This window comes from Podarcis vaucheri, assembly GCF_965113315.1.
Source record: "Podarcis vaucheri genome assembly, chromosome: 10".
Taxonomy (NCBI): Eukaryota; Metazoa; Chordata; class Lepidosauria; order Squamata; family Lacertidae; genus Podarcis; species Podarcis vaucheri.
Window position 1 is genome coordinate 42596017 of NC_138748.1, and position 552864 is coordinate 43148880.

The following is a 552864-nucleotide window of genomic DNA, read 5'->3' on the forward strand; positions in this document are numbered from 1 at the left end:
AGTCTAGTCACAGCTCAAAAAATTATTTATTGCTGAAGATGTGATTGGCTGAATATATTTGGTACTCCACATGTAAATGTGTACATGGCCTTCATTTGTGTTTACAAATAAACAGTTGGAGTTGGAGTTTGAACTGGCACTGTTTCCATTAGATTGAGAGAAGCTATATAATTCAATACCATCTGTTAACTGTTGAGAAGCTGCTTTTCTTCAGAGCTAAGAGAGTATAATAATGAGGTTTCTCGATTTGATTTGATTTTTGTTTCAGTCCCCTTGCATCAGCAAAGTCGAGCATGAAACTATTGTTTATATTTTTTTAACTAGTTTGTTTTTATTACTTTTTATTTTATAGTGATGTTTCCCCAATAATTTTTATTGTTTTTCATTTAAATACAAGAACATATAACTACAGTAACTTGTCCATTGCTATATTTTTACTAAGTTTCATATGCAGTGAGCACATAGTACACAAGCAATACATTTACTTATGTATTGTCTATTGAAGTAATCTCTTCGGAGAGAGTCTTGTGTTGAGAGTGGAATAAAAGTATATTCTGTCTCATTTATAGAGGGAAAGAAAGGAAGTCAAGTCTCACCAAAAGTGTCCATTCTTGAAGTGCTTTTAATTACCCTTCTGTGATGAGTAAGACATTCCGATAAAGCCACACTCCAAATATTTAACCAGAAGTCTGTGGCAATTTCCGTAGAATGTTTCCAAATACCTAATCTCTGCATTTAAGGCTATTTGAATTTGGGTCTAATAATACATTGAGAGCTGAATTGGGTGAGGTGTGTAATTTTAGAAATAATGTGAAACATCATTTCCCAAAAGAAGTCTATGAACATGCAGCTCCACCTTGCATGAAAATGTGAGCCTCTCTCTGCAGCCTTTCCAGCATAAGGGAGAGATACTGATCTATGTTTTGGTGATAGAGTCCAGTGCCAGCAAAAGGTAATTTTGAGAGAAGCCACCTACAGATGAGCAGAGATTACTCATAGGGATGGGTTGTGCCAAATTGATTGCCATTTATGATCTGCCACTATAATCCCTAAATTTTCCCCATACTGTCTGCAGGCCTCCTGTATCTCCTGTGTATTGTTCTAAAAGAATGCAATATTTTATGTCATATTTTGATTTGTTACAGAGAGACTCAAATAATGTAAGGGAACAAAGCCCCCCCCCCGTTTCAAAATACCTTGCAAAGGTGCAGAATTGATTAGATTGAAACTGGGCATCATCTGGCTTCTCTATTAGATGTTGCTTTACCTCTAGCAAGATCTCTCATCTGATAAATGCCTCTCTCCAGATTTTTTTAATTGTCCATAGCTACCGTATCTTCCTGTCCAAAAGACAGGTGATTTAACAGTGGAGTAAAAACAATGAATACACAGTATGTATAAGGCTCATGTATAATTTACCCTTCAACATTTTGTATAAATCTTATGCAATGGCTCCCAAGTACTCTCCCTCTTTCACAATTCTGTCCCAGTAAGATACTTTAAAATAGGAATGTGTACCTCTTAAACAGTTCTAAAGGCACGAAGAGTATGTTTGAACAACTTGCATAATGTCTTCAGCAGCTATTTGTACCTGTGGGCACCTCAACCCAACATCCATTGATATAAAATGCAGCAGCTATATCCTAAACTTACTGCTTCAAATGAAAGCTGCACAGAATACAACATCATTTACGTTTTGTATGGCGTGTATATGAGTTACCACCGATGAAACCAAACTAAAATAGTGAAAGAAAGTAACTTTTTTTTAACCACTTAAGTTGGGAAGGGTCGGGCAGATCAAAGCACCCAGGCATCCCGCTAAGTAGGCGGGTCACCATAGGGACGACCTGTACCCGTTCAAAAATTCCTCTCACATTAGCAGTGAGGACCCGGGCGTCACCCCGGATCATTATTTTCCTTACTCATAAGTTTAAGGCATAACCTTCCACGCTGCAGCGAAGGCACGTAGTTGAAGGCAGCAGCTTTATAAGTGAGGATGAGCAAAACACAGCGAAGCCCCGGGACCACACCAGTCGCGAAGCGCAGCCTGACCTTCCCTTATCCGGGGTGCAATTCGTGAAACAAAGACGAAATCCCCCCTAGCGGGTGCAAAAACAACCCTTCGCGCGGCCACCGGAGCGCATGCAAATGAACACTCGGGCTGCGAGGGATTATGGGAATCTAAGCCCTCGCGAAGTCCTTCGCCAGCGTCACGAGAAGATCCACTTCCAGGGCGAAGGAGAGGTGGGAGGTTGTGGAGGGGGAGGGCGCGGCGACACCGGAAGTAGTTGGCTCTCACGTCCGGTCTTCGGTCGCAGCGACTTGTCTCGGGGCCTAGCGACAACATGGCGGACTTGTCTCTGGACGAGCTGATCCGGAAACGCGGCGTCAGTGTGAACACGAAGGGGAGGTGAGCCGTGGAAGGAGCCTTGCGGGCGGAGGGCGGAGAGGCCCCCCCTTACCCGCGAGGGTTCCCTTCCCCCCACGTCGCTGCCCGGAGGCGGGATCCGTGCTCTGCTCCGGCAGGATCCGGCTGGGGATGTGCACTCGGTGCTCCGATTGGCGCGCTCTCCTGTCAGTCATCGCCCACTGGAGCGTTCGGTTCTGCTTGGCCGTTCTCGGCAGTGAGGTGTCCGAGGCTGAGTGTGTGTGTTTCGCCCCATAGACGTGGGTCTGCGTGGAGAGGGGGCAGCACCCTCCTTCCGCAGGTCTCTCGGCGCCTTCATTGTGCTGATTCTGGCGCTTTGTCCCTAAGGGCAGCCCAAAACATTTTGTGCATTCCAAGTGGGGCATCTTGTGTGCTGAGATGGGACAGTATTTGTTTCGGGGTGACAAACTGTGCACTATGGCATACAACCAGTAACTGATTGTAGAGGCTTTTGGGGTAGCTTTGTGCATTGGGCCGGCCCTGCTTCATCACCTTGTGCATCATACAAAATTAATGGCCTTTGCTTTTCATACTGCCAATGTTTCTGTTCCTGAACTCTCCTCTTTTTTTGCTACTTTTACACTTCCTTTGACATGCAAGGCGATCTACAGCCTCCATAAACAATTGTTCTATTGTAAGATTGAGCCGTTTCTGAAGAGGATGGTCTGTTGTGCCTTCAGTTGAATTCACTACTGGATAATGCAAGTTAAATCCACAAAATAGAGGGAATGCTTTAGCAGAGAAAATGTTGCTTAAGTAAGATCACAGAGAAATATGTCTCACTAGAGAGCATTTAGATAAATAACTTAACATCTTTGCTTATCTGCAGTGAAGAGGTCACATCTTTACAATGTTGCTGCCAAAGGCCACCATTAGATTTTTAGCTAGCTCTGCTAAGGCTAAAAAGAAAAAAAAGATCTCAAATCAGGCGTCCACACTCCCAAGGGAACAGGCGGCACTCACCTTTCATTCTGATTCCTAGACAGTGTCCACCAGTTTGAGTGAAATGTGTTAAACAGAGAAGCAAAAAACCAGCCAACATGTTCTTTGAAATATAGTTAAGAATTAATTCTGATTTGCCCCTTTCCCCTCCTATAAAAGCATGTTTTCCATTTAATATCAGGATGTTCTGTTGTAATTGAAACGTTGCTTGGTAAGCTGACTAGATCTCTTAAATTCCCTGTTTATATATATATATATATATATATCCCATTTCAACCCATTTTAACAGTATCCCAAAATTTTGGTGTAGTACATGCATTCTTCACAAACACAGATCTATGATTGAAATATGAATTTCAAATTTTGAAAGCTATGAGGGGCAAGCAATTCTATCTCTGTTAAATATTAATTATTTTCCAAAGGAATGTATGTATATTGGATTATCCTTGTCAGTCAACTTGTATAATAACACTGGATTCCATTGTTGGCCTTTTCGCAGGTATTAGTGTCTTCTCTTTTCTTTCACCAGCTCCAGCCTTCTCTTGCAGTTCAGATTTTAAAATCTCTGAACCTTCAATTTGGCCTCTTCTGTCACTTGGTGGAACTGTTGTGTTAGATCATAGAATCGTAGAACTATGAAGTTGGAAGGGACCTCAAGGGTCATCTTGTCCAACCCCCTGCAATGCAGGAAGCTCAGCTAGATCATAAATTACAGGTGGCCATCCAACCTCTGCTTAAAAACCTCCAAGGAAGGAGAGTCCACCATCTCTCATGGGAGTCTGTTCCACTATTGAATATCTCTTACTGTCAGAAAGTTCTTCCTGATGTTTAGTCAGAATCCATGTTTACTCGGAATGTGAATCCATTGGTTTGGGTGCTAGCCTCCAGAGCAGGAGAAAACTGCTCCAGCCTTTAAATATTGGAATATGGCTATCATATCTCCTCTCAGTCCCCTCTTTACCAGGCTAAACATACTCAATACCCTCAATCATTCCTCATAAGACTTGGTTTCTGGACCCTTTATCATCTTGGTCACCCTCCTCTGCACACATTGCAGCTTAACTTCTTAAAATGCAACAGTTTGTTTGTTTTTAACACATGACATTTCTGTTCCAGGCTGAACACAAGGCCATTATTTGGTGGTAGACCTCGAATTGGAGTTCAACAAACTTTTCTAAGCAGATCAGCACCAAGTGTTGGTTTCCAGAGGACATTTGATGCACGACAGAAGATTGGCCTTACTGACGCCCGACACAAAATTGGCGTGAAAGATGCCCGGGAGAAACTGCTTCAGAAAGATGCCAGGTTTAAAATCCAAGGAAAAGTGCAAGACGCCCGGGAAATGCTGAATTCCCGAAAGCAGCAAGTGACCAAAGTTGTTGATGCCAGAGAGAAGATCAGTCTGAAAAGAAGCACTCCTAGTGCAGCCATTGTGAAAGCTGCTGTGGAAACGGTGGCCCCTGCCATGAAGATCACAAAAACAATTCAGGTAGGGTATAGTCAATATCTCTGCAGTCTATTGTTGTCTCTCCAGCACTATCCTATGTGTTGGCAGCTCCTGGAGCACTAGTTGCATGTATTTCAAGGGAAACAGTTGGGGAAAGCATTAATGTGGCATTATATCGCATGTGTAATACAGAAAACGAAATCCATGAATCTGAGTTCTGAAAGTCTGCTTTGTTTCATAATCTGATAATTAAAATTAGAGATCTGAGTTCTTCCTTTAAGCTTTGAGTATGCCATCATGATGAAACAAGGGATTTCACTGAAATCTTTAGGTGTTAATGATGTGTCTTTCTCTCCCCATCACAGCAGAAGGCTGCAACTCCATTGCACACTCATCCTGCATGCATGAAGGTCAACATTGTGAACAATCACACAAACAAACAGGTGTGTGCCATTCAGTAACAGAGTGGAGTTGTCAATTGTTGTAAAATCTAGTAATCTTTGAATATGTGTTTAATATTTATTTCATTTATTTCACTTGCTTCCAGTGAAACACCCTGAAATGATTTTATGTTTGATTTTGGAGACTGGCATTATAAATTAATTTAAAAGTTTTACTTGCCTTATGTAATATGTTCACAGCCTACAGGCTGAGAGTGTTATCTGCATCCATTTCATTCATGCAACTCACAGTTTCCCATATGTGTAGTATCTTGCAGTGACAATTCACAAAGTAGATTTGTGGTGCCTTTGGCTCTTACCCCTACATTCTTGTACTCGCTTACTACAATACTTTCAGTACTTAGGCAATATCATTTTTAACTTCTGGCCTCTATGTCTACCTATTTTGATGTTATTGGACAATCTTGTATTATCACAGTACACTTGCACAGGAAAGAAATCCTATTTGCTCTGTCTGCCGTTGGCTAATCCTTCATGTTACAAAATTGATGGGCAGATTAATGCTTGGCATTAGTGCTGCGAGGGATTGAAGAGACTCTGGGCCAAACTGAAATTTATGGCAAATGTGTGCCTGCATGTAATGTACTTTAAAAAAATGCTAATTGCCACTAATTGGGAGGGATGCAGTAATAGATTGTGATGGGTGGGGTATTTAACCCATCCCACACTGTGATCTTGAGGAAATTCCCACTTTTCAAGCTGCTGTTTACATCAGGAGTAGGGTCCCACTGACTCCTGTGGGAACTTTCTGCACAAGGCAAATTGTAGCAGGGAAGAAAAGGTTACATTCCCCCTCATGCCACAATCCTGATCCTCACCCACATCTGCACATGGATATTTGCATTTTAGAAATTGCGCATGTTAAATGCAAAGGTGCATTTAATATCATGTTTAGATTGAGTCTTCAAATTTGAGTTGAATTGAACAGCCTGAGGTTCCTGTATTGCAGGGGGTTGGACTAGATTACCCTGATGATGCCTTCTAACTTTACAGTTCTATGAATGCTACTTAAAAGTCCTTTTTATTTTCATGTCCTGGTATTAAGATGCAGCAAATCAGAGTGGCTACATACATGTATTTGCTGAGGCATATATTCAGAAAAACCTATTAGTAAACATGTATAGAACTGTTTAAGTGCATTAGTCTAGACTCTTTAGAATATCTGTATTACATCAGCAACCAGAAACATCAAATCAACCACTTGCATTTATATGTGTGGTTTTTTTGTTTCTTTTTAGTCTCCGTATGATGTAGAAGATGATGAAGAAACTGTATCTCCCCTTCCTAATAAGCAAATGAAGATCACTACCACAAACAGCTTTCTGCACAGTGCGGTAAGGGTCTGTCTCGTTAGCTTCTCCACTCCCTCTACTTCCCAGTGGACATGTACTTTGGTTTTTTTTGCATGTGCTCTGCGCTTGCATTGGCTGGACTTAATGGTTCCAGGTTTATGGTATTCTTGCATTCTTTTACCCTAAAACGGGGCAGCAGATTGCTGGCCCATGGGCCAAATGTGGCTTTTAACAGATTGCCATCCAGCCCATGCCCCATAAAGTGAGCTGTTGTGGAGGAATAGATCTCTGTTTCCATCCCAGCAGTCTACTCTGTTTCTGTGCAAGGTGCGGAGAAAGAAAAGAGATGGGAAGTTAGGGAGAAAAAGGGTTTCTTTCTCCACTGCCAATAGGTGGCCCATGTCCACTTTCCCCCATGGGAATGGGGCTCTGTAGAGCTCCACCGGCCCCCGAGCGGCTGCTTTCACCTGTACCAAACAGAGTGGCAATAGCCTGCACTACTGGCAAAAACAAACTTGCTCGTTCTCCTGCTCTTGAGTCTGCAGTTAGTCTGTTCTCTTTGCTCAGGCAAACCAGTAACTGAAACTGTGTTGCGTCATTTGACTTTTTCTGATCAGAAAGACTCATTCATACTAATCATTTTCAAAGCATTTCATGGCAGAGAGTTCTGTAGGCTAAATGCATTGCCTGTCTTACATAGGGACTTTATTTTATGAAAGAAAGATAAAGAATATTTTATTTACACTATCTGTAGTCGGGCTGATCATGTGCCCTTACTCTTGTCCTAAGCTAAACCTCCAAAACACCCTAGACATTGGAACTGTGTCACTGGGATTAATAGGATTATTCTGGTGGAAACAGAACCTGGATTGCAGCCTAAATTTGATATTCTGGATAATCTTTGTCCATTTAGGTATTTGGTGTTGTTGTTTTTTTTAAAAAAAACACCTTTGAAATGGACAACTAAAATTGTTTGCATCAATCCAGAATGAATTTATGCTGTGATGTTAAGGGGTATGGTATTCTGATTTTCTTTATGAGTAAAGTACCAAATAAAGATGATACTTTCAGCACATTATCTCACATTTTCCCAAGAGTAGTAACTACCTTAAAACTCTGGGTGGTTTGTGCCATTTTTAGACCCTAGGGACCTAGTTTTTGAAATATTCTTCCAAAGTTCTTTAGATTATGTCCACTTACTTGAAGTAAAATCCATTGAATGCAGTGAGACTTCTTTCCAGATAAACATGCATAAATACTCTGTTAGTTTATCCTTCTCGTCTTAAACTCTTCTTGCATACGTTATGATTTTACTATATCACAATTTCTCTTCTTTTCCAGACAACTAATAAAAGCTTCGCTAAGGGTCTCAGTACAGATCCTTATTTTCCCAAACTAACAACCTAATTAGTTTGACCTGATTGATCAAAAGTAGTTGTGCAAGGATAAGGTGGGATGGGGGGAGTTTTCCTAACTTGTAAAATAGTTAAAAGTTAATAATGGAATGTACTGTCTTTACACAAAATGTGAAATCTGTTTTCAATACTTGATAATTCAAGCATTTCTAACCCGCAACAATTAACCAGCAAATACTAAAAGGAATTTTTGAACGCATTAGCTGACTTCAGGGACTGAATAGTCTTCTCTATGTCACGTTGGCTTTATTTCTAAGGTTAAATCTTTATGGAATGGGAAATCTTGCTGGGTAGCTGCTGCTTAGAGAAGGAGGAATTAGTTCTGCTTGTTGCACTTGCAGTATTCAGGGATTTGTGTTCTCCATTTACGTAGGCGGGACTCAGTGGCAACAAGTTCTCTCTGTCAAAGACAGTCCCCCTCACGAAAGTTGTGCAGAATGATGCCTATACGGCCCCCGCAGCTCCACCGTCCCCCATCCGGACAAAGGCCCTGACAAACATGTCCCGAACCTTGGTGACCAAGGAAGAACCCCCCAAAGAGCCACCACCAGTTGAGGTGAGTCAAGGACACAAATATCTTTTTGTGGCCGCTACAGCTTCCTATTCTGGATTTTCATAACAAGAAGAAGAACAAAGCCTGTTCAATTGCAGCTGAATGGGGGGAAATTATTTCCTTCTTCCAGAGAAAACGGTGGCATTGGACATGGTAACTTGAAGAACTGGTAGAATCTGAAACCCATTTGCTTCTCATGCTTGCTGTGCAGATATTTGTCATATATAATTTCTTGTTGAAATATTCTCAGAGATTAACAGAATCTACCAAAAACAGTAGAAATTAAATTTTGAAGGCTGGATTTTGCTGAATCTTACCCTTGTTTTCCCCCCACTTCCTCAAAGCCCTGTTTACTTTGATCTATCTCCCCGGCCCCCAATCCCAGACTATATGCACGTGACACATTTGTCTGTTTCTTGGCAGCCGGCCTTCAGTCCATTAGAAGGCACTAAAATGACTGTGAATAATCTGCACCCTCGAGTCACTGAAGAGGATATTGTTGTGAGTACTGTATATTGTTGAAATCAGGGATTTGCTTGTGTCTTGTATCTGTGTTCTACCCAATGTTTATAAAGTAAAATGGAATGTGTGCTTTCTTGGGAGAGCCTGGAGAATCTTAGGTGGTAGCATTAAGGAGCTAGGTAGATGTCTGCAAAAGCTCCAAGACGCCTAAATATCTTCAGAAAAATTAATTGACTTGAGAGCAATCTAACGACTTTGAGGAGAGCCACCCCTGTGTGTTCCAGAATTACTCTCCTGAATGAAGTCCTGGCAGGCTCCATTGTGTTCTTCACACAGTAGGAAAGTTTCCAAAGTTTGTGAAATCCAGAACAGTTTGCAGGCAGCGCTCTGACGCCAGGTTTACTGTCACATTCCCTCCGACTTTTGGTGTGGGGGAAATGATCCCAGTGTAGCTTTAGATAAACTGGATGTTCTGTTGCTCTACATCAGGCATGTCCAACTCCCAAGAGACTGCAATCCCAGTATAAAAAAACTGGCAGTGATCTACCCATTGTCATTGGAGGGAGGAGGAGCGTGTGTGGGGTAGGAGGATTGCCCACAGTTGTTGAGCTTTCCCCCTGTAACTTTCGGTACACAATAAGGATCCCGCAATCTGCTAGGGATCTACCAGTCTACTGGTTGGACATCCTTGCTCTACATGTAGTTTTCTGAGGATATATGGGGCGTTAGGAATGCAAGGACTTCTTCGTGTAATGCATGAGAAACTTTAGGCATTCACTCTCACAAGATGTGATTATTAGATCATGCGGCTTTTAAAAAGGAGCAGACATAGTTGTGGAACGTGGCTCTAATTGTGGATAGCTACATTGAACCTCAATTTATACTATCTGTTGGGTAATAAAGTACCTTCATACACTGATTCCGAGTTTATTACCTAAAACATGGGTTTTGGGGTGGGGGTGAGGGAGGGGCCTCTGGCCCGCAGACTTAACTAGGTCCACTCAGCCTCCCAATTTGGTCTGCTCTGCTCTTCTTCCCCAGCCACAACCATATGTCACTCAGCTGATATCATACAAACAAAGCACCCGCTGCAAAGGAATAATCAGGAGCCTTGGAGTGTGCTCCCAATGTTCCTTTGCAAGTGCTGTTTGTGTTCAATACTGTTCAGATTGGGTGCTGCATGCAAACCACACTGCTTTCACCAGCGTCAGAGCCACCTGACAAATGACATCAGATGATTGACAAGAGAGAAGCCTGGGTTATTGGTCAATTGTAGCAGATGGAGGGTCAGCCACAATTTGAACTGGTCCTGTGGCCAAAAAGTGGTTTCCCATCCCTGACCTAAATATATTTATCTGACTGTTGTTGGAAACAGAAGGCTGGACTAAGTGTTCCTCTGTGTGCTGCAGCAAGGCAACCTCTATGTTCTTAATCTGTGAGTGTTCAAATATCAGAGGCGGCAGCTGTGGCCTTGACTTCCACACTAAATTCCACACTAGCAAGAAATGCTTACAATCACTGATGCAGTAGCAAAGATGAGCTGAGTTAAATAAAACTATACTGTACTTTGCTCTTTCCTCAGGAGTTGTTCTGTGTGTGTGGTGCCCTAAAGCGAGCCCGTTTAGTGCACCCTGGAATGGCTGAGGTGGTGTTTGTGAAAAAGGAAGATGCCATTACTGCGTATAAGAAATACAACAACAGATGCTTGGATGGTGAGTGTGAGCCTCGTGTAGAACGCAGAAACATTTTACTTCTCTGAAGATCTCAGATGGTACTTCTTCTGTGTGTAAGAAGTCAGGAAATTATTAATTAATTGTTAATGACTGCCATGAGGGCCTGAGCAGTTCTTAGACTACAGCGGTGCCTCGCAAGAGTTTTTGCGTCTAGCGAATTTTTCGTCTTGCGAAGCACGAAATCCCATAGGAATGCATTGAAATTCAATTAATGCATTCCTATGGTCAAAAAAAGTCCAAACAAAGCCAAATTTGGTACAACAAGAGTTTATTAAGTGCTCTTTAAAGTCACACATACTGTAAAGAGCATTTCAAAAATTGAAGGAACAATTAATTAACTTTCTAAACATGACAGAAAAACATTTAAAAATCAACAAAGTGTACAGTACATTTTCTAAGACTCTGGGGGACAACTTGAAGAAGGTTCCTCTTCCACTCTTTGCTTCTTGCTGAAGAACCTGTCCACGGTTTGCTGCTTCATCCGCCTTTCCATCACCTCCCTGAAAGGCGACATGACCCTCGTATCAAAAGTGTTCACAAGGTCATGTGCCATGTGTCAGGGTGGTGCCGCTGTGCAAAAGCCTGCACATCCTTCCACTTCAGGCAAATGTCCCTCAGTTCTTTGGAGGACAGCCGTTCCTCGGTTGCTTCCTCCTCTTCCAGCGAGGCCTGCTCCTGCGCAGCCTCTGCCTGCAGTTCGACCAGCTCCTGGGTGGTCAGCTCGTGGTCGTGCTCCTCCACCAGCTCGCTGATGTCCTCCTCTGTGACCTCCAGGCTCATGGTCCTCCCCAAGGCAACAATGTCCTGCACCACTGTTGACTCTGGTGCATCAGAGTCACTTGGTGCCACACAGTCCGGCCTCAGGCTGCGCCAAGCGCAATTCAAATTTCTCTGGCTGATCCCATTCCAGGCCATGGTGATCATCTTCAAGCAGGTGACGATGCCGAAGTGGTCCTTCTAGAATTCCCGCAGGGTGATGGTGGTGCAATCAGTCACCTCGAAGCATCGCCTGAAAAGCTCCTTGGTGTAGAGTTTTTTGAAATTGGCGATGACCTGCTGATCCATCGGCTGGAGCAGTGGCGTGGTGTTAGGCGGTAGGAACATAATTCTGATGAAGCTGAACTCCTCCAACAAGTCCAACTCAAGGCCTTTAGGATGAGCAGGAGCATTGTCCATCAGAAGCAAAGCCTTCAGCGGCAGGTCATTGTCCAGCAGGTACTGTTTGACAGCAGGGCCAAAAGCAAAATTGACCCAGTCCACAAACAGCACACGTGTGACCCAAGCCTTACTGTTGGATCGCCCGTGGGTTCTCCGAGTGGTACACCAGCAGGGGCTTGATCTTCAGGTCGCCGCTTGCGTTGGCACAGAAGAGCAGGGTCAGACGGTCCTTCATGGGCTTGTGGCCAGGCAACTTGGCCTCCTCCTGTGTGATGAAAGTCCTTTTGGGCATCCTCTTCCAAAACAGCCCGGTCTCGTCGCAGTTGAAGACCTGCTGTGGAACGTAGCCCTCCGTCTTCACAGCCTCCAGGAACTCCGCTGCAAAGTCTTCAGCCGCAGGAACATCAGAACTGGCAGCCTCTCCATGCCTGACCACGCTGTGGATTCCAGATCTTGCCTTGAACCGGTCAAACCAACCTCTGCTTGCCTTGAAGACTTCTGGCTCGCCTGAGGTTCCTGGCTGTTCCCAGACGAGGTCTGCGTGCAAGGCCTTGGCCTTCTCACAAATGACGGCCTCAGTCACTGTGTCCCCTGCACGCTGCTTCTCTTCTAACCAGATGAGCAGCAACTTCTCGACCTCCTCCAGAACAGCTGGGCGGTTCTTCACGATCCTGGTGACTCCCTTGGCTGCATCAGTTGCAAGGATCTTCTCCCTCATCTTCAGGATGGTCCCGATGGTCGATGGATTCCTCCCGTACTCCCTGGCGAGGTCTGTCACACGCATTCCACTGTCGTGCTTCTGGATGATCTCCTTCTTCATTTCCAGCGTCACCTTCTCCTTCTTCCTCTCGCCGGCCTCTGCAGCAGTCTTCTTGGGTCCCATGGCAGCACAGCTCCTACCTTCGCAAACTCAAAAAAAAAAAAAAAAAAGAAAAGAATCAGTGCTTCACATCCAAAAAATTCAAAAGCACCCAGCCACCCACTACACAGAAATTCAAACCCAGAACCAAGTCCTTGAATTCCAAACACCCAACCCAAAATCCAAAAACCCCCAAAAAGGTTTTAAAAGTTTAACTTACCAAATGGCTGCAAAAGAAGTTTTGGAAAAGCTTCAAAAATCACCAAAGTCTTCAAAAACCTCAACTGTTCCCCCAGCCACCCACCCACCACACAGAAATTGCAAACCCCTCCCCAACTGTTGCAAACCCCTCCCCAACTGTTCCCCCAGCCACCCACCGCACAGAAATTCAAACCCAGAATTTAAAAAAAAAAAAAAACATGGCCCAATGGTCACAGAAAATCATAAAAATGCAGAAAAAAACACACAAGCTCCCAGATTCTTGCAAACCCCTCCCCAACTGTTCCCCCAGCCAGCCACCACACAGAAATTCAAACCCAGAATTTTTTTTTAAAAAAACAACAACATGGCCCAATGGTCACAGAAAATCATAAAAATTCAAAAAAAACCACACAAGCTCCCAGATTCTTGCAAACCCTCCTCAACTGTTACCCCAGCCACCCACCATACAGAAATTCAAACCCAGAATTTTTTTAAAAAAAAAACAGCAGAGTGGCCCAATGGTCACAAAATATCATAAAAATGCAGAAAAAACCACACAAGCCTCCAGATTCTTGCAAACCCCTCCCCAACACCAAGTCCTTGAATTCCATCACCCCAACCCAAAATCCAAAAACCCCCCAAAAAGTTTTAAAAGTTTAATGGCTGCAAAAGAAGTTTTGGAAAAGCTTCAAAAATCAACAAAGTCTTCAAAAACCTCAAAAAAGGCTACCACACCGCGTGCTATGAGTTGCTCCTCAAAGTCAAGTCGCAACTGCACCTCTTCAAGCAATGCACCCTGGATATTAATGGTTTTAAGGAAAAGGAAACAAACTTGCAAGACGTTTTCGTCTTGCGAAGCAAGCCCATAGGGAAATTCGTCTTGTGAAGCAGCTCAAAAACCGCAAAACCCTTTCGTCTAGCGAGTTTTTCGTCTTGCGAGGCATTCATCTTGTGGGGCACCACTGTATTATTGTATCAGGCGTTTAGAAGACACCAAATTTGCTCATATTGGAGTGAGAGTGATATTGCAGGCACATAGATGATAACTTGCCCCTACACCAACTGGATATACAGTGATACCAAGTTTGTGAGAATTAATGCTCTTGAGAGACTGCAGAAACTTTGCTATTTCAGAGTTTGGATAAGTAGTTAGGGTATTCACATGAGGAGGTATATTGGTTCATTTTGTCCTTGTTTTTATTATGTATTTTGTGTTTTTATCTTGTATTTTTATGCTGTGACTGCCCTGAGTTCTGCAGATGCAGGGCAGTATAGAAATTTAATTAATAATAATAATGTATCTCAGAATAGAGAAGCTTAGACTCAAACTGTGTATAATGGTGGCAAATCTGTGCATTCAAATCCAGGGATCTTGTTTAATGAGCAGAATGGATGCACAGTGAAGAAACCTATACCACTTTCCTAAGGTTTAATACTTGGTTTTCTTTGTTCTTCTCCATCAGGCCAGCCGATGAAATGCAACCTTCATATGAATGGGAATATCATCACATCAGACCAACCTATCTTGCTGTATGTGCATATGGGTTTGTGTTCATAAAACTATGGTGTAACATTTTTGCTCCTTCACAAGGTGCCATATAATTTTTGTACCCAAGCAAAATACCAAACAAGAGTTTGTTGATATTTAGATTAAAGCTTTTTTACTAATTTTCCTATATATCCAGCAGTGCTGTTCAGATTATCATCTGTATGAACAGGTGTCCTTCCATCTAAATATGGCAGTAGGGTTCTCCCAGCCTGAAATTGCTTGCTTAATAATCAGAACAACAGTTTTGGTTCAGCAGTGTAAATTGATCTGCATTTCACCATTCGACAACTATTGATGGTGGAGCTCCCTGGGGTTCTCTGTGTTCTTCTTTTCCCTTTCCATAACTTTTTATACCTTAATCTGAAATTCTCAAAAGTACACTTGGCTTAAGCTAGCTATGCAGGCAATGGATGGTAATTGCTGAAAAGAGTTAGCTCTGCTGCTTGACTTGACACTTGTTCTGTTGTCAGGCTAAATAGTGTATCTCTTCTTGTTCTCTCTAGTCGATTGAGTGACACCCCCTCAGTGAAGAAGGAAGGGGAACCACGTCGGACAAGTGTAGGAACCGCCTCAAATCCACCAGCTGAAGTGGATCCTGATACCATCTTAAAAGCACTCTTCAAATCCTCAGGGACCTCCGCCTCTGTGCAACCTACAGAGTTCAAAATCAAACTTTGAGGAGTGGCAGGCAAGGAGTGGACTGGAAAGCTTGTTGAGCGTGGGAAATAGGGAGACAAGTGTGGGAATGCAACTGATGTTGTGTTTGACCATGCTGAAACCTTTGTTTTTCTACAATTGCTACCTTCCTGTACAGTAGTGTTCTCCCTAATGTATGTGTTCTGTTTTCATAGTTGGAGTTTTTGTCCACATATTTCTAATGGAATAATCTTCCCTTCCTCCAGTGATATATCACCAAGCTTAGAACATTTAACTCTTTTTTCCTTTGTTTCAACCACCCTACCTGTATCCAGCCAGTGAAAAGTGCAGCTAGCAAAGGATGTGAGTAGCATCTGTTTGGCACTTGCACCCTTTGAATGAGAGATGAGAGTCCTTTTTCCTTTTTACTGATGATGGACTGCATTTCCTTTTCAATTCAGCTCTGCCTGTAGCAGAGGCCAGGATTTGGTAGCGGTTTTAGCTGTTCTGAAATTGTAAAATTAGTGAAGGAGAAGCAGCAGCAAATGTTCTCTTTGTTCAGCAGCTAATGGAAGGGACTGTGAAGGCAATGCAAATAGGTATAGGCACAGGAACATAGCACATCTTACACTTCATCATCTTCTTTTGTCGTAATAATCTGCTAGTGCACTGAGAGAAAGAAGCATGTGCCCTGGTGTTGGTGTACTCTTCAGTCCAGGAAGTCTCACAGATGCTCTCTTTGTGAGAATGCATGGGCTTTCTTTCACTTTGTATCATTTACAATGTGTTTTTACTATGAAATTACGTATTGGGCAAGAAGAAAGTGTTTCTGGCTTCAGCAATCACTTCTCATGCCTGGTGTCTTAGAAGCACTGCAGTGAATAGAGGTCCTCATTTGTTCAGTCCTGACAGATTCTGATGCACCACTATGTTTTGTAGCACCTACACCTTTCTTGGAGGCTAATGACACCCAAATAAACTCCAGTGATAACCCCCTAGGAACTATTTCTACAGGGCATCTGTTTTTACCCTACACTACCTTATCCCCGAGTGTAATAGTCGGGGGGGGGGAATCCAGCCTTCTCTCATGGAATTGTCAATTGTAAGAGTTGCATCTTTCAGTACTCTGGGCATGACTGCTGCTACTGTACAGCACTGTTGCTTATTTTTCTGTACTGGGAAATGGTGGGTGTCTATTGAGGTTCGTATAGAGGAGAATCTATGTATCGGTTTGGCATAGAACAGGGATAGCAGGAAAATGAGTTGCCTATAGCAAATGAGGATGATTTGTTTTTGGGCCATGCTGAATTTCCTCTGACATGCCAGTCTTTGCTAAGACTTCCTTTTTCTAGCAACCCATTTAGTCCAGTGAAAATGGAAAACTGACAAGGGTTAAGAATAATTGCATTGGTTTTATACTAAATAAACATGCAGATACTTGTATGGGGGCTTGCATTTTTATACTTCCAGCTACAAGACGAGAGCATTGCTGTTTATCTGTGCTAAAACCCTGCAGTGTAATATACCTGCTTTCTTCCATTGTAGAACCTGGTGCTCAGTGGATTCTACATTCCTTTTGCTCTTTGTTCTGTACAGTTTCTTAGTTTCATTTAGCAGGTACACATGTTATGTCACACAGTAAACCTTCACAACATGGAAGGCATTTGCCTCCCAATGGGTTTTTTAAATCTGAATTACTAATTTGGACCGGTCATAATTTCACCCTTCCTGGGGAGATGTGCTTATGAACGACAATTGATATTTTGTGCAGAACTGCTGTTCCCTGTACCTGTGTTTCATTAGCAGTTGGTTACAGGGGAAGGGAAGGTTGGGGCTGGAGGACATTATGTATTGTTTCTGAATAAACGTTTGTTATACAGAACCTGTATTTTGCCCTGCCTTCTTGGATTGCAAGGAAATCAACTGATTAGTCAATAGAGTCCTGTTGGTTTTTCACTTTTGGGGGTGCCTGTCAGCAGAATCAAATAATAAAGATTTCTGTGGATTGTGTCTTTTAAGGCTGCTGCTGGGGGCTGCCATGTTTGAATGCTCTCCCATGGAGATGGGAGGGAAGAAGACCCGGTTCCCTGACATGCTGTTCTTTATGTGCAGGAATATTTTTTTTGTAGGGAATGTTTGAGAGGTCATGAGAGAATATTGCATAGTCTGAAGAAAATAGGATTATGTGGCATAAAAACAAAATGCTATTTCATCTTCTATGGAGCTGTTTTGTTTGACTATGGACTTCTAGGGCATTTTGACAGGTTTGCCACATCCTCACTCATATCTGTTAAAAGAAGAAATGAAATAGAAAAGCATTAAAAAAACAGACATGTTACAAGGCTGTTTTGATCTAATAAAAATACTTGTGAAGGTTTAAACATGTAATGGTTCTGAGGCATAGCAAAGGGGCAAACTGAATGACAATATGATTTTTCATCTATATTTTTAGCTGGTAAGACTACTCATTAACATAGCTGTAGAAATTTCACCACCACCACTTCATATCTTTTGAGTTCAGCTGTACTACTTGGGAGAGTATGTGAGGAAGCCAAGGTTTACTTCAGAGGTTCCCAAACTGGTCTGTAGACCAGCAGTGGTCTTTGATCTTCGTTCAGGTGGCCTTTGGCATGTCCACATTAAGTATTGAGTTTTAATTGTATGCTATTGCTTATATTGCACTCCAGTTTGGATGCAAAGTGCGATGCAATAAAATACAAAAACAAAAAACGAAAACAATTTAAAAGTATATAGCATCTAGCAAAACACACTTAACACCAGGAAGAAAAAAATCATTAAATTGCCAAGACCCTCAGCGATTTTCATGGCGGGGAGGGGAGAGCCACTGGCTTAATTTGAATCTGAGCTGGGCCTTGGCGCCTGTTCCCTGGGCGCAGCTGTGACCACCCAGCAAAACGAGAAGATGCGCGTGAATCGAACTCTGCTCCATCATACCGCTGGAGCTCCTGCGCACGCGCACTTGGGAGTAAGCCCCGCTGAACCCAGGATGCTTTGGATTAGGATTGCGCTGGAGCTGGAAGGGCCGCGCTAAATCCGAGGACGACAGCTGGAGAGTTGAGGTGGCGGCTATTTTTCATAGCACCCAGACCCGTCCCCCGGGAATAGGACTATCTCCTTCACGCCGCCCATCCTGGGCACCCTGAAGAACTTCTATTCCCAGAAACCTTTGCGGCAGTCCGTCTTGGGCTGCCGGGTGACGTCACTTCCTCCCGGTCCGCTAAGATGGCGCCGTCCGAAAGGGCGCGTGGGGAAGGCGTCGAACCGGCTGCGCCCCTCGGCTATGCGGGTGAGCAGACGGAGGGAAGCGGGGTCGCCGGCACAGCGGTTCCTCCGGGGCCGCGGGAGGGTCACGAGGGGGGTGGGTGGGCTCGTCACCTTTCAAGGTGCCTGCAAGGCTCTTCTCTGGATCTGCAGGGCACCTTCCCAGCTTGCCTGGGCTCGCTCTCGGTGCTGCCGCGGCTCCCCGGGCTGCAGCCGCCCTGCCTTCCGCAAGGAAAACCGCACTCGCCATAGCTCAGGTGTTTCTGCAAGATTCTTGCCACTAAGGCACGAATCTCGGTGAGGCGGCGACGCAGAATTATATCTTCGAAAAGCGTTATTGGTGTGTGTTTGTTCCTCCTATGGGGAGCTCCGGATAGAGAAATTCGGATAAATTATGGAGAGAAATTCGACACTTTATTCATTGGATCTGTGACTAGGCAACAGGTTCTCACACCACTCTCACCTATCCCCCCCCCAAAAAAAAAGTAGCGTTAAACAAAAGTGTTTGTTCTTTCTAACTCGCTTCACGTGAAGGTGTGTTTTTAATAGTTTTTGAAGGTTTTAAAGCACAACCATGCTGCATGCAAGTTGAGCGGCCTGGACGTTTCTGCACATGTAGCTTGCCTTTGGATTTGATTTGGGGGGGGGTAGGGTCAGGACCTGAAGGAGAAATCTTAACAAATGGCCTTTTGCTGCAAAATGAGTGGTGCTTTGTATGGGATTTTGGGTTGGGCAACCAAACTATCCTCTGCCCCATCTCTGGTCTCCCAGGCCCTAGTCCAACACTCCACACCATGCATGCTTTTTACTACGAAAGATGTATTTGGGTGAGGGGAGCTGAATCCTCTTTCTGGACTGTGCTCCATTGCTTCAGGCACTTTTGTGCCAGCCCAGCTCCAATGTCTGGAGTGAACAAATTTGAAGAGAAAAATGACTGAAGTGATGCACCACAGTGACATAAGGTGAAGGAAAAGGGCTTAGCTCCAGTCACCCACACTCACTGTAACTTTGCCCCGTTCACTTGTAGACATACCAATAAACAGACATTTCTAAAAGACATTGGCTGGGTAACATGATTAGTGTCTGCAGGCTGTTGTCTTTGATGTATCGAAGTGTCCTCCAGGTTATAGTTATTTGCTCCACAATTTTTCTTTCAGCTATTCCAGTAAAGTTCTCTGAAGAGCATCATTTCCCTCACTACCTCTATGTAAAGGAGCACAAAGTCAGGGAGGACACGGATGTGAAGAGGCCTCAAAACCGCACACTTTTTGTCTTGAATGTTCCCCCATATTGTACAAAGGTGAGTTTATTGGGGGGGGAGGGAAGGGGATTATATGAGGGCCCCAGCGACCTGTAAACGAGGGACAGCCAAGAAGAGAGCAAATATTGATACAGTGGTACCTCTACTTAGGGACGCGATCTGTTCCGGGGTGCCGTTTGCACCCCCAAAAGTCCGTAAGTAGAGCACCGCTTCTGTGTGTGTGTGTGTGTGTGTGTGTGTGTGTGTGATGTGATAGAGTTCTCCTGTGCATGCAAGAAGCTTGCAGATCGCTCATGCGCGAAGTGGCGAACCCAAAAGTAAACACTTCTGGGTTTGCCGTGTTTGTAACCAGAAAAAACACAAGGTGAAGCAAACGCAACTTGAGGTATGGCTGTATTTAATTTGGAGAGCTGTGGAGAAAATGTAGAAGAGAGAGAATGGTGAATCTGTGTGTTCTTCTGGCTTTTAGAACATGTTTGCTATTTTTAAAAAGTGTATCTCAAAAATAGTAGACATACACAGCTCATAAGTTATGGGAAGACACTAATCACTGCCTACTGGATTGCATTTGAGTTTCCTGGTCATCCAATCAGTGAACTTCACTATCAGTTCGCTAAATTACAAGGGACAGCTGCAATATCCTAGTTGTCGGGTGTTCTTAAAATATAGGCTATATGAGTATCTGCATAAGAGATTGTAGCTACTGGCCTGGTTGTTAGATGTAAATGACTAAGTAGGGTATGATTGAAGAAGCTGCCTCATACCTAGTCAGACCGTTTGTTCTATCTAGCTCAGAAATTGTCTGCTGTGTAGCTCTCAAGAGTTTCAGATGGGACATTCCCAGCCATACCTGGAGATGGCAATAGCTAGAGATCAATGGGATGAAAAAGAGGGAGAATATACGTTGAGATATACTAACTATAAGCCACCCAAACACAGATTTAACTATCTTTGTTAGTATATCTCACCCATCATATCTTGTGTGGGTTTGCTCAGTTAAGCATGCAGAGGTGACTTGGGGAACCTTTGGCTCTCCTGATATTGTTGGCCTACAACTGCCCTCATCCCATTCTGGTGGGGATTGATGGGAAGTCTGTACACTGCAGACTAACTGTGAGTGAATTACCAAGTGACCTCCAGGAACCAGTGCCTTGTAGAGGAACCCTGAAATGTAAATTAATGTTTAATTAATATGTGAATCAACAAGATTGGTAACTCCTCTTAGTTTCCTGTTCCTCAATTATTATTATTATTACTTTTGCCCTGAGGAAATGCCTAGGGTAAGAAATGGTAACAAGCCCAAGTCCTGAAAGGAAAGGGGCAGAGCAGGACATGCTGACAAGGGCATTAAAAGGTGGGGGGCGGTTTTCAGCCATGAAGTGCCAAAGGATCAAGTACAGATATTAGAGAGGTAACTAATAATAATACAAGTATTAGAGAGGTGAGATGATGAGGGGGAATAATGGGGGATGATTTCAGGTTTCAGGAAATGTCCCTCTTATAGCCATGAATTGTCCTGAATTTCATTTTGTTTCTTGAAGGAATGTTTGTCCAGGCTGTTCTCGAGCTGCGGTTCTGTACGCTCTGTGGAGATGTGTGACAAGCCAAGTCTTGGAGAAAAGAAAGAAATGCCCAAGACGAAGTTTTTCAACACAGAAGCACTCCAGGTAAATCTTGAACCCTTGAGCAAGGGTGGAATTTGGAGAGGTGGGTGGGAATGTAGCATTTTAGGGGGTGGGTGGAAGCACTCTTAAGAAAAGGACCAGAGCTAAGGCTTGACTCCCTGTTGCAGCAGCTTGGACTTCATTCCCTGCAAGTTCAGCCAGCCTTGCAATTTGACGTCTGCCTGTGTGCCGGGCAAAAAGACTGCTACTTTAACAGTACCAAACTGCACTGCGGAGTTTGAACATACCCTCTCCCCTTTCCCAAGCAATATAGTGCGGAAAAGGCTTTCATCAAGGGGTGGAGGAAAGCAGGCAGTGCACACGGCATGTTTCGTGGGTGAGCGTTCAGCTCTGGAGGCTGTGCACATCCCTCTTCGCCTCTTCCATGTTTAAAAACCCAGCAGCACACATGCAGGTGGACCCAGAGCTGAACCTCAGAGGCCGCATGTATGGCTGGCTCTCTTTTTTCATGTAAAAAGAGAGGAGGGAAGGGAGGGGAAGCATGACGAAGCCAGGGGAGAGAGCAACAGGGATGTGTTTTCCCCCTTGAGTGGGTGTTTCAGTGGCTGGCTAAACCTCTCATTCTTTGGTTTGTGTGTGAGTGAAAATAGACCCAGTCCATAATCATGAACTTCTTGCTTTATAGGGGTTCAAGGTCGCTTATGTTGTGTTCAAGAATCCTGCTGGGGTGCAGGCTGCCAAGTCCTTATCAACGAAAGACCCCCTGGTGATATCTTCCAAAAGGCACCCTGTGCAAACGGGCATTCACAGTAAGTCAACCACAAACGCCTAGAAATTCCCTCTTTCTTCCTGGGCTGGCCTTCAGGTGTGTAAGGATTTAGTCTGTGGCTGGTGGAGAAATCTTGAGTGTTGTACAGGCTGGGCAGACCAGGCTTCAACTCCCCACATGGCCATGATGCTCACTTGGCAAGTCTCTCTCTCAGCCTAACAATCCTCATAAGAGCTGCAGTGCCGTAACATTTGGGATGAGAGTAAGGCGGGGAAGAGCTGCCCTGAGCTCCTTCGTGAAAGAATGGGACAGAAATAGAATACTGGTATACCAGCCAGTGTACACCACCCAGAGGGGGCTGTGAATAAGTATACAGATTCTTTAATTTAACAAAATTAGGTGTTCGCCTCTTAACGAGATTACATTTACCCATCCCTTATTACTTTTGCATTCCCCAGGCACCTCATTCACCTTGACTAGGCAGGGCAGCTTGTCTCACTCAAATGCAAGGCTGCTACCCACGCCTTCCATTTCCATCTACAACCATTATCAAAACTGGTAGAACATAGGCTTTCCCCAGCCTCTGTGCTGTATAGTCAGACTGCCTTTGATTTGTTAAACGAGCAAGGAAGGGAATGCAGAGCCACTCCCTGCTCCATCTCCTGTCCTGTGACATTGTCTTATACTAGGGGTGTCCAGCCTTTTTGGGCCACCTTCAGGGTTCACCACCGCCCTAAGGGCTACATACTGGCTGTGAGTTTCAACCATGCATGTGCATGTGTGTTTGCACACTCTAGTCATACAACACTCATGCAGGCCACACACACTCACCCCATTAGACATTCAGTCACTCAGCACTTAAGACAGAGTAAGAGAGAGAAGAAAGCAGCATTTCCAGTCCTCTCCAATCCATAGCTGGAGTGACGTTGGGGGAAATGCTGCCTGTTACTCTTAAAGGGCAGGCAGAGGGTTTTATCCATGATCTCAGCACAGTGCTGCTTGGCTCTACGCTCAGAGATAAACGATCCCTCTGCCTGTTCTTTAGAGAGGATTGTCTCTCTCCATCTCAGATTGCTCTCTAAGGATCAGGCAGAGGGCTTTATCTGTCAACCAGATCAGTAGACAAAGAGCAGGGGCTGGTGGATCACTTCCTGCAGCTTGCCAGGCTAGATCTGGGCTGCAGGTTAGCCCCCGTTTTATAGCAGTCAAGGACAGCACTTCCTGTGAAGCACACATTAAGGTAGCAGCAGCATGTCCCAACTTAAATGTACTGTGGCATGGAAGGAATCTCCTTTTCCAGAGTACAGGGGCAACCTCAGAGTATAGGGGAAACTGGGCCTTGTTATAACAATAGGATTGATTTCAATAGGCCTTTGGCCAATTAATATCCTACAGCCTTTTAAATGTATCTGTGGGAAGAGGGGTATTGTTTTGTTGTTTTGGTTTATTCTATGAACTGCCGTGGGATCTCTTGATGAAGGGTGGTATATAAATTAAGCAAACAAATAGCCAAGCAGCAAGTGGTTTGTGCAGTGGTGTTTGGTATTTCTTAACCGTAGGTGCCTCTAGTAGGAACTGTCAGTCACCTGCCAGCAAATGACTGCTCATTGACCTGAGAGAACAGGGTTTGCCATCACAGATAGGCATTCAAGTCCAGCATGCTGTCATTCTTAGAAGTGGCAGTAATTGAAATTTGATCTTGTTGTCCCCCACTGTTGAGTCCCTGGTTTCAATTGTATTAAGGGGGCCTCTAAAGTTTCCAAAATTGTGTTTTGTTCTTCTGTTGTCTTGAACATTTTTTGCACTGCAAACTGATTTATTATTTGTTTGTTTTTATCTCAGAATGGATTGCTAGATATGCAGCTTCAGTTGTGGATCCTGCTGAGCTGAAGACAGAAGTGGATGCTTTCATGCAGGCCTATGACAAGAAGGTTGCAAAGGTATGCATTGCTGAAAATATAATGGTATTAGCCAAGCATGCCCTTCCCTTGAAGGGTCCTTTGGATTCAGCATCACCTGTCTGGGTTATGATCAGCATTGACTGGGTAGAGACCCAGTGTGATGTAGTGATTAGAGAAGACTAGAGTTTACATACTCAGCCATGAAGTTCACCTGGTGTCTTGGGCCACTCATCAGCTGATGAGCAGGGATTAAATCCTGCTGCCTTGGCTGCATGATCCTGTTCCATGTTGGGAACAGGGTGTGCAGCCAATGCAGGAGTCAACCCTGTTCTCCACCAGTGATGTCAGCTGATGGGTGGGCATGCTTTGAAGGAAATGACCTTGTGAGACAAATTGGACCCCCTGGTGGGCCAAGATTTGTCTGTTGGCTGGAGGTTCCTCACCTCTGGGGTGAATCTAGAATTGAATGTTGAATGGAACACATTGTCTATATTTCTGGGTTGCTGATAACACAATCCTGCTTTCTTCAGAAAGCCCTTTTCATATGGCAAAAGGCTTTGCACTGGGCTCTTTTGCTCAAGGGCTGTGAAGTTGGGCAGGGCACCTTCTGAAATTATAAACAGTATTTCTGAGCTCGGGTAGGGCTGGGTGATGTATCAATATATTGTCCAAAACTGGTTTGAAGACCACATTGTGATACTGGTTTCATAGTTTTTGACCTGGCAATATATTGCGAGTGGGTGAGTGAATGTGTAAAAATCACAATGAGGGGAAAACAGTGAAGCTAGCCAATGCCTTAATAGCCATCCTTATTTCAGACATTGTGATATATTGGTATATGGTGGTGTTTAGCTGGTGATATATTGCCCAGCCTTACTCAGGGGGAAACTGTGAGCTTAAAGCAGCCTCTCCTGACCAGGCTTGAGATTGCTCTTTTTATTGACGCAGGAAGAAGCCAAAGCTGAGAAGGAAGATGGCATCCCGGATGAGGAAGGGTGGGTGAAGGTGACAAGGAAAGGTCGAAGGCCTGGGCTCCCTCGGACAGAAGCAGCCAACTTGCGGGCGCTGGAGAGGGAGAAGCGCAAAAGGGCACGCAAGGAGCTGCTCAATTTCTATGCTTGGCAGCATCGTGAGACCAAGAGGGAACGTGAGTCATTTCCTCTTCATCTGCTCTCTCAGTTCTGTGGAATATTTGATGCAAGAGAATGTCATCTAATTTGAATAGCATACCGTATTTACGGGAATCTAATGCGCACCTCAATTTTCAAAATCTTGAAACCAAAAAAGTATTTGCTGGCATCATTGTATCTAATATGTACCCTAATTTTTGCAATGTAAGGAAAAGGTAAAGGGACCCCTGACCGTTAGGTCCAGTCGCAGACGACTCGGGGGTTGCAGCGCTCATCTTGCTTTACTGGCCGAAGGAGCCAGCATACAGCTTCCGGGCCATGTGGCCAGCATGACTAAGCCGCTTCTGGCGAACCAGAGCAGCGCACGGAAACGCCGTTTACCTTCCCGCTGGAAGTATTTATCTACTTGCACTTTGATGTGCTTTTGAACTGCTAGGTTGGCAGGAGCAGGGACCAAGCAACAGGAGCTGACCCCGTCGCGGGGATTTGAACCGCCCACCTTCTGATCAGCAAGCCCTAGGCTCTGTAGTTTAACCCACAGTGCCACCTGCGTCCTTAATTTTTGCAATGTACTTTGCCCAAAAAGTGTGCATTACATTTGAGTAAATATGGTATTCTTTGCCAGCCTGAATTTTGGTGAAAATGTAGGAACATCTGAAGGAGCTTAGTTACTGTTTTCTGACCAGTTAAGATTGTCAGGTGTTTTGTGGAAGGGCAGATTTTTAGCTTCCAGCATCTTCTGAGTGTTTTTATTTCAACAGTAGCATGTTCTCATTACTATGCTTGCTCAGGGGATGTCTGCAAACTTTGCCACCTTTAGACATCAAACCATCCCAGAACTTGGACAGTGTGGAAAGTTAACTCAAATATGCTAGAGGAGCTTTTTCCTGCTGTGACACTGGTTCTTTCTCTGCTTTATCCAATCTCTCCTTTGTGTGTTTTTCAGACATAGCTCAACTGAGGAGGAAGTTTGAGGAGGACAAGCAGAAAATTGCTCTCCTGCGGGCGCAGCGGAAGTTTCGGCCCTACTGAGTTGCAGATCTACAGCTATTCTGAAAAGAACGGCAGCCACAGTAAGAAGTTCATTGCTGGGATAATTTTGACTTTTTCTCCTTTCCCCTCTAATATCTCCTGGAGTGTGATGGATGCAGCAGACGATGAGGGTTTGGAAATGAAATCATCTTGTTTGCTCTGACACTGTAACACTGACAGTTCATCAGCTGCCTTCTTCCCCTGTGGGGAATTCGAAGGCTGCTGTTCAAATGAAGCAGACATGTAAATATATGTTTTTATATTTGTGATATACTGCATTTTTCACTCTACAAGACACACCAGACCATAAGATGCACCTAGTTTTTGGAAGAGGAAAACAAGGGGAAAAAATCTGAATCTCAGAAGTAGCCAGCGGGATCGCACCGCAGCAATTCCTGCTGGCTATCCTAGTTTATGGGATAGCCACGCGCAGCCTCTCCTGGGCAAGGGGAGCCTTCATCCTCTGCCCGGGAGAGGCTGCATGCAGCTAAGGGTCCCCCAAGAGCCGTGCTCCCTTTAAAGAGCGCGCGGCTCTTGGGGGCTTTTCCCTGAGAAGGGCAGCCCTTCTCGGGGAAAAGCCCCCAAGAGCCGCACACACGCTCCATGCGGCTCTTTAAAGGGAGCGCTGAGCAGAGCCTCCCGTCTGCATTCGCTCCATAAGACGCGTACACACTTCCCCTTACTTTTTAGGAGGGGAAAAGTGCGTCGTACAGAGCAAAGAATACGGTACATCAGGTTTCTAGTTCTCATCGTCTTCACCAATACACGACTTCTATGTAGGAATTTTTACTGGACAATTTGTGGTCCACACAACCTGTCAAAGAACAGCTGCTTCTCTAGCTTGTACAACCCCATAAGAAACTTGCATCTCTTCTGTAAATACCTATGCCATGGATGCAAGCGGCACCTTGGAAAAGCAGACCTGTCAGAGGCTTATTTTGTGAAGCCAAAAAGAACATCCCTGTAAAATTTCTCCTCCTCCATTAGTCTCCTCAATCTGTATCACCAAACAATAAATTATTTTGAGAGATTGAAACTGTTTTGAGCATGGGTTGGTAAACGAAGACCCGCAAGCCGGACCAGGCTCAATTGCCTTCTAAAGCCAGCCCGCAGACGATCCGGGAATCGCTGCAGCCCTCATCGTCCCTTGTTCATTTTTTTTCTTTCCAAAATATAGTCCGGCCCCCCACAAGGTCTGAGGGACAGTGGACCAGCCTCCTGCTGAAAACGTTTGAGTCCCCTGGTTCAGAAGTATTTTAAATTGTATGAGGAAAGAAGTACTCCTACAAGTGCAAGCTGCAACAAACTTAGTTTTAATACCTAAACTAGCATGAGTGGCTAAAATGTTTCCTTCACTGAACTAACAGTTGTTACCTAGATAGAACACCTGGCTTTGGCCCAGAAAATCATAATCCAGTACATGAATTAACATTTTAAGACAAATCCACTCACCCACCGTATGTGTAACTGGACTAAGGCACTCGTGAAGAACTGAATTCTGACTGAGCTGTTCAGTAGAAACAGAACCAAGAATTGTTCGTGCTAAATGTCTGTGCAAGCTGTCCCCACTGCGCCACAAGGTAGTTGTGCAAGATACCCTGCAGGTCCCACAGCAGCCTCCTCACTTAAAGCAGGACTGAATCTTTCTAAGGCATCCATCTGTTCTCTAGGAAGGGTTAGTCATGATGATGTAGGTAGGCACTGCTTATAGGCTGGCTCTGGGTTTCTGGTCTTTATTTAAGAAGGTGGTGATGATCCCGGCCACAACTTGGGGCTCATTCAGGTGGACAAAATGATTGCCAGCAACTTCCACAAATTGGTAACGCTAAGAATAAGGGAGAATACAGTGAGAGATGGACCAGACGAAAGAAAACTCAGAACTATGGAACAATGAAACTTAACATTAAATGCTAGGAGTAAGGAGTTCTAATAGGTAGGCTGGATTAGCCCATCCAGAAGCATCTACAACTGCCAGCGAAAGGGTCAAAAGCAATTCAGTAGTTTTACTGAACACTTAACCACACCTGTGTTCAGTGTGGGCTTAAAGACAAACTCACATTCTGTACATTGGGTGCAAGCTCATTTTGCATAATTCTGCTTCAACTCCAGGGGAGAGACAGAGAGGTAGGAAAGTGACCCTCTGCACACTGGAAATGCTACTCAAGCTGCGCTGTTTTTTTCTCTTTCACTGACCCCTTCCCCTCCGTTTTAGTCCACCTATCCGAGCAGGAGGCTAAATCCTGATCAGCCATCAGCCAAGGCAAGGAAAAAAATGGTGCATTTGGGGAGCATCGGCAGAGCACAGGAAATATCCCTTCCATTGCCTATGCCAGGCACCCCCCCAACCTGCAGCCCTCTAGATGTTTTGGCCTACAACTCCCATGATCCCTAGCTAACAGGACCAGTGGTCAGAGATGATGGGAATTGTAGTCCAAAACTTCTGGGGGGCTGAAGTTTGGGGATGCCTGGCCTATGCGCCTTTCTTTCTCCCTTTCCTGTCATTTTTACAATCTCCACACGAGGGATTTTGACAGTTGGGTGGGGCAACCTGCCTGTCAATCATGTGGCATCAAGGTTGGCCAGCAGGAAGAGGCCAGAGGTTCCCGAGGCATCCTACAGCCCCTTAAGCCTATCTCATAACTGGGGGGGGTCTATCCAGCTGTACTCCTATTGCCTCCTTTGCCACCTCCCCCCCCCCACTGAATACATGGAAACCCCAAGCGAGAAAAGCAACTGCCCAGCAAAGCCAATGCAAAACGGCTCAGAGCAAGTTTGTGTTCCCCTCAGGACTTGCACTCACCTCTTTTAGGCTGGTCCTGAATGCTTCCTCAAGTGGCTCTACAAAATATGGGACGCTACCTTTAGGAGGATTGGTAAAAATCCCATTTTCTGCTCTAGAATAAAACAATCAGCTCTTAGTTCTGGTTGCACATAACACAAAGTTTAAATCATCTGCATGATAGCATTTCCCAAGAAATAGAAGAGGGTGCTGGATATTGCATTAGCTTTGTGGATAACCTGAAGTGATCCTTCTCACTTGTGCCACTGAAAAAAGGGTAGATTAGATTTGAGGTGTATAGGGTGTTACGGTAGGGAAAGCACTTCTGGGGTAGTTTGTTCACCTTTGGTCCCCACCCTGCACTCACCTCTCATCTGGGCCACCTAGACGCTATCAGCATGCAACAGTGGCCGCAGTCCAGAAACAGGCTGGCTAAATCAGGTGAGTGCAGCTGCTGGGTCTCAAAACCTCAGCGAGTCAGGGACTTCGCCTGCATGTGGACAGGCTCTGGCAGATTGAGCGGATGAGACCAATAGTGGGTCCACCAGCGAGAAGTGAGACAACCTTGGAAAGGGAGCCATCTGGGAGAGGGGAAAAACTGATCCTAAACCTCCATTGCCTTGCAGAATATCTTCTGGAGAAGAACAGGCAAACAAGGAGTAAACCCTGCACAAATCCAGAATGGAGTCCTTAAGACAGCTGCTGGATGGTGCCCTGTACGCCTCCTTCCGGCAACTACTGCAGCCAAACTGGTGGACCACATCAGAGAGGCCGAGAAGAGGGACATCATCTGGGCAGCCCAGAACCTCCATACACTGCCCAGAGTTGTGCCACGGGAAGGTCACTTAAGTGCTGCTAACGCAGTCGTTTGACTTCACCCCGGAGGTGCACTCCATTGTCCCTCAAGACAGACGGATGCCAACAACAAACTAGATTGGCTAAGCATGTGGCTAAGCTGGTATAATATATTTTCATGATTTTTAAAGCAGCGATGCTCCGCGGACCCAGATGGAAGTAGGCCTACTGAAAATAGTAGGACTTCATTGGAAGTAAACATTCGTGAGACTGCACTGCACTTGGAATACTACTCTGCAACTACTCTTAGGCACTACAGGAGTTCTCTAAGGAGGACTGATTCAGTCTTATGCTTGGGGCTGATCAGTGAAGCAATCCGTTTTTCTTCATTCTCTGCCGCTGCCTCTCTTTTTCTCTCAGGCAGATCTACTAGGCACTGGTTACATCTGCGTGTCACTTACCTGATCATCAGTATATCAGCCTCTATTTTCTTCAGGATGTGGCAACATTGATCCAGAGACACAAAACTGTGGTTCTGCTACGTATGATATAAAATGAGAAATAAGGAACATAACTCATCTAGTCTGTTTGACTGGCTTAGCACACAAGGGGTTTCTTCTAGAACCTGCTGGTTTTCATGCATTCCTGAAAATCAACCCAATACTACGCTGCCCCTTTATTCTGTATTGGGGGAGAGAAAGTGGAGCAGGTCACCCCACTTTACCCTCTGTTGCCAATCAGTGGGCAGGGGGGCAATAGGAGGTGCTCCACAAACGGCATTGTTCTTGCCAATACCTGGCCACAGGTCAACAGTCTTTTGGTCCTAAGGCGATTCACAGGAGACCCATTGTAATTGAAATACCAGTTGTCTACAAAAATCCTTTCCATCAGAAAAGCCCTACGGAGTTAGCCAGAAATAGGTGGAAATTAAATATTCCCATGTTCTGCAATCTAGCCAACAAAGGCTCTCACTGCAATTTTTGTGACACATGAGGAAACTAAGGTTAGAGAACCAACATTAACAAAGCTAGCCCATGCCTGAGCAGGACTTTGAGCAAGGACTAATTTGTGTACCTCCAAAACCCTTTGGGTGGATGAAAAATACAGGGGGAAACATTCAACAAAACTACATCAGAACTTACCACAAGGACCCTTAAATCTCTGTTATAAACCAAACCTAGAGAAAGAGAAGAATCACATCTCACATTTTGTACAACTCTTTTTTCTGCAAACTTTCCCCCAGCTTCTTTCTCTTAACACAGCTGAGGGGGAAGGAAGTTATTCTATAAATGGTAAGTTTAACTGGCTGTCAGAATTAAAATTTAAATACCTGGAAAGAGGACTGTGGAGTGTTCTGTAATAGGATGCACAACTCCTAAAAGACCAGGTTTATATTGGCGGGGGCAGGGGGGTGTCTCCTGGACACTATCTGTGGAAGCCTCACAGGTGGTGGTGGTGACTAAGAGTGCCTTTTAGCAGCTTAGGTTGTTTCATCATCTGTGACCCATTCTGCAGAAAGTGGACCTTGCCTCAGTGGCACATGCCCTGGTTACAGCCAGACTGGACTGTATGGGGCTGCCTTTAAACATGGTCTGGAAACTTCAGCTGGTACAGAACACAGCACTAGGGTGTTTGTGGACAACAGGCACTCAGAGCATATAGCACATAATCCATTTCAGTTGCATTAGCTGCCTGGTTGTTTCCAGGCTCAGTGTAAATTGCTGGTGGTAAAAAGTAAAGCTCTAAACTGTTTGGACAAGGTCATTTGAAGATGGGCCTTAAGAATGGCCTTGCAAGGACCCTCTCAGAGATTGTGGCCAAAATCCATCAGTCTGGCGAACCCTCGAGACTGACCTTTTCAGCGCCTAAGAACTCCCTCCCATAAGTAGCACCTCTGGACTGAAATGGGTTTTAACTTAGATCTTAGTAAACTTCTTAATTTCAAACTGCTGCTGTTTTTAATAGCTTTTAAGGTTTCAACAATCCCTTCATAAATTGCCTTGGAAGGCAGCATGTCAGTACTATCATACAAACAAGGTCAGTTCTGAATATTTAGCCACAGAATGCGCCACCGATTGTGCTAGATCATTTTAGATCTTCAGGCAGAGTCAGACCAATGGGCAGCAGGTCTCTAGTGTCTCACACAAGACTGCAACAGTCCCCTGGAACCAAAGATGCCAGCTATTAAACCTGAGACTTCCCATGTGCTCTGCCACCAAGCTCTGCTCCCCTAATTGCAGGTCCGGTGAAACACAACAGGGATCTCTTTGCATCTTAGCCTCTTACCTCCTGCCACCTCAGAAGCCCCTCGCTCCAGCAGTACCTTAGCACTCTCTTCTGTTAGCTGGCTGTTTGCTTCCATTAACCTAGGCAAGTCAAGCAGAAACATGTACAATTTTGTCAGTAAGATGCAGGCAAGAACTGCCTTCTTAGTAATGCCACCACTCACTAATCCCTCATCTTATCAAATGTTACCCAGCCACATTTGTCCATCCTGAATCTACGTTCAGCTCTTGTACAACACTGATGCCTTGTACACTTCAGAAAGCATTCAATGGTGATGCCATCAAACAGGACCCTGGACCTGACAAATCACTGATATGAACCAGGGACACCAGTTACGTTCCTTTTTTGGGGGGTGACAAAAACGTGGGTGGTATTCAACCAAGTTTTACTCAAGAGTGGAACCACTGAAATAAACATACACGACTAAGTTAGGTTTGGGAAGGCATTTTAGCTAAGTACCTAAGTTTTGAGCACCATTTCCTTGGTTGTCTCCCCCCCCCCCATTCTAGTATCTTGGTTTTGATTCTGCAAGGGAGCCAGTATGATGCAGTGGTCAGAATGTTGGAGACAAGGGTTCAAAATCCTCACTCAGCTGTGAAGCTCACTGGGTGACCTTAGGCCAGTCTCTGCCTCTCAGCAATAACCTACCCTCACAGGGTTGTGGGCATTAAATGAGAAGGAGGGAAATCATGCACGCCATCTCGAGCTCTTTGGAGAGAAAGGTGGGATATAAATGCAATAAATAAAATAAAAGAACATTTCCTTTTTCAGAATAATGGATTTGGAAAGAGGCGGCTATGTTTGGCAGGACAGACCTTGCTGTACCCCCAGGGACGAAACACCCAACAGTTGCCAGAGACCAAAGAAGGGAACTCACCTCTGAAGGGCTGCTTCAGGACTGCGTACTTTGGGGGAATGGTACTTGCTGGTCTCAAAATTCAGCAGTTCCTCAATTACCTCCCGCTGGGACTTGCAGATCTTCTCCAATTCCTATAAATCAGACGTAGTCATCTGCTTTCAGAAGTCTGTTACACCCAAAGCCCCTCACAAGGTATACAAAACAACAACATTAGTATTAGCTTCTTGGGAAGGTAAGACAAAAGTAAAGGAATTAAAAGGGTTAGCTCTTTCTATGCACTCTGACACCACTAGGCCTGACTTCCAATGCCATGCTGCCTTCCAACCTCACCTCTAAACGTGAGAAAGCATCTCTAGGGGTGAACAGCAACCTCGGCTTCTTTTCTGTATGTAATCCCGGGCCCCTTTGATAACCCTGCCAACAAGAGAGCCAACAAACAATAACAGAGCCTGGGCAGCGGCTTTTGTGGGAGGAAATCCTCCTAGGAACGAGAGCCAGTTGAATTCCCTGAAAGTCACACACACAAACGTGTCCTGATTAAGCTCATGTCATTCTGTGCAACCAGTAAACATTGGACAGGACTAGGGCTGGGCGGTATATCAATATATCATCCCAAATCAGTTTGAAGTCCATATTGTGATATTGCGTTTCATAATTTTTGACCTGGCAATATATCGCAAATCATGATGTGTGTGCAAAAGTCACCTTGGAAAAACTGAAGCCAGTCAATGCCTCTACATAGTTCAACCCTTATTTAGCTCATGACATATCCTGATGTTGAAAACCAGATATCGCCCAGCCTTAGAACAATGCTGTATTAGTATAATAGACCTCTTAGAGATCCCTGAGTTATAGATCAAATTCTTTGTATCCCATCACTGGCACATGCAGTTGCTAATTTTGGGAGAGAAAAGCTTTTTGTCTACACATTTTGACTGACTCCAAGATTGCCATGAGAGCTGGGTTAAATCACATCCCAGAAACTTAAGCATGCAAGGGAGGGAAGTTTGCCTTTCACCCACTGCCTCTACAATTGCAAGAAATACTTTCCAGCTGGGAAAAAAATCACTTAAATTTTAATTAAATGTTTATTTTATATATTGCCCTGCCTCTCTCCCAGTGCAGGAGCCAAGATGGTTCACAGGATATATGAAAACAGATTTACTTATCTATTTTCTGATTAAAGCCAGCACTTAAAAGACGTAAAAGTGGCAGTGGTAGAAAAGTCTCGTCATGTGGGGAGGAGCAATCACCTTTCCTGTACCTTGCTCCTTCTCAGTAATTAACACACCTCTGGGAATGGCTCTTTTCAAAATTAATATATCCACTGACTGGTCCTAAATCTACACGTGATGCTAAGCCTGAACTGTCGGCTCCTCCCAATAGAATCATAGAGTTGGAATGAATCCAAAGGGTCGTCTAGTCTAAACTCCTGCAAAGCAGGAATCACAGTAACCACAGACTTCCGGTTTCTTTGACAACATATTCAGACCGTTGTGCCTCTCTTCCTTGCAAATCTGCCTCATAACTCTGGAAATCTACTGCACTAAAGGAAAGGGGTGTGAGTTCCCTAACAAATGGGATAATCCACTTGACTACCATACTTTTCCGTGTATTAGATGAGGTCTTTCCCCCTCAAAACAAACATCAAAAAATGGGAGGGCGTCTTATCCACAGTGCATTTTGGTGTCGTGGGATTCGTTGCTTCCGCTAGCCTGAGATAGTCAGTGGTGTTATTAGTGGCTGCAACAAGGGCTGGTGTGGGTTGGCTGTTGCTGCGGCTTCTGGCTCCAGTGGAATAGCTGATAGGTGGGTTTTGCGCATGCGTGGCAGTGCAGGGCTGATGTGTGAGCAATCTCCAGAAACAGCGCGTCCCACATCACCAGCGCCGCCGCCAGAGACCGGCGGTCTCTGCACAGCAAGGGCTCGTCACTTCCCGCAGCCCCGGCATGAGCCATTCCCTCTGTGGGGAGCCAAAGGATAATATAACAACGAAAAGGAGATGACTGCATTCGCTGCCCTCTTCGTCCTCTGCCTTCGCCACTTCACCTCAGCTGTTGCTGCTGCTGCCACCACGGCTGCCCGTTGCCTGCCGCCTTCATGTTCTTCTCCCCGCACCCTTACCCCCGCTTCCCTCAATAAATAAGAAAGCGTGTGAGCCGCCCCTGTCGCCAGCAAGGAAGGCAGGCAGGCAGGCAGGCAGCAGCAGCGCCACCACAGAGCAAGTCACTCCGTGGTTGGAGGAGGAGGAGGAGAGTACAGAGGGCGGGAGTCACCTCATAGCAAGGCAATGGCATCCCTCCCCCTCCTCCTCGCCTCAGGCTCTGCCTGCAGGAAACAAGGACAGCAAGAAGAGGGGGAATGAACCAGGGGGAGCCATTTTCTTTAGTTTGCACCCCCAAAAATGGGGGTCGTCTTATAGATGAGGGCGTGTTATACACGGAAAAATACAGTAAGTTGTTGAGGCAAATAGGCATGAGTCCGTGTAGCCAGCAATTTGCACTTGCCCAAATGGCACGGGTGGCTGCTCAACTCACATCAGGGTTCCAACCCACATCTGTGATTTTAAAAATTGCTAATTACATAAATTGTGTTTAGCGTCTAGCCTAGGCCTGAGTAAAGCGAATAGTTGTGGTGCTGCATCTACAGCAGCAGCCCTGGGCACTGTCAAAAAGGCACAAGTCTTTTGTCCAACCTACTTGCCATGTACCCACTAGCCTTCCACCTTATAAAGGAGGGCAGAGGTGGGGCTGCCTCCCATATGCCCCACACCAGGCTCAACACTACCTCAAAAATAACCACCTTCTATTAGCAAAGAAACTTATATGGCTTCTTCAGTTCATGCCACTTCTCTCAACTATACTGCAAGGGTAGCAAAAATAATAATAATAGAATTTAACCTGAGGTGCAGGATAAAACCCATACGATTCCACCAGGATCAGCTTGTCCACCAGTTCAGGGAAAATACTAGAGAACTAGGAAGACAGAGGGGAAAAAGAAAGGAAGTTTAGCTCTTTTACCGCAGGAACAAAAAGTAATTCCTATCACTTCTGTCCAGATAGCATTTCTTATTCTCTTGTGTGTTTGTCACACGAAAAAACTGTTTTGAGAAGAGGCATTTCTATATAGATAAGTGAGTTCTGCAACAAAATGTTGCAATGTAGAATACGCCTCTGGAGGATGGTCTAGTCTTTGTCCACTTCCTTTGGTTTTCTATTAAATTTCCAACAGCCAGACAGCATTCCACGCCTACTGAGCATGCTCAGTCTTCACTGGGCTATTTCTAATTTTAAAAATCCCTCTCTTATTAAGAGTTTGTTTCCTAAATATGTTTTTGTACTTCTGAAAAGCTGAGGGTCTTGAGCCTGCCAACCCGTCCCTCTTGGGGATGGATGGTGAAGGTTTGGCAACATAAAGATCAGCACCCAGAGAAAGGAGATTGCTATTACTGTAGATAACTGGGAGCCACAGCACAGTGTTGCAAGTCTATGGTGCTGCTGTTCAAGATCCCAGCCCTTCTATTCCTCCTTCCCCCACCCCAAAACTTTATCCTCCACCCCAGCTGAGTCAGCATTGTGTGGTCACTCAGTTCTCATTGGGCTGTTGGGGGGTGTTTCTTGTTGTTTTTCCTTTTTCTAACACACTTCTGCACAGAATTCTTCCATGCCTTCCGATATGTTCCTCTTGTGTATGGATGGTGTTGTTCTTGCTACATAATCAGTGGCACTCAAACCCTGAACACTGGAAATAGAGGGAATAATGAAAATGCCCGGATAAGAATATACTCACCATGCCTGCAATACTCCCACCTGTAGGAAAGAAAAAAGAAGTCAGGTTTATATGAACACAGTGACCACCCATATAGTCCAAAGGGTATAAACTGACCAGCAATGAGAGAACAGGACCATAATTTGATAAGTGAACAAACAAAGGGGGGGAGGTGCAGTGATTTGCCAAAGAGAAAGAGAAATGGCAGGAAGTTGAGGTTTCACTTGTGTGTGAGAAACACCAGCTTCCTCGGGGAACAAGTCACTTACCCAAACTGTGGCCCATAAGGGTAAACCGATCCCATTTCATGGCTAAAAAAAGAGAGCAAATGAGAGGATGAGTTAAGACCAGATAGCCCAGGTTTCACAAGCCCCCAGGCAATCGGCAGCATCACAATACAAACATTAGCCACATCACGGCTCAAGGGCTAGCCGGCGAAAAGAGGGCGAGCCCCCTCTGTGCTAGCCCTAAATAGGACAGGCCACGCCCCCCCAGCCAGCTGGTTGGCTGGCTGGGGAGGGCAGGCCCGGCCGGGATTTCCCTGCTCTCGCGGGGGCTGCGACCAGCCCCCGCTCACGTGGGGTGGGCGTGAAGCCCGCAACCCCACCTCCTGGGCAAGCCGGAAGTGGCTCTCCCAACAGCCACAGCTAGCACGGCTGGAAATCATAGTGCAAAACATCAGGAAGTCACCAGGTTGGAGAAAGCTAGTGCAGGCTGTCCCAGGCAAGAGACAGGTAGGTAGCCATGTTGGTCTGAAGCAGTCGAAATAAATTAAAAAATTGTCCAGTAGCACCTTAGAGACCAACTAAGTTTGTTCTGGGCATAAGCTTTCGTGTGCATGCACACTTCTTTAGATACTTCTTGAATCTGAAGTCCCTCTAAAAGGGAATGCCTGATTGAGTTTTTTGATAAACAGGCAGCTAACAAGCTGCACAGGAAGAAAAGGATGTTGGGAAATTGGGAAATGGTTAATGCTGCAATAGGAGCTAATCCCCTAAATTGCACAGGGAATGTTCATAGAGGCTCAGCTCCCACAATGTACATTTCCTACAACAAGACTATGCCCTATGCAATGTGGCTGGGCTTTAGGATCTGAGACGGGCATTCACAATTATTAACTCGGTAACAATTTGCCTTCCACAACTAAAAAACAGGAATGATGTCAAAGCTCAATGCCTACTAACCGGTTTTACCAAACTAGATTAAGGTGAAAGGTTTACACCTACTCTTGAGAACTGCTACACTGAGAATTTACAACCTGTAAAACTGTAACTGTATGTATGTGCCAGTTGTGACTAGTGTTTTATTTTAGAGGCTTTGGAGCCTGTCTAATTAAAGCAAGGGCTGCAAAGTTTTATGTCTGGCCTTGAAAGTGGGTTGGGGAGAACTTGCTGGCTTCGGCTGATCAGGAAGTGTGAGAGAAACTGTCTTGACTGCAGCCAGGAGAAATATAGAGCCAGGCCACTGAGAAATTCAAATTGCCTACAGGCTACAAACAAATCCAACAGGCTCACCTGCTGCTACCCTGCGCACATCACCCACATAATCCATGAAGTGATAGATTGCCCCAGGTGGGCGGTGGGATGACAGGCCGTGTCCTGCAAGATCAATGGCCATGTAGTAACAATCTGAAAGAGAACAAAGGGAAGGGAAACAAGTCAGGTGCCAAACCACACTCCTGTATAAAGTACAGTGGTACCTCGGGTTACATACGCTTCAGGCTATACACGCTTCAGGTTACAGACGCTTCAGGTTACAGACTCCGCTAACCCAGAAATATTACCTCAGGTTAAGAACTTTGCTTCAGGATGGGAACAGAAATGGTGCTCCAGCGGCGCGGCAGCAGCAGGCCCCATTAGCTAAAGTGGTGCTTCATGTTAAGAACAGTTTCAGGTTAAGAACAGACCTCCAGAATGAATTAAGTACTTAACCTGAGATACCACTGTACTACAATTTCATTGTATTAAGTTACTTGTGCACCACAACTAACTATTGTTAGCCAGCTGTTCAAATAAAAGAATAAACAACACAGGACCCAACGAGGAATCCTACCTTTGGGGAGTAAGGGGATGAGCCTGTTGAAAGTGTTTGCATTGTCCAGCCACCCGTGCAAACAGAGGACCGGGCGGCCTTGTGGAGATCCCCATGCCTTGGCTGCGATGTGGCCCCAGGGGACCATTAACTTCATCTCTGAGATCATGTCTGAAATGAAACAACAGAAGCGTCTCCTGGTGATGATAGTGTTACCAGAGAAGGCAGTCTCACCTATGTCTCATAACCACTGGACACCAACGCTGATCAGTGTGGCATAACGGTTAGAGTGTTGGACTATGACCTGGGAGACCAGGGTTTGAATCCCCAATCACCGGGTGACCTTGGGCCAGTCACACCATCTCTCAGCCTAACCTACACTGCAGGATTGTTGTGATAATAAATTGGGGAGAACTATCTGACCACCTTGAGAGAAAAGGAGGCATATAAATGTAATAAATAAACAAACAAAAAGTCAATAAACAGATTCTGGCCCCGTGCATCCAGTCACTGAAACAAATATATCAGGCAGCGCTGGTTTGTCTGGCTGGCTGCCTCTTTCCACCCCCTTCAGAAAGATGCAGGAATGAGGGACCCATTGGGATGGTCTGCCCCTAGGGATATTTGGAACCTGACAATGATTAAATGCTTCTTGACTCACTGAGTTTCTGCTGCTCTTCCCCTAAGTTCCAGAAGCTTCTCAGCTCATTGCCAGGCAAGGAAACATACAGAAGATGATGGGCTTCCAGGATTAGCTTAAGGTCAAAGGCTGACCCACCACACCCCAACAAAATGTCTCTTGAGCATGTCAGAGGTGATCAAGCCTCTGCCTCAGCCAACATGAGCCACATTCTATTACACTCACCCACTGATGGGGACTGCCAAGTCCAATAATAATGATGATTGTAATAATGATGATGATGATAATAATTTTATTATTTATACCCCGCCCATCTGGCTGGGTTTTCCCAGTCACTCTGGGTGGCTTACAGCACATACAAAAACACAGCAAAATGTTGCTAGTGACATCTACATTTATGGGATGCTGATTGAACAGTGATGACATTTCTCAATATTCAAGTCTCAAGTCTCAATATTCAGGGTCTTATTCTCAATTTGCAATGCACCCTTTGCCCACCACTGGCGCACGCACACACTACAAACGCCATTAGAAAGCAAAATTTACTGCACAATCAACCATTTGGAAGGCTCTTCAAGGTTGCCTCAAACCAAAGCCTGGCACTGAGGTGGAACCTTTAGGTGTCTGTTTTGCCCAGGCTCACCACTCCCTTCCCACAAGAACCAACATAGGTGGGAAACAGGACCCCTGCTTCAAACACCCAGTACATTTACAAGCACAATTCAAAGTGTTGGTGCTGGCCTTTAAAGCCCTAAATGGTCTTAGCCCAGTATACCTGAAGGAGCGTCTCCACCCCCATCGTTCTGCCTGGACACCGAGGTCCAGCTCTGAGGGCCTTCTGGCGGTTCCCTCCCTGCGAGAAGTGAGGTCACAGAGAACCAGGGAGAGGGCCTTCTCGGTGGTGGCGCCTGCCTTGTGGAATGCCCTCCCATCAGATGTCAAGGAAATAAATATCTGACTTTTAGAAGACATCTGAGGACAGCCCTGTTTAGCAAAGTTTTTAATGTTTGATGTTTTATTGTGCTTTTAATTCTTTTGGGAGCCACCCAGAGTGGCTGGGGAAACCCAGCCACATGGGCGGGGTATAAATAACAAATTATTATTATTATAAAAAGCAGTCTAAGTGGAAATGGTATTTTTAAGTTAAGGGCAGTATGCACTCCCTCCATAGAGCACAGCTGACATCAAAACTGAGAAACAAGTTTAACTGCGGGTGCCTAAAGTTACCAATAAATATTTGAATCAATGCTATTGCATCAGTACTTATAGGGTTATTGTGTAAGAGAGGAGGAAAATGAAAAGATAAAGCAGCCGCAGTTTACCTGTTTACTCGTTGACCTCTCACACCCTTATGCAATGCTGGACACAACATCGGAGGACTACTGACTAACCTACTTTTACTGCACGCATCTGTGCCCGTATATCCCATTAATTTTCTTAATTAAGCTTAATTTCTAAAAGAAGCCCACTGGGGTCAGGACTATCTATAAAGCACGATAAAGTTGTGAATCTGTACCGGTGAATGGCTCCGGTGGCGAAGGGCAGGGCTGGCCGTCGCTGCACATGCTCAGAGGCCCCCTCTTCTCCATTGCGTCTCACACAGAGACCCAGCAGAGAATTGTCGAGTCAGACGCGGTGGACTTTGCAACAAGTTGTGCCGCCCGCGACCTGCCTTGTCGCCCCCTAACAATCCTGAACACTCAATAATGCGCGTGAAGGGCTCGAAAAGAGTCTGTCGGCGTTTTCCTACTAGAAATACAGAGCTGGACAGGCCCACGGAGGGGACTTTCTCCCGTCTCCAAAGCTGCTGACCCAGCGCCAACTCTGTCGAGCATTAACGAAGTGGAAGGCTGAAAACTTTGCTTAATAATTAAGAGGGGGGAAAGTAACGGCGTGAAAGTACAAGGCACCGGACCCGAAGGGACCGCTGCAATGATCCGGCCGAGTCACTCACCGCGGGACGCAGATCTCTGGCTTTCAAGCTGTGCGAAGAAAAGCAACTCTCTCCCCCATCTGCAGCTGCCGGAACCAGAGAGAAAGACTTCCCTCTGTGCGGCGAGATGCAAAGAGCAAGCTTGCAGCTCTTAAAGGGACCGGACGCTCGTTCCTTCTGCCTTTTCCTTGCTCTGGAATTCAGAGCGTCCTATGCAACCCTATGCAAGAATTGAATCCTATTGTCACAGCGCGAGCTTGTGCATGTTTACTTGAAAGGAAGCCCCATTATGCTCCACGGGGCTTACTTCCAGGTAAGTTTGCACAGGCTAAGACCGCATGGAGGAAATCTCATTGAACATTGCCAAACTTGCTTTCCAGTAAATATGATTGCATGGGGTTGCCCTGTAAAATGTAAGTTGTAACTGGGATGTTCGATCTTGACCAGGGGCCTGAAAGGAAGCTGGCGTATGAAATGGTGCAGCAAGGAACATCATGGGTTGAAATCAGCATTCGTCACTGGTATAGCTTGAAATGTGCAAAATATTTTACCATCTTCGTTTATACATTTCCACTGTTTTGCGCTGTCTGTCACATGTACAACTATCTGCCTGTTGGACAGAAGCTGTGTGTGTCCAAGGTGCAATGGGTCCCTGGCTCTCTACGAATAATTTTGTTCCCTTGAGCCTACAGTGGCTGACCTGGAAAATCTGAGAGGATGGAGAATGAGGCCTTTGGGGACGTTATAGCTATGTCCCACTCCAGGGTTGATAGTTTCCCTGCTGTAGGAAAAATAAGGACCCCATGCACCTTTTTAGCTCCCCTGACTGAACTAAACTGCTGCAGTTTGGATACTATCTGTTTCCATCCCTGATACTGGGTAGCCTAGCCTTCACACACCTGGGTGTGTGCCTATGCATACACATTGTTATCCCTATAAGCGCTGCATCCAAAGCCTCAGTTTACTGGGTATATTCAAGCCTTCTTGTCATAATGAGAGACATTTTGCTCCTAACAAAATACATAAATTGAAGCTAACAGCTCCAATGGTCCAATGTAGCCTCCCCTGGTGGCCACTACAGGTGAGTTCAGCCTTGAAAGTTTAATAGAATAATTGCTGTCCCGTTATAATTAGCAAGCAAAAAATGATGGGGAACAGCAGAAGTCACTATGGATTCATACCAGCTTCCAATCCACAGTGGTACAGTAAAAGGCTCCATTCTCTTGTTTGCAGCAAAAACCTGTGAAACATTTTCATTTCTGAGCTGGAGTTGTAGCTGCCAGCTTTCTTGTAGCAGTGCCCTGGCCTGCTGCCTTTAATTGTTGTGTCATCAGAAGCAGATGAAATGTCCTCTGCTTCTTGTGCATGCCAGGAAAAGCTTTACCTTCTGAATTCCTGTTGGCACAGAATTTATGGTAAGGCACATCAGCCTGGCCAGAACGAAGGCTGCAGACCAGTGTGGAAAGTAGTTATTGTTTCTCCTATTCGCATTTGTTTAACACAAATACACGGTTCCCCACAATATTTGAGAGGAAATTGTGACAAGCAAGGCTCTGGAACAAACACAACTCTAGCTTAATAGTCCATAGAAACATCACCTATCAGGCTTAGCCGGCAAATAATTCAGAGGTTGCCTGACATTGAATCAACACTTTAAAAACTAGATCAATCCTAGTAAAATTCATTTGCAAAGATTATTTTGAATGGATCAGGTGTGTGTGCGGTATTTAGCAGCTTTCCCATGAGATCCAAGTTCCACTAAGTCAATCAGCTCTTAGTGGAACTCGGACCTTACTGGAAAGGAATGAATACCACACACCTCTTCATTCAAAATAATCCTAGTAAATGATTTTTACTGGACAAGCTGAATGATCTAAGCATCACATCATCAACGAGGGAATCAATGTTCATTTAAGGGAACAGGCTCGGAAAAGTGAATGTAATATGCTTAACAGAATGTAATATACTTAACAGATGGAGCATCAGATTAAGCATCAACAGGAAATCTCATGTGAAGCAACATCTCCTGCATTCAGAGCCAGCCTTACCCTTAGCCAGAGTGAGTCTCCTTAGTCAGATTGTCTCCTGTGAATAGAGCTATTCAGTGCAGGTTGCCCTGAGGCAATACCTGGTCTGGGCTTTAGACTTAAAAGAGTGTGGAAAGTTTGGTGATGTGTTTCCATGGTAACTTAATTATTAAAGCATTTTCTGAATGGCTAACAGAGGTGCTGCTAGCTTTGAGGGGGCCTTCAGCAAGGTGCTTGCTTGGGGGGAGGGGGGCCACATCCCTCTTCTCCTCCCCTCCACTGCTTGTGCCCCACTTTTTGTTTTTACCTGGGGTAGTCACCTTTCTCCTTCCCTGGCTAGATGGCTATTCAAGGGGGCAAGGCTACCTGGCAGCACTATACTGGGAGCCTCCCAAAGTGGCTGGGGAAACTCAGCCAGATGGGTGGGGTATAAATAATAAATTATTATTAAATTATTATTATAATGAAAGCACTATCAATGTGCATGGTGCTTTAAGTACCGGTAACTATCAATCTGAAACACAACAGAAGGGAGATAAAACAGGGAAGGACATGAAGACAGAGGTTTCCAAGTCTGTTGAAGGTGGTCCTGAATTCATGCCTTGGTCAAACCAACAGTGGGCATTCAGAAACACATAATCTGCTGCTAGAGAACACTAGCTCAGCTCCATTGTGTTTTTGCTTTCCTATATTGTCTCTCACTCTACAACTTGCCCACAGCTGACTATCAAGACATTGCAAGGCCAGTTTCTCTTCTGCATCCATTCAGACAAAATAATACTCACTGGTTAATAGAGAACACCAAGGGCCTGACCTCTTCTATGTGATCTTCTACCTAGCACCAGACTTGCACCTACCCAGTGCCTAGAACCTCTCTACAGTATTGAGAGTGAGGAACAGAGCCCTTGGACCACTCCCTCTCCAAATGCAGCACGATTTCAAAAGCACTTCTATTGACAGATGTGTTATTGGACTGGCCTTTTCAAATACTGGCTTAGTGCAACTCTGGAATTCATGAACCTTTGGACTTTCATACATTTTTGGACAAACTGGTCCATAGACACTTTGCCTAACTTACTCCTGGAAGCCACTGTTTGGTGATGACTTTGCACCACTGTGCTCCATGGTGTTTTCTTGCTACAATTTGGGAACATGAGCTTCATTTGCCCTTGGATTTACCCCCTCATGGAGGATCCCCGTTCTCTCTTCTGCTGAAGTGCTTTTGACAAATTGCAAGGAAGGAAAGTTTAAAAATCAACCAGCACCCTCTTCCCCTCTCCCTCTCTCAATTTCTCCCTCTTGTCAGTGCTGCCAGCTCTCACCCCTTTCTCTCCATATACGTACACTATACTGCATTTGGCTCACTGCTGCTTCCCCCTCCCATCTGGGATAGTTTTCGGTAATTGATCTTGCAGTTGCTCCATGAATAAAATCCCTTTTCTGGAAAAACGCTGATTTCCTCTTTCCCTCCCAGGAATTGTTTAGGATACTCTATATTACTGAAACTACAGAGTTCCTCATGTGCTCCTACTGATCTGGTTAAACATACTAGTTTTGGGGTGCCAGCTGCACTGGACTGACAGGAGTCTGTTCTCCAGCACAAATAAAATATTAAGAGGATTTGGAGGATTGGAGGATGGATGGCGGCTAACAGATTGAGGTTGAATCCTGACAAGACTGAAGTACTGTTTTGGGGGGACAGGAGGCGGGCAGGTGTGGAGGATTCCCTGGTCCTGAATGGGGTAACTGTGCCCCTGAAGGACCAGGTGCGCAGCCTGGGAGTCATTTTGGACTCACAGCTGTCCATGGAGGCACAGGTCAATTCTGTATCCAGGGCAGCTGTCTACCAGCTCCATCTGGTACGCAGGCTGAGACCCCATCTGCCTGTGGACTGCCTCACCAGAGTGGTGCATGCTCTGGTTATCTCCCGCTTGGACTACAGCAATGCGCTCTACGTGGGGCTACCTTTGAAGGTGACCCGGAAACTGCAATTAATCCAGAATGCGGCAGCCAGACTGGTGACTGGGAGTGGCCGCTGGGACCACATAACACCGGTCCTGAGAGATCTGCATTGGCTCCCAGTACGTTTCTGAGCACAATTCAAAGTGTTGGTGTTGACCTTTAAAGCCCTAAACGGCCTCGGTCCTGTATACCTGAAGGAGTGTCTCCACCCCCATCATTCAGCCCAGACATTGAGATCCAGCACCGAGGGCCTTCTGGCGGTTCCCTCATCGCGAGAAGTGAGGTTACAGGGAACCAGACAGAGGGCCTTCTTGATAGTGGCGCCCGCCCTGTGGAACGCCCTCCCTTCAGATGTCAAAGAGATAAACAACTACCTGACATTTAGAAGACATCAGGGAAGTTTTTAATGTGTGACATTTTAGTGTATTTTTGGTCTCTGTGGAAGCCGCCCAGAGTGGCTGGGGAAACCCAGCCAGATGGGCGGGGTACAAATAATAAATTATTATTATTATTATTATTATTATTATTATTATTATTATTATTAGAGTAGCAAAAAGCAAAGGTTTCCATAACAATCATCTGGCATCACAATGACATCAGGTGGCCCATTTTTGCCCATGTGGTCTACAATTAAACCGGCAAAGGCACAGCCCTGTGTTTTGCAAGCACTGATGATCAGCTGATTGTTGGGGCTTACAAAGCACCATATAGGGGCTTTACTTGGGGTTTTGCAAGCCCTCTTTCTGCTCAGTTTCTCTTTACCTGCCCTATACCCAGTGCTTTTCTTCGGGGGGTGGGGAGGAAATGTGCCGATACTCACCATGACGTTGTTACAGTAAGTGCCACGATTCTGACAAGTGTGGGGGGAAGGTGCCAGTACTGTGTATCCCTGAGTACCCCCAGAAATACGTGACCACTCTGGCACCACAGCAAAATCCCACCAGCCATCTGGGTTCCAGATGGGCGTCCTATCTGAAAAGAAAAGTAGGTTTCAGACCTGTATAGGAACATAGGGATCAAACAAGCATGGTAACCCATTTGGACAGGGAGAAATGTGTGTCATGGGCTTTGGTTCTTTCTCCACCAGCATCAAAAGGGAATCACTTTCCTGGAAAGCCTTTGTCACAGTTCCTTAATGAACTGGTTTTGTCCTAGAGAAGAAGGGGAGGAGCTTCTGTGAAAAGACCCACTAATCTGCTTCCTGGCAGGAGGAAAATTGGCTCAATCTTTCACTTACCAAAATATAAGGATTCTTAAAGGAAGCTGTAAAGAGAAAGATGTAGTGTAAATCTACTTATTAAAAAGAGCTACAGCCCTCTTTTCTTTTTTAAACAATCCCAGGTATATAGCAGTGTGAATATGTTTATGAATATATTCCAAATAATATTTGTTTGGGAAATGTTACAAGCAGTGGGGGGTTTTTTCTGGAGGTACTCCAGGGTATACAGTACTCGCAGCTCCCCCCCCCCAAATGTTAAAAGTGTGGCATTTATTATAACAACCTCATGGTGAGTACCAACACCATATACACTGGTAACAAGCATATTTCAGGCGCATTGTGTTTCAGTATTATTTTGAGATTTCTAGCTTTTGGTAATTTATCCAGAGACTCGAAATCCTAGGCAGCACACTGTCTCCCTTCTTATTTATCCTGGCTCTGGAACCCCTAGCAATCCGCATCCGAGCAGCCACAGACATCAAGGGAGTGGAAATAAAAGGCAGAACCTATTAATTAGGGCTCTTTGCAGATGACCTAATGGTCACAACACCAGACCCCATAAGCACAGCAACCTCCCTAATCAGAGAACTCAACACATTTGCAATGGTGTCGGGCCTACAGGTAAATTTTACAAAGTCAGAAGCTATGTGCTTCAACACCCCTCCTCACACCCAAAAAGAACTCACGAAGGTCACCAAAATAAAACTTTGCCACACCAAGTTCAGATACCTAGGGGTACAAATAACCAGAAACCTCAATAAATTGTACCTCCACAACTACAAGCCCCTGTGGCGACAAATTAACAAAGACCTAAAGAGATGGAATAACATGAACTTCACTCTCTCAAACAAAATAGCCATGATCAAAATGATCACACTCCCAAAACTAACCTACCTATTCCAAACCCTCCCAATCTGGATCCCCTCATCCCAACTTTGCAGTTGGCAGAGAAAACTACACTCTTTCATCTTCTCACATAAAAAACCAAGAATAAGCCCCAAATACCTCCACCTCCCCACCTCAGAAGGAGGATGGGGAATCCCCAACATAGAAGCATATTACAATGCCAACCAAATACGCCATATAATCCCATATATACTAGAAGATGAGACAAAACAATGGGTACACCTAGAGAGGGACACAATTGAAAACACCTGCACCACAACATACCCACTCCTCCCAAACAAACTAAAGAAAATTCCCACAACACTTAACAGGTACACACAGACCATGCTCAAAGCATGGAAAACACAAATAGGCAAACTATCCCCAACCCCATCCCCACTAATCCCCCTGGCGTACCACCCATTATTCCACCATGCAGCACAAAACCTCAAGATAAAAACCTGGCGAACCAAAGGCTTATATCGCCTAATAGACTTTTATAAAAATAACAAACCCTTGTCAACACAAGAAATACAAGACAAACTAGAAGACACCCAAATGCCCTGGTTAACACAACACCAACTACATGCCCTCTTAAACAACCCAACAGTAAAATCAGCAGCAACTAGGCCCCTGACAACCTTCAAAAACCTCCTCCTAACAACAAAGGGAAACGGTAAAGGGACGGTATCCGCAATATACAAAATCCCCTAGACGCAATCAAAAAACAATGGGAGAATGACATAGGCTATGAGATTAACCCCACTCAATGGACCAGAATGTGGTCTAAACCCCCCTTTAAATCCATATCAACGAAAAGAAAAGAACTCACACTGAAACTCACCTACAGGTGGTACCTAACACCAAGGAAACTAGCGCTAATACACCCAGGAACCTCACCAAAATGCTGGAGAGGGTGCACCTCCACAGGCACATACCTCCACATGTGGTGGGAGTGTCCCAAAATCCAACTATTCTGGACAACAGCCATACAAGAAATATGTAAAATAACTAAGCAAGTAATAGACATCACCCCAGAATTGGCCCTACTAAACATCTTCCAAGACAACAATGCCCATTTACACCACAAAGAACTCATAACCCACCTGCTCTCAGCAGCCAGAAACACCATAACCAGACACTGGAGAGACCTGTCAGGAGTAAGCATGGACCAATGGTACCAAATAGTATGGGAAACAGCCCTACTAGAAAAATTAACTACAGTGGTGCCTCGCAAGACGAAATTAATTCGTTCCGCAAGTTTTTTCATCTAGCGAATTTTTCGTCTTGCAAAGCACGGTGTCGGAAAAGTTTTGGAAAAGCTTCAAAAATCACCAAAGTCTTCAAAAACCTCAAAAAAGGCTACCACACCGCGTTCTATGAGTTGCTCCTCAAAGTCAAGTCGCAACTGTATTAATGGTGTTAAGAAAAAGGAAACAAACTTGCAAGACGTTTTCGTCTTGCGAAGCAAGCCCATAGGGAAATTCGTCTTGCGAAGCAGCTCAAAACCCGCAAAACCCTTTCGTCTAGCGAGTTTTTCGTCTTGCGAGGCATTCGTCTTGCGGAGCACCACTGTAATAAACTGAAACTGACACGGGGACAAACAGAAGAAGACGCCTTCACCCCGGTATGGCTCCCCTTTATCACATACACAGCCCAAAAGGACAGTGACAATAATCCACCAACAGCATACAAATCAATATGGCTAACCTGATCCAAAACACCCACCCACCTCACCCACACACGAAAACAAAGATCACCACAGCCAATCACAAGCAAACAATCACACCCCAGGCCAACCCCAATCTCTCTCACCACCAAAGGAACACAAGTGAACAACACAAGCAACGCTGACACCAAACTCTACATGCATTAAACATAATAGAAACACCGCCACCCGACCCCACCCCTATCCATCTTCCCCCTCTCCACCCCCCTTTCTTTTTCTTTTTTCTCTTCTTCTCCCCCTAATGCCTCAACAAATGAAACGGATTTGTAAAAATGTTACATAAAAAAAAAATACGAGGCACTACACTTCTGTAAAACAAGAAAATCCTGAATAAAATATATATTAAAAAAAAAGAAATCCTAGGCAGCAATTGCATAAGTAGGGTAGAAACATATGGAAACCCAGAAACCATCTGATGACTCAGGAGGATTGTTTTGTCTCCTTGGCAGGTGCTTGATCTCTGGAATCAAGAAATGGCCTGGGTGGTTGACGGAACACCAGGCAGAACTTGGGGTGATGAAATGGTAGGTATGATGGAGACTAGAGATGGAGAAAACCTCATTATGAATCCAAGGAGGCTTAGACTAGAGTTTATGTTAGGACCTCTTACGGTAATGAATTCTAGTTTGACTATGCTCTGTGTACAGTAATACTTCCTTTTGCCTGTTCAGAATCTTCTAACATTCAGCTTCACTGGATGGTTGTGGGTTGTAATACTGAGAGGGAGAAAAGTTTATCTCTGCCCATTCCCCCCCACACACACTTCCTGAGTCCCTGTACAATTTGGTGCAACTTGGACGCCACAGTTAGAGCAAATCCAGTGGATAGAACTTCAGCAACTGCATGTCATGAATACTTCTCAGTTTGTGAAGTCCGATGAGGTGGAAAGGATACAGAGGAGGTACAAAGTCAACCACCCGCAAACCTCAATTCTTTCCTGCTCTTGATTGCTGCCAAGAGTGCTTTTGGTCACTCTGGACTGGTGTTCCAGCTGCATCTGTTCCTAGAGAAGTCAGATCTATCTAGTGCCAATTTTCTAGAAAAAGAGGTGCCAGAACTCTCCATGAACACCTCCCTTGTTTTCTTAGAATCACAATGGCACCCACCTGAGAGTTCTGGCTGAAAAAGAAGCCCTGGAGCTATCCATTGTGACACCCCCTTCTGTTCTATCAAGACCAGATTACTGCAATGAGCTCTACATGGACCACTTCTGAAAAACACCCAGGCATGGGTCACTGGCCCAGAATCTGATACAGTAGTACCTCAGGTTAGGTACTTAATTCGTTCCGGAGGTTCGTTCTTAACCTGAAACTGTTCTTAACCTGAAGCACCACTTTAGCTAATGGAGCCTCCTGCTGCCGCCGTACCGCAGGAGAACGATTTCTGTTCTAATCCTGAAGCAAAGTTCTTAACCAGAGGTACTATTTCTGGGTTAGCGGAGTCTGTAACCTGAAGCGTATGTAACCCGAGGTACCACTGTAGTATGTTACCAGGAGCTAGTTCTTGGGGAGGGGGCACATTACACCTCTGTTAGAATAGTTGCATCAGCTTCTGGATTGTTTCCAGGCACAATTCAAAGTGCTGATTTTTTAACCCTTTAAAGCTGAAAACAACTTGGGTCCATTATATTATTCTATTTATTTTTCCTTTTGCTGCTGATTTTATTTTTGATTGCTACTAATATTGTGGTAATTGTGCTTTTAATGTTAGTGTCTGCTGCCTTGGGACTGGAGTGAAAAGCAGGCTACAAATACTTAAAATGCTGCCTTCTCCCTTATCAGCCTCCCTGCTCTTTAAGACCAGCAGGGCAGCCTCTTCACTTGGTCCTGACCCTGGCTGAGCGAGCACATCCAGCAGGTACATAGGATAAGGTGCTCTTTGTGGCAGTAGCGACAGTACAGAACTCTCTGCCTAGTAAGGCTTGACTTTGCTCTGGCTCGGATGACCTGTCATATGGTTAAGAAGATAGGACCTTCCCTGTCCTGCCGCTGCCCCGCTGCCCAGATTCGTTTTTTTAAGGATGTTGTTGGAAGCCCCCCCCCCCCCGTTGATCATTTAAATAAAAACCATTGAAAGGTGGGCTAAAAATATGTGGGCTAAAAATACAGAGTAGTTAATAAATGTATTTAAACTGAATTAATTTATCGATTGACTCATTAAAAAGCAAACGAGTAAACAGCTACCGGTTTCTAATCCTTGGCATTAAATTTGCTTTTGTAGCTTGTAGGATTTTGCTTGCCACGCTCTGAAGCAGCCTCAAGTGAACAGAGCATCAGGCACTAGGACAGGTGGCCTTGGGCCAATTGCTCTCTTCACTTAACACAGGATTGTTGTGAAGATGATAAAGAGTGTGTGTGTGTGTGTGTGTGTGTGAGAGAGAGAGAGAGAGAGAGAGACCCTGTATGTTGCCTTGAGCTCCTGGGAGGAATGGCCGAACAAGAGAACTCTGCATTGTACAAAATGAATGGCAGTTTCTCAGATGGGGCTGGAACTCTTGGCGGGCCCTGCTTCAGCGCCGAAATCCGTGCAGTGGAAATGCTAATTATCAACTGGCGGTCATTAATGCAAGCATTCCCCCTCATTTCGAACATGTCCTTTTGATTTTGCATTAATGGGCACCTTCTGTTGCGTCACACGGGCGGGGAGAAGAAGCGGAGCAGGGAAGAAGAAGCCCCCTCCTCTGCGTTTCTGAGTAAGGGGGGCAATTGCGAGTTGTCCCTTAAGTGCCCATTCCTGGAACGAGGAACTTGGGAGGCCGGTTCCTTGGGCAGCGCGCAAGCTTCCCGCACGCGACGCGCTGCAAAACTGCTGCGCCCCCGCACCCCCCCCTCCGCCGGGAAGCCCGCGTGCCCGGAGCTGGGGCTGCGCGTTGCTCTGGCTCGGAAGAGCTCCGCACTTCCCAAATCTTACTCTTCATTTGGTTCCTTGTCTTATTTTTTTAATTACTCGATTTTTTTTGGGGGGGGGACTTTTTTCTCCCACTCTTCGCTGCAAAAAGAAATCGAGAGGTTTGGTGGGGGTTTACCCTCATTCAACAGCCAAAGAGAGGCATTCACAGCTTTGCAAACTGAGTACATTTCTTTCTCCTTGCTCAAACCTTTCAGGGTTCTCCAGCAAGAAAAGACTCGCCTGCTTTGTAGCAAAGTGCAATGAAGTAAGTACGCAAAGTTCCTTTTGTTTTTTGAGCTGCTTCAGGGAAGACGGGTGGGGGGGGGCGACTGGAAGCGGAGATTTGGGGGGGGGGCTATAGGGAATATCTGGTTCCCCTACCAGTTAAGCCACCGACGTCATGAAGGTAAGAGCCAGACTGAAGCTGCAAACTTAACCCCACATACCTGGGAGGAATCCCCATTGAATTCATAAGACTTACTAGAGAGTAGCCGTGCTTAGGATCCGGGTGCAAGCAAGCTAAGTTTGGGTCTCCTTGAAATCGAAGGTGCTGGTGTTAAATCCTGACTGGGACCTAAGTTCAATGGACTTAGTCTGAATCCAGCCCTATATCTGACAAAACTGGCCGTTCTCCTAAGTGTTGCTGCTGTTTTCCCGCGCAAGGCTTTCGGATCGCTGCCGAAGCACGCAAACGGTGCACCCGGCTCCCCTTCTGCCCTGGAAGGCGGCCTGAAGCCCGCGGAGTCAGCCGCCAGCCCCGCAGACAAAGCGCTCGGCTGCCCGGGCGCCGCCAAGGCAGGCAGGAATGCCGCGGAAGGATCCGCAGCTGGGACCAATTAGTGGGGGGGGGGGGGAGTGTTCCTGCGAGCTGATCTGGCGACGGGAAAGAGACCTGGTTCCCCCCTCTTCTGTCTTCCCCCCCCCTCCGATGGAAAGCTGTGCAGTTAGTTACCCCTGCCTGCTTCAAACGGGTTGTTTGAGTCACATCTCGGGAAGGAAGCGGTGGCTAACCTCAAAGCCTTTTTTAATAGCTCCTGGAGATGAAGAGAGACTGCAGAAGTAGTTAAACAAGAACAGATGTTGGTGTTGCAAACACCGTGCCCTTGATTTAGAAGTCCGGACTTGATTTAGAGCAGCTAACCCTAGAAAGCTCTAGAAATCTGGTGGCAATCGCCGAATCAAGAAGAGCCCCTGCAGGATCAGGCCCAAGAGCAGTCTGGTCCAGTCTCCTGTTCTCAGTAGACAACCAGATGCTTATGGGAAGCTCACAACAAGTAGGGCCTGAGTGCAAGAGATACTCCCCACTTGTGCTTCCTAGTCATTGGGACCATGCCTTTGGTATTGGGCATGGGTAGGCAAACTAAGGCCTGGGGACCGGATCCAGCCCAGTCACCTTCTAAATCCAGCCTGTGGATGGTCTGGGAATCAGCATGTTTTTTACATGAATAGAATTGTGTCCTTTTATTTAAAATGCACCTCTGGGTTATTTGTGGGGCATAGGAATTCGTTCATTTATTTCCCCCCCCCCAAAATATAGTCCAGCCCCCCACAAACTCTGAGGGACAGTGGACTGGCCCCCTGCTGAAAAAGTTTGCTGACCCTGGGAATTGGAGATAATAGCCATTGTATCTTCCATGGAGTTGCCTAACTCTCTTTTAAAGTTGGTGGTTATTGCTGCATCTTTTTAGAAGCCAATTCCAACATTCAGCTTCATTGGATGGCTGTGGGTTCTAATATTACAAAGAGGGTGAGAGAGAGATGCTCTGTGTCCACTTTCTTCATCCTCTGAATGGTCTTCTTTCTGGTCTTCTTACCCCAGATGTTTACTGGGAAGAAGGGTCCTCTTTCTTCACTGATACATATTCCACTTAAGTAAGTATGCATCTGATTGTTGCTTTAGAGTCTTTGCAATGTGACTTAGAACAGTTGGTGTTGCTTCTGTGCATTGTGCTACCACTTCAGGGGCTCCCACTTGGAATAGGCTTGCTAAACCCAGGCTAGTTCACTGTGAGCCCCTTGAAGTTCTTCAAAGCTTAGAAAAGCATAAAATTGGAGCTGGATGGGGTACTGGAGATCTTTTAATCCAGTCCTGTGCTCGGTGCTGGATCTTGTAACAAACGCATCCCTGAGAAATGACCGCCTAGTATTATTTTGCCATGTCCTGTTTTAAACACATAATCTGCTATGAAAGCAAGTGTTCGTTTGTTGGTCACTTGGAAGACTGCTCTTCAATTGCCAAGTAATCGGAAAATAATTGTAAAATGCAGGTGCTGTAACTAGTGTTTTTATTCTAAATATAATTATATTTTGAAATCTAGGAATTTCTATGTATGGTCATACTGGATTTGTTAGCAGGCTCTTGGCTGTAAGCTGGTACTACTGAATGCGTAATATTTATGTTGCTTGTGTCACTCCTGAGTAATTGCATTATATGACACAAAGGATGGGATCGTTTGGAGCAAGAGGTCAGTTACCTAATATTGCTGCTTAGCGCTTGGAATACTGTCTACTGGATGGTACATCTCAAAAGGGGTTTTGTGGAGCTGGAGAAAGTTCAGAAAAGGGCAACAAAAACAGTCCCCTGTGAGAAGTTAAAATGTTTGCGGATTTTTGGTTTCGAAAATTGATTTGATTGGGGAAAGTGTTTTCTTCCTCTCTCGTGAAATTAGAGCTGAATCTTGGGAGATATAGGACAAAAGGAAATACTTCACAGCGCAATTCACTACTACAAGGTGACAGTAATGGCTGCCTCCTTGGATGGCTGTAAAGGCTCCTCCTGGTCAGGATAGCTCTATTACTTCCACGTGCCTCTGAATACCAATTTATTGGGGAACACAAAAAGTGCCATTGCAGTCATTGTTCAAAACATCCTTTGCCTTCCTTAAAATGTGCTGTATTGTCAGTATTTTTGTCATTTTATCTGCATTCCTAAAATAGCGTTCTAGTCAGAGATGCTCTATGTTCTCCAAAGTGCTTCCGTTCCATTAATGCGGGGGCAAGATGCTAGGAAGGGTTAGGGGAAGGGTGAGATTTCTTGGGCATGAATTTTGAGTCAGTTCTCCCTTAGTAAAAGATATAATTTGGAGCTACTATGTTCTGTGTTCCTGTGTGGAAAAAGTGGGGTCATATGGATTTGCGAAGTTCGGACTATATCCATTTGGTATAATATTGGTATTTTGAGAGCAGGTGACTAATGAATATGAACATATCTATGTTCTCAAGAGCAGCTGGAAGGTTGCCATATTTCAAAAAGTAAAATTGTTGAGCTTTTTTAAAGAAAATAAGCTTTTGGGGGGAAACCTATCCCAAAAATAGTGATATTTTGAGCTGTTTACGCTGCTTTTTCCATTGCATTGCCATACATCTGGATTTTCTCTGACATTTTGACTGTTCGGCAAAATTCCCCCGGCACCATTTTTACACCCAAAAACCAGGACATGTCAGGAATTTTCCTGACGTATGGCAAGACAAGAGTAGCACCACTTACCACTTTGTATTAGTTTGTAACAAAATCTGGTCAGTCACAATATGAGTGTGGGGTGTAATTTGGTACACTATTGTTGGTATTAAATAGTTGTCCAACATAGTCCGATGAGGAGTGTTGCATTGTAACCAAAATGGAAGATCCAGATGCTTTACTCGAATGTTAAGACTCGCAAAACTTAACATTTTGATGAATAAACCATCTGCCATTTTGTTCGGATTGAGAAATAAAAGAAATGAACCTCCTTTGGCTGCATTGGCAACACATTCCTATAATGTTCCTGTTCGGTCACAGAACTGATGCATAACCCCGAGATTCCTGCATTCCTACCTTGTGCATTGATGCCAGTGGCATAAATTAAAAAGTCAAAGGTAGCATCTTTCCTTAAGTGTGGAGCCCATGCTTATCTTTCTGTAAGGACAGCTGACCCCATTCTGAGATTGAAGTGGTTGTATAGAACAGATTACTGCCTCAAATAACCATGATTAGATCCTCATTGCTGTTTTATACTTATAATCAAATGTCTCATAACATTGCAAGATGTGATTATTTCAATCTCATAATTCATTTATAATAATTACTGTTAAACTAACTAACTAAAAAAAGGTAACATGCATTTGGAGGTGCTATCGTTTTCTCTCTCTGCCTTTTTAATCAGTGTGAAGATATCACAGGCTTTCTCTGGCAGTTTAATTATAGACTGGCAGCCGCTCTTCATGGCTATACTTCGTTGGGGAGCTGACAGTCTGTTAGCAGGAAGAACCTCTGATACGAATTTGAGTCAGCACGCTTCCAAGAACTGCTTTCAAGGTACTTGATAATGCATGTTCTCTCCTGTTCTGCTGTGCTGCTTTCTCCCCTAGTACCTCCTGTGCTTTTCAATGTTTGCAGCTTCTGTATTTTAGGCCCTCTTATCATTTTTGCTATTTGTTTATTTTTTAAAGTATTTATGTACCGCCCTCTCATAGAATATCAGGATGGTGCACAGCAGCATAAAAACTCAACACACACGCAACAGTGCAGAACAGTGCAGAATTTGCTAGCTAAGATTCTTCACCTTCAGAGTTTGGACTTTCAGTATCATCTTTGTGTGATAAGATGCCTTCATTTCTGCTCCAGTCTAGAGTCAGACTTTGGGAGTTACTTTTTTGTTTGTAGTATCAGGTTCTCTCCCTGCCCCTGCCGCCCCAATCAGGAGAGCAAATGGGGAGTACAAAAGTCCCAGTTCATATATAACTGTTCTTTGTGCCAGTCATACTGTGCGACAGGAACTGATTTTGCAGCGCAGCCCACGTCTACTCGGTATTTGCAGCTTGGTCAGAGCATGGCCCCCCTCTCTCTTTGCTCTTGAATTCCATAATTTCAGCAACTTTTTTCACATCCCCAAGAATTAATGCACTTCTGGGTCAGTTCCCTTATAAGGAGAGAATACTGGAGAAATTGTGTTTTTTTATTGCCGTGTGTGAAAAGGAACATTTTCTCAGAATCACAATCCTTATGTAGGCAAAATGGGAGATAGCAGGAGGCTTGGGGGGAAACCCAAGTTTTGCAAAAGTACAAAGAAACTTTTTGGGGTGGGGAGAATGGCTCCATTCATGTCAGCAGGCTAGGGGAAACCCATGCTTTGCAAACATGCAAAGCAACTTCAGGGGAAAAACTAAAAGAGAAAAAAATCTTCAACAACCCAGTGAAGATGGAGCGTGTTCAGTGGTCACAGGATGGTGAGTATGTGCGCATGGAGTGGAGGAGGGGAAGGAGGGTGGTGGTAATAGAATGGAGTATCCTAGAAAAAAACTGTGGCTGGAAGGAATCCTGAATACAAACTTTTCACACTGCAACATTTTGTTTTAGGATCTACTTCTATCTGTTCATTTACAAATATGCAAGGTGGGGCGAGTCTTAAGTTGAATCTGGGTTGATTTTGCAACTCCTCATCACCACTCTAGTTTGCTTTTTGCCTACCAGCTGCAAAACTTGGAACTCTTTCTCTTACTCCTAAAATTCAAACTGTTCTCCATCCTTTGGTGTGTGCACACATAGACCACTGATTTCAGACTCTGCCCTGAGCAATAGTTGTGACCTTTGCAGTGCCCTTGAGTAGGCATGAACCATCAAAAGCCATAAAAGAAGCTGTCTGTCTGTCTGTCTGTCTGTCTGTCTGTCTGTCTATCTGTCTATCTATCTAATCTTCTTTTGATGCCCCACAAAAGCATTCCCCTAACACCAGGATGTGAATATGTTTGCTTTAGATTCCTCTCCAGAGATTCTCTTTTAATTTTACATCAGTATTGCTAATGGGCTCACATTGTTTCCTTTTTAATCCATCTCCCATGCTAAGAATATCTCAAAAATATAATCCCTTGTAGTATACTATAGGCCAAGACAAATGGTGTAAGAAGCCCTTTTTTCTTTTCCTTTCTCTGAAGCTTATATCCTACCTTCCTTCAAGGAGCTCAGGGTGTTATATACATGCACAATTTATCACATTTTTCCATGTATAAGACGACCTTTTTCTGACTTTTTTGTGATAAATTGAGGGTCGTCTTATACACGGGTTAATACGCTAAGTAAGCGAGGGCTGGTGCTGCGGCAGTAGCAGGGAAATGTTGGAGAGGAGGCTGCTTACCTGTTCTTCCCAGCTTAGGAAGAGTATTTGGTGAGTGCCAGTATGTGGTGGTATTACGGCACCAGTTCCGTCAGCCAGAGTGAAGGATCACCGAAAAGCTGCTCAACAGCTCAGCGAACTTACAAAAGAAGCTCAGCAACTGTTGAGGGCTCCAAAAAATAGGGGCCGTCTTATACATGGGGTCGTGTTATACACAGAAAAATACGGTATCTTCAAAACAACCCTGTGAGGTAGATTAGGTTGAGAGACAGTAATACACTGAGGTTCCTGAGTGGATATTTGAACCTTGGTCTGCCAAATCCCAGCCTAAGGGCTCACCCACATGGAAGTTTAATGTGGATTGAAGCAACTTGTGTGTGTGTGTGTGTGTGTGTGTGTGTGTGTGTGTGTGTGTGTGTATCTCTGATTTTTTGTGGCGGCCACACAGCATCCTCATCCTAGTGACAGCTACTACTTCTCCCCACTAAATTTGGATTTTCCCAAACCACAGATAAATCTCAATAAAGGAAGAAAACCCAGTGTAAGACCACATGCTACTTGCCCATGAACACACTGTGCATTGCGGGGGGTATTTAAATGTGTGGTGGTGTTTTTCTATTGCCACACCCCTTACTTCCATAGTGTTTCCATCAACCCAAAGGGAAGGATGTGGCCTTCTCTTTTTCACCGGTTGTTACGGAAGGCACATTCAAGGTATTTTTATTTTTAAAATGTTACTGTTGCACAGAAGTGCTGTTGCACAAAACAGCTGTATTAAATAATAATAAAGCTGCTCCAGATCCTTTCCTGGTTTGAAGCAACATACACTTAAAAAAAAAAGTTTTAACAAAATAATTTATTGTTTATTTATTTACACCATGATATGAGACGTTAAGAAAAGAGTTTGATGGTTCTTGGAAATGTGGAGAAATTATTCTGAAATGTGTGTTAAAATTCCAAAGGACAGTGGAAACTTCAAGTTCTGCCAGAAGCTGGGAGTGGGGCAGTTATGAGCTATTTTGGTACAATTCATAACTATCGTTAGTCATGCCAGAACACTGCAGGCAACCATGTTGAAATAATCATTATTTGCTGCCATTTGCTGCAAGAGACTAACATGGCTGCTTTGACTAGCTTGGTACCCTTCAGATGTTGAATATTTATCATATTTTTTGCCCTATGGGACGCACTTTTCCCCCTCCAAAAATGAAGGGGAAATGTGTGTGCGTCCTATGGGGCGAATGCAGGCACCGACCCCTCTCGCTCTCCAGGCTTCAGGAAGCTCTGCGCAACCCTCGGGAGACCGGCTCTGAGGGTTGCGCAGAGCAGCCTGCAGTTCCGGGCTCAGCGCAGCTCTGCGCGGCCACGGGAGCCGGGCACGAAGTCCCGCCCGGCTCCCGATGGCTGCGCAGAGCTGCCTGCAGTCCCGGGCTCAGCGCACTTCTCCCCATCGCCAGCCCCACAAGCTCAGGGAACAGCGGGGAGGCGGAGCGCGCCTTCCCGCTGTTCCCTGACCTAGTTCTTCCAGCCCCGCACCTGGGGGGGAAATAATTTTTTTTTCTTTATTCCCCCCCCAAAAAAAAAACCTAGGTGCACCCTATGGGCCGGTGCATCCTATGGGGCGCAAAATACGGTAAACTCCAATTGTTTCCCCAGTGCAAAGCAAGTGTGGACTTCTGGGGTAGGGAAATAAACTACATAATTTTCTATTTGTTTGGTTTTTACAGTGGTATTTAGATACAGCTGCTTCTGTCTTTGATATGCCATTGCTTACCTTCAATTCATCCCTTCCTTTTGCCCAAGTAAGGGCCCAGAACTTACCCTCTCATTTGTGTGTGTGTATATTCGCAGGACTGAATATAAAGACAGTGGTGGCATCTTCCTGTGATTTGCAGGCTTTCTGAGAGATGATCGGAGAGAAGGCAGATGAACAAACTCGGCAGCTTTTCCGCTTCACAGAGGCAACCCCAAGAGTCTCCTTTTAGCCCAGCATCAACCAGATTGCTGTCTCACTACCGTGCATTTCGTGATCGTGAATGGGAAGTGGTGGAACGGTCGCTTGGCCTCCTGCAGGCCAGTGGATTTTACTGGGGCCCTTTGTCTGTTCATGAGGCCCATGCTAGGTTACTGCAAGAGCCGGTGGGGACCTACTTGCTGCGAGACAGCTCTCAGGGAAACTGCCTTTTCAGCCTCAGCGTCCGCATGCCGTCTGGACCCGTCAGCCTCCGGATCTCTTTCCGCAAAGGCTACTTTTGGCTGAAGGACTGGTTTTCGGACTGCGTACTGAGGTTGCTTGAACTAGTGGTGGCAGGAACCAGGACTAAACCCCTCCACTGTGATGCACTGGGAGAAGCTCCTGTGGTATTTTCCGAGCCCCTCTGCAAGGAGCATAGGGCTGTGTCCACGCTGCAGGAACTCTGCCAACGCGCCTTACCTGCTTCCAGCAGGACTGGGCGGGGCAGTTGTTGGACTCTACCTCTTCGCTGGCAACAGAAATGCCAAAATGTGTGTGGCGGGCAAAAATATGCAAATATTGATGACGCCAATGCGCTAACAGAATGAGTCATTGCTTTTCCTGAATTCTTAGGGTCTGTTTCAATTTCCTTTTATAGGCTAGAGGTAAACATTGCCTTTCATCCGCAACTTGGTATTCCAGCTGCCTAAGCCAGTCTTTCCTGATGGAACATTGAAACTTGGTTTCAGAGATCTGATGCTGAGATAGGGCGTAGAGGTTGAATGCTGATCTCTAGAACCAGAGAGGCACTGCTCTGTGTATATGGGAGATTATTGGAAAACTTAAGCTGCTACCACTTACCTGCGAGTAAGCTTCATTGAACTCAACAAAACTCACTTTGAGTTGACATGTAGAAGATAGCACTGTTATACTTGCAACCAAGCCGCCTTCTCAGTGGGGCAGGTTCAGCAGTGTCTAGCCTTTCTCCTCCACGCATCTCCCTAAATTCTCCTTCCCACTGGGTACTGTCCTCATTGTGTCAGGGTAGGAAGAAGAAGGCTTTTATTTTAGCACTTCCCAGCAACTCCATTATTTGGCTTAATATTAGCATTATTTTATAAGAAAAATGTGAGTCTTTAATACAATACTCAAGATTATTGTATTTGGTATTCACACTTGTGGAAAAATGGAGGAATTTAATGAAAATTACAAAGAATCTACAGTGGTACCTCAGGTTACATACACTTCAGGTTACATACGCTTCAGGTTACAGACTCCGCTAACCTAGAAATAGTACCTTGGGTTAAGAACTTTGCTTCAGGATGAGAACAGAAATCATGCTCCAGAGGCAGCAGCAGCAGGAGGCCCCATTAGCTAAAGTGGTGCTTCAAGTTAAGAACAGTTTCAGTTTAAGAACGGACCTCCAGAACGAATTAAGTACTTAACCCGAGGTACCACTGTATATCAGATTAAAGTAAAACCAACCAACCCCCCACTACCTAAAACAAGTGGTAGCCAGTGTACAAGGGATTCAGTTGAGAATAAGAAATGAAAAAGGTGCATATTCAGAGTAATAATAATAATAATAAATTTTATTTATATCCCGCCCTCCCCAACTGAAGCCAGGCTCAGGGCGGCTAACAACAATAAAACAATACAAAAGTACAGCATAAACAACACTCTAATATCATTCATTATAAAATTAATTAATTTAAGCCACTGGCAACCATTGGGCCAGAGCTCCGCGAAGATTGCCGAGGGAGGGAGTCAGGCTGTGCCCTGGCCAAAGGCCTGGTGGAACAGCTCTGTCTTGCAGGCCCTGCAGAAAGATGTCAGGTCCTGCAGGGCCCTAGTCTCTTGTGACAGAGTGTTCCACCAGATCGGAGCCACAGCCGAAAAAGCCCTGGCTCTAGTTGAGTAAAAGGGTAAGTAGAGTTTTTCACTTGCTCAGACTATAATCCTAGACCTTCTTACCTGGGGACAAGCCCCACGGAACTCAGATTGAACATCCAAATGGACATACTATATAGGACCGCAGTATAATAATATTTTAGTAATTGTCTTAATCTGCAGTAATTAAAAAGGTGCCTGAAAAGCATTTAATTGTATTTATTTAGTGAGTCTTGTAAAAAAGTGTGCTGCTGTCATTCAGTGGGGGAGAAATGGGGAAAACTCTTCTTTAAATGTATTCATCCTTTTTGTACAGCGGTGTTTTCATAAAAGTGAACTCAATTACTGTCAATGTATTGACTTCTGCAGTTTTGTTATATGTAGACTGCAGCATCTGGATATCTAAGTGTGTTAGTGGTGAGTCTGGATTTTGGAATCTATACCATGGTTTTTTTGCTCATGATTTATGCAGCTTGATTAAAATTAACACAGTTGTTTGGGGCATTTTCATGGCTCCTGCTACAAACAAAGGAGTACAGCAGGAGGCTTGGAGAAGCATATCGAGAAGAGCCATCTGAGCAGCATCTTCAAAATTCAGGGCAACACTGGGACTAGCCAAGGATGGAATTTCTTACTTCGGTGGACCAGAGGCCTGCTATTCCACCACCCTGTTCTCAGTGGCCAAACAGATGCCTACATGATCCACAGACCCCTTCAAATCTCTGGGGTTGTTCTAGACTTAGTCATACAGTACTTCGAATAGGCCCATTGGGATCAATGGGATTAAAGTTAGTCATGACCTGCTTAAGTGTCATTGATATCAGTAGGTCTACTTTAAGCATGGCTAATTCTAAAACCAACTTTTGTCACCCATACACTTACCTGGACGCAAACCTCACTGAACTCAGTTGGAGTTGCATCCGAGTAAACATGCATAGGACTTCACTGTTGTACCATTCAAATCAAGGACAGATACCAACCGGAAGAAATGTATCCTTTTAGAACGCTGATTGAAAGATGACCATCTTTAGCAGCAGCCAAAAAAGCAATGGAGAAGGCAACTGTCTGATATGCAGTGGGAAGGAGTTCCAAAGGGCACATTATGCGGAACAGGCCTCCGGATCAGATGGTATCTGCAGAACTCAGTGGTTGGTTGGGGATGAAACAATCTTTTAGGTATCCTGGCCTCAAACTGCATAAGGCTTTTTACACCAGCACCTTGAACCTAGGCCTAATCAACGACTGAATTTTTAGATCCTTTACTGCAGCAATGGGGAACCTGAAGCCCACCAAATATGGTTGGTTTACAACTCCCATCATCCCAGGCTGGCTGGGGCTAATGGGATTTAGAGTCCAACAAAAACTAGAAGGCCACAGATTCCACAGCCAATGAATGCCTTCCCATCAGATGTCAAATAAACAACTACAGTATCTGACTTTTAGAAGACATCTGAAGGCAGCCCTGTTTAGTGAAGTTTTTAATGGTTGATGTTTTATAATGTTTTTAATACGCTGTTAGGAACCGTCCAGAGTGGCTGGAGAAGTGTGTAGGCTTGTTATAACTTCACTCTTCTGTATCCTGGCAGCTAATTTACAAAGAGAAATAGAAAACTGTTATGCAGTGCCCCCTTGTGAGTGCATATGCCACACAGTCTTATCTATCTACATCTATCTTCTGCCTCTGTTACATTTGAATGGAAACTTCTCCTCCTGATGGCTTTAATTACAATTTATTAGCAACAGCAAACTTTTGATACAGATCAGGGTAGGAAATAATAGCTGAAAAAGGAGGGCATTGAGTTGTGAGGATATTGCGGGTGTATCTTTATTTCTAGCAGTTCATTGTGTTAAGCGAATGTGACAACTTGAGCTTCGGTTCTTGGAGCATACTGAATTTGATTTTAAGGTGCCATCGCTGTAATCTGATGTTGAAAGATCTTGACAGGCTGCAATAAATAGTTGCCTCTGCAAAATGACATCAGCTGCCTTTGCATTTAATTGGAAAATAGACATTCTTAGTGGCTGCATGTTTACCCGAGCATGAGCATCATCCAGAGCTAGTAGTCATTGGCTGTGATATCATTTGGTGGACAGGGTTCAGCAAGCGGAGATTGTCTTGTGGCAGGCCACCGTAATCCCTGTGCGGTGCTTACCCAGGATTTGACTTCCCTGGAAGGAGAGACCGGGGTGTCTTTATGAAATATTGTTTTATTTACACCTATATACAACCTGAGCCTATAGTGGAGGAGCCACAGCATTAACACCCAGAAAGTCTTGCTTCTCCCATTGTCACAGCCTTGGATCCAAGCAGATATCCAGCAGGGCTCTCCCTCTCAGGCATCTGCCTGCAGCCTGCTTGTAGCCCAGTTCAAACATACAGGGGACTCCCCACTTACACAGGGGTTACGTTCCAGCCCCCCCTTGCAGAAGTGAAATTGTGTAAAGTGGGGAGCATCCTCTAAACACCTTTTAATTGCCCTCTTTTCCCATAGAATGTGCTCGTTACTTTAATGGATTGTGCTAGTCAATTTCTCTGCCTCGTTTCATTTGCCAGCCCTGGTCCTTCAAAATAGGAGATAGCTGAATTGTAATCTGATTTTATAGTTTTAACTCATTTTTAGTTTCATTGTATTAAGTCTCCTGCACACTGCTTAGAGACAACCATGGTAAGTGGTAAACAAACTGTTAAAGTAATTTTTAAAATGCACAGAGGCCCCAAAGCAGAAAGCACTGAATACACCAGAAAGGGCGGAACAAGGAACAAACGACCAGTAACATATTGTTTTGTTCCTCCTAAAGCCACCCTCCCCACCCCAAGAAAAGGGAAGAGACAGAAAGACATTTCTGAGTAAGAGTACCTCTTAGCTCAGCCTATACCTCTTTATGCTGCCATGGCCTCCAGTCTATATACTGTTATCACACTTCTCTGGACTCTTCAGGATGGTGGTAAGAACATCTCTCCCCCCCCCCCCCGCTTTTTCTGTCTAATCTCTCATTTGTTCCGTCTGGGAAAGCCTTTTCACTAGTCTCTTAAAGCAGTAGTATTTTCAACCATTTCTGCTGTATATGATCACTTCTCCCTTTCTCTATCCTCCTCTCTCCTGTTCTCCATCCACTTCACACCTTTATCTTTTAAACAAGAAAAATAAGAATGAAGCTGGTGCCATTGGGCTGATCTATCTTAGATTAGATAGAGTGTGGCTTGTCTGTGGGTCCAAATTAGTGGGTGTAAAATTGAATAATAGTTTGTTTTTATTCTCCTTCTCCCCATTAACTGATAAATGCAAGCTTGCCCTGAGTGTTCTGAGTTGAAAGTGGGAAGGGGAAATATTAACGTTTTGTAAATAATGAAATAATAAAACCCACCGACTGATGGTCAGTGCCTTAAGACAAGCAGTCTTTTAACACTTTCCAGAACTGACAAAGCAATCAAGCATTAATGGGTGTAGTGTGTGAACGTGTTACGTGAATATAGTGGTGCGTAGGGTTGCAGAAAGTATTCCAGCACTTTCCCCCCTCCCCCTCTCATTAAACTTGATGGGACTTTAGCTAACAATCAGTGATATTCCATGTATATATTGCTTATGTGCTCCAGATGTTTCACATACATTATCAGTTTTAATAATTCTTATAGCGTAGGGGTGGGAAAACTTTTTTTTTAAGTCCTGAGGGCCAGAGAGAGAACACTAAAGGGTTGCATTTGGCTCCTGGGCCTTAGGTTTGCCATAACTATTGTCTCTGGGCCAGAAGAGTTGATTGTTACCACACTGTCAGTAACAAGCAGTTTTCAATGAAAAAAACACATCTTAATTATGTTTAAAATAGCCAGAAATATGTAATATCCAGTTTGGGGCAATAGGGTTCACACTTTTAACCCGAATTGCACTTGGGGGATCAATACATCCGAAGTGTATTAAAATAGCTTTGGCCAGAGAATGTACAAAAATCAGTCAAGATATGCACGTTCCCCAAAACATGTTGGGGCTATGCATAAGGACTAGATAATGTACAAAATTCAGTCAATATTTGCACATTTCCCAAAGTCCGTTGGAGCATTTATATATTGATTGGGAAACAGGAACAATTTCCTCTTCATGGATGATGTGCACATTCTCTATGAGGCCTGGTGAATGTGCACAATGGCTGGTTGTTATACACATTAACCAGTAATCTAGCATTCCCCATAACACACACACACACTACAAGGTTGACTATGTGTTTGGGCTCATGGGGAGATCTTGCTTTTAAGAGGGAGTGGGGATCCTATGGGCAGGCTCTTGGATTCCTGTTGGGTCCTGCTTATGGGGTCATCAACAGAAATTAATAAGCAAGCCATACACAGCTATTTAATGTGTTTACACTGGTGAGATATCTTAAAAAATAAATCAAAATCACAAAGGTTCATGTGAACCCCATCACCATACAGCCTCACAGAGCAGTAGCAAAGACAGACATTGAGCACCCATCCACTACTTTCAGCTTTCTGGAGCATGAGACGAAAATCGACAATATGCTTGACGAAAGAGCCAGTTTTGAAACACACTCGCCCTGCTCCCATTATGTCTTTGCCATTAAACTGTAATGCAGAATTGCTGCAAACTGAGTAAACCGGCCACTTCCTCCCATCGCTTTCCACATACCAGAATTTCACATGAACAGTAGTAAGTGGGGGTGGGGGAAGAAGAGGAAGTCAGCGGCAGCAAAGATGATAAATTCCCACAGCATTCTGCTAATGGACTCTGCGTATCATTTGAAACTTGCTATTTCCAGTCCAGACAGCAGTTTTTAGAGTCAGCACAATCCTCTTTCTGTACTCCAGCACTTCGCTGGGCATCTCCCAGGTTGGGAATACCCAGAATTCCATTGGTGATATCTCAATTAATGGAACAGAGACAGCTGGCTCCCAGTTTGCCCTTGTGTGTAGCTTCTACATATGGCAGTAAGGCATGGGGGGGCAGATCTTCAGCTCCTTGTCTAAAACTTTGTGTAGAATATTTAATGTCAGCATTCAGATATTTAATTAGAGGTAAACATTTCTACAGATATAGGCTTTGGTTCATGCTTACCAGTCTACACACTGTGGGGGAGAGTGAGTGTGCTCTGCTGAATGTAAAGCTAGGTGCACTGTGAACTGTCTTAGTCAAAAAAGCAACTAGATTGTGGACTTGAGGTTAAGTCCACTATCTTGTGGTGTTGATCAATGGTAGATGCACACCTGGAGTATTGTGTCCAGTTCAGGAAGCCACAATTTAAGAAAGTTGAAAAGTTGGAACATGTGCAGAGGAGGGCAACCGAGATGATCAAGGGCCTGGAAACCAAGCCTGTTGAGGAATGGTTGAGGGAAATGGGTATGTTTAGCCTAGAAAAAAGGAGACTGAGATATGACAGCCATCTTCCAATATCTAAAGGGCTGTCACATGGAGGACGGAGCAAGCTTGTTTTCTCCTGCTCCAGAGGCTGGGACCCAAACCAATGGCTTCAAGTTACAGGAAATTAGATTCCGACTAAACATACAGAAGAGCTTTCTGACAATATGAGCTGTTCGGCAGTAGAATAGACTCCCTTGGAAGATGGTGGACTCTCCTTCCTTGGAGGTTTTTAAGCAGAGGTTGGATGGTCACCTGTCATGTATGATCTAGTTGAGATTCCTGCATTGCAGGGGGCTGGACTAGAATGACCTTTCCAGCTCTATGACTCTATGATCTAGCGGCAGATTCCAGAGTCATTTGCAGTAGATTGGCCAGAATTTCTGACTTCCAATAGTTTAACAAGAGCAACAGCAGGATGACTTTTCCAATCTAAATTAGACTGCTTTACTGAAGTTTCCATGAAAGGACTGAGCACTCATAGAATCAGAACTGTAGAGATCCTAGCTGCCAGAGGATCATTTTGTCCAGCCTCCTGCAACGCAAGAATCTCAACTAAAGCATCTGTGACAGGTGGTCATCCAACCTCTGCTTAAAAACCTCCAAGGAAGGAGAGTTCACCACCTCCTGAGGGAGTTCGAGTTCAGATCCTGAAAACAAATTGCTAGACACACAGTGTGTTCACCCTGTTCTTTAATTCTAACTCTGTCTTTTGTACCTGTCTCCAGCTGGTGGAGCTTTGGATTCTTGTAAAACGCTAAGTAGATCTGACAACCTGAAGTCCATCCACCCATGGTGTACACTCCTCTATTGTCAGACTACTCAATCTGTTGTCACCTCACTCCAATTCAGATATGGTAATATTTGCATCCTTCTTAAAGGCTGCTCTAGGCTATGGGCAGATGTTGCCAAAATATAGATGACTGAGCAACTTTTCTCAGTCTTGATAACTGTAAAAAAATAAAATTTTCCTCATCTTACAGGGACTCTCCACGTGTATAATGACAATCTAATCAAGATTGCTTTTGCCAATGAAGAAATCAATGCAATCTGCAAAACAAAAGTAATGTATAAACCAGATTATACAAAATTCATCCTTAGCTATTATCGGATTGACTCGGAAAGCAAGGAGATCACAGTCATGCAATCTCTAAAGTCTGTGGAAATTCCTCCCGGTCGTGAGAACAAGTCAGAGACATTAAATTATCCATTTAAAATAAAGCCCTTTATGCATTCCTCTGTTTCTGGTACCTACTACTGCAAAGCTCTTTGGATACTTAAAAACCAAGTAAGAAGGGGAAATGGGACATTTATCCTTTTCAGAGGTAAGTTCTTGAAGGCAAGTGAGCGGTGGTGGGTTGAACAACAACCGGGGGTGGGGCAGGGGTGGTCAATCTTGTGTAAAGGCATTTAAAACTTTTGCTACCTTTATTTGAATGTATACTATAAGCAGACAAATTACAATGTCTAATTGCAAACAAATCACAACCCCTTAAAGACCAACTCATTTATTCTGATGTAAGCTTTCATGGACTAGCAATTAGGTATAAGACCTTGAGTTCCTTGAAGGAAAAATGGGATAGAGATTTAAAACAATGAGCCTTGGCTCCCAGTTACCACTTATCTGCATGCTTGGTTTTCCTCATTTTCTTGCAGAAAAAGGATATACAGAGCCCCCTCTTACCATGTGGGTGTGCCTTATCACCATCACCATTATTTTGACTGTTGCAAGCATCATGGGAACTGTCCTGCTGTTCTGGAAGAGAGAGGCAAGTAATTCTTACTTAACATTGTGTTGCATTTGCTGCAAAATGCAAAAAGTTTTGCAACATCAACCATTCAGTAGTGCTGAATATTAAAGTCAGTTACAAAATGCTTGGAATGAGGGCTTCTACTGATTAAAAAAAAAATCTTACTTGATTAATCAAATTTTAATTTATTAAGATTGAGTTGATTAATCAGTTAAATCTGCATATGTTTGCATGTGGCCAACGTAATAGTTCTGGAGAAAAATGCATTATTTCTTTGTCTGTAGAAAGTGAGTATACAGGCATCATCTTATCATCTTCAAGAGGGACCCTCGCCTCCTGTGGGAAACGGATGTTCCCTACCATCTGCAGTTTTATATATGTACACACACACACACACACACACACACACACACAACTCATGTGAAAAAACATTTATTTAATTATTGAAGTGTTGCCTAATCAGGAATGCCTTTTTAGTTGATGAAAAAATGGTGTATAATAAAATAAAATGAACTTTTACTTAATTGAAGATTGCAGCCCTATTTGGAGCAGAAATTGATTATGTGTTGTATACCAAGAGAGTTCATATCATAGCACTGTTATGAGTATCCGTATGAGTATCATAGTACCAGTTTGTGGGCTTCTGGTCGGCCATTGTGAGAACAGGATGTTGGACTAGATGGGACTAGACGGGCCATTGGCCTGACCCAGCTGGCTCTTATCTTATCCTCATACTTCCCTTATCCTGACTAGTGGGAAGTCCTGGACAGCCTTTACAAGGTCAGTGTGTTCTTTGGAAGAGAAAACATTGCAGGCTTAGACTTGTGGTGACTTTGTGACAAAATGTCTACAGATTTGAAGGTTGATACTTATATTGTATTATTTATTAAATTTTGAACCTGCTCTTCTTTCCAAAGGAACCCAGGGTGGCAAACATCATACAACACAACACAATAAAATTATAATAAAAACATATTCAAATCATTTAAAAACAATTGGAAACATCAAAAACCACTAAGAACATTAAAAAAAGTAAAATGACCACATGCCTCACAGTTAATTTCAAGGTTATCAGGAGCAGTATATTTCGGCTATTTAAATGCTTGTGTGAACAGTAATGTTTTAAAATTCTTTTTTTAAGATAATAAGGAGGGCGATGAAGGTATCTCACCAGGCAGAACATTCCAGAAATGGGGAACAAGCACCAAGAAAGCCTTATCATGTGTGAGCTCCAACTGGGCAGCACCCAGCACCACCAACAGAGCCTGCCAATCATATGGCCTGAGTTGGTTGATATTGGGCAGACCCTCTCTTAGTTACTTGGGTCCAAAGCCATTTAGGGCTTTATATGCTAGAATTTACACCTCAATTTGGGCCTGGTAGCTCAACAATAATTCAAAAGCAAGCATGCACACCCAGTGCTAATCCCATTGACAACCTGAAAGGTGGAGATGACTGACTCACACTTCCATTGCTTTGAATGGGATATTAGATTTCCCATTGACCTCCATCAATATGCCTACCGTAGGGAAGTTTTAGCTGCAACCGACAGCCAGATGCCCTTGTGCTTCTGTAATAGTTCTGGGGCATTGCCTCTGAACTCCAAAGTTCATTATGTGGACAGTTCCTAAGCTTTGGTTTATTATTCACACCACAAAGGGGTAGCTGTATTCAAAATCCTTTGAAAGGTAAAGAATTAGGAAGACGAACCAAAGCTTGTACATGTTGAATTTATGCTTTGCCATTTATTCCCATTCATCGTATCCTCACAAATTTGTGGTGTGGCCTCAGTGGAGACAGATCAAGAAGTGCCCTGCTCAGAGGCCAGCCCCTCCACACACTTCAGGCAGCTCAGAACCTCCAGAGCCCTCATATGTTGTGAGTATTACTGTATATCAAGAATGACTTTTTGTAGCAGCCCTATTCAGAAGCCATTAAGTGTAACATGGTGGAGGCTCAAGGGGATGAATCCACTGCAAAGTTCTGCAGAGAGGGAGGTTTACCATGTCTAGCTGTACATGTGAAGGTTCCCTCTCTGTAGACCAGGGTTTCTCAAAGTGGTCAATATTGAACCCACCCCCTGCAGGGGTTGAAGGGACTATCCAGGCATTGGGAAAAGACCTAGGGGTCAAAAGGGGCCTGGAGTGGGAAAGAAATGTATGAGGTACAGTGTGAAAAATTTAATTAAGAACTATGAGCCTCAGAAATAAATGACATGAGCATGTACAGAGTGTACCTCCCTTGCTCTTCTGAACAACACTGAAAAAGGTTGATCACCAAAGAACATGGTTACTTACAGTAGGACTCTAATTCATAAACCTGCAGCCCAATATTCACATGTTTGCTAAAGCCCATCAGGTTTCTCACTGGAGAGTATGCTATATATATATTATTTTCACAGAATCATAGAATTGTAGAGTTGGGACCCCAAGAGTCATCTAGTCCAGCCCCCTGCAATGCAGGAATCTCAGCTAAAGCCTCCATGTTTAGCTAGTAGATAATCATAATGCTGCTAGATAATTCTGCAATGAATAACGCATCAACTCTGTCATTGAAAAGGAACTTCATGTTCACTTTCTATTACCAGGTCTTTTCTGTCAATTCCATCCCTTAAAAGAGGGATATATGCTATATTATTTAGTAAGCAACGGAGATGAAGAAAAGCATCTTGGACATCTTCAAATTTGTTACGTATTGTTGAAAGCTGAAGTGCTCTGAGCCACTGAAGATAAAACAGTAGAAAGCCATGCAGCTGTGCAGGAGGAAAATTGCTCTTGTGACCTGAGTGGGAAAGAGGGTTGAGCCGAGATTTGGATTAGATGCTTCTGGAAGTTGCATTCTATCCTTGACTATTAGATGCATGAGCAGTAGGTTTTAATTACGGTTTATGGTTACCAGTCAATTCAAGGGGTGGTTGTTACAGGTATCATTTCATCTTTCCTCTTGCTGTGAGAAAAGATGCACAGGGCATACTGTCATTTGATATCATGCTTTAAAATAACAGCTGAGACTCAAAGAACAGAGAAGGGAACTTTTATCTAGTTTTGTCAGGCCTGGGGTGTTGGCAACTGCCAGGAAAAAGGCAAGAGCTGTAAATCACAAGTTAGGAACTGGACACAGTGAATACTGTCATGCCTCATGAAAAGTCCCAGCTAGAACAGGAAGCTTGTACAGGCCTTTCTAGTCAGGGGCCATCCGTGGGCAGCCTGGGTGAAAGGAGCAATTTCAGGGCAAAAGCAGCTTTAGCTTCCCAGCAGGTGGGACATGGGGGGGGGGGAGGCTGAGGGGAGGTGGGCACAGTGCAAACATAGCAGTGAGAACACCCAAATGGCTGTTCTTACAATACTAAAAAGGCCTTGGGTTGTTCCTCAATGCACCTCTTTTCACTCTTGGGGTTCACATCATATTTTTGCTATTCTTTGCCTTCCCTACTTCTGTAATATCCCCCAGTCATGTTGCTACCTACTGCAGTGGTGAGATCATCTTTAATTTAGTTAATTCACATCCTCTGTCAGCTTAGGGTAGTGTATTCATGGTGTATTCATGGCTGCAGTCCCACCTAATAAAAAAACTTCCCATGAAGCCTAAATCTATTTGGGGGTCCTTTCATCTATGTCCCATTTTTCTCTCTTCCTGCCCTTTCCCATTGCAGTCACAGAAGGAGAATTGATTCTTGGACAATGCTGTGCGTTATCAGTTTGTTTTGAAGTGAGTGGTGGGAAACAGAGTTTGACAATTTGTTCTTTTCCTCTTGCTGCGTCACTGAGCCTTGCAAATCCTGCACGTTCCCCGTTCTTCTGTTAATGCCACCTGTCTTCCCTGCATGCTGAAGCTCCTCCCACCATCCTGTTGCTAGGGGAACTGCCACCATGACCATGGCAACCTGCCGTTACCATAAACACACATAAGTGCTGTTTTGGGTGCCTTTTTTAGATAAGAGACTTAACATCAATACATCTGACATACATATTTAGTGGCAAGATGTTTCATCTCTTTGCTTGTGCTTATTTGCAGACTCGGTTTCTCAGTTCTGGGTATTCTGAGCCTCTGCCTGGGGGGTGTAAAGAGCAGACCCCCCCCCCTTCTTCTCCAGCCTTTCTTAGTGATAACTAGGAGGAGCCTAAGCATGGCTATTGCGTTCTTAAGGCAATTGTTGGGGTTAAGCGTAGGGTGGAGTATTCTGCTGTATTTCCAAAAGATAAAAAAACTGGATCAGCTAATCCATTTTTCTTTTAATCACCTAAGCTGCAACCTTAAACACATTTACCAGGGAGTAAAGCACTGCTAGGCAATGTGATATGCACTTCCAGTGTAGAATAGTGGTTAGAGAATTGGACCTAGGACCTGGAAGACCAGGGTTCAAACCACCATTTGGGCATGAAGCTCACTGGGTGACTTTGGACCAGCCAGCGCCTCTCAGCCTATCATACCTCACAAGGTTGTTGTGGGGATTAAATGAGGATGGGGAGAACCATGTATGCCACCTCGAGCAAAAGGTGGGATAGAAATTATATAAATAAAGTATTTCCTTGTAAATATGCACAGGATTTTGTTGTTATATAGCTCTGTCTCAGTGTCAGGGAATGAGTCATTTTAGATTTGAATATATTTACATGAATCCCTTATGTAGCATAGTTATTACACACATTGAGTTTATAGTCAATGTCTCACACCAAAATATGCTGACAATTCATGACACTCCTATGAGGCAGGGAAAAAGCAGCTTACGAGATACATGAGGTCTCTGGCTAAACAGAGTTTCAAACCCAAGTCTAACACTCTTAACTGTTAGGCTGCAAACAGCTAATACGTATATAGGAATGATCTAGGCGTTATTTCCCCTTCCGCGAGAAATGACAATTCAAGTTAAAACAAATTAAATAAATCCCAATATAACTTAAACCCTGTGCAGAAAAGACTCTTGTCAGTTTTCTTTTCCCTCAGACTTTAATTCAAGGCTTGTAATATTATAAATGTTTGAAGCCTTGGTTTCTAGCGTTGGGCCAAGGTGTAGGGCATCAACAATGTTTGCTTGGTGCCCAAACTGGTTAATAATGCAGAGCCATTCTCATGAAGATTATTCCATTCTCAATTTCCCCTATCCTCACTTGGGAACCTTGGGGATGTACATAATTTAGGGCAAACCCCTGTGCACATTTACCTGGGATGAGAACAGTCTATTATTGAGATCCCAACATAGAAATATAAAACCATTGGTAGAAATTATAAGTTAATTTGTATGTATAGGATATTATGATTAACACGTGTCCTTCCCCTTCCTTCCTGCTTCAGGATTTAGGACCCCGGGAACCCGATGTCTATTTTGCGATTAATAAAAGTACAGATAGTCCATTGCACAAAAAGATGCCAGCAGTCAAGGTAAGTCTAATACTTTTATCCCCGTTCACTTCTGGGTTGGCTGCTGTTACGGAAGCCATATGTGTGATGGGAATGCTAGCAAGAACAAACACATTATAATCTGCAGATCCTGGCTCACCCAACTCAGCCAAATTACTTGTCACCATCAGTGGTATCTCCTGTCTGAATCCTCGACTGACAGGGCATGTGAGGTATGCTTCCTGGTGTTCTGAACACTGCATAGATAACTTCTACATGCTCAAGATTAAGACAAGCCACTTCTAATAATACATTTTATCTGGGTCATGTGTATCCACTACTAAGGCAGAAGCAGCTCTTCAGGGTCAATAAAGGATAAAATCTACAGGTCTGGGGCTGCTTCTCACCATTGCACTTTAAAAGTTCCTTGTGCTTCCAGATCAGCTTGTCAGGAAGGCACTGTTGATCCAGTTTTTCTGGAATGGTTCAACAGTAGCTTCTTCCCAGCAGGGCAACCAGAGGACAACTTTTAATCTAATTAAAATAGCCTGTGACCAGGTCAACCTGATATAACTCTTTCAAAACTTGGGTTGCATGTATATGTAACTATCTTGAACCGAAGGCATAACATAATGGTATGACCAGACTGAGGGCAAGTCTGAAAATGTATCCAGAAGTGGTCAGATTTTAGGTTTGCAGGATCTGCTTTGTTTTTCTCAGATTCACTAACCAGAAACAGGTGCAGAATAGTGGCTAAGGAAGGTGGATATTGATTTGATGGGGAAATTGCCTCCGAGGGCATGTTCCGTACTGTACCAGAAATGGAGTTCACAGACATTATTGATCACACACAAATTTTGGGTATCTCTCCCTCCCCCCAACATATTTCCCAATTTCAGCAGCCTAATTTAGAAGGGGGAGAAATGGTTTTGTTGCCACTATGCTTAACCCATTGGGAATTTTGCTGATCTGTAAATCATCTGGAGATCTATCTGTAAATCCCAGTCTGGCTTCTGGCTGGCTGTGCTCTACTCTATGGTGTTTCAGATTTTTTAAAAGAAAAATCTTGCCTCTCCATTGTTGCATATGCAATAAATAAAAACCATTGAAAAATGGAGTCACAGAAATCTCAATGTCCAACGGGCGCATACTTTGCCAAAACAGAACTCATTGAAAGAAGCAGGGAGCAAGTGCTGAAGAATTCACATCATCAAGGCTACAAAAAATCCAGTTAACCAACCACTACTGGTGCCTTTGAAATGAGATAGAATGGAAAAAATGAAAAGAGGGAGAGTACCTACATTTGCACATGCACAGTGCCCGGATAGTGCAGTCAAATTAATTCTGCTAAAGGTAAAGCAAAATTGCACTGTTAGCAACCTGCACATGAAGAGATTCTGGGTTATTATGTGTACTGTCATGTATGCTATGTATGTTGCCAGAAAATCAAAAGAGAATATGGCAATATCTCCAGTGTGGTGTAGTGGTTAAGAGCAGTAGTTTTGTAATCTGGGGAACCAGGTTCGCGTCTCCGCTCCTCTACATGCAGCTGCTGGGTGACCTTGGGCCAGTCACACTTCTCTGAAGTCTCTCAGCCCCACTCACCTCACAGAGTGTTTGTTGTGGGGGAGGAAGGGAAAGGAGTACGTTAGCCGCTTTGAGACTCCTGAAGGGGAATGAAAGGCGGGATATCAAATCCAAACTCCTTTTCTTCTTCTTCCTAGATCAGCCAATCCTGAAAAGGTTTTCAATCTTTCGGGTTTCACAGAACTCTTCATCAGGCAAATTGAGGGTTCAGACAATTAAACAACAATATAATTTAGACCCTTATACTTTGAATTAGCAATGTGCTTTCTGTGTATTAGAACACTATGTAGTAAGAATCTCCTGTACCTCTTCCAAAATAGAGGATATTTCATTATGAGCTAATTCTTCTAACTCAAGTTAGAAAGGGAACATTTGTACTTGACTGTCATTTATCTGGTGTCTTGTTTCTATGCTTGGCTCTGAAAACATATAAAGGTTGCCAGCGCATCTCTCTCTAGACAAGTCCAATTGGAATGCCAGCTGCTTAATTTCCAGATTATGCCTATATTGCTCTTGGGGCCAATTTGGATGTTGGTTGTTCTCTGGAAATAGCAGATGTGGAGTCAAATGCAACTCAGCATACCCACAGAAATATAATGTGTGAATTAGAATCGTGTGGATTTCATCCATGCACTAAAATGTGTTTCGGAGTACACACATCAGAGTACAAGTGAGACCCATTGTTGCTGGGTATTATGTCACTTTTTTGGTGGATATGCAGAAACATGAGTGATTCCCATATCTGCCAGAAGAAAGTAACCTCTGAATTGCCACTTGCCAATGTTACGGTAAACACATGAAGCCAAACTGATGACTTTGACAGGTTAGACCTTCAATGTTTTTTTAAACTGAAGAAGGGAATAGAAAAAATGAACAACAAAAACAACAACAGTATGGTAAATACAGAACCTCCATTATTCTGTATGAACGTCTACACACACTTCACTTCACTGGACTCATAGCATTCAGTATTACATGCCACCCCCTTACCCAGGGCCTGTGTTTCCTGTGTTTAGAGCTCATTATCTCTAAATCAGAACAAATGGCAATTCACTGAAAACCCAAATTGCTGTTTGCTCCAAATGAGTGCTAAAGAGTGGGTTTCCTTGGGGGAAAGCAGTAGGACAAGAGGAATGTGGATAAGCCCTAACTACCTGAGGGTTTCTTTTTCACATGTCTATACCTTGTGAAGATATCCTGAACTGGTAATGTTAGGGGTTTGTAACATCCATATGAAAGTTCCCTTCTTGGATGTCATCCAGGTCTTCATGGCCTCCCTAACAGACCTGCAGCTATCCCATGTATGAGGTCCTGCTCCATTGCTACATAAACCTGGGTTGAAAAGTAAGAGGTGCAAGTTCTCACAGGAACATAGAAAACTTCCTTATAGCAGGTCAGACTATTTCCCCATCAAGGTCAGTATTATCCGCTCGGATTAGCAGTATCTCCTCAGGATCTCTGGAGGAGATTTTCCCCATCACCCACTACCTGATTTTAAACTGGAGTTGCTGGGGCCTAAACTTGGGACCTTGTAGATGCAAAACACATTCTCTGCTGCTGAGCTATGGCCCTTTATTACTTCTTGTGGAACGCATACCACAACGCACATCACAATCAAGCTTGCTCTATGTTCCGCTTTAGAAAATTGGTGAAGACTTTATTCTAGCAAGCTTATGGGGGCACTGGTTAAAACATTTAAACTGTAAATGTTTAAGTGAAGTATTAGCTATTTTTTAATCTGCACATTTTAATATTTTAAGGTTCTTTTAAAAATTTTGTTTTATTTCATTTCAATACCACTATATATATATATATATATATAGGTTTTGGTGTCTTCGGGTGTCTTCCCGTGTAAGAGTCGGGGTGTCTGGGCGACGTTTCGACGAGGTCTCACTCGTCATCTTCAGGCTGGTGCTTTCGGCTTCTTGTTACTGGAACAGAGCAGAATCTGGTGTTTGAGTTCCTATAAATACTGTTGAGGGGTGTGGTGTATAGCCTCCAACGTTCTAGGCTCTAGAACGTTGGAGGCTATACACCACACCCCTCAACAGTATTTATAGGAACTCAAACACCAGATTCTGCTCTGTTCCAGTAACAAGAAGCCGAAAGCACCAGCCTGAAGATGACGAGTGAGACCTCGTCGAAACGTCGCCCAGACACCCCGACTCTTACACGGGAAGACACCCGAAGACACCAAAACCTGCATTCCTGTACCCGTGAAAATCTACAAAAGCATATATATATATATATATATATATATATATATAATCTCAAAGCAGTTTACAGCCTACATAAAAACATCAAATAAAACATTCCAGGATCAAACACTCCAAAAGAAGCTCAAATACAAAATGTACAAAGCAACATAATTAATAGGAAGCTAAAATATTATCTTAAATATTTCAAAATAAGACCTTACTAAAGGAGGTCAAATATAGAATACACATTCAAAACAGGATAATTAGCAAGAGAATAAAATATTATTTTTCAATATAGAACCTACCTGCTGCCGCCGGTGGTGATTCATGGTGGCCGATGGCTGTAGGAATGCAGTCTCGATGGCCTGGGTCGACTCTACACTAAGCGACTTGGGTGCCAGCAGAACAAGCAAGGGGGTCTTCAAGTCTCCATGTGCAACACTAAGTGCACACTTTGCAGCACGCTTGGTACATCACCCAGGTGCTGCCTAGGCAGCTTTTCACTCTGCAGACGATTGCAGAGTCTCAGTCTGATGGCAGTCACCTGGAACAGAGTGCAGCCACACCTCCTTTCCAACAAGTCCAAGCCCAGTTTTAACTGCTATCTTGTTTTTATGGGATGGATCCCTCTGCCAATTGAAAGGGCTCTTTATATTTGTGGACAGGGTTCTGCTTCACTAACTGGATGTTCCTGCACATGAGGGGGAGCACTGAAACATTCTGCACTGCTCTTTTGAAGCAGTAACGGTTGTAGCAAATAAATATTTACTTCCTATTAGGGCTGCATCCATGGCATGTCCTACAGTTCATCTATTCCAGAGACTGATTGTACCATTATATATGGGGTCCTCTTTTCCAGAACATAATGGTTTTTTACCCCTCCCCTTCCAATTTACAGGTGTCTAGACAGAAAACGCAAGAAATCACGGATGTGTATGAGAACAATACAGAAGATTTGTATGAGAACATCTAAGGAGAGAGAGCTACACTGCACAGTCCTGCCTTTCTCCAGAGCTCAAAAGAAGGTTCTGAATTCCCAACATGGAACAAGCCGTACATGCAAAATGTTCTACTGATGTAGATACAGGTAATACTGATACACATCAACACATGGAGCAGCCCAATATTGTTCCTAGAAAATCCAGCTCTTTAAGACATGCTTTCTACTGAAGAGAATGGGCTAAGAAAGTGGGAATGGGAGCATCATGCAAGAAGAGAGAGATTTGGGAGAAGAAAATGGGAATCTCCTGAGTTAGCTATGATTTTTTTAAAAATTATTTATGATTTTCAATTATATACATTTCACTAGTTTTACAATCATTCTAACTCTACTTCCTCCTCTTTCTGTGGTTCCTTCAATTTATTTTTTTACATTTCCTACATATTATAAATTAACTTAACTTACTCATTTATTCATCTACTTTAAATCTTATAAAATTGCATGTTATTACAATAATCCTGCCACTGTTCTTATCTGTTTACAGTTTGTTTGTAGATATTCAATAAACCATTTCCATTCTTTTATTTAAAAATTGTCATCTTGATTTCTTATTTTTCTGGTAAGTTTCGCCATTTCTGCATATTCCATAACTTTTTGTATCCATTCTTCTTTTGTCGGGACTTCTTCTTTCCATTTTTGGGCAAATAACATTCTTGCCACTGTGGTCGCATACCTGAATAAACTTCTATACTGTTTAGGTAGTTCTAAACAATTAATAAAAAAGGGCAGATGGCCATGCATTAGATTTTTGTAATGAAGTCAGATACTTAGACCTGTGCAATTATGATAAAATTCAAACTGACCTGGAGGTTTCTCTCAGTTTTAGACAATATTTTGTGTTTGAGAGAAGAGGGGCACACTAATATTGCAGCCCCAAGAGGCCTTGTTTAAGCCACAGCCAAAAAGACTATTATAAGTGTTCTCAATATATACAAATATTCTGCCCATGAATCAAGGACATTTTGTTTGTTTGTTAATCTTCAGAAATGCATTGACATAAGAAACAGCAAAACTTTTTACTTTTTTCTATAGCTTAGAAGTCTGCGGGCTGGAACCATCTTATTTGCTAACTTTATGTTGGCTGTTCTTTGAGCCTTTTGGGCTGAAGAGCAGGGAAAAAATGCTTTGTATAATAAATATAGGTTATTAAATGTTACATGTTTCCTAGAACACCCACTTAACAGCAAATCCAAAGAATCCATTTTGGCATTGTTAACGGAGAAATCTGAGGGCTCCATTGGACAAAACAAAACAAAAAAACAAAACAAGGACACCAGCCAGGAATACCAGAGCAAAACAGCAGTCAGTAGGCTTGGTCTTTATTGAAGACTGTTGCGACAGGACTCCCACCTGCCACAAGGTGAAACAAGATGGAAGTCCCGAACAAAAGAGAAACCAAACTTTTATTAGCTGCTAATCCCCATGTTACACCCCCCCCAAACTACATCACTAATACATCATGGTTACATCATGAAAGGGGAGGTCTGGTGGCAGTACAGTGGTGCCTCACAAGACGAAAATAATCCGTTCCGCGAGTCTCTTCGTCTAGCGGTTTTTTCATCTTGCGAAGCAACCCTATTAGCGGATTAGCGCTATTAGTGGTTTAGTGGCTATTAAAGGCTTAGCGGCTTAGCGGCTAAAAGGCTATTAGCGGCTTAGCGGCTTAGAAAAAAGGGGGGAAGCAAAAAAAATCGCAAGACTCGCAAGATGTTTTCGTCTTGCAAAGCAAGCCCATAGGGAAATTCGTCTTGCGAAGCGCATCGAAAAACGGAAAACCCTTTCGTCTAGCGGGTTTTTCGTCTTGCGAGGCATTCGTCTTGCGGGGCACCACTATAATCTGAGCATCCTGGACCCTGCCTCATGGTTCCCCTTGCCAAACACCTATCAAGTGTAACAAAAGAGATATTTACATTTCCCTGTTTCCCAGCCAAGTTAATCACAACCTTTTGTCTTCATCTGGGTTTGTTATTTCTGGAATGGCTACCTGTCTGGCACTCAGGTATCAGGATGCTCAGGCAGAGGGGCTGCTGAGTAGCTGAGCTCACATGTCTATATGAATTTCTGAAGTTTTCCCAGTGAGCCAGTACATAGATACATTTATCAGTGAATTGTTACATTTGGTATTGTTCAGCAGAGGCCCTTTGAATAGATAGGAAGAAACTGTGATGAAGTGTTTTGTGGGGACAAATCACAAAAGTCACAAAAGTGATTGTGCTGATTTTGGTAGTGGGCTGCATGTGCATGATATCTGCTGGAGGGACAACCCCCCCCCCAACCCATACATAAATTCCTGCAACACTGTCCCTCAGGAAGAAACTACAGATTCCAATGAGGAGCTATATTAGTTTCTTGCAATGAAAAACTTAGTCCTATAGCAGGCTACTATTAACAGATTTTAAATACTATTGCTTTAACAGATATATTAATACCTGTCCTTGTGAAAATAAAACTTATTTTATCAGATGCATAACATGGGCAGGAAAAGTATATAACGTGATTTTGTATGTCATAAAATGTAATCAGATATTCAGATTTTGAACAGGGGGGCTGAAAGACAAAGGAAAGCTTGCTGATAGCAGACATAAACTACAGGAATCTGATCCAATCAGTCAACTGAAGTTAATTTGTGACTGACATCAATATGAGCTTGCCATGCTCATCTGATAACACGCAGTAGGGATATAGTGAAGCTTTAGTGGAGAGCATTATGAATATGAATCAGCAACGGTGTTACCATTGGGAGGAAAATATACTGAGTTGCATTAACAGAAATGTCACACACCAGAAATAAAAATAATATGATTCTACCTGGTACAAACTTGGTTGGCCTCAGCTGAAGTGCATTCAGTTAAACATACCATAAGAAGTCTACAAACTAGTCAGGATCCAGAGTTCTACAGTTGCGGTTTTAAGAGTGGGATGCAGACATTAGGCCTTCACAGTATAGAGGCAGAAATAGTGAAGACTTGACAGCAATCTGAAATATCTTCAGAGCTGCCACAAAAAAGGGTTGAGGGGAAGGAATGTTTATCAGAAACCCAAAGGAAAGGACAAGAAGCAGTCAAGAAATGTACAGTTGGATGGAACAAGAGATGACGTAAGTTCTCCAGCACTGGCTTTGAAAGAATTTGTATATTTCACGAATGGATTACAACTAGCAAACTCTGCCATTGTGTCGTGTTTTGTTGCCAGAGGATACTCATCCCTTCCAGGTATTTTAGATGGGTTTTCTTCACCCCCTCCACCAGTAATACAGCCTGTACAGAAGGGAGAGGGAGGATGGATTTAAGAAAAGCTGTCCCTTAAGCCACCAGATGGTGCCCTTGATTCTCATTGGCTGTCTTCTCTGTAAGTCGTTACCTCTGCCAAGATCTTGTGCTGCTCCTTCCACTAGTGGAATCGTATACATTTAGCCCACAGCAAATGCAGTCAGCTTGTTTATCTGTAATATTACTGCTTCCCATAATAGTTGTGATTATGCCTGTTTGGACACAGGTGTTTCACCAAGTATCACGCTACAACATGAAATAGTAAGTTCAGGGTACAGGCTGAATGTCAGCAATAACATCTTCACTATTCCATACCATTCTAATATTAAGCTTTCAGATGGCATGTTTATATACTTTCATGGTGGCATGGACTGAGACAGGTCTACCTACTTATCACAGAAACATAGACACTAAAATGGTTTGGCCTAAGGGTTAGACCAACAGAGGCTACTGACCTTACTCAAAGCACTGAACAAAGTCTTCTGAAGTAAAAAGGACTGTTCTTCCACAACTCTTGAGGATTAAGCTCCAAAGTAACAAGGCTTAGGTCCAAGCTATCTGAAAGACTGCATTCCCTGATGTGCACCTGCCTGGGTTTTGAGATCTTCAGGGGAGGCGCTTCTTTTGGCCCTGCTCCTCTCACAGGCATGCTTGATGGGGATGCAGGAGAGGGCCTTCTTGGTGGCTGCTCCCAGACTTTGGAATTCCCTCCCTAGAGAAGTTAAGCTGGCTTCCTCCTTGCTGTCCTTCTGCCAACAGGTGAAGACTTTCTTTTGACTGCTTTTAATTAAAGGGCTGGTGCTGTGCTGTTTCTATTGTAATTATTGGTATGTTTTAAACAGATTTTATATATGATTTTAATTCTATCAATGTTTAATTGTATTTTAATGATTTAGCCTTCTAAGTTTTTAGTGGTTCTTGCTTTTATCTGTAAACTGCCTTGAGTCCCATTAGGGAGAAAAAGCGAGGTATAAATAAATATATAATGAGGATGAAGAAGAAGAAGATAATTTTGTCCTACTTTGTCTATGGCATCTCATTCACCAACCACATGTTCGTAAAGATCTTGATGCGGCATTCTATCAGCTACCATAGAGATGGAAAATAAAGAGATAAGATGCAAAATTCCTGTCTAACAGCATAGTGCAATTGTTGGGAGAGTACAAATATTTTCGTCTATTAATAATAAAATGTATATTATTAGCAAGAGTAAATTCCCGCAACCATTAAGAGTAGACCTGCCATAAAGATGTCTGTGGACCACATCTGGAGGTTCTCAAAACCTTCTTCAAAGGCATCTCTAATTTATGAGGAAGTTACTGTTTATTATAAATTTCTTTCAAAAATCAATCACATTTTTCATCTAACCATATAATGCATTAAGTAAAGCATTCTACACATCAGTCCTGAGAAACATACCACAAATGTTAAAATATATAATATATATAATAACAATCCCTGTTAGGATATGTTTACGTTACTGCTCACTTCGTATCCAGTTTTATAATCAGATTGAAACTGCTTTAAGAAAACACAAGCCAAAGAGCAATATTTGTCAAGAAACCACAAAATCAATATGGATCATGGCCAATGTTGTATGAAGGTGGCTTCAAAAAGGGGCAGACTGGATGAGAAAAGTAAGCAGTTATATGAAAAGAATATAAATCTGCTCCAGCAGAGCAATCTTCTGCCCACAACAGAGCGACCCCTTGGGAAACCTGATTACTTTATATAAATTAATATTGTTTTTCGTGAATTTTAAAATATAGTGTCATGCTTCCTTGTTAGCTGCCTTTGATTTGTATCCTGAAAGACTATAAAAATAACCACTGGTAGTAATAATTAAGAATGATAATATTTACGTGTCCCAAAGGTTAGTTTGTGGTGCAAAAGTAGCTAAATATAAAATTATTTGATTTGTTCTCTATTGAATTGTATGTTTATTATCGCATGTAAGCATGTTATCTGTATAATGCAGAGGTAAAATGTGTCTCTTCTCATATGTTTTTGGACACCAGACTCCCATCAGCCCCAGCCAGCATGTCCAATGGTTAGGGGAGGTGGGTGTTGCAGTCTGCCAACATCTGGAGGGTCACAGGTTCCCCCGCCTGTTTTGAGGTATGTTTTATTCTTGGCCATGGGACATGATGGAAAGGCACCTTGTTGATGACAATCTTTTGGTGGTGTGGATGCTATAACATGGTGTGGCCCAAATCTAGCATTCTTTCAATCTATTTCTGATTGATTCCTGATAAGATTTCTGGGGTCCCATACTGGATAATTTCATACTAGGACAAATATTTTGCTAAGGTACCTCACAGAAGGCAGGTTCCCTGATAGCATGGACATATGATTTTGAATAACCTTAAGCGTAAACATTACTTTGCTTTAAATCCCCGTTTGTTTTATTCTGACTGCGGAAGGATCTCTGAAGTAGAGAGTGAATTCAGATCTGCAGAAAGGAAAATGGGCCAATTTCCAGGAACTAGTTTTTAAAATTTCTTTGTTAATTTTCATAAAATCTATATACTGCTCCATCAAACAAACAAAAAACCTCGAAGTGTTTTTTTTTTTAAATCAAGAATTAAAATCAGTGCTTTTTTTCTTAAAAAAAATATTTAGGGATATTACTCTCATTTTCCTACTTGTACTGAAATACTGCCCCTCAATGAGGCCAAACCTAGATTCACAAAATGTTAGGGGTATGCGTACCCTTGCATCCCCCCAGGAAAAAAAAAAGAGATTAAAATTATCACAAAAATATTACAAACTTATTTAAAAACATACAAAAAGTTTAAACCACACTAGAATAGACTAAAACTAATTAAACCTCCTACAAATGTTCTAAACGTGCGGGTAAGCTTATCTACCCGCCGAAAATAATATTGTGAAATCGCCTGCCTGACATCAATAAGCAGGGAGTTCAGTTAGCACGGTCAGGAAAAATCAGAGCAAGGTTTTTTGTGTGTGTGTTTTGGACACGTGCTGCACTGAGGCAGAAGCGACCCGGCTTTTTCTGCTGCCTTCCCAGACTCGGTTCGAGGTCCTCTCTGCAAAGACTTGGGAAGCGGGGACGGGAGAGGGCAAAGGAAAAGGAAGAGCATATAATATAGATTTGCACGTCTGTACATCTGTGTGTGCGTGTGGTGGGGAGAGAATTGCCCTCCTACTCTTCAAGGCATCACTGTGAGATGCCAGACCCTAATCAACAGCACCGGTACCTCCAGGCTCGATCCTCATCTTCAGCCCCGGCTGCCGCGAAGAGAGCCAAGCCCTGGCAGCAGCGGCAGCCGCGCTCCTCCTCTCTGTCATCAGCCAGTTTGGCCTGACACATTGAGTAAAGGCAGCCGAGTATTGTCCTAAAAGCAGAGGGGGGGGGGATAGAAAAAAAGAGAGAGAAAAGGAGGGGTGGGAATAATTCAATCAATCACATGACTTGACAGGATTTCTAACCATTTCCTTTTTGTGTGTGTGCAACAAAATCATATATATATATATATAAAACCACACACACAGCCCCCCTCCCTCCCCCCCACAGACGCACACACAAAGGAGCTAAGATGGGACAATAAGGAAGCATCTCAAGGTAAGAATGTCCTCCTGGAGGAAAGTGATCTTTACAGGCTCCAAAGATCATTCGTCCTCAGGCTACATCGCTTGGGGGCTGGGGAGCGGGGCTGGCTCGGTCTTCCTGCGGCTGATGTGCCCAAGGTCCTCAGCAGAGGGGAAGGAGTCGTGACAGGGGAGAAAAAGCTGCTCCTACCATGATTGCTCCGTTTCCCACGTTTCCTTTTTGTGTGTGTGTGGCTGGGGGGGTGGGTGGAAGAGAGATGTAGGCGGAAGGGGCGCGGGCAAGACTGCTAAGCTCTTGGAGGTGTGATAGAAAAACTTCCCTTCCCGAACTACTCAGGTTTTAATGGCTCGATAGCAGGAAATGTGGAAGGAGAGGTATCCAGAGCGAATTCCCATGGGGGAACTCCTGGGATCGGGGGGGGGGAGGAGAGGAAGAACCCCAGAAAGTGGAAACAGTTTTTTAAAAAACACGACCTCTCTCTTAAAGTGCGTCAAATAGGATGAATATAACATACACATATGAAATGGATTTCTTCTCGTCTCCTTCCCCCATCCCGGAATTTTGGCAGGTTAAGAAAAACAAAACAAACTCTTTCATTTGACTGCGCGGGAAATGAAGCAAAAATGAAAAGACTCATCATCTCGGTGGTGATGAGTCTTGAAGGAAAAAGACACCACCACCCCTTTCAGTGTAACCTGAGCCCTTCCCCCTTTTGGAAGGGATTTGAAGAGCAGGCTGTTGTTGAAATGTATTATTGAAGGCAGAGGGAGGGAAGCGGTTAGTGGGGATCTGTCGAGCTCACGTTTCACATTCTTTAGCAACCTTCCTTCAGTTAAGTGTGAGGGACGCACGCGCGCGGGCTTTCAACAATCCCAGCGTTTAACCCCTGGGAACAGATCTTTGCCTTTCTCTGCTTTGAACCAAAGACTTCTCAGACCCGTGTAAACAATGCGCGGGCGCGCGAGTATGCAGGCGGTGGGGAATGCGGGGAGGAGGGCGAGTCCCCCCCCCCACGCAGCTATGGAGGAGGTTGAGGGTGGAGTGACTGTTGAAAGCTCTTCAAAGATCCGAATGGAATATATTTTTCTTCGGTGATATTTTCCATCTGCCGCAATTTATCCTTGCTTGACTCGTTGCCAGTTGTGAAACGACTAGGTATCTCTTTTGCTCTTGTCCAGCCATCGTTATCGACTTGAAATTCTATAACATTTTAACTGCCTTATACTCAGACCATGGGTCCATGTAGCGCGTTGTCTCCAGTGGATCTGTGCCAGCCTTAACTGGAGATATTTGGGATGGAAATTGGGATCTTTTTAATGTAAAGCATGTGCTGCCCCATGGCCCTCTCCTACTGAGGACTCAAACATTGCTGTTTAAAGAAACCCTTTTAACTCTGCCCCCTGCAACCTTAGGTCACATTCTTATTTACGTGGTGAATTGTTATTCCCAAAGGAGGAATATTTGGGGAGCTATTCCCAATATATATTTCAGTTACATGTCAAAGTCCCTTGACTTTTCTAATACTTCAGCTGCACTTGTTCAGATAAGTGTGTATCGAAAGGAATATTGAATTATCCAGTTCAAAAATCCATGGGGTTGAGTTGCTCAGGGACACTTTGTAAGCTATGGAAAGGCTGCAGGCTGAAAAGATAACCATAGTGTGTTGATGGATTGGTGCCCAATGGGGATGTGGTTGGTTGTGATGATAGCAGAGTTGGTTGTAACAGTTAAGCAGAGGGGTGTAGGGTTGTCCTTACACCAAAACATCACTGCTTCGTGTTGTGTAAAATCATGCCTCTTGATTTCAGAAAGCTACAGCTCAGTAGAAGTCACTGCAGGTTTGAAGGAACCCTTTCCTCTCAAAAATTTCTCACCCAAATTTAGTGTTGAGGGCCTGGGCTGGGGAGAAAATTACTATGACTAAGGGCCTGACTTCTTTCTATACAGGGCTGCTAACCTAAAGGTGTTCACAAGAAATAAAATAAAAGCCCCCCCACCCCACCAAAGAATACATGTTGTAATGCATTTTGACCCATTTCATTCTTCCTACCCAAGTCATTGACCTGGAAGTGAGAGTTTTATGTATGATGAAAAGTTGAGAAGAGATGTAAATACTTCCTGAAACTGTGAAAATGGGAAATCCTGGGTTTATTAGACAAGTCAGGAGCAGAACTTTGTTGGCATCCATCTATCTTGAGACACAATGCAGTGTGCCTCCAGGGGTGAAGTAAAACCACCTTGTTTTTGCTGTATTAGCAGCACCAAAGTGACCTCTCAGGGGCACAAGCCCGGGCAGTGTATGTGGAGGTTCTGGGCTGCTCCAGGTTGACGATCCCAATGTGCCTCTCACGTCCCTCTACAGCACAGCTTTCTAAACTGTGTGTTGCGAGTGCGACACATTAGTGTGTCGGCTGCAGCGTGTAGGTGTGTTGCACAAACGCTCCCCATTCTCCTCCTGGGGCTGGAAAGGGGTTAGTTTAACCTCCCGTTTGCTAGCAAAACTGAATTATCGTGTCACAAAATAATGCATGTCTAAAAAATGTGTCACCAACATGAAAAGTTTGGAAAGCTCTGCTCTACAGCATGTGCAGAAACTGCCTTCTTGACCGTTGGACCCACTCTTGGTCTCATCCACTGGAGCCTGTCTTTGCATGCAGGAGAAGTTCCTAACTCACTGAGAGTTTGAGACCCATCAGCTTCCCTCACCTAGTTTAGCTCACCAGTCAAAGCTCTTTCCCAGGATGTGGCCATTATTGCATGCTGACAGCTTCTAGGAGCCACAGGTGAGAGCTGAGTGCAGGGTGGGGACCAAAGGTGGACAAAGTACCTCAGGATGAGCACGGCCTGTTTGCTACCAGATGTACTACCCCTCCCCTAACATAATATTGCCTCTATCTCTTACCTCTTCATTGGCCCCTAAGAATAGCCCTACCTGCATACTGTGTTCACAAAGTGGTCAGCCAGATGCCTGCAGGAGCCCCACAAGCAGAAACTTAATGCATCTAAGATAAATACACAAGCAACACATCATGGAAAGCTCGGAGGACCGTCTTTTGTAAAGAAGAACAGAATAGCTATATGAAATTCCTGGTTTCATTCAGATAATACCAAGTTCAGGACCACCTAAGGATAGCCCTATTTAGAAGTTAGCCTAAAGACCAATACATGAATGAAAAATGGGTCCTCACCAGCCAGATGGGTGGTGGGGTATAAATGATAAGTGATAAATTATTATTATTATTATTATTATTATTATTATTATTATTATTATTACTGATTTCGTGTTCTGAAACTAGTCACACTCCAAGGGATCCTCCTTAGTCATTCACACTGCACAAGCAAATACTGGGGTCTAGGCCTAGTTGAAATTAAGGGGGATAAATTACTTGGAAGTAGGCACTGATTGGAGGGATCTGGTAGGGAAACAAGTGTTTTGGTTCATATTCCACCTCCGCCTTGCAGCCTTTGACAAATCACTTGTGCCTGATCCTCACTAGTTTGCCTTTTGCAAAATGAATATTATTTGGAAAATGTTGTGTCAAAGGAATGGTTTGGTGTTAAAGGTTCAGATGCCACTTCAGCATTGTACTGAGTTTGTGTTTTTAGGCCAATTTAGAAAAAAATATATTTGGGGGGCCCAAGTAAGCCCCACCCCACATAATGTATCACATGACATGGTGCATGCACATCATTTAAATGGCAAAGCCCATGAAATTTGGGGGGGGGCCTTGCCCCCTCAAATATTTTATTATTGGACCAAATACCCCATGGCTCCTAGGAGTTTGTCTCCATCTAGCCCAGCACTCTCATTTCCATCAATGGCCAGCCAAATGTCTTGGGAAAACTTAGAAGGAGAGCATGTCCCGAGTGCCCGCAACATAAGATGAGCCCTGCTGGAACAAGCCAAAGACCCATTTAATCTAGAATGGAAAGGTTTTCTTCAGTACAATTCAAGCAAGATGTAAGAGTGGTTATGGAGAGGGCTCTTGCTGTGGAGAGCCTTTTCGTCACTGCCGTGGTGGTGCAACTCTCAGAGCCTATCCCCGCGACAGGGTGAGCTCCTGTTGCTGAGTCCCAGCTCCTGCCAACCTAGCAGTTCAAAAGCACACCAAAAAGTACAAGTAGATAAAATACAGCAGGAAGGTAAATGGTGTTTCCGTGCGCTGCTCTGGTTCACAAGAAGCAGCTTAGTCATGCTGGCCACATGACCCAGAAGCTTTACGCCGGCTCCCTCGGCCAATAAAGTGAGATGAGCGCTGCAACCCCAGAGTTGTCCGTGACTAGACCTAACAGTCAGGGGTCCCTTTACTTTTACCTAATTCTGTGCAGCTAGAACAGCCAAGGGGAAAGAAGAGTTTTGCTGTGTAACTTTGGGCAAACTTGACAGAAGATGCTGGTGGAAGGTAGTGCTGAGAAAGGATGAAGAGAAAGAAATGATGAATATGTGACTGAAGCAATCAATCATATTGAAGTCTTAGGCTGCAGAGTAGATAGAAACTTTGCAAAGGGAGATGGGAAAGTATCTTGCACAGTTCTCATTTGCAGCATTGCTTAGTTAGCCTAGCCACAGGTGTGTTGCTTTGAGTGTGGGACTTGGTCTAAGGAAATAGCCAGTTCTTCAGATCTCCCTTCTCAGCCATGAGTTTAACGGGTGACCTTAGACCAGCCACTTGGTCTGAGCTGAAGCTACCTCACAGGATTGTTGTTGAGTATAAAATGAGGACAGCAGCATTTGCTCTGTCCTGAGTTCTGTGAAGTTACATGGAGGTATGGAAATTGAATAAATAAATGTGAATATATGGTGTATGACCATTTAAGATCTGCAGCCATTTGCCTTTCGTGGCTTCCTGGAAGGTGCACTGAAGAATCTGGCTCACATATGATTTTAATAGGTGAAAATGCACAAGCCTTTAGCACTGCTGACATGGGCAAGATTATTTGGCACACAGGTTTAGAGCCCTTAAGTAGGGCTGGCGTCAGGATCAGCATTGCTGGGCAGCTGCCAAGGCCTATGACCTAGTAGTGAGTCGGGGGCACTGCCAATTCCTAGAGCCTCCTGGCTCTGGTACTTTTATTTACAGTGGTACCTCAGGTTAAGTACTTAATTCGTTCTGGAGGTCCGTACTTAACCTGAAACTGTTCTTAACCTGAAGCACCACTTTAGCTAATGGGGCCTCCCGCTGCTGCTGCGCCGCCACTGCACGATTTCTGTTCTCATCCTGAAGCAAAGTTCTTAACCTGAAGTACTATTTCTGGGTTAGTGGAGTCTGTAACCTGAAGCGTATGTAACCTGAGGTACTACTGTATTTATTTTCTGTTGCTGCCTGTTCACCAGTGCTCTCTGAGCAAGCAAACAAGCATGAGGGGGGAGGTGAGGAGAAGGAACAGTAACCTTCATATGCCTTATGGAAGATGGTGCAGATTGGGCCAGAAGGAGAGTCAAGAAATTGGGCAGCGGCCATAGTGGTGATGAAGAGGGGGACATCTTGCCATTCCAGCAGGCTTCACTGTGAAATGGCAAAATATCTGAAAACGTGTCAGTGAAATCAAGAAATGTAAAACAACAACGTTTACTGTATTTCTATCTCTCCCTTCCTCCCAAAAGAGCTCAGGGCTTATACACACATGAGAAACTGTTGCTTCAAAATAAAAGCTAAACAGTCATGAAAGTCAAGTTGTGTCATTGTAAACACAGTTGTTGTTTTTGCTGTTGTTTTAAGAAAAAATTGTTCTGAAAGCAAGGTCCATTAATAATGTGGATCTTTAAAAGATTATTATTTTATAGTATTTGAAACAGCTTTGCCATTTACCTTTTACAACCACTCCCCTCCAAATGTCATAATGATTTTTTCCCTGCACCAAATTTCTTGCTAATTATCAAACCCATTTGCCTTAAAATAGATGTTTACAATTCCACATCCTCCACTGTGCTTTCTTGCCTGATTCTGTTCTGAAATCGAGATGCTGGAGCCTGTGACATCACATTAATTCACCATGGCAACAGGCTCTGATTCACTTATTTCAATTTAATTAAAATGCATTTATCAAATTTTAGATGACTTAAATATCTAAATAAATAAATAAATCACTGGAGAGTAGAGAGGAGAATTTCATACTGCATTCAGCTCACCCTCTCTGAAAAACCTTGGCAACAAAGAGAACCTTAAAAATGTGCACAGAAATTAATCCAATCTGGATTTGTGAGCTGGAATGCCAGGAAGTAATTCTACAGCCCTAGGAGCTTTGATACCAGGGAACTCCTGGGTTACTCTTTGTACGTAGTTGTTATTTCAAGTAGCCGAGGTGTTCTCTTCGGTAGCTGCTAGAGCTCCATTCGGCACCCACACTTGACTCTTCAACCCTGCTGTAATGGCATGAAATGCCTGGTCACAGATATTGGAGGATGCACCAAAAAGATTTCGGACTTGGTCCACCCTCTGCCACCAGTGCTCCTGGTCAGTAGTAACCAAACAATAATCAAACATGGCAGCGCACAGCTTCTGAGACATAATGGTTCTAGTCAGTGTAGTTTTGCCTACTGCTGCATTTTAATTAGTTCCAGGTGTTTGCAGTCTTCAGACAGTTAAAGAAGACTCCAGAGTGATAAAAACCTGAGTGCATAACTGCAAAGGGGAAGTTTTAATTCTGACATAAATTGCAGTTGTTGTCATGGAAATTTAGGGTTGGTGGGCTAGAATTTTGGTTTGTCCTTCTGATATATGATCTTGTACCAGATAAATATTCTTATACAAAAAAGACATCTGTTTAAGGAAAAGTTTGCTTTCATTGTTTGCTTCATGCTTGGAAAAGTAAACCCAAGAAGAATGGATTGTCTTCCCTCTGTTGGTACAGAAACTAGCGCCCCGGGCTATGACTATGGCTATGGTAAAAATAATAATCTTTGTGATAGCCAGGGAACTTAGCTATAGAGATGATGGAGAGAGGAGGGCTGTTGCTTAGAGAGATAACAGAGGCAAGCCATATAACACAGGCGTAGCCAATGTGGTGCCTCCCAGATGTTTTGGATTCCAGCTTCCATTAACCCTATCCATGATGAAAGTTGTAATCCACAACATTTGGCATTTGGAGGATTCTGTATTGGATACCCCTGACAGATAATTTTGAGGTAATTTATTCAATATTATTTTATCAGGAAAGGGAGCACCCACAAAACACAGCTTGATCCAGTTTTGTACAATTCCTAATACCAAACAGCTTCTCCCAACCTGCTGCTCTAGAGATGGACCACATCTTCATCAGCCTCCGCTAGCATGATGGGCTGAGGCTAATGGGAGGTGTAGCCTAAAATATCTGAGTTTAGGGATATATGGCAAGGTTTTGCTTTTGTTTCAATAGGAACTGTATATTTAAAAACGAAAGGGGCCAAAATCTCAAAGTTCATAAGTATAAAAATAATTTCACTTTTAATGTGTCAAATTCTAAGGATCTAACGGCCTAAAAGGTCTCTTAAAATTGTTTTATCCCTTAGCTATATCTGTAGCTGTGGGCTTAAAAAACATAGAAGGGGTTCTAAGAGAAAATTACAGCTACGGTATCTTTCCTCAGCAGAGGAGGATCCAAAACAAACCTTTTATCTGACTCTCAATTCCTTTCAGAGGGTGAGGTGACTCTTCAGTTATGGCAAACATGAAAACTGAAAGTAACTATTCCAGCCAGCCTATGGTGATACCATACCTTCTAGTTTTCAAAATATTGTTGCTTAGTACTCTGACACCTATTGTTTAATACTTCAATTATATACAGTATCAACTATATTGTTGTGTTCTGGGGTACCTATGCAACAACCCGTGAAACAAGATAGCCTTCTGGACATTTCTGGAATGGGAATGAGCAAAAGCTTATTCAGTTTTTAATCCTACAGTGATAAAATCTCAGTTGTCCTCAGTGTTCGGATTGATACCCACTTACCTGGGAGTAAGTGCCATTGAACTCTCTGGCATTTGCTTTGAGTATACACATATAGGAGTCTGCTGTAAGAGTACCTGTGCATACATTTTACTAAAACATTTTCTCCAGTTATATAGACCAACCTAGATATACAGAAGATCCGCACGCCACAAGTTTAAAAGAGACAGATTAGAGATTTAGGAATGAACATGGAAATGGAACTGATGTGCTGCATACTTCATTGACTAATGTGATCATTATATCTGCTGCTCCATCTTCTATAATCTGAGCGCAAGATGTAACATGGAATTTTAAGGCAGGCAGACTGGCACAAATGGGCAGATGAGTGAGAAAAACTTAAGCTTGTATACCGTATATTCTAAGCATCACAGTTTGCCATGACTTGCATCCTCAATTGGTTGGTTATTGGAGGCACCTGGTTTCTCTTTCCGTGAGCCACTCCCTAAAACACAGGAGTGTGACCCAGTAACTAGAGAACTAAGCTGGGAGATCGGGGTCCAAATCCCAGCAAAATCCACTATTTACTGGGTGGTCTAGTCATAAGCAAGTCTTGTGATTATTACTCAACATCAACTTCCTTTCTGTAAATTAGGAACATTCATGACCTTGTTTGGAGGATGAATTAAGTCTGTAAACAACTTCATATTCTGAAAGTTGTATATAAATCACAAGCAGCAATAAGAGATGCAATGTATACCCACTTCATTCATTTTTGTTCCTGAATCCACCAGTTCTCAATGCATAACATCCTCCAAATGAAGTCACAATCCTTTTTTGCACCACACATCACCATGAACATTCCTTTTGGAGCTCAGCAATGTAAGAGGGGTAAAGTAAAGGAAAATGTCTGCATGCGTCTTGTTCTACCAGCCTCATCCACTGACCATGTCACTGTCAAAGCTCATCACCATTCTTCCTGCCAGAATAGTTATCCACGGGATTCTGTTTCTCTCCATAGTGCTTTTCATTGTTTTTTCATGCTGGTACTTTTGAGTTGCTGGGTGGCACTACTATTCACGTTGCTCCTTATTGCTGGGCAATTCTCCACATTATGCATTCTAACCACCCGAGGGCAATGTGAAAGCAAACTGGGCACCAGCCAGGGAAGTTAACATAATTTGGGGATTGAACCCCACATACAATACAACATTTCACACTAACACACAGCTGGCTTTCTCTTAAGCGATTTAGCCACATTTGTGATTTGTACATTGAGGAGATTTTTGGAATAATGGATTGCTGTGGCCTTGTGGTAGGGTGATGCTCTGGAATGATTTAAGCTTTCATGAAAGCCTCTATAGATGGGGGATCTGATGCAGTATTATATATAAAAAAGTGTCACAGACTGGATAAAGACTAAGAGCCTTCTTCTGAGGGATAGAATTCCAGTTTTTCAATGTGAGTGCATCCTTCCCCACTTTGTTCTTTGTACGAGTTGCTTGGGCTGCCACACTTCCTCCTTCCCTCATTTTGAAGTCCTGTCTCCCACGACTTCCCCACTCACCACCTGCACATGCCATTTGTTCTATGACTACAAGTATTAGAAATTTTCAAAAATTCAGCTAGGGACCACGTCTGCCAGTGGTGCACTTGCATCCCCACCCCCCTGCAATTTCGCTTAGACAGGCATATTGTTGTGCCCAACTACGTGGAAAACAAGGAGGAAGAGAGAAAACAGCCTCGCTGTGAGGAAGAGGTTGAAACTTAAAATATGAGATGGCTAAACTTGGAGGTGGGCAGCTGGGCTCTGCAAAGTTCAACCTTTCCAAGCCCTACTAACATCTCATCCATTCCCCAGTATATGATGTTGTCTTGGAACAGGTGACACTTTAAAAAAAAGAAAAGAAAAGAAAAGAAAAGATATACAGAAGGAGGGAAAAGAAGACCCAGGTAACTACCGACCGGTGAGCTTGAGATCAATACCACGGAAGTTCAAAGAACAGATCATTCAACAGTTGGTCTGTGAGCACTTAGAAAAGGATGCTGTGTTTACTGAGACCCAGCATGGGCTTCTCAAAAATAAGTCATGCCAGACAAATCTCATTTCTTTTTTTGACAGAGTTACAAGCTTGGACCCCCTGATCCACCAAGCCTGATGGTGTTTCACACGTTACATGTTTTCAGCAGGAAAAGCACTTCCATGCTGGAAAGTTTGAAAACTGCAAATAAAAAATTGGATATGACAACCATGTGTGGCTGTCAGCCATTTAGAGTTTGATAGGTCAAAAACAGACCGGCTGTCAGTCATGGTCAGTATAGACTTCTCCCGAAAGGCTTCTGTACCCCACTTAGCGCTCTCCTTGAGACCAGCCTTCCAGCCCACCACCCTGCCTCATGCATAGAAGTCTAGGGACCTGTCTCCTCAGAAGCTTTTATGCCTGAATAGTAAAATGAACATATTTCTTTTTTTATGTTCAGCAAGTGTTGTCCCAGTTAGTGAGGATAGACCCATGTTTATAATGGAGGTTACAAAGTCCTTATCAAGCACTGAAAATCTGGCATCGGTTTATTTTGCAATAATCCCTCAACCAGCGTGGTGAGTTCAGTTGGAGTCTCTTCAATATGGTGGTAGTAAATCTCCCGTTGATCTCAGGCCTCTAATAAACTGGTAGAGATGCATTTTTGCAGCTTTTGTGTGCGCAAGAAGCAGCGGTGGGGTGGGGGTGAGAAGAGACAACTTGAAGGCCTTCTAGGAATAAAAAATCTGAAGTATACTTGCTAGCCAGCTCAGGAACCTTGACTCGGAATCAGGATATAAATGGAATCAATAAATTAAAAAGAAAAATAGCCTAAAGTGGAAAAATATAGCTTATTCACTGTGTTAAAATGCTGAGCCCGAGATTACTGTCAGACAGGCCAGGATTATGTTAGGGAGGTAGTTGTGGAGACTGTTCTGCACTTCTCATAAGAAACTCCTATGGAATGAATCCCAACCTGCTTCTGGAGCGCCTCCACTTTCTGTATTTAGTGTTATTCTGTTCGGGTCTACTGACACCTGACAAATCTAATTTAGAGAAATTTCTGTGTCCTCAATTATTTTTATGTATTAGATGATGGGGACATGCGGACATCAGGTGATGTGTCAAAAGCTGCTTTTTATTCTGTATCTTTTAAATGAACTAGATCCCTCCCTATATCCATGCCCTATGTGTGTTTCCTTCCTCTCCTTAAATTATCCTTATTTTTCTTTTGTCCTGCCTTTTACTATTTCATATTCCTAAAATGGCAACATTTGGTACCAATTCCTATTTTTGCTCCCGTGTCTTACTGTGATTTCCTAAGATCTTTTTGTTTTGCTTTTCCATGAACCTGACTGCTGTGGTTCCAGGATGTTATCTTGGAACTACCATGCAGCAGGAATGCATTGCTAAATTGGCAGTCTAAAAAGATAATTCCCCATCTGTCCTATAGCCTATTGGTTCAATTAGCAATTTGTGCTCTTTTTCTTTTTGGCATTTCCAGTGTCTATTTAACTGGCTTTTACTCTGGTTTTAAAAATGTCAATGCACTGTTATTAGATTCTGCACAAACATACATGAATTAAATATGAAACAGGAAGACCTTGATGCAGATCTTGACATTGGCATGAACACTCTTACAGGTTCAACTTAGTGGGGAGGTTGCTGCAGGTGCAAAATTGTTAGGGGCACAAAATTTCAACACCTGGTGCTGCCTCAAAAGAGCTGCACCCTTCCATTGCTGGGTTATGTTGAAAACAGCTTCTCCAACTTCCGGCGCTCCCGCCATGGCGAACAGCGGATCCCACCCGTACAGTTAATTAAGGATAATCTGGGGGTAATTATCCTTGCAAGCCCCCCCCATCTTCCGATAACTGCCTCTCACTCCAATGGAATGAAAGGGCAGGGACGCAGAGTGCATAGCACTGTACATATTGGAAACTCCCCAAGGCAGTCGCCATGAGCGGAGGTACTTCTGTTTCTTTTAAAATTGATCTGAATTTGGACTTAAGAAACAGGTGTGTACTGGATGAAGGAGAAAGATAACCTGCTAAATTAATCAGCCACTGAGTGTCAGTGTTTTGATCTGGAGAGGACTCTCGCTATCGTAACTGGAATGCTATGTAAGTGAAGGGGAGCCTTTGTTCTCGTTTTACATTATATTTACATTATATTTGTTGTGCTATGATTCAGCAAGACTTCACTGAATGGATTACAACTATATATGAAATGCAAGAGGGATTCAACAAAAACCTATAATTTTCTTTATGGAGTACTTGAAAGAATAGACTATATGAAATACTTTGATGATTTGTGACATTGCCTACTAAAGAAAACTCTAATTTTGATTTATTATGATTTTGGCAAGACACCCACTTGTTAGAAGGTTGGAAAGAAGTAAAGGAGATAAGTGCTGGAAGTAAGCCAAGAGTCATGGCCGGATGCTGGAGTGCTTTCGGTTTTGGAGAGGCAAAATGGAGTTGTGGCGTACTTAGAAATGAGTTTTTGGAGAAGGGACAATGTTGAAAAAAACTGATTGATTACAACATGAAGGAAAAGAAGAAGGTAAACAAATATTTCACACAGAAACTACAGGATATAAATTCCCTCTGTAAGTTAATGGATATGGATTTATTAAATAGGAACGAAAGCACACCAGTGGCTGATAAAACAAAGGAATAAGATCGGAATTGTAGAATTTGGACTAATTAAGAGAATTGGAGCAGGACCAAGGATTAACATCAACTGCAGATAACCGGAACACAGGAAGTCATCCAAAAACAGTGAATTCTGAACTGATTAATTGGCTTTTTTATTGTATTGTGATTTGGCATGATTTGGTATTGTATTAATGTGGCCTCCATTGGATTGTTATTAATGGAAAATTAATAAAAATTAATTAAATAATAATAATAATAATAAAAGAAAACAGTTTTTCCATTCAAACCAGGAAGTGACCTCTCCAGACAACAGAATGACTCTTCTTTACTTACTGCAGATGTGATTTCCTGGGTGACACGGATGCCATTAGGCATTTGAATGCACATGTGTACTCCATCCATTTCTGTCCCCCCACTGTGTGGCCCCAGGCGCTGGCAGCTCACGCTACACCACTGCTTGGCTCTCTTTGGGCTACTTTGATTTTATAAAAACCCCTTTAGCATCTGAGTCTCCTACTAGTCCATGATCATACATGACTGATGCTAATGGGAGTTGGGTTCCCAACAATATCTGGAAGGCCACAGGTTAGCCACTGTTGTGACTTACACAATTATGTGTGGAGAGATAGAGGGTTTCCCCCCCCCTTTCCCTCTGTTTTAATACAAGAGCTTGGGGTCACCCAATTAAATTTAGTGATGGTAGATTCAGCACAGACATAGTCCTTCACACAATGCATGTATTATGCATAGCATTCACTGCCACATACAAGGTGTTATGACCAGAATGGGATTAGGCAAATTTATGAGTGACAGTTCTATCAGTGGGAATTAATCATGTTAGCTAAAGGGAACCTCCAGGTCTGGAGGTGCTAGTTTTCTGGGTTCCAGATTGTGGGTGGGGGCGGGAAGGGGAAGGGGCCAAAAACAAGGAAGGTCAGTTGTCTTCATATCCTGCTGCAAGCTTCCAGTAGCATAATTTGACCAATATTCTAATTGGGATTCTGGACAACAAAAGTCTTGGCCTGATCCCGCAAGGCTCTTCTTATATTCATATGCTGTAAATTCCAAAGTTCCCTGTAAATGTTTGAGAGCCATTGCAGTGTAGCAGTGAGATTAATGCACTAGAACCCGGGAGAGATCAGGGTTCAACCTTCCACTCAGCCATGAAGCTCTCTGGCTGACCTTGGGCCAGTCACTGCCTCTTAGCATAACCTGCCAGCGCAAGGTAGTTGTGCAGGTGTGAAGGTGAGGGAGAGAACCTGTATCCCACCTTGAGCTCTTTGGAGGAAATGTGGGTCACACAGAATCAACTAAAATATTAGTATTATTCTACATTTGTAGGAATTGGATGGTTTGGGTTTGAGGGCATCCTGTGAGATGGAGCAGGACATTTTGTGGCAACTGGAAGCGGTTATAGTTTGCGTGGAGAAACAAGACAGAGGGAAATATCCTCTTCCTCCCCCTCAGTTGCAGGGGGTCGCGGCAGAGGGTGTGAGATCAGAGGAAAGCCTGAGGAATCTGAAGGATGGTTATTTGTTCGGATGATCCTGGCGGACTAAATCTGTGAATGGGTCTGTGTGTCTCAGTGCTGATGACAGCAGGGAAATTCAAAGTCTCCAGAAACCTTGACTGCAAACCTCAAACACTTGCTCTCTGAAAAGCTTTTGTGGCTAATTGGGGTGTGTGTGTAGGAATAAAGGCAAAACCTAACAGGCAGCTCTGCCAGATCGTCACTTTTGCGCCAATATACTGGTGGCGTGCGTTAGTCATGCATCAATTTTTATTTCCAAACGTGCTTTATGTTGCCTGAAAGGCATTAAATGGAGAGGCAGAATAAATCTGAATTAGTGCAGCTTTTCATGCATTAATCTAAATGAGAGAGACTGAAAAGTGATTTCAAGATAAAAGAGGCATGTTACTGAGGAGCCACAGTTGAGGGCTGATAGACAGAATATATCACAAATACGCTGGCTGGTGAAATGAGTGCACTTTTTAATTTCTTGTTACAATAAAAAAGCTGCTTTCGACATTGTGGTTTCTTTGACATCTTTTCTTTTCTTGTCAGCCATTTTGATTCTGTGAAACATGGCTTTACCAATAATGAAAGTGCAGAACATTTTGGGGGCGCTGACTTGAAACAATTGCAATTTCTTTATCCTGACTTTTAACACTTGAGATGTATAGTTTAAGTCCTATCTTTGTGGTCTTAAGTCCTTTTAAAGTGTTTTTAACATTGTGTTTTAATTGTTGTAACCTGCCCTGGGACCTTAGAGCGAATAGTGGGCTAATAATAGTGGTGATAACAACAACAACAATACACTTAACACTCCTGTCAACAGAAAGCATGCAATGGACATGTGATACCAAAATCTGCAAATAGGAAACTACTGCATGGGTTTATGTCTGATGCATGTCATTCGGAAGAGTGAAGATAGAAGAGTCCCCACCAAACTTGTCCCCATCGCTTGGCAACAAATATTTGAATCCTCTAATATGGCAGGTATAATCACTCCAGACCCCTTAATTTTCTTCAGAAAGAAGGGAGTGTTACCTTATTGCACAATCAACTCAGGATGAAAGCTCATTGCCGTATAACTAGCTGGTCTCGATGCTCAATAAAGACCGGACATAGTCTAGTCGCCACATAAGCTTTGTGCAAGCAATAAACAGACCATCTGAAGGAGCTCTAGGAAACAGCAACAGACACTTCTGCTGTTCCATCTGCCAATTTCCTGTTTCACTTCTCTACCAGTACTTAAAAGGACTTTGGGGCAGCTAGACCCAAACTTCTTCTAATAGCACATTGTTAAACTATGAAATTAACTTCTACAAGGTGTGGCAATAGCCACCAACTTAAATGTCATGACTAGGTAATTTTTTCAGATTCATGGGGGAAGGTTGTCACTGACTATTGCCATGGTGACTATATGTTACCTTCAGGATCAAAGGAGCCTGGGAAGAAACAGCAGGAGAGATTGGCGAGACTGGATCCAAATCCCTAATAAATCTCATTGAGTGCCTTCCTTCACATAATACGTTATGAGGCAAAAATAACAGGGGAACTATCTATGCCACCTTGAGTTCCTTGGAGAAAGCATAGAATAAACTGTAGTCACTAGATTACATTTTATTTGGTAAACTAGACATAATTTATTTTGACTTCTGGACTGTTGTCTTCCCAAAACATGTTTATCCAGTACCATCAGGTTAATTCAAGTAGTGTTGATAAATATTGTGACTAAGACCAATAGGGAACAATCTAAATTCAGAAGTTTTAGTTACCATTGAAGGAGCCAGCTCTTCTCCCTCTGCCTTCTCCTTCTTTCTCCCCTCTTCAGCAACCCTATTCTGGATTTCTGATCCCTAGATTTTTTCACCCCTGACCTTAAAGATACCATGAGTGCTGTTTGTGCTCTTCTGGTGGTTAACAGCCACTGGTGCCTCTGATGTGCCTGAATCTTTGTCCCATTTTAAAAGAAAAATACAGTGCTAGTGAGGTTGTGCTGTGCTTGTGAAGGCTATAGGTCAGTAGTGTACCATTGTAATCCGATGCAGGCCCCAGTGAACCAGATAGGACAACTTCTGAGTAATCTTGATTAGAGCTGGAATGGAAGAGTACTATTATTACTAGTTTAATCCAGCATGTTGCGCACTCTAGCAGTATGCTACTCATTAAAGGCTTTGACTATACTGCATGTGCTGCTTTTTTTGTTGCCATGGAGTGTTGAAAGGGATCCTTTTCTCCTACTTCAGTAGGAGCATGGCAGGCTACAGGGAGTTTGATGGGCTCAGGGGCAATGCCTCTTCCATTCTTGGCTCACTTTGTTCCCTGGAGTCTGAAAGGGGGAACAAGTGGGATGGGTGATGTTGCCAGTGTGCATGTAGCAGTCAGCTGTGGGTGGGAGAATGGGATGAGGGAGATAGAGATGGGGATGACGATGGAGATGTCAAGGGGTCCTGCTGGGATGTCACCCAGCAGGGCTGGGCTATCCAGCAAAATAGCAGAAGTGGGGTGGATTGGTCACAGGGATTAGGGTGGGCCAAAAGGGTTGGCTTACCCCAAAGGACCAGATTGTTTCCCAGCTGGAGCCTATGCAGCATTTGCCCTGTTTGGCTCCAGTTTGCATGCCTGGCCCATTCTATTGAGCAGTAGTACTGTACTCTGGAGGGACACGGGTGGCACTGTGGGTTAAACCACAGAGCCTAGGACTTGCCGATCAGAAGGTCGGCGGTTTGAATCCCCGTCACGGGGTGAGCTCCCGTTGCTCGGTCCCTGCTCCTGCCAACCTAGCAGTTCAAAAGCATGTCAAAGTGCAAGTAGATAAATAGGTACCACTCCGGCGGGAAGGTAAACGGCGTTTCCGTGCGCTGCTCTGGTTCGCCAGAAGCGGCTTAGTCATGCTGGCCACATGACCCGGAAGCTGTACGCTGGCTCCCTCGGCCAATAAAGTGAGATGAGCGCTGCAACCCCAGAGTCGGCCACGACTGGACCTAATGGTCAGGGGTCCCTTTACCTTTACCTTACTGTACTCTAGATTTAAACCAGGGAGCTCCAGCACATAAAATGTTAGCTGTTCCACTTGGATGGGACTCCTTCTGCATCCCCTGTGCTCCTGACATCTATGGGTGAGTGTTGGGGCTTCAGGCAGTGGGGAATTGAACTTTCTGGGTCTGGTTGCTGTCTGCTGCTGTGACTGAGTGTCTCAGAAAACACTGCTCAGTTTGAGTGTGGGTTCAAGGCTTGTTACCTCCCCCTTTTTTTGACCCAGGCTTGACTTTTCTCTGTGCATGCAAATGGTGAGTGGAGGCATGTTTTCTTTCTTCCACCTAGTTGGGCTTGAACTCCCACCCCCCATTTCCCAGCTCCATGCCCTTTGGAATGACTCACTGGAGGCTACTGTTATTGGGGTGCCTGTCTGTGTCTGCCTCTGTTGCATGTCCTTAACATCTCCTTGGGTTGCTTGGCGACACCATCTTTCACAACCTGAGTTGTGGATAGTATGTTTTGTAGGTACTATTCCTCTGTTTTTTGTGCAATGCTCCAAAATGGTGGCTGTGAGAAGCATAAGGGGATTCAAACGCCTGTCTGTAAGAATGCCTGGGAACTTTCAGTTTCAGGGTTGTTGCTGTCTCTGCCACTGGTGCTACTGCTGTAGCATTATTGTGCATGTTCAGTGTATGTGGCGCTGCGGAGGCATGTGCTGTGCTTTCCCCCCATCATCAGGAGTTCATGCGCTTTCCCAGTGCATGGCTGGCTTGTGGGCACAGGAGGACTTTCTAGGGCTGCAGGGCATATGTTTTTATGCCATTGTTGTATTTTCTGTTTGTATGTTTTCCCTCTCCACTCCTGGGCTGATCATACATTGGATACAATTCAAAAGCACACCAGTGCAAGTAGATAAACAGGTACTGCTGCGACAGGAAGGTAAGCAGTGTTTCCATGTGCTCTGGCTTCCATCACAGTGTTCCATTGCGCCAGAAGCGGTTTAGTCATGCTGGCCACTTGACCCAGAAAGCTGTCTGTGCCAGCTCTCTCAGCCTGAAGCAAGATGACAAGCGCCGCACCCTATAGTTGCCTTTGACTGGACTTAACCATCCAGGGATCCTTTACCTTTTTAACCTTACATTGGATATAGTAGCCAGTCCACTGGAATAGTGGTGATATTAGCTTTGATCCTCACATAATGTGAGCATAAGATTGCTGTGCCAAAGGCAAGTACAGTAGTACCTTGGAAGTCGAACGCCTTGCGACTCAAATGTTTTGGCTTCGGAACGCTGCAAACCCAGAAGTGAATGTTCGGTTTTCAAACGTGTTTTGGAACCTGAACATCCGACGTGGGTTCCAATTGGCTGCAGGAGCTTTCTGCAGCCAATCGGAAGCCACACCTTGCTTTCCAAATGTTTTGGAAGTCAAATAGAGTTCCGAAACAGATTCCATTCAACTTCCAAAGTATGACTGTAATTGTTTTTAGCCACACACACAAACACACATTCTCTACACCATATAGTTTCTAAAATGGTAATCCCTAGCTCGAATATTCTAAAACTTGCTCCTTTGTTCATTTTCTAATACTACAGTATTTGATTTGACCTAGGGTGATAGAAACAGAACAAAGTCCTCAAGGTCCAGCTAGACACACAATGATTTTTAGATGTGCCCTAACCATTTCCATTGCCTTTATAACTATCTGTAACATTCGTTGCCTTAGTAATGGCTGCTGTATGCTGAAGTGGTGTTTTCAATGGTCTATATACAATGCCTTCAAAATCCCTTTCCCAAGTTATTCAAAAATCCAACCACAGAGAGCAGATTATTTCCCTCCCCAACATGCACTATTTTTCACTTATCAACATTAAATTTCATGTGCTCATTGTGTTGTTCAGTAATCCAATTATGCGAGATCTTTCTGCAACTCTTTCAGAGACTGCTTTGGACTCTACTGTAATGAACAGCTTTGTGTTATCAGCATATTTTGGACTTCATTGTTCACCCTTTGCTTTAGATTGTTAATTAAGATGTATGCCAGCGCAGGTCTTAGTGGAATTTCTAAATGTTTCTGCTAAAGCAGTGAGGAAAGACATGTGGGTATGCCTGTCACCTGGCAGGTTATATTTAGTTATTACATTTCTATTCCATCTCATCCATTAAGCTTACGCAGTGCTCAAATTACAGGTGGGCCTTTTCCTTTGTGACTGTCCCCTTAGGAAAAGGGCCACAATTCAAACACTAGACTCAAGGAGGACAACAATTTCACCAATAGAAATATACTTATGCAGGAGGTTATGTTCTGGGGCCCCTCATGCATAAGTGAAATCATGTAAAGCAGGGAGAACCCTCTAAAAAACCTCTAGATGCCTATTTCCCCCTTCTCTCCAGCTTTCTCTCTAAATATCCAGATGTGAAGTTCTGGGGCTGGCAGGAGCATACAGGACATGTAGGAAAGCAAGTGCTGTTGGTGTGCTACCCTACCTGTGGGGAGGTTGAGCAGCCTAAACAAAGCCCCACTTAGATTTGGGGCTTCCTCCACCCACACTGACGCCCTCTTCGGGCTCTGGGAAGAGTCTGCTTGTGAGCCACAAGAACTCTCCAGCTCTCTCCCGCCATTTCTGGTTATGATTCTAATTCTTTCTTTCTTTCCCGGTGCTGTGCATGTACATGGCCATGTGCAAGTTGATTGCACGTAAATGGGGAGGAGCCTATACAGTGGTACCTTGGTTCTCAAATGCCTTGGTACTCAAACAACTTGGAACCCAAACACTGCAAACCCGGAAGTAAGTGTTCCAGTTTGCAAACTTTTTTCAGAAGCCGAATGTGCTCCGTTTTGAGTGTTATGCTTCCGATTTGAGTGTTATGGTTCCAATTTGAGTGTTACGCTGAAGCCCGTCTGTTTTTGCTATTTATTTATTATTATTATTTGCCTTTTTGTATTTGCAGCTCTCTTTTTTTGTTTTTGTGACTGTGCGGAACCCAGTTCAGCTACTGATTGATAGATTGTGTGAATGCAGTACATTGTTTATCACTTTCATTTTATGGATCAGTGGTCTCATTAGATAGCAAAATTCATGTTAAGTTGCTTTTTATGGGGGTTGTTTTTAAAAGTCTGGAACGGACTAATCCATTTTCCATTACTTTCTATGGGAAAGCGCACCTTGGTTTTGGAACGCTTTGGTTTTGGAACGGACTTCCGGAATGGATTAAGTTTGAGAACCAAGGTACCACTGTATTAACAATTGCATATCTGTATACCTGATGTATCAGCCCAAAAAATGTTGTTCAGTTAAAAGAACTATTACTTTTGAAGCCTGCTTGTTGCTAAACCAGATCGTCGTTTAGCTTAGTACAGTCTTCCGTGAGTGACAGTAGGTCTCAAAAGTCCTACACAGAGGTCTTTTGTGGGCCCTCCGCCCAAGCTCCTTTTAACTGGAGATAATGATGAATTGAACTTGGGGCCCTCCTGCATGCAAGACGTGTGCTCTGCCTCTGGGCTATGGTCCCAAGAGTGGTGGTTTTGTACAAGACGGATGACTGGCATTTCAAGTAGAATGTATTGTGCCATTCCTGTAAATTCACATATTTTATTAACAGTTAAAAGGTAATTTCAAATACAGTGGACCCTCCAGATATGAATTAAATTTGTTCCGGGGATCCATCCGCAACCCAAAAAGCCCGTAGGCAGAGGTGTATACTCTTCCGGGTTTGCCACGATCATAACCCATAAGTTACGTATCCAGAGCAGTACATAACTAGAGGGTCCACTGTAAAGGGGGTGGAAATGGGGTTCTGCTTGTGGTCCAGAGCTGGAATGGGTTTTGTGAATCCCTTGTCTTGGAACTTGGACAATATATTCTGTAGCATGCATTTGCCCAACAGAGGCGTATGGAGAAAGGATTGCATGGAGCGTCTATTTTCACTGCCTTGCATCTGTTCTTGAGGAGGCTTTCAGGAACTTCTAGTCTGGAACTTTCACCTTTGATAAACTCACACAAATAATTCCAGAGTTTCTCATATATTTGCTTTACTTTAGGGACTAAAGTGGGCAGCTACTTTGGAATTCTGTTTTTGAAAAGACTATGAAGAAACTGGGTTATTGTAAATCCCAGTGGCAAATAATTTAGATGTATATAATTAGTGCCAAATGCCCCTGCAATACTGTGGTTTGAGTTGTACGCCATCTCTTCTCAGTCCCCACCCTCTACTCAGTTCTCCCTCCTGTTCCAGTGAAGTGACTTGAGAGTTGGGGGGGGGGTGTTTGGATTTTTTTTAACTGCTCCTATATTTCCCCCTACCCTTTAGCATTTGACAATGGGACGTAGGTGGGCACATTTTTTTTTTACTTTAAGCAGACAGTGTACAAGCTAAATGAGCCTGACACTTTATGAAGATGAGGGGCATGACTCATGAGTATTTTTTATTAAAACTACTTTCAAATTTTCAGAATGTACATGTTCATGTTTAGGTGTCATAAATACTAAAGTGTTGATATTCATATATCTCTCCCTCTTCAAATAGATATGAGAGTTTCCTTTCAGTGCCAAAAGGTTGCTCTAGTCAATTTATAGCTAACTTTAAAGCAATACGAAAAATGGATTAAGAACAAGAGGAAAAAAATCTTGCATTAAAAAACAGAGTGGAGTTAATGACATTTATAGCCAGCCAAAAGCTGTGCAGAACAAAAATGTTTTAATGGTCCACCTAAAATTAGGCAGTGGCGGGGGTGGGGGGTGGAATGAACCAAGTATAACTTCCCAGTCTAAGCAGACTTTCAAAATAATTCATTGCATACTAGCTTAGCTACAGCTGTGACTATTTGTTAAGGGGTAGACAAAGTGAAGCCATTCAGATGGTATTGGACTACGACTCCCTTAATGCCTTGCGATTGGTGATGCTGGCAGGGTCTGATGGGAACTGGAGTCCAATAACATCAGAAGGCACCGTGCTGGCTGCACCACACCTTGTATTGTAGGTGGGCGTTATAATTTGCTCCTGTGTTTTGGCTTTTGAAGGTTTATTTCTCTGCAACGTGGAAGTGGAACAAGTGTACTGCAGAGCCACATTTCCACAATGCCTTGCTCTGAGGAGGCGTCCCTTCTCAGAGCAAGGAAGGCCCCAGCACAGGGGAGGTGAAGGAGAGACGGAGGTGGTGATGGCAGGGGGAGTCTGTGGCTTCGGCTACCTGGCATATAGCATCTGGCACTAGAAGCAACTGTATAGGTTAAAACATAAAACTGAGGAGAGTTTCAGTAACAGTTTCTAACCTGGTTTTCTGTGATTTGCTAGACAGTAGAGGAGCTATTGAAAAGCGCAGCTCCAAAGCCCTACTGAGCGAACAAAATTAGCTACACGGTTCTTTGGATCCTAGCCACAGTATTAGGCAGAAATACATTAAACCAAGCTGATATTTGATGGATTGTCATTCCCAGCCTGGTGTCCCCATCTGCCCCAGCCAGCACACAGGGCAAGAGGCTGAGGAAAGCTGGGGTGGGGGATAGAGCCCACAGGGTCCCAGGCACTATCTCCCACAGCCACAGGCCCATTACACTTAGCTGTTCTGTTGTGATTATTGTGAATTATTGGACCCAAAGTACAACAAGCAGGTTGTGGGAGTTTTTGCAGTGAAACCTAACAATGCACATGCAGTATACAGTGGTACCTTGGGTGACATGCGCTTCAGGTTACACACGCTTCAGGTTACAGACTCCGCTAACCCAGAAATAGTGCCTCGGGTTAAGAACTTTGCTTCAGGATGAGAACAGAAATCGTGCTCCGGCGGCGCGGCAGCAGCAGGAGGCCCCATTAGCTAAAGTGGTGCTTCAGGTTAAGAACAGTTTCAGGTTAAGAACGGATCTCCGGAACGAATTAAGTACTTAGCCCAAGGTACCACTGTATGTTAGTTAATGCCTGAAGAGGCTAAGACCATAGACCTGAATTTGCTAGAGAAGGCTCCACTAGGTCATGCTCCCTCACCTTTGGGGAGGGTGGAGGTGAAGGTTTTCCTGTTTCCATTTCTCTCTCTCTTCTTCACACCATGTGAGCAGACAGATATACCTAGGCTCTACTCCGAGCCCAGACTCCCATTTGGAACTGACTTTGTATTTTGTACTCAAAAAGTTTTTACCTGTGCTAACTTTGCTGTTGCGTTGGCTGATGCATTAATGAAACTTCGAATTATGTGAGTAAAACATTTAAACTTACTAAAGTGTGTGGTCTATTCACTGTGAAAGGGGTTAAGACAGGGGAAAGATAAAGCAGCACATTTTAAGTGTCTAAAATGAGTTATTTAAAGGTCTAATAACCTGTTTTTTCTGTGCTAGACAAACGTTATACATGCTTGTGTTTCTAAACTCTGCTGGGGGCTCTTTTGATTAAAGAGTGAGCCAAGCCCCATGCTTTTTAAATTCAGGCAGCCAGCTGTTTCTTTTGTAGTTTTCCCAATACATAGGACTTCAGGATTAAAAACACAATCCCATCACAGGTCTCTTCCACTCACCTGGAACCTCTGGCAATGAAGATATAGGAATCCCCCCCTTCCCGCATACATCCAGTGCATAGCCCAACAGCTCAGACCAGACAGCACTTACTCATAGCCATTGTGTATCCCACTTTGTGCAGTGGGTCTGGATTGCAGCCACTATTCTCTTCAGCTTCTTTGAGGATTATTCTCTCTTGTATTTATATTTCTTAGCAACTACTTGAGGACATATTGTCTCATTGAATTGTACCTAATGAAAAGCCTTGTTGATGGCTTTGTAGTCATGACCACCCACTGGTGCTGAGGGCCTAGCAGCACCTTCCTGGGTTTTCGTGGGTTATGATCCTGTGAAACTATGATGATAGCCATTAGCTAACTTGCTGGAACAAGTGGTCCATCCATGGTACACTGCCACCACCTCTCTTTGTGTGGATGAGGCCAAGCTCCAACCTTGGCAGCCGAGGAGACTCAACCAGCTGTGTGGACACATCTTGAGCGCAGATGGCTTTGTGTAAACTGTTATGGGCTTGCTCTGCATTCACATTAGCATTGCTTGACTTAAAAGTAATTTTAGACTCTGTTCAGAGCCTTTCTGGGCACCTGTCCCAGAGTTCCCTGCAGAGATTCCCAAAACAGTACACCGTGGGTGGGACATTTCAAACAGGCAGCATCCACATTAGGATGGAAGCAGCTGAGAGAGAAACAGTTCCGAGTTAAGTAAGCGTTTGGCCCTGCTGAAATGTGATTTGCTCAGAACCGTGTGACGTAAGAATGTAAATAATTTGGAACGGTGGTGTGGACAAATAGCACCACATTCCTAGGGAGAAAAAGAGACATGTTGCATAGAAATTCTATTTTGCAGGCCCACATGATTAAATGGAATTGCAAGCAGAGAGTAGCTCAGAAAACTGCCGGTTTTTAATCTGCTTTTTATAAATCCTTGCTTTTAATTATAAAATTGCTGTTGGGAGAAATTGTAATGACTACTCAAAACAGTCAAACTGGAAGGGGGAGGCGGGGCTAAGCTAGAAGGGCTCCCAAGTGCCCCTTTGTACCCCTGCCTAAATGGGCTGCAACCCACATAGCACCTCATGGCCATGGATACCAAGCCTACTGCCCCCATTAGCACACCTGGCTAAATGCTGAGCCAGGACTACTGTACAGAGAGAGCATCAGAAAGTGACTAAAAACAACTGGGCCATTTCCAATAGCTACACCTCTCCCCATCCTATGTCATTCAAAGCTTTATCTTTTAGGCGGGGGTGGGGCTTAGACATGGGGAGGAATTGTCCCTGCTACCCTGATATTCTCATTGGAGAAAAATGGTTAGGCGTGGCGGGTGTAGGTGTACTTTTAGAGAGTTTTAATTTGTCTTTTGCCACTCTTTGATGTTATATACCTTCTATCTGTATTCCTGCTGGGCTAGGACTGTTTGTTGGTAGATCGCTTTGCATTCATGGCCATGAGAAGAAGAAGGTTTTCTGGATTTTGGGGGTTTTTTTGTGGGGGAGAATAATTACGTTTCCTGGATTTTTGCATTTCCAATGCCTTAAATGGATTGGGATCTGATTTAACATGTTTATTTGACCTGTATTTAGTAAGCAAAACTAAAAATAGTATTAATGACATGTTAATATTTGTTTTTCCAATGACCTGAGCATTTAAATTGAAATATTTTATTAGGAAACAATACAAATCACACACTAACCACAGCTGCGGGCAGTGACGGAGTACCAGAGATACACTCCTCATGAATAGACCCCTTACTTACAAATAGACCAATGACTATGGGTGTGTACATGCATACTGCGCTGTTGCTCTTCAGCCTGGACCCAAAGCTTTTGGTGACATTGCTCTCACTGGTGAGCTGCTTCACCTCCTTCTCTGAAAGTTCCAGGGGTTCTTCACAGTGTTCGAAACTCCCATTTTTCTAGGCGCATTTTTTGTGACAGGGAATTTCATTAGCACAAGCAGTTTCTGAGCTCTGGGTGCAGTACTGTGCCTAAGATTTCAGATTAAAACTGCAGAGTGGAAGGAAAGGAGGACCCTTTTCTGCCTCCCCACTTCCAGCTACTCTCTGAAGACTGGAGAAGAGACCCTCTGAAAAATATTAGGAGGGTTGGCAGGGGAAGGAGTAGAGCACGTGAAAAATGAACATAATATTTTAGCTGCAGTTCATTCATTTTCAGCTTTGTACGTTTGTTATTTAAAAAGTGTGCCTAAACATTCCGTTGTTGCGCCCATAACCTAGGTTTAAGGTGCCATTTAGCTCCTAACTTTCATATCTCAGTTTCTAACACTGGTTCTTCATCAAGTACAGACCCTCCAAGTGTCCCTATTTTCCAGGGACAGTGCCTGATTTCGAGAAGATTTCTGATTTGATCCCGGAATGTCCCACTTTTCTTTAGGATGTCCATTTATCATTGGAGAAATGTAAGGAGTGTATGGAGTTATCCGATCCCTGAGCCGTCTGAAGGCAGCCCTGTATAGGAAAGTGTTTTAATGTTCAATGTTTTATTGTGTTTTTATATGTGTTGGAAGCTGCCCAGAGTGGCTGGGGCAACCCAGTCAGATGGGTGGGGTATAAATATTAAAATTATTATTATGGAATGGAATGGAATGTCCCTATTTCAGATAAATGTTGTAGGGTATTCAGGTAGCAACCCAGAGGGCCCCTCTAGGAGATCCTCAGAGTTGGAGGCACTGCCTGCTCCTCACGGTCTTCATGCTGTGGGCGTGTCCAGTCCATCCTCCAAGAACTCCATGCCTGCTTCTGAGTCAGGCACAGCCATGACATTATGCAAACTAGCCTATGCAAGCCAAGGTCTTGTGTGCTTCCCCTCTCTTCCAGGGCAGCCACAAGAAAGATTGAAAGCTTTTGCTTCCATTTCCAACTGTCCACATTTTAGCATTAAGTTTCAATCAAAAGTTGGTAAAACCTGAGCATGTTTCATTGAAACAAGCTGGTTTTGTGAACCGCAGTTTGGCTTATTTCAATAAAGAACAATTGACTAACATAGTTTGTTTGGGTTTGGACATATAAACTGTGGTTAGTCAAAACAGAAGTGAAAGTTTCCAATCATGGACGTGCTTAAGAACGAGAGGGAAGTGAGGCTTGTCTAGGCTTGTTCTCATGATGATTAACCATAGTTTATAATAAACAATAATTTATAGTGATGTCCAAACACAGTCATAGTTTTCTATGCATAAAGTTGTGTTGGGGCCAGGAGTGATCCCAAACCTGGCATGAGGGAAAATATGCTGACAAACTTGGCAGTTCCCCACTGTACCACAATCCCATTTTTCACTCATTTTTGTCTTTGCTTCAGAGTGGCTTCTGTTTGATTCTGCTGTCATTAAGTGATGAACATGCACGTGTGAATCTATATTTAATGTTAGGGCTAAGTATGTTACAGAAACTCAAAACCTTCTGTCTTTAATATTGTGCACTGATGACCAGTGAACTAAGAATGGAGGCAAACACTTACCCTCTCTTCAACAGATGGACACTAGCAAATTATAAATAATTTTGGCACATGTCTTTGATCACTTCTCAGATTATAGACAATAAAAGCTACTCACTACCTCCTTCATCTTGGACTTGCCATGCTTTTAAAAATTAGTATGGATACAGACCACAGCCTGCTAACTGAAATCTGAGCAGATAGGCACTGTCCATTTCGCTCTTTGCTTAGTATCCTGCACTGCGATTTTTACTGCTCACTTCCTCTCTTCAACTGAGCAGAGAGATGGGGTTTCCACTGTATCCCTTGGGAGCCTATGCATCAATCTAATAGACTTCACTGTCGGGAAACATTTCCTAGAGATTTGCTTTAATCATTGGTGTCAGATTCCTGTCCTCTGGCATGGCATCTCTCCTTTTGCCTACATCAGTTCAGGTTCCTGTGTTTATAATAGTAGCTGCTCAGCTGACCATTTCTCTTTACCTGCTGAACAAGCTCTTGTCAGCTGTAGGCTCTTGTGGTTTTACTCTGGAGGCATTTCCATGTATGCAGGGAAATGCATAATCAGAGGGACATTGGTTTTGTGAGACGAGCTCTCTGAACCCACTGCAACAGGCAAATTGCAATAAAGACAGAATTGCATGACTACAACCTGTTGCAACAGTTAAAATTTGTGTCATTAGCCAGACCCAACATGTCTCCGGAATTGGGATATAGCTAAGCTCTTAATGCCTGTTAAATTACTGGTGCTATGTGCTATTACTAATGATAAAAACAAGCCTTCAGTCCACATATCCCCCTGACAAAGAAACAAGTACAACATCCCATCATTTTCCTCTGATAGTATCTATTTACCGTCAACCAGAATTCTTCAGACATTGGCCTTTTTCTGGCGGTAGTACTGTATTAGTTTACTACCAAACACGTTTCTGCCTTTGCATGAATTCCTGGATGGCATTCCTGGACTGCCCTGTCTTGGGATTTGGCATGGTGCCTTGTAGTTAATAAGGTGTTCTGAGAAGAGATTGGAAGCAGCTTCTCATCTCTCTGATTGCTCGGAAGACCAAAAAAGACAAAGGGGGGGGGGGGAGGAAACTTTTTCCTATGTAACTGTAGGCTCCTAAAGACTGCAGCAAGGATGAAAATGAAAAGTTGCATAAGTTTGTAGACCCCAAGTTTTCCATTTCTCCCATACAGCAACTACTGCTTGTCATGGGGCTGTTATTTATTAATATAAAGTAACCATAAAAACAGAAATACAAAATGAACTTGCAGATACAACCATAAAATTATCAAACACTTTGCAGCTGCAGCAGGTTAAAAATCCTACAGACTGTATTTTAACATAAGGATACTTTATTGTTTATCAAGAATGGCAAAAGTATTGTTCATGAGTGTGTGCTTGCTGAGAGTTGTAAAAACCACACATGCTTTAGGGTATCTCTTGCTTGTTGTTGTTTCATGTTTGCATCTTGCTTTTCCTCTTAGGAACTAAGGGCTGTGTACATTGTTTTCTTCTTCTCCTCTTTTTATTTTCACAATAACCCTGTGATGTAAGCTAGGCTGAGAGTTGGTAGTTCAGAGTTATTAAACTGCACATACTTAGAGTATTGTTTTGCTTGTTGTCATTGATCAGGGTTGGCAAACCTTTTTGTTTTGTTTTGGTATTTCGCTGAAGACACACATCTTTACCCTGCACTTGAAGTGTATATTTTTAGGACCCACCTTGTTTGTGTGTAAGTTGTTTTACACTGTTTTTAATATATGTTTTAATGTTGTAATCCACCCTGTTGTAATCCACTTTAGGGTGAAGGGCGGGTAATTAATAATAATAATAATAATAATCAGGAATATGACCCATTGCAGTTGAAGTGGTGGTGGGGCTACTTTTCTGGCATGCTTATTTTTCTTTACAGGATCTGTGAATGACTATCTATGAATATTTGCATTTTCCTTTTCCTCCAGGAGCTCAAGATTGTGTACAGTGGCCTTCCTTCCCCCTTTTGTGAGGTAGACTATGCTAATATACGTACTTACATAAGCAACAGTTATTGTCAATAGATTACCAGGGGGTGTATGGGTGGGTGTTTGTGTGCAGGGCCCCCAAACCACATACAATATACTAGGCCCAGTAAATGCTGTTGGCATACCGAGATGTGAGTGAATGAAGCATTGCAGTTTCTCACTAAATGCCTGGTATGGAAGCACCCTGGGGGGTTAAAGAAATGTTATTCCTTTTATACTGTCTCTCCTGCAAAGCTTTTCAAGTTCAAGGCCCCTTTGAAGAGAAACTTCATATAAGAACTGCACAAAAGTCTGTAGCTAGGTTTCCTTTGGAGGAGTACCTTTTGTTTTTAATTTGTTCAGCTTGAAATTAGAGGTGGGCGAGAGTGAAGAGTACTGAGTTCTAATCTGCAGGTCCAAGGTCAGTATCCATGGGTGTAGCTCTACTCCCCATGGGGGTCACATGGCTTAAGAAGTGGAAATATCCCTCCCATGAATTTTTAGGTATGCAAGATTAAGCTGAGAGATTTGGGATGGTCACCCAATGGGGTATAGGTCTGTCAAAACAACTAAGTGAATTAAAGCCAGTAGCTGGTGGTGATCTCTGGAGGATTAAAAGAAAAACACAGGGCCTTGCAGAACCTTCAGATCTCTTAATTCCTGGGAAGCCAAGAACTGCAAATTGACTCCTTAAATGCCAAAATCTAGGCACACAGTGACCCCCGCTGTTCCCCTCTATCATCGGTAGAGAGAGTTGTATTTGGAAAGGAAAGAGAAACAATGTTTGTACTTCTGGGCTTGGCAAGGGCCTATGCAGTGCAAGAATCAGGCTAGGAAACACAGATATCAAAAGCCAGGCCACAGAGCAAGGCTATGGACCAGGGGTCAGCAACCTTTTTCAGCCGTGGGCCGGTCCACCGTCCCTCAAACCATGTGGTGGGCTGGACTATATTTTGGTGGGGGAAATGAACAAATTCCTATGCTCCACAAATAACCCAGAGGTGTATTTTAAATAAAAGGACACATTCTACTCATGTAAAAACATGCTGATTCCCAGACCGCCCACGAGCCAGATTTTGAAGGCGAATGAGCCACATCCGGTCCCTGGGCCTTAGGTTGCCCACCCCTGCTATGGACCTATTAAGGGAGGCACAGATTTCTCCCTGACCCTTCCAAAAAGCCCCCACCAGCAGGTTATTTAACGTTGTGTATTTACTATGGATAATTCGGGGGTGAGGGGAACCTTTCTTTCCACTTTCACCCTCTCTCTATTTGTATATTTCTACCAGCATGCTTCTCTGGGCTTAATTCTTGTTTAATATCTTAGTGCCTTTTAATGACAGCGGGAGCTGCAGGTTGCTCTCTGTGGGAGGCAGTGGGAGGCTGTGCTTGAGGTAAAGAGACTTGATTAAATACTGCTTTTCTGTGCCATGATTCTTTTCCTCCTTGTTAGGGGGGAAATAGTAGATATTCTTGCTATATTAATGTATATACCGGTAGCTTCATTTGTTTATCCATCTAATATAAGGGGCACATCAGAGTTCTTAGTATGGCACATACATTTAGTTTTCTTAGCCAAGCGAGAATTGCTAACAGGAACTTGCTTTTGAAAATCTTGGTGGGAGAAAATGGGCACCATGTTAGGAAGCCAAATAAGTGATATTTCGGAAGTTCCTATACCCACTTCCATAGCTCTCTTCTAGAATGTTCCATAGGCTAAGAAAATCAGGGGAGAGTCTGCCTCAGACTACAATGTTTGTGCCAGGAGAAAATATATCCGTTTTCTAGAATAATTCCTGCATATTTTAGGAAGAAAATAATCCCCCACTTCATAATTGAGTGGTAGAAAGGAGACAGAGATGACACATTTAATATAGTCTAGGCAGGGGGTTACATTTATTTGTGTAAACAGTGGTTTAGAATGCACTGTACAGTCCTTGCCTCTTCAGCTAAAACGCTGTTTAGGTGGGAAATGAAATTAGCCTGGTGGTCGGAATTTTTCCCGTGAGGACACTCTTTGAAACAAATCTTGCGATGCAGACCTTATTACTCCAGGGGGAGGAAGTTGACCGAACTTGGGAGAGAATCGAGAACAGGGCATTGCAATCTTGCAGTCATGCCTGAGAGTGTATTGATAGAACTGTGGAATCCAGGGGAGCAGCATGGCAGGAGACGTGCCAGGCTGAGCGAGAGATACACTGAAAGAGTTATGTGGGAAGATTTGCGGGTCAGAGCTGAAATGCCCTGACAGAGCGACGCCGTGGAGAAATTTGCACAGTGAGAATCAGATTGGCTTTTGTAGAATGAAATGCTGCGTAACTCATGTCAGGGAAAGAGAAGGGAGACAGAGAGAAAGTGCAAACAACGGCAGGCTCTGTCTGTCTGTCTGTCTGTCTGTCTGTCTGTCTGTCTCTTTCTCGCTCCCTCTCAGGGTCTGATTAAATAGAGCTGCCAGAAGAGGTCAGCCCTTGTTGACTTGCTGACAGCTTGGGTGGAAGGCGATATGATTTGGAAGGGAAGTGATATTGATCACATATTAAAACAAAACAATCCTCTTCCAAGCCGGGTGATAATGAAGTGAGGGTAGCTGGTTTTTAAGTGTTTCCTAAACATCCATGGAAGGAGGAGGGGAGGAACCCAGGCATAATGCGAATGTCAGGAGCTGGCAAGGAGGAATCCAGTTGCTTCTCTTTCCCAGCAGCTGATGTTCAAGGTGGGTATTTATTTGCCAGAATGTTTTTGTTCTCTCAGGTTTAGCTGGTAAATCAATGGCTATTAGCTGCCAGAGATAAATGCAACATCCATATTCAGTGTACCTCAGATGCTGGGAGCAAGCCACAAGGGACAGCTACCCCCATCTTGCTCTATTGGTGAGCTGCCCTAAGGCAAGGATGGGAGACAGTGTGGGACTGTGAGACTCTTCGTCTGATCTGGCATAAGCAGCTCTTATGCAGCTGCCTATGCCTTCACCATATAATGAAGGGGCTCTTGATTCAAGTTACGCTGGGCTTAATCAAGGTGACACGCTCCATATCTCAGGGAAGGGACCTTCTTTTATGTTGGCTGAGTGACAGCTCTTTTTCATGACTACTGTATATATTTTGCATAAGGAGGAAGATATCGGATACGATTTGGTTTGGATTTCATGACATACTTCTATTTGCATTTCCTGCAACACTCTTTAAATGTACAATATGCTTTATAATTTTTCATCAGTTCTCAAATCTGGTAGTAGCGATAGTGACTTGCCTAAGGCCATCTAGTGAGCTGTGGTCTGAGCTTGGATCTGCTTGTCATTGTTTTTCATTCTCCAACCCCATCTTTCCTTTAAGATGCTCAGAGTGCATGGGAGTGCCTCCATTTTATCCTCGGAATAACCCAGTGAAGGGGGCTAGGGGAGAGAGTGACTGGCCTGAGGCTGCACAGTGAACTGCATGGCTAGTAGATTAAAATATATGAAATAATACAAATATGTAACCTCTGCTGGTGCTTAGGTATTTTTAACCTGATAGACACATCTTAACAATTTGCATTAACATTCTTATAAAAGTTCTTTCTTATTTTGTTTTAGTGACTTCTCTGCCTCTGTTTTGACAATGATCCTCAAAGGACTTTTCCCTTCTTCACAGAGGATAAGGTATGAAATAGACATTTTTTGTTGGGGATATTTATAATGCAAAGTGTATATAAGACTTATCCTTTCCTAGTATTTATTTAGACTGCTGGAGGGATGGATTGATATTTATTGTGAGCTTCAGGGATCACTTCACAGAGTGCAGAGGTGAGGAACCTTAGGTATAGAGAACCTTCAGATGTTCCCATCTAGTGCTTGGGTCTTTGCTGACACCACACCTCCTGCAAGGCTTCCTCTCCCAAGCCAAGCTGCTCATTGGCCATGTTTTTCACCCCCCTTTAGTAGTTTACCTAGGTGGAGTGTGTCATTGAACAGTGATAGTAACTCTTGTCTGAATGGAGGACAGAGAGGGGATGTCCATGTGTGTTGAAACAAGCCTACCATGTTGTTGTTTAGTCATTTAGTCGTGTCTGACTCTTCGTGACCCCATGGACCAGAGCACGCCAGGCACTTCTGTCTTGCACTGCCTCCCGCAGTTTGGTCAGACTCATGTTTGTAGCTTTGAGAACACTGTCCAACCATCCCGTCCTCTGTCATCCCCTTCTCCTTGTGCCCTCCATCTTTCCCAACATCAGGGTCTTTTCCAGGGAGTCTTCTCATGAGGTGGCCAAAGTATTGGAGCCTCAGCTTCACGATCTGTCCTTCCAGTGAGCACTCAGGGCTGATTTCCTTAAGAATGGATAGGTTTGATCTTCTTGCAGTCCATGGGACTCTCAAGTCTCCTCCAGCACCATAATTCAAAAGCATCAATTCTTCGGCGATCAGCCTTCTTTATGGTCCAGCTCTCACTTCCATACATCACTACTGGGAAAACCATGGCTTTAACTATACGGACCTTTGTTGGCAAGGTGATGTCTCTGCTTTTTAAGATGCTGTCAAGGTTTGCCATTGCCTTTCTCCCAAGGAGCAGGCGTCTTTTAATTTCATGACTGCTGTCACCATCTGCAGTGATCATGGAGCCCAAGAAAGTAAAATCTCTCACTGCCTCCATTTCTTCCCCTTCTATTTGCCAGGAGGTGATGGGCCCAGTGGCCATGATCTTCGTAAGCCTACCATAGAGAGATAAAATGGACATTAGTTGCTCTACATGTGTTTTTATTGCTATTTCTGTTGTCTGGTCTTGGGCTGTAATAAAGATTGATGATCATTAGTTGCTCTGCCCACTCTTGCCTCTGTCTTCACCCACCACTGGTGTATGTCCCCCAGAAGGTTGCCTTGAAAGGAATGCAGTTCTCAGGCTCAAAAGGTTATAACCCAATATAGCGCACACATACCAAAAGGTAATGCGTGTGCATGGCATACACATTATTACAGGTGCCTATATACCAGGGCACTGAAACTAGAAGCAGAGGCCTGCTGTACTTATATGAATTGGCTAACATGCACTTGTTGCAGTATGGTGTTTGAGGTGGCTGTTCACTGATTACTGAGGACACAGAAATCTTATGGCTTCTTCATTAAAATATTTATGTCGGTCATATTTAAACTAGAGAAATACGGAAGCAGAAGCTTTTAAAATCAGACGCAATTAAAATTCTTCTCCTCTTCCAATCTTCCCTGAAGTTGCCACTTTACTCTTCAGTTACATTCTGTTAACATGGATGAGACCTGAATTTCAAATGGAATGAAGTATAAACCAAAATGTTTTGAAACAGACTTTCAGCCCCTCGAAGACCTACTTTTTACAGTTATACACTAAGGCACAAATGCAGCAAAGCCTCGTCTCTTGCCACCTTGCAGATCAACATTTCAAAGTCTCATGCTTCGCAGCTGCTATAGCAACTCCTTTGGGTTCTGGAAAAACATACACACTAAAATACATCAAGCTCTTCTACACGTATCATAACTCAGTTCCTTCTTTTGGGTTGCCTGTCAAATCTGAGCTGCTGGTTCTGGCTCAGTTTAATAGAAAAGGCACTGGATTGATTCCTGTGTGTCTATATAAGGATTCACATAGCAAAGAGTTTAAAGCTGATCCATTGGTAGGGTCTCCTGGCCTTGCTTATGTAACTCCTGTTTTAAAAAGGGAAGTGCAGGTCAGTAGAAAATGACTGGTGACATGTGTCTCCTGGAAGTCTGGAGATAAAAAGAGGCAGAAGTATGGCTCATTTGCTAATCTAATAACTCCCCATCCAGATTTTCCCTGTATCTCCATCTCCTCACTTGTAGATTTCCCTCCGACCCTATTTTGCTGTCCCTTAAGTGGCATCGAGGGGTGTAGGGAACTGCAGTCAGTAAATCGCATCCAACAATTCACAGTGGCTGCTGCTAAATCAGCTAGCTGAGCACCTGCTGTCTGAAAGCTAATGGAACTGAATAGCTGGGTTTTCAATCTTAAAGCAACAGAGACAAGTAAAAGAAACAAACATCATAGAATGTTATACAGTCTGCCCTAATTTGGCTTACGAAAACATCAGAAATGTTTCTTTCTTTTTAGTGCAACAGAAAGTGCAAACCCAAACTTCTAAGCATGAGATGTACTTTTAGTAATTGTATGCTTGATCAGGTAACCTTAGATAACAGCCCCGTTCATCACTCTGTTTCTATGATCAAGTGGGTATTCTGAAGCTGAAAACAGCTAAATGTGAGCAATAGGGCCAGGCAATAACCTTTTCAACATTGTGATATATAACCAGCTAAATATTGCAATATATTGATATATCACGATTTCTGAAATAAGGAAGGAACTATGCAGAGGCGAACAGGACAATGTCCTGGCAACTGCTACCACTTAAGGGTCTAAAACTGATCAATCACCTCATGGTCACTTTCAGCAGCAGGCAAGCCAAAATGCATCCAAATGAGACTTTTGGGTTTGGGCTTGGCTACCAAATGGTGGTATTCAGGCCAAAGGATGCTAATGAGTCATAGTGAATACAAATAATCTGGGACTGCCACACTGCCAGCAGGCTTGCTAGGCGGTGGGGCAGTAGCAGCAACAGCAGCATGGCTGCGGCAGAATGAACAATGGCGGGGGAGGGGGGAGCCTGGCAACAGTGCCGCAATAATCAGCAGCCTGCGAAGCCTTATCATGGTGGCAGCAGCAGTAGTGGCCTGCAAGGCCTTGTGGCAGTGGCAAAAGGGGCAACGGCCTGCAAGGCCTTGTCATGGTGGTGGCAGTAGCGGTGGCCTGTGAGGCCTTGTGGTGGCAGCAGGAGATGGTGGCAGAAGCAGACATGGCCTGTGAGACCTTGCGGAGGCAGGCTGCCACAGCTTCTCCCACCACCTCCCACTACCTCCAAGAGGCCTCGCAGGCCGCTGCCACTTCTTGCCACCATGACGAGGCCTCGCAAGCCCCATTGCTTGTGTTGCCACGAGGCCTTGCAGGCTGCCACTACTATTGCTGCCATCTCCCATTGCCATTGCAAGGTCTCACAGGATGCTGCTACTGCCGTCACCTGCTGTCACTGCCACGAATCCCCGCAGGCACTACTGCTTCTGCTGCCAAATCCTGTCGCCACTGCGAGGCCTCGCAGGCCAATGCCATTACTGTTGTCACTTGTCATCACCTCTGCAAGGCCTTGCAGGCTGCTGCCAACACTCGTCACTGCTGTGAGGCCTTGCTGCCGCCTCCAGTTGTGTAACTGAGTGTGTGATTATTGATAATATTGTCATTTATCTGTTTTAGACCCCTAAGTAGTAGCAGTTGCCTGGACGTTGTTCTGTCTGCCTCTGTGTAGTTCCATCCTTATTTCAGACATTGTGGTAGCTTGCAGTGTTTAGCTGCTGATAACATTGCAGTTTTTAGCTGGAGATATTGTGAGGTTTAGGTGGTGATAATGTTGCAGTGTTTAGCTGGTAAGGTATTGTGATGTTGAAAACCAGATATCGCCTAGCCCTTACACACATTGTGAGTCACAATATATTGCCAGCTCAAATATTATGAAACAATTATGATGTGAACTTCAAACCAGTTTTGGATGATATATCAATATATCACCCAGCCCTAGTGAGCAAACAAGCTAGGTAATTAGGGGAATCTTAATTTACCTCCTTTAACCTGGGATAGATAAGTATACAGTTGAGTTGCAACCTTGCATGTGGTCTTTTGTCTTTTCATTTCCTTAAAATCATCTTACCATTTCAGTTTAAAGCCAATTTCAAAGTTGTTAGTGATTTTTCATCAATTTTTCCACTGTGTCGACCTTTGGAAACACTTTCCTGTTTTGGTGACCATGACAGGATATCCCATGGTAGCCTGCTTTACTCTCCGCTGCACAGTGTCTTATTACCTGCATCGAACCACTGGGGTTTTTCGGATGTGTGGAGTATGTAATGCCTTAATAACACCAGTTTATTTGCAGCATGGCAGTGGATTAACTGTATGCATATGATCTTATTTGCAAAAGCTGCTGTAAACTATGGGATAGAAGTATTGTGCAAAATGTCTCCAGTTTTGAAATTAATATCTTTTTCTTCTTCTTGGTAAATGGGACACCTTATTGAGAGAGAAATTCTGTCTCTTTACAAGCCAATATCTCAAAGGTAAAAAAAAACACCCTGGATTTTTGGCAAAGTAAACAGTAGCGCTGAAATAAATGGCAGCACAATCGTGATATTGAGCATTCTGAAGTGGGTGGAATTTACAATTCACTGCACATACATACACAGAGTAGCGTGAGAGAGAATAATGCAATGCGGCATGACTAAATCCTACCAGAATTCCATGCCAATGTAAACAAGGTTTTTTGGATCAGGATAACACCACCAAATAAGCTCTCAGGTGCCCCAGGCCATTGAACAAGCCCTTGCTGAGGGTGGCTCATGGCTATTCAGTGGTAAACTTGGTCTGTAATGCTCAATTGCTGAAATGTTTCTGATTCAATAATGTTTCCTTGAAATTAACCAGTCTTCTTGTATTGTTGGGCTTTGTGCATTGTGAAGATTGGGGGGGGGGGGGCGGAGAGAACCAGGAGAAGGGTAGCTTAGCTTAGGAGTTTAAAAAGTCAATTGCACTTGATATCTTGTATAGATCTTGAAACCTATTATTTGCAAAACTACTGTTCAGGCCTACCTTTTGAGGGGCGGCTTTGCCTCTAGATGAATCTTGTGCATAGAAATTAATTTTGCTAAAACAATCCCTCTCTCTTCTGTTGCCATGGTAATGTGTCCCTCCTCCACTGCTGCATCGTCTTCTTGTTGCTTCCCTCAACATCCTTAAGTCCTTACATACAGTATATGTATATATAATTCTGACTTGTTTCTGGCCAGTCTCTTATAAAAGAAAAGAAAAAAATCAAACTGACATGAGTTCTGTGCACCCTATTTTTGTTAAATAATGGAGTTCCACTCCTTCACTGTCTAATTCACTAAAGGATAATACTAAGAACTGTACTAGACTGGTGGCTGGCCAGAACTTGTGAACAGCACAGCAAAATGGATAACTTTAAGCAAAGGAAAATGTTTATTTTGGGTGCGGTGGGGAAGGTAGAGAACAAAAAAAAAAGAAAAAAAGGCATGTTTGAAACCTCCCCTACCCCACAAAATAACATGGCAACTTGTCCAACTTGGACAGATCTAATGACATGGGGTGGGGAGATATACCATTGCTATTCCTTTGAAATGGCTGTTGTATCCCTGGTGAGGAAGAACACAGAAAACCCCCAAATGTCATAAAGAGGGAAGACACGCCCCCCAGCATCCCTCCAAAGCCCACCAATCAGGGACTGTGCTGATGTGACACCCACATGCTGTCCACACATGGAGGGAGCCAGTTAACTCAGCCCCAACACACACACTGCATCACAACACACATAACATGCAAAATGATGCTGCAATGCCCCCAATCTGTTAATCTAGTGAGTACCTATATTTTCCCCCTTGGAGGTTGCATGGGAGATACTGCTCATAACTGTTGAGGGGGGAAAGCTCGATTCACGTCAGACAAGAAATAGAGTATTCACAAATGGCAAACTTGAAGGCAGTTGCAGCAGTCGTCCTCTGTGTTATACAGCTCTGTCTGGGCACCCATAATTGTAATAGTGACTTGAGGGGTCCTGTGAAGTGTTTGAGGGGTGTTTGTGTCTCAATATCAAGACATGGTGCCTGTAAGGGTTCCAGGAAGTGAAGCATTGGCAATATGTTCAGATTTCTAGAAATGTTCTGGAAAGAGGTTGTTTGTGCCAAGTTTCCCATTGTGTGAAAAGTGCCCTTTGCCCATAGTTCTTTTCACCAAACTTGTGAGTTATTTGTGTGCACAGAGCTAGAGACATATAGTTATGTGCCCAGTGACCTTCATTTATATACTGGTTGTGGGAAGCAGTGGAGTTGGCGTTGAGATCAATGACTTTATTCTTGAAAGCAAAATGCAAAACTAGCACATCTGTAGTGATAGTATCTAGAATCTAAACAGGTTATCACCCCGGATCTAAAACCTTCTTTTATATGAGCAAAACTATTTCTTGTGTAGCTAGTGATCTTGTAAGCCAGGAGTATTAGAAAAATCAATCAAAAAACATTTGAATTACATTTCGAATCAGAATAATCAATTTTAATGTTTAGATTTGATGTCTAAAGTATGAACTAGGAAAAGGGGGTACGGGTGCAATTCCCAAGACTCCCACAGTACCATGTGTGTCAGGAAACTGCAAACTGAAATAGAATAATGATCAAAGAGCTGGTTGTGAATGGCTCCCCATACGTATTTCAGAGCAACAATGTTCTCTCTCTGAAAGCTTAACCTTTTGGCTCTAGCAGGAGTGACAATACAAAAATGCCTGTACTTTGGTGAAGAGAAATGCTAAGAATAATAGACAGAATAAGATAAGACCGTTTCCCTCACAGTCACATTGCACCCTGCAAACTGACTTTGTTTCTGTTGAGGTGGAATGAAAAAGCTGCAGCAGAAGTCTGGTAGGAATAAAGCTTGTATTTTGTGCTCCCCTGTCGCTCTGCAGAAACTGTTTATTTACTGACCCAGTTAGCAGAGTGGTTTTTGTTATCATGGGTGATTCAGGTACATGAACATAGAAGCACCCAGAGCAACAGGAAGCAGCATTTTCCATGTGTCAAAGGAGGAGTGACCTGCAATCTTAGTCTCAAAGGATTTCTCATACGGTATACAACTTATAAAAACATAAATTCATTTTATACGGGGCACTTTTTCACATAGTGCACAGTTAAACTATGGAAATAGCTCCCAGGAGATGTAGTAATGGCAAGCAACTTGGATGGATTTGAAAGAGGATTAGGCAAATTCATGGAAGATGCTGCTAGCCATGATGTCTGTGTACTCCTTCCACTCTCAGAGACAGTAATAAGCCTTGGAATACCAGTTGTGGGAAGCACAAGTGGAGAGAGCACTATTGTCCAAGTCTTGGCTTGCAGCCGTATCATAGGCATGCGCCTGGTCACTGTGAGAACAGGATCCTGGGCTAGGCTGGTCTTTGGTCATCTCCAACAAGGGTGCACCTTACGTTTTTCCACTAATGCCGTCATCGGTCTTTTTGCTGGTGTAGAAACAGCAAATGCAAAAATTCCTACTGCATACAAAGCAGATGTCAATCCTACTATTGTTTGCGACTCTGTACAGGGCAGAAGCAAAACAACTTCTTTATTTCTACTTTTAAATGTTATCCGTACAGGCAATTCAAAAAGGTTGGAGGTCATGGCTTTTCGGTATGCATCGCTGTCTTTTACTATGGGGCCCTTAGCTTGATGGGAAGCAAAAGACAAAGATGTTAGTCATTAGACAGTCTGTTGATATTTTCCCAAGAATAGGGAAAGCCTTCAGGACTGCAAGGTCAAATTCACCAATCTGTCCCCTCCTCTTCCGTTCTTCTGTTGTCGTAGTGCTGGCTGATGGCAGTGACACAGGGAGAGAAGTAGCAACTGAACAGTGTGGAGCATGAGCATAGCCAGGATTTTTGTTGGGGAAGGGACAGGACTTTTTTGGGGGGCAAACCCGACATAATTGGATTTCTTTTGTTTTACTTGATGAGGGGGGGCTGCCCCCTGCCCCTGGCTACACCCATGGCATGGAGGCAGGTGGTGCAGAACAGCAAGAAGGAGAGAGGAAGAAGGCAGCTGTGGGAGTGGCAGGTTAGTGGGGAAGACATGCTGTGTGTTGTGTAGGGGACTTGGCTAATTGTCCTAATATGGAAGGACAGCTGCTGATAGCCATGTGTAGATCTAGCTGCCAGAGAAGGGAAGCTACTACGAGCTCTGTGGAAATTACCAGCTGCCACTGTTGCTAATACAGTGGTACCTCGGGTTAAGAACTTAATACATGCTGGAGGTCTGTTCGTAACCTGAAACTGTTCTTAACCTGAAGCACCACTTTAGCTAATGGGGCCTCCTGATGCTGCCGCGCCGCGACTGTGTGATTTCTGTTCTCATCCTGAAGCAAAGTTCTTAACCTGAGGTAATATTTCTGGGTTAGCAGAGTCTGTAACCAGAAGCGTATGTAACTTGAAGCGTATGTAACTCGAGGTACCAGTGTACTGCAATCAGTTATGCTAAGTCTCTTGAGTGCTTATCTTTATGTGGACAAAAAGACACCAACTCAGAATCTTGGGCCATGTTACGTTGAAACAAGAGTGCATCTGGGCATGTGCAAAGTGTCTTTACTTCTAACGAAGCCTTTGCTTTACTTGTAACAAAGCCTGCACATATTGGGAAGAGAGAGCATGCTTCTATAACAGGTGCTATAACTTAAGTGGCAGTGCAATTGTGTGTGTTTTTTTTCAACAACTGGGAGTGGGGGAGTAATTCTCATCTTACTCCTCCAACAAAATGTGTCATTATCCTTTGCATATATGCTCAGAACTAGGTCCCATTATGTTTTCAGTGTGATTTAACTCTCAGGTAGGTGAAGTTTGATATTCTTTTCTATTGTGGGTGGGAGGCGGGGAGGAAGTTTGCATCTGCAAAGCAGAAAACAAAACAAAACACCCCCCCCCTAAAGTAGATACTCTGTCTGGCAAGCAAGCATGAAACAAAACAGAAGGAGAGTGTATGTTTTAAATTGTTTTATATTTTTTGTGGTGGCGATGAGGGTGGTTTGCAGTCACCAGTGGATGCAGGAGGGGGGAATAGTATGGCCTCTTGACAAGAGAAGAGGCTTGGAGAAGTTTGTGTGTTTTTTTCTGCCCTGGAGCAGGCGAAGGAGTTTATATCTTCCAATCACATCCAATATCTTTCTTCAAGTTTCTCTCCGTTTGCTATTAATACTTGCTCAGCAGCCAGGCAAAAAGCTGAAAAAAAGATCCCCCTCCACCAGAAATGATAAGACATTAGCTACCTCAGTCTCCTTGTCTGCAACAAACAAACAAACAAACAAACAAACAAACAAACAAACAAGAAGTCTTTTACTCTCCACTGTTGCTGCAATGAAGCTAGAGACACTGTTTCTTCCTCTGTTGCCCTTCCCTCTGCCTTCAGACTTCCCTGCTCATTAGCTGCAGCTGCTGCTGCAAACCAAAATGGCATCAATTCTGAGAGTCTCTTGTTTTAAGGTGGGGGGGATGGGACCAAAGCAGGCATGTGTCACTTAAAAACAAAAACACCAGCTGGATTCCACTGCATAAGCCTACATGGTTTGTGTCCAGGATGATAGTCAGGGTCTGTCTCCTCCCATAACAGCCGGCCCTGCTCCATCTTCCCCATGTCTTGCCCATGGCCAAGGGACAAAAGGTTGAGTCCTGAGAAAGGGCCCTCCACCTCACTGTACCAAGATTATGGATCATTTTACCTTCTGAGCATTCTCATCCTGCCCTCTCTAATTTGTTTTGCCACCTCGTCAATACTTTTTGATTTCAAAAGGCACTTGACCTTCTGGGTGGATAATTTTTTATGTGGCAACCCCTCATTTTTACATGATTTTTTATATGCTCTGCCGGTCTGTATTTTATTGGTTTGTACTGTTTTTATTGTTTTCGTTTGATTTTATTTTTATTGTTTTCACCAGTTATAAAACAACCAGGAGCAATAAGATGCATAGGAAGGACAGCATACAAGTACTACTGCTGCTGCTGCTGCTACTGCTGCTGCTACCACTACTACTACTACTACTACTAATTTATTTGTACCCCTCCCCCTCCATCCAGCTGGATTTCCTCAGCTACTCTGGGGTGGCTTGCAACAGAACACTAAAAACAGAATAAAACTTCAAACATTAAAAACTTTCCTAAATAGGGCTGCCGATAGTTGTTTATTTCTTTGACATCTGATGGGAGGGCGTTCCACAGGGCGAGCGCCACTACTGAGAAGGCCATTTGCCTTGTTCTCTGTAACTTCACTTCTTGTAGTGAGGGAACTGCCAGAAGGCCCTTGGCGCTGGACCTCAGTGTCCAGGCAGAATGATGGGGGTGGAGACGCTCCTTCAGGTATACTGGGCCAAGGCCGTTTAGCAGCAACACTTTAAATTGTGCTCAGAAACGTACTGGGAGCCAATGTAGGTCTTTCAAGACCGGTGTTATGTGGTCTCGGTGGCCACTCCCAGTCACCAGTCTAGCTGCCGCATTCTGGATTAGTTTTAGTTTCCGGGTCACCTTCAAAGGTAGCCCCATGTAGAGCACATTGAAGTAGTCCAAGCGGGAGATAACCAGAGCATGTACCACTCTGGCAAGACACTCCACGGGCAGGTATGGTCTCAGCCGGCATACCAGATGGAGTTGGTAGACAGCTGCCCTGGACACAGAATTGATTTAGAATCATAGAATCATAGAGTTGGAAGAGACCACAAGGGCCATCGAGTCCAACCCCCTGCCAAGCAGGAAACACCATCAGAGCACTCCTGACATATGGTTGTCAAGCCTCTGCTTAAAGACCTCCAAAGAAGGAGACTCCACCACACTCCTTGGCAGCAAATTCCACTGTCGAACAGCTCTTACTGTCAGGAAGTTCTTCCTAATGTTTAGGTGGAATCTTCTTTCTTGTAGTTTGGATCCATTGCTCCGTGTCCGCTTCTCTGGAGCAGCAGAAAACAACCTTTCTCCCTCCTCTATGTGACATCCTTTTATATATTTGAACATGGCTATCATATCACCCCTTAACCTCCTCTTCTCCAGGCTTGTGCCTCCATGGACAGCTGTGAGTCCAAAATGACTCCCAGGCTGCGCACCTGGTCCTTCAGGGGCACAGTTACCCCATTCAGGACCAGGGAGTCCTCCACACCCACCCGCCCCCTGTCCCCCGGAAACAGTACTTCTGTCTTGTCATGATTCAGTGTCAACCTCCATCAGTGTCAACATCCATCCTCCAACTGCCTCCAGGCACTCACACAGGACCTTCACTGCCTTCACTGGTTCCAATTTAAAAGAGAAGTAGAACTGGGTATCATCTGCATACTGATGAACACCCAGCCCAAACTCCCAATGATCTCTCCCAGCAGCTTCATGTAGATGTTAAAAAGCATGGTGGAGAGGATGGAACCCTGAGGCACCCCACAAGTGAGAGCCCAGAGGTCTGAACACTCATCCCCCAACACCACTTTCTGAACATGGCCCAGGAGGAAGGAGCAGAACCACTGTATAACAGTGCCCCCAGCTCCCAGCCCCTCTAGACGGTCCAGAAGGATGTCATGGTGGATGATGTCAAAGACCGCTGAGAGAGCCAGCAGAACTAGGAAACAGCTTTCACCTTTGTCCCTAGCCCACCAGAGATCATCGACCAGCGTGACCAAGGCAGTTTCAGTCCCATGATGAGGCCTGAATCCTTACTGGAAGGGGCCCAAATGGTCCGCATCCTCCAGGCATGCCTGGAGTTGTTCAGCAATCACCCACTCAATCACCTTGCCCAAGAATGGTAGATTTGAGACTGGGCGATAGTTGACCATATTGGCCGGGTCTAAAGATGTCTTTTTACGAAGTGGTTTAATAACTGCCTCTTTCAGTGGGTCTGGGAGGGCGACCATAGGTTATGTACAGAAACTGGATTTGGAATGGCTATGATTAATAGCACCCAACTGTGGCTTTCCCGGCTAATTTGGGACAGTTGGAGTGTATGTTTCTAGGCCTCAATAGTAGCACTTCTCCTACCTTAACAAGCTCTGGATTTGTATTCACAAACAAATGTAATTAACTATAAAGTACAGTAATCTGAAAAACATAGTAGTTTGAAATCATTCATACACATTTTTGAATATGTACAAAACAAGCAAGGGAAAAAACCAGGAACAAAAATTACAGTAAACCCACATCCCCAATAAGTATAGAAAATTGTTGGATATAATACCATTTATGCTACCATTTATGCACCTTACAGCTTATTTTACGCTCTTCCATACATTCAAAGGCAGGTAAGCAATGGTATTGATTAGAGAACCTGGGGGCTTTCTTTCAAAGGTGTATTGAAAAAGAATGATTCCCACTCTCCTATCAAGACAGGAAAATATTTTAATGAAAACATGACATATAATTGGACACTAATGCAAACAAAATGTTATCTGTGTACGTTAACTTTTAACAGAGGGAAAACAGAATGAACTACCTACGTAAAGAACCATGAAATAGTGAGAAAATACTGCAGCAATGCATGGAGGGATAAGTAGAACTAACATCTTCACTCCATAGCAACAGAAAAAATCAGTAACTAGGGGTGGAGCAACAACAACCAAAGAACAAGTACAAAACCAGCCATGGGCTTCTGTATTATAGCACTATATATGGGCAAATTTTCTCACATTTTCTATATGGTAAACTGGTCATCAGTGTCCACACAGAGCTAAAAGGTATCTAACGATGTAACATAGTCAAAATTTTAAGCTGAAGTAGTGATATGTTATATTTCATAGGTGCCCAACCTACAGTCATACCTCATGTTACATTTGCTTCAGGTTGAGCGTTTTCAGGTTGCGTCCCATGGCGACCCGGAAGTACCGGAAAGGGTTACTTCCGGGTTTAGCCGCTCACGCATGTGCAGACGCTCAAAATGACGTCATGCGCAGAAGCGGCGAATCACGACCCATGCACGCATAGACGCTGGTTGCATTCTGCTCATGTTGTGAACGGGCCTCCGGAACGGATCCCGTTTGCAACCAGAGGTACCACTGTAGAGCAGTTTGGTATCACAAGCAGCATAGGCAGCAGGAATTTGTGGCACAGTATGGGATCCTGTGGGCCTAATTCTGGCTTGAATTCAGGTCTGCATTCAGGCCTGTGTCCCTTATACTGACTCATGCCTTTCTCACTTATGCTTCCTGGTCCCTGGTATAGTAGATCAGAGGCAAAGCAAGACCAATTCATGGCAAATGCGCTGTAGCAGGCACTAGAATCGTATTACCTCAAAATTAAGAGGTGCTCCATATTGGCAAAAAAGGTTGACCACCCTTGTGATCGTTAAATTATAAATAAACAAAGTGTATGCTGATTCAACAAATACATTATCTGTAATCAATAATACAACAGTTTCAGAACAATAACCAATAGGAACAATTTTATCTCTCTATATACATACACATCATAATCCATGATCAAAGTACAGTGGTGCCTCGCAAGACAAAAATAATCCGTTCTGTGATTCTCTTCGTCTAGCGGTTTTTTCGTCTTGCGAAACAAGCCCATTGATGGATTAGCGGATTAGCGCTATTAGCGGCTTTTAGCGGCTTATCGGCTTATCGGATCAGCTGATAAGCGGCTTAGGGGCTTAGAAAAAGGGGGGGAAAGGGGAAAAAAACAGCAGGAACTCGCAAGACATTGTCGTCTTGCGAAGCAAGCCCATAGGAAATTCGTTTTGCGAAGCACCTCCAAAACGGAAAACTCTTTCGTCTAGCGAGTTTTCTGTCTTGCGAGGCATTCGTCTTGCGGGGCACCACTGTAGAAAATATTTATTTTAACCATAACCAATAATTACTACAGAATTTCCCCCCTAATATTCAGTTTATCATAATTATCACTAAATACCTATAATAATAGCCTTCGTAAGAATGGGAGAATTTGTTCTGTACCTGTAAAGCAAATGCTGTATTTGCGTTAATGTCTGTTTTATAGTTCTGCTTCATATAAAGAATAAAAGGTAGCCAAAGCTGTTCAGAATTTTGCTTCTTTGGTTTAACTTCCCATAAATATACTGTTTTGATTAATTAATCAGTTTTTTAAAAAAAATTAAATTCATACTTTAGCCCACCCTTAATTGTCTGTTACCAGGAGAGGATGAGAGGTTAAACAGCCCTGTCAAATCTTGGGAGAAGGGGAAAATTGGGGTTGGGAGAGAGTCAGTGTCCACTGCTAAGAGGAGCTCTGGCTGAGGGTGGTGAGTTTTGCCTCAGACTTACATTTCATCCTTTCTCCTCCTTCCCCCATAAATCAGGTAAAATGCTTCCAGTTTTGCCACCTACAAATGGAGTGGTATGACAGAACAGTATTTTGGGATGACTTTTCTTACAGCCCTGTCCTCACAATTACTTGGAAATAAAGGCCTTTTAGTGTATTACCTGAGTTTGCCATCGCTGTGCGCCGGCTCCCTCAGCCAATAAAGCGAGATGAGCGCTGCAACCCCATAGTCGGCCACGACTGGACCTAATGGTCAGGGGTCCCTTTACCTTTTTAATTTAGCTGGGAGCTTCAGTCAATTGTGGCTTTGTGATTAGCATGTCTATATAATAATACAGTACACACATTTTCAAACATGTGTTTGTCCTGCCCACACATCACATTTTTAGGTGTACACTTAAAATTTCTTTGTGTACACCTAAAGAACATATTGTGTGAAGCAGCCTTAAATCGTGGTGATTTCGGTGATCCTTAAACCCACGTTGCTGTTTATTAAGGTTATAAATGTGTTAATCTTCTTTCTGTAGGTTACACATACTAGATCTTTGAGCCTTGAAACATTTGTCTTCTGGACTCTTTGAAGCTCCCCTGCATTATTTCCAACCTGTCAAAATGAAAGGGGGGGGGAATGAACCCTTTTACTTCAGAGTAGTCAATCTAGAATAATTAGAAACCCTTGACTCTGTTCTCAAGAATCACATACTGTATCAGCATTAAGCCCACGAATTGGAAACGTGAAAAGCGCCTGTCCTCTGCCACTCCTCATTTTATGTGCAAAAGATGGGGAAAGTCCCCCGAAGGGAACCTCGTCAGGATTAACAGGTGATCTTGAGCATGCAGCTTGAGACTACAATGCACTGAAGCCCTTTGTCTTGGCTGGGTTCCAGTTTGGAAGAGTACTTCTCTCTCCCTGTCTGAATTTCCCGTTTTTTATTCCAGCCCTTGATAATCTCCAGCCCTCCCAGCTTTGTATGTGTAATGCGGGTGGCAGGCGGAGAGCCGCTGTCTCCTTGTAGCCCCCCAGATCTCTGCAAAGCTCTTTGGGGATAAAAGGGGCTGTTTAGAAATGTAAAGGTGCTACTCAACACCTCTCTGGCTTTGTAATGTCCCCTTTAGGCGTTTTCCGAAATCTACTGTCTCAATGTGCATTTGGAAGTGTGTGTGTGTGTGTGTGTGTGTGTGTGTGTGTGTGTGAGAGAGAGAGAGAGAGAGAGAGAGAGAACACGTCTTTCCCCATCTCTCTCTCTCTCTGAATAAGAAGAATGTGCTGAGCCCTCTGGCTGGGAGCCAGGACTCTCTGTGGAAGTATAAATCGACCCATCAGGGGAAAGGGGGGAGAGAGATTAACGTTGGCCGTCTTCATTAGTGGGTCCCTTGAGGAAACCGGGGCTGCCAGGAGCTGTGAATGAGACCAGCTGGGGAAGGGAAGGGAAGATTCGCGGTTTTTATCACTCCCTTTAGAGTCTCCTGAGGAGAGGAGAGAATGATAGCGGCGGAAGGACATAAAATGAAGGAAGGAGCCGAAGCGTTGAAGCAGAGCGCTTGCTGCCTTCTGATTGGACGAAGGGGTATTTGGCTGCTAGTCCACTTCTCCAATCAGTGCCCAGTGAGCTGTTTGGACTACTTGGCATGCTAATTGGGAGAAGAAGAGAGGAAATTGGCCCCGTGGCAGCGCGATGCCCTGCCATGCCAAACAAGCCAGAGTAATTACACTCGCAGCACCTTCATTATATGGGTTTTCAGGGTAACCAGAAAGGAATAATTCTCCTTTTCTTTTTCCCCCCTTGGCGCTTTCATCCAGGTAATTTCACCCCAGCCCTTCCATGCTCTTCGCATACTTAACCCCTTCCTACGAAATCTCCTGTCTCCCTCAGGCCCGAGTCTTTTGTGCATGCAGGGGCCTGTTTTCACTTGCATGCAAGTTTTGCCTTTAGCCCAGGTTGCTCAGTATGGGAGCGATTGCAATTTCTGGGTTGGGAAGCGTTTCTCTCCCCCCCCCTCTCTCTCCCCCCCCCCTTTCTCTTTTGTCTAAATCTTGAAGAAACACATTTCTTGGTACAGTCCTTGACAGATTGAATTGTGATGGAGCTGCTGCCGGTACAATCCAGTTAAAGCTAGTCGCTCCTCCCCCTCCCCTTTCCTCCTCCCCTGTTTCTACATGCAGAGGAAGGATGCAGATATGACAGCTCTGGCTCTTGGAGTTCTTTATTCATAAATACAGGTATGATGACACTCTCACTGCCTGTCTGAACTCTTGATCTCTAGGGAATCACAGACGGGGAAGTTTGTAGTCCCTTCCCCCTTTTGGTCCCTTACAGGCTCACCGTTTGTCCGGAAGGGGATTTGTGAGTGTGTGGCAAATGTGCCGCTGCTTTTTAGCGATGGGACAGAGAACTGGTTAAGATATAAACAAAGGCTGGATACACAGGGACCTGGCTTTGGCAGCCTTTCCTGAGACTAAAAGGTCCACAGATAGGTGGATTCCAAGAAAAGATTAGATTCCACATTGCTAACACAATGCAGGAATTTGGGCAGAGTTCAGGCTATTCCCTGTCTTTTCACAACCGCCTGGCACTCTCTGAAAACAGGCACTTGGAACAGGTGCTGTTCCTTCCTTGGCTGAAATGAGTATCTAGTCAGCCAGGAAAATTGTAGCTCTAGCTTTGAATGCCTGCCTTTCCCCTGTGGAATGAGGCCTGAGTGATTCCCTTCCAGACAGCTGATCTGACAGGGCTTCCATTCCTGTTCTTTTTCTTCTTTTCAGTCCTGTTTCTCTGTGGATAATTGAAGTCAAAATGAGCATAGAATGGTTAAACAACTTCCAGGGTTTGTCTTTTATTTTTCCCAGATCCTGGGTCAGAGGTTTATGTTTGTGAATGGAAGAGAGATTCTAACTAGAAATTATGCCAGAAATACATGTGTATGTGTGTACCTAGACTTGTCTGCTATTCTCCTGTGTGTTCTGCAGATAGTGACAAGGTGGATCATTATTTTCACAAGATCTTTCATTTCACTAATTTCCTCTCAGTAACCAGCATCTTACATTTCTAGGGTGCTTAGAATCCATGATCTCTCCTACAGGGTTATTGGATCACAGAAATTGCACCATTATTCTGCCTCAGAAAGGTGAAGATCAAAATAACTGTGGTTTAGATTATAATTTGTTTTGTTCATAATTTGGTATTGTCAGTTAATATGGATTGTTGTTCCTGTTTTATATTTGTAACTGCCATGGCCTTTGGTCAGTTCAATTCAATAAATTACTTTCCAAGACAAATGTAATTTGTCTGTATCGTGAAAATAATACCTAGTGAATCCTGTATAATCTATAATATTATATGCTCATACTGCCTCACATACGTTTAGAATCATTACAGCAAACTTACGAGGTAAGCCACTATTAATACTGTTGACCACTTCTCATTGGACTTGGTGGGGTGGAGGGAGAGGCAGTGAATGGTAGGTGGAGCCAGGGGTCACAATAAAAGTGAAGCCAATGGTAGATACCGTATTTTTTGCTCTATAAGACTCACTTTTTCCCTCCTAAAAAGTAAGGGGAAATGTGTGTGCATCTTATGGAGCGAATGCAGGCTGCGCAGCTATCCCAGAATCCAGAACAGGAGAGGGATTGCTGCTTTCACTGTGCAGCGAACCCTCTTGCTGTTCTGGCTTCTGAGATTCAGAATATTTTTTTTTCTTGTTTTCCTCCTCCCAAAACTAGGTGCGTCTTGTGGTCTGGTGCGTTTTATAGAGCGAAAAATACGGGTATATCGATTCCCCTTCCATTTTCTCCTATACATTTAACAGCAGTCTGATATACAAAAAGTAAACAGGTGAAGCTTTGCCAGTGGTGCAAAAAACATCCAGCCTGAGCTTCTGTGTTTATCAGCTGGCATCCATCTAAGTAAGTCCCACTGTGGTCAAGGGGATTTACTCCTTAAAGCACAGGTTGCAGCATCTATCAGTTTATTCAGAGTCCCTTTACAAGGGGGGAACACTCAAAATATTTGGCATATTTTCATTTGTAACAAAGCTTTACTTTTCAGTGTGTGGATGCTGAAAATGAAGTTCATCAATTTGCCAGGATGCCATGAAGCTATAGATTAAAGCAAGTTTATTTTTTGCACAGCAGGTTGCTCTTAAACTCACATGAGCAGAGCCAGTAAAAATAAGTTGACAATCCTGCTGTTGCTATGTAGTCTAACAATATGTTTTGAGTTGTGCATTTGCAGGGTACAAGTAGGGTTACCATTTTTTTCTCCTTTTTCTTCTTGATTAATCCCCAGGACCACCACTTATGAGATAATTTTATTTCTGTTCCTAGTCCCAAGTACAAGATAGATGCTCGTGACATCCATTTTGAAGTAACTGAGTTTTTATACATGAGTACAGTACAACATTATCTCCTAAATGGCCCTGGGATTCTAAATACAGTGGTACCTCAGGTTAAGTACTTAATTCGTTCCAGAGGTCGGTACTTAACCTGAAACTGTTCTTAACCTGAAGCACCACTTTAGCTAATGGGGCCTCCTGCTGCCGCTGCGCTGTCGGAGCACGATTTCTGTTCTCATCCTGAAGCAAAATTCTTAACCTGAAGCACTATTTCTGGGTTAGCGGAGTCTGTAATCTGAAGCGTATGTAACCTGAGGTACCACTGTAATTTGTCCCCATATAAAGAAGAACCTTGGAAATGCCAAGTGTTCTGCTTCATTTCTTTGCTGTGAGAAGTTTTGGAAACTCTGCAACTGGCTTCCTTTTAGAGTGGTTTGCTGGGCTGATCAGTGCACAGGATCCAGCACAAAACTCAATTGTCTACCTAAAGACAACTGAGAAATCATACAGACAGATGCCCTCAAAATACTTGGTCAACTGGAGTGTCTGGTTCCTCAATAATAGGCATCACTTCTCTAAAGAGCTAAGGCAAACCTACCTGTTCAACTGCCCTTTATTTCACCAGCTTCCATTGCTCTTACTGCTTATATTCTAATTCTAACATATTAATATATTCTTCTTTTTAAAACATTAAAGTGGGGAAAAATTCTGGTGGTTTCTGTTGTGGTAGTTTTACTCAGCAACAGGCGGCAATATCTTTCTTTTAGAATTTTACACATAAAAGTCTTATTAAAATCAAGACTGCAGTTCTCTTCTGTCTTACTTGGGAGTATGCCTCATTGAACTCATTGGGACTTACTTATGAGTAGACATTTATAGGTTTCCATTGTACACTTATGGTTTGTTGACAATTTTCTTGTTTATTTTTTGTAAACGACTTAGAAGTTCTATTTACAATTGAGTGGTATATAAATGTTGCTAAATACAGTGGTACCTCGGGTTACATACGCTTCAGGTTACATATGCTTCAGGTTACAGCCCCCGCTAACCCAGAAATATTACCTCGGGTTAAGAACTTTGCTTCAGGATGAGAACAGAAATCGTGCTCCGGCGGTGCAGTGGCAACAGGAGGCCCCATTAGTTAAAGTGGTACTTCAGATTAAGAACAGTTTCAGGTTAAGAACGGAATTAAGTACTTAACCCGAGGTACCACTGTTGAATAAATTAATTAACCCGTGCCTGACTGTGTGTGGGAAAAGGTTAGATAAAACAAACAGATTAAAAGAAGAAATAGGTGTATTAGCTGGGAGTTGAGAGACCTGTGGTATGTAGAAAGAAATATTATCAAAGTTGCATTGGCACACTTGACTTGAGATTGTTGTTAAGACAATTGATGATGACGATTTGAGTTGTACATATTCCCACCCCGCCTTCTTGTTGAGAAGTTAGGGCACAGAAAGAGAGACAAAAACTTTAAATGGCTTGTTCAAGCAAATTACCAGAAGAGAACCTTCACCTTCTGTCAAAAAATGTGACTTTGTGTACCAGAGACAGAAAGGCTGTTTACTATTTGGGTTGCTGTATTATTGTTGTTGTTAGTTTGCTGCGGCAAAAACAACAAGGAGTTTTGTGGCATCTTAAAGTCTAACAAATATATTGTGGTAAAAGATTTAATAGATGCACAAAGTGTTTTCCTGAGTTGCACACAGACACACAGACACACACACACACACGGTTGGGAAGAGTAACTGTAAAATTTCCACTTGGGCCAGTCAGTGGAAGGTGGTTTGGGAGAGAGAGTACTATATTTTTGCTGTGCCAGCTACAGCTGCTGTGACAGAGAAACACATATCGGACTTATTGCTGGTCAGTGGGCCAGTTTAGGTCTAACACAGGCATCTTATAGGGCTTTTATGAAAACCTACGAGATGGTGGTGAAGGCTGCTAAGAAGTCATACTTCTCGGCCTCCATTGCATCCGCTAGCTCTCGCCCAGCGCAATTATTTAGCATAATCAGGTCTTTAACGTCCCTTGAGGGACAGCCAAATTTAAATAATAAATTGACACACGGCTGTGAGGCATTTGCGAGCTTTTTTGCGGAGAAGGTCTTGTCGCTCCGCCATGACCTCCCTGCCAATTTGGATACAATAAAGGAACTGGAGGCCCCTCGACTGTCCTCGGGTCCAGTATTGGACCACTTCGACCAGATATCCCCAGCCGATGTGGACAGACTCCTCCGAGCTGGAAAGCCCACCACTTGTCCTCTCGACCCGTGCCCGTCTTGGCTGATTAGAGCGTGTCCAGACGAGGTGCGGGCCCTCCTGGGGGATATCATCAATTTGTCCCTTGGCACGGGGACATTCCCAGGGGAACTGAAGGAGGCAGTGGTGCGCCCGCTCTTAAAGAAAACATCATTAGATCCTTTAGATCTATCCAATTACCGCCCGGTTTCGAATCTTCCGTTCCTGGGTAAGGTGATTGAGAGAGCGGTTGCTGAACAGCTTGGTGGGTTTCTGGATGAAACATTGGCTCTGGATCCATTCCAGTCCGGCTTCCGCGCTGGTCATGGGACCGAGACGGCTCTGGTCGCCCTAACAGATGACCTTCGTAGACAGCTGGATCGAGGCGGGTCGGGGCTGCTGATTCTTCTAGATCTATCAGCAGCTTTCGACATGGTCGATCACGAACTTTTGGACCACCGCCTTACCGACGTGGGGATCCAGGGCACAGTCCTTCAATGGCTGCGCTCGTTTCTCTCTGGTCGGGGACAGAGGGTGGCGCTTGGGGGGGAATTGTCATCGCGCCACTCCTTGGTGTGTGGAGTACCTCAGGGCGCGATACTCTCCCCGATGCTTTTCAACATCTTTATGCGCCCCCTCGCCCAGCTTGTTCGGAGTTTTGGGCTGGGTTGTCATCAGTATGCCGATGACACCCAACTCTATCTGTTGATGGATGGCCATCCTGACTCGGCCCCAGACACACTGACCAGATGTTTGGAAGCTGTGGCTGGATGGTTACGTGGGAGCCGGTTGAAGCTAAATCCTTCGAAGACAGAGGTCCTGTGGCTGGGACGGGGCAATATGGGATTGGGGGGGCAACTCCCATCTCTTGCGGGGGTGCAATTAGTGCCAGCACCGTCCGTTAAGAGTTTGGGTGTAATCTTCGACACCTCCCTTTCCATGGAGGCGCAGATTGCAGCTATAACAAAGGCGGCATTTTTCCATCTCCGCCAAGCTAAGCAGTTGGCTCCTTACCTCTCTCGCCCTGACCTAGCCACTGTGATCCACGCGACGGTCACCTCCAGACTGGATTATTGTAACTCGCTCTACGTGGGGCTGCCCTTGAGACTGACCCAGAAACTCCAGCGGGTGCAGAATGCTGCAGCGAGACTCCTTACGAGGTCTTCGCTGCGAGATCACATTCACCCGGTGCTATACCAGCTGCACTGGCTCCCGGTGGAGTACAGGATCAGGTTTAAGGTGCTGGTTTTAACCTTTAAAGCCCTATATGGCCTAGGACCCTCGTACCTACGGGACCGCCTCTCCTGGTATGCCCCACAGAGAAACCTACGGTCTTCAAATAAAAACATCTTGAAGGTCCCAGGCCACAGAGAAGTTAGGCTGGCCTCAACTAGAGCCAGGACTTTTTCGGCTGTGGCTCCGATCTGGTGGAACACTCTGTCACAAGAGACCAGGGCCCTGCGGGACTTGACATCCTTCCGCAGGGCCTGCAAGACAGAGCTGTTCCACCAGGCCTTTGGCCAGGGCACAGCCTGACTCCCTCCCTCGGCAATCTTCGCAGAGCTCTGGCCCAATGGTTGCTAGTGGCTTGAATTAATTAATTTTTATAATGAATGATTTTAGAATGTTGTTTATGTTGTACTTTTGTACTGTTTTATTGTTGTTAGCCGCCCTGAGCCCGGCTTCGGCTGGGGAGGGCGGGATATAAATAAAAATTTATTTATTTATTTATTTATCCCCAAATTTGCCCTCCAGCAATGGTGACATAATAGGGAGGAGGCCATATTGCACCGCCATCTTCCAGATATTACTTGGGTTCCAAGCTTTCTACTCAGTAGCTGGCTAGTACATCATTTGGTTAAGTTTTTATCCCAGGGATGGGAAAACTGTGTCCCTCCAGATGATGTTGGACTACAGCTCCCATCATCCCTGACCACTGGTCCTGTTAGCTAGGGATGATGGGAGTTGTAGTCCCAAAACAGCTGGAGGGCCGAGTTTGGGGATGCCGGGTTTAACAGGTACTTTTAAGGGCCACTGAGAGAAGAGCAAGAAAGAATGGTTTCGAGATTTTAAAGAAACATGGGAAAATCTTCACAACTATAACATGTGCAATGGAATAAAGAAGCTCTGTCATTTCATTAAACCCCCTTCCCCCAGCAGAGAGATTTTTGATTACCTGTTGTGAACAGTTGGAGGAATCCTGTCATTACTTAGATGATGAACAAAATATCTTCTGATTAAGTGATTCGCTGTTACATTTGAGTTCCATATTACAATCCCCAAATATTTTTAGTCTCTTAAAAAAAATACACGCGTGCGTGGTGATTGGGATTGGGAACACGGAGGAGGAAGTCTTAACTCTTTCTGTTCACACTGTGTGAACCCAATCCAGATCAGCCCCTGTGGAGCACTACTATTAGCCCCAGAGGATAATCAGTGCAGGGGCAAAGAGAAATCCCTCCCCACCCCTCCATACCATGAGCCCAATCCAAATTACTTTTTCTCCAATGACTGCTTGTTGAAGAAGGAATTTATGTTGGTAGGGATAATGTGCATTTTGATGACTGGTAGGCACATGGCTCAAAGAAATCTGCCAGAAGACTGTGTAAGAATTTTGGCTACCTCAGGAAGGTGTATTTTGTGAGAACAATTTGATAGCCAAGATGGGCACTCACCCTTAGGGCACCAGACAGCGTTCAGGGACTGAGGACTCATCCACACTGCGCTTGTCACATGCATGGGTCTGAGAGTTTTCTGTTTGTTCTGTGCATTCTAATCTTGGGTTTGAGCAGTTTTTCGTTTATCCCACGGCTATTTACAACTGAATCAGAACAAACATCAATCTGCAAAAAGAAAGAGTGGTGTTGGTTCTGATTCAGCTGTAAACAGCAGGCTTTGGGGGGGGGGGAAGGTGGCACCAGTGTGAATGAGCCCTCAGTGTTTGTTGACTGTACCGTCTGCAGTGAGCTAGGGCAAAATTAGTGAGACATAGCTCTGGATTCTTTTCATGGCCATTGCTGGGAAAGCCTGGGAGCAGTAGGAGAATCCAGCACAAGCCACACAACTTGGCAATACGACTCACAGCATGGAAGGGGGCTTTAATTGTGCCCCTTGACCCATACACTGTTTATCATGTTGATAATCCTGGGTCGAGCAGAAAAGTAGTTATAGTTTGGAAAAGCTATGAACAGCCACTATTGCTGATAGTCTAAGTCAGCTTACCCTTTTAAAAATAAATAAATAAATAAATAAATAAATAAATAAATAAATAAATAAATAAATAAATAAATAAATAAAATAAATGTTATTGGGGGCTTGTTTTCAGAGTTGCCTTTCAACCGCATACTAATGGTTGTGGATAGGAATTAATATTTTGCTACCGCGCAGTTGTACTACTCTCATTCTCTTCAGTGCATCTCTAATGCTACAATTTGGTTCATGTTTATTCAGAAGCAAGTCCCAGCCTGAGGTTGCAATCCTATACAAACTTACTTAGGGTTAAGGCCTATTTGACTCAATGGGACTTATTTCTGAGTATATATGCATAGGATTGGGCTGCGAATGATGGATTAAGTCAGGGGCATGTGGAAATGTGGGCTCTGAGGGTGGGTGGGAATCAGAAAGGTGGGGAGCCTCCTCCCTACTTTCTTTATCTCCAATCCATGTATTCTTTTCACCCAGTATGGGAGGGAACAGTTTTTACTCCCTTTGGCTCAGTCTTTTGGGCTTTTGTCAATAACAAATGATTTTGCTGTGCCTTATTTGCATATTGTTTTTAAAGCCTCTGCATCATCCTGTTCTTTCTCCCATCCCCTCCTTTCTTCCCCCCACCGCAATAATTCTCTAGACGTTTATTTCTTCCAGCCCCCTCATAATACGTCTTTCATTTTGTTCTGATTTCCAATGCCCAGGAGCAAAGAAATGAAGAGAAATTGAGAAATAGTCTCATTCTTTTTTTTCTTATCCGGGAAAGGGAATTGCAGGCAGGCAAAACTGTCAGCTTGGCAGCATGAGAGAGAGAGAGAGACTCCATCTCTGAAATGTGCAGAACATTGCTGTCAATCCCGCATGATCTCCTTACAGTACCACACATCACAGTTCCTTTCTTGTCAACTGTGGATGGAACTTCCCTTCAAAATATTGCTGTCATCTTCTTCTGCTTTTACAGGGTCAGAAACCAGGATTAGATGCAAGTCATAGAGCTGTCCTTTACGACAACCTCCCCACCCTCCCACACCTTTGCATTAGTGATATATCGGTACTTCCACTAGCGGCATTGAGTTCTGTGCAACGGCAGGGAGGTAGCTTTGCTGTAGGAGTGTAGCTTGTTTTGATTTGAAAAATGAAAACGAACACCCCCAAAAATGTCAGGGGTGCTATGCAGCCTTCAAATAAAAGAGTTAAGGATCCAGCCACCTCCAAAGGACATGTTTTTCAAAAGAAAAGAAAAAGAAAAGGCTCATAAAAGAATGTGGAATTGTTGAACAGAGGGGTATCCGTGTTGGTGTTTGCTAGTTTTTTAAAAGCCTATGTAAGTGATTTCACACTGGATTTTCACATTTTGGAGCATTTGGGTTCTAAAGAAGTAAAAATAAGAAGCATTTATAAAGAATTCCTTAGAATGGTGCAATGATAGGTAGAGGACAAGGAGAAGATAATTTTGTTGCCCATTATCAAAAACAACAAAAAGCAGGACTGTTTGTTTAGACATCTGGTAACTGCTTGCCAGCTTGTTAGAGATACCATTCAGTTGTACAGCCTTAAAAGTGGACATAATTCTTGGAGGATGAAGCTGGCAAGCTGTGTGCTTCCATCTTGTCCATTGATTTAGGCAGCCAGATGTGGGCTGGCTTGAGGATGACAAATGTCTCTCGGACAGGTGGAGCAATAGTTAAACTGCTGAGAAAACCTTATTGGAATCTACCATATTGGGTAAGTTCTAGCCCATTTCCAGTATTCACTGTTGGGGCACGGTCCTTAAAGATGTGGTTCTAACCCATGTTAAGTTTTTCCAGATGCTAGATTTTCTAAATCCATCTTAATCCAAGTTATTGCCCGGATTGGAGACTGAGATGGCCTGGTAGCACCCTAGTAGTTAATTGATTTCAGGAACTGGACAGAGGTAGTTATATCCCTGTAGGTTTTGAGGGACCTCTCAGCAGCTTGCATAACCATCTATTGTACTATGCTTCTGGACCACTTGGCTGTGGGCATCATTTTATGGTGTCTCTGATCCTTCCAGAGAGTAGCTGTAAGTAGCTGGTGCTGGGGGACTTCTGCTTACCATCTTGACCATTGGCTTACAGTGTCATGAGGGACTCTTGTCCTCCATGCAGTCTCTGGGATGCAGTCTCTCCATGCAGTGTCTGTCCCCCCATGAAGTCTCTGGGAGGGATTGCCCAGGAATGACTCAACTTACTTCTCTTTCCATGTCATTGTAGAGAGACTGTGGCATTCTGAGATCATTAAGGGACTGCAAAACAAATGGAAGCTTAATCCAAACAATGTATAAGTACTCTTAGACAGTAGAGCTGCCAACTCAGTGGTCGTAATATAGCCTGTTTTGGATGGATTTGCAAACCGGGAACAAAGAAAGCTGCACAGATTGGTAGCATTGCTCAGTCTGTTCCAGCTAGCTGCAGCACGAATGTTTTTGCAAGTAATGTTTATTGAGCATGAATCCCCCTCCCCCATTGCTAAACAAAAAAATCAAGCAGGAACGCTATCAGTCTGTGCAGCTGTCTTTGTTCTTGGTGCCTTCCATAGCTGATTCCTCCCACACACAAAAATCCATGTTGTTGTGCATGGGATTGTTCTCTGCCTTGAAAAACCAGATTTGCATTGGGGAAAGATGACCAGAGAAGCTAACCTGTAACCCTCCAGATGTTGTTGGACTATAGCGATTGGGGATGGTGTGAGTTGTGGCCCAACAACATCTGGAAGACCGAAGGTTAGCCACACTGCCATAGACTATTGTCTTAATTGTTTTCTTTTATGCACTACTGCTGCGACCTGCCCCCTTACATCTTGCTCGTTAAAATGGTTCTCCTGGTTTGTTGATCTTTGTCTAACTTTTTCAAAACCCTCAATTTTAAAAAGAAGAAGTTTGCAGCTTGGTTGTGCTTCTGCTCCAAGCTTTCCTTCCAGTTCCCTAGGCTGAAGCAGTGGCCAGGAACTTAGGCTGGTATACTGACTGTGCAGATTTCTGGAGGAAGCAGACCTGGGCATAGTTAGGCACAAACTTATTTTTAAAGCACATATGCTGCTATTCAGTCATGTTTCCAGGGTGATTTAAATACAAATACAACAGAAGAAAAGAAGAAGATGCAATAAAAAATGAAAACCACAGCAGAAGCTAAAACTATATAAACTTAGGAAAGCTGGGAGAATAGAAATGATTTTGACTGTCATCAAAAGGATAACAGTGATGCTGGCAGATTGACCTCCCTGGGGAGGGAGGAGATTCCATAAACAGGACATGGCCACTGAGAAGGCTCACTCTGTAGTTGACACTGGCCTTACCTCATATGCCTTGGTTACATGAAGATCAGATTAGTGTAATGTACTCCATATGGAACTTCCTTTGAAGAGATTTTGGCAACTTCAGCTGCTATGAAATCCAGCTGCGAAAGTGCTGACTGGAGCTATATTTTTTTCCAAGGATGTTACTCCATTTTTATATTGACTTCATTGGCTGTCAGTCTGTTCTGAAGGACCGTCAGAAGGCAGTCCTCTCTTTGAAGGTGTATTCTCTTGGAGGGCTTTCCAGCTTGAGTCTGCTTTAAAGGTAAGGAAGCATGAAAAAGGAGAGCAGGAACCTTGAAGCTGCCCATCCACAGTTAGCACCACCTGGTCAGCAGGTGGAGCAGATGCACCAAGTCACCTGATGCCTTAAGAACACAGGAAGAGCCAGCTGGATCAGTCCAGTGGTCCATCTCGTCCAGCGGCCTGTTCTCACCATGGCCAACCGATGCCTGTGGGAAACCTGCAAACAGGACCTGAGCACAAGAAAGAACATTTCTACCTGGCAGTTTGCAGCAACTCTAGTCACTTCCCCAATGTGGTAAATTATATTACATATATTTTTATTTAAATTTTGGTAATTATTTCTTGTGTCTATAAATATAAATCATGTGCAAATTGCTGTTTTCTTTTGTCCTCTTTATCTGATGATGCAAACCCTCCTTTTTGACACTGCACAACTGACCATCCTAATTCAAAGTGTTGAATCGAGGCACAATTCACCTTTAAAACCCTAAAGAAGTTGGGACCTGTATACTTAAAGGACTCTCTCATCTCATGCAATCCTTCGATCCCTTAGTGGGATAAGCTATTTTGTGTAACTTCCTCTCTCTTTTGTACACAGAATCACAAAGTTGGAAGGAACGCTGAGGATCATTTAGTCCCCCATTTCATGTTTGTGGAAAAGAGTGTGCTCAGAAGTGGTGCCAAGGATGTAGAACTCCTCTCCCTAGTGGTCTGCTTAGCCTCGCTCCTTTGGTCTTGAGTTGTTGACTGAAGAACTTTTAAGTTTTGTTAGCCTTTGGCTTCCCTTTAGTGCAGTGGTGGGGAACCTGTGACTCTGCATATGTTGTTGGATTATTGGAGAAGGTAACCGGGGCTGATGAGAGTTGGATTCAAGCAACATCTGGAGGACTATGGGTTCCCTACCACTTGATTTAATATGGCCTTTTTGCTTCCTTTGGTGTATGTTTTTGTTGATTATAACTTCTTTATTGTTTTGAGGTTGTTGTTTTTAAGTAAGTATTTTTAATTTGCTATGAGCCACCTTGAGCATGTTGTTCAGAGTGGAAAAGTGGGGATTTAAAAATTTCCTAAACAAACAGGTAAATAAAAATAAATACCGTAAATAGATCCTTTAATCATACAGAGGGGGCAATCATGGCGTGTTGTTGCTCCTTAGTTCTTTGTGTAAGGTGAAGATTTGTTGGGTGGATAATGCTTTTGCAGATTCTGAGACTGGATGAAATATTCCTGTATATCAAAGCCACAAGGAATTCAGTTGCTCAGTAACTGGTGGGGAATTTATGCTAATAAAAAATACTGTTTGATAATATGAGAGTCATTACTATGCTATAAGAGGACAGCTGCTGGAGGCCTTAGCAGTCAGTAATGCCCTTGGGGCTTGGAGGCAATCCAGCCATCTGGGAGCAGCAATATTTGGGTGATCTAGTGCTGTGCTGGAACAGTGTGTGTGTGTGTGTGTGTGTGCGCGCGCGCACGCATGCGCGCATATACCATCTTCTATCTGGAAGAAAGTTATTTAAGTCAAATGCTGTTTTACTACAAACTGTTGGAAGGTTTTGAACAGGAAAACGAGTGAAATAATTGCACAGCACTATTCTCATATATATGTAGAAGAGAAGAAGAGGAGTTTGGATTTGATATCCTGCTTTATCACTCCCCTTCAGGAGTCTCAAAGCGGCTAACAATCTCCTTTCCCTTCCTCTCCCACAACAAACATTCTGTGAAGTAAGGCTGAGAGACCTCAGAGAAGTGTGACTAGCCCAAGATCACCCAGCAGCTGCATGTGGAGGAGCGGAGACGCGAACTCTGTTCACCAGATTATGAGTCCACCGCTCTTAACCACTGCACCACACTGGTGTATGGGAATGTAGTGTGTGTGTTCGGACACAGAATTCTGAATAGTTTGGGGAACTTTGGAACATGTAGATGAACAGAAATCACACAGCCGATAGTTTACTATGTAAATTTGGATAGTAGGCTTTCTGTTCCCACAACTAGATATTTAAAAACCATAACCTTTATGATTTAATCTTCCGATCTTTATTGGAAGGTACCGTATAAGCCTATTGAAGGTAGAAGTACTTATTTTAAACCTAGACTTTTGTTTCTGAAATTTCTAACATTACCACCATGCTGATTAGTTGTTGTTTCCAGCCATTGCAATACTTTCAGGAGACTCCCAGTTTTCCGGAGATTTGCTTGTCTCCTGAGAGTCATGTCACGAGCAAAATAAATAGTCTCATATATGAATACATCAAAACTAGATTGTGATGCTATTATCTTCTTGGTTTTTGTGGATATTGATAAAAAGGCAGTGGTCCAATGAGTGCCACTCAACACTGAAGTATAATGGGAATTAGTAGATCTCTGAAGTTTGAATGTTGGCAAATTTCTATCACCCATGATGTCCTCTCACTTTGATTGATCAGTTAAATGTCATTTTTTCTTTGGTTGTACAACCAAGACATGGCAAGTCAGAGACCTCCATAGGCAAAACAGAAATACTTCTTCATTCATCTCACTTTTTTAAAAAATAAAATAAAAAGGGAAATGCACACTATAGCTCTTTTGAAAATTCTTCTGTGTCATATCCAGAAGGGATGATAAGGTCTTCACTTCTGGGAGGGTTCACTTCTACCAATTCCCTGCTCTCTGTAATGGGATAGAATTTGCTCATATTCACACCAGTAAGCCGCAATAAAAGGTGACCCAGAGATCCTGAAGCAGAGATATAGAGGTGGCTTATCATTTGGCCCGAGATGACATCACAGCTTCCTAGTTGATGATGGTCGAATGTTGAACTTGGTAGATGCCACTTCAGATTCCAGCTCAGCCGCGATCTTACAGAGTGGCCTTGAAAAAGATGTACTTGAACAAACAAACCCTGGTTACCTGAAAAACTGAAATCCATCTTGCATGTTTGCTGTGAGGATTAATAAGTAGGACTGTAAGCCACAATCAAATGCTAAGGTGATGGTGATATTACAGTTCAGTGCTTTTGAAAAGGGGCAGAATTATGCAGCATAAACCTATACATGTTTACTTAGTTTCAGTAAATGAGATTTACTCTCATGTGAGTGAGTTTAGGATGGTAGTTGTCACACATTTCTTGATTGTCAGTCGTTTATTGTGCAGGAACACTGAGCACTGCAGCCTCCATATCATGTTGGGACTTCAGCCAGGAGTATGTGTGTGTGGATCAGATCCTTCCAAGTTGTTTTCTCACAGGTTGATTGTCCTTCCTGGGTTATATAGAGGCCCAGTTTGCACACAGCAGGAAGCTGAACAATAGCAAAGATTGTGGCTGCTTTGCATCCCCGCCCTCCTGCCCTGTCCTCCTGCTACCCAAAGCCCAAGCCATGGACTGGCTTAGGTCTGAACCTGACTTGTGGTTTCCATATTAAACCACAAAGCTGAGTTTGGACAGAACTTTAAGCCCAGCCATGGTTTGGCTCTGGGTAGCACATGAGGAGGATGGGGTGGGGAAAGAGCACAGCATTCATTTTTTATTTGCCTCCCCAAATCTGATTTGGAGGGCGGGGGAACCTGCAGAATAAATTTAGGGAGTGCATGAGGGAGGAGGGGCAGAAGTCACACTGGGCAAGTGTGAATCCTTGTGCTGACTAGATTCTTACTTAGCGCTAGCCCCTTACTTCAAGACTTAACCAGTGCAAGATCCTGAATTGCTGCAAAAATTATAAAATAACACGACATGGTACTGCTGGCATTCTCTTTCCTCTCTCATCACCCCTAATATTTTTACACTGAGTGCTGTTCTGGGTGGGGGTCTATTTTGTGGCCTGTCCAGCTGTCCATTTCAATATCATGTTTCTTACAGGGGCTGTTGGCAGATGATAAGGAGGAATTGACAGGACAGTACCTTAGAAGAAATCCTGTATAACTGGACCACAAGAGGAATGTGGTATTAGCAATCATCAATTAGTTCCAGAGTTATAACCTAAGACATGAAGGTTTGTGCCCCCCATAAATCATTATTGCAGATGTGATATGATTGCATCTGCAACATTTGGCAGTGGGGAGGGATTGGTGTGTGCAATGCAGTGTCATGTTATGTCTGTCAACACTATTTCATTAGCAGCTCTTTCATAGTACCTGTCCTTTTGTGGGCAGATACACACTTCAAGAGGCAGATGAGTTTCCTGCATGCCTCCTTATGGATTAGCAGCAAACTCTGCTGTGTAAAATGTCAGTCAGCCCTGACATCAGCCAGTTCATACATGCACATCAATTACTTTTTTATTACTAGATTATTCTGGGTTTGATGACTGGCAACAGTTATCTAACTGACTCAGTTAGAAGTTTTCTATTTGAGGTCATATGGGATGATACGGAAATTCTATGCTGTTCTTTCTCTGATGGCTCATTCACACAAACCTTATAGGCGGAGCTTCCCTATCACCTCAGATGTGAAACTTTGAAAGGAGTCAATTCACATATTCAATTGCCATTCATTGAGTGAGAGGAAAGTGATTAGTGATAAAGCAATGATACTTCGCTTGTCCATTATTGTGCATTTGTGAACCAGACCTAAAGTAAGGCTGTGTTTATGCTTCCCTTTACTGTGCACTAACTGCATTTCCAGTCTTGGGTTTTTCATCCATGTTCACATGACACTATCCAAAATGCTTATGTATCCTGTACTTCATTATAAACTACACCTGTTTGATGTTATTTCTCAAATCAGCTTCACACCAACTGGAATCCTTAAGACTCCTCTCCAGCCTACATGTGCACACCTTTGCTTAGGGTAAATGCATCCCCCTTCCCTTATAGAATCATAGAGTTGGAAGGGACCAAAGGGTCATCTAGTCTAACCCCCTGCAATGCCCCTTGGTGTGTACACAAACGGAAACAAATCCGGCATTAATTTGACACAAAAGTACAGTATAGCATTTACCAAAAAGCCCATTTGTGCTGGAAATTCTGTCTCTTACAGAACATGAACTTTCATATACTCTGGAGAGAAGCAGTAGTAACACATCCAAAGGGGTGTTATGCCTTGTCTGTAAAGAAGAGGGAGGGAGGGAGGATCTGTTAGAATCTTAATCTGAAAGCAGCTACAAACAAAATGCTAAGATTTTTATTTGATTAAAGAATAAGTGAATAAGTAAAAAGTAATTTCAAGTTTTATTTTACTCAGTACTAATTCTTTCTGAAGTATGCAGTCACAAACTAAAAATAACCTAATCTCTTTGTGTTTAAAAGTAAGTATAATTTTCCTGCATAACTAGCTACTTTTTCTTGTACTTGTGCCTAGGTTGACCTTTGAATAATATTACCAACAGAGGACAGCGCCAGTCTTGCCTTTCCAGGGTCTTCAAAAGCTATGTAAATTATGAATAATGCGTTAAATTAGCATACCTGCTTTGTGTAACATCTAACTGCTCTCTCCCCCCCCCCCCGCTGTATTTTAGAAGGTGTGATTTTTGTGTATCTAGCTTCCATTTCATACCATCCCAGGCAGAAAAGAGGGATGGAGTGAAAGGAAGATTAACTAGATGCTAAAGAAAAAGAAAGGGACAAGAAGAAAAAGAGCCTAGTTTTGTATGATATATAGTCAACCTAGCAGTTCGAAAGCACCCTCGGGTGCAAGTAGATAAATAGGTACCGCTTACCAGCGGGAAGGTAAACGGCGTTCCGTGTGCTGTGCTGGCTCGCCAGATGCAGCTTTGTCACGCTGGCCACGTGACCCGGAAGTGTCTTCGGACAGCGCTGGCCCCCGGCCTATAGATGTGAGATGGGCGCACAAACCCCAGAGTCTGTCAAGACTGGCCCGTTCGGGCAGGGGTACCTTTACCTTTACCTTATAGTTAATGTAAGTTCAAAGAAGACCTGCTCCTATTGTAAGACAAGAGGTGTGGAACATCTTTACACTCCCTTATGCCTGAAGCATGTCTTCCTTCACTTGCTTTTAGTTGCAGTAACAGAGCAATTCTGGTGTTCATGTCTGCCAGGAAGCCACACCTGCTGACTTAGAAGTTCTGTTCCAATTTCAGATACAGTACTTGGGAAAAGATTGTCGTTACATAAGGAGGAAGAAGAAGGAAGAATTTGGCACTTGCTCAAGTATAATCTTTGTTCCCTTAAGAAATGTCCCAAAGATGAACTGTAACATTCAGAACAGGCTCTACAGCAGATATGGGAAACTTGTGGCCTCCTAGATGGTCTTAGATTCCAACTCACGTTAGTTCTAAGCAGCAAGGTCGGGGATGGCAGGAACTGTGGTCCTGCAACATCTAGAAGGCCACAGATTCCCCATCCCTGCTAAGTGTAACTCAGATTTAGGTCTGCTCCCACAACACTCTTCATAATTCTAACTAAATTGCTAGTTGTTGGATCTAGTGCCATCCTCAGTATTGTATTTCAACCTCAACTCATACACTTGCTGTTGCATGTTCTGTGTTTCTTTAAAAAAAATCCACAAGGGCTAGAAAGACGGTTGAAAATGAAAAGTTAGAATAGGAATGGGAAGCTTGTGGCCTTCCAGATGTTTTTGGAGTCCAGCTTCTGTCATCGCCAGCCCACTTGGCCAATGGTCATAGATGATGGGAATTGTAGTCCAACATCATCTGGAGGGACACAGTTTTCCCATTTCTGGGCTACAAACTTAACCAAATGATGTACTAGCCAGCTACTGAGTAGAATGCTTGGAACCCAATAATATCTGGAAGAGGGTGGTGCAATATGGCCTCCTCCCTATTTTGCCAGCATTGTAGGAGTAGTGATGGGAGAAAATATTTTTTTCTGTTTTTTATATTCCCTCTCTTTTTCTTCTCCCCAGAGAGTATTCCTCTTAGTAGGCTAGCGTGAAGAAGAGAGCCTAAAAGGGGAGAAAATGGAATTAACTATCTACCAATAAACATGTCCAAGTTTATTTCATTATTATGGCTTTCATGTATGTTTGGGACCTTGGGATGGTTCACACAATTATAACCCCATAAGGATAATGGCGCACCAAGGGAATTATTAAGTATTAAAGCTCATGTTAAAATATCTGACACAGCCTAATCTTATACATGTTTATTTGGAAGTAAATCCCAGTTTCCATTAGGTTTTGTTTTCAAGCAAATCTGCAGAGTATTGTGGTCTCAGGCTGCAGTTCTATGCACATTTGCTCTCAAATAAATCCCATTAAACTTCACAGTAAATATGCATAAGATTAGGTTGCACATCTTATTAGATTGTTTTACGGAGATTCATAGCATTGCAGAGTTGGGTCATTTGGTCCAACCCCCTGCAATACTGGAATATCAACACGCGGTCCCCATCCAAATTGAAACCATCCCAGACCCTGCTTAGCTTTACAAATGTGCTAGCTGTTTTATTGCTGCACCACAGAATACATCACCATAGGCAAGGGTTTCTAGAGAAAAGACTATCAACCACTTCTGAATTTTCAGAGATGGGCCAGTATGGCTTCATAGATCTTGGGCTCTGCATGCTGCATACACCCCTTAGCCTCTGCCAATGCCTGTATTCAACCATGTTTAGGTACAATCCTTGAGAAGTTCCAGAAGGTGTTTAATTATGCTTGAGGAGGCAAACACCCTTTTGCTCCTTGTGTCTCTTTATTTGGAAGGATTTCATTAAAAAATCAACCTCAAAGCAGAGTTCTTCAGGTGGGCTTATAAAGGTTCCTTTCTCAACTGTGGTGTGCATGCGCTTGCATGCATGAACACATGCACATGTACACACATGCTTGGTTTTAGCAATAATTGAATTTTAGCTCAGGTTATTGTTATCTGAATACAGATAAAGCATCTGAAAAATGTTAATTAAAATGCCTGTCACCACTTCATCTCTGTACTATACAGATATTTGCCACACTTCACTTGGTTTGTGCACAGTCTCCCACACTTAAACGATAATAAGCATTCTTTTTTCTAAGGTAAAAAAACACCCTGAAATTTAGGAAAGATTTCAGCCGCAAACAATCGTATTTGCTACCTTCCTCTGCTTGAAGATGACATTTCAAGGGCCTTTTATTGTTTCAGTGCTTTGTTTTAATGTTAAAGCAGCAGTCCTATACTTGAAACATATACATAACCCTGTATATATGTAGAACTGCAGCCCAATTGCTCAAATTTTACCCTTCTTTTTGCATTCATGAAAGCTCTGTGAGATATCTTTGGGAATCTCATGTGTCATAACATGCCTCCCTGAGATAGGGTTGAAGAAAGCAGAGTAGCAATTCTGTCCTTTGAAAACTGGGAGAGTTAGCAACAAGGCATGGAAAGTATAGAGCATGAATACTTTATACAGCACAGAGACATCTTCCTGGATTCATGGTGATGAAAGCTCTCGTAAGCAGACCTAGTGGCTGGCTTTTTAAAGGATTGAAACACATTCTGGTAAATAACAGCATACTGAATAAGACTAGGAATGGGCATATCTGACAATTTTGATTTCTCTCAGTTTTTCATTTTTCCAGTCCTCAATTCTCCGCATTTTCCCATATGTTTGTGATTTTTTGAAGTCCTCATGATAATTCACTAGCATTTTACTGCAAATTTCTCCCAATATACACCTTTTGCATGCACTTTCCCCCAACATCACAGAATCACAGACTTGGTAGAGCTGGAAGAGACCACAAAGGTCATCTCGTCCAACCCCCTGCAATGCAGGAATCTTTCACCCAACATGCAAATTTCACAAATACATGCCTCTTTGTGCCCATTTACCCTAGCATATGAATTACACTGCAAATATGTGCAGCTTTTGAAGGATAGCTATGTTTTGGTTTGCATACTGCTTTGGAAAGTGAAAATTAGGTAGGTTCACCTTTAACAAAATCAAATTTCTCCTCCATCTCTAAGCAAGACCAATAGACTTGGGTTGTTAGGTCCAGATTTGGAGAAGCTCCTGTGTCTTTAACTGTTACATTGAAGGAAGAAAATTCACCATGCAACTTCTTTTATCATTGTAGTACTGTGGTGGGAAGAATCGCATCTTGTGAATTTGCACAACTCCTAAAAGCAAGCAAGCAAACAAACAAACAAAAACACTTTGGGATTTCATTGTCTTAAAGGACCCCTGACCATTAGGTCCAGTCGTGACTACATCTGGGGTTGCGGCGCTCATCTCGCTTTTTTGGCCGAGGGAGCCAGCGTACAGCTTCCGGGTCATGTGGCCAGCATGACTAAGCCGCTTCTGGCAAACCAGAGCAGCGCACGGAAACGCCATTTATTGTCTTAGGTGTACTTAAAATTGCATAGTCAACTGATGCAGGTTTCCTCAGATTGGTGAGGCAATGGTGGGATAAGAGTTTCTGCCTATCAGGCTGCTGTGAAAGACTCTCATATGTCATGACAAAAAACTACAAAGGGGTGGATAAACTGTATCAGCAAAATAGTTCATTCCCCTACCCTAGTTTCCTCTTCACCATTTGACCATGGGTATTAAGCTTGCTGGTTGCAGCAAGGCAATCTGTACCACATAACAAGATGAAGTACTTGCTTTGAGCAGGAGACTGCCACATAATACCATTTTTTTGGCCAGCCATCTCCACCTCTGTACAACTTTTAAAATAATGAACTCCAGTCAATTTAACATTGTGACAATATATGCAGTAGCTACAGGGTTATGTGGACTCAGGGACGCGGACTTATAAAAAATATTGGGGGGCCCCCGGGAAAGCTCATGAATAATAAATAAGCTCATGAATATGCAAATAAAGTGGCACCGCCTCCTCGTGAGCAAATAGGGGAGAGCGTGCTGCGCCTATTAATCAGCTCCAAAGGAAATTGGGTGGAGCTTTTGCTCAGGAGGGAGGGCAGGAGGCATGCAGGCAGCCCGACCCTGTGCATTTTGGGCTGGGGGAGGGGCGGCGATGGCGCTCTGCTGGAGGGGCGCCGGAGATTATTGGGGGGGCGGAGCCCCCCCAAACGAATTTTTGAGGGGGCTCGGGCCCCCTTAAGCCCCATGGAGTCGGCGCCTATGTGTGGACTTCACTTCTACTAGGGCTTTCTTAAAGCACCCTCCTAATAATACTGGAAACTACGGTAGCTTGTTAAGGGTCCTGGGAATTGTAGTTCTTTGAGGGTTCCCAGGGTTTCTTTTTTGGGGTGGTGGTGCTTAAATGAATGTAGTGTACACAATCTCCTATTAACACCGTGGCGAGAGGGGATTCTGGAATGCTGTGTTTTATGTTTCTGTCTGCTCCTATGATCTATGTTGGAATTTCTGTTTAGTATCTAGTACTGCCTCTCTCGTTTCTTAAAATGGTGAGATTTTATGCATCGCACACCCTAAATTTTAGTGCCCCTTTCTTTGAGGTTCTGTTCCTAATATTTCTTCAAAGGACTAGATTTACTATTGAATTGTTCTTATCAAACAATTACATATATAAAGGATAGGTTTGTGTGCGTGTGTAGTTGCTGTATATGAGCCTCAGTTAGTTAGGTGGAAAAAAATTGAGTAAATTATATATTGAACTGCTAACTGGTGTGGAGGCCTTGCGGTTTCCATGGTAACTGGGCTGGAAATAGCTCCATGTGACATCAGAATGGCACAGGTATAGTCAGATCCAGCTTTTTCTACCACCCCCAGCTAGTGAGCGCAGTAGGTACAGATATCACACGTGATTAGCAAATAGTAATATGCTAAGAATTTCAATTAAAGTATATAAATATTCAAACAACCTGGGGTGACTTCTTATCTCTTGTTAGTAAATTAGAAGAGTTCATCATATGCCTGAAAAATATATGAATTCTCTTGCAGGTAAGAATTAGAAAATATTCCCCTCCCAAACTCTCCATTCAAGCACCTGCATTTCCTATATATATCCATGTTTTTTAAGTTGCTGTAAAAGATCCTCCAGCTTCTATAGGCAAAAATAAAATTGAGATTGGGACAATAAACTGCACATTTAATTGTGTGATCTCCTTCGCATAGTGAAAAGTGACACACATTTTTTTAAAAATGGGGGGGGGGGGTTAATACTATTTCTCCACCATATGCTGTAGATAAAGATGAGTTCTCTGTAAACTTATAATGTTTTTTGCTGGAAAATAATAATAATGAAATTCATCCTGGTTTTTCAGTTATTATATGAGTGTAAGCTCTGCTGTACTGTACTGAGGAAGTGGCAGTGAAAGGCTTGAAGCACTGAATTGATTGGTAAAAGATTAGTGATAAATGAATTTATTAATGTGAGCATTTTTACACTTTAATAGAAAGAGACAGGGTGTTGAATTTTTAACAGAGGTGTCTTTTAATCAAAATGTTAATTAGTCATTGACTTTAAATAGTTTTACAGAAACAAGCAGATCTATTTAAATAGTCTGACTGAAGTATAATAATAACAAAATTGCAAAGATTTTATTTGTATCCTGTCCTGGACCATGTTTTGAAGGGTACACATCCTGAAAACTAGCCCTTTTAACTGCATATGGGCAAGAAAGACTCAGAAGTATGTAAGTATATTTCCATAGAGATAAGAAGGAGTGGGGTGATTAATTTTGAAACCCAGCTCCCCCATTTCGTCTTTCCAGCCTTTTGTAGTTCAGTTCTTTCCAACCATCTATTTGTGGGTGAGAATATAGATATTCTGTATGCATCCTGCTAGATCAGTGGAAAAAGATTAAGGATTGTTTTCAAGAATTATTTTAGCTGGAATACCCAGGGCCTGTCCAAGGTCTTTTGCTGCCTGAGCCAGAACAGTCAATAGTGCACCTTATCGTCAAGGTGCGCAGTACCCTGAGCTGAACAAGTTATTTTGGTACCTGAGGCAGAAAATCATGCAAGAGCCTCTCTCTCGGAGTGAAAATGCAACAATAATAAATCAAATACCGTATTTTTCCATGTATAACATGCCCCCATGTATAAGACGATCCCTATTTTTTTGGACCACAACAAAAAAATTGGGGGGGGGAATTGCCCAAAGTTGTTGGGCCTCTTTTGGAGGGCATCGCCGCGGCCACCAATCATTGTCTACACACACAATTGCCACCAAAAGCCCACCTGCACACTCGATTGAATGCACGCCTCACTGCTGCTGTAAATAGCCCGCCCAATTTCTGCAGCCACAGCCAATCGTCAGCAGGTCTTGCCGCAGCAACCATTCACACACCCAATCACCGCTGCCAATCTCCTGCCGGCTGCTGCCACCAATCACCCCCCCCCTGCTATCCGTGTATAAGGCAACCCACAGTTTTTGCCTAGTACTTCTAATGAAAAAATATCATCTTATACACAGAAAAATACAGTAGCTAAGTTTGTTGCTCTTTCATGATATACAAAACCACCTGCCTCACTCCTGGAGATGCCTCACTCCTGTCTAATGGTTGGGCCAGCCATGGGAACACTTCTCCCTTTGTCTCGTGTGCCCTAGCTACAGAGTAGAAAGGAGGGAGGGAATGACGCTTGCTGGCCCTACTGTAGAGAATTGGTTAATGTCACCAGCTTCTCCAGAGGCCTAATGGTCTGGAAAAAGCTGAAAGTGAGCTTTATGCAACTGAGAGGGACAGGAGATGATGAAAAGGATTATTACATGCCTTGACTGTGACAGGAAATGAGAAGCTCCTTCTCCCAGACTCAGCTTTTCAACTTTCCTCTCAAGAGTCTTCACCTCCCATTTGGGTGAGAGATGTGGAGAGGCTGCACACACACCAGACACCTAAAGCACATCTCTTCCCTCAAAGAATCCTGGGAACTGTAGTTTACAGCTTCACAGGGCTACAGTTCCTGGTGCTCTAAGCAAACTGCAGTTCCCAGGATTCTTTGGGGGAAGTCTATCCTCAGAAAGTAAAAGAGAGTGAGAGCTGTCCCCAGGAGTAGTCAGTTCATAGCTACCACTTCTTTTTTGCAGTGATGGTCATGGGTTACTCATAGCAAGCACCTTTTACTCCAGAGGGTACTGGCAGACTTTGGGCTCTCAAATTTCAGTAGCACACTGTGTGACGCTAAAATTTGGTGCCCCCTGCCTCTCATGCTCCATTCCACAACACTGTTGTGGTGTGCCCCCCCCCTGCAGTACAGCACCCAGTGCAGCCAAAGCCATTGCAGTTATTCTAAAACCATCTCTGCTCAGGGACACCCTTCTATCAAGAACTAGAAACATATTCCCCCCCCCCACACACACACCTCTTAAGTGAAAGCTGGGAATCTGGGGGTTGTGGTTCATATGGGGAGAAGGCAAGTACCCATCCCAGACCACAAATGTCCGGTTTTGCCAATATTTTGCTCTTTTCTTTTCCTTTTATTTTGAAATAGGCAGCCTGGAGCAGGTCAGAGGGGAAGGGAGCACAGCAGGCAGCTGATCAAATGCCTTCAACAGGGCAAGTGCTTATGGAAAATGCCTTATTTACCAAATTGTTTATAGCATTTCATACTTCACACTTATCACTGACTTGTTCTTGGAAATGCTAACACCTTCCAGCTCCCATTATTCTTATCATCTGCCTCCTGGCTGGCAGGGGTTTTGCAGTTGGGCAGCTAAAGGGGCAAAATGATAGGGAAAGGCAAAATGGGAGGTAACCATGAAGTACCAACTTGGAATGTAAATCAGATCAATCAGAGAGGCTTTCTTCCTATTCTTTGTGTCAGTCTTTTTGTTTTAAGCTGTGCTAGTCTGGAGACATTCCCTGTAAGGTTTCCCTGAGAATGTTTCCCAGAGAATGAGAATAACAGAAAAGCAGTTAGACACACATAAATGAGGAATATGTTAAGGGTAGACAAGGATCAGAAAATGGTTTTGGAGAAATTGATTAATTGGAGCGTGTGTGTGTGTGTGTGAGAGAGAGAGAGAGAGAGAGAGAGAGAGAGAGGAATTCTAGGATCAGATGACTCCCCTGGGGAAACCGCTCAGTAGGCCCTGGCCAAAATCCTTTGGAGGTTTCTTGCTCTCAACTGCTGCCGTTGCGGTTGTTTTTAAAGCCAGAGGGGGAGCAGCAGGCATGTCTCAGAAGTAATTAATCATGTATAGCGAAGAAGAGATTCTTCAGAGAGAGCACACCAGATTAGTTCTGCCTTTCCCCCTTTTGCAACTTTCCTTTCCCTCTCCCTCCTGCCCTGTTTTGATTGACTTGCTAGCTTTCCTGCTCCTTATTTTTGAATACTGGGTGGGGTGGGGTTAAGTATAGTAATTCATCCACTCAGGTGTTTCTCTTTTCTTACACAGATTTAAGCAGTATTTCTAGACTTTGGTGTTGAATACATGTGAGAAAAGCAGCTTGTGGAAGACGGCCGATAGAATGGTGGAGGGTTAGTGCAGCGTAGAGGTGAAGAGCATGAGCTGTGGTTTGGGTGTGCCCCTGATTCAAGTCTCAGCTTGCTATGATCTCTCTGGCAGAGAAGCCGCAATCTCTCTCAGCCTATAATCTATATGCCAGCGTGTGGTTCTGCTGGGAGTTTGCTGCAGAAAGAGCTGACTGCAAGGCTGCTTCCCTGAGAGTGAATTGGGACCCTTGAGTGTACCAATTTGAATGCCCAGCGTCCCCACCCCAACCCCTTTTGAAGGACATGGTGGTGGAGTGTTCAAGCATTTGAAAGAAAACCCAAAAGGTTGTAATGAATAGGGGTTCTCTTACCAGAACCACTGCAGGTGCTCTGCTGCAGGTAAGTTCCCACCATGTAACAGTGAAGGCAAGAGGGAAGAGAGCTGCTTTGGTTGGTGAATACCAGGTGCTCTGTATCACCTGTTGTCACTGTTGGCCAAACACTCATGATTCTTTCTTTACTTTTGCACAGGGCAGCATAGTGGGCTCTATATTGGGTGAGTCAGTATTGTGTCCATGACTGCTAAGGGGAGAATGTGGAGCTAGGCTGGAGCACGGAAAATGGAACGGTACTTAGGTGATACCACAGTTACTCAACATTTCCTGCTGAGCACCAGTTGCAGCTGCTACACATTGCTGCCCCTTCAATACCCCTCATCTCTCCACAGGCGACAAGGCAGTTATTTGACATTCACAGAGGCAAAGATGATTCCTCAGTGCCATGCAGATTACAACTCAGGCCCACAGCAACTGTAGCGACCAGTAGGAAGCTAGCCGTTCTGTGTGGGGTTGCCAACTTTGTGTTCGCTAGGGCTTTCAGAGTGCATGATGGGCAGTATTGTAAGTAACAGAGGAAGCTGTACCAAGTTGGAGGTGCTACCATGTAGACAGCGGGTTCTGTTGATCTTCTATTTCCATTTACAGATAGGTAGCCGTGTTGGTCTGCCATAGTCAAAAATAAAAAATAAAAAATAAAAAATTCCTTCCAGTAGCACCTTAAAGACCAACTAAGTTAGTTCTTGGTATGAGCTTTCGTGTGCATGCACACTTCTTCAGATACACTGAAACAGAAGTTGCCAGATCCTTCTATATAGTGAGAAGGTGGGGAGGGGTATTACTCAGAAGGGTGGTGGGAATGGGAGTTGGGAGTGAGAAGGTGGGGGGGGGTATTACTCAGAAGGGTGGTGGGAATGTCTCCCAGGACATTCTATACAAGATCTCAAAGTAGCTGTTTTACTACAAAGGAATTTCAGAAATAGACTGGAAAGAGAAGCTGCTGAATTGCAACTCATTACCAAACTTAAATGGGACGCGGGTGGCGCTGTGGGTTAAAGCCTCAGCGCCTAGGGCTTGCCGATCGAAAGGTCGGCAGTTCGAATCCCCGCGGCGGGGTGCGCTCCTGTCGTTCGGTCCCAGCGCCTGCCAACCTAGCAGTTCGAAAGCACCCCCGGGTGCAAGTAGATAAATAGGTACCGCTTACCAGCGGGAAGGTAAACGGCGTTCCGTGTGCTGCACTGGCTCGCCAGATGCAGCTTTGTCACGCTGGCCACGTGACCCGGAAGTGTCTCCGGACAGCGCTGGCCCCCGGCCAATAGATGTGAGATGGGCGCACAAACCCCAGAGTCTGTCAAGACTGGCCCGTTCGGGCAGGGGTACCTTTACCTTTACCTTACCAAACTTAAAACCATGGAGAGACCTGGTCTGAACAGAGACATTGGATTCTTATCTCATTATACATGACTAAGCCATTTCTCACCTTCTCACCCCTTGCCTTTTCCTGTAAGACCTATTAACAGTCGTTAAGAGTCGTCAACAGGCTCATCTCAGCTATCTGCCAATACTCCCATTCCCACCACCCTTCTGAGTAATACCCCTCCCCACCTTCTCACTATATAGAAGGATCTGGCAACTTCTGTTTCAGTGTATCTGAAGAAGTGTGCATGCACACGAAAGCTCATACCAAGAACTAACTTAGTTGGTCTTAAGGTGCTACTGGAAGGAATTTTTTTATTTCTATTTCCATATAAGTGTTAAAGCCTCAGGTCAAGTTGAGCATTCATCCTGCTTTGGACCTGGGGGTGTGTGTCAAGTGATGGATATCTTGAGCTATCCCAGTACTTTGCAAAAAACTTTCTCTCCTCACATATACACTAGTACTGGTGTGTTAACTGCAGTGTGGTTTGCATTGTCTTCTCCTGGAAAGCTTCTCAATTCTATATTCTACTCTACTTGGTCATGGGGAATCTGAGCAGGGCAATACCTTCTAGTTTTGTGACATGCTTGTGCCTTGTATGCATACCCCCCAACATTTCTCCAATGAAAATAGGGACAGCCTATTCTAATAATAATAATAATAATAATAATAATAATAATAATAATAATAATAATAACAACAACAACAACATCATAAACATAATAAAACATTAAACATTAAAAGTTCCTATACAAGACTGCCTTCACATGTCTTCTAATGGTTGCATACCTGGGGGGCAGCCTCCGCCTCTGCCGCTCCGCCTCCACGGGGATCCCCGGGCTCCATCCTGCCGCCCGATCTCCGCGGGGGCGCAGGCAGGCTGCGCGGGGTCTGCGCGGAAGAGCCCCTGCCCGCCCGGCCGCCGCCGCTGTGCTCATTCCATGGCCGGGAGAAGAGCGCTTCAAACAAAACGCCCGGCCCGCCAGGCCACGCTGGGAAACGTAGTTTGCGCACCCCGCGCGGGCACAGAGCCCAAGGGCGAGGGGACTACGGATCCTGGCAGCCCCTGCGCCGGGGACGGAGGGGGAGAGGCCGGGTGCAGGGATGGAGGGACGGGTGGGCGAGCGAGTGAGTGAGTGGCAGCCGCCAAGCCTTGGCCGAGAGCCAGGAAGGGCCTCCCCGGAGGAGGAGGAGGAAGAGGGAGGCGCAGAGCGGGAGGGAGGGAGGGAACCCCAGGGGTCATCTAGTGACGGCGCCCCAATCGAAAATTTGACTTAAAAAAAAAATCTTTCAATTTTTTTAATTTTTCCCGCGGCACACCAGGCAACATCTCGCAGCACACTAGTGTGCCGCGGAACAGTGGTTGGGAAACACTGCTCTAGTAGTGTGAATTCCTTACGTTATTAGCTGAGAGTATCAGCCAAACCAAAAGATACTGTGTTTTTAAAGTGGATAGTGTAATTTGTGAGTTTGGATCATGTTAGTTGGTAAATGTTTGACTGAACACTCAAAAGACCAATTTATAAATCTAGTAGGCTTCCAAACCTTGATATGTCTAAGGCCACGGAAAGATTCAAGGCCACTTTTTATAACCACTTCAGAAGTGGAAAAGCATTCAGGATGCCACTGCCCACCCTTTCATTTTTCATTTGGTACAGTGGTCTTGTGAGAGTGCATCCATGTAACAATTGCATGTTACCACATCCTTCACTACATTTGAAAATGAGCATATGTCAGGAAGTGGCAACGTTTAATCTTACCACATGGAATATGTTCACTGTAAAAAAGACCCCCCCCAATTACCTCAGTTGGTCCTTTAAGCAACTTCCTTATTTTGGCCTATTATGGTTGTGATTGGCAACACTATTGGTCACCCACGAATGCCTGGAATACTTGGCTACTGAGATTACTCTTTTACATTTCCCAACATATGTGGAACTGTTTCCCAAATATGAATTTCCATGAAGGTATCACAAAGGTGTGGCATTCCCACAAGCAGTATATTCGGGCATACAACTGTATGTGCACATAAAATATGTAAATAATTGACTTTTGGCTGTAGTATATGTTTCTGTGGAAGCCTTCGGTGCTTATAAAGTTGTCATGCTTTTTAGCCCTTTCTTTCCTTGATTTATCGGAGCATTTGGTTTTAAAAAATGATATAAGCATTTGCATTTTATTGGTTAATCATAAGATTTTGATTCTTCCTTTTTGATGCTGACCTTTTTCATTTTTGATATAGTCATGTTTGGGGATGACTTCTAAGGCTGTGGCAAAGTGAATTTTCTGCGTTGCCTGAAGGCAACCTATGTCTGCTTGGAGTGGGAGGAGATGAGCAGGAGAGTACAGGTTTTGTTTTTATAAAAACCCTCTGTCCCCAAGAACTGCCACACAACCAGAGGCCATTTTAACTCTGCATTCTTCGCAGTAAAATAAAATAAACAATAAAATAAAAAGTGGCATTTGCATTTCTTTTTTAGTATAAAGACAAATTCACAGTGCATTGTGACATTGGACTTAGAGCATGATATATTTGGTTGGGTTACAAAAAAACACTTGTTGGGCAAATAAGGAATAAAATATATAAATGCAGTTCTACTTTTCCTGGGGCCTCCTGTATTTCTTGAATATGTCTCAGGTTGGGGTTGTTGTTTTTTTGTGTTTTTTTGGCCTTAGATATTTTCACATGTGAGGTGAAAAGTCAAAATATCGTCTCTTTCTCACACCACTCCTGGCCCTTCTCCATCCATGCTTTGGATTACTTTTCATTTAAAAACAAACAAACCCAAATATATGGAGTTGGAAGGGGGGGGGGAATGCCTCGAGGTAATGCTGGTCTTAGCCAGACTGTTCCTATGCTGCCTCTGTGCAAGGCATGTGTTTATTATGAGACAAGAGCTGACCAGAAGCTATATACCTTTGCTGTTTAAGGTGCAGAGGAATAAAGGGATGTTTTGGCAGATACCAGCCCACCAGAAGCAGGACAGAAAGCAGTTCAATTTAAGGTGTGCTGTCCTTCTGGGAATGCTTAGTTTTGCTTAGGCAAAACTGAGCAGCAGTGTAATTTGAGCTTTTGACATAACACAGAATGTGGTAAGTATAACTACCAGTCTTCCTTTAATCTCGCCAGCTGACAAGTAGGAGACCTGCCTTAGTTGCTGAGGTAATAGAAGGGAGCAAAGCCCCTTTTATTCAAGCCCTGCCTTTACCTGTCCCACACCTGTCCTATATGTCAGGTACAGTGGTGCCCCGCAGGACGAATGCCTTGCAAGACAGAAAACTCGCTAGACGAAAGAGTTTTCCGTTTTGGAGATGCTTCGCAAAACAAATCTCCTATGGGCTTGCTTCGCAAGACGAAAATGTCTTGCGAGTTCCTGCAGGTCCCCCCCTTTTTCTAAGCCGCTAAGCCGCTTATCAGCTGATCCCATAAGCCGCTAAAAGCCGCTAATAGCGCTAATCGCGCTAATTCGTCAACGGGCTTGCTTCGCAAGACGAAAAAACCGCTAGACAAAGAGAACCACAGAACGGATTCTTTTCGTCTTGCGAGGCACCACTGTATGGGGAAGAGTGTGTGTGGCTTGGTTGAAACAACAACAACAATTTATTATTTATACCCCATCCATCTGGCTGGGTTTCCATGGGCCGATATGAGAGGCCTCATGGGACTAATTAGTCCTGGGGCCTGGAAATTCCCCACCATTGCCCTACATGATCCTACTGCAATGTTTTGGACATGGATAGAAGCCTTTATTAAGGGTGCTTCCACAGAGGGGAGATGTTTTTAAAATGGCTTGTTCATATTTGGTTTTGTATGCGTGCACCACTGGCACACAACTGTAGTTTCATGCTAATGGTTTTTAAAAACCAATATAGCTCTGTTTTCCATCCACACCAGGGGCTAGTCTTTAATGGGGTGTTTCTGTGCTATACATTCTTCCCCCCACCTCAAAACCTGCCACTTCTCTCCACTACCTTTGTAACTCTGGGCAAGTGTGCGGTTTTCTGTTTCTGTGTATGCATATCTTTTTTTTCTGTCCAGAGTAAGTGCACAAGAGCTAATGTTTCCAGCCTTTAGCCATCATGTTTCACAAGAGACACCACGGTAGCTTGCACTTTCTGTTGGGCGCGGGGAGGGGCAAACATTCCACCTTTTCTTTTAATGCAGAGGTCTTGCACAAGTCTGATCTTTAGTTAAAGGTCTAAAATTCTGGTTGAAGTGGTGTTACATAAGACCTCGCTATTAAAAATCATTAAAAAGTCCTGATGTATGTACTGTGATTACAGTTTCGAAGATAACACCCCCCCACCCGAGATCTTAATAGAATAGCTCTTCTGAATGGCATTGTTGAAATTCCAGTGTTCCTTCAGCATGCAGCAACTGGTCGAAATAGGCACACTCGATTAATTTGGGCCCCCAGAAACAAAATGGCTAGGTCATGTTTAGGCAAGGACGAAATAGAAGTCAGGGTGTGGCAGTAGAGACCCACCACTAAAATGTCACTACATGTGACAAACCACTCACTCTCCTGCCACTCCCTCCCCCCCCCCCCCCGACTTCAGTAAAATCCACTAAACGGGTAGTTTTTGCATAATGGATATCCCATAATAAGATGAAACCTGACTTTAATGTAAAAGAAAAAAGTATGGGCTGGCAGCATCGATCCAACAATAAACCTCCATATGGAAGCACCCTATAGTGACTAGTTTTAGTTGTGTCCTCCTCTCCCCAGAGGATGCATCCCTGTTATACCCCTTTTTCCTATTAAAAACTGTTTTCTCAGATTAGTTAAGTATGTGCGTGCTTGTCTGTGGATGTGAAAGAGCAACAGTGCCAGTGTGATGCAGTGAAGAGTGTTGAACCTTTGGTACAGGGAAAGTGTTGAGTTCAAATCCTTTCTCATCAATTAAGCTCACTGGAAGGCCTCATGACAAGTTGCTTCAGCCTAACTTGGCACAGAGAGATAAGAGGATAAAATGAGAACCCCTTGTATGCTACCCAGAATTCCTTGAAATATCAATATGATACGTCATACCAATAGGATTCATAGCCAGAATATGATGTATCTGTGATTTTTTTCTAAAAGGTAGCTTATATATGTAAACTAAATGTGGGAGGAATGCTTCTAGAAGACAGTTGAGAGTTACACCAGGTTTTGTATACAAACCCTGAACTCTAAAGTAGTCATTTTTGATACATCATTTGGCCTTGTGTGTGTTTGGGACTTAGAGGATAATATCTACTGCATAGCTGTGGAGCTTTTAATATAGGAAAATTGCCTGCATTCATTTGAGCTGCTCTAGTGAAAAAGAAGATTCCATCTTACTGCAGCTTGAATGAACCAGAAATTCTTCCCACCTCGGCAATAAGTTTGCTGCATAACCTTGATCAAGTCACTTCATCTTTTGCACCTCTGCTGTTTTCCCTCCATTTCATTTCCTGATTTGGGCAGCCTGAAATCCTTTAAGAGCCACCTGATGTCGATCTGTGTATAACCAACATCTAATCTTAAGCCTTTAAATATGGTTTCAACTAATATGAGTTATTTAGCATTTGCAGCTTTGACTAATCAGTCAGACTGTTAATTCAGTAAAACATGTTTCCTATAGAATCTTATTATTAATGGAATATTCTTTGTGCAGAACTTTATTCCCTTTTATTTGGGAGTTTGCCCATCAGATCCTGGAGAGGCACTTGTATCTTAGGAATTGCTGCCATACAGTAGCAAGTTTCCTTTACACAGAGCTGTCTTTCCCATAGGGCCTCTCAGGGGCGCCCCAGCAAGTGGGGGAACTGTGTGGCTTTGCCGGCAGCCTCCCCTTTCCCTGCACGCCTGCCAGCTGCGCCCCGCCAACCATAAGGCTGGCAGGCGGGCAACTTCCCTCCCAAGCCTTCTCAGGAGGAGAGCTATCCCTGCAGAGGCTTAGGATGGAAGCTGCGCCCCGCCAACCATATGGCTTGGAGGAGGCTTGGGAGGGGCGCAACTTCACTCCCAAGCCTCTGCAGGGATCGCTCTCCCGCAGTGGCATGGGGGAGAGTTGCACGCCCGCCCCCCATGGTCGGCAGTGCACAGCTATGGCCACCCCAACACTATTCGTTGTAATTTGGGGGCACTGGGTGGATATTTGCACCCTGACGCCATATCTGCTAAAGACAGCCCTGCCTTTACACTCTTGGGGAGCTCCTGTCATGAACTCCAGGGTTTCCTTTCTTTATGCTTTATTGAGAAGAAAAGCATGGCAGGCAGGGAGATCATTCAGCAGGTGGCTTCCCCCCTGACTTCCATCTCTAGTACTTCAGCTCTCAGTGCCAGACCTAGACAGTTTGCTCTCTGAAGTGGAGCCATGGCACACACCCATCCTACTAGGGCCAAACTTTATTTGAAATGTTACTCTGTCAATACATGCCTTCACCTGTCTCCTTGATGTGCAAGTGGCTCATGTGACCCTGCTGCCTGGCAGGCTTAGGCCACTCTAGCCAAATGGGGGGAAAGCAGCCATGATCTATCCATGCGTCCTACACTCGCAGTCTCTTGAAAGGTTCCTCCAGACTAGGGATGTAAGGAGGCAGAGATTTCTGTCCTGTCGTGTGTTTACTGCAATCACCGCTGTTTCTGTAGTGTTACACTTTGGCTTCTGCTGAAACCTACATTACTCATCTCACTATCTGCTGTGGCCAAAACAAATGTAATTAATTACATAATTAATGTCAGTGCATTTCAGCGGAATGGAAACATCAAGAACAATGTAGAAAAAAAGCATTTCTGTAACATTTGTGGATTGAGGGGAAAAAAACCTGTCACGAATGCTGCTCATATTTCTTGCGTGATTTCTGTTCTTGACCTCAAACAGGCATGCGAGGTGCAGGAATTTCTGCTCCCGTTTCCATTTCCGATGGATTTCTCCAAAAAGCACCAGATTGCAGCAGATTGACTGGATATAGTTAAAGCATAGAGAGGCAGATTTCCCATGCTTTTCCAGTGATGTTTAATGTTTGGCAAGCAAATGTTCTCCTTTCTTGGATTAGGAAAGCATGTCTGCCCTGTATGTTAGATTGCTGGATTATCCCCGTGTCATGTGAAGAGCGTGCAGAAACCTTTAGCTTACAATAGCAGCACACCCATTCAGAGTTTGCCAAAAATCCATTGTGAAGAGTCAGCAAAAAGGCTGCATGGCAGGCTTACTGTAAATCAAATTATAAAAGTATCTCTCTCTGCATTAGTCCAAGCAGACCACAACTCCTGACAGACTTTCTCAGTTCTCTCCCCCATACATACATTTTATCACCAACTTGTAATTAAACTCTTTTTGAGAGGGTATAAGACAAGGAATCAAGTTTGCATTACTTTTTTGTTGAGCTAGAGGGAAATGTACTAATGGTGTAGAGAAATTGATTGCAGGAGGGGGAGGAAGAAACAGGGTGAGATTGGCAGGTGACTGCAAGCTTCAAAGAAATGACAGCGACGGCAGCTTCTCCCATCCCAATTGTATACTGCACTGCAGGTACTAAGCTAAGATGTGGGACATGGAAAAGGCTGATCAAGGTTGGTGCAAGGATGTGGGCAAAGGAAGGGTGCTGACTGAGGGCTGTTGCATGCTCCTGAAAAAGGTCCTAATGCTTTTGTGATGTAATGTTTGTTTGGATTTTCCAAAATATTGTTCATTCCTATAAACAATGAAGGACTGCTTTCCAAAACGTTATGATATACTACAATCACTGCAGCACCTTAAATGCTCTGCACAAAATTATTCTGTAGTTAATTGCCCAAGGTTGCATTCTAATGCATGTTTACCTGGAAGTAAAATTCACTGAAATATAGATTGAGTACACAGATTTAGGTATCAATTGTGATTCTTCTTCCATTGTTTGTATTTTTGAGGAGGGGCTTGAAAAGGGCCCTTCTCATTCCCCTTTTATTGTTATAAGGTTCCTTGACTGAAAATGCAGTTACTGTTGCAAATGAGATTGCACCATTTTTCTTCGCTTTCACAGACAATCCTTTAATACAATATATTAGTGTTCCTTCCTGCCCACCCCTTCTGTATATTTTATATTGTGTGGAGTTGGGAAAGAGGGATTTTGCAGTCTTAATATGAATCTTCACTTGATGTATACCTAATGAGTCTTTGTCACTATTACTAACTCATGCTTTGGAAATGAAGAATTGAGGATGAGAACTGCAGAGTGGTAGTTATCTTTTTTTTAAAGGAAAAAAAATCTACTGATTGTGTTTGTTTACTTGATGGGTGGGGAATATCAGAAGATGCTTTATTTAGCCTAGTATTCCTTACTCGGACTGACAGCAGCTCGCCAGGATCTCAGGCATGAGTCTTCTGTATAATCTACTACTTGACCCTTTTAGTGGGAGAGGCCTGGAACCAAATGCATGCATGGCACGTACTCTGTTATTGAGGGATGGTCCATCCCTTGAATATTTTGAAAGGAGAGAAATTTGAATCATAGAATTGTAGAATTGGAAGGGTCATCTAGCTAAACCACCTGCAGTGCAGGAATCTTTTGCCCAATGTGGGCTCAAACGCATGACCCTGAGATTAAGAGTCCCGTGCTCTACCAACTGAGCTACCAGTAACACAGCTACTCAGTCGCTTGCTAAATAATAACACTCTTTAAGGGCCCGTCTAGACAAGATGCAGGAGGTCCATTATGGCATCTCATAAGGGGATTTTTTAAAAAAGTTAAAAGCAGTCGTGTGGGGAAGCCCAGCAGTGGCAGACCTTGAGGGCTCAAATTTTTGCGACATCCCTTCCACTCTACATCATAGTTGTGGCACCCCTGCAGTGCCCTCGAGGCACTGTGCCCAATGTGACCAAACCAGTCATGCTCGCTTAAATCTGCCTCTGAGCCCAAATTAGATTGGGGCCACAGCACTTTGAGAGAGCAATAAATGGCCTCTCACTGTTGATGTTTTACACGTTCTGCAGATGCCCATGCATTGTTGCAGGCAGGGAAAGGGTTAAGGCCTCTCCCTCCGCGCTGCAGTCCTGATGTGGTTCCCCCTTTTAATTTAACATCTAGTTGGACCCTAACTAGCACAATTCTAGTCATGGGATATGAGTTTCCTTGACTGAAAATTGGATATGGTCAGTTGCAATATGGCTGCAGAGTTGATGGAAGAGAGACACCGTCCCCACACACTGATGAGAGAAAGGAGGATTGCCTGGAGGTCACCCTCTCACCTCCAATAAAGAAAAACAGAAAGAGGAAGAATATCCTGGCTCCAGTCATTGGCCAGAGGATCAAGGTAAAAGTAAAGGACCCCTGGACTGCTTAGTCCAGTCGATTCGATTATGGGGTGCTGCTCTCATCTCCGCTTTCAGGCCAAGGGAGTCAGTGTTTTCCCGCAGACAGTTTTCCAGGTCATGTGGCCAGCATGTCTAAACTGCTTCTGGTACAACGGGACACCGTGACAAGTGCCAGAGCACACGGGAAACCACACGCCAACGCCATATACCTTCCTGCCACAATGGTACCTATTTATCTACTTGTGCTGGTATGCTTTCGAACTGCTAGGTTGGCAGAAGCTGGGACAGAGCAATGGGAGCTCACCCCATCAAGCAGATTCAAACTGCCAACCTTATGATTGGCAAGCCCAAGAGGCTCAGTGGTTTAGACCACAACATTCCCTGCGTCCCCTTGGTCAGAAGATCAACAGCTGCTGGAAGGCTGCTTCCCTCTCCCTTCCAAACAAATAAACGAGATACACTGTTGCTGCAGAGGTGAGGGAGAGATCATCTGGTCCCAGTCGTTGGCTAGAGGAAGAAAAAAACTTCTGGGAGGCTTCCCCATCTTCCTCTAGCAAGAATGCCAGTGAGTGGAAGACCTTCAGCTTTTGTTTGTTTTTCTTTCTTTTAAAAGTGAAACTGTAAACATCTGTGATTACTTAAGTGCAGTTAAGAGTATTTCACAGAGAGCCAATCATGTTGCTTTCACTGGGGGTGGGGGAGGATATGTGTTGTATGATTCTTAGTTTAAACTTTCACATGTGTAAAACTTGGCACTAGGAAGTGGAGGACATTTAAACTGTAGATATTGGCAGACTTGAACTTACTCAGTTGAGAAGAAAGGAACATGATTCCACTACCCTCTCTTTGCTTTCTCATTCCCTCCTGCATACCTTATTGGGGGAGCAGGTGCTCCTGTAGTCCCTGAATCTGATATTGATTTGCTGTCAGGCCTTGGGAAAGATCCTGAAGTTTAATTTTGCCTTGTATCTTTCCCTGTGACAAGTCTGGTGCTAGAGAGGCACTAGGAAGGAAAACTTGCTTTACTTTACAGTGAAAGGAATTATTTGCTCTGGTGCCCTGAGACAAACCATGGTTAACCACTATGCTTTGTATTTTCACTGCTGCTAATTCTTCCTCAAGGACTCCTCTCCACTCCTCTTCTTGTTAATAATCTCCCAATGCCCAGAAGCAAGCCTTTAGAAAATACATGTGTAAGAAAGGGAAGCTAGGGAATGCAATTAATATTCCTGTAATGTAACATCAGCAGCATGCACACACTGAGTAGAATATTAGAACTATTAGTGATGAGAGTGCATGCAATATCTAGGTGGAGAATACAGTATGATTAATATGCCTCTAAGCAGCAGCCTCTCAGCTTGGGGAATTCTGTAGCATGGCCAAAACATTTCTTTCCTTTTCTTTTTCTTCTTAAATTACCTTTCTATACCAACAAAACCACTATATGTAAAAAGACATTCATTTGCTTTTGTGCTGTCTTGTGGAATTTGTGCTAGACCTATAATGAGCATTCCAACTCCTTTAACATCTTGCATAAGAATAACAAAGTTATTTTGTTAGCCTGGATAGATTCCGGGTGGGTTAACTTTGCAAGCCTAACACCCAGCCTGGAGATGGTTTGGATGGAGCGGAAGTGCCCCTCTGTACCAGTCCTCCTTGTATGTTCGCAGATAGCTCCATGGGCACAAATTTTCCACCAGCAATATTTCTGCTACTGGTAGGCTGTGAAATGGGACAGAGGTGACCTAGGATCTGCTGCATCGAAAGCTCTTCCATTTTCCCCTAAGAGGCCCAGGATTTGGCCCATCAACTACGCCATTGTTTCTTCCTTGAAAACCAATGGGGGATTAACCTCCTACCCCAGAATGGAGAAAAAGAAAAACTGACATCAACCCCCATCCTAGCTGGCGCAAGCAGGGCTTAGTGTTACAAAAGTTGGACGCCACCCCCAATCTCTGCCGAGCTGTGGCAAGATACCAAGGAGTTCCAGGTGCTCACCTAGGGTCCGTGTTCCTTTGAGAATCAAAATGCCATTTAGACTGCCCTAGCTTTAAGAAATATGATTTAGTCACATATTTACACCTGGATTTTCACAGTCTGGGTGATTCGTCATGAAGTGACAATGGCTGTCTATTGTTTCATAATGACTTACATCCAACTAGCCCAGGCTAGTTTGCCTAGGCTAAACCCAGGAGAACTGCTGCAACCTGTATTTCCCCCTTAAATATCCCAAATATTAGCTAGATTCTACATTCATTACTTTCTTTGGTTTAGGAGGGCTCCCCCCCAAAAAAAAACCTTGTTAACATCGCTTCCTCTGCTCTGCCACCTCATCTTCACCTTCACTCTCACCCCCACCCTGCTTAGGATTGCTCCCTAATTGTGTTTTGGGTCAATTGGTATTGCATCCATGCTTTAGGATTATAGAATTGTAGAATTGGAAGCGAACCTGAGGATCATCTAGCCCAACCCCCGGCAGTGCAGAAATCTCAGCTAGATCATACATGACAGATGGCCGTCCAACATCTGCTTAAAAACATCCAAGGAGGTTCAATCATAAGGAGGAATGGAGGCTACAACAGCAAGTTCAGAGCAGGCATCACTGGGAACTGCCTGGTTGCTCAATGGAGAACAATTCAATGGGAAAAGGGAGGGAAGGAGTTGAAATGGCGAAATGTTGCTGGAATCTCCAGCAATGTCCATCTTTTGCTTTGTACCATGTCTTCGTGGCTCCAGCAGCAGAAGTTGAGTTGAGCTTCCCAGTGAACTTGTTTGTAGAATCCTGAGCTGGACTCTTAAGGATTCCTGGAAGATCAGTGCTGGCTATATGCACTTCCTTTAGCCCTGGTGGATTGTTGTGTGTGCAAAGTGCCCTTTCAACAGAGTTCCCATCACCAATTCAAACTCTTATGCTCTAAAATCTCTACATATGACAACAAGAATATGTAGTCCCATGCTGCACACTGATACATAAGATGTGTATTCCAAACATGATTCTAAACATGGAATGTGTTCTTTTTATTTAAAAAAAGGTTTACCTTTAGTTAAATAATGTAACCCACTACTTTCCAATGCAAGCAATATTGTGTGTTTGTGTGCATGTTTACACTTTTAAGGCACATTATTTCTTTCCCTTTCAAACTTTAATGCTCAGGGTATAGTCCAACTGAAGCTGAACTTCTCAAATTAGGTTTTCATTGGATTGACCAATTTTAAAACAAACACAAAGCTGAAGAAGTTGGGAATATATATCTAAAGAATGATATTTCATTTTATTAACAACCTGTTTGAAAGATAGCATCTGCCCTTGAACAAGAAAACATTTCTGCTGATCCTTGTCTCCAGCTTTGATCCACATCTGTTTTAAGTTTGGCTGTTCTCCAGGAATTTCTTCACAATACCCCTAGGCCCAACGTTTTTTAAGTCTGCTCCATACCTATGGGATGGCGGATACTCATTAGACTTCTTACACTCTGCTGTAGATAATCACGGCCGAAGATAATATAAATGATGCATGTGCTGTGGTGGGTTACACAATATTCAACCCTAAAAGTGAGGAAGAATTTGGACAGTAGGTTATCCAGGTGATAAGCAAGTGTCAAACAGGGCGAGCTGCTGGTTTTTGTGTGCTCATGGGCACAGAGTGTCCATGCCCCTGCTGTAAACACAGCTCACTTCTTCTGTAGCTGGTGTCTCAGTAGGAAAGCATGCATACATTTGAAATGTGATGTGAGATAAATCACATGGTTTAGATACAGTCCTTTATGTAGGGAAATACACTGCACCATACATTTGAGAGGTCTAATGCAGGGGTGGCAAACTGGGCCTGGCCAGTGGGCCAAAGCTGGCCTGCTCTCTGTGGGCCACATCTGATAGGTGGGTGCAGCCTGTCAATCACCTGAAGCCATATGACATCAGGTGATCCAACTTCAAAGGAAGTATCTGAAATGCTACCGATTCCATGTGGAGAGTCAGTGAAAAAGGCACAGCTGTGGAGTTGCAATACAGTGGTACCTTGGGTTAAGTACTTAATTCGTTCTGGAGGTCCGTTCTTAACCTGAAACTGTTCTTAACCTGAAGCACCACTTTAGCTAATGGGGCCTCCTGCTGCTTCCGCGCCGCCGGAACCCGGTTTCTGTTCTCATCCTGAAGCAAAGTTCTTAACCTGAAGCACTATTTCTGGGTTAGCAGAGTCTGTAACCTGAAGCGTATGTAACCTGAAGCGTATGTAACCTGAGGTACCACTGTACATGGGTGTCGGGAAGAGGGCAACTGGAGAGCATTTGGGGAGAAGTCTGGCCTGTACAAAAGAGAAGGGCTCAGTTTTATCCAGGATGGAACTGGACTGTTGGGACAGGATAAACAGGAAGCTGGTACCACATTAATGAGAAATAGGGCCAAGATGGTTAGGCAAAGGCAAATGAGTTAAGCAAAACAGAAGAGAATAAAGATTTGGCGAGAGGAGCAAAAGAGACTGCTTAAGGACCTAGGTGGGGTTATGATATTTGAAAGAAGATTACCGTGGTACCTCGGGTTAAGTACTTAATTCGTTCTGGAGGTCCGTTCTTAACCTGATACTGTTCTTAACCTGAAGCACCACTTTAGCAAAGGGGCCTCCTGCTGCTGCCATGCCGCCGGAGTACGATTTCTGTTCTCATCCTAAAGCAAAGTTTTTAACCCGAGGTAATATTTATGGGTTAGCGGAGTCTGTAACCTGAAGCGTATGTAACCTGAAGCATATGTAACCCGAGGTACCACTGTATACAAAAGTTTATTTGCAGGTAGGGCTTATCTGGATGGGCTCCATTCAGAATTCATGTCTCCACAAACCCAGCCAGTGCACCAGTGATGGTATTTAAACTTTTTCTAATGCATCAGTTTTTCTAAAGATTCCATCTACTGTTTGTTTAGACAGAAGACATGGGATGTGTAAAAGTTCCCACAGTGAGGGAGGTTCAGTCTCTGTTGTGGCCGAGTATTATGCCAATATTGTTATTACGCATAGTTGAGGTTTCATTATGTGGAGGAAGCTCAGGTTGCCTGGAAACATATGTCTCAGCTCCTAGCAAGTCTGGATTGGTTGACCAGTTAGCTAGGCTTTCATTAAAGGAATTTGTAGCAAAACATCCTACTTGGGATAAGGCATCACGAGCCCCATTACTTGCACACTCGCCACGTAGCTGCCCATGTAATACATATTAATTACATCTTGACACAATTTATTTCCAGTTACCTCTGCCTCCCTTGCTGAGTCACAATAGTCCAGCATACATTTCTGGAGTAAATTTGGCAGTGGAGTTCTGTACACTTTGTCTGAAGCAATGTGGGTCTGGTCTCATGTAATAACCATGTTAAAACTGCAGAGTATCCTTTGGCTGAGACGGTCTTCTAAGCCTTTCTTATCAGTTAAAAATGCAGAGCCAACACAGCTGCTCTCCCAGTGCCTGTCTTCCAATTAAAATATATGGCTTTTAAGTCCACATAGAAGTAAAACAAATATGCTCGTTGCCTGTATGTAGCAATTAACATTAACTGCTTAGCCAATTGACTTTAAAACTTTGAAACAATTCATAACAAATTAAAAACAAATTAAAGCAGACTGCTTAGTTCAAGGACAAGCAGTCTTACTCATTGCCACATTCACCTGGAAGTCCCCATAATCATAATTCTCATAATTTGGTTACAAGATCATAAAAGGTGTCCAAATGCATATCAAATAGACAGTTTTCCAAAATATATAGAAAATAGCACCAGTGCTATGTTAAACAGTGTGCTAATTGCAAAATGGGGTGTAAAGTGTGACAGTAAATGAGAAGAAATGATGGGGCTCATGAAATATTGGCATGTAGCCTGAAAGAAAGGAAATTGGGACTGTTCACTCAAATGGCTGTTTAGAAATCTCTTTCAAGCATCAATTCAGAATTATTTAGAGACAGTAGGATGTGCACTAAGACTCTTGGGCAGTGAGCACTGAGAAGCCCGGGGGACTGATTGTTTATTCTCTGTGCAGTGCTATTTTTCTAGAAAAAGAGGTGCTGAAACTCAGCATGAACACCTCTCTTGTTCTCTTAGAATGGCAATGGTGTCCACCTGAGAGGTGCTGGAACTGAGTTCTAGAGCGTTCTGGCTGGAAAAAAAGCCTTATATATATATATTCTACACACACACATGTCCTATTAGAGAAGCCAAAAAATAGCATTCAACCCAGATTTTGATGTTTTGTTGGGTTCTTCCCCTTCTAGATAAAGAGCTTTTACACTGGCTGCTGTAGTTTCTAGTATCTGCGTACTGCTCAGTTTTGTTCTTCATTGGGTTAGTGTGACTCCCAGAGTGCAGAAATCACATGAGTCACATTGCTTCAAGCAGAACCTTAAGACGGGACCACAATTTTATGTTCAATTTATATACAGTATAAGCAAGTCCAAGGATGATATGTAGTTTTCTTTTTTCTTATAACACTTGTATGCTGTGATATCAAGTTGCAATTTTTGCAGATGAGGCTTGCAATCAACAATTTCCCCCGTAGAGTTACAATGCAGCATTAAGAAAATGAAGTTTTACAAGAACATCTTTGTTTACTTGCTAATTATTAACATTATTGAAATGACGGGTAACCTGTGTCCTTTTCAGTTAACATTATCGCATCTTCATCTTCACAACTGTCAGTGTGCTTCTTGTGTATTTCATGGTCTACTGTCACATCAGGTTGTTGCACAACTCGATGCCCTGTCACATCGGTGTTGTTGGCCCATTCCCTCCCCTGCCTCGTTTCCTTGAACATGGAAACTGTATGAGGACATGTGTATTTCCTTTTTCCAGGTAACAATTGCTGCAAGAGATTTACAGCAAGATGGGGGATGGGAGAGAATTATGCAGGTATGGGTTCTTTCATCATTTTGTGATCATTTTCCATTTTCCATAATGTGATGATGCATATGAGCCAATGTAATACTCATAGCTCTCAGCTACGGATGAGGAAGGACAGATTGGCAATTGCTCCTGAGCTAGATCAATGTGAACAGTGTTTATTTTATAGATTAAACATACATTAATACTATCAATTATTTTACAGTAACTTATCAGTTGAATAAACAAGCCAAAAACCCCACAAAAATGTAATCAGTCCACTGTTGATTAAATGTCAACTGTCTCAGTTGTCTGTCCCTAGTTGGATAGCCAAAGCCAGATTAAGATACTGTAGTTGGGAGTCCTGGTGCAGTTCTCAACAATAAAGCCCCATTCTCCCAAAAATGGAATACATGAAGTAAAATACCAAAAATGAACTCAAGTGGCATCTGAAAGACTTAACAAATTTATTGTGGCATAAGCTTCTGTTGACTACAAAAAATACTTTGAGCATGTAGTGTTTCACAACTTGCAGCAAAATGCAAACAGATAGCATTTTGCTAACCTTCATAAACAAAAATGAAAATATTCTGAGCATGTGCAGTTTCACATTCTAACTCACTTTCACTTCTTATTGTTTTTGCTTACTCCCTTGGGCTAGTCAACAACTCTCAGCCTAGCCTACCGCACATGGCTGTTGTGAAGATATCTAAAGACATATAAAATGGTGGCAAAGTGGGACTTGGTGCTTGTAGATGTCAGATTTTGTTTCCATTTACCCTAGTGCTACATCTTAGTGCTATGAAGAGCCATCTTTTTCTGCCCCCTCATAAATTAGTATCGCTCCAAGGCTTCAACCAATCTTAATCTGGTTAGACTGTAGCATTCTCTAGATGCAGATGTCCCACTTAGATATAAAATTACAAAATATGCAGCAAACTTAAACATTAAAATATAGTCTGTAAAACTTTAAAATGTGCCCTTTAAAGCTAGTTCCAAAATATCCCCTTAAAATGTGCCTTTCCAGAGTTTCCTACTTCCCCCAGCATAGAAAAAAGACCATATGTTTGGTATGTTAAAAATGGTTTGCTTGCAAACTCTCCAATGGTCAGATTCATGTGCTTCAGAACATAGGAAGTAAAACTTAGTTACAAAATGGTGAAAGTTCCTAAATTACTGGTATATGAACTCAAGCATGGCTTGTGAGAGCCATGCAAACTGAGCTACAGCTACCAGCTCAAACCTCTTCACATGTTGAGCTTCTCAGGGAGGAGAGAACAGTAGGGCTGAATACTTAGTCCCTCCCAAGGTGAACTACACCTGGCAATACAGCTGACTCTATGGTCTTAACCCCTTTATGCATTTATTAGACTTAAGCTCATTAGTTATATGAAGCTGGTTATCCCACCAGTGGCGTAGCATGGGGGTGCAGGGGGGGCCGGCCGCACCAGGCGCAACATCTGGGGGTTAGGGGGCGCAAATTACTTGCCTTGCCCCGGGTGCTGACAACCCACGCTACGCCACTGTATCCCACACATTTTTCTTAGCCAGTCTAAATAAAAAGAAAACTTTACAGGGCAAAGTACTTGTTGGGCCCGTATTTACTGCAACGGGAGATAATACATACTAACCCCACAGTCTTTTCTCCATGGTCACTAAATGTACAGTACGCAATAGGCACTAAATGAAGTCGACACTAAGGTATTATTTCTCTTTGCCCCCCAACATTCAGCATTTGAGGAGGAATCTGCACTATCCATCTTTTTCTAGAATATCACTCAAGGCTGATTCTTAGATTCATTTTTAACACAATATACTCTTGGGGCAGGAGAGCTGTACCTTTTCAATTTTCAACTATTTGTGTGCAATATTTTAATCCCCCCCACCTGATAACAGTGTTTAAAAAATGTGTTTGTTCTAAGGTCTAATGAATCCAAGAGCACAAGTTTGAATTGGGTGTTACTTCCAACAAATGTCTCCCCTTCTATGTGAAATAAGATGAGGCACCATTACATGAGATAACAATATAGTGGTACCTCAGGTTAAGAACTTAATTTGTTCTGGAGGTCTGTTCTTAACCTGAAACTGTTCTTAACCTGAAGCACCACTTTAGCTAATGGGGCCTCCTGCTGCCGCTGCGCCACCACTGCATGATTTCTGTTCACATCCTGAAGCAAAGTTCTTAACCCGAGGCATCATTTCTGGGTTAGCGGAGTCTGTAACCTGAAGTGTATGTAACCCGAGGTACCACTGTACCATTTCAATGGGACAATGAATTGCCCCTCAATGGTGGGCTTGTAAATCTCTTTTATATCTCATCAGTTCATTACTCACACTTGATGGCTTTTACCTGAATGTGTGAATTACCTTCATTAGAAAGTGATAAGAAACCTCTGTTTAAAAAAACAACAACCCCTGTGACGCCTCTTTCACATGTATGACTAATCTATCATTTGATATTGCAGGTGTGAAGCTATGAACATGCATGTGTGAACAGGACCTCTGACATGGTAACTTTTTGTTTTTTTCTTGTGGGGAATATAATATTTGACACCAATTGCTCCACATGTGAAACTGAGGCAACATATGAGGACCCAATCACATCAAAAACTCATGCATCCCTTTACTGCAGTAACTTAGCAGGAAGATACATTTCCCTAGAATTTGTTCCAGAAAAGCATCTGGGGAAAGTGTTAGGGAAACATAACAAATGTTTGCTACCACCTGCCAGGGAATTAACAGTGTACAAATATCCCTAAACAGAAAAATGCATGGTAGAATCTCAGAGAGCATGCTTAGGGTCTTCTGGAAAAGGTCTTCTTGATATGCAGAAGTAATTTTAAAATATTGTCTCTCTCATCTTGGCAATACTTGCCACAGGCAAAGCCAAGTTGAACATATGATGCAGAATTGAAAATTGAAAAGAAGACCATCTTAAAATAGTCACATGTGTTTCTACCATAGGGAATGGGCCATTGAAACTGACCTTAAAAAAAAATCATTCTCTTGGTTTAGATTTTTGATTTGTACTAGTAAGCAGCCTTTAATTCAGTGATGAGCTAGCTACCTGTGGTACTCCAGGGGTTGTTGGACTCCATCTCAGTCCTAGCCAGCATGACCAATGGTCAGGGATGATGGCACCTGCAACATCTGGAGAGACCTACAGATTTTCCATCCTTGCTTTAATTGTACTGTGCATATCTACCAGGCCTGAAAGGTTCTTAGGATGTAAAGGAGGCTGCCAGATCTGTTCACAAACCAGTAAACCTGAAGATACTTGGTCATAATTTTAAACCCTAGTGTTTTCATTGAGACTAAATAAGCTTAAACCTTTGCATTTTGGCTTAACTGATTTGTAAAGTGAAGCTCCACTCCCATCCACTAGAAACTGTGTGTTGCCTTGGGGCATTTAGATGAAAACTGGACTACATATACCTCAAACAAACAAACAGCTTTTTTGGCTACCTTTCTGACTAGTTGGCAGTCATTGCTCACAGGCTTTCAGTCATATCTTGAACTATAAAGTTGGGGGGGGGAATCTTCTTTTAAAACAACTGAGTTCTTCAGGAAAATATAGTTCTATTTCATCTGTGATCTCTCTGAAATCCCACATTTAGCTTCTGTACCATATGAATGAATATAAAGATGAGCACCAGAAGAACAACAGTTTCAGGTCTGCAATGTTTCTCTTCAGAATTAGATTCACCTCCCTGCATCCCAACATGTGCATATACATACTTTATTACATAAAAATGAGACAAAATGGGGGGGACACTTAGGAGAAAGAAAGAAAATGATCTCTAGTACCTGCTACTGAGAGAAGATTCTGGATGCCATGTTCTTCCATAGAACATAAACTGTGGTCACAGAACAGTAATACACATTTCTGACATTATTTATTTATTGCATTTGTCTACCATCTGTCCAGCCAAATTCTCTGGTCAGTTCATGTGAACGATAAAATACAAATTGCTTACAATGGAAAATGAATTACCGTATAATGACCATAATGAAATAGCTACGACTAAAATTCAAATTCAAATAGTACTTTCCTGAGTTGTGTATAGCATTTGTATTCACAGATCCAGTCTTTCTAGTGCCATTGTAAAAATGTACTTAGGTGAGAGGCATGTTTGGTTTCTTCAAGTCTTTGGAGGGGCTTGAATGCCACAGTGGCATCCCAGAGAAAATATGCACCTTAAAACATGCAAACCAACCTCAGATGATATTCAACATAATCTGATAAAGAGACAGTAAAAACGACAAGATTTCGGGGGAAATTAACAGAGATTGGGTTGTCTTCAATGTGGGCTAAAGGGATCATTCTGTCAGTGCAAACATTCCTGCTCATCCAGCGGAACAATCTTTCTTCTCCTCTCCCCACATGCTGTTCTGGGGGTTCTCCTGACCCACCAGAGCAGATTTGGGGAGGGTGTGAGGTGCACAAGGGAGGAAGAGAAGGGGGAAATCCCATTGTGCTAGTAGGAATCCTTGTGCTGGCTTGGTCCAGGGCAATGAGTTAGTTGAAAATAGCCCACTGTAAATGACTTAGGTAATGTTGAATATTATCCTTCGCTTTAACTCTGCAATAATACTACAAAATAAAAATAGTACATCCTGTGCCTGTGTTTTTTCTTGTGACACACACTTTCCATTTTACCAGTGGGTGGTGCCAGGGTTGCCACATGAAATGAGATTTCTATTCTTTACTGGTTATTGACCGAAATATATATTACTGTATTTTTTGCCCTATAGGACGCACTTTTTCCCCTCCAAAAATGAAGGGGAAATGTGTGTGCGTCCTATGGGGTGAATGTAGGCTTCAGGAAGCTATCCCCCCAGCCCCTCAAGCTCCGAGAGCGATGGCAAAGCTGCGCACAACTTCGCCATCGCTCTGGGACCTGTTCTGGGGGCTGAGGTCAGGGGAAGCTCCGGCTTCCCCCGCCCTCAGCCCCGCAAGCTCCGAGAGCGATGGCGAAGCTGCACGCATCTTCACCATCACTCTCGGACCTGTTCTGGGGGCTGAGGTCGGGGGAAGCTCCGGCTTCCCCCGCCCCCAGCCCTGCAAGCTCCGAGAGCGATGGCGAAGCTGCGTGCAACTTCGCCATCTCTCTCGGACTGTCCAGGCTTCACGCAGCTCTCCGCAAGCTGTGGGAGCCCGGCGCTGGGCTCCCACGGCTTGCGGAGAGTTGCCTGCATGCCGAAGCCTGGGCGTGCTGAACTCGGCGCGCCCATGCTTCAAGCTTCGTGTAGCTCTCCGCAAGCGGTGGGAGCCCGGCGCTGGGCTCCCACCGCTTGCAGAGAGCTGCCTGTTCTGGGGGTTGGGGTCCGGGGAAGCTCGGGCTTCCCCTGCCCCAGCCCTGCGCCTGGGGAAAAAAATAAATCCCCCCTTTATTTCCCCCCCAAAAAACTAGGTGCACCTTATGGGCCGGTGCATCCTATGGGGCGAAAAATACGGTATATATAGATTTCTGTTTAATATAGCCAGTGTCTTTTGGAGTAGGCAAGCTTTTATATATGCAACATCTTGAGATGTTAGCAGGCACTCTGCATGTATCTGTGGCCCAGGGAATTTCCTGGTATAGAGGTAAGAATAAAAGGTAGATTCTGAACAGCTGTAATACTGAACCAACAGCTTTGTTTTGTTTTAAGAGGCCACTTCTTAATATTATTTCAAAGACAGAAATTTACTCCTCCCCCCTTTTTATGACTAAAAGCCAGCACTCTGGTAACTGTGCATTAGTTATTCCTTGCTGCCAAATGTACCTTATACTACAGCGGTACCTCGGGTTACATACGCTTCAGGTTACATATGTTTTAGGTTACAGACTCCGCTAACCCATAAATAGTACCTCGGGTTAAGAACTTTGCTTCAGGATGAGAACAGAAATTGTGCTCCGGCGGCATGGCAGCAGCAGGAGGCCCCATTATCTAAAGTGGTGCTTCAGGTTAAGAACAGTTTCAGGTTAAGGATGGACCTCCGGAATGCATTAAGTACTTAACCCAAGGTACCACTGTACTGCATATACATAGGCAGGCACACAGGGATTGTGGCAAGGAGGGCAGACTACAGAGTGGCACCACCCCACTGCTGCTTCCAGAGACAGTTGCAGGGAGAATCTGCAGATCCGTCCCAGTCTTTTCTTCTGCCTGCATCCATCTCTGCCTCATGGCTCTATCCAAGCTCCACTCACTGCCTTCCATGGGGAAATATCTGTGGGGGTAAGGGGCTGCTTTTGTGGTGTGCAAGCAAGGAGAAGGAGAATCCATCCTACCATTGGCTCTCCAGATGTGTTCTGCCTCTGGTCGGTTTGATATTTTTCTCTGCAGGAAAAATGTCCTGTTTGGGCTTCTTGTTTACTCTTGTTACAGTTGTTTTGTTAGGGTGTTGTTGTTTTTTGTCCGTCCCCCCCCCACCCTTTGCCACTTCCTTGTCCTTATTTGTTAGTCTTGTTGTTTCCCTCCCTACCTTCTTCTTTCATGAAATAAATAAGTATCCCTGGTGGCCTCTTAATTATTGGAAGTTTGGTTTTGATGTTGGTTTAATGTCTGAAAAGGAGAGAGGAGGAACCTGATTTGGACCACTCTTGAACAAGCATTGAGTCTGCAGATCTGACTCTTGCCTTGAAAAGGATAACTGTAACACTCCTCTTTTTTCTCCTAAAAATTCAAAAGATGCTAATTATTCTTCCTAAACATACCCTGTCCCCTAGTCTGGGTGGTTATAACCCTTTTCTGTACAGAATCATTAAACATCCCTGGAAGATGTTCCTGCCTCTGTTTTCCTGCTAATATCATTGCCCATTTAGTTGCTGGCCAAATTGAGAATGTCACTTAGTAGTAAATAGTGTAGTATACTGAAGCTGCTTGCTCTTTTCTATCCTTGGCTCAGCCCCTCTGCCTCCTGTTGAGTTAGGTAGACATGAGGACAAGTGCCCCTCGTGGCCTTTCTAGTCCTAGGCCCTCTCACAGCGAGAGATAGGCAGCAATTCCAGTGCGTGGTTGCGAATTTCTGTCTGTGGGTCCTTCAAGGGAAATAAGCAGATTGACTTTATTGCATCTTTGACCTTCATATAATCAAATTTGGTATTGGCTGAATTCTATTCAGGTTACCTCTTCTGAGCTCTGCCAGTGCAACTGATTCTAAACTGCTAAGCATGTTCTGCTGTTTTTATTTCTTGCAGTGACAACCCCCCCCCCAAGCTTCCCTGTCCTCAGTCCTTCCTATCCACAATGCACACTTGATCTTGACCACCAAACTGATCTTGGGATGGTTGTGTCCACACTCTTTGAAGGGGAAGTGCTTATGCGCAGAAAATAATATTTTACTTACTTATGGCAGGGAAGAGGGGCTGCTTCTTCCCCATTATTTTCTCAATCCATCTTGATTATTTTATTAGACACAAAATAGTGTGTGTATTTATTTATTTATGTGTGTGTATGTATATATATATGTATATGGTATTCCCTCTGGTAGTCTTTCTCACTGTGATCCCTTTGTTACTCTTGCAGATATGTGTTTGAATAAGAGCCTTTCCCCCCTCCCCTCCCCCTTTTTATTTTTTTTTAATCCTCCGCGCTCCATCCTGCAGTGAAGTCACAATCCAGTGTTTGTAGACTCCATGTGATGTCACAGAGTCAGCCTTGTGACTTCACTTGCAGGCTCAAACAGAAGGTGCAGACGGGGCTTGAAGAAGAGGGGAGGGGGGGGAATGAAAGCCCCCACCTCTTCCCATCCCTCTCCCCCTCCCCGTTATAAAACCAGTAGCTGAGATAAATCGGAAGGGGGTGGGGAGAAGCAGCAGGAGGAAAAAAAAGAGCCGAGAATGATGCCTGAAAGCAGGTACAGTAGCTTTGGCTCCATGTCTGCGTTCTTCTTCTTGAAAGTTCCCATTGGCCCGGAGAGGCCAGATCTTGCAGACCACACGCGCTGGGCTGTGTGTGTGTGTGTGTGTGTGTGTGTGGCGTGGGGCTGTGTGTTCTGTGCGAGCCACCCAGTGACGCTTCGGCTGTGCGGTGCATTCGGCGGCGGCGGTGTCTGGGTCTGTGCATGCGGGGAGGGAGGCGGGGAGCGATGGCAAGCGAGGGGCAGGCGAGCAGCTTCAGCCCATTTCTCAGAGGCGCGCAGCTGCCGTCCTAGTGGGCTGGCCGCCGCGAGCCTCCGGCTTGGCCGCTCGCAAAGGCCCTGGCTGCTCGCTGCAGCAGTCTGTCTTGCGGCGCTGCAGAGGTGACAGAAATGGGTTATTGGGTTCGCGCGTCTCTTAGGTGGCGGCGGCGGCGACCGTGCGCCCCCCTCCTCCCTCTTTTTTCGCAGGTTCCCGGGGGCGGGCGCGGGGGCCTTTGATCCGAAGCAGCCCGGGAGCAAAATGTGGCGCAGGCACCCGGGAACGGAGCGAGGTGCCGGGCCTCGGGGTCACATTCGCCCAGGCGCCTGCGTGCGTGTGGGCGAGAAGAAATCTCTCCATCTTTCCCACTGACGACATCACAATAGCAATGCGGATGCAGCCGCCACGCAGTGCCCCACGATCGGGAGTGGGGGTGGGGGAGGTTTGCTGGAGCCGCCCCTCCCTCCCTCGTCTCTCTAGCGACGTTTTCTATGCCGTTTGTCTTAAAGGGGGGGGGGATTTTTGGGTGGGGTGGGGGTTTAGGGAAATAGGATCGGTCACAGGGCGGCTTGCCCTGCGCCCTGCGCTCCCACCGAGTTCGGGGGAGAGAATGCTTTGCTGGCTCCGGCTGCCGAGGAAGCCGTCATTTTGTGTTAGCGCGTGTGCGTCTGGCAGAGGAAGGATGGGGGGGGGGGAGCGGGGAGGAGAGCACGACACTGGAAGGATGTGTGTGACATTGTGTCCTCGCTCCCTGCTTGTTAAATGCACACTCCAGGGGAGGGGGAGGACTTCAAAGGCCCTCTGCAGAGAAAGGGGGTCCTTTTGGAGAGGACCTTGCGCTCTCAATCACGTCCGCCGAGAGGCTTGCTGACAAAAGATTGCGGGCGGCGGAGGGTGGGTGGGTGGGGGAGATCTGTCTTTAAAATGAACGGCTGGAGGCAGGCGGCTACCTTGCCTCACACAGATCTGCCACGATGCTTTGCCTATCCTGATGTGTAGGTCAGGAGTCATTCACTCTGCCGCTTTTATTCTTGCGCCCCACTGGAGGGGGCGGGAGGTGGGGGTGCCTGTGGGGAGAGGTGCACGAATCTTTACGGGACAAATGGCAGAACCTCCAGGATGCCCGTTTCTCAGTCCAGATCACCAGCTGCTTTAATCCTTCGGCACCTCTGCAGTCTACTTGAACAGAGTCTGATGCAGAAAGACACCTCTGCCATTACTGGCCTGATTTCTGAGGGCAAATGTGTGTCATTCATCCTGCAACCTATTTGCCTAGATAGAAATGTTCCAAATCTGGTGCCTTGCCGGCTCCCAGACCTGCCTGGATGCAGCCTCCGAAGCCTGCGCCTGGCTTTGGTGCCCAGCATGGAAACGCTGGGAAGAACCATCGTGAGCAATGAAAAGAACAGAGACATTTGGGGCACCTGTCAAGGCTAACAAATGCGTTGTGGTTTTTTATGGGCCGGTGCCTGCATTGTCAGGTGTATGTGGAGCATTGGTTAAAAGTGATTGCTGCTCAAGTTCAGATCCTGGCTCAGCTGAGAAGCTAGGTATTGCCATTCAAATGATGTGTGTGCACTGCCTCTTGTGATGGACTATGCAGGGTGGGGCTTACCTGGGCACCCCTGAGTGCAACCCCTGTTGCAAGGTTATTGTGAGGCTGCAACACATATCTGCAGCAGAGGCCAGTGCTCTTCTGGACTGGTAGGCCAGAAGGCATGGAGGCTGACAGTAGGTAGCGCCAGAGCCATTCTAGTTTTGCCCCGTCCTCTTCCCTGCTGAGTTGTACAGGGGCAAAACTGAGACTAAGGAGGAGGAAGCTGTCAGCCAGGGCCACTTCCTGGACTGATTGTAAGTAGGAAGCCAGGTTCGTGGGGGCTGCCTGAGGACGGCTGATGAGGCTGTGCCCCATTAGCCCTAATGGGACCAGTCACGACTCATAAAAATGTAACCAATGGAAGCCCTATCTATCTGATCAGATGTACTTTATTCTTGCATTACAGATTTCAAGGCTGAGGCCTGCCATTCAGAACAGATTCTCAGGACTCATCCCTAGTGACCCTGGGCTTGACTGAAAATGAATTTCCAGTGGTTGTTAAGCTGAGATTTGAGATCAGGTGTCTGAAGGGGAGAAGAGCTCAAGCTCTTTAATGTCCACTTGCCTGGTGATATAAGGGGGTGAATGCAGTTTTGTCAAATCATTGTATAATAATCCTCCCTTTTGCACACAAGTTGTAAATATGCCTCTTTGTCTCTTCTTCGCTGCTCCCTCTTCAAATTTATTAATCTTCTTCCATGACAATTGCAGAGTTCACTGTTCCTACATACAAGCAACTTGACGTTTGTGCGGGGATTGCGTTTTTGGTCCCTATGCGTGTCAGCAGAGCATGCTTAAACCCGTTCTGCCTCCACTCCATTTCCATCAGTGGTGATGAGCATGTGCGCGGTCACACGTCAACTGGACATGCGTAAATATGGTCACTGCCTGTACTACATTTCTACATACCACAACCTAAAAATTCTAAACTTGATATGTTTGTTTGTTTGCTTGTTTGTTTATTGGATTCCTTATCCACTCTTCACTGCATGGTCCAAGGGCAGGTCCCAACCAAAAAATGCACAATTATAAAACAAATAAAACAATTACAACTGCAAAACAAAAATAGTGTAAACACAATTAAAAACAGTCCCATATTTAAAACACCTCCTATTATAAAAAGTTACAAATATTTAAAAACAATTCCTTATGATAAAAATAGTTCCAATACAGATGTGGACTAGGCTAAAGATCACCACTGAAAAGGCTTGTTGGAAGAGGAAGGTATTCAGTAGTTGCTGAAAAGACAACAGAGATGGTGCCTGTCTGATATGTAACAGGAGAGGATTCCAAAGGGTAGCTGCCACCATACTGAAGTCCCGATGCCTCCTGATAAGATGGTTTCTGCAGCAGGCCTCTCTTGCAGAGCACAGTGACTTTTCGGGTATATATAAGGAGTGAACAGTTTTATTGGGCATAAGTTGCAAGAGGGCAGATATTGGTTGCACTCTAGAAGAAACCTGCTTTGCAAACAGAACAGTTGGACAGTGGAATTACTTATTACTTCGAGGAGTCTTAGGCTCTCCATTGCTTGAGGTCTTTTTACAGAGTAGCAACTTGACCAATCATCTGCTGGTGATGTCCTAGCACTGGACTTCCTGCACTGAGCAGAAAGTTGGACTAGAAGATTGCCTACTACACCCCCTCAAACTCTGTGGTGAACTACATGGACCTGTGGCTTGGACCGTTCCTTGTGTGACTTAAGTGAAAATAACAAGTTAATGTTTCTTGAAAGGACATAGGAAGCATAGTCTCACAAATTCACTTTGATGTTTGATTGTCAGTTAGCTAAAAGTTGGCTGAATTACAGGGTGAGCCTATATTCCTACAATACTGGTGGCAACTATATCAGAGCTAATAATGACATAGGGTGATATTCAGTGCTGTCTCTGCTGACAGAAGGCATCAATTAGTGGAAAGGGGAGGGAGGCGATTTTCAGTGATTTCCCTCTCTCGCCTCCATCCCACTGTGTTTCCTCATATTTTGGACTAGAGACAAGGATGCCTTCTATCAGTAAAGGGGACAGCTTCGGATCCTAATCATGTAGTTGCAATCATCTGCATGTGCAGGAACAAAGAAACACTGCGGAAGATAGCTGCAGATATAACAACACCAACAGACACTTCTACAATGCTCCATGGATTCTATTGTTCACCAATCATGAGATGGCAGGCTGATGGCACTGTCACAATTGCCATGCAGGAAAGGCATCAATGTACATTCATACCTTGGATCCCAGACGCCTTGGTACTCAGACGTTTTGACTCCTGAATGCCGCAAACCCGGAAGTGTGTGTTGCAGTTTGCGAATGTTCTTTGGAACCTGAATGTCCGACGGGGCTCCCACGGCTTCCGATTGGCTACAGGAACTTCCTGCAGCCAATCAAAAGTCATGCTTTGATTTCCGAATGTTTTGGAAGTCAAACGGACTTCCGGAACAGATTCCGTTCGACTTCCAAAGTACGACTGTATCGTTACTACTGAATGACTTCACGTCATCACCTGTCTAGAGAAGAGGAGATATGATAGCTATCTTCAAGTATCTTAAGGGCTGTCACATGGAAGAGGGAACATGCTTGTTTTCTCCTGCTATTGAGGGTAGGACTCAAGGCAATGCCTTCAAGTTACAAGAAGGAGATTCCAACTAAACTAAGGTTACCAAAAAATTTTCAATGAATCCGGGGACACTATAAATACATACATACATACTACACATTTGGGACGTTGATGCTGCAGCGATGGCGGTGGCAGAGGGGCTGCCGCCTTGACCTCAACCGCCACATTTCCCCTTCCTCCAAGGCTTCTACTTTTTCTATGAGCCTGGGCAGCCCCTGAGTTGTTGGTTCTTTGTGGTGGTGGTGGTAGGGAAGTGGTGTGTGGTGGGTCAGGCATGGAAGGCAGAGAAGGAGGGCCGAGAGCAGCTCAGGCAGTGTGATGCCTTCCTTCCCATTGGAGCAGCCCCAATCCCATTCCTACTTGCGTGCAAGCAGGAGGGGGCGGGGATCCCTCAGCTTGGAAGGGAGGCTTCCCGTTGCCTAACTTGAGAGATCCCTGCCTCCTCCTGCTTGCACACAAGCTCCGATAGGCAGCGTGAAGCCTCCCTTCACAGCTTAGTTGCTGGGGTCAGGGAAGGCGGAGGCAGCCCAGAAGCTGCATCTTCGAGCCCCTGCACTACCATCATATGGGGGCTTCTGAGCAGCTCCTGAAGCCATCCAGAGCCAACTGCTCCGGGCTGCTGAGACCGTCGCTACTGCGTTTCCCAGGGACATTAGATGAAATCCGGGGACATTTCGGGGATGGAATTTATCCAGGGACTTATTCGCAAATACGGGGACTGTCCCCGGGAAACGGGGACATCTGGTAACCCTAGACTAAACAGTCGGAAAAACTTTCTAACAGCAGTGGAACAGACTCCCACGAGAGGTGGTGGACTCTCCTTCCTTGGAAGTTTTTAAGCAGTGGTTGGATGGCCATCTGTCATGGAGGCTTTAGTTGAGATTCCTGCATTGCCGGGGGCTGGACTAGATGACCCTTGGGTCTTCCAACTCGTAAGATTCTATGAACTTGTAATGCACATGCCCCCAACACACAAAAGTGCCCAGGAAAAGACCATAGCACATTCCTCAGTACACCAGACACTGAAATGCTTTTCTGCCAAGTAAACAGAGTTAGAGAAGGAAGTCAGGACTGTTGTTACAATTACAACACTCAGCCCATTGGAGGAAAGACCATAGTTTGGGTAGAACCATGGCTTTTTTCAGCCAGAACTCACTGGAACTCAGTTCTGGTACCTCTCAGGTGGGAATCATTGCCATTCTGAGGGAGGTGTTCATGGTGAGTTCCAGCACCTCTTTTTCTAGAAAAATAGCACTGAGTAGAATGTCTGCTTTGCATTCAGAAGTTTCCAGGTTTAATCTCCAAGGAGGACTTTCAAATTCCAAAAATGAGGGGTGCTAAAAAGTTGTAACATACTTTGGTTAAATTAATATAATTTTGCTTTGCTAGGTAAGTAAAATATGTGTAACATTGCATAGAAATCATTAAATATGATTGTCAAGTACTTGCATTTATATTTTATTATTATTATTATTAAGCATTACCTGACATTTTCAGAAGGTAAAATTAAATTTCCTTGGTTTTCTGAGAGCAGTTTATTTGTTTTTTGATCAAATGTAGATTTTACAAGCTAAATGTTACAAATAATAGCAGATTTGAATTATTTACCCTAAAAAACATATTTTTAACACCCCTCACTGAAGAAAGTTTCATGCCCTAAAATGACATGTGCTCCTGGGATAATAATGTCCCATTTCTGAACCCCTGCAGAGCCTCTATGTTTCAGTGTAGACAATACTGGTTAGATAAACCAGTTGTCTGATTTGGTAGAAGATAGATTCCTACGTTCCAGTGTCTGGGGGAAGCATACACGAAGACCTCTTGGGTTTTCCAGGAGAAGTGCTCAAGCACTGTTGTAGGAATAATGTGCTATCCCTGGAACGCTCTTCTCAACACAGTTGTATTTTTGTCTGTATGAGAGGAACAAAATACTTTTTCATTAGGAAACAGCACATAGGTGGTGTTGGTTCATGCCCAGCTACAGGGAGATACAAGTCAAAGTTTTCTTTTGGGTGTTCTTTCAGTAACAATGTTTTTAGATGCAAAGGAGAAGGGGCAGAATTAGAACCCAGATCTCCCACTCCACAAAGCCAACTTCCTAACTACAGACCAGAAAAGGGGCAACCAAAATTGGATTGGAGCAACTCCCCTATCAGAAAAGGTCACAACACTTTTTAGTTTAGAAAAAAAGGCGAGTAAGGAAAGATGTATTACAGGTGGATATACAAAAGGAAGGACTTGTCTAATGTGGATTTGAAGGTGCTTGTGTCCACACAACATCCTCATCCAAGTGGCAGCTTGCACTTTCCCCCTGCTAAACTCAGATTTTCCTGATCCGTGGTTAATCCAATAAGGGAAGAAAATATAAAATAAAATTACATGTTACCTGACTAGACATAATGAAGTGCATTCTGTGTGTGGCTGCTGATTTTTCAACAACAACAAAAAGGGAATAAAAGCATATTTGGTGATCTTACACAGGGTGCTTTCCATTGCCATCCCCTCTACTTCCTTTTTTCCCTGAAGAAAGGGATGCTGCCTGCCTTTTTCCAGTGAATGTTGCTGAAAGTATTGTTCTCAGTATTTTTGTTTTTAAAGCAGCTCTTTTGCACAGAACTGCCCTTGAATAAAACAGCTGTATTAAAATAACAGGGTTTTTATATTGGCAACATTTTATCCAAGCAATTCCAAATCCTTGTCCGGCATCAAGTGATGCAAATATATATTTAATTTTTAAAAAACTGTTCTTTTATGCAAATCTGGAGAATCAAAAAACTTGTGGTTTTTTTTTAAAGAAATGTGTGTGCACAGGTAAACAAATACCTGCCTGCATGCCTACAATGGTCCTCAGGTTTCCTGGAATGGAGCAACACAAAAATTTTATAAAAATAAATAAATTGATTGCTCTTTTGTGCAAATTTGATAGATCAAAAAACTTGTATTTCAAAACTAGAAAAACTAAAATGGAAAGTGTGCACGGGTAAACAAATACAGTGGTACCTCGGGTTAAGAACTTAATTAGTTCTGGAGACTTCCGGGTTAGCGCCATCGCCGAATGGCAGACTCCCTCCGAGCTCCGGAGGGAGTCGGCTCGGCAGGGGTTGGGTCCTACCGCGCCGGCGACGCGGGGACCCTCAAAAACCACGGGAACGGATCCCGTGGACATGGTGACTCGGCTGGCACCGCTATCGCCCTCCCGGCTTGTGAAGGAGCCTTTTTAAAGGCTACGGATCGGGCGCCGGGGAGTGGCGTGGTGCTTTGAGTCCTCCGCTTCCCCTGCCGGGCGCAGCCGCATGCCATCCGGCGGAGAGCGCTGGCTTCTTCCAAAGAAAATTCGGACATTTAACAACAACCCGTGAGTAATTGGGTAACCGGGCATAAAAGGAGGAAAAAAGAAAATTTTTTCCGGATTTGGCACGAGCGGGAGGGGATCCAAAAAGGAAGTCAGTCCCCTCCCTGATTGTAAACATGCTAAAACAAGGACTGAGAAACCAAGATCGATTCAGAAGTTTATTGATGACAAAAATTATTAACTCCACGATGTGAACTATAAGAACTGTGCTGGAGGAGAAGAGTCGAGGGTGAGAGGAAAAAGACAACCCCCCCCTGGGAACCGGGGCGATTCGGAGAGTCTGGCGAAGAGAGATGGAGAATTTGACAGCTGCCAAAGGAGCTGTCAAAGCTGGAAAATATAAAGAGGACTTTGCTACAAGTTTTTCTTTGCTGGTTAATTTTGCTACAATTTGACATAAATATGGATATAAACTGTCGGGGAAAAAGAAACAACAAATTGACTTTTGGATTAGAGGATACAAAGTTATTGCAATCCCCCTAGAGGGGTTTCGGGACATTACAAGTGTCGTATGTGGAAAACTACTCTGGGATGTGCATAGGTCTTATCTCTTGGGAAAGCTGCAGAACTGAAATATTATTTTGTCTACAGAGGTGATCATAATACAATAGAATCTTCTATTGAAGCAAGAAAGGAACTGGACGTAAGTCTTTGTCCCTGAATAACAAACCTCTGTAGAGTCACTAAGTTTTGAAACAAGAATGTTTTGACAGCTGAACAAGACAGAAACCGGAGAAAACAAGAAGCAAAAGAGTAAATGACTAAATACGACACGGAAAGAACAACGGGAGGAGCAACAAAAGATTAAGGAAAATTAAAGGCCTCTATTAGACTGGATTTATGAAGTTAAATATTATTAAAACAACCAAATCTGAAGATGGACTGAGAAAATTCGGCTGTGGACTTAAGATCTCCAGGCCGACAACATACAGACAAATGGACATGGGGAATCAAAACCGGGGAAGGGAGGGGGAACCTTAGAATCCAAAGGCTTTGTAACCAATTTTTTGAACTTTTCTATATATTCTATCTTATATTCTTTATAACTTTGATCTTATATGTTTTCGTTTTTTTTTTCTTTTTTAGAAAGGGGGAACTCGTGGAAGGAATGAGAGCTGATCTTGGGGGAAAATTTTGTTTTATTATAAGACGAGGAGTGATGTTAAGATTGTGTAAATTTAAATTGGTTTATGAGTAAAATATATTAGGCTTAAATTTGGGGATGAGAACTTGTGGAACCAACTTAGGGAAAGGGGAATACAGTCGGGACGGGAAGGAGGAAGTCCCAGAAAGAAGGTTATGAAAAGAAGGGTCTAAGCTAGTCTCTCTTTTTCTTTCTTTTCTTTATCCTTTTTATCTTTTCTATTCTGTTATTATTGGAAACTTTAATAAATATGATTATATAAAAAAAAGAACTTAATTAGTTCTGGAGGTCTGTTCTTAATCTGAAACTGTTCTTAACCTGAAGCACCACTTTAGCTAATAGGGCCTCCTACTGCTGCCACGCCGCCGCAGCACGATTTCTACTCTCATCCTGAAGCAAAGTTCTTAACCTGAGGTACTATTTCTGGGTTAACCGAGTCTGTAACCTGAAGCGTATGTAACCCGAGGTACCACTGTAGTCATGCATATGCCCACAGTTGTTCTCATGTTTCTGGCAAAAAGTACGATCAACTGCTGCCCACAGGTGTGGATGGAAGACATTGATAAAGGTTTTGGAAGCATAACATTGGAAGTGCTCATGGAAACACCACCCAGGCACACTTAATGACCCAGTGTGGACACAGCCAAAGTAGTTGTTTGAATAGTTGAGCTATGGAATTCACTACCACAAGACTCTGGAAGGTTTTAAAAGGGCATCAGCCTTGTCCGCCATCATTTTTTCTGCCAATTATTATGTATTACCTCCGATGTCAAAATGCTATGCCTCCGAATACCCGTTGCTGGGAAACATGAACAGGAGAGTGCTATTGCACTCATGTCTTGATTGTGGGCTTCCCAGAGGTGTCTGGTTTGCTACTATTGAAACAAAAGCTGGTCTGGATGATTTTCTGGTTTGATATAGCAGAATTCTTTTGAGCCTCAGGAACAGATAGGTGTCTGGTGAATGATGGGGCCATTTTGTTTATTTATTAATTTCATTTAATTGCCAACAGTTTGTTCTTCCTATTGTTCAATAGGATGAAGAGATAAACATGTGAAAACCAGTCAAACCCCCCCCCCAAGTGTTGGCGATCTCACAGGAAGAAATTGCTGCTTCCAGGGTCATTTTAAAATTAATAAATGGCATTCCTACAGGATCCCGTTTCAAAAACATTGGATTTTAATACTTTCCTTTTCTGCATAATTACAATTGCACTCCCACAGGAAGCTTTCTTTATCATAGCAGAGGGTGAATGTGCATGATCTGTTACTGGCATTTCGAAATCTGGAATTCCTACTGGAAGACAAGCAAAGCAGAACCCAAGGGATATCAGATTGGCACAGCAATAACACAGGGGAAGTGAGAAATCTGCTCATCTCTACCCGAAACTTGTCTGGAAGAATGGGCCATGAGGGTTTAGCGGCAGTATTGATAATTGGAGTGCAGTATATAGTGTTTGCCAGCAAAGCTGATTGTGCTTTCTGTTGCTTTCAGCAATGCAACATGGGAGCTTATCTGCATTTTAGGGAGTTGTGATGAACAGTATCCTCCCTTTGTGCAACCCACATTCTTTATTCTGTTTTGTCTGTGGGAGACGCTCCTATCGCCTGTGGAGTAAAATAGGTTTATTTGGTCAGTGTATTTTTTCCAGATTAATGTGGAAGAGATACCACGTGGCCTTGGGTGTCTGAGCATTCATAATGGGGTGGAGGGTTTTTTTGGGAAATTCCCTCCCTCCCATAACACTGTGTGATGTCTTGTTTTTATAGCCTCAGTCACAGCAGTGGAGTTCAGATTCTGGATGAGTGTATCTGGAGTCTTAAAGGAGAGCTTCTGCAAGGATTCTGGAAAGATGCATTATGTCCTTCCTCAGGGCATTTTTTACCCACCACCAAGTTTCCATTTTAGTGTTTTAAATTCTGTGGACATGATGGCAAATTGATGTAACTACATACCTTGATATATGACAGGGGTGGGGAACCAGAGGCCCAGAGGCAAACTGTGACTTCTCTGTCCAGCTCTTGGGACTCTCCAGACATGTTTCCTCCCTAGGCTTCAAGTGCTGTTTTATTTGGTATGGTTGCAGTAATGCCTCTTGCTTGTCTTGGTGGAGGATGGGGTGTGTGAGAGTGTGCAGAAACCTGGGACTTTTGATTGGCTAGAATGTCACTGACTGTACAAAGGGAACAGTCACATCTCTTTCTCCATCAGCTGTTATTTCTGGCCCCCACCAGCCACTAGCATGCTGCCCCCAGAAGGTTGCCCATGAGATCATGCAGTCCTTCAGCTGAAAAGGGTTAACCATCCCTAATATATGAGTTCAGAGTTCCAGGTTTGGAGCAAATACTCTCTTGGTGAGAGAGCATCATCGGCAGAGATTTAAAAATCACAAAACGTGCAGTAAGGTAAAGCAGGGAAATATAGGCTATTATACCTTTGAAATACCCTTTTCTAAGTTTCTCCCAAAGTACCCCTTTACTTCCCCTTTAGCATAGAAATAGGCCACACACTTGCAAAATTAAAAATGGTTTACTTAATGAACTCATTAAAAAATCAGATTCATGTGCTTTTCCATAAAGTAGCAAGAAACGACAGGCAGCAATACTTCATTTCAAAATTGGTACATGTTTCTAAATTATTTGTAGAGAAACATAAAGTTGGCTTGCTCTGGGCTCGGTGCAATCAGCAATCAGCCCCGATGTTCTTTCTGGTTGGATTCACATGGTGGAAGTAAGCAAAGGCCTCGTTAACACTTCCTCTCAAGGTGAGGGGATATGGCCTAGTTAAGTCTGGCAGAACAGCTTACTCTATGGTCTTAACCCCTTCACACATCAACTAGAGCTAAGCTTACTGGTTATATGAGGCTGATATTTATCCCACAGTATGCACTCTGGGTCAAATGAAAGAGTTAAAACTTGCTCCAAGATGGTCCCCAGCTGTTTTCATTCACTCACAGAGATTGCAATGGAAGAATGATATGAGATCCAGCTGAGTGTGATGCCTCATCAAGAAGATAAAAGCATTTGAGCTGAAGGACCAAGCCACCTTCCTTACTTATAAAAGGAGTAATGACTGACATCCAATGTTCTTTCAGTGCATCTAAAGGGCTGGGACTGTCATGGCTGTCTCTGGTCTAAAACTAGGATTTGTGGTTTTTTCCTTTTTTTACTAAGCTTCTACTAACATTTTTTTTTACAAATATTAACTTTGCTATTGTTTCATAGCTGTGATAAGCTTTTATAGTAATATAATCTATCATTTATTTATCATGGGAATATAGTAATACTCTAAGTAGGATTGTCCTTAATATCAGGTTAACTTCAATGAGTTATTGTAGGTGTTGTTGGACTGTGGGTACAAAATAGATTGTACAAAACTAATATAGCTGAGGATGATCTTGTCCTTCAAATATGGGTCATTTGGATATTGCATTTGTGATGTTCAGTTCTGGCATGATTTAAGATACTCACTGCTCACCTGGTATAAGTCTCTAAAGAATAATAGCTCTTAAAATAAGGGGTTACCATTCTGTAAAAATGGCATAAATCTGAAATTTAGAAGCTTATTATGTAGCATGTTCTAAAAGTAGGGTGCAAGGTTTATTGGAGTAATACTGTATATATTAAGGCTAAGTTATTTGCAAGAATTTAAATTCTCTGGATTCCGCTATTTGGTGATGTTCTAGGATTTGATGAAACTGCGTGTCATAAACCAGCCATTCAGTCACATGAATTACAGAAGGCAACTTAGCCTTCTGGAATCCATCCTACCAGGAATAATGACAGAGGTTCTGTTGTTAATTTCCTTTTAGGTAGTTATTTAAGCATATCAGTGCTCTAATAGAAAATCAGTAAAAGGTAGCTTAAAGTTGTTTTTCTTCTCTAAAATGATATTCTCTCCCTGCTCCCTCCCAAATGGAGTTACCCTAAAACTAAAATAGTATTCAGAATAACCATTATCACTTATACTTTGGGTAGTTAACATCGTTTTAAATTGTACAAAATAACACGTGTGCATAAGTCAAGCTGTAAACCTTGTTCTGTGTACTTTTTTTTTTATAAAAAGAGACAAGGTGAAAAAATGGGATATCCTCAGTTGCATTTTTGTATATTACCAACCAGGGATGCTTCTAATGATTCAGATAATGGAGATTTATTGACTTTCTGGCCTCTTCTGCTGTGCTGGGGACAGTCCTTGCCAGCAAGCTATAAATTTTGGGTGAAAAAATTCTCACTGTTCTTGCATCTGTTGGAAGAAGGGAATGCTTCTCCATTCAACTCCTCCTGCGGATTTTCCTTTTGTTCAAGCTGACATTATGTGACATCTCTACCACTTAAACATAATTGTTTGAGGAGTCTGGAGTTGTACTGCTATGCAGGGTGAGAATAAGTCCAATTGAATTTGGCATGAGACTGGGCTGCAACTATTACAAGGGGAATGAATTGGTAAATGAAAGGTAAAAAGATTTTTCCACTAGTTGATGGACAATAATTTGTAGAAGTGAATACTGAAATGAAATCTATGTTTGTAGGCAAAGTATTTTGGGTGTATTGGCAATGTTGTAGCAACTTGTAGGAATTGGAACCCTATGCAACAAAGGTGTAACATAGAATTCTCATACTGATGTTGAATTAAGTAGATTGGACAAGGCGGTTAGTGGATATGGGAGCAAACTAGTTTCAAAGAATAGGTTGAATCATTACTTTTTGGTTACTGCTTTTAACAGTGCAATCTTACACATACTTACTTTGAGGTAACTCCTGAGTTCAATGGTGCTTACTCCCAGGTAGTAGGTTGGTATAGGCAGCCTAAGTGAATCCAGTGGTTAGTAAGCTCATGAGGGTGGAACCTGTTCAAGTGACTCTGCAAAACATCTATAGATAACCATCTATACATGCTGTGCTTCACTGTTGGGCCTTCCGCAAACTGGATACGACTCCTGAACTGCTGTATTGAAATCATGTTAGACTTGAAGAAATGTACAGTGGTACCTCGGGTTAAGTACTTAATTTGTTCCGGAGGTCCGTTCTTAACCTGAGGTACCACTTTAGCTAATGGTGCCTCCTGCTGCCGCCGGAGCACGATTTCTGTTCTCATCCTGAAGCAAAGGTACTATTTCTGGGTTAGCGGAGTCTGTAACCTGAAGCGTATGTAACCCGACCCGAGGTACCACTGTACTAGTACTGTACTAGAAAATGTTAATCAACGCAGAAGTGTGTTGTCTTACCAGGAGAATTTGTGCAGTTTCCTAAAGCTGAATTTACTATTGCTCATGTGGTAATTTATCTTGAGTTCCGTGAGTCCCAAGGCATTGCTGGGCTCAGGAGTGGAGTGGGCGGCAGAGACCTAGGAGCGTGAACAGGAAAATGACATGGGGCTGGGGAACAGAGGCTGGAGGCAGCATCTACTTCTCCCTCTCAGGATATGACTGCCCTTGCTGAGGAAACAGGGTTCTCATCTCCCCTCTTTCTTCCTGAGGAAAAGAGTGCAGTAATCGAATCCAAGGTGGAGTGCAGGAGCCAGCTGGGGTTGGGGGAGGAACTGGAGGCTGAAAGGGAGGCACAACCTGGTCTCCCAGGACCTGGTGATGAAACTATTCTCCTGCCCCCCACTGGCTTGCAGATCACAAAAGTCTCTGGAATGAGCTCTCCTTGCCCCATCTTTAAAAGTAGGGCAGGAGGGGGGGGGCTTAAATTCTTCCATGTGGTTCTCAGCTCATTGCCTTGGTCTTGGGACTCCTTAAACATGGACCACAGCTTCTAGGCTGGCTGGCTGGCTTCACCTTTCCTGTCATCTAGTCTGTGCGCAGCAGCTTCTAGGACTCATTACCTGTTGCTGAGCCTGAATCTCTTTTCTGCCTTAGAGATTTATTCCTTAGGACTCAGCTATACAGCTGCAAATAAAACGTTTTAAGTGCAATATACAGTGTGGCATGAGAGGGCAATGGTGAGCCTTATGGAAAATTCCATGTATTTTTAAAAACGCTTTATTAAAAAATAATTTTTGGATCGGTTTTTATATGTGTGTAGATTCCACCTTAGTCTGAAGTAAGAGCCTCTGTCATTGTGAGCTGGACAGGAGCCTGGATAATGAGATATATTGTATTATCTATAGTTTGGTATGAAGTACTGTAAGCTGTGTGTTTAAAGGTAAAGGCACTCCTGACCGTTATGTCCAGTCGTGGACGACTCTGGGGTTGTGGCGCTCATCTTGCTTTATTGGCCGAGGGAGCCGGCATACAGCTTCCGGGTCATGTGGCCAGCATGACTAAGCCGCTTCTGGCGAACCAGAGCAGCACATGGAAATGCCGTTTACCATCCCGTCGGAGCGGTACCTATTTATCTACTTGCACTTCTAGCTTTCGAACTGCTAGAAGCTGGGACCGAGCAATGGGAGCTCACCCCGTCGTGGGGATTGGAACTGCTGACCTTCTGATCGGCAAGCCCTAGGCTCTGTGGTTTAGACCACAGCACCACCTACGTCCCAAGCTGTTTGTTTACTTACCTCAAAAAAAGCTCCCTAAACGCATTCTTGAAAGTAGGTAAGCTTGAAGTCATGTCTCTGGATTGGCTCTTTTGGACATTTCCTCTCAGTTTAGTATCTATACTCCAGTCTTAGCTAATGTTTGCCTGAAAATGTGTTGTACACTGCAGTTATGCAAGATAAGCACCTGAGAGAGGCTTGTAGAAAAATCATAGCATTTCATACCTGATCAACCCAAGGTATCTATTTTATCTCCTGATCTCTGCTGAATCATTCAAACTAAAGGCAAGTATACGGATACTGGGGCTTTCAAGATCTGCATTGTAGTGATCTAAAGATTTGAAAACCTGGGATTAAAACAACTAAACATAGTGATAATGATTTGATTCACTAAGGATGCTTTCAGACATTGACAGTTTAGCAGCACCCAGTCTTTGCTCTGCTTTTAAGATGAAAGTGAAATAACAACTCTGCTTCCAGAATACTCCCTTTTTGTCCCCCTCTCTGCAATTTGGAAATGCAGAGGGAAGATATGGAAATTAAGGCAATTCTATTTGGAAAAGGATGGGTTAAAATGAAGAGCTGATTCCTAGAGGGGAGAGACAGACCATAGAGAAGAAAACAGAACCTTTAGAGCAGTGGTTTTCAACCAGTGTGCTGCTGCACCTTGGGGTGCCTTGAATGATGATCAGGGGTGCTGCAGGCAACACTGGCCTCTGTCCCTCTTTCCTTCCTTTCCTCCTCTAATATTGTCTTGCGTCTCTGCCTCCCAAAATCCTCCACAACTATTAGTTGCAGCAGCCCTGGCTACAAGCTCTCTGTGTGAATGGTGCCTTTGGGGCTGGCTAGGGGGTGCTTCCCAGGCCCCTGTGGGGCAGTGTCAGGAGGCACCTCTCTTTGGAGGGGGCAGCTCAGAGACCAGGGTGGCAGCTATGGCTGCCCAGAGGACCCCCAAAGAGAGGGGAGTGGAGAGGAGGCTAAGGGAACACTCCACAAGGGAAGGTATTCAAAAAAGGGTGAGAGGCTGCCAGCTCTGCAGGCAAGGGGTGCCATAGCTGGGCTCCTGAGCCCCACAGGGGTGCCACAGAAAGAATGTAGTTGCTCAAGGGAACCGTGGGCTCAAAAAGGTTGAAAACCTCTGCTTTAGGGCACTATATACAGGCCATAACCAGCCACAATAGCAATGTGGTAGGCAATACCACAGCTATTTCATAGAGTTTAAAAACATGGATTTTCTGAGCTTTGGAAAAAAGAAAAGTGCACAGGAAAGCAAAAAAAAAAAAAAGTGGTTGGTTTGTGATGCCGCAGTATATGCCTACTGTGGAAGCAGAATAATGACAAATTTTGAATAGATTCATGGGGTGGGAGAAAAATGGTTGGTTTATGGTCCAAGGAGCTTCCATTACAGTACTTGCTATAGTACTCTGCTGTAGTGCAGGACTGAAGAGTTTGGTTTAAAGTAGCCCTTTTTCTAGCAGAAAAACTATCTGCTTGCAGAATTAATTTCTTCGCTGCCTGGGAGTAAGGGGGGTGGGAATCAGTGAATGGCAGGGACTTGGTTAAGTAGATCAAGTATGTGGTATCCAGGGGGGAGGTTGAAAAGCTGGATTAATAATGAGCCTGCATTGAGGATTTGTCTTACCTTTTTTATGGCTTCATAGCAGGGTGTTGCTTATCACAGTGTTGTTTTAATAGGAGACACATTGCCCTGGGATCTTGCCACTGCTATACAGCTAGGAACTTGATATTATTGGTAAGGGCCTCTGTTTGCTTAGGCATTTTAATACTTTTTTAAAAAACGAGTAAACATTCGTGTTTCAGCAGCAGCTGGTGAGGCAGGAGACGAGAAATTTAAACAGAGTGGGTTCTAGGCAGTGCCCCCCCTTCACCTGGAAAAGGCAGGAAGAACTCTTTTGGGCTGCCTCCAAATTCTAATTTTCTTGAGTGCCACCTATAGGAGAACCATGAGTGGGTTAGGATGGCGGGCCAGACCTCGCCACCCTTTGGTGCCAGCCGTGATCTGGACAACTCAAGCCGTTGCCTCTGACTGAACCCGTTATGATTCTGCTCACAACCCCCCATCCCTTGGCGGGCCAGCGGGGTGGGGGGTGGGAAGGGGAGATAATATAGTGAAAGGGAAGCAATAGGGGCTGGAAACTGTGGTAGCAGCATTTCCGGCTGAAGCGCGAGATAGAAAATGTTGCCAATTGCTTCTTCTTGTACAACTGCAGCCAGATCCTACCCGCATTTACTCTGGAGTAAGCCCTAGTTTGTTCACGGGGTTTTGCTCCCGCGTAAGTGTGCACGAGGGATGGCAGCCTTAACTATCGGGGAGACGCAGGAGTCGCCTGCGCTGCTGTAATTCCCCCTCCTTTTGGGGAGGGAGGCGCTGGGCTACTTGTGTTTACTTGGAAGTCCCACAGAAGTTAATGCATTCTTAGGCTACTCCTGGCTTAAGCCGGTGCCCGCCTTCATCCCTAGGCGAGAGGCGCAGGGTTCTGTTCCGCCCGGGCGCTGCCTCTTTAAACGAGCGCGTGGTTGAAGAAGGCGCTTGCCCAGCTCCCCTCTGCGCCTCGGAGGGCGGGTTTGAGCACGCGCAATGCGCCGCCCTCCCGCCCTGCGCCGCCGCCGTCTCGCGCTCCTCCCTTTTGCGCGCGCTGCCCCGCCGCCGCCCCATTGGCCGGGTCCTGTCAGCTGATCCTGTGTTATTTCCTGTGTGTGTGTGTGTGTGTGTGCGAGGGGAGAATGGAGAGAGAAACCTCGGCACCACCACCGCGGAGCCGCCCCCGGCTCGACGCGGATCCCCGCCGCCCCACGCGCCGCTGAGAAGCGCCGCCCGCTCCGCGCTCCCCCCCCTTAGGGGGGGTGGGGGAGGACAGCGACGCTGAGGTAACGGCTTCGGTGCGTGTGAAGCCCTGTCGCGGGCCTCGGTGGAAGGGGCGGGGCGGGAGAAGGAGACGGGGCGGGAGAAGGAGACGGGGAGACGGGTGCCCGGGCGGCCCGTGGGCCGCAGCATCCGCGCCCCTCCCCCAGCCGGGCTCCTGCGATGGATGCTTGGAGGAGGAATGCCCGCGGGGGGGGGTCGGAGTTGGGGAGATCCTCAGGAAATCCTGCGATCTACCTTTGCTCCTTCTGCCCGGCACTTCCCTCCCTGCCTTCTTGCTGCGTACATTGCATCTGAAAAAAAGGAGAGGGGTGTCGGAGGGGAAGTGTAATGTGGAGGGAGGGAAGGTGATTAAAGCGGGGCAGGGGGAATGGCTCCCTTTTGAATACCTGCTGGGATTTCAATCCCCTGGTGGGACGATGCCTTTTCCAAGTCGAAGGAATCGTAGAGAAGGCATCTTGGCTTCTTTCCTCAGTCAGTGCGAAGCAGACCGAAGGAGATTCAGCTAGGCCCACTGAATTGGTGGCTTCTCTCTTACACAGATTGTGTGTGCGTGCGTGCGTGCACGCGCATTTGTTTTTAAAAAAATCAGTAGACTAGGAAGGACTTTCAAAAAATGGAAGTATGAATGAAAAAATAAATAAATTTGTGACCTTCATGGTGTTTTTTTAGGATGTAAGCTCCTCTCCGGTTCAGCTGGCCCCTTGCTTTCTTTCAGTTCATCTCTTAGGCAAGCTGATGGAATTGACCACCTCATGTCACTCTGAACAAACTTAAAGGCCTAGGTAGGGACTCAAAACATTAAGTATCTTAAATGAGTTGGGAATAATATTTCCTGATGTTGTTCATTAATATGAGCCAAATTGAATTGCATTAAATATTTCTTAATGGCTCTGTAGCAGTAATTGCTTCACGCTCTCTTCCCTACTAACACACCATCCACCTTTTTTCTTCACAAGAGTCAACTGAGGTCGTTAGAGGGTATGCTGTCACTTCTGGTAAAACCTAACTGGTGTAGCCACTTATTGGAAGTAAGTGTCATGAGTTATTGCCTAGAAGAGTGATAGCAATGCTATATATGGTGACCAGTGTTAAAGTTAGGAAGACTTAGATACTTCAAATTAGTGTTGCCTTTACCTGATATACTAGTTTTTTAAAAAACAAAAGTATAAATGTTCATATGTCCCCTGTATCTATGCTATCTAGTACAATCATAATTGTGAATGACAACAAGGTAGTGTTTGGGCAGCAGACTTGTATTTGCCCTCAGTAATTAAAACAATGCTTTTTTGTACAGTACATTCTATTTTTTTTAAAAAGAAAGTAACAAACTTAGTTGCCTGGCTTCTGTATTAGGTGGCAAGTAGTTCCAAAAAGGAATCCAGAGCATATTTAACAAGCATAGTATATTGTTTTGAAATGGATTGGGGACACCTGACTTTAAATGCTCTGCCATGAAACTCATTGTGGCAGTTGGTTCATGGTTACCATCTTTCAGCCTAATCTGTGCCTGCAGAATGGCTGTTGAGGAAAAATTGAATAATCCTGTTCATTGACATCCTGAGCTTCTTGATGAAAGGGGGAGGTGAAGTCACATTTATTTGTACCTTGTCCGGCTGCATGTCCTCAATTCAGTTTGCCATGAAGAATGTTTTCATGGAATTGGTCTATGTTAGTCTCATATTAGAACAATATTTAGGTTTCTGTGAGATATAAAATTAACCATTTCATTTTTGTGGGTGTGAGTGCTCTGTTATTTTTAGTTTGTTGTCAGGGTAGTAATAACTATTTTAGTGCCTATTGTTTTACTTGTAAATAAATGAACCCTAGTTCTTATTTTCTGAATATATTTTGTTTGTCAAAATGGATAACAGTTTACTATAATATAGCACAGCTAGATCTATATGGAATCAGCTGTACACACTGCTGTACTTAGTGGTCTCTATATCGGGCTATTCTGACATATGCAGATAGCAAGTCAGGGAACTGAGTGTTCCGGTGCATTCTGAGCACCTCATGAGCATACTTAGTTTGAAGCTCTAAGGAAGTTGACCACACTTGACAGTAAAGGTTCCACCAGCCTAAGGTACAGTTGTGCTTATATTCTGGGTTAAAAATCCTCGGGCAACAAATTGGTGCTCCTTTTCCTTTTGGTGTATACATAGAAGAGAAATACAGTAAGCCTGCAACTTATGCTCATGTGGAGTGTGAACGGAGCCCACCTCCAACAGGCTCCTCGCACTCTCCCTCCATCGACTTGGCTGCTAGACCAACCCGCCTGCTGCTGTCCCTCAACTGCCAGGGCTCCATACCTTCCGTGGGGGTGCCTCATTGTGCCCCCTCAAAAATGTGACCTGAGGCCACTGCCCCCCCACTATGCCTTCATCTTGCATAGTATGGTCTGCTCTGGTTGGCAGTGGTTCTAGGGTATGAGGCAGAGATGTCTGTGAGCACCTGATCCTCTTACCTGCAGATACCAGATACTGAACCTGGACCCTTCTGCATGTGAAGCATGTACTCTACTGCTGAGCTATAGTCTCCTAAATACCATTTCTGAGTATGTGAGCTTTCATATTTAAATAGTTATGTCCTGTCACTACTGTATCAGACTAGTTAGAGAAGTGTTCTAATCTCCTTATGGGTTGTTGGGAGTTTTTTTGTCATGGAGAGCATTCAGACCTGTGATCCTGCTGACACCTAGAACTGGTTCAGTTACAAGAAGGCTGTATTATGCATTTAAACTTTGAGACATGCTGTTTAATATGGTTTTTTTATTTTCCAAGGGAGTATCATTGCCTGTGTCTTGATAGTCCTCTGTGTAACACATGTAGAGTTCTACTACAGCCATGGCTGTAATCCTGTGCACACATAACTAGGAATAAGCTCCACTGAACATAGCAAGATTTCCTTCCGAGTAAAATATATACTGATTGTATGGGGATAGGTGTAATGCAAATAGTGGCCTGTTTCATACAATCATATTTCAGCTTAGTAAGCAGATACATAAACAAGCCTTTTTTCTACACATAATGCCCTTTTGTAGCATTAGCAATCGAATGAGGAAGCCTTTGATAAACCATGATTAACCATTTTGTCCACATGGACAGAATCACTGTAGTTACTGGCTTTGGAACAGGCCAGGATGTAAAACTGCAGTTTGAAGTTGGTTTGATATCCTGGCTTGTTCTAAAACTGATAACCATAGCTGCCCAGTTTGCATGAAAAATGAAATAATGGCTAGTGGGAGACTTCCTGGCTTGATGCATGTATTGCAAAGGGCTGTGTGGGGGAGCAAAAGTCTTGTTTATGGTTTAGCGAAGGTATGGTTGTCTGGACATGGCCAATAGTGGAAAGTGTTTTATGTTCTTAAGATGTTTGGGCTATTTACTCACAACAGCATGAACAGTGTAAACACTTCCTGATAAGAACAAGTAGAAGCAAGAAAGCTCAGGCCAGGGAGCTTATGCCATCAGCTCCGAGTTGGCCTAAGGCTAAGCGGATTGTTACTACTTCTTATCATGTTTATTTGTTTTAGTATTTCAAAATGGTAAACCATCTTGAGTATTTTGGCAGAAAGGTGCCATATACATACAGCAAAAGAATTTTTTAAAAAATGAATCTCCCTGAGATCTTTTCATATCAGTGGACAGCTGTACAAAACAGCAAGTGGTGAAATGACAGCTGTGGTGAAAAGTGAAAGCTTTACCTTTCGGTTTTAACTAAACCACAATTTCTTGATATGTCTGATCTCTAGCAACTCTGATTTATTCTAACTAATTAGTTAAAGCAAACCAGGATCAAACAGAGGTTTCATATCCTTGTTAACTAAGTAGAGGTAATATGTAGCTCTTAGTAGAGGTAATATGCAACTCAGCTCTGAGTTCATATGCAGCTGGAAGCTCTTGCATATGGTGGAAGCAGAAGCATTTACTCTTCTTTTGCATGCAGAGGACCATAAGAGGAGAGGGTGAGAACACAATACTAAGTCTTGCTGGATCTTGTTCATGATTATCATATTCTAAAGAACACTTTAGATAATCTGAACTGGGCCTTGGTGTTTCGCCTTCTTATTTCTGATTCTTTAGCTTCATCAAAAGTGTCTCGGTTGGCTTTTACACTAAGAGGGCTGATTGACATTATCTCTGTCACCATGGGTATAAAGAGGCTCAATATACCATTCAGACAACCATTCTCCTGCTTACCATACTGCAAATTATCTTCTGAATGTTTGTGTAGTCATGTGCAAGAATTGAAACTGGACTTATGGTGATGCACTTGGACATTGTTATATTGCCTTTTCATCTATAGGGACATTACTACAGTGGTGCCCCGCAAGACGAATGCCTCGCAAGACAGAAAACCCGCTAGACGAAAGGGTTTTCCGTTTTTGAGCTGCTTCGCAAGACGAATTTCCCTATGGGCTTGCTTCGCAAGACGAAAACGTCTTGCAAGTGTTCCGATTTTTCCCCGCTCCCCCTTTTTCTAAGCCGCTAAGCCGCTAATAGCCTTTTAGCCGCTAAGCCTTTAATAGCCGCTAATCTACTAAACCGCTAATAGCGCTAAGCCGCTAATAGGGTTGCTTCGCAAGACGAAAAAACCGCTAGACGAAGAGACTCGCAGAACGGATTATTTTCGTCTTGCGAGGCACCACTGTACATGCAGCTTCCCAAGGTGGTCATGTAACTGTAGGCCTCAGTAAGTGACATTTGATGAACCATTGATCTAATCCATTTACTGCACTTCCTTCCTGGAAAGCTACTCATGTAAACAAGATCTGCTTTGCTGTCTTTTCCTGCATTGTGTGGATATTGTCACAAATTCTGAATAAGGAAGGGTATGGCTTTCCTCACAATGCCTTTCATTCATTTCACAATTCTTTTCATTCTTTAAGGATATGGAACATCTTTGAGCATTTATAGTGTAGTGGTCAGAGTGTTGGACTGGGACCAGAAGACCTGGGTTCAAATTCAAACTTGGCCATCAAGCTCATTGGAATACTGTGAGCCAGTAACCCTTCATCTTTTGCAACGTTACAGGGGAGTTGTGTGAGGATAAAATGGAAGGGGAGATGATACTATGTATGCTGCTGCAAACACCTTAACAGAAACACAGGATTGAAAGTAGTAAATTAATAAACCATTGAAGAGTGACATATACATTCTGTTGGGTCTAGGGGAGAGAAAAAGATTGTTGCACCAACCCAAATTAATTTGATCAGCACTTAGGAAGTAATTTGATTATACTATAGAAGTATGCATGAAATATGCACCTAATGATGAACACATCTTTTTTAAACAATAAATTATATATCCACCCTCGTCCCTTGAAGTAGGAATTAACAATGTTGGAATCCTTCAACAGGCAAAAGATAAACTTGCCATTTTATGTGAATGGCTTGCCCATATCATGAGATGAGGTGCAATACAAAGCATAGTTGCTAAAAAGTAAGTCACATTCAGCTCCACAATTCTTACTACCTAGTAAGTATGACTTGATTCCTGCAAGGCTTTTGATGAAGTCTCTCATGATATTTGTCTTAATGACATTTTACCAGATGGTCTGTTAGGTGGATTTGAAGCTGGCCCAAAGAGTGTTCAGCAGTGGCTCTTTGTCATCCTATGTATTTCTATGTTGAGTACAGGGGAGTGGCCTTCCATCCTCTGGCAACCCACTTTTGGGCACAAAAGAGTTGGAGTGTTCTGATCCTCCTCACCCAGCCTGTTTGTTTTGCCTGCATATCCCCTGTCAGTGCAACTTCATAGCAACCTCTTCAACTTCTCTAGCCTATGGATATGTTTTCACACCTGCATGCTGTGCTGTTATTCTTGTGATACCTCACAAAGAATGTAATTGTTAAGCAGATAAAGTAATTGGTCTGCTTTAATTGTGCATGTTGACTGCTAGTTGGAATTAATTAGTTTCATTAGCAGCCAGCGACGTACTCTTTTAATGTTCCATACCTTATTGCAACAACTAAGAAATGATGGTTCTTGGAGGATTGACTTCTTTAGTACTGATACTTACATACTGATGACTTTTACTAACTAATGAATTGTTCTTATAACACACTTAACTCCTGCTTTCTTAAACTGCAAATAAAGGGAATAAAAAAGCAGGAAAGCCCAGTTGATTTCATTTTTCATAATACTTAATAGGAATTTGGGGGGAGGAATTTTAGGCCTCTCCCTGTGTCACCCCCAAACCATTCCCCTTAAAGGAACACCACACAGTTGCAACTTATCTGCCTCATCTACTGACACCTTGCAATAAATACTGTTTCTGTGCCATGACTATACAAATGAAACCACATTTATAGCCTTTGTACACAAATATAATCTGGAACCTGAATTAAACACTTACCAAATAACAAGGAAACAAATTGAAATGCATTGCATACAAACACCATGTGGAGTCACCTGTCTTACAGTTATGGCATTTGGTAATTTAAATTGGCAAATTCACCTAATTACAGACGAATTCATATCTTCTCCTTTTACTTTGGTAGGCGCATTGTTGTGACAAAGAGTGATGTGTTTACCTGTGCTCGTTACTCAAATTATGAGAGGAAAATATAGAAGAGGAAGTCCTTCATGAAATCCAGAACCCCCAATTCCTCCCCCCACTCAATTTTAGCAAAATTATGCCCTCTCTGAATATAGCCTTTTAAAAACAGTCCCCTCACTTGTAATTTTAGTACTGTCTGATCTCTTCATTATCTTAATTGACATTTACATGTGTGTTCTTTGTGTCTTTTGTTTTTCCTGCTGTAAGTGTTTACACTCATCTGTATATGCCTGTTAGAAACGAAATCTATGTATTTTAAATATCTGCAGTTTCATCAATCCAAGCCTCTTGATTTGAGATGCCGTTGTGAACAGTACAGCATTGCTGGTTTGGGAAAGGGTATTTCTATCATCTCTCATAACAATTTCTCCAAACAAGATGTTGAAAAGTTAGCTAGTAAAATCTTCTTAAGTACTCTTGTAACATACAATCAAGCTGACATTCTGCTCTAGTTTCCTAGATAGCAGGCCAAACTGCTGATAATAGGACAAGAAACCAAGAGGGCATTTTGAGTTTGAAATTACTACAAGTGATTTTAAATATACATTAAAAACTACTTACTTTACTGGGAAATAGGAATTATTTTGCTAATTTATTTTTCTCTTTTTCTCTTCTAGGCGGGTTGCTGAGCTGTCAGTCTGCAGCTGAACAGCATGCAGTCCTTTCGAGAGCAAAGCAGTTACCACGGAAACCAGCAGAACTACCCACAGGAAGTGCATGGTGCATCCCGTCTAGAAGAATTTAGCACCCGCCAGCAGGCTCAGATGTTCCAGAGCTTTGGAGGAGGTGGCAGCAGCAGTGGGCGCCGTGGAGCAGCAGGCAGTTCTGCCTCAATGGCTGGTGAGAGCTCTGGACATCAGAGCTATCAAAGTTTCAGAAAGGAAGCAGGAGAATTCTACTATATGGCCTCAAGTAAGGATCCTGTGGCAGCTGGAGGGCAGCAGCTTCCTCAGCGCAGGCCTTCTGGGCCAGTACAGAGCTATGGACCACCCCAAGGGAGCAGCTTTGGGAGTCAGTATGGGAGTGAAGGTCATGTGAGCCAGTTTCAAACGCAACACTCATCCCTTAGTGGTGTGACCCATTATCAACAGGATTATACTGGTCCTTTCTCCCCTGGAAGTGCTCAGTACCAGCAGCAAAGTTCGAGCCAGCAGCAGCAACAGGTTCAGCAGATGAGACAACAGCTCTACCAGTCTCATCAGCCTTTGCCACAAGCCTCCAGCCAGTCTGCCTCCAGCACATCTCATATGCAGCCAATGCAGCGTCCTTCAACTCTGCCTTCCTCTGCTTCTGGCTATCAGTTGCGAGTGGGTCAGTATAGCCAACACTATCAGCCTCCTGCTTCTTCCTCTTCTTCTTTTCCTTCTCCTCAGCGTTTTAGCCAATCTGGGCAGAACTATGATGGCAGTTACAGTGTGAATGCCGGTTCACAGTATGAAGGACATGCTGTTGGGTCGAGTTCGCAAACTTATGGAACTCAGTCAAACTACACCTTTCAGGCACAGCCAATGAAGAACTTTGAACAGTCAAAGTTACCCCAAGGCAGTCAGCAGGCACAGGGACAGGCGCAGCAGTCACAGCAGCAGCAGCAGCAGCAGCAGCAACAACAGCAGCAGCAGCAGCAGCAGCAGCAGCAGCCTCCTTCACAGCATATAATGCAGTACTCAAATACTGCCACCAAACTGTCTCTTCAGAGTCAAGTAGGTCAGTACAACCAGGCTGAGGTTCCTGTGAGATCACCCATGCAGTTCCACCAGAATTTTAGTCCTATATCTAACCCCTCACCAGCTGCCTCAGTGGTTCAGTCCCCAAGCTGCAGCTCCACACCATCTCCTCTCATGGCAGGTGGTGAGAACCTTCAGTGTGGACAAAGCAACATGCCTGTAGCCTCTAGAAACCGCATTTTACAAATGATGCCTCAGCTTAGTCCAACACCATCCATGATGCCAAGTCCCAATGCTCAGGGTGGAGGATTCAAGGCATTTGGGCTTGAAGGACTGCAGGAAAAGAGGCTTACGGATCCAGGACTAAGCAGCCTAAGTGCTTTAAGTAGTCAAGTGGCAAATCTTCCCAATACGGTCCAGCACATGCTACTTTCAGATGCTTTGGCACCTCAGAAGAAAAACTCCAAAAGATCTTCACTATCTAAAAAGGCTGATAGCTGCACAAACTCAGAAGGCTCTTCCCAAGCAGAGGAACAGCTCAAGTCTCCTCTGGCAGAATCAATTGATGGTGGCTGCTCCAGTAGTTCAGAGGACCAAGGCGAGAGGGTGAGACAACTGAGCGGTCAGAGTACCAGTTCTGATACTACCTACAAGGGGGGTAATTTAGAGAGATCCCACCCATCACCAACACAAGCATCTCAAAATGAGCCTCCAAAGCTCAGCACCAGGCCTGCAGATGAGGAAGAAGTGGCCTCTCCTCCTGATGAAAAGGAGGCCTTAGTTGCTGTGGAGACACCCCCGAAGGTCAATGAAAAGGCAGTTGGTGTGATAGTTTCCCGAGAAGCTATGACGGGCAGAGTGGAAAAGTCAGGTGGGCAGGATAAGCAACAACAAGATGATGTTTCCACAGGTGCTCAAGCACCATCTTCTGCCAGTGTGATGAAAGACACTGGGCTTCTGGGACCACAGCAAGAGCCACAAGGAGGGAGTAAGGGGAGCAAAAGTGGGGACAGCAGCACTAACCACAACGGAGATGGGAACGGACAGCTTGGTCATGCTGTTGTTGGCTCCAGTTTTCCGGGCAGAACCGAGCCTTCAAAATCCCCTGGTAGTTTGAGGTATAGCTACAAAGACAATATTGGAGTTAGTATGCAGAGAAATGCTGGCAACTTCCCTCAGTATCCTTCAGGTCAGGATAAAGGGGATTTTCCAGGGCATAGTGAGCGAAAGGGTAGGAATGAGAAATTTCCTAGTCTGTTGCAGGAAGTTTTGCAAGGCTATCACCATCACCCTGACAGAAGATATTCTAGAAATGCACAAGATCATCATGGGATGACTGGAACTCTCGAGGGTACCATGAGACCCAATGTCCTGATCAATCAAGCCAATGAATTAAGTAATAGAGGTCTTTTAAACAAAAGCATAGGCTCTCTCTTGGAAAATCCACACTGGAGCCACTGGGATAGAAAGTCTAGTGGCACAACTTCTGAGATGAAACAGATAAATCTAGCAGACTATCCCATGCCTCGAAAGTTTGAGATAGAGTCCCAATCCTCTGCTCATGAAGGTGGAGGACTCTCTGAGAGGAGATCAGTTATTTGTGATATATCACCCTTGAGGCAGATTGCTAGAGAACCTGGGCCTCACTCTGTGGGACACATGGGTCCTGATGGCAGGAGTGGAAGGAGTGACCGTCTAACTCCTGGTCAGTCAGTCATCCTTCCTGGTGGTCTAGTGACCATGGAACCAAAGCTAAAGTCTCACAGTGGGCAAATCAAGGAAGAAGATTTTGAACAGTCTAAGACCTCTGCCAACATCAACAATAAAAAATCTGGAGACCATTGTCATCTTGCAAGTTTTAAGCATGAGTCTTACCGAGGGAATGCTAGCCCAGGAGCTGCAGCTCTTGATTCTGCAGCAGAGTACCTTTTGCAACAAGATAGCCGATCACAGCTCAGGCGAGGACCTGGCAGAATGGGAAGCAGCCGAGAGGGAATGAGAGGTAAATCTCCCTCTCAGTTTCATGATCTGGCAGACAAATTGAAGATGTCACCAGGTAGAAGCAGAGGTCCAGGCACAGATCTTCACCACATGAATCCACATATGGTGCTTTCTGACAGGGTGAACCGGGGTTCCTTACACTCTCCTTTCCCTCCAAATTCCGAAAGCTCATCGTTGGCTTCTGTTTATCACACTAATGCTCGATCTCATGCTTTTGGTGATCCTAACCAGGGGCTGAATTCCCAATACCACTACAAAAGGCAGCTGTACCAACAACAACAGGAAGAATACAAAGATTGGAGTAGCAGCTCTGCCCAGGGAGTGATTGCAGCTGCTCAACATAGACAGGAGACAGCAAGAAAGAGCCCAAGGCAACAGCAGTTCTTGGACAGAGTAAGGAGTCCTTTGAAAAATGACAAGGATGGAATGATGTATCTCCATTCTGGTTCTTACCATGATGCTGTCAGCCAAGACACAAGCCGTTGCTTGTTAGGGAGTGATGGGTCTCTTCAAAATAAGTGTGCCGAAATTAAACATTTGAATCAAAAGATTCAGCAACAAGAATCTGGTTGGGATCTTTCCCGACAGGTGACTACTGGGAAAAACAGTGGCTCTCTAGGAGGAACTAGTCAGAAGAGATTTGCATCTCAAGATAGTGATACACACAAGCGTGAAGATGCTGGAGATGTACTTAAATCTGGCAATGCCATGGTAAGGATTCCTGGCCAAGAAGAGCAGTCTTCTCAAAATCCTTTAATCATGAGAAGGAGAGTCCGCTCTTTTATCTCTCCTATTCCCAGCAAGAGGCAGTTGCAGGAAATGAAGAATAGTGGCACTGAAGACAAAGGACGCCTGCTCACTTCATCAAAGGATGGAGCTGATAAAACACTCAACTCCTATGCCCATTCTTCCCAAAGCCAAGATGTTAGTAAGTCACTCTCAAAAGGAGAATCTCCTAGGAATCTTCCAAGTCCTGACAATAGAAATTGCTCTGCTGTTTCCCTCACAAGCCCAGCTAAAACAAAAATTCTGCCTCCACGGAAGGGCCGTGGGTTAAAATTGGAAGCTATTGTTCAAAAAATCACATCCCCTAATGTTCGGAGGAGTGCTTCTTCAAATTGTGCTGAAGCTGGCCCAGATGCAGTCACCCTTGATGACATTCTGTCACTAAAGAGTGGCCCACCAGAAGGTGGGAATGTGTCCAATCATGGAATGGAAGCAGAAAATATAAAAGAAGAAATTGTGCTGGATCAAGAGAGCCAAGAATTGACTAGTGAAATTTCTCTGACAATATCTTCTGAAGAATGGCATGCGGATAGAGATGAGGTAGTAAAAAAAGAGACACCTGAACTTGCAAGTGTTGTCAAGGAGGCCCCAGTGCCTACTGTGATCCCAGCACCTTCACAAAAATCTGTTTGTCAGGGAAGAACAGATGGCTCACTAACTGGGGCAGGATCTATAAGCTTTTCCGAATTAAAAACAGTCTCTCCATCCAAAGTCTTGACTCCTGAACCAAATCTAAAGTCTGAAGAGAAGGGTGGAGATGCAGTCATTGCGACACCCAAGCCAGATCCTTTTCCTCCAAAGGGTTATTTTCCTTCTGGTAAGAAGAAGGGGCGGCCTATTGGTAGTGTTAACAAACAGAAGAAGCAGCAGCAACAACAGCAGCAGCAGCCGCCGCCGCCGCCACCTCCGCCTCAACAACAGTTGCTGCTTCCGCCACTTCCACCAGTACCAGAAGCGCTGCAGCCATCAGAGGAGGCAGGAGGTGGAGAACCTAAACCCAAGAGACAGCGAAGGGAGAGGAGGAAACCTACAGCACAGCCACGGAAGCGGAAGCCAAGACGAGCTGCTCCAATTGTGGAGCCCCAGGAACCAGAGATCAAACTGAAATATGCCACACAGTCTCTTGATAAAACTGATAACAAGAACAAGTCTTTTTTCCCTTATATTCATGTAGTGAACAAGTGTGAGATAGGTGCTGTATGCACAATAATTAATGCAGAGGAAGAGGAGCAGAATAAGCTGGTGAGGGGCCGAAAAGGGCAGAGGTCATCAACACCACCTCCCAGCAATGTTGAGAGCAAAGTACTGCCTATTTCCTCTTTCATGCTACAGGGCCCTGTAGTAACAGAGTCCTCTGTCATGGGCCACCTGGTTTGTTGCCTGTGCGGCAAGTGGGCCAGCTATCGCAACATGGGTGATCTCTTTGGACCTTTCTATCCCCAGGATTATGCGGCCACATTGCCCAAGAATCCCCCTCCCAAGAGGGCCACAGAAATGCAGAATAAGGTCAAAGTACGACATAAAAGTGCGTCTAATGGTTCCAAGACAGATACGGAGGAGGAGGAAGAGCAGCAGCAGCAACAAAAGGAGCAGAGAAGCCTCACTGCCCACCCTCGCTTTAAGAGACGGCATCGCTCAGAGGACTGTGCTGGGGCCTCTCGTTCCCTTTCGAGAGGCGCTGCTTGTAAAAAGGCAACCACTGAGGGTAGCAATGTTGGTGAAAAAGCTCCTTTGGACTCTAAACCCCCCATGTCCACTTCGGAAGGTGGTCCTGAGTTGGAGTTACAAATTCCTGAACTACCTCTTGACAGCAATGAATTTTGGGTCCACGAGGGCTGTATTCTCTGGGCCAATGGGATTTACCTGGTCTGTGGCAGGCTTTATGGGCTGCAGGAAGCTGTGGAAATAGCTAAAGAGATGGTGAGTACCATAAATGAATAATGTTGTAATGTTTCTTTTTCAGACAGCTTGGTGTTTCCTGGGTTCCCGGTTTTATTTCCTTCACTTATGCCTTGGCAATGGTGGTGCCATTGTAATTGTGTGGATTAGGTATGGCGTCACGGGTGGCGCTGTGGTCTAAACCAGAGAGCCTAGGGCTTGCCGATCAGAAGGTCGGCGGTTCGAATCCCCGCAGCGGGGTGAGCTCCCGTTACTCGGTCCCTGCTCCTGCCATCCTAGCAGTTCGAAAGCACATCAGAGTGTAAGTAGATAAATAGGTACCACTCTGGTGAGAAGGTAAATGGCGTTTCTGTGCGTTGCTCTGGTTCGCCAGAAGCAGCTTAGTCATGCTGGCCACATGACCAGGAAGCTGCGGACAAACGCCAGCTCCCTCGGCCAGTAAAGCGAGATGAACGCCGCAACCCCAGAGTCGTCCGCGACTGGACTTAATGGTGAGGGGTCTCTTTACCTTTATATATGTAAGCTGGAATTTGCTCTCAACATTACTTGTAGTATAATTTTAGACTGGCATTTACAGAATTGCCTTGTGCATTGACGTCTGGTCCCTATTAGGAATATTAGTGACTTTGTGTGGCTGGGGGGGGGGGGGGTTGGGAGCCAAGGTACTAACTATGGTTTTTAACCGATAGGGATAGCTAGCTGCCAAAATATGATTAATTGCAAGAACACAATTCTGTTACCATTTCTGTCTTTTAACAACTTTATGCTTCTTGGACCCTAGTATTTTCTTCTTTCCATCACAGTGAAACTAGTCAGTTATATATTTGTAGGGAAAGACTTGTATCTGATACAGAAAATGGAATGAGAGTACACATGCCGAAAGACATCCTGAGGCAATAGAAAGGCTTAGTTGAACTAGTTTCTATTTTGTGTTGCCACCTGAGGTTTTCGATGCCCCATACACTAATATTTATATATTATAGTGCTATATTTAAAAAATTCTCTCCCCTGTTCCAATAATAGGCTTTTATTTGTATCATCGCTTCATTATTTTCAGATTATACAAAAAAAGAAACATAAATAATATAAGCAATTGAGGATAGTGAATATGATGGCTCATAAAGGAAATCAAATGTTTCTAAGACTGTTAGGATGCTATTCATTTATAATTTGGTTCTTGCTTTGAATTCAACATCAGCTTTGTTTTGATCACCAGAAAGTTCTGCTACTTTATTTTTAAACACAGACTAAATAGTCTCACATGTAAGTCAGACATTCAGTAGCCTACAAACTGTTTTACTAGCGTGCCTTCTTCTACACATTATTGCTCAGGTTGTAACTGCATTCTAGTTCTGAGCTCAGCCATATGCTAACGAGTGTAGGAGGGAATGGGACTATGATATGATATGGGACTAGTGCAAGTGAGGGCTCTCCAGGCTAACAGCCTGGGATCGTGGAGAGAAGCGTGCAGGAACCCTTGGTACTCTCTTAGATGCAATTACCATGGAAGGTGAGTGGGAGATTACAGGGCAGGTTGTTGGATCTGTTTCTGATCTGTTGGATCTGTTTTCTAGATAGTTATCTGCCTAAGAGCAGTGTTAGAAACTCATATAAAAGGTAAAGGTCACGGACGACTCTGGGGTTGCACGCTCATCTCGCTCTATAGGCCGAGGGAGCCAGCGTTTGTCTGCAGAGGTCATGTGGGTCATGTGGCCAGCATGACAAAGCTGCTTCTGGTGAACCAGAGCAGCGCATGGAAACGCCATTTATCTTCCTGCTGGGGAGGTACCTATTTATCTACTTGCACTTGATGTGCTTTTGAACTGCTAGGTGGGCAGGAGCAGGAACTGAGCAACGAGAGCTCACCCCGTTGTGGGGATTCAAACTGCTGACCTTCCGATAGGCAAGCCCTAGGCTCTGTGGTTTAGACCACAGCGCCACCCATGTAGAAACTCACATATATAAGCTAATTGACAAACGGCACCTTAATCTAGGTTACAGTCATCACCACGGAATGTCTGCTTGTGATTTTTTCAATGAAATTATTATTGTTGTTGTTTTATTATTGTTGTTATACTTTTATTTTCTATACTGCTTTATATTTTAAACACATGAAAACATCCAATAAAACAATCCAGAATAAAACTGTGAATGTAACACTAAGTGTAAGGTGGATGCAGGTCTGGAGCCTTGAAATGTATGCAGTTTTACATCCTTCTTTCTAACTGGTGCTTCTTTAATGGCCTCATTCTATTGAGCCTAAAGCATTCAACCTGAACTCCCTGCCTTTGGCAGAGAAGTGATCATGGCTCAGTGATGCTAGCGAAGTGCTGGATACGCTTTACTCTTAAAATAAATCATCCACTGGAAAGGAATGAGATCTTCCAGGGCATTCTTTTCTCTCGGGACAGTAATCTCTCATTAATTTGAATGGGACCAACAGATAAAATCATATTCTTTATCCCATTGAATCCAACTTACATACTGATAGGTAACCCAGCCTAGGTTTCAGCTGAACTGCACTACCAAATATTTTGTGCTTAGCAGAATCAACAGGCGCCTGAACCATAACTTCGCTAGCAATTTAAAATGAATCATGGTGTGTGAAATTCAGTCATGCCACCTCTGCTGCTTCTTAGTCTTTGTGCCCCTATCCTACTAATTGCCAGGCTCACAGTGCTGCAGCAACAGCGGAAACCACAACTGGTAGAATGTCTTTGGTGGGACATAGCAACCCTATGCCCTCTTGGCTGCTCCCTTCCTTTCTGTGTAAAGTACCTAGACCCTCCTGTCTCTAACCCTCGATTTCCAACTCCACGTCCTGACCACCCACTGCTTCCTCAGGCCACAGCTTGTCAGGTCACTGCCTACTCTGTTCCCCTTCCTTTCTCTAGCATGTGTCTAGATCAGGGGTTCCCAAACTGCAGTCCACAGACCATACATTCTTCATTCAGGTGATCCATGCTGTAAATTGTGGCTGAAGACAATAGATGGCACATCTATAGCATTAAATATTCATATTGATTTTAATTGTATTTCTATTGCTTATTTTGTTTCTTATATATTGTTTTTTATTGTATTACAGCTTGAATTCCATAAAATTGTAAGGCACAGTGCATTACAGTTGCTAAACAACAGGCAGAAAAATCATTAAGTCCACCAAGATGCTTAGCCGTTTTCAAGTGGACTGTGGGCGGGAAGGTTGGAAACCATGGTTTTAGATCATTCTCCCTTGTTCTCCTTCCACCTCCCACATAAAATTCTGCTCATCTTAAGCCCTGTGACATTCCTCCAGGGGTTAAATTTCTCATTGTTGCCCTTTCATGCCTCAATTCTCCCTCTTCTGCCTTACCTTTAGGTGGTTCCTCCTCCTTATTTATTAAATGTACTAGTTACTTTTTTCTATGGGAACTCAAAGCGACTTACAACCCTTTAATTCCAAAACAAATCAAACACATACATTAAAATCAGCATTAAAAAAGACAATTATTAAAGTTTGTTCCCCACTGTGAACCTCATACAGCTTTCTTGCTTTGGGACTCACTTTTGCTTCTCTACCTGGAATCAACAATTGGGGCCAATTCACATGCCACTGTGGAGGAGGGATTGCACAGCCTCTTGGCTTTGTGAAGATTTTTGGAGTGTTTTTATTTGAGGAATTGTGGTTCTTTTTGTTTATAGGTATTGCGGGAATGCTTACAGGATCGTTCTGATTCAGTTATATGAATAGTTGCAAGATTAAGTGCCTCCACAGTCACAAAGGTTATGTTCACATTGGCAGTTTAGTTCTGGAGCTCCTGTTTGACATACTCCTACTATTGTAGGGTTCACACTTGCCTGGTACAGTAGTTACTTAGCTTTTAATTAAAAGCTATAGTTGGCTGTTTTCCCTGGGATAAAGGCAATTATGTAAACTAGTTGGGTGGCAGTTAACAAAGTTTTACTCAAAGTATACGTAATTCCATTGAAATTAACGAACATGACCAAGTTAGGTCAATTAATTTCAGTGGCTCTACTCTGAATATAATTTACTTGAATACAAGACTTTGGGAAGAGAATGTAACTACTTTTTCTATCTGACCCTAAATAGTTCATGTCCTTCGCAAAATTAGCATCATTTTTATTTAGTGCAAGGGCATCTGGGGTAGACACTGTTCTTCTCGGTGTGTGGGGGCTGAGCAAAGAGGAGCAGTAGTAGGTTACTCCTGTTTGAAGTGGTAATATGAACAGTACACATGCTGTAGTTACTCCTGGAGTCAAATGTTACCATTTTTAAAAGATCGGTGTAACTCTCCTTGAGGCTGATTTTTGCTGTTATTCATACCAAATAAAGAAAACTTCTCTAGGTGCTGTCATTGAATCTCCAGTCCTTTTAATGCACAGATTGCATAGATATATTACGGCAAATGTCCAAAATTTGGAGAAGGATAATATTCAGCAGTAAATACACATAATCCCAGATGAATTCGGCAAATGCCCCCAAACAAATGCTTCTTCAGTTTTCAGGCCTATATTGGTGAACAACGCCAACTAAATTTAAGTTACTGTCAGCTTCTATTGGTGCATCCCTGAGTTTTTCAACATGTAGCTAGACTGGGCAGCTCCTTCCCATTCCCCCCCCCCATTCCCCCCATTGTTGATGCAAGGGCTGGTGTAGATTGGGTGGCTGTTTGGGGGCTTAGAAGTAGAACAAGAGACATAGGAACCTACAGATCCCAATAATGTTCCATAGTTCTTTCCCCTGCTGATCCCTCTGAATGTCCCATATTGCCCCACCTCCCACGTCTGGTGGAATGCCACCAGTGGGACATACATGCCTGCAGAGCTTTCTGGGGGTGTACCGAAATGCTTTAGTGGCATAAGTGCTGTTGTGTTGGCAGGCTGCCCACTCTGCCAGCCGATCAGCACTTACGTTGCTTCCTATAGCCCTTTAGCTGGCCTAATGCCAGCTTGTAGGATTGTAGCCTTAAACTTGTTGTGTGGAGGAATTTAACACTTAATGACATCCAGGAGTGTGCCAACTGCAGTGTGTGATCCCATTTGTACTATATATAAATTATTTAAGGTATTTTTGTGTGAAAATATCCTATCAAAGGAGAACTTAGTCATGACATCTGGGGTACAGGCAAATTTAAAACCAGACTATTCCAAGATCTATTGCTAAATAAAACATCATCTTCCTTATATAGCACCCCTCCATAAGAAGAAAAGATTCCTGAAATCCGGTTTTATCACTGCATGATATGGAACATAGGAAAAATGGGTTTAAAGGACTTGAGGCATAGTACAACATGGGTGTTAGTGTTGAGATACCAGTCAACTGAGCAGTCAAATATTTCATGAAGCCATGAATTCTGTATGTGGGTAGTGTGGCTTAACTTTATTGGGTAATGTTTTTCAGCCTGAAGGCTATATTCCCTTGTGGATTACCTTCTGTGGCTACTTGCCGACTGTGGGCTGAACCAAAGCCAGAAGTCAACAGGACAACATCCATCCTTCCAGATATACACATACAGGATTTCCCCACCAACTTACTGTGCTTGTGTTCTTAAAATACATGTTGGGGAATGTTGCTATTGTGCAGATGTCAGATTTTGATCTGAGGCATGTAGAATGCCAAATATGCAGCTCACACATATATCTGACAGATACAAAGATGACCCCTTTTCTATTCACTTACTGTGTTTGATTGGTTACACCCCCACACCCACCGAATGTCAGGGGAAATGATGTAGGAAGGATTCATGTTTTTTCCTCCTTTGTTTTCATTTGTACTGGAACGGGCAGGTACAAGGAATGGTCACTAGACCACATGTGGGTAACCTGTGCCACCATTTTTACCCCTGCTACTAGATTTGGTGCCAATTCTTCTGCAAAAGCTGTGGCTGTGCCAATATTGTCACTGAAACCTGTCACTAGTCTTGCTTCCAAAAGTATTGCTGAAAAGTATTTCTGATTGCCCTCCAGTTGGCACAACAGAATGATTCCCTTGCCTTGTGCCCTGCCAGCCTCTGAATGGTCTATCCAGCTCTCTAATCCAGCACCAGTTCCTGCTTCCAGCCACAGCTCACAGTGGTAGAGTGTTTGCTTGATGCTCCACCAAGGTGTATTAGGTATGACATTTCAAAAAGCCCATTCCATCTCCTTTCCCAGCAAGCATGCCTGACATCTGCTCTGGTTGAATGGGAGCTTCTGTTAGCCAGCACACAAGGAGGGCAGTGGTGAGGCCTAGCTGAGGGTGGGAGATCTCCAGGACCAAGCCTGGCCTTCCTCCCCAGGGCTGGGGGCTACTCTGGATTGAAGCAATAAAGCAATAAAGCAAGATCCATAGAACATTTACTATTTTGTGTGTAAGAATCATATTGTTCCTCAGTTTGATCTCCTCCAAGCCATTTCTCCTCTATTTGCCCCTGCCATGTGTGGCAGAAACAGGTCACTGAATGAGTGAAGGGGTGATGGATTGATATGTGTGTGTGTGTGTGTGTGAGAGAGAGAGAGAGAGAGAGAGAGAGAGAATGAATTAATGAATTAATAGTTGATTGAAGGGGAGAGGGAGAGACTCACCCATACATTTGGCTTTTGTGCCAGTATGTGACCCTCACCATTTTTCTGCAAGGGAGTGCCTGAAAAGGTTACCCAGCCTTCATGAGAAAGATATGAGGCTAAGTGGAATATTTATTACAGCTGGAACCTAAGTATGCATATTTGGAAATGGGTCCCATTGGGTTTAGTGGGATTTGCTTCTTAATACAGTGGTGCCTCACAAGACGAAATTAATTCGTTCCGCAAGTCTCTTCATCTTGCGAGTTTTTCGTCTTGCGATGCACGGTTTCCCATAGGAATGCATTAAAAATCAATTAATGCGTTCCTAGGGAAACCGCCTTCAGACCAGGTCTGGGGACAGTCTGTCCCTGGACCTCTTCTGAAGGCTGGGGGGGGACACAAGGGCTTTTCTTCCCACCCCCCAGCATTTTAAAAAACCCCGGGACAGCGGAGGACTTCTCCGCTGTCCGGGGCGATTTAAAAGCCCCTGGGAAGGCAGGCAGGGGGGACAAAGACTTTCGCCCCCCGCCCGCCTTCAGAAGGTGTTCCCGCCCCCCTGCCCGGCTTCGGAGCAGCGTTCCGAAGCCGGTTGGCGGGGGCAGGTGTTCCCGCCCCCCCGCCCGGCTTCGGAGCAGCGTTCCGAAACCGGTTGGCGGGGGCAGGTGTTCTGGGCTTTTTTGTCCTTTTTAAATAGTGTCATCCCAGTTTGCGTTGCTTTAGTCTAGTCGGTTGTCATTAACTAGAGCAGAACCTTTCAGACATTTCATGTTAGAGACACACTTTTTAGACATTCATCATTTTGCAACATAGTAATTCAGTTTTACTAGCAAACCAGAGGTTAAACTAACCCCTTTCCAGCCCCAGGAGGCGCATGGGGAGCATTTACGCAACACCTACACACTGCAGCAGACACACTAATGTGTCGCGACACATAGTTTGGAAAGCTCTGACCTAGGGACTGGTCTAGTTGAGCCTGTAATACGTGTTAAGTTCTGGCTCACTAATGAGGGAACACACAAGAATAGGTGTAGGTAACTAGCTTTCCACATTGGCACCTAAACTCAGGGCAGCAGTCACTACTTTTGTTACGGATTTAGGTGCAAGGAGATAAGGCATACCTAACAAACTTAAATACTTGGGAACGATATGAATTCAAGGCACTTGTTTCCTGTTTAACACTGGACAGCTTTATAAAGAAGTAGCCTAGGAGCATAAATGGGTTGAGATTTATGTAATACTGTATAGGGTAGAGCTTCCAACGTCCTAAAGGAAAACTCAAGCATATTAAAGGAAAATTCTTATTTAAGAGACAAGTTAATATAAAATTAGTCATATAAGAAAATAGAACAAAGAAAAATGTTAGCTAATATGCTGTCATGGCTCTTAGATATTCACAATTTAGACTGTACTCTGATATACATGGTTGAAAACAATACAATTTATTTCTTAATGTCCCATAATTTCCTCATACATTGTAAATATTAATGATTACAGCAGGAGAACATGGCATTATTTATTAGAACATGCAGTCTCCCTTACACAGAATCCAGTGAAAAGCAAATTTAGTCTCACAGGGTCAGGGAATTTTCAGATAGAATGACATCATTAACATGTGCTAATTAAAGGGTATTACATTACAGTGGTGTAAGTGATGGGAGTAAATTTCTGTTACCTTTGGGCACTTCTCTGTGGGAATGTCTAGGCTGGCCTCCCAATGGAAGACACAGCTACTGAATCAGATTTGCACACATTAAGAATTCCATCTCTCTATTCCCTGCATTTAACTTAAGGAGACGAAGTGGGCAGGCTTCCCAGTGGAAGGTACTGACTGGTAATTACATTTGTGTTTGTAAAAATAAAGAGTTCCATATATTTATTTCCTGTGTCTTATCTTAATGGAAAGGACAATGCAGAAATGTTCGAACCAGCTGGATAAAGTTGGGTTAGTGAAATATAAATCAAGGCTATTCATTAGATCAGCATTCCCCAATTTGGTGCCTTCCAGATGTTGTTGGACTACTACAATTCCCATCAGCCCTGACCATTGGCCATGCTGGCTGGGACAGATGAGATTTGTAGGCAGTGAGCTGGGGAAAGTTGAATGAGACCTTTCAGCTGATTGGGATCTGCAGGTGTCATTCAAAAAATCATCAGTCTTAGGTGGAAGAATTAAATTTAACAAGATAATTATGGGTGTAGGAATTCATACTCTAATAAGTGAGGCCTTGTCAAAAAAAAGTTGCAGTGTGTATACTCAGGATCCCAGCCATGTTTCAATTTCCCTCAGTCAAATTTTTTCAGTCAAAATTTTGTGTTTGCTGAGCATGCTCAGTCATTTATTTTGTTTGTGGGTGTGGGGTAACCTCACTGGTGCTCATTCTCAGCTATCATGGACATGACATATAAAAATAGGTCCTCAGTGAGACCAGGAAATTACCTGTTCAAAGAATAAGCCAAACCATAAAGGTAAGGTAAAGGTACCTCTGCCCGTACGGGCCAGTTGTGTCCGACTCTAGGGTTGTGCGCCCATCTCACTTAAGAGGCCGGGGGCCAGCGCTGTCCGGAGACGCTTCCGGGTCACGTGGCCAGCGTGACGAAGCTGCTCTGGCGAGCCAGCGTTAGCGCAGCACACAGAAACGCCATTTACCTTCCCGCTATAAAGCGGTCCCTATTTATCTACTTGCACCCGGGGGTGCTTTCGAACTGCTAGGTTGGCAGGCGCTGGGACCAAGCGACGGGAGCACACCCCGCTGCGGGGATTCGAACCACCGACCTTTCGATCAGCAAGTCCTAGGCACTGAGGCTTTTACCCACAGCGCCACCCGTGTCCCTAAGCCAAACCATGGTTTAATGCAAATATGTAGGCTCCGAAGAGAGGATTGTGGCTGCTTTACTCCTCCCTGGCCATTTTGCTGTTTTGCTTCCCTGTCATCCAGAGAATTCATAGTTTAGCCCTCCTGGACAAATCATAAGCCACAGAATATAGGAAAACCTTGGTTACAGCTTTAAGCTGCAGGGAGGTAAACCATAAGCCCAAATTCCAATGACACACTGAGCCAGACCATGCACGCACATTTGCCCTAAACCATAGTTTTGCTTAGAATGCCATGTGACCCAGGCCAGTAATATGGTGCCCCCCTGTCCTTTTCCAGCCATTTGATTCCATCCCCTGCCCCGCCCCCCATTATTTCACACACACCCCGAGTCTGCATGCATTCTGTGAACACTGAGCTAGCTCAACCCTCATTGGGCCTCTTTCTTGGGGTTTTGTTCTTTTACACTTTTTTCCTAAATATGTTTCCGTACTTATGCAAATATTAATTAGATTACTGCAACCCTCTGTGTGGGTGGTGTGCTTTTGGCTACATAAGCAGCAGCACTAGGGGAGTGGAATTGGAAGTAGCATATAGTGTACATGTGGGGCCTTGCAAACAAAATTGTGTATGTGTGTGTGTGTGTGAGAGAGAGAGAGCTTTCAAAGCAAGAGAGTAAGTGTTGTGTGTCTATATCTCTATATATCTTTGTCATTCCCATCCACTCTGTTCTCCACACCACCCCAGTTTTTCATTTCACACACCCCTCAACTGCCAACCAGCATTCTGTGGCTATTAAGTATGCATAGTCCTTATTAGGTTGGTGGGTTTTTAAGGTTTTTTTGTGCCTGGCTGTTGCCATTTTAGCTACATAAGCAGGGAATTGTATAGGAATTAGGCATGATGATGCCTAAAATGGCACCTTGAGCAATCAGTTAGTTACCTGAGACAAGGCAGGCTAATTCCTCTATTCTATCAGAGTAGCAAGGTCAGTGGCAGCCAGGATACCATAACTCCCTGCCAGCACAGATAAGGGAGGTGTAATAACTGTGGTGAGTGCAGAGGAACAGAAAGCAAAAGTAAGAAGAGAAGGGAAATCTAGGAGAGTATTTCAAGTAAATGATTAGATCATTAGATGAAGGGAGAAGCTAATAACCAATTAGGAGCGATATTTACTGCTTGTAACACATTGTACTAGTGAGTGTTTAGATAGTTTTTGTATATCAACATACTTTCTTACCACACTAGCTAAAAATAAATATAGAAAAGTTACAGCCTATGGTTTATATTTTGGGTCAGTGGACCGCAAAAGGTGTGGGTGTGGTTTTATTACTAATCTTATGAAGGCATGTGTGTGTTCATCTATGCCTCTGTTTTCTCCTTTTCTAGAAAATGGAGGTCTCTCTTGCAGAGTTAGAAAGATCTTACATTCAGACATCTTCTAATGTATTTGGTATCTTTTCCTTGCAATGAGGGATGATTTTATTTGGGGTAGAATACCAGCAGTCAAGTACCAACAATAACAGGCCCTGAGTTTCTTTAATTTCCTGCATTGTGCTTCTGTTTGCCAAATCCAAGGTTTATTGTTACTGAATCTTGATGGAGTTATCAGTTATCAATCTCAGAACACAGAAAATGCATGGTCTCTAAGTAGCCAGTTGACTTTTCTTTGGCTTTTTCTTCTTGGCTTAATACTGAGTTATTTCACTAACAGACAATCAGCTTTTTGGAAATGGGTGAGTGTAGTACTGCTTTTATATATACTGTAAACTTCCTGTTTCCTTAAGGGATTAATTTGGCAACATGTACTCTGATTTTCAGAGAAATTAAAATAGATTTTAGGCATATGAGGCAAGGATCTTGGATGGTAAGTCATGTGATAATTGATGACAGCAATTTCACACATTCAGGTCAACCAGTGATAACTGTAATTATCACATGAATAACATACTATGCAAACTCATGCTATGAAGAAGAATTTCTAGCTCTCAAGGCTTTAGCATTCAGACCTTCCCCTGCAGAAATAAAAGTTTAATTTAATGTATTTTCAGTAGTGCCTTCCAAAACTGCCTTCAGGGAGAATGTGCTGGAACCATCAAGAGGTAAATGTTTCTTCCTGCCTTGCCCCATCCCCTTGCCTGAGACCCTTGAAGGAGGACCTGTTGCTTAAATATTTACTATAGATCTCTCTCATATCTTTCTGGGGACTGCTCTTTGCCTTTTTGGCAGGAACAGGAATGCATTTTGTTTTTAACATTTTTGAAACATTCAGATTTTGTTCTAAATTTTGTAAACTCCCCCTTTCTGGTGCTTCAAAGTGTTGTTGCCAGGGGGTGGGGGTTTTTTGGCTGGAAGGTGGCATATAAATAGTTACAGTAACAATAACATTAAAGATGGGGCAGCAAAGGTATCGACTAATATTCTGTATTTGGGGGACAGCGAATGAAAGATGGAATACTTCCTTCAAGTAATTTCTCTGTTGATGGAAGGAGTAAGAGCAATAGACTGTAGGTCTGGGATATCTGAGACCTGTTGTTCTTTGTCCTGCTCACAATCCTTGATTAACTTTTAATATTCCAAATCCCAAATGTTACACTCTAAATTTCTGATGCAGAAATAGTTGCCTGGACAACTCTGTTTCCTTATCACTTCAGGAATGTTATGTGCATATCAGTCTATAATTCTGCCATATAGAACCTCTTCATGCTATCTGTATCTTGTGAATGAACTCAGCACCCCCTCTTTTTTGAAATAAATTCTGCTTTCATGGCCCTTTCCAGATGACATTTAATGCAACAGTGTTTCAGCTTGGGGAAAATAGCATTTTAGCAGCAGGAGTTAATTTTAGTGGACAAGTCAATAGATGTATGTATGTATGTATGTATGTATGTGCTTCAAATTACAGTTATGTATTGTGTTCTGTAATGCATTCCTGTTAAATGTATAGCATATGAAGCACTCTAGCTGACTTGCATATTTTGCTACTGGAATGTATTATAAGGAAGAGGCCTGTTAACCAATTATCTATTATCTTAATTTTGCCCCCCTTTATGGAGTTCTTGCCAAAGCACTTTCAGCACTTTTAGAGCAGAAAGGCTAAGTCTGATCACAGTGTGAAGTTTCTTTGTAGAATCTGTGGCTGTAATACTGTATGCTGTAAGGAGATTCCTAAACCAAAGAAGGGAAAATCCTTGGCTTAATTCAGTGTTTTGCATTTCAAGAAGGTTGCTGCCATCTGCTGTCACTTTAGATGTAGGACAGTTTGTAAAATTAAACATGGATAGATAGGGGGTAGGTGTAATATTATAGGTTATAGGTATTGTATTACAGTTGACTCGCATCTTACATAGGGGTTTTGTTCCAGGGATATTGTGTAAAGTTGAAGTCACATATAGTCAAAACAACCCTTAAAAACCAGAAAGTGGCCCATAAAAACATAGTGATGTTGTTATCTGCCTGACTTGTGGGCTTTAGCAGGCTCTTTTGAGGTTGTCTGATCTTGCGAGAGCCTCCCAGAGCCCAGTAAGCACTCTGTCTTCTGTGCATTTAATTTGTGCAGTTTCAACTGGCCGGTCTTCAACAGCATAAGGTTGAAACTGAACATGTTAAACACATGTAAGCTCCAAGTCAACTATATTTATTTGTAAAACTTCCATCCCACTTTTCTTTCCTAAAATCAAATCAAATCAAAGACAGGTAACAATTCAAGTAATTAAAAGCAATCCAGAAGCACAGTAAAACAACAATAACGATTAGCAATAAACCCAAACCTAAACCAGCAGACAGTAATAACAGCAATACCAGTAATCAAAAGCATAGCAAGGAGTTAGAAATTACAGTACCCACTATCAAAAGCTTCCTGTAATAGCCATGTTTTCACCAGGTGGTAATGGGAAAGGCAATCTGACGTTTGCTGTAATGAGTCCCAAAATGTGAATCAATAAGAAACACATCCAGATTACCAGCCTCCTTCCTCACATTTTAAAAAGGACTCAAACACACCCTCCAAGAACTCTACTGTTGGTTCCCTAGGTTATCTATTTTGCTCCTCTGCTTTGATTAAGATACTTCAATTGTATTGGGTTTTTTTTGTAATAAATCTCAATTGTTAATTGCCTGGGGCCTGCAGGTGAAAGTTCACATCTAGCTCAGTTATTGAAATATTGTTTCTGGGAATAATAGGCACTTCCCCTCAGAAACCATTACTTTGAAAGATACCCTACAAGCTGAGTAGATTTTTAAAAGTTTTCTAGGAAACATTTGGTTGAAGCATAGGATGGATGAAGGATTGAGCCTATGCAAGAAGAGATTTGAAAATGTTGAGGCTCCTTAGCAAACTCAGAAAAATGGCCTATTACCTCTAAATAAAAATCTTTGAGAGCCTGTTCACACTTGTTGACTATACTACTCCATCAGGTGATGATTTTAATATGTGAATAAACCACCACAGATAGGGCACTCATATAAACTCAGGTGCTATTATTTCCAGTAGTGTCAGATCGCATACTGAGCAGCAAGTTATTGTGTGCAGTATGACCAGTGAGGGCTTGGCTCATCATTAATTTTTGTGCCCCTTATTGTGTTGAGCATCACAACTCTTTTTTTTTTTTATAAACTTTATTACAAACACATAAACTTACACATACAAAACAAAGGTTATATGATAAAAAAACACAAAACAAACAACAAGATAAAACACATACACTTAAAAAGGAAAAAAAGAAAAAAACGCAACAAAAAAGAAAATTCCAATCAAACCCTTACACACATTTGACTTCCATTAGCCTCAGCTTCGGATTAAATATTCTACATAAATCTTCTGCAGTTATTTTCATTTATCTTTACATGTCGTAGGAGTTAAACATCGTCTACTGTTAAATTATTGATTCCCAAGTTGGACTCAAGGTAACTTAAGAATTTGGACCAGTCCTCTATCTTTTTGCTGGGGTTATCCCGCCTAATATATTGTGTAAGTCTCGCCAATTCCAAGTATTGGTACAATTTCACGTGCCACTCTCTCATTGTTGGTATTTCGGGGGATTTCCATTTCTTTGCTATTAGAATCCTCGCAGCAGTGGTGGCATACTGGAAGAAGGTCTGATCCATCTTTTTTATTTCCTCCCCAATCATCCCTAAGAGGAACGCTTCCGGTTTCTTGGGGAAATTATACTTCAAGATTTTCTTTAACTCCTCGTAAATTTGTCCCCAGAAACCCTTCACCTTCTCACAGGTCCACCAAACATGGAGGAAAGTCCCCACCTTTTCTTTGCACCTCCAGCAAGTATTATCTGCTGTACTATACATTCTCCCTAGTCTGACCGGGGTCAGGTACCAACGGTACATCATCTTATACAGATTCTCACGTAAGTCAGCACACGCAGTAAATCTCATACCTTTCTTCCATAAAGTTTGCCATTTATCATAGCCTAACTCATATCCTAGATCTTTGTTCCACTTAATCATTACCTCTTTGATCAACTCTTCCTTATTTTCACTTTCCAGCAGTTGCCTATACATTTTAGACAGTAGTTTGTTATTACTCTCCATAATCTCCACTTGAAATCTAGATTTATTTTCTCCCATACCTATTCTCTTATGTTCCCTCCATAATGCATTAACTTGGTGCAGGTGAAACCAATCCTTAATTTTCTCTTTCAGTTCATCCTGCGGTCTTAGTTTCCACCCTTCTTCTGATTTAATTAAAAGATCCTCATACGTCCACCTTTTACCTATCATATTTAGTTTCTTTATTTTAATGATATCCACAGGTGAGAGCCACCAAGGGGTACTTTGTTCAATCACATTTTTCTTCCTATTCCAAACTTCTAAGAGTGATCCTCTAACTATATGATTACAAAACCCTCTATGGACTTTATCTTTTTCCTGCCAGAGGTAGGCATGCCACCCAAATCTTAGATCAAATCCTTCTAAGTCTAATAAATCAGTATCTTTCAGGGTGGCCCAATCTTTTATCCAAAGCAGGCATGCCGCCTCATAGTAAAGTCTTAGATTTGGTACACCAAAGCCCCCTCTTTCCCTGGCGTCCATCAAATATTTGAGTTTCACCCTAGGTTTCTTCTCCTGCCAAATATATTTAGTCAAAGTCCTTTGCCAATTTTTAAAACATGTGGTACCTTTTATAACTGGTAGGTTCTGGAACAGGAATAGCAGTCTCGGTAGGATACACATCTTAATCGATGCCATCCTCCCGGTCCAAGATAAATTCAGTCTACGCCAAGTGTCCATATCCTTCTTAATTTCCTTCCACAATTTATTATAATTATCCTCTACCAAGTTAATATTCTTTGGAGATAACCAAATTCCCAAGTATTTCACTTTGTTTACTACTTTAATATCCACCTGTTGCTCCAGCTGTAGTCTCTCCTGTGCTGTCAAATTCTTTGTTAATATTTTGGTTTTCCCCCTATTTAGCTTGAATCCGGATAATTTACCGAACTCTTCCAGGAGTTCTGTCGCTCTGCTAATGCTTTCAATTGGGTTCTCAAAAAAGAAAACCAAATCGTCAGCGTAAGCTTTTAATTTGTATTCTTTCTCTCCTATTCTTAGTCCCCTGATGTTCGGGTTCGCTCTTATTTTATTAGCAGCTGTTTCTAACACCAAAATAAACAATAAAGGTGACAGGGGACAACCCTGCCTTGTGCCTTTCATAATCGGAAAGTATTTAGTCAAATTATTATTAATAATCAGCCTAGCCTGCTGCTCTGTATAGATCGCCCTGATACCCTTCAAATAGGGGCCTCTTATTCCCACCTTGTCAAGATTTTGTAGCAGAAATTCCCAGGAAACACGGTCGAAAGCTTTTTCTGCATCAACAAAAATAAGGGCCGCTGGCACATCTGGTCTTGCCTCCAAATACTCCATAATATCTAATACATGCCGGACATTATCCCTCAATTGCCTACCTGGAAGGAATCCCACTTGGTCTCTATGTATATATCTATTTAATAATTTTTTAAGTCTGCTTGCCATAATATCTGCAAAAATCTTATAGTCACAATTTAAGAGTGAAATTGGCCTATAATTTTTTAAATCTGTCTTTTCATTTTCGGTCTTGGGGACTAACGTAATGTACGCCTCCTTCCAGGAGCTGGGTATCCTCCCTTCTTGAAGAGTATTATTTATTACTTCCGTTAAAGCCGGCGCTAACAAATCAGCCAATTTTTTATAGTATTTTGCAGGCAGACCGTCCGGACCTGGGGACTTCCCGTTCTTCATCTTATTAATAGCGTCTCTGACCTCTTTTACAGACACCACATTATTTAATTGTATACAGTCCTCTTCTGTAAAAAATTTTTTTTCCTCTTTGTCTAAATAGTTCTCTATTTCTGCACTGCTCTCTTCTCCTTTTTCATACAGCTTTTCAAAAAAAGTAACAAACCTGTTTTCAATTTCCTCTGGGTCTTCTATCACCCTCTCGTCTACAATAAGTTTATTAATCATGTTTTGTTTCTTTCTTTTCCTAAGCTGCCATGCAAGTAACTTCCCCATTTTATTGGCCGACTCGAAATATCTCTGTCTTGTAAATTTAATTTTCTGTTCTACCTCTTGATTCAAAATAGCTGAATATTGGGACTGCAGCACCCTCACCGCTTGATTAGTCGTTTCATCTGTCGGGTTAAGAGCCAGTTTCCTTTCATGGTTTCTCAATTGGGCCAAAATGCCTTCCTTCTTTTTCTCCCTCAACTTCTTTCTGTAGCTATTTTGCTGTATTAGAAAGCCCCTTAGGACTGCCTTACCGGCATCCCATACCGACTCTATTGGGGTGTCTCTATTCAAATTTATCTCCAGATACTCTCTCAAGGTTTTTTTGGCCATATCCAATACTTCCTCATTCTCAAATAAATATTCATTCATCCTCCACCTGGGCTGCCCTTTCAATTCATTTTTAATTTCCAGGGTCAGGGGGCAGTGATCTGACAGGGTCCTGGGTAGTATCTCACATCTCTTGACTCTCCAAACCATAGCCCTAGTCACCCATATCTGGTCGATCCTGCCCCAACTCTGATGGGGCTCTGAATAGTGAGTGAACTGTTTAGTGGTGGGATTTCGGTACCTCCAGATATCAATTAGATCTAAATTTTCCACTAACTCATTGAATGAGTTAGGGAGCTTCCCCCTGTTTACATTCCTCTGGTTCTCACTTCTATCCAGGCTCGGTGTTGGAACCCCGTTCCAGTCTCCCAATAAGATTAGCTTATAAGGTTCCAATTCCAGCAGCATGTTTTCAAGTTTTTCAAAGAACTCTGTTCTTTTTGTATTTGGGGCATATACCGACACTACATTAATTCTTTCCCCTCGAAAATTTAATTGAATACCTAGTATTCTACCTTCCTCGTCTTTACAAATTTGTGTTGGTTCCCACCTTTCCTTGGCGTATATTACCACTCCTTTTTTTTTATTTACATCCGAGTTTACAAATTCTACTCCCAGTTTTTTATTCACCAAAATATGTCTATGTCTCTTTGCGATATGGGTTTCCTGAAAACAAATTACATCACATTTCTTATTTCTCAAAGCTTTTTGAATTTTATTCCTTTTAACTTTCTCATTCAACCCATTCACGTTCCATGATAAAAATTTTAAAGTGTCCAGTGTTGTCTTAGTTCTCCAACTACTTTACCTCAAATCAAACCTCGAGTTAAAATCTGGCGCCTTTGTTTCCTAGGAGCCCCTCCTCTTCAACCGCCCCTTCTCCCACTGCGGCTTCTTCATCTTCGTCTCCTGAGTTTAACCCCCTCTCTCCTTGGTCTTTCACGCTCCCCTCCCTCTCCTCTTCCCTTTCCCGACCATTCCCTTTCAGCTCTTCTTTATTTCGTACTCTATATTCTGTCCTTCCCAGTTCTTTTTCATATCTTCTCAAAAACTTCTCTGTTTCCTGTATGTCCGTTAGTTTAAATTTCTTATCTTTATAGAAGAAAGTAATCCCCTCAGGGAACTCCCACCTAAATTGTATTCCGTTTCTCTTTAAGACAGCAACCACTTGTCTGTAGCCCTCTCTTTTTCTTAATAATCTAATTGGAATCTCTTTATAGATGATAATGGGCCTGCCTTCGATTCTAAGTTTGTTACGGTAACTCGTCCTTAGAATTAGATTTCTCATTTCTAATGAGTTGAATATCACCAGACAGTCTCCCAAAAATTTATTAATTTTTAGGTGCTGTGGTCTAGACATTCTAAATGCGTTATCTATCGTTAAAGCTATCTCCTCTTCTTCCAAACCCAGCCATTTAGAGAGCTCCTTAATCATTTTCTTTCTAACATCCTCATTTCTTTCTTCTGCCACACCTCTAAATTTTAAGTGAAGCTGCTTTTGTCGCATGTCGGCCATGGCGAGGTTGTCCCAGATCTTATCCTGTGCTTTATTTAATTCACCCAACTCTTCCCTCATCCTCCCTGTTTCCTTTTTCTGTTCTCTCATTTCTTTCTGTAGTTTCTTATTGGACTCCTCAATTATCTTAGATTTTACTGACAAGTCTTGGATTTTGGAAGAGAGCTCTCCTACTGCTTCCTCTATTTTTTTGTCAATCAGGTCTTGCATATCCCCTAGCTTATTTTCCATGTATGTTTCATTTTGTTTGAATTCTTCCTTTATTTTAATCCATAAGCTATCTAGATCTTTAATCTCCTCTTGACGCGATGTCTTTCTTTCCCCTGGAGTCCCGCCCACTTTCTTTAAATCCTTCCCCTCCTTCCCCATCATTATTTGTATCCCTCCCCCTTTCTTCACCGTTAATTTCTTCTTATAGTCCTATACACCTACAAACACATATAAACCCCGGGAGGGCAGCAGTTCCACAGTATGCTCTTTGAAGAAACCCTGGGGAAGGTACCAGTTCAACAGCATCAATTAGCCCACTCCGGGCCTTGACCTTTTCTTTTACTTCTCTCAGTCCTCTCCAAATCCTTTACCTACCCTCGCCTGTGTCCGCACCCAGCACCCAGCACCCAGGAGGAGGGTGGAGGGGGAGGAAGGGTGGAGGGGGCGGAAGGGTGGAGGGCAAAGGGAGTATAGGATGGCTCTTAACCACGTGGTTGTCCTACACCACCTTTTGTCCAGTACATTCAAATTTAGTCCTAATTAGCTTACACTCGGCACTTCAGGAACTTCAAGAAATTCCAACACTTCAGGAACATCAGGCACTTTAAGCTCTTTACACACTATAATCTCCTCTCACCAAGAGGTTGCAGTTCCGGTGGCGGTCACGGTTGCAGTTTAGGCTCCCACTCAGGGTTATGTTCCCCCTCTACACCCCCTCACAGCTCAGGCCCAATCGTAAAAAGGGGCTCTATACAGTTGGTTAACTCCGTGTCCAGTTTCCTCTGCCAAAAGCCAGCTGCTTAAAATAGCGCCCTGGCCAGCTGTTAGCGTCACTGCATGGGGCGTCTTTAATGTACCTCAGGCCGCGAACCAGATATTTGAGCATCACAACTCAAATATTACAAAGGTCCTTCGTGGAAATGCATCTGTATGTCTCTGTACTTTCTCAGTGGTATTGTGTAATGTTGAAAAATTGTTGAAAAAAATGACTTCACCAAGTCATTTTTAGTAGACGTGTAGTTCAGCATAGTGTTAAAGACATAAACAATGTAACAACACATTAGACTGGTTTGGGATCATCAAACCCTTCCTTACCCGTGAAGCTGAGCTTAGATAAGCTGTTACATTGCACTTCAGTGTTTCTGATTCTTGCTGTATTGTGGGGTCATGAAGCTAGGTACACAGTGAAAAATGGTTCAGATAGTCTGTTGCCTGGGCAAGCAACAGTCTGTTCAGTGTGTAGTTCGTCTACCACTTCTTCTGCTGACCTCTTCCTGTCAACTTGTATGCCCTTTAATCTGTTTCACATCTCTAGATGTATCACATTAGAATGACAGCTGATTGTGATGTCATAGTGTTTTTCTTTCTTTATCCACATTAGTATTTAGAAGTACCCCTTAGTAACCTGTGCTGAGCATACTAAGGCAATATTTTTATTTAGTGTAAAGTGGTTCTGTGGTCTTTATAGTTTATGTACATCCTGTCTGCATATTTTTAAAAATTCTGCTACATATGCCGTATTAATAATATTAATAATAATAATAATAATAATAATAATAATAATAATAGTAATAATAATTTATTTATACCCTGCCCATCTGGCTGGGCTTCCCCAGCCACTCTGGGCGGCTTCCAAAAGAATATTAAAATACATCAAACATTAAAAGCTTCCCTAAACAGGGCTGCCTTCAGATGTCTTCTAAAAGCCTGGTAGTTGTTGTTCTCTTTGACATCTGGTGGGAGGGTGTTCCACAGGGAGGGCGTCACTACCGAGAAGGCCTTCTGCCTGGTTCCCTGTAACTTGGCTTCTCACAGTGAGGGAACCGCCAGAAGGCCCTCGGTGCTGGACCTCAGTGTCCGGGTAGAACGATGGGGGTGGAGACGCTCCTTCAGATATACTGGACCAAGGCCGTTTAGGGCTTTAAAGGTCAGCACCAACACTTTGAATTGTGCTCGGAAACGTACTGGGAGCCAATGTAGGTCTTTCAAGACCGGTGTTATGTGGTCTCTGCGGCCGTTCCCAGTCACCAGTCTAGCTGCCGCGTTCTGGATTAGTTGTAGTTTCCGGGTCACCTTCAAAGGTAGCCCCACGTAGAGCGCATTGCAGTAATCCAAGCGGGAGATAACCAGAGCATGCACCACTCTGGCAAGGCAGTCCACAGGCAGATAGGGTCTCAGCCTGCGTACCAGATGGAGCTGGTAAACAGCTGCCCTGGACACAGATTTGACCTGTGCCTCCATGGACAGCTGTGAGTCCAAAATGACTCCCAGGCTGCGCACCTGGTCCTTCAGGGGCACAGTTACCCCATTCAGGACCAGGGAATCCTCCACACCTGCCCGCCTCCTGTCCCCCAAAAACAGTACTTCTGTCTTGTCAGAATTCAACCTCAATCTGTTAGCCGCCATCCAACCTCCAACCGCCTCCAGGCACTCACAGAGGACCTTCACCGCCTTCACTGGTTCTGATTTGATGAACACCCAGCCCAAATCCCCTGATGATCTCTCCCAGCGGCTTCATGTAGATGTTGAAAAGCATGGGGGAGAGGACAGAACCCTGAGGCACCCCACAAGTGAGAGCCCAGGGGTCTGAACACTCATCCCCCCCACCACTTTCTGAACACGGCCCAGGAGGAAGGAGCGGAACCACTGTATAACAGTGCCCCCAGCTCCCAGCCCCTCTAGACGGTCCAGAAGGATGTTATGGTTGATGGTATCAAACGCCGCTGAGAGATCCAGCAGAATTAGGAAACAACATAATTTACTGCTTACTATAGCAAAAGGACGGGACGCGGGTGGTGCTGTGGGTAAAAGCCTCAGCGCCTAGGGCTTGCCGATCGAAAGGTTGGCGGTTCGAATCCCCGCGGCGGGGTGCGCTCCCGTTGTTCGGTCCCAGCGCCTGCCAACCTAGCAGTTCGAAAGCACCCTCGGGTGCAAGTAGATAAATAGGGACCGCTTACTAGCGGGAAGGTAAACGGCGTTTCCGTGTGCGGCTCTGGCTCGCCAGAGCAGCGATGTCACGCTGGCCACGTGACCCGGAAGTGTCTCCGGACAGTGCTGGCCCCCGGCCTCTTGAGTGAGATGGGCGCACAACCCCAGAGTCTGTCAAGACTGGCCCGTTTGGGCAGGGGTACCTTTACCTTTTTATAGCAAAAGGACAGGTATCGTGTAAAAGGGAGAATTACATTTTTAGCCTGTCAATTCTTTTAGACTTATGGGCTCAGTTTAAAATGCTGGGTTTGATATGTAAGGCCTTTTGTATCTCCGGACCTCCATACCTATTCCTATATGAACCTAATCAGACCTGGATCTGTGTGCCTTCTCTGAGGGATGTGTGGAGGGTGGCAGGATGAGAACAGGCCATCTCAGTGGTGGCTTCTCATTTGTAGAATGCTCTTCCCAGGGAAGCATGCCTGACACCATCATTGCTTGCTTGTTGGTGCCAAGCTAGATCTATTTACTCAGACCTTTGATTTTTACTTGGGAGGTTAGTGAGTTATGGGTTGTTGCTTTACTTTTTAGTGCTCATCTTTAGGGGAAGGTTACGATTTGCCCTTTTATAAACACAATATTAATGTTTTTTATGCTGTGTTGCTTTATGATACTTATCTCTGGATAAATATAATAAATAAAATACAACACACACATACAGTATATATTTAACTTGTTTGGATCAACAATGTCCTGGGTTCCTTCAGGAGGAAGGATGGGATAAATATTGAATGAATAAATGGGTATCTGCCTAATTTTTTGTTTCTGTCGCTGCTCCCTAATATGATGGTGTCTAGGTATCTGCTATCAACCCATTGTGATCCCTTACTCCATATTTTGGTTTTTGGATCAGATGTAGGTACAGTGGTGCCCCGCAAGACAGAAAACCCGCTAGACGAAAGGGTTTCCCGTTTTTCGATGTGCTTTGCAAGACAAATTTCCCTATGGGCTTGCTTCGCAAGACGAAAACATCTTGCGAATCTTGCGATTTTTTTTGCTCCCCCCTTTTTCTAAGCTGCTAAGCCGCTAATAGCCTTTTAGCTGCTAAGCCTTTAATAGCCGCTAAACCGCTAATAGCGCTAAGCCGCTAATAGGGTTGCTTCGCAAGACGAAAAAACCGCTAGGCAAAGAGACTCGCAGAACGGATTATTTTCGTCTTGCGAGGCACCACTGTAGTTTGAAGAGGAAGAACTTTCCTCAAGTTACTTGTCAGGATGTATTGAAAGTTGGTACCTGTTGTGCTTGCTGTTCATAGTCAGCCTTGTGAGACTCTCTTTGTACCACATAATGCTGTTTGATTATGGCTCATTTAGGGCAGAACATTTTAGAGCCATGAAACTGTAGCTCACCTGTTGCTGTCATACATTCTGATTGTGGCACAATGTTTCTTGCTTTGCAAAACTTTGAATAGGGCTGGCAGGCTACAGTGTTTGCTACAGTTGTTGTATAGGGATCAAAACCTTTGGCCCCTAGACTATTGGCCATGCTGGTTGGGATTAATAGGAGTTTGAGACCAACAATTTCTGGAAGGTTCCTCACCCCCAGTTTAGTAGTTTCCAAATAATAATAATAATAATAATAATAATAATAATAATAATAATAAAAAATCCAGTTTCCTCACATTTAATTTCAAAAAAAGATTTAAAATAAAAACCATTGCACTGATGGAGAGACTGCAGACAGTCATGTACCTGTTTTCATATGCAGGGGCCAACTATACAAATTAAGCAGATAAATAAATATGGGGAAAGCAAAATGTTACTTAGAGAAGGATCTGAAATACTTTCCTTGAAACTTGAATTTGTTTTATTCTGGGTTGTTTTATTTCATGTTTTGATGTGTTGTAAACAACTTCAAGATTTTTTTTCTTTAAAACATAAAGTGGCATAGAAATGAATAATGATAACGCTGAATTTAATAATAACGAATTCCACCACAAAAAAGACTCCTAGACATTCCGTTGCGATGACTGTAACCTAGGTTAAAGGTGCCATTTGGCGATTCACGTAAATATCTGAGTTTCTAATACTGCATGTTGTTGTCGGCATCTATCTGTCTCAGGAGTGCCTTTTGGGGTGAAGTCAAACTGTTGGAAGGTTATAGCGCCTGCTGTAGCTGTAGAGACCAATACGGGATAAAAGGTAACTGGCAACTACTGGCCATACACACTGTGGATGACTGTAAACAAAAAAAGAGATAATTCCAGTCATAAGGGAAGAACAAGTGTTTTAGAGAATAACATAGATACAACCAGTGCATTTTACTATACATTAGTTATTTGTTTATGTTTTACATATTGTTTTGTTTTTGTTACGAAAGCAAATACTTTAAAAAAAAGTCTATCCCGGTTGCCAGGATTGATGAAAGAAGTTAGTGCAATGCACAAGCTACCAGGTGGGAGGAAGTCGAAGATAGTTGTCACTCTTAAGTTGTGGTGCTTGGAAATTAAATGTCAAAATCTCTGATATAAGGCAAGGGTTAGGTCGCTTCATTTCTGGAAATGTTTCTTTTCTTTTTGCCAAGATTGTGGAGCTTTGTGCCCTATTCATTCTTGAAAGAAGCAGATGGCTTCAGGTCCCGGGAGGTGGAGAAGCTGGAGCTATTATGGTGCTCGTAGACTGGAAAGCAGCAGCATCTGTCAGATTGGAGACTTGTTTGACAGCAGGGAAGCTGGCAGCAGTAGCAGATGAGTTCTGCCGGGCACAGTCGGTGGAGCTATAGTTCAGTAGAAAGTACATTTGTGTAGGTGGTTGAGGGTAATCCTAGTAATCACGCAAATGGGACTTTTATTCCTGAGGCTAATTGCTGCACTGGGGGAGTGATTTTTGGAAGTGACAGCTGGGGAGAGAAGGGTTAGCCTTCCCCAAGTGTCAGCACCCCTGAAAATTGTAAACACCCTCTGTGGCAAACAGGCTCAGAAAAAAGCTCCTATCCATATGAACGGGATCTTTTTTCAAAACCAGAAATTGGGTTGCGGGGGGGGGGGGGAGAGAAGTAGAGGCAATGTTTAAATAACTGTGTATTGAGAGTGGAGGGCCCTCAGGCTGAAAAAGCTTTCCCACTCCTGTTCTAATTGACTTTTTTATAATGAATTTTTATTAATTTTCCAATATTTACCCAATATTACCACAGTTTTGCCAGTTATACAGATTTCAATTAATATCAAGATAATTCCAATTATTTCCAAATTTTTCCAATTTAATCCAAGTGGTTTCCCACGCTCCTTGATCAGTGTTTTTTATCCAGTTCTTGTATTGCTGCAGTTCATATTTTTATTAACATCTAATTACATTTCAGTTGGTATATTAATCCTTAAGATAACAGCTGCATTTTTAGAGATTACTATTCATGTTAATACCTTATCTAACTTTCCATAGGATTTCAAACGAGGTGATCTTATTATTTTCCTTTTCTCTGCATGTGTCAGTCTGAATATGTCCAATTATAAAGTCCTTAGCCTTTATCTGCTGTCCCATTCTTGAAATTCCTCCAATTGCTGTTGTCTCTCAGCATAACTGGGATGGGGCTATTCCTGGGGAATTCTCAAAATATCTCATTAGTTCCCTCCCATCGTGCTTTCATCTTGCTTGGTGTTTCCGGACAATAACATACTCCAACAGTCCACTCTTTCTCACTACTCAATCAACGTCTAGAAATTTTCACAGCCCAAGAAAGAGGGATCCAGCTTCCGCTGCAGGGGATCTTGGAGTACTTTCATTTCAATTAATGACCATCAGAGTCTCCATGCCTCCCTCGTCCATGGCTCTAAATTCCTTTCCTCTTTACGACTGTATATTGGCCAAAGTCCACTTAAGTTGTATCTCTTCTCTGTTGTTTTTAAGGCGGGGGGGGGGGGTTAGAGATGGTATCCACTCTAATTTTCCAAGATAATCAATTCCAGTATTAGAGCTGTCCCCATCTCTTTAAACCACACACAGCTAACTGTTCTTTTAATCACTAGTTTTATTTCATACTGCAATCCAACTTCATTTTGTATCTTTAAAATTTTATGTCTGGAGAGGGTTGCCGAATCATTAATAAAGAAACTCAAAGTAAACAGGAAACTGGAGGCTCCCCTCTCCGCTATCTACCGCCCACACCGAATAAAATCTCTTTCTCAGTTCCAAATCTCAGATCAATGCAGCTGGATAATTCTGCAGTTCTGATGAAACATCTTCTCTCAGAGCGTGCCTGACTTCAAAGCCAATTAAAAATCCAATTAGCAGAAGAACCTCTGCTTCTTAATGGGGACGTGGGAGGGTTTTCACCAGATGAAGTGCTTTCACACTCAGTGCCTTCCTGCCCTCTGCTTTCCATGCTGGAGTGAGAGCCAGGTACCGAGACGGACTGCGAGTGAAGCCTGTTCCTCCCTTTCCTGGGAGGAATTTCCAAGAATGATTTACCCTCTACCACTCTTGTTTTTCCCCACCTTCAATCCCTGCAATGTTGTGGGGGCTGCCTCCTTTAAGGCAGATCGGAACCGGAAACCCGCTAATGGGCGTAGAGATGTAGTTGTTCTTACAATAATGTGAGCAAGGGATGAGGACAAGGACACCAAATACTAGGAGCCCAGGTCACTCCCGCTCCCCCAATAAAACATTTGAGGGGGCAAGTTAATGGGCATTGAACCTTCATTGTGAAAGTGCATCAGAGGAACACAGCTGCTGCCTGGCACTGGCTCACACGTTCCCCAGCTACACTCCCTCTCCTGCCTACCGCCACTCTGTTGCCAGGCTTGGGGGCAGGGACTGATGCCAAAGGAGGTAAATGGACTGTGTGTGCTGTGTCTTGTGATTAGAGAGGCTGCCAAGCCTAAGGTGCATAGGATCGGGGCGGGGCCTTACCTACCCCCCCCCCCCCAATATTTTATGCAAGTTGGTGCCCCTGGATGAGGCAAATAAAGTGCTAGGTAAACAAGCACATAAACAGTATTGTGAGAAGATAGTGTGTCAGAATAAATAATCATCCATGTGTTTGCAGTATTTACAAATATTATTAAATAATGCCCAGTTGAAAACTTTTAGGCATAGAGGGTGTTAGGCTATAGGGCTTGGGAATAGGAGAAGCTGTGAGCTGTGGACAACTGAGTAAGGTTGACACAGTTTCTGATATTGCTCTTGTTCATTTTATACCAGTAGTTGGAAAAGTGTGGTGTCAATTTTATTAAATAATCCTAGACAAAAGAATTAAGCAAATGAAGCCTTTTGTAGCTGTGTGTTTGGGTGTCTGTAAAGCAGTGGCACAAGATTCACTTACATAATTTATTTTTGTATACAGCTGTTAGAAGTACAGAAGCAGATTAATTTTTATGTGATGGAAACAAAGGGACGGGGTAAAATCAAAAGTTTGTATACAAGTTAGTGTTCTATCTTTCCATTTCTTTCAGAAATGTTCTCATTGCCAGGAGCCAGGAGCCACCCTAGGCTGCTACAACAAAGGCTGCTCTTTCCGATATCATTATCCGTGTGCCATTGATGCAGGTAAGAACAAGGAAATGATTTTGGAATGACTGTTCACTGGTTTGATCTAGAACACTTTATAGGAGAGGCATCGTGAAAATCACTTACCACTTAAAAGTAACCTGTGAGAACTGAATGCGGCACCATTATATAATAAATCACAACAAATTATGGAAAAAGAATTTGCTTCAAATACCAGAATTTATGTTTACAAGTGTCAACCACAAGACAAATATTTACTAATGCAGAGTTTAAAACCTGTTTCCTCTTGGAAAATAATTAGGACTTCTGCCAAAGTATGCTAAAAGTAGAACAGAAAGGATCATGATTTGTGTGGTTTCTGCCTTTCCTCATTTGAAGGAGTGAATTGAATTATAGTACCTGCTTCCTCTATTAGTATAATTAGATGTAATCATAAGACATTTGGAGTGCCAGAGATTGGCAAGAGACTAAAATGGCAGACCAGTGAATGGAGTTGGAACCAGAGAGGATAGCTATTGTTGAGCTGCAAAGCACTTCAGAGCATTTGCTGTAACAACATGCTTGTGTGTTACATTCTTATTACTGTCATATAAAAATCTTACTTGAAGAATCTTTTGTGTTAGCATATCCTTGTATAGTGTGCCTCTCATATGAGTCAGCTGTAATTCTAGATACTTTTGGATATGCATGCGTTGGAGCTTTTTCTTTGGATTTTGTGGAGCATATGAGACTGGTGCCTGCTTCCCATACTGGTATTTCAACAACATGGAGTTGCTACTGTCTATAATCCCGACATGACTAAATAAAACTACCTTCCAAGAAAGACATTGAAATCTGCTGAGTCAGCCTTATCTTTTTGACCTCTCTTAACTTTCCGTAACATAGACAGGAATAGTCTTACTACTGTCGACTGCCTCTGACATAAGAGTGGGAAAATTAAAGAAGAGTACAGATATTAGTAGTTGCTGGTTAGTATGGTCAAACGTACAGTATGTAACTTATCCAGATCCACAGGATGCTGTGGATCTGCGTAATTAAAAACTGAGATGAAACATTGTGAATGAGATTTGTATGTCTTCCTGCAGTATAAATGCTGTACTTGGTTCTTTAAAAAACAAAACAAAATTTTGAAGATGAATTAATTCTGTGCAAGGATGTAAGAATGGTACCCCTCCCACCACTAACTGCTGGAAAATTTACCAAGCCCCTCTCCTTCCTGTTTTTCTTCTCCACCCCCCTGAAGGTTGTTTTGTTTTGTTTTTATTTTTTAAACTTGCTTGGTTCCTGTCACAATGAGTCAAAATTAGTCAGTAGCAACAAAGTATGAAGAAAATGTGTGGGATCTTTGCTTCTTGACAACACACACTTATTTATTTATTTATTTATTTATTTATTTATTTATTTATTTATGTATGTATGTATGTATGTTTTCCTTTGTTGTCTGGAGTTTAGAATATTAATGGAGTTTGGAATATTGAGGTCTACCTGCCTTGCAGGAAGAGAAGCAGCAGCCGAGAGTGAGGCTCTGTCAGTTCCACATGCTTCTGCTCTCACCAGCCAAACTGGGCCTAGCCTCCCACTCCAACAGTGGTCATCCATTTTATATGCCCTGTGAAATAGAGAAGCAGCAGCACCTCCTCTCACCATTGTTTTCACCAGCTAGGTTGCCCCCACCCTCAACAAAAATAACTTTTGGAACCAACTCTCTATGAGGAAGAGCAGCAGAATCTATGGATGATGGTATCAGCTGGGACCCTGTGATTCTTGCCAAAGGCAGAGTAACAAGAAACCAGCAAATTCCAGCTACATCCCAGAAAGCCAAAACTCCACCCTCAACAGCCTCTACCTACATTAAAGCCACTTCTAGGAAAGTCTGGTTACCAGACTGTTTCTCAGTGACCAAAGAGCTGACCCTTATAATAACTTTGTAATAGAAAAAAATGGTACCTAAATTTGCTTATTTTATCTTCCATCACCATTACTTTTTCCTTTTATATCACGTCTTCTTAGATTGTAAACTTGTAGATAGAGACCATATTGTTTTTACTGATCTGTAAGCAATTATGTGACCCTTCTTGACTGAAGAGCAGGGTATAAATACGTTGAAATAAATGAATGAATGATAACAATGAAGTGGACATTAAAGCATCGTATAGTAATATCTTTGCTAAAAGCTGATGAATTATTTTTATACTAATATACTTTCTTAAGAATTGAATTATAGTTTATTTTGTAAACAGAAAAATGAATTATATGCTGAATAGAAAGCAATTTGGAATGCTTCTGATTACTGTACAACTATTTTGTGAATATACTATTTTAGAAATTTTATTTGAGAAATTGGCATATGCAAGTCTATTACTCAGTTAGTGTGACTTTGTTTTCTGCTTCTATCCTGAAATTTTTCAAAACAAATATTTTTGCTGTTAGAAAGTAGATATTGCTCTTGTTCTCAGTAAGGAATTCATTATCTTGAGTCAAGAACAGTTTAAACTTTTTTTCCAGGGAGGTGGCTACTAAACATGCTGATATCTATTCACTGCTTGTTTGTTATTGGGTGAATCAGTTTGACTTGTGTGGAGAGCCAGACATGCTTACTTCAAACCAACATTTGCTTCTAATTGGACCTTCATGGCAATCACAAAAAGCCTGTAAAATTTTTTTTTGAGGAAGAGATGGCGTCAGTAAGATTGATCTGGTGAGAGGAGAGATTGCTTAACAAAACATTTGGCATCATTTTTTGATGCCGTCCTTATAAGAACAATTCTCTTCAGACTGAAGTGTAAACAACATTACCCTGGAATATACAGTAACAAGCCAACTTCATGAGAAACTCATGAGCAGAGCTTTCCAAACTGTATGTCGCGACACGTTAGTTTGTCGGCTGCAGTGTGTCGGTGTGTTGCACAAACACTCCCTGCCCTCTTCCTGGGGCTGGGAGGGGTTAGTTTAACCTTTGGTTAAACTGAATTACTGTGTCGCAAAATGATGCATTTCTAAAAAGTGTGTCACCAACTTGAAAACTTTGGAAAGCTCTCCACTAGAGTATATTATAAACCGCAGTCCCTGTTCCTGAGAATACCACCAGCCCAAGATTCATTGAAAGCAAAAGCGAATGTCTTCATGCCGTGTAGGAAGAGGAGTGGGGGGAACATGAGACCAGGGCTTGCTTGGGATTTTACCAGTGTGTACATGCCATCGTAAACCAGCCTTCCCTGCTGTTTGGAACTGAATTGGGAATTGGGAGTCTAAAACATTTGGAGGGCTGCAATAAACAGTGTTTTCATGTTATGTATGAATGTGGCCCATATGCTTTGAATTGCAGCTGGGATAAATGCTTGTCTTAGAGAACTACACAGAATTGTTTTAGCCTTCTTTAAGCTTCTTTTTACGCGGCTCAGAGCTTGCAATGTGGAACACTGACATACCCCTTGCAGCAAAGGAAACTGAGCCAGAATCAGAGAGAGAAGAGTTTTGTCCTTGTTAGTCTCATGCTGACTGTTACAACTTTTCCTGCAGATTGCAGCAGGAGGAGGATATGGTTATAGCACATATTTAAGATTATTTCAAATTAGCATGCTTTTATTTACCACCATGGGAGTCACTTGGAGGTTGTAAGGAATTGTGGGGACTGGATCCATTAATGGTTTTCTGAAAACATACTATCTTGACGAAGCAGCTGAAATTTGACACCCTCCCCCTAAAAAAAGATAGTTAAAAGAATGTAAGGTGCAGCAGGATTACATGTCTGAAGCTTGAACTGAAAGTACACCCCGAGGAAGAATGCCCCTAAACAAGTAGTTATTTAATCAAAATTTATTGGTGAGCATGGAATCAATCTGTTAAAGAGCCTCTGTATTGACTTAAGAATTTTGAAAAAAGTGTTTGTAGCACGTTCTTTAGCTGAACAACTTCATGTTACAAGGGGAGATAAGTAGGCATACAGTGGTACCTTGGGTTACAGATGCTTCAGGTTACGCATTTTCGGGTTGTGCACCGTGCCGCACCTGGAAGTACTGGAATGGGTTACTTCCAGGTTTCGTTGCTCGCGCATGCGCAGAAGCGCTAAATCATGCTTTCCGCAGAAGCGCCGAATCGCAGACGCGGCGCTGCGGGTTGCGAATGTGCCTCCTGCATGGATCACGTTCGCAACCCGAGGTTCCACTGTATCCCTAGGAATGTGAGTTTGCTAAGGCTTTTGAGTACATGATTACAGTGTGCTTGCAGGCACCCATCTCTCCTTCAGACATTAGTGGTTACTACACTGTGAGCACCTTTTTCATATTTCGAAAAAATGATCTATAATTGGAGATAAAGAAGCAGACATACACTTTTGTTAGCAGTATGGTTTAAAATCACTTCATGCTGGGTTTGGAGTTGGTGGCTATTTGCAGAATATTTTTTACCTTTTGTTTTCTTCTCTTTTAGATTGTTTACTAAACGAAGAGAATTTCTCAGTGAGGTGCCCCAAGCACAAGGTAATAAAGTTGTTATCAGTTTGCTGCCATTTGCTACATAGGTCTCATCATAGTTTATTTTTAGACATTTTGTGTCTGGGCAATGCTTTCTAAATATACTCTTTGGCATCTCTATAGTGTGTGTGTGTGTGTGTGTGTGTGTGTGTGTGTGTGTGTGTGTGTGTTTCCATTTCCTGTGGGATGGCATGGTCAGAAAATATGAGTCTTCATATTTTCTTTATTCTGTGGAATTAGTTAATTTTAATCTGGATTCTGTTCATTCTATGAAAGATACCTTCAGTGCATAGCTTTTGTACTGAGTGTTTTTCTTTGGCTGTAGCTATTCTGCGAATGTTCTGTTAAAAGTGGTTGTCTGCAAATAGTCTGAGAAAATGAAGTTTTGAAATGGATGGAAAGCTGATTGGAAAATTCCTTTCATCAATTGATCTCTTGGAGATGGGTCGGCATTATTTGCTGTGCTGGACACAGCTGGCCAGCTAATTCTTGTCTACTTGTTCAACCTCTGGGTATATTGTTAAAGCACCAATTTGTAAAATAACCATAATGTACTTTTCTGTATATAAGTAGACAATATAAAGTTGGATGATAATTTATAACATGCAGACATGGTTGAGCCTCTGCTTGTTGAATGATGCTTTATGGTGTGTAAAGGTGTATTTGAGATACCCCCCCCCCCTTGTTCTCTATTCATAAACAGTACAGAACAAGGAATGTGGAGCTATCTGAAGATCAGCCATCTGTCTCTGTGAAAGAAAGCTATAAAATTCTTTGAGCGTAAACTTAATTTGCCAAAGTAGAAGGCTGCTTTGTTAAATAGTTATATTAGAAATACAGATATTTTCAAGTTCACAGGTCATGTTGGATTAAGACTTCTGGAAATAGCCAAACCTCAGATAACTGAATAAAAACTGCACATCATATTATGTCTTCACAGATATTTAGGTTATATTGGATAGTGTTGACCGCTTGCCAAAAAACCCCCATGTTTTTGCTGACTAAATGTACCAAATTGATTATTATAGAACAAGATTAGTCTTTAAGGAGCAAAAATTACCAGAGTTCAGGAGAGAATACCAACATAAACAAACAGAGGCATCATTGCTAATTTATGTGAGAAATGAGCATTCAGCCACCAAATTGTTGATTTTAGTAATTAAAGCCTTTTGTTGTTGTTGCATATATGTGTTCTAATATTTATACTCTGCCTTTTGATTCATGAATCCATGAGCAGCTTATAAAACTGGTAAGAACCACAATGCAGGTTAAGAACAATACAGTATCACAATACCATAAAATAGGAATACCAAACAAACAACAGGATATGGCTCTTCCCTTTATAAATATGTCACTGACAGTCACTCCTCTGATCCAAATGTTCTTTTGCGTATCAGAAGTTGGGCATATGCTGTGTAGAATTGCATTGAGCTTTCTGTGAACCATGTTTGCCTTGTCTATATGGTACTGATAAATGGGTCCAGGAACCATTTTGGAATGAATAAATATTATTTCCTCATTTCTAAATTTTTCAGATAAGTTTAAAAGCAAAAGTGTGCCATGAGAAACCAAATTCTGCAACCTGTATGTATTTTTTATGTGCTGGGCAAATTGCAGAATTGTAGAGTTGGAAGGGACCACAAGAGTCATCTAGTCCAACATCCTGCAGTGCAGAAATCATTTGCCTAGTATGGGGCTCTAACCCAATTATTCAGGGTCCTGAAACCTCATCCCCCAATCTCCTGTATAGTCTTTTTAACATTGGAGAATCCACCAGGCATTGTGGGTGCACACACTGTTCAAGTTGATCTGCATAACCATAAAGCCTAGGAGATGTTTTACTAAAAATAAAATTAAGTATGTGACTCTCAAGGTACTGACCACAGTATATCTATTTTTGCTATTTTTCTGCGATTCTGGAATATGTGCAACATTGTTTAGAAACTGTGTTGTGTTTCAATGGAAGACAAAGACTTCTGCTCTCTATGGAGTGACCCCTGTATTAAAAAGTGGTTGTTTTAGAATTAATTGAGATATAGCAAGAAGTAACGCTTTTAATTTGGAAAGGAGAGTACTTCTAGATATGTTACTTGTTTTGTAGTATTAACACCTCTTTTCTGTTGTAAGTTGATTCTTTTAGTTAAGATAATGAAAACCAGATATAATCTGTTTCAACATCCACAAGGTGAAAAAAAAGGTTAAGGCTGACATTTCTGATCAATGGTTAAAAACACCTGACACCAGGGAGCAAAAATCTTTCACAAAATGTCCTTTCAGAACACTTAAGGAAGAAGCTGTAAAAACCTTGTTGCTCAGCTGGAAAGCTTTGTGATTATGGAGCACAGCTCAACTTTCTTGCTAAACTGCTTATTTCTTTCCTCCCAATTCCTCCCCTTCTGCTGTCATGCAGAAATCCTGTCTGAAAGATCTGTGTTTGGTTCTCGTACTGATGCTCCTTTCTCTTTCATTCTCCACATGTTCCATCTTCCTTCTCATCTGCCTCACCCCTTTTATCTTCTCTTTCCCCCACACCTTCTTCTTGGCATACTGGACATTAGCCCCTCCTCCCTTGCTCTCTTCCCTCCTTGCAGAACAAGATGGTGAAAGGCAGCCTCAGCACAGAGCAGTCGGAGCGGGGGTGAGGGGGGAAGTGTGTTCGTGGGAATGAAAATAAAAGCAAGCACAGGTGAGTTGAGGGAAGTTGCCACTTTCTCTCCAGCCCGAGGGAGAAATAGGTGGTGATATTGCTATGCAGAGATTTTAACTTTGACTCCTGTTTACTTGTATTTTGATACTAAGCTCGCCACTTCACCAATGAAGGGCAGAACTGGGGAGAAGCCCTTTTCTGCTGTATCCTAATGGACTTCCCATGTGTCACCTGTTTGTCTATTTATGTAAACACAGAAGCTTGGGTGTTTTATATATCATCATTTGATGGGTAACTCTCATATTTCACTTAGATTCCCATTTTCTGAGCTCCAGTAAGTCAAGATCAGTTGCCTGCCTGACAGCCTAGAAGAAAAGGCAGTGATTAGCTCTGCATAGGATCATAAGCATAACATACTTTCAGTGTTCTAGAAAAAGCCGAGAGAGAGAGAGAGAGAGAGAGAGAGAGGAGAGCTGTCTTTCTGAGCTCAGCAGAAGCAATCAGAACACTGAGGAACACAGACTCAGATAGTCTAATGATGGTTTTTCTTTGCCCTCCCAGTCCATGCCAGATATACACTGGGATGAAGTTCCAGGGCTGATCCTTCTATCCTTTTGGCTGAGAAATCCACAGGAAGCCTGGAACAGACTTACATGTGACTATTGTGTGTGTGAGAGGGAGAGAGTGCATCTGCCTGGCTTCCTTGCTTTTTTCAACTGTGTTACTCTGTTTCTTTCCCCCTCTGCCATGTTGTTACCACTATCTCCCCCACCTCTTCATGCTGTGAGGGTATTGCAAATACCTGTCCAAGCCCAGGACAAGGCCTCTACTATAATGCTGCTTCGTTTGTCATAATGAAGCCAGTAAGCCAGTCGCTCTTTAAAGCTAGAACGAGGGTGTATGTATGCATATGCATATGCAGTTACTATAACAGTCCATCTCTGCTCAGCTCTGCCCCCATGGCAGTGGGAATGCACCTCTCTCCTGGAGACCATTGTTATTCCCCACAGACAACCAGCTTGAATGCTGAGTTGCAAGGCTCATCCACATAGAATGAGTTTTTCATCTCAAGATAGTTTTTTTACCGGTATCATATTGAAATCACTCCTACCATAATATTGTTATATTTTCATATCTTGGTATGTTTTTAGTTCTTGTGGATGTGGGTGTTTAGATAATGCTAGCCTGTTGTCCACATTTTGTAGACAGTGAAACCAAGATGCTAACACTCAATGAGTTCTTCCAAAAGACACACAAAAAATGGTAATCTAAATCTAAAAATAGGGCAGAGGTTTTCCTCATAGAGTTTTAAAAAGCAATTTACACCACAGGGAGCTTGTTGAAAATTAGCATTGAACATTCATTCTCTGATTACTATTTCATTGTGTCTTGTCATGTTTGAATTGGGGCATGAACATTTATTTAGCTGTAAGTGCATGCAATAGACAATCCTATATGAACAAATTTAGCTTTATGAATTGAGATTTTCCTTAATAGGTGGCTCAGTTAGGATGGCTTTCACAGGGATTGTTCACAGAATAATGGAGATATCTTCAGTGTACTGGAACTATGCCATCATTAGTATCTTTATCATTACAGAATGGGAATGCACACTTTATAAAATACTGATGAGTTAGGTGGTTTGCTGAAGTCCCTGTCTCTTATTGGTATTTATTGGTCTTTCTTTCTCCCTTACCTATTCACGAATATTTTGTGAGTTTGAACAAGTTCTGCCCACCTTATTTTGCTTACATGCAAGACGGTACATGTATAAGTTGGAACTGTGACCTTGTTTCATCCATGCCACTTCTTTCTCACCATTTAGAAATTATTTGCGCACATCATTGTTTGTTTTTTCCTTTGTTTTTAAGCATTGCTTGAAATCCTTGTGTTTGCTTCTAGCCAGGTGACTGTGAATGGGCTTTGTTGATACTTTATGAAGTGAATGTTTTAACAGAGCAGATTTTATTCATTTATAAGATTTGTTATTACTGCAGGCAATCCAGGGCAAGGCACAAAACAATACTATAATATCAACCCCTTTGAACTATCAGGAGAACTGCCTGGAGAACTGCCTAATACCTGAAGGGTAGTGCACAAAATGCTGTGTCATTTAGAATGGTTTGGCTATGTGCCTTCTTCCTGTTGCAGTGAAGGCCCCTGAAAGCAATACATAAAGGCTATCCTGGTCACACAGAGATGGAATGTCTCCACCTGTTTCTTTCTGAGCTGGTTGCTCCAGTAGTTCTGCAACATTTCTGAGGCAAGAAGATGAACTGTGAATGAATCTAGTGATCTGCATTGTCTCCAGGAATTAGAAGAGAGCAGAGCACAAAGGAGCAGTGTTGTGTGTCTTGTTGCCTGTCTCTGAGTTTCTGGTTTAGTGCTCTGGCTTGTTTCCAGGTAAGGGCAGGCCTCCAATATACGAAAGCCTGAGGCAGGAGTCTCCCAGCTCTTTCTAAAGAAACCTATAATGGATTATGAATGCCAATCATTTGCTTTTAATATTTTTAGGAATATCTCTTTTCAGTTAATTGTCTCATGTCCATTTACACTTTACCTAGGTCTTTTTTGATATCAGAAAAATATGCCTACTTTGTAAATAAGTTGGGGGAGGTAGCTTCTTTTAAGTTATAGGTGTCCTAGATCTGTGACTGGCAGTAGAGAATGGGTTAAAAGGTAAAGGACCCCTGACAGTTAACGACTCTGGGGTTGCGATGCTCATCTCGCTTTACTGGCCGAGGGAGCTGACGTTTGTCCGTAGACAGTTTTTCCGGGTCATGTGGCCAGCATGACTAAGCCACTTCTGGCAAAACCAGAGCAGCGCACAGAAATGCCATTTACCTTCCCGCCGGAGCAGAATCTATTTATCTACTTGCACTTTGATGTGCTTTCGAACTGCTAGGTTGGCAGGAGCAGGGACCGAGCAATGGGAGCTCACCCCATTGTGGGGATTCGAACCGCTGACCTTCCGATCGGCAAACCCTAGGCTCAGTGGTTTAGACCACAGTGCCACCCATGTACATTGGTTATTTTCTTCTGTTGATTCATCAAAATAGTGAAATTAGTTTTGATGTGCTTCCATAAGCAGTGGAGGGTAGTTCCACTGTCAGTTAACTTGTAACAGGGCAGTATATGCAAGAGCAGCTATGTTTCTAATTATGAGACTTCAACTTATACATTTTGGAATTCTCTGGCTTCCCACTTCTAGGAATTTAAATCATTGGATCCTAGTTTCATATCCTGGTTAGTAAACAAATTAAGCCAGTTTTCTGACTTATGTCTAATGGAAAAACTTGGATTTAAAAATCCACCATAGAAGTGTTGAAGCCAGCATGTAAGGGGATGGGAGAAGTACGTGAGTATCATACGTCTTCTTGGCTAAGATTGTTACTTTCAAAAGAGCCGTTTACCTACAACTCTGCTTCAACATATTTTATAATTTTTTAAAGGATTTCTATGCCGTCCAAATAAATTCAGGGCATTGTGCATCATATGCCAGTTATAATACAGTATGTCATATGGGCTGATGCTGGTTTCTATTTTTACTTAACTATTTGTATGTAGTATATTTCCAGCTTGATTTTCTTGGTAAAAGAGAAATAGTGCATAAAATTGAAAATAAAATGGCTGGTATATTTGGGGAGGATGGTTGGAAGGGTGGGTGCTGTTACTTTTTGAATGCATGTGAAGGTTGGGATGGGGATTCTTACATGCTTTAGCAATATAGATTCAAAGGTTAAATTCATCTAGAACAGAAGGGTGTGAGTTTGTGTATTTGGCATTACTAAGTCTAGAGTTTATTTGTCTGCAGGCTAGGGCAAATTAAGGGGTTACCATACCTTCAGTGCCACAGCACTTGTGGCCTGTTACACCCAGAAGCATTTGTCTGACTGCAAAGCTTATCAGTGATGATACAGCATTGAGAATATGCTTGTCGGTAATACTTGCTAGACCAAACCTCCAGACTCTGCATGCCTTCATCTGCACTAAAGGTTGTGCCCTTCTGGAACTCATTCCCGGTCCTGCTTCCTTCTGGAAGAAGAGTAGGTTCAAGAGCCAAAAGAACAATAAATGCTGCTGGACTCAGTACTGGGGAATTGTGTTTGCTTCTCTTCCTGTCCACATGATAGCAGAGGCAGATTTTGCAGTGGCAGGGCTATGTGTTCTCAGGGATCAGCCAGATGTGTTCTCGTTAGTTCCCAATTTTTCAGATTTCCCAGCTCTTTCAAGGAGAGCGCGAATATGTATCTGTCATGAAAATTTGTAACACACAGGATTTTCTCCCAATTCTATTCGCCTTGTTCCAGCCATTCATTTCTGCCTCTCCAAGGATCAGTAAACAGTAATAATGCTTTTTACAGCAACAAGACTTCATGCCATTAAAAAGAAAAAAGAAAAAGACCCCACCCCAAATATCAAGATTGGACAACAGAACCAAAGTGGATGCCTAAGGGCAAGCAGAGAGTTAAAAACTAAGGCAGAGTTTTACGACTGGGGAAAAAAAGATTCCTTTAAAGGAATTAAAATGCATTTAATGTTGAAGAAATGTATTCATTTATTAAATTTCTACACTGCTTTATATTTTTAAGAAAAATTTCAAAGCCGTTTACAGCATATTAAATCAGTAAAACAAAAATAAAACAATCTGAAGAAAATCAAATATAGAGTTTACAGTCAAAGCAACATAACAGAAAACTAAAATATTATCTTAAATGTTTCAAAATAAAACATTACAAAGGAGGTCAACTACAGAATACATATTTAACATAGTAGGGCTGGGTGAGTCTGGGCCCCACCTCCTAGGCCAGGTGGAATGGGCCTTGCAGGGAGCGGTCTTCACGCTTCACAGTTAAGTTTTTAAGTTAGTTTTAAAAATCTACCTAAAAGTCCTCTTTCTTTGCTTAAGCTGTTCAAATGCAAGATGCATGTATACCTCCTGTAGAAGTAAAAGTCAGTGGTCCAAAATAGTTTACAGTATCTGAAAGATATATGGTTGGTAGCCAGTGTGCTCAGGAATAAGACCAACAATTAAGAAGCAAGGAGATATAAGGGGATATGATTCAACCTGAAAATTCAGTTGAATTTCCCAGTTCCCACTCATAATAGAGAAAAGTGGTCTGATAGATAGAAAGGCTAACCAGCCCCTCCCCCTCTTTTTGGGAATAGGGCTCATTCATATCTGATATATCCATACAACAGCAAGCATGGAAGAGTCAATTTGAAAAGTCAGTATCACTCTTAAGATCCCCACTGCTCGTGCAAAGGACTCACACTTTAGCTAAGCCCCTTTTAGGTGTTGGTTGGTTTAGGCTGCAACCCTGTGCACAGTTACTTGGATGTATCACTGAATCTTATGGTGCTTACTTAAGGACAAACATTCATAGGAAGGGCTCCAGATTTAAGATGCAGGAAAGATATAATAATAGTTCACATTCTGTGGACAATCTGAAAGGAACTTCACCTAAAGCATTTGCAGAATGTTTAAGGCTGAGTATAACACTCTTAACTAGCAGAATGGAGTGAGTCTGAAACTTCTTGTCATAGAGTGACTAATAATGGTCTACAAAGGAAATTAAATACATACACATGCCATTGCACAAGCTGCTTAAAGTGACATTTGTGCCTCCAGTAAAATAGAACCAATAAATTTCAGCTGATCTTACCTCTAAATCCAGACAATACTGGCTACTGTAGTTAAAGCATCTCCTTAGTGTGTACTCATGGTTGCCAATCTATCATTAGATAGTAATTCTGAGTTGGTTTTTTAATGGTTGCTATCTGGTGGTTGTGCAGGGCCATACAAGTATGGTGAGATGAAGCCCCTTTCATTGGCTGCCCTGTTATCAGGCTACAGCAGAGATTCACCCTCTGATTAAATTAGCCACACATTGTATCTTCCAACAGCCATATATCCCAGCACTAAATGTAATGAATTCTGACATGGACACTTAAACAGAAAGGAATGGGCTATAATTTTTCATTTCATATAATCGCTGAAGAATTGCTTGCTTTTCACGACCTTAAAAGGGTTTTTGGTTTAAGAATAAAAGAATTATAAATGCTACACTTTCATAAACAGTTCTACCAAGTTTTAAAGTTCTTGGAGTATTGCTGCTACAACATTTCCTTGGGCTATGGACTTAAATTTTGCCAACAGGTTAATAAAAAATGTTTAGCACGTGCACATTTTTCTAATGGCAGTGCTTTTCTCCTGTTACAGGTTAAGCTGTTGAGATAAGAAAGCGGTGGACATTCATGATTGGATGGATTCTTTCCCACTGTGCAGTCATGCCCCTCTCTTGATGTGCCTGCCAATGCCAGCACTTCCTTCATCAACTCTTTCATCACACTTGACCGACAACATCACAGAATATGATCAAGGAGTCTGAACCAGCTGTTTTCATGGACACAATCTCCATAGTGACTATGGGATGGGGAGGGAAAAGAAAAGAAAGTGGGGGAATTAAAGAGGGAGGGATAAAATATATATATAGATTATATATATAAAGATCTATTTTTAGTCTTGATAGACTTGTTTTAAATGAAAGGTGCGCTATCCCTTTTTATGCATTAAATTGAATTTTTAGGACCCATATATGTTCCAAGTTGCTTATGAACAAGTATAAGTAAAATTCAAACAAGGCCTTTGCAAATGGAACTCAGCTTGTTTCAAAAGGAGTTATGAGCTTGCTTAATCAAACTTGTCTCTTTACTCCAACTTCCACAACAGATAACCCAGGTTTTAAAGAATATGAACCCCCCCCCCCCTGTATGTTGGTGAAATTGTCCGTAGGGGTGGGAGGTGGGAATGAATGGTTGCAGGGAATGGGATGTTTGTATTTGTGTATGTGTGAAAAGGGGATTTTTTTTCTTTTTAAGAAACGCTATTTATTTTTATTAAGAAAGGAAGCACCAGAAGACTCCTATGTCATGTGACTTGTGAAATAAGAGTGGCTTCTATTAGCTTCATATACAGATATTCTGACCTTATTATACGTTACTCTGTACCAAAAGGTGGGGGATTTGTGCCAATATTGGCATTGACAAATACTCCCAAGTCATTCCAAGGAGCTGCTGCCTTTTGGGGGCTAGTCTGGAGGAGGATGTGGGCTTGCCTGCTAGAAAGGGGCATTCAACAGGAAGTCTGAATGTTGACATAATCAGTGTGTGTTAAGCTGACCAGGAAAATCCAATTAACCCTTCTCTTCTCTGTCTTTTGTTTCCCAAAGGAAGGAAGGGAGAATGTCTATTTAGCAGCCTGCACCACATGGTTACTTTTAGTTTGTTTGTACATTGTGTAATTTTTAAACATTTGAGTTTTTTAAAAAACAAAACTTTTTCTCTTGTTAAGGCCTTAAGAAGGGGTTAGTGCATCTTTCAGTGGTCACTCTGCCATGGGAATAAAATAGCTGTTTCACAAACAGTTTTATATAAAAAACTAAAACAAAACAAAAAAACCCCACAAAAAAACCTAATAAACTTCATTTTAACCTTGTTTCTTCTGTGGAATGTAATGTATTTTGCTCTTTCTGTCACAGTTTTCTGTGATTGCTGTTTGGGTCATTTGCACACCAACTTAGCTCTCTTAGATTTAAGATAAGTATGTCTCCCTAGCCACCTTGAATGGTTCAGAGAAACTATTCACACTCATATACAGCAAGCTTTCTGAGGGTGTTTTATCTAGCAGAAGCCACTACCAACATTGTTCCTGTATTTTTACAACATTCACAGCCCTGGAATTACTCATTTCATCAGGCTTTGGATAGTCCATTGGGGTTGATATTAAAGGTACATGAGCTCACAAATGCCATCTGATTCCTCTGAGACATGCTGTTTAACTTAGAGGACATCCTGTTGCTGACCACTGGGATATTTGCAATTGTTATAAGTACTCGTGAGCTCTGCACTTAGATTCCACAATGAAAACTTAGCAATTCGGAGTCTACAAGAAAAATCTTCCTCTGTATTCTGACTATCACCACTACTGCATCTGCTCCCTTTGCTTCTTCTCACCAATTTCATCACCTATTTACTACCATAGTATTGTGTTGGGTTGAAATAAGCGACAGACGAGTAGCAGGTGTCATCTGGGAGGCATTTCTCGAGCAAGCCTCAAGGAGTCCCTTTTATTGAATATTACAACATTGCCACACGTGTGCTTGTTGCTGATTGGTTAACACAAGTACAAAGTAAAGGTGCGCTTGTTGCTGATTGGTTAACACAAGTACAAAGTAAAGGTTTCATATAGGCATTAATCACCAATAGATTAAAGGCTGGGAAAGGGAGCACAGAACTAGACAGGCATGAAAACCTCCTAATTAAATTATAACTAGTGATTGATATAGCAAACATCATCAACATCATCATGGTTGATGATGTTGATATAGCAAAGCTTAAACAATTACATTCTGATAGATGTGGTCAACTATGCATTAAGAACAGGTCAGAGTGTAATGTTTTCATGATCTCAATATGAACTGAACATTCTGGGATGATGAGGGAATGTCTTGGTATTAGAACAGTTTGTGTAGCATCATGTGCAGAAGCAAAGCTTCCCATCATGCCACAGTCATGTGCAGAAGCAAAGCTTACCTTCAGTATTGGTCCCTGTTCTAGTTACGACAGTGATGGCCAAACTTGGCGCTCCAGCTGTTTTGGGACTACAACTCCCATCATCCCTAGCTGCCAGGACCAGTGGACAGGGATGATGGGAATTGTAGTCCCAAATCAGCTGGAGGGCCAAGTTTGGCCATCACTGAGTTACAGCATCTGTGGCTCCATTTTCAGTGGTGACTTTTGCAAGTGGTATTTTACATACTGTTTAGATTCCCAACACTTACTCCTACCATGATGCCCCTTAATCTAAGAAAGTTCACTACCATTCATTCCTGCCTGGGTTATTTCCAGTTCCTGCTCTGGCACTGCAGTTGTGAGGTAGGTAAAGTCAACTCATTCACTATTACATTTGTTTATCCAATATGAGCTGTTAATGTGTTTACCATTCATACACTGGAATTCCCACAATGCTACTGCTGTTCTGCGAGCTGGGATTTTCTGATGCTGGGGAACAAAGATAGAATGTCTGAAATCATAGCGTAATAATCCTGAGCCAAGTTCTCAACAGAAAACCTTTGTAAACGATACCAAGCGTAGTGCAGCATAGTTAAATCTGTCATGCCCAAGGTTCAACAAGCCCCTCCTCTTATAAATGATTCTGTATTCAGAGATGGCTCCAGTCTTACACTTAAGCAAGTCTTCAAGGATTCCTAGGATAAACCACTCTATAATTGGCATCCTGCAAACTGGAAAATATCCACAAGATCTAGAAGGATGTGATTGGTGGTAAAGCATATGCACCATGAAAGGAGCAGCCTCACTCAGCTCTTGACAAATGGCAGAAAACTCAATATGGCAGAAAAAGGTTACACTTCAGTTGTTCTTGTCCATCCGTCTTCTAATTGCCAGGTGTATTTGCATTGCATTAGTACCTTCCATGAGATAAAGCTTCCTGCATCTTTGATCTGTTACACTTTGCAGGCAGGGCTGGCTACGATTCTTTTATCTTCCCAAGAGCAGGCTTCGCATTTCTTCCTTTAGCATTCCAAATCCGCTATGATTGTGCAATCTGAATTTCCTGGTGTGCCACTGAAACCCAACTGCAAAATACAGAGTCTGCAAACACCTGAAGTGTCCCTAGTCTCAAGTGCAAACCTCCACTCTTCTGCCTCTAGAGTTCTGTGGACTTCTGTGTGTAGCCTGGAAGACCATAACAGTCCTGCTAGATGAGACCAAAAGTATTCTGTTCTCCACGAGATGGGAGAAGACTTTGGACAGGTGCTCTCATTGCTTTGCTTCAGGGTTGAGCTTCTGAGCTTGTGCATCTGCCTGCATGCTTCCCCATCATTCTCATTGCTGGGTACTCATCTTGTGGGAGTGCAAGCTAGGTGGTGAAGGGAAGCAATGGCAGGTGCAGGGCAGGCCCAGTACATTTTAGTATCTGATGAAGATCCCAAAATGCCATGGCCCTCCAAGCCAGGGAAGATCTACATCAGGAACGGGGGGGGGATTCAACATCAGGAACTGCTGCCCCAGTGGACCATGCCGCCTGAGGCGGTTTCCTCACCTTGCCTCATGGTTGAGCCAGCCCTGGGCAGATGCTTTGGAGGCTGCAAACAGACCACAAGAACGAATAACAATTTGGAAGGAGGAGGAAGAGAAGGCAGGGAGTGCTTGATGGGGGAGTGAGGAGGAAACGGGTGCATCTGTGTTTGTAAAATGGGCTGGGGTTCCTGTGTGCATGATAGAATAAAACAGAAAGAAGAGGGCAGGAGAGAAAACGGGGGTCCCTGCCTACCACCTGACTTGAAAACGGTCTTTGTCTAACCTTATCCTCAAAGTTGTTGAAAAGCTTGTGTGGGATCTTGAACTTCACAGAACAGTGGAATAAAAATTGAAAAAATAAATGCCACTGCCTTTATTGCAGCAACGATACTGAGGAGGTTGAATAATATGGTGGTAGAATAAAAATGAGCAAACAGGTGCGACCTCATGGGACAGATTAGGTTTGTACTCGGTTGTAAACTTGATTTGAGAAGTTATGAGAATGCTGAACAGGTGGGGAGTGTAGCAAAATGCTTGGCCAGAAATTTGATTGTGAAAGAGTCCCATCTGCTGCAGATAACTTGGTTACAAAATTAATTGAGGGTGTTCTTCAGAATTTTGGGAGACACAGGCTGCAATCCCATATATATTTACTAGGGGGTAATTTCCATTGAACTCACCAGAAATTTTTGCTGAGTAAACAATCCAGAATGTGAACACAAAAGAAAAACCCAGTATAATCTATTTGGGGCTTACCTTTTGAGGTAATCATGGTTTATGGATTGTTTTGTACAGAAGACTGATGCCAACCATACACTTCTATAATGGGATTTCCTCCCAGGTAAATGGGATTAGGATTGCAACTTTAGCAAAGGGAGCAAAAGCCAGCTAGAATAATGATCCTCCTCCTCCTCCTCCTCCTCTCAACTTCCCAATGTTTCTCATGGGCAAACAAGCCTAAAGGAGAGGAGAGCAGCCACAACTCCCACCCCCCCTTTCAGTTTCTGAAAGACCCTGTGGAGTCCTGGCAGGACTACAGGAGATCATAAACGACATCCTCCTCAAAATGCCTCCATGAGCAAATAATCTTGCAGAAGGGGACGTCTTAACTGGGCATGTCAGCCCTTTGCAGTGGGATCCTTGCCATGCTTACTTAGCACTAACTCCAGCTGAGTTGGGGTGGGGGTGGGGCGCTTACTTCCATGTAAATTAGGTTGAGATTGCAGCTTTAGCAAGAGGAGCAAACACAGGATTAGAGCAGTGATCCACCACCACCCCATTGGCTGACAGCAACAGAACAGAAAGGCTGGCTTGCTATAACCACCTGTTCCCAACTTTGCAAAAGTCTTTTGGATCAAACACCTATTTAACCACCACCACACAGAGAGAGACTGTGCAAGTAGATAAATAGGTACCGAACCAGTGGGGGGGGGGTAAACGGCATTTCCGTGCACTGCTCTGGTTCGCCAGAAGCGACTTAGTCATGCTGGCCACACATAGGCGCCGACTCCATGGGGCCTGAGGGGGCCCGAGCCCCCTCAAAAATTCGTTTGGGGGGGCTCTGCCCCCCAATAATCTCGGGTGCCCCTCCAGCAGAGCGCCACCGCGCCCCTCCCCCAGCCCAAAATGCACAGGGTCGGGCTGCATGCCTCCTGCCCTCCCTCCCGAGCAAAAGCTCCACCCAATTTCCTTCGGAGCTGATTAAAAGGCGCAGCACGCTCTCCCCTATTCGCTCACGAGAAGGCGGCGCCACTTTATCTGCATATTCATGAGCTTATTTATTATTCATGAGCTTTCGCGGGCTCCCCCAATATTTTTTATGAGTCGGCGCCCCTGTGGCCACATGACCCAGAAGCCGTATGCCGGCTCTCTCTGTCAATAAAGCGAGATGAGCGCTGCAACCCCAGAGTCGGTCATGACTGGACCTATTGGTCAGGGGTCCCTTTACCTTTACCTTTTTACACAGAGAGAGGTTCTGTCCTCAACTTAGAAGGAAAAAGAGTGGCCAGTTCTGCCATAGGCTGGGTTCAACCTAGAAGAGACAGCAGAGATAGCCCAAACAGCCCCAAAATACAGCAATAGTGTCTAACTTTCATTCCAGGAACACCAGAGATTTAGTTAATGTTTCTTAATGAAAGTTCATATTCTGGGCCTCCTTGCAGGCACGAACCTGTTGCATCAATGGTAATCCTGCCTTGAATGGACTGGGAGGGGCAGCCTTGGCACAGACAGGAGATTCCCCACCCCATCTCATTGTTTTTGCTCCCAGCATTCTTCCTTGGTTTATCCACATCTTCAAATCTTTCTCCACAAGGTATTCCCCCACCCTTCTATCTTTAAATGTGTTCCTATTACTCCATGTTTTGAAAAATCTACATGGGAGATGGGAGAGAGGGGAATAAACCAGGTGAGAACTCAGGACTGAACACTATTCCCTGTAAATCCTGTCAAACCCGAGAGTAACACTAGAGGGCATACACTGACTATTTGTGTGCGTGTTTTGAAATTTTATTGTTTCTACAAAAAGTGCAAATGTTGCTTATGATTGCTTTGTTATATATTTCGCTCTGATCAGTACTTCATACGGCTTCATATTTTGCATATTTTGAGATTTCTTCTCTGACCCACAAGAGGAGAGTGCTTACTAGTCTGAAGCCAGTGATAAACAGGCATTTTGGGAACCAGTCTCCTGTTTGGTTTTATTGCATTCTTCCTGTATCAAAATACAATAAAAAGAGAGAGAGAGCAATAATTAAAGATATACAGGACATCAGAAACTTCCTGGATTTCATTTGTTGTTGTTGTTATTGTTTGCAAATTCTGAAGTTGTTTTTTTATTATCATTATCATTATCATTATTATTATCATTATTATCATTATTATCTATATAAATATAGACATAGTAACGTCTTCAGATTAATCAGTTTCACATCTCATGCATGTCTTCTCTGTGCTGCCTAAATGTTTCTCCATATCATCCAGCCTTCAAAAAGAGGAGAAAACTGCAGCTGGGTATTCTTCCACCAGCTCCAATGGATATTATGTTACCTTCTGAAGTCAATATTTGAAAGTCTGTCCTGTGAAAGGGACTAGAAGAGGTCACAGTTTCTGGTCTAACCAATGTAACTCTGAATACTTTATTAACACATATATGGCTAGTACTGTATTATATATTAAATCATTCAGTAGTGCTTGAATGTGCTATTCATCACGGACAATCTTCATTATGTATCAACAGCAGTCATACGAACTGTACAGCAATCTGTTTTGCAGCACCGCTGGTCAATTTTATGGGGAGGCTAATGCTTCCTTTTCTACTATCTGAACTTTTGAAGCGCTTTGAAAACATGGAAACCTGACTAGATCAGATATTATAGCTGGACAAGCATAAATGAATGTATGGGCAAATCTATAGTTGCTGTGCTTGTGCAGCTGAAATGAGGTAGGAACAGATTTTTTAACTGTCTAGATACGTCCACAGAAAGAATTGATCATTATGTTAGTGGTGATCCCCAGGCGAGGGGAATTGTGACTGTCGTTCAGCACCCAGAGCTGCAGAGGGAGAAACAAGCTGGATGGAACTGTCTGAACATTTTAAATCAGTTTATTAAAACTATTCATTAAAAAAAAAAAAAGACAATTGCATGTGGGCACTCTCCAAAGTTATTTATGGACACTTAACATGCAAGGACAAGTATTGTTTACTGACAGCAAGAAGGCAGGCTTGTTGCCTGCAGGCGGGGCTATTGTCCGATGCAACTCCCACAAGATTTTCATTTGTTGCTGTGATAGATTAGTTGTTGCGAAACTTGAGCAGCGAGCTTTTTTTCTTGGAAGAGAGCACAACTATGTGGATAGGGAGGAGCAGCAGCTAGAACAACACGTACAAGTTGAAAAATAAACAGAAAGGGGCTGACAGAGGAGAGAGGAAGGCGAAGGAAAGCAGAAGGGGATTTATCCAGAGAAGAACAAAATCATGGATCGCTTGCTGCCATTGCGCTCCCTCTTCACAGCTGTATGGAACAACCCCATGCTGTTGGGGATTTTTCTCGTTATTTTCATCTTGGCCTTTGATTACATGAAGCGTCGGAAACGCTGGAGCCACTACCCTCCAGGGCCAGTCTCCCTGCCCTTCATTGGCACTATATTGCAGATTGACTTCCACAACCCTCATGTTTCTTTTACCCAGGTAAGTGCCTCCTGGGGGCTGGGAAACAGAAATGAAGCAAGCCTATACACACCCAAGCACTCCATAGTGTTAATAAAGGGCATGTCTGGCCAGTATTACCCACACCCTCAGGTTTCATTTGCTGTGCCAAACTTGGAAGGTGTCAAAGCAAAGTTGGGCTACTTGGGCCTTGTGGAGATCATGCACCACTCTGGCCTCTGTCTGCAGTAGGGTTGGGCAGGAAGAGCAGAGGTCCGTGGGGAAATGCAGGCAGTGGACTGCAGGGGGAAGAAATAACTACTATCTGGAACCACACCCTAGCAGTATGAGAAAGGAAGGTGACCACAAACATGCTTCAGTTAGGCTTGGAAACACATGTTGCTTTCCATAACTGCTCTAGAGCCCATAAAATGTGGCACACCAAAGAACTCCTGAACTCCTAAGAACTCCTGATTGAGATTTTGTTTTCTTTTTAGTAGAGGTGACCTCATTTGTGCATGATCAGCACACACATGACCGCTGATGCTTGCACCATTTTTTGGCACTGCATGGGGGCTGTGTGGGCTGGGTTACTCATCCTAGTGGATCTAGCTTATGATGGAACCCTAAGTAAGTTGGGACTAACTTGTTTTATGGATTTCAGCAGGCTTTAAGCCCTGGTAACTTGGGTTTAATCTGGCCCTGGTACTGCAAGTACGCCTTCCATAACTAGGCATGCAGTAAACTGGCAATTTACGTGAGGGTTATGTTCTTGGAATAAAGCCAAAATCGGGGATCGTCAAAAGCCATTGGCTTCAGTGGTGGGTGGGATAGCCAAAGTCATTTTTTCCTGGAACCGCGCCCAATTTCCACCCCTTTTTAATTTTTTTGCAGCTGAATGCACACAAGTAAAATGTGTGCAAGTTGCAGGTTTACTGCATTCTGTGGAATTTGAGGGCTGAAAGAGGAGCAACAATAATTTCCATTAATGGTTATTTTTGTGATCCTGCATTTGCAGTGGATAATCTACCCAGAATGCATATTTCAAATCTCATTATTTGGTGAACAAAACTAGAATCTTCAGTTAAGCTGCTTGAGGGCAGAAGAGAACATTCAGTGGTTGCAACCTTTCATTCTGGAGACTTATTTAGATCGCAAAATAATGCTTTTAAGATTTGAAAATGCAAATGCCTGCAAGGAAAGATTCTTGTTGGTTTGTTAACTCTTTGGGCTCATCCCCATTTACCTTTTGCCAGTGTTTTTAAAAAAAAAAGAAAAAGAAAAAAGGTTCCAACACTCACCTTGAAGTCGTTACAGTAAGTGCCACACTTTTAACACTTGGGGGGAAACGGTGCTATTACTGCGTTCCCTTGAGTACCCCCAGAAAAAAGCACTGTCTTTTACCACTCATTTTCTAGGCGCAGGTTGGTGCTTTCCTGGTGCATATCAAACTTTGTTTTTTTAGCCCCTCACTCTCCACTGGAAAACTCTATCATTACCACTTAATCAGAGAAGATAGAAAGAAAGAAGTTGGATCTGGACCTGGAAAGCCTGGACTTGTGCCTAGAAATGTTGAACAAAGGAAAGTGTGAATGAGTCATTTGTGGAAGTGAAATGAAAGGCTTCTTTGCTGTGTGTTTTTGTGGCACACATTGATTTGCATTCTAGTCACATACTCTCTCTTTTTAAATGCTTTATTATTCTAGCATAATTATTACAAAGTCAAAACAAAACATTGTAAATATACACAAAATTTTAAATAATTAAATAAACAAAAGAAGAAGAAGAAAGGAAAAGGAAAAAAGACATAGAAAGAAGAAAAAAGAAAAGAAAAAAGATTAATGGACTATGCAGAATTAGATAAACTAACAGGAAGAATTCGAAATCTGCGGGACGAGAAATTCACAGAAGACTGGCGTAAATTTACAGACTATTTGAAAAGTAATTGTGATGATCAGACCACGTTTGTAGGTTTGCAAGAAGTTTTGTGAGGAGAATTATTGGAACTATTGCAAAAATGGATATAGGGGAGGATGATTAGTTGTTATAGTTAAAGGCAATATGAACTTAAGAAATGCATAAGAAGTGGTTAAAATGGTGGATCCTCAGAGGTGCTGATGGAAGTCCAAAAAAAGATTGTATAGGTGGCGAAATTTTGTGGTTTGTACTATAATTTATATGTTAAAATTAATAAAAATTACTTATATAAAAAAAGAAGAAAAAAGAAAAGAAAGAGAAAGAGAATAAGTGTGAGAAAAGAAAAGGAAAGTTAGGAAAGGAAAAGAAAAGAAGAAAATAGGAAGTCTCATACTCACTTTTTAATATTTTGCTGGAAACCCAGCCAGATGGGTGGGGTATAAATAAATTACTACTACTACTACTACTACTACTACTACTACTCTTAGAGCTATAGGAGTTTTCACTTGCATCCCCAGTCTTTTTGCTTGGGACAAGAACAGTGCAACTGACTGGTCCTGCCCCACTCTTTAAAAGGAGAGGGTCAACTGTTGGGCCAGTAATGCCTCGCCATGTAGCAGGTGAATATATTTCCCATAAACATGGCAAGGAGATTTTGTGCTTGCATTTTTCACAATGCAGAAGGAAACCCAACCCTATAGTAGAGTGTCATTGGCATATTGCTGACAATGTACTCCAAACCTCCAAAGTCTTTGCGCTACTTCTACCAAATCTTAACGTGAATCCTAAAATGAATAACTGAATCCTATGATGATAGTAAGATAACAAAAAAGTGTTATGATCCAGGGTAAAAGCTCGACTATGTGGTTCTAATGAGTGTAATTCTTGATGTGAGGTTATTGTGGCTGCCTTGTGTCTTGGTCGCTTGGAGGAATGAGTGAGGCTGTGCTGGGCATGGGCAAGATGCTTCTGTGCTTCCTGTGGTCATCCATGGAATGGGTCTGTTACTGGCAGCATAATTGAATATAGCTTTATTCAGGAATACTTTGCTTTATACAGGAATAATTTGCTCTGCTGGATGTTATGAAACAGTTGCTGGTGTTTATTTTAGCAGAGTACCAAGGTTTAAATTCTGTCCTCTCCAAAATATCAACAGTAGCTTTTTTATTTATTTGTTGGGTAAACACTGTTATCCTTGCTAGGCCTTTTATCTGGCTCCAATAGCAGTTTTCCTTCTCCACATATGTAATTAAGTGTCAGGGGTTCAGGAGCAGAGACGCAGGAAGGGGAGGAAACAGAGAGCGAGGGGGAGGAATCCGAAGGAAGGATGAGTGATGATGACGACCCGAGATCTCCGAGTCTTTCCAGTGAATCGGAAGATTCACAGAAAGGAGCGCCAGTGGTCAGAGCAAGGGGGGACCCAGGGGGACACCCCAGGAAGAAGGGACCAGAGGGGACTCAGAGAGCAGCAGTTGGAAATCGGGGCCAGCGTCCCCAGCTGAGCGCAGCGGGGAGGAAGGGGGCCAGGTATCGGGTTCCGGAGGCTTTCAGCAGGAGGGAGGGCATGAGTCAGGAGTGGTCACGCCCTCATCAGGGAGCGAGGAAACGGTCAAGAGGAAGGTAGAGAGTTGGGCGCGCGCGCCAAGTTCAAATGCAGCGGAAGGTGGCGCAGTAAGCAGCCCGGAGAGGGAGCCAGGTCCTAAAGCCCGCCGCAAGGAGGCGGAAGGGTCAGGGGGGTCTGCTTCAGAGGAATCCCGGAAGGAAGAGGCCCTAGGGGGCAGAGGGACCCAGAGAAGGAAGGAAAGACGTAAGAGGTGGAGCAAGGCTAGGGTATTAAGTTGGTGTACAGGAGGCGGGGAATCAGACGGAGCTTCGTCGGTCTAGCTTCTAAGACGTAGAGCTGCACGCTGCAGTTTGGAAATGGAATCTGTAACTCAATAAAGACTTTTATAAAGTGACCGCTGGCTAGCGTGATCCTATGTGAGCTGGGATCTGGAAGCAGCTCTGACATTAAGCAATACCGCTGCAAGCAATTCTGCTCCAGGGATTCTGGAACATTGGGCAGAATACATTCTCATGGACTGGGTTTTATCAATTTAGTCCTCAATTATATATGCTACAACTGTTCACCTCTAGATTGGTCTACTGCACTGCACTGCACTTTGCATGGGGTTGCCCTTGAAGACATTTTGAAAATGTCAGCTGGTCCAAAATGCAGCATGCAATGTTAAGCTCAGCAGAGACGTCTCTCTTGGTAGTTCTGTCACCCTCAGGAGCAGGGAATGGCAGCCTAGTAGTGAGCTTTTTCTGTGGCAGCCCCACTGAGGTGCATCATCTGCAAAGCTTTGTCCCTATGCTGAAGATGTATCCCTTTATTCTCACCTTTTATAGTTGAAGTATTTTGTTTTATCAGTCCCACCTCTTCCGTCAAATGTGTACTGCTCTGTTTTCACTGGCATGATTTGGCTTGCTTTTGCAATGCTAACTTTTTCTCTATTTTTTATTTTATTTTATTATTATGCTGTAACTGGCCCTGGGACTTGACAGAGTAGGAATGGTAAGAAATCTTAAAATGTCCCCCATTTCTTGTCTTTATAGCTAAGTAAGAAATATGGGAATATTTATAGCCTGCAGAACTTCTGGACAAATGTGGTGGTGCTGAATGGTTACAAGGCTGTGAAAGAAGCTTTAGTCCATAAATCAGAAGATTTTGCTGATCGCCCCTTCTTTCCTATCTACAAACATCTGGGATACGGAGAAGTCAATCAAGGTATGTCTGGAGCCCCAAGTTCCTGGAGAAGATGAAAGGGGTTGGGAGTCCCCAGCCACCGCTTGTTACGCTAGCATTGCAAATGTGACACCAAGTCCCGTTCTCTTAATGCAAAGTTGCACTTGGAGGCTGTGGGGTATTCAGCATTTTCCCTAGAGACCTGTTCAGAATCTACTTATGCCCATTTCAGTGCATAAATCAAGCTTTTGAAAGGGGCTGTCATGACCCCGGACTCCTATTAGAAGAAACCTGAAAACTGTGAGGACAGAGATATAGGATCCTTGAAGCTCCCCAATCAGCAGTCGTTCAGGAGAAGCTTTCTCCACCTTCTTGCTAAGCCCAGGTTCCACAGGAAACCTATCCATGCCAGAACACTCATCTGTGTAATAGATTACAGATCCATTCCAAGCAGGGACTTCTTATATACATCTGCCCTGTATGACAAAACCATCCATGTTGGAGCAACTCTTCCAATTCCCTACTTCTCAGTGAAACTGGCAATCAGTTTATACTGATTTGGGCTTCAGAGGGAGGGAGTTCTCTGTGCTTCTAACTCTCTCCTTCCTGATCAGCCCTTTGCCAAAGTCAGTCAGAATGGCCCCACATGCTTGCGGGGAAGGGGCCCTGTGTAGTTAAATTGTGTATTTAATGATAATTTTTTTTATATACTTTATAGTCCCTTTAGGTACTTGTACAACACAACTGTATATTTTTATAATTTTAAATGAAATCATTTTAAAATATTGTTATTGTGATCTGCTGAAATGCTTGTACACATAACACACATAATTTTGAAATTAAAAAAGATATTGAAAAGGAAAAAATGAGGTCATGGCTTCAGTATATATTCATATAGTTCAGGTGTTCTTTGCCATAAAACTATGGCATAACTGGTATAAGCAGATATCAGAGCTACTTAGGTTCCTTCTTGTGGTAATTTATCTTATCAATGCCAATATTATGGGATAAAGTATTTGTTTATATCTATGTACCTCAAGAACCGTCCCGAACTTTTTGTTCATAATCTGAGGCCCTTCTTCATGTGCCTCCTCCACGTGAGATCTGGAGGGTGGCAACAGGGGAACAGGCCTTCTCTGTAGTGGCTCCCCATTTGTGAAATCCTCTCTCCAGGGAGGTGCATTTGACACCTTCAATATATATTTTTAGACACCAGGCGAAAACATTCCTTTTCAACCAGGCCCTGGGCTGATTAATATTCTACAGCCTTTTAAATGTGACTGCAAGAAGTGAGGGTTATTGTTTTGCTGTTTTCTTTTATTTTTTTAAAAAAACAACATAATTTTTATTAACAGGCCAATCATATCACATTATTTCAAATCACATTAATTCCAAATTATACAGCCAAATTTTTCAATTTTGTTGGGGGTACCCATACATCAAGCTCCGAACGAGGATCCAAACATCACTTCTATTACTGCTTTAATTAAACAGTTCTATCCAGTTCTATCCAGATAGTCTCTTTATTACTTTCTTCATCTTCTTCTTGTTGTTGTTGTCATATATTCCTTTCTTTGCGATCTCTGATAATCTTCACAGGCAGGTTGGAAGCAAACATTGTTTGTGTGGGTTTTACACACTCCACAAGTCATATCTCATAGGGACAGCCGCCATTCCCCTCCTCCTTCAAAAGTTTATCTTCGGTCTGCCCTTTAGTTTTCCAAGGCTTGTAAAATATCTCATAGAGGGCTCTGCCAGGTTAAGATCAAATTCCAATCATCATTCACATTCCAATAGTTCTGGTTCACCTCCCCCCGTCTTTCTTAGACAAGCCTGTCTTGCGAGACGCCATTTTAAAACTGTGTCATAGAATTTTTCCATTCTCAGATATTTACCAATCCTCTCTTCATTCATCATTAATTCATCCCACACCGTTTTTAAATTCCTGCTTGTGATTAATAAAATACGGCGATTCCACTTTCTTTGGGGTGGAGGATTATTAATACTCACATAAGTCAAAGAAAAGTTTTTTCCTCCACCCCCTTCTTCACTCCAGACATACCAATCTCTTAATGGCGCTTCGTCGCTTGATTTATTTGTCCTCGCCCGCCGCTCCGATCCCAGAGATCCATTAATCAGCAGTCTTATCTCCCGACCTTTGCTTGATGTATGTGCTTTAGCTTCTTCCAATTATATATTTCCAATTGTATTTTCAAGCTAAAGCGAACCAGCACACGCAGATTGGAGACAGCGTCCGGGAAGAGCCGACTTCACCGAGGGCTGGTGCCAAGTTCATTATCTCTCGAATCCGGGGGTGCATTATGGCCACCGCTGGCCAGGCAGTCCCCCCCCATCTCCTTGGGGGGTCGGGAAGACTGCATACTTCCCATAGCAGCCTCTTAATTACCTCATGTGGGTCGGAGAGATGTTATTGTCGGCCATCTTCCAACCTGGTGGCCCCCCATTTTCTTTTAATTATTTATTTGTTTTTATTATGTATTCTGTGAACTGCCCTGAGATATTATGATGAAGGGTGGTATACTATTGTTATACACCATTCATATATTTTATATGAATAAGCAGTTCAAGCTGAGGCCTTGCTGTTTGGTTAGCCCCAACAGAAGCAATATGGCTTATTAGGCTGAAGATGGACTCCAAATCCAGCTTTCTATTGGTGGTTTTAAAACAGGGCTTAGCAGCTGAAGGCCGCAGAGCCAAGGTTCTCACAACTGCTAATGAAGAGGCAAGAGAATAGGTCGTAGGAGCTGCTTCGTGGGTGTCAGGGAGCTGGCCGTCCATGTGTCTTCCATTTCTCACGGTGGCCCTGCCATGAAATTTGTTGCTGACCAAGGGTTATCCAGCAAGGTCTTTAAAATATAATGTACAAGCAAAACACTTTTTTCCCCTCTTCACTTTTTCAGGACTGGTGATGGCACAGTACAGTCAAGCCTGGAAGGATCAGAGGAGATTTACCCTCTCCATACTGAGAGACTTTGGAATGGGAAAGAAATCTCTGGAGCAGCTGGTGGTTGAGGAAGCTGGACATTTGTGCTCAGTGTTTAGTTCTAAGGAAGGTGTGTTAAAACTAGGAAAACTGGGAAGGGTGAAGGGTGATACCTTTAAAAAGCAAGTGGAAGATGTAGGCAGATGGTTATCTCCATCATAAAAATGGGTGGGGCATTTCCTATACCGTGAATATTTCCTCCCTCACTACTTTCATTGAGTCTTCGGAGCATTTGCATCTTCCTGGGATCAGGATCAGTCCTTCCTCCAGTTCTGGCATACTGACAAAGTCTTGCTTCTTCTGATGACCTAAGTAATGTACTTTAAGAAAGGATAATACTGTACATCTGAGTGTAGGACAGTGATGTGTGTTTCTCTTACTTCTATAAGATTTTCTTTCCAGAAAGAAAATTTGTGCAATTGGTTGACTTTTCATAAAGAAATTAATTATCTACCGCCATAGGGATATAGTAGGCACCCACGGCAAGAGTTCAGATTAAGAATCAGGCTGATTAAGACAGAGGGTGGGTGAATCTGTCAATATCAGTTTGTCTTAGTTTCTCATTCTTCGAATCTTAAGTTCAGTTGACATTTCTGCATCTGCTTTACCACGCCAAAAGCAACAACAACTGACCTATTTTTATTATTTATCATTTAAAAAGCAGCTAACATTTTCTAGGCATTACAAAAGTTTAGAAAATTAGAATTTTAAAAGATAAGAAAACAAGACAGCAACTGTCTGCAGGCTTATAATCTGATAGACAGAGCCCAAGTGGAAAAGGGAATCTTGAGGAAAGAAAAAAAAACATGCAAACTCAGACACCAATTCGTAAAGTTAAACCATTTGATCAAGAAGCAAGGGAAACAAATGGTAGCAGGTTTCTCAGCCTCCCTGAGCATGGGCATAGCCATGATTTTTGTTAGGAGGGGGCAGAACCTCAGATTTGTATTGGTTTGTATTGATTGGGGGGGGACAGCTGCCCCTCCTGCCCCCCCCCGGTTACACACACCTGAGAGAAAAATATTAAGACTGTGTATGCTAGATAGGCTTTTGGATGACTTCTCTCTTAGGAATTTCTGTGGATTTAGGAGGGATTGTTCAACACATGCTAAAACAATTGATGAGTATTGGTTGTGGAGGATAGAATTATTGAATTTGTCATTGGAAGGGACCGTAAGGGTCATCTAGTCCAACCCACTGCAAGGTATGAATATTTTGCCCAACATGGGGCTCAAACCAGCAACCCTAAGATTGAGAGTCTCATGCTCTACCAACTGAGCTATACCAGTTGGATGTGTCCTAATATCATTTTTGGGCTATTCTGTCCTTTTCAGGTCAATCATTTAATCCTCACTATCTCATAAACAATGCAATTAGCAATGTGATCTGCTTCCTCACTTTTGGCAATCGTTTTGACTACAAGGATAAGAAATTCCAGAGTTTACTTCATTACCTTGAACTGTCCATGAAGGAAGAAGCTGGACTTTTGCCACAGGTAAGATAAGTTGTTTTGGGGGCAGGGTGATCATGCTTATGTGACTGTTAGATCCTGGGTCTGATTAGTATTTACTACTACTACTACTACTATTATTTTTATTTTATTTTGGCATCAGGTTCTTAATTCACTGCCCTTTTTGACACACATCCCTGGATTGATGCAGAAAGCCTTTTGTCATCAAAAGAAATTAATGGACTATTTAGGTGAGCTTGTGAATGAACACAAAGAAACTTGGGATCCCTCCTCCAAGCGAGACATCACTGAGGCATTTTTGGAAGAAGTTGAGAAGGTGAGGTGCATTTCATTTATGTAACAAATCTTTATAAACTACTACATTTTTAGGGGGGGAAATCAAAGAGGTGTACAGAATATATAACCCAATAAAACAAAACATAATACCATTTCAAAAACTGTTTTGACAAAAAAAAAAACTGTACATGGCTGAGATTGCCATTCTGGAAAGACTTGTAAACAATTTATGCAAAATTTGCAATTCATTAGTAGACATCTAAAATAAGGAGGAAGTGAGTGCCACCATGCTAGATGCCCTGCTCCTAGCGATGGTGGAGTGGACCTCAGAAGCATGTGGCACCACCGGGAAGGCCTCTTCAGATGACCTCAGTGACTGAGCCGGTCGATAAGGTCAAAGGCCATCTCTCTAGTAATCAGGTATCAATGTGTTTATGGCTTTATTTACCAATAACAGAACCTTCAACGTGACCCAGTAGCAGGTAGGCAGCCAAGGCAGATAGTACCATTGTTTTAACAAGCATGTTTATATGCTTACGGTAGGCTGCACCACTTAGCAATCTAGCTGCAGCATTCATAGAATTGGGTGGGGTTTTTTAAAATAAATATTTTTATTTTCTAAAGGAAATAATAATAGAGCTGTTGAATTTGAAGGGGTCCCAAGGGTCATCTGGTCCAATCCCCTGCAATGCAGGAATCACAGCTAAAGAATCCCTGGTAGCAGTTGCAGTTTTGGGATCCCCCTCATGTACTGCCTCTCATAAAGCACACTGCAGTAATCCAGTCTAGAAGCTACCAGTACCTGGCCCCCCATGGCCAAGCTACCTCTGCCCAAGAATAGTTACAGCTGACATAGCACCTGAAGCTGGTAAAGGTTGCTCCAAGCTACTGAGGCTCCAGCAACAACAGTGGATCCAGGAACCTCTCCAGGCTGTTTACTTCCTGAATGAAACCCCATGCAACTGACATATAAATGAAACACCATGCAATTGACATATAGATATGCCAATTGACATATCTCTCAGCTTTGGGAACTGTTCAGCTACAAAGCTTCCATATTTCCAGGTTTCCATCTCAGTAGGTGATCTAGGTATTCCAGAGTTTGCCTTAGACCTATTGGAGATGAAATGCAACCTGTTAGTTTGTCTTGTATTAGAATGTGCCAAGCAATAGGATTAAGCTGGAAATTGCCATGTTACATTTGTGGAAAGAACTGTAGCATGGATGCTCTGCTGGCATGATCAGCAATGGCTGTGTCGCAGTGGGAAACTCACTCATGTATATCACAGCACTATTGCGTGGAATTCTCCAACTGTTCCTTAAAACAGCTCCTCCCCGTGCAGCGCCCTCTCTTATCCCCTGTAATCTTTGTGCTGTAAGTCCCTACCTGCTGCTACACAGTCCACACCATTTGGCTAGGTGAAAGTGAGAAATGTATAAAATGATGCTGCCACAGTATGAGCAGTGTTCCTACATGCCTCGGAGGAGAGGGAGAGAACTAGTAGTAGTGTTTTTGGCAGCAACGCTATGGAAGGTTTAATGTGTACTTCAGGCCTCAGGAAATTCCTGGCAAGCGTCTCTTACATTCTACCTGTATACTGTCTCCTCAGAGAAAGGGCGAAAACAGTAGTTTCAATTACCAAAACCTCCCTCTGATGATTGGTGACCTGTTTTCTGCTGGCACGGAGACCACCACCACTACCTTGCGCTGGGGCCTGCTCTACATGATCCTCCATCCTGACATCCAGAGTAAGAGCCACTGCTGAGTATTGTTTTAGGGACCACCTCTTTGTGCATGAAGGTCTTGGGAGGAAGCCCTGCTTCTACCTGCTGAGTCAGATGGATCAAGGCACAGAGTAGAGTTTTCTCTATAATCGCCCTATTTCTATAGAATCCTCTCCATTAGGAAGCCTACCAGAGCATGACAAGGTGAGCTTTTAGAATGTACTGTAAATCCTTCCTTTTCGCGAAAGTTTTCCGGGGCTGGGGGAGAATATATCCCATCTTTGGACTATAAAACGGTCTGCAAGGCAATTCAAAAACATAAAATAACTACAGATAAGTACAATAACAATATAAAAAGTACAGTAAGCACAATAGCAATATAAACAAGTAGAAAAAAAGAAAAGCATCAAAGGAGGAAGTAGAATCTATTCAAACAGCAGAGAGGGAATCAGATTAGTATTGATAAGACTGAATATATTGCAGCATTATAAAGCTCAACCAGACTTCCTTTTGTGCTGTGTTTCTAGGCACAGGTTTGTGCCTTGTGTCCACATGCTTTTCTTGCCTCAGCACTTTCCCCATTGTATCATTGCAAACAGAAATCACCAGAAAACTAAATTTTTCATGTGTTTTGATTCAGCATTTTAAAAGTGAGTTTTCGCAGGGAGAGCAGTGGGGGGACAGGGGGATGGGTCAAAGCACTCAGAAACTGTGCTTTAAATTGCAGACCTGTGCCTTCAAAGTGTGGGGCAAAAGCTATCTTCTGTCAAAGCTCTCCAGCTTTCACTGAACTCTACAATTTAAAGTGAACATAAATTTCACATGACACACAGAACGGCATAGGCTAATACCTGTGTTATTAATTTTGTGTGTGGGTCATCTTAAAATTATTGATTTTTGTAATGCTATATCTCCATTATTATTGCAATTCTTTTGTTCTAACTGGCAAAGGTTGGATAATAAATGTTCACAAATAAAATATATTTCCAAATAAACACACATACATAAACATGCATTGATATATAAATAAAAGAACGCACATTGTACAGTACATAGTAGAGTCCAATTCTAGAACTGTGTTGGAGCTGATTTAGATGTTTCCTCCATCCCTGGAAAAACAGTGTTGAAAGATCTGCAGTGAGACAACTCATGCATTCTTCTTGGTGTAAAGAACGTTTAGATCTCCCTGTTTCTCCGTTGTAAGTTACATCCTTCTCTTATTTTCCATTGTAAGTTACATCCTTCTCTTATTTTCCAGGTAAAGTCCAAGAAGAAATTGATGCAGTGATTGGTAGGAACAGATCTGTCAGATTAGAGGACCAGGCAAATATGCCTTACACTCGTGCTGTGATCCATGAAACTCAACGTTTTGGGGATATTGTTCCTGCTGGCATACTCCATAGAGCATACCGTGATACAGAGGTGGAAGGCTTCTTCATCCCAAAGGTATGATGGGTTAGAGAGAAGATAGAGTGAAAGAGAGCAAAGAGTTATGTAAATAGATAATCACAAACAGCAAAAACAAAGCTTTTTTGCAATTAGTATTGAATATACCCAATGTCAGGCCTTTGAAGCTTAATGAGAATGTGGACTCTTCTCCATTGGAGATTTTAAAGCAGATGTTGGATGGCCATCAGTCATGGATGCTTTAGTTGAGATTCCTGCCTTGGACTAGATGGCCCTTGCAGTCCCTTCTAACTCTACAATTCTGTGATTCTATGAATATCCTCTGACCTGACAAAAGTATGACCCTAGTACAATTTTACCTTGGAAATCAGATTTGTAAGAGTCAGCCAATTTATAACATTCCATGCATCTGCTTGAAAGTAGTAGAATAGTTGGGAAATATTTAGAATAGAATAGGTAAATATTTAGGAGAATGTCCATGATCATTGTCAGGGTTACTTCCAAATCCGAGCTCACAGAGGATCACGCTAGCCAGCGATCGTTAAATAAAAGTCTTTATTGAGTTACAGTCTCCATTCTCGAGCTGCTGCGTGCAACCCTACGTCTTATGCTTAGATCGGCGAAGCTCCGTCTGAGTCTCCGCCCCTTGCGCACCAACTTAATATCCTAGCCCTGCTCCACCTTTTCCGCCTGACAGTTCTCCTCTGGGTCCCTCTGCCCCCCTGGGTCTCTTCCTTCCGGGATTCTTCTGACGCTGACCCCCCGGACCCTTCTGTCTCCTTGCGCCGGGCTTTAGGACCTGGCTCCCTTTCCGGGCTGCCTACTGCGCCACCTTCCTGTGCATTTGAACTTGGCGCGCGCGCCCAACCTTCCACTTTCCGTCTAACCATCACTTTGCTCCCCGATGAAGGTGTGGCCACTCCTGACTCGTGCCCTCCCTCCTGTTGCGAGCTGCCAGCGCTTGCTCCCTGGCGCTCTTCCTCTTTCCTACTCTCTGGCGGTGACGTTGGTCCCGATCTCCAACTGCTCCCCTCTGAGTCCCCTCTGGCTCTTTCTTCCTGGGGTGTCCCCCTAGTCTCCCCCCTTGCCCTGGCCACTGGTGCTCCTTTTTGTGAATCTTCTGATTCACTGGAAAGGCTCGGAGATCTCGGGTCGTCGTCATCACTCATCCTTTCTTCTGCCTCCTCCCCCTCGCTCTCTGTTTCCTCTCTTGCCCTCTCCTCTGCTCCTGAACCCCTGACAATCATATAAGAGCTTTTTGATCAGGTTGCTTAATATGACAGAAGAAGAGTTTGGATTTGATATCCCGCTTTATCACTCCCCTTCAGGAGTCTCAAAGCGGCTAGCATTCTCCTTTCCCTTCCTCCCCCACAACAAACACTCTGTGAGGTGAGTGGGGCTGAGAGACTTCAGAGAAGTGTGACTGGCCCAAGGTCACCCAGCAGCTGCATGTAGAGGAGCGGAGACGCGAACCCGGTTCCCCAGATTACGAGACTACCGCTCTTAACCACTACACCACACCACAGTACAGTCATGCCTTGGTTCTCTAACGCATTGTGACTCAAACATTTTGGCTCCCAAATGCCGCAAACATGGAAGTGAGTGTTCTGGTTTTTGAACATTTTTTGGAAGCTGAACGTCCAACGTGGCTTCTGCGGCTTCTGATTGAGTGCAGGAAGCTTCTGCAGCCAATCGGAAGTTGCGCCATTTTGTTTTCAAACGATTTTGGAAGTCAAATGGACTTCTGGAACGGATTCCATTTGGGAACCAAGGTACGCCTGTAATGGTTTTGGAGGTAATACACTGTTATTTGGGGTAATGCACGGTTATAAATATATTTAAATTTGATAGTAACTTTATCTTACCCAAGGCAACCTAAAGAGACAAACAACGAAAGAAAACCCCACACACAGATACGTTAAAAACAAGAGGGTGAAATAAAAAAATAGATTAATTACATCCTACCCACTTGTAAAAGGCCACAGTTAGTTAGAGACCAAAGACATGGTTATAGAGGAAAGTTTTTGCCTACTGCCTAAATATAATGATGGCACCACCCCCAACTCAAACAGCCACTTCATGATACTATGGCTGATTGTATTCTTACTGTCCACCATAGTAACAAGCTGGGGAAGCCACAGTACATCAACTATCTGGAGGCCAACACATTCTGATGTTTCACAAGCAAACATGACAATGGGCAGTCTTCAGTTATGACAACCAGTTTTTGAAAGTTAAGATTTGGTTAGCTGTTGGGAATCAATTGGTACACTTTTATGTTTGTTTGTTTGTTTGTTTGTTTGCTTGTTCAGTGTGTGTGTGTGTGTGTTTCAGCTCACATTTATGTGTTGGAAATGGATGAAAAATGCTGATGAAAAAGATGTATTAATATAATTTAACATTTAAATAATTTCTAATTGAGTTGTTAGCATCCAAGCCTAGGTAGTCCAACATTTCGGGAAATATATTGAGGTGTATTGGATCTAGATGCAGATTTTCTGTTCGGCTCTGTCCAAAAGAAATGGGAGATAGGATGTGAGGGCGATCTGGCTGCGACATCTGTCACCCCATTGATCGCCAGGGTTGATTCGGCTGATCTGGCTGGCTAGGCGGCTGTCCCCTTCCTCCCTCCCCGCTCCATGTGCGTCCCTCTCGAAGCTGCGCGCTCGGTGGAAGAGGACGACCCCCCCCATGAGAGATATTAAACAAAAAGAGATAATGAATCTGCTTTATTCGTCCATTATTCTAAATCACATTTATTTCTGGGGGGATGTTCTCAGGGTACCACAATCGTGACCAACCTGTCATCCGTGCTGAAAGATGAAACCATGTGGGAGAACCCGCATCAGTTTTGGCCGGAGCACTTTCTGGATGCCAATGGGCAGTTTGTCAAGCGAGAAGCTTTCATACCTTTCTCAGCAGGTAAATTGAAAGGGAAGAAGAGTTTGTGAGGAACAAACTTTCCTGCCTTCACCAGAAAAAGGGTATTCTCTATGGGTTCAAGTCAGCCTGTTCCATTATTATGATCGGATGATCAGTTTTATCAGCGTCAGAAATCAGATTAGGCTCTGCACAGACCAAAACTTTGCAGAGAGCTGGGGTTGGTTTTGTAGAATTGTCATCAGGCATTATGGATGGGAAATCTTCTGGGAACCTCATGAGCTCTTCCAAGCCCAAACCATTTTTCTTTTTCTTGTTTTGCAGCCAAAGCAGATTGATATCAAATATCTTACAGTGCCAGCCCTGCCAATAGGCCAATTGACCAGGTCATCATAGGAAACTGGTTTGGGGTATCATGAAAGGGCAAGGAATTGCTTTTTTATTATTTGTATTGTATTTTTACTCTTAGGGAGAGGTCCTTGTGGTACTCTGCCTCAGGCACCAAGTATAGGTATTATGAACTTGACTGTGTGGGGCTCTGTTTGGTTTTGTACCTTAGGCAGCAATAGTTCAGAAGGAAAATGAGTTGGCCAGGCTTGTTGTTGTAATTTTACATATCTTTATCAAGCTATTACATAAGCGTCACAAAGCTGTCAGGTTAAGGGGCAGGGTGGAGATAGGAAGGGCCTTCTTGCAACTGATTTGAACGAGCCAGGATTGACATTTTGGTGTTGTCATTGTTCTTTCCCCTCAGGTCGTCGTATCTGTCTTGGAGAACAACTGGCTAGAATGGAGCTTTTCTTCTTTTTCACCAGCCTCCTACAGCGTTTCACCTTCCATATTGCAGAAGATCACCCAAGACCAAGAGAAGATGGGTGTTTCGCTTTTACACTCGTCCCACAGCCTTATTGTATCAAGGTTGTTTCAAGATGAGTGCAGGCACCTGCACAAACATACTTCTACATTTTGAGTTTGTCATTCACAGTGCAGATTACCTTAAAGATATAGGTCTGCTGAATCCATAAAGTAATAGATCACAGTAGCTCATTTACTGATTCTTCCTTTAGCAAGAATCACATTTATGGTTTTTTTCAGTTTCTCCCTTTCTCTTCTTTTTTCTTTTTTGTTTTAAATACATACAGTTTTAATAGAATCATAGAATCTTATAGTTGGAAGGGACCCAGGGGCCATCTAGTCCAACCCCTGCAATTCAGGAATCTCAGCTAAAGCATCCATGGCAGATGGCCACCCAACCTCTGCTTAGAAACCTCCAAGGAAGGAGAGTCCACCACCTCCCAAGGGAGTCCCTTCCACTGTCAAGAAGCTCTTACTATCAGAAATTTCAGGAATGCCACCATCCTCCTGAAGGTGCGAGAGTGAAAGAGCAGCTCTTACTGTCAGAAAGTTTTTCTGTGTGTTTAGTCGGAATCTCCTTTCTTGTAACTTGAATCCATTGATTTGAGTCCTACCCTCCTGAGCAGGAGAAAACTTCCATCTTCCATGTGATAGCCCATTAGATATTTGAAGATGGCTATCATATCTCCTCTCAATCTCCTCTTTTCCAGGCTAAACATACGCAATATATATTATATAACAATATACAACAAAAACATATAACAAAAATATATAAAAGGTATATAAAATATATAAAAAAGAATAAAAAGGTACAAAACCAAAATCCCAACTTGCCTCCCTCCACATTCTAGGACAGATCAATCTAGTTCAGCTTGCCCAAGTCCAATCTGTGATTTCAGTGGCTGCAGTTCTTCAGGGTTATCAATAAAGTATTTGTTAAAAGGATGCCACATTTCAACAAAATCATCTACATAATTTGCGTTATTAAATGCATGCCCTGATACAGCAATAGACCATACATTCTGTTTCCAATGAGAGATACACAGACTTTCCAATCCTTTCCAATTCTGTGCCATTTGGAAAATGTGGTGCTTCTAAAAGAAAAGTATTTGGTTCTTCATAAGAAAGGTCAGGTTGCCCTTCTTTAAAAATAGTTAACAGTCTCAAACTTGGGGTACATTCCACATGTTGACCTGTAATACAGTATAGTTTATTGCTAAAAACTGAGTTGATACTCATTTTAGTGGTTTTTTAGCCCACAAATTATTCCAATCCACCTCCCTAATGTCTATCCCTAGATCAGATTCCCATTGCTGTTTCACAGAGTTACATCCTCCAATTGTTAATTGTTAACTCATTAATTATATGATACAGAATAGATAAAGGGGTTTTTTGTATATTCATTTGTATGTAAAATCAAATTTTCAGATGATGTTAAATGTCTTGTGGCATGTGCTTAAACTTCAGAATTTGATATAAAGCACACTATTTGATGAACATAAAGACAATTTACACACTGCATTCCAATTTCTATTGTTATTTGTTCAGCAGATAAAGGTTAAACATATTCAAATAAACCAATTAGTACATGAATATCTTTCTCCATTTCTGAATAGCATGTTCTTTTCCTGTCATATGAAAAAGTGGATGCAGTACAAAAGGTATCAACGGTGAGATTGAAGAAGCTAATTTAGGTGCCCACATCTTCCATGCTTTCAGATCCACCTTTGTAAATGGAGTTATTATCGAATCAAACATATTTTTATTGTGTATTAAAAATGATAGACTCAGTAGTCTATATATTTCTATCAAACTCCATTTGCCGCCATGTTTTATCATTTGCATTTTGTATTGTTCCAATTATATTTTGAATATTGTTAGTATAATAATAATAACAATTTATTCTTTATACCCTGCCCATCTGGCTGAGTAAATGAGATGAAGCAAGACTCTCCACCACCAAGACTGCTGATAGATTTCAGCTAATTGTAATCTGGGTTTTTTACCCTGGTATACAAAGTTTACTATCATCCTTTGCCATTTTTAAAAAATCTCAGTCAAAATACAGATGAGAATAGTCTGAAACAAAAACAAAAATTTTGGTAGAACCATCCTTTTCACTGAGGACACTCTTCCCATCCATGATAACTTCAACCTGGACCAGTGTTTGAAATCTTTATTAATATTTCTTATTAATGCCAGAAAAACATTTGTGATTTTTTTTTTTTGGCCAAACATATGTTTGCCTATCATTATGTTCAGTGGGTTAGTGGGTTGGGGACGTGCCAGAAGAGGACCAGTGATGGAGTTCCTGGGGTGTCACTATAGGCTAGCTAGGTAAGGGGAGATATGGCGTGGGGCAAGAGCCAGGTTGGTTGAGGAGAAGGGATAACAGGTGGTTAAAGGTGGTTGCCCCTTCCAGGCTGCCCCGCACCTGACAGGACTTTGATAACTAAGCCATCGTGCCTTCCTGCTTGGTGGTGCTGTTGCTAAATGCCAGGTCATTTCACAAGAAAATATGTATCATCCATGATTTGATTGTGGATGATGTGGTTGACCTGGTATGAATTACCGAGACCTGGGTGGAGGTGTTGTGTGGGCCAAACTTGAACCAGCTATGGCCACCCTGGTACTCGGTGCAATATCAGTATAGCTGGAGATTTGAGAGGTTGGATCCTTGCCATTCATGGAGATTCCACTGATCTCATCAGAAAACCACTTTACGTGGGAGCTGGATATCAGGGCTTTTACTTGGGGTTCAGCCAGCAAAAGAACACAGAATCTTAGTATACCACCCACTCCACTGACCAACAACCTCCCTGACTGAGCTAGAGGAGGCTGTCCTTAATGTGGCTTTGAAAACAATAGTCTTGGGCTACAAAGCTCAATTCTCCAAGCAGTGAGAATTCCAGGGGTAGACTGGAAGCTGAAGTACTGCTATCTGAGGATAGCTTAATCCCATGAGAGCCGGGGAGATCACCCCACAGGAGAATGCAATATTCTTGCCCAGGCTTTACGGCAGTTTGGGAAAGATACGAAGCTCAGTGAAATCATATGAGTGAAGTATCCTTAACATTGCAGCCACATGACTGAATCTGAAGGAGGGCAGGGAAGGAGTTGTATCCCAACCCCCATGTGTTATTAGTTGGGCTCAAAGGTGAAAGGGCCCTATTTCTCCCTTGTGCCATATCTGTGGGGAGTGTCTATTGAACCCTGAGTGGCATTGTGCTTTTAAATATATATGTAGAAATCTGATAAAACTCCAGGTTCTTATCTCTTTTGTCCCTGTTTAAATGAAATGCTTTTTTTATTTATTTACCTTGCAGCTCATGCTTATCCTGGAAATGGCCCTATCTGGAGAGGAGTGATTTTTGAGTGGGAAAATGACTGGCAGAGAAAGGGCAAAGCATCTCTACCTGGCTCAGTTTTAAAATGGCTTGGTGTTTGTTTATTTTGTTTGGGTGGGGGGAACTGGAGGGCTTTAAACAGGAGGGCTTTAAACTGACTAATGTGGGGGGGGGAGACAGTGCTCCTGAAGGTAGGAGTCTATCAATTAATGAAGATGATCATCCAAATGTCATAGACCAAATGGAGCAAACAGCACGCGGACCTAGTGGAGGGAGGAAAAAATCCTTAAATAAGAGACACGGGGGAATGATTAATGGACTTCAATGTCTGTACACTAATGCGCAAAGCATGGGAAATAAACAAGATGAGCTTGAGCTCTTGGTACAGCAAACTAAATATGACATAATAGGCATCACTGAAACCTGGTGGGATAAGTCCCACGATTGGAATGTAATAATGGAGGGATACAATTTATTTCAGAGAAACAGACCAGACAAGAAAGGAGGAGGAGTGGCGTTATATGTCAGGGGTGTGTATACCTGTGAAGAGATCCAAGATTTAGAACCTCAAAGCCAAAGTGAGAGCATTTGGGTCAAAATTAAGGGAGAGAAGAATAACAGAGACCTCATTGTGGGGGTTTACTATAGATCCCCAAGCCAAACGGAGGACATAGATGATGCCTTCCTGGAACAGATGGCCAAGCATGCAAAAGGAAGGGAGATAGTAGTAATGGGGGACTTCAATTACCCGGATATTTGTTGGACGTCAAACTCAGCCAAGAGCATAAGGTCAAACAGATTCCTCACTGGCCTTGCAGACAACTTCATTGTCCAGAAAGTGGGAGAAGCAACAAGAGGAACAGCCATTTTAGACCTGGTCCTAACCAATGTTGATGACCTGGTTAGTGGGGTAGATGTGGAAGGATCATTAGGCGCGAGTGATCATGCTCTTCTGAAGTTTACTATACAGCGGACAGTAGCAGCCAAGCATACTAGGACTCAATTTCTTGACTTTAAGAAAGCCGACTTCATAAAACTTAGGGAAGTGCTGGGTGAGATCCCATGGACAGCAATACTAAAAGGAAAGGGAGTTCATGATGGCTGGGAGTTTGTTAAGACGGAGATAGTAAAAGCACAACGTCAGGAAATACCAATGAGACGAAAACATGGAAGGTGCCTAAAGAAACCAGGGTGGCTATCTAAAGAACTTTTAACTGAATTAAGATTAAAAAAGGATGTGTACAAAAAATGGAAAAGGGGGGAAACCACCAAAGAGGAATTCAAACAAATAGCCAGCACGTGTAGACACCAAGTCAGAAAAGCTAAAGCACAGAATGAACTCAGGCTTGCTAGAGAGGTTAAAAGCAACAAAAAAGGCTTTTATGGGTATGTTCGTAGCAAAAGGAAGAACAAAGAAACAGTGGGGTCACTCAGAGGAGAAGATGGTGAAATGCAAACAGGGGACACAGAAAGGGCTGAACTCCTCAATGCCTTCTTTGCCTCAGTCTTCTCCGATAAAGAAAACAATGCCCGACCTGAAGAATTTGGAGCAAATGATTCAGCAAAGGAAACACAGCCCAGAATAACTAAGGAGATAGTACAAGAATATTTGGCTAGTTTAGATGTATTCAAGTCTCCAGGGCCAGATGAACTGCATCCAAGAGTATTAAAAGAACTGGCAGATGTGATCTCAGAACCACTGGCAGTCATCTTTGAGAATTCCTGGAGAACAGGCGAAGTCCCGGCAGACTGGAGGAGGGCAAATATTGTTCCTATTTTCAAAAAGGGGAAAAGAGAGGACCCAAATAATTACCGCCCAGTCAGTCTGACATCAATAGCAGGGAAGATTCTGGAGCAGATCATTAAGCAAACAGTCTGTGAGCACCTAGAAAGGAATGCTGTGATCACCAATAGTCAGCATGGATTTCTGAAAAATAAGTCATGTCAGACTAACCTGATCTCGTTTTTTGACAGAATTACAAGCCTGGTAGATGAAGGGAACGCAGTGGATGTAGCCTACCTTGATTTCAGCAAAGCATTTGACAAGGTGCCCCATGATATTCTTGTAAAGAAGCTGGTAAAATGCGGTCTTGACTATGCTACCACTCAGTGGATTTGTAACTGGCTGACTGACCGAACCCAAAGGGTGCTCATCAATGGTTCCTCTTCATCCTGGAGAAGAGTGACTAGTGGGGTGCCACAGGGTTCTGTCTTGGGCCCGGTCTTATTCAACATCTTTATCAACGACTTGGATGATGGACTCAAGGGCATCCTGATCAAATTTGCAGATGACACCAAACTGGGAGGGGTGGCTAACACCCCAGAGGACAGGATCACACTTCAAAACGACCTTGACAGATTAGAGAACTGGGCAAAAACAAACAAGATGAATTTTAACAGGGAGAAATGTAAAGTATTGCACTTGGGCAAAAAAAATGAGAGGCACAAATACAAGATGGGTGACACCTGGCTTGAGAGCAGTACATGTGAAAAGGATCTAGGAGTCTTGGTTGACCACAAACTTGACATGAGCCAACAGTGTGACGCGGCAGCTAAAAAAGCCAATGCAATTCTGGGCTGCATCAATAGGAGTATAGCATCTAGATCAAGGGAAGTAATAGTGCCACTGTATTCTGCTCTGGTCAGACCACACCTGGAGTACTGTGTCCAGTTCTGGGCACCACAATTCAAGAAGGACACTGACAAACTGGAACGTGTCCAGAAGAGGGCAACCAAAATGGTCAAAGGCCTGGAAACGATGCCTTATGAGGAACGGCTAAGGGAGCTGGGCATGTTTAGCCTGGAGAAGAGGAGGTTAAGGGGTGATATGATAGCCATGTTCAAATATATAAAAGGATGTCACATAGAGGAGGGAGAAAGGTTGTTTTCTGCTGCTCCAGAGAAGCGGACACGGAGCAATGGATCCAAACTACAAGAAAGAAGATTCCACCTAAACATTAGGAAGAACTTCCTGACAGTAAGAGCTGTTCGACAGTGGAATTTGCTGCCAAGGAGTGTGGTGGAGTCTCCTACTTTGGAGGTCTTTAAGCAGAGGCTTGACAACCATATGTCAGGAGTGCTCTGATGGTGTTTCCTGCTTGGCAGGGGGTTGGACTCGATGGCCCTTGTGGTCTCTTCCAACTCTATGATTCTATGATTCTATGAATATAGACCACTTTATCAGAAAGCTCTTAAATGCTGTACAGTAGAAAATCAACAGAACTTTTAAGAACAAATCTACGTAACTAAATGATAAGTATTAAATAATAATAGGCTTTCTGAAATGAAAAAGTTTTCAGCAAGCATCTAAATCACCTGCCTAATGTCAAGGGAGGCCTACAGGGAGGTCTTTTGAGCTTTCTTGTCCAGTATTCAGAAAAAGCTGCTCCCCCCCTTTTTTTTCTTTTTTGGCCTTGTCTCCCACTTCCAAATGATGGTTCATGTATGTTGACAATGCTGCGTTCATATGCATTATTGCATTGTTCACCTCAGTTTCACCCACCCACTTCACAGAGCCAACCATAACGTAGAGCTGCTGGAAATTCAACAGCCCCCCATCCCTAGAGGCACACCCAGGGAGGACAAGAGGCTTTAGATATGAGCAGGAGACAGCAACCACATGAAATATTGGAAAGAAACAAGAATATGACCCAAATGGAAAGGATATTCACCAAATGAAAGACTGAGTGGATGGCTGGCAGGGATGTAGGGGTGTTCCAGTGAGAACAGAAACAGGAGTGGAAATTGCAGGTGTTTGCACCTTTGCCCCATGTCCCATCCAGTGAACAGAATCAGCACATATCATTCACCTCTTACATGGGGGGGGGGGTCATATTCCAGGGATAGAGGGCAAAGCTGAAATTGCTTCCTTGGAACCACCTCCAAATGGGTGCCTTCTGGAGCTGGTGCACTGAGCAGGTATTACCCCCCCAAGCAAAGCAGAAAGCTTTTGGAAGCAGCCTGAAATTTAGGGCCCTTCCCACCAGCATACCTTACTGGTTTTGGTGACAGCTTATGCCAAAGCTGAGAAAGGCCTAGCTGACCTTGCTACAGTGGAACCTCGGTTTTCGAACATAATCCGTTCTGGAAGACCGTTCGACTTCTGAAACATTCGAAAACCAAGGCGCAAAGGGCTGTTGGCAAATTCAATTAAGAAAATCGAAAAATACGCAGCGGAAGTTGTTTGACTTCCAAGGCATGTTTGAAAATGGAAGCAATTACTTCCGGGTTTTTGGCATTCGGGTTCCGAAACGTTTGTGAACGGAGACATTCGAGAACCGAGGTTCCACTGTCCCACTAAAATAAGCAGTTCAATTTCATGTTTGTTGATAATGCTGCAATATTTTTAGTTGATTCTAATAAAGGTTTTATCCTGCTGTGGATTCTGGGTTTCTTTTAATGGGCCAACACAGGGAGCTATAGAGTTAACAGGCATTTTGATGAGAAATTAGTAATTTCCTGGGAAGGCTGCCTTTGGGTGGCACCAGACCACGACACAAGGTGATAAAACAGATGGAATGAGTGTTAAGAATGGGCGGTGGCATTCCATATACAGTGAAGGAATTCATAAGATGAAGAATTTCATGGGAAAAAGCAGTCTAGTTTAGAAGGGCAGATTTCAAATTAACTCCACATTTTCCATAAAAACAAACTGAGTATGTTTTGCTTAGTATGGAGAAAGCAGGGCTAAACACATTTTTTCCAATATTTTACGAACAGTCCTGCTGCATCAAGCAGCGGCGTAGCGTGAGTTGTCAGCACCCGGGGCAACGCAAGTAATTTGCGCCCCCTAACCCGGGGCAAGGCAAGTAATTTGCGCCCCCCTAACCCCTAACCTGCGAGTTGCCGCTGGCGCTGCCGCCCAAACGACGCCGCTTGCCCGGAGGAGGAGGGGGGCAGAGAGGCGAGGAAAATGCAACGGCCCAGCAGCTGCAGCAGCAGCAGCGGCGGAGGCGGGGCTGTGAGGAGGGGCTGCCTGGCGCGTCCTCCGCGGCCAGCGCTGAGAGCCGCTGCCTGCCGGGCGCCTTCAGCCCGGACGCGCGCACAGCTCGTCGGTTCCGCGAGACCTGCGGCTCCGCTACAGCCTGCGCCCGAGGCTCTTCGGCGACTCCGGAGGCAGCGAGCGCGCCCCCCCCCGATGTTGCGCCCGGTGCGGCCGGCACCCCTGGCACCCCCACGCTACGCCACTGGCATCAAGTCAAAGGCCCATTTAGTTCTGCGTCTGCTTGCCCTGACAGTGGCCAGCCAGATGCCTATGAAGAGCCCAAACCCCACAACAGCATTTCCCCCACTTGTGGACAGGGCTGCTGAGTAGTAAGAATGGGGTGCTGATGTACCAGGGTCCGGGGGGGGGGGGGAGAGAGAGAGAGAGAGAGAGAGAGAGAGAGAGAGAGAGAGAGAGATGTAAGTATCCTACAATGTCATGATGCAAAATGTGCAGGGCCCCTTCTAAGCAATTTTTGTGAGATGAGCCAGTCTGACTGTTCCCACCTCCCAATGTTCATAGGAATCGAGTGATTGGCGAGTGAGCTATTTGGGGTGCCAGGTGCCAGGAATCTCTGGGGTGCTAAAGAGTTCTGTTTTCTCCTCCCCTTTAATGCATTTTACCTGCTTCTGACTCATTTTCTATAGTCTTTGGAATCTCCATACTTTGCCCTTTCCTTTTTTCTGAGCAACCATAATACAGCTTTCTTGTGGTGGGTTTGTCTGGGATCAGTTGCTCCTTAGAAATGTCCGATGAGCCTCTCCGCACACAGTGTTGCACAACCAGTGTGCCCCCAGCAAAGAAGATCCTCTTCTCACTCTTTCCCTCCTGCTTTCCCTCGGAAAGTGGGGCAACTGCTGTAAGATTTTTCATTGTGATAGTCTTGTCCGCAATGTATTTCAATGACCATTCTGCGTCATACATTTCATGTTGTCTCTTGAAAGTGATTAGTCTTCAGACAAAGTGTGGCAAACTTGTAAGTTTCAAAATCGCTTCCCACCCCTGCAGCCAGATTTTAGGCTTCACTTTCTGGAAGTGGGGCTGAACTCCCAAGACCAGATAAGCCCCACCACTTGCAGTTTTTAGATGAGTAATGTAGATTTACCTTTTTACCATGGCCAGGGGGTGGGGTGGGGGTGAAATCATGATTTTGTGATTTTTATTGCTAGTCTGGACATGACAGAGCTACAGTTCCCAGAATGCTTGACAAACTATAGTTCCCAGGATTATTTGGGTGAAGTCAAGTGCTTTAAGTGTGTGCTTAAGGTAAAGGTAAAGGACCACTGGACAGTTAAGTCCAGTCAAAGGCGACTATGGGGTTGCGAAGTTCATCTTGCTTTCAGGCCAAGTGAGCCGGCGTTTGTCCACAGACAGCTTTCCAGGTCATGTGGCCAGCATGACTAAACCGCTTCTGGCACAACGGAACACTGTGATGGAAACCAGAGTGCATGGAAACGCCGTTTACCTTCCTGCCACAGTGGTACCTATCTACTTGCACTTTGATGTGCTTTCGAACTGCTAGGTTGGCAGGTGCTAGGACAGAGCAACGGGAGCTCACACCACATCATGGGGATTCAAACCACCAACCTTCTGATCAGCAAGCCCAAGAGGCTCAGTGGTTTAGACCACAGCACCACCCGCATCCCTATGCTTAATGTATGATGTGGACATCACCCCAATCAATCCTTCAAAAACTCCTAAGAGGAGGCAGATGCATGTTTTCAGCTATTCTCTGGAGTAGCTCAACATGATTCTTAAATTATTTTTATAGTGCTTCTAACATAGGTGAAATTGGTCAGTTCCTAGTGGTCTGACTGGAAAAATGAGCCAGAAAGAACTTATCAGTTCATATCCAATACTCCTCCTACGTATATTTCAGTTGGCAATAAAAAAGTCAAGCACAATACTACAGATTGTAGCATCAGAGCTTTATCAGAAAGTTCTTAAGTGCTGTACAGTAGAAACTCAGCAGAACTTTTAAGAACAAACCTATGTAACTAAATTATATGTATTAAAAAATAATAAGCTTTCTGAAATGAAAAAGTTTTCAGCAAGCATCTAAATCATGATAGCGAGAGCACCTGCCTAATGTCTAGAATATCCCGGGGGGGGGTAACTGCTTAGGATACGGTTCTCAAATGCTTACTTCTATTTCTAAAAAGCTATTTGCCCAGCAAATCTGGTTGAAGACGTGCCACATTACCGAGATGTATGAGATGTCAAGATGTATGAGATGAAACTGGGGAGTGAAAGATGAACAGTTTTGCAGATATCAGCCACAGTGATGACTCCGCTTTTAACTTTTGCCGTGCTTGAATGATTTAGGAACATAGGAAGCCATCTTCTACTGAGCCAGACCAGTGGTATCTAGTACAGTATTGTCCACACTGACTGACAGCAAAACTTTAGGACTGCAGGCAGGATTCAATCCATGAAATCCAACAGTGTGCAAATGTTTCTCCAGTGACGCTGCACCACATGACATACAGGGACACTGTGCTGCAAGACTTCTTCATCCCCAAGGTATCTAGAGCTGGTTGAGACTTGAGGGCATTCTGAACAGAAGCAGGCAGACAGCTTCTCTATTTTGTAGAGTGTTTAATCAAATCAGAATGGATAAACTATTCCAGAGGGTTTTTCTTCTTCAATGAACCTGATCCTCAGATCTCTCAGTTGCCTTGAACCTGAGGAGTTAAAAGCAATAATAATAATAATTACAGGTTCAAAGCAAATGGTTTAAATTATCAGTGAAAATGACTCTGTCCTTCACCCCTACGGAGGGAGGCAAGAGGTAAAGGAGTAGAGAGAACAGAAGAGAGGTTTCTGGGATTGGAAGCTTCCTACATTTCTTTTGGCAGTGATGTTCTACCTCTCTAAGATAAAGGTATCAAAGACAGCGGGGCTAACTGATCAATAGAAACTGTAGAAAAGTGGGATTAGATAGAGGTGATGCTGTTGACACTGTGTACTGAGACTTTGACAAAGCTTTTGACAAAGTATCTCACTAGGAACTCTTCAGTAAGCTTAGTAGCTGGAAAATAAGAGAAGAGGTCCACTTGTGGATTAGTATCTGGTTAAGAAACAGGAAGCAGGAATAAATAGACAATTCGCCCAATGCACGGATGTTAGGGGTGAGCAATTAAGGTATTTAAGTTAGCTGAAGGTGCCAAATCATTCAGGGTGGTTAAAATGGAAGAAGATTGTGAAGGATATCTCCAAACAAGGTAAAAGGGCAGTTAGATGGCAAATGAAATTCTATGTAAACAAGTGCAAAGCGATTAACCTTGGGACACCCCCCTTTCACATATACACTTGTGGCATCTGAACTAGTGGAGGCTGATCAAGAACAAGACCTCTGCTAGAGGATAGCTCCATGTGATGGATAGCTTGCATTGACACAGTGTGCAACAGCTGTAAAAACAGAGAATTCCAAGCTAGGGATCACTAGGAAAGGCATCAAAAATAAAACTTCCACTATCAGAATGCTGTCACATGTCTATTTTGTGAATAAACTTTGAATATTGTGTATATTTCTGGGCACCTTACCTCAAAAGGGATATTACAGAGTTGGAAAAGGTTCAGAAAAATGATCAAGGGGATGGAGCAACTTTCCCATAAGAAAAGGTTACAGTATTCTAAGCCTTTTCATTTAGAGAAAAAGCAAGTAATTTATACTGTTATGAGAGAGGGAGAAAAGCTTTTACCTATCCACTTCCTGAATGCCATGCATAATTTTATGACATTGTCTCTTGTTACCTCTTCCTCACCTTTCCTCTAAACTAAAAAAATCCCACTTGCTGAAACCTTTCCTCTTCGAGGAAGTGAAGATGTACTGCTGGTATGGTGGCATTCCTGTGAGCACTTTGCTTTTTGGAGTTGGAACTGGCCCGACCACTTTATTTCATATTTGAGAAAACCCAAGGTCTAATAATATTGCATTTTTCAAGGAGTGAATCTGACGAGACAATAAACAATTCACATTAAGATTCTGTAAAACATAAACTGCTTTGCTTTTGCCTTCATACATATTCATTAGTGCTATTTTTTTATCTTATTTCTTTTAGAATTAGGTACAGAATAAAAAGGCATAGTATGTTTTCTTCCGGGGGAGTTTTATCACCCCCCAACTTTCTCTTCTCCATGGTTGTATCCTGTCAACAGCAAGATTCTCACAGGAGCCAACCTTTCTCATGATGTTTCATTGTTGCTGCATTGTGTGATTATGCCTTTTAGTTCTTTGCTCTATTTGTGATCTCATGGTCTTCTTGAATAATTTGCTGTTAACAAGTGCAAACTTACTGATGATTTAAAAGTGAGGGAAACCCAATCTTTCTTTCCTCCACTTTCCTCCATTTTGAAGATTATCTGTTCCCCACACTGCCCAGAAGAGGATTTATGCCTCTGTCTCATGGGTTGTGTGTTTGTTTGTTTGTTTGTTTGTTTGTGTGTGTGTATGTGTATGTGTATGTGTGTGTAATCTCCCTACTTCATTTGTGAAGTCAAAGAGCCAGAAAATTGACTTCCAGTTTTCAACTCTCTTAAATTGTTGTCTCCTATAAGACTGATAGCTTTGTTTAAATTCCTCCTCTGGGAACAAGAGATTGGATAGAGAGGGAATATGATGCTAGTATATTTAGCAATTTTTTCTAAATTTGATGCTTGGGGTACCACAGTCATTTTCAATCTGACGGTACTGAAGGACGAAACCATGTGGAAGAAACCACACAACTTTTACCCAGAACATTTCCTAGATGGAAAAGGGCGGTTTGTGAAACATGAGGCCTTCCTGCCTTTTTCAGCAGGTAAATCCAAAGGGAAGTATAACTGGGTGAGGTATTATTTCAGCATATTTCAGCATATCAATAATATTGTAAATGTTTGCATATTTATTCACATGGCTTATACATCTGTACACAGTTTTTGTTTTGCTTTGGGTGTTTTAAAACATAGACACTCCCTGTTGGTAATACTTGAGAGGTCTGAGAATATGTAATAAATAATAATAATAATAATAATAATAATAATAATAATAATAATATGTACCCTGGTCATCTGATTGGGTCTAGTCCTTCCCCTCAGGGAAATAATCTGGGTTGCCCTGCCTAGTCAACACCCAGCTAATCTCCCTCATCCCTATTCAGGCTCTAACCAAGTCTTATCTGACAGTTTAACTGTCGTTCCAACTTTTAACTCGCTACCCCCTCCTGATTGGTTGACACTCCTCCCAGCCCTGATTGGCTTCTGGGTCTCCGGGAGGATGACCCAAGGTCCATTAGTCACAAAAGGCTGTGTACCGAAATACATTTCTGGAGTGGCGCACCTGCTGTGGATCTGCATTCACTCTTTCCAAGCTGAATCAAGTTAAGAGGAAAACAAATATCCCCATTTCCAGCAACTGCCAGCTGAATGGCTGGCTGGTGTGGCAATCATGAAGTCTGCCTACTTTTCCACTCCCATTCTCCAGCTATCTGTGCAGAATGCTGACTGGGCCTTGTGGCAATCATGAATTCACTTCTATCTCATCTCCTCTTCAAGCAGTCTTCCAAGTTTAAAGAAAAACTAACTGGCCTTTAAATAAAAAAAAGTTCCTGTACAAACATCTAACTGAATCAACAAATGTTTTTTAAAGGATGATAAGCTGGCCAAAACATGACAGAAGACATGAACATCTGCACAGGAACTGGAAGAAGATACAAGCATCAGTTGAGGAGCAAAGGCAATGTGGAAGTCCTGTCCAGGGCCTAGACGAGGGTCACCATCAACTGCTCCAAGTCCAATTTGAGCCCAGTCACTCTGCCAGCTCCAGACTGACACAACAACCTGCCCACTCCCCCAACTCCTACCCAGGCTGGCATGCTTGGTAGGGCTGCAGCTGTGGTATTGGTGCCTATGCTCCATTAAGTCCTAACAGGCCACAGCCAAAATTAGGACTGCATGGAATGGGGCAATTTGGGCTACAGTCAAGCAAGATTCTAGTTATGTGAACCCTGTAATTAAATATCTGATTTTTATCACAGATTCAGATCTGGCCTTAGGCCAACTTGTAATCTCTCTCAATATTTCTTGTTGAGCCTGCTTTTCACAATCTGCTCTACGTTTTCCCAGAAATGATCAATATAAGATAAACCTCTCCTGACATTGCTTATGCAGTCTCAGCAACCCCTCCTCCCGGGAGCCAGACCACAACAAACATTTTGAGAATAAAATTGGGCACAACTTTATTTATTTATTTCAGCCGTAGGTAAACCTTGGCATAGGCATTGGGAGTGTATCCCTCTCAGCCCCCTGCTGGCTTCTCTTCAGGGGTCTGAGGCATGACAGGGTCAGCTGAGGCCATTGCAAAACATGGCGGCTTACACAGATGTTTCCTCCACCCAAGGCACTGAGGCAGCACTAGGGACCAAGTTGTTGGGCCTGACCTGCATCTACAGCCAGAATAGCGCAAGGTGCCAAGTCAAATGGGAGCCAGCAGTAGCACAAAGTCAATGGTGGATTTACTCACAGGAAAAAATGAACAGAAGGAATAATACTATTGACAGTATCAAGGCATCATATACTATTCCATCAACAGTTACAGATAGGTAGCCGTGTTGGTCTGGCATAGTCAAAATAAAAAAATTCCTTCCAGTAGCACCTTAAAGACCAACTAAGTTAGTTCTTGGTATGAGCTTTCGTGTGCATGCACACGAAAGCTCATACCAAGAACTAACTTAGTTGGTCTTTAAGGTGCTACTGGAAGGAATTTTTTTATTTATTCCATCAACAGTTTTAACTGTTAATGTGCAAACTCTGGAATATTCATACAGAAGAATATGACAACCTCCCCTTCTGCATTGTGTTTTGCTATAGGCATTGAAGCATCTGCAATTATGATTTAGTCTAATGAACAAATGTAGAAGTAGGTCCTTCTATTTCCAAAATAAGTCTTTATGCTGATGGAATAATAACTTTATCAAGTCCTCTAATGCCAGCTCAATATATTCTCCAAAAGCATCAGAGATTTTGAAGAAGGATGAAGGTACAGTATGAATATGATAAATATGTATCCTAATATTTTGTAACTGATTTGTCTGAAAAAATATTACATGCACAGGTGAATGTAATATGAAAAAAGTATTTTAGATCTGTATCGGCACAGTATACAGGGTGGCCCAAAAGTAGGTATACAGCTGAATCAATGAAATTAATCACAACTGATTATATGGATACACATAGTTGGCACACAACAAAGTGGCAGTAAATTTCAGGCTGGCAGTTGGAAAGAATAGTGGAGTAGATAAAAGGGTTATTTTTCTTTACTGATATTGTGAATGATGACAGTGAACTTGAGTCAAGAACAAAGGAAGTGGATTCTAAAGCAGTATATCTACTTTTGGGCCAACCCGTAAGCAGTGCTTTTTCTTCTTCTTCTTCTTCTAAAAAAATGTTTAGGGGTACTCTCATTTTGACTCAAGAAAATATAGTTAAAATCGGGGGAAATAAATACAGTAAATGGACCAAAGTACAAAGATTCACAAAATGTTTAGGGGTATGCGTCCTCTTGCGTCCCCCCAGAAAAAAGTACTGCCTGTAAGTTTGTTAAGTGTTGGATACAGAACCGATCAACCAAATAAAAAACAGCAAATTTGATCTAATTTTGGATAGTTCACTATCTGATGTCAAAAAAAGATCTATTTCAGCTCTATTATATAGCTCTCATAGACAAGACGGTTGATTAAAAACAAGGATGGTGTAAATAGGCAGAATCTCAACATGTAAGTCAGGACATTTTGTTCATTACAAAACATGAATATTATGATTTTCCTTTCAATTCTGAAGACATAGCAACATGTGTGTTTGCTTCATATACTCAGCTGTGGGAGAAGTAAATTGGAAGTTTCTGCTCAGAGAGTGGGGCATTGTTCACCTTATAGCTTCTTTACCAGGAAGAACTCTGAGCTTCTTACCAGAAGCAGGACACAGAAAAAACAGCTCATTCTTTCTTAACAGATTCATTCTATTCTTCATTGGCCCTCCCACAATTTTTCCAGGAGTTACTTAAAAACAGAGAGAGAGAGGGAAGGAGGGAGCACAGGGACGTGTTAAGGAAGTAATTCTGACTTCAATTTAGTATCATTTCTCTCTCTCTACGGAACACAATACACATAGGAGGAACTTTTCAGACAAAAGGAAATAAAAGCAGAAGGAGACTGAATCAGTGCAGGGAGAAATCATGGAGCCATTCCATTGGGTGTTCTCCATGCTCATGGCCATATGGAATAATCTCACTTTGCTGGTTATACTATTCTTTTTGTTAACTCTATCCTTTGATTTTATGAAGCGTAGGAAGCCTTGGCGCAACTACCCGCCAGGGCCAATTTCCTTGCCCTTTATCGGCACCCTTTTGCAGATTGATATGAGGAAGCCTCATCTTTCTTTCACTCAGGTAAGTGCCAAGGGAAAAAAGAGACCCGGATCATAGAATTGTAGAGTTGGGAGGGATCCCGAGGGTCATCTAATCCAACCCCCTGCAATGCAGGAATCTAAAGGATCCGTGACAGATGGCCATCCAACATCTGATTAAATGCTCCAATGAAGGAGAGTCCACCAGCTTCTGAGGGAGTCCGTTCTATAGCTGAACACCACCTCCCTCAGACTTCTTCCTCTGGTGCCCAGCAAAGAGTGCTGTGTTTGGGGAACAGAAGTGAAGAAGGTTAACCTGCCATTGACTTGATTCCATATTGAGCTGCGGCAGTGAGTGTTTTTTTTGGGGGGGGGGACTTGTCTGTTTCCCCACAGTTCCTTTGTGGCTTGTAATATTGGCTCATGCATGCTGATGGGGTGTTACGCTTGTGTGTTATTCTGTTGCACCCTTGGAATGATATTTTGGTTTCACCTGCCTTGCCCCATGCCAGTCATTGCAGTTAGCCTCCTGGACATTTTAGCTCTGAATGGGCACAATAGAAGTACATTAAGTGTTGGTTACAGAACTGATTGACCAAATAAGAAACAGCAAATTTGAACTAGTTTGGGATAGTTCACAATTTTCAGTGTGAGTTCACAGCAGTCAACTGTCACATTGTTTTCTATTAGATGATATTGCTTTTAAACATATGGGTGGGTGCATTGAGTTTAGTGGGGACCTGCAACAAGATGTTTTGAGGGTTGGCTCCAGCCTTTAACAGGACGGCACTCATTCAGGGTTCCAGACAGCCTGTAACAGGACCCTATCAGTGGTTTGGGTGGGTGTGTAGAAGGACAGGCAGCAAAGATGGGGAAGAAAAATTACCACTTTCCTCTTCCTTAGTATAATAAAGAGTTTGAACTCAGGGCTGACTGCTGGCCCTGAATCTGAACGTTATTGCTATATTAGGAAGTTTTTAATGTTTGATGTTTTATTACATTTTTATATGTGCTGGAAGCTGCCCAGAGTGGTTGGGGAAACACAGCCAAATGGGTGGGGTTTTATTTATATTATTATTATTATTATTATTATTATTATTATTATTATTATTATACAGGGGGAGGAAGAGATTTTTTGCTACTGAGAATGAAAATATTTATTCTTTTTCATTTCCTCCATCCTGAAACCTCCCCATATAGTGGGCGGAGGAGATATTTGTAACCTTTTAGTGCACATTGTTCCAACTCTAATCAAAACTCTAGAATACAATAACCTATGAAAAACAGTGGTGGTGGGGGAGGCTTAATCCTTCCCCTCCCCCCCAAAAATGATCACATCAACATTCTTCTAAGAAAATGAGCGCAGGTCCCTGTGCTGTAGGGCTGTTCCTAATAACGCTTTTATTTTCATTGAATGGTTGTGTGAGGGAGCAACCTTCTTTAATTGTGAATGGTGGATATAAATCTACAGAAGACTATATATAAAGAGTTAGGTGCATAGTAGTAGGAAGGTTTAATAACTGGAATTGGTGCATGTTTTATAAGAATGATTAACAACAATCGACCCGCCAATTCAAGCATTCATTAGTTTCCTTATTAGAATTAAAGATGCTTGAGTGAAGAGTAGAATTCTTTCTTCTGTGTACAATAAAAAGAGGACTGTTTTGATTTAGAGAAATGTCATATAAAACCACTATTAGCAGTTCAACCCTGTTGAGTTTGATTGGATGGCTGGAGTCTCGTTTTCGTAATTTTAAAACTGATCTAGAGAAACACTAGACATACTAAGTAGGGGAGTGCATGCGCCCAACATTACTAGGACAGTCCAGTATTGGAAGGGTTAGCCATCTTCCACCTGCTGAAAGAAAAAGGAACCCATAAGATGAAAGAGGGGTACCTTGAAGTTGGCCACCAGCATTTAGCACCTGGGCAACTGATGTAGCAGACACACAGGTCATCTGGTCACAGACTGCATCACTAGGTTGTCATTTGTTGTATTTCTGGTCAAATAATTATTATCTAAAACTTGCATACAGGGCCATATTTAACAGATGTGGTGCCAGGGTGCAAATATCCGCCCAGCACCCCCAAATTACCATGGATAATGTTTTGGGGGGAGGAAGCTATGCAGTGCCAGCCATCGGGGGGGGGGGGCGCAACTCTCCCCCATGCCGCTGTGGGAGAGCGATCACCACAGAGGCTTGGGAGGGAAGCTGCACGCCCACCAGCCACATAGTTGGCAGGGCTCAGCTTCCAGCCTAAGCCTATGCGGGGATCACTCTCCTCTCACGGAGACAAGCTGCATGCCCGCCAGCCATATGGTTGCTGGGGCACAGCTGGCGGGCATGCAGGGAAAGGGGAGGCCACCGGCAAAGCCGCACAGCTCCCCCACTCGCTGGGGCGCCCCTGAGAGGCCAGCGCCCTGGCACGGCGCACCACTAAGCCCTATGGGAAAGACGGCTCTGCTTGCATACCTAGATATATATTAGCATATGGACATTTTATGCTGTCATATATTTACAGCTGTCTAAGAAGTACGGGAACATTTACAGCCTGCAAGCCTTCTATACCAATGTCGTGGTGGTGAATGGATTCAAGCTAATGAAAGAAGCTTTAGTCCACAAATCAGAGGATTTTGCTGATCGTCCTGATATGCCTGTCCACAGTTATTTGGCAGGATACAAGCAAGGTATGTCTGGCTTTGTCAGTCCACGGTGCTGAAAGAGATGGGAAGAAGGCAAACCAGGGAGCACCCCTCCCGTCTCTTGGCAATAAAGCAATTCAAATAGGAAGAGTGGGAATTAAATCATGGTCTGTTAATGCTTCTAACCCACAAGAAAGGAGCATTTTGGTTCTCACTGTTTTTTTGAGGTTCCAAAGCTTATCAAGTGTGAATGATGTTCGGCAGTAAAACAAACTCTCACAGAAGGTGGTGGACTCTCCCTCATTGAGGATGGATGTCAAATATTCTTTAGCTGTGATTCCTGAATGGCAGGGGGGTGGACTGTTTCTCTGATTGAGGAGCTTCATGACTGATTTGGATTTGAGTCTCTTCCAGATCCTAGTCCAACACCAAACTGACTCTCATTTAAGAGAGGATGAAAATAATTTTTAGACATTAAAGCAATAGTGCCTTGATACAGAGTATGAGCAAACTTTGTCCATCAGCCATGTAATACATTTTCCCTTTCTTTTTGTTTGTTTACCGAGTCTGATCTGGTTCAATGTCTGATGATTGATCTCCAGATGTAATAATTTTAGTCAGTAAGAGCTGACTCATATGAAGTAATATTATGTCAGCATTTTAACCGCTTCAATTTTATGCCCTCTTAGGACTGGTATTTGCTAAGTATAATCATGCCTGGAAGGAGCAGAGGAGGTTTCTTGTCTCAAACTTGAGAGATTTCGGAATGGGAAAGAAATCCCTGGAATGGCAAATGATTGAGGAAGCTGGCCATCTGTGTTCTGCATTCCGCGCTGAGGGAGGTTCGTTAAACCTAGGAATGTGGGAAGTGGGAAATGTGCTTAATTCAAAATGTTTACATTCTTATTTATTTATTTAATAAAAAGCATACACTGTCTGATTGTTTAAAAAACCCTTAAAACAATAACATGATCAATAAGAATAAATAATAATAATTGAAGACTTTTTAAAAGTTAATATTATGTTGCATGCCACCCCAGTCTCTGAGCGGTGTGAGATTCCAGGGGTTCTGAGCGCTTACCCAGACTTGTGTTTCCTTCAGGAATAAGGCACATGTCTTTATGATATATGGTTTATTTACGTATATCTATAACCTGAGCCTATGATGGATTGGCTCACAGCATTAACACCCCAAGAAGGTCTTGTTTCTCCCATAGCTGCAGCCTTGAATCCCAGCAGAAATCAGGCCTGGCCCTGACTCTCTGCCTTCCCAGCCTGCCCCTCTTGCCTCCAGCTCCCAGCCCCCTGTCTTTCTAACTAGCAGACTGTTGAGGGAGGGAAGCCCACCCCTTTGGTTTCTGGTACCTAGCCACTTCCTTTGTTCACTTAATGGCCCATACTTAACAGGCTATTACTAGGCTTATTCCAGCAATTGAATCCATGCTGGATCCAGGAATTAGATGGAGGATCAGGCATACAGTCTACCCCCCCCCAACTCATAACAATAACGACACACTAAAAGCAGATTAAAACTCGCATGAACTTTCAAAATATCTGGGTGGGCTTGCCTAAACAAAAATGCTTTAGTAGGTGCTGAAGAGAGTGCAGTGCAGGCGCATGCCTAATATCAGTAGCTAAAATGTATTTCTCCCATCTCTGTCAAAGAACTCCACCAGTAAAAGTCCAGAGTGTTGTGCTTCAGACCTTAGGTTTGATTTCCAGAGAGTTTTGAATTTGGAACATTTATAAGTGTACATTAAAGAGAGCAAAGCAAATGGAGCCATGGTGGTTAGGGCAGGGCAGGGGCGATGAATCATCAACCCACTTCTTTTTCTCTTTCAGACCATCCATTTGACCCTCAGTTTATTATAAACAATGCAGTTAGCAATGTGATCGCTTCTATGACTTTTGGCTATCGCTTTGACTACAAAGACCAGAAATTCCAGGAGCTGCTGCACTTATTTGAAGAATGCATTCAAGATGCAGCAGGATTGTGTACTCAGGTGTGAAAAACTGCTGCTTCATCAGAAATATTGTTCTTTAGTGATTGTATCTCTGTACCAGGTGTAATGGATTTTCTTTTCCATTCTGCATCAGCTCATTAATATGATACCCTGCTTGCTGCACATCCCACCACTGAAACAGATAGTCTCTAAACACCACATGGGTTTGTACAACTACATAGAAAACATTCTGAAGGTGCACGTGAAAACCTGGGATTCATCCTGCAGGAGGGACATCATTGATGCTTTTCTGGAAGAAATAGAAAAGGTAGGATGTTGGTATTTTGTAGTTCCAGCCCAAGGTACATACAATTCTATACAGTGGTACCTTGGTTTACAACCATAATCCATTCCAGAGGTCCGGTTGTAAACCAAAACGGGTGGTAACCCAAGGTGTGCTTTCGCCAATGGGGCCTCCCCCCCAAAATTGGTTGTAATCCAAAAAAAAATTGGATGTAATCCTAAAAAAGGGACACAAACTTCCGGGTTTGACATGGTTGTACAGTGGTACCTCGGGTTAAGTACTTAATTCGTTCCGGAGGTCCGTTCTTAACCTGAAACTGTTCTTAACCTGAAGCACCACTTTAGCTATTGAGGCCTCCCACTGCTGCCGCGCTGCCGGAGCCCGATTTCTGTTCTTATCCTGAAGCAAAGTTCTTAACCTGAAGCACTATTTCTGGGTTAGCGGAGTGTGTAACCTGAAGCATATGTAACCTGAAGCATATGTAACCCGAGGTACCACTGTAATCCAAAACAGTTGTAATCCAAAGCGGTTGCAAACCAAGGCTACCACTGTAATTTAAAACCTTAGTTAAATCAGCAACTCACTGTTCAGTGCATCTCTCCATGGGCATAGCCGGGGGGGGGGCAGGGGGCAGCTGCCTCCCCCAATTAATAAAATTCAATAAAAATACATAGCAAACTGAGGTTCTGCCCCCCTCTAACAAAAATCCTGGCTATGCCCATGCATCTCTGTGTGTGCCATACCTGATTTGCGGAGCAGTGGGGTTGCAGCCCTGACCCAGGAGAGGACCCAATACCTCTTGGGATCTCATGAGGTGTTATGGCTTGGTCTCTCCCACAAATGCGAGACAACTCTAGCTGTTTATTATTTCAAATTTATTGCTAAAACAACAAACTAGGACATAGCTCCTCTACTCATCGTCCTCCCCAGAAGATGGAGTTGCCCAGACTGAGCTCCTCCCCCTTCCCCAGAAGCCCCCACCTTCTTTTTCAGTATCTTTTGCACTGTCTAGATCCTACAAGATTTGGGAGAGAATGCTTCCAGCATTCCAGCGTCTGACTCACTATTGGAGCTCTCACACAGCAGCCTGTCACTCTGGCCCTGTCTTTTGTCTCCCCTTTGTTCAGAGCTCAGATCACAGCTGCTCTCCCCCTCCTCTCTGCCTTCCGCTGTTAACTGTTCTCTCTCTATGCCTGTGTCTTCTTCTCCTGTAAGCATCTGAGCTTCGCTGACACGAGGCCTCAGAATCTCCTTGGAGAAAAAGTGGGATGTAAATGTAATAAATTGATAAATATGCCACCACTCCAGGACCTCAGAGGGTGGCAGCACTGCCAAGAGCGCCTTCCTTGCCCAACTGGGCAGGTCTGTAACTGATATGACTCTATTACTGGAAAGTCCAGTCTCTTTGACACTTTCTGCATGCTATATAGGTGCCATAAGATTTATTTATTTTTTGAGATGCATATCGTTTGTCTTCTCAGAGGAAGAAAGATGTGAAGACAAGTTTCAATCGTGACATCCTTCGTCTAATAATTACTGAACTTTTTTCTGCTGGCACCGAAACTGTTGCCACCACTCTGCGCTGGGGCCTGCTGTACATGATCCAAAATCCAGAAGTCCAGAGTAAGTACTACTGCAGCTGCTATATGCAGAAGAAGAAGAGGAGGAGGAGGAGGAGGAGGAGTTTGGATTTGATATCCCGCCTTTCACTCCCCTTCAGGAGTCTCAAAGTGGCTAACATTCTCCTTTCCCTTCCTCCCCCACAACAAACACTCTGTGAGGTGAGTGGGGCTGAGAGACTTCAGAGAAGTGTGACTGGCCCAAGATCACCCAGCAGCTGCATGTAGAGGAGCGGAGACGCAAACCTGGTTCCCCAGATTACGAGACTACCGCTCTTAACCACTACACCACACTGGCTCTAAAAAGAGAGATTTTAGTGCCAGTTTCTGAAAGAGCAGCTATATTAGGATGGGAATTTGAGTTTCAACAGAGATGTACAATATGCAAGAAGCCATTGGGCTTCTTGTTGTCACTGAATTAAGGGCACATCTGTACCTGCTCTTAGTCTTTGGTAGCAAAGATGAAACTGGTATTCTTAGACAATTTATTATGGCAAACCTTTTCATAGGGCACAATCATAGTCCAATTCCTGTCCACAGAATGCTCCTCTTCCTCCTCTTCTGACTGGGCCTTCTTGTGTGCCAGTCTCTAGCCTGAGCTCTCCTTGAGATGGTCTCTTGCCTAGACAGGGCCTCCTGCTGGAACCCCAGCTCAGGTTGAACCACCATCCAGCTGTGACCACTTGGAACAGAACATGTCCTTGTTCATAAAAGCATTTTAACAGGAAATAAGGTATTCTCCTATCTGCAGGTTGCTGATTCCACAGGAAAGATCAAGTGTAGCTCCCAGCAGCATGGGATCTGCACACACATTGATAGGTTTCCCATCAACAGCACAGAACATCTCCCCTTAAGGATCTGCACTGGCTTCTTACATGCTAACTGAGCCAAATTCAAGTTTTTGTTATATAAGGCTCCAAATTGTTTGGGGACCAACTTACTTGGACTGCTTCCCCCCCACCATAGTTGCTTGATTTTTATATTCAGCTAGAGAGGCACTATCAAAGGTAGCACATGATATTCACCTTGCTTCTACAAGTAATAAGCTGTTTTGTTTGTGCACCTAAGTTGTAGAATTCCTTGCCTATGCGAAGGAAGTACCATCAATACACCAAGTTTCAGACACCTGCTGAAGAAAGACCTTTCTGTTTGTACCTGTCTTTTCTGATATATAGCTCAACCTGTCAGTTACTGTGTGTCTGGATGATAAGTACTTTTATGCTGTTCTGTGGGTGCATTATGTTCGCTGCCTATATAGTTTGCTTATTGTGTGGTATATATGTCTGTAAAATAAATAAATGGGAGAACAATGAAAGTGTGCTTCCTTTCTAGGTAAAGTCCAAAAAGAAATTGATGATGTGATTGGCAAGAACAGGTCAGCCACCATGGGGGACCAGGCATCCATGCCTTACACTCATGCTGTGATAAATGAAATTCAGCGATTTGCCGATGTTTCTCCATTGATGCTGCCTCACATGGCGTACCGGGACACGACATTACAAGGCTTCTTCATCCCAAAGGTATAAGTTTTGCTAACAGAGTAAAGGTATTCTGAACAGAAGCAGGCAGACTGTTTTTCTTTTTTGCATGGAGTTGAACCAAATTTAAACTGCTTTATTTATTCACTGATCCCAAACTTAAGATTTCTCAAATGCCTTGAATCTGCATGGGAAATGAACTCCTAAACTGCTTGGACGTATGCCCAGAAAGCAGGAGTCAAGCGGAAAACTGCTCAGACCTGTGTTTTCTAGGCACGGCACAAGCAGAAGGGCGGGCGAGCCCATTGTCTCCAGAAGCCTAAGATATTTCAAAATAGAGACAGGATATAAGGAAAATACAGTGCTGTTGATTGTAATCCTTTTGCCAAATCCTCTTTCTTTGGACACACTTAGGGTACCACGGTCATCTTCAACCTGTCATCTGTACTGAAGGATGAAACTGTGTGGGAGAAGCCTTATGAGTTTTACCCAGAGCATTTCCTTAATAAAAAGGGGGAATTTGTGAAACGAGAGGGCTTCCTGCCTTTCTCAGCAGGTAAATCCAGAGGACTAAAAGCTGGGATATTTACTGTTTCATAATCACACATTTTAATATTGCAAGTGTTTTTTTCATGGTCACATTATAAGGGCTTCTTCAGACACAGTCCTTTGGGGTGCGGACAGTGCCAGATTTACGTATAAGCTAAACAAGCTTAGGGCCCCACTCTTTTGGGGGCCCCCAAAAAATTAAAAGGGAAAAAACCTTGATGTACATTCTCCAAAATATAAGATAAAAAACAAATAAACATTGATAACATACATATTTTGTCATGTGCAAATGGCTTTAGATACCTATTAGGTCCGTAAATTACCATATAGCATATATTCAACACAAAAAACAGCGACAATTTGTTGTTGACAAAGGACAGCTGGACATATAAGGGGCCCCATTACCTTTAGTAACTTAGGGCTTCATCAAACGTAAATCCAGTCCTGGGTGTGGAGAGAGAGATCTACCCATAAATCTTCGTTGTGGAGATACAAATGTTTGTGCTCACAATTATGCTCCCACTGAAGAGAAGTCACATTTGTGCAGCACTCAGAACAGCTATTTCCTTCTGGCAGTTTTCCCTTGTCCCATTCCTTTCCAAGGGGAAACCTGCTCTTTAGCGATAGATCAGAACAAATGTTGATCCAGGGAAAACCCAAATTGCTGTTTGCTCGAATTGAGTGTTAAAGAGTGGTTTTGCAGGATAAGAGGAAGTGTACATAAGCCTAAACCACAACCTCCTTCTTTAGTTTTCAGAGGGAGGACAGCCCCATTCAGCATGGGTTGAATCCCTATCCACTGATCTGCCTTTAAAATCTTTGTCTTTTCTGGATTAAGCTTCAATTTACGTGGCTCTTGGAGGAGTGCCAGCCCTCAATGCACCCCCCCCCCAGTTTGCCAGCCCTTGTTTATAAGACTTGGCTATAACAAAACAACAACAACACCTTATTACTTGTACCCCGCCCATTTGACTGGGCTGCCCCAGCCATCCTGAGTGGCTTTCAGCAGAATATTAAACAAAACAAAATATGACACATCAGATTGTGATAGATGGTTTATCCAATTATGGCATGGAGAAATACAGGAGACAAATTTTTATCTCCTTCTCATAGAATACAAATGCAAATCAGGCAAAAAAATTGATTGGCATTCAGGATAGACACAACAAAATAATTCACCACACAGTGCAATTCACTTCCTGAAGACATGGGGATGGCCTGGTCTGCGGTCGCTGCAGAATTAGGTCAGGAATCAGAATAAGGTGACAGAATTCTGTGGTAGAACAGATTGAATAATTTCAAAATTGTAAGTCACTTTTTATGAGACATTAGCATCACCATTGCTGTGACCCTGTCACTGCCTCTGAGACTTAATCTGAAATGCTCATAAAAGCAACTGATGGCAAAAGATAGGGAAAGGGCCAAAGACCAGTGGCAGAGCCTCTGCTTTGCATGCAGAAAGTTCCAGGTTCAATCCTCAGGATCTCCAGGTGCTGGAGAGACCCCTGTCTGAAATTCTGGAGACCCAGTCAGTGCCGACAATACTGAACTAGATGGAGCAATGGTCTGACTCAGTATAGGGCAGCTTCCTGTGTTCTTGTTCCACTTCCCTCTCCCCAATCCCCATACAGTTTGGGTGTCTTCAAAATGATTTTCTTCTTAACTGGTGGTTTTGCTCATTCGGCCCCTCACACCAGTGCCGTATGTCTTTCTTTTCTTCAAAGGGTGCTGTGCACACTACCAACCACCTGTGAATTAACCATCTCCAAAGCATCTGTCTGGGGCCTTTCTGTGTAGGGTCTTGCAGTCTGCATGCTCACTGGAAGAATCACTGACGAAATGACACTTAGCTTGATGTCCTCTTTCTTTTTCAGGTTTGCGTGTGTGTCCAGGAGAACAGCTAGCCAGGACAGAGCTCTTCCTCTTCCTCACCAGCCTCCTTCAGCATTTCACCTTCTGCTTCCCAGAGAACCAGTCTAAACCTCAACAAGAATCTCGCTGTGGCTTGACAGTAGCGCCGCCCCCATTGCAGATCCAGGCTATTCCAAGATAACTATAGATACCTGCAACACACTTGTGCTGCACTCAGACTTATCATGTGGTTACTGAAATCTCACAGGGTGACCCAGATAATCACTTTCTCTCCCAGTTCATTGGAATTTAAATCTCACTTTGAACAACGACTCTTTTTGTTCAGAATTTCTAAAAGCATGCACAGTGGTACCTTGGGATGCGAACGGGATCCGTTCAGAGCCCCGTTCGCATCCTGAATGGAACGTAAGACGCGACGGCATGTCTGCACATGTGCGGGTCGTGTTTTGCCGCTTCCGCACATGCGTGTGACATCATTTAGAGCATCTGCGCATGCGCAAGTGGCAAAACCTGGAAGGAATGTGCTCTGTTACTTCCAGGTTGCCGCGGAGCGCAACCTGAAAGCGCTCAACCTGAAGCACATTCAACCCGAGGTATGACTGTATATGTGCCTGGTCCTTTTAGACCATGATGGGGCAAAGCCATTTGAATGAGCTGGATTCAGAAATATATCTTTCCCTTATTATTTTCAATCAAGTGATTACATATCTTATTAAACTGATTTTGTTCATATTATCCAAACTGCTCTTCCATCATTTTGAACTATCTCTATCAGGGCAGTCCAACCTCTCAGACCGTGGGCTGCAAGAGGACTTCACGCACGCACTGCTTTGTTGCAGCGGAGACAGGGAGCGAGGCCAAAATTTGACACCCAATAGCTCTCACACTGCCTTCCCAAAGCCAGCTAAGTGAGTGCTGGGCTTTGGGAAAGGTGTGACCATATCATTAATGTCCTTGCAAGCGAGGGAAGAATGGGGAGACAACCAGTGCTAATTGGCTCTTCCTATCATTAACTCTTCCCTTTGTGACCCCTGGCTCATCCTACCCCTGACTTTGCCTTCTGTTAGCTGCCCCTGCCAACTGGCCCAGCAGAAACAATGGTCCCCAGCAGCCACTGCTATCAAATACTCAGACTAGAAGCACAGACTAGTCAGAGTGGAGGTGTGGTAGAGTGTGAGTGTTTTGGTTGACATGCAATTAATAATTTTTAAAAAATGATCTGCCATGGAATGTGGTGACCCTCTAATTCTACGCTTTGGGGCAAGGACAGTTTGCTAGGTGGAAAAGGGGGTGGAAGGCATTTCCCCTTGTAGTGCAAGAGCAAATAGTTGAATTTATGTAATCAGAAGTACGGCTGTACCTTGGAAGTCAAATGAAATCCGTTCTGGAAGTCCGTTTGACTTCTGAAATGTTCAGAAACCAAGGTGCGGCTTCCAAATGATTTCCGATTGCACAAAAAACACACGTTCTAAAACCAGAACAGTCACTTCCAGTTTTCAAGCGTTTGGGAGCCGGAACGTTTGACTCCCAAGTATGACTGTATCTACAAAGCTGCCTTCTACGGGAGGGGAAAAACATCACTCAAGACAAAATGACACAAAGCAATAATTATATTTAAAAATAAATAAATGCAATTAGTAAATCACAATGACTTTGAAGACTCCCTTCAGACATCTCCATGGTGATGAATTTGCTGTCTTCCCCTGCCACTTCAGAGGGAAGGAGAGAGTTGTTCAAATCTGTAAAAATTCATTTCAAAATCATAGACTTCTGGGACATTGGGATGCATTCTGTTATTTGGTTATTTCGAGGATGGGGAACCTGTGAACTTCCACCTTCCCCAGCCAGCATAGTCAGTGGTGATGAGAACCTTAGTATTGCAACCAGAGCTTTTTCTTCAGCTGGAACTCACTGGAACTCAGTTCCGGCCCCTCTCGGGTAGGTGCCATTCAAAGAGAACAAGGGAGGCGTTCATGGTGAGTTCTGCACCTCTTTTTCTAGAAAAATAGCAGATTGCAACAATGTCTGGAGGGCCACAAGAGATAACAGGATGCCTCTATTTAGAAGAAGCATTCCCTCCTGGGAAAGGGGAGGCCTCTTACTTTGTATAACCCTGCCTCCTTTGGGATGCCATTGGGGACTGAACCTGGGAGATTTCGTGTGTAAGGCAGGAGCTCTATTGCTGAGCCACAGCCTGGCAGGATGGAAGGCATCTTCACAAACGGTTCTTGCTGCAACATAGGCACACCTCAGCTATGTTAGGGCCAATAATTTCAATAGGTATGCTCTGAGTAACAGTCAGGTGCAGATTCATAATTTTATTAAAACTAAACTTGTTTTTTAAAAATTCATTTCTGTTCAATTTGTTTACTGCCTTTCTACACTGCTATGCACAGGTCAGTTATACAAGCCAAAGAAATGACAAAATCTACAACTAAGTTCCCACCCTAGACTAAGTCAATCCAATGCAAATATGTTATAATGAAAACTATATATATATAATTGTAAAAATAAATGACTTAAGTCAATTATAATATTTCATGGTAAAATCAACCTTCAGAATACCAGCAAAGAAATGCCAAATCACTCCCAACAATTGCAACAATTAATTAATTAATTAATTGATTGATTGATTGCTGCCATTATTGTTTATAATCAAAGTCACAATATGTAAAATATAGAAATATTGGGTACGTTCCTCCTCTTACGTCTGCCACCCCACCGACAATTCCTATACCTGCTTCAATTTACAACAATCATCTAATATTAGCTGGAAGAAACATGTTTATCCAGTTGATGTCTTTCTTTTTTAAGACAGGAGGGGGTGAGATTTTTGCCTAGAAATAGTGACATCTAGTGGAGCAGGATCACAAGGAGCAGGACCACATCCACATCCACACTCACACCATACATTAGAAAGCACTTTATAAACAGCCACAGCTTCCTCTGAAGATGTTAAAGCTGTCAAGAGTTGCTAGAAGTCCCCCATTCTCCTCCTAGAGCTACCATTCCCAGAGTTCCCTGTGAAGAGCGATAGATTATTAAACTATTCTGGGAATGCAGGAAAGCCAGAAAGCAAGGAGAATGAACCAGAGAAAGGAAATGGAAGTGAGGGTGGGAGAGGGAAGGCTTTCCTGAATAAATTGCCCCAGGGAGGAGAAGGCATTGCTGCCATGAGCAAGTGGGCAGGAAGCAGGAAAGGGGGGGGTGTCACCCAGAGGCAAATTTGCCATCCCTCCCAGAGAAGGGGCCCAGACTCCAAGTTTTCATTTTAATTTTTTTTAAAAGTAAGTCTCTAGGCCTTCTGGAAAGAAAGTTATGAAACAAAATGTGCAGGCACACTTCTAAGCAATATCTCTGAGAAAAGCCAGTCTGGCTGCTCCTGATTTTCAGTGTTTTTAGCTAATGAGTGAAGTTGGAACTGTGATTGATGAATGAGTTGTCTGGACACCAGGATACTGGAATCCCTTAAGTCCAAAAGAGCAGCTGTCTCCTCAACATGATTTTCCCAAAACACATTAAGTGCAAATAGATGTTAAAGAATCCTCTCACCCCCCTGCTGTGGCAAATACAGAAAGGAAAAACTTTGCAAAGCAACTTAGGCAGGTCTCCTGCTGTTCAGGAGCTAAAGACCAGGCACTCACCCAGAGTGTTCTCCTGTGGGAGACACAACTACAAGCCCCTGGTTTAGGAAAAGCCAGAGGTGTGGCTGTCCTGATAAGCAAACTCTGCCCTCTGAGTGTTGAGGAAAGTTTGGCAGACCCAGCAGGCAGATACCTCTTTGTTCATGGTGTCATAGACAGCCATCCAATCACCATCACTGGTTTATAGGAACCCAACTCAGCACAACAAGACTTTATTTGGGAGACATTAACAGAATTAGACCATTTTAAGACGACAGATTATATTAGGAGACTTAAATTGCTGCAGTCGTGACTCGAAGGACTGAAGTAAGTATCAATATATGAACAAATTCTACAACCTCTGCCTGGAAGAAATATTAACTGAATGGACACTTGGCAGGCACTGCATCCAGAAGGCAGGGAATCCTCATAAATCAATGTCACACATAGACCTAATATTAATACCAAAAGGTGATCTTCATCAGGTGGGGAGTGCAGAAACTGGGTCTATAACAGTCTCTGATCATGCACCAGTCTCCATTAACTTAAACTTTGGTGCACTTCCCCCCAGAACCCAAAACTGGTACTTTGACCTTGGTCTTCTCACTTGTGCAGCGTCCAAAGAATGTTTAGCTAAACCTTTGGACCTTTACTTTAAAGAGAATGACTTGCATATGGAAATAAAACAAAATGAGAATATGAGGGAAGCCCAGGGGAGGGGGGGGATATGGAAAATTGTTAGAGAAATATTATTAGAGGATGTTTACATGGAAAGACTAATAATATTTTTTTTTTTAAAAAAAGAGAATGACTTGCCAGACATAGGCGCCCCAGTATTGTGGAATGCAATTAAGGCTGTTCAAAGGGTTAACTGCATGTGTGAGGTGATCAGAAGGAAGAGAATGTATGAACAAGAGGTTAAAATCTCACTGCAGAAATTAAAAAGCTTGAGGTGATATACTCTGGGAGTGCAAGCCAAATATCTTGTAACACATGCTTGCATTTTCCATGGCTGGGTTTGTTTGTTTTTTGCTCTGACTCCACAACTTTAACAGTTGGCTGATCTTTGATTTTAAATTTTTTATATGGTTTTATTGTATGGTGTTATGGTTGTAAACTGCGCTGATATTACTCATTGGTATGTTTATTAATACATAAAATGAATAAATGCTTCATGTTCCTGGCTTCTGTAGTTGTTTTTGAGGTTAATGGTTAAACTGTAAGATACACTAAGCTTAGAAATATTATCTAGGAATGGCACAAATCTGGAAAGGGGATGGACTAACGATTAGGGTAAATACTCTTTCTATCTTGGGCCTGGGACAGTTTTTGGGAAAGCAAATGGTGAAATGCTGCAGAAGGCTGGTGAAGAAGAGGAAGAGCTCCATTTTGGACAGGGGTTCTCCAGGGCATGCATGGCGACCTGTGGGAAAAGGAGACATAGTATTTTGTGCATGAGATCAGGAGGAAGGGGTGGGTCAGACTGCACCTATAGGCTCCACTCTGACCTGCATCTTGTGTATTTAAAACCTGGTCAGTATCCACCTCCCTGCCTGGTCCCTCATCGGATCTCCGTCCCCCCTCTCTCTGAAATATTCTCAGAGTCACAAAGTGATTTCATGCTCTTTATTCAGCTCATAGTGGTGAGGAGGAATGAATGAAAGTCCCTTCAAAGTATCTGCTTTATATACATTATTTACACGATGGGCTGCACATGACTGGCTAATTCTGGAATTCTACTGTAAGCCAATCAGGTTGTGGATTCACTTATATCTGGAGCATGATTGGGTGGTTCCTGCCAAACAATCATACTGCTGCATTGTTCTAGGACCAATCAGACTGCTGCAATTTGGATCCTATTGTTCTAGGACCAATCAGACTGCTGCAGTTTGGATACTATTCAACTCAGTACATAACACTCTCCCTCCCTCTTTTCTAGGCTTTTTGGCTATGCTTGACCTTGCTTGCTATGGACAAATTGCTGGTCGCCATATTCAGAGCCGGGCAGGAATTTGTCCATCAGACTAACCTCATCGCAATACCTCTTTCCCCCCTCCCTTTACACTGTAACAATAACTGATGAAATTGCTGCCTCTAGTCTAGCTTTGTTTTACTGTAACTTTGTCAAAGTTTACTCCACACAAAAACTGCCTTACCACACTACCCACAACAGATAGCTGACTGGATCAATAAATAGGTACCAGAGGTTAAAGGGCTGTTCATCAGTAGGAACAAAGATCTCCATCTGGTGTCAACAGAGAGAACCAAACTGTGGGAGGCAGCAGTGGGGAGGGGCTGGTTCACTCGCCGCCCTTTGCTCTTGCAGTCCAGGCTACAGGGAGGCGCAAAATTTAGCTTCCTACGCACACTGGTCCTCGCAATTCTTTTAAAATTTAAAGAGCTGAGCTGAGCCTACCTAGCTATTATTATCTCAGAGTCTCTGGATTTAATTATTAGTCCCAAGTGGCCAAAAGATTAATATACTAATATTAACCCCTTGATTTGGATCAGTAGCAAATGAGCAACCAGTGCAGGTCTCTGGACAGAGGGGGTTATGCGCTGTTAGGGTCTCTCTCCCATCAGCACAAAGGAAGCCCCATACAGAGCGCATTGCAGCAATTCAATCTTAATGGCACTAGAGATATTAAATATCAAAAGAAGAAGAGACAACAAGAAGCAAAAGCAAAGTTGCATTATGCCTGTCCCACCCTGAAAAGCTCATCCATCAGAGAGACTCCGCCCCATGGCCATGCTCGAATCCAGATTGGAATGGATCTAAACCTGCCCAGTTAGAAGGGGTGTTAGTGTAAATTAAATATTGCTGTTAATTGCATTGATCGTGCTTGGGTCTGTCTCTTGAGTTGTCCTCAACTGATTTATGTTTCGAGTTGGAATGCCAGCTGTGGCGGTCCACCTGAATACAGCTCAAGACTACAAGTTTCTGGCATGACTCCATACCCCCCCCCCCTTTATCACCTGAAAGAGGGGTGTCTGTGTGTGTTGACTGATATACAGCCAGCTGCATCCAGCAGCCATGTGTGAGCCTCTCTCTAGTTTAAGTCTCTTTTACTATTTTGACTACAGCCACCTAAGACAAGGTTACTATACTTAGTAGGGTATAGTATATGGTGCACTAGCATCTCCTAACTTCATGTATATAGTGTGAATAATAATGGTCTTATGGCTATAAAGCATTTTATTTCTAACGGTGTAGCCAAAGAATTTTCTTCACCATCAACTCTGAAATGGCTGACAACGGTAAAGGACAAAGATCCTGAAGCTCTGCTGTGCTACCCTGCTGGTTACACAGGTAGAGGTGTGATCTTAAACCATGACCACTATTTTCTTAACCTGAATTGGAATGCCACTACGGTCTACATCCTCTGCAGCCACAGAACTGCTTGTCACTGTAAAACATACTTAAAATGTGCCCAAAGCTGAATTCAACACAGTCACAGACTGCAGTGGTTCTGAAAAATGGCTTATGTATTTCAAATAACCACACACAAATATAAACCACTTGTGAAGTACAATCTGAAATGTCTATGTCTTCTCAATATTTTCTCCTTGGAAGGTAGCCAGGAAATAGGGGAAGTTGGTTGTAAAGTATGATCCTGATGGTTGTTTTTTTTTTTTATTTTAAAAAAAGTTTGAGTCAAAAGTACATACTCTCTCTTCTCAAGGAGCTGACTATGGAAACCTGTTACTCTTGCTTTCCCATCAGGCGGGAAAGAGAAAGGAAGATAACAGGACAGCTTGTAATCTTTCCCCTTATACCTCAGCCATTCCTCTTTTGGATTTACCTAGAGAGAAAGGTAGGAAGGCCTCTCGCTTGACAAACTGCCCATTTGCATCCAGGAAGTGCTCTGGGTAGAATTCATGTGGCTTCTCCCACATTGTCTCATCCTTTAGCACAGAGGACAGATGATTAAAGACGGCAGTCTCCTAAAATGGCAGAGAAACCAAGAGATTAGAATCCATTGCTGGTAAGGTAAGCTTGTGGGTGGCTGGAGCACACATCAGCAGCAGGGTGCCAAGTCCACGGATATTCAGTGCTGAGTCCAGACCTGCATGGAGGAGAGATAGAGGAGGAAAGAGCTTATCAGGACCAATGTGTGTTAACATATTGGTAAATTTTCAGGAAGTTCTTAAAGACAATTTGCAGAAATGTGGAGAACTGAATGTAAGATTTGAAAAATTAGACATTACAGGAAAGACAGATTGAGAGATTCTTCCATTCCCATTACGAAGTCACCCCTCTGATTCAAGGCAATTGTAGAAGAAGGTATGTCATTTAAATCTGCAAGTAATGTGTCTTATGAAGTGCCTGTCTGAAATGTGCTTATTTACATTTATTTACTTATTGCCTCTACATCCCATCATCATGGCAGCATGCATACCAGTAGTTCCTCCTCCATTTCATCTTCTTAACAGGGCTACTGAGGTATGTTAGGCTGAGAAAAGGTGATTGGCTCCGTATCACCCAGTGGCCTTCATGGGCCTGAGTAGGGGGCTGGATTCCCTACTCATCTGTGAAAAAACAGAAAGTTCCTTTTGCTGCGGTTCCTGGTATTTCCAGTACTACTCTTAAAAGGGTTTTATACTAGACATTTAGGCCTACCAAGTTCTCTCTCCTTGCAATTCTTGACTATGTGACCGTGTTGTGTGATCGTTCCAGGCTGCATTTTACACTAATGGCTGCTGGCAGCATAGAAATTTAACACAAGCTGTTTCTCCGGCATAACATTTGGGGTTGGTTTGCAGTGCTTGTTTACGGTAACAGAAGAGGCAACACATTGTGCCTGCTGTGCGGTCATAATTGCTCCCTATTTAAAGCATGCACTAGCCAGCTTTGAGTTAGTCTGTCTCTTGTTCAATTGATGTGTAAGTAGTTAGTATGAATTCCTGCAACTTTTTTTACTTTGCAGCCATGAGTTCCAGTTCAATTGACTTTTGCTACTGTTAGCATAAAGATCTCTCACGTGTGACCACCCTGGTTCTGATTTACCTTAGGAATGACAAACTTGCCAACCTCAGTATCTCTGTGGACCATATATGGCGTTGCAACAGGTAAAACATCAGCACATCGTTGAATTTCATGCATCACAGCGCAAGTATAAGGCAGCTTCAACTGGTCTTCCATCACAGGTGATCGTACCCTGCCAATCTCTTCATCAATTTCTTCTTGGACCCTTTCTGGAAATATTCATTTAGAAGTATTATTGCATTGCATATGTGTCTTAATCCTTCCAATTCTCCAAGCATGTTATGGTAGCATGTTGTTGTTGTTTGCATAGAAAGTTTCAGCAGCCCTGGACACTCTGTGAGCTTTAAGGCTGAGCACAGATTTGAATCTGGGGCTCCAAGTAGGGGTCTGCTGAATATCCTCCACATAACCCAAATAGTGATTCAATCTTTGGTGGGTGGTGGTTTAGTTTATCATTTGTTTATATAATCTATGCAGTTCTTCTCCATTGTAGACATGTATATTTCCCACATCGTCTCAGCTGTTTCAAATTCTTTTATCTTCATTAATCTGCACTGTAACTAATAGCTCAGTTGATAGAGCATAGATTTGAGCCCCACATTGGGCAAAAGATTCCTGCATTATAGGGGGTTGAATTAGATGACCCTCAGAGTACCTTCCATCTCGACAATTCTATGAAGTAACATCAGACTTAGGTGTTCAAATGCCTATTCATTTGAAGGCATACATACTTAAGGGGCACTCAGCTATTCAGAAGTGGATATATTTGTGAATAAATAAAAAACCACCTTTTTGAAAAATACCCAGATGAGAGCCTATGAGCATCAACATTTAAGGACACAGATTAAAAAAATTATCCAGAGTTAGTGCAGAGTTGTTACAAAGTTATACATAGTTAGGACAAAGAAACAGCTTCCAAAATACAAATAAAGTTTTATTAGGCAAAGCAGCTTTGTTTTCCAAGTGCTTGGTTCCAACTGCCTTGTTTCTATTTTGAGCCATTTCATAATTGTAATTTATTTATTGAATTGTTATTCTGGCCTTCCTCCTGATGTGGAAGTTTTGAATCCAAATCAGATCTAAAGCAATTGCACAGCCAACTTGCCCATGAGTAAGCCTTTCAATTGGAAAACCCCATGAGGGATCAGTCTATCTTCCCCAATACTGATCACTTACTCTGAACCTCAGGATGATTGACCATGTTCAACAGTCCCCAGAGTACGGTGGAAGAACTTGTTTCAGTGCCAGCCATTAACAGGTCAACAAGGATATTAATAAGGTTTTGCTCATTAAAACTGCTATCTGGTTTCCCTTTACCCTGAAGGAAATGGAACAAGTTAGTAACTCACATGGAAATAGCACAATATCATGTCATATTTGTTAGAGAATAGTGTGTACTAATGATCTTTCCCCTTGCTATCAATAGTATATATCTGACCAAAGCAAAGTGAATAATAAAGGAAAAGCTGCTCAGTTTCTTGAGAAATACTGCATTTCATAAAGCACATGGGTGTTGAAAAAAAATGGCAGCCTCATCCCACAGTAACATCTAATACAGCCTAGTTCTTTCTTTGGCATAATTGCACTGAGCAATAATCTCACCAGAGCATAGGTTGTCATTGTCTGGGCATATGAAACAACTGCTTAATGACTGCTTGTTTGTTTATTTAATTTGTCTCCCATAATTTTCTCCAATATACTTCAGGAGGTGAACTCAAATGCACAAGCTGATGTCAGGGTAAAGAGTTAGAGGTGTTTACCCACCAGGTCTTGTAATTTTACTGGCATGGTTTAGATGGCAGAAATTCTAAATAAATCAATCCTAATGAAGAAGCTACAAAAGAAGTCCCAGTGGTTCTGTGTCTATAAATGTCTCCCTACCTTATCTATCTCCTCCAGAAATGCATCAATCAAATCTCTTGGGAAGGTAGGATCTCTGGTTTTCTTATGTTCACTCACAATCTCTTTTAGAATTATACTAATATCTCCATAGCGTTTCTGTAGTTTACGATGAGGTCCAGGAAAATAGGACAACCAGGATCCTGCAGCAATAAGCTGGCAGGGCAGAAATCAGAGAAAGAAGAGATATCACAACCTTTTCAGATACAAAAGACATTTAATAAATATTTCACTAGAAGTGAAAGTGCATTCTGATAGGTAGTTCCTAACCAGTCAGTTCTTCATACTGATAGGGAGATTATTCCTTGCCAGCTTCACTCCCATTCCCTCCCTCACATCCACCCTGTGGTACAGAGTTCCAGAGACTGAGCATATCCATTGATAATTAACTTTTCTTAGCCATAATCTGTGGGGATGTTAGGAGATATAAGGGTCTCTGAATAGGCTGGTAGGCTCACATTAGTGGGAGAAGCCAGCTCCTTCAGATATCCTAGTCCTAAAACATAAAGAGCTTTCAATGTCATTACCAGTTATTCGCCAACTTTTAAAGCGTATATTATATATCTTTTTAATACCACTTAGAGGTTTTATGAAATAAAATAAAGGGTGGCCTTCTGTTAAGGTTTACTCAGAGTAAACCTACTGAATTCAATAGACCAGTTTTACTCATGTTCTTTAAGTGAGTCAATTCTGAGTAAAACATAGCTGAATTTTGCACCAAACCCATATTTCTTCATCACACGAAAATGGTAATGCACTTCATCCTATCAAAAGCTTTTCCAACATCTGTCTAAATACTAGTGGATGCTAATTCCTACCATTTACTGTAATCTGATACCTTTATTATTTTGTTCATTATCATTTTGCACCCCTGCTTTAATTAATGCTTGTTAGTAGCATATTGACAATTATCTTTTTTAATGAATGGAATTGTCCTTCTAATTTTCTTTCTGAAGTTATTTGTAATAGGTTTTTCTGCCTCTAATAATTTTTCATAAATCACTTTTAACTTTTGTTTGCCTATGTTCGTGTTTTAATCTTGCTGTCTTGGTTTTTAGCTTGTGTTCCTCTTCTTTTTTCTTTAAGAATACCAGGTTTTAAAGATATGCTGAAGTGATTGATTCAGATAAGCACCTTAGTGGAGATGCTCCATAACTCGGATGTGGTAGTCACACAAAACATACACTTCAAATGGCTGTTTCCTTTTAATGCCCAGACAAACTCATGAAGGTACCTGGGGCAAATTTCTGATTGCTTCTTTCATGAATTCCTCAGTCACATGCATTAGCTTCAGGAATGTATTGTCACTGTATTCAAAGCGGTCACCAAATGCTAGAGTGCAGAAGATATTACTAACAGCCCTGTAGATGAGGATTTGTGGGTCAAAAGGAGAACCTGGATGAGATGTATGAACAAGGAGCAGATCAGAAGTATGTTGTCATATATTGCCCATTCTTCATTAAACAGCCATTGTTGGGGGTGGCCTTCCATAACTGGCTATCCTCCGGGTATTTTTGGCTTCAATTCCCATTAGCCATAGCCAGGATATGGGAATGTTGGAAGCTGTACTCCACCACCTATAAACTATTTACCCTTTCAATAAATGGGACTGTAAATTCCTGAGATCCTTTGCTACATAACATGGATGTTGTTGTTGGCATTGTCTGTCTTGAGAGAGAATGGAGTGTGCCTCCAGGGGTGAAGTCAAACCACTGTGTTAATAGCACTGAAGCTGCCTCCCTGGAGCAGAACCCTGAGCAGTTTGCATGGAGATCCTGGGCTGCCCAGACGAGAAAACTCGCCTCTCGGCGTCACTGATGGAAAGCAGAAGGAAAGCAGAGCAATACATTTGGCACCAGCCAGGCTGCAGTAGTTGCCAGAAGGAGGTGTACAAAGCACCATCCAGCCATCTTAGTGGTTCCACAGGAAAAAGCAAGGGAATGAGACAGGAATCCAATATCTCTATAAAGAAACAGACTTGAAAGAGAAGTTGCTGAATTACAACCTATCATTAAACTGAAAACTATGGCAAGGCCTGCTCTTAATAGAAATATTGGATTCCTGTCTCATTACATATGCTAATCATCTGCATACTATCCCTTGCTTTTTCCTGTAGGACTAATTGCAGTTGTTAACAGTCGTCAAAAGGTTTACCATACCCATTGAGTCAATCACCCATCTCCTACTACCCTCCTGAGAAAAACCCCACCCCACCCTCCCACTATATGTAAGGGTCTGGTGACTTCAGTTTCAGTGTATCTGAAGAAGTGTGCATGCACATGAAAGCTTATACCAAGAACAATTAGTTGGTCTCTAAGGTGCTACCGGACATTATATATATTACACACCTTCTTGACTGTTGCACCTACTATTGGTCTCATCTATTCAGTCTGCCAGAGCCTGTCTTTGCATGCAATGAAAGCCCCTAACTCACCAAGGGTAAAAGACCCATTGGCTACCCTCACCTTGCTTAGCCACCCATTTGAAGCCATTCCTGGGCTGCAGCCGCTGTCGCATGCTGACAGCTTTTAGGAGCCACACACGGCAGCTGAGTTTTCCCCAGCAGAGGCACTACTCCTCTTAAAGTTGAATAATAGAACTAGGACATTGTGGGGGGACTGGGACAGACGGACTGACTGGCTAAAATGAGCAACTTCATATCTCTCAACCACCAACCTCTCCCACTTTCTTCCAGTCCTTTCTCATGACAGCAAGATCTGAGGAGGACCTGAAAGGGAACTATCTGTGCTGCTGCCAGTACTGCTACATGGAAAATAATTTGAGGTCCCTCAGATTCTGGACTCCAGAACACCTGGTTATAGTGCTTACATTATTTTGCATACTGGTTGAGTGAAAGGGTTACAGAGATGTCCTGAAATGTCCACACTTCATGCTTGGAGCACCAATTCCTTTGCTATCTGTCAGGGAACTGCCATCGGAGGAACAGGTGGTGGAGGGGCTCAGGGAGGAAGGAAGAGACTCAACAGCCGAAGCAGGGACCAGCAGGGGGAGGAGTGGATCTCTGAGGGAATGCGAGCAGGAGGGAGGGCTCAGAGACGCTTCCAGCGAGAACAGTGGGGAGGTATCTGAAGCTCCCATAGGGAGACCCACGCCTCGCCGGAAACTGTCACGCCGTGAGTCCAGAAGGCGGGTTTCCGTTAAGGAGCTCTTATGCTGGAAACGATTCCGAAAACAACCACTGTCGGAATCTGCAAGCGATTAGAGCAGACATGTTTGAGGAGCTCTGTCACACACAGAGGTTTGTGGAGTTGCACAAACTCTGAGGGATTACGATTTTACGCACAAGCAGCTCATCATCCCATCACAGCATTCCGACAGTCTTTGTACGCTGCCTGTGCAGGAGAAGGCATCATGAGCGACCCAGCCGGAACCGAAGGAGCAGGGGTTGGAGCTGGTCCAAGCTTGGAAGAAAGGTACTGAGCGTTGGAAATCCAACTGGCGCTGCAGACGGCGAGGCTTGAGGAGAGAAGGGCTCAGGATGCAGACAAGAAGGGGAGAGCCACCCAGTTCACCAGAAAGGTACCAGGATTGGTGCAGAAGTTTGGGGGGGACCCCAAGGACTACCATGCCTTTAGGACAGAGATGCAATATGCCCTCAATGTGCAGTTTGATGAATTCCCTGACGAGGAATCGCGAGTGGCTTTCGTGATTGGGCATCTTGAGAGGGGGGCGAGGGACTGGGTTAGACCCCTGATGGCAACGCATAATGACGTCCTAAAGGACACCATGAAGTTCTTTCGTGCAATGGATATCATGTTTTCCAGCGATATTGAGGAGGGAGTGGTGCGCAGACAGCTAATGGCTTGCAAGCAGGGAAGCCGATCTGTCCGTGAGTACTGGACTGAGTTTACCATGCTGGTTCACAGATTGGGGTGGGACTTATCGGCGGCACCCATTCAGATGCTATTTGAAGAAGGTCTTTCTTCGGCTGTGAAAGACGAATTGTCCCGGAGCCCCAGGGCGGTTTCTATGGATCAGCTGACCAAATCTGCGCTGACCATAGGAGCGCGCCAGGAGGCGAGAGCCTTGGAGAGGCGGGAAGGTAAGGGGGAACGTTGGAAGGAGTTACGCATTCCAGACATTCCTGAGCCAGCTTTCCCGCCGGCAGAGCCGATGGAAATCGGAACAGCGCGTGCGTGCGCAGTTTCAAAGCCCAGCGAAGGGGGTAGGAAGGAGGGAAAAGGCGCCCGGAAATGCTATCTCTGCCAACAGCCAGGTCACTTTGCCAGAGTCTGCCCCCAGAGGAAGGAATGGCAAGGAATGGTGGGAGCTGTTGAGGGAGGAGTGGAAGAGATATCGGAGCAAGTAAAAGCCAACGCCTGGCTGCCACCGTCGGGGCACAGCAGCCAGGCCAAAGAGCAGTGAAAGTGCCCACGCCAGAATCTCCCAAACCTGCCCTAGTGATAGAGGTGTCACTAGAGTTGCAAAACGGATACCCTCTGAAGATTAAGGCGCTGTTGGACTCAGGCAGCTCCTGCAATTTCATGAGCAAGGAGTTTGCAGCTGAACACCAGATACAGACGATCCCTTTAAGCAACCCCCTACAGGTGACCACGATCGATGGCAGGGAGCTGTTGGGAGGGGAAGTCAGCTTGCAGACCGTCCCAATGACAATGAAGGTGGCAAGGCACACAGAACTGATAGCGTTTAATGTGGCCACCTTGGGAGGGGCTCCCATTATTTTGGGGATGAGCTGGCTGGCGTTACATGATCCACTGGTGGGCTGGCATCAGAGAGTGGTTTCCTTCGGTTCCGCACATTGCTTAGAACACTGCAGGGAGGGAAAGGGTTCAGCAGGAGCCCAAGCTACCCTAGCAGGAACGGAAGTAATGGAGAAGGTGAAGGTACCACAACAATACGCAGATCTCAGCGACGTGTTCAGCGAAAGGGAAGCTGACCAACTACCCCCGCATAGACCCTTTGATTGTCAAATCAATTTACTGCCTGGGGCGCAGCTCCCCGCAGGCAAGTTGTATGCCATGTCAGACAGAGAAATGCAGGAGTTACGAGAATTCATTGACAAGAACCTGAAGAGGGGTTTCATCAGAGAGTCAAGGGCAGTGGGAGGTAGTCCAGTGTTTTTTGTGGATAAAAAAAACACGGACAAGCCGAGACTTGTGTGTGACTTTCGGGCCTTAAACGCAGTGTCAGAACCATTGGCCTTTCCCATGCCTAGAATAGATGACATTTTGAACAGGGTGCGGAAGGGAAAGATTTTTACCAAGCTGGACCTAAGGGGGGCGTACAATCTGATACGTATAAGGAAAGGGGACGAATGGAAAACCACCATGTTCACCCCTTTGGGGGCCTTTGAATATCTCGTTATGCCATTTGGATTACAAGCAGGCTCAGCGTGCTTTCAATCGCTGATGAACCACGTACTAGGGCCTTTGCTTTACAAGAATTGTGTGGCCTTCCTGGATGACGTGTTGGTGTATTCTGAGAACGAGGAGCAGCATGTGAGAGACGTCAGAGAAGTGTTGCGCAGGCTGCTAGACAAGCAGCTGTGGGTGAAACTGGAGAAGTGTCAGTTTCATACCAAGGAGGTAGAGTTCCTGGGGTACCGCCTGTCAGACAAGGGATTGGCTATGGATCCCGGCAAGGTCCAGGCAGTGCTGGAATGGAAAACTCCCAAAACAAAGAAGGATGTGCAGAGGTTCCTAGGGTTTGGGAACTTTTACCGTAAGTTCATCCGAAACTTTGCCCACCTGACGGCGCCCATAACGGACTGTCTCAGCAGTAAGAAGAAATTTGTTTGGACTGAGGAGGCGGAGCGAGCTTTTGAGGAGCTAAAGAGGGCCTTCGCCTCTGAAGAACAACTTCTGCATGTGGATTTACAAAAAAAGATGAGAGTCGAAACAGACGCATCAGACAGAGCCATTGGGGCGGTGCTTCTCCTGCAGCCAGGGGGGGAGGAGTCAGAGTGGAGACCGTGTGCTTTTTTTTCGCGAAAACTGAACAAATCCGAGAGGAACTACACGGTGTACGATCGAGAACTTCTCGCTATTCATGAGGCTTTTCGGAGATGGAGGCACCTGCTAATTGGCGCACAACATAAGGTGCAAGTGTGCACTGACCACAAGAACCTAGAGTATTGGAGAACGGCACGAGTGCTCAACCAACGGCAGTTGAGATGGGCCCAGGAGTTCTCCAGATTTAACTTTGAGATTTGTTATGTGCCAGGCCCAGAGAACGTTAGGGCGGACGCTCTCTCACGTAAACCTGAATATTTGGAGGGGGAGGGAGCACCCGAAGAGAGACATGTCATTCCAGAGGACCGCTGGGTGTGTGGGGCGGCATTGGTGGGGCAAAGAGAACTGGTAGAGGGAACGGAGAACGATGAATACGCACAGGACAAACTCAGGGGACTCAGGAGGGAGGGAGATAAACCCGGAGGTTTTGAGGAGAGAAACGGGGCGTTGTACTACAAGGGAGCGTTATAATACCTGAAGGAGAGTTGAGGGGGAAGGTACTCAAGCAGCTGCACGATAGCCCCACAGCGGGGCATTTTGGGCAACACAGAACCATGTGGCTGGTGACCAGGGAATTTTGGTGGCCTAAGGTCAGGGAAGACGTGCGGGAGTATGTGAGGAGTTGTGACCAATGCCAGCGAGCCAAAGGGGAAAGGCGGGCGCCGGCAGGGTTATTAGAACCGCTACCCACACCAGAAAGACCATGGGAAGCAGTGGCCATAGATTTCATGACTGATCTGCCAAGGTCCAGAGGGAAAACAGCCATCATGGTTGTGGTAGACCTGTTAACCAAAATGGCACACTTTATAGCCTGCTCACATGCGGTCACGGCAGAAGAAACCGCTAAATTGTTTGTAGAAAATGTGTTTAGGTTGCATGGCGCCCCCTTGAGGGTGGTTTCAGACCGGGGGAAACAATTTACTTCCAGGTTCTGGAGGAAGCTCATGAGCTTACTGCATGTGGAGGTAAATTTCTCGACTGCCCGGCATCCGGAAACCAATGGGCAGGCGGAAAGAGCCAATGGCATCCTCCAACAATATTTGAGGTGTTACGTCAATGACAGAGAGAATGATTGGGTGGAGAAGTTGGCATTGGCGGAATTTGCCTACAACAATGCAGAGAACGTATCCACGGGGATGAGCCCCTTTTTGGCAAATTACGGGTGCCATCCCAGGGCTTTCCCAGGGGGGGAAGGGGAGAGATGGAGCGTTCCAGCTGCCGAACAGTTCGTAGAAGAAATGGAAGCTATCCATCGCCAGCTCCAACTTAACTTAGACAGGGCCAAGGAGGAATATAAGAGGCAGGCAGACAAACACAGGAGAGAAGGTGAAACCATTAGGGTGGGGGACCAAGGGTGGCTGTCAACCCAAGGGTTACCCTTCAAAGGGGGTTGTAAGAAGTTAAGACCCAAAAGACTGGGCCCATTTGAAATCACACAACAGGTCAATCCAGTGGCTTTCAAACTCCGGTTACCGAACCACATGAAGCTGCACCCAGTTTTCCACAGGTCATTGCTGTCACTGTATAAAGGGGACAGAGAAGGGAGGGTCACTCGGGGACCAGCAATGGAGGAAAGGGAACAAAGCTACAATGTGGCGGAGATCCTCGATTCCAGGTGGAAGGGAGATCAAGTAGAGTATTTGGTAATGTGGGAAGGGGAACCGGAGTCGGAAAACACCTGGGTCAGGGCAGAGGATGTCAATGACGAGGTTTTAATAGAAGCTTTTCATCAGAGGTTCCCACGTAAACCTCAGCTTGTAGCGAGGTTCCGGAGGGAATACTTTGCCACCACCGACGAAGAAGAGGGGTTGGAGGGGTTCACAGATTCCGAGGAGGAGGAGGATTCAGCGAGTCAGGACGGCGATCGATGGAGGGAATTGTTCGAGACGTCTGAAGATGAAGAAGATTCTTTTCGGGGTTTTACCTCCTCACCTCCCACAGGAGAGGAAATGGGAGGGGGTGAGGGGGGCCCTGGAGGGGAGGTGGATGTCAGGGAACTGCCATCGGAGGAACAGGTGGTGGAGGGGCTCAGGGAGGAAGGAAGAGACTCAACAGCCGAAGCAGGGACCAGCAGGGGGAGGAGTGGATCTCTGAGGGAATGCGAGCAGGAGGGAGGGCTCAGAGACGCTTCCAGCGAGAACAGTGGGGAGGTATCTGAAGCTCCCATAGGGAGACCCACGCCTCGCCGGAAACTGTCACGCCGTGAGTCCAGAAGGCGGGTTTCCGTTAAGGAGCTCTTATGCTGGAAACGATTCCGAAAACAACCACTGTCGGAATCTGCAAGCGATTAGAGCAGACATGTTTGAGGAGCTCTGTCACACACAGAGGTTTGTGGAGTTGCACAAACTCTGAGGGATTACGATTTTACGCACAAGCAGCTCATCATCCCATCACACTATCACACAAGTAATTTAGGTTTGCATTCAGTGCATCTCCTAAAGAGGATTCTAGTCCATGAAAGCTTATGCCATAATAATTTTTGCATTCTTTATAGTGCCACAAGATTATTAGTAATCATTTTACATGCTTCAAAAATTAAATACAGTGGAACCTCGGGTTACGTACCATCCTCCTTACAAACACTTTGGGTAATGAGTGCTGCTAACCCAGAAGTAGGTGTTCTGGGTAGTGAACTTTGCCCCGGAATGCGAGTGGAAGTTGCATGCTGGCAGTGCTGCGGCAGCAGGAGGCCCCATTAGCAAAAGTGCGCCTCAGGTTAAGAACAGTTTCGGGTTAAGAACGGACCTCCGGAATAAATTAAGTTCGTAAACGGAGGTACCACTGTATGAGAAGCTTTGGAGATGGGAGTTAGTTTCTGTATAAAGTATAGAGTGCTCCTCATGCTTTGCATCAAGTGAGATCCCATAGCAGGGAAAAATTCCCAGGAATGAGATGTACCTTCTTTGGATTTGAACTCAGAACACAAATATCCAGCTTCTTCAGACACTCTTTTTTCAAGCGTTTTCTTCCCCATCCCAAAATTCTTGAGGGTGGAGACAATGAATCGCCTCTGCTCCCTCCAGCCATTGTCACATGTTGCAAATCCTATTCCTGGAGGATGTAAAATATAATATAAAATAATATAAAATAATATAAAATAATATAAAATATAATAACATGACAAGTTGTCCAAAGAAACATTCCAAAGTTAATTCTTTGCTTTGCTTTGTTGTTTTTACAAGTGAAGAATGGTAGAGTCCCCATTAAACTGCTGGCCCATTTTTCTGGCCTTCGGACTCGATTGACAACTGCAGAGACTAAACAATGTCTGTTAACTTTCCACTGGGCTGCCTTCCATCTTATGCTGACACACAACCAGCAGATGATAGCTGTCCTGTGGAACAGTATGGATGACTTTGCAAATAAACCCACAAACACTTCTAGCCTACCTTCCTGTCCCTACTTAGTTGTTTACAGGCAAGTTTAAGAAGAAGAAGTTTCTCAAAAACCTCCTGCCACGTCACATGAATATGCATCTTCTCCCAGGCAACAGAGTGTTTCACTTACCACCTGAGGTGCCATCCTGGCCCACTTGCATGCCTGGTCACTTCCTGCCTGTTTCTCCAACTCTACTGCTTCTTATCCAGTTCATCAGGGTATCAGCTATACTCACCTCCACAATTCTTTCCACGGTTTAGTAGACTGAACAGAGGAACTTCTGGTCGGTCAACAAAGTTCTCAGGGTTTTGTCCCAGGGCCTCCTTTATCGTCTTGAACCCATTCAGGATGACCATATTTCGCCATCCAAACTGCAGAGAGATGACTGGTCCAAACTTTTTTTCCAGCTTTGATCAATAGGAAGGAAAGGGAGAAAATTATCCAGGGGGAAAGGACAATAAAAGTAGGGATGGTATAATGTTGCAGTACAATATATATGGGAAATTCCAGAAAGCACAGACATATTTCAGGCTTGAGGTGTTTAATCAAAAATGTTTAATCATTTCGCCAGAATATATATACAGAAAGACTAGTTTTCTCAGGGTAGAGAGAGAGGGAGAGAGGAGCACCCAAGCAAAAATGAACATTTTCATGAGAATTAGAGATGCCAAACTACAAAACCATTTAGCGCAAGCTGAGGTATATACCACACTTTGGACAAACAAAATGGCCCCAGCACGTCCCAATTATTTGTCAAACTTGGTCACCCCCAAATTTAGAAAGGCATTTACGCAAGCCAAATTCAATGTCTTGCCATCCGCACTATTGGAAGGCAGATACAAAAAGATTCCCCACGGCGAGAAGTTCTGCCCATGTAAGAGCGGTCACGTTGAAACTGTGGGCCAAGTTCTTTTCCACTGCAGACTTCATTGTGCAATAGCCATAAGTCAACAAAAGCAAAAGATTATACAGCTCCACAAACAGTCATATATTGACACAGCTCACAGTCAAATTCTTTTATTTGTTTTTTTTTAAAAAAACTTGTAATGGAGTTTATATTTCCTCGGATACATATTTTAAATCTATTTAATTAGTATATGGATTGTTAAATTCCACTTGGATTGTTTTAATGTTTATGTAAAAATGATGCTGAAATTTTGGTTTTACTACGCTGGCTGTTTAGCCGTAATAATAAACATTCACTTCTCCACAGAGGAAGAGATGGTGTGGGAAGGGATCGGGGCCTCCACAAACTCTGATGAGAGATCAGCCCTATCAGGTTGTTCTACCCATGAACTTTTGCCGCACACTTGAAACGGTCCAGTCTAAATCCTTAAGACAGATTCTAGCCGTTCCACCATGCGCACCAAATGCGGCCCTACGGCTGGAGACTGGCCTCCTCTCCGTCGAAACCCGAACCTGGTTAAGAACATTCAACTATTGGCTTCGCCTAAATTTAAACCCACCTGGACTACTACCTCTAGTAGCACAAGATGCTCACAGAAGTCGGTGGTCCAAAGTAGTGCATCAAAAACTACTTACATGTGGCCTCCAAGCACAGCATCTCCTGAAAATGGGTATCCCCAAGGCAAAAACCATTATTGACCAGCGCATGAAGGATATTGAGCAGCAGAATAATCTGACCTATATTAAGAAATTTAGTGCTTGGTACGCTTATCTGCCCCCTTCCCACTTTGATTCTCGGGCACCTTATTTGTCTATCTTAACCATGCCAAAACTCAGACGAGCCTTTACACTGGCCAGACTAAATATGTTACCCTCAGCTGTTCTTGAAGGTAGATATCAAAAAATTTCATTCAAAGAAGAAGAGTTTGGATTTGATATCCCGCCTTTCACTCCCTTTAAGGAGTCTCAAAGCGGCTAACATTCTCCTTTTCCTTCCTCCCCCACAACAAACACTCTGTGAGGTGAGTGGGGCTGAGAGACTTCAAAGAAGTGCGACTGGCCCAAGGTCACCCAGCAGCTGCATGCGGAGGAGCGGAGACGTGAACCCGGTTCCCCAGATTATAAGACTACCGCTCTCTCAACCACTACACCACACTGGCTTTGCCCCTGTGGAGCTGGCTACGTAGAGACTGTGTCACACGTTCTCTTGTCTTGCTCCCTATATAAAGATCTCAGGGGCGAGACCATCACGCCGCTCCTATCTGCCATCCCGGGCCGCTCTTGTGAAGCCAAATTGTTCTCACTCCTAGCCGACCAGAACAGCTCGACAACAGAGAAGATTGCCAGATTTATCGAGAGAGCAATGAGACTGAGAGCTGCTATCTGAATGACATCAGTGTCATCACCTGGATTCCTCGCCTAGGATCTTATTATTATTATGTTTTATTATTATTATTTTATTACCTCTGCCAAGTTTTAAGTACTGAGATTATTAATTTATCTGCATCTGGTTATTATTATCTTTCTCCCTGTCCTGACCATCCCTCCGAGGTTATATTTATATTTATAATCTTTCAATTTGGCTGGTCTATTTACTTAACCGACCTGGAACAATCTACCAGAGAAAAGGCCGCCGCCCATGGGACAGAGGGTCATTGATGAATGATAATCCAGCTTCTAACTAGGGTTTTAATAGGTCATAAGATTTTATGGTAATTATATTTGTAATGTATTTTTGTCAGTGTTTGTCCTTTGATGCTATGGCCTGTCGGCTACGCAAATAAAGTCTATTGCTTGCTACCCATGAACTTTCACCTGACAACAGCAGACTAGCACCTCCTCTCCTGAATCTTATTCTGTTCCAGGTGGGGCTTGCGTCTGCCAGGCAGACTCCGTGGGCAGCTCACCGCACCACCACCCTGGGCGGATGGCTGTGCCGACCCTGTGCATGGATGACCGCGGTGCCCCCATGGAAGGCTCACCCAGCCCATGCTGCTATGGGTGCGGGAGTAGCTAGCTATGCCCCTGGTGCTAGCAAAGCCCTTCCCTCCCATCTCTGCCCTCTTTGCATTGCTCTGGGCAGGGAGGAGGTGGAGAGCCTCACTTGGTGGCTTGGAGGCGGCAGGGGTGATCAGACACTGGGGTTGCTGTTGTGCATGCTACAGACTGCTTCCTTTTGGCTGAGGAGGAGTGAAAATGCATCATGCAAACTAAGAAACCCTTGGGGACTTTTAAAAATGGTTCATAAAAAGACCAATGTAACAACGCAAAGCCAAATTTAAATGAAAGCTCTCCTTATTACCGTAATCCTCATTCTCTCAGACTAAAGCCACCACTGTATGGTATTAGTGTCCTGGGCAGGCCATTGAACATTGGTAGCAGGGCTGTGTCAAAAATAAATTCTCTTTCTCTCTCTCTCTCTCTCTCTCTCTCTCTCTGTGTGTGTGTGTGTGTGTTTGCCAATCTGCATCAAAAAAATTTTTGCACTTAATTTATTTATTTTAATGTTGCAATACATATATGCAATCTTTACATATTGATACATATACATTATATTTGTAAATTCACATTTTCACATTTCATTATGTACCAACATTTATCCATTTCTTATTTCTTGCCCTGTGTCTTCCCTCCACCCGTGCGTGACTTCCTTGTTGTTATTATTATTATTGAGATTGTAATTTTGTATCTTAATAATTAAACATTCAATCTTATATATCTGCTTAGCTTAACTTAACTTTGTGAAATCAGTCTATACATATCAGTTAATGCTTGTTGAAGCATCTTTTGGTCATGTATTCTTCTACACATTTCCATTCCTGTTTGAGATTTTGATTAGATTGCATTCTAATTGTTGCCATTATTTTTGCTAATTCAATCATTTCAAAAAATGTATATTGCCAATCTTTCAATGTTGGTACTTCTTCTGATTTCCAATTTTTTGCAGTCAATAACCTTGTGACAGCTGTTGCATATAAAAAGATTCTCTTCATGTCGTTTGGGATGTCATTTGTTATAATTCCTAAAAGGAATGTTTCTGTCTTCTTACCAATTGTTGTGTTAAACATTTTTTTCAGTTCCTCATGTATATTTCCCCAATTTTTTATAATTTTATCACATCCCCACCATACATGATATAAGGATCTCTCTGATACCTTACATCTCCAACACAGATTCGATGTTAGTTTATAAATTTTAGCCAGTTTTACAGGGATTAAGTACCACCTGTAAAACATCTTCATAATATTTTCTTTGATAGTAATGCATGCGGTGAAATTAATATCTGATTTCCAAAGTTTTTCCCAATGATCTAATGAAATCGCGTATCTAAAATCCTGTCCCACTTGATCATTACTTCTTTAATTTGTTCATTTTTGAGTTCCCATTCAAGTAATAAAGTATACATTTTTGATAGATATTTTTTTGGGATTGTTCAAAAGTTCTATCTGGAATCTGGATTCTTCTTTTTGGAAACCTATTTTATTGTCAGAGTTAAATTTGTCATATAATTGATGATATTGTAGCCAGGTGGTACAAAACTGTTTAAGTTCTTCATATGGTTTCAATTGTAATTGGCCTTGCTCTTCCCTTGAAATGCTGTTTGTATGTTACCCCTAGTTTTTCCATATTTTTCTTTTTTATTGAAATCATTTCAAGTGGAGCTGCCCACCAGGGGGTCGTTGGTTCACCAATCTGCATCAGTTTAATGAGAACAAAAACTGTAGCGGAATATTGTGCAATATTATGGGGAGGGGGTCGGGATTCTAGTACAGCCACTACCTGCCCTGTAGCCTTAGGCTGAAGAACAGGTAATAACTAGCTGGCTAACTAATTAAATAATACTAAGAGCTTGGCTAATGCAATCATTCAGTAACATGCAGTGTCCTCAGAGATGGTGCAGCCAGTACTTACATCTTGAACAGATTTATGTGGGTTCTTTACATCTAGCAGCAGCAAGTTCCCAATGAAAGGCAGAGGGGTGGGTCCTGGGGGCCAGCGGCTGCTTCTCTTCCTCCGCTTGACGTAATCAAGCAGCAGAGCAAGTAGTAGGAGAGACAAGGCCAGAGCTGGGAGGTTGTTGTGGCAGCAGCAGGAGAGTTGGCTCCCCAGCCAAGAGATGGAAGCCGCGATCCCAGCCATTCCCTCCGCTTTCTCTCTCCCCAACTCTTGCTCAGCAGACTGGGGGTGTTCTTGCCTCTGCTGGTTTCTCTCATTCTCATTTGTTCTCTTTTATTTATTCTCTGCTTTGAATCACTGTAGGAACATGATGTGCCACTATTAATAGGGTTATCTTAAAAGGTATGCAAGGGCTTTAATACTGTAAATGAGCAATTGCACAAGGTCTGAAAGTCCAGTGTACAAGTGAAAAGTTCAGCTAATCGAATTGAACCTTTGTAGGTCAGATAAGGAAGGCCTTCACATGATAGGAAGTTGAATTTAGGTACAGTGGTGCCCCGCAAGACGAATGCCACGCAAGACGGAAAACCCGCTAGACAAAGGAGTTTTCCGTTTTTTTTAGCTGCTTCGCAAGACGATTTTCCCTATGGGCTTGTTTGCAAGACAAAAACGTCTTGTGAGTGTTCCGATTTTTTCCCGCTCCCTCCCCCTTTTCTAAGCCGCTAAGCTGCTAATAGCCTTTTAGCCGCTAATCCGCTAAGCCTTTAATAGCCGCTAAGCCTTTAATACCCCTTCATGGATCACTGCCTTGCCGTGGCGAAGGGGCTTGAAGAACTCAGAGAAGCTATGAACTACGCCGAGCAGGGCACACAAGATGAACAGGTCATAGTGGAGAGTTTTGACCAAACGTGATCCACCTGGAGTAGGAATCGGCAAGCCACTCCAGTATCCCTGCCAAGAAAACTCCATGGACAAAGACAACAGGCATATAAAAGTTATGACACTGGAAGATGAGCCCCTCAGGTCGGAAGGTGTCCAACATGCTACTGGGGAAGAGCGGAGGACAAGTACAAGTAGATCCAGAGCTGATGAAGCGGCTGGGCCAAAGCCGAAAGGACGCTCAGTTGTGGATATGCATGGAAGCGAAAGGAAAGTCCAATGCTGTAAAGAAAAATATTGCATAGGAACCTGGAATGTAAGAACCATGAACCTGGGTAAGTTGGATGTGGTCAAAAATGAGATGGCAAGAATAAATATTGACATCCTGGGCATCAGTGAGCTAAAATGGACGGGAATGGGCGAATTCAGTTCGGATGACTACCATATCTACTACTGTGGGCAAGAAACCCGTAAGAGAAATGGAGTGGCCCTCATAGTCAACAAAAGAGTGGCGAAAGCTGTACTGGGATGCAGTCTCAAAAATGATAGAATGATCTCGATACGAATCCAAGGCAGACCTTTTAACATCACAGTAATCCAAGTTTATGCACCAACTACTGGTGCTGAAGAAACTGAAATTGACCAGTTCTATGAAGACTTACAAAACCTTATCGAAGTGACACCAAAGAAGGATGTTCTGCTCATTATAGGGGATTGGAATGCTAAAGTAGGGAATCAAGAGATAAAAGGAACAACTGGCAAGTTTGGCCTTGGAGATCAAAACGAAGCAGGGCAAAGGCTAATAGAGTTCTGTCAAGAGAACAAGCTGGTCATCACAAACACGCTTTTCCAACAACACAAGAGACGACTCTACACATGGACATCCCCAGATGGGCAACATCGAAATCAGATTGATTATATTCTCTGCAGCCAAAGATGGAGAAGCTCTATACAGTCAGCAAAAACAAGACCTGGAGCTGACTGTGGCTCAGATCATCAGCTCCTTATAGCAAAATTCAAGCTTAAACTGAAGAAAGTAGGAAAAACCACTGGACAGGTAAGATACAATCTAAACCAAATCCCTTATGAATACACAGTGGAAGTGAGGAACAGGTTTAAGGATTTAGATTTGCTGGACAGAGTGCCTGAAGAACTATGGATGGAGGCTCGCAACATTATACAGGAGGCAGCAACTAAAACCATCCCAATGAAAAAGAAATGCAAGAAAGCAAAGTGGCTGTCCAACGAGGCCTTACAAATAGCGGAGGAGAGAAGGCAAGCAAAATGCGAGGGAGATAGTGAAAGATACAGGAAATTGAATGCAGATTTCCAAAGAACAGCAAGGAGAGACAAGAAGGCCTTCTTAAACGAGCAATGCAAAGAAATAGAGGAAAGCAACAGAATGGGAAGAACCAGAGATCTGTTCAAGAAAATCGGAAATATGAAAGGAACATTTCGTACAAAGATTACCATAATAAAGGACAAAAGTGGTAAAGATCTAACTGAAGCAGAAGACATCAAGAAGAGGTGGCAAGAATACACAGAGGAATTATACCAGAAAGATATGGATGTCTCGTACACCCCAGGTAGTGTGGTTGCTGACCTTGAGCCAGACATCCTGGAGAGTGAAGTCAAATGGGCCTTAGAAAGCACTGCAAATAACAAGGCCAGTGGAAGTGATGGTATTCCAGCTGAACTGTTTAAAATTTTAAAAGATGATGCTGTTAAGGTGCTACACTCAATATGCCAGCAAGTTTGGAAAACTCAGCAGTGGCCAGAGGATTGGAGAAGATCAGTCTACATTCCAATCCCAAAGAAAGGCAGTGCCAAAGAATGCTCCAACTACCGCACAATTTCACTCATTTCACATGCTAGCAAGGTTATGCTTAAAATTCTACAAGGAAGGCTCAAGCAGTATGTGGACCGAGAACTCCCAGAAGTGCAAGCTGGATTTAGAAGAGGCAGAGGAACCAGAGACCAAATTGCAAACATGCGCTGGATTATGGAGAAAGCCAGAGAGTTCCAGAAAGACATCTACTTCTGCTTCATTGACTATGCAAAAGCCTTTGACTGTGTTGACCACAGCAAACTATGGCAAGTTCTTAAAGAAATGGGAGTGCCTGATCACCTCATCTGTCTCCTGCGAAATCTCTATGTGGGACAAGAAGCTACAGTTAGAACTGGATATGGAACAACTGATTGGTTCCAAATTGGGAAAGGAGTACGGCAAGGCTGTATATTGTCTCCCTGCTTATTTAACTTATATGCAGAATTCATCATGCGAAAGGCTGGGCTGGATGAATCCCAAGCCGGAATTAAGATTGCCGGAAGAAATATCAACAACCTCAGATATGCAGATGACACAACCTTGATGGCAGAAAGTGAAGAGGAATTAAAGAACCTTTTAATGAGGGTGAAAGAGGAGAGCGCAAAATATGGTCTGAAGCTCAACATCAAAAAAATGAAGATCATGGCCACTGGGCCCATCAACTCCTGGCAAATAGATGGGGAAGAAATGGAGGCAGTGAGAGATTTTACTTTCTTGGGCTCCATCATCAGTGCAGATGGTGACAGCAGTCACGAAATTAAAAGACGCCTGCTCCTTGGGAGAAAGGCGATGGCAAACCTAGACAACATCTTAAAAAGCAGAGACATCACCTTGCCAACAAAGGTCCGTATAGTAAAAGCCATGGTTTTCCCAGTAGTGATGTATGGAAGTGAGAGCTGGACCATAAAGAAGGCTGATCGCCGAAGAATTGATGCTTTTGAATTATGGTGCTGGAGGAGACTCTTGAGAGTCCCATGGACTGCAAGAAGATCAAACCTCTCCATTCTGAAGGAAATCAGCCCTGAGTGCTCACTGGAAGGACAGATCGTGAAGCTGAGGCTCCAATACTTTGGCCACCTCATGAGAAGAGAGGACTCCCTGGAAAAGACCCTGATGTTGGGAAAGATGGAGGGCACAAGGAGAAGGGGACGACAGAGAATGAGATGGTTGGATGGTGTTCTTGAAGCTACTAGCATGAGTTTGATCAAACTGCGGGAGGCAGTGGAGGACAGAAGTGCCTGGCGTGCTCTGGTCCATGGGGTCACGAAGAGTCGGACACGACTAAATGACTAAACAACAACAACAAGCCTTTAATAGCCGCTAAACCGCTAATAGCGCTAATCCGCTAAGCCGCTAATAGGGTTGCTTCGCCAGACGAAAAAACCGCTAGACGAAGAGACTCGCGGAATGGATTAATTTCGTCTTGCGAGGCACCACTGTAAGTTCTCTTTTATTCTCTGCTTCGAATAACTGTAGGAGAAGGGGATGACCGAGGACGAGATGTTGGACAGTGTTCTCGAAGCTACAAACATGAGTTTGACCAAACTGCGGGAGGCAGTGGAAGACAGGAGTGCCTGGCGTGCTCTGGTCCATGGGGTCACGAAGAGTCGGACATGACTAAACAACTAAACAACAACAACAATAAAAAGATGGTATCTTACACCATCTAAACTTGCCAATCTTTGTTGGAAGTGTTTTGAGGCAGAAGACTCTCTGATCCACATGTGGTGGCAATGTAAACACTCCAAAAAGCATTGGGACACGGTATATGAGGAATTTAAAAAAAATGTTCAAATTTACATTCTCTAAGAAACCCAAAACCTTTCTACTGACCATAGTAGGAGAGGAAATACCTAAGAAGGCTCAGAATCTGTTTTATATGCAACAGCAGCTGCAAGAATTGTATATGCAAGGACTTGGAAGAAGGAAAGCATACCAACAAAAGAGTAGCGGCTACTCAAACTCATAGAGTTCGTGGAAGGATCTTCTTGAAAGGAAAATCCCTCATTGAAGCAATGGCTATAAAGAAAATAAATACGAGGAATAATTGGAGTATATATAAAGAGCTTACAGAATTTGATGAAGGAAAAGTGGTACTCAGGAAAAGAGAAGATCTGCAGGAATGGATTATGGGCTGGTTTCAACACCATTAGCTGCACAAGAGGTTCAAAGAAGATAAACTGAAAGGATTTTTAGAAGAAGGGTTGGAATTCGAAAAAGCCCAAAGACTTCCGGAGGCGGCGCGAAGCAAGCAATGGCGGTCCTCTTTGCGCTGCGAAGAGGGGCTCCGCAGAAAAGGGTCGTTCGCTGCGGCAAAGCGACGACCCACTAAGAAAAACCACGAGCAGAGTGAGCTCGTGGCCGTGGGATCCGGCGGGCACCTAGAGCGACCCCCAAAACGAAGAAGGGACCCCGTAAGGGGCTCCGGAAGCGCGGAGGGGAAGCGGTGCTGTGGATTCATCGCTCTTTCTGCGGGAGTGAAGCCGCGCGGCTGTTGCGGATGAGCGCCGACCTTTCTTCCTTTTACATTGGATTACAAACCAACTACTCGTGAGTAAGATTTACTCAAAATTGGATTACAAATTTATGAATTTGGCTGAAAGCGGGAGGCGAGAAAAAGGAAGTCCGTCTCCCGAGGATGCTAGTGATCAAAAGCAAAGATTTGACAAGCTGGAAGCAGTGCGGAGAGATTTTAAAGTGAGACATCATACGTTCGGAAAAGTCGGAAACTGAAGCAGGCAAGTTACTTTTATTTCCTTGCTATTTTCTGTACTTTATTTGGGGACTTTCTCCTCTGCTGGACTTTTCTAAATTCTAAAGACTTTAAAACCCCCAGTCCCGGACTTGCAGTGGGACAAAAGGTTACTTTGCGGATACACTTATAAATTTGAAATGGACACTTAGAGGCATTACTGTTGGATACAATTAAACAACTGTACTTTGCACCTTTTAAGAAACTTATGGCAACACTGTGAGAGCTCTGCTAGAGGGAAAAGGTCTTTTCCAAGGATCATCGTTAATTTACTTAACTTAAGGAACTTTAATGGCGTCTGAAATTTTGTTTCTTCTTCCCTGAATTGCAACATTACTCCCTCTAGTGGAACTTGGGACTTACAATTTCCTGAGAACCAACTTTGCTTTGTCTTTCTGTGGTTAGATTGTTTACGCTTGCGCCTGCCTTTCTCATGAAACTTTTGACAGTCTGACCTTGAATCCAAAGACAGGTGTGGAATGAGCGACAGGGTAAAAACAAGAGCTGCGTCGAAGGCAGGGAAAGGCAAACTGACACAAACAACCCTGTTTTCTCAGGGACGTAGATCTTCAGTCCCTGCTGTTTTACAGACTGCACCCTCGCCAACAACACCAGCTGAAGAAGCTGAACAACCAATAGGTGAGGATATGGCATCTGGAGGATCTAACACTCTTTTAGAGGAAATGTTACAACAATTCGCAATTTTGAACAAAAAAGTGGATGATCAAACTGCAAAAATTGACTTAGCCACATCTTCAATTACCAAACTTTCGGAACAGGTGGCCAAGCATTCACAAGATATTGGAAACTTAAACGACGCAACATCTGAAAATCGAAAATTGGCGGAGGCTGCGATTGGAAAAGCAGAGGCTGCAGCCAAAGGAGTGGAGGAACTGAAAGGAGAGGTAAGACCGCTCCACAAACATATTACAGACCAGCAGGCCTACCTGTCTTTGGTGGAACTGCGAAACAGGGAAAATAACCTGAGATTACGCTCTATCCCAGAGATTGAGAAAGAGGATTTGACCGGCTTTTTAACGGCAGAATTTTCCAAATTCTGGGGTATAAACCAAGACACAGATTTCAAAATAACGACTGCATTTAGATTGGGAAGAGTCGTTGGGAAGGACAGGCCTAGAGACTGTTTGATTATTTTAAGGACTAAACAGGAGAGAGACAAGCTACTTGATTTACACTTCAATAAAGCACTTGTGATCCAGGATAGAAGAGCACAAATTTACAAAGATATCCCTAAACAATTACTGGATCTAAGAGCCAACTACACTGACCTAACTGGACTTTTGAGAGGTAACGGAATACCTTACAGGTGGGAGTTCCCACAAGGCGTCTTATTTAAATACAAAGGAAAGAAGATAAAAATCAAAACGAAAGAGGATTGCCAGAAGTTCCTACACGATCACGGAGAAGACCTACAGAAAGGAGCAGCTATTTGGCCACCACCAGAGTCGGGGAAAGAGTTACCACCTTCGGACTCGGACAAAAAAGAGGACACCCCACAAGAGTAACAACAGATTGATACAAGATGTCTCTGCAGCTGTATAGTTGGAACATTAATGGCGCGAATTCCCCAGAAAAACGCAAACGGATCTTCCATATCCTAAAGAAAGAGAATTTGGATATAATTTGTTTGCAAGAAACCCATGTGACAAGGGTACACAGGAAGGTGTTAACAAATAAAAGATTAGGCCAAGAATTCATCTCATCAGACAGAGTCAAGAAGAGAGGCGTGGTGATTTACGCCAAAGAGACTCTTTCACCGAAACTTTTGTTTAAAGATGAACAAGGAAGAATCCTGGCTATTGAGATTTCGACCCAAGGAGAGAAAATCTTGATATTAGGAATTTATGCACCAAACGAGGGGAAATCAGAATTTTATAAGAAGCTGCATGAGACATTATTGGACTATCTGGACTATTCTAACATCATTATGATGGGAGACATGAATGGGGTTGTCTCTACTTTTATGGATAAGTCACAGAACCAGAATTTGACTAAAGATGGAAGACTACCAAAAACTTTCTTTGAACTAACTGACAATATGGATTTAATTGACTCATGGAGGACGAGAAACCCCCTAGGTAAAGAAGGAACTTTCTTTTCTGAGGCCCACCTGTCATGGACAAGGATCGACCAAATTTGGACAACTAGAGGGCTGGCACCTAAGACCACAAAAATAGAAATCTGCCCAAAGACTTGCTCCGACCATAACGCTCTGAAAATGGAAATGAGATTTACTACTGCCGACTCCTTCAGATGGAAAATGAATGACAACCTGCTAAGAGATCAAGAGATTGTAAAGAAGGCCCAAAAAGCTTTAAAGGACTATTTTGAAATCAACTTGAACACCTCGGTGGAAAAAAGAACAATCTGGGACGCGAGCAAAGCTGTTATGAGAGGGTTTCTGATACAACAGAATACGATTAAGAAAAAACTCTGGAATGGTAAAAAGGACAAGATATTGGAGAAGATAAGAGACGGCGAGAAAAAATTAAGATTAAACCCAAAATCCAAAGAGACCTTAAGAGAAATTAAATTCCACCAGTCACAATATGCGCAACTGATTAACCAAGAAGTGGAATGGAGAATTAAACAAATGAAACAAAGAACATTTGAATCGGCGAATAAATGTGGGAAACTGCTAGCTTGGCAGTTGAAAAAGAGACAAAAATTAAACTATGTTACCAATCTAGAAGTTGAAGGAAAGAACATTCAGAAACCGGGAGAAATTAGAAAGTGTTTCCAGAAATACTTTAAAAAGCTGTATACACAAGGACCCGAGGATGTAACCGAGATAGAACAATTTTTGAAAGAAAATGGTCTTCCAGAAATATCTCAAGAGAAGAGATCAACCTTGAATTGTAAAATAACACAACAGGAAATCGAGGATGCCATTCAGAATATGCAGCTGGGCAAATCTCCAGGACCTGATGGACTTACCTCCAAGTATTATAGGACGTTAAAAGACTATTTGATACAACCACTAGAGGAGGTTTGTAACCAGATTATGGGGGGAGGGAAGGCACCAGATACGTGGAAAGAAGCATTCATCACATTGATACCTAAAGTGGAAACTGAAAAGACTCAACTTAAGAACTACCGTCCCATCTCACTCCTAAATGTGGATTATAAAATATTTGCGGATATTCTGGCCAACAGATTTAAAAAAGTATTAAATGAGATAATCCATAAAGACCAGGCCGGCTTTCTCCCAGGCAGACATTTGTTTGACAATACCAGGAACATTATTGATATCTTGGAACTTTTACAAACAAATATTAACACCAAAGCAGTATTGATCTTTATTGATGCGGAGAAGGCCTTTGATAACATTTCCTGGAAATTTATGAAGAAAAATTTGGAAGGGATGGGAGTGGGAAGGGGGTTTGAGAATGGAATAGAAGCAATCTATTCAGAACAAAAAGCTAAGTTGATAGTGAACAATGTGGTGACAGAAGAACTTCATATTGAAAAAGGAACACGACAGGGGTGCCCCCTATCCCCCTTATTGTTTATTTCAGTCCTGGAGGTTTTGCTGAACATGATAAGGGAGGATCGGCAGGTACAAGGAATACGGGTCGGAGCGAAACAATATAAACTGAAAGCATTTGCAGATGACCTGGTTTTAACACTACAGGAGCCAGAACCCAGTACAAAAAGAGTTTTAGAACTGATCCAGAAATTTGGTCGGGTGGCGGGTTTTAAGTTGAACAAGCAAAAAACTAAAGTCTTAGGGAAAAACTTGACGGCCATGGAAACAGAAGGGTTTCAGAAAGAGACAGAACTAAATATTGTTAAGAAAGTGAAATACCTGGGGGTCAATCTGTCTTCCAAGAATTTGAATCTATTTAAAGATAATTATGAGAAATGTTGGTTAGAAGTTAAAAAAGATTTAGAAATTTGGTCAAGACTGAAATTATCCTTGTTAGGCCGAATTGCAGCTATAAAGATGAACGTTTTGCCAAAGATGTTGTTTTTGTTTCAAGCCTTGCAGATTGTGGACAGAGTGGAATGCTTTGGAAAGTGGCAGAAGGACATTTCTAGGTTTGTCTGGCAGGGCAAAAAGCCCCGAATAAAGTTTAAGATATTAACTGACGCAAAAGAGAGAGGGGGGTTTGCCCTGCCGGACCTAAGGCTATACTATGAAGCGGCAGCCTTCTGCTGGATGAAAGATTGGATTCTATTAGAAAACACTGATGTCCTAGATCTGGAAGGCTTCAACAATTCGTTAGGTTGGCATGCGTACTTGTGGTATGACAAGGGTAAATCATATGGAATGTTTAAAAACCATATTGTCAGAAAAGCAATATATATGGTCTGGAAAAAATACAAAGACTTATTGGAAAGCAAAACTCCGAGGTGGATCTCACCAATAGAGGCCAAAGCTCGGAAAACAACCAATATGGAGGCTTATTGGCCGAAATATTGGGAAATAATAGAAAATATTGAAGGTAACTGGAGATTGCAGAGCTTTGAAAAACTAAAGGATAAGGTGCAAAATTGGCTGCATTATGCCCAAATTAATGAGGTTTTTAAGCTAGACAAAAAAACAGGTTTCCAGGTGGAAAAATCGAAACTTGAGACAGAGTTGCTTGAACCAAAGACCAAGTTATTATCGAGAATGTATAACTTGCTGCTTAAATGGAACACTCAAGATGAGACAGTTAAATCAGCAATGATAAAATGGGCTCAGGACATTGGTTATAATATTATGTCTGATGACTGGGAAAGGTTATGGACCACCGGTATGAAGTTTACTGCATGTAATGCTTTGAAAGAAAACATTATGAAAATGGTATACAGGTGGTACATGACCCCGGTTAAGCTAGCTAAGATTTACCATTTGTCCGATAACAAATGTTGGAAATGTAAGGAAGCTGAGGGAACATTCTTTCACCTCTGGTGGACCTGCCCAAGACTGAAGGCCTTCTGGGAAATGATCTATAATGAGTTAAAAAAGGTGTTTAAGTACACTTTTCCCAAGAAACCAGAGGCCTTCCTTCTGGGCATTGTCGGCCAGAAGGTGTCTAAAAAGGATAGAACTTTTTTTATGTACGCTACAACAGCAGCAAGAATTCTTATCGCTAAGCATTGGAAGACCCAAGATTTGCCCACACTGGAGGACTGGCACACGCAACTGATGAACTACATGGAATTAGCCGAGATGACTGCAAGGATTCGAGACTTGGGAGAAGAAGCAATGGAGGAGGACTGGAAAAAATTTAAAGACTATTTGCAAAAGTATTATAAGTTATATGAAACATAAGATGTCGTGTGATTGGGAATCTAGCCCCAGTAACAAAACTTAATTATTTATGAAATTTGACAAGATTTATGAAAGAATCAAGGTTTAAATGGGTAAAAACGATATTATGGTATATTGCTCAGAGTATATATTGATCAAGAGATTTAAATTTAAACTGTAATTGAAAATAGAAAGAAACATACGAAATAAGGATATAATTTGCTGATAAATTTATTGTTAAGAAATGCATTCTGCGAGGGATGGGGGAAGTCCAATGGAAATTTGAAATGAGTTATCGAAATGGTCGTGTTTTTCTTTTTCCTTTTTTTCTGGTCTTTTTTTTTCTTCTTACTTTTTGATCTCTTTGTTATTTCTGTAAAAAATGTAATAAAAATTATTATAAAAAAAAAAGGAATTCGAAAAAGCCCTACTGGGAAGCAAAGAGAAACTAATATCAAAATATATAAAATTATCCTTGAGTGGGAAACAAAGGATGAATTGATGAAAGCAACGACACACTGGGCAATCAACATAGGTTATAATATTGAGATAACCCTGTGGGAAAGGAAAACAACAATGAACTTATTGGTGTGTTATACCCTAAAGGAAAATTTATTTATTTAGGAAACATTATTTATTTAGGATGCTGTATAGATGATATCTAACTCTCAGCAAACTCTGTACAAAAAAGGATCAAATCTTTGCTGGGAGTGCCAAGAGATAGAAAACACCTTTTCTCATATGTGGTGGTAAAAGGTAAGGGTAAAGGTAAAGGACCCCTGGACAGTTAAGTCCAGTCAAAGGGGACTATGGGGTGCGGTGCTCATTTCGCTTTCAGGCTGAGGGAGACGGCGTTTGTCCACAGACAGCTTTCTGGGTCATGTGGCCAGTATGACTAAGCCGCTTCTGGCACAACAGAACACTGTGACGGAAACCAGAGCGCACGGAAATGCCGTTTGCCTTCCCATTGCAGTGGTACTTATTAATCTACTTGCACTGGTGTGCTTTTGAACTGCTAGTTTGGTAGAAACTGGGATGGAGCAACAGGAGCTCACCACTGTCAAGCAGATTAGAACTGCCGACCTTCTGATTGGCAAGCCCAAGAGGATCAGTGGTTTAGACTACAATTCCACCTAGTCCCTTATGTGGTGGAAGTGTAAGTTGGCAAAACAACAACAACAACAACAAAAACACACCCTACTGGGAAACGGTTTATGAAGAACTAAAAAAAGATGCTCAAAATAACTTTCCCCAAAATACCAGAAGCCTTCTTACTAGGAATAACAAATGTTGATATTCCTAAGAAGGTACTCAATCTCTTCCTTTATGCCACTACAGCTGCAAGGATACTATATGCACAAAAGAGGAAAGAACAAACAATCCCAAAATTGACAGAGTACTTAGAATTAGCCAGCAAGACAAAAAAATTAGAGACCTACTTTTGAACGTGTTTTCTCCTTGCTTTGAAGGCAAAGTGAGGGAATGGGGAAATGCCCTTGCAGTGCAGAAAAGCTGTTTTGCTGGCTTGGGAAGTCTGGAGGAGGAGAGAAAGCTGGGTGTGGAGTTGGAAGCAGAGTTTGGGAATTAGAAGATATGTCTGCTCAGAAGCTAATCCCACAGAATTGCCACATTAAAGAAATGACAGAGCAGCTGAAGTGGGAGTGGGGCGGGGGCAGGGATTGTGTATAGCAGTGCTTACATTGCTTACAGTGCTAACCTAACTGTGCCTCCTCTGAAGTAAATCCACTCAGTTCAATGGGATTTATTCCCAGCAGTTTACGGGTTCCGTGGCCATAGAGGAAACAGCTCTTGCCCTGAAGTAAATCGCTCAGTTCAATGTTCAGTGGAGATTGCTCCTGAATGAGCATAGAATTGCACCCTTAAATAAATAATCTGATTGCCGTCCTTTAGTGACTAGAAATTTTATCAATAAGTATTACAGTATCAATAATAAATGTGTTAAGTCTCATGTTAATGTGTCATGGGACTCTGGTTGTTTTCTGCTATAGTGTAACACTGCTCCCTTTCAGGATAATACAGTGGTACCTCAGGTTACATACGCTTCAGGTTACATACTTAACCCGAGGTACCACTGTACTTAATTCGTTCCGGAGGTCCGTTCTTAACCTGAAACTGTTCTTAGCTAATGGGGCCTCCTGCTGCCGCTGCGCTGCCGGGGCACGATTTCTGTTCTCATCCTGAAGCAAAGTTCTTAACCCGAGGTACTATTTCTGGGTTAGCGGAGTCTGTAACCTAAAGTGTATGTAACCTGGAGCGTATGTAACCCGAGGTACCACTGTAATAGGGTTTACATCCAAAGATGGGTGCGCTGGATTTTATCTGTTTATTTATGTGGTATGCTATCATTCAGAGCCAAAGAACAGCCTTTTGGAATATGAGTAAATATTTCTACATGTGCCTTGTGATCTTCAATAAATTGATGTGTGAGTGCTTGTAGAGTTTTGTTGAATACTATCCAGATTGAGAGAAAAGTCTCAGGACGGAACACTGTTCTAATTGAGAGAAGATTGAGGTTTCCTGCGTGCTACACGCTGAGAGAGAATTTTATGAAGATGCTATATAGGTGGTATTTAACACCATCAAAACTAGCAAAAATGTATAGGAACACCTCAAAATGTTGTTGGAGATGTGGAGAGGCAGAAGGCACGATGCTACATATGTGGTGGAACTGTAGAAAAGTAAAGGAATTTTGGGAAACAGTTTACAACGAACTCAAAAAGATATTCAAGATTACTTTTGCAAAAACAAACAAACCTGAAGCCTTCCTTTTAGGCATAACAGACATGGATATACCAAAAAAGGTGAGGAAGTGATTTCTCTATGCCACTGTGGCAGCAAGAATTCTAATAGCTAGAAACTGGAAAGGAGATGTAACACTGACTAAACTGGAGTTTGCAGAATTAGCAAAAATGATGGAAAATTAAGAGACTGGACTGAACAAACATTTATGAGGGGACGGGACATGTATACAAAGTATCTCAGAGAGCGCTGCAAAAATCTGAACTCGTTGGCAGGCCTGGAGTGACTTCTGTAGGAAAGTAGAAAATTAAGAGAACTAAGATGTATTATTATTGATAAAGATAGTGCGACGAACCAAAAAGTACTAAGGAACCATTATGGGGTGATGGGAAGTCGCCATAGAAGATATGTATTATGAAACTATTGTATCTTTCTGTAATGTGTTAAAGTGTTTTTGTTGACTGATTGTTTTCTTTTGGAATCAATAAAGCTCTCTCTCTCTCTCTCTCTCTCTATATATATATATATATATATATATGAGAGATTTTCTGCAATCAAAAGAACAAAATCCACCTGGCTTTTAAATCTGCTGAAGACAGGAAAGTGAATGCACGCTGGCCTTTAACCAAGTTGTAGTAACAAAGGCAGGAAAGCACAGAGTCATTCTTGGTATGTGTCAGGTATGAGCTGTGAATGCTAGCTGAGATAAGAGTCCGGGAATCCAGCCATATTTACAGAGTTTAATTGGTAGCTTCAAAGTATTTACAGGAGTTCAAAGAACGACACCATCACGATCAGTCAATTGCCTTGAATGCCTCTTTCCGCTTCTTCCCCCAGCAGATCCACCTCCTAAACCCAGCCCCCCTTCTTCCTCTGCTCCGAGAGTGGCTGGTTCCCAGAAATGGCCCTCCCCTCTCAGATTCATTGCCTCCCGACAGTCTTTTGTCTCCTCCCTCGTCAGAAGAAGAGCAACTGCTAATTACAGTGGTACCTCGCAAGACGAAAAGAATCCGTTCTGTGATTCTCTTCGCCTAGCGGTTTTTTCGTCTTGCGAAGCAAGCCCATTGACAGATTAGCGGATTAGCGCTATTAGCGGCTTTTAGCGGCTTATCGGCTGATCGGATCAGCTGATAAGCAGCTTAGCATCTTAGAAAAAGGGGGGGAAGGGGGGGGGAAACCGCAGGAACTCGCAAGACATTGTCATCTTGCGAAGCAAGCCCATAGGAAATTCGTCTAGCAAAGCACCTCCAAAACGGAAAACTCTTTCGTCTAGTGAGTTTTCCGTCTTGCGAGGCATTCGTCTTGCGGGGCACCACTGTAAAGGCACATGATCTCTGTAAGTGCCTATTCTCTCCCCCCTCTCCTCCTTCTCTGCCTCCAATTCCCTGACAGTATGTCTATATTTCTATTTGTTGAATGCTGAATAATCTTATAGTCCACATACAAAAGCATCTTCTTAGCCATATACAATGTACCATACAGGTAGACTGGTTGTATAACATTAGGTCCAAATTACATGCTACTTTTATGCATAGTTCCTAATGATTTATCATCTGGTTGTTATTACCTGTTATTATCCTCACCTCAGATCATGCTTTATATCCCTGCATTTCTCATTGTTGGTTTTTTTCCATTCTAACTCCTTAAATGTAGTTAGTTGATTCTGATTTTGAAATTTTATATGATTTTTATTGAATGTTTTTACATATGATTGTTGTAAAACACTCTGATATTTTTCATGAATACTACTGTTTTATGAAATACATAAATATTTCTATTAATTTTAAAAACTGCTGTTCCTGGTTTCTGCTCTATAGTTGCTTTTGAGATTGATGCTTAGATTGCTAGATATACTAAGCTTGGAAACATCATCTAGGAATGGCACAAATCTGGAAAGGGGCTGGATGAACTGTTAGGGCAAATAATCTTTCAGTCTTGGGCCTTGGATAGTTCTCAGGAATGTGAAAGCTGAAATGCTGCAGGAGGTTGGTGAAGAAGAGGAAGAGTTCCACTTTGGACCATTGTTCTCCAGGGCAAGCATGACGACCTGTGTAAACAGGATGCATAATACTTTGAGCATGAGATCAGGAGGAAGGACAGCACAGAACCCTCCCATTCTCTCTCTGAAACTTCAGTTCTAATCAGCTCATGCTGATTTTGAGCCCCTCTGACCCATGCCTGTGCTTTTAAGGGCTTAAGTCAGTCCATATTCTCCTGGAAATGCTAAGGGGGAAAACTGTTTTAGTTGTTTGGTGTTAACTTATGTGACACTGAAAAGGGTGTGAAGACGAAAGCAGAGTGGTCAACCTGTGGCCCTTCAGATGTTCTTAAGTTCCTCTTCCCATCAGTTGCAGATAACAGGACAGCTTGCAACCTCTCCCCTTATACCTCAGCCATTCCTCTCTTGGATTTACCTAGAGAGAAAGGTAGGAAGGCCTCTCGCTTGACAAAATGCCCATCTGCATCCAGGAAGTGCTCTGGGTAGAATTCATGTGGCTTCTCCCACATTGTCTCATCCTTTAGCACAGAAGACAGATGATTAAAGATGACAGTCTCCTAAAATGGCAGAGAAACAAAGATTAGAATCCAATGCTGGCTTTATCTCATAATTCTTTTTCTGAAAATGAAACGCATTATTATATTTATTATTATTAAATGTATTATATTTATGAAATTTTTATGCCACCCTTCATCTGGGATCACAGTGCAGTTCACAACATCAAAATATATAAGAAGAACAAACCGAACCAGTAATCCGACTCTCACAAACACAGTTAAAAGGACATAGAATATTAATTGCCCAAAGGCCTAGTTAAGGAGAAACATTTTCTCCAGGCACCTACGTATTTTTCACTCTATAAGACGCACCAGACCACAAGACGCACCTAGTTTTTGGAGGAGGAAAACAAGGGGGAAATATTCTGAATCTCAGAAGCCAGAACAGCAAGAGAGATTGCTGCGCAGCGAAAGCAGCAATCCCTCTTGCTGTTCTGGCTTCTGTGATAGCTGCGCAGCTTGCATTCGCTCCATAAGACACACACACACTTCCCCTTACATTGCTAGGAGGGAAAAAGTGAGTCTTATAGAGCAAAAAATACGGTAAATATAATGAAGGTGCCTGGTGAGCCTCCCTAGGATGAGCATTCCACAAATAAGAAGCCACTGCAGAAAAGGCCCGTTCTTGTGTTGCCACAGTCTGGACCTCTCATGGAGTAATGTCATCACCACAAGAAATCAAACTGAGTTTTTATCTAAAGTTTGCTTGGTTTACAAGATCTAATTCTTGTACTCATGAGGTTATCGGTGGGAAAAGTTCCTGGCTATGCAGTGAAGAAAATGGATTGCTGGATTGACAGATGGCACTTCAGCTCGGTACCATCATGTCCTGACAGATGGTTGAGCCATATGATCAAGCCAAGGAGGGTGAGCTGGTGTTGGAGGGGGAAAGGGCCAGGTCAGTGGCAGCTTGGAAACTGAACTGGAAAACCTACTTAATTTGGCTTTCCTTTAGGATGTCCCTATTTTCATCGGGGAAATGTTGGAGGGTATGGAGTCATGTGATCCCTGAGCCAAGATGAGTCACAATACAACTTTTAGAAGACATCTGAAGGCAGACCTGTATACGGAAGTTTTGAAATGTTTAATGTTTTTATATATGTTGGAAGCTGCCCAGAGTGGCTGGGGCATCCCAGTCAGATGGGTGAGTTATATATAATAAAACTATTATTACTATTATTATTCCAGCTCAATTGACTTCTGCTACTGTGAGCATCAAGATCTCTCACATGCTTCTTTATAAGTGATCAACCTAGTTCTCATGCAACAGCAATGATTTCCTTTTCTACAAGTGTGTTTTTCAGGGTCTGTACCTTGGGAATAATGAACTTGCCAACCTCAGTATCTCTGTGTGTTGTATATGGAGCTGCAACAGGTAAAATATCAGCACAACGTTGAATTTCATGTATCACAGCGCAAGTATAAGGCAACTTCAACTGGTCTTCCATCACAGGTGATCGTACCCTGCCAATCTCTTCATCAATTTCTTCTTGGACCCTTTCTGGAAATATTAATTTAGGAGTATTAATGCATTGCATATGTATCCTAATCCTTCCAATTCTCCAAGCTGATTGTAGCATGTTGTTTTTTACGGTTTCAACAGGCCAGGACACTATGAATTTTAACGCTGAGCAGAGATTTGAACTTGAGTCTCCAACTAAAGGTCTGCTGAATATCCTCAAAATAACTCAAATATTGATTCAGTCTATAGCAGGTGGTAGTTTTATCTGATCCTATGAAATGCTGAAAAACAGCTGAGTTGTATAGTCAGCCTAGCTTCAATTCCACCACCATTTGCTTTGAGAAAGGTGAAAGATGCAAATAGATCAATAGCAGCATACAAGATAAACCAAACAACACTGTGGGGAGCACTCTGTAAACTACTTAGAGGTTTTACTTACAATTAAGTGGTATACAAATGCTGTTAAATAAAAGGGTGGTGTTCAGCTGGGAACAGGAGATGGACCTGACAGTAAGCAGGTGGGCAGAGATGGAGAGTAGACTAAGCCAGAAAACCTGGCATGGAAAGACATTTTAAGCTCTCTGCCTTGCTTACTGGGCTCTGGGAAACTCCTGTGTGAGCTGTACAGGCCTTCGTAAGATCTTGCAAGATCTGAAACAGAGATCCTGTGCCAGCTTGGAAGATAAGATTTCTCATGTGGCGGTAGTTACTGGAAGGTTGTTCTGACTATAAGCAATTTCAGCTTTACATGCTACCAACCCAAAACTTATCCCTCATAAAAGACATGATCCTACTGTATTAAGCAAAACAGCTTTGTTTTCCAAGTGCTTGGGTTCCAGTTGCTTTGCTTCTACTTTGGTTCATTTTATCATTGCTGTTATTATTTATATACTGATTTCTTAAGCCACTCCTCCTGCTGATTATTTTTGAATCCAAATCAGATATAAAGCAACTGCACAGCCCATGTAGCTAATTCAGCTCATTCTGCTGGACTGTCATCTAGCCTTCAAAAAGACAGATATCTCACAGGGTCTTGCATTTCCTCCAATACTGATCACTTACTCTGAACCTCAGGGTGATCGACCATGTTCAACAGTCCCCAGAGCAAGGTGGAAGAAACTGTGTCAGTACCAGCCCCAAACAAGTCAAAAATGATATTGATAAGGTTTCGTTCATTAAAACTGTTCTCTGGTTTCCCTTTAGCCTGAAGGAAATGGAACAAGTTGGTCACTCATGTGGAAAAAGCAAAATATTATGTCATGTTTGTGAGAGAATAGTGTGTACTAATGATCTTTGCCCTTGTTATCAATAGTCTGCAAGATATGTATCAGACCAAAGTGAAGTGAATAGAGAAAAAGCTGATCGGTTCCTTGAGAAACAGTGGGAAACTAGACATTTCCAAAAACTAGACATGGCTGTTGAAAAACATGGCAGCCCCCACCCTGAAGTAACATCTAAGACAACCTAGCTCTTGTTTTGGCATAATTACACTGAGAAATCACCCCTCACTTCCCACCCCACCCTCCAGTTCCAGAGAAACAACTGCTTAACATCTGCCAAGAGGTCTCATAACTGCATGCGCAAAGACAAGCTTGATTCCTGAGGCCACATATGCCTTTGTGCATGCATGGCTCAGCATCCAATAATACTAAAAGTCTCTTGGAAAATTAGACCTGAATTGTGCAGGGCTGAATGTCCCACTACATACTGAATTCCATCTTCGGTTGTTTGGTGGCAAGCAACACCAGCGCAAGGTCTGAGGGGGCTCTTGGTGAAGTGCCCTTGACTCCCCTTGAGCACCACTCTTGCTGACCCTGCTGGAAAGTGTGCTGGGTCCAGGGGTGCCAACTTGAATAAAATATGGGGGGGGGACAATTAAGCCCCACCCTGCATAATTGATTTCAAGACACAGCAAGTGCAGACACCAAGGGCTGGGTTAGGATATCACTCTATCTGTGTGCAAGTCCTGAAAAAGCTCAAACTCCAAACTGGTGCATGTAGTATCTGTGGGGCCTGTGTATGGCCACTACACAAGCTGAGGCAGCACATGTAGTAGGGATTGTTGGAACCAGTTGCCGCCAACCTGCCAGCCTCCACATGTCTTGAGGGCTGATGGAAACTGCAGTCCAAAATATCTGGAGGGTGGCAAGTGGGTGAAAGTTGAGTGCAGAGAAAGTGAAGCTCCTCCAGCCATGCAGATGGGCAGAAAGAGAGTGAAGGAGCCCAAAACTGTTTGCAGGTGGAAATGCGACAGAGTGAAGAGACACTTCTAGAAATCATTTGTGGAAACTGAGGGTACGGCCGTTATGCTTTGTGAGGTTTGCTCTCAACTGAAGGAGTATCTGTTGGCTTCTATATCTGTTCTATATCTGTTCTGCTTCTATATTTGTAAATAAAGCAAACATCACAGGTATTTCAAGATGCCAGTGCTCTCAAATTCAAAAGGAAACTATGCCCTACTACTCTGCCCTGAGAACTCACCTCTCAGAAGCAGAAAAAAACTTTGAAAGCCTAAATGTTTGAACCATTTAATGGCCGCAGACCATTGCTCTGAATCATGCAGCACTGAGATGTGGACTGCAGGGGAAAGAAGGGAGGGCTCTATAATTTTCCCTCTTCCTCTGTTTTCTTACAAAGGAGGGGAGCTGTCTTGCAGTTGTACTGGCATAGTCTAGGTGGCACAAATTCTAAACAAAAGTAATCAATCCCAAGGCAGATGCTACAAAAGAAGCCCCAGAGGTTCTGAGTCCATAAATGTCTCCCCACCTTATCCATCTCATCCAGAAATGCATCAATCAAATCTCTTGGAAAGGTGGGATCTCTGGTTTTCTTATGTTCATTCACAATCTCTCTTAGGGTAGTGCTAACTTCTTCATAGCGTTTCTGCAGTTCACGATGAGGTCCAGGAAAACAGGAAAACCAGGATCCCGCAACAAGAAGCTGGTGTAGCAGAAATCACAAAAGGAAGAGACATCCCATTTTCAGATACAGAAGACATTTCTTAGATATTTCACTTGAAGGGAAATTGCATTCTAGTAGGAAGTTCCCAACTAGCTACTTCTTCACACTTATGTGGAGATTCTTTCCCCCTGGCTTCATTCCCATTCCTCCCCCAATTCCTGCATTTGGTACATTTAAGGACTCTTGTTTGTTCCTATAGTTCACAATATAATGCCCTCTCCTTAGCCATAATTGGGAGCGGGATGTTAGGATATACAAGGGTCTCTGGTGATAATTTCAATAGGCAGGCAGGCTAACATAGGAAGGAGAAGGCAGTTCCTTCAAATATCCTATTCCCAAAACCTAAAGGGCTTCCAAGGTCAAGGTAGTGGAAGAAGTGCTTCACATTCCCCTGATGCAGAACTTTCTAGTGGAGTCAATCTCAGCGTGTCTGGGTGATGAACACTGAAAGGGAGCCCCAGTTGCAAATGAACAATTGGGAGCTCCCTTAAGCTGTTGATTGTTCATTTGTAGCTGCATGATATCACATAAAACACCAGGTGGCAGGCAGGTCGCAATGGCCTCATGGGCCAATTTGGGTCACGTGCCAGGCGGAATTAGCTTGATGGGCTGGAGCGTTCTCCGCATCTGTCAAAATACTAGTGGATGCTACTTTCTCCTATTTTATGTAATCTGATATGTTTATTATTTTGTTTATTATCATTTTGACATCCTCCTTTTGTTTATGCTTATTAGTAACATATTGGCAATTTTTTTTATTAAAGGAATTGTTGTCTTTCTAATTTTCTTTTTAAAGTTGTATTATAGAAGGGTTTATTTTGCCTCTAATATTTTTCAAAAACCACCTTTGACTTTGATTGCTTATGTTCATGTTTTAATCTTCCTGTATTTGTCTTTAGCTAGTGTTCTTCCCCTATCCCGTTTTCCCCTCAAGAATTCCAGGTTTTAGAGATATTTTGAAGGGTAGTCAAGGATGTGGTACCACACAAAACACACAGGCACAAGTCCTGCCCCTTTCTATGTTGACCCATCAAACCCCAAATTGCTGTTTCCTTTTAATACCCAGACAAACGCATGACGACACCTGGGGCAAATTTCTGGTTACTTCCTTCAAGATCTCCTGAAGCGGATGCATTATTTTCAGGAATTTCTCATCACTGTATTCAAAGCGGCCACCAAATGTTAGGGTGCAGATTATATTACTAACAGCCCTGTAGATGAGGATTTGTGGATCAAAAGGAGAACCTTGATGGGATGTAAGAACAATGAAGAGATTAGAGGTATGTCATCATATATTGCCCATTTTTCATTCTAAAGCCATTGTTTAGGCTGGCCTTCTCCAATGTGGCGTCCTCCAAGTATCTTTGGCTTCAACACCTATCAGACCCAATCAGCACTGCCAATGGTCAGAAAGGATGGAAGTTGTACAGCAGTTTTTGGAGTGCAGTTTTTGGAGGTTGATGTGGAAGTCTAAACAATAAAGAAAGCCTTCTGCCAGTGGTTCCCCGCAAGCACAGTCCCAAGCGCTAATAAGTTACTTTTCCATAATGTAATCCTATATGGCTAGGGACTGGGTGTGAGCAGAGCCAATTGTGTGGGTCTTTCCTATGGAACTGGCAGTTCCTATATTGTTGCACCATTCACAAAGCACAGAAAAGTTCCATTAAAGATACAAATTAACAAAGATAAAAAGATCCAAAAGGTGTGGCAATCACATGCCACCAAGAACTACTTATTCACCCCTCAAAAAAAAATAATAATTCCTGAGATCCTTTGCCACATAACACAGTTGAACAGCTGTATACCTCACAGCATCTAATCACCCCCACATTCCACCAATCCTTTCTCATAGCAGCCAGAGCTGAGGAGGTCCTAAAGGAGAACTAACCATGTTGCTGTCAATACTGGCACATGGAAAATAATTTGAAGTTCCCCAGATTCAATGGAAGAAGGACCTGACCAGTTTTGCATGGCAGGCGAGGAAAGCCCAGAATTAAATATAAAATCCTTACTGATGACAAAAAGGGGGGAGGCTTTTCGCTACCAGACTTGAAGTTGTATTATGAGGCGGCTTACCTAGTATGGTTGAAGGAAGGGATTGAATTGAAAAACACAGGAATCCTGGGCCTAGAAGAACATGATCTAAGGAATGGCTGGCATAGCTAGCTATACTATGGCAAAACAAAAGCACACAAGGACCATGTAATAAGAAATCTGTATAATGTATGAAGGAGATACAGAGATCTCCTGGAAAGAAAAACACCTCTGTGGATATCACCCACAGAAGCAGTGGCTGTCAAGAAGATGAATATGGGAGACAAATGGGGAACCTATAGAGATCTGGTGACCATCGAAGAAGACGAAGTAGAACTTAAAGGAAGAGAAGAAACTTCAGAATTTGTGAGTGACTGGTTTCAATACTTTCAAATTAACAAACTATTTAAAACAAACAACCTATTCCTCTAAGCGACATCAGTGGCAAGGATAGCATACATGAAAATGTGAAAAGAAAAGGCAAGACTGACAAAAGATTAGTGGCTGTTTAAACTAAGAATTTATAGAATCAGCCAATATGACAGCTACAATAAGAAATATGGATAAGAAAATAATAATAATAATAATAATAAGAAGAAGAGAATGGGAATTACTAGAAACATATTTTTAAAAGAGTGGAATAATGTTAAATATACAAGCAGGGATAGATTTATGAACATCAGCAAAAAAGGGTGAAAGGAGATACAGTGGTACCTCGGGTTACAGATGCTTCAGGTTACAGACTCCACTCACCCAGAAATAGTAGCTCGGGTTAAGAACTTTGCTTCAGGATGAGAACAGAAATCGTGCTCTGGCGGCACGGCAGCAGCGGGAGGCCCCATTAGCTAAAGTGGTGCTTCAGGTTAAGAACAGTTTCAGGTTAAGAACGGACCTCCGGAATGGATTAAGTTCTTAACCCGAGGTACCGCTGTACAGTATATAAAAAAGGGAGGAAAATATAAACCAAGGAGTTGCAACAAAACCAAATGGAAATTTAGGATGTCAAGGAAAGATAGGCTGGGAAGTCCTCTTATGATAGGAAATAACTAGAGATGTTTCATGGCTGTAATAGATAATTACCATTGTATTAGATGTTGTATTAGAGGCTCAAAAGAGTTGATGGTGGTGGTGGGGACTAGAATAGCACAGTGAAAGAAATGAATGTTTGTAATGGAAAATGCAAAAATGAAGGCAAAAAAAGACATTCAATTTTATCATTTGTTTCTTGAATTGATATTATAGCTGTGTATCAAACTACACCTGTCACCCAGCTTACCAATCCCAGGAAGTTTGTGTTTCACCAGCAACTGCATTGCCAAGTGTCAATGGAACCATGGCATTTTTATGTATCTCTCTCTGTTCTTCTTGAATTTTCTTTTTGTCTGACCTTAATTCCCTCCCACCACTGTGTGTTTATATTGTCTGCTCATTTAGGTTTGCACTCAGTGCATCCCAGAAAGAGGAGACTAATCCTTGAAGGCATATGCCATAATAAATTTTGCATTCTTTATAGTGCTGCAAAATTATTAGTCATCATCTTACATCATCTTACATGCTTCAAAAATGAAATATGAGAAGATATTGAGATGGGAATGAGCTTTATAGAATCCTCTTAGCGTTTTTGCATCAAATGAGATTTCACAGCAAGAATAATATCCCCAACAATGAGATGTACCTTCTTTGGATTTGAACTCAGAACACAAGTATCCAGCTTCTTCAGACACTCTTTCTTCAAGCGTTGGCTTCCCCTTCCGAAAGTTCTTGAGGAGGGAGACAAAGAATCGCCTCTGCTCCCTCCAGCCATTGTCGCATGTTGCTATTACTATTCCTGAGGTTTGTAAAATAAAATAAATACGCATATAATGTAAAATAATATATTATTTAAAATAAATATTAATTTATATATTATGTAGAATAGGTTCATGGCAGTTTACCATTTGTCTAAAGAACTAGTTAATTCTTTGCATTTGTTATTGTTTGTTGTTGTTTTTAAAAATGAAGACTAGTAGTGTCCGCATTAGATTGCTGGCCCATTCTTCTGGCCTTGGGAGTCCATAGACAACGGCAGAGACTGAACAACATTTGCTGCCTGCCATCTTGTGCTGACAGCCAGCCAGCAGGTAGCAGCTGTCCTGCTCACTTGTATGATTAACTTGCAAATAAATCTTCAAACGCTTCTAGTCCACCTTCCTGTCCCTACCTCTGTTAGTTGTTTACAGCTGACTGAAAGAAGAACGAACTCCTCAAAAATCTCCCTGACATGTCACATGAATATGTATCTTCTCCCAGGCAATGGAGTCTTTCATTTACAACCTGAAGTGCCATCCTGTCCCACTTGCAGGCCTGCTCACTTGCTGCTTGTTTCTCCTACTCTCCTGATTCTTTTCTTCCATCATTTTAATGGGAAGGGCAAGTGGGACAACAGAATTAGCACACTGGTGTACTTCTCTGTTGTTTCTAGATCTCTTGAAAGTGTGTTCCATCCTCTCCAAATTCTCCCTTCTTCAGCTACTTTTGGATGTGAGGGGAGATGGGTCACAATCCTACTGCATATTCAGTCCATCAGGGTATCAGCTATACTCACCTCCACAATTCTTTCCACGGTTTATTAGATTCAGCAGTGGAACTGCTGCTCGGTCAACAAAGTTCTCAGGGTTTTGTCCCAGGGCCTCCTTTATCGTCTTGAACCCACTCAGGATGACCATATTTCGCCATCCAAACTGCAGAGAGATGACTGGTCCAAACTTTTTTTCCAGCTTTAATCAATAGGAAGGAAAGGGAGAAAATTATCCAGGAGGAAAGGACAATAAAAGTAGGGAAGGTATAATGTTGCAGCACAATATATATGGGAAATTCCAGAAAGCACAGACATATTTCAGGCTTGAGGTGTTTAATCAAAAATGTTTAATCATTTCCCCAGAATATATATACAGAAAGACTAGCTTTCCCAGTGGGGAGAGAGAGAGAGAGAGAGAGAGAGAGAGGAGCACCCAAGGATATGATAAAGCAAAAATGAACATTTCAATGAGAATTAGAGATACCGAACTACAAAACCATTTAGTGCAAGCTGATGTATTTCCCACACTTGGGACAAACAAAATGACTCCAGCACGTCCCAATTATTTGTCAAACTTGGTCACCCCCAAATTTAGGAAGGCATTTACGCAAGGCAAATTCATTGTATTGCCATCCACACTATTGGAAGGCAGATACAAAAAGAGTCCCCATGGGAAAATCCAAAAAGCACAAACTACCGTATTTTTCGCTCTATAATACGCACCCGACCATAACACGCACATAGTTTTTAGAGGAGGAAAACAAGGGGGGGGGAATCTAAACGAAACAGCGGATGTATGATTTTTGTGGTTCATGCTGTGGCCACAGACATGTGATCTGACGGTGAGCTTGGGGTAGCCCAATGCAAAAATCCTGAGGATCCATGTGGATCCATGCTTTGTAACCACGTTTTTGCACCACTGCTGCCCCAGGCAACAGTGGGTGAGTGATTTTTTGGGTGCAAGCTGTAGCCATGGACATGCTATGTGATCTGATGGTGAATTTGGGGTGACCCAGTGCAAAAATCCTGAGGATCCATGTGGATCCGTGCTTTGTAACCACGTTTTAAGTGGGGAGGGAAGGAAAAGCACTCAAGGGACAAGGAACACGTGTGGGGTGGGTGGAGAAGGATGCTGCTAATAATGCAGAAGAGGGGTATAAGAGGAGAAGGCTGCTCTCCTCTCCCGCTTTGCTCCTTTAAAGCAAGCAGGCTCTCTGCCCCTCTCTCCCCACTCAGCGGCTCTTCTCCCACTTTGCTGTTTCAAAGCAAGCCACGGAAGAGGGAAGGAAGGGGAACCATGGATCCTCTGCTCACGACTGCAGCAGATCCCCCCACCATCCGTAGGCATTCCCTCCGTAACACGCACAGACATTTCCCCTTACTTTCTAGGAGGAAAAAAGTGAGTGTTATGGTGCAAAAAATACGGTAATTACAAGCTTGAAATGTTTCAGAAAAATATTCATTTCCCCAGAATATGTTGTTGTGAGTTTGTTGGGGGCGGCCAGATCCCCCTAAATTCTTTAATGTAGTAAATGTTACAATTTAGCCAATTATTTCGAGTATTAAGGGAAGATTTCAAAGCAGTCCAAAAATACAGGTTATACTGTACTAATTTTCCTGTGGCAGCAGCAACAGCAGTGCTAGCAAAGCCCTTCCCTTCCATCTCTGCCCTCTTTGCATTGCTCTGGGAAGGGAGGAGGTGGAGAGCCTCACTTGGTGGCTTGGAGGCGGCAGGGGTGGTCAGACACGGGTTGCTGTTGTGCACGCTACAGACTCCTTCCTTTTGGCTGAGGAGGAGTGAAAATGCATCATGTAAACAAAGAAACCCTTGGGGACTTTTAAAAATGGTTCATAAAAAGACCAATGTAACAACGCAAAGCCAAACTTAAAGGAAAGTTCTCCTTACTACCGTAATCCCAATTCTCTCAGACTAAAGCCACCACTGTAATGGTATTAGTGTCCTGGGCAGGCCATTGAACATTGGTAGCAGGGCTGTGTCAAAATTTAATTCTGTGTGTTTGCCAATCTGCATCAGTTTAATGAGAACAAAAACTGTAGCGGAATATTGTGCAATATTATGGGGAGGGGGTCGGGATTCTAGTACAGCCACTACCTGCCCTGTAGCCTTAGGCTGAAGAACAGGTAATAACTAGCTGGCTAACTAATTAAATAATACTAAGAGCTTGGCTAATGCAATCATTCAGTAACATGCAGTGTCCTCAGAGATGGTGCAGCCAGTACTTACATCTTGAACAGTTTTATGTGGGTTCTTTACATCTAGCAGCAGCAAGTTCCCAATGAAAGGCAGAGGGGTGGGTCCTGGGGGCCAGCGGCTGCTTCTCTTCCTCCGCTTGACGTAATCAAGCAGCAGAGCAAGTAGCAGGAGAGACAAGGCCAGAGCTGGGAGGTTGTTGTGGCAGCAGCAGGAGAGTTGGCTCCCCAGCCAAGAGATGGAAGCCGCGATCCCAGCCATTCCCTCCGCTTTCTCTCTCCCCAACTCTTGCTCAGCAGACTGGCGGTGTTCTTGCCTCTGCTGGTTTCTCTAATTCTCATTTGTTCTCTTTTATTTATTCTCTGCTTTGAATCACTGTAGGAACATGATGTGCCACTATTAATAGGGTTATCTTAAAGGTATGCAAGGGCTTTAATACTGTAAATGAGCAATTGCACAAGGATTGAAAGTCCAGTGTACAAGTGAAAAGTTCAGCTAATCAAATTGAACCTTCGTAGATCAAATAAGGAAGGCCTTCACATGATAGGAAGTTGAATTTAGGTAAGTCATTGAACCTAGTAGAGAATCCTCTGGTGAGGGTTATACAGCTCTGATAGATGGTTTGGAAAACGATCACTTTCAGAGAGATATGGAATACAAGGATGGTCTTGGATTCTGGTCAAGGATAAGAGGTACATGGATCAACCACCTTCCACTATGTGCCCAGCTGAGTGCGTGAGCCCCTCCTTTTCAGTTTTCCTTTCTGCCGTGCTCCAATAGGCAGTACTTCAATGGAGTTCTGGCGTCTTTTATAATGGCATTTTTGGCATCCACCAAACCTTTATTTGTCTATTTCTTCTTTATTATTATTATTAATGAATTTTCCATTGTTTGGTACATACATTCTATATCTTTATTTGTCTCATAACTCGCAACTTCCCCATCAGTCCCTCCGTGGCCTCTGATTTATTCCTTATTATGCTGCATATCCTCTTACACCACCCATTATCAACCTACCCATTATCCTATTTGCTGCTTACAGCTCTCACATGGTCATTCCTACTTGAAAGTTTATTTATACCTCTTTAGATACTCTCCAGTGTTTCCACTACTTCCTTATCTTTGTCTCTTCTTGATATCTTATTTTTGCTGTCATCGTAGCTAGCTCCACATACTCTATTTAAACTGCCACTCTTCTTTTGCTGGGGTTTCTTTCTTTCCATATTTGTGCATACGTATATGATTCCTGCAGTGGTGGTTGCATAGAGGAAGAGACAAAGTACCTTCTGGGGAATTTCACCATTCGTTATTCTTAATAGGAAGGTCTCTGGGGTTTTTTTTGGGGGGGAGGGTAATCCTTAAAATATTTTTAGTTCTATGTAAATCATTTCCCATACTTTTTGGCCTGCTTACACAACCACCATGTGTGAAAGAAGGTGCCCTCTATCTTTGGCATTTTCAGCATAATTTGGATCCTTTTAAAAAACATATCTAAGAGTTTGCTTGGAGTCCAATACCATCTATACATCTATAGATTTTCCTTTAGTGTGTAGCAGGCAGAGAAGTTCATTGTTATAGAAGAGTTTGGATTTGATATCCCGCCTTTCACTCCCTTTAAGGAGTCTCAAAGCGGCTAACATTCTCCTTTCCCTTCCTCCCCCACAACAAACACTCTGTGAGGTGAGTGGGGCTGAGAGACTTCAGAGAAGTGTGACTGGCCCAAGGTCACCCAGGGTCCCCTGACCATTAGGTCCAGTCGTGGCCGACTCTGGGGTTGCGGCGCTCATCTCACTTTATTGGCCAAGGGAGCCAGCGTACAGCTTCCGGGTCATGTGGCCAGCATGACTAAGCTGCTTCTGACAAACCAGAGCAGCACACAGAAATGCCGTTTACCTTCCCGCCGGAGCGGTACCTATTAATCTACTTGCACTTTGACGTGCTTTCGAACTGCTAGGTTGGCAGGAGCTGGGACCGAGCAACAGGAGCTCACCCCATCACGGGGATTCAAACCGCCAACCTTCTGATCAGCAAGTCCTAGGCTCTGTGGTTTAACCCATAGCGTTATACATAATCTCTACCAAACTCTCATTTCTATATGTATTGTGGCCAATATCAATTGCCCAATGAGTTATAGTTGCTTTTATCATCTCATCTTTTGTCGCCAACTCTATAAAATTTTTATAAATCTTTGAGACTAATTTCTCATTATTTCATAATGCAGCTCTTTTGAATTTCGAACCATCTTCTGAAAAACCTTTTTTCTTTATCTTTTATTTAAACATTTCATTCAACTGGTGATAATGAAACCAAGAAGAAAGAGCGCGCGACCCCCATCCTCAAGGACGAAACCCGGAAGGCTTCGCCAGTCCAGCCTCCCACCGCCCAATGGCTGGCGAGCCTTGAAGAAGCAGCACAGCTCTCAGCCAATGGCACTCGAGCGCCCTCGAACTCTGTACGGAAAACACCCGAACAAGATGGCGGCGAACAAGATGGCGGCGCCCGGAGCCGGGAAGGTAGCGGCGGCCGCCGCGAGGGCAGCTGTCAAGCCGATCTTCAGCCGGGACTTGGCGGAGGCCAAACGGCGCGTGCGAGAACTGTATAGGGCTTGGTACCGAGAAATACCAAACGCTGGTGAGGAGGCGCGGCTGCAAGCGAGCGACCTCCGCCTCAAGGTCGCGTCCCGAGGGGGACGGGCGGGAGGGCGTCGTCGCGGGCTGCGCCCCCTCCCCAAATTTTCCCCGCTTCCCCGAACTCCCTTTCCTTTGAGGCCGCTGCCGAGAGAGTGGCCTGCTCAGAACTAAAACCAAGGGCGAGAAGGCAGATCGCTTCCCTGCTTCGACTGCTTCCCCCCTTCTCACTCGTGTCACGCTCCTCTCCGACACTTCGGGTCACGCCATCCCAGCCTACGGCACATCATGCCATCTGCACTGGCGACTGCGAGTACCCAAAGAAGGGTTGGTTCAGCGTTAGGATACTAAGATGGTGTGCCTTTGATCCATTCAGGATATCTGCCCACCAGTGGCGTGCGGTGACATTTGTGGTAGGGGAACAATCAGGCCAGGGGTCAGCAGACTTTTTCAGCAGGGGGCCGGTCCACTGTCCCTCAGACCTTGTGGGGGGCCCCGGGCTGTAATTTGAAAAAAATAATAATGAACGAATTCCTATGCCCCACAAATAACCCAGAGATGCATTTTAAATAAAAGCACACATTCTACTCATGTAAAAACACGCTAATTCCCGGACCGTCCACGGGCTGGATTTAGAAGGCGATTGGGCAGGATCAGGCCTCCGGGCCTTTGTTTGCCTACCCATGAATTAGGGCGCCAATGTGCACCCACTCCAGGGGACAAGGTAAGGGTAGGAAGACAAACATGAGGTTTACTCAAGACCCACTGCTAAGGATGCAGCTGTGGCAGCTATGTAAAGGCTGAATTCCCCCCTTCAAACTCAAGCTGCCTGATTATTACTATTTTTTAAACAGCTACTCCTGCACTGTATCAGCTACCGTAAAAATGTAGTTCTTAAAAAGAGCCCCTTTATAAAGACCTGCTTGTGACATCAGGGTTGTTCCATGCCCTTTCTCCTCCTCACCCCCTAAGTGGTGATGGTTGGGGTCCCCTGGCTGGCCTCTGCATGATTGGGGAAGACAGCAGCTGGGTGCCTCAACAAAAAGAAGGCACTGTTTTTGACCTTCGGGTGGGAAGTGGTCTCTGCCCCACGTGCATCACATCGGATGTTTTGCGTGCTGTGGGCTGTGCTGCTGCTGGGCGCTGTTTGGCATAGGCAACCTGGAGGAAGGGAAGTGCTGACACCAACCAGGACAAAGGACTACAAGGAGTGTAGCTCTGTGCACGGAGTGCAACCCTCTGAGCAGCTTGGGTAGAGCAGCTAAACAAAGAAAGAGGCTAAGCGAGTAAGGTTCAAGGAGGGCTGGAGGAAGAGAAGGAAGGAGGAGGGAGCATGGAGAGAGGTGTGTGAATATTTTACCAGGAACTTTGGGGATTAGGCTAGTTCCACCGTTCCACGGACTGTATGCCACTGTTGCCAACTCTGGTGGCATGTATGGGGCGGTTCTTATGGAGAATAGTGTTGGTTCACACTACAAGATGGGAGTAACAGTTATATGTCACGAAAGTTTGAAGGACCTTGCTCATGACAGCTGTGGGCTTTTGTCTTTCCTGTAACTTAATGGGTTGTTAACACCTATTAGATCTTCTGTTTAATTAGAGCTCGCTTTCCATGGAATGGAATAAAACAGCCCACTAGTTGAACTGTGTTCAATTGGAAGCAGTAAATGTGTAAAAAGTAACTTTTTAAGTTAAGACCTAACACTCATTTTCTCACCCATTATTATTTTTTGATTATCATCTAGTGCATCTATACCAGCTGGACATCTCAGTGAAACAGGGCCGGGATAAGGTGCGAGAGTTGTTCATGAAGAATGCCCATGCCACAGACCCTCGAGTTATTGATATGCTCGTTATTAAGGTAAATTAAATAACATTTGCCTTAAATTCAAAGCAAGCATAGGATGTCTGGTATATAGGGATAAAAAGCAAAAGTAGTTTTCAGACCCCTGTAGAAATGGAGAAGGGGGTGAAAGCCCATAATAGACTTAAGAGAATGCCTCTTTCCATCATAAATGATACATGACTTTTTCTTTATGTAAGCTAAACCGTGTCTTGCAAATAGGTGTGTCTCTAAATGTGGGGTTTCAAACGCTGTGTCATCACAGAAACAATCCATATTCCTGTGGTCTTATCCAAGTTTAGGAGAGAGCCTGCTTATGTCCTTCCTGACACAACTGGCTTGCCCCAGAGTGCTGACCAGTTATGCCTTCTTTACTGTACAGTAGTGTCACCATCATGGAGCATACGAGACTATAGTTTTACTATATACCAAAGGAATCAGTGTCTAAATCTGAAGTGGCAGAACCTTTCAAAATACCCCCCCATCTGCTGTGTCTGCCTTGCTCCCAATCTTTAAAAGTATTTTGAGTCAGTAGCAATGTGGTAAGGACAATACCTTTGCCTACAGCTCACTATATATTTCTTCAAGCATACAACATGTAATGCAGCAGTTTCACAACGAACCTCCACTGTCATGTCATGTCCACTTGTCATGTCCATTTGGTTCTTAAAAATCCCAACTTCATAGAAACCTGATAGTTGTGCCTACCCTGTATTAGCATAATAAATTATTGTAGTAACAGGCCAATTTAAACACCTTTCGTCCTTTTCTGTCTGATATAGGGGAAAATGGAACTCCAAGAGACTATTCACGTATGGAAACAACGGACCCATTTAATGAGGTATTTTCATGAGACAGAATCGCCACGACCCAAGGACTTCCTGTCCAAGTTCTATGCAGGCCATGACCCATGAACTAAATGAACTTTGTGGAGTTGTGATACTGTATGTTCGTCTGCTTCTGTTCCAAATAAAGCCCTGTATATTGAAGAGCTCTTCAGCTGGGAGGTAGCTATGCTGGTACTCTCTGTTCCATACTGGTTCTGAATTCTTGGTGCAGATGCTTCAGCCATCCTCGATTCCTTTCATGCATTATCTACTTACGATAGCCTGGGTGTACAGTACCCTTGTTCCAACTGGTACCTAAAAAACATGCTGGAGTCCTATGCAAATGTACTTCAAAGTTAGTCCCATTTGAATAAAGTTAAAATGATTCGGTACTCAAAGAACAAAGAGGTTAGAAGTCTGTGTGGGAAAGATTGTGTTTAGTATTAGAACACAGTGGTACCTCCGGTTGCAAACGGGATCCGTTCCAGAGCTCCGGTTGCATCCCGAGGAATTCGCAACCGGAGGTGCCGCTTCTGCGCATGGCACGTAGAGCGCTTCTGCACACGTGCGTGCGGCGAAACCTGGAAAAATACTTCCGGGTTTACCGCATACGTATCCCAAAGGATATGTAATCAGAGGTGAACGCAAGTAGAGGTATCACTGTATATGTACTTTCACGGGACGCAGGTGGCGCTGTGGTCTAAGCCACTGAGCCTCTTGGGCTTGCCAATTGGAAGTTCAGTGGTTTGAATCCACACAATAGGGTGAGTTCCCGTTGCTCTGTCCCAGTTTCTGCCAACCTAGCAGTTTGAAAGCATACTAGTGCAAGTAGATAAATAGGTACCGCTCCGGCGGGAAGGTAAGCGGCATTTATGTGCGCTCTGGCTTCTATCATGGTGTTCTGTTGCGCCAGAAGCAGTTTAGTCATGAGGGCCACATGACCTGGAAAGCTGTCTTGACAAACACTGACTCTCTTGGCCTGAATCAAGATGAGTGCCGCAACCCATAGTCACCTTTGACTGGACTTAACCATCCAGGGGTCCTTTACCTTTTACCATATGTACTTCAATCCAGGATGCATTGGCTCCGATAAAATCATAAAGATTTGGTTCAAGAATGTACTATTAATAGTTGAACATGTATTTTTCCAGAAAGAGAAACCTGGAACACGTTAATGGAGTTTTGCAAAAGCTTAAAACATAAGTGGTAACCCTTGGGCTATCCAAAAGGCAGGTTGATATATTACAATGGGCTTTTTTTGCTTCCCGGAGTCCTCTCCCAGAAAATCTGGAACCCATTGGTACTGGGTGTCTTGCCATACCATGAGTATTTAATACATTTACTTTAATACCATTAAGTAAAACAGCACTAAACTGGTGAGTAGTTTTAGCAATCCAACTGTTAACTCTACAGCCTGGGTGCCCCTACCCTTGGAAAGACTTGTAAGCCAAACCTGAGCAATCTTGAGAATAATCTGGCAGCAAATAAATAGCTCACTTTTATCCTGCCTGCTTTCTTTGTGCAGATAGTTTAGCCTAATTTCTGTTACTGCCCTTGAAATACTATCACCACACTGACGCTTTCCTGAGGAATGATTTCTCAGCCTATTGAGTCTTCTGCCTGCCTTGCAGTAACATTTCTTTAATTCAGCAACCAGAAAGCAGCTAGCCATTAAGCCACCTTGATTACACTTATGAGTTTGTAGCCTAAGGCTTCCAATAATTTCCTTTGCTTGCCAGGAGAGTTATTTTGGGGCTTCCTCCCCCCCCCCCCCATTCTGTCTATGAAAGCTGAGCCCTATTCCAACCATCCCAAATACAAGTGTAATAAAATGACACCTATTATGCAAGTAGCTTAATGCTCCTTAACCCAACTTCCATGGTTATTTAATACAGTGGTACCTCGGGTTACATACGCTTCAGGTTACAGACTCCGCTAACCCAGAAATAATGCTTCAGGTTAAGAACTTTGCTTCAGGATGAGAACAGAAATCAGACTCTGGCAGTGCGGTGGCAGCAGGAGGCCCCATTAGCTAAAGTGGTCTTCAGGTTAAGAACAGTTTCAGGTTAAGTACGGACCTCCAGAACGAATTAAGTACTTAACCCGAGGTACCACTGTACTGTATTCCTTCCCACTATGCAAGGGAGCCCTCCTGTGGTAGAACTGCATGCTGCAGCACTGCTGTGGCCTCCGATTCTTCCTTCTTCAAAAGCTCCCACAAGAAAATCCTGCTTATCTGAAGTAAGAGGGTAGTGATGTCCCCAATTGCTCTGAACAATATTCATTGTTCAATACAAGATTATGCAAGTAGGATCATGTGTACAATTATTTCATAGCAGGGCTAGCAATCATCCTTTTTTTTTAAGCAAACATGGCATAAGCCAGGGATGAATGAGGCATGTGTACTGAAAAGTGACAATCCATTTTTGAATCCAGACTCTAATCCCATTGACCTTTAGAGCATAGGAAAAACATGTGGTATAAATAAAAATAATGTTTAGGTAAATTGATGATACAGGAAGCAATTCCTCTTTGCCAAATGTTAAGTTAATTTTATCAGAACTTAGACTTGCATGCATCTCTAGACTTTGGTAGGTGACATGAACTCAAGATACCACTTATGAGTCAATACTGTAACACGTTAAGTTCGAAAAGTTATGGCATAATCATTTACTGTACACCAAAATAAAACAGTGCCTGATATCAAAGGGCTTCTGCTCACTATTAGATATCAAGATTCAAAAAAGAAGTATTTGTGCTGCTGCTGCTTTTTTTGGAGCAAGTCAGTCTAGCCGAGTTAAATAAAGTTACTTTTTCTGTTAAACATAGAATTTGCAGTTTCTCCAAAAAAAAAAAAGATGTAAAGGGGTGAAAGAGAATTGAAATTATTAATGCTTTTCAGCAAAGGTATGGTGCAATAATACTTAATCACACTTGGATCCCTGCGAGCAACCTAGGACAATTTAAAGAAGAGATGTAAGCCTTGGTCTGTTACTCTTTATTTGCAATCTAAATCATTTCTTCACACTCATTAGAACAGGGTTCCAAGCACTCTCATGAACTAGGTGTTACATACAATGATTGCTGAACCAAGGAAATATTCTGCCTATGTATGTAGCCAATCCTCATTTACACATGCACAGAGCATTTACTGGTAGAATGGGGGTCCAACTCTCCCAAAATGTCTTCTTTAAAAACTGAAAAGAGGGGCCATGACTAGACATTGCCATCAGAATAGTTGTCTATGGCTTTTGCTCTTGTTTTCTCCTATTTTAACCCTGTAAAGAAACAAGAATATGTTATTTCACACTGCAGAATTGGCCCCATGTTCAACCCGTAGGATACTAGCTTTGCAAAAATTAGAGAATGGCAAAGAACACCAGTATTGTGCATAGTATAAACATACTGTTTGCTGCTTTCTATACAACACACAGCTTATTAAAACAAGTTCACTGTGACATTGGCAAGTGTATTTAGCATATAGAACAGTGATATTGCCAAATCAGTGTAAACATTTTGGGCATGGCCTAATGAATTTATTGTCTAGTCAGATGTAATTCTTTCAAAATTATACTCACAAAAAGTAAGACAAAATAGTAACTAAATTATAAGCAGAACTGTTTGCATATGCTTAGTTTATTATATAGGAATAAAACTAGGAATAAAATAATGGGAAAGAAAAATACTAGGAATAAAAGAATGGGAAAGGAAAGGTAGGAAACAATGCTTTTAGGACAGGAATTGTGATCTAGGGTATATATGTGCTATGATAAGGGGGAGAAGAGATTTCAAAGGCTGCTGCAACTACTCTAATAAAAAAAGATGAGCTTCTCAGTGGCCTTCACTGCAAACATTGTAGGGACATGCAGGGTGGGGAAACTGTTTCAGTCTTAAGGCCACATTCCCTTGCAAGAGCTTTTGGGGGTGCATGCCAGTGCTGGATGGGACATTGGATGCAACTCTTCATGCAGCTGACTGCATTCCAGCCAGGCAAAAATCAAGAGGTTTCTGCACATACACACCCATACTTCCCATCTTTCATTCACTAAACAGACATTCTAACAGTTCAAGGACACATTCCAGCCAGGCAAAAGCACAAGGACGAGGAGCAGGGCTGGTGAGGGGATTGTCCTGGAAAGAGGTACATTCAGCACTCAGGTCTGACGTTCCCCACCTGTAGGACAGTGTATGAGAGGTTGAGATGCAACCAGATTCATTTCTTGCCTATCTTGTACACTCATACTCCACATGTTAGTACCAGTTTTCACGAGAATTTAAGTATAGCTGGAGTTTCTGGGTATCTGTTTTGACCTAACGGGTTTACCAATGAAGGATTGTCTCCAAGTGTTTTATTATGGTTTCACTCATCCTACATCAAATGAAGGGGCAACTTCAGATCAAGTTTCTGCTTTTATCTATAGCCATACCTATTAATCATCGTCGTCGTCATCTTCTGGTACAAAAATATCATGTTCCTCTAGCAAGGCTGCAAAGTTTTTGCTGATTTGTGTCCCAACATAGAGGAAGGGAATTACAATGGCAAACACACGAAGGAGACCAAAGGGCATCTGCAGAGATTAATTGAGAACCAGTTTAATATCTCTTTCAATGCAAGTCCTGCAGAAAAAGTTGTCATCAACAAATCTCCACAAAGCTGCCAACGTACATAAGTCTAGAGCTGATGGAAAGATTTAAAGAAATGCCATTACCCTTCAAATGCCTGCACTCATAAATAATAGCACATATTCTTACTGTTCTACTAATTCACGTTTAAACCCACATAGAAAAATATTTGTAAAAATGTCTTCAAATATATGGAAAAACTAAGTAAAAAAAGAGAACAAAACTGAATATTAGTATTAAGCCAGCAACACATTTTATATCCTAAATACATAAATAGGAAAACAAAAAGTTTGCATATTATCAGATACTCCAAAGTGTTTTCCTCATGGGCGGAGGAACCTACTGTAGTAAATGATACAGCAAAACAGTTTTGCTCTCAATTCAAAGCATGAAACTCAAATAATGGAAAACATAAGTGCACTACTGTAAAACAGCATTACTCAATGTACTGCAGCAGTGTGATTACCAACTTATTTTAGAAGCACCTAAAATTCATTTTGAACACAGCAGCGAAAATCCTTTATTCTATGGGTCACGTTAGCTCACCTCCCCCTTTTTCTCGGGTTCCTGGCAATTACCTTTGCCTACCGTTTTTGGACCCACTCTCATCTGCTCCTCCTTGCAGCCCCTATTTTCTAGACAAGTGCTTGTGGAACTTCTGAAAACCAAATGTGGGGCTTCCCTTAAAACGTTTCTCCTGGAAGCTGAGCGGAGGGGGCAGGGAAAGGGCTCTGAAAGGCCACATTCCAGACACCTGACAAAGAGTGGCTGGTCCATCCCACTTCATAGTTGTCAAATGCAACTTGACATGAAAGCAGTCGGCCAGGTATCAGTCATCCGCATTACTAACATTTCCTGTCACCTGCTACAAGGAACAAAAGGGGCAGGAAGACAGGATCTTCGGGAAAGGTCTCCCCTTTCCGGCTTTAACCGAGCTGAAGGAGGAAAAGGAAACACACAAATATACCCTTTTCTTTTTATTAATGACCCCCCCCCCCGTAGCCCACAGGCAGGAGAGGGGAGGAAGCGCTCACTATCCCCCTATGGCTCTTGTCTTACTGATCCTTACGGGATCATTTCCTAGTGGTGCTTCTGTTCTAAAGCCCGCCCCTGCCGCCTTATCCATTGGGCAAACCATCTGCCAAGCCAACAATCCTTTCAAGCTATTGGCTGACACAACGTCCTCCAAGCCCGGCAGCCCATCCCGATTAGCGATTGGCTGGCTTCACTCCCGGCTCGTTTCCCCTCCGCGACCTGAGGCTCCCCTCCGCGCACTCACTTTGACGGGCTTGGGCAAGATGGCGCCAGTCCGGGTGACGGTGACATTTCGCGAGGGGGCAGCGGTCGCCGAGGGGCCCCTCTGGCTCCCGACGGGCCTCGCCCAGCACCCTGCCGCTGCCCACAGGCGCCCAGCCATCTTCTCTGTAGCGCTACCGCTATAGCGACGCGACGCGTCCGAAGTGTCGGAAGGATGGGAGGTGCTTTCTCAAATCTCGCGATATGAGGATGAAGGAATAAAATGCCTCCCGGGCGCGCGTGGCAGGAGTGATGCCACAGAGATTCGAAAAATATAGATTGCTCTCATCGCCTCGGATGGGTCGTTTCTTGGTTCCTATTTGAAAAGTCCCTCAGGGCGAAAGTGCTCAGAAAACCCAACAGAGGAATCTTATGTTTTAGCTTGACCCCAAACAGGAGGAGTTCCTACTTTTGCCAACTCTAATCCAGTTACCTGTAACTTTGTTTATTTGCTTTGCCAATATTCAGAGAGGTCCCCTGTCAATGAAGTGCCGCTTTACTCTTTATACTCCTTTTAAAGGGCTTATCACATTTCTGTGATGTTAAATGCGCGCGCGTGTGTGTGTGTATGAATTGTCCTAATGTTTCTGTTTATTGTGCATCATGCTTTTACATTACCTTTATTTTTGTAAACAACCCTGTGACCATTTTAGTGAAGAGAGTATATAAATCTGTAAATAAATTAAGTTTGTTACCTACAAGAGTGGAGGGGGCTGTGGCTACAGAACAGCAGAGGGTTTGCCAGACTGGGTATCTGGTTGGCATCTCTGGTACATTGGAAAGTAGACTAGGTAAATACTTGGTGTGATCCTGCAGGACACTAATTATGTTAGAACTCCCAAGGAGGGAACTCAAGACACAGTCTCATCACCGTGCAGCCAAACGCTACAATATATATATTAAAAAGTTTATTCAAGAATAAATTTGTACTACAAATAACTTGGAAACAGTAGTGTATATTCTTGTTTTAAGTGTAAAACATAATCCATGCAAACATACAAAAAAGTGTAATTCAAGGGTGTATGTAGAGCACCATGAAGTTATTAGCTTCCATTTGTTATACCTTAGCAGGTATATTTTGGCTGCTGCTAACATTATTGCAGATCAGAATTTTTTTCTTTGGAGTGGATATATTACTATCTTCCTTCAAAACATTAACCATTTTCACCGTTGGAAGTGACATATTATTTGCCATGGTAACTTGATTTTATCATATTAAAAACAGTCATGGTGGTTCTTCCCTCCCAGCAGGGATAGTCATTCCATTTGAACGCTGCAACTGGTTATTACCAGCACTGGTCTGAGCCCAGGGTGACTTGGTAAACAATGGTTTGGTTGGCCAATTAGTTATAGTTAAAGTCACTAATGTGCAAGAATGCTAAAGAACAAACCTGATCGCAAAAATCAGAATGCAGCAATATGATATAAAGGCAGTGTATACTGGACACCATAGAACAGGAATCCAGTGCCTATTGGCATCATTTAAATTGAAGTTCATGGACTTATGACTACAAAACTCACAACTCAGTGATTGCAGTTGAGATGGCTGAAAAGTCTAGGTTTATACTGTTCTTCACCCTAGTCGGGCTATGTACACATTAGCGGCTTCCTTAGGAGACTATTCTTTAGGTCAGAACAACAGGGCCAAGGGACAAATGTGGCTCTCCAGGTTTCTCCATAGGGCCTTAGAACATTCCCCAAACCACACCCCTCCCTGGCTCTGCTTTGCACCCTGATTGTGTTTGCCTGGCTGGAGCAGGTTCTTGAACTCCAATAGTGCTTCTTGCTTGTCTAGTTGGAGGATAGAAAGATATGTGCAAGTGCATGTAGAAACTAGACTACAGTACAATGCTAACATCTGCTCTGCCCACTGCTGGCATTCCATGTAATTAAATGGTCACACATTATGATGTTAGTATGTGGGAGCAACTGTCCCTAATTTGTTGGTTCACTTACTCAGATCTAGGTCATGTTGCCTCTTGAAGAGGTTATCTTCAAATACTGACTCAAAATGTAGCGAAAGCCCTAAAAGTGCAGGATTCCTTAGTTATGGATCTGGGAAGCATTTTATAACGTCTACTCTAGGGCAACACTGTGACTAATAGTGTGAAACTACTGGATCAAATTTCACCTCAGCAAGAGGTGGTCTTAGGCAATTTGCTTTGCCCTCCATATGGTGATAAATATACTAGCCTACCTTTTCAGATTGTTGTCAGTAACCTTTATGTAATGTATGTGAAGATTCTTGGATATTTGAAATGTGCTATATAAATGGTTAGTATTATTAGTCTAACACAAGGCTCAAAGCAACCGGAATATATAGATTGGATGTCATTAACTGAATTGTATGGCTCAACAGAAATTCAAATTCCTCTCGTGTTAAGAAGCCACTTGAAACATGAGAGCGCCGACTTGAGCTTTACAGCACAGTGCGAAAGAAGTAGTGAAATAAGTATGCCATAGCCTTTTGCTAACACTGCTTGAGATACAGATGGTGCATGGTTAATTTTCAGAGATATTCTGGGCATTCCAAGGTCCCCATGGGGATACTATATTTTGAGAGTAACCTAGAACATACATATATTTGCAGTTCACCATTCCAGAAAGCAATATAGGTTCTTTGGCAATTTTGTTGGCCAAGAGCAAATCCACAAGTGCACTAAGAGGTCTGTGAAAACTTGTTTTGCGTCTATTTTTCTCTTTCCTTCCCTCCCTTTTCCCCACATCCCAAAATACTTTCCTCAATATGTTCACAATACATTCTGGCTTTGCAGCCATTCCATCCTCGCCTCGGCTATCTCCTGACCGTACCAGTCGTGCAACTTTGAGAAACAGGCTGTCTCTGGAGACACCGGGCTTTCCTGCACAGCAGAACCAAGGCCTGGAGCAAGCATTCCACCTGCGCTGCTGCAAGCTGGTCTTCGGCGAGGGGGTAAAGGCGGGGGTTTCAGATACCCCACATCATGGTCCAAAACAGCTCCTGCAACAGTGCAACCGTTGACCCATGTGGAGTACCCATTTTCTGAGATGACCGGGTGCTCCTGGAGGGGTCCTGCTGTGGAACTGGAAAGATGTCGCTTCCAGGCAGAGGAAGGTCTCTTTGGAGATTTGTGGCAGGTGACCAAGCTCTTCCGCGCTTCCTCCAGCTGCTTCTCTAGTTCTTTAACCACGAGCCTCATGTAATCAAAGCTGGCCCTGGAAAGGGCCTTCACCCAAACCTCCATCGCAGCCTGGCAATCAGCAACCAACACATATGCCTTGCCACCGCTGCCATCAAAGCGGATAGCGAAGGCAAACTCCTCAGCGGCCTCGCACAGCTCCACTGTGCAGCCCTCCAGCACAATGAGACCCAGGGGTTCACGGCTCTGCTGCTCCTCGAAGTAGAAAAGCAAGTTGCCTTTGAGGATGAACCAGCAGCGGTGGTAGGAACTGGTGTGGTGGTGGTGGTGGCGGCGCTCCACACGCTTGCACAGAAAGCCCGTGTGGTCTGCCGGAGAGTCGCAAGTGGCATAATGTGCCACGCAACGCTCGTTCAGCTTCATTGCCATAAGGGTCCCCTGAGGAGCATAGAGACAGACAGGTTTCCTGACTGCACCAAAAAGTGATATTTTAAAGTCCCAGTGACACTCGGAATATAATTTGAGCTAATATTCCAGCTCATCTATACTATTGGAGAGAGCAGAGAGTCTTACCCAAAGCCTGGATTTTGATGGATCTGCCTTCTTCCATGGATAGAAGTGTGCTGCAGTCTCGTCTTAGGCCACTAGGTACCCTGCTCTGCTAAAACAAGGGACAAAAGTTGCAAACTTCACTTAGCTCTTACTGCCATTAAAACTGCAGATCTTCGCCTCTTTAATCAATAGCGGCACCCTCTTCTGGAAGCTGGAACGGAAACCACATTCGGATGTTTTCCCCCTTTTTATACATAGAGCAATCAAGCTGACGGGAGTAACAGCAAGTTGGATTAATGGCCAACTGAACTGAGTCTCCAGAGTCAGAAAGCTCACAGGAGAAGATGGAGATATTTTTAAAGCCCCAGAAATCAGGCTGCCTGCCTAGTCCCCAGGGGGGGGGGTCTCCCAAAAACGGAGCTTGCGGAAGATGGTTTTGAACTCGGGGAGAGCAGGCCTGCTCTGAAAGCCAGGGGACAGATTTTATCTCTATCCTTACCTTGTTCCAACGCGGGATCTCTAACCTCTTCATCCATTTCGGCGTACCCCGTTACCCCTGCTTTAATTAACGTGTTGATTTTAAGGCGGCTGTTTTGTTTTGTCCTCCCTCTTTCTCTGCGGAGCTCTGACTATTATTGGTTTAGAGCAATTTCGTAATGCAAAACCCGGAGCTCAAGATCGCTTCTGGAGTAGCAAGCCCAGGGATGGCTCTTTAACAATCCACGTTTTCCAACCCGCCTCACATTACAGAGCGGAGGTTCCACTTTTTTTATTCCCCCATTCCTACCCCCCCTAACTGCTCTGCTTTTTCTCTTGAGGTTTTGGAAGCCACGTATAGAAGAATCAGACACGGAAGACTTGATTCGCCGTCTCAGACCTTTATGATTAAATCTTCTTCCTTGGATGTTTCAAAGCCTTTCATGACCCTATCTTTCCTTTAACTCTGTGAAATGGGTTCAATAGTCAACATCCACATCTCTCCCAGTATCTGCATTGCTCCCCCGCGCCCCAGATCCTTTGTCCCAAAGAATCGCATTTTTACTGAGAAATGGTATATTTCTCACTCTGCCCCCCACCCGAGCGTTTGCAAGAGCCGGATCAAGGCTCGTCGCAAAAGGCAAAAAAAAAAAGTGCAGGACAAGGACATACAACAAGTTTTCTTGATGATCGTGCTAATTTATAAGGATCTCCCAAGGGCTCTTACATCCATAGCCACTCTTGCTTATTATGCTAGGATCTTCCTTGACAGCAACGCCAAGGTCGGGTCAAGCTGGAAGTGTAATATTGGCAGTGCCACTAACGTGTCGGTGCTAAAGTTGTGCGAAACATAAACAAAGAACATGCAGAATGGGCTTTTAAAAACATATACATGCTACTTTATAGCCACCAGAGGGCATCACATTGCCGCATGCAGCAATTTCACAGGACTAGAAGGAAGCCCTTCAGTCAGAAAACAAACAGCACCGGACTCCCGAAGTTGTTGTTGTTGTTTAGTCATTTAGTCGTGTCCAACTCTTCGTGACCCCATGGACCAGAGCACGCCAGGCACTCCTGTCTTCCACTGCCTCCCGCAGTTTGGTCAGACTCATGTTTGTAGCTTCGAGAACACCATCCAACCATCTCATTCTCTGTCGTCCCCTTCTCCTTGTGCCCTCCATCTTTCCCAACATCAGGGTCTTTTCCAGGGAGTCTTCTCTTCTCATGAGGTGGCCAAAGTATTGGAGCCTCAGCTTCACGATCTGTCCTTCCAGTGAGCACTCAGGGCTGATTTCCTTAAGAATTGATGCGTTTGATCTTCTTGCAGTCCTTGGGAGTCTCCTCCAGCACCATAATTCAAAAGCATCAATTCTTCGGCGATCAGCCTTCTTGATGGTCCAGCTCTCACTGCCGTACATCACTACTGGGAAAACCATGGCTTTAACTATACGGACCTTTGTGATGTCTCTGCTTTTTAAGATGTTGTCTAGGTTTGCCATCGCCTTTCTCCCAAGAAGCAGGCGTCTTTTAATTTTGTGACTGTTGTCACCATCTGCACTGATCATGGAGCCCAAGAAAGTAAAATCTCTCACTGCCTCCATTTCTTCCCCTTCTATTTGCCAGGAGGTGATGGGACCAGTGGCCATGATCTTCATTTTTTTGATGTTGAGCTTCAGACCATATTTGGTGCTCTCCTCTTTCACCCTCATTAAAAGGTTCTTTAATTCCTCCTCACTTTCTGCCATCAAGGTTGTGTCATCTGAATATCTGAGGTTGTTGATATTTCTTCCGGCAATCTTAATTCCGGAGGACTGCAAAGGCTGCAGCGAAGCCAAGGTTTCGCGAGTCCCTGATATGTTTTAAGCAACCAAGAAAGCAGGAAAGGGACAAGGGAGAGGACGTTGCCAAGCAGGGCATAGGAGAATGACCTCCGGTCAGCATGAAGTTAAGGAAGTGCTTGCCAGCCTCTTGCAGCCTCCCAACCCTTGACAGGCTGCTGCAACCGCCTTGGCCGACCTGCATGCATTTTAAACTACAACTCCCATCAGCCCCCGTCAGCACAGCCCGCCCGCCTAGTCTTTTCAAGGCGTGGAATCAGCCCACTGTTGTTATCTCGGGGTCTCAGTATGGGCCAAGCTAGCCGAAAGCAACAGAAGTCTTAGAAAATTTAGCTTTCCTTTTTGTAAAACACACTATTAAAAAAGCGCGCGCGCACATTGCCGAAGTTCTCCAGACAGTAATCCTGAATTCCAGCCCCTTCCGTTTCTGGCTGGTGTTGATTTAATGTTTTATTGGAATGTTGCATGGTTGCAGTTTTGATTGTTGTGAACTGCTTTGGCATCCACTGATTTGAATAAAGCGGGGGAAGGAAGTTTTGAGGCGGGTATGTTGCTAAAGCATCTGGAAAATGGCACAGTCTCCTGGCAGGGTTGCCATATTTCAAGAAGTAAAAACTAGGACACCCCATGTTGAGGTTTTTTTCTTTTTCTTTCCAAAAACCGAGATTTTTCGATTGACTAGCTAGGCTAATATCCAGGACAAAGCGCCGCCTTTCGGAAATTCCCCCCAGTACGTCAATTCCGCCTTTGAAATCCCGTTGATGTCCGGGATAATCCGGTCGTATGGCAGCCCTAAGAAGGAGGTACGGCTTGGAGGGAGCAACGTTTATTATTGTGGGGGGGGGGGCGAGATGCACGAATTTCAGTCCTTTATTCCGCTGAGTGAGCTTTGCCATAAATGCCACCATGAGCAAGCCGACTGAGCCCGCCCCATCCCCGAGCTGCTGCCGCTTCCTCACTTGCTTGCAGCCAACCAGCCTCGGTGCTCATAGGACTCAGACCAGCAGGCTCGCAAAGCGGGCCAGCTGGTCATGTGACCAGTAGAAAGCAGGAAGCGCGCGGTTTGCAGCAGCCTCTGCTGAGCCTTCGTCCTTGCACCTGGTGCGGTCGTCTATGCTCAAGTGTGGCTCGCAGTCGTGCATGGTAAGCGCGGGATTTGACCGGGAGTCGTTGTCTGGCGGCTTGGAGAGGTGACTGTTTTGCTGGGGCTCCCCGGCTGGGAGACAGGGAAGCTGAGCAGGGGGAGGAGGTCACCGGCATTCCCCGTTTCTCTTGAGAATGAGATGTCTCTCTTCTCTGCGATCAGAATCTTGCCTCCAGAACGTGACAAGGAACAACACAAAGTGTGAACAGCCAATAATGCCGTAGTTATTCCCCCCCCCCCTCAAGTCAATGCATCGCTTTGCCTTTAGCAAAGTTCTTAACTGCATTTTGGGAAAGATCCGGCCAGGCAGCCTTCCCCAACATACCGCCCGCCAGATGATTAGGGCTACAACTCCTATAATTTCCAGCCAGCACAGTCCTCCGAACATTTGGAGGGCACAAGGTTGGGAAAGGCTGCTGTAAGATCTCATGAAGTGACATCTGAAATACAGATGTATTTGTGTATCTGAAGAAGTGTGCATGCACACGAAAGCTTATACCAAGAACTAACTTAGTTGGTCTTTAAGGTGCTACAGGAAGGAATTTTTTTAATCTGAAATACAGGCTGACTTCTGCATCCTCTTGACCCACCTAGAATAGTAATAGCCAAGTAGAGTGTGTGTGTGTGTGTTTCAAACTATTATAGTTGTGTAATAGTTTGTTGCCTGTACTCTAAACTTCTTCTCTGTTGCTCCAGAAGGCAGGGCTAGTAAATTTCAGCTAAACCTTGGGAGCTGACTGCCTTCACAGGGGAAAGGGGCAGATGCTCTGTCACTGGAGATAACTCTGTGAGGGCTGTTGCTGTAGTCATAGGCGCCGACTCCATGGGGCCTGAGGGGGCCCGAGCCCCCTCAAAAATTCACAGGGTCGGGCTGCCTGCATGCCTCCTGCCCTCCCTCCCGAGCAAAAGCTCCACCCAATTTCCTTCGGAGCTGATTAATAGGCGCAGCACGCTCTCCCCTATTCGCTCACGAGGAGGCGGCGCCACTTTATCTGCATATTCATGAGCTTATTTATTATTCATGAGCTTTCGCGGGCTCCCCCAATATTTTTTATAAGTCGGCGCCCCTGGCTGTAGTTGTTTCTTGCGCTGCAGATCCTGCATTGAGCAGTGGCTGATTGGAATACAGTACATGAATCCTCCTGCTCTGTAATTCCACCTGCGGTAGTTGCGCCACACCAGCCACTCCCATCATTCCTGACCATTAGCCATGCTGGCTGGGCCTGATGGGTGTTGTAGTCTGAACTCTCTAGAGGACACCAGGTTGGAAAGTCTGTTCCACACTCTAGAAAGGCTCCACTTCTCCACCTGGCTACCTGATAGTGAAATATCAACTAGCTGATGTTTAGCAGTAGATGGTTTTGCATTTACACTGCTATGTTTTAAGCACAGCCCTTGCTCCTCAGCAGCTAAGAGATTAAAAAAAAGCTGCACAAGCTCCAAGTGTTGATCTTCTTTAAAATGAATTTTATCTGCATGGTGCCTCCATTATGATGGAACATCATAATAACTCATTCCATGAGTAGTGATTCTCAAGGTCATTTCTTATCTGAGTACAGAGTTTATTATCCAAAGGATAACAGGGACATTCTTTTTATTCAGGAGTAACCTCATGACTCCTTGGCCACCCCCAGTTTTTTTTACCTTTGACATTGTCTACTCTTTAGAGTTGTTGAGTTTACCTGGATCATATGTCAGAGTGGTTGAGTAGTCTAAGTGATAGTCCGATCCCTTTCAGGATTAAACATTTCTCATAATTTTGCCTGCAAATGCAATGAATTTGAAACTGAAATTATAATCAGGATCAGGCCAACTACACAAGAAATCCAGGGAGTTATTTGCACTGAAGCAGCTTGAGATCAGAGACGTTACCCCCAGGATCCTTTGCAGATAATTCTGGGAGTGCATCTCTGGGCTTTTTCAGATGCGGCTGCTTGGGGCAGAAAATATCTTAGGCTGGCAAGGAATGGACTCTCTTTTGGAGTTCTTGCAATAAGAGGGGCAAAACTCTGAACTAAAAAACAAGAAAAGGGGATAATTTTCAAAAATCATCTGTTTAACATGGATCATCGAAGCTGATATGAGGAATGTTGCTAATTGTTCAGATTTGATCATGAAATAACTCAGGACTTTTTAGAGTTTCATAAAGAGGGCAAGTTTTCCTTATCATTTCCATATTTGCAAGACTGCTGTGGTCTCATTCATGGGGACTGGGCTGGTTGGGGATGATCAAATAGGCAGGACCCATGTAATTGACTTGCTAGGAATGTAAAACGAGCTATGTATCTTCCCAACTGCTCCACTGTGCTGGCTCTTCCCCTCCTGAGAAAGGCGGTGGTTGAAACTCCATGAAGCTCAGGCATATCTGCATTTTAGGTGACCACCTGGCTGTGTAGCAGCCATTGTAACAGCTGGGGGAGCTACTGCAACAGCTTTGGGATAGAAACTGCACAGCACCCTGTTCTTTCTGCTGCTAAGCATAATAGGGTTATGGCAGCTTAGATGATACTACACGACAGCTAGGCCATATGACATCACACAACATTACACCGGAAAACTTGAACATCAGGAAACAGTTTCTGTCTCAGTAGCTGTTGCGCCAGTTTATCTAATTTTCTGAAACTTGGGTGTTCCATCCTGAACCCACTAGCTGCTACTGCTCCCCAATACTGTCAGATATTATCTGCATGTGTTACTTCCCGCTACACCCTTCTCTGAAGGCTCAGTGGTAGGTCATGTGCTTGCAGGCAGAAGTTTGTCTAACTTTCAGAAACTGGGGCAGGTCATGCCTAGATATCCCTAAACTGCAAGCTACAAACTAGACACTATGCAAGGAGGGACTACAGCTGCATCCTACCTTTCTTTAACCTCTAATCCTCCCATGGATGTTTACAAACCTTTTTGGCCTTGAGACCAAGGCTGCTTGTCAATATGTGCTTTGGCCTTGTGCTGTGGTTTCAAACTTTGGAATGGCTTTAGCGCTTCAGGAGTAGGAGGACCGGAAGGCGGCTCATATTTATTTGATGGCATATGTGATGATGAACTGCTGGGCTGGAACCTATGAAGCTGCCTCACACCAGGTCTGGCCAATGCTCCATCTAGTGCTGTATTGTCTACATTGATTAGCAGCAGCGATCTAGGATTTCAGACAAGGAATCTTTCACAACTCTACCTGAAGATGCTGGGGGCTTGAAGAAGAGGCCTTCTGAATGCAAGGCAAATGATCTTCCACTCAGCTATATCCTCCAAGGGCTATGCAGATCGGAAAGGCAGGGGATCTAGATAATATCTGATAGCACAGGAGAACATTGTGCTGGTGGTAGCTAGAGGCTCTTGGATGGAATGAGAGCACTTTGAGTCATGTGTTGTACTATAAAGTTTGGATCATGTTGGACAACTGATTGTACTGTTCACGTAGGAGTGTCTTCAGATAATTACACCTTTGCTTAATAGACTGAGATGTGCACAAGTGCTTTGTTCTCCTTCCCTCATCCCTTCGTGATTCATCTCAGTGAAATGTAGTTTCGTGTTCCATCCTACACCTGGAAACTAGGGTTATCATCTTTGGAAATGAGCCAAGATCTCAAATCACAATCTGAGGCAGTTCAAGATTTCAGCTTGTTCGAAATAGGTCTACCATCATTTACCGTTTGGACATGACAGTAAGCCATGGTTAATTGGAGACTTGCTCATTTCACTGAAGCATGCTGTGAAGCAAAAAGCGAAGAGGGTTGTGGAGTGGGGTTGCTGTTACCTTCAATAACCTTCTTATTGAAAACTACTATTATTTGCTCTCACTCTGCAGCATTGATTTATTGATCGGTAGTCATGAAGCTCATAGCGTCTGTACTGCTTGCGGCCTTAGTTATCACCTCCCTGGCCCTGGAGAATGGGCTCATGAGGACGCCTCCAATGGGGTGGCTTGCATGGGAACGATTCCGTTGCAATATTGATTGCAAGACTGATCCACAGAACTGCATCAGGTAAGTGGAAGAGCCTTGGAAACTCTGCAGCTTAAACATGTGCGGCAGGGGCAAGGGAGGGGAGGAGTGAAGTCCCCTTGCATTTCACACAAAGCTGGATCTGTTTTGCAGGAAGGATGCCTCGAGGAAGGCCCATATTACTTTCCGTCCATCTCTATTTTATGCTGCCATCTGAATACCCACTAGCTGTGCTCCACTTTTCAACTTTACATTAAAAAACAAACAAATTGGTGGTAGGCTTGATGAATTCTGACGGGCCTGTCAAGGAGGGGGTCGCTTTCCCAAGTCCTCCCTCCAAGCTACTAATCACTCACAGGCACCGAACGGGTTATTAGGCCTTATTGACATCTTCTCTGGCACCAGCTACAGAACATCAAACAATAGTCTCATCTATGACATGTTCTCTCCTCCCCTCGGCAGGTTAATTTGAATATTTATAGGGGCTGGGGAATCCTGGCAGCCAGCCAGCCCCATCACTTGCTCCCACTTGGGGGACTAATTTTCACCACCTGCCTGAGGGGCCCCACCCAGCCATTCCTGCTTACAGAATCACTACTTCATGACAGGTCCCACAGGCCGGGCGCATTTCCCCTGCCATCATCTCTGCTATGTTCAATGTGGAGAAATAAAAGGGCAGCGAGTTTATGTATTACATTGGGAGGGATGTTTGCTGAGTGGAGTTTACTTCTGTGTAAACATTAGAAGGATCTTGACCATGAGGAAGAGCACTGCTGGATAATACACCATTATGTTCAAGTGCTTGCTAAGAAATCTTGTTTATTTGAATAAAGATTTAATACTGTGTAATGTATTCTGACGTTGGCATTGTAACGCACATTTATTTGTAATGCCCATTGTGTTTGATGTGGGAAGTTTTTGTCTGGTCTGGACAAAGTCAGTTTAACTGTTGCTTGAGGCCTGAACTGGCATCTGTATGTTCAAATTCTCGGTATGCTAAAGAAGGAGATGAGGAATATATAACTCACTTGCTAGGTGAAACTTTAGACTTTTCAGTGAGACGGTGTCTGGTACGAAAGCCAGAGGGAAGATATCCGGGACACAAGACAAACCCACAGAAAAGGGTTGGAAAAAGAGGATTCCAGCACGGCCTTCAGTTATTGTGTATGACAGGCACAACTGAGGTGGAGAAGATAAAAGGACAATCAGGCTGAAGCTGTCTTAGATTAACATTAATAGCTGAATAGAAGCAGTTGGTATTTAAAGTGGCAGCAGCAAGTTGACAAAGCATATGCTCATTTAGAGAAACAATCCTATATTTAAATCACCAGAGAAGCTTGGGGACTTAATCTTGTAATAAATAAACATAAACAGCTTTGTTAAACTTAACATTTGTATATGACTGCCTTTGTACTGTGCCTGTACAGTGGTACCTCTGGTTAAGTACTTAATTCATTCCAGAGGTCCATTCTTAACCTGAAACTGTTCTTAACCTGAAGCACCACTTTAGCTAATGGGGCCTCCTGCTGCCACTGCGCCACCGGAGCACGATTTCTGTTCTCATCCTGAAGCAAAGTTCTTAACCCAAGGTACTATTTCTGGGTTAGCAGAGTCTGTAACCTGAAGTGTCTGTAACCTGAAGCGCATGTAAGTGTTCAGAGGGGGGAAAGGAGACTGAATAGTGGCAGTGGCATGGGTTTAGGAGAACCATTGGAGAGGGAGTTTTGTTATTGTACATTAAGTACATAAAATAAAATATGAAATGCAATACGAAACTTCCATTTTAATTTGTTGTACAGTGGTGCCTCGCAAGACGAAATTAATTCGTTCCGCGAGTTTTTTCGTCTTGCGATTTTTTTGTCTTGTGAAGCACGGTTTTGGAAAAGTTTTGGAAAAGCTTCAAAAATCACCAAAGTCTTCAAAAACCTCAAAAAAGGCTACCACACCGCGTGCTATGAGTTGCTCCTCGAAGTCAAGTCGCAACTGTATTAACGGTTTTAAGAAAAAGGAAACAAACTTGCAAGATGTTTCTGTCTTGCGAAGCAAGCCCATAGGGAAAATTGTCTTGCGAAGCAACTCAAAAACCCAAAAACCCTTTCGTCTTGCGAGTTTTTCGTCTTGCGAGGCATTCGTCTTGCGAGGTATCACTGTACAGCTGTGGAAGCTCTCATGGGCAAAGCTTGCCACCTGCTGAGGAAAATAGGCAACTGCATGCTTGCCTTGGTTGTACAGCCCTGCGTGGGTGCTCTCTTCCGTGTTGTTCCCTGTGGCCACAAATAGTTCAGGGTCACTTGGATGTTGTTTTTAACTTGCTTTTCTCTTTGTGGGGCAGTGAAAAACTCTTCATGGACATGGCGGATCGCCTGGCAGCAGACGGCTGGAGGGAGCTGGGCTATGTGTATGTCAATATAGATGATTGCTGGATGGCAAAACAGCGAGATTCAACAGGGCAGCTGATTCCAGATCCTGAGAGGTTCCCTAGTGGCATCAAAGCCTTAGCAGATTACGTGAGTGATCCATAACTTCTGATGGTGAAGCAAGATCTGGGGCATCTCCCATCCGTGGTTTTTTATTTTGTGCTTTTATATATTGATTTGATTCTGTGAATCGTTCTGAGACCTGCGGATATAGGGCGGTATATAAATTCAATCAGTCAATCAATAAGAATCCCCTTCTAGCCATCAGTAGTGAGGACTAAAAAACTTGTGAAATCACGAGTCCCCAAAGCAACCAGGTCCTCTTCCTTCAGTGGCTTCAACTTGCTTATTCAGAGTAGCCTGCAGAACATTCCCTCCAGTTCAAAAGCAGCTTTCATTTAATTCTAGCATCCTTGATCTCCCGGGCCCACCTGGATTGTGGCAAGAAAGGTAATAACAACAGTTGCTTGGGCCATCATCCCTAAACCTAGACATGTGGAGAAGCAGAATATGAACCAGGCAGCCGTTGGATTCAGGGGGCAGAGTTGCCCATGATCATCATCATCATCATCATTTTATTATTTATACCCTGCCCATCTGGCTGGGTTGCCCCAGCCATTCTGGGCAGCTTTCAGAACGTATAAAAAACATAAGCATCAACCATTAAAAACTTCCCAATACAGGGTTGCCTTTAGATGTCTTCTAAAACTTGTGTCGTTCTTTATCTCCTTGACATCTGAAGGGAGGGGGATCCACAGGGAGGTGCTGTCCAAATCACAAATATTTGCTGTTAGTTGTATCCAGTTCCCACCTGGCTCATGCTTGCCTTTCTGCAGTCATGGGAATGCATATAGTTAAACTGTGGAACACACTCCCACAAGAGGCAGCGACCGTCCCTAACTTGGATGGTTATCAATGGTTGCTAGCCATGATGGCTGTATTCTCCCTCTGTGGTTGGAGGCAGTAATACCAGTTTCTGGAAACCACAGGGCAGGAGAGTTGGCCACGGTTGACCAGGCAACTGGTTGGCCACAGTGAGAACACAGTGTTGGACTAGATGGGCCATTGGCCTGATCTAGCAAGCACTTCTTTTGTTCTGATGCTCATTTCTGAGCTACGCTGAGCGTAGGAGAAAAGTCCTGTGCGAAACAGCCCCAAAGCATGTACTGGATGTCGGAATCTCCATTCAACCGAGCTGATAAGGCTCATCTTCGGAATCGCCTCCCGATGATTAATTAACGACCTGATCCTTTGATAAGGCCTTAGGCATGTCGTCCCAGCAGAGTTCCCAAAACAGCATGCGGAAGAGACAAGAGGTTTGGGCTACATTGCTATGCTTCATTTTCTAGCTACGCAGAGAGCAAAGAAATATACATCCTCTCCCTGTGAGAGCAGAGAGCAACTGAACAAAGGAACGAAGGAAACAGGAAACCACTAATGTCACATCCTGTCTCCCTTTCCCGTGAGACTGCAAGGTCTCTGGAATGTAAACAGAGTCCTGTGACTCCCAGCAGCTGCTCAGTGAGAAACAGAAACTAGCACTGGATATGGGTCTCATAAGCTCTGAACATGGGCTGCGAGTGAGAGATGGGGAAATTATGAGGAATTTTCTCCATATTAGCTCTATTCTAGAGTGAGCGGTACCAAGCATCCACTGTAAGCTTTTGGGTGGTTTTTCGTTGAGTTGTAATAACTTTCTGCTGCCAAGATCCTATATGAGGCCAATTATTTTGACATTGGTATCATCAAAAATATTCAGTAACATTAATTTTGGACAATAAACAATTGTTTCTTTACAAATAGTTCTGTCAAAATCGAATTCCAAAAATCTTGCACTAACTGCCATTCAGTCCACCATAAATGATAATATGTACCAAGTTTATTGCAAGCCCTCCAAAGAATTTTCTGATGCGGAAATAAAACATTTTTGACATTTGCAAAGAAGTCCTATACCATCTGTGTAATAATATTAAGGCGTTTTCCCTAAGAAAACTGGAAACAGGTTTTAAGGGCCGAATCTGATTTTACAAGTATTTTATCGTTCCCACACTGATCATGTAGCTATGTTAACTAATGATATTTTTAATCATAGTTAAACACACTCCAGAGTATCCCCTAACCTCCAAATTGCAAATCTGGTATTCCATTTTTCTGTTATCAAAATGGAAGTGTCATAGTGGCAGAAAGTATGCGAGGGTAGAGAGTCTTTGTGCTGACCACCTCCATCGCAAGGATCCTTCAGAAGGGAGTTGCTGCCAGGAACATTATGTGCAGGTGTATTTTGATGCATTGAATAGAATGATAGTTTATGAGTCATGGCAGAGGGGAGAGCGTGTGTACAAATTCAGCTGGTATTTGTTTGTTTTGTTGCTTTTTAAAAATGCTGTTAATATTATTTTATAGATATGAACGCTGTAGTACTTTGTGAATCCTATAATATGATTTTTAATTAATAAATACAAATTGGATTATAATTTGATATTTTTATTTTACTGTATTATTTTTTAATTCAAGTATTATGATTGGATATTTAATTGGATGTTTTTATTGGGAAATCAATAAAAATGATTCTTTAAAAAAAGAATCCTATAATATGATTTTTGGTGTAACACTGATGTTTAGCTTTTTTTTTTAGTTGTTTTGTTAATAGAGGGTAATTGCTTTATTTGTGATTTGCGATGGTTTTGCTGATGATTTGTTAATTATTTTATGCGATTTATGCTGTATTTCATTGTGATGTTTCATTATGTAATTTTTATCTTTTGTTTGTAAGCCGCTTTGGGATTTATTTGAGTGAAAAGCGGGGTAGAAATAGAATAAAAGTAAATAAATAAAAATGGGGAAAGACACTCAAGCATGGCAACACACCAGCTGCTTTGACTGGTCGGCGTTACAGTTTGTCCATGGGAGTCCCCGCCCATCTTTCAAGTTCTTCTTTCTTTTTGTAGGTGCATGCGCGGGGGCTGAAGCTCGGCATCTACGGTGACTTAGGCACCTATACTTGTGAAGGGTATCCTGGCACAACGCTGGACCGGGTTGAGCAAGATGCCTCGACATTTGCCCAGTGGGGAGTGGATATGCTGAAGCTGGATGGCTGCTATTCTTCAGCATATCAGCAGGCTAAAGGTAAGGACTGAGGCTTCCTCATTGCCTCTGTTCACTTTATCCTGCCCCCTTCAGTGCTCCATCTCCATCCTGCCTGGGCCTAGGCTCACTCCGGCTGCTTGATCTTGATCTTGCTGATAAAAAAATTATTTTAATTCGCTTTTGATGTGTGTGTGTTTCTCAAATACAGTGGTATCTCGGGTTACATATGCTTCAGGTTACATACGCTTCAGGTTACAGACTCCACTAACCCAGAAATAGTACCTCGGATTAAGAACTTTGCTTCAGGATGAGAACAGAAATCATGCAGCGGCAGCAGCAGGAGGCCCCATTAGCTAAAGTGATGCTTCAGGTTAAGAACAGTTTCAGGTTAAGAACGGACCTCCAGAACGAATTAAGTTTTTAACCCGAGGTACCACTGTGTGTGTGTGTGTGTATGTTAGTTACACAAGGTGTCATTCATTATTATTTTTTAAATCTGGTTTAAGAGGAAATCTGAATTTAATACAATCGTGTTATAAGGGTGCTATCTAAATCATTGTCAGGGTAGACTCGTTTAAATCAGTGAACAGGTTTATTGATTTCAGTGGGTCTGCTCTGTCACTAACACTGGATATCATGTTATGTCTAGATATTCTTTTTAAACCAGAATCATGGCCATCTTTAAAAACATGCTAACTGAAAGGCATTTTTTTTTATTTAAAAAATGGAGTGGGGAGGGAAATAACTTGATTTCTGAGTTTTATATATACAACACACAATATGCCTCATGTTGTGTTTTTTATTGTGGGGTTTCAATTGGATCCAAGTAATCACAAGGGCAGGAATACAGGAGACGGCATTGTGTACCTCACCAGAATTATCCTTGGAACCCGAATAGATTTTCTTGTTTTCCAGTTTCCATGCCTGCCCCCTTGCAACTTGCTCAGTTTTCAAATTATGAATATTCTTTATCCCTAAAAGGTTATCCTAGAATGTCCAGTGCTCTGAACGCAACAGGCCGCCCAATTGCCTATTCCTGTAGCTGGCCAGCCTATCGAGGGGGACTTCCGCCCAAGGTGAGGCCTTGCTGAAGAGGCTTTGGGGCTAATTTTGACAATTTGGGTGGAGTGAGCAGGGATCTACAAATCTATGCCCACCACTGGCCACCAATCAAATGCTTCTTAAGCTGATAAGAGACAGGCAAGACTTCCAGTCTGACCTTGTGCTACACTTTTGTAAGCACTCTGGAAACAGCTCAGCTGACAAGGAGCAAGACCTCAGTCCTCCCTGACTCATCATTCCATATCCACAAAGGCAACCATAGGGGCGAGGGGAGGGGTAGAATAAAAAGCCTCCAGGACAACATCTATGATAGTTTATGTCTCCTTCAAGATCAGGATAGGTTATTTTGATTCCCCCTACATTATCCTCACAATAACCTTGTGAGGTAAATTAAGCTGGTAGTTGATGACTAGCTGAAGATCCTCCAGTAGGCTTCATGGCTGGCCAGGGATTAGTAACTGACCTAAGTCCAACACGCACACTGCTTTTTATTTTATTTTTACAATGTAAATTAGCCAAAAAGTGGTTTCTCTTTGAGTGGTTTTGTCCAAGCGGAGTACAGTAACTAGAACAGTGTTTCCCAAACTTGGGTCTCAAGCTGTTTTTGGACTACAATTCCCATCAGCCCTGACCACTGCTTCTGCTAGTTAGGAATGATGGGAGTTGTAGTCCAACCACAGCTGGAGATGCAAGTTTGAGAAACATTGAGCTATTAGGGAAAAGAAGAGGAGGACATTATCTGCCAATGTGAGCTTCCCATGGGCTTCTTGTTGGCCGTGTGGGACACAGAGTGCTGGACTAGTTAGTTGGCCAGTTGAAAAAAGCATGGCTGGATCATCTATTGGCACCGTTTCTGTCTGTTGATAATCCTAGTTTGCAGCACCTGTTTGGGGATACTGCTTCAGGGTGCAATATTACTATTTGTGGTCAGTTTCCCCATACTTTTTGTGCTGGCTGGGGCTTATGGGAATTGTAGTCCAAAACATCTGGAGGGCACCAGGTTGGAGTGACCTAGACATGGTGATGTTGACCAGAGGAGATTAACAGTGAAGCTAGAAGAGAGATGGTCTCAGAATTTCTAACACTAGAAAAACTGCACCTCGCCCTCTGTTTTTCCAAAGGGTAAAGTGTACAGCTCTATTGGTAAATAACTCATTTCACATCTTTTTTCCAGGTGAACTACACACTCCTGGCAAACATATGTAATCTCTGGCGAAACTATGGTGATATACAAGACTCTTGGGAGAGTGTCCTCTCCATAGTGGATTGGTTCTCGGCCAATCAGGATGTACTTCAGCCAGTGTCTGGCCCTGGCCATTGGAACGACCCAGACATGGTAATGCTGAATCGAGGAGCTTATCATGAAAGCTAGGAGAGAGGGAGAGAGACTGTCTCAGGATTTCTAAAGTTAGAAAGATGCAGCAGAGACTCTTGTTGGCAGGAATTCCTCTGCTCTCAACATCTTGCGTAGAAGGGCCGAAGCCTGTAAGTTAAGTGATTTAGCTGGCTTTTGTGTTTCTTTTTGGGAATCCTTCAGTCCACTGCAATGCCCATCCTTCTACCCTGGGTTGTTTATAGCCGTCCCTTCTGTGACCTCTAAATGTTTTGCAAATAAACATATGTTGCATCATTTATTCTGTAAGGTGTGGAGAGTCAAAGAGTTCCGCATGACACAGAACTTCCCTCCCCCAAGAAATCTCTCATCTTCATGCAAACATACATATTTTTTGGCTTCTGAAATGTTTACCAGTCTCCACCCGTTTTCAGGTTTTTTCTTTCGAGCCTTCAAAATTTACAGTAAACTGTGAGGTTCCCTGGATGCTGTGCATGGCAGCCATTTCTGATCTTGTGCACTTGGTCGCTGAAAATATATCTTAGAACATCTTTAGAAACTTGTCCAATTGGTGATGTGCATATAGTCCAGCGGCGTGCGGTCATTGGACTAAGGGAACTATGCTAGTCCCCTAAATGTTCGCCTGGTGCCTCCTTCCCAAAGCCCAGGAAGCTTCTGCCTGGCTTAGGGAGGTGTGTTGCCCATGTGTGCAACATCAGGACTTCACAACATCACACACATGGCATCGACCCCCCATGTCCCTCGCAAGCTAGCACCTCTGGCCCTAACTGTTCCCCTATGAAAAATTTCACTGCATGCCACTGATATAGTCCTAGTGGCCTGTGCATGCAGCGCCTGGACTAGATTTACCTTTTAAAACAACATTTCTCAGAGCATGCTGTACAGAAGTGCTGCTGAGAGGGACTAATATTTCACATCCTCCAATTCAAAGCAAATTGTATTGTGATTTTAAACCAGATATTTATAGATTTTAATGCAGGCTTGATGACTGGAAAAAAGAAACACGTCTGCCCAATCACAGTGAAGTGAACTAGCTTTTCTGATTTCTGTTCGGTGAACTGGAGCAATGTTCTTCAACCTCGGGTCCCAAGATGGTGTTGGACTACAACTCCCATCATCCCTGACCATTGTCTAAGCTGGCTGAGGATGATGGAAGTTGTAGACCAGCAGCATCCCAGGAAGCAAAGTTGACAAATACTGAACTAGAGCCTTCTCTGAATCAAGCCATCACCTCCTTTTACTTTCATCCTTCACTTCAATCTCATCCTTAGTTTCAACCTCCTTCTTTGTCCTGCAGCTAATCATTGGAAACTTCGGCCTCAGCTATGAACAGTCCCGCTCCCAAATGGCCTTATGGACTGTCATGGCTGCTCCCCTTTTCATGTCCGCAGACCTCCGCACCATTTCTGAGCAAGCACGAGAAATTCTACAGAACAAACTGATGATCAAAATTAACCAAGATCCCCTGGGAATTCAAGGACGCAGAATCCTTCAGGTAGGGAAGGACTGGATCCTGTAGCTCAATAGATAAGCATAGCCTGTAAACCTTTGGAGCTGGGAGTGCTGTCTTCTGCTTTTTGATCTGAGGGGGAGTGGTAACTTGAGCCAAATGTGGGTAGTTCATTTTATATCCTGACTTTCTTCCAAGGCATATAATCTTAAAGGGTGCAGTTAGACTCTTGTGCACTTTTTTCTGCAGCGTATTTACAGCAGTAGACCTACAATTTAGACCGTACTGAGCACTGTTTGCTATTGGTAGCACTGTTTGCTATAGGTAACAATATCCCCCGTTTCCAGCCACTTAACAATTTGCAGTGTTCAATCCCTGGTATCTCTAGGGAGAGCTAGGGTAGATTTCTGTCTGAAACACTGCCAGTCTGTGTAGATAATACTGAGGCAGATGGACCAATGGCCTTATCCAGTATAAGGCAGCTTCCTCAATTCCTTGTGTGTCCCAGAGGAGTGTTCCCGTTATTGGCACGTAACTTCAATCTGCTGTTTGTAGGAGAAATCTCGCATAGAGGTGTTCCTGCGCCCCCTTTCCCAGTCAGCCAACGCTCTGGTTTTCTTCAGTCGGAGGACAGACATGCCGTATCGCTACACCGCGTCCCTCACCCACTTCAATTTTACCCAGAATGCTGTGTATGAGGTAAGAAAGAGGCAAGGCTTATCAGTATCTTGGAGTAGTCCCTATCCTTGCACACCAGCAGGGCTGCTTCCTGTCCTGTGTAGAGGGAGGAAGGAGGCCTTTGGGGTGCAGACTCCACACACATCATCTTCAAGAACCTGTATGTTAATGGTGCGTCTCAAAGAGTCTCTGCATTACCATGGAGAAATCTCTCTCTCAGCCTTCCAACCTTGAGGCCCCTCCCTCTAGCATTCATCTTCCCCTTGCCTACCTTGGATTAGGCCTGGTGGATAGACACAACAGAGCAGCAATGTAATAAGTGCTTTGAATAGAGCCACACTGGTGTTGCTTCTCTGCATGGCCCACAGATTTGTGATTTGGCCATGCAAATGTTTGTCTTTTGTGTTTGGGGCAGATAGCGGAGTTAAAATTAGCATGGAGCTCTTTACCCATGGTGCATTTGCCCCCCAGAGCAGCCTTCACCACAATTTACATTTTTTAAAGGTCACTATATCCTTGTTGCTTCTTTTACCAGTGAGCTGTGCATTTGCAGCAATATCAAGAATACTACTGCACAGCAAGCTATAATGCAAACCAGAAACTCACCATCAGAGTTTGTTTGAGGTGGAGGGGTGGCACAAAACAATGAGATGGGGAATTAAGTTTTCTATCATTTTAAAATCCATCTTGTAGATTGCTTTAGCACTTTTCCATTTGTCTGCTATCATGGCTGTGAAATAGCAACTGTATCTGGTATGTTCAAAGCAATGTATCCATGTTCGTTCATTTATCTGTATACGTATAATATACATCACCACAGTTAACTATGTCCTGTCACAATGATTCCTTCTGTTTCAGGCACAGGATGTGTACAGTGGTCAAATTATCACTGGCTTGAAGGCTGCCGATAACTTCACAGTGGTCATTAACCCCTCCGGAGTAGTCATGTGGTTTGTCTACCCAACAACATACCCTGGCCAGCCGTCCAGCTTTGTGAAGCAGCTGCCTGAAGCCAGGAAGTTCCATCCTTCTGCCATGTGATGCCAAAAGGCCAATCGCTAGCTGCTACGATTTCTCAGCAAGTCAGGCCAGGTGCAAAAGTGTTTCACCTTGTATTGCTGATGGCACCTCAAAGTGGGGCAGGTGGGTGGGGTCAGAAGGGGGATTTTACACATGCAATGCAAAAACTGAGACAATGCACCATTTACCTCCAAGGTGCTACTGCCTGATTCTATAGATCCACTTGGAAGTTAAGTCTTAACTTGCACCACAGAGTTGCAGCCTTAACGGTAGCCAAATGCTTTGAAATCATTGGAAATTTAAGTTTAGATCATCTTAAAACAGTATATGGAAATTTAAGATATTCATGTCAGTGAAAACTAACTTGCCTGGAATTTTCCAAAATTGGTCTGAAAAAATCTAATTAAGCTTCAAATTAACCATTTTCTTCTTTCTTTTCTCCTCCATGCTGCAAGTATTTTACCTGTTGTAGTATCTGAGGCAGTTAGGTTTCATAGTGGAGCACATGGAGAGACACTCAAACACTTTTATCCATATCCAAGACCTACTAGAACCCACAACAGCAATTCACATCTTTGAACGTATAGTTGTAGACACCACTCTTATGATCCTTTCTGCATGCTGAGAGTACCAATTGTGAAAGCTAGCATTTCAGGTCACAGGGATCTAGTTAGTCTTTTCCTTGACATGCTAGCATATCAGCAAGGCAACTTATGGAAACAGTCAAAATAGGCTTGCATGCATTCAGGAAGGATGTATCACGTTGCTGAACAGTTTTGGGTTTTAGGAATATCAGTGCCCTTCTATTTCAGACAACAGATCCATCTGGTTTAACTTCCTGGAAGCAAAGGCAACACACCTCTTCTGTCCCCCCCCCAACCTGTTATTCAAAGGCTATTCTTGGGCTAAAGGCAACCTCACCTATTACAAAATTGTTATAGGAAACACGCGTATATATGGATTAACATTAATTGTACGCACAGATGTTCATGCAAGTCTTTTATGACTTTAAATCAGGGTTGTTTTTTTAAAAAAACAAGCAGTATATAAATTTTGTGAAATAAAATAAAGACTTGTTTTATAATCTCAGCCTCTGTTTTAACTTCTTAGGCTAAAATGAACTATAACATTTTTTAAAGTTTTCATTTCATTTACTTTGTGAGCCACCCAATTTTTTTTCTTATGGGGTGGTTATTTATTCAATACGTTTACACGAGGTAAAAAAGGTGGAAGTGTAACAGTGGGAAACTTCAGTTGTACAGAGGCAGAGCTGGAGCTGAAGGAGCCTTTGGGACTGGTAAAGCTGCTATAAAACACACCCCAGAAATTAGGAATCTAAGAAGGGCAACCTTATCCAAAAGAGGCAGTAACTTGGGGTAACAGATTTCAGGATGGCCGCTATCTTCCTATTGTCATCTGTGGAGGGGACGGGAGATATGCAAAATAAGTAGATTTAGATCTGTTTTAAGAACATTTCCCCAACATGCTATTTTAAAAAAGCCAGGAGTGGCATGCTAATCAAAGCAAGGCACAGGAGCAGATTCCATATGCAAGCTATTATTTTTGCAGCAGTTTGTTAGGATCCACAATGCAACTTAGTCAGACATACTCAAATTAGGGTTTAGTGAACTCCTTTGACTAATGTAGGGTCCTGCACGTGCTGTATAGCAATGAAAACTACAGGTTACCAAAGGTGTTTCAAACTGGTGGCAGCCACAATCTAACATGAATATTATAGGCTACCACTTGATGAGCCAGCTGTCACCACTATCATTTTACCTTCTGCAATCATTTTTTATTTGTCAAAATGAAAAACGACCATATAAAACCACCTTTCTGCTTGTGTCAAGGTCTTTTTGTTTTAGGTTATCCACCTACCTCTAGAAGTGTATTTTATAGGAATCAGATAAAGGACAAAGAACTGAATAGCAGTTTAAAATGGAATGATTAATGCTGTGTGTCAAGTTCTGTAAAGCCTCACGTACTTCTCAACCTGATTTTTTTCTGTTTGTATATAAACCCCAGATCTCCCTTGATAACTGAACTGAAAGGGAATCATTCATGGGCTCACTCCTCCCTTTATATCCAAGATGAGGAACCTCTGGCCCTCCAATATTGCTGGACTACAATTCACCCTGCTGTCTGGGCTGATGGGAGCTGGAGTCCAAGAATATATAGAGGACCAGGCCCCAGGCTGGCTTCAAGTCATTCTACTAGAATGAGATCCAACTCCTCAAAGAACCCCGTGCCTTTACTTGATGTGTGTGTGTTCTAGTAAGGCATCCAGAATTATTCTCACATGTTTCTTGTTCACTTCGACAAATGGCAGCTACCGTATTTTTCGCCCTATAGGACGCACTTTTTCCCCTTCAAAAATGAAGGGGAAATCTGTCTGCGTCCTATGGGGCGAATACAGGCTTTCGCTGAAGCTTGGAGAGCAAGAGGGGTCGGTGCACACTGACCCCTCTCGCTCTCCAGGCTTCAGGAAGCTATCAACAAGCCTGGGGAGCCCGCAGGAGTTCCCGCAGGGCTCCCCACGCTGCGGATAGCAGCCTGCCACCCGACGCACGCTGAAGCAGAGCGCCCCGCGCTTCTGGCAGACATCGGCCAGCCCCACAAGCTCGGGGGACAGCGGGGAGGCGCAGCGTCGCCATCCCGCTGTTCCCCGACCTGGTTTTGGGGGGGAAATAAAGGAAATTTTTTCCCCTTTATTCCCCCCCCCAAAAAAAACCTAGGTGCGTCCTATGGGACGGAGCATCCTATGGGACGGAGCATCCTATGGGACGGAGCATCCTATGGGACGGAGCATCCTATGGGACAAAAAATACGGTATATTACTTGTTTTGCATGTTAGTTCTTCGAATGCCATGCCAGAACAGTAGTTAATACAACTCCTTTAGGAAGAAACTCTCCTCCCCCCTCCCTCCCTCCCTCCCTCTCTCTCTCTGACATGCACACAAAAAACCAGGTTGTCCACACCATCACCACAGATACAAATATAAAGATTTCAATACTTCTGTATTAAAGTGCAATCCAAAAATATTACAGAGGAAACTATTAAGTTATGGAAAGTGGTTAAGCTTCTTGGATTTAGATTAAAATGGTTATTAGAAAATGTCACCCTATGCCTGCTATACTGAGTAATATTCTCAGTTACTAAAGGGAAGATGGTCAGAAAGGGATCCATGAATACAAACTAGTATGAGTGGTTCTTGCAAAATATAGCCTCTTTAGAGGAGAGGAAAAGATATCCTAAGAGATTAGGCTTTACTTAAGTTATATTTTCCATTATATGTGGAGCAAGAGTTCTCTCTGGAACAGATAAGAGGGGGGATTATCATGTGAAAAATAAAAGTTAAACCAGCGACATCTTATGTAAGCAACCACAATATTGTGTGCTACTTGCTGGCAAACATCCTTTTAGCCCTTCCTAACTCATTTGCCATCTCTTCCAACTTTGTTCAAAAGCAAGTCTGACATGCCTTTCTCTATTTCAAAGTGAGTTTCAATACTTCCTCTCACCCACATCATTCACCATTAGCCCTTTCTAGTTACATTAGTGCCTAGCTCAGCTGGCTGAGCAAGGAGAAATGGCTTCACTATCTCTCAGGAATTTGCTAGAATAGCTCTTTTCTATAAAGTACTCTCCTATTAAATAGACTCTGCTGCACTTGCTGCTACTGGGTACGAAGACATTCTGGACCTGGATTGGGCTGGTTTCCAGGAGGCCAAGACATTCTGCTTGGGTTGTGTTTCCAGAATGCTTGACGGGTGGGTTGCTCTTATTTCTGTACCCTATACTTTTTGCTTAGCTTCACTCCTCAACTCCAAACTACTAATTTCATAAAGCCACATCTTTGGTTCCAGTTCAGATAAATTGATCCTTTCCAGGTTTCTCAGCTGCACTAGGAATTAGATGAGCAGACAGATAGTCTGGCCTCTCTTGAATGTGAGACCTTCTCAATGTCCCCTATACCAAAAGACAGGATACACCTTTAGAGACACTGATCCAACAGTCAAAAGAGAAAGCAGAAGAGAAACCTATTACATGTTACGTCACATGATTGTAAGTTTCCACCAGGCATCCCTTTTGCAAGGGATAGGTTGCAAAAGTGTAGAGAACATGCTTGTTGCAGAGCCAGATACAGTTTCATCATAATAAGTTGGAGATGCACCGAGATATTCAAAAAGACAGCTACTGGTTAGCCCTTTGGTTGCTTCCCCAGGCCATCTTTTTATACATCACTGGAGATTTCCCCATAAGTCCTCTCTGCTACTTTCCTAGAAAATAAGATAAGCCTCCACATATTTATAGAATTCCCTCTCATGCATTAAACTGCATAGGATTTTTTTAAAAAATGCATGGAGTTAACCCAGTTGTAACATGCCACACTGATGCTCACAAGCAGAGATGCATGGAAGCAGAATACTCCTGTCATATTCCTATCTGTGTGTCATTATACGAGTGTTTTTGTTCCATACAAAAAGCTTCAGTATTTCATTCCTACTTATGTGAAATGGCTTCATTTGCATTATGCATATTTCACCTCTCCTGTCAAACCAAGGGCTAAAATAGTCATGGCTGTTCTATTCTGGTCTCAGGAGAGAAAGCAAGTACTCAGGAAAGCAATACTGTCCCTGCTCTTTTGTATTGCCGTGAGGAAAGTTTCAAGAACAACGGGTGTTGAAGAGTCACCCAACATTGTGCAGGTTAGTGACACAGGATGACCTAGAGTATACAGAACCAAGAGGAGGCGGCAGCAATGGCAAATTCTTCTAGGACAAAAACATGGGAGGACAGCTCCTGGGCTCTTCTCAGTTATTCTTCTTCTCCTCAGGTGGTGAATAAGGAGGTGGTTGATCCTAAATTAAATGGAGACAGCATTAATGTGGCACATCCACTGTACATGGGACGCCTTTTTTACAAAACACATCAAAACTTTGCTCATTTCATAGTTTCAGCACACTATCATCATGCTTGGGGGGCCATCATGTTCAAATGGGCAAGGCATCTAATGAGGGTCCTCAACCCACAAGGTATCTTGTTCTTCTCTCAATACAAGTTTAAGTCCAGTACCCCCTAGCAATACACTTCAAGATGGAGTACACAATTTTATATAATCTGCACATGCCAGTGATAGGATGGCACTTAACACATTGCTGCAATGGCACCTTTTTTTTAAAGGAGGGGTGCACTCTGGATTGTCTAAGTAGTGTAATTTAACTAATTTAAGGTTTACTTTGTTTTAATGCAGCCTTTCCCCCTTAGAATTCAAGACACACTCTCTCTCTCTCTCTCTCTCTCTCTCTCTGTGTGTGTGTGTGTGTAAAACTTCCACTGAAATGGCTCTTTATCGCAGCTTTATAGCTTACTGAGAGTGACACAGAACATTAATCACATATACTAAAAACCAAGCAAGAACAAAAACCTAGCAATACAAAAGAGGTTATTACTTGTAACAAAAATTGTCTTGTTGGCTGCCAGTACAGGTTAAAGAAATAAGCTACAGTGAGCATTTCTCACATTATTCCAAGATAGCATCAAAGCTAAAAGGAGAAGTGGGTCAATCAAATAATCTTGTACCAAGAAAGTGGATGCCACCTTGTGTCAGATTTGGATGTATTTGAAGCAAATTATGAAACTGCAATATGTTTCATAGATTCTGATTTGCCTCTCGTGGATTTTATGTTATTTGTGATCTTTTCCAACAGAGCTGCATTCCAAAATTCATCATACCATCTGTCTACAGATAGTTAACCAGCCTCCTTCCAGTAATACGATATCATGAGCTTGGCAGCCATGAGAATGAAGTAAAGGAGGCCATTGTGGGAAAGGTCCTCACTGACATTTATGCAGATGGAGAATAGGCAAAGCTCAAGGTCCCTATGTGCTGTTACATTTGACCCTCCCATTTTTTAGTACGGCTGGCATCTCTACTACAGGAAGCAAAGATACCAAGTATGCTTACTGTGCTGTAAGAAGCTGTACTGTATACTTCAACCAGTTGCAAGTTATGTCCAGCTGATTGCTAGCATAGCAAGAGTTCTTGCTATGTCTCCTCCCTATACCCATCAGACCTAGTGAGGTTCCTTACCATAGGCATGTAGACATTGTGAGGATTAGCCGGGTTATAATATGCACTGGAAGTTGCCTCTGTTGCTTTGTTGCCACCTAGTGCAGAAGGAAAGAATCAAACATCTTTAAAAATACAAAAACCCACACTATTTATATTCACAAAGCAAATGCTGCTTGTTTTAGCACAATTTTTAGATTAGGCAAAAGAGCAGATTCTGCAGTGTCAGCAAGAAAGAATTAGGACATGACTAGACACTCGGCAGCAGTTGGTTTGTGGACATGCTGAACAGCATTCATTCTGAGGAGACAGGGAACAGGAGAAAAGATGCCACAATGACCACAGAGACAAAGATCAAGAGACAAGATTTTAAGAGAGAGAGGTCTCCACTTATACAAAGAGTAGTCCCAACACGTTTTTTTTCAGGATTAGGTAGCCACCTGGAATTTAGACTGATTGTATTCTGTAAACAAGCATTCTGGGATCCTAAAACCTTCCGAGAGCTTGCTCAGGACTGCAATACCTCAAGGACCGCCTCTTTCCATATGAACCTACCAGGACCCTGAGATCATCTTCTGAGGCCCTCTTTGAGAGGTTCTGAGGATGGCAACACGAGAAAGGGCTTTCTCTGCAGTGGCTCCCCATCTGTGGAATGCTCTCCCCAGGGAAGTGCGCCTGGTGCCTTCATTACAGTGGAACCTCTGATTACGTACCGTCCTCCTTGCTCTGGGTAATGAGCTCCATTAACCTGGAAGTAGGTGCTCCTGGAAGCGAACTTTGCCTCAGGGTGCATGTGGGAGACACGCAGCAGGAGACCCCATTAGCGAAAGCACACCTCAGATTAAGAATGGTTTCGACTTAAGAATGAACCTCCAGAATGTATTAAGTTCGTAACCGGAGGCACCACTGTATACATCTCTAGGAACCAGGCAAAAATGTTCCTCTTTAACCAGGTATTTGGTTGATCCAATTTACATCCCATGCCCTTTTAAAGTGTGTTGTTTTTTTATGGGGGGGGGCTATTGGGTTGCTGTTTTTATTTTTATTAGGAATTTTGTGGTTTTATATCTTGATCTTATTCTGTGAACCGCCCTGAGACCCCTGGGTATAGGGTGGTATATAAATTCAAATAGTGATAATAATAATTAATAATTAATAATAATAATAGATTTTCACAGCTTCCTTGGCTGTCATGGCTATTAGAACAGGGTAGCCCATCACCTCCTGGCAAATAGATGGGGAAGAAATGGAGGCAGTGAGAGATTTTACTTTCTTGGGCTCCATGATCAGTGCAGATGGTGACAGCAGTCACGAAATTAAAAGACGCCTGCTCCTTGGGAGAAAGGCGATGGCAAACCTAGACAACATCTTAAAAAGCAGAGACATCACCTTGCCAACAAAGGTCCGTATAGTAAAAGCCATGGTTTTCCCAGTAGTGATGTATGGAAGTGAGAGCTGGACCATAAAGAAGGCTGATCGCCGAAGAATTGATGCTTTTGAATTATGGTGCTGGAGGAGACTCTTGAGAGTCCCATGGACTGCAAGAAGATCAAACCTCTCCATTCTGAAGGAAATCAGCCCTGAGTGCTCACTGGAAGGACAGATCGTGAAGCTGAGGCTCCAATACTTTGGCCACCTCATGAGAAGAGAGGACTCCCTGGAAAAGACCCTGATGTTGGGAAAGATGGAGGGCACAAGGAGAAGGGGACGACAGAGAATGAGATGGTTGGATGGTGTTCTTGAAGCTACTAGCATGAGTTTGATCAAACTGTGGGAGGCAGTGGAGGACAGAAGTGCCTGGCGTGCTCTGGTCCATGGGGTCACGAAGAGTCGGACACGACTAAACGACTAAACAACAACAACAACTCCTCACACTCAACCGTTCACCTCTCTTCAACAAAGAAATTATTCAAAACTTTAAAAAAAGATAACTGGGAGACAGATACAATTCCCCCCCCCCCCATTCTAAATGGAAACTTACCTGGCATTCCTGGCTCTGTCCAGGTTCTAGGAGCTGAAGGTCCTGCCTGAGATGGGGCCGAAGGTCCTGCAGAAGGGCCGGGGTATGGAGGAGGAGGCGCCATGTACATGGAGTTCATCCCAGGAGGTGCTGGATACATGCCTGAGGACAGATAACAGATGCCATGTCTACACGCGCATCACAGAAATATTCAAGGAGGAGCAGTTCCCCAGGACAGGATTTTCCCATGCTGCATTGCACCCTCTTTTCCCATAAGCTGTCAGGGAGCTTTCCCCATATCAGTTACATGCTTAAACTAAGACAACTGCTGTTCAAACTACATTGTCCATACTGATCCAGCAACTGTTCCCACTGGCTGGATAGAAAGCAAGACAGCAGCAGAGGCTGAGTCACCACATACAGATGTACTGTGGAGAATGTACCTACCAAAACAATGCATGTAATACTTGAAGTCAAGGACTAAGTCTTACTTTGTTTAGCGAAATGACCCAATCCACGTTTAGTGTGTTCCAAGCATTCTACACTGAATAGGATCCCCTCCACTTTCGTGCTACTGTTGATATTCTCTAGATTTGAGCATTAGTCATCCCACCTACATGGAATAGTTATATATATTGTCTGGTCGTATAAACTACTGCCCTTTATTGAGTGACATTCTTTTATGCAACCTGCTAGAATTGTTACCTGGAGGAGGAGCATATGGATACCCCATAGGTTGTGCAGCAGGTCCATATCCATTCATTTGTGCAGGCATATATCCATATGGTCCTGGTGGTGGTGCAGCATAGGCCCCTGGTGCAGGTGCATATCCTCCTGGAAAAGGCGGAGGGGCATAGCCCCCAGGGACAGGTGCATAGCCATAGCCAAAGCTCTGGGCAGGTACTCCCCTAGAAGCTGAAGAGGAGTATGTTTAGTAAGCTAAAATCAGCACATGAAACCCTGGACTTCTTATGACAATGTCTTAAATCAGTCTACATTTAATTGATTAAGGCAAAATTATCTCCTTTCCCTTGTTGATGTTTTTGCCAGTTTTGCACCTAGAGCAGGACAGAACCATGAGGATGAAAATGAACAGGTCAGTAAATGGAAGCTGCCAGACTAACTAGAGGCCAGCTACTGCTAGCAAAACCAGAAAGCAAAGCAAATACAGATTAAGCAGCAAATGACATTGGGGGCGGGGGAGAGAATCTTACCATCACTAGCAAGTTTGAACATCAGTTGCCCAAACTCTATGGCACCTCCACTGAAGAAGCTCATCTTAAATGAAGCCTGTCCTTCCCAGCCACCTAAGACAAACAAGTGAGGTTAAATTTTAATTAAGACAGCTTCCCAAGAGATTGCAAAGATAAAAGTTAATAGAGTTAATTTGGACCCATATGCTTCTGGGCAAATGAAAACATTTGTATTTTAATTTGATGGCACAAAAGGTAACTAAAACAGATGGGGAAGCTCTAGATGTCGTTGGACTTCAACTGCCACCAGCGCCAGCCAACAAGGCCATTAGGAATGATGGAAACTGTAATCTAACAACACCAAGGAGGGGGAGGGAGCACAACAGGTTGGTCACTTCTGGGAAGAAAGTGAAATCAAGAATAGTTTCAACCAAGTTATAGTATTAACACCAGTATTAGCCCATCAAGTACTTCTCCTGCAAACTAGGCTTCACCCCCTTACAGATACAAAGAAGATTCATCTTATTTCAGGCAGTATGAAAAAAAAATAGCTATATAAAATTAGCATTTGATTTGATAAGGCTGGAGGATGGGTAACTTGACTGAAAGACCAATAAGTCAGATAAGTGGATTTATTAATTTAATCAGGGTCTGGAACTTAACTAGAAAGTAAAATAAGAATTTCTACGAGCAGAATCTTTCACTTTCTTATTCCAGCAAGCATCCTTCATAACTCGGCAAGAAAATATTTACTGAAATGAAAGCTTTTTAAAAATATGTTTCTGAAATAAAACAACTTTTTCCTCTTCCCAAATCAAGCTATAATAATAAAAAGACTGAAGTGAAAATCCTCATCGCTACACTAGTTACAATGAAAATAATGATTTGCAAGCCAAGAGGATATGTTCATAAAAGGAGTGCCGAAACACAACCAAACTTGGCAGGGAGGGGTGTGTTTTTAGTAAACACACAAACTCACAGGAAAAACTCATTTCTAACATGTGATATTCACATGAGACGCTCACATGAGACACCAATGGAAAATAAATCACTGAAGCAGATTTGGCACAACTTGCGTTAAACTCAGTGATACAATAAATACATTTGTCACCACAAGATGTAGTACATACCTCCAGGTTCTGCTTCTATCACTCCTTTGATATAATTGGCGGAAAATACGGGCTGTTCAATGGAGCATCCTTTCACCTTGTAGAAGGGCATCATGAAGGACATCATTGGGTCCTTGCCCTTGGACACAAAAATAACCTGCAATACATTTAATTATCAAACTTATACCACGTGCTGTCTCTTCTATACAAGGCCCAAAGCAGCTAACACAGGGATAAAAAATGGAATGTAAAACTACGTACAAAACAATCCAGGACAAATAACTAATTCTTCAAAGTGAGAGAAAGCCAACCCAACCCCCCAATATCAAACAATCAAGTGAAGACTTAAGTCAGGAGTTTTCATTTAATATTTATTAAAATAAATGAAAAAATAAGGAATCATAACCAGTTTTCTACAGAAGTCCCTCCACCCACTCAAATGTCTTCACCTTTTCCCTAAATGTCTACAAAATTGGGTTGAGACAGGCCTCTTTTAAGAACATGGAGGTTCCCCACTAAGACCTCTCGCTGGCATATTCCTAATCAGTTTAGGAAAAAGGAGGGGATCTTTTTCATCTTGAGGCCAAATTCTCTTCTGGGTAACCTTCCAAGTGCCACATGCTCTTTCTGAACACTCTAAGAGTCTGCAAGTTTCTACGCACTTTCTGTCCTCCATTCTGGCACTATCAGAGTTCAAGGACACATTCCAACCCGGCAAAACAACACCACCACTCCTGGAAGGTTCAAAGTAAGGCCAGTGAGGTGGGGGCTGGAAAAAGGAAGTGGCATTCTATACCAGCAGAAGTTTCTGAACAGTATTTAAAGATAGACTTATGTAGAACATCAAACAACCCACAAAAACAGTTTTCATCTTGTGTCAGTCAGAATGCCTTCTTGTATCTTAAGCCAACATGAAATTTCAGAACAAAATAATCTAGAAAATTTCAGAATTTGTAGTAGCCACGCAGAATGCCTGAAAGAAGAAAACTACTTCCACTCTATGATTTCAACTACAGCCATACCTCGGGTTGAAGTAGCTTCGGGATGAATATTTTCGGGTTGCGCTCCACGGCGAGCCGGAAGTAATGGAGCGCATTAATTCCGGGTTTCGCTGCTCGCGCATGCACAGATGCTCAAAATGATGTCAAGAGCATGCGTGGAAGAGCCGAATCGTGACCCGCAGACACGGGTTGCGTTCGCTTCTGGATGCGAAAGGGCTCCAGAACAGATCCCATTCGCATCCAGAGGTACCACAGTAATGTAGGGAAAAAAATACCTACACTAATAGTATAGAAAAGAATGTACTGAAGAATCTCACACTAGCTGTAGTTAGATAAACTACAAGTGACTGCTGTCCTGACTGAATGACCCTTCAAAAGGTGTCTAAGATGCAACTGGCCCTCACTCAAGACTTACCCTGTAAGGAGTGAGAAACACCATTCCTTTCTTGGTGCCTTTGAAGATCTCTGGTTTGCCAGTCACATCAGAGAAGGTCAGCTCCACATCTTTACAGTGCTTGAGAATGCTTCAGGGAAGGAGAAAAAATATGGCCGCGTGAGCATTTCTTAGTGGGCTATGCAAAACATGCCAGTACTGTACTGATCGGTGAAGAACCAACTCTACTATACTCACTGGGAGAGCCACTGCCAAGCCCAGACAGCCATTCAGAAAGCAAAACCCAACTCAGCAGATATATTTGCCTTCCCCTTCAGACACTAAACGGGAACACAATTCTCCTAACATTTCAAGTCTAAAGCAGGACATGAGAGAATCCAGTGAACGGGATTCACCTAACAAGGGCTTCTACTTGTGCAAAGGGACTCCCCCCCCCAACAGTCCTAACTGAGGGTTGTATCCAACCGCGTTACTCAGTTGACAATAAAGCTTCAATTAGTGAACAGGAGAAAAAACAGGTTTGCAATTCCCCTCCCCTTCCCCAGCCTCCCCAAGTCTGAAGAACTGATTTTGGCTGTATAGGGGGAATTACCAACACACACACACACACACACACACACACACCTTCCCCTTATTGTTAGCTGAGCAGTACTGGGAGCTCTATCCTGACAAGACAGATCCCCATGTGATGTGCTCTACAGCTGCCTCTCATTTTGCATTCTTCCAAGTGTGTGTCGAACACTTGCTAATATTAAGGCAACAGAAACTCCCATATGAACAGTCTTTGTTCTCATCAGGATACCCCTAAACCATTTCTTGTTCAGGGAAATTTTACTGGTGACCTACTGCTCACGAACAGGTTATGAAAGAGCTGAGCAATGCCTTTCAATTTAGCTCTCTCACTGACCAGCTAAGAATCATGTGACTGATTTAACTCGCTCTGGCTTCCCTTCCAGCTCTTTTGTTAGCCCAGAGCCAATTAGTGAGAGTTTTCTAAGTCAACTGAATTTCATTCTGCCAACGAGGTTTGCGTGCTCTGTTCTGTAACTGGTCTTGTGGCTTATAGTGTCAGGTTTTTTGTTATAAGCGATCCTGAAGCACAGGTGCTGTGGGACAAAAAAATTAATAAATAATAGATCAAATGATGCACTAACAGTCAATACAGTGGAAACTTAAACTTGTTAATAATTAAGTTGAAATCATTAATCCTGTTGTGACTGTCGTTTATAGGTGCTCAGCTCATCTTTCAAAAATGCAATAATGCTTCCATTGGCTTTCAGAAACTTAAAATATGCAACAACATATAAATTTGCATGCAAGCAGGGCCAGCTCATGCATCAGGCAAGGCGAGACGACTGCCTCAGAGGGAAGGATCCACAGATCTGATCTCCAAGAAATGCTTCGCCTTCTGCTGCTGCTGCAGTGGCCATGACAACTGTGGCACTCAGCAGACTCCCTGCCACATACAGCCTCTAGGCAAATAAGAGGCGCTACCATCCTTGTTCCTGATGTAGATCTTCACTCACCCCTTTTTCCCTGGTGGTGGGGAGGACATTGTGTAGTTTGCCTCAGGTGCCAAAATGTCTTGGGCCAGTCTATTTTCTCCAGCATCTGAAATTCTCCTAACCATGATCTTCTGTTCAGAAAACAAACTGGACTCTGTGCTACACTTCATAATTTGCAAGTACAATTAACATGTACTTGGCTTCACCATTACTCTGCTTTTATTGTTCTTGGTCATTCAGCTGAATAATCAACTGAATAATATAATTGTCAATATCCACAGTGAAAGGAGGATACTGACAAGCTAGAACATGTGCAGAGGAGGGCGACTGACCAATAAGATAAAGGGTCTGAAAACCAAACTTTATGAGGAACAGTTAAGGGAGTTGGGTATGTTTAGCCTGGTAAAGAGGAGACTGAGAGGAGATATGATAGCCATATTCAGATTATCTCAAGGGCTGTCAAATGGAGCAAGCTTGTTTTCTCCTGCTCTGGAGGGCAGGACATGAACCAATGGATTCAAGTTCTTAGAAAAGAGTTTCTGACTAAACATCAGGAAGAACTTTCTGACAGAGCAGTTCAACAGTGGAAAAGACTCCCACAAGCGGTGGTGGACTCTCCTTCCTTGGAGGTTTTTAAGCAGAGGCTGGATGGCCACTTGTCATGTATGATCTAGTTGAGATTCCTGCATTGCAGGGGGCTGGACTAGATAACTCTCATGGTCCCTTCCAACTACAATTCTGTGATTCTAAGATGGTAGCAGTGTTGTAGGAACCCTGTGCCAGGAATAGGGACAGCACAGAGAAGGGATGTCTACTCCATTTGTCGAATTTAGCTTACATTGGGAAAGTAACACGGCAATTCCAGCAATAACAGGAACAAGGGTAAGAAAGAGATACCAGTATTGTGATGGTTATCAAGAGCTTTTCCGTCTGCCCTGGCCAGACAACAACTATAGTCTCGAAAAGACAACTATGTAGTCTACCAGATCAAGTGAACTAGCCAGCAGGCTGGAATAATTATTTTCCCTTAGATACAATTTGAGGGCCAATCATTCACAAGTTAAGTTTTCTGGCATGCTGCCAATCCAGCAAGTAATTTTTGACAGATGCAGGAGACTGATGCTCACACCACCTAAAAAACCAATGGTGCTCTGTTTACACATAAAAAGGCAGAGAGCAACTTGAATATCACATCCACACCATACATTTAAAGCACATGGCTTCTGCTAAAGAATTCTGGGAACTGTAGTTTACCCCCTCATAGAGCCACATTTCCTAACATTCTTAAACCACAGTTCCCATTATTCTTTGGGGGAAGTCACACGCTTTAAATGATTTGGGCAGGACCAAAATCACAGCCACGTTAATGAGATGAGCTCTGCCATAAATATTTTTGGCCAACTGTTAACAATTGTTATTGATAACAATAAAAAATTGATATCAATTGATAACAATTACCTAGTGAGGTAAAAATTGACACCAAAACCACCTGGAGAACCACACTTGTATACATCAATTCACAGCACCCTTACTTTTAAGATACTTTCCGGTTCTTCATGAGGAAAAAATGGCAAGATATCTTTATTCAAGAGAGTTCTCTGCTGCCCCAAACACTGGATATCTCCTTCACTGAAGGGGCTAAATGGCTGCTCACAGCCCATCTGCTTAGTCTGTCCCAAATATGCTTCAAAGGAATTTAACTGTTTTTAGTATTACTTTATAAACACTGGTAAAATCGACATTTGTCTTTTATGCTTCACCGGCACGCTAGTCACTTTATCTCTAATAAAGTGGCAACCCGGCCGGCGAAATATTAAGGAAATAAATGTGCGCTGATCTCCACTCTCTCATACTGTGGGGGATCAACGTGTAACTTGCGTGTAGCACATGACAAAGGGAAAGCACGGATTAGGGTCACGCCCACCGAGGGCTGAAGAGGAGGAAAGGTCACGAACTGAATCAGCCTGCTCAGCAGCTTGCGCCTAAGGCACCGACCCTAAGTATGCGATGGGGCAAGTGGGCGCCGCGGAGAACAGAAGGCCTTACTTCCGAGTAAACACCTTCAGGGCTGCGCTACAAGGGAGCGAGTTTATCTAGCCACAACAACACAGATCAAGGGATGTTTACCCCTTAAAACTTTCGCCGCCCCCCCCCCCGCCATGAACATCAACCGGGCAGGAGCCCGAGGGAAGAAGGCACGGGAGGAAGAGGGGGGCGGGGGCGGGGAATGCCCTGCGTAACAGCATTCACACGGGCAGTTAACTCCCGCGCGCGCGCGTCACAATCGCAATTCCTGGGGAGAGATTTGGCGCTGCTTTCGGTGGCCGAACCAGGGGGGGGGGACTTTTCCCGAGAAGCCGCCCGCGGTCTCCTCCGAAATAAACACGGGCGAGGGCCCCCCCCCCGGCGATCCCCGAGGCCGGGGATGGCGCCCCCTTCCCCCGCTCCACGTCTCCCCTCGCCTCGCTTCCTTAGTTACCTCTCCCCGTTGGGCGGGATCACCCCGCCGCCCGCCGAGTGGTGCCTGTTCACCGCCATCTTCCCGGCCAATAGCGCCGCCGACCGAGACGGCCCTCCTCCCTCGTCCCTTATACGAAGCGGCGCTCGAGTGGCCTCGCCGCGGCCGTGACCTCACGGCGCACAGGCCCGCCTCTCGGTGGGGCGGGGAGTGGGGCGGGCGCGCCTGGAAAGCAAAGAGCGAGGAAGAAGGGGGAAACGAGCAGAGTGGGGGGGGGGTATCGGGGTCCTTCAGCCGCAGGGACAGAGCTTAAAATCAATAAAGAGCCTAAACTCAGCGGCGTATTCAGATCTAACAAATGTATCCCGGGCTTAATGCCTGCACCCCGGGGGGTGGGGTGGGCTAGACGACCCTGGGGTCCCTTCCAGATCTACCATTCTAGGGTTCTGTTCTGCGACTTCAAAGAGTCCTTTGCTGTGAGAAGCCGGCAAAGCGGGGCATGGACGCAACAGCCAACCCACCTCACCTCTCGCCTACCTGCGATTCCCGGCAACGTGTGGAAGTGGGGTGTCAACAGTGAAGTCAGGAAAACGAAATGGGGGGGTGGGGATACAGACTTTTTTTTTGCATTGCGTTTCCATCTCACCGCAGGGAATACATTTCCTCCATCTAGTGTGCACTCTATACGCTTCACACCTCTGAGGAAGAGGACTCTAGTCTGCCAAAGCTGTGCCACCAGCCATTGTAGTGATTCAGAGACATTTCCTAGTTGTTGTAGCAGCTAATAAACTTCACCTATGTTAAATCTTGTCTCTAGGTATTGAACCCAAATTTATTACAGCCATAATACATGTATTGGTTTTTAAGGTGCTGCATGATTGTATTGTTTTTTGCTGCAGACTAACATTACTGCCCTTCTGGAACCTCTTGATAACTGGTGCTGTAACATTTTTTAAAATGCTCAAGGCTTGTTTTTCTTACCCTTCTCTCTTTCTGTTTGCATTTAACTTGTTGCTATAGTCCTGGCAACAGTTTGACATATTGCTATATCATATTTAAGAATATGGCACAATAACTTAAAACAGTTGTACTATGCTCTTATATCTGTTGTTGTTGTTTAGTCGTTTAGTCGTGTCCGACTCTTCGTGACCCCATGGACCAGAGCACGCCAGGCACTCCTGTCTTCCACTGCCTCCCGCAGTTTGGTCAAACGCATGCTGGTAGCTTCACAAACACCATCCAACCATCTCGTCCACTGTCATCCCCTTCTCCTTGTGCCCTCCATCTTTCCCAACATCAGGGTCTTTTCCAGGGAGTTTTCTCTTCTCATGAGGTGGCCAAAGTACTGGAGCCTCAGCTTCACAATCTGTCCTTCCAGTGAGCACTCAGGGCTGATTTCCTTAAGAATGGATGGGTTTGATCTTGCAGTTCATGGGACTCTCAAGAGTCTCCTCCAGCACCATAATTCAAAAGCATCAATTCTTCAGCGATCAGCCTTCTTTGTGGTCCAGCTCTCACTTCCATACATCACTACTGGGAAAATCATAGCTTTTACTATATGGACCTTTGTTGGCAAGGTGATGTCTCTGCTTTTTAAAATGCTGTCTAGGTTTGTCATTGCTTTACTTATAGCTGTACTTGGCTCCAAAAAGTAGCGACTGTTCCATCCCCCCTACCCCAATCACAAAACCTTGTTTCATATCCCATCTCCTCTCATGCCTACAGATGTTAGGTTGCTTGTAGGCTTCCTGGAGACAGCTGGTAGACCACTGTGGTAAGAAGGATGCTGGACTTGATGGGTCTGATGCGGCAAGTCTCTTATGTAAATGGTAAAAAACCACAAACTGATTTTAGAAGTCCATTTTGTTTGGGATAGAAACCGCAGCTTTACAGTAAATGTCAGATTTGAAGCCCTTTGGAAATAGAGTTCAATTCACAAGGACAGCTGTGACTATGATATTAATATTACCTTTGAATCAAGACTATTTTTAATACAACTATGTTGCATTCATAGTGCATGTTGAAGACATTGTCATGCAACCTTGGGTTCCTTAACGTAAAAACGTTATAACCTCAGCCATACAGCAGGCGTTCTGCTAATTTATAGTTTGTTCATTAGTCTTTCATTGGTGAACTGGGACCAAAGACAAGGTGGGCTGCAAACAGTAATATTACTGCAATACAAATTATATATAAGAGGCAGGGAAAAGTGAATCCCCAAATGCATATTTGGGCTGATGGTGGGTTGTGAGTCTGAAAAGTTGAAGACTATGGCTTAGAGTAAATGACAAAATCTACTTACAAATATTATCAGGGCAACAAGCACATCTAGGATGGCCTTGAACAGTATTTATCTGGAAATGTACTCTCAAAGGACTAGGATTATTTCATAAAATATTATCAACTCTCACACAACTAGGCCTGTGCCGTGAGGGACTACTTGCCCGGGGCTTGGAGGGCTAAGCCAGCCGAGAGGGGTGGCACCAGGGACTGGTGCCTTTTTTCCCCTTTTCTTGTTCTTCTCCAAACTGGGAAAGTTCCAGCCCATTGTTGTAGGGTTATAATATATGTGACACAATAATGCTGAAAGTAGGTGTCATGTGTACCAACTCGGACCCAAATGGAGTGATTGTGTGTGTGTGTGTGTGTGTGTGTGTAAGGAAAACTAAGCAAATAAACCAGTTGTTCAAAGAACGTTTTCTTTAATCCGACAATAGAACACAGAAAGTTAAGTCTAGCAACATTTACATCACTGGTATGTGTCTTTTTGTCATTTATCTCAACCAGGACTGGACAGATGACAAGAGGACTTCATTATGATACTGTACTTCCATAAGCTAGAGGCACCAGGAGAATCTAGGCTACGTTCATTTACCATGCTTGTATTAGTTTCTCTGCCAGAAGAAGAAGAAAAGAATCTTAGTGTAATCTACAATTATCCATGAACTTGCTTGCAAGAGGATCTAGATTTCCAAAATACTTTAGGTACATCTCAGTATGCACAATGACTACAGTAGGATTCCACTGATATCTTTTTCTCTGCACCTGTGTCTCTTTTATGGCCTTGTTGTCCAGATCCACGTGTAACATTAAAGAACCTCAAAAAGAGGGAAACCAAAATATTACTATGGGGCATTTGCTTTCTTATTACATTTATAACAGTAGCAGTAGTAGTACTGTAGTCATAGTCAGCAGAGTGCTATTTAGGGAGTTTGTGTGTCTTGGGTGGCATTTGATCTGGGTAGATTGGAATGGAGCAAAATATAATTTCATATTAGTAAATACCACTGGCTGCAGCAAAAGGCTATGAACACCGTAGGTATTCTCAGCTAGAAAAGCAAAGATCCATATTGACAAGGAGTGTGTGCATATCTCTGCTTTTTCCTTTTATGGACAGCATTTACTATAACATGGAAATTTAGATTTGCTATAATATAAATGGAAATTTTCTTAAAATAAATGGACCTGCTCAGCTCAGCCTGAGGGTGAAACTGTAACGTTAATCTTACTATGCAGCAAAGTGGTGAACAATATTTTACCGTTTAGATTGATGCAGGCAGAAGTTGTTCAACAGAAATTAAAACCATTAAAACTTGGATTTGGAGTTCTCAGACCACAGTTCCTCCGCCAAGGAAAACAAATCTGCATTCCTCACACCTATTGGTCCCATGTACAAAGTAAAATATAGCCCTATAGTCACAGCAGCTAAATCTTGAGTGAAAATAATGTCCCTTTGACTGGGTAGTCAAGTGCACCAAACCTTCATCAGACAGTAGCATCAATGCCTTAAGATGTAGATTTAGGATGAAGCTACCACTCTGGAAGTTTTACCACTATGCTTGAAATAAAAATAGCTTAAATGGATAAACATTCATGGCTTCCAGCAGCCTTGACTACAAGCAGTGCACATGTTACAGCTGCCTCATGGAGATGGACCTGCTTTAAATTGCCCTTTGTGACAGCTTTCACCACACGGATTGGTCAGTTTTCCCCACAATGCAAAAGGCTCAAAAAGGGGCGGGGGGAGAGAAAAAGCTGTGTAGCAGCATGGGGAAATATACCAATCCATACAGTGACTCACTGGACATAAATGACCCTTTCCCTTCCCCCTCCCCTCTCTCCATCTCTCTATCTCTCCCTGGACTCATCCAGAATTGTCCTTGCCCTGCTGCTTTCACCTGGGAAAACCTGATCCTTACCACTAAATCAGAATAAACATCAATCAGGTTTTCTTCAGACTCACGTTGACTCTGCTTTGTTGCTAAAGGGCAGATTTTCCAGGGGAAAGCAGTTTGGCAAGGGCAAAACCACTCAGGCCCAAGGCTAGGAAGCATGGGACAAGTGGAAAACTGCTCAGGCCTGGGCTTTCTAAGCATGGGGGAAGTGCAAGTCTGGATGAGGCCCCCCCCTCCTTTAGATTGTGAGTCTGTAGGAAGCAACCCATCCATTTCATTTATACATACAGTGCCACATACATTCTAGATGTTCCATTTTGCCTCTGGAGAAACCCTGAAAAACTAACTTTCCATTTCACTTAAAGCAACATTTTGGTGGTTCCCAGGTAGTAGCTGTACCATGTGCACCAGTCCTAGGTGTAGATCAAATGCAAGGCTGGAAAGAACCTGCTGGCTGTGAGATGGCCTTGATGTACCATTAATGGGCTGGGGCTTGCTGAGATGGACATGATGAGCATAGTTCAACAATGAAAAATGTAGAAAAGGCTGCTGATGCTTGCCTAGACAAGTTTGCCACCAGAAGTGTAGAGGAAAAACTTGACAGAAACAGGATTCACAAATAAGCAGCATTGTGGTCTGATTGCAAGTGAGATAAAAGGAAGGTCAGGTGGAATTGGTTGCAACCATCCGCTTGCATGTGAGCAGAGAACAGCTGATATGCCTGGATTCAAGCACCATGGCTGGGGCTTTCCTCACACAATAGGCAAGGTCAGGCTGAGGCAGGTTAAAGGGCAGCAGGATCGCTAGGCTTCCTCTGCCCAGACACCAACAAAGCTAAACAGAGCTGATATACTGTAGATGGACAAAAGTAACACTACCAGAGATGCCATGTCATGTCTGGTGATTCTGATGTATGTTGACAGACTAACATGATATTGAAGAGGCCTCCACACAGATACAGAAGCCTAACCACTGGCATAATGCGGTCATAAATCTCTGATACAACCAGTGCTTTTTCTTTCTTTCTGGGGGTACGCATACCCCTAAATATTTTGTGAATCTAAGTTTGGCCTCATTGAGGGGTGGTATTTCAATATGAGTAGCAAAATGAGAGTACCCCTAAACATTTTTTTAAAGAAAAAAACACTGGATACAACCCTTCACATGCAGATCAATTCTCCCCCGAGTCTTTGTCTGTTATTCCACTACCCAACTTAGTCTCACATGGTTCTGTTATATTGCAGCATCTAATATTTGTTGTTGTTTTTTTTTAAAAAAACTTACAGTTCTAACTACCACAATGCTGCAACAACCTTTATCAGACAATCTTCCAAAACACCCTTGCCCAGGCATAAAACCATAGAGGACTCCAATGATTTTACCTCTGTTCATCAAAAATGCCATGCAATTATTATTGCTGTGCTACAGAAAACCACAAAAGGTTTCCAAAAATCCTCTCAGTTCTAGGCTAAAACCAGTAAGCTCATTTCATCTTTGACTTCAGCTACGCAAGGGTTAGGCATATTTATAACCTGCTAGTCTCACTGGCCTCTCAGTGACTAAGCTAGATAAAGGAAGATTTTATGCACAGAAATAAATTGGAAGGCCTGCCTCAACTTCAGGCAAACCTGGATTTCATTGACTGGGCCTGCACTGAAGACAGACAGATATTCTGCCCGTATTGAAGAATGAGATCATTTGTCCCTAAGTCCTAAGGTTCTGGTGCTGTGACAATGTTGTAAAATACAGTAATTAGTTAACTTTGAAACTGGCCTGAGCGAGACCAGGGTCTTTTGGCTCATACAGTAAGGTTTTTACATTATCATCTTATATCACCACTGCATCAACTTAGACAGCAGTTGCTATCCTCATGTTTGAGTGGATTTCAGTAAAATATTCTCTGCTAATAAGCACCTATGTCTATTGAAATGAATGTGCAAGTAGCATGGTTACTGTATGTTTTATGTTTTGAGTAATGGAGAATGATTAAATAGCAAGGGACCAATAAGCTGGGCTAATAAACAGAATAATAATGCTAAATGGTCAAATGTTTCTTCTTTAATCAATTGTTGTTTTAAATGTATATTGCTATAAGTGCCCACCTCTGATGTTGCAAGGCTCCAAAAGGATGTTCTACCTGGTCTGTGGGCCTTGAGGTACAGCATGTCAGCCACAGGATCTGGGTCTTTGTGGCAGAAAATCTATTTGGAAGGGCTTCGGAGCATTTACCATCCCTGCTCTTTCATAGGCTGGATTTCAACACCATCAGAAACAGGTGATAAGGCTCAAAGAAGTTATGGGACCTTATTTATGCTGTCCTCTCCAGATTTCCAAAAAGCAACATCCCTTGCAGCAGCAACAAAATCACACACGCCCCTCATTTCCCTGTTTGACCAGATTTTGGTGGTTACATCGGGGCTTGCCACTCAACTTTCTAAAGCTTAGGTATAATAGCTTGCAGAGTACCTCTCTCCATGTTTCTCTTCCTACTGGTTCAGGATATTTGACAATGGTCTATTCCAGATGGCATATCATCCATTTGTAAAACCAAGAAAAATATGCAGTGGCCTGGAGCTCTCGCTGTGATTCTATAGAACTCTGAATGGAACACCTCCAGTGCCCGAATCTTTCGGATTTAGGAAATACTGTAAAAAATCTGATTTTTAGGTGAGTTTCCTGTTAGAACTGTGACTACCAAGCTGTGGACTACATAGAGCTGGTGACAGAGTTTGTTCCATTTACATTTCTGTGTCATAATCTACAGTGAGGACGGGCTATAGCTCAGAGTCTTGTCTGAAACCTTGGTGGGCTGCAGTCAAGAAGCCAGTACTGAACTAGGTAGACCAATGTCCCCATTCTGCATTGTGTCTTCTGCTATTGTTAGCTGGCTTGGTTCCAATTGGGAGAAATATGAGGCATGGTGTTTTGTTTTGTTTTGTTTTACTAAATTATATTGGGCAGAAAGATCCTTTGAATTTGAACACAGGTTTATGAATTAACATCTGAAAAGGAGTTAGGTATTTCCGGCACTTTGAGATATAGTACTTCTGGCACTTTGAGAGACAGTACAAAATAACAAAAACAGGATGGAGCAGGGACAGTCTGGGGCCTGCACAGGTCAATGTAAGTCCTCCTGACCACCAGAAGTACCACACAAGCCACTTCTGCTTTCTCAGCCTTCTGCAGATGCATCTTAACAAATTTTCCCCCTCCACCATCGTGAAACCTAGGCACTTGCTCTTGTTTCAAAAACAAAGGCTGTGATTCTCAGAATTTGGATGGTGCTACCAAATTACATATCTAAAGATATATAATTGGCAGCATACCTGCAATCGAGCTGATTCCTAGACCACCCAAGGAAAGCCTATGGAGAGCAAAGTCAGGTTAAGAATGCCAGGCTATGGGATCAAGGACAAGTGTGTTCTGCCCAAGTAGCCTCTTCATGCTGCTTGACCTCTCTGTGCGCAATGGATAGGGAGACATCTTCTTTGGGAGGGGAATCCTCCCAGCATAAGGGGCTCTCTGCTTTGCAGAAAGCTGTCTTCTCGTCAGTAGGTCAGAGAGTGGAAAGGCACAATTGGAACATGTTGCATTCTTGGTGTTTTCAGCTGCTGCAACAATCCAAAGGGGATTATTACAGTAATGTTTCTGTTAAAAGAGCAGATCTGACAAATCTGAGAGCCAGTCAGAATCAAGATATCAGATATGCAATGGTGACAAGGGCGGCCTTGAACTTTAACAAAAATGTTTAAAGCGCAGTTTGAAAGCAGTTCCTCACTATTAATGCTCCCCCCCCATACCAAGAAAACTAATACTCCCAAATCAAATCTCCACTTTTGTTTTTCACTCAACAACTTTGCCTCCCATTGGTATGGGCCAAAATGGCAAAAATCCTGTCTTTTTGTCTTTTTTCTTACACTGGCACATTGAAACACATTTACTTGGCAAAAGATTCCCTCCCGTTTATTTCACTGCACCTTAATTCACATAACTGTGTAGCGAGACCTAGTCTGAGTCCATTTTTCCTGCTTCCATGCTGAGAACTGAGCCTACGACACAAACCATCTATCACAGCTGCAGAGCAACCCAGTCTCTTCCAGACCTGTGAAACTCGCATCCAAAATATGGCTCTCTGTTTCCACCACAGTGCATACAACATCCTCACATTGATCTCAATATCTCCCTTGGAGGTATTTCTCGTGACCCCCAGAGATTGCACCACTTTCAGAATTCCTTCAACTTTCCCCACAATCAGGATGCACAATTGAATCTGGGAATACAACGGAAGACTAGAGTCTGCTGTGCAAAATACAAAATTCAAATAATAATAATAATAATTAATAATAATAATAATAGATGGGGACATTTGGGTGAAGTTGGGGTTCTTCCCCAGTATGCACACACAAAGGATATTCCACATGCTTCAAAGAGAGGCTTGAATTCAAATCAAGGGATGGGGTGGTAGTAGTGGTTATAATTTGGAGATGGCAGATAACTTGATGGGTCCTTCACAGGTTGCTTTCATGGTTTTCTTCTGTTTCTACGGTCACTGGGGGGAGCCCCCCATTGTCATTCAGTCGTTTAGCCCTGTAAGTCTCATAGTGGATGTTGTGCGTTACTTCTTTTAGATCTTGAAGGTGGGTCCTAAGGAGTAGGAGAAAAAGACAGAGAATACAGGAAAAAAATACCGGGGAATCTATTATGTAAGTATAGGAGCACTCATTGTTGCCCTTAGGCCCCGATTTAAATGGCTTTAAAGTGCTGCTTTTTTTTTTTTAAGGCTTTCTTGGAGCTGCAGCACAATCATCCGTTCTAGCATAAACACCTCACATTTCTATTCCAATTTAGATCTCACCAGAAATTCATTTTCAATTCAATAAGCAACACCTTTTAACAACCAATGGACTCACCTAATGAGAAAGTCTCGAAGTAGAGCAAATTCACAGTGACTGAGATTTTCCACTGTAAAGAAAGGGAAATACATTAATCATGCCTTGAACAGTGGTTCTGGTACAGTATTATAGAACTCAGAGAAATCCATCAAGGCCAGCTTCCACCTGAAGCAGCACTAATAAAAGTGGCTTGCTTGTTGTTTTTCAGGCTCTCCCATTTGGTCTAAGCCAGGCATGGGCAAACTCAGCCCTCCAGATGTTTTGGGACTACAATTCCCATCATCCCTGACCACTGGTCCTGTTAGCTAGGGATGATGGGAGTTGTAGTCTCAAAACATCTGGAGGGCCGAGTTTGCCTATGCCTAGTCTAAGCAAACTAGTGAATTAGGTGAAACAATTCACAGCAATTTCATTATACTTTTCCAGTACTCCACACCTGCTTATACCAGCCCCTATGGTGGAATCTACACATATAAAAAAACGCTGTGAAAATGCTTTTTAAAAACGTTTTGAAAAATACCTTGAATTTGGCATGGCTCACTGTTGCCATCTAGTGTCACATTTGTATATTGCACTTTACAACACATTTAAAACGTTTTACAGTGGTACCTCGGGTTAAGTGCGTAATTCAATCCGGAGGTCCGTTCTTAACCTGAAACTGTTCTTAACCTGAAGCACCACTTTAGCTAAAGGGGCCTGCCGCTGCGCTGCCGGAGCATGATTTCTGTTCTTATCGTGAAGCAACGTTCTTAACCTGAAGCACTATTTCTGGCTTAGTGGAGTGTGTAACCTGAAGCGTATGTAACCCAAGGTACCACTGTATTTGCAGTGGTATAGCTGAGTCCCATCACCGCTGGCCTGAAGGCTTGCTGTCTAAATCATATCCAGTAGGACACCTATAAAGCCTTTCTTTGACAATCTCAAATAAGAATTGTCTACAATCTTTCTAGGTACCTTTATGCATTACCAGATTAGCCCAGCCTTGAAAGTATTTGTGGCCCATTCATTTTGTGTGCTAACTCAGTTAACCCTAAGCCAAGCAATGGCTTAGTGCAAACAAACAAGCAGGTGGCTTCTTGCAATGAAGATTATAGCTGCTGATTTCCTCCCCCAGTCCTGCTGCCACAACACTACCCAAGCTAAGCCATGCTTTGGCTTACTGTTTACCTTTCCCTTCCAAACCTGGTTGGTTTTGCTCCAGACAAACCACAAGCTGTAGCCAAGGTTTGTTCCTGATTTACTGCTCATGGTTTTTCAGAGGGAGAGAAGCCAGGAGCTCAGGTTTGGACATAATGCAAAGGCAAACCATGTATTAGCCCCGGTAGGAGGACTGAGGGAGGAGTGCACTAAGCCGTGGTTTGGTTTTGTGTTATGTGCAAACTGGGCCATTATAGGCAACTCTGATAAACATATCCATTGTTTATTCATTCAGACCATTACTGGCAAACAGCTTCTGTTGAAGGAGAAAGAAATGGTGGCTGATAATTCCAGGGAGCACAAATGGCAACAAAGCAAGACATCTCTACCAGAAACATGCGCTGCACCATACTGAGGCTTCCTGCCGGGAATGTTGACCTTGCCATTTTAGCTTCTACAACCCATTGGCAATCTAAAAATGCAACTGCCAGAAATTGTAGGATCAGTGTCAGCTTACCTTCGATGACTCCCCAGGGTGTCTTCCTCCCCAGGACCCTTTTCCCGTTCACTTGATATTCCTTGTCGCTGCCCACCACGGCAAATGGCATACTTTCCTGCTGAAAATATACAGTGAAATGACTTTGCTTCTCTGCGTGACCCTTATGGACAATTGCTTGTTTTTCTTTCTTGTGTTTCTTCCCCAGCTTGCTACATACTTGATTCTGTCCCAGTTACCAACTCCCATGCCTAGCAGACATGCATGCTGGCCCTTCCTGCTATACAGTACTCTTTTCAGCACTCCAATTCTTTAGACTTTACAATGAAATTTAAAGCATGTTTACTCAGAAGGAAGTCCCATGTAAACTTATAGGAAACATAGGAAATAAACATTTGTGAGGACAGGAACTCCACATTAACTCTTAATTAAGCCCTCAAAAGCGCTTAATTCTCGCCTCAGGAACTACAAAATACAAATGTATACAGTTATAAGGTTGGAAGAATCCATTTCTTATGCTTCCATAGTGGCTGTAACGTTTACAGCCAACTTTTACTACATCCAACTCACATCAAGCATGGTGAGGACCAAGAAGAAAACACTGGACTCAAGTTACCCCAGCATCTCCAACAAGAAAATCTACTCTACAATCATAAGCATCCTACCCTGATTTTGTCATTCTCTGTCTTATCTTCAAGATCCTCATCAAACTCTTTTTGGGGGTAAAATTCGATGCCATTGATTTCCAGTTCCTTGCGGACCTGGGTAGAAAAATAAAATAAAATAAAATTCAAAGCTATGCAAGAGAGAGCACAACACTTAAAGGACTGTGTGTTTGTGTTTTTTACTGGATGTTTCCCAGGATACATACCCTCTGTTTGAACTCAATCTTCTCCTCCAGAGTCATGGTGTCTGCCTTGGCGATAACTGGGATGATGTTGACTACTTTGCTCAAGTGCTTCATGAATTCCATATCCAAAGGTCTTAAGCTACAGTCCAGGAAAAAAGACTATTAAGAAACCACCACTATCTTTAACAAGAAGAGCATATTGTCTTGCTCCTAGCATACACAAAATTAAACCCCTTCCCGTTTTTATTCTGTTTCTAGGTTAGAAAGGGGGAAATGAACTAGAGTCTTTCTCATCTATAGCTCTGGATCGCTACTTCTTAATTTCCTCCATAGGCATAGCATTAAAAACCCACTGGATACATTCAGTGGAAAGATAAAGAGATAAGTGGGAGACTTCAATACGGGAAAAAATGAAGCAAGGTGGAAAGGCATCCTGCTGTACAGAATCTCATGTGAGCATTACGCAAGATGATGTGAATATTGCCAAGTAGACACTTGTTGAGAAACCATGACTGGTAGCAGCTTCCTAACAACTGGCAAAACCATAACAATGCATGTGTGAACCTAAGAATATACGTTCATGGGAGCTTCCTGCCAATTATGAACATGGGCAGGAATAGACAAGCAATGGCTGAAATGTTCTTTTCTGGAACTCCATTTTCATCAATAATGTTAGAGGGATGTCCGACACAGCACACTCTCATTATGGCACAAAAGTGGAAGAGATACCAGTTACTATTAGGACTATGCAGCCCAATGGCTATGCCATCATTACCTTGGTCTGCTGTGTGGCTTGTCAGGGGAGACTTGTACACCCTGCACATGGTGCCAGGTAGTTTGTGCAGATCCCTGTTTTGTTCACTTAGCACCCCAGGGCCCTCCCACTCCCCTTCCCTCCCAGTCTTATGAGCATGCACCAGAACGGATGAGATACATACGAGTGACCTGTGGGGGAGATAAAGTAGAGGCAACAGTGGACTCTCGTGTCTGGGATCCGTTTCTTTCTTGCAATATTGACCTCCTCCTTCAGGAACTTCTCATACTGCTCATTAATATATTTCTCAATGGGCTCCCAGCTAGGAGGGTCAGGGAGAAAAAAGGTAGACATACCTTTATCTCATATTCAAGGAAACTAGAATGCAATGTCAGTAGTCCAAGCAGGACGGGGCGGTAAGTGTCCCATGGGGGCGCCGCAGCAAGCAGCAACCGTCCCAGGGGGGTGCCACCCACAGCGAGCATCCCAGGGGGGCGGGGCGGCAATGTCACCCCCCTCAGGGGTGATACCTGGGGCGGACCACACACTCCACATCCCCCTTCCGCCACCAGTGAGTCCAAGCCTTGAAGAGGATCCTTCAATATAAACTTGGTTTTGGAAGATCCATGCTTTCCCTACTCCTCTCCACTTTGGCAACAATCAGGGTTCCTGCAGCCCCACTAGTGGGTCCTAATGTCACCGAGGGGAATTGCTGAGCAACATAATCCCTAAATATGTCCCAAGGTCTGTTTTTGTAGCTTATTTTTATCCTTGTGTATTAAGCATCGCAGCGGGCACTTGACTGGTAAATATTGTAACACTACCATCCGTTTGACTAAACTGCGGGAGGCAGAGGAAGACAGGAGTGCCTGGCGTGCTCTGGTCCATGGAGTCACGAAGAGTCGGACACGACTGAATGACTGAACAACAACAACCATCCCTATGGTGGCACATTATCTTGGGTTCTTGGGCACTAATAACACTGGACAGGAGTCTGCCTCAGAGCAAAAAAAAATTAAAAATCTACCCATCTTAAGTCCTGCTTCCTTCATCTAGTTATGCTAATTCATGCAGGAGAAAGAAAGTAGGGAGGAGACTGAGAATCAGTGAAGGAACAAAACACTCACCAGTTTTCATTGTTGATCTGGTCACCAAATCCAGGGGTGTCAATAACCGTGAGCTTCATTTTGACACCACCTTCTTCAATAACTGGGGGAGAAATGTTACAGTTATCTTCCTCCAAAACTGAACACTTTTTATAGAGATGATAGCATAAAGGCCTTTACATGGTACTGAGGCTCTTTTTGAACATATAGATCCATGTGGCCCTTGTAGAAATAAAGCTCCTTGTCTAGGACATTACAAGATCTAGCTTGATGGCGGAAGGGGAGCACAACAGAGCTTGGACCCTTTGCAACAATCCCCCATAGACGACAGAGGAGGGTAAACCCTACAAATTTGGATCCAAACAGAGGCCTGTTTCTGTATGGCACCTCTCCAGCCTGGGCTTATCCACACTTTCCTTTCCACTGCTCTTTGTAGTCATGGTCCGTGTTTGAAACTGCATCTCTGAGAACTCTTTTTTTGGAAAACCCAAATTGCCATTTGTTGTACTTCAGCTATAAAGAGCGGGTTTTGCATGGAAGGCTCCAGGGCCAAAAAAGGGACAGAGCTTTAAAGCATGGACCTGTGCCTGGAGAGACCAGGGCAAAAGGTAAGTGTGGATAAACCCTATAAGTGGATCTTTAATTTGGGGCATGACTTTGTCCAGAAGGACATATCCTCAAGTCCAAGAGGTTGGACACATTGATCCTGGGGTGGCCTATTGATTCCAGGGAGGCCTATTACTAAAAGAGGATACCGTTTCCCATGCAATTGGCATGTGCTAATTTATATGTACAGATGCAAATTTAGAAATAAACACAATACACTGCATCTCATCATGGGGGGCGGGGGGGCGGGAAGAGACTCTAACCAGGAGACCTATGTGCCTGCTCAGTCTGCTTCCCAAGTGCTCACTGCTGCTGGGCAACTCCAAGGCAGGCTGCTCTTTCTGCCTATAGCTTTCATCCTTAAACTGGACTTGGACCAGACATCTCTTCAAATAGTATAAACTTCCAAAGAGTTGACTGTCTTTTGAAAGCACTTCTAAGCCTGTCCTTTGTAAAACACATGGACACTCTAACTGAACCTCATGCTAGTCCGAGTGAGCGTCCACATATTCTGTCACCGTATGGACACTGTCACTGTAGCAACTCTGGACCAATTCAGACAACAACTGAAATGGCTTCATCGCATGAAAGCAATATGCATTCTCTGCCTCTGCCATTCCCAGTCATCCATGCAGGGACAGCATTCCCAATGCAGTCACAACACGGCCAACATTGAACGGTTGATCAGCCAGTTAAAATCTATGACTTGGCCATGCAGTTTTGGGCTATGCATGTCAGGCCATCCCCACAGAGATTCCTGGAGATGGTACAGGCAGGGATGGCACACTGGACTGTGCACTGGACCAGACTGATCTTTCAGGTGTCATTCAGACAAGTCCTTTGCCATATATGGACATCTCCTAGGCCTCTGCCAGCCTGGGCTTTACTTCCTGGAACACCCTAGGTCTACTTTCCCTCTCCTGAAAACTCTCTTTGATGTAAACGTTAGGCAATTTTACCATGCCCAATGGCCTTGATTTCCACTGTCTTAGGGATCTTCTCCTCGCGGCTCCAGCCTGAAGACTTGCGACTGACTTGGGATTTGAAGAGGGTGTTCACAAGTGTGGATTTGCCCAGTCCACTCTGGCCTGTTAAAAGAAGCACACAGGATTCGCCACAGCCTTTTCAAGCCAGTCAGCAGAACCATTTATAGCCCGGCTGCTGGGAGCTGAGAATGCACTGGCTGGTGTAAAAGTAAGAGCTCATCAGGACGATGGCTTCCCGGCTTGGCTATCAGCAGACAATGGGGAGCACAAGCAGTCATTCCCAATGAAATGAAGGTTTTCCTTGAGATGCACTTGTGATGATAGATGTGGCAAGGCAGGCATGCAGATTGTGCACAGGCCATGTTTGTCTCAGGTCGTGGCTCATGTTGTTAAACAGTGGTAGTACAGTGGTACCTCGGTTTTTGAACGTCTCTGTTGACGAACGTTTCAGAACTCAAGCACAGAAAACCCAGAAGTAAATTATACCATTTTCGAACACAACTCAGAAGTTGAACGGCTTCTGCTGAGTGTTTCTCAATTTTCTCAATTACCGTATTTTTTGCACCATAACACTCACTTTTTTCCTCCTAGAAAGTAAGGGGAAATGTCTGTGCGTGTTATGGAGCGAATGCCTGCGGGTGGCGGAGGGGATCTGCTGCAGTCGTGAGCAGAGGATCCATGGTTCCCCTTCCTTCCCTCCTCCATGGCTCGCTTTGAAACAGCAAAGCAGGAGAAGAGCCGCAGAGTGGGGAGGAGAGAGGGACAGAGAGCCTGCTTCTTTAAAGGAGCAAAGCAGGAGGGGAGAGGAGCCTTCTCTCCTTATACCCCTCTTCTTCATTATTAGCAGCATCCTTCTCCACCCACCCCACATGTGCTTCTTCTCCCCTTAAACCCCTCTTCTGCATTATTAACAGCATCCTTCTCCACACACCCCACACGTGTACCTTGTCCCTTGAGTGCTTTTCCTTCCTTCCCCAAATAAAACGTGGTTACAAAGCAAGGATCCACATGGATCCTCAGGATTTTTGCATTGGGCTACTCCAAACTCACTGTCAGATCACATGGCTGTGGCCACAGCATGAACCACAAAAATCATATATCCACTGTTTCGTTTAGAATATTTCTTTTTCTTGTTTTCCTCCTCTAAAAACTACGTGCGTGTTATGGTCTGGTGCGTGTTATAGAGCGAAAAATACGGTAAATTTGCAGACTGCCCTTTGAGCCTCGGTTTTTGAATGTTTCAAAACCCGAACGGTGTCCTGGAATGGATTTTGTTTGGAAACCGAGGTACCACTGTATTGAGGTTAAGGGATGATTTCCTTCTAAAGGCAACTCCCAATTTACACATGTCCAGTTGATGCGCCACCACGCTCACACGCATCATGCCAAACCTGGATGTCTTTGAAAATGGCAAAAATGGCCCTGAAAGAGCCCAGAAAGGGCAAAAAGGCACAAAACATCACCAAGTAATCCCACGAGTCTTTGTAAGTGCAATCCCAGGACCCCTTGCACCGACTGATGAGGCCTGTGGAGCTTTGGAGTTTGAGAAAAGTTTGGAGTGATTGTGGTGGACTTTGGCGAATTTGCCATCCTTCTTGCCAGTCTGGTATGTGCTGCCAGTTTTTTTGAGGGTTTTTTTAAGGTTTCCAGAGGGCGTTTGCAGACTTTTCCCATGGTGTTTCAAATATGCGTGATTTCGGAACCTAACCCTCATGTAAATTGGGAGTTGCCTGCATTGCATGCTGTGGAGTCAGATTGCAATTTGAACCATGGTGAGGGGAAAGGGTTTTATAACCCTTCCTCTGTACTGGGGACGGGGAATCTGTTTCAACCCGAAGGTTCGCTAGCTTCTGGGCGACCTTCTAAGGCCACATGCCAGTGGTAGGCGGGGCTAGAAGCAAAAGTGGGTGGAGCAACGAATATCAACAGGAGACTAGTTTCTAGACCAGGGGTCTGCAACCTTTAAGACAAAAAGAGCCACTTGGACCCGTTTCCGAAGAAAAAAAACCTGGGAGCCGCAAAACCATTGCGACATTTAAAACAAATATAGACCTGCATGTGCGCCGCTGCCCTCCAATCTGACAGCGGGCGGGAAGGTGACGTCGGGACAGTGTGTGACTAACGCACGCACTGCCCCCATGCGACGTCACAGCCAGTACAGCGCCCGTCACAGTGGGGAGTGTCGGGGCGCACAATGCGCCTCCTCCCCTCGCTAGTATCTGCCCCGGAGCCGCAGCAAAGGTGTAAAAGAGCCACATGCGGCTCCGGAGCCACGGGTTGCAGACCTCTGTTCTAGACACACTCAAACATACCCTTCTACACCACAACCCCTGTCCAGCTGCCCTCCCCACCACATTGGCTATTAACTTTTTAAAAACAGACACTCAAGAGCAATCAAGCTGATTAACTAGCTGCCCAATTTAGCCCCCTGGCTTCATAGCAAAGCCTCCCTTCACAAGATCCTTGGATCCAACCCATCCTACCGACAACCATGATGTTGAAGTCAAATCCAGTTTTCATGGTCTTCTTGCGCATCTGCTCTATGATGGTGTCGATCCCAATGTAGCCCAGCAGATTGGAATTAATACCAACGGGTTTCATTGGCACGACTGGTTTTGGCCGCGGCTCTGGCACCAGCTCAGACATGGCTGCTTCAGGCTTGGTATCTACTGGCCCTGCAAGTGGAGAGAAGAAGTAAACAGTATATTTACTGATGCAATGAGATCATATGTGATAGACCTGTGAAAGGGTAAAAGAGTTTTGGGAAATAATTCATAATGAACTGAAAAAAATGTTTAAAAGTACTTCCCCCCCAAAACAAAACAAAACCAGAGTCCTTATGTTGGGGATAATTCAGATGGAAATTCCCAGGTGTCAAAAAAGGTTATTTATGTATGCCACTACTGTGGCTCGTGTTTCGTTAGCCCAAAAATGGAAAAGGAGCAAAGTCCAAACTAAAGAAGAATGACAACTTAAACTGATAGAATATGCACAGCTTGCAGACGTAACATATAGAATAAGAGAACAAGAAGAATATACATTTAAAGATGATTGGAAAATATTTATTGAATATATGGAGGAAAATTGTGTATATTTGAAAAAGTGGACAGCATTAAGATAAATTCAACAGTGTCAATAAGTTTTGATGGATGTAATAATGGAATACTGAATGGTTTAGTTTATATAAAATATGCAGGGATTTATGTTATGCAAAATGAACCATGGAAAGAGAAGGGGGGAAGTCACTGATATTTTAAGGCTGTTTAAATGAAGATTCTAAAATGTAAAACAGAAAATTTAATAAAAAATATAGAAAAAACAACAACAGTATATTTCATAGAAAAATGCCAGGTCTCTTCCATTTCCATTGGGAAAGGGAAGAACAAATCGAGACAACTCCTCCTCAAAGGCCCTTCTCTCTATCCATTTATGCTTTTGCAGATGTGCTTCTGTTATTATCTTCTTGTCATTGCATGAGCCATTTGATGCCTGGCAGGGCTGTCTGCCCCATGAAGCATGGCCATGGCAGTGACATATTGTGGTGGGAAGTGGAACCTATGTTGGCAGCGCAGCAGGGCACCAAGCACAGAGCCTGGTGGCAGCACCATGTCAAGGGCCCACCAAACTCTAATGCCAGGCCTGCAAGGTACAGCACCCTGCATGAGATCCGACAAGTGAAAAATACCATCACATCATGGTAACAACACTTCCTTATTTACTGATTGATAGTGTTGATTTGCAGTCCACAGCATCCCCTACTACATGTGGTGGATAGCAACAGGCTGAAAACAGAAAATCCTTAAAATATTAAACAGGGCCTTGCAGAATCATGTCCCTAGTCCCTCCCCTCACTCCCACAAAGTAGCTGAAATTCAAAGGTTTTAATAAACCACAGCCGATTACCTTTCAGCAATTCTCATCGAAACATCAGAACATCCATGCACTCCTTAAGAAAACTAGACAAAAGGTACTACTTTGCTTTGACAATGGTAAGGAGCCAAGGGACAAACATTTCCATTCAATCCAGTCCCTAGTTTGTATCTAATAACTCTTTCTCCCAGAACAGAAAGAGCCCCTTTAGCTAGAGTTTTCACCACTAAAAATAAAAATCCGTTTTTAAGGGATTGATGAAGACTGACATCCTTTCACCCAAAATGAGAATTAAGTGCTTTGGGATCTTTCCAGCACAGAGACTGTCACACTCTTTAAGAAACTGGTCCTACCCACTCATAGAACACCCTGTACCCACAGGAATGCCCAGTTGTGTCAAACAGCCAGCAGCCTCTAGTGCTTTGTATTGGTGCCATGTTCTTGGGGTAAGAAAGCCCTTCAGAAACACCTCAGCACTGTGTTGTGCCTATGAGACTGTGCTACAAATCTCATCTTTGCCATGAACTTGCTAGGTGGTCTTAAACAAAACACAGCCTCAGTGAAGCACGTGGCATCCTCACGCAGCTGCCAGGGCCCTGGCACAGCCCACCACTATGTGGATGCCTGTTGTATTCTCTGCCTGCGCACACACACCTGACAGGCAACTGAGTCTGGCAGCCACCTGCCCTTTCCATTTCCCACAATGCACCTGGTGTAGTGTAACCATGAGGCATTCTGGGAAATTTACATGGTGGTCCCAAACCACCTGCCACTCCTCATAGCACTCCTGCTGCTGCCAGTCACCACCAGGCAAGGTCAGTGAGTTCTATTCTGATGTAGGAGGACACCAAGAAGAAGACACCAAACCTGGAACTTCATCTGAAGTTAGAGCACAACAATACTGGCCGATTTTATAGGGTTAATGTTAGGATTACAGTATAATATGTGCAAAGCCCTTTTCACCTGAAAACATAACAGCATCATGACTACCGCTACTGCCCATGGCCTTGCAATGAATCCATGGCAGTAATGGGATTGCACTCATTCATGATCGCTGATTTTTCATGGTGATGATTCAGACTTCTTTTGATAGATCCAACACATCATTCAGCCTTAATTTATCTGACATTCAGTGTCAAGAAGAAGATATACCCCAATTATTTCCTTTATCCCAGCAGCCACCACTTCCAAATGCCATTTCCACTGAATGTGCAGCTGGGCTTGCATACAGGGCTTGTGACCCAGGTTTTTCTCCACGTAAGTGAAGAATCAGCAAGCTCCGGATCAAGGATGTGAGAACCAAAGTGAGCTCTCCTTCACTGGAAGTTTCTCATTTAACATTTCACAATCGGTTTGTGATTTTTGTACTGATGGGCTATCCCCTGAGGCGTCTGTTGTCTTTTTAGAGCTTTCTTGAAGCTGCTGCTGGCCATGAAAACCTCCAGCAATTTGACAAAACATGAGAAGCTCTTGCTGCTTTTTCTTCCTTTCTTTTTGTTTTAAACCATTTTGTGCTGCATTCTCAACAGCCCAATCCTAAGAACTGCAGTTTCTTCCATTTAGGATTGCCCTAACACGTGTTCATAATATGCACACATAATAATAATGCGTTTCAACAGGCACTAATTGGGGATCACCTGTTGCATAGCATTGTGGGATGAAAACACACAGGTCTGCAAGCCGAGATGCATACCCCAAAGCAGTCTTGATCAGCACTATTTTTTATCATCCCTGAGGCCCAGATCCTTTTCCTTCCACATGCCAGGTCCTGGTAGACCACGCAGCTTGTTGTTCTCATGCATCCCTTGGGTAACCACACAGCCTTTTCGACCGGAACTGTTCTTATTCTAAATAGCTGCCTAGAATTCCAGTCTATTCTACCTCTGCCAAGATTTCCTCTTTCTTTCAGGCAAAGCCTGGCCAAGGATCTCTCTGCTGCAGTGAACTTGCCCTCCTTTTAAAAATCAACTTTCTCTACATTCTCTGGAATCTGGAACAGTGTTTTCTACTTGGTGCTGATAACTGGTGGCTGCTGAGCCTACAATAGGTGCTTGCTGGTCCCTTAATTGTTGCAAATGCCTTTAAAGAGGTGTCCGCATCACCACCTTCAGACAGCGAAGTTGTCGGGTTTTGGGTGCATTTCGCAGCTCTTTGCCCCCTAGCTGTTTACATCAGTGCAGCTTCAATTCATTTCTGTTTTTGTACATACCAGGGGGGTGTTGATGAGGCCCAGATGTCTTGCCCTGTGCAAAGGTGTTCACACCTTGGCTAGAGATGAATTAGGAACAGCTTTGCAGTGGAAAGAAGATTTAAACCTGGGTCACCCCAGCAATAGTCCAACATTTTTACCACTACACCACACTACTCTACCTTGCTGTTCCCCGAACCAGCGGTAGTTGCCCCAATCTTGCTGTTGCCTCAATAATTTGCTGTGCAAATGAGAATTTCACTTACGTGTCCCCTCCTTCCATAGCACCAGCATAGCAACAGCAGAAGAGTCTGAGGGAGTCAGAGAGGATTTCCTTCTGTCTGTTTGTCTTGGTAAATTATGGGCTGTAGAAAGGAGCCAAAATTGGAGTTTTCCCTCCTCTCTGCTCCACCTCCGTATGGAAGTTCTGAGCCAAACCCCAGAAGGCCCCGCGACAAGGATTCCAAACTGATAATCCGACATGACTGGGTGATCTGTAAGTTTTATAAAGGTACATATTTTGTCTTGCCAGAATTACAGCTTAAAATGAGGAAGGGCTAGTCCTACCATTAAACAGGCCAAAGTGGCCTGCTTCAAGCACCAGACTTGGGGCAGCAAATTATCATTTATTCAGCAGGCTTTTATATTTTTGCCATCTTCAAGACACTGTTTGGATTTTCCACCTCAGGCATCAAAAATATGAAGGATCGTATCAAAAATAGGATTGTTCTCCTTTGCAAAACATTTTTCAACCCTGATGAAATTTGCTGCCCAAGGGTTGGGTTAGTTGATAATTGGGCTAGTTGAATTTGAACTGTATATTCCCTCTGGTCAACACATTTAATCACATCTCTAGAATTTGCAGCAGCCCTTTTGTTGGCTTCAGGCCAGATGATAATTAGTAACTTTATTTTAAAGCAATAACCCCTGATGTAATTATTTTCTACAGTCCAGATACGGAAGGCTTTTCTTCCACCCCTTGCCTTCCTTGCCTTTGTCTGAGTAACTCTATGGAGCAAAATCTATGGAGCAAAATAATAACCAGCTTTGATCGAATACACCTCCAGTTCTGCTGCCTGCCCTTCAGTGGGGATCTGGCTCCATTTTCACTGCAGCTTGTGAAAGCACCCACACACAGGACTTCAAAAGGAACGCACTGAGCATACCTCCCCTGAGAGCTGTACTATTCTTATTGCAATAGTTTGCATGTGGCTTTCTAGTTAGCAGTCTTTTTAAACCCTCTGTCATAAGAAAACAAAGAGAAGATACAGGTGCTGTTTCCAGAACACTGGGGAGAGGACCTATGTTCCAACACACACCCATCCTATTAAAAAAACAACAACTTTGGATAGGCCAACCTAGTGCCCTTTCAGATGTTGTTGGCCTACCCATAATTCCTGGCCATTGGCCATCTTGTCTGGGGCTGAGGGGAGTTGTAGTCCAAAACATCTAAAGAAAACCAGGTAGGGGAAGGTAGCTTTCAGACAATCCATTCTCAAGTAGGTCACAACTGCACAAAGCTGTGCAGACTCACCAAGCTCTGACTAGTAGAGCTGTTTCTCAACACCAAGGGATCTTCCACACTTCTGCTCATAGCATGCCTAGAAAGCATGGATCCAAGCGGTTTTGCCTTCGCCCCACTGCTTTCTCCTTGGAAACCCAATTTTCAATGCTAAATTGGAGCGAACATCAATTCAGAAAAAGCCCAGTTTGGAAAAGCCCAGGGGGGAAGCAATAAGGTGAGCAGAACTGTGGATGAGAACATGTGGAGACAATAATAAAAGGCTGCTCTTGACAAAGCAGAGAATTTTTCTGAAGGGAATCGCTCTTTGTGAAGATACATGGACGCTGATTGTGAATAATGCGAAGCAAGGTTCATGTATCTTCACAAAGGATGCTACTTCCATGAGGATGTGAATTCAATACCCTTTTTAAAAAGATTAATTCAGGTAACCCTATACATGTCTTACTCCAAATCAAGGCCCATTGAGTCCAGTGAGGTAGGCATTGAGAAGGCCCCTACCCAAGACCTTGAAGAGCCACTACCAGCCAAGGTAAACAATCCTGAGCTAGATAGACCTGAATAAGACAACTGCCCAGGTCCCCATGAAATGGCTCCGCTAAAAGGCAGGGTGCCTTTGCTCCAACCACATAAGACTGTGTAGTTCAAACATTTGCACTCTTTTTTTCAGATGACTAGAACTGTTCCACCTACAACTGTGGCTGTCTGTGCACACACCATATACACAAAGAATATGTAAAGCACATTTTCCCCACTCCAAAGAATCCTATAGTTTACCCCTCACAGGGCTACAATTCCCAGCACCTTTAACAAACTACAGTTCCCATGAGCATTGGGCTGGGGTGCTTTAAATGTGTGGTGTGCACACAGCCACAATAGCTGCAGCTATGTGACATCGGGCATATTCCCTTGTATGACAGCTCCTGCTATTAACACATTCCCCTTGCACTGCATCCATTCATTCATTGATTCATTCATTCAAGCCTCCCACTCTACCCTGCTCCCCCTTTTAATTTACAGCCCTTTTGTGCCTGCTACCCAGCCCCCACATCACCACACCCCTTCTTCCCCTTTCACCAAGCATTGCTTTCCTTTCCCCAGCCACCCCAGCCCTGACACTTTCTCTCCCCACCCGTTATTCCACAGGACTCTAGTCAAGGCCCACAGACAACGGCCTCTCCACCCAGCTCTGGTTCCCTGCCATCACCCCACCCGTGGTCCACTCCACAATGCCGGAGCAAGGTTTCCAATATGACACACATCCATGCCACTGAAAGGGAAGAATCGCCTGCGGTCAGCAACAGCCAAGCCAGCTGCAAGGCAGCTCACGCCTCTGAGCCAGCTGGGAATTAATGTGCGCCTTCACAAAAGCCCCAGTGTCTCTGATGCACCATCGCAGCTGCCCTGCCTGCCTCCCCCTTGACACCAGATGGAAGAAGAGGAGCAGGAAATGCTGCTTTCCCTTTCCACAATCCTCCCTTGCAAGATTAGCAGTGCCTGTGCCAGTCTCCATGCCAAACGCCAAATGTCTTGCTGAGCCGAGAATGCGTGCCGGATCTCAGCATCCCTCCTGCATCTCTGAGCCCCGCCAGACCCATAAGAGCATGCAAGCATCCTCATGGACCACCTACCTTTGAACATGAATCTTTCTTTGTCTCTGGAATATGATCCTTCTCTTCACTTCCCTCTGCCTAAAAGCTGCCTCTGAGAGTCTGATTGCGTTTCTTTCTTTCTTCTCCCTATGTCTCTCTCTCTTTCTCTCTCCTTTTTCCTTCTCCAATGGATATTTCAGATAACCAGAGATGCTGAAGCCGCCACTGCCATGTTCACGTGACCTGAATATTAAACATCCCTGCAAAATCTCCCCCAGACTCTGCCTCCCTCTCTTCCCAGGATCAAGGGCTGGATCATCCAAGCATCTGGGAGACCTTGACTGGATTGGTGGGCATGGAAATGTGTGCTGGCTCCTGAAGGGAGGTGCTGTGATAAATGGGTTAGCCGAAGCCAGAAAACTGTCCCCTCCCCGCCGCACATATATACTCTTTCTTCCTTGCCTCTCCGCCCTCCTTTCTCCTCCCCTGTTCCCAGGCAGCTTTCATATGCCACTGTCTGCTGAGCATCTCTAGAGACAAGAAGCTACTTCATGAAAAGGGATTGTTAACTCTTTCATCAGGCAGCAGCGTTCGCCAAAGAAATGAGGAAAGTGTGTGCCTGCATCTAGGCATTTCAGTCTTATATCTGGGTCTTTCGCTAGCAAGCATTCATGCGGCTATGACTTGGACCCCATTTAAAACATGCATTTTTAGAAATGGTGAGAAGCAGTAACCCATTATGTGGAGGCACAGAGTGTCTGCCAGAAACAGTCTGCATGTCAGCCCAGGCAAGGAGAATCTGTCTTTGTGTCAGTGTGCATAGTGCACACACAGGATGTCTCTCCCACTGCCTTTAGGCACCTGCATCTGTGTGTGTCTCTATGCATTTGTCACAGCAAAGCACAAATGCCTTGGAGGTGCTGGGGAGCTGGGAAGCAGGTCTGCAGAAGGCAACTAATGGAAAAACACTTCCACCTAAGATAAAATGCATAACCCACTTATAAGTGGTTCTCGTAACTGGATTTTGCTGCATGGGAAGCCATGACCACACAGGGAAATATGAATACACATTCGTGCAATCTTCACACGCAGCGATGCACAAGTCGCACAATGTTTCCTACACAAAAGTGGGGAAATGGATGCCCTTTGAAAAAGTGCTCAAGCAAATGTCCAGGAAATGGTGTCATAGGGCTTAGATGCAGACAATGGATTTTGATGTGTGGTCTTGGTGGAAGCTAGAAGCCAGTAGGTACACAATTTCTGATGTCACACTGGCCTGGCACCTCAATGTGAATGCCTTTTGAATTGCTTGTAGGCAGTGGTGTAGCGTGGGTTGTCAGCACCCGGGGCAAGGCAAGTAATTTGCGCCCCCTAACCTGTGGATTTGCGCCCCCTAACCCTAACCCCCAGATGTTGCGGCCGGCCCCCCCTGCACCCTCCACGCTACGCCACTGCTTGTAGGTTGCTTATCCTTGCTGGACTGCCTTTGCCTCCAGACCACCAGTACAGACCAGGGATATCGTGGTAAATTCCAAAGAGCAGGAGCTCATCATGGCATCCCCTTTAATGCAACCTCTAGCTTTGCAATAGAAATGCAAGCGATCTTATAAAAAAGAAGAAAAAAGAAGTGTTGTGATTTAAACTGCTAGCATGAAACAGTCAAAACCCCAACAAAGGAAGGAAGCATCCAGTCTCTACTGGATTATTCCTTTCATTCCCGAGCATCCTACTGTGCTAATCTGTAACCAACAGTGATGTCACTTGTGTGTTGCCATCTGCCTGTTTCAAGAGACAATGGAAGAGTGAGCCATCCGGGTAAAGTCAAACTGTTGGAGAGTTAAAGCACTTGCTGCGGCTGTAGAGACCGATACGGGAGAGACATGTTTTATTGCAGTTGAGGCAGATGGCACTTGAAAGCTTTGTTATTACCTCATTCATATGCCAGAGCAAGTGAAATGCTGGCAAATGACATCATCACTCTGGGTCTGAAAAAAGGCCCAGAACTGTTGCTCCCCCTACCTGCCTGGTTCCTACACCATTATACCGTTGATCCTGACAGCTAGCAGGGCTGGAAAGATGTCTGAAGAGTGACTGACAGCTGCAGCAGATGCAACTGGCCTACATGGATCAATGTCAGTATAAAGCACCTTTGTATATTCACTTCCACTGGGGTTTCTCTTGCTTGAACAGGGGAATCATATGGAAAAATAATAGTAATTTGCATGAACTGGCATTGACTGGTTTTATGCTTAGCAAAGACTCTGACACAAGCTGATGAAACAACGTAGAATCAGAATATTATCTCATGACACATTATACCCTGTTAAGTGCCTGCATCTTGCCCCTCAGCAGTTGAGAAGAGAGAACCCCTCACGCTGCATACACACAGCAAACACATGACAAGACACCACTTTGGGACTTACATTCAAACCCAGTTGTATTTGTCACAGGAGACATTGCGGAATCTGCCATGAAGCAGTTGCCGTTCAGAGCATGCTCCTCAAGACACTCCTGAGGGAAGGGAAGCAACATCTTTCCAGATTCAGCTAAGCCTTGGGGCGCATCAATGCCTTTTGGGATGCCATATCTGTCATTAGAAGCAAAGTCCTCCTCAACCGTTTCTTTCAGGGGTGAATTTGTGGGATCTTCTGTGGTTTTGGGAAGCGGCTGAGGGGGAGGAGATGGTGGTGGGCTAGCAGGGGCCAAACGTCTCCGGGAACCTGGCATGCCTGCATCTGAGGTATGATTTCCGTCTTCCAGGCAAAGAGTGGTTTGCATATCAGCTGAATTCTCAGCTACCCTTTGGGGCAAGGTTTGTAATCCGGACAATGGCAGATGGCTTGGTGAAGGCAACTCCTCTTTTCTTCCCAATGCTTCCTTTTGGAAGGGAACCTTCTGGAACTCCCTCCTTGTTGCCATAGAGTGTGAGAGGAGTTGCCAGCCAGCTGGAGGGGCATTGGTGCTCCTCTGAAGAGTAAATGAGAGAGAGCTTAGTTTACGTGCCTCCAAACCATTGGCTGCTGTCCAGTGAGGAGACTGGGAGGCGGTAGGAGCTGAGCATGAGGAGAGGAGCCCATCAGGGCAACGAGGCGGCTTTGGGGGCCCAAGCCTCGATTGAGGTTTAGGAATCCCTCTGCCTTTTGCCAAAGGGAGCTGTTTGGTGGGGTCCTGCCTGAAGGAGTTGAGGCAGGCTTCCTTTTTCAAGATGGGGCTGAGAGCCACCAGCCCCCCAGTTCCAAGGAAGCGTGTCGTGTGTCCTGGGATGCGGCTGGGATTGGATGAGGCTCCTAAGGTTGGAATACATCTTCGGGTCCTGTGTGGGGAAGGAGCAAAGTCCTTGTCCATCATGGGCACTTGCTGCTTCCGTGTTTCCTAAAATAACAAAACCAAAGGAAGGGTTGATGCAAAGCACTCAGCAGCAGCGGCTCTGCAAAATAAAAATAAAAAAGTAACTCGATCCAACTGCTCTGTCCTAGCAACAAAATACTCAATACTTTACCCAGCCAATGTGATTTGAGAGATGAGGATTGTACAGTGGTACCTCAGGTTACATATGCTTCAGGTTACATACGCTTCAGGTTGCAGACTCCGCTAACCCAGAAATATTACCTTGGGTTAAGTACTTTGCTTCAGGATGAGAACAGAAATTGTGCTCCGGCGGCACGGCAGCAGCAGGAGGCCCCATTAGTTAAAGTGGTGCTTCAGGTTAAGAACAGTTTCAAGTTAAGTACGGACCTCCAGAATGAATTAAGTACTTAACCTGAGGTACTGTATACCCATGATACATTTGAAGTATCATGAAGTACCCACCCCCCACCCCAGAATTCTGGGAACTATAATTTACACCTCATAGAGCTGCAATTTATTTATTTATTGTATTACTATCCACCTCTTTCTCCAAGGGGCTCAAGGTGGTATACATGGTGGTATACAGAGGCTGTGACTGGTTTAAGATTACCCAGGGAGCTTCATGAGCATGTGGGGATTTGAACCCTTGTTCTCCCAGGTCCTAGCGTGACATTCTAACCATTGGACCTACATTGGCTCTCGGCATTTTTTCCAATTCCCATCAAGCTTAACAAACTACAGTTCCCAGGATTATTTGGCGCAGGTCATCTGCTTTAACTGTGATGCAGAGGAAGGAATCCCACATTTTCTCGATATATTGCAAAGCCAGTTATTTAAAAAGTTAAAAATCTGAAAATTTCTATGAAGCTTTTGACAGAATCTTCATTACTTTCCTGAGAGTGAGAGCCAAATTAGAAGTATAATAATAATAATAATAATAATAATAATAATAATAATAATTTATTTATACCCTGCCCATCTGGCAGGGTTTCCCCAGCCACTCTGGGAGGCTTCCAACAGAATATTAAAATACAATAGTCTATTAAACATTAAAAGGCTTCCCTAAACTGGGCTGCCTTCAGATGTCTTCTAAAAGTCTTGGAAGTTGTTTTTCTCTTTGACATCTGGTAGGAGGGTGTTCCACAGGGTGTGAAGGCCCTCTGCCTGGTTCCCTGTAACTTGGCTTCTCGCAGTGAGGGAACTGCCAGAAGGCCCTCGGCGCTGGACCTCAGTGTCCGGGCACACCGTTATGAATGGAGGGGTGGGTGGGTGTGATCCAGATTGGCATATGCATTGCAGGGGGTTGGACTAGATGACCCTTGGGGTCCTTTCTAACTCTACAATTCTATTATTCTACCTGAGAGACCACCTCTCTACTTAGACTCTTGCCCAGCCACCACATTTCATAGAAGAGGACCTCCTGGTGGCATTGAGACCATTCCCTACCCACGCTGCATCCTCCAGTAGTGAGGCTTTCAGAGTTACGTATATCCATTTAATGTGCAATTTTATACCTTTAGAGACAAGGCATGCCCCAACGACCCTCTCTTTCAGGTGCATGTATAATGCCATTCTTCTTTACTTGTGTGAGCTTTTCCTAATGAATTATTGTCTGCTGATCAACTTGTAGTGTTGTACTGTCATTTGAACAGTATTAGTTTTGGCACAGTGTTCAATGCTAGTCCTGCCCAGAGTAGACCAATTGAAATTAATGAGCATGGCTAACTTATGTCCATTAATTTCAGTTGATCTACTCTGCGTAGAATTCAGTTGGATGCAACACATGGTGTATATTTTATGTTTATCTTTTGTTTTCCTTACACCACTCTGATATATTATAATTTGAGCAGTCATATACATTTTTTAAAAACAATGTATATAAACATAGTTTTCATTCATTTTGTGATTCCCTGTAAGCAATTTTCAGTGTGCCAAGTTTGAGGCTTTGAATAGCTGTAATGCAGGGTTTTGTAGTTCAGATGAGCACTTACATTATTTACATTCTTTCATAAGTTGCTTTGTGACATTTTGTAAAAAGCTATTAAGACATTACTGACATATTTTTGCCTTTTGCACAACCAGATTTTTTTAAAAAGCCATGTTTAGCAAGCTTTTTATTAGTATTTAAAGTCTATAAAAATAGAAAGCAAAACTTAACTGCTGTTCCTAAGAATAAAATATATGCCATTGTTTCCATGGGAAATAGAGATGTTTGTGTGTAATGGTGTGTGGGTGTGTTAAGGGTGTGTGAATGTGTGTGGGTCTGATGCTGCTCATGGGTCTGACCCTGCCCACTACTGAAATTAGCTCCCCCACTCAAGATTTCCATGAGTGCAATGCCTTCAGCCCCCGAAATGTTCCCCGCCCAGGACACACAGAGATAAATTTCTCCACCTTTCCAGAATATTGTTATTGTTTAAATAATTTCACAAGCTGCTAAGATACAGAAAGATGTTTGCAATCCTTGCTACGAGATATAATATATGAAAATTAACATTATTATCCATCCACTTGCTCCAATTTGTATATAAAAAGTCTGCAGCTGGAGACAGACAATACTCTGGGAAAGGTAAAACTGAATTGTATAAGGGAAGGATTATTGTGGTGTGTGCACTCACAACCCACCTTCCCCTCTGGTAGTTAAACAAGGTTGACCGGGTGTTGTAGTGTTCAAACACCCACAAAGCCCCTGTGACCATGAGATAAAAGAAGCATATGTTTATTTAGTACAGGAAGGATGACCTTCCCAGCTCTCTTAAAAGCTATTGCCTGTTGCCAACCAGCACTGTTTCAAGGAATACTCACTTCATAAAAGCTGTTGATTTTTCTAATCTTTCTCTTGTTTTCCCAGAGGATTCTTACATTGAAAGAACACACCAGGAGCTTACCTGGAATGATGTAGGTGCAAAGCAGCCGAATGTCCACAGCAAACAACCATTTGGTGTACCAGAACTTAAAAGAAATCCAAACCTTTCAAAGGCAGGCTGCTCCCCAACCCATAGATCACAGTTAATTCTACGAAAATATTTTGACTACATCAGTCCTCAGAAGGAAGATCCATTTCCAGACCTCCTGGACATCATGGTGAATGGGGTGAGTTTCTTCTCTTTCTTTATCCCTTCTCTTGAACTGTTGGGTGTTTTCCCATCCTCTGCAAGAGAGTAAGTGGGAGAGAGAGTCCGGGAGAACTTGGAGCTGGACACAGAAGCCAGAAGGAGTGGGCAGGAGCACTGAATGAGAGCACTCATCGACTGCCCTGACTAGGAAATAAAAAGCAGGGGCGAGTGGACTCTAAAGGTCTCAGTGCACATGACCATGTCAACAACTACAAACATCGTGCAACATCCATCTTCTGTAACACTTCAGAAATGACAATATAGAGCAAGCTGATCTGGCATGCATTATGGAGACTTGGTTGGACAAGGCAAGAGAGTGAATCTCTCCCAAGTTTGCCCTGCAGGCTTTGCAATCCAGCAGCAACTAAGGCTTAAAGGAAAGGGAGACAAGGTCACAGTTGGCTTAGCATGAGTCCACTCCCATATTCAGATGTCTTGTTCAGCATTTTCCAGGTTTTGGGTGTCTGTTGTTGCCATCTGCTAAAGACTAACTCCATCAGGCTCTTAACTGAGATCTAGCTCCAAGGACCTTCTGGTGGTTCCCTCACTGCGAGAAGTGAATTAAAGGGAACCAGGCAGAGGGCCTTCTCGGTAGTGGCGCCCACCCTGTGGAACACCCTCCTATCAGATGTCAAGGAGATAAATAACTATGCAGCCTTTAGGAAACACCTGAAGGCAACCCTTTATAGGGAAGTTTTTTAATGGTTGATGTTTTATTATATTTTTATATATGTTGGAAGCTGCCCAGAGTGGCTGGGGAAACCCAGTCAGATGGGTGGGACATAAATAATAAAATCATCATCATCATCTACAGGAGCCATTCCATCAGGCTAAGGGAAGAGGAGAGAGGTGGGACCGCAGGCCTCTCAGACAACTCTACCAAACGGCAAAGGACTTTGGGCTTCTCTCCTTTGGAATCTTTCCATTCAAGCTTACCATTACAATAATTCTGCAGTCATTTTTAAAAATTACATTCTTACCTTTCTTCCCAAGATCTCAAAGCGGCATGTATGTTTCTCTCCACTTTCTCTTTTATCCTCACAACAACCCTGAGGGGATGGAACTGGTCCCAGGTCACCACTAGGGCCTGAATGTTATTTTCAGTCTTGAGATGTGTTTGTTCTTGATCTAGTTCGGAAGTCCTGGTACGTGCAGGTACACGTGTCCACAGATGTGTTCTGTGGGGCCCACAGTCCACCCCTACCCCCTATTGAAAGTGGGCTTGAAGTAAGCACCCTACAGTACATCTAATAGAAAGAATAGGTAGTGCTGTGTGCTGGGTGGCCATGCAGTTTCTCCAGCTTGTAGAGGAGCCCATAGGTCCCAAAAGATTGGCAACCCCTTACCTAATTGCTTTTAATTAATGGATTATTGTTCTTTATTATTTTTGTCATGTTTTTTTATTTTTATATCCATTTAGCAGCTAAGAGTATCTCCACTGGAGGGGAGAAAGTGGGATATGATTAGCCAAGCGGTGTGTTGCAGCAGCTCACAGTTCATCAGAAAGCACAAACAACACTTTAAATGCACCAGTGTTGCTCTTTGAAAGTTAACCTTTGTTTCTGTGCGAGCCTGTAAGAATTCCAATGGATTGCAGCATGGCAGGTTTGCTGAGGAAGATATCCAGTTCTGGCAATGATGAGTCCATTGACAGGTCAAGAGGATGTATAATAGGTCCAGACAAATGTTCTGGGGCAGAGAGAAAGGACAGGCAGCTAAAAGGCAAAACAAGGGCAGAGGCAGGTTTTTCAGTACCCCGGACAGAGCTGATAAGCTGTGTTGACAAGAGATCATCACCCAAAATATGCTTCCTATTGACTATACGAAGGAGCTTTATGTTGAAATATGGCAAATTGAACATACAATAGAATCAGTTTTACCTGGATCTCTCACCTGTGGAAATATAAACTGGATTTATTCTTAAAAGGCATCCTTCCTCCCCCCCCAAAAAAAACCCCCACAACCCTGTCGAAGTTTGGAACTGTAAAAACATCACCCAGATCTATGAGACGTAGGGCTGGATAAACCTGTCAAAGTTGATTTCTCTCATATTCCCATTTTTCTCTCATATTCATATTCCCATTTTTATTTTAACAGCCCCAAACAATCTTGATAGGCCAATGGGTTAACAGAACATGGATGCTCTTATGCTGGTGTCTATATGTAGACATAGTTGTTCAGTCATTGATCCCTGGTCAGTTACTTCTGGTCTAGAAGGAAGGGCAAGGCCACCAAAGGAGGCAGGGTTACAACTGCACTAGAAGAGCAACAGGAGCAGTAAATCCCCTCAAGAGGAAGTTCCTCTTCAATACTTCCTGTTGCTGCTGCCTCTGATCATAGTGATGCAGTTCAGCAACCTTATAAAAGCATGTAAAAGTCTTCCTAAACATAGTTCTACAGCACCTTTCTGGACCTCTTTGGCTTGGTTTCTCACTTCATGTTCCACCTCATAGTGGTTTAATTTTCACTATTTTGTATCTTTTGAGTTTCTTGAATCATTACCTGTGACCTACTGAAAGTCATACATGTAAAGAACATATCTACCCAGTCATCACCATGCCCATTGCCATCTCCATCTAGTGTTTGTTTATGAAGCATAAAAGTTGGAGGAGGTAGAACAATAAGCTTTTTGTGGAAAGCTTGAAGGGCCTGGAATCCTAACATTATTTCCATACCAGACCTTTGACCCTCCCGCATTCTTGCCACGCTAACCCTGTCATCCCCAGACAAGTCTACATAAATGGTGTAAACCAATGATGCATACATTTCTTAATTATAGGTGATATTTCCACAGCCGTGCTATTTAAAGGTCTACCAGGCTATCAAGATGCCAACTGCAGTACTGTAATGAGACGGCAAGACTGGAATTCGTTTATTTTGGTTGCACCATGCAGCCCAAAATTTCTTTCAGACTTGGTAGAAGCATCAGGAGTGATGTTCAAAAGGTTTTTGAACAATAACACTGAACAGATTGCATACCTTCCCAAATTTGACAGTGGAATATTGGTTAACGTAAACAAGTAAAGTAAGGAAGGAGGTTTTGGTATGTTCACAAAACACCTCTTCTTGGGACCATGCTCTGCCAATTTTTTTTTAGATGTTAATTTGAAAAATGCATATTTTGTACAATGGAAAACACATTTTTGCAAGTGTTATAATTATCTGTTTTTGTGGTCACAACTTGCTTCCATAGTGTTCAGATTTTCAGTATACAATAGGGAATGGACTCAAATACCTGCCAGTCCAACTTCCAGGGGTGTAGTGTGACCTCTGAAGTCCAATTCCCACTGCAACACCTCACTTCAAAAGTCATGGGGTCCCATAGAGCAACCACCGTCATAGAGCAAAGAGCTTATAATCAGAAAAGGAAGTCTGAAAATCCCAAATATGTGCATGGAAATGCTGGGATAGGTACATGAACATATTGCTAGGTGGCTCTTTCTGTTGGGATTTTATGCAACCGATACTGCTAGTGTGATTAGTATAAATCACATGAGATGTCTGAGAAGAGTGTGGGAACAGAAGACTGTCTTATCTCTTCTGTCTGAGCATGTTTTTGTACTGTACTTTCACTTTTGCAGTACGCAACAGTTGTTCTGCCAGAGCTTGGAGAACACAGACGTGATTATGGATTGTCTGTATAGAATGTAAATAAAATGTAGTTTATATTTACAGATGTTTCTTTCTTCTTGCTGTATGATGCTAGAAGACTTGTGTGCACTTTTCATAAGAAAGGTGGAGTTGAAGGGACGTACCATTCCAGAGACGTGCCTACCGGGAGATGCTTAGAGTTCCTGGGTGGTCACCGTCTCCCCAAGAGCGTTTTTCTAACACTTGCATGTAAAATGCCTGGAAACCACTTTTAAGAAACTAAGACAGCTTAAGATCTGTGCTCCATTCTACTTTAGTAGCAATAGCATAGCTATCCAAGTGAAGCAGCTGCTTCAGGCAGCAACTGCTTGGGTGGGTGGGTGTGGCAAAAAGCAGCAGTCAGTTGTTGGAAGAATATAGTTGTGTGTGCTGCATGGTTTGCCCTATGTTGCCCTACTGCCTTCAAGTGCAGTGAAAGACCCATCACCACCAGTACTGGAAGATTCAGTTGCCAACCAGATCAGCTTTCGTACGTGCCAAGTTACAGGGAACCAGGCAGAGGGCCTTCTCGGTAGTGGCGCCCTCCCTGTGGAATGCCCTCCCACCAGATGTCAAAGAGAACAACTAGCAGACTTTTAGAAGACATCTGAAGGCAGCCCTGCTTAGGGAAGCTTTTAATGTTTGATGTATTATGGTATTTTAATATTTTGTTGGAAGCCGCCCAGAGTGGCTGGGGAAGCCCAGCCAGATGGGTGGGGTAAAAATATTATTATTATTATTATTATTATTATTATTATTATTATTATTATTACTGGAGGGGGTGCCATCTTGTCCTTTGCCTCAGTCAGCAAAATGAGCCTTGGGGCAGCCCTGAGCAGAACAAACACAGAGTATCTAGAATTCACCATTTGGGAACTGGTCATTAAAGAAAAATCTGGAAATGTGTATTTTCATGTCACAAGTGGGTTTGCAAGGTACTGAAGATGAGAATTCGCAGTCAATCAGAAATAAGCAACCCGTTGTCCTTTCACGGAATCTAAAAATGTATGAATGTGTACAGATATGGTCATGTCACCATTTTGTTTTATATAGCACTTCCATTTCTTCAAAAAGCTGCACACTCTGGTGGACTAATCACTTGCAAAACAATAGGCCAGTTGTGAGAGAAAAATTTGCACAGGGCCAAACCATGTTACAATAACCACTTGTATTTTGAAGAAAGAAAAACAAAGCAGTCACAGGATCCAATGTGGGATTTACTCCTGATCAGAACTGGGCCTGCGGCAGTTTCTTGAAGAATATCACCCTGGCTGCTATGTGCTCCAGAAGGTGCGGCTTGTGGTAAGCAACTGATGACACAATTGTGCTAGTAGCAAACTGGTTTGAGCCAGTTTGTATCACTTGTTCTGTGTATGAAACAAAACAAAACAAAAACCTAAGCCTCACTGCAGTTGTGTAGACTGCTTGTTAAAAACATTAACATACACGCATCAATGTCAACAAAGCACCATGCTCTTGATTGACTCCACATAGTTTATTAGAATTTCAAACTTTTTTCATAATACAGCACTATATAACAATTAACATGAAATTGCATTTCATCAGGAGCATCTATGATCAAACAGTGCAAAACTCAAGCTGAGAACATACTTTGCACAACATCAGACAGGGGTGAGGTTATTTTTTGTTTTCCCTTAGCTCTGAGGCAAATGAGTTAAATTCACAGGATGGAACTATCTGTCAATGGAAGAATATTTGGGGGTTCAGGAGAAATAGGTATTTTTAGTTGAAAACAAGGTCACAGCTTATTCACCCCCTGCCCGTATTAAGTATCTTCCCTTAATTATCTGGTAATTTGCTTGCAGTTCTCTGTATCAGGGTCAGTGTAGTAGGACCTCTTATTAACTTCAGTATAGACTTCAAAGGCATTACTGCAGTTTTAAACTTCCTAAACCTGCTGGAGAGTCTGCTTTGTGCTTTACAATTCACACAATAAATTTACCCACATATGCTGACAACAAAACCTAACAGCCCCAGTGCAGAGAATTAATGTGTATAGCAGAAGACATGTAGCTTCATTGATCTTCACAGAGCATTCTTGTCTGGAGAGTTACATGCCTCTTTTAGCTTCTATTAGTTCTCAGGGGGGACAGTTGCTGGGCATAAGGAATCCCAGATTCAGACTGAGCACTCCTCATACATTCCCCAAAACAAGTATTTATTGTGAGGAGCTCCTGAGAAGTCTCTCTCAGTATCCATCTAGTCGTGGCGGGTGACATGGCAACTGGGTGCTCCCCATAGCTGTCCAAGTTCCATGGGCAACTTGCAGGTTTACCTACTTCGACAGAGAGGAAACCGTCTTCTGAGCACTAATTGGGGGTTCTGGATTAGGAGCGATGTCCAAAATGGCCATGATAATCCAAGGCACAACAATTTATGACTCAAGTTTCCAAACTCCATGTTGTTTTTCAAACACAATTCTCATGCGTGTTTTGATTTCTGAACTATTAAGCTGTTCTATTTCCAAATGTTACAAGTTAATACAATAGTAAGAACCAGAACAAATCTGAAATATAAAAATAAACAAATGTCCAGTTTTGACATTTGAAATTGCTCCAAATGTCAGAGAAATTCTATGCATGTTTGCTCAGAAAATTAGTTCCTGCTGTTTTTAATGAGACTTCTTAATGAGTTTGTTTAGGATTAGTCTTTGACTTTCACAACTTTGAACTTCAAAACTAGGTAAACTGGATGTTCCAGAGCACTGAGTAACTTTTCAACTTTCTTTAGTTCAGCTTTCTCACCTCAAAGAGTTACAAATAGAAATAACAGTTTAACATTTCTAAATTCTGAGCAGATTGAAATTTGATATTTAATTCTAATTAATCAGATTCAAACCCTGCTGAAATGTTGGTTCCAATAATGGAAAATACATACTGTCTCACAAAAGCCCAATCATGTAAAGCACATGATCCAAGAAAAGATCACATGGGCATAAAAATCCACCACTGAAACAGAACATTCACACATGAGATTATCATAACAATTACATTCTGAAGATTTCACAGGCAAACTGGTAGGTTTAGGAACAGCACAAAAAGTGACAAACTCTAAACAAATCCCCAAAACACCACAGTTCTCTTATGAGATTGCTCCACAATCAAAACAGACATTACAAACAAAAATATTTTTACTTCTTGTTCATTTGCAGGTTGTTAGCCCTATGGAGTAAGATACAGAACTGGATAGATAAGACCATTGAAGACTTGGCACACAAAACAGTACAAAGCAAGAGAAGAGGCCAGGGCTTCACACAGAATGTAGACAGGCCATTGGTTCTTCTAATTCTGATTTCCCCCTTTTTAAAATAATTATTGGTTGTCACTGAAGAACACAATTTATGTGGTGACTATTTAATCAAAGTCAAGCACAAATACAGGCTGATGCCCCTTCCGTCTAAGTTAGGTGGGATAATTCTAACCATTTATCCTAACTCCCAGATTTTGGCACAAAACTCAGTGACTTGTTTTTGTTTATATAGCTGGTTTTCCGGAAATGTTTTATGCTCATGAAACAGAAAACATACTGTGGGTTTCATGCTGGTAGGAAATGCAGTTCTTCAATTGTCCTCAAGGATAGGAATAGAAAAGTGTGAGAAACTTCCACTGAGCTCTCACTCAATTGCACTCAATGTGAATCAGTTTGGCTGGATACACCATAAGATGATTGATCAGTCTCCGTGGCTGGAGTTAATTTTTATCTTTTCTGTTCAAAATTAAAATTACTGGACACATGAACCTGGGTTGCTGGTCTCACTCCCAACCACTTCTGGAGGGCGAGGATATAAATTATATACCCAGGTTCATGTGCCCAGTAATTTTAATTTTGAACAGAAAAGAGAAAAAATTGTTTCCTTTCAGCACTTCTCAATATCAAGGGTATTACTCAACGACTATTTGCACTCGCATTCTGCAGTTACATTGAAATCAATATACCTACAAAAAGCTTGTGTGGTCACTGAGTCACTTCCTAACGGAGATTATCTTACACTGAGAGATACCTGACATAATATGAAAAGCATATTTGCAGCAGGCAGCGTCATGTGGCTGATTCACTGAAGATGCATCTCGTTTTCTCCTTATCATGTGAGGCAACCCTGAGGAAAGAAACTTGGGAAGGACAAAGATTATGTGGCTAAGTTCAAAAAAGTGTGTCATGATAAGTCCCACAGAACCCTCCACCCACTATGTATTAGCCGTCAATGGATAATGTAGCCTGTCCACAAGGTCTTTAAAACTCCTGGCCCCAGATAGGATACTTATTGCTACCCCCATTGCTCAGCCTGGGGTCCATTCATTTGCATTGGTAGCCTAGTCTTCACAAATGACATCAAGGCTCAGAAAACAGGTCTCCAAGTGAAACTCAGAGACTATGGCTATAGTAGATATATGCAGTAACAAATGGGTCATGGATACAGGAAAGTGCCCATTTAGAGCAGAACAACTTGGGAATGTTATGGTGCTGCCTTTTTCCTAGTCTCATGCTCTCAAACAAAAATATAATTGCTCCAATTATATGGTGGAGTCTCCTACTTTGGAGGTCTTTAAGCAGAGGCTTGACAACCATGTCAGGAGTGCTCTGATGGTGTTTCCTGCTTGGCAGGGGGTTGGACGCGATGGCCCTTGTGGTCTCTTCCAACTCTATGATTCTATGATTCTATGATTCAATCCAGCAAAAGCAATCTGTGCACACAGAAGTAGGTTTGTGTGTGCAGGTTGCTTTCTGCATTCGTCCACGGAGGACTCCAAGGAGGGGTTGACTGTGCAGGGTTAAAAATAATCTGTAGCCCTTGCACAGACACATGTTACATGTTGGATCAGGATAATGCGCATCACCACTTGCTAAATGGATGGTTAGCTCTGTCTGTGCCATCTGATCTTTGCACACTGGAGCATGCTGCTCACAGCTGACCAAGACATTTGGGTGCCTTACAAACTCAACACATACAGACACAATATAAACAAGCAATTTGCCACCCTGGTAGGGCATCCAAAAGTTGCTTTCTCAGGCAACCAACTCACTCTGCCTAATGGAAAGACTGGCCCAGATGCAGCTTATTGCTCTGTGCAGGGGTCCCTGGAGAGGGGCAGCCAGTTTAATACATTAGAATGCTTAAAATGGCATATACCTAGCCAAGATCCATGCTGTAAACACACATGACCCCACACCAGAAAGCTGCTCTGCTGTTTTGGGCACCTGGGAAATGGTGTCTCATCTTCACAGAATCATAGAGTTGGAAGGGACCCCAAGGGTCCTCTAGTCCAACCCCTTGCAGTGCAGGAATCTCACCCTGTTCTGTATATTTGAAGCAAGACAAGTTCTGTGGACATTTTTGATGCAGGCAATGAGACCTAGTGTGGTTTTTACACCTGCTTCGAGACTAACTCCACACAGCCTTACCAAAACACTTACCCCCACCTTGTGCTAGAAACTACCCTCACTCACACTAGAAGCGTCCTCAGGCAGCCACTCACAATAAAACACATACCACCTTATGCAATGTGCTATGCTCAAATTCAGCAGCTGCTGACAAAGCATGCCACACATTTTCAAGTGAGAGCGATCTCCGGCTGGCTGTGTGGTTTCATTGTGAGCAGACTGGGACGGAAATCCAATGAAGGAGTGAGCATCTTTCCAGCAAGATTCCAAGTTCCTGTGCAGTTGTCAGGGTCTATGGCACTGAATGAGATCATGGAAGCAACGGAATGTATCCAAGTGTATGAGAAGGCAGCACTTGACAGGCGAGGAAAGTATGGAATGTAGAGAAGAACTATGTTCTACAAAACTATGGTGTGGGAGTGAATGCATTCCAATGAGGCATCCAATGTATAGACATGTCTCTGTAATTGGGGGGTGATGTAGACATTAACAGTATGTGCTACCTTAACATGGAATGTACACACATGAGTACGGTAGAGAAGCAAAGGCACATGTCCCTAACATGAAATGTATACTGGTGAAACTGATGTCCACAAGACTAGTACTTCACAGTGGAACAGATGTGTTAACACAGCACGACATACTCTGCCAACAAGGGAATGAAACATACTCTACAGTCAGAACTGATGCCCTGAAACGAAGGTGAGAGATAATAAGGATACAGTAAAACCAGCTATGAGAATAACCATCATGTCATAGGTCCTATATTCTGCCAATATTATCAGTATGCAATCTGCACACTATTAAATTAGCAGAGGTTCCTGCCCATTTACATATGCATTAATGTTTTCATACAGTACTTTGGTAACATATCCCTAAAGGAAGTGTGGATCAAAGTGCAAACACTGTGTGGATAGAGAGCATATCTGCTGCATAACCCCACACAACGGAGCTCCAGAAGCAACGTATAGAAATTAGAACTGCAGTGTGACTGCCTCTAGCTCCATAGCTTTTGGTGTGGATGCAGAAAGGTAGGTTGTGTGATGGTGTTTCACAGTTTTCAGTCTGGCTGACAATCTAGAAAGTACACTGCTAAACAGGGGACTCCTGATCAGACCACTTTAAAAGATTGCAGCAGCAGAGGATTGTGAAATACAAGCTTTTCGCATGACAGCATTCTGGATCCTCTAAGTATACAGAAGTGCAGATGATCCAATATCTAGAAACAAATTCCCCAATCATGGAGAAATAAAAGCAATTCTTTAACGGTAATTAATCTGCACAGACTTTTAAAAGTGAAATCTGAGTGAGTGAGTTCAGAGCCAGATAGGTGCTTGTGTGCAGTGAAACAATTTGAAATCAAAATATATACAACTTGGCTAGTAATGAGTCCTACTGCATATCTGAGCTCAGTGTTGGGAATGAGAATAGAATTCAGTCTGAGCAATCAATTTGGGGTTTTTGCCTCACCCAAGAGACTCTAAATAAAGTAATGAAATGGTGTCTGTTGTGAGGTTTGTGAGATGGGCACTTGTCCAGGAGGCACTCGACCAAAATACACAGGTCATGCAGAAATATTGCTTTCTTATACTTAAGAGGTCTAAAGCTCACGTACAGGTGTGACCACTCCTAGCAAGGTAACAAGAGCTTTTTATATATGGAGGATAAAAAATATCAAGTGATGGGATGATGAACAAATTCAAAAACCAGAAGGTCTAAGTTGATATGAGTCTACAGGCCTTGTCTAAATAGCAAAAAGGAACACTTCATTATCAGAGACTCAAGCAAGGAGTGGTTTGACCACATCACTTGCAGAAGTGCTAAGCAAACCAGAGTGTGCACAGTAATTTGTAACTTCAGGTGGGGATGGCTTTCTTCTAGATACTTCCAACACATCTATGCAAGAAGAATACTAGACTTCAGGCACCCCAAATGCAAGGTTGTCTCGTATCATCAGTGTTTTCCGAAGGTCTCGTTCCATGATTGGCCTTTGTGTCCGCCACTTGTGCGCTTCCTGAAGTCCTGGCTCAAAGTAGTATATGCAAGCTCCAAAGCCCACCAAGATAAGAATGGAGATCATCAGATACATTGGCACAAACCAATCCAAGAAATGAGGCATGATTGCTAGAAAAAGAAAGGTAAACATATGCAGTTGGTATTGGTTGATGAGTATCAAAATCACTGTCAAACATATATATATTTATATAGACACTAGCGCAGCAGCCATGGGTGCCAGCGTATTTCCTATGACAACCACAGAAGGTCTCAGTAAATATTTCCTCAAAAATCCACAATGCATGAGAAGGTTTGCCCTCCTTGTTCAGTTCCTGTTTGCACTGGTTCAGCCCTTCTTACATTGAACATGAACCCTTAGACATGCCCACATTGGAGAGGTGCACTCTGTGAGCAAGTGCAGCAGTAGCTGATGTAAGGTGCCTTTCTTCCATGGATGGGAGGGTGGTAAGGAACATGCCCACACAATTTTATGACCCTGTCTTTTCTCTCTCTCTTTTGGATGTGGCAGCCATTTTGTATTATGCTATGGCCCCACACAGCTCTTATGTGACTGGTACCCATTGTACTTACTTTCTCAAATTCCTAATGTGCTCTCTAGCCCTGCTATCCCACTAGGCTGATTGCAACTTTTGATACCCCACTTTTTTCTTTCTCCTTTAATCCATGCCTCTTTTAATATATTGTCTCTTTTAATGCAGTATAATTATACTATGATTCCAAAGAATAATGCAAGTCTACTAAATCCACACAATAGCTTACCTTGAGCAACTGATTTTTTCCTCTCTCAGATTGCTTGTTAAGAAGTGCTTTGTAAAGGTGCTATACCCCTGAGAGAGAAAATTGAGGAATAACAAATCATAATAAAGCAAGCCAATATGCACATATTTCCTTTTTCTTTTGGCAGTATTTGGATTTTTTAAATTAAAATATTTTATCCAAAGCAGCTAACATCCAGATAGAAACAATGATAACCTAATAATAAAAACACTAACAGTATAGTATAAAACAACAAATAGGTGACGATGACAACAGTACTCCAGTCCAAATGTCTGTTTACAAAGTAACATATTTGGCGCTTGTCAAGCTATGAAGTACAGTGGTACCTCGGGTTAAGTACTTAATTCATTCCGGAGGTCCGTTCTTAACATGAAACTGTTCTTAACCTGAAGCACCACTTTAGCTAATGGGGCCTCCTGCTGCCGCTGCGCCGCTGGAGCCAGATTTCTGTTCTTATTCTGAAGCAAAGTTCTTAACCTGAAGCACTATTTCTGGGTTAGCGGAGTGTGTAACCTGAAGCGTATGTAACCTGAAGGGTATGTAACCCAAGGTACCACTGTAGTCAAGTTGGTATCTTTAGGAATTTAGTGTCATGATCTAGAACCTAGCCTTCTGCTCCATTGTGTTCTGTTTCCTCTGTAAACCTGCCAGACTGGGCTTTACCTCAAGGTTGAAGTACCCGCCTCCCTGAGTTGTCAGCTGATCCCACAGGCCAACTCCTGCTTTCTCCTTGCTCCTTAGCTCTCATCTATGTGTTGCCATGAGTAGCAGTGCATAGTCCTGGTGCCTTTGCCACTCAACCTACAACCTAACCCTGAAAGTTTCCTCTGGAAACTCTGGCCCCTCTGATCCTGATCTGCCTCATCCAGAACTCAGTCTAGTTTGATCAATGCAGCAGCTACCAATAACCTGAAGCTGATCCCTACTGAGAGCTAAAACTAGCCCCTACAACAAAGCCTTGCCACATGTTCCCACACATCATTTTGCACACAGCAGGGAGGCTAGATAACAAGGCTTATTTTGTTGATTGGATGGCAAAGGCACCTTCAAATGGTACTAACTGGTCCCAGACTGTTGACTTCACTCCCCCTTTTATTCCAGCCATACCTCAACTGATAACACATTTTCCTCAACTCTATATTCCACTACTTTTCCACTTCCTAGACCAGCTAGCCATTCAATATAGATGAGCTCCATTTCCTGCTTTTTTCAGCTTCTTTCCTTTTTTCACTCAGGCTGCATCCAGTTGGCAGCTTCTGCCACCACTGACAAGTTAGCACTAAACTGCTGAACCTGAAGTACAGAAGATGTACCAAGTAGGGTGGGATAGTTGCACTACAGTCATTATTTTCAACCGTGCAGCCATTGCTGACCCTGTTAGATCCCAGCCTGTCATGTGGACTTGCAGTGATCTGCATGAGAAGACACACAGTCCTGTATGGCACTCAAAAATCCTCTGTCTGCAGGTGGCCTTCATTCATTATTCAATCATTCTTTGCTTCTAATATTGACTATAGCAATGACATATTTTGTGAATCCACTGATTCCTTCCCATTCTATCTCACATAATTTGGTTCTTTATTATCTTAACCACTCCGTCTTCATCCCTAGCTGAAACAAAATGTTTAAAATATATATAACTGCATTTCCTCACAATCATTCCTTGTCCTCTCCTCCGACTCTGTGCTGTCCTTGCATCTTTCTGTTCCTCCCTTTTTTGTTTTTCTAATGCAAACTGTATGAATCCTCTACCCCTGCTTTTTGGTTACTCCGTGAACCAATATGCTGCTGCTAGATAAAACAATAACTAACCACAATGCTTCAAATTTGATGGATGAAGGAAGGAGCATTTCAGTACTTTCCACCACTGCTCTCTCTTACCTATTCAACCCCGTTCAGCCACTCCCTAGCCACTACGGCAGCATCAGAGAAAGCCAAGGATGAGACCAGACCTATATTTCCAAATCTGGTCCTGACCTCTAAAACAGAAGATGCTCCAAGGATCATTCTCTGCCCTCCCAAGCAGAAGTTGCAGCAGAGGGGTGGGGAGGGACTGCTCTACAGTGTCTCCCCTTCTCAAATATGTGTCTGATATGTGGAGAAGCATCAAAAGCATTCTGCTTTACTGTCCTTCTCCTTGTGGGATCCTTGGTGTGGAAGGCTAAGCTACTCTGCATCAGGGATGATGTACTGCAACACTGCTCCCATTAAGGTAGGAAGTAAAAGCTTGAGCTCGGGGTCATGACTGGAGAGGCAATTAGAACCCCATACCAGAAAGGAGGAAATGCTGCACCTTCTCAACTACATTTCAGATACTTGTAGTCCATGTATTTAGTCCCACAGAACTCAATGGGAGCATTTCAGAGCTACACATACATTCCAACTGTCCCTTTTTGCCAGAGATAGTCCCTATTTTTCTGGTATCCGCAATCCACTGTCCCTATTTTGACTCTATTTTGGAACTTCAGGATTTGGTTAATATAAGCTGCTAGAGTTATTAGGAGTCGCTCTTCAAAGTACAGCTCTCTCCCTGGGGTCTCAAGGGTGTATCGGTCAATGCATGTGAAGACATTTCAATGATTTTTAGGGGCAAATCTTTCTGGATAACTTCACAGGATAACTTTCAGCTCATCATCACATGAATATGCAGCATGCAAAAAGAGTATCCAGCAATTTGGGGTGCAGCATGGGCAATGATCCTTGGTATAAGAACTAGGAAGTTACAAGCAGAGGTGTAGCAAGGTCAGGTGGTACCCGGTGTGAATTTTTTTTTGTCAAACCGCCCACCCCCCCATTGACGGCTTGGGGTAGGCTTGGGAGTGGCAGGTGAGAAAAGTGCCGAATGTCACCCCCCGGGGCGGTGACACCCGGGGCGGTCCGCACCCCCCTTCCTACGCCTCTGGTTACAAGCATATTCTCATTTGGGAGGGCACTTCTATCTCTCATTTAGAATTCAGAAATAATGCCCCAATTTCATTTAGAGCTGATCATGGCAGCAGATTTTTTTATTTAAACCAGGCACAAAAGTGCCCTGTTTCACACACTCTGGCAACATATTGCCATAATTGTACAGAGGCCAAATCCATTAGGCAAAACACTGGCAGATATTTAAAAAAATATATAAAGTTATATAAAACTGTGTACTCCATAAAGCAGATGGCAGCAAGCAACTTCTGGGTTACTTTTGCTGATGCATCTTAAATGAACAGAGGTGAGAAAGGAAGAGATGCCACATGACTAGAACTTGTTTTCCCTACCCCTTATTACTACAGCAAAATTGAGTAATATAGTCCAAGGAAGGAGTCTTCAAAAAGGGCACACAGAAATGAAATGACAGAGGTCACAAATGTATAAATGACAAATGGCAGGCTCCCTATTACTGAGAAGTGACAAAGTCACTTGCAGTCACAGATGCAGCTGCTAATGTTAGTTGTTCTAGCATGCTTAAACAACATAGATCTGGGAAACTTCAGCTTAATGACAATGGTGCCACATTTGTAGTCTTTGGACAATCTAATCCCAGTGGTTTCACAAATGTTAAACAGTTCTGGTGGAACACGGATCAGTTCCAATGGTGTGGAACAGATATCCCCTAAATTTACTCTACGGCTAGGCACAAAAAGGAAAGAACAGAACCAACACACAGCTTTCCCATAGCTGCCGAAACTATCTAGTAGGATCCAAAAATCTACCACATCAAACAACTCTTAACAGGTCAAAAAGAAAAATGTAGGATCTCTTTTCCCTACCAGTTTCCAGACAAAAATACGTCAGCCTCAACTAGAAATTAACCCAACCCATGCCAACTCAACCAAACTAGCAAGGATAGGCCTTGGTTTCATATGGTGAGTCTCACAATCCTTAAAAGACATCCTTAAAGTGCATCTACTGAGAGAGATTCAAGCAAAGGGAAGAAACAGGTGCCATTGACACCTCATACCAGAGTGGAATATAATAGCCAGTCATATGGTGAGTAATTTTAATAAATAAATATCCAGTGAATCCTCAGATGCTCGTAAATATTGCATTAACTTTAATAGGCAAAGGTCCTATCCACCTTTTTTATCCTTCTCCTTTACTGCCACAAGCCTAATCACTTTTGCTCAGAAGTCTCAGAGACATAATTGGGACTTATTCCTTAGTGCGCTTAGACTGCAGCCACATAGATTAAAAATCAGCAATACCCAGTAGAACTGGGACTATATTGACCCCAAATAGGGTTATTCAAATTTCTTTAAAAATCCACAAACCTTATTTATCTTCTCCATTCAGTCTCTTGCATCTCCCCATTTTTTTCATATGTGATATCTGGAGTCTGCATATGTCTGTTTTGAGATTCTGTTTATTTTATGTAGTTTATGAAATTAAATGTTGTTAAAATGGTATGAGGAACTGAAAGTAAAACTTCACCTGCCTAAAATCACTGCACTTCTGCAAAAGAATAAGGACAGCACAGCCTAAGATTGTTGTTGTAGACTTTATATAAAATCATCTTTAGGTCAGCCTTGTAGAACACTATTCACACTCATACTTATGCATGGTGGGGTTTTTATATTATTCTTATTTACACCACTTATAGAGCTTTATGATTAAGTGGTCTATACTTTTTTCTAGATAAAATAAATACATTTAAGTCCCATGGTACACATTTATATCCTCCTCTCATCCAGTCTCTATCACAGAACATGTCATGCCTCTCCATCACTGAAGGTTTTGAAGAAAAGTCTAGCTTCTTCTCTTCTTTAGGAAAGGATTTTCTTCTATGGGCTTGGTCAGAACAAATGACCCATGTGCTCCCTTCCATACCTCAATTTCCATGGCTCTGTTTTTCTTCACAGTGCCCAAATAAACGAAGATGTCCATACCTCAATTTCCATGGCTCTGTTTTTCTTCACAGTGCCCAAATAAACGAAGATGTATTACATATAGACATAATTCAAAGGAGATCCTGCAACACAAGAAGTCATGCATGTACAATACCGGGCACGGTGCATCACCTACCTCGATCCACATACATGCTTCATTCAGACTACTGCTCTGTGATCTGTTGTTACCCAGAACAGAACAGTAGCATTCTGCTCATCTGATGCTGCTCTCTGCTGTATGGGTCAGAGGAAGGGACAAAGTGCTTCTCCAATGGAATGCAGTCCAAGCACGTCAAAGTGTCAGAGCAGTCAATAGCATGGACAGAAATGAAGTGCTGCTTGCCCTGCATGTACGCATGCTCATGTATGCAATTGTAAATGACACACAGTCAAGCTCACTGCCTCATCATCTGAAGCTGCCGAGGACTGCTTCCCCGCTCCCCCCCCCATTGCTCGCATAAATGGATCGGCTTTGGATTCTTTCCATCTTGCTCCCATTTTGGTGGCCCCCTCCCTTTCACCCTCACAAAAGAGGCAAGACCTTCCCCAACCAATCAAAACACCACAGCCGGACTATCAGCTGTTGTCATAGCAACAAGCCTAGAAAGATCTCCAGTGCACGTGGTACAGAGAATAAGCAAGCAGAATTGGGAGAGAGAAAGATGCTCTAAGCTGAGGAAGTCAGTTTTAAATTGGATAAATGTTTGCAAATACAGTATAGTGGTGTGTGAGCATCAACAGAGACACATATTATGCCCACCCCAGCAACACTTAAAGTTGCCACTTTTGACTCCATGCTTTTCCAAACACCTGTAAACAGGTTTCTGCATGTGCATCACTTACTTGAACAGGAACCACACCCCATAAACTAATGCACATTAGATCTGCATCTGGTGCTACATTGCTTTCAATGGGATGGATTCTGATATTCATTCTATTGACCATCCTTGTGTATATTTTGACACAACTAGTTATGTATAAGTATATATTTTTAACCGAAGCTAGTGCAAACAAATCAGGGCAATAATCCTGGCAGAAAATTATGGGCATGATCCACATTACAGAGTGAGAAGTGAGTATGGAGGACAGGAAATCAGCAGTGAAGATGTGGTTGGGCATGGAGAATGCTGGCAAGAAAAGGGATTGGAGAATGCAGGGAATTTCTATCTTTTCCTCCCTTACTAAAGTCAAGAGTGTTGTAATGTAGCAGTGTTGTATGAGCATGAGCTCTGGGTTGGGAAACTGGGGGAAATCTTATTGGATGCCCCATGTGAAATGGGGATGATAGGTTTTTTTTCCAGTTTGGTGAGCCCTTATCAGCCTTTGGGCCTTAACAAGAGATCCCACCTTGTAAGCTGCTAATACCAGTGATGCTTTTTTCTGGACGTTACCAAACATACTGCTAGTCCAATTGTCACCACAGGGGTTTCTGCAGAACATCTTGCCCTGAAGAGAGAAGTAGTTATAGCTTCTTCTAAAGAAGTGGGTATCCTCTCCATTTTGTTGCAACATTTTTAAAATCAAAGCTATTGTTGTAATGATCTTTTGTAAAGTGCCTTGTGATGTCTGCCTGAAATTCCTTAAATGATTATCAAATTGTGGAAGAAGATCAATATGTAGCACTGGGAAATGCATTCAGACTAGTTAGAAACTGTGACCTAGATTGCACAATAGCATCAATTCAGGCAATAGCTCTAACTGCTATATATAAATAGAGAAGTGACAAATGGGAGATAAAAGAAGACATCCCCCAATTTCTTTTATCTCCAAAATGTAGCATTGCACTTTTTAAAAAATTTAAATTCCCAGCAGCAGTTTCTGGTGATTTAATGTTTTATTTATTTTTTGTTCTCATACCTTTACAATGAGCCTATTTCAGAATAATTCTCAATGAACCCTAACTGAATCTGATGAAGAACAAAAATATTTCTAGAGTTCTTCCACTTCACTTGCAATTTGTCTAGCATTGGCAATGTGCTGAACTGTCAACCTTTGTTAGGATTTTAAAAAATGATGTCAGATTGCATTAACACACACAGCCTTTGCATGGTCTGTGCTTTATGGTATTTCAAAAAAGAAAAGCACACAGGATGTGGTCAAAACCAGTTACTGCCCACGATGCTGTTCATATTTTGTATTAGACCATTACATCATCTTCCCTCCACAGTAAAATAGACTATTATTAACAACAAAAAAGTCCTCAAGCACAAGAACAAGTTGGAAACATGTTATCCAAGTATAAAATGTTGCTAAATTGAGTTGTACTATGAAAGGAAACAGCAAACAAATTAGATTGGTTTGTCCTTGTAGCCACAAAAGGTTGATTGATCTTGAAGTCAGTATTTTTCCTGTTTAGTTGCTCATTTATCTATCAGCATCTGCTTACAAAGTTCTGCTGCACCATAAATATTAGTAATAAAAAAACTCCTTAGACATAGGAAATATGGAGAAAGGTTTGATCTTTCCATTTTTCATTTTCAAAACTGATTACAAAAAGCAAGCCATTGTGAACACAGCAATACTATATAACAGATTCTAAATTTTAAATATAAACGAACAGAACTATTGGAGAGATGGCATGAGTTACATACACACAAGTCTTAAACAACTATTAATTTTTGCTTCTTTGTAGGTCATTTAGCATAATTCTGTCAGGGTTTGAACATGAGAACCTAAATCAGAGACCTAGATATCTTTTCTATGGTAGGTGGGCTTATTGGCCACTGTTAAGTGTTCATGTCCAACCACAGTGCGGCCACATATTTCAGCAGGCAACATCTGAGCAACACAAGTGGCTTAATAACGGAAGTTTCCAACTTTTTTGGTGTGGCAACCCACAAGTCCAAATGTATGGAGAAGGAAACAGCTAAGGAGGTTTGTCTAATTAAAAGCGGTATATAAATTGTTCAACATACAGTAAATATATGTAGAAACCTCTTGCTCTCAGGTCCTGCTTGCACACTTCCCATTCAGGCATCTGCTTGGCCACTATATGAACAAGATGCTGGACTAAATGAGCCACTGGCCTGATTCAGCAAGGCTCTTCCATGGTTCATATATTGGGATGAATGACCTAGATAGCTCTATCTGAAGAATGTGGGTGTTGTGGGGGTTCCAATATGAATTAGTGGCATAAGCCACCACTTATGGGATAAAGGTCTTGTCTGCTCAGCACCCATGATCTTCCATATTATTATTTATATAAACTCTTCCTTTCTCTGTCCAACCAGTAACTGGTTGGGATTCTGGGCATCTCCGCACTTTCCTGCCTTGCAGTTCCTCCTATGCACCCCTCACTGTGGCCCTGGGATCCCCCTATATCCAAATGCACAAAGTGTGTGTGTTGTGGGAACTCCCCAGATCCCAGAAGTTGTCAACCAAGACATGCTTGAAAGAGACAAAAGCCACTCTCCTCCACAGAAAGAGCCGTACTAGTCACTCAAAACACCCTGTATGAGCCTGTTGTGGCAAACCATCATTTTGTCTGCAGCCAAACACCAGTTCCCAGCTGTATTTCAATGCTGTCCTGACGCATGTTAGTGAATGTTGGAAATGCTCAAGTCCTACACTTTAGTGTTTGCTTACATGAGTCAGTACAGCATCACAATACGCCAACAACACAGTTTTAAGAGTGATCATCATACCAGTTAAGGAGTGAAAGCAGTAATTACTTTGGGTTTACTTATAAAGCCTGCTACCCTTTTGCACAGGCTTTGCAACCTGCAGGTTGGAAAATACTGGCTTAATACAATGTCTGAGCAAAGAAATTTGGAACATGTGCTTTATCTCTATTTTTAGCCAGTTACCAGGCAGCAGAAGAGGGAGAGGAAAGAAATTGCCCAATTAAATCAGTTTTCCTAGATGGGTGCAAACAAACCCCTGAACTTCTCCCCTGAGAAGACAAAAAAAATTAAATACCGGTAGATATATCATTAAAACAAACAATAGCGTTCATTCCCTAGGCATCTATAAGGTTTACATGAAAGGTTATAATAAACCTAACACTGCTGCAGAACCACTCCACACAAAATAAAAACAGTGTCGTTCCAGAGGCTACGTTTCTACAAATTTGCCTCCAGCTTATTATTTTATTTAGAATGAGCGCTGCTAGGAAGCCTCTTTCACTAACACCCCAAGGCAAGCCTCTCTCTTTATAGCCTCACACCCCGCCCCCTCCCTCACGAGCCTCTCACGAGCAATGACGTCACACAGCACGCGCAGGTGCCAACGGCCACCCCCGCAAAGCGCCCTACATAAGACACCAGAAAAGAAAACGTTTGCTGCCCGCGCGTGCGCCCTCTTCCCTCCAGCAGGAGAAGAGCCAAAACTCCGCATGCGCAGAGAAGACCGGACTCCGCAATGCATCTACTATTGAGGCCACACCCCCGACCTCCTTTTATAGCAGCGACGCGTATAAAGACGTTTGGTGACGTAGGTACTGGCGGCAGTTTGAAACCTGAGGTCGCGCTGCTGTAACTGGTGATTATGGCGTCGCTGGCTGCCTTCGCCAAGCTCCCAGCAATCAACTCTGCCACTGTTTTGGTGCGTATTTATGAGACGGGGGGGAGGGCGGCAACCGGGAGCGCAAACGGGCAGTTTCTTTTCGTTATTTCCCCACTTGCTTTTGGCCGGGGCCCTGGTTGTTCTGACTTAGAAAAGGGAGCTCCCACCTCGGCCAATCAATACGACGCCTTAAGGTTTTTTTAGCCCGCCTTCCGGGTTCTTATTGGTTCCCTTGCTGCTTTCCCGTTGGTTTTCTATTTTGCTTTTGTTGTTGTTGTTTAGTCATTTAGTCGTGTCCGACTCTTCGTGACCCCAAGGACCAGAGCACGCCAGGCACTTCTGTCTTCCACTGCCTCCCACAGTTTGGTCAAACTCATGTTTGTAGCTTCAAGAACACCATCCAACCATCTCATTCTCTGTCGTCCCCTTCTCCTTGTGCCCTCCATCTTTCCCAACATCAGGGTCTTTTCCAGGGAGTCTTCTCTTCTCATGAGGTGGCCAAAGTATTGGAGCCTCAGCTTCACGATCTGTCCGTCCAGTGAGCGCTCAGGGCTGATTTCCTTAAGAATGGAGAGGTTTGATCTTCTTGCAGTCCATGGGACTCTCAAGAGTCTCCTCCAGCACCATAATTCAAAAGCATCAATTCTTCGGCGATCAACCTTCTTTACGGTCCAGCTCTCACTTCCATACATCACTACTGGGAAAGCCATAGCTTTAACTATACGGACTATTTTGCTTACTTCCATGCTTTGGTTCTCTACCGTCACTAAACAGTAGAGTGCTTCTGTTGGCTTAGCTGCTGAGCTGCTTTGGGTGGAGGGTTCAAGTCCCAGGCCATGTACAGAGTTCATTTCCCCTCTCATTTCCCCATCAGTTCTTTCCCCTCTTGAGCTAGAAGGAAGGATGGATGAAATTTGAGCCCCTTATTTTAATACGTCAGACATGGAGTTCCTTAGGCTTGGTGATGGGAGCCGCATCTGCTAAAGTTCTCCCATCCAGTGAAATGGTAAAGCTGAACCACTGTTGACTCGGGTAACTGAAGACCAGCCTTCGCCAACCTCGTGCCCTTCAGCTGCTTTGCACTACAACTCCCAGAAGGTCGGCAGTTCAAATCTCCATGACTGGGTGAGCTCCCATTGCTCTGTCCCAGCTCCTGCCAACCTTGCAGTTTGAAAGCACGCCAGTGCAAGCAGATAAATATGTACCATTGTGGGGCAAAGGTAAACAGCATTTCCGTGCCCTCTGGTTTCTGTCATGGTGTTCTGTTGCTCCAGAAGCGGTTTAGTAATGCTAGCCACACGACCCAGAAAGCTGTCTGTTAACAAACACTGTCTCCCTCGGCCTGAAAGTGAGATGAGCACCGCAGCCCCATAGTCGCCATTGACTGGACTTAACCATCCAGGGGTCCTTTACCTTACAACTATCATTCCTTGCCAGCAAAACTGCAGCCCAAAACTTCCTGAGGGTGTCAGATCCCGGAAGGCTGCTTAAGACAAACAGAGAGTTGGGCATAGGGCAGGGGTTGGCAAGGTTTATCTTGCCTGGGCTGGATTGGTCCCGCGGAGATTCCTCTGCGTGCGCCTGCCAATTCCTGTGTCTGCACAGACATGATTTCCAGCGCCATGGAAGCAAGTACCCACACAGTGCTGCGCCGGTTTAGCACAGCGTGCAAGCAGGCAGCTCGGTTCAGGGGCGGCTCATGGGCCAGTCAAATGACCTCCGTGGGCTGCTTCCGGCCCATGGGCCTTAGGTTGCTGACCTCTGGCGTAGGGGCTGGACTTGAAAAATGAGGTGTGGAGGGAGATGGGGACTTTGGGGCAGGTAACTCGTTAATTGATCTGTTATTCATAATTCCTTTTTTTTCTCAGCTATTAGCCAAATTTTATTTTTCTTTAATAGTTGGTGGGAACAAATGAAGATTTCCAAGAGCAGCTAGCAGAAACAATGCTTAAGGAAAAAGAAGATTTTAAAATAAATATGTAAGTGGTGAGAGAACTTAAATTTCTCTCAAATCTGGAAACTACCGTTTGAAAGATACTAGTTTTTTGTTCTCCTTTCTGTTTTGAGGTTACTATGGAACACCATTGTTCTACGGTAGTGAACTGTTTTCTACTGCAAGGTTGTTATGATGATGGAGAAAGTGTTATGTTCTAAAACAAGCAGAATCTTACAACCCATTAATGGCCCTTGCAATACTGAGTTCTTTATTTTATTCATACATGTAGGAGCTCAGTTGGTTAGAGCAGCAAGGCTGCAGGTTCGATTCGCATATAGGATGGCTGCACATTCCTGCATTGCAGGTGGTTGGACTAGATGGTCCTCAGGGTCCCTTCCAATTTTACAATTCTATGTTTCTGTGTCTGTTTTCTGGGGCACAGTTCACTCTGGACTCGGCAGTGGTAGATACTCTCTTCAGTTTGGAGAGCCTAAAGTGTATAGCCTTCACTAATGTAATAGTGCTGTTGCATTGTTCAGCAGCTTGTAAAGTTAACACGGGCTTCCTTGGACCTCCAGATTTTTTTAGACTACAATTCCCATCATCCCTGAACACTGGTCCTGCTAGCTAGGGATCATGGGAGTTGTAGGCCAAAAACATCTGGAGGGCTGAGATTGAGGAAGCCTGAGATAACATATTCAGACTTTAGAGAGAGCCATTTAAAACTGCAACTGGCTTGATCTCTTATGTTCAGTTAGATGTTCTATAAGATTTCTATCTTCCTGCTTGAAGTGGTTTAGTTGAATGAATCTGTGTTTGTGATATCTGTTTCCCCCTTCCTATAAAGCTTTAGGTTAAATCTATCTGTTTTGTAGCCTTAACTAAAAATGCACCTTGGTTTCTTTCAGCCACTTGACAAGGTCTCTTCCTTTACCTGCAGAGAGAGATCACATCCGGCCTCGAATTGATCTGATTGTTTTTATGATTAATGTAAAAAGCAAATACAGGTATGTGTAGGAAAGATGGGTATGAAGGAAGTTCTTCTTTTAAAAATGTTAATGTCAGTGTGGCTAGAGTGTTGGGTATGGATGTGGCAAACAAAGACAGAGATGTCTTGATAGCCATGAAGCTCACAGATTAGTGTTGCACAACTTCTATATTTCAGCTTCAACTATCACACTGGGTGCTTTTTTATTTGTTTTTCAACCAGTTTTAAGGATATTGAATCTTCACTGCTACATGTAGATGCCAACTTTTTCCTTGGAAAAGTGTGCTTTCTGGTCATAGGTGGTATGTATAAAATACATTTCTTCTTCCACGTTTTATTCTTCAAATGTTTTTTGCTAATTGTTTAAAGCTTTTAAAGCGTCATAGCTACAACTTTATTGTGTAGCTGATGCATTGCCCCAAATGTAACAGGATTCCATCTGAATTTTGCTGTTGACATTGTTTTCTTCCTCTTCAGTCCTCAAAATGGTGCACTCCTGCTTCATTATTAAGAGATGACTTGAACCATTTTTAAAAATGCAAGTTTGATCTTCTGTAGTGGGTCCGATATCCAAATTGTGGTCTACATCCACTAAAAGACTAATGTTACACAATTATACTAGAAAGCATTGGCTTTAATGTTTGAAGGTTGTTGTTTTTTAAATATTTTTGGTATTTGAATGCACACTGAAAATAAATATGCATAAATCACAAGAAAAATACTGTTGTATCAGGAAAAACAGGACTGAACATATATTTCTTTTTGTTCTCTTTCATAGCATGTGAAAAGAATCAAATCAGTGTGGACGTGGACACTGTCTTGAAGCTAGCAGATTGTTACTGCAGCCCTGTTCTATTCTGTGAATTGAAAGTAAGAATTCTTGGGGGGTTTGCTGTGTGATTTATTTTTTTACTGTAGTGTGAACCAATACTGCAAATTTGTATCTTATCCGGGCTTGTACACTTCTTGTTCCATTCTCAGCTACTGTGGCCATTGGCCATTGGCCATGACTAAAAGGATGTGCAGAGAGGTATGGGTCTGGAAAACCTAAAATGATAAACAAGAGAGATAAACAGCTAATTGTCAACGTTGTTTGACCAGGGGTCCACGGTTCCTTACTCACTGAGCTAAAATTGTAGTCATCGGGTGTTCCTTTTGTCCTAAGTATGTACTGTGTACATACTCAAGGAAGCACCCCACCAACCTTTCTGCAAAAAGCATGCCAGAGAGCTTGCTAATTTGTTCTATGGTCCTTGGCAACATATCAGTCAAACAACATCTGCCCCCTCCCGCCCAATCCTAGGAGAAGACGGGTGGATCACTGGACAACTGCTAGGATGGTCCCGTCCATCTCTTCAGCTCCAATGTTGGGGAAAGGCAGGATGCTGCTTTAATCCAGCTATCCTTTAATTCCTTCCTTTCTTGCTCTCAGTTATGGTTGTGTTAGCAAACCAGGTCTCAAATACAGGCATGTTTGCACTCACCACTTTTAGGTGGGACATGGCTCATCTCTTCTTGCTTGGTTTAGAACTCCATCTGTTGCAGAACTGAAATTGATGCTTGTTTTATTTACCCGGGACATTGTTCAGATACTTTCTGTATTGCAGTCTACCTCCTTTTGACTTCTAGCACACTGGGACAACTCCAGGCTAAGTATAAGTGGGGTAATCCTATCTTTTAGGTTTGGTTTTAGTGACCTTTTGGTTTTTATCAGTTACATGAAGCAAATGTATATTGATGACTGTTTCTGTCTCAGCATCGGCCTTAGCTTCCTTACAACTATTAGATTTTTCTCTCTCCCTCTTTTAGTGTGAGAGTACCAGGATTTCCACAGCTCGACAGCTGCTCCGGATGCTGCAAATATGTGCTGGTCACGTGTCAGGAGTTTCTGCACTCTCCTTCAGTTCGTTAATGGGAAGTTACATTGATTACTCCAGTATCATGGAATAAAGTTTTCTATTTTTCACTTATCAGTGATTTCTGGGTGAACTAAAAAACTAAAAATGATGCCGCATGTCATTTATAGTTAATAATGATACGTGTGCGTGTGTTTGTGTGTGTTTCAGAAATAAAGTTTAAATAATACTGAATAGAAGACAGGGGCACTAGAAGCAGAGATTACATAGCTTCAAAATAGTCAAATTGGTCCAAGGACTGAGAAGCCACCTTTTGGGCTTTCTAGATAGGCATCTTTGGTTTATCCAGTATGTCTGTATGGCCTTGTGAGGGGTTTCCAATACTCTGTGTTTGGAAACTAATCAGACAGTCAAATGGCCAGCAGGTCAATATGGAAAGGCAGTTAAATGTAAATCTATGTTGTGCTTCCAGAACTAATTGATGGGACAAGGCTTTTAATTCCAGAAATTCAGCTGCAGGTTGGCAACTACAGTTAAGTGGAAGAATTGCTTCTGAATTCTAATACAAGCATAAAATGGTGCAAGTGTCTCTTACATGCCTGTGCATTTATGCTGGTGTCTAGTAGACTCTTAGCAATTATGCTTTGTTGAGTAAAGCAGAGCCTTAATGACAATCTGCGCAAAAAGAGGATGGGTAACTTGACCAGCCCTAGAACATTAATTGCCTTTTTGATGGATAGGCACACACAGTCCAGTCAGATTGTAAAACACATCTGTTGTTGGTGCTAGTTAAAAATAGATCTCCAGAATATAGTACTGACAGCAAAGTAGGTCATATCAGTCTAGTATCAGAGTATGGGTAGACTGAGCATGAAGAGACATGTTAAGTTGAACATTGAGTAGTTGGGAAGAAGCTGCAAATAGCACAGCTCTTTTTACTATAGTACTCCTGTCCCTTCCCCGATGGGTTAGTTTTCCTACCCAAGTTCTGAGATTAATTATCCTTATTATGGATAGTTTTAGAAACATTGCTACTTCAGTGGCAAATGAAGGCTTGCCTTTTTGTTCTTGAGAGCAGGATGGTGTGCAACATATGCTTACATATGTGGTGTGTATGAAAAGGTAAACATTACTATATTACGGTCTTGATTGTGGAAAATATTTGTAGGTTAAATTGATGCAATATGGAAAATAGAGACTACTTTATTTATTATTGCTGCATTTTGATATCACCATACTTGGTCTGGAGAACAGCTGAAGGGAAGCGAGAACTATTTCAAATGTAATTAATTTCATACATGATATACATCTGCACAGCTATAGAGAAAAATGTAAATCATGTGACCAAGTGGCCCTGAAATGCAAGAGGCTGCATGTGCTGTTTCCTTGTACTGTATGTAGCTAGTGTTTTTTCCTTTGCGATTCCTTGCAGTTGTCAGTGTAACCACAAGATGGTAGCAAGACCTTTGTTAAATACCAATCATGCTCAGAAGCTTTAGGGCTAGGCTAAGCTTCCTTCTACTTATAAAACCACTGTATGTGTTGGGTATCGGATCCAGGAAACAGAATTCCTAAATACAGTATTAAAGAGCAGTTCACAAATAAATGTTTAAAGTTACAATTTCCATTTTGCTTTTATTTCACTGCTGGCTTGAATGGTACAAAAGCCATGGCAGCTAATTGGGTTTGGTCAATTATCAGTGCTAATTGGTAATTTGCTGTTATCACACTTATGTCTAAAAGGAAAATCCCATCTACTTCTTGTTAAAATGCCAAACGATTCTATCTGATTGATGGAAGCAGTAAGGTATTTGACTTGTTTACCACATCTCTTTAAATGAACCTTTTCTCATGATGGATGGTAACTTACACAAAGATTAAACAGCTGATGACAGCTTTTTGGCCTGACATGTTCCATATATTTTTCTTTAGGAATTGCGGCAACAAGCTTAAAGGTCACTACACTACATCAAGTACTATGCCATCAACAGTTCAGCCATAAATATGGGCACTACTGGTCTAGGTTTGCCTTCATGGTTTGTAATGTGTAAGGAGCCTATATGAGGCAAGCTCTTTAAATAAAATCTTTAATCACTAGTTCAATAAATTTTGTGCCTCTATACTATAGTAAGAGGGAAGAGCAACACATTCCTGCGTTGCTTTTCTAATCTAGAATGTAGGCTTAGGTTAGTGGCGCTGTGGATTAAGCCACAGAGCCTAGGGCTTGCCGATCAGAAGGTCAGCGGTTCGAATCCCTGCTATGGCGTGAGCTCTTGTTGCTTGGTCCCTGCTCCTGCCAACCTAGCAGTTTGAAAGCATGTCAAAGTGCAAGTAGATAAATAGGTACTGCTCCAGCGGGAAAGTAAATGGCGTTTCCATGCGCTGCTCTGGTTCGCCAGAAGTGGCTTATTCATGCTGGCCACATGACCCGGAAGCTGTACGCCGGCTCCCTTGGCCAACAAAGCGAGATGAACGCCACAACCCCAGAGTCGGTCACGACTGGACCTAATGGTCAGGGGTCCCTTTACCTTTACTGTTTAAGGCTTGAATGGACTCCAAGAAGAAGAGGAGGAGGTGTTTGGATTTGATATCCTGCTTTATCACTACCCGAAGGAGTCTCAAAGTGGCTAACATTCTCCTTTCCCTTCCTCCCCCACAACAAACACTCTGAGGTGAGTGGGGCTGCGAGACTTCAAAGAAGTGTGACTGGCCCAAGGTCACCCAGCAGCTGCATGTGGAAGAGCGGAGACGCGAATCCAGTTCCCCAGATTATGAGACTACCGCTCTTAACCACTACACCACACTTCCCAAGCTTTTATTTGACATTTATTTTTAAAAGCTGCTGCTTTTACTTCTGGACCAGTTCCCATTTCTAACAGATTTATATTGTTTGCTTCTCTTCTGAAAATGGAAATTCTACTTTCCTGAACTGGAACATATCCGGGAGGTCTCCACCCCCACCCCCCCAGTTGAGTGAGAACCTGAGTCAGAACCAGGGAACTCTTTTCTTGATTCAACATGAAACCCTAGATTGCGAAGGCAATCTATTGTTTGGGTGTCCATCTAGCACCTGACCACTGATGGGGCCCTCACCAAGGTGTCTAGATAAGGATGGATATGAGCAACTCTGGAGATGAACTGCCACCGCCATCAGTATCTTCATGAAAATCCTTGGTGTCACCAAGAGGCTTAAGGGTAAAACTCGGTACTGGTAGAGGTTGTTGTAGAAAGCACCAGTGACGGGCTGAGAGCACCATGGAGATATGCCTCAGAAAGGTCTGTGGAGGCCATCCAGTCTCCCTTTCTTAGTGCCTCTGATGAACCACATGGTCTCCATTTAGAAATGATTTGTTTTCTTGTACTACTGTTTTTTATCTTTGTTTATTACCTTCTCTTCACCCTAAGGTCACAGGGCAGGTTACAACATTTAAAACTATTATTAAACACTAGTTTTGCCACTTTAGGTCCAAAATAACCCAAACGGCCCTGTGCTTCTGAGACGCTAAGAAAAAGAATTATTAGACCCCAGACCTCTCTTGAGGGGGGAACAGATGCTATTGCATTTATCTTCACTAGGTGTTGAATAGCCCTCATGTAATTTGGATGCTTCACAAATTGCCATGATCAAGGGGTAGGGACATAATGATAACGAAGCATGCTCAAATTGAATTGCATACACCTCATTCAGCATCAGATGTTTTCTCCCTGACTGAACTAATCATGGTCAGGTGGAAGAAGACTTCTGGCCACCCTTATGGAATCAGGAGGCTTTGAAATTTGAGGGTCTAGACAAAGGTAAGAGAGAAGCCTTGCCTTGGGCTAAGAAAGAAGGCTATAAGGGTTGGAAGTCTTCCTTTTTTGGTCAACCCTGCCCAACAATTTTCTCCAGCGATTTTTCTTCATTCAGACCTCGTTGGGGGAGGCAGGAAAAGAGTGGTGGTCAAAGAGTGGGACACACACACATACCCAGCACCTGTTGGAGAGGAAGAATCAGCTGTGGGCGTCCCATCACCACTGAATTGCAGAATCCTATGTGCCTTAGGATAAAACTTCAAGAGAAAAGACAATGTTGCTCCTCGGACAACAACCCCTCTTCCTCTACAACTTTAGATTGTGACTGGTTCAAATCAGACAGTTCTCCTCCGGTGCCCATGACAGAAAGAATCCCCACTTGTACTGAGGGACCCCCAGACATGTGGATGCCAATGTCAGCATTGCCTGCTCCTGAGTAATGGCAACAGAAGCAGACCTTTTAGCCCTCTAGTCTAGAACTTTTGGAGGACAGCTGGTCTCTAGAGTGAGAAGATATCGAGACATGAACCAAAGGGAGAATCCTCTACCCCTCTCAGGAGCTAGAACTGCAAGAATTCACTCTTGTGGTGCTTGGAATCCTTGTGAGAAGAATTTGTGCACTTTGCTGTGCGCTTACATTGACTATTGTGCTCAGACCATGATAAGGATATTTCCTTAGATATAAATTTCTTAAGAAAGAAGCAGGGGAAAAGGCAGGAGGTTGAAAGAAAGAGGATACCTGTTGCCGCCACTGTAGACACTGGGAGAAGCTGAGATCACATGCCCATGAAAGCCAATTGTATCTGCACAGAATCATTTTGAGTCAGACATTTCATCATCCCCTGAGAGGTGAAGGGCCGCCTCTGTCATTTCAGCAGGGGTAGCCATTAATCCTGTCCCACAAAAGCACAGAAGAAATTGGTGGGAATGTTGGTAATGAGTACTCATGACAACAAAGGAACCCCCTCAACCAGACACGCTGTGTGCTTATAAAAGGCAATGAAATAGCCAGAACTAACAGGTGAAAAATGAGGTGTAGGGGAGATGTACAAGAGAATTATGTAGCAAATTACACCTCTGCAATGGCACACTGAAGACCCTGTAGGAAAAGACCTGCCCACCTGTCCTGTCTCCTCTTACCAAGGAAACCAAAACCAAAGTTGGCAGTCCCACTTAATAGAGTGCGAGACCCCGATGCAGCCTTGCTCCACACCAGCTCTGAATGGGCAGGGGTCCCAAAAGCACTCTCCTACAGAGTAATGCACTCTCCTACAGCGAGTAGGAATGGCCAGCTATAGACGAGAAAAGGAACACCTACATTCCAGGCACTGAACTCCCTTTCAAAGGCAGTCCTGTTGGAGATGGTGAGTATGGGACTTGCCAAATCCAGCCACAAGCCCTAGACTTGGCTCAAATGGGGTCCCCACTTGCTTGAGTAATTATGGGCCCATTGCTGAGAAAAAAGAAAGTGCCATGAGTAATGGCAGGTCCAATCAATGCAGTAGTGCACGAATAGCCACATGCAAAGTGCCCAGGGATCAGTCAGTCAGGGTTAGAAGAAACCTTCCCCCAGCCTCCAAGTGCTGGGAAAAGAACCACAAGAACAGGGAAAACCCCAGCACAAATGGGGAAATACAAAGATATCTTTTTAAGTCCTTTTGCTGACTGAGATAGGTGGGGGAACACAAACCCACACAAAAACACCTCATAACTTAAAGGGAAGAGGATACAAACACAAAACAGTTCAAAAAGTTGGAGATTTTAGAGCAAAACAGAGACCCAACCTTTCATGCTTGAACCGTGGGAAGGATGGGAGGGCAACTCCTCACCCTGGAGGAGGAGGCAAAAGTCTTTGAAGATCCTGCCTGTTGTGTTCAGAGGGAGGTGGAATCTTATTGAGAGAACATCTTCCAACTCAATCTGGTAAATACTGGGTTCTCTTCATGGCCTGTGTTGTTGGTATTTTTTTTCATTGTTGCCATCATTGCTGTTTTTTATATTCTAGAACAGGGGTCAGCAAACCTTTTCAGCAGGGGGCCGTTCCACTGTCCCTCAGACCTTGTGGGGGGCCGGACTGTATTTTTTTTGGGGGGAAATGAACGAATTCCTATGCCCCACAAATAACTCAGAGATGCATTTTAAATAAAAGGACACAATTTACTCATGTAAAAACACACTGATTCCCGGACCATCCACGGGCTGGATTTAGAAGGCGATTGGGCCGGATTCGGCCCCTGGGCCTTAGTTTGCCTACCCACATTAGAAGATATAGGATAAAGCACAGCTACTAAAATTGTGCTCCCCAACCCCCAGAAAATGGTTATTTAGGTCAAGTTGACATGAAGCAAGTATCTGATTTTTTTTAAAGGGTTTAATCACTAGAACACTCACATTATGATTCCACTGTTAAAAGCACATGGGCAGGGTTATTATGCAAGAGCACGTGTGAAATTTTAAAATCTGAATAGCTAGCTTGTACTTTATGCCTTGGTATAGTAGCAATGCATTAGCGACTTAGTGGCCAGTCCTAATGGCTTTATTAATAAGTAAGTCACACAGAATTCAGCAGGACTTTCATCTTGGTTAGGACTGCAAGCATATGTATACTTATCACTGGAATTTACTTAGGGTTAGAACTGAATTGTAAGTGTGCTTGAGATTATAACCCAAAAGAGAAATGTAAAAATACACTGATAATATATATTCTACTTGATATTCTGTGCAATGCTGATGCTTACATCATGTCTTCATTGCAGGGCATAAAATGGTGAACACTGTCTATATTGGGCATGACTAACCTCTTTCAGGCTGAGGACCATTTTGATCCATGGTTAAGAATGGGCATGGATAATTATTTGATCTTCTTTGTGTGTGTGTTTCTTAAAAGGGCAAATTTGGGTTGGGGTCACGATCATTTTCGCTTCAGAGAATTGGAATAGGGAACCCACAAGAGTGTTCTTTTTTAAAACAACAACAACAAAACCACCTATTTTTTAAAATGGATGACTTTGTTGCCCAACAAAAAACATTTTGGTGTCACGGTGGGAGACCCATAGCAGCAATCAAAGTAAGAAATATTCACCTCCCCCCATATTTGTGAATGTAGTCTGTAGGTAAACCACCCTTGTCAACATAATATATGGCCAACTGATTGTCCAGAGCTGTTCCACCAGGCCTTTTGTCAGGGCGCAGCCTGACCCCCTCCTCTGGCAATCTGCACAAAATTTTGCTTGATGGTTGCCATTAATTTGATTTTAATTTGATTTAATTAATTTTATAATGAATGTTTTAGAATGTTGAACTATTTTGATTGTTGTTAGCCGCCCTGAGCCCAGCTTCGGCTGGGGAGGGCGGGATATAAATAAAAAAATTATTATTATTATTTATTATGGTTGATTGCTTAGTTCCCAGTGAAAATACCACTTTTCACAGCAGCATAGTGTTTCCTATGGGGCTTTTGAACCATGTGTCGGAATCTGCATTCGACTGAGCTGATAAAGCTCATCTTCCTCCGGCTGAGTCCTTCGGAATCGCCCTCCGACGTGATTAACAACCTGAGCCTCTGATAAGGCTCCAGGCACATCCCCCATTCAGCAGAGAATCAAAACAGCACGCGGAAGTGATGAGATAGGTATGAGCTACATGCAAGTTTTATTACTAAGCTACGCAGACAGAAAGAAATATACATCCTCTCTCTGTGAGAGCAGAGAGCAACTGAAAAACCAAGGAACAGAAAACCAGTAACATCACATCCGTCTCCCGTCTTCCGTGAGACTTCCAATAGCCTGGAATGTCTCTGGAATGTAAATAGAGTCTTGTGACTCCAAGAGCATTGCACAGTGGCAACACACAGAAACTAACACCACGCACCCCTAAGCCAGAATCCTGGGAATAGCAGTGACTTATTTCAAAGTGCTGCTGCTTTCAATCTAGGAGTGTCTTTCTGTGAGAAAGTTCCCTAGTGCTGATTGCCAGCTGCAATATTGCTGTTGGAAGAACCATAGCTCAGAAGTAGCACACATGTTTAGCAAGCAAACGGTCTCATCCCCAGCATCTCCAGGAATGGCTGGGAAAGACTCTGAACCCCTGGGGTGATGCATTTTGTCAGTATGGGGTAGAAAATACTGAGTTAGAGGGCCTCACAATGTCACTTATGTACCTGATGTATTGCCTTGTAACAGCAAAATGACCTTAAGGGTAAGATAAGACTACAGGAAGTTAGCATGCAGAGAAGCCAGCCTATGGGCCCATGTTGAGGGAGATTTCAGTCTCTCTCTACCTTTCCTCCTATTTCCATAGCATGGAACTGCCATGTCACCAGGTGGGTGGAAGTTTATAGGCAGCAACTTCACCAGGTAGAGCAGTAATCCAAACTAAAGCAGTCTAATGGGATGCAACCCAGAAAGGGAAAGGGGAATGAGGAAGAAAGGCCTCCTTCTCTCTGGCAAACTTGCTAAACTCTGTACCAAACCAGCAAGAGGGGTGGGGTGGGGGAGCTGCAAAATGAGCAAACTCTGAGCCTTAGTAACAGCCAGCATTTCTCCCACTGAGTGATGCAACAGACTGGGGAAGAGCATCCTAGGGGAGCTGGCTGGAAATCGTGTTACTAAAGCTGTTTAAAACTTGACTCGACAAGAGCCCTGGAGAACAATATGTAGAGAATAATTCTGCACATTAGCCAGAGGTGATTGCGCGTGGGAAACAAACATGACCTACTCTGCTAGACCGTGTCTTTTCCCATCTCTTAATTCCTTTGATTTTTATGCCGCTCGACATAATAGCACAGAGTACTTAGTCACCTCCTTCCCAAGAGTGCAGGGAAGATTAATTAGCCAATGTCCATGCAATGCTTTGAAGATGAAAAATGCTAGATTCAGGCAATACTCTTTCTGTTGAACTTGCTGGAGGACAGAAGCATGTTCCAAGTGCTTCTGTTCTGTCGGGTTTCGCATGCTGAATTTCAAATGCAGGGAGGAAGGAACAAAATAATCAGTGGCCAAACTAGGAAAGCATTATAAGGAAGAATTAATTTATGGTGGTTTGTGTCCAAGTATTATCCTGCACAGGGAGTTCTGTTCATGGACAGAACAGAAGCAAAGGGACAAAGGCATTGCATGATACAGTGGTACCTCAGGTTACATACGCTTCAGGTTACAGACTCCGCTAACCCAGAAATAGTGCTTCAGGTTAAGAACTTTGCTTCAGGATAAGAACAGAAATCATGCTCTGGCGGCGCAGCAGCAGCAGGAGGCCCCATTAGCTAAAGTGGTGCTTCAGGTTAAGAACTGTTTCAGGTTAAGAACGGACCTCTAGAACGAATAAAGTACTTAACCTGAGGTACCACTGTACTTCTAAAATGATGTGAAATCAGTACACTCCCTATTTTGGATGCCAGTCTCAAAGTACAATCACGATTAATGGCACACATCCTGCAGGCAGTTGGTACATTACTGACTGCAGAGAGGTGGAAGTAGGAAGCCCTTAATGAAATCCATGACGGGGGTCACCCCACACTGACCAACTTTAGTCAAATCGTGTGTGTCCCTCATAAGCTTCGCAAAACAGTATCTAATGGTGCCCTACCCCCCCTGGTAATTTGAGCACTGCCTGCCAGTTCAACTGCGTGCATGGAAAGGGATCAGCATAGAGTTCATTGAAGGACACAGGCAAAAGCCACCTTAGAGCCTGCTCCAGTCAAATTTTCCTTCCCTACACCCCACAGGTCCGTCTACCACCAACATCTTGAAATGTGTGATATAAATAATTGTAATAAACAGAACCTTTCCCCCCAGCTTTCTCTTGGGTATGTATACAGTGCTGCATTCTGGCCATCTCTTTCCAATGGAAGAGCTATGCATATGTCTGCCCAACATCTCTCTAGAGCCCCAGCCTGCAATTTACTTATGTGAGAACGCCAGCAATGTGCAAAATGCTGAGGAGAAGAGGGATACCTGAATTAACAGGGAGACAGACCGGAGTCCCCTGTTATGCATAATGTGGCTGGCATAAGCACCGTGCACCAAGATAAGGAGACAGAGAAGGTGCAGCTACACCAGGGTTTGTATACAAAGTTTGCAACAACAACAAGAAGCTTGGGGTGGGGGGAATTCCTGCTCTATTCATGAAGTAGTATTTTCACTGTAGGAAAAAGAGAAGTTTGATAGGAAACAGAAACTTATTTAGATAGTTGGCATGCTTTAAGGCTCTTTTAAAAAACGCAACCCAATTCTGCTCTATTTATACGGTCTGCTTAAAGCGTCCCTGACAGGATGGGTGAAAAATGTGCTGCTCTTAAACGAAAGATGGATTCAAAACCAGGTCAGTAACAAATACCTGCATCTCAACTCAGGTCAAGTTTGGCTTCTTTCCAAAACAGATCCTAGAGAGACTAAGGGCAAATCCACACTACACCATGAAAGCATATTCAGTGTGCATTTGAAGCATGTTCTTTCCCCCAAAGAATCCTAGGAGCTGTCGTTTCCTACCATTTCTAGCCCCTTTAACAAACTACAGTTCCCAGGACTCTGGGAGAAGTCATGTGCTTTAAATGTGCATTGAATTAAAAGGTACAGTGTTGATTTGCCCTAAAGATCAGCTTACACTGTCTTGTTTACGGGTGGTCCTTTCTTCCCAGCCAATTTGTGCTTTGTGCAACTGGGAGTTGTTGCATACTTGGTGTAAGTGCAATCATGCGTTGACTCTTTGATTCATGTTGTGGAATGGAAAGCCACTGATATTCCAAGCTGGGTGCAAGATCCTTGTGAACTTTCCTTAATGGAGGAAGATGTGCACTACTGTGTGAAAATTGTGTAACTCAGATTAGTTTTTCCAAGTGCATGATGTAGTGCTTGCTGTACTCTAATGTTTGTGCATCCAAATCTCTTGTTGTTGCTACTGAGCTGCTTTGATAGAAGCCCCTATTGGAAGTGGGATTTTTAGAATGTTGGGTGCATATCAATGGTAAGGTACGCACCCCTGAAGCAAATAGTTCAGGTTTGATCCTTTTCTGAATACTGTATACATTTCTGCCGAGGAAATACTGATGACTGAATGTGTGGTAGCATGGTTAGAAATAAAGACTGGAACTAGGGGGTATCAGGTTTAAATTCTCACTTGAGTATTAAGGCCATTGGGTGATTTTGGGCCAGTCTCTCTGTGTGTGTCTCTGGGTGGGGAAGCAGGAATCTTGTATATCACCTCAATCTTCTTGGAGGAAGGGTGGATAAAAAATGCAGGGCTGTAGCCAGCTAAGTTTTACTCAGAGTAAACCCACTGAAATGAATGGAGAAAACTTGGCCATGGCTCTTAATCCCAGTGGGTCAAGTCTGAGTAGGTCTGGCAGTGGATAGAATCCGTAAGTAGTTGATTTAAAAAGCAACCCTGAAAACGGTCTGTTTAGGAAAAGGCTTCTGCATTAGTGTTTGGTGGCATTTGCCCGTTTGTGTTTAGACATGGCTATTTGATTGGGAGCCTCAGCTGTTCTACTTCTGCAGTTGAGAGATTAACAAGGAGTAGAAAGAGAACTAAGATGAAAGTGAGGAAAACAGGTCCTGGTTAATTTGTATCTCTTGATTGGCCCGTTTTTAATATTGGACCACATAGTATAGTAATTATCCTGAGCATGTAGAATTCAATGCAAACAGAAGATGACGTGAGTGATTTTTTAATAATGAGCTTGGGAATGTGGATAAATATTTCTTTCTGTGATTTTCTATTAGGTGGAGTGGCAGAGGATGTTAATGATTCACGAGAGTGCCTTCACAATAGCCAGCATGCCCAATGGTCAGGGACGATGAGAGTTCCAGATGTTGTTGGAGTGCAGGCTCCCTACCGCTGGTGTAAACAAACCATCAGTTACAAGGCAGTTATAAAAACGATCAAGACATGGAAACGTTTATTTCCCTCTGAAGGAGATAGGTTCTGCTGATGAAGGTTTCACACTTTTGCTATCTTTTCTTCTAACTGTTCCAAAGAAGAGCTGTTAGTTTCAGACCACAGCTGCACCCGTGCACTGTAACATATGTAAAAAAAAAAAGTGTGAGAGAACCATCTCCATCTCTCGTACCTTACTGCTCTTAAAGTCTTGAAATGATGAGGGGGACACCCCCCAAGATGGAGAATACCTTTTCTGCTTTGTAGTCTTTTGAATATGAGCAAAGCCTGGATTTTCCAACAGGCACTGCTGTCAGCATCATCCAATTGGCAGACGACCAGAAAGAGAAGGATTGGGTCATCTTAGATGCCCAGTTAATCAGGGGTTCAGCCAAGAACACAAATGTACATAGGAGCATGCTTACTTGTGAGGGTATATTAGCAATGTGAACAAATGTATTGATCCAGGGGCTTCTACCGCAATGAAATGACTGCATAACTATGACAAATAAAGATCACTCTAGCCCCTATTTCAATGATTCCTCAAATGTGATACATATTTCCTCACTGGCAGTTGCCAGTCAACAAAAGACTGTAGCAGGCTGCTGTGAAAGGTCACGAGTCTGCTCAGAGCTGTGAGGCCAAATAACTGAAAAGGACGTCACTTTCTGAGGTATATTCCACCCGGAAATGCCTGCACAAGCCTCACTGAAATGAGCAGGAGCCTGGCATGATGATGGACTGTGCCCTATGGGTCAGAACTGTTTCCCCTGCTCCTCTGCCCTTAAATAGCACCCACACAGTGTCGCTTGTGGCTGTCAGATCACCTTGCCCTGTGCCTCCCTTTGAGTAGGAATCAGAAAAAAAAATGGTACCCTAATTACCTAGTTGTTGCAGGATCATATCCAGGGGGTAGGGATTATACCCAACCAAGAGTGGAATGTATCCTTGACTAGGGTAGGTACTGTGGAAGATGCATCTGAAAGGAGACTGCTTTTTGGTTTAGAGATCTGTCAGAGGCGGATTTAAGGGAGCATGACTGGTCTGGTCGCACTGGGCGTGAAGCCTTGGGGCCAAGGCAGGGGACTTCACATCTATTCTCAAATTCTTGTAAGTTTGCCAGATACTGCCTTGCACTTGGAATCAGCTGAAGAGGGAACAACCTGGGTGCATTTTACATTGAACGTTTAAATGGAGTCAGAGACAAATTGCCACAGAGGTATAATCAGCAAGCAAATTATTATCTGATACCCGTTAAGCTTCAGATCTAGTGGCTGGTTGATTAAATTGTGATTGACAAACTTCAAAATGACATGCTTGTCGTCGCAGAAGAGCAGTGGAAACCCCAGAGTGATTCTGAAAAGGGAAGTGACAGAGCTGGTGCGCTCTCTTTCTCTCTCTCTCTCTCTGATGGAAGAAAGGGGCTGAATTGCCCTGTTGAAGTCAGCCTTAGTGCCTGCCTCAGAGAGCCATCAGGCAAAATGAGCAATTAATCAGTCGCCTTTTGAAAAGGGACAAGGGACCTCTCCATAGGTTTAGGAGCCAGCATTATCCAATCCCTGTCTGCATTTCAGTTGCAAGAGCACAAAAGCAGATGTCTGACAAACAGGGCCACAACTACTGTAATATCCTTTCCTTTTTGGCTTCTGTTTTTTGATGGCTTTAATGCGCGCGCACACACACACACAGCTACTTGTTAAAAACATGAAAGCAGTTTTAACATTTTTCAGTTTAAAGACTAGTAAGTAGATTGGCGCTGCTGTTTTCTGCCCTGTCTGTAAATGTTGCTTATAGAACTTGCCGCGCATACTATGGGCTTTCCCACACTTAGCATTTGCCCCACTCTTCCCAGTCACAGGTCAACATCAAGCCCCATCCCACACAGGCACCACGGTACACTTGCAGTAATGGAGCCATTTCTCCCCTGTACCTGTGCCTTTGATAGTGGCCTGACATACAGAGATTAAGTAGGTGAAGCTTTAACCATCATGGCCTGACCTAGAAGTGCCAGGCTGCCCCCAATATTGGGGTGGGGGCACATGTTGTGTGCGCATAGCGTCAAGTGAGTGACTCACATTGTGCTTTTCTTTTTTCTTTTCCTTCTCCTGCAATGAGGCTACATTTTAATATTTTAATGTTCCATTATTTTAATGTTGTATTTTATTTTTGTTTTTAAGTTGTAATCATTCATCTTGTTTTTATTATTGCTTGTAAGCCGCTCTGAGCCCGGCCTTGGCTGGGGAGGGTGGGGTATAAATAAAAAATTATTATTATTATTATTATTATTATTAAATGATGTTGCGTCATCTGGAAAAGGCTGAGAGCTCTGTAGGAGCTGGTTGAGAAGTTGTGACATGCAACTTGCAATGTGCATAACGCGCACCAGGCCGCCTCAGCATTGAGGTAGCTAAGCCCCCTTACGACAAAGATTGAGGAGACAAGAGACACGTTGGCCCCTTAGAGTTGGTGCCCCTGGTCTGCGCCATTTTCTAAGAGAGGAAGAAGCAACACTCTTCAGAGAAGAATCTGGGTGCCATAACCCCCCCCCAAATGGCAGTTACCCACAGTGCTCAGCTTAAAGAGTCCTATCCAACCATAATAAGAGGAACGTGAACAATACTCAGCAGGCACATTATAAAATGCCTGTCTCAAGGATTATATTGTGCTATTTTATAGGTATATTTATATATCACTTTTCGGCCCACAGTCCCCCAAAGCGGTGAGCAGCATATTAGCACAACAAATGATGCCATAAAACATACTATAAAATATTATAAATCAATCTTCAAAACAGATTTAGAGTTGGAAAGGACTTCGGGAGTTACCTAGGTCACCCCCGGTTCAATTCAGGGACATTTGTACAGGTATTCTTTGTGCAAGTGTGATTTTTTAAAAAAAATCCTTCCTAAATAGAATGATCTTAAGATATTTACATTCTTCTCCTTTTAACCCCATCCCATATTTTAATTTATTTTAAAAATTCTATCCTTTCAGGATAGAATTCTACATTTCAGGACAAGCTGTTTACATAAACAGATAAAATACAAACATTCAAACACCTCTTTCCAATAAAACAAAAACATCCCACAGCCCAGCACAACAGTTACTGTATATAAAAAGCAACTTAAACAATTAAGAGTAAATTGAACTTCTGAATCTCAAAAGATCTCATGGTCTCCTTTCAATCTGTTCCCGGGCAAATGGAAGACCCTTGCCAGTAGATACCAAAGACAAGCGCTCACACAGATGATGAAGTGTTTCATTTATTCATTTCTAAAATCAAGAGCTGTTGCTTAATTGGACTGAAGAAACAAACAAGCTCTTAGCAGCCCTTACAGCACAGGCCATGCTGAAGCTCCAGGGATGGCTTTTGGCTGTAATTGGAAAGTAGCCTACATTTCGGATTCCCATCCAAAAGGCTTTATTTCCCACTGCCAAGACAGAGCAGTGCTGCTGAACTTTCTAAATGAATGAGGCAGAGCCCAAGAGACTCTGGCCAAGGCAGATACAATACAATCTACATCTGTCCAGGCGCAGCTTCAGGCTTCATAAAAGTGTGTTATCTCCACCAAGTCTCCTTATCACTACTCTCAATTCCTGGTTTAGCAGTGGATTCACACATAGCTCAAATACATATCAAGAGGGTATTGGGGATGTAGGCAAGATTTAAAAATCTCTCTCCCCCCCCCCAAGCCTTTCACTGAGAGGCTTAAGCATCTGGATGTATTTAGCTCACTTAAAACAAGGTTAAAAGGGGCTTGTTTTTGCATGTATACTGCCATGGATGCTGACTAACCATCCTCTGTAAGTGTGATTGTTATCTAGTAGTCCAGGGTGATGGGTTGATCAGTGGGAACTATGACCCAAGATAATAACTAGAAACCTCTATCCAACATTTGGAATGGGATATGCATCTGTGAGGAGAAGACAGAGAAAGAGGTAAAGGCAGTTTGAATTTAGAGAGAACGAGACAGTGTGTATCCTGGGGGAGTTGTGAACTGGCTGAAGGTAAAGAATCTTGGGATGCAGGAGATTTCTCTGGGGATCTGGTGCCTGCTGTGAGAGTGGTCATTCACTTCCCACTTTGTCCTGCTTGTATATTTGTAAGTAAAAGCAAATATGACAGAAATACAAATCTGGTGTTTAAGGGAGATAACAGAAATCACTGGGTTAAAGCTGACAAAAAGTCCAGAGGTAGCATCTGTTAGAATTCCTGCTCCATGATTGCAGTCATGGGATTTTTGTTTTTCACATGACGGTGTGTGTTTTGACTCCACAGAGTGGAAGGTGACGGAGAGAAGATGTTTGTGTTACTGTGTTCTGTGAAGTAGGACTATTGTCCTTTGTTCTTTCTCTTTGCTGTCTGATGCTAGAGAGAGAGGGAGCCATGTGGCAGTGCTCCGTGTGTGTTTATATGTAAATAAAGTAGATGAGCCAAAATGCTGAGTTGCTGAGGTCTGTTGCGCAAGCTGCGAAGACTCTGCAGATCCCTAAGTGTGTTGGTGTCTGTTGGTATCGGTCGCTGTGATGTTTGGGCTGAAGAAAGCTAATGAAGCTCCCGACCAGAAGGGAGAGAACATGCCAGTTGGGCATGTGTCTCTGCCAGGGTCCTACTCGAGCGTAGGACGAGCTTCTGACAGCAACATTATCAATTTACGATGGGGTGGAAGGTTCGCAGGCTATGAAAGACTTGCTCACAAATTTATTGACAACTGCACGAATCATTATAGCGAGGAAGTGGAAGGGGCAAGCAGAATATGAAATGGAAGAATGGTCTAAAGAGGTGTGGGATATAGCTATTAACACGTGCCATTAAGGTAAGATGGGGGAATATGCAGGCACTGGCAGAGGAAGAGGAAGAGGAAGAGGAAGAGGAAGAGGAGCGCTCCTGGCAGTGCGATCCCGGCAGGGTGCCATTGCGGCTTTCCACCACCACCAGGACGCCCCTCCCTTGCAGGCACGCGCCCCGCCACCAGGATGCGCGCCAGCCCCCCCCCGCCTGCTCTCCACCATTGTATGCAGGCAAAATGATTTTGAATAGATATGGAGGGTGTTTGTAGAATTCATACTGTTAAAACAGAAAGGGGTCAAACCATGGCAAGAGGTGTTGAAATTTTGGGAGGTTGGATAGTTACAATGGAATGGTATTGGTGGTGGGATGCACATTTTTATTCTTATTTATTTATGATTATTACTTTGTCAAAATAAAATAAAGAATTTTTAAAATGAAAGAAATGCAAGTCTGCAGTGCACTCTAATCCAAAAGAAAGCAAAACACCATAGCACTGCCTCCGTAATTTCTCATCAGTCAGAAGTTAATGTTTTGAACTTCCCCAAGATGAAGAAAGTTCACAGCTTTCCACCATGAATGGTGGACCTGTGGCATTTCAGATGCTGTTGCACTATAATCCCAACCACCCCATTTCTCTTTCTTTCTTTCTTTCTTTCTTTCTTTCTTTCTTTCCTTGGGGGAGGAGAAAGCATAGGGAAGTTATCACATTTTGTAATAATCTGCTTATCTATAAATGTATAGACTATAAAATTGGGCTGCAGAAGCATGCACACATGCCCTCCACCCAAGGCAATGTAAGTCCAGCACACAATATGTATATTCCAACAGAACCTGAGAGCAGGCTAATGGTATTCAATATCCATTGTTCCCTGTTAATGCCTAGGGTTGTAGGGCGAGTCAAGATTAGATTTGACTCGGGGATTTTTTCAGCTTTCAGAAAACAGCAGTATGACTTGCAGTATTTCCATGGCGAGGTCATTGCAACCAGAAGTCATCTTGTTAAACTAGCAAATATATGGAAATTAAAAAGGATATGTTTCCTAGCCAATTTCCGTCGTCCCCGAATCCTTGCCATGATGCTAATAGATTCCTACCTGTTCAAAAGCAAAGCTTTCAAAAAGTTTGGATGGGTTAGAAGGCAGTTGAAATGCACTTTGAGTAGCTGGTGGAGGAAGCCGAGTTGAACAGAGCAGGTGGCTACCTTTGAGCCAAGGAAAGATGGGCAGAAAACAGGTAAAGCTGTTAAGAAAGTGAAGCATACAGGCAGTCCTCAACACACTGCAGAATCTCAAAGGAAGGCTTTTGGGCAGTGTTCAAAACTCCCATTGTTCTAGGCGCATTTTGCATTAGCGTTCGTTTCTGAGTTCTGGGTGCAGTATTGCACCTAGGATTTCAGATTAAAAGGAAGGAAGGAAAGGAGGACCTTTTTCTGCCTCCCCACTTCCAGCTACTGTCTGGAGACTGGAGAATAGATCCTCTTAAGAATATTAGGGGGGTGGGCAGGGGAAGTGAAAAATGAACATAACATTTTAGCTGCAGTTCATTTTGGGCTTTGTATTCTTGTTATAAAAAAAGCGAGCCTAGACATTCCGTAGTTGTGCTCATCACCTGGGTTTAAGGTGCCATTCAGCTCCTAGATATCTTTCATATCTCTGTTTCTAGCCCTGCTTTTGGGGTGTAGGTAAGGGAGGTCAGGATGATGACTCAGCTGGGTGGAGAACCCTCTTGTGCCGCTGCAGATGCATAACGAGAACCACAAGCTGAAAAAAGAAACCAGAACAACTCTGAAGAAATCATAGTTGGACTTTACACAGCAAAGCAGATTTAAGCACTAGACCAGATGATCAAAGAAATGAAATTAGGTCTTTCCTATTTGGAATATTGCGATCACAAATAGATTTGTTTCTGAAATAGCTTCCATCTTCTATCTTCTATCAGGCATTATGTACACGATTCAAGAGCTGCTTCTTAAAATTTCAAAGACTGTTCTTCAACTAGTGCATCTTAAACTGAACATGTGTGCTGCAAATGTAAATTACTGATATTATGGCTACATTTCCATTTAGAATACTTACTGAACTCTGATGGCCATAGAAAGTGTAGGACATATATTGATCTATCCAGTATCCTGGAGCTATGATTTGGTTTTTGAGACAGTCAAAACTTTTCTCTTATTTTCTTTTTGTAAAATATAGGGCCTACTTAATGAAGCCACAGTTAAGCATATTTTAAGAGTCGTTTAATACAAATGGTTTAGGAATGAGTTTGAAAATCCATGGGACTGAAATTGGGACTGGATTGTGTCCAGACTTCTGAACACGCATACAGCCAGTTGTGCCCTGAACAGATGGTGAGGACTTAACAAGTAGTATTTATACTCTGGTTTCTCTTCAGATCGTATAAATGTTTCACCTTTAACAAGTAGCATTTATTTTCCAGTTCTCATTTGTGGTCACTAAAATTAGACTTTACTTACTGTTCCTTTAATGCATAATTGTCTCTAAAATATATGAGTTTTACTATATGCATATTTGCCAAATGTAAAACGGATGATTAAGTCCACTATCTGGAAGGGATGCAGTGACACGCAGAGAACTGAACAGAGGTGAGAGGGGGAAAGCTTTTCTCCCCATCATAATTGTCTCTTGGGAACTGTGGTCTATGCAAATGTTGCCATGTTTTCAGATTTACTCATTATTCATAATAATTCAAGCAAGTCGTATGAATAATCCTAGGACTGTTGTTCAGCTGCGAGGCAGCCCTTACAAATACTTCTGTGAAATGCAAAGTGTGTTGGTTGGTTTTGATCTGACTCACAAGGTGACAGTGAGGGTCTTTCTTGTTCTTTCTTCTAGGTTCTCATTAAAGCTTTTTGGGGGGGTTATTGAATGTCCGGTATCTTCCAATTGTCTCAGTGAGCTTCCCATTAACCTTGGGGGCGGGGGGGGGGGGCAGCATCTTCCAACCTGCCCTGCCACCCTCTAGCAGTGATAGGGAACCAATTTCATCTCAAGGCCCACATTCTCTCCAGGAGCTGCTCAGAGACAAATATAAGTGGAATGATGGAGGTGACGTCTGTCTTTGTACAATAGGCTGCCTTCTAGTGGCTGCTACACACCCCATGCACATCATTATCCCAGTTGAAGGATGCACTTCAGCCAGGCAAAAGCAAGGAGACAGCAGAGCAGGGGAGTAGACTGGGAGAATCCTGAGAACCATACAGAGGAGACTAGAGGGATGCATTTGCCCTCAACCTGAAGTTCCCCTTCTGGCTGCCAGGCCACAGATTCCTCACTCCTGCTCTAATCGTGACCAGGCCAAGATAGATTATGTGCACACACAACTCACTTCCCATAGTACACAGTACACAAGCGCAATGCCACACTGTGCACTCAAGATGGCCGCATTGGTGGGGGCGTGAACTATCTTTTAGAAACCGATGCCCCGTTCATGCCACAGAGCAAGAGTAAATGGTCTTTTTAGTTCAGAGACACAGCTCTTCTTTTGCAAATCTGTTCTGTGCCCACAAGGCACTGTTAAATAATACTGATTTTGTCTAACAGTGTTTGTAAGGTGCTGTACAAAGTATCATGGTTTCAGCCCAGATGTATTTTATTTTATTTTAAAAGATTTATAAACATTATAAAGTATCAGAAATGTACAGAAAATGAAAAATAAGTATAAAACACTCACCAGATGTAACGAAGTTAAAATAACAATACAACGCCAGAAGATGATCAACAGTCATTAATTAAAATGTTCAGGTAGAAAAGGCTTGTGTAAATAATAAGAGTTAAGCATGAATCTGAAATGGCACACAGTTGTGGCATGCCGTATCTTAGATGGGAATAAATTCCACACTAAAGGGGCCACAACACAGAAAGCCCTGCTACTGGTAGACTCAAGGAGAAGAGCCAAAACCTTTGGCACCAACAGGAGGCGCTCTACCATGCATTGTAGTGGCTGGGCAGGGGTATAAAGCTGTATTTTTTTGTAGCCTCATCCCAAGTTGTTAAGTATCTTAGCTAGGCTTGAATATTATGCCTCTTTACTTGTGGAATGGGGTGGGCAGCATGCGCTGTTCTGCCTCAGACGGTAAAATCTCTTAAGCCAGACTCTTTAAGGTATAAATCCTTTGGCCTGAGCCTGATATTTAAAATTCAAACCCAGCTCTGTGTTCTAGAACTAAGTCCAGTGCTGTTTACAACTGCATCACAGAAGCTCTTGTTCTGAGCTTTCGAGCACTTGTGTGTGCTTGTGGAAGTCTAAATTTTACCTCCCCCCCCCCCGTTAATTCTTTGGTGGACGTTTCTAGCAGTGAGGTCCAATGGGACACAAATACAGTTGCAGCAAATCCTGCTTTTTCATTTATTCGAGCAAATACTTGAGATAATTATTTTGAAGCATTTCTCCAGCCCTGGTAGTAAACTGTATTTTTAATTGCTGCTTTCGTATGCATGCTGTTTTATTTGTTTAATAAAACTCACTTGGCTAACTAGACCCCAGAGCTCACAAGGCTTCCATCTCCTCATAAAGGAGATAAGAAATGTGAGTTTCCTTATGGAATGCACTAAAGCTCTGATTCTATTAATTTGTTTCAGTTGTGCTAGTGGTTGTCCGTTATATAATAAGGGTTTTTTTTGGGCTGCTTAAAAAAAAACACCACTCCCCAGACATGAGCTCCTTGTTTAAAATAGGATGTTCATTACTGTTTGAAGATGCTTATCTCTGTGTCCTCCATTGTCTCTCCAAAATGTTGGGTCAGTTAGTTCAGTTAGTTTAGTCTACCTCTTGAATCATAAGAGCTGCACTGCTGCCTCCACCAGTGGCCAGATAGCCCTGGAAAGCTCACAAGCGGGGGCATTAAGCAATGATGTATGTCATTTATAGATATATCAGCTATATATTTTGCAGTCTAAAATCTAGCACTGTGAACTGTTCTTTGGGGTGTCTATGTCCTGGGGCTGCTTCTTTTAGAGAAGGGTTTTTGCCCAACGTCCATAGCAATTGTGTTCTCGCAGAAATGGAGGGTACGGTATTGCAGAACTATTCCACCTGCCCAATGGCCGTGTGCATGCTAACTGTTTGCTCTAAGTCAGCTTCAGCTCATTGTGAGGAGATTGCCCCCAATTCTGCGCCTCCTTTTGGGTTAGACTTGGGATAGTTCTCCATAACAAATCCTGTGGGAAATACAGTGGTACCTCAGGTTAAATATGCTTCAGGTTACATACGCTTCAGGTTACAGAATCCGCTAACCCAGAAATAGTACCTTGGGTTAAGAACTTTGTTTCAGGATAAGAACAGAAATCATGCTCCGGTAGCGTGGCAGCAGTAGGAGGCCCCATTAGCTAAAGTGGTGCTTCAGGTTAAGAACAGTTTCAGGTTAAGAACGGACCTCTGGAATAAATTAAGTACTTAACCCGAGGTACCACTGTACTGGTTCCTGTAACCAAGACATGACATATACAGCACATGTTATGTGATATATATAGCTCAAAACATCTATGTCAATGAATCTGGTGCATCCAATTGATCCAGAAGCATGTAAATGCACTTGTATGATGCCCATATGTTAATTTTTGTTGTTGTAGGGAAAACTGAAGTAACACCCATATTTCCCACACCATCACTTGTAATATGTGAAGGTGCTTTTAGGGAATTTTGCACGTGACACCAAAAAAGGGTCACTTTTCTTCCCCTATTTGTGCATTATCACATGTAAAGTTTTCAGGCCAATCCTATCCCTGTTTGCTCAGAAGTTCCATTGTGTGCAACAGTGCAGCTTCAAATTGCCTTTGAGCCCCTCTCACACATGATTTGCACTGGTGGCTGGTCATTGTTGATGCAGAAGAGAAAGCAGAGTGGTAATTTGTAATGCAAATAAACATTCTAGCTAATATGACCTTTACACCCACATTATAAGCATGGCAAGTGTGAAAATGAGCCTCAGCCTTGTGTTGTGTGTCTGCCCTTTTTAGATCATTTTCTGCTACAATCTCCTGCAAATGTACAAGGATGCTTGGGAGTGTGCAAGAAACAAGTTTTGACTAGGACAGTGGACACATGCTTCAAGAGATGGACAGATCCGTCTCTTTCATATGTGTTCATAATTAATCATTCTTAATTCATTTCCACATTAATCTGCATTTTAAAAAATGCACACAAAATGTTCTGCTATGTATTGAAATATTGTACTAAAGTAATTTAAAATATGCATTTTCCATGCATTTTGATACATTTATTGAATTGAAAATGCAAAATTTGGAGAATTGCAAATTAGACTCTGATCTGCACTTTAGTTTTGGAGGTGCAGATTAGATCAGCTCACGTCTGCAACAAGCCACTCAAGCTTTCCTACTGATGCTTGCCCTGCTTGTGAAGATCAGTAACGAGAAGGTGGGCACTAGAATGGCAAAATGCAAGCTAGTCAAGAAATCTGCGCTCATTCTTGCTCTGCTCAAAAGATTAATCTGCACATTATCAGTCCATTCCTCCAGATAGCTATTTCATTTCCACAGACTTGGCAGTCAGTTCACAACTTCAAGTGAGTCTTTTAAAATGTTTGAACTGAAAAGTGCTGGTGACACAGCAGAGGACAGTCGCAGATATCTGCAAGATTTTTCTTGATTGATTATATTTGTAGGAGCCTTGAAGCCCCCATGAATGATGATGGAGTCAGTTATTTGTCACAATCTTGCAGTACCAGGAATCTTGGCAGAAAAGGAGGGGTGAAAGCAGAAGTGAATCAGAAGAATTTTCTGACTGGGTTTGTTTTCCTCTTCCTTCCCCATCCACTTTTCATCTTGTGCTGTGTCTTTTCTGAAGACAGAGGTTGTGTTGGGGGGTGGTTGTCTGAGAGCCTTTCCGATGAAGAGCAGGTACAAACTCCGTGAACAAATGAGCAAATCAAAATAACAGTGGGAAAGGGTAGAAATAAGTATACTGATATAGGGCAATGAGAAATGGTTTTCCCCACCATCGCACCTCAGTGGCGTTTCCAGATATCCTTCCTGTGAGAAGCGTTGCGTGGCAAGGTCCCAAACCCTCCCAGGAAGTGGAATAAAGACACATGAAACAGTATTTTAGGTTAATGGGCGAAAAAGGCCACAACTTTGTTGGTTACAGAATGTGAGTGGTATTGGCTTAGGCATTGGAAACCACATGACGATATCTGACTCCTGCCCATCTGCAGGAGTCTTGGAAGGGTTAACCACCAGTAGGGGGAGCCCTGCTGATGCACATCAACTAGGAACTCCCCCAGGGTCACTGCTAGGGGTCGTGCCATGGCCCTAGCCCCCCTGTCTGGGGCTTCGGACAGAGACCAGGCCCCCTGGATTCCTTTAATAGAATACCCTTGAATTAGGAGGGGTAGGTGATGGCCACTATATCCCCTCACCTTCAATACTCCAATGCCTAACCGCCTAACCTTACAAAGTTGTGACTATTTGCTACAAGGTAGGCGAAAAAACCAAATGGCTGGTGCCAATTTGCCAATTGGGGAAAAAATCCTACCAGGCCCCTTGGACAACCAAGGCGACCAACCGAGGTCCATAGCAAGGTCAAGAAATAAAGAGCCTAACCTAAGGGTGGGAGGGCGGGAGAACTGACCGAGCAGGGAGAAAACAGGGGCGAGGCCTCAGTCGCGGATTGGACAGCCTAAGGATGACATGGCCGAGAACCGTCCAATTGCGCAGGGGCTATACTGCCCCATGTGTGTGGGAAGGGCTTGCTCCCAGCCCGCAACCTCATTTCCCCAGAACGGGAAATGGCTTTGCAGCTGATCCTTGTGTGAGGGCCATTCCCTGTTGATCTGACTCATCGCATGGCATCGCGCACAGCAAGAGCACAAGGACTTTAAAGGAACAGCATGTTCTGCTTGCTGAGCTGTAACAGTTCCAAAAGTGGCGAAGAGGGTGTTAGACAAGGCCAAGCCACTACCCTGCTACTGCCTCTAAGGAGCATGTAGGGAAAGCTCAGATTGCAGAACTGGAATCCAGAGAAGAAAAGAGACAGCTGGAGAGAAAATGGAAGACAGCCGATTTGCTTGGCTCCATCTTCTGGAACAGCAAGTTACCGGCAAGAGGCTGGGCTGTTATTAGTGCTATTCTGAAGAATGCTTGAAGCAGAAGCTTTGTCTTTTGACTCAACCCTATGGAGCAAATGGGACCGTGTCCCCATATCCAATGGTTTCTTTCCTTTCCATGTGCAATTAGCTGTGCCCTGCCAGAAAGCCTCTTCCCTTCCTTTCCTCTGCAGATCCCTCATCTACCTTGGCAAAATTTGTTATTAACTAAACATAATTTAATGAAAAGATGGATGTCTGAGAAGAGCACCCCTCACTCAGTAGCATGACTATGGGGGTCCAAACAGTGTCCCAACACCAGGTGCAAGGTCTGGGGTGTGTGCAAGATTCACTGCAGCTGCTGCTGCTGCTGCTGAATTGCAGCTTAAAATCATTGTAATAGGACGAGTCTCATACACATCCAAAGGGAATTGTTGATCTGCTGGTCACAAATAAATGCAGCTATTGAAGGTTTCCTACCTCCAGCTGCTTGCTGGTATTAGGACAGACCCACTGCAAGGTTTCCTCACACAGTGAGGTCTACACCTTGAAGAAGCCAGAGGCTTTGCTGACAGACAACCTGCAGTTTTTGCTCTTGTTGGGAATAAATGACATTATTCAATAATGTGCTGTTTGCAGAAGTTCCTTCTCTTGTCTGTTCTGAATCTTCTGGCCCTAGATTCTAATATTATGAGAGAGGGGGAAATATGTTTCTCTGGCAATATTTGCTACGCTATGAATAATTGTATACACCTCTATCGTATGTGTCTCCCACTCCCTTTACTCTCATTTAAAACAACAACAACCTAAGAAAAGACCTCAAATATTGTAACCTTTCCTAACAAAGGGATCCCAGCAAAGCGATGGGAGTTAGGGGAGAGATTGTAAAAACTTCACTGACACTCCAGCTTTTCAGAAAACACCTTGCTGTGTTGCTCCCAGACAAGCCAGACCATCACAGTGAAGGGAGAGGAAGTGATTCTTGTAAAAGTGTAGTGCGCCACAAGCCCAGCCCATCACTGCCTCTACTGCAATGCTGTGCCTGCAGCACAGAGAGGTGCAGTGCATTTGCAGATTGCTGAGGCTGGATGCACAGTGAATGCACTCCAGACTTCCACAAATGCTGCAAGAGCATTTAATCAACACAAACAGGAAAATATTCCATCTGCACAGCACATGACTGGGAAATGTGAGAGCCAGTCAATGCATTGCTTCCTGGCCCAGTTGAAACTTAAACAACGACTTGCCTTGGAGTTTGTGGGGAGAGGGGAATGTGCGAGAGGAGTTTGTACAGTTCACCTTCTGACCAATACTTACATGGAATTACTGAGTCATAAACCAGATAGGCAAATCATACATGCTGGTGTGGAAAGTAAGACCATGTAAGTGAGATACAGAAAGGCTGAATGGTAGAAAAAGCTAGAGATGTGGAACACCATATAACTGAATCTTCCATGAAAGCAGGCTAGGCTTAAAAAGGGAAAGAGATTAAATATAATGAGAAAAAGAAACAAAAAATCTGAGATATTGGTGGGCAGTGACTGAGAGGGGACTTTTAAGCCTAGTTTTAATTGATTTGACCTCCTTGTAACAAAAAGAGCTCTGTTCTCCAAAGGTGACGGATAAGAAGACAACCCTTTGAGATGTGTGGTGGTTCCAACCTATCTTGCAGTGGGCTTGAATACGTGATGTTTATACTGAGTCTGCCTAGCCCAGGATCTGTACTGACTAGTAGCAGCACTGAAGCACAAGCCATGGCCTTTCTCCAGCTGTCTTTGTGCAGTGTGAAATAATCTTAGTCACAAAAGTTATAATCTGCTGTGTGGGGCTCAGCCAAATAGTTATACAGTGTGAGGGAAGCGAGCCTTGCTACACCCAAATCATTGGTTGGACTCATTGCGTTACTCTCTGCTCTTTTCAAGGCACCTCCATTTTTCTTGCTCTCTTCTCCTTCATATTCCCCTTTTCTCTGTTTTTCCTTCTCTTTCTGCTATTTTTATGGCTTCCTTTCTCTTTTCCATTTCTCCCCTTTTTTATGTTCTTTCGGCCACAAAATGTTTGGGGACGGGCCTACTAGTCCAGTAGAGGTGGAAGTTTAGAATAAACCCTATGCCATCCAATAGGCCCCTCATCCATTTGGACGTATAGCGTCACGTTGACATGGCTTTTACACCACAAGAATCAAACGTAATACTAGGCGGGGAGTTACAGGACAGGAGGGCGTTGCTTGGGCAAGTTCCTCCTTTTGCTCTTTTATAAAGGGCCTCCTGGAGGAAGTGAGATCTCAAGGGAGCGAAGCGCAGGCTTCAAAGTCCAACAGTTTCTCATTTGTATAACCTGCTATCTCGTTAAGCCTTGATAATCTGGGGTCTCCCTTCCTTTTCTTTCTTTGAAGACTGAACCATGTTGCAGAACAGAAGCAGCCACTCAGGTGTGGATACCACCTGCTCTGAGCCTGGCCTCTGCTACGACCATCAGAGCAAACAATGTGTACACTGTGGACCCAGAAGCAGGCGCTCTGGTACCGGCACCTCCTGCCATCTCCCCAGCCTCTGCTATGACCGCCTGGTGGACCAATGTGTGAGCTGTGAAAAGATGCAGAGGAAGACTGAGAAGGAGACAAGTAAGCAATAAAAACAATCTCCTTGACTTTTGGAAAGAGCGGGAGGGAATTGTTCCCTGGGTGCATTGAGTTCAGTTGGAATCAAATCCTATACCAGTAGGAAGAGATTCCAATGGCTGAGACAGGTGGATGAGAACAGGAACAGAAGCAATATTCTCATCTACTGATGACCTTGGATATCAATTGTTGTTAGCGGGATCAGAGTAGAGGTAGCAGAGCCAGCCGCTAGAGAACCACAGTATGAGAGGGCTGTGGTCCAGAAATCCTGCTAATGGGTTTTTCAGAGGCACCTGTTTGATCATTGTGGGGAACAGGATGATAGACTAGATTAATCTTTGCCGTGGTTCAGCAGGACTTATCTTCTCAAGGAAGAGCACCAGTGGTCTCCCTTAAAAGGCCTACCAATCACTGCTATAGCAATTGGCTCTTTTTCAGTCTCAATTTCATATCTATCAAATAGGAATGATAGTGAAGGCATCAGGTAAGACAGACAGGGTTGTTGTTTGGGTCTACAAGAGCAATGAGGTTGCTTCTTTGTGGGCATTTGCCATACTCATGATTTGGTACACGTGTGGGAAACTGACCTAGAGGGAGTGAGTAACCATAACGTGTGAAGTCTGTCAATGCAGTACCACATCTTTCTGCGTTTGGGACTGCGACGCCAATGTAGAGCCTGGGGTTTTTGTACTGGCTCCACAAGTAGGTGGGGGGGGGTTGTAACTGGGTGCCATGCGGCTTCTGACTCATATCTGTTGAATTGCTGGATGTATTTATAGCATGCTTTAAAAAAAGAAAAAGTACTTCACATGTGTAATTTAGTGGCCCTCAAAGCAGCCTACCTAGGGAGGTAGTTAATGTATATACCACTTCATATTTCAACAGAAATCTCTAGTGATTTACATACAGATAGGCCACTATGACTGTGTGCGCACCACCTATTGAAAACACATTTATTTCCCCCAAAGAATCCTGGGAACTGTAATTTGTTAAGGGTGCTGGGAATTGTAGCTCTGTGAGGGGTAAATGACAGTGCCCAGGGTTCTTTGGAAAGAGGGTAAATGTGCTTTAAATATATATAATATGCACACAACTTATGACTAACTTTCCACATGAGGGAAAGGCCATAGCTCCATAGTAGAGAGCACATATTTGAATGCAGAGCTTTCCAGGGTCAATCCCTGGAGGTGAGGCTGACAAAGACTTCATTCAGAAATCCTGGCAAGCTGCTATAGACAATCCTGAGCTAAGATGTACCAGTGGTTTACCTTTCTATACAACAGCTTTCTATGGTTCCTATGTGGGGAAGAGCATGTTGAAGCTTAGAGATAGGGGCTGGCCTTTGGTGAGCTCATGACTAAAGGGTAATTCATCCTGAAACTTTGCACTTCACTGTAGCTCATTTGTTTAACCATGATGCTACACAGGTTTGACGGTGCCACTTGGGTAATATCTGTCCACACAAAAAAGACCCCTTGGGACTGTTAAAAAAAAGGTAAATAACCCCTGGACAGTTAAGTCCAGTCAAAGGTGACTATGGGGTTGCGAAGTTCATCTCGCTTTCAGGCCGAGGGAGCCAGTGTTTGTCCACAGACAGCTTTCTGGGTCACGTGGCCAGCATGACTAAACCACTTCTGGCACAACGGAACACTGTGATGGAAGCCAGAGTGCACGGAAACACCGTTGACCTTCCCACTGTCACGGTACCTATTTATCTCCTTGCACTGGCCTGCTTTCAAACTGCATTGCTATCTCAGGGCCCCATCTCAAGGTTCCAACATCTCCACTTAACCTGTAGCAAGTGATGGGGAGGGCCTCTTCCAGAAAAGTACAGCACATTAGGCTATATGGACAAATAGTTTTTTGTGTGCCAAGGAGCCTCCATGTGGAAACATCATCACCTCGGGGTTCCCAAATTATGGTCCTTGAGCTTAATTTAGGCAGTTCACGGCATATCACAGTTCACTGTATTATTGCAATACAGCTCGAATTCTATACAATATATAATAAATAGAAAGAAGCCAAAAAAAAAAATGCAGTTAAAAATCATACAGCATCTAGCATAATGCATTACAATTGCTTTAACAGGCAGAAAAACCATTAAGTGATCCACCAAGGCCTTCAGCAATTTTCAAATGGGCTTGGGTGGGGGAGAGTTTGGACTCCATTGCCCTAGCCTTTATAAAGCACAGCCCTTAACACTTTTTAAAACCATATAATTGGGAATGGTATGTAAGCCACACGGGTGGCGCTATGGGTTAAACCACAGAGCCTAAGGCTTGCTGATCAGAAGGTCAGCGATTCGAATCCCCACAACGGGGTGAGCTCCCGTTGCTCGGTCCCAGCTCCTGCCAACCTAGCAGTTCGAAAGTACATCAAAGTGCAAGTAGATAAATAGGTACCACTCCGGTGGGAAGGTAAACGGCGTTTCCGTGCGCTGCTCTGGTTCACCAGAAGTGGCTTAGTCATGCTGGCCACAGGACCCGGAAGCTTTACGCCGGCTCCCTCGGCCAATAAAGCGAGATGAGCGCCGAAACCCCAGAGTCGTCTGCGACTGGACCTAATGGTCAGGGGTCCCTTTACTTTTACCTTTATGTAAGTTATTATGATAGTTATTAGGAGAGAGTGCTGAAATAAAGGGAAAGAAGGGATTAATCCATAAAACAATGAGGGCAAATGGAGCAAATGTTATATGAAAATCATTTGTTTATTTTATTTATGTTTATTTTACAATATTTACAGTATATACCACTTGATTGTTAAAAAAACCCTCTAAGTGGTTTACAAAAATGAAGATTTCTGTAAATTGCTGTGATCTGCCCTACCCAGAGAGATAACAGGTTATCTTTAAACCAGAATGCTAACTAGAAAAAAGAAGAGTAAAGATGGAATAGGAAAGAAAGAGAAACAAAGAATTATAACTGGGGTTTTGGATTAAGAAATGGAACAGAATTAGACTAAGTGCACCTGCTGATGTTTGAAGCACTGCTAAATAGTAACATGTATTTTACCCCCAGGTAATCAGATTTTTATTTTATTTTACAGTATTGATTTTCTGTGAGGTTGGTTAGTCTGAGAGACAGCTCATGGCTGCAACATCCAACCCAATTTTTGAACTTTGTGGTTTTGAATCTTTCCCCCTCCCCCACCACCTGTGTACTTTGTCTGTCATCTGGCCTGTTGAAGATGGAGGGCTCAAAAGCTTGCTCAATGTTGTGTGACGTTTTGGTTGACGCAAATAAAAGTATTGCCCAACTGTGGGTCTTAGAATTTTTCCTAGGGCAGGGGCTCCCAGATGTGGGAAACCACAGTCCAGAAAGCCCTCACATCACTAGTTGCCTGTCATACTTCAGATGGTGGGATGATCATAAAACTGGCCTCCTAGGATGAGCTTAAAGCAGAGAGGGGACATATTTCATTGTTTGTAGTTACAGTTGTCAGGACAGGACTGAGAAGACCCACGTTCAAATCCCCACTGCAAGGAAAGTCCGCTGCGTAACCTTGGGCCAGTTATATTCTCACAGCCTAATTTACCTCAGCGTTGTAAGGATAAAAGGAGGAAGGGAAACGAACCCTGTAATCTTCCCTTGACATCCTGGAGGGATGGTGGGACAGAAAAACAATAAAGAGACAAAATAATACAGTGGTACCTCAGGTCAAGTACTCAATTCATTCCGGAGGTCCGTTCTTAACCTGAAACCGTTCTAAACCTGAAGCACCACTTTAGCTAATGGGGCCTCCCGCTGCCGCCGCGCCGCCGGAGCACGATTTCTGTTCTCATCCTGAAGCTAAGTTCTGAACACAAGGTAGTATTTCTGGGTTAGCGGAGTCTGTAACCTGAAGCGTATGTAACATGAAGCGTATGTAACCCAAGGTACCACTGTACTGCTGACCATTTCTGCTCTAATGCTGAGATAACTCAGTTGCTCCAAAAGCCCCATTCCAAATGCAGTGAACATGACCCACTGTCAGACTGCGCTGTATGTCTGCAAGGCCTCTCCATCAGTTCTGTTAAAAGACAGCTGCATCAGGCCGCTCCCTCAACTGTCAGCAGACACTCAATCAGGTGGAAAGAGATAGAGAGACTGGACTGCAGGACCCTCTCCGTTGGCACTGCTGAATGAGCAGCAGCTTTTGAGTCATCTCCAAATTTTTCGTTCCTGCTGTTCACTACAAGAGCTCTGTAAATAGGAATTAGTGCCTGATCTTGCTTCCCCCCTCCTCCCTCCCAGTCCCTTTTCCTCTTATGTCGTGCCGCTTACATGGCGAGTCTGAAAGTGGGGACTTATATTTGTAAGCTGCTCTAGAAGCCTTTTTCAGTGGAAGAGTGGAATAATGATGCCCCCTCTGTTTTCCTCCACAGCAGCCCCCATTAAACCCCACGCGCCAACACCTCTTGCTGCAGACCGAGCTTGCTCATCTTTACTCTTCGGAATTTACATTCTCCTGGGGCTAGTCTTGGCAGTAGCTGCAGTGCTGTGCATTGTGATCCTGAAACAAAAGAGGAAGAAGAGGATGCGAGGAGCTGAAAAGGAGAATTCTACAGGTAGGCATTGCCAATCTTCCCAACAATAGATATTCACCCATTTGGGGAGTTACCATCTAGTTCCAATCCAATGGCATACACACAACAAGCCAGACAATGCATGGCTATTGCCTGCAAAGTACTGAGAGCAGAGCTGATTCTCTTATTCTAATTATCTGTTAGCGATCACTAGGGGCATCTAAGTGCCAATTGCTCCATAAATGACTTTGCTCACCAGTATTAATCATTTTGATTATGGTGCACATCCACACATCATTTACTGATATATCCTTGGATTTGCCCTTGGATAACCAAAAGCAGGAATGGCTTTCCCATTACCACGTGATAGTTTGTTGGCTTTACATTCCTTGGAGTTAACTGCATTTACAGCAGAGCTTTCCAAACTTTTCATATGGGTGACACTTTTTAGACATGCAACATTTCATGTCATAGTAATTCAGTTTTTCTAGGAAACCGGAGGTTAACCTCACCCCTTTTCAGCCCTGGGAAGAGTGTAGGGAGCGTTTGCGTGACACACCTACACACTGCAGTAGACACACTCTGTTTGGAAAGCTGTGATTTACAGGTTTAACCTGGCTGTACCTCTTCCAGAAATATCCTGGGAAATGTAATTCCATTGGCAGTGGCAGAAATACTTAACAGAGTGGTCTCAGCTCCTCCACAAACTACAATTTCCAGCATCATGGGAGTTCAAAATGATATAAATTGTGTTTGTCATGTACCTGTGTCTTTTGTTTCTGACCTTTCCCCCCATGATCTCACCTTGGATATTTCAGGGCCTGGCCACGAGTACCTTGCCCCCTTCCACCAGCATGCTCCAAGGGGGCTGACTTGGGAGCTGTTCTTTGGGGAAACTCTTCCCCTCTCTCTTCCCAGCTACTGTTGCCTAGGCAACTGAAGCCCATGGCAGCCTATGGCCTGCCTGGGAGTAGGGGGTGACTAGGAAGGGAAATAATTTTGTGACCAACAGTTCTTTTGTAAGCCACCTTGAGTCCTATCAGGGGGAAATGGCAGGGTACAAATAAATATATAAGAAGAAGAATTCTTCCTGGATAGACCCCAGAAAAGTAACAACAGAAAGGAATAAACTAAGGATTCACATCTGGGTCCAACTTCAAGGCAACTGCCTGGGCTATTCAGGGGCCAATGTGAATGCCAGTCCTGTATATCTTAGTTCACTTTCCTCTTTTATTATTATGTTCTGCTTAACTGAGTTATGATTTTCTTCTTGTCGCCTCATACAAGACGTCCCTGAAGATTTCAGATGCTGCGAAGAGGGGAATGCTAAAGGTGAGCATGGGGGAAAATTTTTGTAAGAGTATACTTTAGGGGCAAGGCTAGAAAACCCTTTTCAGCCCTACTGGGCAACCTTAGTGGGGGGCATGTGCCACTGAGAGGTGGGGCCACAAGCAAAAGTGGGTGGGGCAATGAATGTAAATGTTACCTTGGCACATTAGGTAAGGTTCTGTAGCCGCTCACAAACACTTCTCCATCCAGGGGAGCTAGATGAGATATTATCAGAGTTCAAGGACACATTTCAGCCAGGCAAAAACACTCAAGAAGGGTGTGAAGAAACTATCAGTAATGATTGTGGGCTGGGGAGGAGCTGTGGGCTGCAGAAAGCTCAGAGGGTCAGAGAAGAGAGCATGGGAAAGCAGCACCCACCCCACAGACCTGAGGTGCTTCACTCCCTGACCTATAGACATTGCTGCTGCTGATGTTCTAAAAGGGAAGAGGGCCTCTTATCCTACACTTCTCTACTGCTTTCACATTACTCATTAAGTTGTTTCTCTTTCAGAAAATGAAAAGTGTGTCGTTGCCTTTGAAAATGAACCTCACAGAGGCCGCAATAGCAGTCCAGGAGATGGTGATCCTGAAATACTGATGTGCCCACATTCAAATGATGCTTTAAACACTGCCAGAGATGACTCCTTAAAGAGAGAAGTGCAGCATATTGCTATGGCAGGAAGTGATGTCACGGAGGCAGCTTCCCTGACTTCCTGTGATAAACAATGCAACCCCAACTTTCCACTGCCGGCAACGGAACTCGGGGCAACTGAGTTGGTGACCACCAAGACTACTCAGGAGAGCATCATCTGGGACAAGGAGGAGTCGGAGTCATAGCAACAAGTTCTAGAGGGCTGAGACTTGAAGACTCTCCCTCAAGCATCATAAAACTCCCTTTCAACTCAAAAGAGGAATAGTGGATGGACAGATTTACAAAGGGCTTGCCTCACTGTAAATGGAAGAGAGTTTGTTATTTCCCACATTGTAGAGATGTTGAAACAGTCTTTTAGCTGCCAGAAACTCCCAGCAATTGCTTTAAGAAAAAGGAGACTACTGGACACTTTATGCCAAGGGCAGGAGATTTCAAGCCTGGCTATTCTTATTGGCCCTGCTCAGGGCCCCCTTAGAGGGCTTTTACCTGGCTGGCATGTGCCCCTGAACTGTGACAATTCCTCTTGCTTGCCTGGATGTAGGTGTGCATGTGTGTGAGAGAGTGTGAACTGCTGTTTTTTGGCAGAGCTGGAATGCAACCTGCTGTACAAAGGGGAGTCACTTCCCCTGCACCACCCACTTATGTCTCTAGCCATTCCCACTGCTGCCACCCCCACTGCTACCCCACCCCACCCCAACAACGAAATGTGGTCCTTGGGTTGAAAAGCGTTTTCCCACCCTGCCAAGGCATCCCTCCTCTGCAATGTTTTCAATTGGAGAAGCTCTGGAAAATATGTATCTCATGGAATAAAATGATTGCTTTAAGATCACATTTACCTTAATCTTAATTTCCACACCCTGAAACTCCCCTGGCAATATGAGTGGGAATGAAAAATGATGACTGCAAGTAGACAGAAATACCCAGCGGAAGTTTAAGTGAGCTATTTGAACCACTAAGGAGGATATTTTTAATGTTTAAAATTATTTTTATTCCACAGTGTTATATAATTCTTTTTGAAAACAGCTTTGATTGTGTGTGGGTTTTTTTTACAAGCAAGCAGTGTATAAAATTTATGAAATAAGATAAAATAAACATTGGCAATATAAGATGTAAGACTGCATATTTACTTTAGATATAATACAAAATAATTTGAATGTGGCATACGTACACTCAATGGCTAGTGGTCCTTATTCTGCAATATTCTTGTTGTCCTTCAACATTTGATAGCTTAATGAAGCTGGACTTTTTCTTTTTTACCTTCAGCCCACAACTTTACAATTCTGTTCTTTCTCTTTTCTTAATCCTGGTCAAGGAATGCCAAACATGGTAGGTCCCAATTTTTTTTTTGGGGGGGGGGAATTACAGATCGTATGTGTAGTCCAAAGGGCACTTTCTTGTACAGCTACAAAGCTTTTATTAAAATCAGCTTTAAATACTCCTATAAAATAACCGCCCACAAATATTTCTTAGGGTTGAAAACATAACTGCAGTGGGTCTGAAAAGTTTCAGAATTGTAGAGTGTTAGAGAAAAGGAAAGAAGGTAAGGATATGGTCAGCTGAGGTCCTGCAGGACCATGGACAGAGATCTGGGCATCTTGCGATAGATATAGCGACTATATCTGCTCAAATCTCTCCCCCCCCCACACACATGTAAAAGTTTCATGTTCCACAACTCAGTTTAACAGGATGCAGATGGTATGACCAGGTGAAGAAGGAAGGTTGAGCTTCTAAATAGTTTTTATAAATGCATATCCTGTGGCAAAACTCACTATGTTCAAAGGGGAAGTAGATATGCAAAATATCTGAGATATTTTGCTAGACTGAACTGACCTACCACAGCGCTCTCTCTCCATCAGCAGCTACCTATTAGCTGGTCCCAGCCTAGCATGTCTCCTTGATAAGCTGCATTCTGCAGGAGAGTTTCTTCTTCAAGTCCCCAAAAGCCCACTTCACAGCAACTTGGAGCAGAGCTTTCCATGTGGCAGAAGAGCATCCCTGTTGAGATACATCAGGTGTCCGCTATTTGTATTTTCTGGAACTTTTGTACCTTTCGTACAAATTTATGGAGGATAAATCCATAACTACTAGCCATCATTGCCATGCTCTGCTTGCATGGTTGCGGCAGTAGTGCTCTGAAGACCAGTTGCTCAAAGCCACAGGAGGGGAGAATGCTTTTGTGCTGAGGTCCTGCATGCAGACTTCTCATAGTCATCTGGTTGGCCACTGTGAGAACAGGATACTGGAGCAGATGGCCTGATCCAGGAGGCTACTCTTGTTGTTGTTTAGTCGTTTAGTCGTGTCCGACTCTTCGTGACCCCATGGACCAGAGCACGGCCAGGCACTTCTGTCTTCCACTGCCTCTCGCAGTTTAGTCAAACTCATGTTTGTAGCTTCGAGAACACTGTCCAACCATCTCGTCCTCTGTCGTCCTCTTCTCCTTGTGCCCTCCATCTTTCCCAACATCAGGGTCTTTTCCAGGGAGTCTTCTCTTCTCATGAGGTGGCCAAAAGTATTGGAGCCTCAGCTTCAGAGGCTACTCTTAGGTTCTGACAAAAACAATTGAAGGTGTTTTCGTTTCAACAGGTTTCTCCAGCTGGGCAAAAAGGCCTCTAACTGTGGTGCTTGTTCTGTATTGCTTTAAAACCTGTCTTTCGTTCTTCTTCTTTTTGTACTTTAAATTTTTTGTTTCTAGTTGTTTTTATATAAACCTCTATGAGATTCATGTGGAGGACAAATAAATTAATAAAGTAAATAATATAGAAATATGTGTGGATAGGAATGTTTGTCTTTCGACGCCTGGTAAATGCAAGATTGATTGGATTGCCAGGAGGTCTGCTAGTTTTGTCCCAGACATGCTAACAGCCTGTCACAAGCCTCTGTTGTTTTCTTCTCACTATCCTGCCAGGAAGTGTTTGTTAATGTGACTCTGATCACCTCATGGTGCCTCTGTGTGTGTGTGTGTGTGTTGTCTAGGGTCGGGGAGGTGAGCGTGGTGACAGCTGCTCTCATCTCTCTGTGTAAGTTTTCACTGACATTTTTTTCCAGTTCCCTTTCATGAACAAGACAAAAACCTCCCTTTTCAAGACAGAGTCTGCATTGTGTTTGTTTAAATACATTATTAATTTCTCTGCTTGGGGGGGTGGAGGCGGGAAATCTTACCTGGCTTCTGCTGATTTGCAACACAAGAAGAGTCTTAGAAAATCCCAGTGATAGATGGAGGGGTTGGCGAGGGGGGCGGGGAGAAAAGGCAAATCTTTTCACTGCAAAAGAAAACCCCCAACAACATCCACAAAGCCCCACAGCATGAATAGAGCATTTTGCTTTCTCTGAATGTGGCTCCAAACAGATCTTCTGTTGTTAGGAGTGAATGGATTGCTTTGGTGCAAAGAAAGGAATCTTACAGTAGATCTCTTGGCAGTATGTGGTAAATTGGCAAGATTTCTGACTTCCAGTGGTTTAACAGCAGCAGCAGCAGCAGCTATGGAATTTTCTAAATTAGGCTGCTGAAACAAACAAACAAACAAACAAACAAACAAACAAACAAACAAACAGCAAGGCTTACCCTGGGGGTGCGAGCCAGGAGTGAATTTTTGTGGGGAAGGACTTCTATGAGTTCAGTTCAGGTTCTGAAAATAAGTACCTGAGATAAGCATGTGTTCAGAGGCAATGTGTACACACACCTGACTCCAGTAGGTGAATTTCAGGGTTAGGACCATACAGAAATAGGAGCTGTCTTATCCCAAGTCAGATTAATGATCCATCTAGCCCTGCATAATCTACACTGACTGGCAATGGGTTTCCTGGGTCTATTATTATTATTATTAATTTTATTTATTTCATGAAATTTGCATACCACTTGATTGTCGAAAAACCCCTCAAAGTGCATTACAAAAAAGATAAAACAATACAATTATCACTTAAAAAATTACAACCGTAATTAAAAACTTACAGAATGTTAACACCACAATAGAACAGACTAGAACAAATGAAAACTCATACAAACTTTCTAAACACCCGGGTAGGCTTGTCTAAATGAAAATTCCGGAGGGCTGGTGCTGCCACACTAAACTCTTGAGTTCTTACAGATGCAGTGTGATTATTATGTGGCCCCTTTCAGAGGAAAAATGGGGAGCAAATGTGATTACAGAGTGGGAAGATCAGGTCCTGCTTGCAAGCTTCCCATAGGCATCTAGTTGCTACTGTGAGAACAGGATGCCTGATGGGCCTTTGACCTGGTCCAGCAGGGCTCTGCTTTGGTTCCTACACGCTATTAATCAGAAGGTGCCCTCCTGTCACCAGGTGGCACTCTTTTACCACATGCCTCACGAAAAGAGTTCCTCAGGTAGAGATGCTCAGGACTGTGATTGGTACCTGGCTGGTTTTAGACCTATTTCTCCTGGCTTTTTTGTGTCCGGATTGGCCACCATCCAAGGCTGTAGAGAGGCCTCTGGCCCTATTATTATTATTATTATTATTATTATTATTATTTATACCGTATATAAAATGGTCAGAACTGTAATCAGAAAAGGTCTTGGTGACTGCTCTTATCTATCAAGGGAGGGAAATGGGGGCAGCGGGATGTCAGGTGTTTGAGAAACATGGCACAAGGGACTTTTAACAGGTGAGAGGAACCTGTGAAAGTTGGCCCTCAGGGGGTGGGAACTGCTAGTGATCTGGTTCTCCGAGCCAAAAAGTTTCCTCACCACTATTCTGGGTGAATGAAATACTTTGGAATGTAAGGGGGGGAATCTATTTGGAAGGGAAGACTGGACAGAGCTTCCTCGTGCTGCCCAAACACTTACTTACCCCCACCCTAAAAGGGCTGGCAGTGGCACAGAATCCAAACTGCAGACTGACTGACACAGACATATTTTTCTGGCATAGACATAATTTGATCGGCAAGGTTGATGCCAATTCAACCTGTGCAATGCCATCTTTCATTTAAAAGGTACTGTTTGTGTGTCCAGCACTTGTCCAGCAGCTGGACAAAGGAGATGCTAATGAGGAGAGGGTTGCCAGGAGAAAAGAAGTAACCTGCTGAGGAATAATATCCTTGGGGAGCACAAATTATGTACTTTTTAAGCTCTTTCATAGCTGACAGCAGGCTCAGCAACTGTTCTAACATCAGCAGTTTGCATTCCCAACAGAGCTGTCCAACTAGCAAAGCCAAAGAGTCATTTATGAATTTCAACAATGCACCCATACAAACACTGGGGTGGAGTGGGGGAGGGGAGTAGCCAGATATCCCCCTTGCATTTACTGACTGACTATCCAATAAGTATTAGCAGAGGTCATTAAGTGCTTTCTTTTTGGCACCCCTGCACAAAGACCCTAATTTAGCAGAACTGAGATAAAGCTGATGCTATATATTTATTTGCAGCTAGTGGGCTTAATTATTACCATGATTAATCCCTATAGCTCCTGAGTAGTTACTTAATTATCACCGTGATTAATCCCTATAGCTCCTGAGTAGTTACTAATAATACCAACTTGGGGTATTAATTCACCACAGATGTTATTTGGGGAGGGGAGTGAATGTGATATCGGGTTGCTTCAACTTTTATTGTTTAATCCAGTCTATATTAATGCAGAAGTAAATCTCATGAAGTTCAGTGCTACCTTTGGAAGAAACGGTCTATAGGAATTGGTTACATGTATTAGCAAGGGCCAACTGCCTGTGTATTAGCGTGAGCTCAGGATCACAGCCTCAGAATCATGTGCTCCTTACTGGGCTCCTTAAATAGCAAGCTTGTAAAGCACCATTAAAGAAATTGAATCATGAATTTTCTGCTATTTCCCCCTCTCTCTTTTTTAGCTTGTAAAGGATGCACATTTTATTCAGTGTCATGCAATTTGGGGGCAGATGACTTCATTCCTAGAAATAATTCTCTCACCTTCCCTGTGTGTGGCTATACGACTCTCTCAATTAATTCTAAGCTTCTAATTACTTGGAAATGTTAAGCGTTTCAATTTGTTCCCTCTTATCCTTACCAGTGTAACCGTAAATTTAAAAGCCAGTGGTGGCTTGTTTTCTCCCTACTTTTAAAGATAAAATTGTGTCTTCACTGATTTCATTCCCTGAACTTCCAGCTTTTCTTGCCTTGCTTATCTGGTCTGCACCATCCCTGATATTAAAAAATTCCCAAGAATTCATAATTTTTAAATTGCTATCTCTAGTCCTCCCCCCCTCTTTTCCCCTCTTAAATGACTTCAGGGAAGAGGCTGGCTGGTTCCGTGTGCTGAGTCTATAGGGGGACAAGGCCTTCCTGGTATCTCTCATCAGCATCCGTCCGTAATCACTACCCACTGTGTAATGACAGTAATTAGGAAGAGCAAAAATGCCTCAGGACTGGAAGAGCTGACAGAGTTTAGGGGAGCCAGATGGTGTTTGCACTTAAGGAAGGATTGGGGGGGGGGAGGAAAAAAGATTATCTCATCTCGTTAAATCAGCTTTCATTTCTTTTATTTAGTGTCACAATTGGTTTGGTCGTAGAGAGAGTACAAAAGGACTTGGCAGATTCTGCAGACCAGCACACCAGCATGTCCGATTGATGCAGAAATCTAATAAACACCCACAACGTGGCTGATTATCACACAGCCCATTCCTATGGGCCCCTGTGCTGAGTTAGCAGTTCATAGGCTCAGGTGGGGCAGGACATAAAGGCATGGGAAGCACAACACATTCTTTCCCCCGGGCACCTGTAGTTAACTAACACTGAGCAGCTAATGTAATATAAGCCATCAATATTGTTCTACACATGCTCCAATTCTCCAGGCACTGAGAACTGGAGTGAAGAGTGTATTCAGGTTCAGTTACCTTTGAAAGGTAATATTTGCATTTATTTATAAATATACAGGTTGAGCAGAGGTGACTCACAGCATCAAATGCCCCAACAGTTGTCCCAAAGTTTGCTGCTCACTACCAGATCTCTAGGGGAACAATCAGATTTTTTTTACAGGGAGTCTCAGCTCTCTGTGTCCTTTCCCCAATCTCCTCTCCCTAACCAGATGGGGGACCAAAAGGTGAATCATCTTCCTGCTTTCCTTCTTGGTCTATTCACGAAGGTGGTAGAAGTTTGAGGTGACAACCATCACTAACACAAGGACATGTTTGGGCGAAGAGCTTACCAAATGGCTTTCCAATACCCTTTGCTCCCACTGACTCTCAGAACCTCTTATAATTAGAGTCATGGCACTGAAAGGAATACGTGAAGGATCATTGAGTCCAACTTCAACCTGTTGCTTCACTATTCCCGGTTTCCTGTGTTTGCATAACACCAAGCCCCCGCCCTCTGAAGAAATATTGCAGATTCTAATGGGAATATTCCCTTTCCCCTGGAACACATTGCCCACCCTGAACCTGAGCCCCTTATTTGTTGCTAGTATTATCAGGGAGATGTTTCTGGAAAGTAGGAAAAGGGAAACATCTCCCCTCCAAAAAAATCTTCCCAAGAAGAGGGGAGGGAGCTAATCCCAAACCACAATCCCTTCCAAGTTGTTAAGAAATCTAAGGTGCTGAAACAGACCAATGTCCTGTCTTGCTTTACTTAATTTTCCTCTCCCTCCAACTTCCTTCCAAAATTCTATGGCTCACTGTTGGCCTGTTTTCCTGTTTTTGTTTTACATGGTAGGTTTGTTTTAATTTACAACCCAATAAATTTCTATATCCCTGGGATGCTGAAACAACGGCCTTATTTTTCCATGCTATATTCAGAGGGATTATTATGTATTTACACATTAATATATTGAAATGTATTAACACATGTATATGAGGCAAAGTGGAGGGTTTTTCCCCCCTTTTCCCTGGACAGATACATTTGAGTTGGTTTAATGCAAGACATTTGGACCAAAGCACACCCTAGGGTAGGGGGTATTCACAAACCTCGGGTTAAGTACTTAATTAGTTCCAGAGGTCTGTTCTTAATCTGAAACTGTTCTTAACCTGAAGCACCACTTTAGCTAATGGGGCCTCCAGCTGCCGATGCGCCACCGGAACACGATTTCTGTTCTTATCCTGAAGCAAAGTTCTTAACCTGAGGTAATATTTCTGGGTTAGTGGAGTCTGTAACCTGAAGCATATGTAACCTGAAGCGAATGTAACCTGAGGTACCATTGTAGTTGTGTATGCAAAGACTCCCCTGGAGCTACCACCTCTTTGTTCAGGACTCCAGATCTTGGGGAAATGCCCCTTCTTACAGATTTTTGTGCTTTAAATGTGGATGCCTAGGAAGTGTGGGTGTCAGAGGCAGGACTAGTCCATAATTCCCTGCTCCTTGTTCTTCCCTTGTTGAATACACATGCTAATAACACTTCCTAGGCATCCACACTAGCTCTTCTATCTGTAACCTGCTGCAGGTGAACATAAAACCATTTCCCACTATTCCACCATCCTCCCTCTTGTGGCTGAATCATGGGAAATAGCTGCAATGTGAACATCAAACAACCCAGTTTAGAATCTTAGATTTGGAAGGGACCCTGAGGATCGGTTAGTCCAACCCCCTGCAATGTAGGAATATGCAGCTGTTGCTTATGGGGATTGAACCTGCAACCTTGGTGTTATCAGCACCACACTCTAACCAGCTGAGCTATCCAGGTGTGGACAACCTTTGGTCCTCAGCTGTTTCTGAACTACAACTTTCATCAGCCCCAGCAAGCCTGGACAATGGTCACAGGAGTTTGCACACAAAGCAGATGCTCCATCCCTGAGCTACAGTCTTTCCCCTTCTTTGCCTTTGTTCAATACACTTTCCTCAATTCTCAAGGGAATTTGGAATTGATCATCTCTCTTTCTCTAAAACTCTGGGATATAAATATCTTGCCTACTTACCACGTCTGAAACTTGCGAGATATTAAAAGAGACCTAGAGAACAATAGCGGAGAGAGGCGAGGGAGAGAGTGGTTGGCTGGTTCCCTGGGATGGGTGGAGCTAGACTGTCACCCAAGACCCATAATTAACTGGCTGTGTCATTTGACTCCTGTGTAAGAAAAGGCTGCTCCTTACTCAGTTATTACTCAGGAAATTGTTGTCGGGGAACTATGGCACGGCATGCAACTCAAGCCGCCATGTTGATGTGATTGGGCTATACCATGGGTAGGCAAACTAAGGCCCAGGGGCCGGATGCGGCCCAACTGCCTTCTCAATCTGGCCCACAGACAGTCCAGGAATCAGTGTGTTTTTACATGAGTAGAATGTGCCCTTTTATTTAAAATGCATCTCTGGGTTATTTGTGGGGCCTGCCTGGTGTTTTTACATAATAGAATGTGTGCTTTTTTAAAAAATGCATCTCTAGGTTGTTTGTGGGGCATAGGTATTTGTTCATATATTTTTTCAAAATATAGTCTGGCCCCCCCCCAAGGTCCGAGGGACAGTGGACCGGCCCATTGCTGAAAAAGTTTGCTGACCCCTGGCCGCTATACAAGAGGTGAGGACAAGAGAGTGCAATTGGCTGCTTTATCATGTACAGTTGGCAGCAGAGTGGGTATTGTGCTGCTGCTTGGCTGCAAGGAAGCTTTTCGAGGCTCCAGCTACAAACCAACTTTGATCTGGTTTTGGAAACCCATTGGCTGCTTCCAGCCAATTGGTCGGTCACACAGTGCACTAAGCCTACTGCATGGCAAAAGGCAGGTAAGTGTATGGAGGCTGATCTGCCAGCCCATCTCCCTTGAATCTTGGAGCATATCCACACAGAACAAGGTGGAAATATTGTATTGTGCATCAAAACAACAGGTATTCACCGGCTGGGGGCGGAAATGGGGGGTTGTAAACAGTTCAAATAAATACACATACATATGCACACAACAAACATCAAAGAACTTCAGAAAACTGATCTTCCATTTTTGGTAGACCTGGTGACTATGAGGCTTGGATAGCTCTGGCATCTGAGAAACTGGTATTGTAGATCTACCCCTCTCTTGTTTCTCATCTGCTGTTTATCTATGTATTCCCACTCACAATTCTTTCCTGGTAGGGTTGCCAGACCTCCAGGACTGACCTGAAGTATCCAGGTGGCAGGTGGCAGGCCTGAATCTCCAGGTGGGCAAGGCTGCCTTTAAGAACAATAACGCAAGAATTAAGAAGGCTGTGTGCGTCAGTCTGGCAGCAGCTGGCTACAAATTCTAGCATAGATGCTTGGTGGCAGGGTCCGCCCTCTATTCCCCTCTCCCAGTTAACCTCCAACTCTAGGGCCCACCCCTATGACATCAGCAGGGGGGTCATCCTTTTATCTCAAGTTTGCACCCTGAAATCTCATGGTCTAGGATGTTCCCAACCTGGCAACCTTATTTCCCAGGCTCCCTTCATGTACTCCAGCCCTTCATTCATTGCACTGTTGCTGTAATCAATCTTACTGGCTTCCTCCCCAACTTGAATAAAATATGGAGGGGGGAGGTAAGCCCTGCCCACATAACTGATCACATGCACACCATTTGAATGGCAATGCCCATCAACTTTGGCTGGTCAGGCCCTCTCAAATATTTTATTGGGGGGCTGAAGCCCCCTTGGCCCCTAGGATTTGGCGCTTATGCTCCCCACCCCGTATTGCGTTCCCTGCTTTTTAAGAAAGAACACACCAGGATAGCTCAGTTGGTTAGAGCCTGGTACTGATAATGCTAAGGTTGCAGGTTTGATCCCTGTAAGGCATATGAAGACAAGGTTGCTTTGCAAGGCTGGTGTAACCGACGCTCCCTCAGCCACAACCCCAGACTTGAACTAAATGGGTTTTCGTGGACCTCAATCCGAACTCTGTCCCTTTAGTTGTTAAAAGGAACTGCTAAAGAGGTCCCATCAGGTGGGCAAACTTAGCCTGGCAGGTTGCAGAACAAAAGTGATGGCTAAATGCAGGTGTTGTTATTACAGAAATGAATTACCTGGAGATCTTACTGGCAGTGGTGGAGTGCATGTCCTGGGGGCATGACCTGTGGGGGCGTGGTGCCCAGCAGGGGGGGCAGCCACGATGGCACCCCACCAGGATCGTGGTGCCGGGGGCGGTGTGCTCCCCCTGCCCCCTCTTCCTCCGCCAGTGACTACTGGGAAGGACTACTCAACCCCCTCCTGCCTGGGATCAAAGTTTCTGTGGGGTGGGGGGCAGTCTTGAAACTGACAACCTGAAAGAAGAGCAGAGGCTTGGCTCGCTCTCTGTCTTATGGCACTGGGAACTCTAGAAACCTAATCGGAGAGCAGTGTGCGTCTGAAGTGTACACCTTGGCACCAGAACTTTAAAGTCACACAACACAGAAGAACTGGGGTGAGGCTGCAGTATTCAAATACAGTGTTACCTCAGGTTACTGACACTTCAGGTTACAGACTCCGCTAACCCAGAAATAGTACCTCAGGTTAAGAACTTTGCGTCAGGATGAGAACAGTAGTTGCATGGTGGCAGCGGGAGGCCCCATTAGGTAAAGTGGTACCTCAGGTTAAGAACAGTTTCAGGTTAAGAACAGACTTCCATAATGAATTAAGTACTTAACCCGAGGTACCATTGTACCTTAAATCTGTCACGTTATAACTTCTTGGTTTTATCATGTATGTATTTTGACTACTCACATAAAAGGGAGAAAACTGTTCTCATTAAGAGAAAAGGAAGGGTAAGAACTGAAGGTTCAGGTGAAAAGGATTTCTTTCTACTATTAAACAAACATTTAATTCAAATCCTCCTCGGAAATGGTTCCGTCAGATAGAGAGGGTAATTGGCTCATTGATCCAGCGTTATCCTAATTTGATTCTCTCTTAGAACTGCAAACTGAACAGGCAAGGGTTCAGATCTGTTGGATAATACAAATGAATCTCCTTCAGCAAATTTGGCCATTGGAGAAGAAAATCACTCTTAGGAGAGGTTATCTACACACTGCTTATTGACAGGGAAATTATGAGGAAATTTCTTCTTTAGGTGAAAGGCATTGAGCAAATGCTATCTTATATTAATGCTCAGTTTCATGTAATTAGTTCTGTAATTGAACTAGAAATAGTAACAGCAAATGAGAAAGCTGTTTTGAAAGGTCATTGGGAAGAATCAAGCTTAATGCTCTCCTGCCTCAGATGGACAACCATAGCACTGGATTTGGGTATCTGGCCTGGAATGTGTTCTAAGATCCGTATCCTCTGTTAGCCTCAGCTGAACTCCTCCTGAGAAAGACTGAACCAAACCTCTTTTATGGAGAGAATCCATTGCCTTTGAGATCCAACACACTGTGGATGAAATTGCCTGTCTGGAAACATTAAGATAAAGGATGGAATTTCAGATGTTCCCAGTACATCTGGGTCAGAAAAGGCTGCTGAACACAGTTTCTACTGTAAGCATCATTGTACGACAGTCAGAAGGAACTGGCATGCTTTCCAGAGCCCTCAGAAGGATTTGATGTGGGAGTCTGTTGTAATAAGATGCCATAACAAAAAATTCCCTGTTCAGGCCAGTTTGCCAAATTACAGATCTGCATCTTGTTTTGATGTCTGGATTTCTACATAACAGTTAGTGCAGGATGCGAATTGTGGTAAAAATTATGCTGAAAGTCAAACCATCCTTGTGACCATTATTGTGGGGGGGGGAGGGGTATATATTTTGCCTGGGCTTTGAATTTGGCAGTTTGTCCATCACTGCATCTCCTGCTTCTCAGTCCTGACCAAGCACTCAGGTACATTAGTAAAGAAAAAGCATTTTAAACATGTTATAAACACTGTGGCACCAGATGGCGCTGTGGAGTTCCATCTTTCACCAATGTGATTTCCCATTATCAGGTTTACAACACGGATTCCTGAAACCATTTTTTGATGTGTCTAGATCCAGCCCAAGTAAGATTGCTCTTAAGAAATACCACCAGCAGGTCTACTACACCTGGTAGCAAGGAAGACTTCTGAGAGAGTCTACCAGTTGCAACGAAACGTTTTCAATAAATCGGTGTCATTGTTTAACCAACCCAAATCGGTTCCATGGTTGATGATTAACAGTCCTTTATTTCTTACAATTCATAGTTCCACTATGTCGCTCTTTCTGTCAGCCCAAGCCTACAAGCCATTTATGCATCAGAAGAGATACAAACAGATAGTCAGCTAGAGACAACACCCAGTCAACGACTGTTGAGAAGCAGCCAGGTAGAGTTGCCAGATCCAAACTCTGATGGAGCTCATGCAATTTATTGCGGAGAAGGGTCCATTTTGTCTGGTGTAATATTTAGGTAGGTAGGTCCTTGTGTATTTATTTCATGTCTCTCCCACCTTTCTCCAAAGAAGCTCAAGGTGTACATGGTTCTCCCCCTTCTCTTCTGTATTTTATCATCACAAAAACTCCACAAGGTAGGTTAGACTGAGAGACAGTGGCCTGGTTTGCACATACCTTTACTACGTGAACTTGCTCACAGCTGCTTTGCTACTCCTGGGCTTTTTAGATCAGTGCAGGACTAGGAATTGATGAATATATCAATGTTGTTTTCTCTCAGTTCCTCATTTCCCCCCTCTTAGGTTTGATTCTCCACGTATCCACATCAAGGTTTTATTTTTTTTGCAGGGTGGAGAGCTAAGTCCTCAAGAACTGTTTCAGTGCAAATTTCTCCTAATATGCACATTTTCTTTGCAATTTCCCTAATACTCATTTTTGCAAATGAAATTTCCCCTAAAATAATAATTTTCACATGTTATGTTTGCCAATAAATGCATCAAATATACACATTTTATCCTAGTATATGCATTTTTTTACATGTTGCTGGGCTGGAAAACTGCACTGCAAAATTCAAGGAAGTGTGAATTTCAAAGCAGGGCTGTGTTTTGGTTCAGGTAACGTTTCGGAAAGTGGAAATTCAGCAACTTCACCTTTAAATGCAAACTGTTCCATGACTGGTCCAAAGTCACCCAGTGAGCCTCAGGACTGAGTGGGGATTTTATTCCTGGTCTCTGGTCCCAATCCAACACTGTAACCACTACCCCAGTGTTCTTCAACTTTGGATTTCTAGGTGTTGTTTAACTGCAACTCCCGTGATCCCCAGTTGGCTTAGTCAATGGTCAGGGATGATGGGAGCTGTAGTCTCACAAAATTCAAGGTTGAAGAACACTGCATTACATTGACTCTTTTCCCACCACAGTGCTGCTGTAGTGATGACAAGAGAAGCAGCGTCTGGCAGAATCAAAGGTGAAAAGTGCCTCTTTCCAGGACGGGTCCCATTGGAAGGAAGATCTGTGGGGCATTGTTCTAAGTGACAGCAAAAGTTCTGGGAGAGCAGAGTCCCAGCTGCCAAGAGAGTGGGGGAGAGAAGGCTGAATTTAAGCAGACAGTGAACAAAGGAGTGAGAACTAATTATAGGATCATTGAGGCTGGAAGAAAGAGTCCCTTAATTGGCTGTCTAGGAGTGACTGGAGAGGAGAGATGAAAAGAGCTACGTGTTGGGGGCTGCTTTGCCTGGAGTAAATGAAGAGAAAGGGTTCATGTGGCGGTGGGAGGATTACAAAACTGGAACGTCTTGAAAGGGATAAATGGTTTTGGAAAAAAGAATGGGACATCCTTCAGGATGTCCAGAAATACATGTTAAGAAAAAGACAGAGCAAAGGACAAAAAAAGGAGCAAAGGGAAACTTTGAGCCGAATACCTGCGGAACAAAAATGTTCAGTAGTCTGCAGGACCAAGATAACATGGAAGCAATCAGAGGTACAAATATGCCAGAATTCATGGCAGAATTCTTTGGATCACAGCTACCTTTTGGTTTTCCTGGTTCAACAGATGCTGCTGTTCTACAGATCCATAAATTGTGATTGGTGCAATGACTGGCTTATTCCTAATAATAATAATAATAATAATAATAATAATAATAATAATATATTCCAGGATTGGTGCAATATATTGCCACCCATGTTTGTTCTTTCTGGCAAGACACTATATTCCATGGCGAGAGAAATTCAGCAAGGGGATCCCCTCCCCGTGTATTCAAGCAATCAATTAATGACCCCTGAAGGAAAAGTACATACCGTATTTTTTGCACCATAACACTCACTTTTTTCCTCCTAAAAAGTAAGGGGAAATGTCTGTGCGTGTTATCGAGGGAATGCCTATGGGTGGCATGCCTATGGATTTTCCTCCTCTAAAAACTATGTGCGTGTTATGGTCGAGTGCGTGTTATAGAGCGAAAAATACGGTAATTTATACAAAATGCTTATGCTTATACAAAACAACAAAGGAGAAAAGGCACCACAAAGAGGAATAAAGGAAAGGAGGTGAAAGATACACAGATTTTATTGGTCTAAAATGTTCTGAAGTACACTCCTACTTCAGGTCACTTATGAAGCACACCACTGTCTTTGTGAGTGCGTTCTGCAACCGTCTCCTGACTCCCCCCTCCTTTCCCCGTCTTTCTTTTTTGCACTGTGAGAACAGAGTCTGTCACCTTGTGGGATGCGGTAGAAATCAGACTGGATGCAGGAGTAAGGGGGCGCCTTTTAGAGTGACACAAATGTTTCCTGACTCCTGAGCAGAGCGAAGGCGACAGGCAGATTGCAGCGGGAGTGTGTCTGGGCTGGTGTCAGTGCGTCCTGTTGACAAGGGACTGACCCTTTCCCACCTGGGGCATCTTGGACTGTTGCCCAGGAGTAGTGAAATCAGCTCTTTATGTATGCTGCTGTTGATGATAAAATGGTCCCCCCTTTCCCTTCTCATTTAGAACAGGCAAGATTGATCTGTTTGTCGATGGATGACACGCTTGGAGTCTCAGGGCTGGAGGTCCCTACCCTGGGTGACAGAATACTGGGCTAGACCAGGAGGCAAGTCACTAGGCAGTAAACACCATTGGTCTCTTTCAGCACAGCAGTTACTATCTTTATACATTAAAAAAACACAACTGGGCCTGGGGATGCAGAAAAAGAGTCGGGGTGATCCTGTACATGCAGACTAGGGTTATTTCTAAAAAGAGGAACATAGTACTCATGATCTAATAAAAACTTTTGCCACCATCACCCTAATTGACATTTCCCCCTACCCTCCTAGAAGTACCCTGCAGAAGGCAAAAGGGGGGGGGTGTACACTCATGGTTTTTAATGTTAAGGAACGGTTAAGGAATTGTTTTGATAACATAGATGGACACGTGATATCCTACTTTTTATGTTCACAATGCATTATTACCCGGTCTTTTTAATCACTTTTAAAAAATCGTTTTATGCTGCTATGTATTTGAAACACTGCTCATATGTCCCTATGTTCCGTCAGTTGGCTTTTGACTGCAATTAGCAAAAAAACACAAACCGTAAGTAAAGAACAGACCTTGGTTTCCTGCTCATGATTTGTTTGGGAAGAAACAACCCACAAGCCCAGGTTTGCATATCACAACAAAAGAGAGACTCTGGTCAGAACCAAGGGAGGAGCAAAGCATTCATGCATACTAACCATAGTTTATTTTGAACTATGTGAGCTGGTGTGTGTGAACTGAGTGATCTTGGAAGATGGAAGAAATACCATCAAAGGAACAATGGCAAGAAAAGCTGATGAACTATGCAAAAATGGCTAAGCTAACAGACAAACTATGAGAGAAGGACAAAAAGGACTTCGAAAGATTCCGGGAACCATTTACAGTTTATTTGCAGAAACAACAGAATGGACTGGATTCACTGGCAGGATTTGAATAAACTTTCACAACTTCATTTGAGTAACAGATATTTTAGAGAAATAATAAGGGATTTTATTTTTTGTAGAAAAAGCAGGATACGATAAATAAAACTAAATAATTCAGCAGAGGGGGAGTTGAGGGAAGTCCAGAGGAGGGGAGGGAGAATAATTGTAAATAACATGGAGAATGAGATTTGTATCATTAATTGTTATAAAATTTAAAAAATATATTTAAGAAAAGAAATATCAATTAGTATTTTATAAATTATAGAAATTAATTTGTCTAGAACAGAAGGGCCAGAAGCTGATATATTCTCAAAGTGTGTTTGATCCTTTTCAGTTTGAGCACTTTACACCTTTGTGTTTAAATAAGCATGTCTTTGACAATATTAACACCATTTAAGTTTTGGCCAAGGGAGTTGGGCTTATAAAATTATGCAGGGACTTAGTCTGAATCTAGACGTATCAAAAAAGTGATTCAGTTAAACACACTGTAAACTTCCTATAGGGAAATCCCGTTGGCGAAAGATGGGACTCCACAGCGCCATCTGGTGTCACAGTGTCATGATGCATATAAAGTGTTTTACGAATGTAGCTGAGTCCTTAGTATTTACACCAGGGCAAAAATGAGAAGATATGAGAAATGCGTAATCACACTTCATGCATCTCAAAAGAAACAGCAGTGCCAAGAAGCCCTTATCAGAAATGCTCCTGCAACACTCAGAAGGAATCCCCTAGCCCTCTTTGCATCCCAGTTCTGATTAAAATCCTTCCACCTGAAGCAGGAATCTGCTGCAGGAAGGAATGTCTTGTTATTGGCTGCTTCACAGGGATAATCTATTTGGATTACTTTTGTGTAGCTTAAAGGAGATCTAAAAGAATCACCCAGGCATCCTCCAGACAACCTGCTTATTCAGCATTCATTCTGAATTGTTTGCAGTGATGTTATATGACTTAGAGCATTCCTCCTGATTTGCTTGTGGGATGTTGCACATCTTTCAGTTAACCGCTTTTCATTTTCCCATCAATCCTAACTACAAAAAAGTGGATTTGTCACACTAGGGCAACAAAGTGCTGAAATAAAATTGTTCTAAATTACCTAACTATGCCACTGGTGGGAGAAGTTGAGACCCTCATCACTCGTGATGTCACAGGTACTATCCCATAGGAGCTCGTAGGACTTATGAAATGATATTCTAACCAGCATTTACACTTTATTACACTCATGCAGGAAACATGTGAAGTTCTTGCAACAAAAGCCCTACCTTGAAGGGCAACACGGCACCCTATGCAGTAAATGAATATCATTTGCATATGTTTATGGCACAAAATAAAAAGGCAAAACCCACTTTAAGTAGGAGATAGCAGTCAGTGTCCTTCATACTGGCAGCAAGGGGATGGCCTGCTCCTGCTGGCTCCAGTGTTTACTAGCAGCCATTGAATGGATGCTCTCGAATCCCTGAAGTTATTTTAAGCACCAATCAATGCCTTGGGCAAAGCCTTGCTTTCAGTAACAAGGCATGGAGTAGGAGGCTGCCAGGATTTGTGTGTGAACTTGGAAAGGAGAATGAGGGCATCACAATCGATTTTGCATTGTTCTTAGAAAAAGTACAAAAGAATAACAGCAACAGTGGAGTGGGAAGATGGGAGGGAAATTGGTAGGAGAGAATAATTCAGGCTGCAGTGAGGCTGCTGCAAATTCATTCTTTATGCTCCAAATCCACAGCTGTAAAAAAGAACGAATGAGGGAGAGGACACGTATGAACCAGGTATCCAGCATATTAACCTGAGTATAGTGGCCACCTTTTATGATGTGGTGCAACGTGGGTTGGTGCATACATTAAAACAAACTGAGGCAACGGCCTCTAGAGGGGGAGGCGGGGGCAGCAGAATGGCACCCCCTGCAATAGATCAGCTCACCCACCCAAGTGCCAATGTCACCCAACCAGCTCTTTCAGGGCTCTCCAGAGCAACTGCCCCATTTCTCACATGGAAGAAATGGGTCCTTCTTCAAAGCAAGGCATTCTGGACAAGGGGGTCTAGAAGAGTGCCCATACCACTGCCACTCTTCTGCAATAGCTAGAAACTCTCGTTTAAAATCAGTTTCAAGTTAGTAGTGCAGAGAAGAGGGGACAGGTGAGGGGACTGCCAGTGCCATCACTGCATATGCAGCAGCAAAATATGGATGCTGTGGCACAGAGGGTTGCAGAGCAACTTGGCTTGGGCAGCACATCATCTTGCATCAACTCTGGAAGCTGTGAGGCAAAGGATGACACACTGGAAGACAGGCTGGGGTTGATAAACTGTGGGTCCTTCTTCAGCAGGGATGGGGAAGCTGTGGCCCTATGGATGCTGCTATCCCTTAACCACTGGCTAGGGGCATTTTTCCTGGGCTGTTGGGAGTTTGAATGCAGAAACATCTGGCCACAATTGCCCTCCTCCCCTGGTTCTGCAGGATTATTTGGAATTTGCAGAGGTTAAGAAGACACCCATGCATAGTTGTTCATATCTACTGGCATGGCATGATCAGATGAAGGGGAATCACTGATAAGAAAAGCATAACCACAGACTTGTAGAAAGAGAAGGGTTCTTGTAGACCAGGTAGTCCAACTGAAGTTCCATTATTACAAATTCTTGCTTCCCTGAAGCAACTGCAGTTTGTTTCAGGAAAGCATCATCTACAGCCTTTCCTAGTGATGGTGATCAACAGTAGACTCCAGCCACTACAGTTTTTATTTCTGTCACTATATTTCCCCTAGATGTTCTCCATGGGGCTACGCCATCCATTCTCTTGAATTTCCGTGCAAGTGTGCACATCTTTGACACAGAATGCCTCTCCCCTTCACTTCCTCTTGCATCATTCTTTTTGAACAACTTACATCCTTCACTTGTTACATTCCAATCACAGGAGACATATTTACTTCCTATGTTAGAAGTTCAAGCTCACCTTGCTGATTTCTTATGCTCTGAACATTAGTGAACAGGCATCAAAAGCCTTGGATTTGATGCCTTTCCAGCTGTTTTATTGTGAAGTCTGCTAGGTACCGTTGTTGTTGTTGTTGCTGCTGCTGTTGTTGTTGTTTTATTTCTACCCTGCCCATCTGACTAGGTTGCCCCAGCCACACTGGGTGGCTTCCAACAGATATAGAAAGTGCTTCTGACTGTACAACATAGCCATCATGGCTAGCAGCCATTGCTAGCAGTCCATGGAAGACTTCCCCAGTAAGGCTAATTGCCACACTAGGGGAGGGGGGATTTTCACCAGGATGGCAGCTGGGATGGGAAGAGTTAAACCTCTCCTTAGCACAATATTGTCCTGATGAAAACCGGAGATTCTGCACCTATTGTGTTAAATTAGAAAGACTCGTGACATGATTAACATAATGTGTAGTTTGACCCTTATATATATTAATGAGCAGGAGCTTTCCTTCCTTCCTTCCTTCCTTCCTTGATTCCACCCTCATGCCCTTCCACATGCTTATTGACTGGGTCTGTGGCTTATATGCACACAGGCTCTGTGCGCAGGCCCCTCCTGCCAGAGGCGATGTCGTAAATGGTCTCCAGTGGCTTGGAAAGAAGCCCCACATCCTCTGGGAGGATTTCTTAGGGAGCCAGGCGGCAGCTCTGCCTTGGCTCCTTCAGCCTCTCCTCCTTAATTCTCTCCGGCCTGCCTGCCCAAGTTCTTGTCCAAACAAGGAGCAGACTCAAGATCCAAAATGGCAAGTAGAAAAAAGCCCCCCTCAAGAAACTCTGGCTTTCCGCCTGCACCTAACTGGCTATGACAGCTCACTTAGAAGAGACATCCGGTTGCTTAGTAACAGCAGCGGGGTCACAGCAGCCAATGAGAAAGTCGGAGCCACTCTATCCCTTTTCCTTAGGTGCCCCATCCATAAAGTATTGGCTTTATAGGGGGCAAGACAAAGTGTGTCTTCCGAGCAATCCTTTGTGCCAGACCATATAATGTTGTCTCGGCAACTTCAGGGACTATGGCCAGGGTTGGCCCAATACGTTTTGGCATCTGAGGTGAAGCACAAAATGGTGCGCACAGACACTCCAGCCAGGGAAGAAGGGGTGAATAAAGGTGTACATCAAGAACAAGGGTGGAATAAAGATCTACACTGGGGACAAGGGTGGGAGGAGACCAGCAGCTCCTCCTATTCACCAAGAGGCCGCTGTAAAGGCAGCATTGATGGGGCTGCTGAGGAGACAGCAGATCCGACCTCCAAAGAGCATGCCACAGCCACACTGCTACTATGGCAGCAGAGGTGGCATGAGTGATGCACATTCCCTAGAGGCCAGTTCTGCTGCTCCTGTGGTTCCTGCCACCTGAGGCGGCTGCCTTGCCTTGCCTCATGGTTGGGCTGGCTGGCCACTGCGAGAAGAGGATGCTGAACTAGATAAGCCATTGGCTTGACCCGGCAGCCTCTTCTTATGACATTAGTCTAGGTCAGGGATGGGGAAACTGTAGCCCTCATTTGACTACAATATTCTAAGCTTGCTGAGCCTTTGAACTGATCTGCCCGGACTCCTCTTACCTTCTTAAACTAAGTAGCTTCCATTGGAATGAGAAATGAGTTAGGTTGGCAGTAAGCACAGGAACATCTTGGAAGGTGTATCAGCACAAAGAAGCTACCATAAGTCAACAGGAAACAGTTGTTTGGGGCACCAGATTCTACTGTCATTTCATTCTCTTTGCTCCATGTTACATCTCTGTTGTTGGTGTTAAAAAGGATCCATGTGCCCTTTTGATTTTTGCTGTGGCTATGGATATGTCCAAGTCCAATTCTGTGCCCCTGCTGTGCAGCCGTCTCCCCCCACCCCCAAAAAAAGCTTCTCTTTTTAAAAAAATAATATTTATTTCTTTTCCAACAATTTAAACACAACAAAAAAGACAATACAATACAATACAAAGACACTACATAACACTAACACATTAAACTAACAAAACAAAACAAAAACCGTTTAAAACACATCAAACAATTTCAATATCTTATTTTTCATTCACTTATTTCAACGACCTCCTCACACCTCCCTTTTTGTATTCCACTTCTGTTAATTGTTTCAGCAATTCCTTTCCATCTTCCTCTGTTTTCTATCCTATAATTATCTTGACACATTCTAACCTTATTTTTTCCTTTAATACTCTATTTATACTTAGTTCCTTATAACATTTCTACTAAAGCCATATAACTTCATTCCAACATTTTTCTAACATTCATTAATTTTACAGTATTTCTGTAAATAGTCTTTAAACTTTTTCCAGTCTTCTTCCACCGACTCTTCTCCCTCCCTGGTCTCGGATTCTGCCAGTCATTTCCGCCAGTTCCATATAGTCCATCAACTTCATCTGCCATTCTTCCCGGGTGGGTCCCCCCCAAAAAAAGCTTCTGACTTTCTTTCCATGTCCAGCCATGGTAACATTATAGTGTTATGAGTTTTTGGGTGCCAGACACAATCCTAGCAAGCTAATCAAGCCAGACTAGCTTCCTGAGGAGGTAGCTGCCTGGGTGATGGGCAATTAAAGGGGAAAAAGGAAAGGGGGTTCTGTGCCAGAAGAAAAATGGATGGGGCCCCTCCTACAGCTCTCAGGTAGTCCTAGAAGGACAAAGCCTGAATTTGAGGGGATAGTTTGCTGTAATGTGACCAAGAGAGAAACGCTGCAGCCTGGAAAGGAAGAAAGGGAGCCATGGCTGATTTCTGCTTGAATCCAAGGCTGTTGCTATGGGAGAAACAATACTCTTTGGGGGTATTAATTCTGAGAACCCCTTCATCATAGGCTCAGGTTGCATATACAGTGGTACCTCAGAAGTCGAATGGAATCTGTTCCAGAAGTCCATGTGATTTCCAAAACGTTTGGAAACCAAGGTGTGGCTTCCAATTGGCTTCAGGAAGTTCCTGCAGCCAATCGGAAGCCGTGTCGGACGTTCGGGTTCCAAAAGAACATTTGCAAACTGGAACACTCACTTCTGGGTTTGGGGTGTTTGGGAGCCAAAACATTCGACTTGCAAGGCGTTTGGGTTCCAAGGTACAACTGTATGTGTTAATAAACCACATATAAAGACACCACAGTCTCCGCTGTGCCTCATTTTCAAAAGGAAACATGGACCCTGTGGAAGCAACTGGAACCTCTGAAATCTTGCACCACTCAGAGATTGGGGTGGCATGAAATAATATAGAGGCTGCTTGTTACATCCCTACTTCAGGACTGAAAGCCAAGACAACAAATGCTCCATTTGCCCCATGGTTGGGCTGGCCCTAGAGGCGCCAGTGTCTATTGAACTGATAGTAGGCAGGATAACTCTCATGTTGTTGTAATCCTCATTCTTCCAGAAAATCACCCTTTGGCCTTGGGTGCATTTGTTCAACTTTGAGCTTTAGTTCCCTGCCTGTTAAAGAGATAAAAGAAATTATTGTGCTTGCTACCCTGCTTTATAAGCTTGGTGCCTTAGGGGGTTGGGGTACTCCTGAAATGGCAAGTATGTTATTACACCCTTCAGGAAATAATTGCCTGCCTTAGGTATTTATAACAACCTAACACACCATGGTAACTAATAAAACCTAAATTGGTCCCAAGGAGCGATCAATTCACAAGAACGTGCATGATAAGTTTCCTGTACTAATGTGCTGCTGTGGATTTCAGCTTTGATATAAAAGAATATCCCCTTATTATAAGGAAAATAAAGGCAGAAGTGGGGAAGAAGTGCACAATTTATCCAGACACACATAGCCAATGATAGCGGAAGGCAAGATATAGGAGTACTCACTCACAGGAAAGGTTCTCTGATAGAACAGCTGAACCAAGATGTTCCCTGAATGCAAGGAGTGATCAGATGAGCTCAACCTATTCCCTATAGAATCCATGGGTTTCCATTAAAATCCTTGTGTAAAGTGATGCATATTGGGGCCAAAAATCTTAATTTCACATACAGTGGAACCTTGGTTCTCGAATGGCTTAGTTGTCAAACTAACTGGCTCCCAAACACCACAAACCCAGAAGTAAGTGTTCCGGTTTGTGAACGTTTTTCGTAAGCCGAACATCCGACGTGGCTTCCGCGGCTTCCGATTGGGTGGAGGAAGCTCCTGCAGCCAATCGGAAGCTATTCCTTGGTTTTTGAATGGTTTTGGGAGTCAAACAGACTCCTGGAACGGATTAAATTCAAGAACCAAGGTACTACTGTATATGCTCACAGGGTGTGAACTGTGCCTTTGGGGTCCTGGTATAGTTCAAGGCTTATCTACACATACCCTTCCTCCAGGCATGATCCACACTTTAAAGATCTGTGTCTGACCACCTCCCTTGTTTGCCCCAGAACTTTCCCCATGAAAACCTGCTTTTTAAAGCTCAATCAGAGCTGTTTGCTCCTGGCAAGTTAAAGACCAGTGCATGAAGTCAGGCAGGGGCCAATGTGGGTCTGGCTTAGTTGCACAAGGAGTGCATAGGGGGTCCAGGGATCAGCTCTGCCCAAAGGCCCATACTGGCATATATATCATCTTTATGCACTACTCAGGACCAAAAGTAGTGACCTTTTTTAGCTCCTATTTTGCTTTGTCGTTTGTTCTACTACTGCTACAAGGATCCGAAGCCTTATATGCTTAACAAGCATCCCCCTTGGTTGGGTAGTGTCAGTGGCAATTAAATTCTCATTGAAAATTCAATCTGTAGGCAGCCCAGGATGCAGAGGTGTCAAACTTCACGGCAGAGCATTCAGTCTCCTGCAACAGCTGTGAAAGAAGGAGGGGGACTGGCCATGAAAAGAAAGCAGAACCCAGCCAAAGATTGCAGGTGGATTACAGGTTTTGCCAGGAGTCCTGTATTATTTTTGCTAGTACTTTAAGCTCAGTGAGGAATGTGGGTGAAACAGTTTGCCAGGACTCCATGCTTGTCTGTCCCTAGTCATGTTCACCACCAGTCCAAGCTAAGTTAGCTGCATCCTTCCATCTTGGAAAGTCAAAGGGATTACCCCTATTCTCCTGTTATAAGATATTCAAATATCCCATCCTCCCATTAGATCAATCAATCCCAGACACTAAAGGTCTGGTCCAACTTAAAAAGACCTGAGCATGCTTTTGCAGCATCTACACAACATCATCAAAATGATATTCCATATCCTGTCCACTCTAACAAATGAATCATGATTTACCTTTTTTTTTCCTTCCTGGTTTTTTTCTTCATTTTTAATCAGATTTTCTGCAGAAATTGTAAATCTGGATTAAATGAGGAAATAAACAGAGGCAGCATTTTGCTTAAAGAGCACTAGAGGTGGACAAATGTGTCGATTTCAGACCCTCAGTTTCTCATTTTTCCACATTTCCATAGCAATTTATGATTTTTTTAAAGATAAGATTCTAATGAAAATTGATCTGCATTTTAGATTTCTCCTAATAAAGACACTTTAATGCTGTTTTGACTAATCAATGGTCTTTTGCAAAGCAAGTTCCCCTAATGTAATCCATTTTTGTATGTTATTTTCACTAATGTATGCATTTTCATGCTCACTTCCGCCCCAAACATGCATTGTTCATGCACATTGGTTGCTGGAACTGCATCGCAAAATTCAGAGAAGCAGAAATTTTGAATGAGAGCGGTGTTTCAGTTTGCATATTGTCTCAAGCAGTGAGAATTAAGTAGCTTCACATTAAAATGCAAACAAAACTGAATTACACCACTATCCCTCCAACTCCACAGTCATCTGCTGCGTGGAAGTTCCCTTCTTCTCATGCCACACTGTGGTGGGTGATCACGAGAGATTCAGAGGCCACCAGCTGTCCTTTCTGTCAGTCCTGGCCCATCTTCTCAATTCTGACCAGCATTATAGAATTCCATAAAGACTCACCGTTGAGCTATGGACCAGGCTGTGTTGCTTTAACGGCTTCCTGCCCTTCCTTGTTTCGCTTTGACAAGTTCCCTATTCGACACCCGAAGTTTCAGTTTGTCCTTCAGGCATTGGCAATGCCATCATTTGTTACCCCAACTCAGATATATTTAGGGTTATGCAGGCTAAAAATAACACTCTCCCCCCCCTTGCTGCCCCCATGAGGATCAGCCTTTGTCTACCATTCCTCAGCTGCGATCCATCTTGCAGATGACACCCAGATTTGGAGGGAACAAAGGCAAACAAAAGAATGACCTTGAGAGACCAGAGGGAGGGCTGCAGAGGTCAAAAGGAAAGTTGGTTGGTAATAAACATGACATTTCCTGCCCCAGGAGAAGAAATAAGCAGCAAAAGAGCAGAGGGGCAAACTGAGGGTGGTAGAGAGTGGAAGGGGGGGTACATTACTTGGCAGGCCTCCCCCTCCAGATTAAAGAGAGTTCATGCTCATCTTGTCTCCATAAATTGCCCCCAATGTTGTGTTTTCATGTCAGGCAGCGGTACTGATGCCCCAGGGAAAAGAAGTTGAGACTGGATTGGCTGGTTGGGAGATGTCTACAAGAGGAGCTCTGCATTGAGAAGTGACACAGAAACGGCATGGAAATTATGCTCATCCGCTGGAGACACAACATGTCTGCATGTATCCTACAGTTCAGGAAAGAAAACCCATAATATGACTCCCCAAATCCCTGTCCTTCTTTGAAACAACATTTATAAAAATTAACTGTTCTTTCCACTGCAGAGCTACCGTATATACAGCAGCAGCAGCAGCAGCAGCAGCAGCAGGATTCCACTGCCAGAGGCATTTGGTAGTTGTCGCCATAAGGTGAATGCAATTGTATAGTCTGGCCTTAAACAGAAGCAGGATCCACTGAGTTCAGGGTACAGATTTACATGCACCTTGGAATAGCGTCATTCATGCTTCCTGGGCTTCTGAACCCCACACACATTGGAAGTGACTTCCTCTGGATGGTTCCGCTGTTAAAAATAAAACTCTTGGACAAGGCAGCAATGGGGAGTCAGCTAGGCCTGACATCTGCTGTGGGGTAACTCATGTTCCCGGTGTACTTTCTCTTGTTCTCAGCTGACGGTGTCACAATGGATTCATCTCCTCGGTTGCAGGTAGAAGATAACAAGTCCTGAGAAAGCATGCCGGCTTCCAAAGAAAATGGATTTCTCTCCCAACCTCACATTTCTTAGAGGATCAACCTGAGGGGTGATTCATAAGTCAATCTAGGGATCTCAGAGAACCCTGACAAAAGCGGGAAAGAAAGTCCGAATTGTTGCAGTTTGCACATTCTTTCATGGTCAGGGATGGAAATCAATCAAAAGAATTGGAACAGTATTTGTTAACATCATCGTTGTTGCTTTTAAGACCTCAAACAATAAAAAGGAATGGTGTTTTAAAATATTGTTTTGATGTTTGCTTTACCTTGAAACGAATGTAAGTTATGGAAACAGTCATGAGTTACATTAAATAGCAGACAGTGAGACAAACAACGTAGTATTTGGCAGAAAACGAACTGAAGCGAAAGAGAAGCATCAGGATCTAATCTTGATTGAAAGCAGTGTGCTGAGGGTGAACATGAACAATTCCTGACTGAGAAAAACCATCTTTTTCTGCTATGAATAGGTTAGTGTATATGCCGCCCAAGTTTCAAACTCCACATCCAGCACTTTAAAAGACCGAATTCAAAATTTTAGAAAACTTTGAATCCTCGCAAATATTTCAACTCTTTGATGCAAGATAGAACAGAAAAACAGCAGCAGCGATTAGCCGGGTGCAACCTAAGATCTGAATCTGGGTTTTGGTGCAAAGCCAGACAGAGAGAGAGAGAAGTGGTTTCTTTTCTCCACTGAGCTCTCTCACTTCCCTTTTCTTTTCGCCTGTCTGTGTTCTGTGGGAAAATAACTTTGCTGCTAAAACTGAAAGAAGAAATGTGTGATATGGTACGTTATACAGGAGCACATCTTTGGAATAATTTAGAGCAGTAGGCTTTGTGAGTTAATTTGCAGGTTAATTACATGGCTCAAGCTGCTTCTAACCACCGTGGAAAGATTATTCTTTAAAAAGTGATTATGGGAATTTAAAACCCGCACAGCAGTTCTATCCTGCTGGGGAAGGCGAGACGGGAAGGAACCATGATCAGTCTCCCAGCTCTTGCTCCTTGCATACTAAGTATCCCTTAAGGTCCTTCTAGGCCTTTCTGAACAATAAACTATTTGTTATCTCACTCTGTGTGGAGAAGGGTCTAGAGACCCTGGCATCTGTGAGCCCCACTATCAACTTAACTGGTATTCCCGTGTGATTGCTGCTGAGGAGTGTGGGACCTCTGCATGACAGAGGTGGTGAACATTTTTGCACCTTTTTAAGCTGATTAGCACTATGCTGGAAGAGGTTTCTCTTCTCCTAGCCCTGCTAGGAGCAAAACCACAACCCCTGCACTTTAGGGATCATTTTTCCTTACCATCACAGCGCTGCAATGAAGAGGAAAGCCCCATCTGCTTACCTTCCAAGGTCACTTCTTCTCCCTCTATCATAGCACCATCGCTAGGAGGTCCTGGCACTCTGGAAACAGGAAGGAGCACCTACTTCCTGTCTCCTGGACGGTAAGTCCTCCTAACAATGGCTCTATGAGAGCTGTCCAATAGCGCCAGAGGTGAAGCAACTTGGCAGACCAAATCCAGCCTGTGGGTTGGGAGTTTGCCGCTCCTGCTATCTGAGGAGCTTGACTACACAATCATAGTCCACATAACCTTGAGAACCAAAAGTTCCTGTCTGCTCCATGTGTGTGTGGCATTTCAGGGTGTTTCTGTGAGCAGAAGCTGGTGATGGAGGCTCAAAAGCCCTCTGCAGTGGTTGCTCATGGGAAAAGGTAAAATGAGGCCGGCCAGACTTTTAGCCCCTCTTCTGACATTATGCCGCTTGTGCTGGAGGCTGAGGAGTTCATCTGTGAGTTCACCCCTTTCCCACCCACTCTTTCATGTTCCTAGTAGCCTCATTGGTAGCCTCATACCTGTCGTATCATCAGTCACTCAAAAGACAAGGAGAAAGATTGTCATTGGTAGCCACCAGTATGTTTACAACAAGGCTCCCTCCTCTTGGCTACAGCTCATGGGCAGTTGTGTTGCATATGCTCATCAGTGTTGATCCTCATGTTGCCAAAACAGCAACACCCACACATGAGAGAGAGACTATCAACGGGGCAATGGGAAACTGCAAAGTTTACAAACAATCTAGGGGATTGTCCAGTAGCACCTTAGAGACCAACTAAGTTTGTTCTTGGTATGAGCTTTCGTGTGCATGCACACTTCTTCAGATACCATGCACATGAAAACTCATGCCAAGAACAAACTTAGCTGGTCTCTAAGGTGCTACGGGATAATTTTTTTTAATTTTTGATATATCTCTACTGCATCAGACCAACATGGCTACCTACCTGAATCTTGGGGATTGTTTGCTCAATGAGGACTGAGCTGCTGGTGAGGAGAGCAGAAATGAAAAGTGGGGGGGGGGACTGGAATGGAGTGTCCTTGAAAAGTTCACAACTGGCCGAAACCCTGAACAGGACTCGTCCACACTACAACATTGGGTTGCAGATCCTATTTACCTCCGCTGTTGCCCAGCACAGGCCTTTCTTTCTAACCTATTGTATGCTGGGAAATTCTGCCTGCAAGTATTTAACACCTGTGTGGTTGGGCTTTGTTATTCTATATAGACGTCCCACACACCCCACACCACACATACACTTACATGAGATCGACACACACAGCTGCATATATGCCCAGCACTGGGAAATGGAGAAATAATTTGATTCGAACCTGGATGTTGGAGAGTCCTAGTGGTTTGCAAGGAGACACACACACCCCGATGCTGAAGAAGACATCAGTGAGGGCAGAGGAAACCCCAAAAAGACTGGAGACACAGCAGGACTTTATTTCGGCTGCTCAGCCTCTCCATCTAACAGCTGGCATGGGGAGTAGCACAGCAGGAACAGCTTTCCTGCACATCCTCCAGCCTCCTACCAGCCCCAGAACTTCAACTCTAGATATTTTGGTCTGGATTCGAGAGAGGGCAGAGGAGAGACCTGGTGACTAGAGCAAAATAGGGATCTAGAGGCTTTTTAGGTGGTGCTCCCCACTGTGATTTCACTTATGCACACTGGGGCCCAGAACATAACTCCTGCATAAGTGTGGGGTGTGTGTGCCTGTACTAGAATAATACAAAATGTGTGCAGATATATGGAGTCTGAAAAACTCTGGTTCTAGGTGCTTGTTTCACACAGGATTGAGGAAAGTACAGTACCCCAGAACCATGGAGTAATTCCAGTTGATTCAGCCAATAGCTCAATTGTCCCAGATTCTGTTGCACAGAGTGAGTAGGAGGTGGGAGAAGGAAGGACAGAGCAGGAGGGGAGGGGGCCTGTATTAGAAAGAGTATGAGAAAGAGTTCACTGCATCTGCTGCCTCATTCCCCCTGAGGTGAAAGAATTGGGAGAGGAACGAAATGAGAAAATGTCTCCTGCAATGATGTGGAAAATGGCAGAGAGGCAGGTCAGGTGTTACTATATATTTTTATATTCCCTCCCCAGCCCCTTTGCTAAGGCAGCCAAGGACTTGATTCTGCTCACTGGAGTGTGATGCTCCCCTCAGCACTACCATCCGCCAGCCCCGCAATGTATCACAAATCGTTGTGAACCGAAGAATTGCACGGCTGAATCAGGCCCATGGGCCATCTAAATCCAGCATCTTGTTCTCATGGGGCCAACCAGGTGCCTGTGGAAAACCCACAGGCAAGACCTGGGGACAAGAGCATCCTTTTTCTAGCAGCTGGTATTCAGAAATATACTGCCTCAGATTGCAGAGGCAGAACATAGACATTGTGGCTAGTATGCCTTATCCTCTTCTCTCAACACCCCTGCACTTGCACAGGGCTTCCTCTTTACCTACCAGTTTCTGCCCAGCTTTTGAGCATGTTAGCCAAAGCAGGCAGCTACACAGGAATGTCTTAGCCCACCTACAGCCAAAGTGTCCAGTCTACAACTTTCTGTGATGCTCTCTCTACCCTCAAAAAATTTGGCAAACTAAAGATTGCTTGAATTTCGTGTAATGACTCAATATAGTCTAAACTGTCAGTATTACAAATATGATGCGGTTAAGGGTGGTTTGTGCCCTAGTTTATCACTGGAAAGTTAGATACCAACTTTAGGCAATTACCTAAGGACTGATACAAACTATTCCCCTAAGGACAAGTTAGGTTTTTCAGTCACGAAGTGGCTGCCAACTCCATTGGGCCAGACCACTCACCTTGGCAAGGAGATTTGTGCATATGTGTTGCCAACAGAGCAGTGGACTGAGACTGGTTCGCCTGTACTGGGTGCTGAGCTGAGAGGGCACTGCGGGAGGCACCGCAACAATGACGAACAATGGAAGGTGTTGCACAGGGCACTGAAGAAATTTTAAAGCTCATAATCCACCACTGGTCACCAATTCTGGTAACCTAGTTAGACTACTGTAATGCATTACACATGGGGCTGCCCCTGAAGGCTGCAGTTAGTTCACTATATAACTGCTAAACTGCAGTTATACAAATATAACTTTATACAAATATATTGGGCCTTTATACAAATATATTGTGTGGCCTTATTTGGAATACTATATATCGTTCTGATCACCTTATCTTTTAAAGGGATATTGTAGAGTTGGAAAAGGGTCAGAAAAAGGCAACAAAGATGATCAAGGGGATGGAGCAACCAAGGCCATCCCGTCCATGAGGCAGGTTGAGGCAGTTGCCTCAGGCAGCATAAGCCCAAGAGGTGGCGAAAAATTGGCACTGGCAGCAGTGCTGGCTTCTGGTGAAATCTCACCAAATCCCGCTGTTGTCACTGCTGCTTCATTGATGCCAACCCAGGTAAGGGTGTTTTTGGCAAGGGTGGTGCAGCAGAACAGGGTGGCACCTCACCGTTGCACCTCAGGCAGCAAAACAAGATGGCTACCTCTGGGAACTCCCCTATGAGGAAAGATTGCAGCATTTGGGACCCTTAGTTGAGCAAAATGGCAAGTAAGTGGTGACATGACTGAAGTTTATAAAATTATGCCTGGCATAGAGAAAGTGGATAGATAAGAGTTTTCCTCCCTCTCTCATAACTTTGGAACTCATGCAAATCCAATGAAGCGGAATGTTGGAAGATTTAGGACAGAGAAAAGAAAGTACTTCTTCACACAGCACATAATTAAACTATGGGACTTCCCCCCCCGCCCGCCCGCCCCAGGAGGCAGTGATGGCCACCACATTAGATGGCTTTAAAAGAGGATTAGACAAATTTATGGAGGAGAAGGCCAGCGATGGCTACTAGCCATAGCAGAGGCCTTGCTCTGCCGCCATGGACTGTGGAGGCAATGCTGTTCAATTAAGAGTCCGCTTCTTGTTCAACTACTAACATGCCCCCCCCCCAAAGCTGGGTGTTTTTTTTCAGGGGGGGGGATTCTTACTATAAGCAACTCCTAGCCACAGAAGAGGGCACGTGACTTTCACTTCATATCTGCAGGATACACACTAGTAAAATGGAGAAGAGTTGGTTCAGGAGGGTCCAATAGGAGGTAATTAGGAGTAATGGGGTGAAACTCAGTCTGAACATCAGGAACATTTCCAGAGTGAGAGGTTTATTAGACTGTGGAAGGCTGTCTCCCAAAGGAACAAAACCCAATGCTTCAGTGAACAAAGGAATGGTTTTCTGCATTGTAGGGACCAGTCCTGATTTAACCCACAGATGCTTTTTTTGCAACGTGAAGTACTATGGTTTCCCATCCCTCGGTTAATACTAATGTTAACCAGCATTATATAAGAGCACACATAATACATTTCGTATTCACATCTCCATACATCAAGTCAGTGCTGTGGTGCGTAGCAGCTCCCAGAACAAGGCACATACATAAATGCTCCATGATGGCTCACAGGACCAGAAAGCCAAAGATGTGTGAGATTATCTATCATCAAAGCAGGTTTTTTTCTGCCTGGAATAAGCTGTATTAAGGCTGGAGCCCCATAAGTCATTCTGGGGCACTTGTGGGCTCAGAGCCTACCCACTAACAGCTGGTTCAAGCTGGGGTATGAGGTGGCCTAAGCATGAACAAACCTTCCTCCCAAGGCCTGCTTGTGTGAGAAGAGTTTCATCTGAGAATTAAGACGCAAAGCAAAAGATACTGTACTGTCATTTTTTTCTGCTTGGCCTATTTTATTTTTTATCCTGGCTTTCCTCCCAGAAGCTGAAGGCCTACACCCTGGATGGGCTTGCACTCCTCATGAAGGAGCAGGCTCATAGCTTGGGGATGCTTCTGGATCCACTTCTATCACTAGAAACTCAGGTAGCCTCAGCAGCTTGAAGCACCTTTCACCAAATGAAACTGAAACGACAACTGCAATCGTTCCTGGACCAGGAAAGCTTGGCCACGGCAGTTAATGTCTTGGTTACTTCAAGGCTGGATCCCTGCAACACGCTCTATGTGGGGCTTGCCTTGCGCTTGATTCAGAAGCTGCAGTTAGCGCAGAATGCTGCAGCACAATTGCTGAGGGAAGTGAGAGCTTGTCAGCAGAGAATACCTGTGCTCAGAGACCTGCACTGGCTGCTGATTTGCTATTGGGCCAGGTTCAAAGTGTTCCTATTACTGTGCAAAGTCCTTAACAACTTGAGACCACTTCACCTGCCAGATCGCTTTAGGCCACATGTGCCCACTTGACCGCTTCAATCTGTGGAACTGACACTGTTACAGGTGTCCCATAATACCCATTCTGCTCTTGTAACAAACCCATCTTTTAGTGTGGCTGCCTCTATACTTTGGAATAACTTGTCTACTGATACCAGACAGGTACCTTCACTGTACCTGCTGAAAACCATTTTTTGGTTAAACAAGCCTACCCAGATACATAGAATGCTGTTGTGTTTTTCGTTGGTTCTATTTTTTATTTATTTTTAATACAGTTGTTTCAATTGTTTTCCCAGTAATTTTATTGTTTTATTCTTTTTGTAAACAACTTTGGTGGGGCTTTATGATCAAGTGGTATATAAATTTCATGCTGTGAGTGCGGCTTTCATCATATGCAGAAGATACACCTCTTTACCCTGGTCTTTGAAACCTACATATTTTTCAGGCTCACCCTATTCTTCTGATTCTAAATTATTTCTAACTGATTTTCACATTGTATTTTTACATTGTCGTAACTCAGCCTGGGACCTTATGGTGAAAGGCAGGTAAGAAATCTAATAAATCAGCAGCAGTATCTTGTTTTGTCTGGAGTAAACCCGGGAAAGTTTATTGCAATCCTAAATGTGCAGGTGAATGAGCTCTTGATGTAATTGGGTTACCATAAGCGTGCTGATTTCAAACTCCTGTCTGAACCTTTTTAAAACTCTTGTAGAGAAATGTGATGCTGGAAGCATCCCTTAGATTTATATTTAAGGCTAACATTTAAAGCTCTAGGGAGAAATACTTTCACAAAGGGGACTGACAGTTCAGCTTTGTCTTATGCAGCGAGATGCTGTCTGTGCATAGGCAGAAACTGGTTATGCTGTTATAAAAGGCTGCATTGTAAAAATAAAATAAAAAGACTTATGGGGGGACAATCCTTAAATCATATAACATGTGTTTTGTTAAACGTGTGTAAATGAATGCAAATTTACACAATGCTAAAAGCGGCAGTCTAGACTTAGAGCCCTGATTGTTGTATTGTATTGCCTTGGCAATCATGGCACCCATTGTGGGTGTGAGTGAATGCAAGCAAGCAAGCAAGTTCAGCATTGTTTTTTAATCAGTACTGTCATGTAGTAGGACTGCCGATTATTTGCTACAATTCTGCAAGAAGAATCAATGGGCTCGCTAAAGTTGCAATGTATTGCACACTTACCTTTAAGAGTAGGTTCTAATAAATACAGAACTAAAGCCCACGAAAACAGGCATAGGATTGCATATATCCCATTGTATATATGTCTGTCTCTTTTTTGGAAGAGTCAAATAGGCAGGGTTGCCTCAGAGCAATTACTGAAAGAATATTAATTTCTACTTGGTACATTTTATACTGCCACGGGGGCGGAAATCATTTTGCCAACATCCATGCGAAAGGTCCTTTTTTTAAAAAAAAACAAACCCCAAAACTTTCAGTCAGCTAAATCCTTCAATCATGTCCAGATCTTGGGGGGGGGGGCGGATACGGATAGATAGAAATTTTGATTTATTGGTTAACAATCCTCAGTTGATGAGCGATCATTAGTTTTCACCCTTCACCAAAGATCATATTCCATTCATCATACGCATTGCAGATTGACAAACAAATACTAAATAAAATCAAAATTAATGATGGATATGATAGATTTAGGAGGGTAAATCATTCTGGGACTTCTGTCGAGCATGTTTGCAGGTATCTACTTATGAAAAAGTGAAAATAACCCTGTTTTTAGTATACATTAAACACAACAGAATGAGGGGAAACGCTAGTTGTCTCCAGTACAGATGCAGTACTGTAAAGGGAGCAGGGCGGAGAGGCTGTTTTAGGCCATTCACTTCAGCTCCACCTGGCTACTGGTGAACTAAAAATTTGCTTCAGACCATTACTTCTTCCACAGTGGTTCACTCACTCTGTTTTGAGCCGTTAACAGCAGGCCGGCACAAAAATCGCCCCATCGCTTTATTTCCATGCCAAAGTATGCTTCAGCTGCTTAACTTCTGCAAGTTGAGCTGTTGTTAAACTCACAGGGGAGGAACAAGCAAAAAAACCAAAAACCTGGCTTCCCTGTTTCCCATGGGCTCGCAGAGAGGATGCATAAGCCATCTACACTCTTGTACTGCTTACTGAGCCCGATTTGGAGCCTAATTTCAAAGTATTCTAAAGCCCACATTTATCTCATTGTCAGGAAATGTTTGTGCCTATTCTTCCTCTAATATTCCTTGGATAATTTACCAATTCCTCTTAATTATACCCACAAGTAGGACATTAAAGAATCATGCTCCTTTGTTGATGTTTGCATCCTGCAGATATTTGTAGACTGCGATATCCCCCTTTAGTTGGCATTACTTATTATCTGTGTAGTTTAGTGTTTTAATCTTTGTTACATAAGCCACTCTCTCGAGCTTCTCTAGGGCAGCAGCAGCAGCTGGAGGGGGACTGAGCAGGGGGGTGTCGTGGGGGGGGGAGATGGACAGAGCTCCACAGGCTGCCAGCACCACATGGCAAGACTGTAGAGGGTGTACAAAAATATGTGTGTGCACAAGGGCCTATCACATTCTGCAAATATACAAAAGTTTCCTATGCACATGGACTAAATAATAAGCCATACCAAATTGCTACAAGAGCAGCTAACTTTTAAAAAATGCTGCCATTGACATTTATTTTCAGTAGTTCACTGTTCACTGTCTTGAACATCCATCTTCTCTGATGCAGTGATTTTGACAGCTGCATATACTGGCCACATGTTTGCTCAAGGTGTGCTAAAGTATTTATATTTGAGATCCAGTGAGCAGAGTGTTGGACTATAAACAGTGGAAGGGGAGAGATTAAATCCCAATTTAGGGTGCTGAGCTCCCTGCTCCACCCACCAAAGGTGCAGATTGGCAGAATGGCCTTCCTAGCAGCAGTAACTCATCAAAGCCTAGATAGGGGGCCTTCTGGGGGTGGCAAGGGGCTGAGATAGCCTGGGATTTGCTGAATCACTTGACTACATAGGGTGTGATCTGAGCTTAGATGCTATGCTTGCCACACACACCACTCACACCTTCAGCGCTGGGTGGTGGAAGCAACAGGACTGGTGACCTTGGACCCTTGACTATCGTTCTGCTTAGCCTGCCTCATAAGGAGAAAGTGTGGGAAATTGCAGTCAACTATAACTAGCAAGCATGGGGCTAGTTAATGCATGAAGGGGTTAAGACCACAACATTGTATTCCTAGACTAGACTCAGGTCACGTCACCTCACCTCCAGCAAAGAAGGGAATAAAGCTTCTTTGTTCACTCTCTTCCACAATGTGAAATCAACTAGGCATGTCTGGACTGCTTCAAGCCCAGATTATGTGCTCAAAAGTATTTTTCTGTATTTTGTACCCCAAGAATTTTCTTCCTGTGTCCTTCTTGCTGCTGCATGGAATAACACATGAATCTGACCTTTGAAGTTTGTAAGTAATGCATGTAAACTTACTAAATGGTGTGGTCTGTTCATTGCAAGAGGGGTAGAAACAGGGAAGCACTGTAAGCAGACCAAATGGGATATTAAAGAGGTCTAACAACCTATATTCCTAGTTCTTCACTGTGCTGCATTATTCTGCTATTTTAATACTCTGCTGAGGGCTTTCTCTTGCTGGACTGTCTGTTTAGCCTTGCACTTTGGATCTAGGGATCCAGCCAATTCTTTTCTTAATTACCCCACACATGTGATCTGTCTTATTTATTTTTCTCCCCACGGAAAGAGTGTGGGGAAGAACCATAAACACTGCCTTGAGCTCTTTGGAGGAAAGCTGGGAAATACATGTAATAAATAAATTACTTCTCTGTAGCAATATTGTTTTAGTAACCACTGTGTATACAGTGCATTCTTACTCCTATATTACCTTGAGCATTTGCAACTTTGGTTCTTCAGTCTTTCTTCCAAGTTGTCACTTGAATGCAACTGAAATATAGAACTGTGATTCCTGTATTTGGGGAGGTTGGACCCTACAATTCTATGATTCTTTGATATATATACTTGATTAGCTACATGACCTAGAATTGTACATAGAGTGGGTTATTCTGGCCAAAAGCCCAGCCAAATTTAAGACAATATACTTATTTTTTGGCATTGACCGCACCTGGCAGTGTCCATTGCTGGGAAAGTCTGTATGAGCCATTCCAAGCTTTACTGCTGATATCACAGTGTCTGACTAATAATGTGCTACCTACTGGAAGGCTGTTAAGACCACATATGCACAGGGTGTCCATGGACTGTAGCTATAGCTACAACATTCAGTGGTTGAGATGTGAATGTCTTCTTCATGGATGCCTGTTCCAGTGTCCTCCTTGTGAAGACCAGGCTACAGCCAAGGACCATGCAATCTGGGCTTTAACCATATTCCATCAAACCTGTAAAAAGCATACCCATTTCAGTTCCCCAATGTGCCACACTGCATACACCTGAGAGGAAGTCCCATTGAACTCAATAGGACTATTGAATAGACTTTTAGTGACTCACACTTTTAGTGGATTGAGACTGGACTGTTTATCAGCTGGACACACTGACTCCAACCCTTTAAATGCATGATTGACGAAAAAGTCTTACAAAAAAATTTGAATACATATAACAGCAACTAAAACAACAGAATTAAAGAGAAAGAATTCTAACTAAAAATAGATCAAAATGTTAATGTTTCTTGGGGCAGGGGAGGAATAGTTATACCACTCCACTGGGATAGAGGCCATTGCTATCAGGAAGAAAAGAAGGCTTTAAATAATTAAACGGTGTCCCTGGGCCTGTGTAGAATGACTGAATATCCGTTCTTCTGTTTTCAATCAGATAAGTAGGAAGATCAAGAAGTATACAGGACAAGAAGAAGAAAAGGAAGCAAGAGACAGGAAGAAGGGGAAGGGTGTGAGCGTGTGCGCATGGCTGTGTGTCAGCCTGGCGAAACATTAGTGGGTAGTTCCAAGGGAGGGCAGGGAGGGCAATAAATGTGGGAAATTATATATATGATTGTAAAAAGTCCTGGGTGGTGCTGGAGACAGATTTCATATTAGGAATGTGGCCTATATTCCCTGGCAGCCTATACTGAGACCAATACAGTACATAGTGCACCTCATGTCATCTGTGCCCTTCATTTACCCAACAGAAGAAATCGAGTTCTGTTTTGCTCAATGTGTACTCTTGTATACTTTTGTAGCAATAAGTACTATTAAGTGTCATATTGTGTCAATAGCTATTTTTGTTTGCTTTAGGTTTGAACTTGAATCCATTTGATCAGTTTTAGAGCTTTTGCTGCCTAAAATTATTTTTGATCTCCAAGATTCTAAATTCTATAAAGACATAGATTCAGGCATATCCTGAACTCAATTTAAGAAACATGTGCATGCTCTCCTCCCTTGCCCCTCCTTCTACTGTGTACCAGCTTCTGCATTTGAATCACGTTTTGTTTATATCACAGTTTCCTGTTACATGTGAGCCACAAAACTGTGGTTTAATTAACCATGGCTTACGAATGATGATAGGAAACTAGCCAAGTTCATTATGCCTGAGCTGGCTTTATGAGTCTGATGGACTTTAGTCCAGTAGAGAACATGTTCAGAATAGTAATCCTAACCTCACACAGACACTTACTGGTTAATATACTGCGAGCAAACAATGCACAATAGCAGCTTGAGATGCTGGAACAGAAGAAGACTGCTGCCTCCAATTAGAACTGCAGGGAGACTTTAAAAGGCCTTAATAGATTCCCCCCAAATTGGAATTTGGCTGGAACACTGGTGCTAATGATGTTCTACTTGCAAATAGTGCCATTGGGCTTTTGAGACACCAAACAACTGGGTTCTTGCTTAGAACTGTATTTCACATGTAATGCAATCAGGCTGCATACAGATTACCAGCTTAAAATGAAGCCAGGCCATTCGTTTTCCCAGTTTGGATCAAAACTGGTTTGAGGGGAAATCCATCAATTCAAGGTGCTGAGTGGCTGGGACAACCCAGTCAGATGGGTGGGATATTATTATTATTATTATTATTATTATTATTATTATTATTATCAACATCATTATCATTGACGTCCCTATCTTCACTGGAAAAATGTTGGAGAGTATGGCTCCTGTTTTGAGAATGCTACATGGATGGATAGAGCTTATGAGTCAACGTCTCCCCTACCTTTCATTTCATTCCATCAATGAAGCCACGATTGGCCCACCTATGAGGGAAGGTGAGGCGGCCACATCAGGTAGCTTGCCTTAGGTGCCAAAATGTATTGGGACTGGCCCTGAACAAAGCAACAAGTAAATTCCTCCTCTTATCTTGCTTGTTGTACATCTCTGCATGCAAAAAATAATGAAGGGAGCTAGAGAACCGACTTGTTCCATGGCCTTTTCACTGCTATGCAAGTCCATGGAAGTGTGACCATATGAACACGCCAGTCACAAATGTCTTTGGCACAGCCTCTTCCCCTGAAGAGAGGCTGTTCTAGCTGCTGCCGGCCTGCCATAGGGAAGGCAGGCTACCTACTGTTCCAAACATATGTCCCTCTCTGAACAGCCCTATTCAGCAAAACAAGAGGTTGCATAGACATTTCTAATAAGCACACATGCTAAGCTTTGCCAATCCCAAAGCCCGAGAATGCCGTATGTGTGGCCTAGACATTTCCAGGTTAGTAGTAATAAACAAACCCACCACAAATACTCCCTATTGTTAACAAGTGATCCTTATTCACAAGAACAGAGAATCATCCACAGATTTGGGATAAAAGCAGAGTGAGATGCTCTCAGAATATTTTTTTTTCATTTGAAGTATAAGGGCTTTCTCGCTTTCTCTTACTACCCCAGGGTAGGAGAGAACCTTATTATTTTTAATTACTAATACTACCCACTGATTAAAGATTGATTAACTAGCTGCTTTTTAACTAATTAAAAAGTTGATTGGTTTAATCATATTTTCATAATACCAAAAACCTCAATATACACACATTTTACTGATAAGAAAGTAGGCATGAGATAACTTACAGCAAAGTAAACAAAATCTGTTACTCATTGTTAGAAGGAAAACTCAGTTCTAGTGTTTGGCTTTCGTTCCATTTTATGGTAGCACACCAGAACCAGAACTGAGCAAAATAATAATAAAGTGTGCCTTTAACTTCCAGCCCCTGTTTTTTAAATTTGCCCTGAGTGATTAAAATAGTCCTTCACCAATTATTCCCCCGAGCTGATTAAGCAACCCAGTTAAGCCAATTAAAGCTGACAGCCCTCTTAATTATTGTTTGGACAACTGGATGTTCATTTCATAGGAGCTGCCAATATTTTGCCTTTAATTTCTGTTCCAAAATGGAGCAAAATATTAAAATGTCAGACACTCAAATGTCTGGGTAAATGGTGCCCAAATGTTCCTTATTTGGGAATGGCAAAATATTCTGACTTAACTGCTAAGAATATTGAGGTGTGGGGATGAGGAAGCACGCTATTTTCACTTGTTTAATAGAAAGATTTAACAAACAACACTGCAAAAAAGCAAAAATGTGAATGTTAAAATGTCTCTAGAAGGGAAACTTTTAAAAAAAAAAACAACTAGTGTTAGAATTAGCAGTCGTGTGATCCTACCAAAATCCTATTGTTGGGCTAAATAACTGATGATGAAGAAGAAAACAGGTTCACATAGTCATACAGTGTTTTTACCCAAATAAATTAAAGCTTGACAAGTCAGCCTTAAGGGAACTAGAAGAGGGAAACCCACAGATTCCCTTTGCCGATATGCTATGTAAGTAACTCTGGGGCCTGCGGAGCGAAGAAGAGGAACACGCAGAGGAAACTTCAGTCTGCCAAATTTATCTAGCTAACTCCCAAGTTTTTGAGAACAAGATTTGAGAAATGAAGACAATATCACTAAACTGAGAAATCTGAGCTGATCTTGGCATAACATAGAGATTAGTAGGAATATTCATCAACCAATATTCTGCATTGCACCATCAGTGCTACACTGCAGCTTTCCTAAGAAGTGGAAGTGAAGAATGACATCTTGAAACTGGCTGGGGAATGTTAGGTCAGCAGAATGTAATGAAACAAGAGCTATTAATCCCCATGCTTCAGGGTATATAGACTGATTACCAGCTGGAATCAGAGAGAAATGTGCCCCTGTAGTGTAGTATTGTACAGTGAAATGTAGGATGAGAAGCCTTCCATTGAGCCTTCAGGAACAAGCTATGGATAGAGGCAGGATAACAAAACCAATGGGCCATTGATCCACAGATCCACTGCCGGCCTTATATTTTAATGGTCCCACTGGAATCTGGCAAGGGCATGTGGAAGGGCATGTATATCCTTGTGGGGTGGGAGAACACGTAAAGAGCTACCAATCACAACTGAGCTACCATTAATGAGCTACCAATCACATTTGAAAGAGTTTGGATTTGGATTTGATATCCCGCTTTATCACTACCCGAAGGAGTCTCAAAGTGGCTAACATTCTCCTTTCCCTTCCTCCCCCACAACAAACACTCTGTGAGGTGAGTGGCGCTGAGAGACTTCAAAGAAGTATGACTGGCCCAAGGTCACCCAGCAGCTGCATGTGGAGGAGCGGAGACGCGAACCCGGTTCCCCAGATTACATGACTACCACTCTTAACCACTACACCACACTGGCTCTCAGATGGTTGCCCAGCATGTTCTTGGGCTATTAAGAACATATTTGAAAAAGTGGGCTTTGGAAGTGAATGATCTGCATGCTTTGTTTGTGGGGAAAGGTACAAGAACTGCTTTCACACTAGGTTGATTTGAGACTGCCAATCTTTCAATCAATTTCTGTTCCTATGGCATTGTTATGAAATGAATTGCAGTGGGTGATTCTTAGCCTGTGTAAGCAACACTGTTTACTCCAATGCAGTCTCACCGCTGGCACTTGAAGTTGAGGACACATGACATTACCTGCAATCCATCTGTATCCTGTACTTTCTTGAGAAATGCTGCTGATTGATTTGTTTTCCCTCAAAACAGTTTCCACCTGATTTGAAAATGTAAGCCGTGGTTAAGCTGAGGGGGTGTACATCCGAGACAGTTTTTGCACATGTGCAGGTGACCGTTTAACTGCGTATCAGTTCTTCCTGCTATCTTGTCATCATCCTTGGGTTGGTTATTGTAATAGTGTAGTTGTATCCTTATTTCTTCAGCTGTGAGGAGCTTTAGAGATATTTGTGTGGGAAAGCGACACACACACACACACACACACACACACATGTATGACGATGATAGTGATGATGATGATGGTATGAAGAGGAAGAAGGAAGGAATTGTTTTATTGGTTTGCCCAGAAAAAGCGACAGGCAGCAAGAAAGCTCTACATGGCTTCACTCAGAAGTCAAAATAATGGTGCAAATATATTGGCTGCCTCTTGAAGGAAAAATAAATGCAATAAATGTTTTAACTGAAAGCAAGCAGAATTGTAGAAAACAGCTGAGTAAGACTGAATTCATGCCTGCCACTTACAGCTCTCTTGAGTATTTCTTCTGCTTTTGGTGTACATATGTGAAAAACAGAAATGCAGTTTTAAATGTGCTAGTATCAGGTCTTAAAATGATTGATTAGAGCAGTGGTTTTCAACCAATGTGCTGTGGCACCCTGGGGTGCCTTGAATGATGGTCAGGGGTGCTTCAGGCAACCCTGGTCTCCATCCCTCTTTCCTTCCCTCCCTCTTCTGATGCCCTCTTGCATCTCTGCCTCTCGAAGGCTTGCACAGCTGTTTGTTACAGCAGCTCTGCCTACAAGCTCTCTGTGTGAATGGTGCCTTTGGGGCTGGCCAGGGGGTGCTTCCCAGGCCCCTGTGGGGCAGTGTCAGGAGGCACCTCTCTTTGGAGGGGGCAGCTCAGAGACCAGGGGCAGCAGCAGCAGCTGCCCAGAGGACCCCCAAAGAGAGGGGAGTAGAGAGGAGGCAAAGGGAACACTCCACAAGGGAAGGTATTCAAAAAAGGGTGAGAGGCTGCCAGCTCTGCAGGCAAGGGGTGCCATAGCTGGGCTCCTGAGCCCCACAGGGGTGCCACAGAAAGAATGTAGTTGGTCAAGGGAACCGTGGGCTCAAAAAGGTTGAAAGCCTCTGGGTTAGAGGACTGAAACTCCTCTTTTGGTCATGCAGGAAGATGGATTTACAATCCCATTTCAATTTTATGCATGTTTGGTATCACCTGTGAACATATATATTCTACTTGAATCCCATTTTCTGGGATTCCATTTTCTGGGGTCATCATAGGCATGTGTGCAGGCCTTTTTTCACAATTTAACCTCCCGAATGCCCCTTACAGAAATGGCGGGGAAACCTTGTTTTGTTGAAGCTAATGGTTGAAGGAAATTCCTATCAGTTCCACTGGTGTGGAGAAAATGACATTCCTTCACTTTGAGGGGCTTCCAGGAGGAGCTTAATATCATAAACAAACTGAGATATTGTGAATTGGCCAGTGGTGGCTGTGGGTTTGTATGGTTTTTTTATATTATTGGATTCCTCTACCCCAGTCCCCCTGCCCCCGCCAAAGGTAAATCTGGATTAATTTGGGAGGGGCACAGAGAGACATTTTGATGAACATTGTGTGGACGGCACACACACAAACATCCTACATGAAGAGCACAACACTCATTTGGAAGCACCCACTGTTCTCTGCCTCAGTTGCTGATTCTGATCCAAAGAGGGGAGGAGGAATTTTTACTTTTGCTTCCCTTCAAAAGGATGTATGGTGTGCATTGTCACTGGCAACACTGGTGAAACTGACATTTGTTCCTTCACTGACTTTATCCTTCTCACCAGAGAGCAAGGTGCGGGAGTGAAGGCAGGTAAGAAATATGCCTGTGAGATACATCCAAACTGAGTTGCAGGGTAGTATCATCTGAAATATGTACGTGGGGGTGAGTGATGTCTGCTCCACCACCTCTTGCAGGTAGTCTAGTGACATCTGAAAATGGAAAAAGCATACTTAGCTTGTGAACAATAGTACTGCACATTATCTGTAGCAAGGGGAGATTTCCTAGTGGAAGTTAAAAGCCATATGTTCTTCTAGCCTTGGGGTGGGTTCACTAGTCTCTGGTTTGCACCTCTCTACTGAGCCAAACGGAGGACGTGGGTGGCGCTGTGGGTTAAACCACAGAGCCTAGGATTTGCCGATCAGAAGGTCAGTGGTTCGAATCCCTGCAACGGGGTGAGCTCCCGTTGCTCAGTCCCTGCTCCTGCCAACCTAGCAGTTCGAAAGCACGTCAAAGTGCAAGTAGATAAATAGGTATCGCTCTGGCGGGAAGGTAAACGGTGTTTCCGTGCGTTGCTCTGGTTCACCAGAAGCGGCTTAGTCATGCTGGCCACATGACCCGGAAGCTGTACTCCGACTCCCTCGGCCAATAAAGCGAGATGAGCGCCACAACCCCAGAGTCGGCCACGACTGGACCTAATGGACAGGGGTCCCTTTACCTTTACTGAGCCAAACGCAGAATTCCTCAAACTCTGAATAGGGCCATCATACAGGCTCACAGAAGAGAAGGCATCTTGGGGAGACCCAGCCAGTGTCCAGCATCAACAGAATGCTGCAGTAAATACCATTCCTCTTCCTCTTCCTCCCCTACTTCTTCCGCTCTCCTGGGACTTGAGGTGAAGCAATGAATTTCTTCTCTAAACTCTCGTGTTGAATTCTCTTGCTCTACATTATTCAGTGTTTCTTAGCTGCGGTAACTGCTGAGATTCACAGAAGCATTTTAGCACTTTCTGCAGAAATAGGTGCTTCTGGGGGGAGCGAAGCACTTCCTCTCTACTCTCGCAGGTAGGAAGTGTGTTCAGGTAAGTAAATGCTGCCTTAAAACATGGCCATCAGGTGACCAGATGGCTCCTCACGGGCTTCCATGTGCCCCATGGTAAGTTTATTAGCAGCCACCACATGATAGTAAGATCATGTGTATTATGCCTAGAGTAAGACGAAAATCAAGAATTAAAGCCAAAGCATATTGGTATTTTTGCTTTAAGGTCAACTCCCAGGCAGAGAGCCTTTAGCGACATAGACTCATCATATAGCTAGATGAGGGAACTTGGTGCAATCTTTGCCTGGCTGAAGTCTGTTAAGTTAATCTGCTGTACTCCACAAAATAAACCCAGTTATATTATAACCATCCTGTGTCTAACATGAATATAAACACATTCAAGTATATGTGTACAGAATACAGAATCACAAAATATCCAGGCTATGGCCATTGTATATAAAACAGTAAGTTCTCCAAATAACGTAGATAGCAATTGACGAGATCACCATGATTGTATTGTGTTTCATACTTCTTCAGAAACAAATTGGGTCATTATTCATGGATAGCAGACATTAATCCCCTTATTGACTCAAATGTCTTTCAAAACCTTTTCTTCCTTTCAGGAACATGTTAATCCTGTAAATTGTGGCTCCACGGCATGCACCTAGGCATTTGGGTTCCTCAGCCTAAAAGAACTGTGATCCTAAAGTGAAGAGTTTCCAGATCATGAGCAAGGGGCACATATATTGAAATGCCAAGACCTACCGAAGCTGCTAGGGGCAACAGGGATAACATGGTGCCGAAAGGAGGGGGGGGGATCTAGAAAGACACCAGATTATATTGAGATGTTCCTGTTGGTTCTCATGTAAGTAGTTGTACTTATGCAGCAATAATATCACTTCCCATTGACACATTTGTATACTGTTGTCAGTTAGTCAAAAGTACATCACATCTGTTATCTAGCTTTAATCCTAACAACAACCCTGCAAAGTCAGTGGTCAGTTGGCGGGATACACCACCACTCAGTGAGAATCACAATGTACACTCAGAATACCTCCACAGACACCAATGAGTGGATGCAGTGAGGCATTCTAATAATAATAATAACTTTTATTTATACCCTGCCCTCCCTGGCCAGAGCCGGGCTCAGGGTGGCTAACACCAGTAAAATTACAGTAAAAACATAACAGGAAAAGGGAAAAAAACCAATTTAAAATACAGGTTAAAATGCAATTTAAAATGCAGCCTCATTTTAAAAGTAGCCCATAGATCAAAACCATAACGGGAGGGAAACATAAGGATCAGACCGAGTCCCAACCAAAGGCCAGGCAGAACAGCTCTGTCTTGCAGGCCCTGCGGAAAGATGTGAAGTCCTGCAGGGCCCTAGTCTCTTGTGACAGAGCATTCCACCCACATCGGGGCCAGTGCTGAAAAGGCCCTGGCCCTAGTTGAAACCAATCTAATCTCCTTGAGGCTCAAGACCTCCAAAGTGTTGTTATTTGTGGACCGTAAGGACTTCCACGGGGCATACCAGGAGAGTCTGTCCCATAGTACGTGGGTCCTAGGCCTAATGTTCTTCTGCTATTCTATTCTGCTCCTTAAAACTTTAAAGGTGCACTTTTAGTTCACCATTTCCCATCTTTATAAACCTCCCTCATTCACAGACTTGCAGGTGTCTGCAGGTGTCTCTTCCCCACCCCCACCCCCAATAGATTTTTACTTTTATTTTCCAAAAGTGATTTATTTCCCAGAACTTTTGAGCAAATACCATTCACCCATTTAGATAGATGTGACAGGAGATGCCTTCTGCAAACCTTCACGGGACAAACAAAATCCATTCACCCCTAACTGGGGTTTTGGATATCTTTTTGATCCAAGAGGAGTAACATAAATACACAGGCTCGGAGGTGGAACTTATTCTCCACCAGTTCCAACGTGAAATGACTCTACCAGTCTGAAAAATATTTTTAAACCTTGATTTCCACTGCTTAATGGAGAGCAGAGTCCAGCCATTCTTTTCCTTGCTAGCCAGACAGAGAAAGCCTTTGTGAAACAGGGCAAACATGGAATTCCACAGCAGTGCTTCCGTGGAATTCCATGTTTGCCTTACAATTTCCATTCCATTTGATTTATTGTGGAGAGTAGCAAGAGGTTGGTAATGACAAGCAGAGTTTTCTTCTGCCTTGCCTTGCTATGCAGATAAGTAGAATTTAAAGAGACGGTGAGTGGCATTTCTCCTTATTGCTTAATTGAAAGTACTGGTTTGCTCAGCTTTTTTTTTTTTAAGGATGCAAGCAGAGAAGGCAAGAGTGGAGTAACAGGGACCCCAGGCCAGAAGCTCCCAAATGGCAGGAGGTCCCAATAGGTGTATTACTTCACATGGAGTGACCCTCCAGAAACATGCCACGTTTTCTGCAGGGCCGTGGCAGTCCCATAGAGATCAGAGTTGCCAACTGTGTGAGAATTCTTGTACACATATGAGAATTCCGGGGCCGTGTATACACCTACATTGAAAGCATATATGCACTCTGCAAGGAATCATGGGAATTGTAGTTTACTCCTCATGGAGTTACATTTACCAGCACCCTTAACAAACTACAGTTCCCAGGATTGGGGGCAGGGGAAGTGCTTTAAACATGATCTAAAACAGGCATAGGCAAACTCGGCCCTCCAGATGTTTTGAGACCACAATTCCCATCATCCCCGATCACTGGTCCTGTTAGCTAGGGATTATGTGAGTTGTAGTCCCAAAACATCCAGAGGGCCGAGTTTGGCTATGCCTGCTCTAAAGGTATGGTGCAGCCAGGTTCTCCCTACGGGGCACAAAATACACACACATATATACACACAAAGCTTTCCCAAGGTTTTCGCTTCTGCCAACTACAGAAGGTGGCTTCGCTTTTCCTGGTGTGGAAATGTACCATAAAGGTTATGTGCTGGAAGCCAGTCACCATTGGCTCCAGCCACTACCCTGTGAGCTGTCTTTGGATCCTGTTCTCTTGCTCCATCAAGTGGATGGTCAGCGTTAAATTTGCTGACTTTGACAAGAGTTCGTGGGATGTGGAAGCAGTTGGCACAAAAATAGGGGTTTGATTCCTAAAAGGTAAAGGGTAAAGGTATCCCTGACCGTTAGGTCCAGTCATGGATGACTGGGATTGCGGCGCTCATCTCACTTTACTGGCCGAGGGAGCCGGCGTACAGCTTCCGGGTCATGTGGTCAGCATGACTAAGCCGCTTCTGGCGAACCAGAGAAGCACACAGAAATGCTGTTTACCTTCCTGCCAGAGCAGTACCTATTTATCTACTTGCACTTTGACGTGCTTTCAAACTGCTAGGTGGGCAGGAGCAGGGACCAAGCAACAGGAGCTCACCCCGTCACAGGGATTCGAACTGCCGACCTTCCGATCGGCAAGCCCTAGGCTCTGTGGTTTAACCCACAGCGCCACCCGCGTCCCTTTTGTTTGATTCCTATGTGTATGTTAGATAGACTGCCTGGTATAACCCTAGGCTTAGAATAGGTGGGAAACATTTTCTCTTTAGGGAAAATGGGCTGATGAATCCGTGCCTTAAATCAACTGATCGGGGAAGCGATGAATTCCTCCCCTTTCCTGATCTGTGGGAAGTACACACCCTCCCATCAGCTGCAAGCTGGCAATATTTGTAATTCAAACCTCTGTTAACTACTTTGCCCTGGAGCACTAAGTGTCTCAGAACACCCCGCATTGTCAGAGGACTTTAAAGACTTCTGAACAGCACCCTTAGCCAGTGATCATGTTTTTAACCAAACCCTAAAGGTACAAGGTTCAACCAGATCTGGAGGGACTCAGAGCAGAATGGAATGGCAAACATGAGCATCTGGTTCGTATGAGGCAATAGAGCCAAACATTGGCCTCGGTCGTGCTGCTTTTGACAGACATTAGAATGTTTTTGATACTATAAAATTATGTCCAGAGTTTATTTGACTCCATAATGCCTTTTGGCGGGGAGGGAATTATCTAGTACCCTAAATGCAAGGCCCAGGGTTCATCTACACTTCCCATGTCCCATGGCTAGAAAGGTCCGAGATCTTTTCTGCTTTCTAGGCATGGGTCCAAGAGATTTTTCCTTTGCCCTGCTCCTTTCTTGGGGAAAATCCACTCTTTAATGCTAAATCAGAGCAAGCGTCAATCCGGAGAAAACCCTCGTTGCTGTTTGCGCTGATTGAGCGCTAAAAAGTGCTTTTCCCTGGGGGGAAGCAGTGGGACAGGAGGAAGAGTGGGTAGCAAATAGAAGACAAGAATGCACAATCTCTGATACCAGCATATAAAATGATATGGGTAACTTAACTCCCCCCCCCTTTCCTCTTTATCTATACAGTATGGATCATCTGCCAACCCCCAACCCCCGAGCCTATTAGTTATTCTTAACATGGATATATTTTACTTAGTCTTCAACTTAGAGCCTTGCCTGTATCTGTCTTACGTGACACTTAGAATCATAGAATTGTAGAGTTGGAAGGGGGCAAGTCTAACCCCTTGCAAAGCAGGAATCTTTCACACCCTATGGGGCTCGAACCCACAACCCTGAGATTATGAATCTCATGCTCTGCCAACTGAGCTATCCAGCCTCAACTGGATTGTTCATTTTACTTACCTGTTTTATGCCTCTTTCTTGGTACGTAAGGTATACTGCATTTCATTTATAGTATAGTTGCCTTTTGTTTTTATTCTGTTGTTATGCCATTTTAAGGAAATATATTCTGTGATGGGCGGTCTTCTATTTGTGCCTACAGTATTCTTTTGTAATAAAGCTAGAAAGAAAGAAAGAAAGAAAGAAAGAAAGAAAGAAAGAAAGAAAGAAAGAAAGAAGAAAAAATGAATACTGACTTAACTAGCATTCATAAGCAAAAGCTGGGTTGCAACAATCTGTTTGCTGGCATTTGAACACCAGGATACTGTTCCAACCAGTGAGAGTGGTGAGAGGAATAGCCGTGCTTCTGCAACTCACCCTTAGGAGCTGGTGTGCCACTGCAGCATGAGCATAAAGGTCACTGCCCAAAACTGTGAACCCATTTGCATTCATCTGACTGTGTGTTCAGACCTCACAAATGCCCATCCTTCTCTAGTGACTATAAAGGGGGGGGTGCGCACGCACACACACACACACACACGGCAGTTGGTGATCAGTGAATGAGAAGGTAGCCCTCTGGGTTTGCTTCCCCCGCAAAGGGTGTCCTGCTTAACACCAGAATGTCCCTGGTCCTCTCCTGCCTTGTGTATGTGGCACCTTTGAAATATTTAGGATTCTGATTGTGCCATTAAAGATTAAGTCAGTGCGCAGCAAGTCACATTCTGCCTTCTGGAATCAGCACAATAAATTCCAACTGTGGAGCTGCAGAGAGATGTATCTGCAGGCAAGATGTGGTCCTACATTTCCAGTGTTAGTTGAGGTGGCTACTGAAGCAGAATTCTGATCTGACACACAGCGATGTAAATCCAGAGCAATTTTTATGATTCCACTGGGGCTGCTTTCTTGTGGCATGGAAGTATCGCAGACCTGAATCTGTTCTCCCAGAAAAGGTGCTTAATTTTGCATTTCAGGTCTCTCAGATCTTAATCTTTGTAGTACAACATAGAATCATCGATTCAATACATTTGTGTCAGATGTACTGACTGCTGCTTGAAAATCTATGCAGCCTGGTAATTGTTTGCCCTGGATGGCTGTCACTCTGCTGCTGAGTATTCTCTCCATTTCCTATACAGGGCAAAAAGAGCATCTATCCATGTGCTAGTCTTAGAGGATTAGAGCGTAAAATCAAATGTTGAGATATATAATTTATTTAGCTAAGCCAGCAGTTCTCAACCTGTGGTTCCTCAGATATTGGACTACAATTCCCATCATCCCTGAGCTCTGGCCTTGCTAGCTAGGAGTGATGGGAGTTGTAGTTCAACAACATTTGGGGGCCCACAGGTTGAGAAAGGCTGATCTAAGCAATCAGCGGAAACATGTATCACTCAAGAGAGATACTAGCCAGATTTACACACCCGGATATGCCACAACATGGCTTATCATGACCATGCAGTTGTTCTGGATCCTAGAAAGGAGCTTACCCAAACTTTGCTGCTCCCCAGGTTTCTTTTGGGCAGTGTAGGGTAGCAGCTTAGGGTGGTTTAGTACAGCATCCATCCAAACCCAGGGCGGTGGTTAAGGTCTCTTCTCCTTAATCACAACCTGTAACCATAGGACAAACATTGACGACAGATTGTAGCTAAGGAGGAGAAACCTTAACCATGATGCTGGATTCAGAAGACATGAATGTGGCAAACCTTGTTTAGTTGCTGTGCCTCACTGGCCAGAAAAACTCAGCAGCTGCAATCTCCTCCTTGGGAGCCAGCACATCCTTGCTAAGCCATGGTTTAGCTTAGCATGACATGCAAGCAGTTAGAAAGGTCCTTCTGCAGTAGATGGAGAGAGTGGACCTCACCATTATCATCAAAAAGGAAATGATAATACATTTTGGATGGGGCTAGCTTTAAATTTAGCTTTCAGAATTTGTCCCCTAAGTATATTCAGCTATAAACTGGTGTGAGGTATAGGGGAGCAGGAGCAGGTTAAATTTAAATTAGGGGAAATTGTCTTCTCTTCCTGGTTAGAAATAATGGTGCAGTTCACAAAGTCTTGAGTCTTCCAGCTGTGTCCTGTGCTTCAATAATAATACAACAAGTGAGATTTAATGATTGTATTGTTTAAATTGGACCGCTGGGTTTCACTGTTGCATGTTGCCTAAGGTGACTTTGAGCAAAGAGATAACTCATGCATTTTGTTTTTTAAAAAGGTAGATTAAAGTAAAAACAATGTAATGTGAGACACCTACAAGGGAAAGGTGATTTCTGCCATAAGCCATGAACCAGGCAGGTGGTTCTTGTACAGCAAACAAGGCACAAGCAAGCAAGGCAAGAATCACGTTCCAATAAAGGGTCCCTTCGGATGATTTGTTTATTCAGCATTCATCCTGATTTCCTCACCCAAATTTTTGTAGTTGTTAGATAATTTATGGTCTTTAGTTGAGCCTTAATTCTGATTTGTTTATGGGACTGTCATAAAACAAAATGAGCATTCATCCTGATTTGTTTGCAGGTATTTACCTGTCTTCGTATTAATTGCCCTTCCATCCCAGATTTCAAGGCATTTCCCATCACTTTCCTAACTGCAAAAAGTCTTTGTTACACTAGGGCGACAGAACACTTTAATCCACTTCAATTGCGCAAACCTAAATTTGCGGTGTGCGATTGATTCCCTTCCACAAATAGTGACAGTCTAGGGGTACCCAAAGCAAGTCTGGCAAAGCAGAGACCATGAAAGGGCATTTATTGGGGTTATTACACGCAAAAGGGAATCTCCTGACATCCT

General features: G+C 43.4%; 18 protein-coding genes and 5 long non-coding RNA genes across 68 annotated transcripts; 11 read left to right on the forward strand and 12 right to left on the reverse strand.

The window, feature by feature from the left end:
• The first annotated feature begins 2244 nt into the window (after positions 1–2244).
• POLDIP3 (DNA polymerase delta interacting protein 3) lies at positions 2245–16200 on the forward strand. 2 transcript variants are annotated; one of them, XM_082240017.1, is made up of 9 exons: positions 2245–2410; positions 4487–4859; positions 5186–5260; positions 6517–6612; positions 8359–8541; positions 8962–9039; positions 10583–10712; positions 14415–14481; positions 15004–16200. In XM_082240017.1, the coding sequence occupies exons 1-9, from the start codon at positions 2346–2348 to the stop codon at positions 15176–15178; spliced, it is 1242 nt and encodes a 413-aa protein (XP_082096143.1). In that variant the 5' UTR covers positions 2245–2345; the 3' UTR covers positions 15179–16200. The 2 variants fall into 2 exon arrangements, with proteins under 2 accessions (XP_082096143.1, XP_082096142.1); XM_082240016.1 differs by having other exon boundaries at positions 2247–2410; positions 5183–5260.
• Positions 16201–18276: 2076 nt separating this feature from the next.
• RRP7A (ribosomal RNA processing 7 homolog A) lies at positions 18277–33006 on the forward strand. Of its 3 annotated transcripts, none has more exons than XM_082240040.1 (8): positions 18277–18443; positions 19576–19718; positions 21221–21346; positions 21990–22113; positions 23916–24013; positions 24923–25121; positions 26051–26177; positions 32768–33006. In XM_082240040.1, the coding sequence occupies exons 1-7, from the start codon at positions 18380–18382 to the stop codon at positions 26134–26136; spliced, it is 840 nt and encodes a 279-aa protein (XP_082096166.1). In that variant the 5' UTR covers positions 18277–18379; the 3' UTR covers positions 26137–26177; positions 32768–33006. The 3 variants fall into 3 exon arrangements, with proteins under 3 accessions (XP_082096166.1, XP_082096165.1, XP_082096167.1); XM_082240039.1 differs by lacking the exon at positions 32768–33006 and adding an exon at positions 29542–30284; XM_082240041.1 differs by lacking the exon at positions 32768–33006 and adding an exon at positions 30131–30284.
• Positions 27434–52710, reverse strand: SERHL2 (serine hydrolase like 2). Of its 6 annotated transcripts, XM_082240025.1 has the most exons (14): positions 52420–52710; positions 46037–46188; positions 38676–38825; positions 38138–38251; positions 36893–36934; positions 36645–36664; positions 35756–35830; positions 33186–33269; positions 32874–32986; positions 31997–32076; positions 30853–30887; positions 30172–30248; positions 28937–29030; positions 27434–27961 (listed from the first exon to the last, which is right to left on the reverse strand). In XM_082240025.1, the coding sequence occupies exons 3-14, from the start codon at positions 38821–38823 to the stop codon at positions 27842–27844; spliced, it is 1002 nt and encodes a 333-aa protein (XP_082096151.1). In that variant the 5' UTR covers positions 38824–38825; positions 46037–46188; positions 52420–52710; the 3' UTR covers positions 27434–27841. The 6 variants fall into 6 exon arrangements, with proteins under 6 accessions (XP_082096151.1, XP_082096152.1, XP_082096150.1 ...); XM_082240026.1 differs by lacking the exon at positions 46037–46188; XM_082240024.1 differs by lacking the exons at positions 46037–46188; positions 52420–52710 and adding an exon at positions 41249–41407.
• LOC309541848 (suppressor of cytokine signaling 1-like) lies at positions 51126–61555 on the forward strand. 5 transcript variants are annotated; one of them, XR_014223966.1, is made up of 5 exons: positions 51126–52203; positions 53627–53810; positions 56081–56232; positions 59879–61215; positions 61457–61555. XR_014223966.1 is itself a non-coding variant. In XM_082240047.1 (4 exons), the coding sequence occupies exon 4, from the start codon at positions 59954–59956 to the stop codon at positions 60587–60589; it is 636 nt and encodes a 211-aa protein (XP_082096173.1). In that variant the 5' UTR covers positions 51126–52203; positions 53627–53810; positions 56081–56232; positions 59879–59953; the 3' UTR covers positions 60590–61549. The 5 variants fall into 5 exon arrangements, 4 of the variants coding, with proteins under 4 accessions (XP_082096173.1, XP_082096174.1, XP_082096175.1 ...); XM_082240047.1 differs by having other exon boundaries at positions 59879–61549; XM_082240048.1 differs by having other exon boundaries at positions 56122–56232; positions 59879–61549.
• Positions 61556–64688: 3133 nt separating this feature from the next.
• Positions 64689–80327, forward strand: NFAM1 (NFAT activating protein with ITAM motif 1). The gene is made up of 6 exons (XM_082240045.1): positions 64689–64817; positions 68221–68562; positions 68894–69006; positions 70780–70866; positions 74281–74367; positions 79009–80327. Exons 1-6 carry the CDS (start codon positions 64763–64765, stop codon positions 79081–79083), a joined length of 759 nt encoding a protein of 252 aa, XP_082096171.1. The 5' UTR covers positions 64689–64762; the 3' UTR covers positions 79084–80327.
• Positions 64812–86725, reverse strand: LOC309541861. Of its 4 annotated transcripts, XR_014223981.1 has the most exons (4): positions 86468–86725; positions 85601–85738; positions 68922–68993; positions 68199–68287 (listed from the first exon to the last, which is right to left on the reverse strand). It is a non-coding gene; the product is annotated as an uncharacterized lncRNA (long non-coding RNA). The 4 variants fall into 4 exon arrangements; XR_014223979.1 differs by lacking the exons at positions 68199–68287; positions 85601–85738; positions 86468–86725 and adding exons at positions 64812–66845; positions 78416–78998; XR_014223980.1 differs by lacking the exons at positions 68199–68287; positions 85601–85738; positions 86468–86725 and adding exons at positions 64812–66851; positions 78416–78998.
• On the forward strand, positions 85741–283752 carry TCF20 (transcription factor 20). Of its 15 annotated transcripts, XM_082239974.1 has the most exons (17): positions 85777–85965; positions 118510–118575; positions 149961–150093; positions 151401–151471; positions 178133–178189; positions 180625–180669; positions 211522–217275; positions 244544–244637; positions 249027–249076; positions 270484–270655; positions 273535–273687; positions 274952–275112; positions 275231–275404; positions 276975–277113; positions 278348–278535; positions 281277–281418; positions 282131–283752. In XM_082239974.1, the coding sequence occupies exons 7-17, from the start codon at positions 211558–211560 to the stop codon at positions 282307–282309; spliced, it is 7170 nt and encodes a 2389-aa protein (XP_082096100.1). In that variant the 5' UTR covers positions 85777–85965; positions 118510–118575; positions 149961–150093; positions 151401–151471; positions 178133–178189; positions 180625–180669; positions 211522–211557; the 3' UTR covers positions 282310–283752. The 15 variants fall into 15 exon arrangements, with proteins under 15 accessions (XP_082096094.1, XP_082096098.1, XP_082096105.1 ...); XM_082239968.1 differs by lacking the exons at positions 270484–270655; positions 273535–273687; positions 274952–275112; ... (3 more) ...; positions 281277–281418; positions 282131–283752 and adding exons at positions 251629–251756; positions 257941–259215 and having other exon boundaries at positions 85741–85965; XM_082239972.1 differs by lacking the exons at positions 270484–270655; positions 273535–273687; positions 274952–275112; ... (3 more) ...; positions 281277–281418; positions 282131–283752 and adding exons at positions 251662–251756; positions 257941–259215 and having other exon boundaries at positions 85741–85965.
• LOC309541859 lies at positions 170031–185678 on the reverse strand. The gene is made up of 3 exons (XR_014223977.1): positions 185493–185678; positions 184629–184708; positions 170031–174859 (listed from the first exon to the last, which is right to left on the reverse strand). It is a non-coding gene; the product is annotated as an uncharacterized lncRNA (long non-coding RNA).
• On the reverse strand, positions 282495–295725 carry LOC309541856. The gene is made up of 4 exons (XR_014223974.1): positions 295606–295725; positions 294330–294517; positions 292709–293246; positions 282495–284310 (listed from the first exon to the last, which is right to left on the reverse strand). It is a non-coding gene; the product is annotated as an uncharacterized lncRNA (long non-coding RNA).
• Positions 295726–298759: 3034 nt separating this feature from the next.
• CYP2D6 (cytochrome P450 family 2 subfamily D member 6) lies at positions 298760–311001 on the forward strand. 2 transcript variants are annotated; one of them, XR_014223965.1, is made up of 10 exons: positions 298760–298987; positions 301468–301633; positions 302278–302430; positions 303431–303591; positions 303686–303859; positions 305317–305458; positions 306787–306974; positions 307347–307488; positions 309356–309853; positions 310847–311001. XR_014223965.1 is itself a non-coding variant. In XM_082240012.1 (9 exons), the coding sequence occupies exons 1-9, from the start codon at positions 298775–298777 to the stop codon at positions 309532–309534; spliced, it is 1518 nt and encodes a 505-aa protein (XP_082096138.1). In that variant the 5' UTR covers positions 298760–298774; the 3' UTR covers positions 309535–311001. The 2 variants fall into 2 exon arrangements, 1 of the variants encoding a protein (XP_082096138.1); XM_082240012.1 differs by having other exon boundaries at positions 309356–311001.
• Positions 310946–346559, reverse strand: LOC309541833 (cytochrome P450 2D14-like). Of its 3 annotated transcripts, none has more exons than XM_082240009.1 (10): positions 346194–346559; positions 334052–334393; positions 329469–329640; positions 328754–328906; positions 321097–321257; positions 319845–320018; positions 319140–319281; positions 318009–318172; positions 316780–316921; positions 310946–314399 (listed from the first exon to the last, which is right to left on the reverse strand). In XM_082240009.1, exons 2-10 carry the CDS (start codon positions 334277–334279, stop codon positions 314221–314223), a joined length of 1515 nt encoding a protein of 504 aa, XP_082096135.1. In that variant the 5' UTR covers positions 334280–334393; positions 346194–346559; the 3' UTR covers positions 310946–314220. The 3 variants fall into 3 exon arrangements, with proteins under 3 accessions (XP_082096135.1, XP_082096134.1, XP_082096136.1); XM_082240008.1 differs by having other exon boundaries at positions 317985–318172; positions 346194–346555; XM_082240010.1 differs by lacking the exon at positions 334052–334393 and having other exon boundaries at positions 317985–318172; positions 346194–346553.
• A 1685-nt stretch (positions 346560–348244) lies between these two features.
• Positions 348245–362062, reverse strand: LOC309541834 (cytochrome P450 2D14-like). The gene is made up of 10 exons (XM_082240011.1): positions 361334–362062; positions 359116–359287; positions 358207–358359; positions 355582–355742; positions 354303–354476; positions 352599–352740; positions 351388–351575; positions 349933–350074; positions 348832–349565; positions 348245–348493 (listed from the first exon to the last, which is right to left on the reverse strand). The coding sequence occupies exons 1-9, from the start codon at positions 361559–361561 to the stop codon at positions 349387–349389; spliced, it is 1539 nt and encodes a 512-aa protein (XP_082096137.1). The 5' UTR covers positions 361562–362062; the 3' UTR covers positions 348245–348493; positions 348832–349386.
• A 1725-nt stretch (positions 362063–363787) lies between these two features.
• On the forward strand, positions 363788–366759 carry NDUFA6 (NADH:ubiquinone oxidoreductase subunit A6). The gene is made up of 3 exons (XM_082240703.1): positions 363788–363931; positions 365673–365788; positions 366553–366759. Exons 1-3 carry the CDS (start codon positions 363790–363792, stop codon positions 366682–366684), a joined length of 390 nt encoding a protein of 129 aa, XP_082096829.1. The 5' UTR covers positions 363788–363789; the 3' UTR covers positions 366685–366759.
• A 2820-nt stretch (positions 366760–369579) lies between these two features.
• Positions 369580–372702, reverse strand: SMDT1 (single-pass membrane protein with aspartate rich tail 1). The gene is made up of 3 exons (XM_082240704.1): positions 372500–372702; positions 371025–371165; positions 369580–369875 (listed from the first exon to the last, which is right to left on the reverse strand). The coding sequence occupies exons 1-2, from the start codon at positions 372635–372637 to the stop codon at positions 371028–371030; spliced, it is 276 nt and encodes a 91-aa protein (XP_082096830.1). The 5' UTR covers positions 372638–372702; the 3' UTR covers positions 369580–369875; positions 371025–371027.
• A 707-nt stretch (positions 372703–373409) lies between these two features.
• On the reverse strand, positions 373410–376846 carry PHETA2 (PH domain containing endocytic trafficking adaptor 2). 6 transcript variants are annotated; one of them, XM_082240697.1, is made up of 3 exons: positions 376687–376846; positions 376209–376296; positions 373410–376073 (listed from the first exon to the last, which is right to left on the reverse strand). In XM_082240697.1, exon 3 carries the CDS (start codon positions 376062–376064, stop codon positions 375267–375269), a length of 798 nt encoding a protein of 265 aa, XP_082096823.1. In that variant the 5' UTR covers positions 376065–376073; positions 376209–376296; positions 376687–376846; the 3' UTR covers positions 373410–375266. The 6 variants fall into 6 exon arrangements, with proteins under 6 accessions (XP_082096823.1, XP_082096825.1, XP_082096822.1 ...); XM_082240699.1 differs by having other exon boundaries at positions 373410–376101; XM_082240696.1 differs by having other exon boundaries at positions 376209–376293; positions 376687–376844.
• A 2644-nt stretch (positions 376847–379490) lies between these two features.
• NAGA (alpha-N-acetylgalactosaminidase) lies at positions 379491–395739 on the forward strand. Its single transcript, XM_082240015.1, has 9 exons — positions 379491–379645; positions 383452–383629; positions 385920–386094; positions 388953–389130; positions 390073–390167; positions 391328–391489; positions 392805–393002; positions 393513–393656; positions 394494–395739. Exons 2-9 carry the CDS (start codon positions 383475–383477, stop codon positions 394674–394676), a joined length of 1290 nt encoding a protein of 429 aa, XP_082096141.1. The 5' UTR covers positions 379491–379645; positions 383452–383474; the 3' UTR covers positions 394677–395739.
• A 1917-nt stretch (positions 395740–397656) lies between these two features.
• On the reverse strand, positions 397657–410530 carry WBP2NL (WBP2 N-terminal like). 2 transcript variants are annotated; one of them, XM_082238664.1, is made up of 8 exons: positions 410371–410530; positions 406408–406516; positions 405013–405148; positions 403904–403996; positions 403395–403604; positions 402711–402851; positions 400751–400827; positions 397657–399518 (listed from the first exon to the last, which is right to left on the reverse strand). In XM_082238664.1, the coding sequence occupies exons 1-8, from the start codon at positions 410427–410429 to the stop codon at positions 399471–399473; spliced, it is 873 nt and encodes a 290-aa protein (XP_082094790.1). In that variant the 5' UTR covers positions 410430–410530; the 3' UTR covers positions 397657–399470. The 2 variants fall into 2 exon arrangements, with proteins under 2 accessions (XP_082094790.1, XP_082094791.1); XM_082238665.1 differs by lacking the exon at positions 410371–410530 and adding an exon at positions 409816–410043.
• An 84-nt stretch (positions 410531–410614) lies between these two features.
• LOC309541182 lies at positions 410615–414365 on the forward strand. The gene is made up of 2 exons (XR_014223662.1): positions 410615–411166; positions 413137–414365. It is a non-coding gene; the product is annotated as an uncharacterized lncRNA (long non-coding RNA).
• A 435-nt stretch (positions 414366–414800) lies between these two features.
• Positions 414801–440996, reverse strand: SEPTIN3 (septin 3). Of its 3 annotated transcripts, none has more exons than XM_082238662.1 (11): positions 440760–440996; positions 436947–437895; positions 427835–428026; positions 425325–425453; positions 423781–423862; positions 422838–422975; positions 421921–422038; positions 421715–421810; positions 421071–421167; positions 419435–419486; positions 414801–419168 (listed from the first exon to the last, which is right to left on the reverse strand). In XM_082238662.1, exons 2-11 carry the CDS (start codon positions 437869–437871, stop codon positions 419033–419035), a joined length of 1965 nt encoding a protein of 654 aa, XP_082094788.1. In that variant the 5' UTR covers positions 437872–437895; positions 440760–440996; the 3' UTR covers positions 414801–419032. The 3 variants fall into 3 exon arrangements, with proteins under 3 accessions (XP_082094788.1, XP_082094787.1, XP_082094789.1); XM_082238661.1 differs by having other exon boundaries at positions 421071–421170; positions 440760–440995; XM_082238663.1 differs by lacking the exons at positions 436947–437895; positions 440760–440996 and adding an exon at positions 434563–434981 and having other exon boundaries at positions 421071–421170.
• A 10933-nt stretch (positions 440997–451929) lies between these two features.
• Positions 451930–458156, reverse strand: SMIM45 (small integral membrane protein 45; the record flags this gene model as incomplete). Of its 2 annotated transcripts, none has more annotated exons than XM_082240893.1 (3): positions 457812–458156; positions 452793–452860; positions 451930–452141 (listed from the first exon to the last, which is right to left on the reverse strand). In XM_082240893.1, exon 3 carries the CDS (start codon positions 452134–452136, stop codon positions 451930–451932), a length of 207 nt encoding a protein of 68 aa, XP_082097019.1. In that variant the 5' UTR covers positions 452137–452141; positions 452793–452860; positions 457812–458156. The 2 variants fall into 2 exon arrangements, with proteins under 2 accessions (XP_082097019.1, XP_082097020.1); XM_082240894.1 differs by lacking the exon at positions 457812–458156 and adding an exon at positions 457061–457166.
• Positions 458157–461917: 3761 nt separating this feature from the next.
• Positions 461918–468579, forward strand: CENPM (centromere protein M). Of its 2 annotated transcripts, none has more exons than XM_082240051.1 (6): positions 461918–462217; positions 464078–464157; positions 465023–465121; positions 465280–465404; positions 465881–465972; positions 466912–468579. In XM_082240051.1, exons 1-6 carry the CDS (start codon positions 462161–462163, stop codon positions 467050–467052), a joined length of 594 nt encoding a protein of 197 aa, XP_082096177.1. In that variant the 5' UTR covers positions 461918–462160; the 3' UTR covers positions 467053–468579. The 2 variants fall into 2 exon arrangements, with proteins under 2 accessions (XP_082096177.1, XP_082096178.1); XM_082240052.1 differs by having other exon boundaries at positions 461921–462217; positions 465325–465404.
• On the reverse strand, positions 465981–487881 carry LOC309541863. 2 transcript variants are annotated; one of them, XR_014223984.1, is made up of 4 exons: positions 487108–487881; positions 484509–485174; positions 471490–471553; positions 465981–466149 (listed from the first exon to the last, which is right to left on the reverse strand). It is a non-coding gene; the product is annotated as an uncharacterized lncRNA (long non-coding RNA). The 2 variants fall into 2 exon arrangements; XR_014223985.1 differs by lacking the exons at positions 465981–466149; positions 471490–471553 and adding an exon at positions 478630–478761 and having other exon boundaries at positions 487108–487880.
• Positions 476981–501689, forward strand: TNFRSF13C (TNF receptor superfamily member 13C). 3 transcript variants are annotated; one of them, XM_082240042.1, is made up of 5 exons: positions 476981–477068; positions 493872–494099; positions 498460–498642; positions 499888–499932; positions 500441–501689. In XM_082240042.1, the coding sequence occupies exons 2-5, from the start codon at positions 493880–493882 to the stop codon at positions 500764–500766; spliced, it is 774 nt and encodes a 257-aa protein (XP_082096168.1). In that variant the 5' UTR covers positions 476981–477068; positions 493872–493879; the 3' UTR covers positions 500767–501689. The 3 variants fall into 3 exon arrangements, with proteins under 3 accessions (XP_082096168.1, XP_082096169.1, XP_082096170.1); XM_082240043.1 differs by lacking the exon at positions 476981–477068 and adding an exon at positions 489733–490180; XM_082240044.1 differs by lacking the exon at positions 476981–477068 and having other exon boundaries at positions 493495–494099; positions 498463–498642.
• Positions 501690–552864: the final 51175 nt, after the last annotated feature.

What these genes read in the sequence shown, in the direction of transcription:
- POLDIP3 (XM_082240016.1), top strand. Translation starts at nt 2,346, where the DNA reads ATGGCGGACTTGTCTCTGGACGAGCTGATCCGGAAACGCGGCGTCAGT. An exon ending in ACAGCTTTCTGCACAGTGCG is followed by an intron (nt 6,613 to 8,358) that starts GTAAGGGTCTGT and finishes CCATTTACGTAG; the next exon opens with GCGGGACTCAGTGGCAACAA. An exon ending in AAGAGCCACCACCAGTTGAG is followed by an intron (nt 8,542 to 8,961) that starts GTGAGTCAAGGA and finishes GTTTCTTGGCAG; the next exon opens with CCGGCCTTCAGTCCATTAGA.
- RRP7A (XM_082240040.1), top strand. Translation starts at nt 18,380, where the DNA reads ATGGCGCCGTCCGAAAGGGCGCGTGGGGAAGGCGTCGAACCGGCTGCG. An exon ending in TTCCCCCATATTGTACAAAG is followed by an intron (nt 19,719 to 21,220) that starts GTGAGTTTATTG and finishes TGTTTCTTGAAG; the next exon opens with GAATGTTTGTCCAGGCTGTT. An exon ending in TCAACACAGAAGCACTCCAG is followed by an intron (nt 21,347 to 21,989) that starts GTAAATCTTGAA and finishes CTTGCTTTATAG; the next exon opens with GGGTTCAAGGTCGCTTATGT.
- SERHL2 (XM_082240022.1), bottom strand. Translation starts at nt 40,883, where the DNA reads ATGGAGAAGAGGGGGCCTCTGAGCATGTGCAGCGACGGCCAGCCCTGC. An exon ending in GTGGGAGTATTGCAGGCATG is followed by an intron (nt 35,831 to 36,644) that starts GTGAGTATATTC and finishes CTGTCTTCCTAG; the next exon opens with TTCTCTAGTATTTTCCCTGA. An exon ending in GAGATTTAAGGGTCCTTGTG is followed by an intron (nt 30,249 to 30,852) that starts GTAAGTTCTGAT and finishes TATCATACGTAG; the next exon opens with CAGAACCACAGTTTTGTGTC.
- LOC309541848 (XM_082240047.1), top strand. Translation starts at nt 59,954, where the DNA reads ATGAACAAACTCGGCAGCTTTTCCGCTTCACAGAGGCAACCCCAAGAG.
- NFAM1 (XM_082240045.1), top strand. Translation starts at nt 64,763, where the DNA reads ATGGCCTCCAGTCTATATACTGTTATCACACTTCTCTGGACTCTTCAG. An exon ending in GACATTTATCCTTTTCAGAG is followed by an intron (nt 68,563 to 68,893) that starts GTAAGTTCTTGA and finishes ATTTTCTTGCAG; the next exon opens with AAAAAGGATATACAGAGCCC. An exon ending in TGCTGTTCTGGAAGAGAGAG is followed by an intron (nt 69,007 to 70,779) that starts GCAAGTAATTCT and finishes GTGTGGCCTCAG; the next exon opens with TGGAGACAGATCAAGAAGTG.
- TCF20 (XM_082239974.1), top strand. Translation starts at nt 211,558, where the DNA reads ATGCAGTCCTTTCGAGAGCAAAGCAGTTACCACGGAAACCAGCAGAAC. An exon ending in TGAGGTGCCCCAAGCACAAG is followed by an intron (nt 249,077 to 270,483) that starts GTAATAAAGTTG and finishes TTGTCTTTATAG; the next exon opens with CTAAGTAAGAAATATGGGAA. An exon ending in AGTGTTTAGTTCTAAGGAAG is followed by an intron (nt 273,688 to 274,951) that starts GTGTGTTAAAAC and finishes TGTCCTTTTCAG; the next exon opens with GTCAATCATTTAATCCTCAC.
- CYP2D6 (XM_082240012.1), top strand. Translation starts at nt 298,775, where the DNA reads ATGGAGCCATTCCATTGGGTGTTCTCCATGCTCATGGCCATATGGAAT. An exon ending in CTCATCTTTCTTTCACTCAG is followed by an intron (nt 298,988 to 301,467) that starts GTAAGTGCCAAG and finishes ATATATTTACAG; the next exon opens with CTGTCTAAGAAGTACGGGAA. An exon ending in CCAAAATCCAGAAGTCCAGA is followed by an intron (nt 305,459 to 306,786) that starts GTAAGTACTACT and finishes CTTCCTTTCTAG; the next exon opens with GTAAAGTCCAAAAAGAAATT.
- LOC309541833 (XM_082240008.1), bottom strand. Translation starts at nt 334,279, where the DNA reads ATGGCTGGGATCGCGGCTTCCATCTCTTGGCTGGGGAGCCAACTCTCC. An exon ending in CACATAAATCTGTTCAAGAT is followed by an intron (nt 329,641 to 334,051) that starts GTAAGTACTGGC and finishes TATTGATCAAAG; the next exon opens with CTGGAAAAAAAGTTTGGACC. An exon ending in TGAGTTCAAATCCAAAGAAG is followed by an intron (nt 321,258 to 328,753) that starts GTACATCTCATT and finishes CATCTCATCCAG; the next exon opens with GTTCTCCTTTTGACCCACAA.
- LOC309541834 (XM_082240011.1), bottom strand. Translation starts at nt 361,561, where the DNA reads ATGGCTGGGATCGCGGCTTCCATCTCTTGGCTGGGGAGCCAACTCTCC. An exon ending in TGAGTTCAAATCCAAAGAAG is followed by an intron (nt 355,743 to 358,206) that starts GTACATCTCATT and finishes CATCCCATCAAG; the next exon opens with GTTCTCCTTTTGATCCACAA. An exon ending in CTTCCTACCTTTCTCTCTAG is followed by an intron (nt 349,566 to 349,932) that starts GTAAATCCAAGA and finishes CTGTTTACACAG; the next exon opens with GTCGTCATGCTTGCCCTGGA.
- NDUFA6 (XM_082240703.1), top strand. Translation starts at nt 363,790, where the DNA reads ATGGCGGCGCCCGGAGCCGGGAAGGTAGCGGCGGCCGCCGCGAGGGCA. An exon ending in CCGAGAAATACCAAACGCTG is followed by an intron (nt 363,932 to 365,672) that starts GTGAGGAGGCGC and finishes ATTATCATCTAG; the next exon opens with TGCATCTATACCAGCTGGAC. An exon ending in TTGATATGCTCGTTATTAAG is followed by an intron (nt 365,789 to 366,552) that starts GTAAATTAAATA and finishes TGTCTGATATAG; the next exon opens with GGGAAAATGGAACTCCAAGA.
- SMDT1 (XM_082240704.1), bottom strand. Translation starts at nt 372,637, where the DNA reads ATGGCTGGGCGCCTGTGGGCAGCGGCAGGGTGCTGGGCGAGGCCCGTC. An exon ending in TCTTGCCCAAGCCCGTCAAA is followed by an intron (nt 371,166 to 372,499) that starts GTGAGTGCGCGG and finishes TAATCTCTGCAG; the next exon opens with ATGCCCTTTGGTCTCCTTCG.
- PHETA2 (XM_082240697.1), bottom strand. Translation starts at nt 376,064, where the DNA reads ATGGCAATGAAGCTGAACGAGCGTTGCGTGGCACATTATGCCACTTGC.
- NAGA (XM_082240015.1), top strand. Translation starts at nt 383,475, where the DNA reads ATGAAGCTCATAGCGTCTGTACTGCTTGCGGCCTTAGTTATCACCTCC. An exon ending in ATTGGAACGACCCAGACATG is followed by an intron (nt 391,490 to 392,804) that starts GTAATGCTGAAT and finishes TTTGTCCTGCAG; the next exon opens with CTAATCATTGGAAACTTCGG. An exon ending in CCCAGAATGCTGTGTATGAG is followed by an intron (nt 393,657 to 394,493) that starts GTAAGAAAGAGG and finishes CTTCTGTTTCAG; the next exon opens with GCACAGGATGTGTACAGTGG.
- WBP2NL (XM_082238664.1), bottom strand. Translation starts at nt 410,429, where the DNA reads ATGGCGGTGAACAGGCACCACTCGGCGGGCGGCGGGGTGATCCCGCCC. An exon ending in TGTTTCTCACTCCTTACAGG is followed by an intron (nt 405,149 to 406,407) that starts GTAAGTCTTGAG and finishes AATGTATTGCAG; the next exon opens with GTTATTTTTGTGTCCAAGGG. An exon ending in GTTCAAACTTGCTAGTGATG is followed by an intron (nt 403,605 to 403,903) that starts GTAAGATTCTCT and finishes ACTCCTCTTCAG; the next exon opens with CTTCTAGGGGAGTACCTGCC.
- SEPTIN3 (XM_082238661.1), bottom strand. Translation starts at nt 437,871, where the DNA reads ATGATGGACAAGGACTTTGCTCCTTCCCCACACAGGACCCGAAGATGT. An exon ending in AATCAAGGCCATTGGGCATG is followed by an intron (nt 423,863 to 425,324) that starts GTAAAATTGCCT and finishes TTTCTCCCCCAG; the next exon opens with TTATTGAAGAAGGTGGTGTC. An exon ending in ATCTCCCCCACAGGTCACTC is followed by an intron (nt 422,039 to 422,837) that starts GTATGTATCTCA and finishes CCTGGACTGTAG; the next exon opens with CTTAAGACCTTTGGATATGG.
- CENPM (XM_082240051.1), top strand. Translation starts at nt 462,161, where the DNA reads ATGGCGTCGCTGGCTGCCTTCGCCAAGCTCCCAGCAATCAACTCTGCC. An exon ending in AATGTAAAAAGCAAATACAG is followed by an intron (nt 465,122 to 465,279) that starts GTATGTGTAGGA and finishes TCTATATTTCAG; the next exon opens with CTTCAACTATCACACTGGGT. An exon ending in TTCTATTCTGTGAATTGAAA is followed by an intron (nt 465,973 to 466,911) that starts GTAAGAATTCTT and finishes TCCCTCTTTTAG; the next exon opens with TGTGAGAGTACCAGGATTTC.
- TNFRSF13C (XM_082240042.1), top strand. Translation starts at nt 493,880, where the DNA reads ATGTTGCAGAACAGAAGCAGCCACTCAGGTGTGGATACCACCTGCTCT. An exon ending in TGAAAAGGAGAATTCTACAG is followed by an intron (nt 498,643 to 499,887) that starts GTAGGCATTGCC and finishes GCCTCATACAAG; the next exon opens with ACGTCCCTGAAGATTTCAGA. An exon ending in CGAAGAGGGGAATGCTAAAG is followed by an intron (nt 499,933 to 500,440) that starts GTGAGCATGGGG and finishes TTTCTCTTTCAG; the next exon opens with AAAATGAAAAGTGTGTCGTT.